The following is a 440,143-nucleotide window of genomic DNA, read 5'->3' as shown; positions in this document are numbered from 1 at the left end:
CAGCCCCACACACTCTTTTCAGGAATCGGGGTCCTCTGGGAATGCTGCTCCAGACCTCCTGCAGATTCTGTTGTGTTTCTCCACTTCTGGACTCCACACAAAGCAGTATACATGTATAGTAGCAAGAACTCCCTTTGTGTTAGCAATTCCAAATTGGGGTGAGGGAGTAACAGGACACAGTTGGGATGGGAAAATGGAGGAATTCCTACAGGACGCTGAGGTGATTTTGAAGCTAAGAAGTGGCTTCTCCTGGTGAGACTTCAACTTTCCCCTCCTTGCTCTCTCCTTATTCTGTGCTATTGCCTGGACCATGTAGGGAACAGCTTTTGTGCACACTGGTTTGAGAAAGGTCATATGAAGGAAAAAAGGAAGGTGTTTCTATTTCCATCTATTGGAGGCTTCAAGTTTTTTTTTTTATTTGTGTGACTGGTTTATTGAATAATATTAATTCCATGGGATAACAGGCATGAAACAGTTTTATCTTTCTGCAATTACTAATCCTGCATATGCCCTGCCGAATCTCTTTGCATTGGTAGCAGACCCCTTTATAATATCTTGGGCAGGTATCATAATTTCCTGGTCCCCCTTTCTTTCTAAAAACTTAAAAAATAAACCAAAAGCAACTCAGCATATTCTAGTTGGAAATTTCCATCTCATTTCCATGTCAAGGCCAAGCTTTCATCTAAGAACTTGGGGTTGGGAGGCAGACTTTAGTTCTTTCATCCCCCTATCTCTGCCCATTTATCACACGGAGGGACTTAGGGGTGTGATCTGTCTGTCACTGCCCTTTCTTAAGTTTTGAGTCATTAAATTTTGTATTCAGTTGTTAGAATAGATGGTGTTCTCCATGTACCATTTGTCAGTCAGGATTCATTCATGGATTCATTAGTAGACATCAATAAATATTTTAATATCAAATAATATTTATTGATATATACTAATGTGCTGCAGACTGCTAGGCCCTGGGAGTAGAGTGGCAAACAAAACAATCAGCCCTTGCCTTCACCACACTCAGACTTCTGAGTTATCTTTTCTGCACTAAAATTTTTGATTATTCTACTTAAGGGAGATACTCTTAATATAAATGAGCCTCTCTCACTTTTCAAATTGCATTTTGGAATTCTTCACTAAATCACCTACAAACTTGGTTTACTTTCTTTGAGATTCTTTATGAGAAAGTTGTATGGCTGTCAACTCACTGTGTTACCTCGGGCTAATCACGTAACCTTTACAAGAATTCGTTTCTTTGTAGAACGAGAATAATGGCACCCACATCACAGAATTATTATGAGTATTAAAAGAGATAATGTGTAATAGACATTTAAGCACAGATGAATAAAGAGCACCTCAGAGAAGTTAAGCCACTTCCTGAAGGTGACATAGCTAGTAACTAATGGAACCAGGCGTGTCATATTGCAATTGCTACAAAACAAAACCACTCCAAAACTCAGTACCTCCAAACAGTAAACTCAGACGACTATAGGTCAAGCATCAGGTGCCTGGCTTGCTCTCTCAACATGTTTGGGAGTTGGCTGGCTGTATGTTGGTCTAGTCTTGCCCCAACTGGGACAACTGGGCTCTACTCCATGTGGTATCCCAGATTTCAGCAGGCTAGTCCAGGCTTCTTTTGGTAGAAGCAAGGTTCAGAGAGAGAGAGAGAGAGAGAGAGAGAGAGAGAGAGAGATTGACAGAGAAAGAGGAAGTAAAAGGGTTTTTGAGAGCTGGGCTCAGAACTAGGGCACTGTCACTTCCTCCATGTTCTATTGGCCAAAGCAAGTCACAAGGCTGACCGAGGTTCAAGGGATGGGAAGAGGTGCAAAGTCATATTGCACTGGGCATGAGTCCAGGGAAGGCATTGGCTGGGGCCATCAGTGCAATCTGTCTACCTCACCAGGATTCAAAGGACTCCTGTTTGACTCTAAAACCCATACTCTTGTTTCCATACTGTACTAACTATAAACACTCACACAGCCAACCTTGGTCACTCTCACACACTTCCCCAGTGCCTATTCGCTGCTCTAGTCAGACTCACCATGAGGTGAACAAAACATAATTGTTTCCAACTCCAAGCCTTTGACCTATTAAAGAATCAATTTTTGTATTGGTTTTGGAATTAAATTTTCTATTGAAAATAACTTTAAAAACTGATAAACCTTGTAAGAAGAAAGATCTAAAGAGATTTTTCCTCCCTAAGTTAGCAACAGAATTCACATCACTTATATACTGCTTCAGTTCATTATAACGAGATCAGTGGTCATGGTCAAAATGTTCATTATCTCAAGGTCAGTGAGAAAATTTGACCTGTGACAAACATAGTTTATAACTTCAAGTAAAGAAGCACAGTTTTATCCGAGAAACATGCTAATGACAGATGCAGTGTTCTATAGCAAACAATTGTAATGTTTGGAAAAGTTTACAGTCCTTGGGTGATAACTATAAACATAAACCCAATTTTGAAGGAAAACTCTTGTCTCCAAAGTAAAGCAAAACAAAACAAAACAAAACAAAAACTAGCTAGAAACTCAATTTCCTGCCACCAAACAAATAACGACCTTACATACAACCTTTATCTTGCCTGGTTAATAATCTTTATTTTTTTGTAATCCTAAGAACTGATTTGTAAGTATCCCTCACTCCTCTCCTTCACCTGTTAAAATATAACTCCTAGGATATAATATTCTTAAAAGCGCTTTACCAGATTTTGCCCTTCTGGTTTTCTCACTAGAATATTGTTGTCCTAGTGACCTACTTCTTTTAAAATTTTACTTAAGGCTGAATACAAGATTTTGAGGCTTGATAATTTTATTTTGTTAGAACAATTTTATTCCTCCTCTTGTAATATGCCATCTCAGCAAGAATGCTTTTTCCTTTACCTGTCTGCCCAACACATAGACCACATCAGGACTCATATTCTGTTCCTGGCATCATTTCAAGCCTCCTTTCTATGAATCCCATTGACTATTATATCTGACAACATTGATTTTGGCATTTATGTACCACCAAGAAATTTTTAATAATTTCCCATGTGTTTTGACACCTGACCAGATCGTAAGCTTTTGGAGGAGAGGGAGTTTTCCCTGCATGTCTTGACACTCAATGTATTCATAGAATCATAAACTCTTAGAGTTGAGAGATATTCTAAATTTCATCCAATGCAAATGCATTCATTGTACTTGCATTTCTCCTTTAAAATTTTCCTGCTAAGTGGTCATTGCCAAGAATGGGGAATTTACTATCCCCCTAAGGAGGAGCACATCCCATTTTCAGACAAATTTAATAGAGAGCAAAAATATTGCCCTCCCATTCTCCGCTCTACCTCCACCACCATTTCTGACCATAATTTTCATTCCATAGATCCAATTCTGTCCAACAGGGTTGTACACAACATTTGAATGAGAGCTTTCAAACATCTCCAAACAACTGAGACCCCTTCTCCAGGATCAATATTCCAAAGACCTTCCCTTTTTTTATGTGGCATGGCTTTCAGTCCCCATGTTGAGTGTTTTTACAAACTAATTCCTTGTTTATTCTTTTCTTCCTTGAAGCAGGTCCCTCAAATTACCCCTCCTCTCCTTCAATAACCTCTACATCATAGTCTAACACATTTTCTCTTGAGGATCTTCTCTCCCCAAACCCAACCCAGAGTAAGGCACCTTTTTTCACTTCCTTCCTTGCTGTCTTCAAAGGAAAGCAAGGAGCACTTTTTTTTTGGCAAAGCTTTTGCTTCCAAGCACTATAGGAAAATAAATGAGATAAAATAATAAAAACTCTACAAGTTACAAAAAATGAAAAGTTCTTATATTTAAGTTTCCAGGTCTACCATATTTTACTCCTTCTGAGGAGATAAAAGGAAGACTTGGTTGTCAGTTTGCTACTTATTTGTAAAGGTGGGGCTCACCAACATTCCCTCTACTTCCGACCCCAGCTTGTAAAAGGCCATATGAACCCATTCCTTCAAGAAAACACCTTACCCACAGAATGCAGTTCAGGAAAAACAAGTGCTTCAATGGTTAAATGGTTAAATGTTATAGATATGGGCTTCTAGGCTGCAAGCTCCACTGGATTATCTTACCTAGGAACAAGCTTAACATTTTATTCTTCCTCTTAGAAAGCTTTTTGTTGTCTTCAGGGCATTTATTAATCTAATTTTCACCAAAACCAAAATGGATATATATCGGGGGAACCCACCCTCAATATTTCAATGTAGGTTCTTTCTATTTTCCCTAAGTGTCGGCCGGCTGAGAAATAAAGAGAAAGAGTACAAAGAGAGGAATTTTATAGTTAGGCCTCTGGGGGTGACATCACTTATTGGTAGGACCATGATGCTCACCTGAGCTGCAAAACCAGCAGGTTTTTATTAAGGACTTCAAAACGGGAGGGGGTGTATGAACAGAGATCACATGCTTCAAAGGGCAAAAAAGGAGAACAAAGATCACAAGGCAAAGGGCGAAATCAAAAACTTCTGATAAGGGTCTATGTTCAGATGTGCATGTATTGTCTTGATAAACATCTTAAAAAACAGAAAACAGAGTTCGAGAGCAGAGAACCAGTCTGACCTCAAATTCACCAGGGTGGGGTTTTTTCCCCACCCTAATAAACCTGAGGGTACTGCAGGAGACCAAGGCGTATTTCAGTCCTTATCTCAACCGCATAAGACAGACACTTCCAGAGTGGCCCTTTATAGACCTCCCCCCAGGAATGCATTCCTTTCCCAGGGTCTTAATTATTAATATTCCTTGCTAGGAAAAGAATTCAGTGATATCCTCCCTACTTGCATGTCCATTTATAGGCTCTCTGCAAGAAGAAAAATATGGCTCTATTCTGCCCAACCCCACAGGCAATCAGATCTTATGGTTGTCTTCCCTTCTTCCCTGAAAATCGCTGTTATTCTGTTCTTTTTCAAGGTGCACTGATTTCATATTGTTCAAACACACATGTTTTACAATCAATTTGTACAGTTCAACACAATAGTGGTCCTGAGGTGATGTACATTCTCAGCTTACGAAGATAGCAGGATTAAGAGATTAAAGTAAAGACAGGCATAAGAAATTATAAGAGTATTATTTGGGAACTGATAAATGTCCATAAAATCTTCAAAATTTATGTTCAGAGATTGCAGTAAAGATAGGTGTAAGAAATTATAAAAGTATTAATTTGGGGAACTGATAAATGTCCATAAAATCTTCACAATTTATGTTGCTGTGCCGTGGCGCCAGCCAGTCCCTCCATTTGGGGTCCCTGACTCCTGCAACAGATATATAAAACAAGATCTCAAAAAATGTCAAGGATAGAAATAAGGATTTGGAAGTCAATGGCATATATATTGATAGTTAAAGCTGTGGGGGTGGATACAATATCTCCCTTGGCTGGGCATGGGGGCTCTCACCTGTAATCCCAACACATGGGGAGGCTGAGGCAGGAGGATTGCTTGAGCCCAGGAGTTCGAGACCAGCCAGGGCAACATCTCTATGTAGAAAAATTAGCCAAGTGTGGTGGTGTGCACCTATAGTCCCAGCTACTTGGGAGCTTGAGGTGGGAGGATCACCTCAGCCAGGGGAGGTCAAGGGTACAGTGGGCCATGATTGCACCACTGCACTCCAGCCTGGGCAACAGAGTGAGACCCTGTGTGTAAAAAAGAATATCTCCCTAGGAGAATCCATAGAAAAGTGAGCTAGCAAACTTAGGGAACATCTATGTTTGTGGAGCAGGAGGAGAAAAAGTCAAGGGCAGAAAAGTAGTTAAAAAAAATTAAGAGTATAAATGATGAAAGAGAAATCAAAGAAGACAACTTGAAGAAGGGAATGGCCAATGTGTCAAATGCAGCAGAGGTCAGGTAAAAGGCATGAAATGGGTCCACTGGCTTACAAAAAAGTCATCAGTACCTTGGTAAGACAAACCACGTTGCAATGAGATGTGAATGTAAACACACTCCAGTTTGTCTGCTGTAGAGTGTGTTACCCCAAACTGAATCTGATGTTCTAAGTGTGGTCTGACTGATGGAGTAAAGTGGGATCCTCTTCACTTTGGTCAATCTACTCTGTGTCTACCAAGGTAACTTCAGACCAAATTAAGGTTGTGGAGTTTGATTTGTTTTGTTTTTTGGCAATCCCACTTACTGCACCACTCCAATAACTCATATGAAATGCAATCTGCTTAAACCTTATGTCATTTCCATATGAAGCAGGGGTAACCATGACTTCCAACTCTGTGCTTGTACAGTTGAGTTTTAAAACTAAATTCGGAATTCCATTCAGCTACAATTTACATTGTTAGCTTCAGTTCTTTGTTCCAGCCTATGGAAAGCTCTATTCTAATTCTGCCAACATTAGTTATTCTCCTGGCTTTGTGTCATCCATAAATTTTATTTACTCATCATCAGTGTTTCCATCTAAGTTATGAATAATGTCAAGTCCCACGCATTCAGGCAAGAGTTGGGTGAAAATTGGAAGATATGGCTGGGTCTGAAGCCAACAACAATTGTCAAAATGCTGACACTAGTAGGTCTGAAGCCAGGGGAATTAGTGAGTTTGGTACTAAGAGTTGTTCAAGGATGGATGGGCAGTAGATAAGGGATGATATAGAATCCAGGAACTCAGCCAAATCACAACCCAGAGGAGCAGATTCAATACAATGGGCAAATCTGGAAGCTAAAGAAATTGAAGCAACACCTGAAGTCATAACACACTCAATGAAGGAAATGCATATATGAATACTAACTTTTATTTCCTCCCTTCCATATGCAAGTGTATCTTTCCTTCAAAATTTCAAAGACTTTAATAAATAAAAATATGATAAAGGTAGGTCTTCTAGCTCTTTTCTTAGGACCTTCTTCTATGTGGAACATTTTTGGATTGGCCAGGTGACCAACTACTAATTCACCTAACAACTATCTTCTACTTCATTCATATTTTCTTCCTGTCTCCAAGGAGATGAGATTTTATGAGTGTTTTCCATTTTCTGTTTCTATAACAGAATATCAAAGACTGAGTAATTTCAAAAGAAAGGAAGTTTATTTAGCTCATGGTTCTGCAGGCTGGGAAGTCCAAGATGGGTAACTGTACCTGGTGAGGGCCTCATGCTGCTTCATAGCCAAGTAGAAAAGTGGAAGGGGAAGCCCACATGTATGAAAAAGGAGACCAAACACAAGAGGCAGCCTTGCTTTGTAACAACTCGTGGGAACTGATCCAGTCCTGCAAGAGTGAGAACTCACTCATTCACGGGAGAGGGTGTTCATCCATTCCTGAGGTATGTGCCTCCCTAACCCAAATACTTACAAACTAGGCCCCACTCCCAACACTGCCTCATTGAGGACCAGGCCTCCAACACATAAACTTTTGGAGGATACACTCAAACCACAGCAGGGAGAACAGGAAAAGAGCATGGCTTTTCACTGGGATTCCCATGTTTTATTCCACAATTTTTTCTGTCTTGGAATTTCATCAAGGATTAGCATTATTATTATTATTATTATTATTATTATTATTATTATTATTTGAGATGAAGTCTTGCTGTCTCCCAAGCTGGAGTGCAGTGGCACAATCTTGGCTCACTGCAACCTCCGCCTCCAAGGTTCAAGTGATTCTCGTGCCTCAGCCTCCCAAGTAGCTGGGATTACAGATGCCCACCATTACACCCAGCTAATTTTTGTATCTTTAGTAGAGACAGGTTTTCGCCAAGTTGACCAGGCTGGTCTTCAACTCCTGACCTCAAGTGATCCATCTGCCTTGGCTCCCAAAGTGCTGGGATTACAGGCGTGAGCCACCACACCCAGCCAGCATCAATATTATTTTTAACATATTAGCATAGCTAAAATGAAAACAAAATTGAATGCTGGTGAAAATGCAACTGGAACTTTCATACATTGCTGGTGGAGATGCGAAATGGTATGGCCACTTTGGAAAACAATTTGGCAGTTTCTGATAAAGTTAAACATACCTTTACCATATGACCTAGTAATATTACTTCTAGGTGTTTACTGAAGAGAAATGAAGACTTTTGTTCACACAAAATCTTCTGCAGATGTCTATAGTTGTTTTTATAATTGTCAAAAACTAGAAACAACGCAAATGTCCTTCTGATGAATGGATAAACAAACTGTGTTACATCCATATGATGGAATACTATTCAACAATAAAAAGAAATGCTCTGCTGATATGTACAGTAACATGGGTGAATCTCAAAATAATTAGGCAGAGTGAAAAAAGCAAGACAAAAAAAGGTGACATACTATATTATTCCTTTTATGACATTCTGAAAAAGGAAAAAACTATAGGGACAAAAAATAGACCATTGGTTGCTAGTAGCTAGGGATGGGGGAGGGATTGACTATGGAGGAGCATGTTAGAGAATTTTGGGGGATGATGGGCCTGTTCTGTATCTCGACTATGATGGTTACTCCATGATTGTATATGTCAGTGCTCATATTATGTCGTTGCAGAAGTAATTGCGGTTTTTGCCATTAAAGGTAATGGCCCTTTGCCTTTAATGGCAAAAACCGCAATTACTTTTGCAACAACCTAATAAAACCATATACTGGAGTGACTGAACCATATAAAGGTGTAAGTTTTACTTATTTGTAAATTATACTTGATAACCTGATTAAAAGAATATTTTTTAAATGGCCCAAATTTTCAATAATAAAGGAATCATTAAATATATTATGAAACATTTATACAGTAAAGCATTACATAGTTGCATTGGACTTTGTTATACTTTCTGTCTGCCTGGCAGCTTAGAAATAGCCTTCCTATATGTGGGAAATTTCTCCCCTTATAAGTCTACCTGTTCCTGAATTAGAAGTCATCAGCTTCCTTTTCCACTCTCCCTGCAGGTATGGTACGGGTAGTCAAACTCACTCTTACAAAATTTCAGTTCAACAGTCTGATAAGAAGAAGGAGGTGTCTATGAAAAATTTATTCTGCTGAGGGTGGTAGGTGATGATAAATAGATATCCAGCTCTCAATGTGGCAGTAACAAAGGTTCTAGCAGAGTAGGACCCTCCAGAGTCAGTGGTACAGATTCTTCAAGCCTGGTTCTTGGGCCCTCCATGAGATGAGCACATTTGCATTAATTTAAATTTTAAAATTAATTACTTAAATTATTAAGAGCGTTGTCTACAACCAAAAACTGGAACTGATAGAATAGTCATTGAATATTATGCTTATGACCAGAATCTTACCAATGTGGGCTACGACTACACCATGAATTCAATGGTTTAGACCATCATTGAAAAACGTGGCTTGTGCCTGTCCATGATTTCTACAACTCTAGTGCATGTAGGAGGTGAATGCCATCATCCCCAGCAAGATACAGCCTGTGTCAGTCACCTAATGAAGTAGATTTTGAGTCTCCGAAACTGCAGGAAGAAAAGAAAGGAAAGATAACTGTTTTCTCCCACTACATGTCTCCAAACTCACAGCTGCAGCTGTGATGAATTTCAAAACACCAACAAGAGCCATTTGAATCTCTCTGCTGTGCAATTTATTTTCAATATATCTGGGTGTAGCAACCTTGAAAATAATTGTTTACAAATTATAATAATGTGGGAAAGTCTTAGCTATGGTTTTGAGTTTTAAAAAATAGTCACAAGAAGATTAAATATATATACATAGGCAAGAAATCCTGGAAGAATATTTGCTGGAATGGTAGGAGTTGCTTGGGATGGTGAGATTGTAAACAGTTATGATTGTCATCTGTTTCTCCTCCCTGCCCTCATGTTACACAATGAAGATGTATTACTATCAAAATCAGAAGAACATGTTCTTGGGCAGGGCGCAGTGGCTCACGCCTGTAATCCCAGCACTTTGGGAGGCCGAGGCAGGCAGATCACGAGGTCGGGAGTTCAAGACCAGCCTGGCCAACATGGTGAAACCCCATCTCTATTAAAAATAACAAAAATTAGCCGGGCATGGTGGTGTATGTCTGTAATCCCAGCTACTTGGGAGGCTGAGGCAGGAGAATTGCTTGAACCCAGGAAGCAGAGGTTGCAGTGAGCCAAGACTGTGCCACTGCACTCCAGCCTAGTGACAGAGCGAGACTCTGTCTCAAAAAAAAAAAAAAAAGAAGAACATGTTCTTAAAAATATTTTTAATTTGCATTTAAATTTGGTAAAAGGGTCCTCTGTGTTCTCAGAATCCCATAGGCTAAGGGATTCTCTGGGTGCACTTACTCTGATCCTTAGGCTCTTCAGCAGTGATATATAACTGGGAGTGACATATAAATGGAAAGGAAGACATCACCAGAAATTTTTGCCAAGTTAAAATTGGCTCCCTAAAATAACCATTTGATGAGTACTGTTCTGAAGGACTCTGCTACTCTCTGAAGTTCTGACCTTGACTCAGATCTTCACCAGATTTCCTATGGTAATGCCCTGGCTGTGGTTTTTTTTTTTTTTTTTTTTTGGCAGAGCGGGGCAGGTGGGGGTGACTTTTTTCCCACCATGGTAACCTGGGCACCTGGGCATGGTGAGATGTGACAGACTGCCCAGTTGGAAGTTAGCAACGCACAGGTTATATATACTTTCAGCTGTGTATTACTGAGGAATCCCCCAAGAGGCCTAACATGAAAGGCTACTTAATTTAAGCCCATTTCTACTTGCCTGATATGCCTTAAGAAATTACAAATACAAAAGAGACCATACTTATTAAAGCCCAACATGACATGCTGTGAAAAACACAACATATGGTTATTTGAAGTCTGAAAAGCCTACTGAGTTTTAAATTTTTCATTAGAATATCCTTTGATGTATAAAGGTGTCCTTTTTGATTTTTTTTCACAATAGTGGTTTCTAGATCAAAACCACATATAGAAACTTTCTCTTGGTAGGGAAAAATTACCTGAGATAAAATTGCTAGACTCTCTTAAAGAGTTGAGATTAAACACATGAGCACAAAGCATTTTAAACACATCATGAACAAGACAACCTCAAGATTACCCTTTAAAGTTTAGTAAACCCATAGAAATTGGAGAGACACTTCTTTAAATATTTTTTCTTCGTAGTTATATATTACAGTTATCATGGAAGTAGCTACTTTGTTCCACTTAATTAAAACTGATGACCCATCCGGGCCTGGTGGCTCATACCTGTAGTTCCAACATCTTGGGAGGCCAACAGGCAGATTGCTTGAGCCCAGGAGTTAGAGACCAGCCTGGGCAGCATGGTGAAACCCCATCTGTACAAAAAATACAAAGATTAGCCAGGCATGGTGGCACACACCTGTAGTCCTCACTACATGAGAGGTTGAGGCAGGAGGATCACCTGGAGATCGAGGCTGCAGTGAGCTGTGATCTCACCACTGCACTCCAGCCTGGGCAACAAAGCGAGATCCTGTCACAAACAAACAAACACACACACACACACACACACACAAACAACCAAAAAACCTGATGACTTTTTATAAGTTATACACAACTACTATCAAGAAATATATATTTTAAAAAGGAGAGGCTGGGTGCGGTGGCTTACGCCTGCAATCCCAGCACTTTGGGAGGCTGAGGCGGGCGGATCACTCGAGGTCAGAAGTTGGAGACCAGCCTGGCTAACATGGTGAAAACTCAACTCTACTAAAAAAAAAAAAAAAAAAAAAAGGCAAAAATTAGCTAGGCTTGGTGGCACATGTCTGTAGTCCCAGCTACTTGGGAGGCTGAGGCAGGATAATCACTTGAACCCAGGAAGAGGAGGTTGTGGTAAGCTGAGATCACGCCACTGCACTCCAGCCTGGGTGACATAGTGAGACTCCATCTCAAAAAATAAAAATTAAAATAAAAAAATTTTTTGAAAAAAATTTGTTTGACTTGGCAATGTTGTAGTTAAATCCTTGAGAATAGGGATTATGCACTAAATTTTATTTCCCGCTATCAAAACCAGTGTTAAGATGTGAATGATGAAGGTCTTGTGAAGTATGTAAAGTTTGCTTTCTCCTTTTCTATTACCTGCTTGGTCCTTTAACTCTCAACCCTAGGACTTCAGCTAGTGTTTCCCAGTTCTTTTCTCTGTTATATTTTAGATGGACCAATAAGACGTTAGCTATCAAGGGCTAATCTTCCTGTCTCAGTTAATGCTATTTTGGATGCAAGTAACCAAACTTTACTTACACTAGCTTAGGCAAAAAAAAAGAAAGTTCATTTTATGGTTATAAAAGTATCTCATGAAGACTGAAGAACCCCAAATCCATCTGGCATAATTCCCACATCTTTCACTGTGTCTGAGGCTGTCTCATCTCCTATTTGTTTCTCTCCACATATCTCTCCATTCTCACCTGACTGCAGTGTAGCTTTCTCTACTTTTCTGTGCATAGCCCCTGAGTTTATTTATCCTTATTTCTAGGAACTAGGAAAGACTAACTATAATTTCTGAATCTCAATTCAAAATTCCTGAGAGAGAGATTCTCTGAAATCTAATTTGGGTCAGTATCTACATCTGGTCCAAATCAGCTGTAGTCAGGGGATTAGGCGACATAGTATATATCTGGCCCAGCATTTCCCAAAGTTATTTGAACACAGAACTTTATCCACCCCCATCCCTGGCTCTGATGGTTGTGGTCAGGGGCGTGTTATAGGGCACACCCATTCATATCCTTCAAAACAGAATTTCTCAAAATGTCATTTTGGGATCTTCTGATCTAATTTACCACTTTAATATTACAAATGACTAAACTTAGACCAAAAGAGGCAGAATAATTTGCTTAAATTACCAAGATAGTGGCAGAGTAGAGATTTTGATTTTGAGCTGAGGAACTTGACATTTTATGCCTTCAGTTGAACCTGGATATCAAGAAGAAGGATAATGGCTACCCGGTCCCCAAAAAAGTCCAAAATCAAGATGTCAGCAGGGCCGTGCACCTTCTGAATGCTTTAGTGGCAAATCCTTCCTTATCTCTTCCAGATTCTGGTGGCTGTAGGCTTTCCTTGTATGTAGCTGCATAAATCCAATCTCTGCCTTAGTCTTCATGTGGCCTAGTCTTCTATGTCTGTCTTCTCCTCTTTCATTTCCTTTAAAAAAAAATTTGTCATTATCTTTCAGCCTCACCTAGATAATCCAGGATTATCTCATCTTGAGAGCTTTAACTTAATTACTCTGCAAAGAGCTTTTATCAAGGTAAGATCACATTTATAGGCTACAGGGATGAGGTCATGGGCATAACTTTTGGGGGCAATTATTCAAACCACTGCAAAAGCCTTATGAGGTATCATAAGGTACTTGAAAGGAATTTGTTTTTTTTTTTTTTTTTGAGATGGAGTCTCACTCTGTCACCCAGGCTGGAGTGCAGTGGCGCGATCTCGGCTCACTGTGGCTCACTGCAAGCTCCGCCTCCCAGGTTCACGCCATTCTCCTGCCTCAGCCCCCCTAGTAGCTGGGACTACAGGTGCCCGCCACCACGCCTGGCGAAATTTTTTTGTATTTTTTTAGTAGAGACGGGGTTTTCACCGTATTAGCCAGGATGGTCTCAATCTCCTGACCTCGGGATCCACCCGCCTTGGCCTCCCAAAGTGCTGGGATTACAGGCATGAGCCACCACGCCCAGCCTTATAAGGATTAAGAGTGGTAAGAGGGAGTGGATGGAAGAATAATGGGTTGGAATTTTTCTTCTTAAAAATAAAGGATGCAGGATTGATAAAATGTAGTAGCATCCAAGAAAATGCAGTATCTTAGTTTCCAAGAAATTTACATTCCTATCTATTCCTTGCTCATCGATTCCAATGATTCCATTGATCACTTGATTCATTCATCTAACATTTTCTAACAAATATGTATTGAATTAACTAAAGAAAAGTAATCAGGGGGCAAAACTTGGAAAGATTAATATTGTCAACAAAAAGAGTCAAACTCTGTAACATATTTGAAGAGATTTATTCTGAGCCAAATATGAGTGACCATGGCCCATGACACAGCCCTCAGGAGGTCTTGAGAACATGTGCCCAAGGTGGCTGGGGTGCAGCTTGGTTTTATACATTTTAGGGAGGCATGAGACATCAATCAAATACATTTAAGAAATACATTGGTTTGGTCCACAAAGGCGGGACAACTCAAAGTAGGGGGTGGGAGGGCTTCCAGAATAGGAAAATTTAAACATTTTCTGGTTGACAATTGGTTGAGTTTGTCTATAAGACCTGAGATCAAACAGAAAGGAATATCTGGGTTAAGATAAGAGGTTGTGGAGACCAAAGTTTTATCATGCAGATGAAGCTTTTAGCTAGCAGGCTTCAGAGAGAATAGGTTTCAAAATGTTTCCTATCAGACTTAAAGTCTGTGTTGAGTTAATGCTGGAGAGGTATAATGAGGCATGTTTGAACCCCACTTTCCATCATGGCCTGAAACAGACTCTCAGGTTAAATTTTAAGAGTCCTGGCTGTCCATTCAGATGGTTGGGATGCCTTAGAATTTTATTTTTTGTTTACAATATCAAGCATAAAACTAAAGTTTGAGAGATAAACGCATAGGTTAATAATGTCCTAGTGGGGTCAAGTCTCCTGCAGAGGTAATAACTTTGTAGGAGGTGAGGGAATTAGCAAGTGAATATCTTAGGTAAGAACATGCTAGGCAGAGGGAAAAGCTAGAATAAAGTCCCGAAGGCAGGACTGACCTTGGCACGTTCAAGGCACAGAAAGGAGGCCACGTGGTTAGAGTGTCTAAGAGGGTGACACAGGACAGAGGTCATAGAGATAACAGAGTAGAAGGAAGTTGATTATGAAAAAATGAAAATGTTGGCTTTCATTTCACTTGTGCACTAATCTTAGAATGAACAAAGAGCTGAATCAAGTTCTCAAAGTTATCTACTGCTACATACCCAACCACCCCAAAATGTAACAGTGCAAAATAACAACTTTTTCATTTCTCACAATTGTGGGTCAACCATGTGACTGCAACCAGCTGGCAGCTTAACAGGTTGGAGGGTCTCAGGTGGCCTCACTCACAGGTCTAGGATGTTGGTGCTATTTTTCAGCGGGACCATTCTTTCCATGTAGTTGCCCACCATCCAGTAGAATAGCTTAGGCTTCCTTGACCATAGCAGGAACATTCGGAGAGCCCAAAAGGGAAAACTGCAAGGGATCTTGAGGCCAGAGCTCTGGACTTATACATTGTCATTTTCATCACATTCTATCAGCCAAAGCGAATCACAAGACCAGGCCAGATTCACAGGGTGACCAAGAGACTCCAGATTTTTTTTGGTTTTTTTTGAGACATAGTATCTCTCTGTTGCCCCGGCTGGAGTGCAGTGGTGAGATCTCAGCTCATTGCAACCTCCACCTCCTGGGTTCAAGAGATTCTCTTGCCTCAGCCTCCTGAGTAGCTGGGATTACAGGCGTGCACCACCATGCTCAGCTAATTTTTGTATTTTTGGTAGAGACGGGTTTTCACTGTGTTGCCCAGGCTGGTCTCAGACTCCTGACTTCGAGTGATCCGCCTGCCTCGGCCTCACAAATTGTTGGGATTACAGGCATGAGCCACCGTGCCTGGCCAAGACTCCAACTTTTGATGAAGTCCATGTTTTTCAGCCTATCACACAAATGTGCTGCTGTTTTGTTTGCCAAAACCTTTCCTGACAAAATTTTTGGAAGTATGATGAGATAATTCACGTCATTTGAATTTTGCTATGCTATCATAAAAATCATTTTTTAAAGGGCTTCATCAATTTTCCCATGGTGCTTCTCAATCCTTTGATATTTAAATCACTCTCTTTGAGAGAATCTGTTATGTCCTAGACACTGGTGTTGAATTGAAAGTAATGTTTGAGGGCAGACTAACTTTTTAGAGGTCAGTTCCTTACTGAATATTTTCATCTTATCATGACTCTTGCCTTCTTCCACAAACTTGTATCTGCAGAATTTTGGAAAATGAATATTCCAATTAAAAAAAAAAACCTAATGACAAATGAGGATGTGTCAAATAAGAGAGAAGAGGCATTATTCTGTTCGCCCTGGGGAGGAGTAGATTTGAGCTGGTGAAGACGGAAGAGGCTGATAGTTGTTGATAGATCCTTACATATTACCTTGTACTTTTTAAATGGATTTAAACAGAAAGACATATGGCAAGGATGAGATATTTTAATTACACTAGAGGAAAAAATCTTAGAAGTTGAAATAACAAAGAGCCAAATTTTTTCCCAGTATGAGAGGAAGGGCTTTCTGATAGTTGGAATTGTCCAGAAATTGAAAGGATCATCATGCAAAGCAGCAGGACATCCATCATTAGAAATTGTTCAGCCCAAGGCTGACGACCCTGGGATACACTACCAGTGATCCTGCATTGACTTGGTGTGTGTGGGAACTTCAGGTAGAAAGGCTGTTGGTTTAAAACTCACATCTGTAATCCCAGGACTTTGGAAGGCAGAAGTGGGAAGATAGCTTTAGACCAGGAGTTCAAGACCAGCCTAGGCAACAAAGCAAGACCTCATCTCTACAAAAAAAAAAAAAAAAAATGAAAAAACAAATTAGCCAGGCATGGTGGCATGCTCCTGTAGTCTCAGCTACTCGGGAGGCTGAAGTGGGAGGATCGCTTGAGTCCATGAGGCTAAGGTTGCAGTGGGCTGTGATCTTGCCACTGCACTACAGCCTGGGTGACAGAGTGCAACCCTGTCTCAAAAACAAAGCAAAACCCACAATAAACAAAAACAACAAACAAAAACAAACAAACAAAAAAACCTCTATAACCTTTGTTCTTAGAATAGGTCAAAAGCTGGGAAAAGAGATCACCTGTTCATTCTATTTAACTTTTTTAAGTCAGCACTGTCCAAGAGAAATGAGTCACAATGTAATATAAAATTTTCCAGTAGCCACATTAAAAAAAGTGAAAAGAAACAGGTAAAATTAGTGTTTATCATATATTTTATTTAACTCAATACATCTAACATAGTATCATTTAAACATGTAATCCACGTTAAAAATCATTATTTTACATTATTTTTTCATAACAAGTCTTTAAAATCCAGTACCTTGAAGAAAATCCAAAAGTCTATTTACACTTTTGTAAATTTACACTCTTGTGAGAGAGAGGGGCATCTGAAAAGGAAAAGCTGTCCTGCTGTAGACTGCAGCAGATTTTATAGGCAGGCTTGAGGAGGCGGTGTCTGATTTATGTAGGGCCCACAGATTGGTTCCACCAGGTGTGACGTTTACACAGGGCCGCAGGGAAGGCTGGTTGCCCCACCCTAATCTTATTATGCAAATGAACTTTTCACTTGGCCAGGCCGTCTCGTTTGCTCCTTATTGTACACGTGGCTGGCACAGAGAAGGGAAGATGGAGCTGCCATTTTGAACATGCCTAGTCCCAGATAGCCTTTTCCTATTGGCACAGCTGCCAGCATTCACCTGTGCAAGCGTCCAGCTTGCTTGTCTATCTATGTCTACAGCTCCATTTTACAGGCTGCTCTTTGTTAGAAAAGAAAATGATTTGGGGGCTGCTTTTCATTAAAAGGAAACCTTACTGAGGACTTCCTTACCCTCACTATCTGCCTAAATAATTTCTTTTTAACTCCTATATCAATACCATTAATAAAATCACTAATAACAGGCTGGGTGCAGTGGCTCATGCCTGTAATCCCAGTACTTTGGGAGGCTGAGGCGGGAGGATCACTTGAGCCCAGGAGTTCAAAACCAGCCTGGCCAACATGGTGAAACTCCGTCTCTACTAAAAATACACAAATTAGCCAGGCTTGGTGGTGCATGCCTCTAATCCTAGCTACTTAGGTGGCTGAGACACAGGAATTGCTTGAACCCGGGAGGTGGAGGTTGCAGTGAGCTGAGATCGTGCCACTGCATTCCAGCCTGGGCAACAGAGCAAGACTCTGTTTCAAAAAAACAAAACAAAACAAAACAAAACAAAAAACAAAAACAAGGAAAAAAAGAAAAAGAAAGAAAAAAACCTTCACAAACGCACAAAAAACAGTTTGTTAAATCCAGGTTCCCTAGCATCCTGGAGGAATGGAAGTGATGGAAAAACACTTCTGTTTAACTGTTATTACATTCTTACTTCCTTGGGCAACATCTCTCATAATTTCCCTGCTTTCTCACCAAAACCCAATATTAAGTAAATTACATAATTTTGCAAACCACTAAATTTTCTTATCAACTTCTAACAGGTTCCACCTCTCCAAAAGTGGAACTGTGAAAAACAGCCCTCTAGTACTTTTATGCTAATCCTGTTACATTTAATTCTTCTTTTATTCCAGGAGCTACTGCAATTACTGATATTATAGCTTTCATTGTTTACTAGCTGTGTCTCTCATCACCACAGGATTTAAGTACTCTCCAGGGAAGCTGCCTTGCACCATTTCCAGTAACATATTATCTCTACACATCTTCTACAGAGGAGAAAGGATAAGGAAAGTCATAAAGATAAACTGGGCTGCCTTTGCAACTGTAAAATTTCCCCAAGGCTCAGTCAAAATAATGAGGTTTTTAAATACCGCTCCAAAGATATCCCACTATTTCTTTACTATTAATACTTTAGTATTAAGAGATTCAATAGACAGACTATATATATAATAAGCAAAATTAAAATGAGACTGATTTTCCACAGTTCACCCTTTGTAGAAATCTATACACATATCAAAATTTCATATTTGCACCATTACTGTAATGATGGCTATAATACACCAAAGCAAGGGTTTGGCACAGACTGCCAAGTGTCTCCCAATATTTGTTATCTGCTTCTCCTTTCTAGTTATAGAATCCCTGAGTTTAAGCTGGGCAAATAGCTACCCACTTAGAGAATAAAACTCTCAACCTTCCTTGCGCTAGATGTGACCAATTGATTCAGTACTTTCCAATAAGATAGGAGCAAAGAGGTGTTCAATTTCCAGGTCACATCCTCCTTAAAGGAACTTGCTTGCCTTCCTCTTTCTCTTTCCACTTTCAGGCAGGCTGGAAGGTTTATGTGATACTGGTGAACCAATGTCTACCATGGAGATGTCTATTGGGGATAGAACAGCAACTTGCGTTCCTAGATTACTGTGAAGGAAAATTGCCTTTCACGTCTGAATCATGCACATGCTTCTGAATACTGTCTGGGAGAAAAATATCTTCTATCTTGTATAAACCATTGTTTGTGGGGGTCTTTTTCTTCCCATACCTTGGCTTGTATCATAACTAAGAGCATCATCATCATTATCATTTGTACTATTATCCTCAAAACCTCTGTTTATTAACTATCTCTCCAGCTATCTATCATCTATCTATCTATCTATCTATCTATCTATCTATCTATCTAATCAGAGACCATCTCGTTAAAAGACTTAGGTGCTTTTTTTTCTCCCTTAAAAGGCTCCTTTGACTACTTGTTTCTTTGGGGGGCATTGTGAGTATTAAATAATATAATAAAGTATTTATAAAATCTTCTTTTTAAACTTAAAAGCATCACAAATAAAAAGGCATTATATTATTCTTGAGCTAACAATCCAAGATCATAGTGGGTTAATAATATTTATGCAAACATTAGCCAGCCAATGTGGCCCACCTCCGAGGTAACATAATCCAGGGGACAAGCGCTTCTTCTAGGATGATTGGTCTTTTAGGCACTGTAATATAGCAGTAGGAGGGATAGTAAAGTATAAGGAAATAGATATATTTTCAATTACTCCATGGAAGTGGCTGCTTATATTACCTGTGAATAAAGTTGGATGTAAGTATTTGAGAGGTTCAGTTCGCCAATTTACACAACTTCATAAAATGACCTAATAAAGTGAAACTGTCTAATTTCATGTGTATTTCATTTATTAATGTAAAGGCAAACCTAATTAAACCTGCCATGAGCATATCATTTTATTGATTTCACCTTTTAACTTCACTCTTCTCAAATGATATAAAGGACATACTTTTTTAGTCCATTAAACATGAACTGAGTGCCTGTTGCATACAGAACCTACCCTGAGGAATGTGCAAGTAAGATAGAGAACTCTGTCCTTATCTTGTTTGACCTCACTGTAGCATAGGACACTATTGGCTACTTTCTCCTTGAAAATATCTCTCCTTTGACTTCTGCGACTCTTTTCCCTGTTTTGCTTCCAAACTTTGTGGTCTTGTTTATCACTCTTCTTCCACTTCTTAAATGTTAGAGATCCCCAGTGTTTCTCCCTGAAACGTGTCTTTTCACACTTATTCTGAGCCTTTTTTCTGGAGACATGAACCTCCTGGAGAATGTGATAAAATTCAGGAATCTTCTGGAGGGAGGGCATGTTCCATCTAATTTTAGGGTTACATGGACATCCTGAAGCAACTGGTAGACCTCCTAAGGGTTCTTACCCCTCAGGTTAAGAATCACTTTTCCATAACTTTAACTACTACCAATGGTGCTTGATGGCTCTCAAATCTTTTATATTTAAAAGCCGACATCTCTCTCATGACCTCCAGACCCACTTATCGAACTGCTTATTTTATTCCTTCACTAGAATGTCAAACAGGCACCTCAAACTCATCATGTTCCAACTAAAGTTATCTATCCCCCCTTCCCAATAGTCCCTTATCCTGTGGTTTCCATTTCGGTGAGTGGCACCACCATTTAACCAATTGCCAAATTATAGCAGCCATCTCCAAGATTTAGACACCTTTTGATTTTGCGGAAGGCATTTTTTTTTCCACGGATGGGGCAGGGGAAGGGTATGATGGTTTCAGAATGAAACTATTCCAACTCAGATCACCAGGCATTAGAATCTCATAAGGAGTGTGCAGCGTAGATCCCTCACATGTGCAGTTTCACAATAGAATTTTTGCTCTTTTGAGAATCTAATTCTGCTGCTGATCTGACAGGAGGTGGAGCTCAGGCGGTAATAGCTAGCTCACCCTCTGCTCACCTCCTGCTGTGCGACCCAGTTCCTAACAGGCCACTGATGGGTACCAGTACCAGCCGGGGGTTAGAGACGCCTGTATAGACAAATAAAGGCAGCAACCCAGACTTCTACTTCTGCACAAATGTTTGTTGAATTACTAAATTAATGGAAGAAGGTAAAGGCAGATCTAATGTGATGAAGACAATAGAGAACATCTGTTGAGAACAATGTAAGGGAGCTTATTTTCAAATGTACACACAGTTGTGTGAGACATCGGGCTGGGCGAGGGTGGCTCATGCCTGTTAATCCCAGCACTTTGGGAAGCCAAGGCAGGCAGATCGCTTGAGGCCAGGAGTTCAAGACCAGCCTGGCCAACATGGTGAAACCCGTCTCTACTAAAAATACAAAAATTAGGCGGGCATGGTGGTGGGGGCCTGTAGTCTCAGCTACTTGGGAGGCTGAGCCAGGAGAATCACTTGAACCCAGAGGTGGAGGTTGCAGTGAGCTGAGGTCACGCCACTGCACTCCAGCCTGGGTGACAGCAAGACTCCGTCTCAAAAAAAAAAAAAAAAAAAGCCTGTTTGTCAGAAAGCAGTAGTAAGAGGATTTCAAGTGGGAGAAATTACTTAAAAAGTTCAATTCATCTTACCTCATGACCAAGAAAGCTAAATTATTAATAGCTTCTCTAGCATCTTGCTCCTTGCTATGGTATCTTCAGAGATTGCATCCTGGTTTATACACAGTAGCGATTACAATGGACACTCAAAAAGGTGCGACACTCTTGAGGGTTTTAGGTCACTAAATTTGGCAGCTTTGCCTCCCTGAACTCCCTTAGCTCTGAATTTACATTTCTCTGCTGACACTTATTTTCTGATTCATTTTATGATGACTTATAGATATCCCGTCTCTCCTATCAGAGAGGTGTTTTTTTGTTTTTTTGTTTTTCCCACAGACTGTACATACTCAATTTTGTGCCTTGTATCCGAGAGGTGAACAGTAAGTTATTCATTATTGAGTTAATGAATATTTGTTTTCTTTTTTTTTTTTTTTGAGATGGAGTCTCACTCTGTTGCCCAGGCTAGAGTGCAGTGGCGCCATGTCAGCTCACTGCAACTTCTGCCTCCTAGGTTCAAACAATTACTCCTGCCTCAGCCCCCCAAGTACCTGTGACTACAGGCACCTGCCACCAGGCCCAGCTAATTTTTGTACATTTAGGAGAGACAGGTTTTGCCACATTGGCCAGGCTGGTTTCGAACTCCTGACCTCTAGTGATCTGCCTGCCTCAGCCTCCCAAAGTGTTGGGATTACAGGCATGAGCCACTGCACTCAGCTGATCTTTCTTAATATTAAAAAAACTCTTTGCATCCACTGAGATACAGAAAAAGAAAAAAATAGAAGAAATAAAATTGAAAAATTAAAAGAAAAAATAATATTAATTAAAAAAATTTTAAACTCATTTGAAGGTAATGTAAATGTCCTGTAAGGTCAAATGTTGTTACAGGGGGTATAAAGTTTGTAATGTTTTCCAATGCAAGTGTGGCACACTGAATATTTAAATACATTACAGATTTTGTTTAGGCAACAAGGTGGTAGGGAGCATGCTAATCCATCTTAGAAAGTTATTTGTGAGGCAGGGCATTGGCTGGTCGAATGCTGTGTCTGTGGCCGGACTGCAGGAGTTTTAAACTTGGCTGTACGACTTAATGACTGAGAGCCTAAGGGCCTCTTGCTGCCTCACCTTCTTCATCTGGGAAATGCAAATCATTCTAGAATTTACCCCAGAGAATTGTTAGAAAATGAAAATAAAGAGTATACACATAAAGCACCCAGAATGCTGTTAGGACTAATTAGACACTAGCTGCCATTTTCTTAACACCTTAATAAGAAGAAGGTGATGGGCAGGTGATACTCATTTATTAGATTAAGAAATAATGGGCTGGGCACGGAGGCTCACGCCTGTAATCCCAGCACTTTGGGAGTCCAAGGCGGGTGGATCACCTGAGGTTAGGAGTTCAAGACCAGCCTGGCCAACATGGCAAAACCCTGTCTCAACTAACAATACAAAAATTAGCCAGGCATGGTGGTGGGGGCCTGTAATACCAGCTACTCGGGAGGCTGAGGCAGGAGAATTGCTTGAACCTGCAGGATGCAGTGAGCTGAGATTGCACCACTGCATTCCAGCCTGGGCAACAGAGTGAAACTACGTCTCAAAAAAAAAAAAAAAAAAAGGAAAGAATGAAACTTTCTTCTTTTGAAAATGCAATAAAGACAACTATCCTATCTTCCCAGCTCAAAACATTCCCATGACCCCCTCCTTGTCCATGACACCACAGATGCCCTGTGGGTATTATCAAAATGTGGGTAAGTGTTAAATATATTTTATTATAAATAGTGGTATGTCTTCTAACATGCTACTAATCTACACGCTGAATTTTTTTTTTTTTTTTTTTTTGAGACAGAGTCTCGCTCTGTTGCCAGGCTGGTGTGCAGTGGCATGATCTCGGCTCACCGCAACCTCTGTCTCCCAGGCTCACTGATCCTCCTGCCTCAGCCTCCCGAGCAGCTGGGATTACAGGCATGTGCCACCAGGCCCAGCTAATTTTTTTTGTATTTTTAGTAGAGATGGGGGTTTCGCCATGTGGGCCAGACTGGTCTTGAACTCCTGACCTTAGGTGATCCGCCTGCCTTGGCCTCCCAAAGTTCTGGGATTACAGGCATGAGCCACCATGCCTGGACCAGAATTAACTTTAATCAGAGAATTCCAGATTGTCTAGTTGGCCGTGCTGACCTCTTCAGATGTTCTTATTCTGCCATTATTGCCAATCACTGTGACAGCCTATCACTGGCAAGACCTCAGGCAATGTTAGAGGTGGCAAAACATTAGTGGCTGCAGCTTAACCTTCTGCAGAAGCTTCAAAGAATAGTAACCGTCAGAGAGGGGCGGCATGGAAAACAATGGAGCAGTAGTCTCTGACTGGCATAAATACAGTATAGATAACCAGTCATGGGCTGATGCAGACAGAAGGCTGCTTTTGCCTACACAATAGCACTTCTTGGTTCTGAAGTTCTGCTCATGGCTGGGTCACAGGGCAGCATGTCTCTGCCATGGTGAACCCTCAGCTGAGAAAAGGCCAGTATTTCCCAACCCATACATAGCCATGGACAGCTGTCTTTATAATTTCAGGAAAAGGTCATGGCAGTGATAAGGGATTTTGGATTTGCCTGGAAAAGGAATGCTCTTTGAGTAAACTTTCAGTGCAAACAAGAGAAGTGCTTTTCAGCTAGTTCCCACAATTGACTAATAAATCTAATTCTATAACACAAGTGTGACTTTTATATTATACCTAAACATGGTAAAATTTGGGTGCAAAACTATTTTCCCCTCTAGTGTTCTAGGGTAAGTATAAATGTAAACAGACACCAAATTTAGTCAATATGAATGTTCTTGGGCAAACATGGTTGGTTGAAAACATAGCTTAATTTCAATATTGCTCTTAATTTTCCTCCTATAATCTTCATTAAGTTTTAGGATAGTCTGTCCAATTTTTTGGTGATTCATCATTATACCTTCCTTTATAATAGAGTAGACTTGTATTTCCTGTAATCAGGACTTGCTTTGCCTAGATTGTGCCACCTAATTATACTGTGTGTTTTTTTTTCTCCCTTATATTCAAAATGGTGTGATGGAGCAAGAAGAGGCCAGGACAGGAACACTACTGTGTCTTGTTCATATGTCTGATAGAGTCTGACATAGTTGGGGGATGAAGGTCCTTGGATTTTGGAGGCAATGTAGTATAATTTGGGTGATCATATTATTTATTGTTTATATTGGGACAGTTTTGAAAATGAAAGGGGGCACTAATCAGGATAATGATATGATTTGGCTGTGTCCCCACCCAAATTTCATCTTGAATTGTAACTCTCGCAACTCCCATGTCGTGGGAGGGACCCAGTGGGAGGTACTTGAATCATGGGGGTGAGTCTTTCTCATACTGTTCTTGCAATAGTGAATAAGTCTCACGAGACCTGATAGTTTTAAAGAGAGGAGTTCTCCTGCACAAGCTCTCTTTCTCTCTTTGCCTGTCACCATCCATGTAAGATGTGACTTGCTCCTCCTTTCCTTCTGCCATTACTGTGAGGCCTCCCCAGCCATGTGGAACTGTAAGTCCATTAAACCTCTTTTTCTTCCCAGTGTTGGGTATGTCTTTATCAGCAGTGTGAAAATGGACTAATACAGATACCATGAAAATGATTTAAATCTGGTCACAAGCAAACCAGAATTTATGGTCATCTTAGTATGGTAGAAATAGTCTGGACTTATATCCAAATTTTACTACCATTTCCCTGCTTTTGACTTGTGACATAACCTCTCTGTGAACTTCATTTACTTACTTTTTTTTTTTTTTTTGAGATAGGGTCTCGCTCTGTCACCCAGGCTGAAGTGCAGTGGTATGATCATAGTTTACTGCAACTTTGAACTCCTGGGCTCAAGCAATCCTCCTGCCTCGACCTCTCAACGTGCTAGATTATAGAAGTAAGCCATTGTGCCTGGCCTGACCTTTATTTTCTACATCTGTAAAACAAGGATATAATTCTCACATGGAGGAGGGGAGAAAGTGCCTCATATGTTCTTTGTAGATATTATTATCAGTATGATGTCTGCCAATATACCCCAAAATTATTCCATATAGACAGTATATCTTGTATGGCTTAGGTTAAATTACAATCAAGGTGCAGTCAGTTGCACTAATCATAAATTCATATTCTAAGATGGCAGGTAGTGGTCTCATCAGGCAGACCCCTATAGAGGTGGGTACTACATCTGTCACTCTTATCTCTTTAATAGCAAAAATCATTCTATAACATATGTCAAAAGTGAATTTTCATTGTCAAAATTAGTGGTTTGTCAGTCATCACAACAGATATGACAAACAGACTCTCATATAATTAGTGATTTCCAAGATACAAGGACTGGCTAAAATATTTTAGAGACACTCTCATTCTTGCATGAACAAGTTACAAAAAGCCAGATGATTAGGGATGGTGTGTGAGTTGAAGGGCTTCCGGTTGCCAGATGCTTATTGTAAGGGTGATGGAATTCTAGCTCTGGAATATTATTCATCTGCTTCCAGTGAATCTTTCATGCAAGGTCATGATTGCAGAACCTAAAAAGACAGAGAACTGGGACCTCATCAAACTCACAGAACAGGTGTATCACCTTGTTTCTGTTTGCTAACACATATTTGTTTAATAAATGTCTGTATGTGTGACAGAAATCAGCCTGATACTTGATTTAATTTTTAACTTGGTTTAATTGTTATGAAATTGTTGGGAAATAATTTTCACCCCAACTCCTATAATTTGACTACTACGTCTGTCTATCTACTAAAAACAAGCCAGTAGTTTTGCATGATTAAACTGTAATAGTTATTTTACTCTTTTAAACCACTAATCTGATTCTACATCTGGAACCTCTGCTCACTTCTCTTGGCCATATGAACTGAGAAAAACAAAACCAAACCTGAATCTTAGAGAAACAGACTTCCATAAAATGGTAACTAGCAGATCTAAATGTAGAACCCAAGTCAGCTGATTCAAAGTTCAATGTTCAGGAATAGGCACAAAGCAAATGTGTGTGTGTTTATGTGTGTGTGTGCACGCACACGCATATGCATGCAGAATGAATTGGAGTAGGAAGGAAGAGGAAGTGATGTGAAGTGATGCAGAGAAAAACCAGGAGAAAACATTAAACATTAGAGTGGGGGCCTTGGGAACCCAGAGATTGCGCTAAAATTGGGTGCAAGTCTCCCAAAAAGGGCTAGGAAGGCTCTGAAGATTATATTTGCTTAAGAGCTACTTCTGTAAATAATAATGTCTATTAATCTCTAGCAATGGATGAAAAATAGTACATTTTGTGCACAATGAAACTATACTTGCCTCATCATCTAGTGCCAAGAAAAATATGGTGATCTTCAAGAAAGCCGTGTATCTAACACCACTCTCTCAAAGTTTTAAGTATAATCATGTATTTGAAGGTTGTATACTGATTTTAAAGTATCACAAAGAGATTGATCTGCAAATAAACCAAGAACTCTTTATTCTACTTCTCATCCATCACAAACCTTTACTACCCCCACTTATTACCTAAAAGCCCTACCTGTAAAAAATCAAGCAAAAAACAATCCCAACCAAAAAAACTCCAAACTTATCAATACATTTGGAGAAGAAACAGAAATAAGCACTGTTTTCATAGAACTTTAAGCTGGAGGCCAGGAAATATTTAATTTCAAATATTTAAGGACTGTCAGCATTTACCTCTGAGGTTAAGAAATGCTGGGGATTGACAAATTTGGACCACTCTGAGGATTACAAGAACAGGAAGAAAGGGTGAAAAGACAGTACTACAAGTATGTGTATACAAATACATACATGTGCAATATATGTATATTGTATATGTGTATATATTTATATATACTCATATACAAAACATATATGTATATGTATGCAAAGGGAGCTCCTAGGAAGAACACAGGGTTTGGATAACAATTCTAGGAAGAATGTCGGATTTGGATAATGAGAAATGATAGGATCATTACAGAAATAACTTATTTTTAATTCTTAAGTGTCCTAATGTTGGGGATTACTCTACCTAATGCTTTTTGACAAGATCAACTGGGCACCTTTCACTTTGATCCTTAATTTCATAATTAGATAACCAGTAAAACTATCTTTCTAAATCCCTTGGAGGTTGGAGGTAAGATGAGCTTTTACAAAAACAAAGTAAAACTGAAGAAAGTCACACAAACAAAAAAGCTGCAAAGATTTTCTGACAACTTTATTCCAGAACGTTTATAACTTCAAATGTCTTACAAATGAAGCCATTATTAATTTTAAGAGGACAGAAAAGTACCTTGTGTTTTTGTGCGTATTTACTCTAATACAGGGATGAGGCGCTATAGCTCATACAAACTGTGCCTGAATTCAACAGTCTCTGGAGTTGCTGGCCTAAAGAGGGCTACATTTTTGGATGGGGAGCCTGCAATGGCAGCACGAAGTAAGCAAGCAAAGGAAGTAGACAAGATTCAGGGCTGGGGCCAGGCATGGTGGCTCATACCTGTAATCCTAGCACTTTGGGAGGCGGAAGTGGGAGGATCGCTTGAGTCCAGGATCTCAAGACCAACCTGGGCAACATGGTGAGACCCTGTCTCTCTTTCTCTCTGTTTTTAAAAAAATAATAATTAAAAAAGAAAAAAAGATTCAGGGCTGAAAATAAAACCAGAGCCATGGGTGCTGTTGGAGCAGCTGCACTCACCCTTGAATCCTACTCTCAACAATGGCGATGTTTTCTCTTTACCTCATAATCATGATATGGATACCTACTATTTATTGAGTTCCTTCAAACTGTACTAAATATTTTACACACACCATCTCATTATCTTCACAACATCCCTAAAAGGAAGGCATAACAATTAAACCATTTAATCTTTCTAAAAATGCTGTGAGGTAGGTATTATTCTTATTCTCATTTTACAAATGAGGAAACAAAAGCACAGAGATTTAGTCATTTGCTTAAGGAAGCCCAGCCAATAATCAGCAGAGCTGTCTCAGAGCCATTGTTCTTGGCCTGAATGGTACCTGTGCAACTGTTGTTGAATGGTGCTCACCTAAATCCTGTGGCCACACTGTACCAATAAGTGGGAACTATGCTGATGGTGAAATGGGGATTTAAGAGAGGGAACAAACACAAAATGTACTCCCTCGAAGAGCCATGTGACTTGGTTTTGCTTCTGATACTTGAAGTAAATGGAAAATGGCCACTAAATAAGTGACCCAACCAAATAATCATGACACATGAGCAAACTTTCTTGCCTGAGAGAGTTGGAGCTAGTGCCAGTGAGAGAAATGGGATAATAATCTGAAGGTGAAGTGATTTTGAAGATCTCAAATCAAGATGGAGAGGTGGAAAAAGCCCTGGGGACATCTTTTGGGGAGGTGAATCATCTGAATCTCTCATTCTCTTTCTTAGAATTTGAAAAAATCAGTCCGACAGCCACGCAGGAAGTCAGTTGACGACATTCACCGAGTATCTTTGTCATGAGGTGCTCTTTCTAAGGCCTCAAAGTCACTAATTGTGAATGCAGAATAATTACTGTCTTTATTTAATGTTTGCAAGATTGGGTTCTCTAGAAGAAAACTGTTGTCAATTCTGCATGCTATCAAAGAATAGGAAAAGCAATTTGAAGAATGACAAAATCACCACTCCCAAATTCCATACTAGTTTCAGGAGTAATTAGAACTGTAGTACTAAAGAATTCAAATCATTTAGGGGCAACTGCTGTTCTATGACCAGTTTTGCACAGCTGGTCCCAGCTTCCTAGGACTATTTCTGAGCCATAATATTAAAATGGAGCCCCTCCCTGTGTTTTTGAATCCATATGGTTCTACCCAGGGCTCCTATCCCTCCCTAACTTCTGACACATCCAAGCAGGAAAGTGAGCATGCATATTTACATAAGCTACAAGGCTGTGCAAACAGATTGTTAACTGGTTAAAGGGCATTTTAGAAATGGCTGTTATTTCTTACCATTTTTAATGGGTTTTATACATAAAAAATCTTTATATCTTTAAAAGTTCTATCCTTATTCTTCTGATGTGCTTTCCACCAGTCTTTTTCCCTCTGTACAACACTAGACTCTCTCAATTAACTCGTACATCCTTTTTATCACTAAGTGTATAGGTTTTAAAATAACGTAAGTGAATTTTTCCTAGTGTTCATAAAGTGCCAATTAGCTGAGAATTTCCATTATTTTCATTACGGGGTTAAATACGTTTTGTTCTGTTTTGTTTTGTTTTTGTTTTTGTTTTTTTTTTGAGACAGGGTTTTGCTCTTGTCACCCAGACTAGAGTGCAATGACATGATCTTGGCTCACTGCAACCTCCGCCTCCTGGGTTCAAGCGATTCTCCTGCCTCAGCCTCCCAAGTAGCTGGGATTACAGAAGCCTGCCACCACACCCGGCTAATTTTTGTATTTTTAGTACAGACAGGGTTTCATGATGTTGGCCAGGCTAGTTTCGAACTCCTGACTTCAGGTGATCCGCCCACCTCGGCCTCCCAAAGTGCTGGGATTACAGGTGTGAGCCACTGCACCCAGCAAAAAAAAAAAGTGTTCTTTTTTGAAATGCATTTTGCGAATATATTTTTCTTTTATTTCCATGGGCTCCACCTTTGATAAGTTTTAGAGCTTTTAGGTCACACTAGATTTTCTACTTAAGGTTGCTGAGATCAGTGAAAAATAGACTCAATCATTGGCTAGAAATTGAGTTTCAACAAGGGAAAAAAAGATACTTATTATTTAGCAGTTCGAAAAAGAATTATGTTCTGGCTTCCCATTATAATCTTTAAATATGCAGCGTTAACTTGAAAACAAACAAATATGCTAGAAAATGTTAAACATTAAAAGCCAGTACTTCTTCTTTAGTATGTTCTTAATGATAGTTCATAGTCAATTTTGACTTCTTATAAAGGGTTGGAACATCAGGAAGGTAAAGAAAACTGTGTTATTGTTAATAATCCACTTCAAATTATTGACTTGACTATATTTCCATATAACTGAATGTCACTGTTTTTCTATTTTATTTGTTCTTAGTTTTCAAATACCATATGATTGGTGTTGACCTTTAGTTTGTAATGTTCTCTATGCAAGAGCCAAGACCAACTCACATGTATTGATTTAGCTAACTTCATTACCAAGGCTGCCAAAGAGGATCCAGGATGAAACCAATGTTGGATTGCAGATCTGTCCAAAGAAAGGATAATATTAAATATTGTACAGAAGTGACCTCATGTGTTTTCATAGCATCTATGTAAGTAGATAAAAGGACTATATTATTCCCACTTTTTAGATAAGGAAACTGAAGGAATACAAAAACAAGTATATTCAACATTTACTGAGCATCTACAGCAGGAGAGGCACAGTGCTAGGTGTTTCAGAATATCCTTATGCTATAATTTGAGTGTGTCCCTCAGAATATCTGTGTTGGAAATGTGGTCCCTGGTATGGTGATCTGGGGAGATGGGGCCTTTAAGAGGTGATTAAGAGGGATTAATGCTGCTCTCTCCGGTCTGGGTTACTTCTTGCTAGAGTGGGTTCTTATTCTCTCAGGACTGGATTAGTCACCGCCAGAATGGGTTGTTATGCAGAGAGGCTGCCCCTCGTGTTTCACCTCTTTCACACGTGCCTGCTTTTCCACCATGTCATGATGCAGCACGAGGCACTCGTCAGAAGCCAACCAGATGCCGGTGCCGGGTTTTTGGATTTCCCAGTCCAGAATCGTAAGAAATAAATTACTTTTCTTTATAAATTACCCACTTTCAGGTATTCCATTATAGCAACAGAGAACGGACTAAGACAACCTACAAATAAGCTAAAGTCAATACTTTTCATGTGGTTAAAATGTAGTGGGTATGCAGACTATGAAAAACACAATAACAAAGACACAGAATACCATGGAGGCACAGAGAGAGGATAACTTCTGCTAACTAGAAGGTTCTGGAAGGGTTTTGTGGAAATGGAATCTGAGCCCAGCCTTAACAGGTGTTGAGTGTTGTACAAAGATGATGGGGTAGCATAGGAGATGGTGTGAGCAAAGGCATGGAAAGGATACAGAATAGGAATTATTTAGTTATCACATAGGATTTGAGGGCAGGGCAGACTAGAAGGAAGAAAGAAGGTATTCAGAGGGTTTGCAGATGTTCTTGAATACCAATTCTGACAGCCATGTATAGAGGAGAGTAGGGCAGCAGGGAGATAATCGGTAACTTCAACATTAATGCTGCCAAAGAGGACTAGGATGGAACCAATGTAGGATTGGAGATCCATGCAAAAAAATAAAGGATATTAAATATTGTACAGAAATGACTTCATGTGTTTTCACAGCATCCACGTTAGTAGATAAAAGCAAGGATCCCCAAGCCTGGGGCAGTGGACTGGTACCAGTCAGTTGCCTCTCAGGAGCAGCAGGCGAGCAAGCATTACCACCTGAGCTCCACCTCCTGTCAGATCAACTGCGTCAGAGTCTCATAGGAGCATGAACCCTATTGTGCACTGCACATGCGAGGGATCTAGGTTGCACGCTCCTTATGAGAATCTAATACCTGAAGATCTGAGATGGAACGGTGTCTCCCCCACCCTGTGGAAAAATTGCCTTCCACAAAAGTGGTCCCTGGTGCCAAAAAAGTTGGGGACTACTGGATAAAAGGACCATATTATTCCCACTTTATAGATAAGAAAACTGCAGGAATAAGGAAGCAAGTATATTTAACATTTATTGAGACACTGCAATAGTTTAGGAGAGAGGTAATGGAAGCTTGAATGGAGCAAAAGTGGGAATAGAAAGAAAGGTAATAATCTGAAAGATAGAAGAGGTAAAATCTATATAATTTGGTAATTAATTGCACGTGGACCCCGAAGGCTAAAGATGAGTTGACAATGATTCCGATGCATTAATTTGAATCAGAAAACATCTTACGTTTGAGCTACCCTTGGGCTAGACATTAGGACATTTCTATTAGGGAGGTGGAAATGTGGGTCTAATGATCAGGACAGATATTGATTTAGAAATCAACCACAGAGATATGTTGGCTGAATCCTTATGAGAAGAAATCACCAAGGAATAATTAGAGTACAGAGAGAAAAAGGACAAAAAGAAAACCTTAAGGGAACACCTGTATTTTAATATAAAGTAGCGAGAGAATGAAGGAAAACGGGTCAGCCAGAGAAGAGGTAAGAGGTTAAGAGGTAAGAGGTAAGGTGATAAAAGTCAAGGAAGAAACGTTTCCAGAAAGACCGCCGAATACTGCTTAAAGGACACGTAAGTAATTTACTGTGGTCACAGAGATCACATCGAAGCTCCTAAACTCCGCACCTATTGAATGACCACACTAGAAAAACAATGTGGTTTTTCAAGAGGAACCGATGTGTCATTTTACCAATAGTTAACCTGGGACTCGGTCATCAAAATTCATTGCAAGTTCCAATCTCCTTCATTAAACCTTCTTTGCAGCCCACACAGCTCTCCTTACATTGAGCTTTTGAGGTAACTATTATTAATCATGTACGAGGACCCACGTGCTCCTTCATCCTTGTAGTACTGCGCGGTGGTTAAATGCAAGGGCTTCCGAATCAGAGGCTGGATGGATTCTAATACAGCAGTGTGACGAGCTCTTGTTAACCAACTTTTCTAAGCCTCTGTTTTCTCGTCTGCAAAAGGGGGATGGTGGTACTTACTCTATCAGAGTTGAGAAGAGTGCATGAGATGATTGCGAGTAAAAACCTTAGCGCAATGCCTTCAAAGGCTCAATTCATTTTGCTGTTACTGTGTTTTGGAATTTCCCTGAGGGTAGACGACTACTCCAACACTATTCCCTAACGCAGCAGCACTGACATGGGGACAGTGCGCCTCATTCAGCCAGCTCTCTGGGAAACAACTTTCTGAGGAAGAGAGATAAACAGCTGACGGGTTTCCCGGGACTCCGCAGCCCACCGAGACAGGGTTGACTGTAGGGCGCCGAGGAAAGGGGGAGGTGGGATCCCAGCAACCACTGGCGACCTCGGAGGACCGCAAGTCCCAGGGTGCAGCGCGCCTACCCCGGGTAGAAGCGAGAGACACGGCTCCGAGTCGGCTCGCGGGAGAGCCGGGGAAGAAGCAGTGCACACTGGGACTGGTAGTCCTCAGGGGGCAACTCCGCGGGTCGGAGGCGGGTCGAAGCGAGAGATCCCTTCCCAGTCCCGCCTTTTGTCCACGTCTCACTTCTCCTGGCCAATGCCCTCTCCAGTCGCCGGAGACAGCCCCTCTCCCATGAGGTCTCCATTGGTCCTGAGGCTCTACGGCTTCGGCCCTACCCGGAAGTAACGTTGGGGAGGCGGTTTCCTAGACTACGACACCGGAAAGCTGGGGGAGGCGCTCCGGGATACTGAGGGCGGAGGGCGGTGGCAGCGCTGGCGCTGGGGACCGGCTTGGTGGCTTCGGGAAACAGTTTGGCGCCGGCGGCCGTCCGTGTTACTCCGCATCCCGCCCCGTCTCGGCACGGCTAGCAGCCCCCTGGCCACCAGCGTCCAGCAATGTGTCTCACCGGCCGGGCGTAGCAGCTGCGCGTGCGCGGAACCGCGGGGCCATGAGCGAAGCCGGCGGCCGGGGCTGTGGGTCCCCGGTTCCCCAGCGAGCGCGATGGAGACTAGTGGCGGCGACGGCCGCGTTCTGCCTGGTGTCGGCCACCTCCGTGTGGACGGCGGGGGCCGAGCCCATGAGTAGGGAGGAGAAACAGAAGCTTGGGTAAGGGTGCTGGCAGCCTGGGGTGGGTTTCTCGGTGAGGCTGACAACAGGAGGGGTGCCTGTCATTGCGACCCGGTCGCGTAGTGGCCTCTCCTGTCGCGATTGGAACGGCTCTTCCCGCGCGAGAACCCTAGAGGGGTGGACAGGGTCCGGGGAGGTGGGAACCGCCGCCCGCGACCTGACCTCGGGGGAGCTGACGGGGTGTCGCCCTGGCCGCCGGTGACATGTGCAGGCTCCTTGAAGCCAGGCGCGGTGTGTCAACGCGGCTGCCATGTCAGTGGCCCAAGAAGGGGGCTACAGCCCGCATCGCTGCGCGCTGGAGTTCTGCGGTTGGCTGCCTGTCGACCGAAGCATGGTTAGCTTTCTCGCGCAAGTGAGCTTCCAACTGGGAAAATGTTGCTGATCTCACAGTAGTTAAGGAAATGATGTTTACACCTGTTACGGAAAAGGGGGCGTTCATTGGAACTTGAACTTTACACATTTTACTATTTCCTTGCAGTGTTTTCTTGCACTGTATTTTCATAATAGAATGTTTGGGGGGAAATTATTCAAAAGTCTCAAGTATACCTATTCAGTAGTTTTTATCCGTCTTGGAAGTGTGTTAAAATTATCAATTCTATTTACACCATTTAATTCAGAGTAATACATACACGAGGTCCTACACATGAATAAGAAAAAAGCGAAGAACCAGTAGGAAATGGGAGAAAGGCATGAACGGTTAAGCCAGAAGAGGAAATGGAAGTGGTAAATAAACATGAAAAGTTACTCAACCTCCATAAACGTAGGAGATGCAGATTAAAACGAGGAGCTAGCTGGTTTTTGCCCATCAGATTAGTAAATATAATACAAAACACAAGGATACGGTTCTGGTTAGTTAAGGAATAGAAAAAAAAGGCTTAGTGAGAGTGTAAATTGCTGTAACTTATTGGTAGTATCTACTAAAATTTAAATTGTGCACACTTTGATTCATCAGTTCTATTTCTGAGAATCTACCCTAAGAAAATAAAAGCACTCTTAATGCAGAGATAGATCCAGCCTGGGCAACAAGAGCGAAACTCTGTCTCGAAAAAAAAAAAAAAAAGTGCATTTTGAAAGAACAGCTCTTCCTTGGAGGAAATGGTTCAATAGGGTACGTTCATATTATGGAATAATATTGAGACATTAAGAAGAAGGAAGTACGTCACTGGAAGCCTATCCAGAATATATTTCCAAAACAAAAAAAAATGCAAGTTGTAGAATAATATGTATAGTATCATCCCATGTTTTTTTTAAAAAAGAAAAAAAAAATCTGAGCTCAGAAAAAAAGTGGAACGAAGATTATCTCATGGGGTTAGGCTGGAGGGGTGGTGGAACCATCAGGTCTTACTTTATGTACTTTAAATCATTGCAAAGAGTCTTGTATTCGTTTCTAAATAGCAATAAAGGTCACTTGATGGAAAAAAGCTGAAGTATCAACCATCAAAATAAAATTACCGGTAAACTCTAATAAATATCTTACATTTTCTCTCATATGAATTTAATGTATCATTGATAAGTTTTACCAAATATCTCACTCTGTGAATACTTTACATATGTTATCTCTGTACTCCTTCCTATTTCCCAATGAATATGATCCACATTTGCAAATGAGGAAGTTGAGACCCAAGGTTGACTTGTTCAGCCACAAAGCTAGTAATTGGTAGAGCCAGCATTCAAACCCAAGCCTGTCTGATCCCAGAGCCAGGCTCTCTCCAGTATGTTGCACGTTCATTAGACTTGGAAGAGAAGTATCAAGTCTGTTAAGAACCACAAGAATCTTATTTGACTATCACTACCCTTTCTTCATTTTTTATTAAAAACTTATTTGTAAAAGAGTCATTGGATAAATCATTTTTGACCAAAATTAGTTTTTAACTGGAAAAGTTCAACCAAATTGGCTTGAAATTTCAGCTCAAATTTTGAGATCATTTATGAAAGTGAAATTACAATTATTTAGGCTTGTTAGATTGCTCTACCCTTGAGTAAGGGTAGGGTAAGAATCTAGAGCTATAAACGACAAATACACAATTATATGACTGCTTTCTCTGGGAATTTTCAGAAAACTGAACTTTGATTCATTAGGTTTACCTGTGCATTTTTTAAAGCCCAAATAATGATTCATGATAAAAAGCAGAAAATGCCCCACCCCTTTCCCTCCCCACCAACAAACCAAATAGTTGATAAAGACTGGAATTGTCATGAATAGTAAGCAATTGCTCAATAACTTACACTTTGTGGAATTACTTAGCTGGTTATATGTAGTCTTATCCTTCATGGAATAAGCTTTTTGGTTTTGTTTTTAAAATTTTGCAACAGGGTATTTTGTTAATGTTATGTTTTCATTAAAAAATGAAGTAGAAAACAATCCAGTTTCTATAGCACGTGGGCAGGAGACGTAACTTTAGAAAAAGCCGACTTGGCCTGGCATGGTGGCTCATGCCTGTAATCCCAGCACTTTGGGAGGCTGAGGCGGGCGAATCACCTGAGGTCGGGAGTTCGAGACCAGCCTGACCAACATGGAGAAACCCCTTCTCTACTAAAAACACAAAATTAGCCAGGTGTGGTGGCGCATGCCCTTAATCCCAGCTACTCGGGAGGCTGAGGCAGGAAGAATCGCTTGAACCTGGAGGCGAAGGTTGCAGCGAGCAGAGATCGTGCCATTGCACTCCAGCCCGGGCAACAAGAGCAAAACTCTGTCTCAAAAAAAGAGAAAAAGCCGACTTACAGAAATTACTGAAGAGTGGTGTAATTTTTGAACTGGGTCTGATTTCCAATACATTTTAATCCAGTTTTTGAATAGATAAAACATTATGGAAATTTTTTTTTCTGTTCAGTATAGTAATTATTATACCATTCTGTATTTAAATGTGACTTTGTTAGGCTTCTATGTGTAAGAGCAATGATATTAAATAGCTCCACTTTGAAATATGTGTTCTAAAATTTGCTCATCATATGCTGCATAAATGTAAGGATTGGAAAATAGTGTATTCTCCTTGTATGCAATCATGATTTACTTACAGTCTTGAAAATTGAATGCTTGTAAAGTTGAGTTAGCAAGTTAAAGCTTATGTCATTTGTAATATACATGTCTAGGCACTACCATTGCCAATTATAGGAATTTCTACTTCTTGGTAATAATCTCGTATTCCATTTCAGGGAAGGAAAAAAAAGAGGACTTCCATCTTCCATTCATTGATATGAGTTCCTGAAAGGGACATTTTAAACTTTTTTTTTTCTGCTTAGGACAGGATAAGAGTCTAGAGCTGTAAACCACAAATATAAAAATTATATATATATAAACATATATATATATGTAAACTTACAAAGAATTAGTGCTTTAGCAAAGTGGTGGTAAGGTCTTTTTTTAAATAATGAAATGTTTTTAAGTGGTTATTATTCATATGTTGTCAGGACTTAATTCGTTCACAAGTTTGAGTGTACTTGATTTTGTTGGTGTTCATAGTCAGGATCTGGAACTGAGGTCTTTTCTGTTTGCTAGCTCTATTATTACCAGTATTTCATAATCTGTGATTATAGTTTTAAAAATGACAATTGCAGTATAACAGGAGGCAAATAAAAATATAGTCAGCAATTTCTTTAACACTTTTTTCAATTCTTGCCATCAGTGATTGGAACTTTGGTAAAAGAAAAGTTAATAGGCCGGGCGTGGTAACTCACACCTGTAATCCCAGCACTTTGGGAGGCTGAGGCGGGTGGATCACATGAGGTCAGGAGTTCGAGACCAGCCTGGCCAACGTGGTAAAACCCTGTCTCTACTGAAAATGCAAAAATTAGCCAGGCATGGTGGCAGACGCCTGTAATCCCAGCTACTCGGGAGGCTGAGGCAGGAGAATCGCTTGAACCTGGGAGGTGAAGGTTGCAGTGAGCTGAGATCGTGCCACTGCACTCTAGCCTAGGTGTGACAGAGTGAGACCCTGTCTCAAAAAAAAAAGAAAAAGTTAATAAAAAATTGTTAAGCTGTGTTTTCCTTTGCTAATTATTTGGCCTTGTCTGGTCATACAATTAACTTGTACTTTTTCCTGTAGTCCTCAAGTCCCTGAACTTGAGAGTGCTTAATTGAAAGGCTGCTTCCTCAGTCGCAACCTTACAGGTTTTGATTTAGTAAAATTCTGGTGTAGTGATCAGACATCTCCATTTTAAACAGTGGTTACGGAGATTTTGTGAAACAGAATTCGCCAAAACACACAACTCTCTTTTTGAGCATTAGTTTTCTCATTTTGGAAGTGAATACTATTTATTTGATTTTTGACAGTTTTTTTAGAGTAGAGCACATCATAAAAAGTATCTTTTGAAAATATGACAAACATTAATAAATATGTACTTAAACTAGGCATTAGTGGTTTATTCAATGTAAGTGCAAAGGCAGAGGCTTCATAAAGCGTTGTTATTTCATGTCACTACACACCTGTGTACCTCTCTCTTAGTAGAACATATAGGGGAAGCAATAAATGGCAATAATAATGGTTTTTTTAAAGGGCTGTCCAGCAAAACCCCCGCTTCAAGACAGATACGTTAAATAATTGTGTTAAGAGGTCATTGTTTTTCTGCATCAGATTTCCTTCTCTGATGATGGCATCTATCATTCATCAGTTTTCTTAGGAAAAATTATAAGATGAATTGTACATAAATTACTAGTAATCATTAAAGTTTGGCTCAGCTCTGTGTGGTGAGTTCATGAAAGCTTGTCTGCTAGCTGTTGTAGTTTCTGATTCTGTTTATGTCCCTTTCTACCTAAATTTTTCTTTTGTTTTTATTGGTATATTTTTTATGAGGAAGAATTAACTTTTTGAAAGATAATAAATAGAATATACTTACCTTTTTTTTTTTTTTTTTCCATTTCTGCTCTTTTAAAATTAGGAATCAAGTACTGGAAATGTTTGATCATGCTTATGGTAACTATATGGTAAGTAGGAAGCTTATCTTTACCTACCATTTATGTGAGTTGATTATTATGTGAGCACAGTCAACTGGGAATTTTGAAACCTACAATACAATTACATTTTTTAAAAGGAAGTTTTTAAAAAACAGGGCAAAAATAGTCTTTCTGGTAGTGGTTTTTAGGGAACCAGTTTATTGAACAGATAAGAATAAATTGAAATTAGATTATGAAACTTCATTATTTAAACAGCTTCCTTGGGTGCCATCAACAATTATCATTGAGTGCTTTATATAGCTAGATATTGTGGATATATACATGAAGATGTTATCTCTGGTCTTAAGGGAGATTATTCTCTTAATTTAAAAAAATGTTTACAATATTTATACACTGAAGAAAACCATTGCTTAAAAGAGAAATTGTTACTTAGCCTCTGTCCTAATTGTATCCTCATGGACTCTGCACTGAATATATTTTGCTTTTTAGTTTGCTGATTCATATTATTTAAAAATGTTTTAGGGCTCACTTAAGATTAAATAGCAGTTTCAGTTTTACAAGATGAAAAGTTCTGGAGATCTGTTGTGCAACAACGTAGATGAAATAGCAAATTCTGGAATTCAAAAAAAATTTTGCACATAAATTGTAATTTGAAAAGAGTTTAAGCATATTATCCTGAAACTTATCCCTTATAACCTTGTTTTTACATTTTAAAATATGTCAGCAGATTTTCTTCTATGATTACAACGTATAAAATGTAGTTGGGAAAGTTTGGCAGAGGACTAGCTTTAGTTCTGCTTAAAATATTTTTCAACTGATTCTGTGAATCCATTTTTTATCATATATTAACCAAATATCTTCATACACTAACATCATTGTTATCTATGAACATCTAAATATATGTAATTTATGCATTTTTAGTTTTAAAACATGTTTTATATTTGACAGTCCTCGTTCTCTTTTATATTGTAAATTTGGAGAGAGCACATTTTGAGTTCTTAATGTTTTTAGGATATGATTTTTTTTGGATACATTTCAACATTAAAAACACAGTTTCAAATTTATTTCTCAAGACCTCAGTCATTCCCTTAATGTTTTTTTTGTTTTTTGTTTTTTGTTTTTTTTTTTGAGACGGAGTTGTGCTCTGTCGCCCAGGCTGTGGAGTATAGCGGCACTATCTCAGCTCACTGCAGCCACCACCTCCCAGGTTCAAGTGATTCTCCTGCCTCAGCCTCCTGAGTAGCTGGGATTACAGGTGTGTGCCACCATGCCTGGCTAATTTTTGTATTTTTGGTAGAGATGGGGTTTCACCATGTTGGCCAGGCTGGTCTCGAACTTCTGACTTCAAGTGATCTGCCCACCTCTGCCTCCCAAAGTGTTGGGATTACAGGTGTGAGCCATTACACCCGTTCTGTTTTTTAATTAATTTTTTTTTGTCACCCACATGTCAACCCTTATTTCTTTCAAAATCATTTATCCCTGGTTAATTCAGTTTGGGCAAAGCATAATTTAACAAATCTAGGCTAATGATTTTGAGATGGCCAAGTGGTTCCATCCTATACCCTCAGACCTTAGCCATCTCATAAATGCGTACTGATGAATGCAGTTCCAAAGTTAAATAAAATAGCATATAGCTGGATAAGTTCAGTTTCTCACAATGAATAGGATCATCTCTTTATAAAGCATGGTATCTTTAATATCTTGTTCTTTTTAGGTAGAACAGTTATATCAATGGCAGAAAGTTATATCAATACATTTTTTCTAACTATAGAATACACTTAGTAGGTTTGTGACAGTGCAGGTACTGAGGGCAGCTTTCAGAGGACTTTCTGGCCTGTGCCTATTGGGACCTAACTGAGTAACTTTCTGCTACAATTAACTACTTAATAAGATTTAAGAGAGAAGGATTTCAGCTTCAAAGACTGGGAACTCTTGAAAGTAACATTGTCTTATATATTTCCAGTGGGACCATACGTGTCCACTGTAATATGTATTTTAAAATGTTCAACTATTTTACAATGTGAGTGACTCTTGCTGTGTACTTCTTCTATATTCAATCTGTGTGAGGTCTGTAACCCAAGATTTAGTCTAGAATTTACACTTCCTCTTTTCAAGTTCTCAACTAACATGACACAGTTCTAAAATATTAACGAGAATACAGTTGCCTTGTATTTGTTATTTGAAGTCAGTTGGAAATTTTTTTCCGGTCCCTACACTCAGAAACACTTTTAGCTTTCTGTAGGGTAAAAGTGTATAGGTTTTGGAGTTAGAAGGGCTTGAGTTCAAATCCTGTCTCAGCTATTTACAGGTTGGACCCTAAACAGGTTATTTAACCCATCTGAGCAGTGTCTTTCTATGTAAAATGAGAATAATTGCAAAGAGTTATTGTAGACTATAGATTTTTTTTTAAAGAACAGGAACCAATTTCTTTAATTTTTAATACATTCACCTTTTTTATATGTCTTGTGCCTGGTACATAAATGCTTAGCAAATTTTTTTGAAAGAACTGAATTGAATTCTTGTGAAGATGAAGTAAAATAATGTTTTTTTTTTTTTGCATTTGATCATTGTGATATATCTTTGTGTTTAAATGCAAAGAAATAATAAACTTAATTAAAAATACAAGTTTAAGGTGAATTTCAGGGCCTGTAAGTCATTTACTTTTTTGTAGTCAGTTGCCTACTATCCTAAAATATAAAATGCCTGGTACATGGCAGGCTTTTAATAAATGTTGAAAGTTTTTCCTCATTTCTCACTAGTTCTTTCTAATACTACTCTCCAGTCTGGTCTACAGTAGAACAATTCCTTTAACCTTCTTGCTTCCCAGGAAAGCAGTGGTGTTTTCCAAAGACAAGCAATATAGTATTATTAAGAGCAAGAACTCTGGACTTGGAGCAGGACACCCTGAGATGGCTCTGCCACCTCTCATCTGGGTTACAATGGGAAAGTTACCTAGTCTTCCTGAGCCTGTTTCTTCATCTCTGCAAAATGAAGACAATGGTTTGCCAGCCTCACAATGTTGTTAGAAGGATTAAGCAAGTTAATATAATGAAAGTGCTTAGAACTAATATCTGGCAAATAGGAAGCATGATGTAAGAATTTACTGCTGCTACTGATAACGACTACTACTATCATTATTATTTATTTCCTGCCTAAATTGAAATTGCCCTCCTAAAATCCACTTAGCCTGTAACTCAGAACTTGTTCTCCAGATAGTACATAGAACTTGCTTAAAGCGCATACATTCTTTCCTGTTCTTGGCATGTGCCCTTTGAACTTACTTTCTATTAATGTAATAGAAGGTTCTATTAATGCTATTTCTTAATAGAAATGTCCTGCCAGCTTTAGGTAGATTACTACAACTCTGCCATCTCTGGACTTAAATCTAGGGATTTTTGGGTTTTTAACACTTATTGGCATGACTATTAATAACGACTATGTTTGACAAATGTCTAGCCCCAGTCAGTCTGCAGTTTACCCACAGTGAATTGCACAGATGGCTTTCTCGTTTACCAAATGACATGAATTTGATGTTTATCTTAGCAGTTCTTGTGTGACCTTATTTAACCCCAGGCCACAGTCACTTTAGGGCTTCTGTTAGCATGTTTTGAGTATTTGTGTTCAGTTTAGTTTGCAGATTAATTTAGATGACAAAATGACATGTATTTGGGCCATCCAAATGTAGAACCTTTTTGGAGCTCCCAGTGTTTTTCCTGTCTGTGTTAGACAACTCAAACTGTTACAAGCAAAAACTATATTCTGGTAAGAGCCCTAAACATTAAAAATAAGCTTGGATAGAGTTGGTAAGCACAATTTCCTTTAGTAGAATCGTACCTAATAACCACTATTAAGCTTGATTTTGTGAAAGCAACAGTAGAATAGTCTTTATTAATCAAACCAAAGGAACTCTTTCAAAATGAACTTCCTGTGCATTTCTAGATTTATGTACATTTTTTTGGAGTGCCTCTCCCCTACCCCCCAATGTTTAAAAAAAATTTTTATTGTTGTAAAATATACATAATATGAAATTTACCATTTTAACCATTTAAGTTTACAGTTTTGTGGCATTAAGTACATTCATATTGTTGTGCATTCATCTCTAGAAATTTTTTCATCTTCCCAATCTGAAACTCTGTACTCGGTGTTTCTCTTTAATGGTTCATTCATCAGAAACAGTAATTCTGTAAACAAAGTATTTTAGGCATGGTACTAATGGGAGTAAGGGAGATATAAATTTATATTTACCTTTTTTTGTGTAGACTGTTGTGGGACTATCATCTATGAGTCATTGTTCCTTGGCCTTTGCTTTCAGAACATCCTAAAACCCTACCAAAATTACACAAGAAATTCTATAGTATCCTCTCAAAACATTTTGTAATCACACTCTGATACTCTACATAGAATTTTAATTCAGTAGAACCAGATCGTTCAGCTAATTCATCTTTTTTAGATATAATTTACAGACAATAAAATTTCAAATTGAGTGCACAATTCTTTTTTGACAATTGTATACAGTTGTTTAACCACCATCACAGTCATGATACAGAACATTTTCATCACCCCAAAAATTTAACTCATAGTTATTTGCAGTAAATTCCTTCTCCCCACCTCTGACGCCTAGCAACCTTGATTTGTGTTTTGTCACTACACCTTTCTCTTTCCTAGGATTTCATATATATGGCATCATACAGTACATAGTCTTTTGATTTACTTTCTTTCATTTAGCATGATGCTTTTGAGATTTATCCATGTTGTTGGAGATATATTGTAATTCCTATTTATTGCTCAGTAGTGTTAGTTGATTTGCTAGAACACAATATTGGAGATATATTGTAATTCTTATTTATTACTCAGTAGTATTAGTTGATTTGATTGAACATAATTTCTTTGTCCATTCACCATTTAATGAGTATTTGACTTATTTTTGGTCTTTGGCTATTATTGTATTAATAAAGCTGCTGTCAACCTGTGAGTGCAAGTTTTTATTTGGGCATACATTTTCATATATTTCCCACCTAGGAATAGGATTACTAGGTCATATGGCAAGTGTAAGTTTAACTTAATAAGAAATGCCAATCTTTTCTAAAATGGCTATAATATTTTGCATTTCCCACCAGCAGTGTATGAGTTTTAATTATTCTGTGTCCTTCCACTTGGTATTTCCAGTCTTACTAATTTCAGCCATTCTGTTGGGTGTATAGTGGTAGTTCATTGTGATTTTAATTTGATTTTTCCTGATGATTAATGACATTGAAAATTTTCCCATATGCTTATTTGCTATTCATATATATATATATATATATATATATATATATATATATATATATTTGTCATTTGTTCTGTTATTACTGAGTTATAAAAGTTAATATGTTCTGGATATTAGTCCCTTATCAAATATATGCTTTGGATATATTTTCTCCCAGTCTGTGCTTTACATTCTAATTTTCTTAACAGGAACTTTTGAAGCACAAATACTTTAAATTATGATCAATCCAGTTTATTATTTTTCTCTTATGATTCATGCCTTTTATAGCCTACCTAAAAAATATTTGCCTAGCCCAATGTCACAAATTTTTTCTTGTTTTTTTTTCCTAGATGTTCTATAATTTTAGCTTGTTCATTAGATCTATAACTGATTTTGAGTTAATTTTTGTATATGATGTGAGGTAAAGGTGGATTTATATATTTTTTTAATGTGGCTGTCTAGTTATTCCAGCACCATTTGTTGAAAATAATATCCTTTCCCTACTGAATTATTTTGAAATATGTGTAAAAAAATTGGTTTATCATGTATACATGGGTGTGTTTCTAGACTCTGTATTTTGTTTTGTTGATCTATCTACCCTTATACAAATATCACATTGTCCTGATTATTGTAGTTTAATAGTGGGTCCTGAACTCAGGCAGTTTAAGTCTTTCAGCTTTGTTGTTCTTTTTTAAAATTGCTGAAGTTACCAGATCTAGGAGCAAAGAGTCAGTTTTTGATGCTGCTTTGACTTGAGTGGTTTAGAGCAGAAGTCTGTTACCTCAAAGCCCTAGTAAATTTAGAGTCTGATATGGAGGGTCTATTATGATTTATTTTATTTTATTTTATTTTATTTTTGCTCTTTCAGCTAGGCACATGTTCTACTTAATTTATATAGGACTCTCATCATCTGAGTTTTATTTCTGAGTGATAATTATTAAATGTTTCTCATGGCTCTGAGTCATATCAATATGAATTACGTATCCCTCAACAATAAACTGTGAAGAGAGAGGAGGTATTACTGTGCCTCAAAAAGCCAGGATGTTTGAAGCTTGATAAGGCTGTTAATTTGCCACGTATGCATTGCTCTGAATTTGTGCAAACTGTCTGTAGTTTGCTTTGTGGTTAACCCAAAGAAAAAGGTGTGGTTGTATTTTTATTCTTAATCTTGAAACAAAGAGACAAAGTATTTTTACACCTGGTTTGAAACTCCCTTATTTGATTATTCTGGGTTGCAATTGCTATTAATATTTTTATTATCTAGATTAATTTCAGGATTTGAATGGCATATTTAATTTAGAGTTTGAATTTATATTAATTTCAGACAGAGGTATGTGTGTGTCTGTGTGTTAGAAAACCCTAAAAAACAGCAGTATGAAGTTTTCTATGCAGTGTTTAAAATAGTAAGGAACTGTTTACAACCTAATTAACATTTGAATGATGTTTTACAAAGATTCTTTCAAAATACATTAGGAATTTTAAAAAATTTTTGTATTTCTTCTAAGTGTTGTTTATATGTGTTAAATATAAAACTATAAAGCAATAAAAATGTACATTCTGGGAAATCAGTTCTGTTGGAATTGACACATAAAAGAGTAGTCAGGAATTTGACACATGAAAAGATACGTGTAAAAGTAATTAGGGGCTGGGCATGGTGGCTCACGCCTGTAATCCCAACACTTTGGGAGGCCGAGGCAGGTGGATCACCTGAGGTCAGGAGTTCAAAACCAGCCTGGCCAACTTGGTGAAACCCCGTCTCTTCAAAAAGACAAAATTAGCCAAGTATGGTGGCGCACACCTGTAATCCCAACTATTCTTGAGGCTGAGGCAGGAGAATTGTTGAACCTGGGAGGCAGAGGTTGCAGTGAGCTGAGATTGCACCACCACACTCCAGCCTGGGTGAAAGAGTGAGACTCCGTTTCAAAAAAAGTAATTAGGAATTTATGCTGAAATATTATATATAATATTAAAATTACATGGTATTGAACTCAGAATTTAGTAGCTGTATGTGGATTCTGATGCTATCAAAACATGTGTTGCCTAGAATCCTCTACCCAGGAATGGATCATTACAGAGCACGCAATTTTCTAAATGTCTGAAAGGTTGCCATCTTCAATGCAAAGTATTCTTTAACCTGCTTTGAAAGTTATTTCCCCCCCTTTCTGTGTGTATTTTTTCCTTCCCTTTCCTATGTGTTTAGTGTTCCTGGCCACTAGTCTGTATTTCTGCTGCTAATTTGCTATGAGTTTGGAATCTAAATAAGTTGACTGAGAGGCAGTAGGAGAGAGTTGGACATGGAATTGGGAGTTTTTTTGCTGAATTTCAAGAACTAAGAATCATATGGACATTCACATAATAAAAACAAGTCATATACAAGATACAAAAGACCACTCTAGTCTTAGAAACTTTGCCATAGCAACACCCAGCAAATGCAAGAAGAGTATAGAACTGTATCTTCAAACTTCTGAAGGAAAAAAAACTGTTCCAGCCATTTTATAACCATTCAAATTTTTCTTCCAATAAGGCAAAAGACAGCCTAACCCAGGAATATCAGAGAACTACAATACCCGTTATACTCTTATTTTAAAACAAATAAGCAATAAAATACCTGAGTATATCAGGCAATCAAGAGATGAACAAAGTAAAAACTAAGAAATTGGAGAAGCCTTAGAAAAATGCTGTGCATCAATTCCACTTGGGTTCTAACACTAGCAACTTGGGGAATTATGGTTCCAGACCAGAATGTAGATGTTATAAACCTTCAAAGTCTTTGTCAAAGCATCAAAACTTTTCTTTCTGATGGTTATAAATATAAGAAAAATGAAAAAAATAGCAAAACTATTATTTACTATATGGTAATTAAAAATATTAGAAACATTGAAATTTAAGGTCATTTCATTTTATTTTTTATTTTTTATTTTTATTTTTTTTTGAGACGGAGTCTCACTCTTGTTGCCCAGGCTGGAGTGCAATGGCGAGATCTCGGCGCAGTGCAGCCTCTGCCTCCCAGGTTCAAGCAATTCTCCTGCCTCAGCCTCCCGAGTAGCTGGGATTACAGATGCCTGCCACCACACCCAGCTAATTTTTTGTATTTTTAGTAGAGATGGGGTTTCACCATGTTGGCCAGGCTAGTCTCGAACTCCTGACTTCAGGTGACTCACCCACCTTGGCCTCCCAAAGTGCTGGGATTACAGGCATGAGCCACCACACCTGGCCTTATTATTATTATTTTTTAAACAAAAGACTCATTAAGAGTAGTTTAAACAGTGCTTTCTTTGCTGCCTTCTCATTGTATAACTTCAGTTACAGAGGAGGCATCTTTTCTATACTTGGTGAATTGGCATACTCCTTTCTAAATTTGGATCAGCTTCAAATATTTTGTCCTTTGCTCTTTCAGTGTCATGAAATATCTGAGGATTTCTTTAATGGGAAGTTTTTTTGTGGGCATAGCTTTTTCTGTGACATCTTCAACCTTTATGTCACAACCACTTTCTTAATGTGTGTCAATAACTTGGCCTTTATTAAGTTTCTGTGGCTGCTTATCTGTAGTCTCTTGAATGGAGAAAGTGTCGACATTCCCATGGTCAGCTAAAATTTGTTGATAACCTCATTTATGTTCAATTCAAATTTCACTTCGTGTTGTCACCTTTTATTTCTTTGCCAGACTCTCATGTTTGTTGGCTAATTCTCCTTTGTTCATTTTTGTAAACTATTACATAGGATTATCACGGGGCGACTAGGAGGCAACATACACTCACCTCTGTGTGAACTGAGTAAACAGAGTGATCATTCACTTGACAGACTTTGAAAGAAGTAATGTGATTGATCACTGATCATGATGAGCATGTTATTTACATAGTGATTTGTGGACTAAAGAGCTAGCATCAAAGTTTGTGTTTTACGTAATTACAGTTAATATATCATGATAACTGAAATTTGAACCATGTTGTTGGGTGTGTAACAAATTTGTAGTAATTGAAACTTGTGTATAGTGAGACCGTACAAAGTGAGACTCCCTCTAATAACATAACTGACAAAAATCCTATATTGAGGGGGAGAATTATGAGTATGTTAATCCTATTATTCTTGGTGCAGGGAGTTAGTATTACCTAAAGTTGAAACATGTACTTAACACGATTCTAACCTCAAAATATTTCTCATAATTATATTTTATTAATTTTAGAGGAATGTTTCAGAAACTGTCTCTTGGTGAAGGAAATATAAAGATCAGCAGGTCTTTATGGTTTTTATTCTTTTCTGTTAAGACCCGTGGCAAGTAGGTAGAAATGTTCTAGTCCAGTTTCACAAAAGCAACCACCCAACTTAAAGAGCCTAGCCCTGGCTCGTGGCCATGTATGCAGGGCCACCAGCATCAACTCCTATGTCCTTTGGGCATTAACATAACTCCCGCTAAAATCTGTCTTTATTCCTAATACCCATGTTGTGGTCAGTGCAGCTTTATCTTCTATACTCCACCGTTTAATTTTGGTACTTGAAAATTTCTTACTCTCAAGCTCAACTATGTGTTAAAAAATAATTTATAACATTTATTTAGCATTTCATTGTGTTTGTAGTGGGTAGGGAAGGAAGATTCCTCCATGTACTTCATTACCATCTACACCAGAAATGATCTGTCATGGTCATTATTAAAATAACAAAAATCCCAGTAATCCAAACTATAAAGTACCTATTAATAAATATTAAGAAATATGTGCAACCTATAGGATGAAACTGAATTCATAAAAGAAGATCTGAATTAATACAGTGACCTACTGTATTCTGAGAAGGGAAGGCTCAGTTGCTAAAGATATCAATTCTCCCCAAATTCAGTTCTTCCAATTAAAATTTCAGTAAAATTTAAGGAAATATCAAAGTTCTCCAGAAGGGTAAACTTAATAAAATAATTTTTATATAATAAAATAATGGTTTATTGATTTTAATGATAAAATAATTAAAATTTAATTTAATTTTTATAATTAATGATTTAAATTATTACTTTTAATCTTAATTATTTTAATGATAAAATAGTTATTTTAATAATTAAAATGAATTTAATTAAAATTAATTTAAATTTAATTATTTTATTAAAATTAAAATAATTTTAATGATAAAATAATTAAAATAATGGTTTTGGAGTAGGAATAGGCAAATAGATCTGTAGAATGAATAAATACTACAGAAATGTGTTCGCAAAAAGTTTAGAACTAATGAACCCAATATTTCAAGCCATTGGGGAAAGGATGGATTGTTTTAAAAGTAGTATTTAGAAAATTATCTATTTTTGGGGAGCAAATGCAGTTACATTCCTATTTCATATTATAAATGAAAATAGATTCCAGATGGAGTAAATATCTAAATATAAAAAAAGTATAACAGTGCTATTTTCAGAGGTTCAGGGTATCCTTTTAAGCATGCTTGAAAGCCAGAAACCATAAGGTGAAAGCAAGATAAAGTTAAAAGCCAAACAAAAGAGAAAAATGTTTACTGTGTGTGACAAACATAATGTATGAGAGTCTCTTGTGGCCAAAAAAAGCAACCAATGGAAAGATGGGCAAAAGATCAACAGACATTTCAAAAAAGAAATAACAATGGATAATACAAAAAGATGTTTATCCTTATTAGTAATGAATCTTTAGATACCATCTTTTACCTAGGAGTTTGGCAAAATGTGAACTATTGATCATTTCCTATGTTAGTGAGAATGTAATTGAGTGTAGATTGGTGTCCTCAATTTGTAGCATTTACCAAAAATTAGTTACACATACCTTTGACCCTAATGGGTCTATTTTTAGGTATCTGATACATAGAAATACTGGCATATGTTCAAAAGATACATGCACATAGGTGTTTATTGCTTCATTGTTTGTATAGAAAAAAATTGAAATCAACCTCCATGTTCATCAGTAAAGGGATACTTTGAGGAATGGGTACTGCTAAGGGGATAGACTCTGGAGTCAGGGTACCTGGCTTTGAATTCTGGATCATTTACTAGATGTGTGATCTAGGCTTACTTAACTTCTCTGGGCCTCAGTTTTTTCATCCATGAATTAGAGATAATTGAATCTACTTCAGAGCATTGTGACAATTAACTAAAATATATAGATAGAATATCACTTAGAATATAAGTACTCATTAAATATTAGCTAATGTTATCAGTTTGTAGTTATTAGAATAGAGTACATCTGTAACATTCTAAAAACGTGGGAAGAAAACTCCATTATTTAAGTGACAAATGTTAGAGCAATATGTGCATATGGCATGAACACCTGTTCATAAATAAAATTTTAGAATAATATATGTGTATGTATTTGAATGTATGTGGGATAAATCTGGAAGGATAAATGCCAGTCTTATCAGTAGTTAGCTCTAGGAAGTGAGATTGGGGAGGGGAGGGGAAGCAGATTATCAGTTTTTTAAAGAAATTTTTTGGTATTGTTTGACTTTTTTCCAAGCATGTATTACATTTGTAATTAAAGATTTTTGAAAAGATTCCACAGGGTGTAAATTTAGTACAACTTTTGACTATTATTTTATTTTTTAACTGTGAAAAAGTTATGTTCTCAAAATGATGTGTGCTTTCGCTTATTTTCCTTAGTAACTTACTAAAGTTTTCCTTGCAGGAACATGCTTACCCTGCTGATGAACTCATGCCTTTAACCTGTAGAGGTCGAGTTAGAGGCCAAGAGCCAAGTCGCGGTGACGTTGATGATGCCTTGGGAAAGTGAGTATTAACACAGGGCATGGCATGGCATCTCAGAGTTCCCAAGTCTTAGACTTTTACAGACAGTTTACATATAATAATATTTCTAGGGATTGGCTAAATTTTAAAGACTGTTTTATGTATTACATTATGCTCCTTTATTCCCTTCTGTTATCATTTATAAAAGATTAATCAGTTTACATCTTGGATCAGAGAAAAGTTAGTTGTTAAGCTGCATATAACTTAAAATATATGTAACTTTTATGTAACTTTTAAAATATTTATAAAGTCATTAGCACATTGGACTGTTGATGTTTTAATATTTTCATTTGTTTTCAGAGCTAGTGAATGTTTCTATGACTCTTGAAGATACGTAGATTCATTGAACATAAATGTAAAGGCTTTTCAGTTTCTTTCAGAGCCTTATAGGTTTCATTGTACTATAGATACATGGAAGTACTAATTTATAGAAACTACCAGTCAATAGAATGTAGATAAGTCTACTTGTACATTCATAAACTATTTAGGATTCTAATGTTTTATATCTTGTTAACGCTTGTTTCTTAGATTTTCTCTGACACTGATTGATTCTTTGGACACTCTTGTGGTAGGTTTGACTCTTCTTGGATTTATTTTATTCATGATATGCACACTTAAGTATTATGAATATGATCATAACACAGTAAGTATGAAATAGAAGCCTTCAGAATTAAAGATGTTCTGATCTTTGCTTCTAAATAAATCTTTTACACTGTTGAGTTGATGATGTCAAATGGAATTATGTAATATAACAGAGATACCCAAATAATTTATGGGGATGTCAGCTTATGTAATGGCACCTTAATTAGGAAGGTCCTTTTTTCCCCCCTTTGGACAAGGAGGTTGAAGCTATTGGAAAAAAGTAACTTTAGAAAATATCATTGATGTTGTTCCATAATGACATGCCAAAATGATATCAAAATTGTTAAATTAGAATCTTTATATTGCTGTGTTCATAAGCAAAAAATTAATTTTTCCCAGCAGTGATTTTTAGCATCAGGTGATCACTTCTTGGTACTCCTTTTCAACCTCATATAGTACAGAAATTTATTTCTGGTTCAGGACTGTTTGTGATGACAGAGGGGAAAGATTGAGTTACAGATGTCATGATTTCTAAATACAGTATCTTTTTAGTTTTTTACTCTTAGATCATTATGGTATAAAAGTAGGCTTTTGTGAGAATTTTCCTTAAGGCATAATTCTCAACTTCCAGTTAATATCCCAAGTGGTGATTAATATTTAAAAAACAAAACAAAAAACCTTTGGGGTATCAGAAATTTTTTGGAACTGGGCTTCTCAATGTTGTTTCTGCATTCTTCTTTCACTGGAGTATTTTTTTTTTAAGAACGAAAATTCTCAACTCTAAAAGCAGCTTAAGAGGTTCACTTGTGATTTAAAAAAAATAGGTCCTCCTAAGTTATTCTGATTCAGTTGTTGTGGAGTGGGACTGGGCATCCCTTCCAAAGCTCTTTGGTTCAAAAAGATGTTATGGTTGAGAAAAATCACGATTGTTAGATCTTTTTAGCTAGTCAGGGTTTGAAAGTCACAGCTTCATTTTTTGGAGATTAATGGAATATGCAAACTATATTACAGTAACTATGAGAAAGAGAAAATACTGTGTGCCTTGTTTTTGGTTTATTGGCCTTAAAGAAAACATATGGAAGAGTCTGATTACAAGCTAGAAGAGTTCAAGAGGCAAAAATTCCCAGGAGATAAACCCAGGGAGAAGAATTAGATTAACAAAGTGATACTAAAATGTATATGTGTATGGAGGGTGGGGATAGTGGAACAGTTATGTCTCATTCCAAAAGTGATAGATGCACTGTATGTGCCTGCATTTATTACTGCCCACTTGATGTGGACTTTGAGATTGAGAAGGGAGAGCTGTCAGTTTAAAATCAGGTTTCATGTTATGTTTTAGTCAGGACTTACCCTAAATTTTACTTTTACTGAATTTAGGGAGATACTCTTATGGAATGTTTTATAAATTAGAATTTTTACGTATCAAATCAAGTGAAAAAGCACAACAAATTATTATCAAACAAGGAGAGATTAAACAGTTAAGTAAAGGAAAACTACTTTTAATGTACTTAGGCTCTAGGTAACATCTCATGGGCGGCCTTAATTTAGACTGAAAAATCATAGCAGCCTGTGTGATGACAGGGACTACTTTTGCTGCTCATTGCAAGAATCTACAAAATTCTTAGTTTAGTCAGGATTCTAGATCTGCATGGTTAATAGTTGTAATTATTTTAAGCACTTAAGTCAGACACTCTACTAAAATCATTTTACATACATTATCTTATTTAAGAAAACAACCCTATAAGAGTAGGTATTTCCTCTTTTTATAGATGAAGGAACAAGCTCAGAAATGGAAGTAAGTTGTCTGAGATCACAAGGGTAGTGAGTGAAACAACCAGAATTCAAATCAGGGCATGACCACAACATTGTATGACCACAACATTGTATAGCCTCCTTAGTGAACAGGGCATCCATGGAGTGAAGCTAGCAGGTGATGTATAGTTTAGGAACAATTGAACATGCCTTGAAGAAAGTGCTTTCTTCTGAGAATAAAAGCAACTTTTAGAATGTATCTGGTGAATAGGATGGGTTTTAATTTTGTTTTGACTTAGAAGCCAAATTCTACTAGAACTCACCTCATGTAGCCTGGGTCATTAAGAATCCAGTTAACAGGTCTGATGATGGTAGCTTCAAAGTCCTCATAATATTTCGGTGTATGCAAAGAAGTGTATAAAGATGCTGTATAATTAGATACTTAATTTTTTTAGTTTTAGACATTATTACATTTTTATAATATACTTAGAAATATTATTTGTGTATGTCACTTTTTAGAGTTTTAAAGTAGACTGACTTTTAATAGCTCATTCTAGGAACGTTTCTCCTTGTCTTGGTAGAAAAGAACTTTATTTCATAATTTTCTTCTCCCAGGTTTTAAATAAAACTAAAGAATTTGAAGATGCAGTGAGAAAAGTTTTAAGAGATGTTAATTTAGATAACGATGTAGTCGTATCAGTCTTTGAAACAAACATCAGAGTTCTTGGGTAAGTATGAAAGACACTAAAGCTATAATTTTATTTTATTTTTATTTATTTATATATATTTTTTGAGACAGAGTCTTGCTCAGTCACCCAGGCTGGAGTGCAGTGACAATCTTGGCTTACTGCAGCCTCCGCCTCCCGGGTTCAAGCGATTCTCCTATCTAAGCCTCCTGAGTAGCTGGGACTACAGGTGCATACCACCAAGCCCAGCTAATTTTTGTATTTTTAATAGAGACGGGGTTTCACCATGATGGCCAGGCTGGTCCCGAATGCCTGACCTTAAGTGATCTGCCTGCCTCGGCCTCCCAGAATGCTGGGATTACAGGCGTGAGCCACCACGCCCAGTCTATAATTTTAATATCAGAAAAGTTTAGGATATACTGTTTATTTCTTGATGGTAATCATGCAAGAAGTTTCCTGTGTTTAAAAGATGTAAGTTGGAACATTATGAAACACAGAGTCTGTGGCATTACCTTGTATTTAATCACTCACAGACGTCTCTAGACTGAAAGGTAATATCTGTATGTTGTTAAAAAGGGAATATAGGTTGAACATTAGTCAGCTTCATCACAGGTTTTTTCACCAGCTTACGTAGTTTGTTAACCATAGCCAAGCACCTCTTCAGGTAAGCCAAAAGAAACTGAATGTATAAGATTACCTCTCAACAAACAGTTTGAAATGCTCTTGGGCCTTTTTTTTTTTTTTTGGAGACAGACTCTCGCTGTGTTGCCAGGCTGGAGTGCAGTGGTGCGATCTTGGCTCACTGCAACCTCTGACTCCCTGGTTCAAGTGATTCTCCTGCCTCAGCCTCCCGAGTAGCTGGGATTACAGGCACCTGCCACCATGCCCAGCTAATTTTTGTATTTTTAGTAGAGACAGGGTTTCACCGTGTTGGCCAGGATGGTCTCGATATCCTGACCTCGTGATCCACCTGCCTCGGCCTCCCAAAGTGCTGGGATTATAGGCGTGAGCCACTGCGCCTGGCCAGGATATTTTGAAAAGATGAAATTACAGGATTTATTAGTTCAAGTTTCAATATTATTTAATTTTTATAGTTTTGATTAAATGTTATTGTAACTCCTCTTTGTCAAAGTGAGTCTACTCTTCAATTAAATGTAAGAAATTGTTATGTAGTTTTACACAGAGTTTATTAATCTAGAGCGAGAGGTTTTTATGTTTTAAATAATATTCTAAGTTAAAGACTTCATGGTGATACAACTAAATTTTTAAATTTAAAGTTTGTTAAAATATTTGTTAGATTTGTTAAATGTAGTATCTCGGATTTTCTTTAAGAAAATTAAAGCTATTTAAGAACGCAGAACACTTCACAACAGGATAGAATATCTAATTTTTTAAAAAATATATTGACTCTGTAATTGTAATGGCTTACCATAAAATGAGCAGTGTTAAGTAAATAATGTTTAAGTAATTTTTGTCTTTCCTTAAATATGTTAAATTGTATAACAAAGTACCCACACCTTTTTAGATGGTAACTTTTAATTGTCTATAAGATATGGATAATGTTTCATCTCTGTGATCCTAGGGGTCTTTTGGGTGGGCACTCCCTGGCAATCATGCTGAAAGAAAAAGGTGAATATATGCAGTGGTACAATGATGAACTTCTCCAAATGGCAAAGCAGTTAGGTTACAAACTTTTACCGGCTTTCAACACTACCAGTGGCCTTCCTTATCCAAGAGTAAGTACTTCTGAAAAATATGAGTCTTTATATACTTTCTTTGCTGTTTTACAAAATGAAGTTTTGTGATCAGAGCCATTGTTCTTCACCAGCTTGAGGCTGAAAAAAAAATGCTTCAAAGCTATATAACAAATTTATATTTTCATTTCAATTAACTGATTATACTTCTAAGTGATGTGATAATTAGATTAGTTTAAGCTTTAAAAAAGTTTTATTTCTGATTTCTGTGGGTACATAGTAGGTATATATTAATGGGGTATGTGAGATATTTTGATACAATCATACAATGCATAATAATCACATCAGGGTAAATGAGGTGGCCATTACCTCGAGCATTTATCATTTCTTTGTGTTACAAACATTCCAATTATACTCTTTTAGTTGTTTTAAAATGTATGATACATTTCTGTTGACTGTAATCGCTCTGTTGTGCTATTAAATACTGTATCTTATTCATTCTGTCTAACCTGTTTCTATACCCGTTAACCATCCCCTCCCTATTCCCCATCCCCACCACCTACCCTTCCCAGCCTCTGATAACCATTGTTCTACTCTCTATCTCCATGAGATCAATTGTTTTAAATTTTAGCTCCCACAAATGAGTAAGAACATTCAAAATTTGTCTTTCTATGCCTGGCTTATTTCTTTTTTTTGGTGGGGGGGAATGGAGTCTCCCACTGTCACCTAGGCTGAAGTGCAGTGGCGCGATCTCGGCTCACTGCAACCTCTGCCTTCCAGGTTCACGCCATTCTCCTGCCTCAGCCTCCCGAGTAGCTGGGACTACAGGCACCCACTACCACGACCGGCTAATTTTTTGTATTTTTAGTAGAGATGGGGTTTCACAGTGTTAGCCAGGATGGTCTTGATCTCCTGACCTTGTGATCCACCTGCCTCGGCCTCCCAAAGTGCTGGGATTACAGGCATGAGCCACCACACCCAGGTGCCTGGCTTATTTCATTTAACATAGTGCCCTCCACTTCCATCCATGTTGTTGTAAATGACAGGATCTCATTTTTTTAATGGCCAAATAGTATTCCATTGTGTATATGTAAAATTTAAGCTTTAATGTGTCATTACATTACAGATTAGATTATGCTGCAGAAGGAAGAACAGATGCTAGACCAGAACTTGGGCACAGAATTATTTGTGTAGAAGATATAATTGAAGCAGTTAGTATGTAGGTGTTAACTGTCCAAAGGAGAGGACAGAGAGAGAACTCACAGGACAGAGGGAGGGCATGAGGAGGAAGGACAGCCAGTGGAAAGTAAAGTACACAGAGATTTAAGAGGAGAACCGTGAAGTAGTGTAGTGTACAGTATTATAAAATCCAAAGAAGGGAACTTCGAAAGGAGGAAATGTTCTAGAAAACTTGAGAATTGGGTGCAAACAGAGCCTTGAAGTTGTAGTGAATAAAGAGGAAAGTATTCAAAGTAGGTGAAAGTAAATAGGAATGAACCACTTATTTTAAGATTTCTTCTGTGTTGATAGTTAAAGGAGAGTTGGCAATAAAGTCAGTTGAAGGAGTTTTATTGGTTTTCCCCTAAGAAAATTTTATATTTAAAGCAGAGGGAAAGAAGCCATTGAAGATGGAAATAGCTCTTCTGATTTATTTCTCATTCTTTATTAACACTATTACTCTCTCCCTCTTATCCAAGACAGATACCTCAGCCATTAGCAAGCTCTGTCAGTTTTTTTCTTTTCTTATGCCTGTCTTATTCTTTCTCTCTTGGTTTATGCTTCAGAGCACTTGAAAAACCAGTATCACTAAAATCTAATTTTTGTCAAATTATCTTCAAAAATTGTATGGCTCTTTTTATTGTATTGAGTGTCCCTTAACTTTCAGCATTTTTTGTAGTTTGGCAGTAGACTTTCTGACATTCTCTCTTATTTCCATATCCCAGTGAAATCATTGTTCCATTTCAGCTAGAACAATCTATAGTGTCCCCAGAGTCTCTAAGTTTTTTTTTTTTTTTCATTCCATGCCTTTAGGCTTACCATCTCTATCACCCGGCATAACTTCTCTACAAATATAAGTCAAATCAAATAAGGCTCATTTCCTCCATCAAGAAGTCATCCTTGACTGGAGATATAGCATGATATAGGGCAATGCTTTACCTATCAATTTAGTGAGTTGTGACTAGCACTTTTTAAAAATTAAACAGACTAGAATGAAATCTCTTCTTGTTTAAATTTCTAGTTGATATTTTAAATAGCTCTCTGGTAAACATTCTTTTTGTTTGTTTGTTTGTTTTGAGATAGTCTCCCTCTATCACCCAGGCTGGAGTTCAGTAGTGTGATCATTGCTCACTGCAGCCTCCAACTCCTGGGCTCAAGTGATCCTCCCACCTCAGCCTCCTGAGTAGCTGAGACTACAGGCACGTGCCACCATGCTCGGCTGATTTTTAAAAAAAATTTTTGTAGAGATGGAGTTCTCACTATGTTGCCCAGGCTAGTCTCAGACTCCTGGGCTTAAGAGATCCTCCCACCTTGGCCTTCTGAAGTACTGGACTCACAGATGTGAGCCATCATGCCCGGCCTCTGTGGACATTCTGATACACATCTTTTTATACATTTTTAGTTTCTTGCTTAGGATAAATTACTCGAAGAGGAAGTAATAAGTCACTGAGTAGGGAATGCTTTTTAAGATATCAGGTACTTGTTGCCCAATTGCTTTTCAGAAAGATTCTTTTTTACTTCTCAGTGTTGTGTAAAAGTACATGTGTCATTTAACCGTTACTGTATATTATTATTTTGCCAACTTAATGAGGAAAAATTGAATTATATTTTAATATGGATTTCTTTGCTTATTAGTACAGTTAAATTTGTTGATCATTTTTTTCTTAGCATATTAAATTAAAAGCAAAGTTTTTTAAACAATATATAAACATTTACTTAATTCAGTTTACTTTTAGTAAATACTTTTAGTTTTTGTTATAAATGGAGGTGTTAGATTTTGAGGAATCTAGCATTTCTTTACTTTTGCCGTAACATGAGAAGCAGGCAAGGAATTAAAACAGAAGATACTATGAGCGTTATGGTAAAACAGAGAAACTTATATTATTTTCTTATACTCTGAAGTGTCAAGAAAATTTTAAAAATGATTTTTTATAATAGGACAATAGAAGAAAAATAACTGCTGTCCCATCCTTTCTTATACATGCTTAGTATGCTTTTGCCCATGAAAATTTGTGTAATCAGTCTCTCTTAGATAAGCATATGTAATTGATAGTATTTGCATTAATGGTTTTAACTCAGAAGAATGTACTGTACAGAAATGGTATTGTAAGAGTTGGTCATTTTTTAAACTCATATATAAACTTTAGAGCTAGTACGTACTTTGTAATGCCATTTCCTCAAAGTTAATTAAAAGCAACTTGCCAGCTTTTCAGATAAGACCTCATTACAAACGTTGAGTAGATGATTATATCCATAAAATATAAGGTTAATAAGAATTCTATTATGATTTATACATATTTTAAGGATTTTCTAGTGTAGCAAAAAGACAGTGTAAACAAGTTTAGTGTAGGTAATTTATGCCTTTACTTTGCAATAAAAAAGTGTCCTTTTTAAAATTGCCTTGTGACTCTCAGGAACACAGAATTAGGAGGAACCAGATTCTAGATTGCCTCATGCTTTATTTTATTCCTACTTTCATCTCTTTTTTTCTTAAACCTCTCAAGAAAGCAGGACAATAAGCTCCTTATTACTAATTTCTGCAGTAATATATACTGCTACCAGTGCCATCTCTAAACCCAGTCATTTGAGTCCTAGTCAGGAGGACAAGAACCTATCTACCAGCCCCTAGATCCACCAGAGGATCCCGTAAGCAAAAAAAGCACTGAACCCTTCTTCCCTGATTTGTGGAAATGGTAGTGCCTCTTGGATGCTGAAATGCATCTTGGTTCTGCATTTAAAAGTTCTTTAATACTGGCTGGGCGCAGTGGCTCACACTTGAAATCCCAGCACTTTGGGAGGCCAAGTCGGGCGGATCACGAGGTCAAGAGATCGAGACCATCTTCACCAACATGGTGAAACCCCATCTCTACTAAACATACAAAAATTAGCTGGATGTAGTGGTGTGTGCCTGTAATTCCAGCTGCTTGGGAGGCTGAGGCAGGATAATTGCTTGAACCCGGGAGGTGGAGGTTGCGGTGAGCCAAGATCGTGCCACTGCACTCCAGCCTAGTGACAGAGTGAGACTCCATCCCCACAAAAAATTAAAAAAAAAAAAAAGTTGTTTAATACCACTTATCTTCAGGAAGGATACAAGATTTAAATGAGCAGATACTATAGATAATTGTGTTAATAAATAGTCCTTTTACAAATTTTATAGCAGTCATCTTGGGGTACAGTTCAATATACAAACATCTTAAGTATTATTGTACTAAAACGCTCATGATTCAAAGTATTTCCATTTTAAGGGAAAAGATACTGAAAGTGGAATACAGAGATGTTTATTCTTTTCTATTTTGCTTTTGCTTTCTTATGACTACTCTTAGACTTTGTCATTCTTAGCTCTCAACTACTCCCAATTCAGTGTTATTTCCTTTTCTGAAATTCACATTTTAGCACTTGTGGCTTCCATTTGTTTGGCACTTAATTTATGACTTTTCATTGTCAGTTATTTTCTCTATTTATATATCTGTCTTATTTGCTCTGTCTGGATTTTAAGCTCCTTGAGGACAAGGATCTATTCCTTTGTATATTATCATAATATCCCCCACATGGTAGGTAAGTAAGCAATAAATATTGATTAGTTGATTGTAGTAATTAATGGAACTGACCAGAAAATATTTTTCACTGTTGATTCTTATTGCAAATATTTGTAAAATTATACTTTACCTTAGTGTAATTCATGTGATTACATCTTTATTTTATTATTAAGGATTGCTTCATTTTAGGTTAATTATTCTTAGTATCAATTTTCAATTTTAGTTCTGTAGATAGGGATACAGGCAGCATAAGGGGGCAGGAGATACTTTTCATTCTTGTTTGTGGTGCAGAACTACCTAAAACTAGCTAATCCTACAAAAGTACAAATGGTAGAGATAATTATAAGTTTGGGAGGGGATGGAGGGGTACTGCTAGACTAATAGCACATGAAAATGTCTCAAGTGGCACTTTACAAAGTAAGATAAATGGCAGTACTGAGAACAACATTAACAGTGATCAAATCCCCATCTCTCACCTACGTTTTACATTTGTTGTTTTTTTGTTGTTGTTGAGGGGGTGTTTGTTTAGAAATGCCTGGAATCTGTTGATTGGACACTGTTAAGGCACTAGGTATACCTAGCAATTGATATCTGCAGATAAGTTGAAATATAAATTTTTTGAGCTTCTCTTTATATAGAGTTTGAATAATAACTGAACCAAGAGTATACCCGTGATGTTTTATGTGTTTTATGTTTGATTTTTTTTGTTTATTTGTTGGCTGAATCCTTGGCATATACCTCCTTTTTTGTTGGTTATTTGGATTGCTGAAAAATATTCTAATTTTAATCAGTGTCTGCTCAGTTTGAGTCTAGTTAATCCAGATTCATATTGTAATAGTAAAGGTCTTGCTCTGTCACACAGGCTGGAGTGCTGTGGCGCTATCTCAGCTCACTGCAACCTCCACCTCCCAAGTTCAAGAGATTCGTGCCTCAGCCTCCCAGGTAGCTGGGATTACAGGCACACGCAACCATGCCTGGCTGATTTTTGTATTTTTAGTAGAGATGGGGTTACGCCATGTTGGTGAGGCTGGTCTCAAACTTCTGGCCTCAAGTGATCCACTCGCCTTGGCCTCACAAAGTGCTGGGATTACAGGCATGAGCTACCGCTCGTGGCCTATTTGGTTGTCTTCCACTTAATAAAGAAATACACCTTTGAAAAAATTTCCCTTGTGTTGTTAGCCTGCCAGCAAGGTGATACACTCTATATTTCCAAACTCTTAAAACCCGTAAATGAAATTTTAATTTCCTTTCAAATGTATACCATAACAATCCGTTTTTTCTCTATGGTGAACTAGTTAATATATAATATAGACTGGTTTTTCACAAATTCTAAACTAACCCTAATTTCTTCTAAGGCTGGTCTACTTCCCTATTCTTGTACTTACTAGTTCAAACTGTCCAGAGAACAAAATTGTTATAAAAGATACCTTCTCTGTGTAATTTCCCTTGGATTATAATCATGTCACTTGTTTACTCCAAGGGAAGTAATTGAGTTTTGATGTCAATGAGGATGGAATGAAATAAAAGCTTACTTACTTCATGAATATTATATGCTTAGAATATATTTCCCTACATGCTAATTGGAAAGTCAGAGATCATCAGATTGAATTTCAGTGTTTAGTTATTTTATGAATTATTTTCATGATTTTATACAAAGACTTGATTGAAAAGTAGTTTCTTATCAGAAGGTCATTGTCTTGATAACTGCTAATGACAATTTTCTAATTGTATTCAGATTAATTTAAAGTTTGGCATCAGAAAACCAGAAGCTCGGACAGGAACTGAGACAGATACCTGTACAGCTTGTGCAGGTACCTTGATCCTTGAATTTGCTGCTTTAAGTCGATTCACAGGAGCAACAATATTTGAGGTTTGCTTTTTACGGTCTTTGATATCCTGGGTATTGGGCATAACTACCTTTATATCTTCTTCATTGGTTAAATATTAGGATTATTAGTTGGAGAATTACTGTTATTTTAGTGAACTTTTTGTCTAAATTCCTTTACATGGTTTTTAATTGTCAAAAACCTAGAACATTGTGAGAGAGCTATGTTAAATCCAACTTTGCATTTTGTTCACCAACTATGAAGTATATGTTTAGGTTTAGTCTTAGAAATTTTTTTAGCCATATTACTTAAATGAATTTGATGTCTCCTTGATATCATAAATGTCTTACGAAATACTATGTCCCTGTGTTTTATTTGTTAGACTTCCATATTGCACTTCTGAAAGTTCTGAAACCTTCACTAATCTTCTAAAACACAGTGAAATTTTTGTTCTTAAGTCTTGATTGAGACTGTAATCTGTAAATTTGTTTACTGCAAGGGAAATGTTATTCATTATCCAAAAGACTTAATATCCCCACATAGTTGTGGGCTAGCTATGTCTCTCATTAAAAAAATCTAATTATTTAAGCATGTCATTGGAGTGCAGTGGTAACACAAAGCACCCTCTTTTTCAAGCATATGACTTAGGTTAATGTTTAAAAATTCAACAAATGGCAAACAGAACAAGCAGAAATAGGGACTGTATAGTAGCATTACAGATACTAGATCTGAATGTAAAGAAAACAAATTGACTTTGTATGTATGTATGCCTTTGAATGTATGTCTGTATGTTCAAATGTCTCAAGGACAGATTTATCATGTTTGGTTGGTTAATCTTTTAAACTTAAGGTTTTGCTCTATATCTTGTTCACTAATATTTTCCCTTCATTAAAAAGTGTGGACACTTTTGCATACTTTAATAACTACACTCTCAGATATTGATGCAGTTACAGGTGAGGAAAATAAGGCTCAAAGAGTATGACAGACCTGCACAGCTGGTAGATGATGCATGGAGTTGGAATTAGAATCCATGTCTTTCTGAATTTGAAACCCATACTCTTTCCAGTGGGCTATTTTGTGTTTATTAATAAATCTGTTGAAAGTCATGATTTAAAAAAAAAAATTCTTGAATACGCAGTAATTTGTTGTCAGAGAAGATGCAGTTGACAAAGCATTGATATAATACAGGGTTGGCAAACTGCAGTCTGTGAGCAAAGTGCAGCCACTGCCTGTTTTTATAAATAAAGCTTTATTGGAACACAGCCATGCTCAATTGTTTGTTTTTATCTGTGCCTACTTTGGTGCTACAGTGACAGAGTTGAGTAATTGTGCCATTTACTGTGTGACCCATAGCGCTTAAAATACCTGGTTCTTGTCCGAAAAGGTTTGCTGACCCTTGGTCTAATATATATAAAGAGATCTGAATTCTCATATTATTTTTTTGTCCTGTAATTCAATTTTAAACTCTAGCTAATCTTGAATTTCACTAGGCCTGTTTTCTTAGCTGTAAAATAAGACTAGGGAAATCTTTTTGAAGTTTCCTGGCTCTGAAATTCTGCCATTTAATTAAAATTATAACCTGCTTTGTGTTTAAGAGAAATCAGCATAGTTTGAGTAAAGAATTATAACTATTTTACACTCTGTAATCTGCCAAGTGACAAATGGGTTTAATGACTTTTTCTTTTATAGAAGTCCTTCTGCAGTGCTAAATAGGTTCATGCTCTGAAATTAATTTAGAAACCTGCCTGTACTTGCCCTTTGCATTTATATTTTGTAACATCTTTTCATCCAAAGCCAAAAATTTGTTCACAACTCATTTTATTTAGTGTCTAGTAGATAAAATAAATGAGAAAAAGACAAACATGTCATAAGGTTACAAGTTTGTTGTTATCAAATATTTGGTAGCCTAATTGATTTAATAGCTTTTTACTAATGAACTTGCTTACCATTTAAAAAGTAGGATCTGAAATGACTTTCAAAGATAGCATACTACCTTTGAAATTCTCTTCCAGTTTTCTAAATAAGAGTATCTAGGGAGATTTTTACTTTGCCTTTAAGTGGTAGAAATTACTTTAACAAGTATATCAATTATGTAAGCAATTAATATAATTTAATAATACATGTGTGTGAATATGAACTTGTGCTACAAGAGTAGATGAAATGAAGAAAAAACAAAAAGAGTAGATGAAAGTGAGCCATCAAAGTGAGCCTTCCTCTGAATAGTGTATTCAGAGTCTTTCCTAACTACACTGATTGGTTGAAAAAGAGCCAAGCTTTGAGTTTTAAGGAAATTTGTTTATAAATAGTTATCTTAGAAATTTAACCTAATTCTTAAAATATCCTATCGGCCTTTGAGTTTTGTTTGTTAGTTTCCTATTTGCCAAAGAGACTTAGTTCTTCAAATATGCACTTCTTTTTTTTTTTTTTTTTTTTAAATTACAGGAATATGCCAGAAAAGCTCTTGATTTTCTCTGGGAAAAAAGACAGCGAAGTAGTAATTTAGTGGGCGTGACTATAAATATTCATACTGGAGATTGGGTACGAAAAGGTATGTAAGTTAGGCTTTTTAAATCAAGCCTTTGCATCCTCAAAATGGTTGGGAAATAAAGAATTTTCATTTGTTAAAATAATCTTTGGGATACTATAAAGCATAGGTTCTCACAAGATTGCTGGAATTTTAATTAATTTAGCCAGATTTTCTTTTTTGATGCCAAATGTGACACACTTCTTCTACATGATTTAGTATTCTATTTCTTAATGGATATAGCATTATAGGTATAGGGTGTAGATGAAACGCTATAATTTATTTGAAAACTAGAGAACCAGATTTCTGCAGCCATCTCACGTCAAGGTGTGGTTTAGTAAGAATATGGGTTTAATAAATTCTTTTTTTCTCCTACCTCCAGAAATATAGTAGCTAAGAGCATAGACTCTGGGGTCATGTTGTTGGATTCAAGCTATGTGATCTTGGGAAACTTATTTAACCTCTGTGTGCCTCTCTATTCCATATCTGTAAAGTGGGCATATTAATAGTAATTAGTTGTTCTGTATGAGGATTAAATGAGTTAACCAAAGTAAAGTGCTTAGAACAGTGCCGGGCATGTACTACACTTACTATGAAGTAAGTGCCCAGTAACGAGATGTTAGTCCTTTTGATTAATAATTTTACTTCTGGGAATCTAGTCTGAGGAATAATACAAAACATAGAAAATTATTTGTTCCCAAGATGTTCCCATGCAATTATTTATAAATAGCAGAAAATTGGGAAACAGTCTAACCATCAGTAAAAAAAGCTAAGAAAATTATTTTACATCAGCGTTGGAATATTGTTATTAAAATAAATCAGGAGCATGGGAAGGAACATGTAACAATGTTATATGAACAAACAGGATATTGAATTGTACAAAGAACTGTGATTTTATCTTTATAAAACACCCTGATAAGCATAGATGAATGGAAATAAATTAGAATATTCTTAATGAAAGCATCTTTTTTATACATTTTCTCTATTTCTAAAAAGCTTATCTTGTTTATATGTAAAATAAATGGTAACTGCCTATATTTAAATAAATAAAAATTATAAAATTATTAATTCAAACATATTAAAATTATTACCTTTATTCAGTATTGTATAAAATTTTTCTGTGTCATCTAAATGACAGAAAAGAACTTTTGACTCTTCACAGTCAGTTATTTCAGTAATTCAGGGTGATACTGAGGAAGCTAAGAAATGACTAGATTTACCAGAACATTTGAAACTCAAGACAATTTCTTCCAAGTTCCTAAAAGCAAAATATTGAATGGCCACTGATGAAAAGTCATCTTGTGTATTCATTCACTGTTTTCTAGTATTTCACTGCTTATAACTGTCTGGTCTCATCTTGGTTATAGTTTAAAAATCAAATATTTTCCTACATCTGTGAATTAAATAGTACAGTGTGGTTACCATATCATACTTCAGCTGTTAAATTAAATCCATTATGTCATAACACTAAAAAGACTCATTTAAAAATGAAGATTTAAAATAACATAATATGTTGATTTAAATGTACCACTAGAAAAATGTTGTGTCTTACAATAGAAATGAAATGTATATAAATATGGGTAAAAAGACGAGTCACTAGTTTGAGATGAGAACTATTATTTTCATGGTAACGTACCAGCATGTATGTGCTTGTATAGCATACACATAAACAGAGAAGGCTTAATGCATTTATAATGCAAATACAAATGCATTAAATAGAAGTTTGATAGTGTATTATAAACCTAAGAGGAAAAATCCAGACTTGTATTTTTGATATTTTGTGCATCAACATATTGCTACAAACATGAAAACTGTGAAATTTTTAAAATCATTTCCTTGCAGTCATAGCATTGTACCATCTTCATTTTTGTCTAGAGTTGGTTCAGTTCTAAGTGGTCTAGACTCCACCTGCCTATCATTTTTTTTTTACTGGTTAAGACAGTAAAATAGGTGTTTTTTTGAATCTATAGGTTTCATTTTTGTGTTAGATAACATTTCTTCTTTTTAAGAGTAGATATTATTATTGTTCTTTAATTTTTCTTGACTTTGGTTCTTTTTTCCTTTTTAGGAAAAAGCAAAACAAGAGACTTCATCTTTAGATTTCCTCAAGATTTAAGTGAATTTACTATTCATTTATACATACCAATTTCTTAAAGAACACAAGATGCTTATTTTCCACCTAGTGAAACTAAGAGCTAATTAAACTATGAACTAGTTAGCAAATTATTTATTTTAAATATAATTATCTGTTCCAGGGCAAATCTAAACTGGTGTAGTCATATATATGCACAATGTTAATTTAATGCTAATCTAAGGAGTGCTATTTTTTTAAAAAAATTTAACGGTTTTAAAAAAATTTAATGAAAAATCACATTTGTGTTTCCATAGATAGTGGAGTTGGAGCAGGGATTGATTCATATTATGAATATCTGTTGAAAGCCTATGTCTTGCTTGGAGATGACAGTTTTCTGGAAAGATTTAACACAGTAAGTTGATACAATTTTATATTTTATAATCAACTTCATTTGAGTCCAGATTTTTATAGAAACTCCATTACCTGAATGACATTGTAAAAATAATTTTTAAAATGTGTAGTGGTTTTGTGTCAGTATTTCCTGATGATGTTGAACAGGGACAGCGTAAAAAGTGATATACATTCCAAAAAATCAGTTGATAAAGTAGTTTTATTTTCACCTTTTATCAGAAACTTTGCAGATCTGCCAATAAGAGATGTAATAGATTTGAGTTTTACCTAATCTTGTTTGTACAAGGATAAGAATTATTGAAATATGTTACTAGTTAGCTTTTTCCTTTGTATTTCAATTCTTTTTGAAATCTTGGAAGTTTGGCTTAGTCTTTGATTACACCAAGGATACAGGGCTTTGAAGACCTGGAGAAACTAGTGAGTATTCATTTCAAAAGCAAGTCTTAAGACTGGTTCAGAACCACAAGCATGTTTTTTTGGGAAAAGTGGGAGGATTATTGAACCCAATTGAATCACCTTTTTAACTGAAGCAAACTGAAATGAATATAGCAAACTCATCAGTTATATCACTATATTCTTTTTAAACTAATCTACCATTTCCTTGCTCACCTATCAGTTCATCCATGTTGTATGTATGAGACAGTATGACATGGTGATTAAAAGTATGGAGGAGAATGGCGTGAACCCGGGAGGCGGAGCTTGCAGTGAGTCGAGATCGCGCCACTGCACTCCAGCCTGGGCGACAGAGCGAAACTCCGTCTCAAAAAAAAAAAAAAAAAAGTATGGGAGATGTACTGGTTTAAATTCTGATTGTACCACCTACGGGTTTTGTGACTTTGGGCAAGTAACTAATATTATTTGCCTCTGTTTCTCATCTACAGAATGGGAGTACTAGTACTATTTATAGGGTTATTGGGAGGATTGAGTTTATGCATTCAAAGTGATTAGAGCAGTGCCTTTAACCTATGGCCAATATTCAATAATAGTGATTAAATAATAGGTAAATTTGCAAAAAAAAAATTAGTAAAAGTTAATAAGTCATTAATTGAATACTTTCTAAAATTATCACATAGATTGTTTATTAGATTATAACAAGAATTTCTTGAGGTAAATGGGGACAAATAACTATTTTTGTTGGCTTGTTATCACAACTCAACCTTTTGTCAAAGCTGAGAAATATCTAGGAGAAGAAGACAAAAGAAGGGAAAAAGAGTTTTCTAAGACCATAATAAGCTGAGATAGCAAACCATAAGAGTGGCAGCAGTGATTAGCTGCATTAGTTTAGATAGTAGTGAGCACCAAAATATTGTTAGCCGAGAAGGGATCAAACTTCCAAGATACAGGAAAAAGCAAATTCTGTAATACAGAAGCTGATAGCTATATTACAAGGGGACCTATGAGCATCAGTGGGCCGCAAAGTCATACCAACCACGGGCTAACGCCACAGGGCATAGAGATGTTCAGTTCCATTTTTCTCAGAAGGTCCTATATTACAGATAGTCTTTAATAGTCTGCATGTGAGTTAGAGGACATAAAGGAGTACATATATATTTTAGAAAGATCTCCATCTAAAATAACTTAAATATTTATATAAATTGGTAGTTATTTAGTGAATTTATATATAAATTCTAGTTTAATTTATTCACAGTGCTATTTAATGTGTTTAGAGTAGTACCTCTTTTTTCATCTAACTTTCATGAACACATGTTGTGATCTTTTAGCACTATGATGCCATAATGAGGTATATTAGCCAGCCACCTCTTCTACTTGATGTGCATATCCACAAACCAATGCTGAATGCTCGGACTTGGATGGATGCTTTGCTTGCCTTCTTCCCAGGCTTGCAGGTATAAAGAATTCTGTCTTCTTAATATGAATGTAAGATGATGATGTTAATTAGGCGCATTTTTGATCTTTAAAACTGAACTACAAAACATAGTTGCAGTTCAGAATTGTATTTGTATACATTTTTCTGTTTATGTAATGATTAGAGATAAAATCAGCTCATATTTTATTAGGTAATTTTATTGTTGTTGATTTCTAGGTGTTAAAGGGGGATATTAGACCTGCTATTGAAACTCATGAAATGTTATATCAGGTGATTAAAAAACACAATTTTCTACCAGAGGTAAGCAAATAATTTTTGGAATAATCTTACACACACACAAACACACACACACACACACGTACACATATACACTATAAGTTGCTAATATAAAGGTAGAAAATGTCATCTTCAAGGCTTGTTGGTTCTTTTTATTTTTTTCCTATTAAATAGTTTATTTTTGGTTTGTACAGTATTATATATGTTTTTGCTTTTCTTTGTGTGTTAAGAGAAGTCTGATTTAGGGTAATGCTGACATTTTTAAAATTTTATGTAAAAAAATTCCCAGCTTAGTTCTTCTCAACTCTTCCTAACTTATGCCATTGTAATATTCTCTCATTCTAACTCTTGTATGTACCTACCAGCTAGGGAGATTTTGTCACTTTTTATTTTCTAAAGCTTGTCTTATGAAAACAGTATATATTAGATATACTTTTGTTGTTCACACATGCCCTCTGGAAATGTATAGAATGCCATCTCTTCCTCATGCTGATTGAGAATTATTCTTCCTGATTTTTATACATCATATTAGTAATAAATATTCTTGCTAGCTTAATATGACAAGATTTTAATAGCATACTTTTTGGCTTCCCAGAAATGTACCGTTAAAAATTTCCAAATGTGTGTATGGCCTTGTTCTATCCCCGCTTATTGACTACCCTCTGTGAGATATCTAAGCATTCTACCAACTTAGAAGGGTTCCTAAAGTGTTTGTTTTGGAAAGTATAGTTTTATTAGCCTTCGGGTGAGTAGGACTGTGCATTGTAGAAAATTCATATCCATACAGAATAAACTGAGGTTTCAATTAATACATCTATCACAAATGAAATTTTTATTTAGCTCCCATAAAAGTTTTTGTTTGCTTTTATTTTTATTTTCTTTTAAAAACCAATTGATTATGTTATTGAATAAATTTCAAATAGACTAATTTTATTTATTTCTAAATAATGCTCTGTCTTATTCCACAAAGGATTTGAGGCTTTTAGAAAATATAAGCTAAAATATGAAATATGTATGCTTACACATTGCTAAGAGAGATTTTAAGTATTCTCACCACAAAAAAAGAGAACTATGTGAGATAATGCATATGTTAATTAGCTTGATTTAGCCATTTCATAGTGTATAAATATATCAAAACATCATGTCATATACCATAAATATATGTCACTTTTATTTGTCGATTTAAAAAATTTAAAAATAAATATGAGAACTAGGAGAGTAATAATCCAGAGGAAAAAGTAGAGGGAAGGATAAAAAGAAAACACAATTATGTTTACCACCAGGACCCATGTAGTGGCATTGCTGAGTTTCATTATGGAGTTTTTCTGAGTTTTCTAATAGCCAGAATGATCACTGAAAAAATAATCAATTTAATTGGTAAAAATAGCAGCCTTTGCAAAATGAATTGTTATTTTAAGCAATGAAAATTGATGTTTTATTGATGAAAATGTCCTGATTGCTATTTTAATTGCTTTTACCTATTTATATATATTCTATATATTCTGGAACTACTTGTGTATTTAATCACATTTTTTATGCCTTTTGTATGTTGTTTTGTTCAGGCATTTACCACAGATTTCAGAGTACACTGGGCTCAACATCCTTTAAGGCCAGAATTTGCAGAAAGTACCTACTTCTTATATAAAGTAAGAAAATATACCCCATTTTACTTAAAGTTTAGCCTCCATTCTCTGTTGGATCTCTCATTCTTTCATAATAGTAATTGGGTTTTCAGAGTCCCCTTTTAATATTATAATGATTGGATATATCATGATTCTTATTCATCTAGTCCATAGAATTATTGAATGATGCAAGAATTGACATGCAAGGTTTTTTTCTTTAAAAAATATTATGTAAACATTTCTTTAAAGAGAAATTTTATGTTCTAGAGCTGCTTTCTAAAGCATGTCTCTTGCCTTTCTTCAGGCAGCCTTTCTGAGCATTAGAAATTTAAAAACTAAGGTTATATAGTTAAATTTTATAATTGTGTATTTAAGAAATTCTGTAAAGCAGATTCATAGCTTTTTTTCAGAACTCAGTTCTATATAATGTCCTTCAGTGCCTGATACAGTGCCTGGCACCTAGTAGGTACTCAATAAATATTTGGTAAATGAATGGATATGTGGTAATATATAAGCTATATATATTATACATATATTCTCCTTTTTAATAGGCTACAGGAGATCCTTACTACCTTGAAGTAGGGAAGACACTTATTGAAAATTTAAATAAATATGCTAGAGTGCCTTGCGGATTTGCTGCCATGAAGGATGTTCGTACTGGAAGTCATGAGGACAGGTAAAACAATTGCTAACATCCTCTTTCCTCAGGGTCTCTCTGAAACAACACAAAATGCAGCTACCATTTAGGATTCAAATAAGTTTAATTCTTTTACAAAGGATAGAAACCTTTGTTCCTTGTGTTTACTTTTTTAAACTCTGTTGAATACACTAATTTTAATTTGTTTGAAAAGTTTGTATTTTTATCATAGTGCCTGGCATATAGTAGGTGCTCAAATGATTTTTAAATAAATGAATCGATGATTGTTAAATATCAGAACCTTGGTGTTAGGACTATCTAAAATGTGGCTTTTTTTCTTCTTTGATAATAGTTTCCTTTTATATTACATAAGACATTAGAAATTACCAAGATGAGGAATGATCTGGAATGTGATTTGTGTTCGGCCAAGAATTCCTCAAAAGCTGTGTGTACTTACACCGTTGCTGACTTGCAGGAGTGGGAAAGACCAGTGGTAGTTTCTGTTTCATTAGACACTGGATAGATGTAGATGGTATGAAGTATTCAAGCTATAAAAAGTGCTCCACATGAAATTCACAAGCATTCTCCTTATTCTAAGATCACTTATCTGGTTATCACATCTCTAAATGAATGCTGAAGCTTATTTGTTCATTTGGTTAGCAAATGTTCATTCCAGAAATATTTACTGAGGCCCCTTATGTGCCAGGGCTCTTACTAGTTTTTGAGGATTAAAGATATGAAGATAAGTCCTTTCTGTCTTTGAATCACTGAAGGCAGGCCAATAAGCAGACTTTTAAAACATTGTATATGTGTTTGAAACATATTAAAGGGGCATGAAGCACAAGTTGGGATGTGATAGTCAGCGAAGGGTTCCTGAAGGCTCCTATGTCCTGAAGGATAACCAAGAATTAGAAGAAGAAAGATGTAAAAGAAGTTCCAGGCAGTGAGACTGAAGACATGAGAAACACAGCACTCATCATCTACCCATAGAGTTGTCCCTTAGTTCTTCACTTAGTGTTCGGATAATGGTTAATTAGGCTTCGAATCTCCATCCCTAACCACAGCTAATGAGAAATGGTTAGGTTCTGGAAGCAGGCATACAAGTAATAGCAAGAAATAAAAGCAGATACCTTGTGTATTTATTTGCCTGTAACATTTATTGACTGTTTCCTATACTCCAGACAGTCTTCTAAGCATTTTATGTGTTTAACTAATTTGATCCTTACAACAGCTTTCTGAAGTGTACTATTACAGTCTTCATTTTAAAGGTGAAGAAACCAAGGGAAAGAGAAGTTAGGGAACTTGCCTAAGGTCACACAGTTAGTAAGATTAAGTCAGAATTCTAATCTAGGCAGATTGGCTCTTGACAATGATGTTATACTGGCAATTCATTAAAGAACAATAATTAAACACCTACTGTATGCCAGCCACTGCACTTAAGTGTGGGGTAGAAAGATAAAATAGAACCAGTCCCTGCACTCCCATGACTTGTAGTTAGTGAATAAGATAGGTGTGTAAAGAAATAATCACAACCATGTGATATGTTCTAAAATACAAAAGAGGTAACAAGTTGAAGAATTGCAGAGGAAGACATGATTTACTGTTCAGAATTCTATTTTTCAAAGTGTAACATCCTTCTTTTTTTCCCCACCAAATACTCCTTTTATGACATTGTTTCTGGACCTCTTACCACTGACATTGCCCCATTCTGATTGCATTCCAGTATATATAATAACTCTTAAAATATCACATCCAGAATTAACCATACTCAAGATGTGTCTGGCACACAGCACCATAACTGTCTGTATTCAGGCAAAGGGTCACTAATGTTCTATGAGGCTGATGAGTTTCCACCCTCTATCCAGTTGAGGACCACTGCTTCATTGACTCACTGTTCCTGAGGGGATTGTTGTGCCTCTCAGATGTCTTTAGCCAAATGAAAGGTTAAGAACTACCATTCTTCATCATATTGTGTTATTAGATGTGCTTTAGATTTTTTAGGAGCTTTATTATGTTCAGCTCACAGTGAGCTTGTGATCAACTAGTTTCACATACTTAACTGTATGGTCTGCTGACAAATGAGTGTTCTCCACCCTGCCTTTGAGCAGCCAAGTTTTCTTTTTTTTAGTGTAAACTTAGAACTTTTATATTTAACTCAGCAAAATTTCTTTTTTTGTTTTGTTTCTAGATTTTGGTCTAGAGGTTGAATCTCATTAGCTAAACTACCAGTTTTCAATGATCTATAGTTTAGATGAGCATACCTTACATTTTTTTCATCCAAACTGTTAGGAAGAAGTTTTGGTTGGACCCCAACCAGTGCCTTGTGGCACTGCACTCAAGAGCTTTCAGTTACAGGCTCTTTGCATGTGGTGGTTTATTACCCTATAGATCTAAGCACTATCACTGTCCTCCAGGTTACCATCATCTACACAGACACAGACATACACACACACTTTTCACAATGGAAATATCTGTATTTTCCTAATCATAATTACTGAAAAGAATGTAAATGGCAAAAATAATAGGAAAATATTTGCTAAGACACTGTCCCCTAACTGCGTAAGATTACCACTGTTAGCAATTTTATAAAGGCTTCCAGACATTTTTAATGCCTGTGTATTTTTATTTATGTATTTTTATGATTTTAAAATATAAAATAGATCATATGATCTGATGTTCAACTTGCTAGCTTTGCCCAATTCATATTGTAGTTATCTTACCATGCCTTGTTCTTTTCTAAATGTTTACAAATTGTCTATTCTAGTATTTGCCAATTATCAGTATCCTGCTCATCTGTCTGCAGTTCTCAAGATAGCATTTGCTCATGTAATAACTGTCAGTCCATCAGAAAAGGTTGAATTATGATAAGTGTATTGCAGATAAACAGGAAAGTGTTTTTATATTGTCTAAAAAGATTAATATCCAAAATGGCTAAACATGTTTTGAAACATTTCAGGTGAGTTTTTGTTCCAAAATAAAAAATCATGTGTATGTAGGAAAAATGATAGCTGTAGTTTCAATCTCATATGTATGCCAAGTGCTATGCTAAATAATTGACATTTAATATCTCAGTCTTCACACCAATGTCATGAGTGTATTGTTATATTCCTTTTACAGAAGAATAAACTGAAGCTCATAGTCCTTATATAATATCCCCATGGTGACAGAACTAATTAGTGGAAGATCTTTCTATTTCCAAAGCCCATGTTCTTTACTTCTTTGTTCTACTCCCTCTCCAGCTCATTCTTTAATCACGCTGTTTAAACTTGCATTTAATTTAGTAAACATTTATTGAGTGCCTACTGTGTGCCAGGAATTGTGCTTGGCCAGAGGTATGAAATTGTGCAACTTGTCCAGTAAACTAGAAGTTGTTTATTACTGCCAAAACCTATGATGCTTTGGGGAGTAGTGAATTAAATTTGATGTTACTATGACTCCATCTACCAGCTATGCTTTTTTCCTGACACTTTTAATTTAAACTTTTCTTAAATTGTTAAAACATTATAACATTAAATCATTTGTAAAAACACATATAGTTTTACTGTCTTTATTTCTCCACATTCCCTTCTTAACAGGTAAATAAATATTTAGCATGTTATAATCATAGCCCGTGTGACTTTGCATTGTACTTTTTTCATGTAACTATTTTTTTCTTTTTTTGAGTCGGAGTCTTGCTCTGTCACCCAGGCTGGAGTGCAGTGACACTGCACTCGGCTCACTGCAATCTCCATCTCCTGGGTTCAAGTGATTCTCCTGCTGCAGCCTCCTGAGTAGCTGGTATTACAGGTGCCTGGCACGACACCCGGCTAATTTTTGTATTTTTAGTAGAGACGGGGTTTCACCATGTTGGCCAGGAAATTACATGCAAGTAATTTCTTTACATTTAAAGCCTTCTTTTTAAATCACTTAAATAGCTACATAATAAATTCCGTCAAATTTGTATGACTTTTTCCAGCTCTCTAATTTAATGGAAGATTCTTATATGATTCTCACTAGTAAAATTTATCAGTTACCTCCCTGCTGTTGATTCTCTATAGAAGAAATGGAGAACTTTCCCTCATTGAAAGGCCTATAGAAAAATCTTGTCTGCATTATTCACAAGATTCAGTGTATCAGTGTGGTAGACAACTCCTCTGGTCTTTTTCATTAACATAGAATATACTTGGAGTCAAGGTTATTCTGCCCCTGGTAGATTGATACATTCTATAGTTCTTTGAACATCTAAGTTGGTATAGACAGGATTATTAACCTTGACTCTATGGCTTTCATATAGTTGGCATTTAAATTATTTTTATCTACTTATATTTATTTGTGACTTTTTATTTTAGAATGGATTCTTTCTTCTTGGCTGAAATGTTTAAATATCTTTACCTGTTATTTGCTGATAAAGAAGACATTATTTTTGACATAGAAGATTACATCTTTACAACAGAAGCTCATCTGTTACCTCTTTGGCTCTCTACTACAAATCAAAGCATCTCTAAAAAGAACACAGTGAGTTTTTAAATGAAATGTCTTATTCTCTTTTTTATTTCTACATGTTTTATTTTTCCAAGTGAAAAGTAATCCATGAGTAGAATTCAATAAATATATGTATGGTAAGAATAAATATATACATTTTCCTATTTTTTTTCTTTTATTGCATCCTGTATACACTTATATATTTCATTAACTGTTTCCTTTTAAAAATTATGTTGAGTAGGCCAGGTGCGGTGGCTCATGCCTGTAGTCCCAGCACTCTGGGAGGCCCAGGTAGGTGGATCACAAGGTCAGGAGATTGAGACCATCCTGGCTAACATGGTGAAACCCCGTCTCTACTAAATATACAAAAAATTAGCTGGGCGTGGTAGTGGGCGCCTGTAGTCCCAGCTACTCGGAAGGCTGAGGCAGGAGAATGGCATGAACCCAGGAGATGGAGCTTACAGTGAGCAGAGATTACGCCACTGCACTGCAGCCTGGGCAACAGAGTGAGACTCCATTTCAAAAAAAAAAAAATTATGTTAAGTAAAATAATTATTTCTGTTTACATAAAATGTTTTTCTCTTGTAGACCTCGGAATATACAGAACTGGATGACAGTAACTTCGATTGGACTTGTCCAAATACTCAGATCCTCTTTCCTAATGACCCATTGTATGCTCAAAGTATTCGTGAGCCCTTGAAAAATGTGGTGGATAAGAGCTGTCCTAGAGGCATCATCAGAGTGTAAGATGTATTATTTTATATTTTCTAATATCAAAGTTGTTTCTTAGTAAATGACAGAGAACTTAGGGAGCATGTATCAACAGCCAAGAAGACATTCACATAGGCCGAAAATGTTGAGGTATGTAGCTATCACTGGTTAAAATAAAAATTAGTAGTAAAGTTAGATAGTAAAGCTTATTTTGCAGTAATATCTTTTTTATTATTTTGGAAACTTTCAATATATCTTTTATTTTATGAACTAAGGTAATAATAGTGGGCAGCATGTAACAGTTTTTAACTTCTATAACTCATTTTTCATGGAATAGTTTCATCGAATATTTTCTGGCCAGGCATGATAGCTCACGCCTGTAATCTGAGGACACTGGGAGGCCAAGGCAGGTGGATCACCTGAGGTCAGGAGTTCGAGACCAGCCTGGCCAATATAGTGAAACTCTGTCTGTACTAAAAATACAAAAAATTAGCCAGGCATGGTGGCAGGCACCTGTAATCCCAGCTACTCGGGAAGCTGAGGCAGTAGAATCGCTTGAACCCAGGAGGTGGAGGTTGCGGTGAGCCAAGATCACGCCATTGCACTCCAGTCTGGGTGACAAGAGCGAAACTCCATCTCAAAAAAAAAAAATTTCCTTTTGTCTATAGTTTCTGTGTAGTGAAAATACAGGTATTTTGTTTGTTTGTTTGGATTTGATTTTTTGAGGGAGTACTTATTCTTGCTTGTTAAAATTGGCTTAATGAGTTCATTTTCTGACGAGTAGTTATATTAGGCCATTGCAAGGACTTTTTAAAAATTATTTTTACATAAGTGTTATTATTCACTGATGCAAGTATTGATTTGCTTTTAAAATATTGGGAGAAAAATCTGTGTTTTTAAAGGATAACATCAATAGTAACAAATCCCCAAGCAAACTTGTTCTGTACCTTTAAATAGTTATAGTTCTCTTGACTAATACTGCCTTATATAGATAATATACAAACTTTTATAACTAGAAAATGTTATATTTGAAAGCTATACCACTTGTTAACCTAAATTATATGTAAGAAAATACTTTCTAGTTATTCCAGTTTCACTAGTTCTAAAACTAGCAATTTTGCAAGTAACATTATTTTTATTTGACATGTGTTTTTTGCCAATTCTAATTTATAGTTTTTTAAGCCTTGCCTGTAATTACTTTTAGCAGAGAGGAGAGTTTCAGGAGTGGAGCTAAACCCCCTCTGAGAGCCAGAGATTTCATGGCCACTAACCCTGAGCATTTAGAAATCCTGAAGAAGATGGGGGTGAGTTTGATTCACCTCAAAGATGGGAGAGTCCAGTTGGTCCAACATGCAATCCAAGTAAGACATTGCTACACTAATTAGATACCGTCTCTGCCCTGCTTTCTTTGGTCGCATTAGCTTTAATAAGATAATGGATTTCAACTTTCTAAACACTTTAAATATACTGTTTAAAGTGAGAGAATGAGAATTTTAGGACTTGGAAGTATCTTGGAAAGTCACCTAATTCAACTCCTTTATAGTATAAATCAATTAAATAAATCAGAGCTAGGTTGGGTAATTTGCTGAAGTTAATATAATCAAATGCAGGACTCAAATCTAAGTTTTCTGTTTCTCAGTCCATTGGCTTTCCCCTGTTACTTTTATTTACAACATAACTTCAAAAACTAGTAATTAGTTTTAATATTCATATCTCCATGTTTTACATCATTTTAGTCTCCAAAGAGCTACTGAATCTTAAGTATTTTGTTCATCATAGGTATTTATTTGTCTGTGCCTAGGAAAAATAACATGTCTTTTTGAGAAATTTTTATTGATTTTTACTTTGAAAGTTTTTATAACACAAAGTTTTTAAATTATTTACCTTATTAGTATATTGATTCTGAGAAAACCACATAGTTTGCTGAATAATTTTTAACCTAGAACCATATTCAGGTATCCTTTAATCTCAAATTCAACCCTCCCACAACTTCATCACACCCTCAAGTTTTCATCTCATCCATATTCTTGCCACATCCTTCCTTCTTTTAAGAGTATTCTTCCTTCTTCCTTGTATTTTATTTGGCCTCAGTGGGAGTGACATCTCTTGTGACATTGCTTTTACTTACTTAGGCTGCCAATGGCATAATTACTGCCAAGTGGCCTCTTGATCCTTATATGATTTAACTTTTCTGTAACTATTGGCTGAACCCTTCATAAAACATTTTCCCTTTTTGGCTTCCCAGGATATTTCAGAAACAAAGTTCTTTTTCTACTTCACTGTTTATTGCTTTGTAGCTCTCCTTGGCACAACCACTCAATGTAAACAGTTTCCAAGAATCTGGATGATATTCTTTTCTCTATATACTCTTCTTCAACAGTGTCACCTATTTCTACAAGCTTAGCTATCATTTTTATACATATGACTTCTTAGCTATGTATGTGAATCCTGATTCCTAAATTTACTATTAAATTCAACTTTCATCTACCTCTCATACATCTTGCATCTCAATCTCAATCTGTCCAAACTTGAATTATCTCTTTCTTGTTTACTCTCTTTCTACCCTCACCTCAACCTATGTTTCCTTCTTTGGCTCTCCATGTCAGTAAAACCTATCATCATTCTTTAAGTCATCAAAGCTGGAAATTTCAGGATAGGTTTGAACTCTTCTTCTCTTCCAGTTCCTCTTATCCTTTTCCATCCTCTAACTTCTATCATGTCTTGTTGGTTTTTCCTGTAAAGTATCAGGAATCATCTTATTTTTTTCTATTATAGTCATTCTTCAACTTTCCCTCTGTTAAGACTCAATTCAAGTGTCATTCTAAATCTTTCCCAGGTACACACAAGCAGAATCAATTGTTCCCTCATCTGTGCTCCTTTTCCACTTTCCCACTTGAGAAATTTTATCATAGCTAACTTTACATGTCTTTCTCCTCCAGACACAAATTTCTTAAAGGACTGTCTCTCCAATGCCTAGGCAAGTGCTGAGATGGAATAAGTGCTTCACAGATATGTTTTGAATCAAATTGAATCTGGTTGTTCACTATTTCAAGGAGGGAAAGTGTGGGTCAGGTATGAGGTTTATTTCTTCAGAGGGAAAGCCAGTGGGGAGAATAAGCAAAGTGAGCATTTGAGCATTCGCTAGAAGTCCAGTTCTCAATCTGAATCAAAAGTGGTTTATAGAATAGCGAAAGTGACATTGATAAAAAATACGGATAAGTTATTTTCAGAAATACTATTTCTGAAAGTATTATTTTTGAGTACAAATAAGGTCATAAATACTTGGTGGTGACCTAAAGTGAAAGAAGAAGTTGTAGAGTAGAATACTACAGTACAGTGTCTTTAGGAAATCAAAAAATTGGTGGAAGTTTCCAGAAAGGAAGGATAAAATGAATTTGTTTTTTTCATAGGCTGCTAGTTCAATCGACGCTGAAGATGGGTTGAGGTTCATGCAGGAGATGATTGAATTGTCAAGTCAGCAACAAAAAGAACAGCAGCTGCCTCCACGAGCTGTACAAATTGTTTCCCACCCATTTTTTGGCAGGGTAGTATTGACTGCTGGACCAGCTCAGTTTGGGCTGGATCTGTCTAAACATAAAGAGGTATGTATACTTAAAATATAGTTGTTGAAACTGAATTTAAAATATTAAGTATTGCCTTATTTCTTAGTCTCTTCTCTAATTTAGTAGTTTTAATTTATTTAAAAAACTGAAATAGTCAATCTCCTGGATTTAAGTAAAGTAAAAGCATGTCTTGAAAACTTTGAGTCATAATTTATGTATATAATATGCTTACAGAATTTTAACTAAAATATTATTCAGGTTCTATTCAATTTCTTGGTCTCTTCTCTAATTTAATACCTGTAATTGATCTAAAAATGGTTTTCAGACTTTCTAAGAGCCACTAGAACCTTTCTTTGAACAAAAGTCTAAACCAGGAGCTTAATGTAGAAAACAGCTAAAAGCACAGAAGCTCTGGCTCAAGTGACTGGAGAAAGCCTGGGACCCTGAGGTTCCACTGGGCAAACTTTGAAGATCATTTAGCTAGTCCATCCTCTATAGTTGTAACATAGTTATAACGTAGAAAACAAAGACTTACATAACTAAGCAATTCACAAAGTTATCTAACTAATTGATTGCAGAGCTGGGACCAGAGCCCAAGTATCGTGACAATCTAAAGCCAATGCTCTTTTCACTCTATTACTGCTAATTTAGACTTTTTTCTCATGTATATTTTAAACTATGTAGAAGCTATATAGATTGATTGATTCATTCAACTGTTGATTGAGTGCCTACTATATTCTGTGCACTGCTTGCTGTATCAGTTTACAAAACCAATGAAGATCCATGCCCTTATGGAATTTACATTTTAGTAGAGTGAAGGATATTAAAACATCTTTATAGTAACGTGTTTAAAAAAATTAGTTCCTTGGTGGATTTAATTTTTTTGGTAAAAAGAACTGCTTGCAGATTCATATAGACTAAGTCCATTTTTTCCCCTTTCAAAAACTTTTCTTGTTACCAATGATCATTTCAAATTAGTTCCCAGCTATTGTAAATGTAGTGAATCTGCCTGCAGGTCCCAACTTTACTGCTTAGTAACATCGTGTTAACATTGTGAGCAAATTACGTAACCTGAGTCTCAATTTCCCCATATGTGAAAGGGAAATGTTATTTGTATTGTTTTGCTCAGGGTCATTATAAATAACAGATTTTGTAGTTTATATAAAAATGTTCTATAAACTGCAAAGCACACTAGAAATATTGGTTGAGTACTGTGATATGCAAAATGTTTAAAACAATATTTTATGGTGACTATATGTTAGATACGTTATCATTAGAAAAGAAATGAGTTCTAGTTCTTTTAAAACTCTAGATATTGAGGTTTAATGACTTGATTGCCATTTGAGAAGATTAAAGTATTTAAGTTGCTTTTATTTCTGACAGACAAGAGGATTTGTTGCAAGCAGTAAACCATCCAATGGTTGTTCAGAGCTTACTAACCCAGAGGCAGTGATGGGAAAAATCGCACTGATACAAAGAGGACAGTGCATGTTTGCAGAAAAGGCACGCAACATCCAGAATGCTGGAGCCATTGGTGGCATTGTTATTGGTAAGTAATCATCCATGTCATTGTGTTGACTGAAGGGGAGATAATTTTTAGGATTTTTTCCCTTTTATTTTCTAAAATTTTATCAAAGAGTTTGTCATAGTTTTTTTTACCTCACCTAGACAACAAGGATAGGTAATCCAATGACTTTTAATTTCTAGATATCTAACATCTTTTTTAAAAGTCTAGATTTGAATTTCTGTATATTAATGTCAGTGAAAATACTTGGGTTTAGGTGTGAGGGTGAGGTAGGGCTGAGTAGTAAAAAAATTCAGTACCATGGATAAGAAAAGGTGCCCATGAGATCCATAACCCCCGAAGGGCAAGAATTACACTGTGCCACGTCCAGTGGGGAGCCATTGAAAATTTCCATTACTCCACAAAGATGCAGGCTTTGGAGGCAGACACATGAGAGTACAGTTCCTGGCTCTACCACAAAATTGCAGTGTAACCTTGGCCTAGCTTCAGTTTTTTAATCTGTAGATTAAATAGTATAATTTTTTTTTATTTGATAGTAGAATATTTTTGAGCTCCAGTGGAAGTGATAATAAATATATTTTAGGTGATTGTAAGGTTTAAAGATATATAAAATTTCTTGGCATAATAGCAGACATAGGATAAGTGCTACTATAACAGGGTTTACAGTATTGCTAGCAGATCTTTATCCCCTTGGATCTTTTTCTACCGAAATGACAAGTTACCACCTTTAAATCATCTTACCTATATGTATCAACTAGTGGGTTTTGCTTTTTTATCTTTCATAGACAATCACTTATATCATGATAAACAGGCCATGACTATTAGGGGAAATATAAATTTTTCTGTTTTAAAGTAAATAGGAGTTTACATTCAGAAAGAACTGTAAGACCTGGGCTCACAATATGCTGATTGTGAGTTCTTTTGTACAGCTTCTCTCACAGGGAAATCCATTTTGGATTCCCCCCTCCCCTGCCGCCCAATAGTTAAGGTAAATAAAAAAAAATAGTTCAGGTAAAACAGAATATTAACACTTATTATGTTGATTTAATGGATGCATAAATTTTATTAATAAACATTAGGAGAAGTCCTGTTTAATGACTTAAATCAGCAGTTGGCAAACTACAAGACTATAGGCCAAATCCAGCTCATTGCCCATTTTTGTAAATAAAAGTTTTATTGGGACACAGTCATGCCAATTTGTTTGTGTATGGTCTATGACTGCTTTGAACTGCAGTGATGGAGTTGAGTACTTACAGGAGAGAACTACAAAGCCTGAAATATTTATTCATCATCTAGCCAGTTACAGAAGAGATTTGCCGACCCCTGACTTAAATCATGCTCTTTATCCTTGGGTATTTCCCACACTTAGATTAGTTTTATTGCAGAATTTATTATATTAACCATCACTATCATTTTGAACAGTTCTTACCAAGACTTCAAAATGAAAATGTAAAGTATAAAGTGTAGAATTTATGCATTAATGTTTAAAAATATTTCTTTGTGTAGTATTTTGGTTTTTTATATTTTTCAGTGAAGTCTAATTCTCATGATCTTCTATAGTATGCAATAATTGTCAATTTTTGTTTTGTTTGTTTTGAGATGGTGTCTTGCTCTGTCACCCAGGTTGGAATGCAGTGGCGTGATCTTGGCTCACTGCAACCTCCATCTCTCAGGTTCAAGCAATTCTCCCTGCCTCAGTCTCCCGAGTAGCTGGGATTACAGGTGCCTGCCACCACGCCTGGCTAATTTTTATATATATTTTTTTCTTTTTAGTAGAGATGGGGTTTCTCCATGTTGGCCAGGCTGGTCTTGAACGCCTGACCTCAGGTGTTCTGCCTGCCTTGGCCTCCCACAGTGCTGGGATTACAGTCATGAGCCACCAAGCCTGGCCCGTCAAATGTTTTTTTTGGTAGCTATTAGTTGGAAAATGGTATACTGGGTTCTGTGGATAAATAAATAAGAGATGATGATCCTTACTCTCAGAAATTTTTTTTTTTTTTTTTTTTTTTTTTTTTTTGAGACAGAGTCTTGCTTTGTCACCCAGGCTAGAGTGCAGTGGCATGATCTTGGCTCACTACAACCTCCACCTCTAGGTTTAAGTAGGTCTTATGCCTCAGCCTCCTGAGTAGCTGGGATTACAGGCACGTGCCACCAAGCCTGGCTAATTTTTGTATTTTTAGTAGAGAAGGGGTTTCGCTGTGTTGGCCAAGTTGGTCTCAAACTCATGGCCTCAAGTGGTCTGCCTTGGCCTCCAAAAGTGCTGGGATTACAGCCATGAGCCACCGCACCCAGCCAAAAATTTAATTTTTAATGAGAAACTTTCTTGTGTTGACTTCTTTCTCCTGAGTTTTTTGTTTCTGACAAAGCATTTTGTTTTTGTTTTAATTGTATATAAATGAATAAATTAGGAATTAGCTGTTTTTTGTTGCAAGGGTTAGAAATACGAATTATCTTAGAAATCATGTGGCTGCAGGAGATAATTACGTTGGTTTAAGAAGGGAGGTTTTTTCACTACACAGAAATGGATTATTTTTAGTGAATTAAACAGTACAAATACAACTAGGATTCACCAGGAGGTAGAAGTGGGAACTAAAAATCACCAGGATCCATGATAGTGAATGTTTTTCACTTTTCTCTCTGTATCTCTACCTCTGGGTCCTTCTGAACTTTTCTTCCCTGCTTCTCTTTGCAATTCTGCTTCATTTTCCAGCTTCTCACCAGCCTTCTCTCTCTTTGTTCCTCAGTTCCAAAATGGCCATTCTAGTTTGCAGCCTCAGCCCCTAAGTCTGTGTCATTCAACTGGACTATTACCCCCTGCTAACTGAAACAGTCTTTCTGTGTGCCAGTTCCAGGTCCCCCAGAGAGACTCAGGGTCAGGTAGCCATCTTTTGTCTAATCAATTATTACCAAGAGGATGGGTCATGCATTCTGCACTTAGCAGGTCCTATGAGAGTGAGCACCCTGAGACAGGACAGATAGTTTCTTCTGGGAGACTGGCATGCGATTTGGAGGTGGTCGTGATTGTCGTCTTCAGTAAAACAGCATGTTGCTGGTACTACTACTATTAATAGTTCTACTACTATTATTTAACCAATGCAAAATAGCAATACTGTTTAGTTTAGCTTATAGAGGAAGAAGCACTATAGTCATAACTATTCTTTGTGTGCATTATATAAAAAAGAAATGTCCATTTTTAGTTTGGTAAAACAATGTAATCATGCCAGTAGTGGAAATTTTCAACAATAAAATTCATTCATAGTTCTATCACTGTAATCCGAGTCATTGATTTTTTCCTTTCTAGGCTTTTCCATAAGCATATGAAATTTTTATAGTCATAATCATAGAATTCTGTATTCTACTTTTTAAATGTATTATTATTCTGTGTGTCCTATCAAGTAGGTCATTATAATTTACTTATAATGGTGTACAGTTGTTTACAATTATAAATAGTCTAGTAAAATTATTTGGGCATAGGGCTTTTCGCTACTTTTGAATTATTTCCTTTGGATACGTTTCTATGAGAATTAATGGGTCCAAAAATTATGTTGGTTTTTATGGTTCTTGATGCATAAAATTAATTCTGTCATTGTAAAAAATCAGTAACAATTAGTAGATAGATCTTTTTAATGGCTGGATATTTTGATGTTTGCTGTATTTATTTTCTGGCTAGATGACAATGAGGGGAGCAGCAGTGATACTGCCCCTCTGTTCCAGATGGCAGGTGATGGAAAGGATACAGATGACATCAAGATCCCCATGCTGTTCTTATTCAGCAAAGAAGGAAGTATCATACTGGATGCCATCCGGGAATATGAGGAGGTAGAAGTGCTCCTCTCTGATAAAGCAAAAGATCGAGGTAAGAGTAAAATACCATTTGTTTTTTTATGCAGCGTAATATTAATTTTGCTAGTTTGATAACAAGAATGAGTCACAAAAAATTGTTTTGGGGGGTTCACTGTGAAAACAAGTAAAACTTTTAGAAGATGATTTCAAAATATATTTTTCTTTTGGAAATAAGAATAATAAAACATTTATTTTGCTTTGTTTTCTGAGTTAGGATGTTTTTAGACATATGTTTTTATGTGTGATTTGTAATTTTTGCCCTGAGTCTGTTCAGGTGATAAAAATACAAGAGACTGCTTCAGGAAAGCCATTTTAACATCCGGAAATGTTCACAATTTGATTTCACTGATACTACATCTTACATGTCTTTTATAAGGAATGAGAAGACATATATAGAATGTTGTATACAATATCATAGTAGTTAGTCTCAACAGGCCACCTATAATCAAATGACTGCTGTCTTGGTGAAGGCAATAGAAATCTAGCAGCTTCTTCCCAATGAGATCTAAGTTTATCACATGGATATAAGAGTTACAAATGGCTGTTTCTGAAAAACAAGATAGCATGTCTTAATTTATGAGAGTAGATAGTCCTCTGTAGGCCAAAATGTTTGTTAGTAATTTGAAATGTCTTTGAAACCCAAATTACAATATAAATGCAAGGCCTTACTAGTATTCTTACATAGTTTCACACCCAGGGATAGAGGAGAAATGAGGGAATGTGAGCCTTCAGATCTTGCTTGTGGTAGCAGTCTTTCCTGTCTGCTGGAGAGACCTGAAGAGAGAGCTAAAGTTCTCCCATACCCTTAAATAGATGAAGTTGCATAATAGTACAGGGTTGTTACATCCCCTGGGGTGTTTGACAGATATGTAGGAAACTGATTCAATTCAATGTGACTTCCAAGTGGGACATTTAAAAAAAAATGTTCGGTGATAATCATGCTAGCATAATCATGCTAGCCTAATTTTGTCTTCTTGTATTGCTTTATTCTTCTTTGAGATTCTTTGAAATGTCAATTATTTATGAGCAATGGAGTGAGCAAGTAGGTTGTTTGTATATAACAATGTATAGATGGAAACAGAACAGAATACAAAGGTTTTCTAGTCTTAAATCCTCTGTATACCTGATTTTTTTTTCCTGGGCCCTTTTCTAAACTCAGATCTTCTTGCCTACATATATGCATTTAGGCACATCTAACATAGGCAAATTATTATTTCTTGTAACTCTTTAATGCATTTGCTTTTTTTCCCCCTATTTTGTGCTACCACTGGAATTTCAGCAGCAATATTAAAAGGTAAAATGATTCCAAGCTACATTATTAATAGTAGTAAGTATCTTGCATTAACAAGCCTTAAATTATATACGTATATATGTATTTGGGTGTGTGTACACACACTCAAGTACATATATAATTTTGTTTCAGTGGATACCATGATAATATCTTGTGTAACGTAATTAGATTATTTTCATGTCTAGTCAGCAGTCACATAATAATTTTAAATTCTAATAATTATACATCCCATACAATAGATGAATTCTATGTCTATGTCCATACAAGAGTCACTCTAACAAAGGCATTGTTGTTTTAGTATTTATTACTTTGATCACATTTTATTTGAACACAATGTAAAATATTTAAAGTATTGACTTGTTTTAAAAGCTCATGTGTGTGTATGGTACATGGGTTAGGACTACAGGATTATGGTACAGCATGTGCTTCCTGTACCAGAGAAAGGTTATGAGACATGATTAATTCTACCAGAAAATAAGAATTCTTGGTGAACAGTATCCCCTTAAGGACCTTGCATTAAAAGGGCATTATTTAAAAGATATTTTTTGAAAACTTTAGTCTATAAATTTATTGAACTGTGATTGTTATAGAGTGATCTTTTGATAAAAGTATTGAAAAGCCCCCTTTTTGTGTAATAGCTCTTTATAGAACTGTACAGCTATATTAATTAGCAACAAGATACAGTCTAATTGTTAATATTTATTAATGTAACAGAAATCAATGGTAATAGTGTTATGAAATCAACAAATGTATTCACTTAGGATATCCTAAGAAGCTACACAGTCTGTAGCGGTTATCATTTGTCCTATACCATTACTACATACATCAGTGTTTCTCCCCTGCATCAGAATCAACAGATACACTTGTTAGAAGTGTTGGCTTCTGAGTCCTGCTCCAAATATTCAATCAGACTTTCTGATTCAGACTTTATGATTGGGAATCAGAATCTGAAACTTCAAACAAACATCCCGGGTGATTGTGTTGTAGCTGCTTCCTCAGCTACACTTTGAGAAATATTGAACAAGATTCAGAAAGCACCCCTTTTTTGTCTCCCAGCTATGTATCAGGCCATATTGTACCATTACAGGTACTAGTTAACAGATTATATAAGTACACTAAGTAACAACATCCTTAAAATCTGAACAATAAAATGTTCTCCAGATTGCCTTTTCTAGAAATGTCATTCCACAAATACGTATTTTTCCATATGAAGTCACACAATGCTGATTAAGAAGTCCTTTTCATATTTAATACAGAAAATAGAAGCCCTTAAAAAGCCTTCACTCCTGTCTTCTTCTTCTGATAAGTCCATGCCATTAGTATAGATGTATCTGAAACTGTTCTGCTAGCAGAAATTTTCTGGTCATCTTAATACACATTTAGAAGCCAAAAAGCATTAGCATTTTATCAAGTGATGTTGCTTCCTTAGGTCAAACCTGTGACACTTCTGAAAGTTAAGCTATCCACAGTCTATTGTTGAACAGAATTTTCAATATCATATCTCTCAGTGTTTCATTTTTCCAAAATTTCAGTTTGTAAAGGTACTTAATTATTCCAACCGTGTGCCCACAAACAAAAGGCAATGTTTTGTTACCTTTAGGTCCAAATTGAAGCAGTTTACAATTAAGAGTAAATTTCCTTTTTTCAATAGTATTTGTCACAGGGAAAAAAACATCAGCATTTTTAAGTTCCAATTCATTGTCATGCTTGCAGCTTAGAGTGTAAGCCTATAGTGCCTTAAGGGCTCTAGACAAATGCTTTCAAGCAACTGTATTTGTCTCTATCTGGTAAAGAGCCAGACAGAGAAAATGGAGGAAAGAAAAAAAAAGGTTCCATCATTTGCAATGCTCTGATTTAAGTCAGGCAGGGTCACTTTTCCTGATTATCCCCCACTGAATTTGATTGGTGTGAATCTGTTCTACAGCTGAACTGCACACCTTAAGTTGCTGTTGGAAAGGATTTGATTCCTAGGAGAAAAATCTAGTACATATGCAGATGAACTCTACCTGGAGAGAAACATCTGAAACATTCTTCTTAGCAGAATTGATACTTAACCTTCCCTTCTCCATCCAAGACATGTTTTCTCATGCATTTTCACATTTGCGCCATCTCTTCCCTTTTTCTGGAAGTTCCCTATCAATCCCTTTTCCTCTCCCATGGCCCTTTTCCTCTTTGAGAACATTTAGATATCCTAAATTTCAAATGCCACCTCCTAGGTAAAATTTAAGGGTGTCCTTTTAATACAGTTCTACTATGATAGTTAAATAGTTCTTTACCTGCTTCTCATCTCTATATTCCTTGCTTTCAGTAAACATTTAATGTACAGATGAATGAATGAATGAATGAATGAATGGTTCTAAAACATCCAATCTCTAAGTCTTTGCCAAGGTTCACTTCCTCTTTTATTATTAAAACATACTGATTTTGTTTCTCTGTATTTTGAGATTTTCTCCATTCTTTCTGTGTTTCTGATGTACCATTCCTGAATTTAATATTGTGGTTGTTATGCTCTTACGACTTTGATCTCACATACTGGTGAAAACAGGCACCTTAGGATCAAGATTTGTAGCAATGTGGCAGACTTTAACTCTTCTATCTTTTTGTAGTTCTCTAACTGCCATTTTTACTTTCCTGATTGTTGCTTTTATTTCTGGTTCTATAGCTCCTTCAGCTTGCGAAAACCAAAATATTTTCTTCCATGGGCATCTTCTTCAAAGTTCTTCTCTCTGTCTCTCTCTCTCTGTCTCTGTCTCTCTCTCTGCTTCTCTACATTTAAATTTAGTTGGCCCCTGGTGACTTTCCTATAGTGCTGCATAGAATAGTTATTGGTATCTTTTTAAAAACTTTATAAAATTAAACTTGTAACAAATTAAACAATCCAGAAGTGTATTAAAAACTTTTAAATAATCTCTCATCTTTCTGAGATAACCAACCAATGTTAGCAGTTTGATGTGTAATCTTTTATATTCTTCTTAGTGCTTTATACATTTCTAAATATATGTATCATTCAGTAACTTGCCTTTTACAGTTAAAGCTATATTAAAGACATTCCTCCAAGTTAGTAGGATAGCATAACTTATTCTTTTGAAAGCTGCATTATGTTTTGCATTATCACTGTACCATAATTTATTTAACCATGTCACTATTAGGCGTCCAAATTATTTCCAGGTTTTTGTTTTGCCACTGTATACAATGGTGTAGGTAACATTCTCGTACATATCTTCTTAGATATGCATACTTTTTCTAGAATATTGAGATTTACTAAAATGAAATGCTGGCAGAAAGTATATGGGTCGTTTTCATTTTAATGGATGTTGCAAGTTGCATTCCAAAAAAGGTTGTAGCAATTCACATCCTTTCCAGCAAGATATGAGAGTACATGTTTCTTCCTATTTTAGTCAGCATATTTCCCTTTATAGGTATATTTTTTGTTTTTTCTCTTTATGGATTGCCTAGTCATATGTTTTGCATTTTGCCTTCTTTAAATAAGATTCTGTGTCTTTTCTAGATATTTTATAGGACCTCTCTGTTTGTGTGTGTGCGCATTTCCTATATTTACATACATACTCATAAAGAAATAGAGGTTCTATAAATTATCTAGAAAAGACACACATATAGGGACAGAGGTTACACACACACACACACAATTTTCCCAACATGTCATCTTTTCACTTTGTTTATGTAACTTTCATAACATTTTTAGGTAATCAGAAATATTAATTCCTTTGAGGCTCCTGGGTCTTCTGTCTCACTTCAGAAGATCACTCCATCCTGTTTTTACATAATATTTTCCTAAATTCTTCTGGCATTTTTACCATTTTTTACATTTTGGTCTCTAAATCATATGGAATTTTAAAATAAAAGTTAGGAGTCTTTCCAATTGAGTTGTCAGTTACTAAATACCATTTATGAAGCAAACCACTCATTTCTCCTTCAGTTAAACTACCATCTTTGCTATATATCAAATATTCTTGCATAGTTGGATCTGCTTCTAGACTTACCCTTCTCTTCTACTAATGTGTTTATTCCTTTGCCAATAATAAAAGTTTGCTGTTTTGAGTATATTTTATTATCTGATAGGGCAACTCTCCCCTCACTGATTCTTAGAATTTCTTGGCTTCTCTTTGACATATGCTGTTCCATAGAAACTTTAAATTAATTGTATCTGGTTCTAAAACGAAAACAAGAAGTACAAATGAGATTCATTTTGAAATTATATAATTGCATACTTTACATATAAATTAGGAAAATGTTAAATATTAAGACTTCATTTAAGAATATACCTATAAATTTAATCAAATCTTGTTTTATGTTCTCATTATGATTTTATTTAAGCAACGTGGGTCTTATACCTTTTATAATAAATTTAATTCTATGTTTTGTAGCTTTTTATTATGAAAAGGTTTAATGATTATATTTTAACTATTTATTGTTACTACAAAGGAGTTATTGGTATTTGCATAGTCTTCTTACCAAATTTTTTTTATCAATTCTAATAGTATTTTTTTATTAAAGTTGCTTTGACAGTGTACGATCACAATCTGAAAATACAAATAATTTGATCTTTTTCTATATTTACATTGATTATTCTACTTTCTTGTCCGATTACATCAGCTAGATTTCCAAAATAATATCGTATATGTAACCCTAGGAGAGTTTTTTATCACAAGCACAATCTTCATTACCAGGTAAAACAACCCTACACCTTTTCCTCTCCTTCTAATCTGGAATAATACAATCTAGAAAGAAACTTGGAGATTTTTCTTTTTGTTCTCTCTTGAATTTAGGGAACCTAGGATAAATAAGCTGTAAGTAGCCAGCTACCTTCTTTCTTTGGTCTGCACCATTGGTTTCCCTAATTGCCTAATTAAATTGTACCTTTTTCACAGCTTAGAAGACAGAGATTGTGTGGAATTCCTCAATCCACCCCCTGCTGATCCTCCCCTCCGGAAAAAAAACCCTAAGAATGTAAACTTTCAGAGTCAAGTAATCCCATCTAATCAGGGTGAACATATATGCATTGTAGGGGCAGAAAGGGGTGATCCTTTCCTCCCCATCATAAAGGGTTACAGCGGACACCCCGGGTTAAAAAAAAACAAAAACAGGTTAACAACAGAAAAGCATAATAATTTTATTATGTGTACGTGTGTGCACAGGAGCCATACAAAATATGAAAGGGGACAGGTGGTTGAAGCTTAAATACCCTCTTCTTAGGGTAGAGGAATACTAGGGAATGAAGAGGTCCAGTGCTTAGACAATGATTGGTAAAGGATTCTCTTTGCATAGTATCTAGATAAAGTCCCCCAGTTAATCTCTCAGCTGTCCTCAGAAGAACAGAAGAAAAGTCTGTTTGGGTGTGGTGAGGACCCCTGTCTCTACTCTTCTCTGATGGCTCATTTTTTTTCTCGTTATTTGATGAGAGTCCTAGGGAGGGATTCTTGAGACAATTGCATTTCATTTGGAAAGAAGCTTCCTTAGATAAGAAAATTCCAGAGAGAATCCCCCCAGTTGCTTCAGGAAAGAGGATCAGAGAGACAGGGAGGCAGGGGAAGGTCAGAGACAGACTGGTTCTGAGGCTTATTTCTGAGACCTTTCAGTTTTCCAAGCATTCATCATGCTGAAGCACCATATTTTGGGGAATTGTTTTCTGTGCCCCAGCAATACCCACCACACCTTCCTGCATGTCTACATTTCCTTTGTTTTTTCTGGTTTTTAAATAAATCCTCTTCCCTCCCTTCTTTGACATTATCTTATACTTTAAACCCCAGCTCAAGTGTCACTTTCTGAAGGAACTTTTTGAAGAAACTTCTCAAATCTCCTTACAGTTCTCCCTCTGTATCTGTGGGTTCTGCACCCATGGATTCAACCAACTGTGGATAGGAAATATTCAAGAAGAAAAAAGCATCTGTATTGAACATACAGAGATTTTTTTTCTTGTCATTATTCTCCAAACAATACAGTATACCAATGATTTGCATAACATTTACGTTGTATTAGGTATTATAAAGTAATCAAGAGATGATTTAAAGTACATGGGAGGATGTGTGTCAGTTATATGCAAATACTGTGTCATTTTACATAAGGGACTTGAGCATCCAAAATCCTTATCTCTCTTTCATAACGTGTCACAGTTGAGTTTTCTATTTATTTTCCGTGATTATTTGTATAATATCTTTTTCTCCCGTTGGACTATAAGACCCATAAGGGCAGGTATAGCATTTGGTATTGCTCCTCATTTTATCCCTAGCACTATGCAAATGATGACTTGGAGGATATTTGCTGGCCAACTGCATCACAGAGGCAGAGACTGAACAGGATGTAGCATGTAGGCGTCGATGCTATTTAAGCACTTTCTTGTAGGAACCCTAAATAAAATGCCTCTACTGGTTTCACTGTATATTCATTATAAGAGGTTTAACTCACTCTTCAGCCTTCCAGTGGATTTTAAAATGACTATATCTTATAATTCATAGGCCTAAAATAATAGAATTTTATGAATAATCTCAGTTCTTGTCTTGTGAAAGTATTTCTGATCAGTCACATTAATACCCTTAGTCATTCAAAAAAATCTATGTTATCTGCTTCTTTATGACTTACTGAGTAGGAATTTCACTTTTCAAAGGAATATTATTTGAAAATATAGCAATGATATATGCTGTTTAAAATTGATTCTGTTTAATATGTTCTTATGCATAAGCTTTAGGTATCTAATACATTTTAGCCATACATTGCAAATCTCTATATATTTTAATATTATTATTGGTTAGCGTACTTCTTGGCTTACTAATGTCCACTGATGTCAGTCTTAGTTATTGTCATTCCTTCCAATTTGGAAGAACGTTTATTTTCTAACACTGACACATTTTGCACAGTGAATCTATAGGAAAATGTGACTGCATAAAGACAGTCTTCATTTCAGTGCTGATGCTCACCTTTCTGCATTAACATGAGTCTCTTTCACGTTTTATTTCATCTTGTTGCAAAAACCAATATGCTTTGGAAAGTGTAATAGTACATTTTTTTAGAGAAGTAGCATGAGGTTTGTTTCTTTCTCATACAGATCCTGAAATGGAAAATGAAGAACAACCATCCTCTGAAAATGATTCTCAGAATCAGAGTGGTGAACAGATTTCATCAAGTTCTCAGGAGGTTGATTTGGTTGATCAAGAGTCTTCTGAGGAAAATTCTCTAAATTCTCACCCAGAATCATTATCTCTAGCAGATATGGACAATGCTGCAAGCATTTCCCCTTCTGAACAGACTTCTAATCCCACAGAAAACCATGAGACTACAAATCTTAATGGTGAATGTACAGATTTAGATAACCAGCTTCAAGAACAATCAGAAACTGAGGAAGATTCCAATCCTAATGTTAGCTGGGGTAAAAAGGTCCAGCCTATAGACTCCATATTAGCAGACTGGAATGAAGATATAGAAGCATTTGAAATGATGGAGAAGGATGAGCTATGACTTGCTAAACAATCTGTTGGTAGGTATTTAAAAAGAAAAGGTAAACTGTGTGTGGTTAATAGACATCCTAATACTAAGCAGGCTTTCTAATGGGAGGCTTTAAGTATGGTGATGAACAACCACGTTCTGACTGGCGTAGTTATCGTAGGAATCTGGAGCATGCTGTGTTAGAATTGACCTTGTTTAAAACTGTCCCATCAAAAATGGAAATCCACAGTTCCCCCTTCAAATGCAGCACTGCACCACCCTGCAACACCTCAGGCCAGGGAAAGATTACTGAGCATTCCTGCGAACCAGATTTCTGTTGTCTCTGGATAGACAAGAAACAAAATTCATTTAGTAGTGGAGTGGGGAATAGGAGTTTGGATAGCCTTCTAATTAAAGGAAGCTCGCCTTTCTTGGTTTTGGGGGTTAGAGGCTCTTTTGGGAAGATGCATCCGAGTATTGTGGCATTCTGATTATGCTGCCTTCACAAAACACTCTAAGTGACCTAAGTGGTTATGAAGCAAATGCATTTATGGTGAAAACAGTCTTTGCTCATTGCTTTCTCTTGTTTCATTTAGTGACAAATGATCAAGATGACTTGATTTTTTTTCCTTCTTAACAATGTCTTTTTTATTTAAACCAAAGGTGAAGCCAGTGTACTTTCTCAGTGAGTTCTCTGCATAAAGACTAATCAGTGGGACCAGGTAAAAAGGTCATATAATACATTGTGGAGATTGCTTACTTAATACTTCTGAAAAATGGAGTAAGGGAGAAACTGTAATGTTGCAATATGAACCTCCCATTGGGCCTTCCATAGGGAAAGCTGTGACTACTCTGAAATGGAACCTAGCATTATATCCTTGTAGGGTAGATTATAAATCATTTCCAGTTCATTTCTCTTAGAGGTGATTACCTCTAGCCATCAGCCTTACTCCATCCCATGTTTGGTATGCAATTTGAGCCACAAGGCTCGTATCGCCAACAGCTATATACATTTTGTTCCATTTTTCTGTCTTACAGAGCCATGATAGAACTGTGGTTAGTGAGTTAAAATTCCTGGAGTAACTACTGTTTTTCTCCTTTGAAACTTAGGTTTCTAAAGTTGCACCTAAGGAATCTGTCACATTTTCTGTTGAATCATGGTTTTTGTTTTTGTTTTTAACAGATATTCCTTCTGATACGGACTTGAAAATTAGTGTATGGTGACCTGTGTTTAAAAAAAAAAGTACAATACAACTACATATAGCTATATAGCTTAATGAGACTTCCACCCCCCCCCTTTTTTTTTTTGGTTTGTTGTTGTTGTAGTAGTCTGGTGCTGGCCACATTTAAGTCTTAAAAATTTTTAAATTTTGTTGTTGATGTTTGTAGACAGCCCTGTTGTTGAAATCATGGCTTTATTCATTTTATTTATTTTTTAAACTTGCCTGAATTTGTTCTAAAGGAATATTTAAGAGACATAATTTTCTTCTCTTTACCATAACATTACACAAAACTTTTTCCTAAAACACGGTTGTGAGGTACTGATGAGGTGTAAGTGGAGCTGTTAAAAACAGCAGTGCTGTATTGCAGTTATGTATATTCGTGTACAGTATGTTTAGATCCCAGGTAAACATATTCTTTTCTGAGAGGATAAATACCTGCATTCAGATATTCCAGGTAAATATAATTGAGTCAGGGAGTAGTAAATCTGATGGAGAATTCACTTTGGGGAGGGGAAAAAGAATAGTATGCAAGACCCTTATTGGCTTTTAATTATACCTGAAACCAAAATGGATATTTTTAGTCTCTCTGCATGTGAGATTTGGTGTAACAAGATAGAACTATAATATATACAGTATATGGAAGGATAGATATAGTGCTTTGTTCATTTTAATTGCAAAGCTGCCAAAATAGTTGAAGCTTAATTACTTGACTTGCCTTGATTTATAGGACTGGGGCTTGGAGAAAATGAGCAGATGTTCCTCTAAGACATCGATTACAGAAGCCTTATATACATGGATTTGATTTTGTATTTGTAGCTGAAAGTCACTGTTGTCTAAAACTAACTTTTCTAAGTTATCAAAACAACCTAATTTCTTTTCCAACAAGGAGAACTTAATGGCATGAAGGATTGTGTGACACATTGGAAAAGCCAGCTTACTGCCACTCTCTTCCTTTGGCCATTAGAGGGAGGTGTTGCCTTTCATTGACGCTTAGAAGCAAATTGTTCACTTGTTAAGAAAAGTAAATCCTTAAAAAAAGAAAAGGAAAAAATTTAACCAATTTTTCTTAATACCCAGAAGGAATTATACTCAATATTTCCCTAGTTAAGAAAAGAGGAGATAATGTTCGTCTAAAAAACTCCAACGTTGTAATTACAACTCTACATTCATTTACTTACTTGACATACTGCCACAAAGTAGTTTTTGAGTTCATTAAAAATTCCAAAGGCATTAGTTGTTTTTTTTTTTTTTAGTGTTTTGTTTTTTAGTTAACTTTTATAGACATTTTAGTAACTTGCTAAAGATTCAGGGGATTCTATGAAACCCCGAATTTAGAAACATCTGGTCTACCTCAGTTAAATGTTGACTGCTTAGAAATATAGCTGAAGTGATCACCACAGCCATAAAATTGTTTAAGAAAGATTTATATAATGTTTACAAATCTGGAATCAAGGATTTTAGCTGAAATCCTTTAAGAGATATTAGAGCAAGTATTTAATTCAGGTATTTTCAAGTTTTAAAACTTAACCTGTTTACCTACTAAAAATAAAATAGCTAGTTTTTTTCTGCATATAAAAGTTCATTGAAATGATATGCCCTTATTTGCAATACTTTTCCCATAAAGTTTTAAGTGTGAAAGAATTGTAATTTACTAGATATGTTTGGTATGGGATATTTTGTTAGGCAAGTTTTCTTTTTTCTTCTTAAATTGCAATAGGCTTCCAAAAAGAGTATAATTGTTTCAGAACAAATTAACTCTTGGCATTATACGTCTCCCTTTTTCTTTACAGTATTAGTAAAAAGAAAAATTGTACACTTTCTGATTTTAACTTCACTAATGTAATTACTCTCTCAAGAAGCTTTTAAAATTTAAATTACCATCACACAACCTTTTTTATAGTAAAGCCAACATTTGTTCTCTCACCAAACCCCATGCCAAATTCATCATGAAGAAAGCTCAGCATAAGTAATTCAAATACTGCTTATAATTTTAGAGGGGGGTAGAATTTAGTAAATATTCCAGCCGGTCGTTTTATGCACAAGGCTTCAGTCAGAACATAGAAAAAAAAAACATTCTGTGAATGAAATATTGTATGTTCAGATTTTATAAAAGACATTTTTAAAAGCCCAATTTACAGCCGTATATTTTCTTATGATGTAATTTATGAAAAAGATGTCTGTACTAACAGGTGCTGTAACACTACTGTTGTTGGATTTTATTGTTTGGTGATAAATGTATACAATATTTCTAAGGGAAACTATGTACTGTGATGTAAAAGTCTGGGCAAAATGTATATAATCCTGTATATAATTATGTATTTGATTATAATTACTGATTGTAAAGATTTAATAAAATATGTAAATATTCCAGTTTAGTTTTAATTTGAATTTTTAGAATCACTGTGCATATCCTCATACTTTTATGTCTTGATGTTTATCACTCTGTTTTCCTTTTTTTTTTAAACTCATTTTATCCTCCGGGGATTGAATTCTGGGGACATTTTAGGCTGTAGAAACCCAAGCTTGTGGGCTAAAGTAAGGATTTTGTTCTAAGAAATCACTGAAAGTTTTTCAACAAGTCAGTAGCATGCACAAAGGTAATGCTAAGTGAATAAAACTCTAGAATTGTGTATAAATTATGATCCAGCGCTTGCTCACTCTCTCCATACACATATATACATACACATTATATATATATACACACACATATATATAATGACATTGACTCATTTATTCAACAAAGATTAAGGGCGTGCATGCCTTCTGTATGCCAGGCACTATTATAGGACCTGGGGTTGTAGTGGACAGATGGACAAAATGTGGTAAAGAAGATAGAAAATAAAGTAGTAAGTAAAAAGGACAATGAGTTTATGAAGAAAAAATTATGGTGAGGGGATAGAGAGTGGTGGAAATCATGGAGTGAGTTAAATAGCCAAAATACTAACAGTGGTTATCTTGGATTGTAGGCAATTGCTATTTCCTTATTTGTATATGTCAGTATTTTCATAAGTTTCCAAAATAAGCATTATGCTTTTAAAAATAAGTAGTTTAGGTCAGCGAAAGAAGAGAACATGAAAAATACACACGAGGTGGGGCATAGTGGTGCACACCTATAATCGCATCTCCTCCTCAAGAAGCTGAGGTTGGGAGGATCGCTTGTGCCCAGAACTTTGAGACCAGCCTGGGCAACAGAGGAGACCCTGTCTCAAAAACAAAACAAAATCACCCCAGAATCCTCCTATCTCATGTTTCTGCACGATTCAACCAATCCCATATGTACTGCACACCTACCATGGACATAAGCAGCATTTGGCTGGGACTCAAAACCTTGAGAGATGAGGTTTACCAAGAAAACTGTGTGGAATAGGGAAGAGAGAAGATCTAAAATAGAGCCCTGAGATTCCTAGAATCTGGGGACAGCAGAGGAGGAAGGACTTTTGTAGAAGGGAATGAAAAAGAGCAGTTGGAGAAGTGGGAGGAAAACAAGGCTGAAGCAGTGTATAAAAACCAAGAAAGCATTTCAAGGAGGGAGTGGCAAATAGCCTGAAACCCCTAAAAAGTAGTTTCTTGGTTTTAGCAACCTTTTCTGAAGTCCCCTACCCCACTAAATAGCCGCAGGAGACAGTGGGTACTTGATGCAGGCATACTGTTGCTATGGAAGAATGTGTGGCTCCATCTTTTTAATATTTGAGAAAAACCAGAAATTCAGGTGAAATCTTATTTTAAAACATTGTTCAAGTTAAACAAAATATATGTGACAGCAGTGGTCTCCAGTTTGCAACCTCCGAGCTGTCAGATCCTTACCTCCACATGTGTATGTACAAGGAAGACCCCATTCGTTTTTAGAGGATCATTCACCAATTTCCACTTCCAAATTTATCATATGCACCATAGACCTCTTTCAACTGTTGAGATTTTCATATGTCTTAATGGCCCTGGTGGTGATTAAGTGGCTTTTTAAATGTAGATTATTCATTTAATCAAGTAGGTCAATGGAAAGTGGACATCCATTCATTCACCTTCCTACAATTACTCTTTTTAAAAAAATTTTTGAGACAGGGTCTCACTATGTTGCCCAGGCTGGAGTGCAGTGGCTGTTCACAGGTGAGAACATAGTGCACTGCAGCATTGAACTCCTGGCCTTAAGCAGTCCTTCCACATCAGCCTCCCAAGTAACTGGGATTACAGGCACCTGCCACCATGCCTGGCTTCACCTTTTTACATTTTCTAATGTCAACCTTTGAGACCATCTTTAACCTGAGGCAATGAAAGTTTGTCTCTTGAATCCAGTTCAGGTCTTTCTTCCATCAACTGGTCTGGCCAGACTGCTGACTCAACTTCACCCCACCTTCCTTCTGTGGTTCCTGGTGGCTCGCTGTCTCCAGGAGCCCCATCCAAGCCACATACTCCCCTAGGGTGTATCTGTAAGCTTCTGCTCAGCTCAACAGTGGTTCCTTCAAGTTCCAGCAACACCTCAAAGAGGACTGGTCCAGGCCAGCTCTCTAATAAGCTATATGAACACTGGTATCATCCTTGCAGTCCTAATAATAAAAAGAACCAACACTTTTTCTTTTTCGAGACAGAGTTTTACTGTGTCATCCAGGCTGGAGTGCAGTGGTGCAGTCTTGGGACACTGCAACTTTTGTCTCCTGGGTTCAAGCAGTTCTCCTGCCTCAGCCATCCTAGTAGTTGGGATTATAGGCGTGCGCCACCATACCCTGCTAATTTTTGTATTTTTAATAGAGATAGGATTTCACTATGTTGACCAGGCTGGTCTCGAACTCCTGACCTCAAGTGATCCGACCGCCTCAGCCTCCCAAAGTGCTGGGATTACAGGTGTGAGCTATCGCACCTAGTCAGAACCACCACTTTTTGAACCCTCACTAGGCATTAACATATACTGAGTGCTCTATATATGTGATTCCTTATCCATATGGCAACCTTGCAAAATATCTATAATTTCATTTAAGTGGCTTGCCCAAAGCCACAGAGCAAGTTAGATGGGCCTGGGATTTGAACCTAGATTAGCCTGATTTCTGCGATACAGACTGACTCTCCTAACTATGCACAATTATCTATTTGAACCAAGTGGGTGTTATATGGCTGCTATGAAGGCTGACTCAGATACCCTTGCAAACAACATTCACCTGCCAACCAGCCAGCTACCAAAGGGATCTGGGAGTTGAAGGTACTTAAAGGACCTGCAGTGGTTGTAGTGGACAAATGGACAAAATGTAGTAAAGAAGATAGAAAATAAAGTAAATGAAAAGGACAATGAGTTTATGAAGAAAAAATTATGGTGAGGGGCTAGAGAGTGACTCCCCAAAGGGGTGAGAATAGGAGAAAGGACTGCTTACAGCTTCAGGCCTTATGGTCTCTTGAGTCAGAGGATACTTATCAGACTTCAAAATGGTAGATACAAGAGACAAGTCTTCTTGTTTCCAAGGCAACTACCAATTTCTCTGATCCTTGGCTCCAACATTTCATCATCTCCTGTCACAATGGCCCCACCTAGGAAACATCTAAAAACCACGCCAGAAACCCATGTATGTGTTTTACCAGCTTATCACTGGCCTGGGAGCCGCTTGAGAAAAAGGAAAAGTTTGGCCTCATCACTATTGTCTCACCTCTGCCAGTGTCTAGCTCTTGAAAGGCACTCACTAAGCTCTTGTGGGGTGAGTTGAATGAAACACCTGGTTTGGAATGAGTGGATGTTTTCTGTCACTTCCCCAAATCACATTTATCCTGAAAGGGCTAGGATTTGCAATCACTGAGAAATGTCAAAGAAACGATGTGCCAATTTTGAAGACAGTTGTATGAAGGTAGCCCTAAAAATCTTTTTTTATTGGAAGTAAACATTGAAGAGACCGCAATTCATGTGAGGGTCTCAGAATTTTAGAGCCAAAAGATTTTTTAAATTGTCACGCCATTGATTCTCCTCATTGGACAGAGAAGACGACAGATGCCAGAGGTGGGAAGTGACTTGACCAAGGTCACACATCTCCAGAACTGAATGTGCTCTTAGGCAGCGTGAAGGTTCTGGCACAGCTGTTTCACAGTCGTCCTCAGGCCTTACAGCCTGAGTTCCTCCACTCTGTTCAAGTTAACATTCAGCCAGAGGGATAATTACTAACTTCAGAACTTCAGAGCTGCCCTTGACATGCCTTGGCAAAACTCCAGGGCTCCACTGAATACAGTGTAAAAACTACTGACTTAGATAATGTATTGTTCCTCATTTAAACTTTTAGCACATTCAAGCAAAAATGTCTTTTAATTCCCTGAAAACTGGCTATTCTGATTAGCACCATTTATTCTCTTCCTTTCCTGATGAGTAAACTCATTAATGAAAGAATACATACTGTACTTTCTTTTGTGTGTTCATCTGAATTAACACAAGTGTGGGCAGAGCTCAAAATGCTGAGACCAAGATACAGATCCTTTGCCGGGTGGGCCCTCTTGTGGGTCTCAAAGCCAAGGGTTCCCAAGCTTTGTGGTGATGGCAAAAATGGTCCTCTTTAGACCAAAATCACTGAATGTGACATTCTAAATTTGAAATTCTGAGTAAGAGCTACAGGAAAGAATGGTAACCTGTTTATCTCGTATTGGTAAGGCAATAATGGAAAATTCTAGGCTAACCAAGTGAGAGGCGTCTCATTTTAAGCCAGTACTTTCTAAACCTCTGTGAGTCTGAGCATGGTGGCTCACACCTGCAATCCCAGCACTTTGGGAGGCCAAGGCGGGTGGATCACCTGAGGCCAGGAGTTCAAGACCAGCTTGGCCAACGTGGTGAAACCCCGTCTCTATAAAAATACAAAAATTAACCGGGCATGGTGGTGGGCACCTGTAATTCCCAGCTACTCAGGAGGCTGAGGCAGGAGAATTGCTTGAACCCAGGAGGCAGAGGTTGCAGTGAGCCGAGATGGCACCACTGCACTCCAGCCTAGGCGACAGGGGTTGTGGGGGGGACAAAAACAAAATCAATCCTCTGCGAAACTCTCTACTATCTTTGTAATAATAATGCTCATTTATTGGCTGTTTACATTTATCAGGTACTTAGAACTTATAGTTTTGTAAGACCTGTGTGAGACAGATACCTTCGTTATTCCCATTTTATTGATAAGAAAACAGGCTTAGCAATGGAGTTTTAACTGAAATCAAAGAAATACATTGGCTAAATTAAACAGGCAAGTGTGTGAGGGTAAATGCAGGAAAAAGAGAAGGCTCCTGGAGGGTTCTAGTGGTGGTACCAAGGATCTGGGGGAGGGCAGTTGACATTTTCTCAACCTTTATTATGCATAACAGAAGTCACATGTATCCTATAAGTATGAAAATATCGTGTATCAACACAAGAAAAAGAGGACAGACCCTGGCGCCAGACTGCTGAGCTTAAAATCCCAGTTCCAGCCCTTACTCTGTATGACCTTGAAATTGGTCTCTCAGTTTCCTCATCTGTGAAGCGGGGATAAAAATAGAACCTGTTTCAAAGGATGGCTGTATTCAAAGCAGGTGGCTCACCGCCAAACTCACTGTGAGAATGCAGCACAATTGCTACCATCGGCTATTGTATAAAGTGCCACATGCAAATATGTTTTCAGTCCGCTCCTCCTACTGTCCCTCCGGATTGCTGTCCTTGAGTTTCACGTGTAAGTTCTGTGTGAATCAGTTCTGGGTGACTGCCTAAGGCAGTTTGGGCTGGGTGATGTATCCTTTGACTTCTGATAGGTCTGGGTAGAGATGCAGGAAGAGTATCTACCTGCTGAAACTGACCTAATTGTCTCAATCTCTCAAAAGATGGCAGAAAAATAGCCCTTGAAGCAATGATGAGCTTTCAGAAGCCAGGCGTTTAGGGGGAGAAAAGATCAAGGAGTGGCCTGAATTGCTTACACAGCTTTTCTGTGACTGGAGTAAGAAATTGACTCTCAGCATGAGACAAAGTGCACATAAGGGAGGGCACATCCTCAGGACATCAGCCTGTTCTCGTGGTCACCGTCCTGAGAATCCCCAGGAGTGGGCCAGCCAAGTGGGGATGCCAGCCAGCTCTCCAGCACAGGGCCTCCAGCTGCCTCCCAATAGCGCTGGCAGAGATGGACAAGGCGACAGCCTGGGCAGCCGGCCAGAGGAGAACCGCCACCATGGAAAGTGTGTGCTTCAGAGTGTGTGGCACACCCAGAACCCGAGGGACGAGGCTGCAAAGTGCCAGTGTCTTTGTACAATCTCCAAAAACCAGAAAAAGCTCAAAATTGTCAGAGGCTTATGGGAACAGAGGTAAAGAGGACTTTGAATAGAAACAAGACAATTATTCCAATAAAGTGCTGGCTTCACAAGAAAAACAAAACTGCTTTCCAGGGAATTCTAACCTCACCATCAAAAACGAACATTGCACAACTCATCCCTCTGGAACAAGTCGGGAGAGCATCTCCCTGGTGTAGGCTTGGACCACACAAAGCCTTGTAGATTCAGAGTAAAGCATCATTTTTCCTTGGTTTTTGAGGCCTGCATCTTGTTGTTGCTTCTTTATTTTCTCCCAAATTTTCTCTCTCATGTATAAGAACCAGAATTCCTGAGGCTCTAGATACCAGAACTTGATTAAAAAGTATTTGATCTTGTAAATGCAGAGTTAGTTACTTGCTGTGTGACTTTAGCAAGTTACCTAACTGCTCTGAGACTCGGTTTTCTCCTCTACAGAATGCTAGTTTTGTCTGCCCAATATGCTTTCCTCTATGTCTTCTGTTACTGAGCCCCACCCCAACGACCACATGAACACCACTGTAGAAATAAAAGCTATCGTATACAGTTACTTCGACAGCATCCCTTGCAGTCCTGGGACAGGCTCATTGCTTAATTCTGCCAGTCATATGCACATACCCTGGACTTTGATTTGGAGCTTCGAATTCGTGGCAGGATCCCACACAATCTGTTCATAAGAGAGTGGTGGTAGCCATTACATTCGGTCTCCAGAGACACAGAAACAACACCTGGGCCCTGGGAGGCTGGGGAAGAGGTGATGCTGAGAGGTCCATGGCCTGTGTGTGTGTGTGTGTGTGTTAGAGAGACAGAGACAGAGACACTTGATTCCTACACCCCGTGTTTCCACAGAGAAGGCCCTCCTTAAGGTAAACCCCTGGCTTGCCTTTCCGTCCATCGGTTACCTGATTGGTGAGTTGGGAGCCAGCCTACCTGTCTGTGGAAAACACCCTTCCTGGTACTTTTGACTTTGTAGTGAAAGCAGTCTCGGCCCTGGAGGGGAAGGAGTGTGTGGATGAGGGGAAGCCCGGGTTTTCTTGCTCTGCCAGTGCGGAGGTGGGGGTGAGGGTGTAAATCTGCCTAATGTCCGAATGAGGTGTTAGCACTCCTGTATTAGTCCGTAAGTCCATCTGCTGTTTTAAACCTTCATTTTATGTCAGAAGGAAACTTTATATGACCATCATTAATAGAAAAATGGTCTTTGTAACTTCAAGCACAGAATAATTTTTAAACACACAATTATTTTTTAAAGAACTTATTTTTCCATGTACCACTTAAAAGGATCTTCAGACCAGTGTATATGAATTTTACTTTGGGAAATACTGTGGTACGCTGTAAGGCCCCTGGTTGTTTTTGTTTTTTAACAGAGATAGCCTATTATTTGTCCTGAGGTAAGAAATGATCGACTACATTAAAATGAACCTTAAAGAGTATTTATACAGTAACATCAAATTAGTAGGTTCTCATGGCGATTATGCAACTTTCACTTTCTCTTGATTACTATACTTTCTAGTAAGTGTTGAAATCAGGTAGTGTGAGTCCTCCAATTTTGTTATTTTCAGGATTGTTATTTCAAGATTTGTTACTTTCCATCTTGATGCCCCTTTTCAGCCTATTATAGTTCCTTTGCATTTCCACATAAATTTTACAATAGACTTGTCAATTACTTCAAAAAAGCATAGCCAGGCATGGTGGCTTGAGCCTTTAGTTCCAGCTACCAGGGAGACTGAGGGGGGAGGATGGTTTGAAGTTGCAGTGTGCTTTTGATCACAACTCCAACCTCAGTGACAGAGCAAAACCCCATCTCTTAAAGAAAAAGAAAATGCCTGATTATATTTTGATTAGAATTGTATTTAATCTAGAACAGACACTTTTTAAAACGTAGCGGCCTCAACTGGGCATGGTGGCTCATACCTGTAATCCCAGCACTTTGAGAGGCCAAGGTGAGTGGATCACTTGAACTCAAGAGTTCGAGACTAGCCTGGGCAATGTGGCAAAACTTTGTCTCTACAAAAAGTACAACAATTAACCAGGTATGGTTGTGTGCCTCTGTAGTCCCAGCTACTCAGGAGGTCGAGGTGAGAGAATCACTTGAGCCTGGGGAGGTCGAGGGTTGGACCTAGGGATGGAAATGCTTGTCATAGTGTAAAATATAGGATTATTTGTATGTCTTCTTTTGGGAAATGCTTATTCAGGTCCTTTGCCCATTCTTTAATAAAATTGTTTGTTTTCTTGCTGTTGAGCTATTTCAGTGAGCTATATCCTGCAGTGAGCCATGATTGTGCCACTGCACTGCAGCCTGAGTGAAAGAGAAAGACCCTGTCTCAACAAACAAACAAATAAAAAAATGAGTCATCCATTCTATGAACATGGTATATCTGTTCATTTAATTAGGACTTTAATGTCTCTCAACAATATTTTGAAGCTTCTAATGTAGAGTTTTTGCATATTTTTTGTCGTATTTGTGATCACATGGAATTGTCTTTAAATTGTATTTTCAAATTATTTGTTAATAATATACAGAGCTATAATTAATTTTTTATATTGACCTATGTCATACAACATGGTAAAATTCACTTATTAGTTCTAGTAACTTTTTTGTAAATTCTTTGGGATTTTCTATGTAAAAAATTGTGCTGTCTGTCAAGAAAAGACTGTTTTACTTTTTCACTTCCAGTCTTTATTGATGACTTTATTTCTCTTTTTGGCTTCTTAAAAGAGATGGCTAGGACATCTAGTACAATGTTGAATAGAGGAGGTGAGAGTGAACATTCTTGCCTTATTCATGAAACTAGGGAGAAAGTATTCAATATTTCATTATTATATATGATGTTAATTGTACACTTTTCAGAGATGGACTTTTTCAGGTTAAGTAACTTCTATTTCTAATTTGCTGAGAATTTGATCATAAATGGCTATTGAATTTTGTCAAATACTTTGAATCATCTATTGCATAAATTGTGTAGTTTTTCTCCTTTTTACTGTCTACCATGGTGAACTACATTCACTAATTTTCAAATATTAAACCAACCTTGTATTCCTGTGTTGAGGGAAGTCAGGGATGCTGAACGGAGGGACCGGCTGGAGGTGAGGCAGAGGAACAAAATTGTGAAGATTTCATCTTAATATGGACATTTATCAGTTCCCAAATAATACTTTTATAATTTCTTACGCCTGTCTTTAATCTCTTAATCCTGTTATTTTCGTAAGCTGAGGACGTACGTCATCTCAGGACCACTGTGATAATTGTGTTAACTGTACAAATTGATTGCAAAACATGTGTGTTTGAACAATATGAAATCAGTGCAACTTGAAAAAGAACAGAATAATAGCGATTTTTAGGGAACAAGGGAAGACAACCATAAGGTCTGACTGCCTGCAGGGTCGGGAAAAAGAGCCATATTTTTCTTTTTGCAGGGAGCCTATAAATGGACATGCAAGTAGGAGAGATATCGTTAAATTCTTTTCCTAGTAAGGAATATTAATATTAATACCCTGGGAAAGGAATGCATTCCTGGGGTGAGGTCTATAAACAGCCACTCTGGGAATGTCTGTCTTGTGCAGTTGAGATAAGGACTGAGATAATCCCTGGTCTCCTGCAGAACCCTCAGGCTTACTGGGGTGGGGGAAAACTCTGCCCTGGTAAATTTGTGGTCAGACTGGTTCTCTGCTCTCAAACCCTGTTTTCTGTTGTTTAAGATGTTTATCAAGACAATAAGTACGTGCACTGCTGAACATAGACCCTTATCAGTAGTTCTGCTTTTGCCCTTTGTACTGTTCCCTCAGAAGCATGTGATCTTTGTTAGACCCTTATTAGTAGTTCTGCTTTTTGCCCTCAGAAACATGTGATCTTTGTACCTACTTCCTGTCCTTACACCCCCTCCCCTCTTGAAACCCTTAATAAAAGCTTGTTGGTCTGAGACTCAGGTGGGCATCACGGTCCTACCGATACATGATGTCACTCCTGGCGGCCCAGCTGTAAAATTCCTCTCTTTGTACTGTCTGTCTTTATTCTCAGCCGGCCAACACTTATGGAAAATAGAAAGAACCTACGTTGAAATATTGAAATATTGGGGGTGGGTTCCCCCAATATTCCTGGGATAAACCTTACTCGGTAATGATGTATTTTGGTTTTTAATATATTGCTGAATTTTAGTCACTAATATTTTTGGTCAGAATTTTTTCTGTTAATATTCATGTGGGATATGTTGGATTTTCTTTTCTTGTAATATCTTTATCAGTCTTTGGTATTAGGGCTAGGCTGGCCTCAAAGCAAGCTGGGAAATGTCTCCTCCTCTATTTTTGGAAAGAATGTAAGATTGGTGTTATTTCTTCCTTAAATGTTTGATAGAATTGACTAGTGAAGCCATTTGGACCTTGAATTATTTTTGTGGGAAAGTTTGATAACAAATTCAATTTTTAAAATAGGTAAATGGTTATTCAGATTTCTCATTTCTTTTGTCAGTTTTGGCAAGTTGTGTTTTTCAAGGAATTTGTGCATTTCATTTAAAGTGTTGAATTTATTTATATAAAGTTGTTTATAATAATCCTTTATTATATTTTTATTGTCATGTAATCTCTAATGATACTCTTCTTTTATTTCCAAAATTGATAGGTTGTGTTTCCTCTCTTTTTCTCATCAGTTTAGCTAGGAATTTAACAATTTTTTCTTTTTTATTTTATTTTATTTTATTATTATTATACTTTAAGTTTTAGGGTACATGTGCACAATATGCAGGTTAGTTACATATGTATACATGTGCCATGCTGGTGTGCTGCACCCATTCACTCGTCATTTAGCACCCCACAACAGTCCCCAGAGGGTGATGTTCCCCTTCCTGTGTCCATGTATTCTCATTGTTCAATTCCCACCTACAAGTGAGAACATGCAGTGTTCGGTTTTTTGTCCTCACGATAGTTTACTGAGAATGATGATTTCCAATTTCATCCATGTCCCTACAAAGGACATGAACTCATCATTTTTTATGGCTGCATAGTATTCCATGGTGAACAATTTTTTCAATAAACAAATTTTGGCCTTTGTTAATATTTCTTCCTACAGTTTGTTTACTATTTCATTGATTTCTGTTCTTATCTCTATTATTTCCCCCTCTACACCTTTAATTTACTTATATTTTTTTCTTGTTTTTTAAGGTAAGAGCTTTGATTATTGACTTTAAATATTTCTCTCCCAGTTTCCGCCTGCTTTTAGTTGATCTCTGTTGCCTTTCAAATAATTGGGTAAAATATTTTGTGGACAGTTTACAGTCATTATCTGCAGATAGTCAATATAAGTTATTCCTCTATTATTGGAACTGGAATTCAGAAGATTTGCCTTTTCTTCTAAGCTTTAAGCTTTAGGCTGGTGTGGTGGCTTATGCCTGCAATCCCAGCACTTTGGGAGGCCGAGGCGATGGATCACCTGAGGTCAGGAGTTCAAGACCAGCCTGGCCAACGTGGTGAAATCTTCTCTCTACTAAAAATACAAAAATTAGCCAGGACTGGTGGCAGGCACCTGTAAGCCCAGCTACTTGGGAGGCTGAGGCAGGTGAATCACTTGAACCCTGGAGGTGGAGGTTGCAGTGAGCCAAGATCAAACCACTGCACTTCAGCCTGGGCGACAGAGTGAGACTCCATCTCAAAAAAAAAAAAAGATAAAAAATAAAAATAAAAAATAAAATACAATAAGTTTTAAGCTTTATAAGCTTGGCTAAGTATTCTAATTTGTGTCAACCTCCTCATCTGTAAAGTAGGGGTTATGTAATAACAAATATCTTAGATGATTTTTTGTCATGGAGAGTAAATGAAATAATGCATATGGAAACACTGTTAAAGGAATAACATGATATATAAATTTTATTTGTTGTCATTAATGCAACAAAAAGAATAGCTCCCATGGCACACACTTGTATTTCCATTAAAAGTTAAGACACAATACTGAGTCATTTAATTTTCATAGCCTGGCAGATGAGGAAGATAGTCCTTTATCATCTTCTAAAATATTTTAAGTAACCTTGTAATTATATGCATTCATATTCAATGGATATCGATTAAATGTCTATTACACATATATTAAGCACTTTTATGTGCAATATATTGAAAAAAACTTTTTCTATTTATTTCTCACATAAAAATGGTGCCCTTCAATTTATCAATATGTAGCAATAACTTAAAATTTTTTCACACCTTTATTCCACTCTTAAAAATGTATCCTAAGTAAATCATCAAAGATGGCACCCATATTTATTGTGCAAACTGCTTATTGCAGGCTTATTCATAATGACAAAAAATTGAAACAACCAGAATAAATGTATACAAACAATTAGTCAAATAAATTATCGTGCATATGTAAAATGTAATACAACTCAGCTATTAGAAACATATTTTCAAAGATTATTTTATCACGTGGAAAAATGTATGCAATGTTAAGTTTAAATAATGACTACTGTTTAAATGTCATGATTATACTTTTGTTCAAAAATATGAATTAGAAAAAATACCAAAATGTTAACACTGATTTTCTCTGGGCAGACACAATTAGAGATGAGTTTTTCTTCACATACTTTGCCAGGGTGCTACATTGTTCACAATTAATGCATAGGTTTTGCTTTTTGTTTTTCCTTTGGACTCCAGACACACTCAGAATTGAATTAATCATAATTGGTAGTTTAATAAGGAGTCTACTCGTTGGTCCATGCATAGCCATTATTTATTAATTTGTTTATTATAATACATACTCATAAACCTGTTGGTTAATACGAAAGCTAAGACTCACACAAAAGTGGTGGAATATATTTGGATTATATTTACATCTAGCTATGAATTCTCCTTCAGCCCATTCACCACTTTTTTCTACCCAAGGTAAACATCATCCCAAATCTTATCATTCCCTTGTTTTCCTTTTAACAAAGTTGTATCTGTTTGATATATAGTCCTAAAACACTTATTTTTTAATGTTGGTGTTTTTAACTTTAGGGAAGGCAGCATGCTATATATTAACTTCTGGAATGCACTTCTTTTCACTTGATATTGTATTGCTAAGATTCATCCCTATTGATGTATGCAACTGTAGTTCATTTATTTTGATGACTATGTAATATTCCACTTTGTGAATATATTATTGTTTATTCTGTATTTAGGCTATTTCTGGCTTTTGCTGTTACAAACAGCACTGCTGTAAACTTCCTTATACATGGGTCCCAGAGTCCCTTTGTAACAATTCCTTTTGTATATAAACCTGGGGATGGAAATGCTTGTCATAGTGTAAAAGATAGGATTATTTTTATGTCTTCTTTTGAGAAATGCTTATTCAGGTCCTTTGCCTATTCTTTAACCAGATTGTTTTCTCGCTATTGAGCTATTTCAGTTCCTTATATATTTTGGATATTAACTTCTTATCAGATGTATGGTTTGCAGATATTTTCTTTTTAAGAAACTGACATATAATAATTATATGTATTCATGGGGTACATAGTGATGTTTTCATATATATTTTGTGATCAGATCAGAGTAATTAGCATATCCATCATCTCAAACATTTATCATTTCTTTGTGTTGGGAACATCCAATATCCTCCTAGCTATTTGAAACCATATAATATATTATTATTATTATTAACTGTAGTCATCCTATAGTGGCAGAGAACACTGGAAGTTATTCCTCCTAGCTGTAATTTTGTATCCTTTAATAAATCTCTCCCTATCCCCTTCTTCCTCCTATCCTTCCCAGCCTCTAGTATCCTCTGTTCTACATTTTATTTCTATGAGATCAACTTTTTTGAGCTTCCACATGTGAAGACAACATGCGGTGTTTAACTTTCTGTTCTTTGCTTATTTCATTTAACATAATGTCCTCCAGTTCCACCCGTGTTGTTGTGAATGACAGGATTTTATTCCTTTTATGGCTGAATTATGTTCCGTTATGTATATATACCACATTTTCTTTACCCATTCATCTGTTGTTGGACACTTAGATTGATTCCATATCTTGGCTATTGTGAATAGTGCTGCAATAAACATGGAGGTAAAGATGTTTCTTCAATATCCTGATTTCCTTTCCTTTGGATACATGCCCAGTCGTGGGACTGCTGGATCATATGGTGATTCTATTTGTAGTTTTTGAGGAACTCCATACTGTTTTCCACAGGAGTTATACTAGTTTACATTCCCACCAACAGTGTATAAGAGTTCCCATTTCCCCACATCCTCCCCAGCATTTGTTATTTTTTATCTTTTTGGTATTAGCCATCCTAACTGGAGTGAGATATCTCATTGTGTTTTTAATTTGCATTTCCCTGATGATTGGTGTTGTTGAGCTTTTTTTTTTTTTTTCCATTTATTTGTTGGCCATTTGTATGTCTTCTTTTGAGAAATGTCTGTTTAGATCATTTGCCCCTTTTAAAATTGGATTATTTGGGGCTGGGCACGGTGGCTCAAGCCTGTAATTCCAGCACTTTGGGAAGTGGAGGCAGGTGGATCACGAGGTCAGGAGATCGAGACCATCCTGGCTAACACGGTGAAACCCCGTCTCTACTAAAAATACAAAAAATTAGCCAGGTGGTGGCGGGCGCCTGTAGTCCCAGCTACTCGGGAGGCTGGGGCAGGAGAATGGCGTGAACCCGGGAGGCGGAGCTTGCAGTGAACCGAGATCGCGCCACTGCACTCCAGCCTGGGCGACAGAGCGAGACTCCGTCTCAAAAAAAAAAAAAAAAAAAAAATTGGATTATTTGGCCGGGTGCGCGGTAGCTCACGCCTGTAATCCCAGCACTTTGGGAGGACGAGGCAGGTGGATCACTTGAGGTCAAGAGTCTGTGACTGGTCTGGCCAACATGGTAAAACCCCGTCTCTACTAAAAATACAAAAATCAGCCAGGCGTGGTCGTGTGCACCTGTAATCCCAGCTACTTAGGAGGCTGAGGTAGGAGAATCGTTTGATCCCAGGAGGTGGAGGTTGGGGTAAGCTGAGATTATGCCACTGCACTCCAGCCTGGGTGACAGAGAGAGACTCCATCTCAAAAAAAAAAAAAAAATTGGATTATTTAACTTGTTTGCAGTTGCTTGTATATTTGGATATTAAGCCCTTGTCAGATGAATAGCTTACAAATATTTTCTCCCATTCTTTAGATTGTCTTTTCCCCTTGCTGATTGTTTCCTTTGCTGTGCAGAGCCTTTTCGTTGATATAATCCTACTTGTTTGTTTTTGCTTTTATTGCCTGTACTTTTGAGGTTTTATTCATAAAGTCTTTTCCAGATCAATGTGCTGAAGCATTTCCCCTATATTTCCTTCTATTAATTTTATAGTTTGGGGTCTTACATTTAGTCTTTGATCCATTTTGAGTTGATTTTTTTATAGGATGAGAGGTGGTTTCAGTCTTCTCTTTATGGATATCCAGTTTTCCCAGCACCTTTTATTGAAGAAATTATCCTTTCACCAGTGAATGCTCTTAGCACTTTTGTCAAAAATCGGTTGGCTGTAGATATGTGAATTAATTTCTGGGTTCTCTTTTCTGTTCCATTGGTCTTTGTGTCTGTTTTTATGCCAGTACCATATTTCTTGGGTTACCACACCTTTGTAGTATATTTTGAAGTCTGATAGTACAATGCTTCTAGGTTTGTTCTTTTTGCTCAGGATTGCTTTGACTATTTGGGGTCTTAAAAAAATTTTAAGTTTTTTTTTTTTTTGGTCTATTTCTGTGAAGAATGTTATTTATTTATTTATTTATTTTTTTTTTTTTGACAGAGTCTCACTCTGTCACCCAGGCTGGAGTGCAGTGGCACAATCTCGGCTCCCTGCAGCCTCCGCCTCCTCGGTTCAAATGATTCTTGTGCATCAGTCTCCTGCATAGCAGGGATTACAGGCATGCACCACACCTGGCTAATTTTTTTTTTTTTTTTTTTTTTTTTTTCAGTAGAGATAGGTTTTCACCATGTTGGCCAGGCTGGTCTTGAACTCCTGGCTTCAAGTGACCCATCCACCTCGGCCTCCCAAAGTGCTAAGATTACAGGTGTGAGCCGCCACGCCCAGCCAGTATTTTGATGGGGATTGCATTGACCCTGGATTGCTTTGGGTAGTAACAAATCTTTTCTTTCAATCCACAGTTTGTCTCTTCACTCTGCTAATTTGTTTTCTTGGCTGTGCAGAATCTCTTTGGTTTGATGCAATCCCCTTAACAGATACATGAAAATATACTCAACATTGCTAACTATTAGAGAAATTACAAATTAAAACCACAATATCAGTTCACACCTGTTATAATAGCTGTTATCAAAAAGGTGAAAGATAAGTGTCGGCAAGGATGTAGAGAAAAGGGAATTTTGTATACTACTGGTAGGAATGTAAGTTAATACAGCCATTATGGAAAACGGTATAGAGGTTCCTTAAGAAACTAAAAATAGAACAGCCATATGATCTAGCAATTCTACTGTTGGGTATATATCCAAAAGATTTGAAATCAGTATGTTGAAAAGATGTCTGCACTCCCACGTTTATGGCAACATTATTCACAATAGCTAAGATACGGATTCAACCACAGTGCCCATCAACAGATGAATGGATTGTAAAATGTGGCAAATCTACACAAGGAAATACCATTCAGCTTTGAAAATGAAGAACATTTTGTCATTTGTGACAACATGGATGGACCTGGAGGACATTATGTTAAGTGAAATAAGCCATGCACAAAAAGGCAAACATTGTATGATCTCACTTATATGTGGAATCTAAAACAATCAAACTCAATGAAACAGAGAGTAGAATGGTTGTTACCAGAAGCTGGGGGCTGGGGAAATGGGGAGATGTTAGTCAAAAGGTACAAAGTTTCAGTTAGGAAGAATATGTTCTTTGAGATCAATTGCACCATATGGTGACTATAGTCAACATATTGTGTACTTGAAAATTGCAAAGAGAGTAGATTTTAAGTGTTTTTGTAACTGCCCAACAGGTTCACCTTGCCCACTGCCTAGACGGAGCCGATTTATCAAGACGGGGAATTGCAACAGCAAAAAAGTAATTCACACAGAGCTGGCCATGCAGGAGACCAGAGTTTTATTATTACTCAAATCAGTATCCCCAAGGGGGATCCGAATTTTTAAGGATAATTTGGTGGGTGGGGGCAGTGATTTGGGAGTGCTGATTGGCTGGGTTGGAGATGAAGTCACAGGCAGTCGAAGCTGTCCTCTTGCGCTGAGTCAGTTCCTGGGTAGGGGGCCACAAGATCAGATGAGCCAGTTTTTCAATCTGGGTGGTGCCAGCTGATTCATCAGGTGCGGGGTCTGCAAAATATCTCAAGCAGTGGTCGTAGGTTTTACGATAGTAATTTTATCCCCAGGAGCAATGTGGGGAGGGCTCAGAATCTTGTAGCCTCCAGCAGCATGACTCCTAAACCATAATTTCTAATCTTTTGACTAATTTGTTAGTCCTACAAAGGCAGTCTAGACCCCATGCAAGAAAGAGGTTTGTTTTGGGAAAGGGCTGTTGTCATTTTTGTTTTAAACTATAAACTAAATTCCTCCCAAAGTTAGTTTGGCCTATGCCGAGGAATGAACAGGGACAGCTTGGAGGTTAGAGGCAAGATGGAGTTGTTTAGGTCAGATATCTTTCCCTGTTTCAGTTATAATTTTGTAATGGCAGTGTCATTTTCACCATTAAAAAAGTGTTTGAAGTGCTGGATATATTAATTTACTTGATTTAATCATCTCACATTGTATACATATATCAGAACATCGTATCATACCCCATAAATACATACGATTATGATTTGTCAATTAATAATAAAAAGAAAGTGTTTTCCCAAAGTTGTTGCATTAATCAATACATAGTCCCATCAGCAATGTGTAAGAGATCCTATGTCTCCATATCCTTACCAGGCATTGTCAGATGTATTACTTTTATATCCAGTAAAAGAAGAATGCTCCTCAAAACAAACAAACAAACAACAACAACAAAACTGCCTTGTCCTCTATTCCCCTAGATTCTGGGAAAGATTTGGGGCACAGGAGGTGATATGTAAAAAAACGACTCCTCCACCAACAGCTTCTCAAAACTCTCCAGTTCTAGACAGCCTCTCCTAGCAATGGAGTGGAAACAGTGTGGGGGCGTGAGAAGGTAGGGAAACTGCAGAATTTTGTGTCACGGGGACTCTTTCCAGCAGATGGTGAAATTATACTGCAGGTCTGAATTAGAAACACCTCTGTCTCTTTCTCTCCCTCCCTCCCTCCCTCCGTCTCCCACCCTCCAGAAATACAAACACTGGACCAGCCGATTTTTATTCTGTGCAATATGTGCTCAAGCTATTCTCTTTGTAACCCTCTTTGCAAGTATCTGAGATCTGACCTGTTTATCTTTCTTTTTTACTTGACTGTGGGGTAAGAACCTGCTGTTTACACTAAGTGAGGTGTGGAGCTCTCTACACAAGCCCTGCTGAGAAAAAGAAATTCAGTCTTAACAATTCCAACCGGAAAGGCTGTTTCAACAATGGCACCTCGCTTGCCTCTCCTTTCAAAACTGAGTCCTAGTTTTTATCACTTTGCAGTAGCCTCGGACACAATACAGAGCACCAGATGGACATGAGGATGTGTGATTTTGCTCATCGATTCTGAAAAAGGTAGGCAGCCCTTTTAAAAATGTACAGAAAAACAATGAGGAACAGGGCTGATAAGTTTGAGGGCCAAATTGACTCTCAGCCCAGCCCCGGATTTATCATTCAGCCCAGAGTGTGGGCCCCCAGAGGCCAAGCTCCAGGTAAGTCAGTTCTCCAGGGGAGAGTGTTTTAAAATAGGCTTGGCGGGTTCTCTCAGAGCTCTGGACAAAGTAGGAAACTCAGGGAGGCAGTTAGCATTCCGTCCTATTTTGGATAGAAATAGAGTAGCTTCAATAAAATTGGTTTCCAAATCAATTTTCTTTTGAAGAAATAATACTGTCTTAAAGGAAATTTGGAAACCAGTAATAGTACTTTGAACCTTAATGGGAGAAAGGGTAAGAGGGTAGATCTGAAATACCTTTGGGACAGCAGAGCTGAGTAGAACGAGGTTAGATGTGGATTCTGTGTTGCCAAGAGCTAGGTCCACATGATTTCCAAAGCAACTAAATGGGAAAATAAGACTTGAATCTTCGGATGAAAAGTAAGAAGCCAAAACCCAATACTCTTGTTCCAATATGATGTAAGAGTAATGAGGGGCAGACCTGTGCAACTTTTGTTCATCATTCTATTCTCGTGCCTAGAAGAGTGCTAAAGAAAGAAAAAGGGGGATGGAGGGAGACATACCACATGGGCAGGGCTAGGAGTTTCTTTACAAGATACTTTTGAGACTTTTCCTAAAAATAACCACACACACACACACAGACACACGTGCGTGCACACACACACACACACAGGAAATTCCCGTTTTTCACCAGAGAGCATAATGAAGAAAAATTCAGAATAATAGTTAGCAAACATTTATCTCATCTGCAGAAAAATTCTAACAACATACTTGCAACATATCACATTTAAATGGCATAGGTTTCTTTGAACCCTTCAGTGAACATTGGTTGTGGAATGAATCTCTGTGAAATAGAATGAGCTCACCTGGTGCCTAGAGTTGTAAACAGACTAATTACATTTTTAGGAACATATGCCAAAAATGATTTTGGCTCAGCAGTAATTCATCCTAAACCATTGTATCTGAAAGTAGAGAGGGAAAATCTTTGCTTTTGCTCTCTGACCATGGAGAGGACTAGCTTTTCTGCCCTCAAAAGCAGGAAGGGTTGGGTTGATGGAAATACAGGCATTCTTTGCAAAGATCAAAAAGGGACTGTAAATCATTAGCATACATTTTAAACAAAAGGCGCAAAACCTGCTCTATTTGGCACTCCTCTGTGACTCCCTCCAAAAAATTGTGTATATTTTAAAAAAAACTAAACTTAACTGACCCCGGATCTGAAGGCAGTATAAAATGCTGGTCCATTTATGAAGCAGGGACAGTTATTGATTGAGCTTTTATTTTGAGCATTAGCAGCTAAATCCAAAATTGGCTTTAATCCACAGAATGAAAGGTTGAGAAAAGCTCAGCACAGGACAACAGGTGATCTTGCTGTTTATTCATGAGAGATGCCTGCACAAATTGATAAAGAGCTATCAAGGGCTGGGCCCGGTGGCTCACGCCTGAAATCCCAGCACTTTGGGAGGATGAGGTGGGTGGATCACTTGAGGTCAGGAGTTCGAGACCAGCCTGGCCAACATGGTGAAACCCCATCTCTACTAAAAATACAAAACTTAGCTGGGTGTGGTGGCATGTGCCTGTAAACCCAGCTACTTTGGAGGCTGAGGCAGGAGAATCACTTGAACCTGGGAGGCAGAGGTTGCAGTGAGTGAAGATTGAGCCACTGGACTCCAGCCTGGGCAACAGAGCGAGATTCTGTCTCAAAAAAAAGAAGCTATCATTGCACCATGGGCCTGGAACATAACTGAGGACCACTGAATTCTCAGGCAGAGTAGCTTTGGAAACCTCAGGCTGGCTCTTATCAAGAAGGAAATGAGCATAGCATTTAGTTACATATCCAGTAAACTGATAAGGCAATAATTTGAAGGAGATGGACTATATTTACTGCAATTCCTGATAAGCTCAAAGTGGTGAGCAAATTGCCTGAGACCCCTACCAGTCAGAGTAGACCACAAACAGATCTTCAGGGAAGAGGTCTTCATTAGGTGATTAATTTTTTTGAGGCATTAAATTACACTCAGTGAGAAGACATGACCAGAATCCAAGCAGACAGGAGCCTGTGATCTACACACATTTGTTCTGTGAAAGTTGTCAGAAACAAAATGGAGTCACTAATATTTTTTTAAAAATCCTGACTAATAGGGCCAGGAAAAGCAATGAAGAGAGAATTCTCATGCTTGTGTGCTTGGTGACAAAAGCTATCACAAAAGACTCTGCAAAGTTCACAACCTTGCACAAAGGCTGTCACAACCCTACACAAAAAATACTTGTGCCAGGGAATCTGCCCAACAATGGCCTGTTCAAATTCAGATTGGTGTCACCCTTGTTATTGATCTTTGTAGCCAAGATCTCAAAACAATTACATTAATCGTCCTTGTTTTTTCCTTTTAAAATGTTTGTCTTGCTTTATCTCTGTCAGTATGCACATAGTTTACTAGGGCATACATATTCCCATTGCAATGCCTTACTCATGAATAAGTATCTTTTTCTTTTGGAGAGCCTTTCTCTGTTTGTTATTTAGGTTGATATAAATGGTGTCAGAAAACGGGACCTGAAGAAAGCTCGCTCTCAGAAGAATCGGCGGTTCTTGACTTCGGCGTGCAGTCCTCACTTGAGCCCTCTGAGATCCCTGCCTCAGCAGCTGGCCTTTTCGGCCCTGGAGTCTTCTCTTAGGCTGAGCTTATCTCTTTTTGTCAGAGCATTTTTGATATTATTTGGGATCTGGTTTGGTTATAAGGCTGCCTTAAATGAAGGATCTTACATCTCTTCTGGGATGATAAACGACTATATGTCTTTTCTGGTAAGTCCTTTCTGGTATAAAAACAAGTGTCTTTCTGTTTGAGTGCTCTGATTTCTACAGAATTTGCAGTCTGTCTCTGAGCCATGTTTTTTTTTTTTTTTTCTGGTGAATTCTCTTTTGGTCTGCATGCCTAATATTTTATTTGATTAATATGCCTGATAACTTAAACGGTGGTGACTACCCTAATGGCTTTCAATTAGTCATCCTGCATCCACTATTGAGTATTTTTTGCTTCTTTGTTTTTTTGTTTTGTTTTGTTTTGCTTGGCTCTCGGAAGATTTTCAGAAACAAGCAAGGGGAAAGAGCCAAATCAGGTGCTTGTCGTCCAAATAAAACTAAGATAAAAGTGTTCACAAACATTTTAACCTAGGCATGTTAATCCTAGAGAAGACTACACGGCCAAAAAGGCGAGCTGCTGAGGGAGGAATCTCAGAGAACTTTACAGAAGTTTGTGTGTGTGTGTGTGTGTGTGTGTGTAAGATTGTGATGGCCTTTGTGCAAGGTTGTAGTTTTTGCAGAGTCTTTTGTGATAGTTTTTGTTATCAGGCACACAAGCATGCAAACCTGCTCTTCAGAGCCTTTTCCAACCCTATTCGTCAAGTTTTTTTTTTTTAATACTGGTGACTCTATTTTGATTCTGACAACTTTCACATTTCCCACCTTTGATCAAGATCTTTCTCTGAAAGCATCACTGATTATCCTGTAGTTGGATGTGACGGCCCTTGGTCCCAGTTGCTTGTCTCATCCCACCTTGTGGGGAGTGAATGTCGGCTAAGAGTCAGTGTCAAAACCCTTTCAGCCACATTTGAACAATAAGGGAGATTTGAAGAAAGTGGTTCTCATGCTAATTCTACCTAGAGTCTATTATTAAGTTCAATTTTGTCTGTTCCATAGTCTTTTGTTATCATCTCAAAGTGCTGGGCTAGTATTATCCTATTAGGGTTGTGTTTCTGCAAAAATTTTAATAAGTAATAGATACAAAGTTTTTGTTTGGTTTTGAGATGGGGTCTCTGTCACCCAGGTTGGAGTACAGTAGTAGTGTGATCCGGGGTCACTGCAACTTCTGCCTCCCAGGCTCAAGCAGTCCTCCCACCTCAGCCCCTGGAGTAGCTGGGACCACAGGGCTTGCAGATACAAAGTTTAAAAAGGGAAAATACAAAGTAAAAATATCAAGGCTTCAGTGAGCCATGACCCATGGTGCCACTGCACTCCAGCCTGGGTGACCGTGTGAGACCCTGTCTCAGACAACAACAACCAACGGCAGCAACAAAGTAAAAATAATAGTAGTATGAAAATCCCAGTTTAAATAATGGTATTGAGCCATACACTGAGGCTTAAAGATAAACAATTGAAGACATCAAATGATGAGAGAGAATTAAGTGAGAGCTGTTATTACCATGTGGCCTGTTTTCCTATTTAACCAATGGATATTAAAGGATCTCTTAGTCAAGTTTCCAGCAGGAGCTACTGATTATGAAATTTCAATTACATTATTATCTTGCCAAGTGAAAAAGTAGGCATTAAAAGGGGTAAGAGTCTCATGATGTGGAGTCTTTCGATGTCTTAAGAAAAGCATGAAAACATCAACTCTCCTGGTTTGCAGTCTGAACATCTCTGGTCATGACATTAGGCAGCATGATGGATTTCTTGTTTGGCCCATACATCAGGTATGAGACTTGTTCCTTTCTATCTTATTTCACTAGTATTAAAGAAAAAAAAACACTTGACAAATAGGGTTGGGGAAGGCTATGAAGAGTGGGTTCGCTTGCTTGTGTACCTGATAACAAAAAATATCACAAAAGACTGTAAAAACCACAACCTTGCATGAAGGCCACACAATCTTATACACACACACACACACACACACACACACACACACACAAATACTTCTGTAAAGACATCTGCCCAGTAATTGCTTGTCCAACCTTGTACTGGCATCACCCTTTCTATTGATCTTTGTAGCAAGGATAATTATCTCCAAACAATTATGTAATCCATCTCATTTTTCCTTTAAAAATTTTTGTCTTTCTTTACCTCTCTTAGTATGCACATAGTTTACTATGGCACACATATTTCCATTGCAATGCCTTACTCCTGAGTACATATCATTTTTATTTTAGAGAGCCCCTCTTCTGTTTGTTATTTAAGTTGACAAGTGCTGAGATTGAAGAGCTGACAAAAGAAAGATGTTAGTCTGAATTTGAACTTTCAAGTTCATATTCAACCAATTCAGGCCTGGTTACGTATGTCCCAAAACCTTACCTCATTCACCATTGTAATGGCCAAACCATGAGTCTCCCATAAATAGTGGAGTCTTTTGGATCCAGTAAGAAGTTTATATAAGATTTGAAGCTGATAAATCCTAAAGTGACCTCTTCCAAAATCTATTAATTCATGGCCTCTGAAGCTTAGCCAAAATCTTTGTTACTATTACTTCCCCTACCAGGAACATGTGGATACAGCCTACATTGACCCAGACATGAAACAGATAGAACTACTCATTCATTCGACACATATTTGTGAGTTATATCCCAGGCACTTTTCGAGGTCCTGGGGAAATAACAATGAACTAAGTAAAGTTCTAGACTCCATATAGCCTCTCTTCCAATTTAAATCAACAATTAATCGATAGAGGCTAGAGAGAAGCCAAATGGGATCAGAAATGGTGCTTTAAAAGACATTCATTCAGCAAAAAATCACCCAGAAGTTTAGATAATCTCTTTTGCATCTCATCTCAACCACTCAATCCCAGGTGTGGCCACAAATAGGCCTAGCACAAGTATAACAAGTGTTAAAGGGAGAGGGACATTATTTATCTGAACCTACAACTTTATCTTAGATAAAGATGGATTAATTATAATATAATGCTGACACCAATTGCAGTGAAAAAATTTCCCCCAGAGAGTCCCCCATTTGCAGGTACTGTTTATTAATAGATTGTCTATGGAGGAGGGATTTTAGCTGTAAAATTTGCAAATAAGACATTTCCCAGGGAGTGTTTCAGATTGGAAGTTTCCAGCAGTTAGTGTCTAACCATGCAAGTGGAATAGAGAGGTCTCTAAACTAAAACTGAGAAAGTATTCTTTGGGCGTTGGCCAGTAGAAGTTCACTGGTGACATAGGAAAGAACAGTTTCAGCCAAGAGCTGGAAGGAATGATACCAACATTGTCTTTGTCTTTGGTGGATTTCTAAGTCCCCAAATGGAAGTTGATGATAATCTACGGTTCTCCTTTGTGAAATGTCTCAGCAACTTGAAAGAAAGAATCTCTACATAAATCTAGCACTCTGTTGTTGCTTAGTCACTGTCAACCTGTTTTATTTTGTTGGTTTGAGTTACCTTAATGTTTCCTCGTTATAAATAGATAAGTTCAACCGACATCAAGATCTCTGACTGCAGTAGGATTCTGTGGGGAATCTGGAAGCACTACCATTTAGCACATTACTAAGACGTAACACATGCCCCATCCCCTGTCAGACCTCTGATTTGTGCATCGAATCCCCAGAATCCCCAGAACAATAATAGACTTTACTTTGTGATTCCTCTGGTGACACATTTCTTTTAGTTCTTCTGGCAGAGCTGGAGACTCGCACGACAAATTCACTCTGACGTTGTTTTCTAATTAGGTGCCTTGACACAGCAGGCATTCCAGTCTCCAACATTTCTTTTGTTTCTCTAATGTGCCAGAAAGCTGTCTGCTTTTTAGCTGCCTGACCTTTCAGAAATGTTACCTGCCCTGTAAAATGAGATAACACATGGAAGGCACCTGGCTCAGTCCGTGGCACCTGAGAGATTCTTGAGAAGTGTTCATTCCATTGCCCTGTTTCCTCTCTCCGCCTTCATACCTTCTGGTGCTTTAGTGAACCTCAAAGATAAAAATATTCCCGTTGTAAGGTTTACATTTTTCTTCATCCCAAAATAGAACTCAGTAACTCTATAAGCAGATACTATATGGATTCCACATTTCATTTCCTCTTATTCTCACAGGGTACCTTACAAGTTAGAAATTTGTATTGTCTCTGCTTTTTGGAGAAAGGAATCTTAACTTTTCTCAAGTAACCGAGGTTGCAGAGTGGGTCAATAAGGAACGTGGGACAAGAACCCGCATGCGCCTCTCTCCAAAAGTCTTCATCCTCAACCCCTGCACCAGACTGTCTTCCACACATGGGCTCTGAGCGGCCAGCACTGGATCTGGAGAAGCCACCACCCTGTCCTGTCCTCCAGGCAGAACGGAAGTGTGCCTGACCCCAGCTGTAAGCACCCGCCCTCTGTGGCCCGGAAAGAATCCAGTCGCAGGGCTTGGCCCTTCCCCATCCCCTCCTCTGGGCAGCCCGCGTTGAGTCCCATCTGGAACGTGGAGGAAGAAGGCCCTGTAGCAAACGCACAGCTAGACCCCCTCCCTCCCTGCCAGGCCTCCCTCGCCAACTCCATGCCCAATTTCAGCCCTGAGGGGCGAGAACAGCAGGTGCTCGGGCCGCCTTCGCCCTTGGTGTTCTGGGAGCCCATTGTCTAATTTTGCTCGGGCCTGGCCTGCTTCCTTTTTAGTCCTGCGCATGTGGGCAGAGTACAAGCTAATTGGCAGGGCTGTTCCAAATCCTAAAGAACGCGCGCGCTGCCTGCTCGCCAGCGGGAGGGCCGTGTGCCCAGCTTGCGCCCTGACATTTTCCGAGGCCTGGGCGAGGCCACCTGCCTGACGAAGGCTTACCAGGGAAAATCAGGTCCTGACAGCCTGACAGGGACAACCGCCCAGAGGATTCATCTGCTCGCGATGCCTGGTCAGCAAGGAGGAGACTCGACCTGGGACGAGGAAGAGGCCTTGAAGGGACAGAGGAGAGCGCATCCTCCATCCCCCGGCCAGGGAGAAGTCACGCGGACCCCCAGGTTGCTGGGCCGCGATGGGGGGAAGAGGAGACCACCCCCAGCTCCGCAGCGAGCGCCCTCACTTCGGGGAGACAGAGGCGTCGATCCCTCCTGCGGACGGCTGGGGGCGCTGCGCTTCAACCGAAGGCAGAGATCCTGGACCGGGGCGAGGCAAGCCCTCCCGGAGGAGAGGAGCTCTGAAGGGGGAAAACAGCTCTGCAGAGTGTAGAGGAGCCGGACTTTGCAGCCAGGTACCTCTGTGCAAGTCTCAGCTGTGCCTCTGAAGTAGCTAGCCGTTGCCCAGCACTGTGCTAAGGTCTTTTCATCACTGTGTAATTGAAGGCTCACAGCCACCCTTTAAGGAAAACGATCTTGTCGTCATTATTTTATAAGAAATGGAATGGAAGCTCAGTGCCACCCCTAGCCCATGGACACATTCCCAGAGAGCGGCAGTGTGTCTGGCCTGGAACTTAATGAATTCTGTCGGACAGAAGTCCATGCTCTTAACCATTAGGCCTCCCATACAAAGATACTTTGTACGGGGACATGAGACACAGCCTAATAGCACAGAAACTCACAGAGGACGAGTTTCTTAGTTTTGTCATCTCTGAAATGGGAATAATAATATTACTCCCACCTTGCAAGGCTTTGGGAAAGATTAGAGAGAATGTAAAAAGGTCCATGTGAGAGGTCCTCGTGGGTTAATGTGTGGGGGGAGTCCCCAGTCCCTCCCCGGGCACTCAGAGCGATGTGGGAAGACTGTGGAGCCCATGCTTATTGATGCTGTTTCATTTCAATTAAACCTCCGTCAGAAACATCGCATGACATCAAAATGGAAGAGATGTTGAGTCTGAACGGTGAGGTCATAGATTTTGTTTTTATTTATGTATTTTCCAAATAAAAATATGTATCATGTTTTCTCATCATAATTGTAATATGTGATGATGTATCAATTATGGAAAATACAGAAACTGTAAAAGAGGAAATGAGGAAAACCTTTGCTTCTCACTGTTACAGATAACTACTGTTCAAAATTATAGATAACAACTCTGGAGGCTGAGGTAGGAGGACTGCTTGAGCCCAAGAGTTCGAGGCTGCAGTGAACTATGATTGCACCATTGCACTCCAGTCTGGGTGACCAGCAAGATCCTGTCTCTAAAAAAAATAAAAATAATAAAAATTTTAAAAATATTTAATTAAAAAATTATAATGAATAATAATTTATTGTATATTTTAAAACAACTACAAGGAAAGAATTATAATGTTCATGACACAAAAAAAGATAAATGTTTGAGGTGACAGACATCCCAATTACCCTGACTTGATCATTACATGTTGTATACATGTATCAAAATATCACATGTACCCCAAAAATATATATAACCATGATATATCAATTAAAACATACTAAAAAAGAGCGATAACTACTCACTTTTCCTTTACTTAGAGTGTTTCATTAATACATTTACTGTTTTACAGAATTGGTATCACATTGTAGGTTACTATACTACACTTTTAAAATGTAATATTTCATAAACATTTTACCATGACATCAAATAATCTTAACACATTTAAGAATTAATGGTTGCCTTCCAATTTTCTTTGCAAAGTGGTTCATTATTTTTGTCATGGAAAAATAAATTTACACTTGAAAGAACTTTATTGTGTTAAAAAAATACTTGTAAGAGGGCTGCACTGCTTTGCCCAACAATGCAGTGTGTTATGTTTTATGTGTAGTGCAGGTCTGATGAAAGGTGATAAGCCTCCAGTAGTAACCATGATATGTGAAATGGAGATAAAGATGGTTGATTTTGTGAGGATTAAATGAGATCAGATAGGCAATGTGTCTCTAAGACAGTGTGGGCCATGGTGAATGCTGTCATGACAAAATTATGTTAGTCAAGGACATTGCTAAGAGAATAAGATGGGTGCTGGTTGGGGGTGACCTGGAGAATTGGAGGATAGCCCTGCCAGTGGCTGCTGAAGCCAGCTCCTACAGGATATCAAAAGCCAATGTTAAATACTCAGGAACTTTACAAGCTGGTTGTAAAAGCCTGTGAAATTTCACTGGTAGCTTGAAATCTGTTATGGTATGAGCATTTACACCACCAAAATTGGAAATCAGCAAATGCTATATTGTTCTCTATGTATGTATGTACTTTTCAGAGAGCTGATTTTACCAGCACACCACTAGCAGGGATAATTCAAAAGCTTTGCTTTTTCTCAAAGTGGTGGAGCCTGCAGGAAATGCTTGTGAGGGCTTGTAAAGCATTAGTAGATTTTGTTGAGATGGTGTGTGATAAACATGAGCTGAAATCTTGGTCTGATTGCTCTTGCTCTAACTGGAGGAAAGAATAGGGAAGCATAAGCGTTGGGGAAGCTAAAAGGGTAAACCTGGGGAGTTATTGTTTATGCTCCAAAAACAGAAATAACTGGATTAGAGGATAAGACTGCAGGAGATGGGAAGCCTTGTCACTTGGAGTGACAAAGACCTATTAGTAAATGGGAAACTCAGGGCTGAAGAGACATTCTTGGCCAAGAGAAACTTGTGGGAAGGAGTTTGATCGATGAACAAACACAGCAGTCTCTTTTGCCATAGAAGGCAGGTGGCAAGGATCAGAGTCAGAGGGTCCGTGCGCTACAAGGGTTCACAGATCACTGGTCTGTCTTCTTCATCTGACCCTGTCAATTACTTCTGAGATTCCCCACCCCCACCTCCAGGAGCTCAGGTGCAGGCTATAGTCTTCTTCTGCCACTTCTCTGTTCTGTCAGCACACCACTGCTTCTGTGCCCTTTGCCCTTGCAGTTTGGGTTTTCCAAAGGCAGAAGCAAGGACAGCGTTCTTCAAGAGGACTTCATGGTGTTTTAGAGATCAACACCTTGGAAAGGAAGAAAAGAAAGAGAATAGGGCCTGGGAAGACAGCTTCAATGCAGACCCAATAAAGCTTCCGGCAACCAGGTGAAGAATCTCCGGAGAGACCATTGCCCTTCAAATGTTCTGTGCCACCTGGGCCAGGATTTTAATAAGCTGCTTTGCTCAGTCTCCATATGAGAGCTGCCCAGGAAGGGAATGTCAGGGGCAAGGAGACTGCCTGCAACTGAGGCAGACCCTGGAGAGATAGAGGCGGGGGACTAACTACACTCCCACAGTGATCTGCTTTTGGGGAGGTGGCGTGGCAGAGAAGACACAGCTTTCTTCTTCCTCCACAGTGAGGGAGCAGCCTCCTTCACTACCCTCAGTATTGGTGCTCTTTAGAGGAATTTTCTGAAGGGCTGGGGACATCAAAAAGGAAGTAGGACACAGTAGAGAATAGGTCATAATTAATGTTAGAGGTGGCCACTGTCAGGGCTCACAGGTCCAGGTGGGCCTATCCTTGGCCTCTGCAGAGGGTTTTGGGGCCAGGCTCCACTGGCTGGGCCTGCCCACCCCTGCATCATGACTTCCTGTCCAGACCCAACTGCCCAAGGTCAGGAGAGAAGAAAATGCTCTCTGCCTCAGCCCAACTCAGGGCCTGGCTTCCCAGGCTCCATTTCTTGTGTTAGGATCTACCCTTTCTCAGCATTTTTTCAAAGGGGGAATGACTGCCTCTTTCTTGGGGAATGCCATTTTACACACACAGGTGGGGAGTGGGTGGGACAGCCACCTCAAGCTGGTTTCTCTTCAGCAGATTCTGGGTGGCTTAATCTTACAAAATGGTTTAGGCAGAGCTGCCCTAGGCCAGTCCATTTCTTTCTTACTGTGTCATACATGGGATTTGGTCCTGTAGCACTTCTTTCCAGCTCTCTACATCTTGCAAATTATGCTTTAAAAATCCTCATGCGTTTGATATAGGGTGCATTCTAAATCATTCAGAAAAGGAAAACATTTCTCCTATTTTTCTCTTTCCCTCCCTCCTCACCATAAAACAAACATGAAATCTCCAGTCAGAAGAAAACATAACCCAGTCTACAGAAATCTGAGCTCTGGCACAAGCAGACACATGTTAGCATCACCCTGCAGAACACTCAGCTTCTGAGGCAAAAATATTTCTTTTGGGAGAGGGATGATTTTACTAGGTTTTTTCTGAATAAACTTTATGAAACCACACGGTTTCTTCATATGGTTTTCCCAGAATAAAAGGACAGTCTACCAAAAGTGAATTTGAGTTTCAGTCTTTTCAGGAAACAGTGGCTTGCATTTTAAAATCATTGTTTTCTTCAGCTTTTAAATTAGTTAAAAATTAGTTAAAAAACAAATTAGGAAGAAAATTCTAGCTACAGGATTCCATAAGAGATACACATAACTGTGAAAATAAGAAAAAAATTCCCTATGAATAAATTGAGAATAACTTGAGTGGGAAAGCTTTAAAAGGTTTAAAACAGAAGAAAACTATCATGCAAGCATACTAATACATATTATTGCAAAAATGTTTAAGAAAGAATGAGCAAAGAGAACAATGTATCATAATAGTAATAATATTTGACCAAGGAGGGCTTATTATAAAAATACAAGAATATAAGAATGGTTCAATATTAATAAATATATTAATGAAATTCATTATATCAGTATATTAAAGCACATTATTAGTCAAAAAACTAAGTAAAGTTATAAATAGAAAAGTATGAAAATATGATAATGATGAACAAATATCAATAGCAAACATCATCATAAATAATGAAATGAGAATACCATTTTCATTAAAATCAAGAACAGAAAAGACATGCTCATTATCCCCAAAATTCAACATTAGTTAATTCTAGTAAATGCAAGAAGGCAAAAATTGAAATATTTTGCATAAATATGGAAAAAGAAGAGATGAAAGATCATACTTTAGTAATGTAATTTTATACCTAGAAAATTCAAGAAATATCATAATATTAGAATTAATATGAAAATTTTACAGGATATAAATATAGACCTGAAAGGCACAGGAGCCATATGAAGTTAGCTATAATATTTTATCAAATGATCTAAAGCAAGATCAGAAAAGTAATCAAAATATATAGTATGGAAAGGAAAACTTCACACCATAAAAATGTCATTTTCCTCAATAGTAACATGTATAATTAATGGAATTTTAATTTAAGTGGAATTTAAGTAAGGTTTTTATTTAATTAGATACAGAATTTTTTAAGATTCATGTGGAAGACTATGTATGTCCAAGAATACACATAAAATAATGAGGAGAGAGTAGCAAAGGAGGACTTTACTACCAGTTCAACTACTGGAAGTCTGTTCTATAGAAATAAAGCCACCAGTATAAGGATATTCACTGCAGCATTGCTTGTGGTGGCAAACATCAAGAAACAAACTGAGAATTCATTGAAAGGGGAATGGGTAAAATCATGGCATATTCTTAACCATGTAATGTTGGGCACTATTTAAATAGAGCTTTACCAATTGATTTGGAGAGATTTTCACAAAACGTTTTTAAGTGATAGAACAAACTTCAGAGAATGTATAGGGAAAAAACATTTTTGTAAAACAAATATTGACAACCCTTAAATACATGTATACATGTTTTTATATTGTTACATGAACATGAGAATGTTAGAAAAACTACACAAGGGGTTATTAACTGAGCATCTGACCTTATTGCATGTTCTAATTATATATATATATATACGTTCAAACACAAAAAAGTATAGAGAAAGAGACAGATAATCTGAAATCCCACTACCTGGAGATAACTACCATGAGTATTTTAGAGTTCATCTTTCATACATCCCTTTGTGCATATTCACGATTTTATGTGGACAGAGTGAATGCTGTTTTTTAAATCATGAATTCCTTTACATATAAAGAAAATAAAATAAATCTAGTTTCATTTGGGGGAGTAAATTCCAATAAACTCTCACATTGAGTGAGATTCTACTATGTGAGTAGAATTCTGGAGTAAAAGGAGATGCTGAGAAGTGACGGCTCTTGTCAGTTAATTACGTACATTTGAGCAAGTCATTTCAATTCTCTGGGCTCCCATTCCTCCCATAAAATGAAGGTGAAGTGGATGAGCTCTTAGCTTCCTTTCTGTTCCATCCAATACAGGAATATCTGATGCTCCTATATTGTTAGCTGTGAGAAAATCAGAATGATGGACAGGAGGGAAAACACAGGCTCTAGAATCAGCACTGAGGTGAAATACCAAGTTTGTTATGACTGCACATCCTTGGGCTAGAGAAGCAAATTCTCTAATGAGGCTCTTTGCTTGAAAAATGGAGAACTAACAATTGCATTACAGAATTGTAAGGACTGACTGGAAAATATACATAAAGGATTAAGCATACATTATATATCTGGAATTATATATAATATAATACATATATTATATATATTATATATAAGCATATATATATATCATGCTTAGTGCTTTATGTATATGTTCCATGCTTAGTGCTTTATTTATATATCCACATATATACATGTGTGTATATATGTAAATATACATAGCATATAAACATTTATATATAAATATTATATATTATCTGAGTTATATAATATATAATGTACAATGCTTATATATTACATGCATAGCAAGAAATATACATAACATATATGTACATATGTCTATACATATGTAAATAAACATAGCAGCACTCTTTTGGATCTAACACTAATTAAGAGACAAAATAATTTTTAATAAACAAATTAAAATAATAGACTTTATATATAATTTCCAAAGGGCTGCTTTGTCACTTAAAGTGAAACATAGTTTAAAAATAAGACATGAAACTCCATGGGGGGAAAATAAGCAAGGATGAAACGGCAGAATAACTTTGCAGCTCTTTCAGCAGGCTCATTTCTGAGCACGGTCTATTTCCTAAACAGTTTACTAATGGAACGTTTCTATTTTGGAGAAGCTTGTTGAAGTCCACCCAAACAGGTGCTACTGAATAAAGCCTTCCTGGGTTTAAGCAAAATGAAAAGAGGCTGTATTTTCTTCCCTGTGCGAATGCTTCACATTTTCCATAAATCAAAAGGGAAAAAAAAGTTGTGAGTGAAATGTCATTAACCAGGACATTTTAGAAATGCAGAACCTGGACTTTTGATTGCACACCATAGATAAAAATGCAGGAAACCATAGTTTCCAACTCATGGCACCATCATTTTGTATCTTTGGGGCTATAACTTGCCCTGGGAAGAACTATTTCATTTCTCAACAATTCTAACTCTTCTTCTGAGGAATCCCAGTTACTACTGAGAATGAGTCCAATAACTTCCTTCAATGTTAAGTCAGTGATCCAGCCAGAATCAGAAATATTCTTACAGAGTAAAACAATCATTAGAAAGTTTCAGGCCGGGCATGGTGGCTCACGCCTGTAATCCCAGCACTTTGGGAGGCCAAGGCGGGTGGATCACCTGAGGTCAAGAGTTTGAGACCAGCCTGGCCAACATAGTGAAACCCTGTCTCTATTAAAAGTACAAAATTTAGCCAGGCCTGGTGGTGCAGGCCTGTAATCCCAGCTACTTGGGAGGCTGAGACACGAGAATTGCTTGAACCTGGGAGGCGGAGGTTGCAGTGAGCCGAGATGGTGCCACTGCACTCCAGCCTGGGCGACAGAGCGAGACTGTCTCAAAAAAAAAAAAAAAAAAAAAAAGTTTCATCATGCAGACTCCATATTGGACCTTTAGCTTCACTGTATCATGAAAGATACGATTCTTTCAAAATTAGAAACACTAATTCTTTCAAAATTAGAAATCTTTCAAATTAGAAACCTTTCAAATGAAAGGTTTCTTTGAACTGGCTGAGTGGGAGAGTCATGGCTTGGGTAAAGTCCAAAGAGGAAAATAAGCAAATGGGGTGGAAGAATTTGGGGAGTGATCTTTTCTCATGACATAAACTTATATTATTTATTATGCGCAGAAGACAGGAAGGTGTTGTCTGGGCCAGAATCACTTTATCTCACCAGCTACCAGACTCAGAAGTAAAAAAGAAGCATTCTATCCAGAAAGAGAGCTGTTCTGGAGGGATTGGTATGTTTTCTAGTCCCTAAAGAGTTGTGTCTTAGGACTGTCTGTATGGGATTTGCTGTACTGGAATTCGGCTTTCTCCAATGAATTTCTCCTCTCTTAGTAGTCTCCTTTTGTCTTGTGCTGTTTTTAATTTGACCACCAGCTTTTGGCACTGAATGAAAACCTTCAAACTCATTCAACCAGAGGTTTGCTGTGTAGAAGAACAAACCATTTGTTTGGTTTTAATTTATTTCTCTTCCCGACCCAAATACTAAATTGAAGTGACATTGAAAGTATCAATCTGAAGGATGGGAAAGAGAATTCAAGGGATTTGCTCCATTTGGAAAATGCGTGTCATTACTACAAAGTCTAAGGGCAAGCAGAGCTATGGTGAGCCCCGAACAGATAACCAGGTGATCAAAACCTTTTCAGGTTCAACTTCTGGTTTTGTTGTGTTTTTAATTTACAATAGTAATAGCTGACTCATATGCCAAGTTATAATTTATACATTGTTTCAGAGTGCATATATTACCTAATTTGATTCTCAAAACAGCATAATGATAGAGACACCATCATTATCTCCATTTTACAGATAAGAAGACCAAGGCTCTGAGAGAGTAAATGATGTTTTTTTAACTCAGGTTTTCCAGCTAACCAGGGGCAGAGATTGAAATTGAGCTTAGGCGTTCTGCCTTTTCATTCCTTGTTCTTACTGTTGCTTTTTTTTTTTTTTAAAGAAGAACTAAAACTATGGACTCCTTGAACTGAGAGAACTTAGAGATCTTTTAGGTCAGCATTTGCTAGTGCTGCAGGATGTGAACACATGCTTCAACAATACAAAGTTTGGGCAATGCCAGATGAAAGGATGTTAAATAGATTTCTTGACTACAGAATGTCCCAGGGCCTTTATTATGCTAATAGATCTTGGTGGCCTTTCTGATCTTATTTGGCTATGGACTTCTTTTTGGGGAGTGTCCATCTAAGAACCACATCCTTGGCTCCCAGGCCACTGAGATGCCTTTGTAGTCTTTTGTGTGAGCCCCAGAGCTAGCAGAACTAGGGCAACACTATAGTTTTAGACAGAACAATGAGAGGTAATGGGAGTTTCCTCTGGCTCTTGAGACCCTTCTTGTTTCTGATGCTTGTCATCCTGGGGCTCCTCAATTAACACAGGCCACCGCCCAGCAGGCCCTGCTGGAGAGCCTCATCCCTGCCTTCCAGGTGTCCTCACCCACCTCCACTTGCATCTCAGTCCCCAGTATTCCAGGCTCACAGTGAGAACTTTCAGAGGACAGACTCTAGATTGCCCAGATTTAGATCCGGACTCTTCTCGCAATCTGTGTGATCCAGAGTCTCTGTGTGTCACTTTCCCCCTCTGAAAGTGGGGTTAATTATTGTATTAATCTCACAGGATATTGTCAAGATTGAATTAGACCATGCATGGAGAGCATCAAGTTTATTGCCTGATCCCTCGTAAGTGTTCAAAAAATGCATACTATTGTTCTTACTATCTTAATTTGGATACTAGGTAAGTATTACCAAAAGACATGTAGGCTGTCTTCCATGCACTCTTCTAGATATGCCAAGCAGACATGACCCCTGCAGAATTGCCATTATCAAGTGGTAGCTTTGAGATCATGTCTTCTGCATGCTCATAGGATGCCATAGGCTTTAAAAATATAGTGATTATAGCTCCCCTAGGGATAGTTTTACATCTTTCTGTGTGTTTTATGGTGACTTTCTCATGAGACATTCCCTTTAGAATCAAGCTCTAGAAAAAGTACTTAGTATCTCCTTGTGACCCTGATCATGGTCCTCTGTTCATTTTGGCTTAGAGCCCAAAATTTTGTCTCAAATTATTTTTATTTTCCTCCTCACTTTAGTCTTTTTTCTCCTCTGATTTGTGCTTTGCATATTCCTGGGTTTCTGTTTGTTTTTCATAGCATACTTTAAAAATTTTTTTTCTTTCTTTCCTTTCCTTTCCTTTCCTTTTTTTAAGATAACATCTTGTTCTGTCACCCAGGCTGGAGTGCAGTGGCACAATCATAGCTCATGGTAAGCTTGAATTCCTGGGTCCAAGTGATCCTCCCACTTCAGCCTTCCACTAGGACTACAGATGTACTCCACCACGCTTGACTATTTGTTTAATTCTGTGGAGATGGGGTCTTACTATGTTGTCCAAGCTGGTCTCAAATTCCTGGGCTCAAGTGGTCCTCCCACCTTGGCCTCTTAAAGTGCTGGTATTACAGGCGTGAGCCACTGCACATGGCCATAACATTTTGTTTCCAATGACTTTATTCTGCAATTCGTTAAAAAATAGATATGGAGTCTTGCAATATTGCCCAGGCTGGGCTTGAGTTCCTGGGTTCAAGGGATCCACTTGCTTCAGCCTCCTGAGTAGCTGAGACTACAGGCACACACTACAACACCCAGCTGAGATTGGTGTTTTTTTTTTTTTTTTGGACACAGGGTCTTGCTCTGTTGTCCAGGGTGGAGTGCAGTGATGCAATCATAGCTCACTATAGCCTCAATCTGGGCTCAGGTGATCCTTCTACTTCAGCCTTCCATGTAGCTGGAGCTACAGGTACTTGCACCATGCCCAGCTGATTTTTGTATTTTTTGTGGAGATGAGCGCTCCCTACATTGTCCAGGTTGGTCTCAAATTCCTGGACGCAAGCAATCCTCCCGCCTCAGCCTCTCAAAGTGCTGGGATTATAGGTGTGAGCCACCATGACTGGCTGCAATTGGTATTTTTGTAAGCCGTTTAAATGTTATTGGAGAACTAGGGGCACAGTGTACACACACACACACACACACACACACGCACACATAAATATCCCAGATGGATAAGCTGAGTATCAAACCAAAATTACTATATTAGATAAACATCTACTGCCATTTATGTGGCATATCTTAGGTAATACTCTTTAGTGGTTTATCCATTTTCCTACATTGTACAGTATACCCATTTATAATTCTTCAAGAATTAAGGATTCACAGAGGTGTCATGGCGCAATTTAATAAGACCTACCATTTTTTGAGTATTTATTGTGTGCCCAGAGAGATTGACACGGACTTTCTCTATTTCTCGTAGTATTTCAGCAAAATGAGTAACATTATCTCCATCTTAAACAAGGGAAAACTGAAGCCCAGAGAAGGTAAACATCTTTGAATTCATGCAGCTGTTAAGTGATGGGTTTGAGATGTGAGTCCTGGAATGTCTAATTCTTCATCCAGGATCTTCTCAGTGCATCATGCTTCCTCTTACACAGAACCTCTCTGCCTGGTAATGGCTATTGCACATATTTCTCCTGCTGAGACCACTTTCTTCACATTAGCTGGTGTGCTGCTTTTAAAATATGTCTACAAATTCTTTAATTCTCCTTCCTTTAAGAGGTGAAGCTAAATTTTTCTTCACTTGAATATGGCTTGAAATTAGCAACTCACTTTCAACAAATAGAACATAGTGGAAGAGACTGTTTGACTTCTGAGATGAGGCCATAAAGGCATTGAGGCTTCCCTTTTGCTCACTCTCTCAGATCACTTGTTCTGGGGGAAGCCAGCTGTCATGACATAAAGACCCTCAAGTGGCCTTCTGGAGAGGCCCTGGTGGTGAGGAGAACAAAGTGAGAAACTGTCAGCAGGCACATGAGTGAGCCACCTTGACTCTCCAGCCCCAGTCAAGCCTTTGGATGACAGCAGCCCTGGCCAATATCTTGACATCAACCTCGTGAGAGACCCTGAGCCAGAACCACCCAGCTAAGCTGCTCTCAAATTCCTGACCCACGGAGACTATGGGATGACACATGTTGGTCATTTTAAGCTGCTAATCTTTGGGGATAATTTGTTATGCAGCAACAGATAACTAATACAGATTATATATCATACAGATATAGAATTTCAAGGCATTACAGATTATAGAACTTAAAGCATTATTCCAGGAACTTGTGTGAGCTCCAGACAGTGTTCAGAGTTCTCTTACAGGAGGCACTGGCTCTGCCTGTAGTTACTCCAGCTGTCCTTGTTCCTGCTGAAGTTAGTTCTCTTTTTCGGAGGATGAGGCTGTAAATCCAGCTCTTAAGCATCTGCAGGTGTTGCCTTGTTGTCCGGTAGCTAAACCAGAAGGTTCACATTTTAAGCAGTCTTGAAGAGCTGTACTTGGAGTAGTTGCTGGGAAGTCCAATTAAGAGCAGACCCTGAGTGAAAGAAGACTTGCCAAATCTCACTTAGGCTCCTGATGTTTGAGACAGATGACAGACCCAGGAACTTGTTAATGCAACCCATTTATAGATCCTCCACATTCTATCCCTGTATGAAATTGTATTATAAGAAATCAAAGTACCTGGAACATTTTATATCATACTCATCAGACAGTCTTCATAATTACAGGAGTCTTCTTTTAAAACAGTGTTTCTGTCACTTCCAAAAATCCTGCTTGAAAATGTCCTCGAGTCACAATTCAGCTAATATATATTTAACGCTTGTTAGATAGCAAGTGCTAATCTAGGACCTGGGAATACAGCAATGAACCAAACAGACAAAATCCCTGCCCTCATGAGGCTTATAGTCTAGTGAAGGAGACAGAAAACAAGCAGACAAACACATAAGTAAAGGACTTGGATGAGTGAGTGTAAATGCAACGGAGAGAAATAAAGGAAGGCAAAGTGTGGTTCGAGTGTGGTGCTAGGAGTGGGTGCTGGGGGGCAGGATGGCTGCTCTGAGGGGATACTTGAGCAGGGAGGCGAATGTCAAGAAGCTCTGCCGAACATTCCAGGAGATGGACGAGTCCTGTGGCAGAAGTCAGTGTGGCTTATTTGAGGAACAGCTAAATGACACTTTAGGACAGGGGTGTCCAATCTTTTGACTTCCCTGGGCTACACTGGAAGAAGAAGAATTGTCTCGGGCCACACATAAAATACACTAACAATAGCCGAAATTGCAAAAGAACTCCTAATGTTTTAAGAAAGTTTACAAATTTGTGTTGGGCCACATTCAAAGCCATCCTGGGCTGCATGCGACCCGTGAGCTGTGGGTTGGACAAGCTTGCTTTAGGATTTCTGTCTTTTTTCTTTTTTTTTTTGAGACAGAGTCTTGCTGTATCGCCCAGGCTGGATGGAGTGCAGTGGTGCCATCTTGGCTCATTGCAACCTCCACCTCCCAGGTTCAAGTGATTCTTCTGCCTCAGCCTCCTGAGTATCTGGGACTACAGGCGCCCACCACCATATCCGGCTAATTGCTTTAGGATTTCAGTGTAAGGATTCACATACCAAATCACTCTTGAGTTAGAGAGTTTTGGAAAAACTTTGTCTCTGCAGACTGACTTGTGATCTTTTGGCTGAGTAAATGAAAACCATGTTGCCTACAATGTCTTCCTTTTGGCCTGGGCTTCCAGGAAGCTCAGAGCCAAAATCTGTGCCTGCTGATGGTGGGTAATCAATTTATCTCGGGGTCTGGGAGCAGCTGCCCACTCTGCTTCTTTTACAGAAAGAGATGATGGAATAAATGTTTATTTATAAACATTATACTTTCTCCATGTAAACTGTTTTCACCCACATGCTACCTTGAGTTGACTTGGAAGGGGCAGAAGGATTGTCATTAAACAGGTTTGCCATTTCAAATAAGGAAGTTGTAACAAGTGGCAGATGTCATTGTCTTGCTGTTGGTTCATTGCACAAACATTTATTAAGTGCCCAGCACATTCCAGCTGGGCGGGGACCTGTATGGAAAGATGGAGAGGATGGTTCCTGCCCTCTAGAATGTGTTCCCTCACATTCTAGAATACAGTGCAATAAAAAATCAAATAATTACAAACGTGATGTAAACTGGCACAGGAGGGGAGCCCAAAGAGAGTGACAGCTAGTCCTGGGAGGTTTTGATGGAGGAGGAGGGGACTGGTGCATGGAACCCCCTTCTTTCTGCGTGGTAGGAGAAAGGCCACATCAGCCCCTACACACAGCACCCATCTGAGGACGGTGGTGACCAGCTTCCCAGCCTGCCCTCCCCACCTTCCAGAATCCATCCCAGCCCCAAGGCACCCGGGTCTGAGCTATGCAGCAAGAGTTTTCCAGACAGAAAGAAAAAATAGGTTAAAAATATCTGAGCCCCACATGTCCTATTTTTAATTGATTTACACACAGACTCTTCAATCACAGTATTAATATTTAATTGTCCTGTCAGGTCAGATCCTTCCCAGTCAGACAGTTAAAAATGGCTTGGGACAGAGGAGGAAATGAGGGGCTGGGGTGGCATGAAATGAGGAAAGTGAGGCACCTGCCCTGAGGGGATTAGGCTCTGAGGGACAAGGAGGAGCAGACCCTGGCTCTAGGGTCCTGGGAGAAATAACATCTCACTTGTTTTCTCTCTGTCCCTGTCCCCTCAGTACACACATGTGGAAGCACAACAGCATTCCCCCAAAAAGCCATTAAAGAAACCATGTAAGAGTTGAGACAACACCAAGGTCTGTGGAGACAATGAGGTGCTTCTTCAAGGAGACGCCAGGAGGCTGGTCTCTGGGGGAGAGTCCGGAGGATGAAGCATTCATGCCCTCAGTATTTTAAGTTTGTGAGGGGCCGATTGGTATTTTGACTCTGGGCCCCGGCCCAGCCCGCCCAGGTGAAACCTGATTTACATGCATGTTTCTTCTTTGAGAAACGGCGCCTGTGTTGGCTGTCCCAGCATCACAGCAGCATAGAAACATGGCTTGGGAACTATTTTGGGTAAAAGCACTCTCAGAGACAGCCAATAAATGTCTCAATGTGACTCATTCAAAGAGGCTATTAATAGACAGGAGATGTGAGGGACAGGAGAACTGAATTTCATTCAGTTTCAGCCTCTTGCTTTATTTGTTCTTCCTTTTTAAAAACAGAAATCAAGAAGTGAAGTTTGTCTTGTTGGGTTTGAGTGGGGTGGGGAGGAAGAGCTTGTCTGCCGAGCAGTCATCTACCTCCTCCTCTTCTCCCAGGGTCCAGAGAGGGAAAAGCCAACGGGACACTCACCTTGGAGTCTACTAGAGTCTTTTCTGTTCATTCCTGACTCCTTTGCTGAAGAAAAAGCCTAACAAGTCTGGATAGTCACAGGAAATCATGTTGAGGTGATGTCTCATTATCTTTGAGGTCTGAGGAAAATCTTGGAGTCCTACCCAATATCCCCATTCACCTCTCTGTGTGTCTTCTTGGTTTGGTGCAGTGATTCTCATTGGGAAAGCATCTGTGGGGGTGAATTTTGTTGTCTTAATGGTTGAGTTGGGATGGTCTCGCCATTTAACGGGAAAAGGCAGAAATGCTAGACAGCCTGCAATGCTCTGGGTGACGCTCCCAATGAAGAACTGCTCCTGTCCTGCATAATGGCTGGGTGCCAACTGTGCATTCTTTTTTTTTTTAGACAGAGTCTTGCTCTGTCGCCCAGGCTGGAGTGTGGAGGCATGATCTCGGCTCACTGCAACCTCCACCTCCCTGGTTCAAGCAATTCCCCCGCCTCAGCCTCCCAAGTAGCTGTAGCTGGGATTATAGCTGCACACCATGTCTGGCTAATTTTTTTTTTGTACTTTTAGTAGAGATGGGGTTTCACCATGTTGGCCAGATGGGTCTCTAACTCCGAACTCTTGACCTCAGGCAATCTGCCCACCTCAGCCTCCCAAAGTGCTGAGATTACAGGCATGAGCCACCGCACCCAGCCCACTGTGCATTCTTGAGTGGAGAACATGTTCAGAATAATCTGAGCCTAAAATCAAACTCCATTTGACTCATGACCATGGAGTATTAGTTGCATATTTTTAAATGCGTGAAGTTTTTCCAGGAATGCAACTGTTGTGAGAATCAGGGATAAACTAGATTTTGTGTTGTTCACCTTTTGAAAAAATCACATCCCTAATGCCAATGCCACTTGTGGTATTTGAGTTACCCAAACCACATACACCTGTACCAATCTGCATTTGCAGCTGTCAGATTTGCGGTGGTGCTTTTTCTGCAAGCAAGTATCTGACTGTTTCCTGCTGGCTGCTAAGGTAGTTGCACCAAACTTTAACATATTGAAACACATATGATGTCATCATAAATGACTTTTATTTCTCTTTTATATTTCAATTAGGGCATTATACTGATTTTTAAAATTGTGTGTGTAGGTGGGTAATATTAATTTAATTTCAGGGATGTAAAGGGGACACACAGAATATTTGTTAGGCACTGGGTCTGATTTAGGTCTTAAACCAGGATTGAAATAACTGATGTGGATGTTTTCTATTGTTTTGTTGTTTTGTTTTTTCTTTTGAGGCAGTCTTGCTCTATCGCCCAGGCTGGAGTGCAGTGGTGTGATCTCGGCTCACTGTAACCTCTGCCTCCCAGGTTCAAGCAGTTCTCCTGCCTCAGCCTCCAGAGTAGCTGGGATTACAGGCACGTGCCACCACACCCGGCTAATTTTTGTATTTTTGGTAGAGACAGGGTTTCGCCATGTTGGCCAGGCTGGTCTCAAACTCCTGGCCTCTAGTGATCTGCCGGCTTGGCCTCCCAAAGTGCTGGGATTATAGGCATAAGCCACTGTGCCGAGCCTAGGTATGGGTTTTTAAGTGGCACAAAGTCCTGAGAGAAGAGGCAGGCAAGAGGTTCACCAGCAGTTGGATTCCCTGAGTCATGTTCTACTCAGAGGCTCAAATGCTTCAAATAAGCTGCAGGGCTGTTTTTAAATTACAGTTGTCTGCAAGAATCAGTCAGTTTATAGAGAAGGGTGAAGGGTCAGAAAAGCAACAGTTCAAGGGCTGTGGCAGGGACACCAGACCTCAGATCACCAGGCATGGCTGGGTCTGTGGCAAACTGACTCGGTGCCTGCTGACTGCTGCCCTGCAGGACTGTGGACGTAGTGTTGCTAGATCTTCCACTTTTTTGGTGGATGCTGGAAATCTGAAATCTGACACGTTGGCAACTGTATTCATCGAGATAAGCCTGTGCTGCCCTGCCAACAATACAGTGGCTTAAGGGACCAGGACGGTGGTGTCTTTTGCATGTCTTGGTCATAATATGAAAGGTCATGATCAAGGCTGGGTCACCACCTGCCCAGGTGTCAGCTGGGGGAATAGAGGAAAGGGCGATGAGGGTGGGGGGGCACGTGCAGCATTGTGAAAGCCCAGCCTTGGAAGTGGCCCACCTCAGCTTCATGCGTGTCCTATAACTGGTGAGGAAATGTCATTCTTAGTGGGGCAGCCATGGCCTGGCTACAGCCCTGACGGTCTCTGCCAGAGCACCTAATTCAAACCTTTAAAATACATCATGTGGGCCCATCCTGTGTTGACCGTGGGGCTGGACTTGGCTGAAGGACTGCTGGTCCTGCCCTGCTGGAGTTTCAGTCCCACACATGGAGAAAGGATTCAGAACTGAGGACTGGGAGGAAGGCAAGTGGGCAGGGTGTTTAAGTTGGCTAAGGAGTGCCTTACTCAGAGCCAACACTGAGTGGGGACAGCCTGGAGGAAAAGGGGCCTAGAGCTTGAGTGCAGACAAGGGAGTTTCTGCCCAGATTAGCTGTCTCACCCCAGGAAACCTTTCCCCGCCCAGGTGAGGTGCTCGTGGTCTACACCTCCCTGACACCCCTATGTACTTCCTAGGACAGCACTCATCACATCACTGTTTTGCTCGCCTGTGTGGCTCTTCCCATCTACACTGCAATTCGATTCTGCTCACGGCTGTATCCTCAGGGTCTTGCAGAGTAATTGGTATATGGTAGGTCCTCAACAAGCACTTGATGAATGACTGAAAGAATCCTATGAACAGTGGAAAATTAATGGCTGTTTTTGAGTCAGTGCAGGGCACAATCACAGTGCTTTGTTAGGAAGATGAATCTGGTTCCCACGTGCAGAAGACCAGAGTAAGCAGCAAAAAGACAGGCAGGGTTGCTTATGAAATCCTCTGCAAGTGAGGGAGGAGAGATCCTGCAAGAAAGAATGGGCTCAGAAAGTGTGATGGATTGCAGGGTTCTGGGTGGGGAGAGGAGAATCAAAGACCCTGGCTCTGAGACATTTCAGACCACATCTAGTCAAGTGCTAACAGAGTTAGCTGCAGTACCAGTGGCTGAGAGAAGTCTGGCCATTAGGTGACAACTGTGAGCAGTAAGCCCTCATGGTTCTCTGTGCCACTAATTTAATTAAAATAGAAATTGTAGGAGGGGCTTCCTGAATGAGGGAGCGTTTATCATGGGCTTTGAGGCATGGGGAAAGTGAGTGTTCTAGAAAAGCATGTCAGCTTCTTTAATGTTCCAAAAATATAGTGAAATCCAGTAAATTTTTTGTTTGTTTGTTTTGTTTTGTTTTTGTTTTTGTTTTTTTGAGATGGAGTCTGGCTCTGTCGCCCAGGCTGGAGTGCAGTGGCGCAATCTCGGCTCACTGCAACCTCTGCCTCCAGAGTTCAAGTGATTCTTCTGCCTCGGCCTCCTGAGTAGCTGGGACTACAGGCGTGCACCACCATGCTCGCCTAATTTTTGTATTTTTAGTAAAGACAGGGTTTCATAATGTTGGCCAGGATGGTCTTGATCTCCTGACTTCATGATCCACCCACCTCAGCCTCCCAAAGTGCTGGGATTACAGGCATGAGCCACTGCTCCCGACCTCCTATATATATATATATGTGTGTGTGTGTATATATATTTGTGTGTGTGTATATATATGTGTGTGTGTATATATATATGTGTATATATACGTGTGTGTATATATATGTGTGTGTATATATATGTGTGTGTATATATATGTGTATATACATATACACATATATATATATATATTTTTTTTTGAGACAGAGTCTCGCTCTGTTGCCCAGGCTAGAGTGCAGTGGCGTGATCTTGGCTCACTGCAAGCTCCGCCTCCCAGGTTCACGCCATTCTCCTGCCTCAGCCTCCCGAGTAGCTGGGACTACAGGCGCCTACCACCACACCCAGCTAATTTTTTGTATTTTTAGCAGAGACGCAGTTTTGCTGTGTTAGCCAGGATGGTCTCGATCTCTTGACCTCATGATCCACCCGCACTGGCGTCCCAAAATGCTGGGATTACAGGCATGAGCCACCGCACCTGGCCTCCAATAAATATTTTTATGAGTGAAAGAATACAAGAAGAAGTGGCTTGCTGGATATGGTTTGTACTAGACTATTTGGGAAAATGATCAGGAAGACAGTTGAGGTTCTTCTCAAGTTAGGTTTTGTTCACCATGTCAGACCTTAGCCACTCAAGCCCATCAAAGAAACCCATGATCTCTGAGGAACAGGGTTCCTCTGGAGGGGTGGCAGGGGGTTTGGGGAGAAGTTGAATCACTTGCTACCTGAGCCAGTGATCTAAGATATACCACGCAGGTGCTGCCTCCGCAACCCAGGATCCTACCAGCTGCAGAAGTCGCGAGTAATGCCAGCCGGGCTCCGAAGACTCCCTCAGCCCCCGGGGCCAGTGGACAGTGCCCACATCCTCTGTGGCCCTCTCGCAGCTGTAGAAGACAGGCACAGGTCTTCCGTTGTGTGCAGGTGAGTGGGGCTGTGGGCGTGGGCCTCAGACAGCTGACGGGTATGAGGGGAGGCAGGCTCCACCATCAAACAAAGGCTTGGTTGTGTTAGACGGTCCTTCAGGGAGTCAAACATTTAGATTATTGGGCTTGGATTAAGGAAAGGGCATTCTCTGCAAATAGCATAGGTGCCTGGAAGTCACAGTGCCAACTCAAGATGCTTGTGGGAGGCAAGATTGAAAGGTTCAGTGAGGCCAGTGGCCAGGGTCATGACATTATCAACAAGCCTTGGGAGCTGGGTGAGGGAGGGTTGGGGCTTGGTTCTGGGTCTGGGAGAAGGAGGCTTTGAATGTGGTTGGAGGAGAAGGGGAGATGGGATGATTATATCGAAGGGGAGCTAAACTGGAATTCAGACACTTGGATTTCATATTCTAGCATGCCCAACTAGCTGTTAACTATGAGTACATCATAGTCCTTCTTTGTGCCCTGTTTTCTGGATCTGTCCTGCTTCTGGCCAGGGTTTTTAGGGGTGCAGGAGCAGATGGATGTGCTCGGAAAAGGCACACAGTCCCACAGCACTGTGAATGGCTAATGGATCTGTGTTTCTGATTTCTCTGCACCTTACAAGGACATCATGGTGCTCAGTAAATATAAAATAACAACAGTAGTTTCAGGCTTACAGACACTAACCTGAAATATTCTCTACTAAAGTCAAGTGGGTTTCAGATAACCTTAAGGAGGAATGATTTCCCTTTCCATAGCTCCCAGGATCAATTCAAAATAATAAAATTTGGGGCCGAAGAACTAAAAATTGGGATGGATCTAAAGTACTTCATCTCAAATATCTCATTCTTCCAAAGAGGATGATCCAAATTACCCAATTCTGAATGAGACAAAAAAATTTACTTTGGGAAAGAGATTGGATTCCTTTGCTGAACTTACATCCAGTGTTTTTGAAATGACTAAGAACAAGAAAGATAAAATATCCAAGCTTACCTCATGAATTAATCAATCAAGGAAACAGACGTTTCCATTATCCAAGATAAGTTAGCAAGCCTTGAAATGTAAACTTCTGAGAAATACCAGACTGTCCTATTTGGAAGGGACTTTTAAAGATGAATTTAGCCCAGCATACTCACTTTACAGATGAAGAAACTGAGCCCCAGAGAAGAGGCTAGTGTAAGACAAAAAGTACATATACAAAGCTTACCTCCTCCTCTGCTGAATAAGGACAGCTGGACATGACTACAATGTGTCCCAACATGGCACCTGGCTGCTTGGGATGTGTGCATGGCTGATGTGGTGGGATCTGTGGTTTTATTTTTCCCCAGCATCTCTTGCATCTCTTCCTTCGGGGGAACACTCCTCTCTTTCTCTTGAGTCTGTCAGTCACAGTACTGTCCATCATGGGAAGGCACATGACCCAGGCTGGCCAATATTTGCAGAGATTGATCTGGAGTGGGCATATGATCAACCAGAACCAATCAAAATCCTCTCCTGGGCTTTTTTTTTTTTTTTTTTTTTTTTTGACAGAGTCTCACTCCGTCACCCAGGCTGGAGTGCACTGGTGTGATCTCGGCTCACTGCAACCTCTGCCTCCCAGGTTCAAGCGATTCTCATGCCTCATACTCCCAAGCAGCTGGGATTACAGGTGCACACCACCACACCTGGCTAATTTTTGTATTTTTAGTAGAGATGGGATTCCACCATATTGGCCAGGCTGGTCTAGAACTCCTGACCTCAACTGATCTGGTTGCCTCAGCCTCCCAAGATGTTGGGATTACAGGCTGAGCCACTACATCCTGCCCTCTCCTAGTATTTTTATTTGGATGTTATATGAGTGCTTCCAACACTGTGGGGGCCATGCAAACCTGTTCCCCTGGTTGCAAAGAGGAAGCTGTTTAGGTGGGAGAGAATGAGGTTACTTCAGAAGGAAGTAAACTCAAGATTAGAGAGAGATAGATATAAATACAGACATACACACATGTATACATAGAAACATAGATAAATAGCAAGAACCATCTCCGACACCTGCTTACTTTTTAGCTTGAGGAGTTTGAAGTTTCTGTTGCTTGCAAACAAAGATTGAGGTTAATATTGTGGAAATATGAAGTCCCTGTGACTTTGTTAATGATCTAAAGGAGATAAGCTGATGGTAGAAGGGAAAGAAGTGAGAAAAGCTAGGTTGTCCTCTGCCACTTTCCTGTAAATCTTCGATTAAACTCATTTTTCAGATAGAATGTTGGGCCACTTCCAACAAGCCACTGTTCCCTGGAAGCTCCACACTTCCTTCTGCCTTTGCAAATGCTATCCTCTGTGCTCTTGGGATTGCTTGCCCCTTTCCTTTTTTGTTTCATTTCTGGTTAACTCCTCTTCATCTTTCAAAGCATTGTGCAAGTCATTCATTCATTCATTCATTATTCATTCATTTTTTAGCAAGAATTTGTTGATTCAAAGGCTGTTCTAGGAGCTGGGGATATGACAAGGAAGATGACATTTATTTATTCGTTCAACAGATATATTGAATGCCTGGTATGTACAAGAGGAGGGAATCCACTGGTGAGTGAGCAAGACGAGGTCCCTATCCAGTGGGGGTTATTCTGTTGGGAGATAAAAGAATGATTCAGGAGTGGGATGTGTATTCTGCAACTTATCTCAATCTTCGTCAATAGCTATTTCTTGCATTTTTAAAGAAACCATGAGAAACGTGAGGAGAGAGACTGTGTCCTTCATCTCCTGTCTCCACAAGTGGCACAGGTCCAAGGAAAGGTGGCCTGGTTTGAGGTCAGCAGGGCTTCATTATTCATAGAGGTTGCTGCCCAGTTTTGGCAGGGAGGAGGGGCTGCTTATGGGAGGAGGGACTGGGCTTCCCAGAGGCCTGGTGGACTCCTCTCTAGCAGTGGGTGGGAAGAGGAATTTAATGAGCTTTTAAAGAAGACAATAAAGAAGATCCAAAGACCTGGCCATCTGGACTTCTGCTCTTAATGAGAAAGTAATCATGGCTCCAGAAAATAGCTGGTTAAACTTAGAAGAGAAGCCAAGTATGTTTAATTTCCATTGAAAACTGTTTGGTAGTCTCCATGGGCAAGGCTGTGACAGTCAGTGCCACTTAATGAGGCTGCCATGGGCTTCTCCAGCTCAGGGAGAAGGAAGTCAGGGGACCAGGGAGGTAGGTTCAGGGCAGGGAAAATGCTAGAGGCTCTGGGAGGTGATTCCCTGGGTGCAGAGACGCAGCCAAGACCCCTATGGTCAGGAGACCTATGGTGCCCTTAGAATCAGAGCTGAAGGAACTGTGGAGTTCATCTGGCCCAACCCCTTTATTAGATGAGAAACCCGAGGCCCATAGAGGTTAGACAGCCTGATCAAGGTCAGACAGCTAGGTGGTGACAAAGCCAGGAGTTAGCCCTGAGTTCTCCTGACTCAGCAGGAAGCCAAGCCCCCCTCAAGTAGGATATGGGAAACTTGGCTGCTACCCCACCATATACAGACATGTTTCAAGATTAGTATCTCGTCCTCCATCCTTTCTCTCTCCCTCCCAAGAAGAACTGAATGCCTGTATGCTCCAGGGACTGGGATAGGTGCTGAGGAGAGAGACGTCCAGGTATGGTTGCAGCTCTGAGGGGTTGGCTACAGGGGAGGAAGACATAATAACCGCTAGGCAATTGCAGTTTGGTGTGGTCACACAGGACACTTAATGACCTTTAAGTGCACAGGGCCCTCCTGGCTGAGCCTGGGAACTTCAGGGACCACCTTCTGGAGGACAGGATGCCTGTGCTGAGTCTTGAAGAATGAGAGGGATTCCAGCATGGGACAGGCTTTGAGAAGGCAAAGGAGATCCTGAGAATTTCATTTCAGGCAAGTGACTGGTGATGGTGTGAAGGGTGAATCTAAGAGGAGCAGAGGCTGGCAGGGGAGACCTGTGAGAAGGCAGTCATCTAAGGAAGAGATTATGAGGACATATGGTTGCAAGTAGTAGGCAGGAAGGAAAAGATTTAAGAATACATAAAAGGTAGAATTAGCAAACCTGCCAATTGGTGAAGAGGGGGAGTGAGGCAGAAGGAGGAGCCAGGCTGAGTCCTCAGGCTCTCCTTCCCCAGCCAGAGTCCTGATGGCTCCCTTCCACAGCTCCAGGCTGCTGGCTGAACATCTCCATGCACACAGCCTTCTGGCCTCTCAAACCCTCCACTGGATTCTGCACAAAATCATCTCCACCTCTTCATTTTCTAGTTTCAGTCAATGGTCCCCTACTCTCCTTTCCGTCAAGTCCCATTTCCAGTTTTGCTCCCCTTGTCGCCAGGGCCACCCTGTCCTTACCTTGGCTGAGCAGAGGACACCTCTCAGAGCAGCCCAGTGCTCCGGGCTGTCCCAGAGGCTGAGTTTTAAACGTGCATTTAATCACTTCCCCAAGTGGCTGCCTTTTACTCTGAGCAGTTGATTTATCTAAAATTTAGTTCTAAGTCCAAAACACATTTACCAAAAATTCACTATTTGCTGAGCCCTCAGAATCTAAAGATGAGCACGAGGTCAGTTTCTGCCCTCCAGGAAATGCTCAGAATATAAAGAGATCCTTCTCCACTTCTGAACTGCAAGACCTTCAACTCCAGGTTGCTTTCTTCACCTGGCTTTGGTAGAATGGCAAAAAAAAAAAAAAAAAAAAAAAAAAAAAAAATTAAATCTGATGTAAAAAACAAAATAAATGAACAACACAAATCCCCCCCCACCTTTTTTTTTTTTTTTTTTTTTTGAGACGGAGTCTTGCTCCATTGTCCGGGCTAGAGTGCAGTGGCGCGATCTTGGCTCACTGCAAGCTCCGCCTCCCGGGTTCACGCCATTCTCCTGCCTCAGCCTCCCAAGTAGCTGGGACTACAGGCGTCCGCCACCACACCCGGCTAATTTTTTGTATTTTTTAGTAGAGACGGGGTTTCACCGTGTTAGCCAGGATGATCTCGATCTCCTGATCTTGTGATCCACCTGCCTCGGCTTCCCAAAGTGCTGGGATTACGGGCATGAGCCACTGCGCCCGGCCAAGCCCCTTTGTTTTAATGGGCCAGAGGTTAGAACAATTTAGTATCTAGTGATAAAACTGTCTGAGAGAAAAAAAATTTGGCTTTTGGCTTTATTATAGGTGCTTGATAAATATTTGCAGAATGAATGAACATCGGGGCTAACACAGCATTCATTGCACAGGTCCTGTAAGATCTGCCTGAGAGCAGGGCCGGGAGCCATCCCTTGGCATACTCTACGCCTGTCACTGGGCCCAGCAATCACAGAACTCAGGGCATGGTGGGTGGGTAAGCTCTCAGTTCTTATGTTCACATTCATAGTTTGTAAAAATCAGTGATATTTATTTGCCTTGGAAAATAGCTGGATATTTAAAGTAGGTCCCTGCATCCTGAAATCTTTAATTATTCAAATCAATTCAACATTTACTAAGTAAGCACAGTGCAGGTTGTTCAGAGACATGAGAGAACCAGTTGAGCCCCTGAGAATTGCAATCTAGGTGGTGGGGGGCTGGGGGTACAGCATGTGGCAGAAGTGTGAGCTCTGGGTGTCAGACAGGCCCGTGTCTCACCCCAGGTTGCCACCCCAGCCACTGCAGTTTGGGCAGGCTACCGACACTCTCAGAGCTTTGGGCTTTTTTCCCCTGCCTATCTCACCTTAGTGTGTTGGGAGGACTGTAAGAGACTGTATCAGGGCTGGATTAGGGCTGCCATAACAAAATACCGCAGACCGAGGAACGTAAACAACAGATACTTATTTCCTCACACTTTTGGAGGGCAGAAGTCCAAGATCAAGGTGTTGGCAGGGTTGATTTCCTCTGAGGCCTCTTTCCTGGGGTTGCAGATGACCATCTTCTCACTGTGTCTTCACATAGTCCTTCCCCCGTGCACCTTTTAAGGACACCAGTCAGACTGGATTAGACCCACCCTAACAATCTCATTTTATCTTAATCAGCTCTTTAAAGGCCCCGATCTCCAAATACTGTTCTATTCTAAGGTACTGTGGGTTAGGACTTCAACATATACATTTTGGGGAACACAATTTTGCCCATAACAAAGACCAGATAAAATCAGTATACCCTACCACACCATACTGTACCATACCATACTGTACGGTACCATATCCTACTATACTAGATTGTGCTATAGTACAAAATGCCTGGTATGATGCCGGCCTGGTACATAGTAATTTGAATCTTTCTCCTCCTTCCCCTAGTGGGATAATAAAAGTTCACAGTAGGCCACGCACGGTGGCTCATGCCTGTAATCCCAGCACTTTGGGAGGCCAAGGTGGGCAGATCACCTGAGGTCAGGAGTTCGAGACCAGCCTGGTCAACATAGTGAAACCCTGTCTCTACTAAAAATACAAAATCAGCCAGGCGTGGTGGTGGGTTCCTGTGATCCAAGCTACTCAGGAGGCTGAGGCACAAGAATCACTTGAACCTGGGAGATGGAGGTTGCAGTGAGCCAAAATCACGCCACTGCACACCACCATCCTGGGCAACAGAGTGAGACTCTGTCTCCAAAAAGAAAAAAAAAGAAAAACTTAACAATAACGATTTTTAGATAGAGGAAATGTAAAATTTGGCCCCTGTGGGTATAAATTGTCACTGAAATATGAATAAAGGGGATCCAAATTAGTGAGTTTCCATTATCCAAGCTAGTTTGGAGATTCATTTTTTTTGAAAGTTAGATTTATTGAGGTATAATTACATACCATATAATTCGCCCCTTTAAAGTGTTCAATTTGTTCAAGGAGTTTTAACAAATATGGATAGTCATGTAATTACAACACAATCAAGAGGGGCCTTCATGTTCTTTTGCAATTTCCTTCCCATTTTGCAACATTGGTCTGTTTTCTGTCCCTACAGTTTTGACTTTTCCACTATGTCATATAAGTGGAATTATATGGGACACAGTCATTTGTAATTAACTTCTTTCACTGAGCAAAATACTTTTGAGATTCATCCATGTTGCTGCATCTGTGAGTTGGATATCACTTGTATCGCTTTTTGTTATCAAGTAGTATTCCATTATATGGATATACCACAATTTGTTAAATAATTTGCTGGTTGATGAACATTTGAGTGGTTTCTACTTTTTGATTATTATGAACAGAGCTGTTATGAATATTAAAATACAAGTCTTTTGTGGACATATGTTTTCCTTTGTCTTGGATAAATATCTAAGAATTGTGTTGCTGGTTGACTAAGGAAATGCTGAACTTTTTCACAAACTGCCAACTGTATACCATTTTTGCACCTGTCATTGGCAAAACATGAACGTTCCAATAGTTCCACACCCTTGCACTTAGTACTTTTAGTCTTTTTTAGTGTTAGCCATTCTAGTGAGTGTGGAGTGGTATTTCACTGTGGTTTGGCTTATATTTCCCTAAGGGCTAATGATGTTGGGCATACTTATCAAATATGTGCAAACATATATACACCTATGTCAGATATATGCTTTGCACATGTCTTATCACAGTCTGTAAAATTTTTCTCAACAGTGTCTTTGAAGAGCAGAAGTTTTAAGTTTTGGCGAAGTCTAATTTGTTAATTTTTACTTCTATGATTCATGATTTTTGTCTGCTATCTAAACATCTCTACTTAATCCAGGGTCACAAAGGCTTTGTCTTCTGTGTTTTCTTCCAGAAATTTTAGATTTTAGTCTTTACATTTAGTACTATGATCCATTTCAGGTTAATTTTTGTGTGTGGTTTGAGGTAAGGGTCAAGGTTCACTTTATATATATGAATGTCCAATTATACCAGCAGAATTTTTTAAAAAGGCAATCCTTTCCCTCGCTGAATTACTTTGACACTTTTGTCTAAAATCAGTTGACCATATATGTGTGGGCCTATTTCTGGATGCTTATTCTGTTCCATTAATTTGTCTATACCGATTGTAACATCATATTATCTTGATTGTTGTAGCCTTGTAGTAAGTCTTCAAATCAGGTAGTGCCAGTCTTCCAAATTTGTTCTTCTTTTTCAAAATTGTTCTTGCCATTCTAGTTCCTTTTCATTTCTCCATAAATTCTAGAATCAGTTTGCCAATTCCTACACAAAACCAATCAGGATTTTTATTGGGATTACTTGTTATCTATGAGGAAATTCAGTTTTTGTAAATTAGATGAATGCCATTCCAAATTGTAGATAATCTTTGAAAACAAGCTTTTGGTATTTCAGTAAACTGGTTATTTTTAATTAGGTTGAATATTTACAAACCTATGATTGACACCTTCCCTTTTAATCCTAGGATGCAATGAAATAAATAAAACCTCTGTCATTCTCTGGTGCTGACAACATCCTGGAATGTATCTACAGCTCCAGGGACGCCATTTTGTCCTGAGAGGAAGCCAGCTTCCTCCCTCAGGTGAACTCTGTGTATGTTTGTGATGGTGAGGGAAAACCTAACAACTCAGGCCCAGGAGAATCTGTCTGAGGCCCTCCCAAATACTCACCCTTCTCTCATTTGTCCAGAGCAAAGTTCATACGGTTTATGAAAAGTGGTCTCCCTCACAGCGCAAGAACACCGCAGGCCCCTGGAGGAAAGCCTTCTGGGAAGAGGTTAAGGAGAGGCTGAGAAAAAGCCAGGACAGAGGCATGATATTCTGGAATCATTGCCACCACTAGTGCAGGGTCTTCCAGAGTAGGGGCCAGAATTGCCACACAGCCAGCTCCCCTGGGGCTACTCTCAGAAAGCCGGCATTTCGGCAGCAGAATTGTTGGCTGTTTTTCATACTGTGAATTGTTAGCAGGTTCTAAATAGACCATTCATGTTTTCCTTTTAGCACAGAAGGGGCTTACAACTCCAAATACCGCCATGGGTCTGACTGTTTCAAGTCAAAACATGCCCCAAACCACAGCCCTTGGGTGAGAGGAAGGGCTGGCTGAGGGCTTTGGAGGAAAAATAACCACCCACCAGCCTGGAAATTAGGGGGTTCACAGGAGGCTGAGTTGCCTTGCTCACAGATGCTGTGAGACTGAGGATTTTTACCCATCAGAGTTAATCTGACAGTCACCTTCCCAACCAGTGCCTGCTTCCACCTCCCCTTTGCTCCAGGAAGGAAACCCAGGCCAAGAGGACGGAATGGTTACTCATGTCATGCGTGCTCAGTGGCTGCCCATCTCAGCATCAGCGGTATGAACAGAGCACTCTGGAGGGGCAGGGAGAGGTGGCTTTGTGGGTAGTGGGATGCCACCTTCACTGTCCTTCAGTCCAATAGGACATGTAGCAAATGTAAATAAATCCAGTGACAACACATGAACAAGTCTTTGGCAAACGAAGTTCCTTTGACACAAAGCAGAAGGCTGCTGAGAGCTGTGGGAAGCCCTGGGCTGATGGGCCAGGATGCCACAGTGACTCACGGGAACAGGTCTCTCTGGAGTGGCTTGGAGAGAAAAGGGCAGAACTCATGACCAATAGGGACTATCTCCAGGTCATCTGGGTGACGACTAGAAAAGCTCCAGAAAATAGCAGAAAGCTTGAGAAGGCAGTGTGGGAGAAAGAAGAAGGAGGAAGGATCTCCACATGGTAGCTGCTGGGAGGACGGTCTGCCTGGGTCCAGGCTGGCGGGGGGCAGGGACTGGCTGCTTCAGCTCACACTCTCGGCAGTGCTTTTCCACTAGTGAGAGGTTGTTGGTCAGATTTGGTCCAGGAGGGACAAATTTAGGAAAGATGTTTTGGTTGAACAAAGGAAGGCTAGGACATACTGGATGGGAGGTGGAGAAGGTGGCAGTGGTAACGCTGGCAAAGGGTGTAACCAAAGTGTGATGATGATGGCATGGTGACCCATGTGTGAGTGGCACTGAATGGTTATGTGCCTGGGGACCTGAGTTGGTATCATGGCTCCATCACTTCCTGCTGTGTGACCTTGGGGTACGATACTCAACCTCTCTGAGGCTATTTCCCCAGCCATAAATGAGTGATCAGCACCCATTTATAAGGGATTGTCATGATTACATCAGAGAACATTTAGTCACTGCTCAATAAGTAGCAGAGACTGTTATGAGAATGGATCGACTGGGGACCCAGCAATGGCCTTGATGCCACATTTCACCTGAAGGATGAGGACTTTGCCACAGTTTGGTAGACTTGGCTTCTGCTAAGAAGACCATCTCACCGGTAACTTGAGGGCAGGAACTCAGGGCTGACCATGTTTCAATGTGGGAAGAGGCCTCACTGTGCCCTGGGGTCTTCTTACTTACCCTGAGGACTCTACTTATTTCTACTTTGGAGGCTACTCAAGCTTTTCTTTTCCAATTACCTCTAAAGGGGGAAAGGGGAGACAGGTGTTTGAAGCCACTTCTGTGGCTTGTAGCAGGAACCAGAGAGGGCCCAGGGCACGCAAATCCCACTGTATTGGCAGAAACACAAATACACAAATACCAGATGGATAATCTCAAGGATTAAAGAGGATTTAGGGTGACCTGATTTAAAGCTTCCTTTTTTCCTTTTTTGGGCAAAGCCTGGGAATAGGGGGTGGGAACTCAAGACAGAGCCTTGTTAGAGTCTTGAATTTTCACTTGTAGAGTGATGGAGCTTTGGGAAGGGGTTTCTCCTTCATGTTTGATGGCATCACATGCCATCAAACCTGATCTTTACATCTAAAACCCCATTTGTATTCCAGTCTGATAATGGGAGACTTGCTTGCCTGTGGGCCCCAGGTTGAGTTTGTGATTGACAAGAAATGTCCAGAGGAGTCTTCAGTGGACACAAAAAGCCTCTGGGAAATCAGCCAGCACTCCACCCAGCATCCCCACCCCCTAGATGGGCCACTAGGGAGCAGGATGGTGGCAGATCAGTCTCTACAATGGCTTTTTATTGGATTTTCTCTGTTGGTTGTATTCCAAGCTGTCAGTCCCTGATAGGACAGCAAGCCATGAGAACCTAGCGTCAAGTTGATGGCCAAGTGCCGAGCATACCAATGACCAGAACTCTGCAAACAATTGGAGCAAGTGCTTGAAATTCCAGCCATGAGCCTGGCCGCTCCACATGAGAGGATGCATATGTCTTGGGTAACATACCGGTTGGCAATTACCAAACTCACTGGGATGATCTTTTACCAGGAATCCAACCACTGCAGCCCCCATTATAGTAACAACCCCTAATGCCCCTTCCAAAGGCATCAGGTGTGTAAGTCCTGCTTTTCTGTTTATTCAGTGGAGGGGACCCTGCAGAGAGGATAAGCAGCTACTGTCCTCAGCCCCTTTAAGCCAGGGATCCCTCCTTCATACAAAAGTGTTCCTGGGGATTTGCTTTCCTTGTGGTTTGTTGGTCATGTCTTATAGGGAAGGGGCTCATTGCCTGGATGCCTATTCTAGCCTGAATGTGCCTCCCACGGCCGGCGTGTTCTGAGGGATGGGGGTCAGCTGGTTCAGGAAAGGGTAGGACAGGTCTGGGCTGTTGCCTGAGGTTAGCTCAGGGGGATAAAACTCCTGTACAGTAAGGGAGTTCTCAGCAGAGGTTAGCAGGTCCCCTGTCAAGACAGCTTCAAGAATTCTTTCTTCAGGATGGCTTGAGCAAAAGCATATCTGGGACCCAGCTGAATTGAGGCTTTTCCCTAGCCTGAACTCTTGGTCTTGTAGGGGTTGGTTCACTCTCTTGTCCTATTTCAACAAGAGGGACGCTCCTTCATGCATCACTGGGGAGTCCCTGCACAGAACCTACTCATTCGTGGCTGCCTATTCTCACCACCTTCTCCTGAAGGATTCTTTTGAGTTCCTTTCCCGGGCTCTTGCAGCCCGTTGGAGTACGTGTTTGCAAACCTGCACCCTATCATCTCCAAGTTCTTCAGAGGCAGGCTTTAGTCTGTTCAGCTTTGTTTGCTGGTGCCCAACTCAGTGGCATGCAGGGTGGACAAGTTGTTCTCAAACACTCCCTGTGGCTCGGTTGCCTGAGGTGAGATGATATTTACAATGCCAATGCTGGGCCCCATGCCCAGAGATTCTGACTCAACTGACCTGAGGTCTGGACATGGGCCGTCTAAGCTCCCCAGGTGATTCTAGTGTGCAGCCATGACAGAGGCCCAAAGGAGACCATCAATGAATCAACAAGGTGGCTCTGACCAAGTGACACCTCCTTTTTTCTCTTTCTGGTGGTGAGGAAGCAGATTCTCAACCTCTATTCATCTTTAGCATCTATCCATGGTTAATACCATTTGTTTGAGCCATACAACTCTTGGAGAACCAACTTCTGGAGGGAGACCTATTGGCAGGCATGTCTGAAACTGCACTGAAGAACTCACTGAGTCTTATGAAATCCCTGTCTGCAACAGACTGCGTGCTCTCATTCTCCTCCAGCTCTACTCTGTACCTGCCACTGTTTACTACACTGTAGATCCCGGCTCCCAAACTTGGTACTTGTCAGAATCCCCCACTCCAGTAGTTACAAATGAGACCTTTTGAGGGGTCAGATGTCAGAGGCCATGTGTGTGTGTGTGGGTGTGTGTGCACGTGTATGTGTGTATTTCAAGCCTCCTCAGTGATTCTTCTTATGCATTTGCAGAGTGGGACCTGCTGTCCCAGGTCATCTCAGCCAGTCAGTCAATGTTGCTCAAAACTCTGGGGGGTGCTCTCCCCTGAGGGACTCTGAGTCCTTGTGGAAAGAGCTGTGGCAAGTCCAAAAGGGCTGTGTGTGAGGGTCTGGTGGGTGGGGGGGGGGCAGGCAGCCCTGGGGGGAACATATATGTGGACAAGATGTTTTGTGCCAAATTGTAACACACCCAAGAAGACTGAATAGAGCCTCATCCAGGGCAAAGATGATGAGTGAGATCTGATCCGAAAGCAATTGTTGAGGTCCAATCCCACATGCAGCATACTAAAGCTGTGGGACTTCAGAGGAAGAGACAGTCTGGGACTTTGGATTAGTAACATGATGTGATCGGAGGAAGTTAAAACTTTGTCTCCTTCCCATGTCATCTACATATGAAAACTAGAGACAAGGACACAGAAATAGGAGATGAAGCAGATTTGAAAAGCCACCAGAGCTCTGAGAGGAGTGGTGCCCATTCCCTGTCACACCGTCACCGTTCTCACCTGTGGCTGACTGCAGCACCCAAAGCTCAACCAGCTGCAGTCTATCACCAACATGAAGTTGCTCCTAGAGCACTCTTTGTTCCTTTAAAAATGATAAAATAGTACAAGCACGCAGGAGTATAGAGAATATTGTCCCTATGTCTCCATATTTTCTTCAGCTGATGTTTTAAAAGACTAGAACATTGTTAACCCTCACCTGTGCCATTTCCTGCCTTCTTCCTGCTCTTCTGAAATTGGTATTTATGTTTTCCATGTATGTTTTTATACTTTTACTATACATGTAAGTATCCACACATAATAGATATGGTTTTGCAAGCTTTCAAACTTTATATAAATGGTGTCATACTGTATCCTTTGTGTGTTTTTCATTCACTGTTGTATTTCTGAGGTTTATCCCTATTGATACAAGATCAACTTCATTATTATTTATTTATTCATTCTTTTTCTGAAGGGTGCTAAGATTGTGTCCCATTTTTTACTGTTAGAAATAATGCTATAACATTATTTACAATGTATGTTCTGTAGCCATGTCCTTAAACACAGGTGTTCCACTCTCTGTGATCATCGCGTCTCTCAGACCTGCTCCTCACCTGGCCTAGGCTCTGCTCTGGGGTCACCCTTCCTCAGCATGGCAACTTGGCTCTTGAAGACCAAGTTGCACTTGAAGACCAGGTCTTACTCACCAGAATTCTCCCTGGATCATCCTTGTCAGGGATTCCTACCCCACCTTGCCACCCACACCCGGCCCCTCCTAAAGGGAATGTTCTTTGGCAGGAACGAAGGGCATATGTTAGGTCATACGGTGAGGAGACTTCATGTGAGTGCTCAATATTAACTGGAACTCAGAGGAGGCTTGGTTCCCAGTGGGAAGGAGAAATGGGAGAGTTTTCTTGGCGAAGGGACAGCAAGAGCCAGCATAGGCAAAGGAACGTGGTAGTGTCAGGAGAGGACCACGTAAAGAGCTGGCCAGCAGATGGAAGCTGAGTGCTGCTGGAGAGTAGGAGGCTGGATTAGTAACGTGATGTGAACTGAGGAAGTTAAAGGTTTGTGTCCTCCATCAGATTACTGCATTTCAGCTTTGTAGAAGGAAGTGGCAGGTTGGGCAGTGCCAGTGGCAGGGATGATGGTGGCCTGGAGACCCTTGAGGGGCAGAAACAGTGGCTTACTCCTGTGCTTCTGTGGTCTGTTTCCTCACTTTGCCCCATCCATCAAGTGTTGAGGCTCGGTGGAGTTGAGCTTCCTTTTCCCTCCATCACTCACATCCCACTTCCCATCACCTGCTTCCAAGCAAGAGAACTCCAGGTTACTGGCCTCCGGCAGCAGTCCAGCTGTTACCAGTAAACTGGAAGCTGACGTCACTAACAAGCATTCAGGGAGCACCAAGAAGCAGACCAGAGGTCTCCTAAGCTTGACTCCTCTTCGGCATGAGACTAAGGAAGCTCCCCAAGTTCCAGTCAGAGGTACGGGAGACCAGCTTTGTGTGTGTGTGTGTGTGTGTGTGTGTGTGTGTGTGTGTGTGTGTGTGTGTGTGTGTGAGAGAGAGAGACAGGGGAAGGTAGGTGGAGTTAGGGAGCTCTTTCAGCTTGGCTGGCCTTTGTGATTTCAAGTAAGCCTCTGCTGGAAGAAACAGGTTTGTTGTTACTGAAAGAACAAGTTTGGGTCCCAAGTTTCCTTTTGCCTTATTTGACAGCTCATAAAACTCAGCAGCAAATCTGAACTTCCAGCTCCATGGCTTGGAGGAAGAAGCCTAGGAATAGTTATCAACTCCTTCCCCTGTCCTTGGCTTGACCTCCCTCCCTCCCTCCTTCTCACCACACCAGTTGGAAATCATGAAGACAATCTGTTCCCAAGAGCAAGGCTGGAGGGCGGAAGGCTGGCTGGGCTGATGGGACCAACGCTTGTCAGAAATGAACAGGCTCATGCGACAGTGAAGACAGAGCAGAGGGAAACAGCTTTTGGCTTCATGCTTTGACAAAGTGCCCTGAGACCGTTTGTCCATGTGTGTGCGTATTTCTGTTCGGTAAATCCTGGAAGGCCAGTGCAGTGGGAGAATCCATATGTTTTCAGCCTCTAAAACATGCCAGGTAGTTATAGTTGACAGTGGGGTATGTGAGAAACTATATGGTACTGGCCTCATTCTTCATGCTGCCACTCTGGCCTTTGACCTTGGAGTGGGGAATTCCTTAAATTCACACATCCCTGAGCCCCTTTGTGGGTGACCCAGGCCCTGGCATACACTGTACAATTAACAAATGTCAGCTGAATGAGTAGAATGAATAAACAAAAAAGAGTCATTGTGTAACAGAAGGTTGTTCATTAAGCACTTCCTGTGGGATCTCCTCAAGTCAAACTCATGAGAAAATGATTGTTTTTAGTAGGCTCCGGAAGGTTAAATGACTTGTCCAAGGTCTCATAGACAGGACTGTGTGTGTGCACATGGTGTGTGTGTGCGCGTCTGTGTGTGGTGGGGATTGAGCAGGAGAGAAGGCTCATGGCGTTATTTTATGCATTGCCCATTCTTGCACCTTCATCAGGTCTGAATTTGTGAATTTGCTGAGGCTGATAGGACAGTGTGGGCTGTCCCTGAAAGTTGGAGGAGGTGACAACAAGGTTGGGGGCCTTCCATATGGGTGCCTGCTGTACCACATATCCAGTAAAAACAGAACATTTACGAATGGTAAGAGAAGCCCTTATGTACACGAAATAGGGAAGGCAAAAAGAGAGGAGGGACAAGGACACTAACAGGGTCTTTTGCAGATATTTACAATGGCCTCCTCCATGAGAAAGGAAAGAAGAAAGACATAAAAGAGAACAAAGCCAGGCCAACTCTTAAAAATTATTTAATAGAAAGTCCAATGTCAAAATGTAACAATAAACAAAAATACACATGTATAAATATGTATATATAATTAGACCTGTACACTTTCTCAGACCCTTTTCAAAATGGAATAGAATCATCATTACATCTTGGTGGTCAAATCAAAAATAATATTCAAGCGACATGGGCCCACTGCTACGTGGGGGGTAGTACTGCTGGAGCACTTCGAGGGTTCAAAGAATTCCAATCAGGAGAGAGCTGGGGATATTGCCAGTGTCCTTTTCTGGAGACCCAGAGAGGGAAGATGAACAATCAATCGCATGGCTCTGTCCAGTGTACCTGACTTTTGCTTAGCACCTGTAGCCACTACTGTCTAGGGACAGCTCTCCTTTAGGGTTTTGAATTATTTACATTTATGTTGTTTGTGAGTGAGTTTTCTTTCCTCATCTCCCAGATTTGAAGTTCCTGGGGATTCTGCCTTAGGACTTTCTTATTCTGCAGGCCAAATGTCGCACAGTGGTTTGGGATGCTATTTAGGCGTGCTGATTTGCACTAAAGCAAGGGTGTTCAAAGTGGGGTGTGCACATACCAGGAGGTGCCCAAGGTCCCCCTCAGGAGTTCAGAGAGAAAATGCCAGAACCTCTGTTTATAATATTTTGTGTCTTATTCATTTAAAGTTTCTATGCTGTATACTTTTTATAATGTGCCTAATATAGTAGTACAAAAGTAAAGGGATATATGCTTTAAATAAATTAATAAACACACAGAGAGAGTGCATCTCACGAAGTTTTTGCTGACAGGCATGTGTAATTGAAACAGATGGGGGCCCACTGCTTTGGAGAATTCATGTGCAGGCAGAGTGGTTAGGGAGGCCACCCTTCCGGGCTCCCACACTCACCTGAGGAAGCCTCTGCAGGTGTTCAGAAGAGCAATGCCCCAAGATACCTCCCAGACCTGATTGAGAGGTGATGCCTCGTAATCTTGATGCTAGATTTTCCTTGAATATAAGGCCATGTTCCTAAATAAAATGCAAATACCCTTGGGAAGGGCAAATATGTAGCCATTAACAACTGGCATGGAGGCATTTTGATCCCTTCCTGGCAATGAGGTGGAGGTGAGTGGGAAGTGGGCCAGGGCAGAAAATGGGGAGAGGTAAACTTGGCTTATATTCCATGAACAAGCCTAAGGCAAACTTGGCTTATATTCCATGAACACATGGCCCTAAGGGGACCTGCCAGGGGCTCTAGTTTTTAAATGGGTGAATATGAGGCCAAATGTTTGTTGGTTTCCAGCATCAGGATTACCGCTGGACAAATTCTAATCTAAACACCTGGGCCTGCGGAATATCCGAGTGGGCATCGCTAGCCTCAGAATTACAAATTCCTCAGTGAAGAGCAAGAGGAAGATCTGGAAAAAGTGGGTGTTTGAGCTAACATCTTTCCAAGGGTCCAGAAAGCTGGCGTTGCTGTTGAGTATGCCAGGAGGGCAGGGGTGGGTGTTTTGCAAAAAAGGTCAGCCCCAAGGTGCAGCAAGGCCCAGTGCCCCTTAGCTAGGAAAATTGCCTTCAGCACCAACGCCTCCAGCCTCTCAGGGGAACTGTCTTCTGTTTGAGCTTTTTCTTGAGTTTCTGGAAACAGTGTTGGCTTATAGCTGGTATTCTGATGCATCTAATTCTTTTCCTTTCTCCTAAACATTTTTCTAATTATTTTTCTGGGGGTGGGGAGGGGAGAAAAAAACCCAATGCTCTGAACTCCGAGGTTATTTGGAAAACCTAAAAGGCACTGCAAGTTGTCTCCATAGAGAGATTCTGCTTGTCTCTGAGCCTTCCCTGACTCATACCTGCAGAGCTCCCAGCTCTGGCAGCCTCCAGGTACCCACGAGGTCTTCCCTCCACAGCTGTCTAGGCCTATGGGTATTTTCCACTTGCATACAATTTGTCTGTGCTTTTTAAAAATCTCCTTTCTTTGGCAGGACTCGGGTGTGTATTTGGGACCCAGCAGAGGCTTGGCCACCAGGTGTATGTGACCTAATCCAGGGGAAGGCTGTCCAAGAGAGCTGCCTTTAGTTAGGATCACACACTAGACAGGGAAGCCCTCTGCTGCTTCCCGTATATTTATTTTAGGGTGCATTCTCATCCCTGGGTCTAGGCCAGCCTGGTCCCAAACGGTATTTTTCGCCTTAGTGGCTCTAAAGAAGGTCATGCTGACCCAGAGCTGTCCCCTTTGTCTCCAAACCAGATCCGGCCCAGGTTAAAGTCCTTGAATTCAAATAGCTTTTGGCAGAGGAAGAGGAGTTGGGGCTGGGTAAGGGACAGAGGACACCCTGGGATGAATCATCTCAGCAAGCACCCCTGCACTGCCGCAGTGAGCAGGGAAACCCCGGCCCTGATTGTGACCACACCTTACCTGTCTGGAGGACCTCAGCAGTGGGCTGCAGAGGACACAGCACCACCTAAAGCTCTTATTTATGCTCCCTGAATCCCCAGCAAAGCCCCGGGAACCCTCTGTGGCTAGCCTGGCTCACTGCCCCGTCCACGTCCCTTGCTCTTCTCTCTCCCTCTACAAGTCCAAGCTCCAGCCTCTGTACTGCAGGCTGGCCCTGGACAGTCCACACTGGCCCTCCTTTGGGCTGAGTCCTGTGCTATCCTCTCAGCCTGAAAGTCCTTTAGTAACACTCTCCCTCAGTCCTCTGACACATCCGGGCTTTGATGTCACCTCTTTCAGGAAGCCCCTGATTGCCAAAACTGGGCTGGCTGCCACGGTGAGATGCTCCCACAGCACTCAGGACTTTCCCCTGTAGGGTACTTCCATGCTGCCTCCCTCGTTATGGCTAGGTTCCTTGAAGGTGGATTTAGTTCAGTTGTGCTTTGCTGGCAATTAGCGCAGTGCCTGGAGTGTACCAGGGGCTCCAGAAATAAATGAGTTCAATGAATGAATCATCAAGACTGGAAAGGCAATGCTAAAAATGCTATACCTGGGTCAACCTAGATGAAGGGACCCCAACTCCACACACTGGGGTTAGAGCATCCCAGTGGAGCTGCTGAAATGCCAGTCAAGTCCACATGGATGAGGGGGACAGTGTGTGACACATGTGGTGGCTGTATGTGGCTGGACCAGGCACACGCCGTTAGGGATGTGTCTATTATGTGTGTAAGGCCAGGAAAGGATGTCAGCCACAACACCCCGGCTAGCAGCCCAGACGAGTCAAGCAGATGTAGTAGGGCATCCAGGCACAGATGGGGCACAAAGCAAGACGAGTAGCAGACCTCGATTCTCCCATGTGAGTCGAACTCAAACTTTCTCAAGAGTGATGGCTGGTTTTTCCTGTTTCGGTATCCCTATAGTTATACTATTACTTTCCTAGACACTATCTTGGAGATTACAGAAAGGCAAAATACAGCTCTTTCTTGAAGTATTGCAATGATAGAGTAAATTTCCTTTCTCCACGTATCTCTCTGTATATGTATGTATGCGCGTGTATGTGTATGTGTGTTAAGAAAATAGATCCGAATCTAAAGTTCTAATAAGGCAGCTGCCTGGATCTATTCCAGGAAAAGAGTAATTTTATGAATTTGCATCTTGGTTTGAATGGAAAAACTGGCTTGAAATCTATTGCAAAACTTTCTTTGCTTGCTTGCCTGTCAAGAGAGAACAGTCCTTGAAGGTCTAGACTGAAATGCCAGGACACAGGGGCTATTCTCTCCCTTTAGAGTCAATGCCAAGAGGTCCCCCTAAGGCTGTAGAATTATTTTCAACTCTAGAGACCCTAAGGGACCTCTGCCTAAGTTTATGGTGTTCTTTATACTGCCTCTAAGTCTTACTCAATCAAATTCAAAGCCTTGGGCTAAAAATGGAAGCAAAGAAGGGCGAAATCAGGGTAGAGAGGGCAGACACTATCAGAATGAAGCCTTCAGTTTAGAGGTGAATCTTCCCGAAATACAGCAATTTCTGTGGTTCCCAAGTTGTAAGGGCCATTTCCCACATCATCTTGAAGGGACATGACAGCTGCCAGGTTAGAAAGAAGCAGGATCTTGGGGGCCAGATTTCAAAGGAAAACTGGATATGACAGCCCCTTTACACAAGGACATTGTTTTGGTTCCTTCGAGCAAAGTAAGTAAAGGTGGGAGCGGGTCCCGTCTAGGCAGCACCTTTAACAGTTGCTATGGAGACATGAGTCATCTTTAGAGGATGTGATTCAAGAAGCAAGAAGAGGAACTCTGAGGAGTTCTTGGGCTCTTCCGACCTTGGAACAAGTTATTTAAATGTCTATCCAAGTCATTACATGACTATCTAAAACATGTAAGGTCTCGAAAGAGATTTGCATCTAGTTTCAGTGCTTAAATGGACCTGGAAGATGCAGATCCCCAGTCCAAAGATGAAAAAGAGACATCAAACCCTAGCCCACAAGAAAGGATTTCAATGCAAGTCAGTGGTCCAGGCATTGCCTTTCCTCCATGCTTGGAGATCGGATTGTCCCAGACCCCCATGAAGGTCAAGACTTTTAACCTTAAAAAGATACAGTTTGTGATGAAACAACAAGACTTGGGAACCCAGGAAAGAAATCACAGCACTCGAAAGCCTGTTCTGGTTGCATCTGGTATCTAACTGCAGAAATACCAGGTTCCTTTTCCAGATGCTAGAAGGATTCCAAGGAGAGAAACGTGTGCCTAAATTCCCAAAGCCTTTTCCTCAGGGCACTGAAGTCCTACTGTTAGCCAGTGGCCTCCCCTGGTGTGTGTGCAGCTCAGATAGGGGAGGCCAAATAAAACACTCCCCATGAGGAAACCAAGCTGGTGAGAAGCCAGAGAGAGATTCTGGAAGGCAGATGCCCCCAGGGGTTGTTTTCACAGTGTTGCGAAGGGCATAGTCATAATAAAAAGAATTTGAAAAATACTTGAATGACATCTTTCCTTCTTTCAACATGGGCATTTATGTTGGATAGATGCATTCCACACTTAAGATCTATTATTTAGAACACGGGGGTAATAGATCTACTTCACAGGATTATCATGAGGATGACACAAAACAATTATAAAATGCCTAGCACAGTATCTGGCACAGAGTGAGTATAAATGACAAATATTAGCTCCTTTTTCCTCTTCTCCCAAGATTAGATTCCAGATAAGGTACAAGAGTCTCCTGAAAAACATGGCATAGCTTGTGAGTCCTAAGGTTTGTCCCAGAGGTATTCACTCATAAGCCTCATCTTTACCATAGTTTTTTGACCCCTTTCTAGAGACATACAAAAAGGTGACTGCCAAAGTCAAGGATACTATTCCCCCCTTGGAAAAATACATCCATTCATTGGCAAAAGGCAATTCATAGACCTCGTTCATGAAATTCCAAAAGGTTTATTGCAGGCACATGTGAGTGTGACAGCCGACTGCCTAACCCAGCCCCTCACAGGCACACTGGAGTCCAGGCATCCACCCATGACACCATGAGGCCAAAGTTCCTGCTTCGAGCCACCTTTTTATTATGCCCCTAAATACACATTCCCTCCCCACCAATCATGCCTTATTATTTTTTTTGGTTGGGGTTTTAAACAAGAAAAAGTCCAATCTCTGAGAGGTACGAAGACATAAAGCTCTGAGAATGCCTTCCAGCAGGGAAGTGTGGAAGGCAGATCTTATGTAAAATTATAGTGTGCAATCTAATATCCTTTTTCTTTAGGGGAGGCAGGAAGGAGAGAACTTTAGATACCAATTATTTTGCCTTTCATAAAGAACGTGTCAGAGTCCCGAAGTCTAAGATTCCAACTCAGTATTTTCTTGGATTAAGAATTTGAAAATATTTCTTCCTTTAAAACTCAACATGTTTAACAATGTTTCTTTTCTATGACTAGTAGAGATAGAACAATCTTAAATTCTTGCCCAGTGTCAAAGCAGGACTTGTAATCCACATGCCAACCTGCTTCACAGGCTATGAGGTAAAGTTTGTAAGAGGTATCATCTCTGTTTTTTAGCAGGCTTATGGAAGAGTCTTGCCCTAACAGAAAAACAGGGATGAGGCTGGGAAGAGGATAAAGTTATAGCAGGATAAAGTTATAAGAAGATAACAAAGCAGGATGACATCACATGGGACCAAGAAGGGGGCTGCATCATCCCTGGACCTGCTCCTGGGGGCTGTCGGATTGTGGGCGTGGCCGCTTTGGATGCCCAGGTGAGCCCTGACACAGAGGTGCTTCCTCACATTACAGTGAGGAGAGGATGGGGCCAGTACAAAGACTGAAGAACCAGCACTCCTCCTGGGTCCGTCTTTGCTAAGTTGAGTCATCCCAGCCCAGGCTCAGATGATGGGCACTGTGGACGGAGAGAGACCTGTCTTCCAGCAGGCTTCTGTGTGCGTGGCTGCTGCAGTTTCTGAGGGCTGACCCAGTTTTCTCATCTCTGGACTTTATACCTTCTTTGTCCCTAAATAGACCACAACACCACTCTGTGTTCTCTGCAAGCCTGGGGCTAGGAAGCATCGCTGAGGTAAAGGCCTTTTTTAAGGTTCTCTGCCAATAACAAACACGTCTTCAATTATGAGAGCAGTACTCCATGATCCTGAATCTCTGCCAACCAAAAGAAAGCTGTGCACACACTGCTGAACTTTTACAACTCTACAACTCAGAGGACATAAGGCATGTGTAAGCCAGCTGTAAATCTCGTTGACAGTCTTGCCCCACCCACTGGCCACTAGGCAGCTGGATTTCCAATTTCACCCCGGACACGGCCAGCCTATCAACCCTCTCTGCTTAATGCTCTCAGTTCATTTCTCATCATTTTTCTACCTCCACTCACCAGGCCACTTACCCTCCCTTCCTCCTTCCAGCTTCCTGAGCCCTACAGAGATAACAACTAGCAGAGTGCACCAGCACGTACATTGGATTATCCTTTTCATTGTGTCTGAGCCAATCTGCTTAATGTTCAGATACACGTGGGGAAAAAAAGGCAAAATATTTTTGTTTTAGATCCTTTCAGAAGGCACAAAAAAATAAAGTACAAACACGAATCACTTGACAATTTTATGATTAAAACCAACAAATGGAAAACAGACAGTGTTGGGTGTTGCTGACATAATCAAGCATTTCGTGCGGACCCACTCAACCACCCCATTTCTTGGATCTATTTCTGGATGTACCAAATGTGTCTGAAGATGAACTCACTTTCGCACATCAAAGATGTATCCAGTGTTAAACACCGGAGCCAGAACCCAGGTGAAAATCTGCTGGTTCAGGGCAACACCACTTCCGGCTTTATTAAACACTCAAAAGTCAGGTTCCCAAGAAACGCTTGGATCTATGCGCAAGTATAACATGTCAAAACTGTTAAATGTGACCATGAGAAAAATGACATGAGCATGTTTCATCTTTGGGTAGAGGGTGGTGGTTTTCTGGGAAGACACTGTCTGAGACACCGAGTAGAGAAGTCAAATGGAAGACGTTTAGCATGTGCTTAATTCTTGCTTGATAAGAACAAGAAATCCCGGAAAAGGTCACCCACAGAACGGTAAGCAAAGTCCCCAGTGAACAAGTTTGAGGTGGGGCTTAGCAGTTTGTTTACAGTTGTGGAAAACTGTTTTAGTCACTTGGCCAAAAACCATATGAGGGGAGGCAACCTGAAACCCTAGACTACTTGACTCTCCCTGCATTTTTCTGCTAGAAGCAGGATAAAAGGCCTAAAATTTTGGCTGCATCTCTATTTATGTAACAGCCACAGCTGCTCCCCAAAATAGCTGCTGTTGGCCAAAAGAATTACGGGATTTTGTTGCTAATATGTGAATCTATAGTCAATAGCACTCTGCTAAGTTTCCTTCCCTTCCCTTTTGCCGTCCCAGGTCTAAAAGGAGATAGGGAATCTCATTATTTGCACATCAATGGTGCCATCAGTTGGATGTGGATAGATTTTAAAATCGAGGCTCATCTTTTCGGCAAGAGCAAATTGACATAGAACATCTTAACTCTCCACCTTCTGCAGGCGGCAGTGTGGCTAATATTGAGGCCCTTCAAAGTCACAACTCCAAAAGAGAGGAACATACAGTGCTCCTGTGATTTTGTGGGACAAACCCAGACCCGGACTGCTGGCGTGGCATTTAATAGGATGCCCTCCCCTGAAAGTAACAAAGAGAACCCTCGTCAAAGCTATCAAACACATTAAAAAAATACAAAAGTTATTTTCTCCTTTTGATTGCTATTTACTTGTGACAATATTTGTTAAAAATATCACTTCTGTCTTTGAGAAGAGATCATTCTCTTCATATAGTATGGAAAAATAAACTCTGCTGAACACTCAGTCAACATTCCCCACCACTGCCAGGGGCTTTTGGCTTTCACATCTCCAAATACCATCATCAGCATAAAAGTATTATGTTTTTGAGTAGGCAAACACTTTTGCTATGTCTAGTGTGCTGGAAGTAAGAGAAAAAGGAAGTGGCAAGGCTCATGTAGCATTTTGAAGGGGGAGAGTTACAAAATAGGATGGTTTATTTGCTAACAAAATGAAAGGTAACAAGGTGGTTTCAGGCCTTCCTAAAAAGTCATAGGATGTCCCCTCACCTCTTAGACCACTTTCAGCCTTGCTAATGCTTGGTAGATTCTTAATGGAAGGGTAGGGAGCCCTATAGGCTAATTATCAGTGTCAATGCAAAGGAGGGCTCAACTTCTGCACCCAGGATCATCTTAAAACACTGAGCTGGATGAATGGGAGAAGACAAGGATCCATAAAAACAGTAAAATGTTTATTTTCTTAGAAAAAAAAGTGAGGAAGAGGGATTCAAAATGATTGTGATCACACTTCCATCTGCATCTGAGCAAAGCCAATGTTGCAAGCTTAATTCTTGATTAAGATACCTATTAAATCAAACAACCTGCCACTCACTCCTACGTCACTTCCAGGAGTCACATCACAGCATGCTTTTAATTGATAATAGCTTCTCTACTTCTTCTGAGCAGAGAAACAAGGCTTGGCATAGCAACCATCCCATCTCCAAAGCTCAACACTGCCAGTGAGAAGCAAGGCTCAGTCCATCTCTAGACTGCGTGCGAGAGATGGGGAGGAAGGAGAGAGGGCAGGAGATGCTTGTCTTAGAAGCAGAACCAGTTTAGAAGAGAAGTTTGTTATCTGAGTTCACCACTACCTCATCTTATAGAAAATAGGTTGGAGAGCATCTGTAAAACCAACAGTATCTTTAAGGTGAAATTGCAGAATTTTGCTGCATACCTGGACACAAGAGAAGTGAAAAGTTGCAACAAGTTTTAACTAGCAGCAACAAAGAAAGTTCGATAACAGTTTTTTTTGTTTGTTTTTAGCAATATTCCTTTGCAAGTTCATTAAGAAACACTGTAATTTAATGGGGCGTACAATATGGAACGATCTTCTTTTGCTATAGTGCTGTTCGCTGAATAGAACCGACCTTTGCAAAGATTTCAACTGGGGTGTAACCTATTTACACAGTAGTAGCTCCTGGTTTGAGTGGTAAAATTGGTGCTATGTGATATCCTCTTCTTCCGAACAGTAATCCCGACCCTTGGAGGGAAAAAGAAAAAAGAGCATGTGAATGAGAAATTCAAAGCAGAGCCTGAAATAGTTACTTGTAATCAATTTTCTCTCAATATATGTCTCCTTGCAACAGAATCCAGGCTTTGTCAGTGATAGCTGGCACAGGGGTAGCTACGTCATAAATACATGTTAGCCAATTTATAAGCTATATATACTTCAAGGCATGACAGTTTTACCAAGCCCCAAATAAGCCCTTACTTTATGTTGGTAAGAATTTATATTATAACAGCCATATTCAAGAGTCAGCCTTTCACTAAGAAATTACCAAATGGCCAATCCATTCAGGAGATCAATTTCTTATCAGGAAGAATGAACAAGCCACATTCTACAGCTACATCCCCGTGCCTGAAAATCAACATTCTACAGACAGCATACAATCCAGGGATGTCTGAGTTTAATTCACTCTAAAACGGATTACAAAAAACAACAAACAAGAATCCTTAAACACGCATAACAGGTCTGTGCTTGGTATGTGTGGGATGCACAAGAAAGGCAAAGATGCTTCTGATTCATTTGCTAACTAAAACAGGTTATCTGAAGCTCTAAGGACTATGTACAATGGTTATTTGTGAACATATTTTATCCTCTCTCCTCTAGGTCATAAACTCAATGAAGACATGATTGGGGCTGGGCTTTAAGGATCCACATTTAACCGAGCTGGCTTGTCTTGGTCAAAACACATGACTCTCTTGGTCTGTAACCCATCACAGGGCACCTGCCCTGCCTGTGTCCGATGTCATAGATAAGGGTTTTGTAAAAAGTCAGGTGTTATTATTATTTGTTTCCTTCAACTTTTTCTTTTTCTTTTAAAATACACACTACATGTTTCATTTTTCTTGGGGGGGGGGAATGTTCTTTTAAAAGCAGAACTTATTTCTAAAAGTACCAATACTTAACGATACTAATAATAATTTTGCATATAACTATTTCTCAGATGTATTACATGTTTTTTGGTCACATTATCTATATAACAGAAATATTTTACATTTTCCTAATATTTAAGCATTATCAAAATGGATTATTTTGTGCCACGTGGCTGGGTGCTAATCTTGACTCTGTGACTTCCTAGCTCTGGGATCCTGGTAAAATTACCTCTCTGTGTCTCAGTTTCTTCATCTGTAAAATGAAGAGAACAATAGTACCTATTTCACAGAATAGTTGAAGATTAAATGAGTTAATAGTAATAAAGTGATTAAATCATTTCTGGCACATACTTTTACACATGATGTATATGTGCCCATGCCCGTGTGTGTTTGGCAAATTACAAAATACTGCTGGCTGGACACGGTGGCTCACGCCTGTAATCCCGCACTTTGGGAGGCCGAGGCAGGTGGATCACCTGAGGTCAGGAATTTGAGGCCAGCCTGACCAACATGGTGAAACCCCATCTCTACTAAAAACACAAAAACTAGCTGGGCGTGGTGGCGGGCACCTGTAGTCCCAGCTATTTGGGAGGCTAAGGCAGGAGAATCGCTTGAACCTGGGAGGCAGAGATTGCAGTGAGCCAAGATCGCACCATTGCACTGCAGCCTGGGTGACAGAGTGAGACTCTATCTCAAAAAAAAAAAAAAAAAAAAAAACAACAACAACAAACTGCCACACAATGAAGTCTTCAGGCCTGTGGAAGCAGGTGGGGCTGCTCACTCCCATGCCAACTGGCCCCAGATTGCTTGCTCCCTTAGAATGGGATTCACCCCTTAGCATGTTTTGGTTTCCTCCATCATCAGATTGCTAACTCCCACCCCTACCGCTTGCAGAGTGTCTGAGTCCAGTGTCATCTCTAGGCTTGTTTTACTTGCTGCACAAAACCTCTCCTGAGCAGAGAAGCTGGGTAACCAGTCTTCCTGACATAAGGAGTGTGTACTTGCCAGTCATCCCATGGGCAGCCTCCCTGGTGACACTGCCCAAGCAGATGCCATCCCTAGCCTTGGCCCAGAACACTCAGGAGACATGCTCTGAGTCACACACTGGAGAGCTAGAAAGAACTTAAAGGTGCCTGGCCACTGGGGATTTATTTTTTAATCTGGGGAACAAGACACATACAAATGTATCCACACAATGCCATAAATATCAGATGATGCTCTCCACAGATCCCCAACTCACGAGGCTCTGAGAGGTAACTTACAAATGGACCCAAGTATTCAGGTGGAGAGGAAAGGTAGGGCTCATGGAGTTTTCCTGAAGGTTTTATTAGGAAAGGAAAGTGGACATCTCCAGTGTATATATGTACATATACACTGTTGTTTGACAGCGCACAAATTGCTGGGCTTTGGTTTCCTGGGGATAATCACGGTCTCCATCCCATAGGGTTATGGTCAGGATTAAATGGAAAAAAATATAGTGTCTGGCAAGTAGTCAATAAATGTTAGCTAATGCTACTATTACTACTACTGCTACTATTATTGTAATTGTTGTTATTATAAACTCTGTGTTTGTTCAGTCCCCCTGGCAGGGGAATAGGGACCTCCTCCCTTAGTGGCTGTCAGGTGAGTAAGGACTATGACCATAAGCTGTCATCTGATAGGTGTCAGGGAACTCTTCCTCCCACCTCAGCCTTGCACTCCAGACAGGCCAGAAACCGATGTACATGAATAAAACTTCTACGGCAGAAACCGAAGTCCCTCTACTACCTGTGACTAAATGAGGCCTCAAATCAAAGCAAAGTCTCAGCCAGCCAATGTGGAGTTTAGAGGGTGCTTCATCCATGAGGAAGAACGTGGAAGGAATGGCAGACAGATACACACACACACACACACACGTGCACACAACACACATACACACGTGTGCACACACAAGCACACACACGTGCACACATGCACACACATGCATACATGAAAGGTGGTGTTCTCATTGTCTTCAATTTGGTAAATGAGTTTCTGGGTTATGTAGTAGAAGGACCATTTCAAACCACAGTAAAGGCTCCCCAACCCCACCTTTTGAGGGACAAATACAATATAAACCTTCTTTGTAAACACAGGACTCTGCAACTTTCATTTCCCAAGCATTGGCTACTCTGAAATTATTATCATTACTAAACAAAGGAGCAAGAAAACAGCATTAGCTGCTTTGCAGATATTATTTTACGTACTATTTATATCAGTCCTGCAAGGCAAAGAGTGAAGCCCTAATGCTTGCGGGGGAAGCTCAGAGAAGCGCAAGCCCACAGGGCTGCTCCTTGCCTTTGTTACAACTGCAGTGATTTGGTAACTAAATTCAAATTCAATTCAGCTTCATTTTTATTATCACCTGTTTCAGCAGCACTGAGAAGCAACTTCTTTGGTAACAAACTTTGAAATCAAAACACATTGAAAGTAAGATATGGCCATAAACCATATGGCCATCCAGTGCCGTTCTAAGAAAGGAGACCTGAGAATGGTGATTACCAGAGGCGATTACCTTGTGCAAAGGATAGTAGGCTTGGGGCAAGGATGAAGAGGGGATGGTTAAGAAGGAATACATTCTAGTGTTCAACAGCACAGTAGGGTGACTAGAGTTAGTAGTAATATATTGTATATTTCAAAGTAGTGAGAAGATTTGAAATGTTTCCAACACAAAGAAATGATAACTCTTGGGTATGATACATATACTAAGTACCCTGATTTGACCATTACACACTGTATGCATGTATCAAAATACCACATGTACCCTATAAATACGTACAATTACTATATGCCATTTTAAAAATAAATAAGTAAATAAAAATAAAGGGGATTTGAGAGAATTGTCATTGGAGGGGCCCCATCTCAGCATCACAGGGGACCCCATCTGCACACTGGCCCTACTGGGCAGGACAGGGAGCCTGCTTCTGTAGCATGACTTCATGTCTCATTTAATTTTTAAAGAACTGTGCCAAAAAGAGAACCTGAAGACCTTCAGCTGTCAGAAAGCAGGAAGTGGGAGCCGGGTTTGGGAGATACACAGCAATTCTTCGCAGAAGTATGCCCTTCCCCCTTAAAGGAACCCCAAATGGAAGTCTTTGTCAGGATGCGTTACTCAATTAGAACTGGAGGATCTTAGTCACAATCCCACCCTTGTGCAAAGGACACACTGAAAGCTGCAGAGAGCAAGATCCCTAGGAGGCCCTCGAAAGCTGGGAGAACAGAAACTCCTAGTGATGGTGACAAAGAAGGCTTGTTTGAAAGAACCATGAGTGCCTTCGGGTGCAGACTCAAAAAACCCCAAGGAACCTTTGCCTACCAAAATTTTTCCGACCACACCCTACTCTGTGTAGAGGCTTCCACGTCTTCTTCAGTTATCTGTATTATTATCCTCCTGGAAGTGTAAGTTGATGTCAGTGCAGAACACACATTTCTAAGGTTCTAGTGTAAGGGGTTTTTGTTTGTTGAAGTGTGTCTATAAGAATTAGAAGTACTAAGGAAAGGACATCATCCTAATTTTAAATCCTGCTAGTTTAAAGAGCAACAGCTCAAAGAGTGACTTTAAGAAACTGTTCCTCCAATGTGCCTAACGTACTTTTCCTCCACAGGTTTAAAATAGACAAATAGTCTAGGCCAGGGGTCCCTAGTCCCCAAGCCATGGACCGCTACTGGTCCATGGCCTGTTAGGAATTAGGCCACACAGCATGAAGTGAGCGACAGGCGAGTGAGTGAAGCTGAGCTCTGCCTCCTGTCAGATCAGCGGCAGCATCAGATTCTCATAGGAGCACGAACACTACTGTGAACCGTGCATGTGAGGGATCTAGGTTGTGTGCTCCTTATGAGAATCCAATGCCTGATGATCTGTCAGTGTCTCCCACCATCCCCAGATGGGACCATCTTGTTGCAGGAAAACAAGCTCAAGGCTCCCACTGATTCTACATTATGGTGAATATGTAATAACAGAAATTAAGTGCACAATAAATGTAATGTGCTTGAATCATCCTGAAACCACCCCCACCCCGCCCCACCCAACTCCCCATCCATGGAAAAATTGTCTTCCACAAAACCAGTCCCTGGTGCCAGAAAGGTTGGGGACTGCTGGTCTAGGCCTTGCCATTCAGTGTCAGGTATGATTCATCATATATGTTTTTAGTATGTTTCTATAGACATGTATGCATTCAGCCCAATACACACATCCCTCAGACATGTAACAATCAGTGTGAACTGAGTATTCTCCCACTGGAGTAGACTAGATGAAAGTGACTGAGAGGAAGTGTTGAATCTGTTTCTCCATCTGTAAAATGGGGACAATAAAACCTAACTTGCAGAGTTGTGGGAATTAAGCATATACATGAAAGTGTTTAGCAAAGCTAGGCACATGGTAGGTGCTTAATAAATTATAGCTCTTACAATGATACTGAAAAATGAGACCAACTGGTCCAACAGAAAATAAAACTGTCTAGGTGAGAAATGGGGCCCACATCTCAATCAGTCAGTTCACATTCAGATCCTCAAAGAAGCCAAGTACCAAAGGGCCTCGGTGCTTCTCACTCTGTCCTGGCTGGCTTCTCCTGCTCCCATCTCTTTATTTTTATTTCTTCAGAGAGAGTCTTGCTCTGCCACCCAGGCTGGAGTGCAGTGGCATGATCTCAGCTCACTGCAACCTCCACCTCCCAGGTTCAAGCAATTTTCCTTCCTCAGCCTCCCAAGTAGCTGGGATTTCCCTGTAGTTGCCCTAGGGAGAAACAGTCTCTTCCCTTCTCAGTGGTCCTTCCATCGCACCATCATGTTGTATAGAATTTTAGGCAAAATGTTTGCCTCCCTTACTGAGGGGGAAAACATGTTTCTTGTCCATCTTTGTATTTTGGGTACCTAATGGAGTCCTCGTGTGGCCCATATCCAAGGGTTGTGAACACTCTGGCTTTGGAGGGAAGCAGTGCTGGGGTGTGGGGGTAGCAGGGTGGAGGCTGTTAAATGGTATTACACAGAAAGTGTCCTGGTACTTTAGTAAGGGAAGAAAACCATCAACGTTTTGCACATCATAATGGAAGATGCAGCCTTTTTAAACAACACAACTGATAATAAGTTTTGAGCAAAACTATGCACACAGAATAGGGCATAGGCCCTGTTACATGAATAGCTTGGAACTTAGGAGAGGGGCAACAGGACTGCAAAGAGAGGCAACCAAAGTTGATACTAGAATCCCACTGTCCATTATTCATTATTTGTATTTATTTAAGTACAGTTGTCTCTGCTTATCCATGGGGGATTTGTTCCAAAATCACCAGTGGATGCCTGAAACCTCAGAGAGTACTGAACTCTACATATACTATATTTTTCCTACACATACGTACCTAACTATATAAATTAGGCTCACACCTGTAAGCCCAGCACTTTGGGAGGCCGAGGTGGGTGGATCACTTGAGGTCAAGAGTTCGAGACCAGCCTGACCAACATGGTGAAACCCCATCTCTACTAAAAATACAAAAATTAGCTGGGCGTGGTGGCGTGCGCCTGTAATCCCAGCTACTCGGGAGGCTGAGACTGCAGATCACTTGAACTCAGGAGGTGGAGGTTGCAGTGAGTCAAGATCGTGCCACTGCACACCAGACTGGGTGACAGAGTGAAACTCTGTCTCAAAAGAAAAAAAAAGGAAGGAAAAGGAAAAAGAATTAGGCACAGCAAGAGAGTAACAACAGTAACAACTAATAATAGAACAATTCTAATAATATACTATAATAAAAGTTATGTGAATGTGTTCTCTCTCTCTCAAAATATCTTAGTGTACTATACTCACCCTTCTTCTTGTTGACTCTGGGTAACTGAAACAGTGGATAAAGGGGACTACTAATACCCACATAAATCACATGTGGAATCAGGTCCAGTTCTCTTTCCATAATGTTCAGTGGGCTTTTTTTTGTTTTTTGAGATGGAGCCTGGCTCTGTTGCCCAGGCTGGAGTGCAGTGGCACAATCTTGGCTCACTGCAACCTTCGCCTCCCGAGTAGCATGCACCACCACGCCTGGCTAATTTTTGTATTTTTAGCAGAGACAAGGTTTCATCATGTTGGCCAGGCTAGTCTCAAACTCCTGACCTCAGCTGATCCACCTGCTTTGGCCTCCCAAAGTGCTGGGATTACAGGTGTGAGTCACCACACCCGGCCTCAGCCAGGCATCTTAAACTCTGTCTTTTGCTTTCATCATAAAGTTCTGAGTTAAAGAACCTCATGGGTAGGGCAATGGAGTCAGCAAACAAGTCCGGTCAAGACTCTTGGGTTTGTACAAAGCAAACATGAAGTTTTGTAATAAAGGCTCATGACAGAAGTTCATTTTAATGAGGCTTCTTTCTGTCTGGAAGTGTAAGCTGTTATGCTTGTGATAAAGCAGGCTCTTGTTGGCTTGGTGACTAGCTGAAGGATCACCTGAAGAATTTTTCCTCCGCTCCTTTACCTGTCTGGATGACACTGGGAATCTCTGTTAGTTGCTGGACTGTGCATTATCACTAAACTATATTTCTAATAACACAGTCACTGAGATAATGCCTTTTGTTGAATAATTTCCTCATTCAGTAAGGCTTTTAAAAAATTATAAATTTTTTTATTTCAGTAGCTTTTGGGGTACAAGTGGTTTTTGGTTACATGATAAATGACACAGTGGTGAATTCTGAGATTTTAGTGCACCCATCACCCAAGCAGTGTATATTGTACCAATATGCAGTTTTTTACTCCACATCCTCCTCCCATCCTCTCTGTTCTGAGTCTCCCAAGTCTATTATATCCTGAGTCTCAGTTTCTTGACTTATTGTTATCCTTCCTTGACAGCCTTTATCCTGTACTGTGGGACTTAACTGCTTTCTGAGTGGCAAACAGCATCCTGATTAATGAAGCACAATTGCCCCACCTGCATTCTGGTGCATAAATTTAATAGGCATCTCCCTCCTCTGTCCACCTAACACCCTTTATCCCCTAACCCCTTCCTCCATGTTTTACCATCCAGAGGCAACCTCAGATCCAAGTTTCCATAAGAATCTGTATGTTTCAGCTCTGTCCTTGAACCAGGACTGCAGGAGCAGATAACCACGTTCTGCAGCTTGAGCATCTGTGCACGACTAGCTAGAATCCAGAATACACAGGAAGAGGAGGCTGGAAAAGTGAAAGGAAGGCTATCCCCAGGGGCTGCTGGGCTTAAACCACCGCCTGCAGGGCTGCAGGGCCCTCCTCCTGTAGGAAGCAGGTGCCTTCCATCCCTTTCTCAGGGCTGGATGTGTCAGAGCCTCTTTAATCACAGAGCACTTTTCAGCAGCATTTTCGTTTATAGTCAAACAACAAGTCATAAGAACAGTTTTAAATGCCAAAGACATACTGAAGAAAAGCAAAAAATAATTAGCTGTGCTGTTAAAGTCTCCTCCCCTGGATTACTTCATTAGAAAAATCAATCGAGGCATTAATGGCTTTCTCCGTCTCTAATGAGCTTTATTCTAATTAGACTCACGTGTTATTGTTTCAGCTGGAAAAAGGTCTCGTTTGTAATGAGCAGTGGAGTGTGACAGCCTCTGACTGTTTCTTTGACCATATATAGGAATGATCACCGTGATAATAACAGCAGTGACAACAATCCCCGGATATTGGGCTTTTCATTTCCAAGAGAGAGTAAGTATTAACTAAACAGCTTCGAAACCCCCATGAAGTGTTTATTATACCCGAATCCCCATTTCACCAACAGTAAGGAGGATATTTTAGAAGCCTTTTTTTTTTTTTTTTTGAGTCAGAGTCTCGCTCTGTTGCTCAGGCTGGAGTGCAGTGGGCGATCTCGGCTCACTACAAGCTCCGCCTCCCAGGTTCACGCCATTCTCCTGCCTCAGCCTCCCGAGTACCTGGGACTACAGGCGCCTGCCACCATGCCCATCTAAATTTTTTTGTATTTTTAGTAGAGACAGGATTTCATCGTGTTAGCCAGGATGGTCTCGATCTCTTGACCTCGTGATCCGCCTGCCTCGGCCTCCCAAAGTGCTGGGATTACAGGCGTGAGCCACCGCGCCTGGCCTAGAAGCTTTAAGCCACGTACTTTTCAAGCTTTATCTGAGGCTGGCACTTGGATGACTTCAATGATGTTCTTTCCCCACAAGGAGGTGAGCAGGAGTGAGGATAAAGACATGGAGAGATAATGCAGACGACCACGTTCTCTTGGCCATACTGAACTGATGTCCGAGAGCAGGCCTTGGCAAACTTCCTCTGGGAAGGGCCACAGTAAATATTTTAGGCCTTCCATTCCATATGGTCTCACTGCGCTTCAACTCTGCCATTGTAAGCTTGAAAGCGGCCATAGATAAAAGTAAATGAATGAGTATGGCTGAGTTCCAATAAAACTTTATTTATGGACACTGAAATTTGAATTTCATGCTGTTTTTCACATGTCACAAAATAGTCTTCTTTCATTTTCTCCCAACCATTTAAATGTGTAAAAACCATTTTTGTCTCGCAGGCTGGATGTGGCCTATGGGCCATAGTTTGCCTGCCCTGCCCCAGAGAACAGAATTAACCACCAGTAGCATCAGAGGCTAACACTGTTCAAGGGTTTTGCCCTCTTTAGAGCTCAAACAGCAGGGATAATTTCCACCTTGAGAGACATCTCTCCAGAGCTCTTCTGCAAAAACTGTTCTTATTTTACAAACATGAAAACATTGAAAATCAAAATTAAATGGAAAAATTCATCTCCAACAGCATCTCTTCCCAATCAGTCTTCAAATTTCATTTCAATCTTTGTCCATATGCATGACATTTTTATACCATTTTAATCCTATTATAGACACAGTGTTTTAGTTTGCTTTTTTTCACTTAACGTTATCTTGTAAAATTCTTCCCTGTTGTGACTGATTTCTTCTAATCAGACATATCATAATTTTTTGTGGAATTTTTTTGTGGAAGATTTCCATGCTATTTGTTGGACTTAATTAAAAGGGATGTCTTAGTGTCTTCTCAAGTGTAACAGTTAAGATGCAAATGCTACCACCTTGCCCTCAAGCCAGGAAACCTGGGAAAACCCACTTGGTAGACTGGAGCCTCACACACCTCCCCCAGGATTCACTTCCTTTTGGACAATGGCTTTAGCAAATCTGGCATTTTAATTCATTTGCCTCTTGATGTGCCTTCCAGACAAACTCTTTAGAGCTCTTTGCTCTGAAAGAGCTCTCTGTTCCACATACACCCTAGAATTTATGTTGAACTTGGATGGAGGTTTGGGGAGACTAATCACACATCTCCTTTCATTACAGTTTTTAACCAGGAAATACAGAAAGAGTTAGATGAGGATCAGTTTTCTTGCTGGATTAGAGAACTTGGTAGGTCCCCATTAGTCCCTTGCCTCACACCTGCTGAGACCCTCTGGATGGTGACTGACTCATCCAGTCACATGTGGAGAAAGAAGAGGTTGGGTTTGCCCCTTCACTGTTCCATGGGCTGGGCCTCTGGAGAGGGAGAGGTGAGGGACATACTTTAAGTTGGTTCCTTTCTTTCCTCTCCACAAAGGGGGGTGACACTGTTTGAGGGACCACAGGGCTCACCTTCCCTTCCTTTCTCTTTGCTTTCAGAATAGGAAGCACATGCATTTGGCCAGGAAGAAGACTTCAGCTATTGATGGGAGGGCCCTCTTTCTAGAAGGCAGAGAACAATGGACTAGCCAGACAGGAAGGAGAGAGGCCCAGAGCGCAGTAAGGAGTGGGCATCTGGGACCCAGGGTTGGGAAGAACACTTCTGTTTGGCTTCCTTCCTCTTCTAGGGCATGGCTAAGGTGGCCAACCTGCATGCACCCCAGAAGAGGAAGATAAGTAGGCCCATGGGACTTTATTATGGAGCCTGAGGCTTTCACTGGCCTGATTAATCCATTTTCTGGGAATGAGCACTTTGGGAGGATAACAATCAAAGGATCCCCAGAGGACACGTGACAGGCTGGGGCCATCAGAACTACTGATCCGTGGGTACTATCCGGCTTACTGAATTATGAAACACAGGTTAAATTAAGGGTTGTCACACATTTGGCTAATTGGCCAATAAGAACAGCAATTAATAGAGGTCAGGCAATTCAACTGCATCTGTGGCCATGACTATCAGAGCCCTTGGAAACAGCAGTGATTTCAAGTGAAATCTAAATCAGCAGTGTTTCAGGTGACCTAGAGCAGGGCCCACGGCCCATAGCCCATATGTTAGCACTTCCTGAAGGTTTTCTTCCACCCAAATCCACATGTTGGGACCCAGGGGAAGGTGTAGCAAAGCCAGTGACCACTGTGTAATCTTTGTTTTTTCTATTTGACACTTTGTCAAAAAACACATTCCTGTTTTCATAGACTTCTTTTGATTTTGAGAAATTTAAAAGATACAGAAAAGTATGAAGAATGTAAAGACACTATATTCCCACCACTAGACATAAGAACTAGTAATATTTTGTACCATCTCCTGCTAGCCTCTGCCCTCCTTCTAAGAAATGAAACTACCACCCATTTCTCATTCCCCATCCCCGGGCACAGCAATGTTCATGGGTTTGGTCGGTTTGTATGTTTGGTATCATTTTAGATACTTTGATATTCATCTTATATCGATATAACAAATATACTACACTTTTATGTGTATATGAATATTTAAATATATAACAGATAAAAACACATGCCATTTGTAAATATGCCATGTAAAAACTGATGGTGCTTAATAAATATTTGTTGAATGTCCATCTATAAACAATGTATTTGTGTGTTTTTAATGTACATGGTATCATACAATTTTTATCATTCTGCATAATCCTCTCTTCACTTAATAATTGTATTTGAAATCTATAATTGTGACTCTTTCTCTCTATATATGTATATATATACACACACATATATATGTATATATATACACACACATATATGTGTATATATATACACACACATATATGTATATATATACACACATATATATGTATATATACACACACATATATATGTATGTGTATATACACATGTGTATATATATATCTATATGCTTGGTTTATGTCTCTTAACTGCTGCATAATATTGCACTGTATGAATATGGAGGATTTTAATTATTCATTTCTCCATGGGTGGATACTTAGTTTTCTTCCAGTTTTTTGGCTGTTGAATAAAGAATGCTGCAGTGAACTTTATTGTAGTTTAATTGATGGTTTTTACCGGTTTGCACTAATATTACTTCTTTATATATTATGCCTACAAATCATTTGATGTTTTAAGTGTTATAAATATATTCCAAACTCACTCTAGATCCACACCTGGGAATCATCCGGCCCATTAATAAGGTAGATACTGACCATGATACTCATCCGGCTCCCTGTGCCTGTTTTCAATTTGTAAGAAGCCCAGAAGAGAGGCAGGGTATGATTATGCATCTCTAAGCAAGCCTCCAACAATCAATTTTGTAAATATGAGCTTACAATTTTTTGGTACTCCTTTTTGAATCAACTTAGAAAAATGGAATTGAAGTGAGGGGAGTCTAGAAGTGTCTGCTCCAAGAATGCTTTCTCTAGGAACAGAGCAGAATGTGCCTGCACTTGATAGAATTGTGAAAGAGAGGAATAAAGTGCACCAGAAATAACATAATACTTCAGAATAAATTTTTCAAGCAATGTTCAGAACATAATGTGCCTCATAATTCCTTCCCAGCTGATATAAACGGGAATGTCTCATTCTTTGCTATGGAGGGTGCTGTTTAGTGGGAGATGAAAAGTTGAGGGTAAATTGGATAAGACATTCTCTAAAGTTCCTTCCAATGCAAAATGCTATTCTTCCAGATTTGAGGCTCCCTAAAGACAAGAATCCTATTTTATCATTCCTCATTATGTGCCTCTCATGGCCCTGGCTCATTTCTAGGTCCAGAGAACATGTTCATGTCAAGCTTATTAAATGGATCAAAGAAGTCAGTCTTACAATTTCTATGATTTTGTTTGGAGCCCCTTTCCTAAATTTTTTTTGTTGTTGTTACAAGCATATTTAGGCTGATAGTAATACTTTTTTGTTTTTTAAGAGACAAAGTCTTGCTCTGTCACCCAGGCTGGAGTGCAGTGGCACAATCACAGCTCACTGCCACCTCAAACTCCTGGGCTCAAGTGATCCTCCTGCCTCAGCCTCTCAAGTAACTGGGACTACAGGTGAATGCCACCATACCTGGCTAATTTTTATTTTTATTTTTTGTAGAGACAGGGTCTTGCAATGTTGCCCAGGCTGGTCTCAAACTCCTGGCCTCAAGTGATCTTCCCACCTCAGCCTCTCAAAGTGTTGGGATTACAGGCATGGGCCACTACACCTGGCCAATGAATATCTTTTAAAAGGCTTATAAAAGCCTTTCAAATGAGACACAACAATTAAGAGTAAAACTTCCAAACAGAAAAAAATATATAGGGATTCAGCTGTAGCTGTATCCATGCCACTGACTCACTGACTCATTCTGTAATCACAGCTCGAAAGTTAGCACAGGTTATTTAATGGCTCTGTAAGTGTTCACAAGAATCTAACTCCTGAACATGTTTATTACACCACATAGGAGGGAGGTGGATGAATACACTGGAAACTGTGCGATTCTACTACTCTTTCTACAAGGAGATATTTGTACCGTAGGAAGGCACTTGCTCACGCAGGATCCAAGTTTCTAAGTTCTGCATTTTCAGGTTCGGTTTAGCACCACCCCCAACAAGCCCATCCCAAATCCTTCCTGTATAAATGGCCTTGATGGTACAAACACAGGCGACTTCAACCAAAATGAAGGCTACCAATTACAGAGCACATACAACACAGCAAACACTACTGGAGACTCTGTGTATTTTCTTCAATATCCCAGACCAGTTAGTATTATTTCTCAAATTTTATTGGTGAGAAAACTGAGAATCAGAGAGTTTAACTTAACCTGGGGTCACACAGCTGCTGCCAGAGCCAATCCTTGGCTTTGGCCCAGGTTTGAAGCATGGGCTCTTTCTCTTGCACCATGCTGCCTCCTTCCCTTGGCCTCTATCAATCCAATTATCTGGCACTGTGCTTGCTCTATACCTGCTACGCTGCTCCAAGTAGAGATGTCTACTCTAGGAGTCTTCCAGGTAACATTTCCTGCCTTTGTATGCTTCTGTCTCCATTTGAAGCCCAGTGTTCTTATCTGCACCATTCACTCATTCAACAAGTTTCTTAAGCATCTGTTTTGTCCCAAGCCCTGTGCTAGGTTCTGAGGAAACAAAGACAAATGAGACCCAATTCTTATCCTTAGGGAGCTGTCAGTCTAAAGTGAGTCCTTTTAGATGTTCGTAAATAACAATGCAGTAGTTACCAAGAGTGGGACCCTTCTCTCCCTGCGTGTTCTCTGCAGGGCTGAAGCAACATCCATGACTGCCAAACCTAATGAATGGAAAGGTAATGGGAAGGAAGAGAAAAGGATAGCTGAAGAGAGGGCAAGGAGAAGCTGAATGAGAACTAGTCAAGGGAATGAGACACACCAACATTCCTGTTACTCTCAGTTGTACCTTGGGTTTCTTTCCTTGTCCAAATACTTGCATCCATGGCAAAATGATACCATTCACTGATTGTGCCTCACACTGCTATTGAGTTCAGAGTGTTGTTGGCCACACCTGATGCACAGAAATGGCGTGGTTTTTATTTGGACTCATGACTATGTTGCATTAGAAACTGAACTCTCCTTTTCTTCTTGCTCCCTAAAGAGCCAGGCTGATAGATCCTCAAGAATTTTCTGAAAATCAAGCCCTCCAGAAAAAAGAAAGTGTGTTGCATTTCTTTTCAGCTTGTTGCCTGACTCATTTTCCTTGACAGACTCATCTACTACTGTTAGCTGGATGGGCATGCAGGATCCTAAAGCCCAGAGTATGCACACACTTCACCAGTGGTTCCTACACCAGTGTCATCATCATGACAATTAAGAAGTCATTTGCATAAAACTATGCAGTAGAGATAAAACCAAAACAGACTGAGTCACATCCTTGCCTGTTGTAATTATAGCTCTAATTTGGCTGAAGAATGAGGAAAGGTACACTCAGAGGAGAGAGATGGCAAGGCAAGGTGATGAAGGGAGAGGAGACAAAAACAGACTTGGTTATGAGCAAAGCAACTTGGTTAAAATATGTTTACCATGGAGCAAGAAATTGTTTCATGGAATGACGATGGCAGCCCTGCCCACTGCTAAACTACATATGCCAGCAAGAGTATCTCTCTGCCAGTGCTGAAGGCTTTGGTTGCTACTGAAAGTGACAACCTGCTGGGTGGGAGGAACACACCATGACTTTCTCTGCACACGTGGGGCAGGTCATGTTACATTGTTTAGGTTTTGACGTGACAGTCCCAGGTTTTCTTATCATTGGTGGGCACTAAGCAGGTCTTTACACACACAGTTAAAAAAATAAAACCCATCATCATATCCACCACATCTGCCAAACAATTATATTTGGTTCTGTAACAACTCTGAGGTTTAATAGACTACAGAAATCGTTTACACGTAGAACCCAACATCATAGTTCACAACTATGTGCAAGTCACTCTCTTCACTGGATGAAAAGCAAACGTCTTCTGATCTCTGACACACCGACTCATAACATGGATCAGACTAATCTGATGTACTGTCAGTAGACAATTCTTGAAAAAAATTTACGAATGCAGATTTACCATGACCTTTTTCACCAACCACGTTAGTTCTGAGGCCATGGAAATAATGCCACTTCAAGAACTCCAACATTTTGTAAGTGTAAATGACTGTTCAATAGATGTAGAGGTCTACAGACAAACAAATATCTTTTATTTATTTTTATTTACTTTTTTGACACGGAGTCTTGCTCTGTCGCCCAGGCTGGAGGGCAGTGGCGTGGTCTCTGCTCAACTGTAACCTCCACTTCCCAGGTCCAAGCGATTCTCATGCCTCAGCCTCCCGAGTAGCTGGGATTATAGGCGTGCACTATCAGGCCTGGCTAATTTTTGTATTTTTAGTATAGACAGGGTTTCACCATGTTGGCTAGGCTGGCCTTGAACTCCTGACCTCAGGTGATCCACCAGCCTCGGCCTCCCAAAGTGTTGGGATTATAGGCGTGAGCCACTGCACCCAGCCAAACAAACATCTTTTAAAATCAGCTGATTTAAGTCCACATACTGCTCTTTCTCAGAGTTTTTCTGAAATGTCACATTGAATAATGTCAATCAACAGAGCCAGAATCTCAAGATCACACAGGAATATGTGAGATGCACTAGGCATGCTCATGGCTCTCCCTCAGGAGACTGTGAACTATTTTTACAGACAGGAAGGAGGGGATATAAGAAAGGAAGAAGAATGAGTTTGCATGGTGTCATCTGCACTCAATTCCCTAATCCTCTTTAAAGTCACAACTATCTATGGATAGGGTCGCCAGCTAGGCTCATGCATGCTCATGACTGCAGCTGGGCCCTGGATCTGACGGAAGCACACCAGCAAAATACATAAGAAAGAAATCCAAAGTTTCTTTGCCTGGGGCCCATGGCCAGGCTCCATGGAGTCTTAAAACCCAGAAATTATACTTAAAAGTTTTGTGTATATGATTTGTGCATTTTCATAGGGAGAGTCTTTGTAACTTTTGTAAGACTCCAAAAAGATGTACAAGGCCCAACAAAGTTTAAGAAGCCTTTCATCAGAAACAGTAATCAGGTGCAAGTGACATTGTACTAAGATACTCTTTATTTAATATTCAGGATCCTCTTTGAGGAAGCCAAGGACTCCCTGGTCATCAGCTAGGGTCTTACATCTTCATAAAGCAAAATGTAAATCCCTGTTTTGCCTGTAGAAGATACTATTATTGCAGATACCTAAAAAATTTATTTATTTTTTCTGCTTTTTACAAACAAACTGGAATGTATAGTGGAAAGCATATCTTAACATCTGATGTCATCTGTATTTGGTGCTATATTCAGAAACTCCTCCACAGGCTACTTTAATCTAGATACTGTCTTCCCTCTCTAGGTACAGTGAAAAAATGAAGTTTAAAATCACTATTTTGCTCCACAGAAAACTGTCATTTTCTTAAAGCTGCAAAGTTAGGCAAATGCTAACACTTCAAAAAAGATTCTAGGAGCCTGTGAATCATGAGTTACAATAGTAACTATAGATTCCAGTGGAATAACGATGGTTAGATAGCAGAGTAAAAAATAATGAGGTGAACAGAAATTAGGTGGCTCCCACTGGTTCACAGTGTTTTTACTCTCCAAAAGGAAAAGCAAAAGTAAATCAGATTACAAGCTTCTTTGAACTTTCACTGCTCTCCTGACAATCTGTCTCTCTTGGTCATCTCCGGTCGCAGCAGAGTGTTGTGGCCTCCCACCACCAGCATGTGAAATGGTACCAAGTCCCAAATCCCTGGTTAAAGGACCTGAAGTTCCAACCCCTGAACCAGCTTAGAAGGCAAATAGTTGTGTTCCACGGAGGAGAACCTCACTCTCAGTGACAATAGCAGGGTGAGGGTGAGGATGGTGGTGGTGGTGATGGGTGAAGTACTCCTTGATCAGAAAAATAATTAGATTTTTTTAAAATTCACTTTTAAAATTGAACTTGTCAAAGCAATGGACTGTTTACTATTTATTTATATTGTACTCTATAATTCCTATCTAATTTTGTATCCTCAGTAACTAGCATAATGCTTAGTGTAGTATTCAGTAGGTGCTGAATCTTATTTTATTTTATTATTTTTTTTTTTGAGATGGAGTCTTGCTGTGTCACCCAGGCTGGAGTGCAGTGGCAGGATCTCGGCTCACTGCAACTTCCACCTCCCGAGTTCAAGTGATTTTCCTGCCTCAGCCTCCTGAGTAGCTGAGACTACAGGCGTGTGCCACCACGCCCGGCTAATTTTTGTACCTTTAGTAGAGATGAGGTTTCACCACGTTGGCCAGGCTGGTCTTGAACTCCTGACCTCATGATCCGCCCACCTTGGCCTCCCAAAGTGCTGGGATTACAGGTGTGAGCCACCGCGCCTGGCTGAATCATTTTTTTAAATTGCATTTCTGCTACCTGCTTTTTATTGATCACCATAACTTCTTAGAAAACCACTTGTTCAGCTGTGGTGCAAAGGTAAACAGCAGCTCTGCACTGTGACAATCTCTGAATTAGAGTAGTCCAAAATGTGCAAATTAAGTTTTACTATAGATATGAAACCACCTTTCAGTCCTGGTTTCTGTATACTAATGGTGCTTTTACATCTATTTTGAGGGAGATAGAGCAGAAATTTGTTTTTTGGTATCCAATAACAAATTAGGTTAGAAGGTAAATTCAAGCCATGCCCTAAAGACATCCAATAAATGCAAAGGCTGCATCAAGGAAGGGCACATTTACATCTCCATAGGTTTAGTCAGTTTTGCTTCTTATTAATTTAAGGGAGAAAAAAAGAATTACTAGTCACTTCTGGGAGAGATGAAATCTTAAAACTCAAGGTCTCTCAGCATGACTCAAATCTCTCAACATGAAGCTCTAGGTGAGTTTAATCTTCTTTTTGTTTTTAACCAACTCTGTAAAATCTAAATAGATTTGACTTGCATTTATGGTTGTCCTCATGCTAGCCTGGACCAAATAAATATTTAGCAATGGTAAATGACCAGGAAAACAATTTGGAAGAAATTTGGAAGAATCCAGCTTTCAATTTTGGTTATATAAACGATGGCAGACTACATTAAGCAAACACATATATTAAGGAGGAGCATTTTAATTTTTGGAGGCTTAATGTTTAAACGACACATAAGATAGCATATTCAAAATATTTGGAAGGATGAGCTTTAAGAGAGGAGAGGCAGGAAAGCATGGCTCAGAGAGGAGAGAAAATTGCCTGTAAGAATCTACAGCTGGGTACCTGTCATGGCTGATATAGGAGCTCTTCTTCCAATGTAAATGTATTCAATAGTGGAAACAGTGTTTATGTTGAATCTACCAATGCTCTTTTGTCCAGGGAAGCTTCCATCCAACGAATGATCAAGTTATAAACTTTATTTTTGTTTTACTCTACATTCTGGATTACTCTTTATTTTGTTGTACTCTACATTCTGGATGCAAAAGCAAAAGGGGATCTCAGATTTCAGGTGGGAGCAATGAACTTCAATTCTGAGTAAAAAGAGTTAGAATTTCAATTACCAAAACACACTGGGCCAGGCACGGTGGCTCAACGCCCATAATCCCAGCACTTTGGGAGGCTGAGGTGCGTCGATCACCTGATGTCAGGAGTTCGAGACCAGCCTGGCTGACACAGTGAAACCCTGTTTCTACTAAAAATACAAAAATTAGCTGGGCGTGGTGACACACACCTGTGATCCCAGCTACTCAGGAGGCTGAGGCAGGAGAATCACTTGAACCTGGGAGGCAGAGGCCAGAGTGAGCTGAGATTGCACCACTGCACTCCAGCCTGGGTGACAAGTGAGACCTCGTCTCAAAAAAAAGAAAAAAAAAACCCACATTGGATATAGATTATATCATTTTAAGTGTTTGTAAGTGTTGTTTAAAAAGATAACTTAAAATTCAGGTTTCAAGTTTTACCATCTACCCCTAACTACTACGCAAATCTTTTTCTTGCCAAAAAGCTAGTGGGGGGAAGTCCAAATAAAGAAAGGAAGAAAAGATCTTCATCGTTTCAGTGGGAAGAAAATACAGGTTGAGTATTCCTTATCTGAAATGCCTGCGGCCAGAAGTGTTTTGAAGTTCAAACGTTTCCGAATTTTGGAATATCTGTGTTATATATACTTACTGGTTGAACAACCCTAGTCCAGAAATTGAAAATGCTCGAGCATCATGTCTGCACTCAAAAAGTTACAGATTTTGGAGCATTTTGGATTTCGATTTAGGGATACTTAACCTGTATTTCTTTTTATGCTTCTCTTTACTAAAAAAGGTTACTGACAAATTGAACAGCTTTTGAACCAATATGTGAAACTTGGCAACTGTTCCTGGATGAAGTTTCCAACTTAAAAAGTCATTCATAAGCCACAATTCCACTGAAAATAAAAAAAAATTATTATACTTTAACAAGTATTTATTTATTTACATCCAGGGAACATTATAGATTTAACTCTCATTTTAATTCATTATCCATCTCTATTTTTCGCATTGGTGACCTTTGCTGGTCTTTTAATGGTGGCTTAGAAGATGATACAATTATTCTCTCAGAGGGTCCATGTCAAAGTGGGATCTGCTGCTAAATAATACTAATGAATTTAAGACCTTCTTCATTATCTTCTGTTGAGTGATATACATCATAGCTTAGAAATTCATAAATAAATACTAAAATAAAAGGACAACACAAAGTAAAAAACAAATACAAATTAAAACAGAAAGATTTCAAAGGTAAAAATCAGCCTGTCACACCTTAACCATAGTGTGATATGTTCTGAACTTAGAAGTTCACTCTTCTTTAGAATAAAAAAATTATAATACTCGGATTTGTATCTTTACCATTTAAGATTCACCCCTTTGAAGAGATGAATTTAAATTCTGTAAGTATGTAAACTCTTAATTATGACAGATCGACTTTGTATCTTACTGTCAGTATAAATCCCCACACACTACCAGAGAAGCAACTTGGAGACACTGCTTTGGAGTCAGACAGACCTGGGCTGGAATTCCAACTTGTCCACTATTAGCCTTGCAAATCTGGGTAAATTACTCAAGCATTCTGAGCCTGTTTCCTTCTGTAAAATGTAGATAATATCTGTCTCAATGCCATTTTCCTAAGTATAAATTGAATTAGGTATAACATGCTTGCAAAGAACTCAGATCAGTGCCATGCATAGGCCCTCGATAGGTTTCAGCAGGTACTATGGGCCCCCTTGCAGTCGGAGGTTAGTGCAGGGTACTGGGTGCAAAATGACATGCAGTGGTCAGAATGCTCGGTCTAGAAAAAAAGACTGCTTATTGCTTTCCAACTGACTTCACATACTTTAATAGGCAAGGACAGTCCTGGGTCCTGGGAGTGTCTATTATACCTTAAACATTCTCACATGCACTTTATTTTGGAAGGGCGGTGACTTTTATTTAACTCTCCACCCAAACCTTCACAAAAATAGCTTTATGACATAGAAACAAGAATGTTATTGCCCTCACATATGAAGCCATTACTATACTTCCCTTGAAACATGTAGGTTATTTATTTCACTTCTTACCTTTTCAATTTTTTCATCCAGCATTCTGAAGAATTCTTGTTGGCTTTCAGAGATGTGCATGCTGAAAAACAAAGGGTAGTTAAGTGCATATTTTAGTGCTTTGCTAAACCTGGTCCCCTCAAAGGAAAAATGCAGAGTCCCCAAACTTTGGGGAAGACATTTATTTATTGCAGACTTTTCCACTGAAATACTCTGAAGTTACATTAAGGATAAACAGTACAGTAATCCTGCAAATGTGTTTCATAATTGTCTATCAGTGCCTATGACTTAAAGGAAGACAATTTCCTTTCAATGTACAGATGCTATTTATAGTAATGTTACTAGGAGCTGAATGCCAAATTGTTTCTTCAGATACACATTTGTGATTTAAAAAAAAAGCATGAGCAAGCAGCATAAGGCATATTTCAACAGTGTATTGAAAAAAATAAAAAAGAAAATGTATCCTAGTTATTGTATTGAAATATATATTTTACAAAGGTTATCAGTATCAGCATGATCTCCAGCTGACTATGGGTGTGGGCCGGTGGCAAACAAGCTGAGGACATACAGATGACCTGATATTACTACTGAGCACTTTCTGCACTGGTGGCAGCAGATACACCTCTGAAAACACAATTCCACTGGAACGTGGGAGGACGCATGTCTGAGCAGCACTTGCTCTGTGTTTCCTGTCCTGTGACTTTTAACAGCCTTCTTAGTGAGACGGCTGACAAGGCTGGTGGGGACAAAATAAGATGGTAAGGACAGCAGGGATGAATTACATATGGGAAGAGCATGGGGCAGTATAGGACTTAGTCTTAATGGGCCATGGTCTTAATGACGGTTGCTTCTACCTAGCAGATAGCTGTGGGTGTTTCAAGGAGGTGAAGGATGCTGGATAAGACACGTTATCACACAGAGTTTCCTTTAGTTACTATCAGTGCCTACTGGTTGTCCTGTCTGAAGGAGGGGGCTGGGGGTGGGCTCTGGAATGGCTTCTTCCCTTCATATCCAAGTGTGGTGAAATGTACCCTTTACCATCATGCCTTATCCTTTAGGGGCCACAAGGAGGGGCACAAGTGACCTGAAACCCTCCAGGCCTCCTGTGACAGACAGTGGGGCCTGAGGCTCAGAGGGGGTCCCCTCTGTATAAAAGCAACATTAAAATCTGTGAGCAATGACATTAACTCGGTTATCAAAGGAAAACAATGTACATATCTGATTCCATTAATCAATTGTCATGGTTTACAAAGCACTTTCACATATATCACGTAATTTTACTGCCCTTTATCTGATCATTCAAATAAGGTAAACGTTTTGTTTGGGAAACACGCCCTCTCTTATTGCAGGTTTGAAAGGCAGAACAGAATCTGGGATGATGAGAGTACATTAAACTGTCTCCTCTCTGTAGGATCCTGGGCAGAAAAGCCAGTTTGCATAGCTGAGTTTTCCCAGGTTCCTTATGTTTTCACCGTCTCAAGCACCAAAACATTTTTTATTTGAGCCACGTTGGATGCAAATCTTTCTAAATTTCATATTCTTATAATAGAGGATCTCTCTCATAAACACTTCTTTCTTTTCTTTTCTTTCTTTCTTTTTTTTTTTTTTTGAGACAGAGTCGTCTCGCACTTTCGCCCAGGCTGGAGTACAGTGGTGCGATCCCAGCTCACTGCAACTTCTGCCTCCTGGGTTCAAGCAATTCTCCTGCCTCAGCCTCCCGAGTAGTTGGGACTGCAGGCGTGAGCCACCACGTACAGCTAATTTTTTGTATTTTTAGTATAGATGAGGTTTCACCATGTTGGCCAGGCTAGTCTTGAACACCTGACCTCAGGTGATCCACTCACCTCGGCCTCCTAAAGTGCTTGGATTATAGGCGTAAGCCACTGCGCCTGGCCAGATCTCTTTCTCTTAATATAGGTAACTGGATAGATAACCGTATGTATATGTTGCCCCAGAAATGTTGCCCTAGAAAATATTCCAGGGACCTCATAAAAAACGGCATTTTTAGGATTTGACGTTCATTGTGGAAACTCTCTGGTTGGAGGTTTTAGCATTATATTGCCTTGAATATAGCAGGAGGGCCAAAAATATTTCTTAATTAATTGACAGAGTCCCCCTATTTAAGTTCATGTGATTCATGACCCCTTGCTGAAGCAGCAGAGTTTGTCAGCAGGGGTGATGTGCAGGGCCTGAGTCCTCATCTATAAAACCAGGGCTGGTCACTGATGTCCCTTCTACTGTCTATGATTGTCACTAACTTCCATTAGCTCCTTTATTTAAATACCACAACATGAAAACTGCAACGTTTGGTCAGTACTCATACACATGCACATGAGAGGGACAAGAGGGGGCATTTTTAAACAAAAGTAACTCTGCAAATGTATCTGCAACCTCTGCGATCAAGAATGCACTTATCACAGGGTCGGGATCCCTATCAGGAGCTTGAGACCAAAAGTGGTGGCTAAGGACCTCGGGATGCTTATGTAGGAAAGCAACCACAAAACTCTCAGCGATTTCAGTTTTGTGTTGTCCCATAATATAGAAATGCTGCCTGCTTTTTCTTTGTCTAAGAACATTAGAACATGCCTGCCTGCCTTTGCCACATTTCATAACCCACGAAGAAGAGTCACACACCAGACTGAGTCACTCTCTTGACATCTTGAAGTACGGTGCATGGGTTGTGTTAGGAAAGACTGAATGGAAGGAAGCTTGATGCACCAGACAGGCTCCTCCAGATAACCTGCATTGTCACTGGAAGTGTGTCAGACATTGCCGGGGGAGCAAATGCCCACACGGGTCACCTGTGCATCGTCTCAGATATGGTGTCATCCGAAAGCATGAGGCCTACTCTGCTGTTCTCCATTGGATTGTTTCAGGGAGAAGAAGAGAAATCTCTTCAATGGGGCAGGGACAGAATTTTTATTCTGATGAAATAAAAATTTCCCCATATCAACTGATTCCTGTCTAGATAAACATGGGTCCCCTCTTCCCATGTGAAAGAAACTTATCCACACAGCACCATGAATATGTGTTTACCTTCAAGAGTACAAACTGCACTGTAGAAAACAGTTCCTGCATAAAGACTTGATTCTAAAATCCTTTCTGATGCACAATTTGATGATTGTGAGTGGGGGAGATGAGGAGGAAAAGCTCACTGGCTTTTCTTTTTTCAAGATATTAGAAAAGGATCACTGAATTGTTTATGACTTAAGTTCATAAAGGATGAATAATTGATTCTAAGATTCACTTACAAAAGATTCACTAGCATTCACTTACAAAAGCCTGCACATTGGTACCTGACTTAACCAATAAGGCTCAATAATTTTAGTAATTCCTATTTCTCTCTCGTAACTAAAACAACCTTGGAAAACTCAATGCAGCACTGGAGCACTCCCTGTGCCCTTGGTCAGCGCTGGCAAAGCTCTTGTGAATTAACTCTGCACCCTCAAACACTCTTCTTCCTGAGACTTCTCAGCTTCATGGGACTAGGGATGACAATACAATGGCATCTTAATGCAAAGTAAACAAATTAATGAATGGTGGGCAAAATGGGCTTTAGAGCTAAAAGATATGGGGCTTTCGCTTTTGGTGTCTTAAAAAAATAAAATCTGCAAATGATAAAAAGCTAAGCCCCAAAGTATGAGAAGGCAAAGTCCTAATTCCCTAATACCTCACCTGTGAAGCCTGGCAGAATAAGCCATCCTAAAATATGCTTACTTTAGCATAAGGACTATTTTGAGCTAAAGACAACTGGAAACAGCAGGTGCAGGAGGGGACTTCTGACCTCCTCTTTTCTTCCTGAAAGAAGGAGATGAAACTCCCATGTGAACAATGCCCTCCCCACACCAGGAGGAAAGAAACATTCTTATCACCAGAGACAGGGAGTCAAGGCCAAGAGAATTCTGTACCAAGAGACTTTGTTAAAATAATTCCTTTCTTCCTTTAGTCTCCCCACATATTTCAGCTGCTTTTCCATAACTGTTTCTGTTTGTTCAACCTAGTATACAAATATGTGGGTTTTGTCACTTCTTGGGTCTTCATTTTCTCATAGGGGCTCCCATGTACATGTAGAAATTGATATCTTTTCTCCTGTTAAATCTGTCTCATGTCAACTTAACTCTCAGGCCCAGCCAGAAATCCTGAGAGGGTTGGGGTAAAGTTCTTCCTCCCCTGCAAAAATGAAATTAAATTACTAGGTGGGTTCCTGGTAAATCTTGGCCTGAACACAGTTTTTCCTTCATGATCATCATTTTTCAACTGGACCTCAGGGAAGTAGATTCATCCTAACCCTCATTCTGTGACAGACTCCTACTAGTAGTTCATGCATAGCTCACTTTTATTTATTTTGTTAATTATTTTTTTAAAGTAGTATAATAAACACCTGTGAAACCAAAATAAAAAACAAAAGTGAGGACCTTGACAACCACCCATAGCTGACTCCATGTGAGTTCCCATCTGCGTGTGTGTTCCCACAACCCAATGTAACTATCACTCCCTCACTTCGCTTTTATATAGTTTTAATGCATCTCTTTGTGTGCCTTTAAAAGACAGATTATTTCAGTTGTTTTTAACTTTATAGAGTGCGTCATGTTCTATGTAATCTTTCAGGACTTACTCTTTTCTTGTAATATTAGACTGCTAGGGCCCATTCAATATTGCGCATTGCTGCTGTGCATTTGTTTGAACTGCTGACTAATATCCCATTGTGTGACTATAGTGTGGTGCATTCACGCAACCTCCTGTTAAAGGCATCTGGGTTATTTCTAATATTTAAGGCATTTTTACCAAGTGCCAGACAATGCCATAAGCAGTGGGTATACCCTATTTCATTTGTTCTCCAGCTCAAGACAGGATCTTTCACTTCAATCTCTCTCTGAGAAAACTGAAGCTCAAAGACATAGGTCACTTGCCTGATATCAAACTAAAGCATTAAATGAAGGTATGAGGATGACATGCCTTCATGGTGGTATGAGGATGATCTGCCTTTATGGTATGGGATTGTCCTTCCACTCATGGGGAAGAAGAAGCCTCATCTTATTTTATGCATCAGTACAGTAAATTGATCCTATATGTCAGCAAGTAGGAAAAGTAAAACTCTTCTCTTGGCCCTCCAGAAAGATTTCTTAATTGAATTCCAGGAATCCAATGTTCTGTTCACAGTTTGAAATACATACACACATGTGTGTGTACACACACACACACACACACACAAGCATGCTGCTGTGGGGAAAACAGAATTTTCTCCTCTGAAAGCTTCAGCACATGCCAGTCTGTGAAGTGTGCTGCTTCAGGGTGTCAATGTTAAGTAAGTATTCTTTCAAACAGAAAAGAGAAATTCTCCTCCATTCAATCTCTCTTTATAACTCTGAGATAAGGGAAGCATTTTAAAATAGCATTTTTCAGACATCCTGGATGATAAGGTGGTTTGGCTGTGTTATCAGATATCTGCTGTCCCCAAAGGCAGATAAAGTGGATGAACGTGATGAGCAGTAAGGTGGGCTAGGGAGGTTGCGGCCATAGCACAACATTCACCTGAGGGTGAAAACATCAGCCGCATCATTACACTGACATTGTAAATGGTAAGTGGATTTTAACATGTCCAGTTTTCTTTGAAAGTAAAAATTGAATGACAGAGCCCATTACCTACCCCCTGAGGTCTCCTAACTGCGACACCACAGTGGCCATAGCTGCAGCGACTCCACAGACACTGAGCCAGGGTAAAGTGATTATGAGTTAGGTAATTTTTGTCACAATTTTCTGGAAGAACCAGAGATAACATACCTTCTTCTGCTTATGATTTTGATTTATGGGGCTATCAATACACATATGTAATAGTCAAATTTATTTTGGGTTGGGGTGCCTGTGTCAAATGTACCAGTGTCATCGGTACTCTCAGGAAATTTGTCTCCATTTAGGTGAAACACTAATAGAGATTTGTAGCCGCTGGGATAACACAGCCTCTTTGAAGGAGAGGACGGCTTCAAAGTCATACAAAATATATTTTATCATTAAGGTTAGAGTCAGTTCTAGAACAATCTAGAAAACTACTCATTATTGTTTTTTAACTTTTGAACATGCAATGACCTTTTAAATGAAACATTTCGGGATAGTCATCTGTTGGTAATCAACAATCATATTTTCAAGTTTCTACTGTAAGTGGGAAAATGTATTAGGCACTCAATAGATCCTCACGTGATATAATCTTTTTCTTCAAGTTAATTTTTTTCTTTTCTTTTTAACTTTCCAATTGTGATGTACCTAACACACAGAAGACATATAATGTTATTTGTACATTTTTTTTGCAAAATAACAATTGAACATTCATGTAATTACCACCCAGATTAAGAAATAGAGCCTCTGGTTCCACTGTCCTCCATTTGGTCAGAAATAACTAATATTCTGAATTTAATGCCTTTTCATTTCCTTATATCTCTTTATTGTTTTACCATATACTAACAGACAACATATGCCTTAGTTCTGTCTGTTTTTTGACTTCATATGAATGAAACCACATGTAGGCATGTATCGCTGCTTACTCTACTGCCTCATCCTTATGAGATTCCTCCATCATGATATGTGTACCTATAGGCACTAATTTTCACTGATGTATAGTATTCCCACAGTTTAGATGCCACAGTTTAGTTACCCATTATATTTTCTTTTTTTTTTTTTTCCTTGAGATGGAGTCTCGCTCTGTCGCCCAGGCTGGAGTGCAGTGGCGCCATCTCTGCTCACTGCAAGCTCCACCTCCAGGGTTCACGCCACTCTCCTGCCTCAGCCTCCCGAGTAGCTGGGACTACAGGAGCCCGCCACCATGCCCGGCTAAGTTTTTGTATTTTTAGTAGAGATGGGGTTTCATCGTGTTAGCCAGGATGGTCTCGATCTCCTGACCTCGTGATCCTCCCGCCTTGGCCTCCCAAAGTGCTGGGATTACAGGCGTGAGCCACCATGCCCGACCTATATTTTCAATGGACATTTGGGTTTTACCTTTAAGAGCTTTAAGAGCTTCTTAATTTTAGTGCAGTCATATTAATTAATGATTATCCTTAAGAACTACATCCTTTGTGTCTTATATGCAAAATTCTTCCCTACCTCATGGTCATAGTGATAGTCTCCTCTGTTTTCTTCTAACTGGCCTACAAAGTCAGCTTTGTCATGTATTGTAGGTCTGTTTTCATTATTCTGTTCTGTTACACCAAACCACATTTTCTCAATTACTAAAGCTTTATATTAGATCTTGATTATCTGGTAGGCAAAATGGAACTCACTCTGAAAACATTTTTAGCTTTAAAAACAATGCAGTTGTTCCTTGGTATCTGTGGGGGATTGGTTCCATGACCTCCCTGCAGATAGATAACAAAATCTGCAGATTCTCAAATCCCTGATATAAAATGGTATAGAATTTGCATAACCCCCACACATCCTCTCATATACTCTAAATCATCTCTAGATTACTTATAATACCTAATGAAGTGCCTACACATCACTTCATTCACATGAATTCAACATAGTACTTGGTGTGCGGCAAGTTCAAATTTTGTTTTTTGGAACTTTGTAGAATTATTATTTTTTGAATATTTTTGATCCATGGGTAGTTGAATCCACAGATGCAGAATCCATGGATATGGAAGGCCGACTATATAAGGAAAACAGAAACTAGAACTTACTTTGCTCTGGGTTGATGAACTAATCCCGGAACCTCTTTATTAGTTTTAAGTCTTACATTTGAGCTGGCACTTTTTTCCTGAAACACATAAACACAGACATGTGAAAGACAGGATTAGAATCCACAATTAAACAAGTGTATGAGTTTTCATCACACAAACGTTCAATCTGTTTGGGGCCCTATACTACGGCTGGTTACCTCACAAGGGCAAAAGTCCTTGCAAAGATGACACACAGAACAGGTAGAACCTGCCAAACAGGGAGCACTGCTATGAAAAGTGAAATTAGCTTTATAACAACTATGACTCTGTTTAGAAAACAATGTACAGTTAATATTTAATTCTTTAACACTAATAGTAATGAATCAAAGAACAGAAGATCTAGTATCAAGAGAAACAGCAGCAATACAATCACAGCCTTTGTTCACTTGCTCAGGTTAACTGACTTCCGTGCAATTTATTTGTAAAAGACAACTGCACTTACTGAGATGTAAAGTTTGCTGAAGGCCCTAGCCGTGACAGGAACAGGAACATGACTAAAACCCACGACAAATGCTGAGATTGAATTCAATTGAATTACTACAATTCAATCCTAGCCTGTATTCAAGAAACACTTCTTTGGCTTTTAGCCTGACCTAATTTCTTATTCCCAATAACTAGCCACATGGGAAGGAAATACTCTCAAATCTTAAAATGCTAGTATATCAGTAAGGACATGATCTCAATAATACTACTGCTCTGCATTTTTCAACGTTATCTTAAAAAGATATTCAAGGTGCTTTATAATTTGCTCACAAAACATACCCCTGAAATGAAAGGAAAGACCACTCTGAACCTATGTAACAGGTGACTATATACACTCGAGGAACTTGAGGTAAGGCCACAATTAAAGACCAAATCTAGAGTGAGGAATAAAAACTGCCATGGGCCGATGCAACATTCTCATCACATGCAGAGTGATGTGGGATGACACATAAAACAGATGGTCCCCAAATGAGCTCTTTTTGAGGTCCTATTTCTCCTGGGACAGCAGAAGCCACTTAAGTCAGTGAAACTCCAATGACTTACATATTCTAGTTGTTTGTTATTAACTATCAAACATGAGCTTATGTGCCTATCATCAGTACTCCAAAAAATATGTGATTTTGTTTGTTTTCTTTTAGGAAAAGAAACAATCATAAGTTTCTTGCAGTCTATCTTACCTTCTTTACCTTATACTAACTTCAGAATGTTTTCATGAACATTTAAGAAGGATAAAACATATTGTTCTGTCTGTTGACGTATGTCAGGGAACAGTAGATGAACACTCCTAATCTTTTACAAAGCAGGTGGGAGAAATTAGAAAACCCGAATGCACTCACAACAGAAGGGCAGGGCCCATGTCCTTTCTTTACCACATGGGGTAAGGGGCCTGGCACTTCATGAGCGGCACTCAGCAAATACTGGTGAATGAATGAACGATGTCAAAAAGTCATTCACGTGTTTTTAAAAGTTAGAGGTAAGAATAGCTCAAATGTAGTCTCTTTGTAGGACTGAAGGCGTAAGTTCCTTCCAAGTTGGTCCTTTTCTCCTTTAAATCTTATGTTGTCTTAGATTAAACACTGAAAATGAACAAGACCTTATCCTCTTTCTCTTTCACATAATTTCCGCAACTCTTTGAGCTTAAAAGAAATGCACTGTAATTTTAAACATTGCTGAGGCAGGAAAGTGACTTCTAATTCTAAAAATGCAAAGGATATACAGTGGTATGTTGTTTATATTCCATTTATTTAACTGTACCCTTGAAAATTATGTTGCCTCAGCAAGTCTTTCTTAAAAACCCATTCTGTGGTTGCTAAGTAAGGAAGGATCTCCCCAAACAACAGAGGCTCAATGGACAAGCAGGACTGAGAAGAAGCCGGCCCTCAGTAACGCATCACTCCCAGGAGTGCGCTTCCAGGGCCAAAAGTGAGACAGAGGCAACAGGAAGAAAAGCAGTTTAGGATTTCCCATATAATTCCAAAAAAACTTTCTTCTACTATGTATTTACAATGTGTTTGCTCAGTTTTACAAATTTTCTCTCACCAAGACCAATAATAACCACTCACTGAGCACTTACTGTAAGTCAGGCATTATTCTAAGCACTTCCAAATATTAATTCATTTTAACATTCACTAATATTTATATATATTAACTCATTTTTATGCCTACAATACCTCTCACGGTTGGGTACCATTATTATCCCCATTTTACAGATGAGGAAGCTGAGGCATACAGCGGTGAAGCACTTACCTGAGACCATACAAGTAATAAGCAGTAGCGCAGGGATTTGAACCCAAGCAGTTTGGCCCCAAACTCCATGCTGTTCACTACTAGCTCAGCATTTCTCAAACTTTTTAGGGTCAAGACCCTTTTACCTATAATCTCCAAATTTTGACACATTTCATTGTACAACATAAAAAAATCCCATTTGTTAAAATCACCATCAATCTCATCAGAAAACCATTGACTGAAGCTGTCAAGCTCATGGTAGTGAATATAAGTTTTCCAAACTTATAGATTTTGTTTAAAGTTTGAATTTTATCACTGGCAAGAGATACTGTCAGTTATTTTTCTTGAAGTGTCAGGCTCCCTTACTCTTTTTTAAGAAAATGATTTACCAAATACCAGGTCTGAATATCCATAATTTATCTGCCAGAGATATATATTTTTAAAATAGAGAAGATGTCCTATAAAAAACAATGCCTAGTTCAGCTTTCAACTCAATCAGCTATAGAGGTGCTTTTCTCCATGATAACCGTCTAACCTGGACATGCAGAAGAAATGCTTTATGCATACTTCCCATTTCATCACACAGGCTATTAAAAAGATATGCATCCAAAGTCTCAGGACACAAAATCAAGGTACAAAATCAATGTATACCGTGGCTGGGCACAGTGGCTCATGCTTGCAATCCTAGCACTTTAGGAGGCTGAGGCAGGCAGATTATGTGAGGTCAGGAGCTCCAGAGCAGCCTGGCCAACATGATGAAACTCCATCTCTACGAAAATATAAAAATTAGCCAGGCATGGTGGTGTGTGCCTCTAATCCCAGCTACTTGGGGGGCTAAGGCAGGAGAATCGATCATGACCTGCACTCCAGCCTGGGCAACAGAGCAAGACTCCATCTCAAAAAAAAAAAAAAACCATACAAAAACAAAAATCACTAGCACTCCTATACACCAACAACAGTCATGCCAAGAGCTAAATTAGGAATGCAGTCCCATTCACTACACACACACACACACACACACACACACACACACACACACACACAATTCCTAGGAACACAGCTAAGCAGGGAGCTAAAAGATTTCTACGAGAACTACAAAACACTGCTCAAAGAAATGAGAGATGACGCAAGTGGAAAAAACATTCCACGTTTATGGATAGAAAGAATCAATATTGTTAAAAAGGCCATACTACCCAAAGCAATTTATAGATTCAATGCTATTTCTATTAAACTACCAATGTCTTCACAGAACTAGAATAAAACTATTTTAAAATTCACATGGAACCGAAAAAAAAAAAAAAAAAAAGCCCAAATAGCCAAGGCTGTCCTAAGGAAAAAGAACAAAGCTGGAGGCATCACACTACCTGACTTTATGCTACAGGACTACAGCAACCAAAACAGCATGGTACTGGTACAAAAACAGACACATAGACCAATGGAACAAAACAGAGAACCCAGAAATAAGCCTGTACACCTACAACTATCTGATCTTTGACAAACCTGACAATAACAAGCAATGAGGAAACGATTCCCTATTCAATAAATGGTGCTGGGATAACTGGCTAGCCATATGCAGAAGCTTGAAACTGGACCCCTTCCTTACACGATATACAAAAATTAACTCAAGATGGATTAAAGGCTTAAATGTAAAACCCAAAACTATAAAAACTCTGGAAGACAACCTAGGCAACAGCATTTTGGACATAGGAATGGACAAAGATTTCATGACAAAGACATCAAAAACAACTGCAACAAGAGCAAAAATTGACAAATGGGATTTAATTAAACTAAAGAGCTTCTGCTCAGCAAAACAAAATGAAACAAAAAACAAAAAACTATCATCAGAGTGAACAGACAACCTACAGAATGGGAGAAAAATTTTGCAAACTATGCATTTGACAAGGTCTAATATCCAGCATCAATAAGGAACTTAAACAAATTTACAAGAAAAAAACCCCCAAACAACCCCCATTAAAAAGTGGACAAGGCCGGGCGCGGTGGCTCACGCCTGTAATCCCAGCACTTTGGGAGGCCGAGGCGGGCGGATCACGAGGTCAGGAGATCCAGACCATCCTGGCTAACACGGTGAAACCCCGTCTCTACTAAAAATACAAAAAATTAGCCGGGCGAGGTGGCGGGCGCCTGTAGTCCCAGCTACTCGGGAGGCTGAGGCAGGAGAATGGCGTGAACCCCAGGGGGCGGAGCCTGCAGTGAGCCGAGATTGCACCACTGCACTCCAGCCTGGGCGACAGCGAGACTCCGTCTCAAAAAAAAAAAAAAAAAGTGGACAAAAGACATGAACAAACACTTCTCAAAAGAAGACAGACATGCAGCCAACAATCATATGAAAAAAAGTTTAACATCACTGATCATCAGGAAATGCAAATCAAAACCACAATGAGATACTATCTCATATCAATCAGAATGGCTATTAAAAAGTCGAAAAATAACAGATGCTATTGAAGTTGTGGACTTATACACTGTTGGTAGGAGTGTAAATTAATTCAACCATTTTGAAAGACAGTGTGGTGATTCCTCAAAGATCTAAAAATAGAACTACCATTTGACCCAGTAATCCCATTACCGATTATATACCCAAAGGAATATAAATCGTTCTATCATAAAGACACACACAGGCACATGTGCATTGCAGAACTACTCACAATAGCAAAGACATGGAATCAACCCAAATGCCCACCAGTGGTAGACTGAATAAAGAAAATGTGGTACATATACATCTGGAATACCATGCAGCCATAAAAAAGAATGAGGTCATGTCCTTTGCAGGAACATGGATGGAACTGAAGGCCATTATCCTTAGCAAAATAACAGAGAAACAAAAACCAAATATCGCATGTTCCCAATTATAAGTGGGAGCTAAATAATGAGAAGACATGGACACATAGAGGGGAACATCACACACTGGGTCCTATTAGAGGGTGGAAGGTGGGAGGTGGGAGAGGATCAGGAAAAATAACTGATGGGTATTAGCCTTAATACCTGGGTGATGAAATAATCTGTACAACAAACCCCTATGACACGCATTTACCTATGTAACAAACCTCCATGTGTACCCCTGACCTGAAAATAAAAGTTAAATAAAGGTATGCACACAAGCCACAACATTTTATAAAATTAAATAATTTTTACTGCTTCATTGAGAGCATTCTTAAGTGAAAACAGCAGTGGAGAATACAATGTCTACTAAGAAGGTTTGATGCCAATGCCTTGGTTTAGGCTAAGGCACCAGCAGTTTACCTTACTGTTGCTGTTGCAGCATCAGTGCATATGTCAACACCATGAGAAAAGCAAATAGCCTCTTAGTATCATTAGGAAAATGGCTTCAAGAACTCCCTGAGAAAGTCTCAGGGACCCCCAGACCACACTTTGACCATAGTGCCTCTCTATTTCTTTTGCAGAGAAAAGAACTATTAATTATTTAATTATGCTATATGGCTTATTTTTAAAAACAAATATTTAACAGCCTTATGGGGGTAAAATTTACATTCTATAAAATTCCCCCACTACAACTATATGATTAAATGATTTTAGTAAATTTATAGAGCTATGCAGTCATCACGACAATCCAGTTTCAACATAGTGCCATCATCCCAGAAAGTTTCTTTATCACCACTTACAGGTCATCTCTGCTCTCATTCATAGTGCTGGGCAACCACAGATCTGCTTTCAGTCTCTAGAAATTTGCCTTTTCTAGATTCATGTCATGAAATCACACAATATTTAGCCTTTTGTGCCCAGCATTTTTCACTTGGCATAATGTTTTTGAGATTCATCCAAATTGTAGCATATAACAGTATTCTATTTGTTTTCATTGCTAAATAATATTCCAATGTATGGATACACCACATTTTGTTCATCTCCCCATCCCTTGATGGACATTGATATTGTGTTCAGTTTGTGGTTATTATGAATAGCGATGTTATGAACATTCAGATAGAAGTCTTTTTGTAGACACGTTTTCATTTCCCTTAGGTAGATTCCTAGGAGTAGAACTGCTAGATTACATAGTAAGTTTATGTTTCATTATTTAAGACCTTCCAAACTGTTTTCCAAGGTGGCTGCACCATTTTACATTCCCATCAACAATGCAGAAGGGCTGTAGTTTCTCCACATCTGCACCACCAACACTTGGCATTGTCTTTTCAACTACTGTCATTCTAGGTAGTGTGTAGTGGGATCTCACTGTGGGTTTTATTTACTTGAAAACATGATTTTTTAAGGCTTGTTATATTGGTGTATTCTCCAGAAAATCCACCTTAGGAGCATGTGTATACTTAACTTGTTGGCGCATTTGCATAAAGAAGTCAGTTTTATATTTGTTTATAAACATTTAACTTCTACTTTGGGATTTGTGTGTTGGGAAAGGGTAGGTTTAAAGAGATCTGCTTTCTTAAAAAAAAAAAAAAAAAAAAAAGAAGAAGAACAAGCAAACAAACCAACAGGGCTGGAAGGAGGGGGAAGGAGAAAGTGGTGGGAGCAGTGAGACACGTGGTTCACTACCAGCAGCAGCTCGGATAAAGCAGACCCAGCAGAGGGGGCTGAGAGCTATGCAATATCTGAGGTGCTCCAGAAATAAGAAAAGAGAATAAATTGCGAGATGACAGACGAAGCAACTAAGATACTGTTTCTTTTAGCAAGAAAAAACTATTTTGATGGTATTTGACACTTGTGAACTAAGTATTCTCCCTAAAACAAACCGAGACCAACTGCGACTAAGATAAAGGCTTTTGACAGGGTCTCCACAGGCAGTTCGTTTTTCATCAGCCATCCACACTTGAATCAGAATCATCTGGGATGTGTGTTAAAATAGAGTTTCCCAGGCCCCACTCAAGACATCTCAAGTAGGAGTCTGTGGAAGTGAAGCCCAGGAATCTGCATTTTAAACAAGAGTCTTAGGTTATTCTTCACTCAAAAAAGTTTGAGCACGTCTATTTCAGCAGAAAGATCCTTTACACTTAGTATTTCCCCATTTGGCTCTCTACAGAGCCAGCTTTCAACCTAAGCCTTGGGGCTCTGTGGAGCTATCTCAGGGTCGACAGGGAGACCCACCAGACCAGCAAACTCTTTAACTTTTTTTATTATTAATATTTAGGGGCTCCATCAGTTGGGAAAAACATCCATTTCTCAAGAATGTTTGCACTACTACTGTCAGGTAGTGACAGATTTATTTAAACAACAAATCAAACAATTTTTTCCTTTGCTTGAAGTAATTTTATTTCTTTATGAATCGAATATACTTGTCAGTGTCTAGAGTAAACCGATCATTCTCTTCTTAGTTTCTCTGATGCTGAAGACAGTCAAACTCACTATACTTATGCTGTTGTCGCGAGCTTCCCAATCCCTTATTCCCTTTGATATCTCCCAAAGGGACAGTGAAAATACCAAGAGGATCTTCTTTAAAACATTCCTGGCCAGGCACAGTGGCTCACGCCTGTAATCCCAGCACTCTGGGAGGCCGAGGCGGGCGGATCACCTGAGGTCAGGAGTTTGAGACCAGCCTGGCCAACATGGTGAAATCCCTCCTCTACTAAAAATACAAAATTTAGCCAGGCATGGTGACGTGTGCCTGTAATCCCAGCTACTCGGGAGGCTGAGACAGGAGAATCTCTTGAAACCGGGAGATGGAGGTTTCAGTGAGCTGAGATCAAGCCCTTGCACTCCAGTCTGGGTGACAGAGCAAGATTCCGCCTCAAAAAACAAAACAAACAAACAAACAAACAAAAAAACATTCCCTCAAACCTCACCTTCTTAATACTAAAGGGAACAACACCCATGTTCAGGATGCCGACTAAAAGCATTGTCTGCAAGGAATGGAACTGCTTTTCTCCTATCACTTCTTTACCTTTTTTATCCCACTTAGTCTAAGAAAGCTGTTGCCCTGTAAGGTTCCCTTTGCAAATTGGTTCTGAATTGATAGTCTGGAGAGGAATCTCATTTTCTTTTTCTGGGTTCAGCAATAGGAAGTCTGTCTTACAGAGAAATCTCAGGGGCCAGATAGATGCTGGAGGCCTAGAGAAAAGTAGTGGGGATTAGAGTATCGGCTCTTGGGACTGCTAATGAGTGCCCTACACAGAGAGGAGACATAAAAGCACTAAATTGGGACTCTCAAAGGGTGTGCCCTGCACACAGACTGTGAGCATGTGTGTGTGTACATTTGCACAACTGCATTTCAGAAGCACATGAAAACTAGAAAAAATAATTTGACAACTAGAAGCAAGAGATTTGTGGTGAAGTACACACACATTTTAAAAATTTGGCTATAAAATAAACAATAATGCTAGCTTTGGGGGAGTAACCCACAGGATGTAATCTCTAAGAAAACAATCCCATTTGATGTCTTACACTTGATTTCTCAAGCGGTATTAACATGAGATAGGACACTGTCTCCTTCAAATACAAAGGAATTTTATCTTGTCTTCTGAATGATGGTGATCAGAGAAGCCACCTTGACTCTCAGAATTTCAGGATGTTTACAAATGAAGCCCAAGCTGCCAGATTCAACAATTAACTCAAGCCACCAGTATCAATACAATTACCTGAAGTCAATACTTCCATTACAATTACCTGTCCACAGAGATTATTAGAGTTATTAGTATTTTGTTACAATTATTTAGTAGTAATAAAGTTGGCATGTAAAGTCTCAGCTTTTTGGAAGTTATTTTTCTATAAATTAAAATACAGCCATGTATCTCATTTTATATCAAACAAACATGAAGTGGGGCAAATCAGTTTTAAAGCACCTAACATTTTTCACAAAGTTGCTTTTCAAGGTAGACTGCAAACATTTACAATCTTAAGAAAGTAAACAGAGTTGTAAAAAATTGCTCAGAACAGATTTAATTGCATACCAACAAATTTATTAAAAGTCATTAAGTCACCATGTCAATAATTAAAATAAGCTATGATATAAATTCCACTGGGAATTATAAGTTAAGGCTGTTTTAAAAAGATAATATATCTCCAAGTTTTTCAAATAAGTATTATATACACACACAGAAAATCAACGAACTTGGAAGAACCACATTCAATTTTTACCCAGAGTGTTTTTAATCAGTCAGAATAGGGTAGGTTATGCTATAGTAAAAAATGACCCCCAGTATTAATTTTTTTTTTTTTTTGAGACAGGGTCTCCCTCTGTCACTCAGGCTGGAGTGCAGTGGCACAATCTCGGCTCACTGCAACCTTCGCCTCCCAGGTTCAAGCAATTCTCCCGCCTCAGCCTCCTCCTGAGTGGCTGGGATTACAGATGCATGCCACCATGCCTGGCTAATTTTTGTATTTTTAGTAGAGATGGGGTTTCACCATATTGGTCAGGCTGGTCTGGAACTCCCAACCTCAGGTGATCCACCTGCCTTGGCCTCAAAAAGTGCTGGGATTACAGGCGTGAGCCACCTCGCCCAGCCAATATTAATAGTTTATCTCCTGCACACACTACACGACCAGCACAGGCTGCAGGATGGCTCTGCTTAATCTAATCACCCAGCGACTTGGGTTAATGGAGGCCCCATGTCAACAGGTGGTTTTATAATAACCATGGCTGGAGTTCAGCAAGGGTTAGATGTTCCTACTTACTTGGCCAAAGCATGTCACAGGACCACATCTAAATTCAAGAGAGGAAAAAAATACATAGGGAGTTTTCAAAAAAGTTCATGGAAAACGTGTATTATGAAAAAAATATGCATGGATTTCAAAATTTTTTCCACCAAAATAAATTTGTACTGACTAGTTATAACATGATTGAACAGAATCTAGTTCAAGGCACTAAGGATAAGATATCAGTTTGAAAACAGCCCCTATCAGAGCAATATGAATTTTACTAAAACTGAAGCAAGAACAAACACAAATTTATGGTGAAGCTTAAGTGGAAGAATGGTGAAATCATTGATGCTTGTTGAAAAGTTTATGGGGACAACGTCCCAAAGAAATCAGCAGGTTACAAGTGGATAATTCATATTAAGAAGGGATGAGATGATGTTGAAGATGAAGCCCACAGGGGCAGACCATCCACATCAATTTGTAAGGGAAAAATCAATCTTGTTCATGCCCTATTTGAGGAGGACCAATGATTAACAGCAGAAACAATAGTCAACATCATAGACATCTCAATTGGTTCAGCTTATGTAAGTCTGACTAAAAAATTCAAGTTCAGTAGACTTTCCATTCAATGGGTGCCAAAGCTGTTGCACCCAGATTAGCTGCAGACAAGAGCAGAGCTTTCAATGAAAACTTTAAATAAGTGAGATCGAGAACCTGATCTGCATTCCCTCAAAGGATTGTAACAGGAGATGAAACGTGGCTTTACCAGTACAATCCTGAAGACAAAGCACAATCAAAGTGATGGCTACCAAGAGGAGGAAGTGGTCTACATAAAGCAAAAGTGAACCAGTCAAGAGTCAAGGTCATGGCAAAAATTTTTAGGGATGTTCAAGACATTTTGCTTGTTGACTTTCTGGAGGGCCAAAGAATGATAACACCTGATTATTAGGAGAGTGTTTTGAGAAAGTTAGCCAATACTTTTGGAGAAAAATGCCCCAGAAAGCTTCACCAGAGAGTCCTTCTCCACCATGACAAGGCTCCTGCTCATTCCTCTCATTAAGCAAGGGCAATTTTGCAAGAGTTTTTATGGGAAATCATTAGGCATCCACCCTACAGTCCTGATTTGGCTCCTTCTGACTTTTTGTTTTCTAATTTTAAAAAATCTTTCACACAAGGAGTCATCTCTACTTTAAGAAAATCTTGGGCTGGGCGCAGTGGCTCATGCCTGTAATCCCAGCACTTTGACAGGCCGAGGAGGGTGGATCACGAGGTCAGGAGTTCGAGACCAGCCTAACCAACATGGTGAAACCCCGTCTCTGCTAAAAATACAAAAATTAGCCAGGTGTGGTGGTGGGTGCCTGTAATCCCAGCTACTCGGGAGGCTGAGGCAGGAGAATCACTTGAACCCAGGAGGTGGAGGTTGCAGTGAGCTGAGATCGTGCCACTGCACTCCAGCCTGGGCGACAAGAGTGAAACTCCATCTTAAACAAAAAAAAAAGGAAAAAAAAAAAAAAAAAGAAAATCTTGATGGGATGCTGAGGTGGGAGATTGCTTGAGGCCAGGAGTTCAAGACCAGACTGGGCAACATGGTGAGACCTCGTCTCAAAAAAAAAAAAAAAAAAAAAAAAAAAACCCAGCTTATATTAAAAAAATACCTTTAGGTCAGGTGTAGTAGTTCATGCCTATAATCCCAGCACTTCGGGAGGCTGAGGTGGGCAGATCACTTGAGTCCAGGAGTTTGAGACCAGCCTGGCTAACATGGTGGAACCCTATCTCTACTAAAAATACCAAAAAAAAAAAAAAAAAATTAGCCAGGCATGGTGGTGCACTCCTGTAGTCCCAGCTACTCAGGAGGCTGAAGCACAAGAATTGTTTGAACCCAGGAGGTGGAGGTTGCAATGAGCCGAGATGGAGCCACTGCACTCCTGTCTGGGCAATGGAGTGACTCTGTCTCAAAAAAAAAAAGAACTTTAAAGGGCACCCAAGACGCTCAGTTCTTTTTTTTTTTTTTTTTTTTTAACCTTCACAAGAGGATGGATGCCAGGTCCTCAGTTCTTCAGTGATGGACTAAATGACGGATATCATTGCTTACAAAGCTGTCTCAAACGTGACAGAGCTTATGTTGAGAAAGTTTATATTTTTATTTTTTAATTCCCTTTATACAATCCTACTCTTGTGCTTGGGAGGAGAATTGGAATATTTATGGATAGCCTTAATAACTACCATAATGCTAATTAATAAAATATGTATGTATTCTTGATCACAGAACTATCTAACTATCTAAGATTAATCACAGAGGTCTCCTCTTCTTAGTAGTCTGATATGTAACTCTGTCAAGTATCTTATTTGTTATGAACATATAGGTATTTCACAGAAATATAGAAAAAACTGTATTGATGATTTAAACTGGGCCAAAATGCCATTTGGAGCTTAAACTTCAAAACAAACTAAAAGTACTTGATTAGCTTACTGTAGTGGAACAGGACTAGTCAATTATGCTAAATGCCACTTGGACACAATAAAATAGAAGAGAGACAAAATCCGTGGTTTATACCCCAGAAAGCTGCATACATACAACCCTACCTTGTTTTCTCCATTTCTAATTTCTCCTCTCTGATTATCAAATGAGACAAAACACATGTGAATGGGAATCACATTTACTGTGATCCAAAATAAGACCAAAGATCTTAGGAATTCAGCTATTAACTATGCCTGTTGCCTGGTCCCCAGGAGACTGCATTTAAGACCTGACTACTGGCCAGGCATGGTGGCTCACACCTGTAATCCTAACACTTTGGGAGGCTGAGGTGGGTGGATCACGAGGTCAGGAGTTCGAGACCAGCCTGAACAACGCAGTGAAACCCTACCTCTACTAAAAATAAAAAAAATTAGCCAGGCATGGTGGCAGGCGCCTGTAATCTCAGCTATTCGGGAGGCTGAGGCAGGAGAATTGCTTGAACCCCGGAGGTGGAGGTTGCAGTGAGCTGAGATGGCGGCGCCACTGCACTCCAGCCTGGGCGACAGTGTGAGACTCTGTCTCAAAAAAAAAAAAAAAAAACAAAAACAAAACAAAAAACAAACGGACAAAGAACCTGACTACTACAGAATAAACATGCTTTAAAACTAGATTTTTCTGGTGGGTAAAAATATTGCCAGAAAAATAAAATTACATTGGTAAAAGTTAACAAAATATTATAACAAAGAAATGTATCATCCATCATGTCTTTGATATTTTAACAAATAAAAACCCACCATTTGTGCAGAATTGCTAAACTTTTTCTGTGACTAACCAAAACCTTGCCAGTTTTTTTTCCCACTAAACTGAGAAACTGCGCATGTCAAAGCTAAAAACAAAAAGTTAAATGATCTAGTTTTTCTTACAGGCAGATCATTTTTCTCACACTCATTGTGCCATAGAAGCCAGCCAAAAATTAAAATCAGACTCCAGCCTTCCTGAACAAGCTGGACACACCCACAACTCTCTTTAATTCCAAAACTGTCAGTGCCCAGAAAATCTGCTATATTATTTTCCTACTGCTGCTTTAACAAATTAACACACATTCAGTGGCTTAAAATGACACAGATTTATGACGTGACACTTCTGGAGGGCCGCCTTCCTTCTGAAGGCAACAGGAGAGAACCTGTTTCATTGCCTTTCTAGCTTCTACACATCACCGACCCGCCTCGGTCCATAGCTCCTTTCTCCATCTTCAACGCCAGCAGTGTAATATATCTTCTATCTCCAATCTCTGCTTCTGTTATTACATCTTCTTTCTCTAACTCTGATTCTCTTGCTTCCCTCTTGTACGAATCCTTGTGATTATACTGTGTCCACTGAAAGCATTCGAGATAAAGCCAAGATCCCTAATTTCATCACTTCCGTAAAGTCTCTTTTACCATGTAACATAATATATTTATAGGTTCCGTGGATTTGGATGTGGACATCATTCTTCAGCTTACCACAGTGTGCCCTCTGGGCTGTAAAGAGTCACACCCACCCCACATGCAAAATGCATTCATCCATCCCAAGGTCCCCAAAAGTCTCAACCCATTTACAGCACTGGCTTGGCTCCTGGCTGGAGTGCAGAGTGCAGGCCGGCAGGGGATGAAGCTGAGCCGTGCACCTCTGCCAGATCCCCAGGGCCTTGCAAGACAAATTAAGGATTTGGGGTTTTATTCCAAAAGTCATGGGGAGAGCCTCTGAAGGGTTTTAAGCAGGAAAGTCACAAGAGTGGATCTGAATTCTCGAAAGACCACTCGGGCAGCAGTACCCATGAGAACTGGAGGTAGGGAGGCTGCTTAGAAGCCTGCTGCAGTAATCCTGGGGAGGAAAACAGGGCAGTCTGTTTAGTTGAGCATTGCCATAGACTGTGACTACACAAGGGTGGGCCTGAAGCTGGGTGGTAGTGGAGGCCTGAGAGGACCCTGGACAATAGAGGGAGGAGAAATTTCAGTTGGCTAGGGCAATGCACACGGCAGTGCCAATGAGGACAGAGCAGAGGAACTGGCAAGACAGTGAGAGGATAGAAGGTTCTGAGAACTGTCTGTTCTGTAGCAGTTAGGACTCCTTCCCTCAAAAGCCACAGAAGCCGGGTGCGGTGGCTCACGCCTGTAATCCCAGCACTTTGGAAGGCCCAGGTGGGCAGATCACCTGAGGTCAGGAGTTCGAGACCAGCCTGGCCAACATGGTGAAACCCCATCTCTACTAAAAATACAAAAATTAGCTGGATGTGGTGGCGCATGCCTATAATTCCAGCTACTCAGGAGGCTGAGGCAGGAGAATTGCTTGAACCCAGGAGGTGGAGGTTGCAGTGAGCCGAGATTGTACTACTGCACTCCAGCCTGGGTGACAGAGTGAGACTCTATGCCAAAAAAAAAAAGAAAAAAAAAGTGACAGAAACTCAACTTGATTTACCTCTGCAGAAAAGTGATATGTTGGTTTACCTAACAGGAATGAAGCTGATCAGGCTTGGGCCTGACTGGATTCAGGGAGTCAAGCAATGCCCTCTGTCCCCGTCTCCCATTTTTGCTTGTCACCTTGGTTTCATTTTTTTTTCATGACCTCCTGGCAACCCCAGATTCAATCCTTCCACCTCTGTGGCCCAACAGGCAAGAGGGTCTTCCTATTTGTATCAATTACAAGCATCCCAGGGAAACACTGGTTAGCCTAGCTTTAGTCAGGCGCCTACACTGTATTAAGGGGTTGGGGGGTCTCTTAGCAGGGGTCAGGGGGTTTGCTAGGAGAAGAGAAGCCATAGCTAAAACCTCTCTAATTCATCTGGTATGAACTCTTTGTATTAAAATTTTTTTTCTATTAGTATACATAGATATAAAATGTATGGATTCTGTTGCATGTATTATGATTTTTTTAAAGTTCTTCTTTTTTTTTTTTTTTTTTTTACCTTTTTGTGTTTTCACATACAGGGGGTTTTAAGTTTTTCACTAATGGAAAAAATGGATTGTTTTCATTTATTACTTCTTCTAGCACTTCTATGATTAGTCCTGGTTAATTGTAAATTTAGGTCCTTACTCATACACCCTCTTCCATACCCCTCTGCAACCTCTTCCCATCAGAAGTCAGAGTAAATGAAGGGAAGTCAATATTTTAACAGTGTACCCCTTCATCTTCTTGGCTTTTTAACTAATACAAGAGTCATCTCTGTTGTGCTATAATTATTTTACAATGTGGAGCCAGTCACTAGATTTCTATACACAATCTGAACAGTCAATAATCAAATCTGGCATTGTTCTATTTCTGAGGTACTTTTAGTCCAAGGCTGCTAGGAAGAGACTGGTTGTAGCTAGAATTTGGGTTAAAAATGTTCTTCAAAATTGAAATACGGTATTTAGCAATAGAGACTAAGTGCCATTCTTTTTTTCTCCCTTCTTTCCTTTTTGAGAAATGTACTGCTAGAAATATCTTCATTCTAAACTCTGCAAACAGGATCCTGTAGTCCTTTAAAGTGGTGTGTTGAGCCCCGAGTTTCTTCATTTGCGTATCTTTTCAGCCTTTTAGAAGCTTTCTTAAAAACTCCCATACTTTCTTTCTTCACACTTGCCCTCGAATTTGGTGTGCATTCCCCTAAGACACCCGAGCTGAGCTCGTCCTGTGGATGCGGGATAGTGACAGGACTGGGCCCTCCGCAGCCCGACAGGGACAGCTGCTGGTCAGGGAGAAAGAGTGAGAACAAATGAGCCACATCCCCTGCTGCTCTCACGGCTCTTCCCTCTGAGACTCTTTCACTAGGAGGCTTTCAAATTAAGGGTTCATTAAAGATATAATAAGCACATTCTCTCCATTCTTTTTCACGCCCTAGGTCCTGCTAGTCAAGTCAGCCTTAAGAGCCAGTTTCCTTTTGCCCTTATTCCTTGCCTCTCCACTTAAGTGAAAATCTTTTCCTACTTGAGTAAAAGGCAAAGAAAAAAAAAGTTAAAGAACATGATTAGGAGCTTTAATGAATCATATAGGTCTAAATGTAAAGTGGTTCCTGTCTTTCCAATGAGATCCTCAGAAATGTGTCTTGGCAAACATAAATACGTAATCCTTTAGGGATGTGGTTGAAACCTTCAGCTGACTACTTATATGGTTTGTTAATTCAGTGACATATATATTTAAGTTCACATATTATGTGAAAATCATATTTAAAAGTATTACTTTTTCCATATGCACATTTCATGAAACAATTTAAACTTTCCAGATGCATCTGACATCAGAGTTTTCACAATCACTTAGAATCACAAAATGTTTGAGTCTTCCGATGTTTCCAAGGTATATATTATCTTCACTTCTTTTTTTTGTTTCGTTTTGAGACAGAGTCTTTCTCCGTTACCCATGCTGGAGTGCAGTGGCGTGATCTCAGCTCACGGCAATCTCCACCTCCTGAGTTCAAGCGATTCTCCTGTATCAGCCTCCCGAGTAGCTGGGATTACAGGCGTGTACCACCACGCCCAGCTAATTTTTGTATTTTTTTTTTCTTTTAGTAGAGATGGGGTTTCGCCATGTTGGCTAGGCTGGTCTCAAACTCCTGACCTCAGGTGATCTGCCTACCTCGGCCTCCCAAAGTGCTGGGATTACAGGCATGAGCCATGGTGCTCGGCCTATCTTCATTTCTACTTTGAAGTAAAAGGCAGTTTGAATTTTTTATTTATTTTATTTTTAATTTTTTAAAGATTTCAACTTTTAATTTATATTCAGGGGGTACATGTGAAGGTTTGTACCAAGGATATATTGCTTGATGCTGAGGTTTGGGGTATGAATGAACCTGTCATCCAGGTTGAATTTTTAATTCCAGGCCACCAATACTCCACATTATTCACCACTTATCATATTATTTTTTCAAAGTAACTGTTAACGCTTTTCCTGTGTAGAAAAAAAAAGTGAAGCTCGCTGCCAGCACTTATTTAATTTTACGTAAACATGCTCTTTGAGGCTGAAGCAAATCTGACTTTCAATGTGAAAATAAAATATACAAACCGTTTTTGGAGTTATTTCTAAACAGAACTAACATCAGAATTGTCTGAATCATCAGAAACGTCTATTTCGGAAAAATCGGATTCATCAAATGAATCTTCGGCCAAGAACTCTTCGAGAATGATGTTAACATCACGCGTAGGAATGTTACGTTTTCTAGGACTTGACATTTTAAGTGATTGAGAATTACTGTATTTTGTAAATGGAAATACCACTACTAAAAACAGAATGGTATGAATAGAATGATGTCTTTTGTTTCCAAAGTCGATATACTAGAGCGATGTGAAAATAATATTAAAAGAGATTTTGCATGATGAAAGTTATCTCGGGGTAAACGCTGCAGCTGCAAGTGCCATCAGTGAGTATTCTCAGGGTAAATGGAAAAGGGTTAATAGGCTGTTTACAATGACATACAGCAATAATGACTATATTAAAATAGTTTTTTTTCCTCCATTAGAAACAAAGTTGATTCTGACAGAAGATCTCTGCAAGCATCCAGAGTGATCATGGGCTGAGAGAGTGCCTACACCATGAGACTTACATACAAGGTGGCATCCACTTGACTGAAGTGTATTTTTTTTTTTTTTTTTGAGAAGGAGTCTCGCTCTGTCTCCCAGGCTAGAGTACAGTGGCGTGATCTTGGCTCACTGCAACCTCCGCCTCCTGGTTCAAGCGAGTCTCCTGCCTCAGCCTCCTGAGTAGCTGAGATTACAGGTGCATGCCACCATGCGTGGCTGATTTTTGTATTTTCAGTAGAGATGGGGTTTCACCATGTTGGTCAGGCTGGTCTCAAACTCCTCACCTCATGATCCACCTGCCTCAGCCTTCCAAAGTGCTGGGATTACAGGCGTGAGCCACCGCACCTGGCCTGAAGCATAATTTTTTTAAAAAAAATCTTGCATGGATCCTGGCTTATACCATAATGCAGTAGAAACTTTTACCAATGATCATCTTCAACAATGACTTTACCAAACTCCAGGGTTTTCTGATTGATAGAACTTACTAGAAATGTTAGAGACTTTATCCCATTTCTCTAAATTTCACTTCAGTAAACTGCTGAAATGAAAACTCACAAATGTGAGTGCTACATCTGCTGTCTAACAGTCATTTTCCAGAAAACATGCTTACAAAACAGAACAGAATAGCATGTATACTGGTCCATTTACCTATATGCATGTTCTCGCTCCCTCGCTCCCTCTTCCTACGCCTCCTCTCTCAAATAATTGTATGTTGTAGATGATAAACTGCTAGAATACAGACACAATCATGCTTAATTTGTTCCTTACATGAGGTCTTATGTATATTCTTCACTGATGTTCCCTTGATAATCTGATAATGGAGAAACACAGCTTTTGATTCCTTGTCTCTTATGGTCTCTTGTAATCATAAACACAATAACAACAAAAATAATAGCTCTCATTGACAGCACCCCTCCCAAGAGCCAGACACCTGACTAAGGCCTGTGGACATTAACTGAGTTAGTGCAGATGAAATGCCAGGCACAAGTCCTGCCATGTGGTAAGAGCCCAATAGATGCCAGCCATTACTATTATTGCTGTTATCTGTATTAATTGTTATCATTCAATCCTCATAACAACTATATGAGGTAAGCATTCCCACAGTTGAGAACATTAAGAAGAACATCAAGGAAACAAGGCCATAGAGTTACTGGTCAAGAGGGGATAGAAACTCTGCATGTCCATCTTTTTCAATAAATACTTTACATTCTTAAAAAGGCCAAATCTATATAAATTAAAGAGGATGAGGAAAAGAGCAGTCCACATATTTTTAAACTCCCCCCTTATGTTCCAATATCTAATGATGAGAGAGGTCTGGAAGGGACACACAATTTTAATGACAGGGCAAGAATCCTGGAAATCCCCCAATGGCCATAGATGATAAACAGCAGCTGCCCCTTTCCAGCCCAAAGCAAGTCAAAGCCAGGCAAGTCATGGAAAGGGATGAAGTGTCTCCAGCAAACAACAGGGGGTAGAGGGACCAGGTATAACTGGTAAGATAAAGCCTACTCGAAAGGCAATCAAAATTCTTCTAAACGGTCATTCAAGTTGACCAAGTAATACATATAGCCGGCATTGATACTAGGTAAAGCCAGTTGTTAAACACAGTCACATGCTGCATAACAGCATTTTGGTCACCGATGAACTGCATATATGACAGGGGTCCCGTAATATTATAATACTGTATTTTTACCGTACCTTTTCTTTTTTTTTTTTTTTTTTTTTTGAGACGGAGTCTCGCTCTGTCGCCCAGGCTGGAGTGCAGTGGCGGGATCTCGGCTCACTGCAAGCTCCGCCTCCCGGGTTCACGCCATTCTCCTGCCTCAGCCTCCCAAGTAGCTGGGACTACAGGCGCCCGCCACTACGCCCGGCTAATTTTTTTTTGTATTTTTTAGTAGAGACGGGGTTTCACCGTTTTAGCCGGGATGGTCTCGATCTCCTGACCTCGTGATCCGCCCGCCTCGGCCTCCCAAAGTGCTGGGATTACAGGCGTGAGCCACCGCGCCCGGCCTTACCGTACCTTTTCTATGCTTAGAGATGTTTAGATGGACAAATACTTATCATTGTGTATAAACGCTTGCAAGATTCAGCTCAGTGACATGCTGTACAAGTTTGTAGCCTAGGAGCAACAGGCTATACCATAGAGCCTAGGTGTGTAGAACCTGTGTAAGTTCACTCTATGAGGTTCACATGACGACAAAAATCACCTAAGGATGCATTTCTTTGAACGTTTCCTGGTCGTTAAGCAACCCATGACTGTGAATACGCCACTTTCATTACATCTGGCAAGATGTTCTGCCTTAGCACTCAGTTGCATTATTTTCCTTTTCTTTCCTGTTCACTATGCTTTAATTCTGAGGACTATAGGAGGGTAGAATATTACTTTTTAAAAACTTTAAAAATGTGTCTAAGCACACCCTTTTCTTAAATTGATGACTTGATGTTAAAATATTATTTTTCATGTCATTTATAATCTTATCAGAATCCATTTAATGAAGTTTGGTTAGACTTCAGTGAAAATTATCTTCCAGAGTTGTTTGCCCTGCCTGAGATATAGGGGTAACTTTACTACAATTAGTATGTATAGTGCAGAATTTCATGCAAGGGGACTGTGGCAGCAGTGTGATAATTTAAACAACATTACAATTTAAACATATTTAACAATTAAACATAAACATATTTAACACATTTCAGCATATTTAACATAATTTAAACTTATTAAACATTATTTAAACATTCAAACAAACAAAACAAAAAGGATATACGCGCAAACTTGCTGCTACTTAGATCACTGCAGCTTCTAGGATCCCATGTCTTTTACTGATTTAAAAACACAGCGAAAATAAAAAAATAAAAAAGTTGTGCCTGAAAAATATATATTTAAATCTTATTTAATATAGTATAAAATTTGTTTGCCACCTCTACCTAATTCCTTGTTCTAGGGTGAACAAGGCAGAATGATATTACATAACTAAGTGGCAGCTTTTCCCTCAAATAAATATCCTTTACCTATTATCAAGAGGAAACTGCAGTTTCGAGGATGATTTGGATAGACCAGACTGCAGTGTCCATGCTACTTTTTGAAGACTCAGTTAAAGGGCCCTAAATTCTTGGCTTCTGTAGGCTTTGGCTTAGGACATATGGCTATGCCATAGTCCTCTCCACAGCACAGTGACCTCTTCCTGAACTGACAACAGTAAGTCCTTTACCAACCCTAGCTCACTGTTCTGACATCCCTGGCCCCAATCTTCAAAATAGTACCACCCTGTCACAGCCAGTTTCTATCATCATTCTGTCTTGTACAAAGTTTTATTATCTATTTTATTTTTTAGGGATGGAAGTCTTGCTATATTGCCCAGGCTGTCCTCGAACTCCTGGCCTCAGGTGATTCTCCATCCTTGGCCTCCCAAGTAGCTTGGACCAGAGGCACCTGCCATTGCACCCAGTCTGGAGTTTAATTTTATTTTTTCCTCCAAATTAAGTAGTTGTCTATTTAGGTAATTTTATTTGAAAGGAGAATACCATAATCCAGAAATGAATGAGCATTTCCTCATTTAACCTTCCAACGTTCAGCCTCTGACAAAGTGTAAGGCAAGTAACAGAATTTAGCTTATCTGTATACAAAAGGACTTTCAACCACGCTCTGGAAAATGTGCACACTTTCATTTAATGACCACTGATGATGGAAATGAGAAGCAAGTGGCAATGGGAACTGCTGCTTCCTTGTCCAAATTAGCGAACCACCACCTGCTCTACTGCTCTGTATCACTGGAACAACTCCAGTTCCTCCAGAGACTATGAAAAGGAACTGCAGAAGCTAGTCAAGGTAGCATGGTACACTCCATCAGGCTTGTGAAGAAAAGCAAAAGAAAACACCATGCTGACGCCCTCTCATCCTGGGTAGAACCACTGTCTCCCTCCCTATTCTTGGCAGAGACTTATCCCAATGCCTTGGCTTATCTGTTTACATATCTGTCTCTTCTTACTACAGGCTCCTTTAAATGCTTCAACTTAATAAAATGCAAGCCCCTAAAGACGGTGTTCACGTCTTATCCATCTTTGTATATAGTAGGTAATGTGGTAGGTACTCAATAAAGGTTGAAAGAAAGAACGAATGAACATTTGTCCTCCTTTACTTGTGTGCTACACGGTTCAGTAACATTAATCCCACTCAGAATGAAGCTGGGCACAGAAAGGGCAGAATGACCTTTGGAGCTGAGGCACAAGAATGGAGGACCATCAAAGAGAAGGAGTGGTGCTTTCATTGTAACCTTGACTAAAATTGTGACTGTGGCTCCATGGGAGAAAAAGAGAGCAAGAAACAGCAGTCACCCCAGTGCATGGGCACCATCACTTTTAAGCTGAGTTATAAGAACCTCAGGGTGTTTTTTAAAAAATAGGTTTTAAGTTACTTCAAGGAGGAAAAAGAGCTTAACATGCATCATTTTACTCTAAATATCTTTGAAATATTTTCACCATAAGACTTTTAGGTTGTAATGCCAATAAATATCAAATATTATTCCCTTATAATACTCACAGTATCACATAAGAACTTCTCTAAAATGCACAGCAGCCTGGAGTAGTCAAATTCATGGAGACAGAAAGTAGAATGGTGGTTGCCAGTGACTGGGAACAGCGAGGAAGGAGGAGTTAGTGTTTAATGGGTACAAAGTTTAAGTTTTGCAAGATGAAAAAAGTCCTGGAGATGGATGGTGGTGATGGTTGCACAATAATGTGAATGTACTTAATGCCACTGAACTGTATTCTCAAAAATGATTAAGATGATAAATTTTATATTATGTATATTTTACCACAATTTTTTGTGTGTGTATGTGGTAAAAGGAAAGTCGCTCTCAAATGCTAGCAGATAGGAGAATGCCTGGGCTCTAGCCTCAAGGGTATCACTTCAAACTTTAGGCTAGAGAGAGGGTTTTAAAATGGTGAACATGGAATGGGAGGTGTGCAGGAGTGTGCTGGGTACAAGGTCTGGGTGTCTTGTTCTGGTGGCTGTCTTCAGCCATGGTGCACCTGGAGTGCAGCTGGGTGTCATCTCAACAATGGCTGGGTTGTGGATTATCTGCCTTGAGGTCATCTCTGGAATTTCACAGCTCAGTCTTCATGCCTGATTGTCTCAAGATTAGCCCCTGGAACTTTCAGTGTGGTTCATTCCTTGTGGTTTCATCACGGGGCTTGCAGGAAACAAAAGCTAGTATGCGGAGGGCCTTGAAGTTTCAAATGGCTTGAACTTCCTTGTAATGCAGTTCAGCATGGGCTGGGTTCACATAGCAACAATTAACTGTCCATATTCCTTTGACTTTAGCAGCCCTGGAAAAATCTCTGCTTGACCAGTATGAAACTCAAAGCTGGTGATGCCATTGTAGGCTGCAGTCTGCCTAGCATCCTCCACTGCCTGCCCCACCAACGAAATCCCAAGGACCTGCGATGTAGCTGATCCAGAGGGAGGCTGATCACACCGGTTCCACAGCAGATGTCAAGGAGGATGGTGTTAGAGTTCACTGCACTCAGCTTCCCTACAATCCAATACAGCATCTCTGCACCAGCAGTGTTAATCTGGAAAAAGGCATCTGGAGAGATGCAGACCTTCAAGCCCAGGAGATCTTTAAAGATATGAGGTTCCCCAAACAAGAGCTGGTAGGTGGACTGATGATGGCTGAAACAGGTCCTGCTTTCCTGGAAGTCAGGTGAAGTCAAGTCACAGACTGCTCCAGGACCTTTAATGAAAAATTCCTTTACAGTCTCCTTCTGAACATGGAGCTCCTCTGGACTTAATTCCTGGGGATGGAATGTGATGACAGCCATTGTGTGCCTTAGGCTATTGGTGTGGACTGTGAGCTCACACCAGTAACCACCTTCATGAAGAAGGCAGGGCTCTGTTGGAGACTGTGGAAGGAATACTTCATAGTACTGTGCCACCTGACTGTCTTTCTCAAGGATGTTTTTCAGATGGTTAGACTGTACACAGACAATGTTCCCGTCTCTTCAAGTTCCCAGGTTATATTCCACAGTCTTTGGATTGCCATCTGGACCCTGATTCACAGAGAAGGTGGACTTATTTCTGTAGCTGCTGATGACAGGAGATGGTATTATAGGATGGAGAAGACAATACAGCCCCTCAGATTTGGGTGCAGCTGTTGTCACATTGACTCCATCGAGCATTTGGATGTGAGACTCTAGTCTTTGTAAAATTTCACCTTGAGCTGTTCATAGCTCAGCCTCCAGAGCAGCATCACAACACCAGCCAGCCTTTCCTGCCAGGAATCATCTGGTAGTCCCAGATGGCTTGGTTTCTTCTGACTTTTTTGTCCTTTTTGACACTTCTTGGCTACCACATGGGTGAAATTTCCCTTACATACTATGCCCCAAAAGAGCTGTGACCAACCTGGTGGTTTTATGGCACACCAGGGAAGCAGTCTTGGTTTGGAGAAGAAACCCACCATAGAGAGGAAGCACCTGAGGCTGTGTGTTAGGACTCTTCTCTTAATGCTTGCCATCCAAAGACACACTGAAATCCACCTCTCAGGGTTGAGGTGAGAACAACAAGTTCATATATATGGCGCGCTCTGGACTGTGCTGAACACGGCAGCTGTCCGACATGTGTCACTACTCTTCTTTAGGCTCTGAATTGAAGCGTGTCACTTGGTTTCTTCATGCCTTAATGTCTCCAACCTGCAAAATCGAGGCAGCAAACCAAAAGGGCAGCAGATGGCCCAGTTTACTGTGGCGGGGAAAGAGTCATTTCCTGTTGAGCAGGGCACTTCTACTACTCCCTGGCACATGCAGCCAACCTGGGGGCAGGTACGGCAGAACGTGGGGCTCCTCCCAGTGCCAGTATAGCAGCTGGCCTGGGCACCTCGACTCCTATCGGGAAGTACCCTTCCCTACTTTGCTGGGGGATCTTCTTTTGAGACCTTCCTCAAAAGCATTCATAACCCTAATCCACAATTTTAAACAACGTACAACAAAAGTTGGAAGTTCTCACCCCCATCCTCCCCTAAGCTTCCCCTCCCCTTTTAATATATTATCTCTTTCATTCCATCCATTAAATGTCCTCTCCTTATTTTTATACTCAAAAATCAACATTAAACAGAAAATTTACATACACAGATTGGTTAAAATATTTACTTGTAGATTTATAAATAGTCTGCAGTCCCAAGGACAATTGGCCATGTAATCTATTGAACAACAGTGATCTGTATAAGTTTGGTCACAATGGAAAACTACAGATCCTGTAAAGGTTTAATATGCAGGACTTTAATAATGTGTAATTTCACACATGCAGGGCCTTTTACATGCCTGTGGACTTTGAGAATTCAGAGGAAACTGACTTCGTGAGAGAAATATGGTACTTGGCTTGTTTATAATTCCAATGCCAATCCACTTTACAGGGGGACACCCCAAATAATTTTCCAGTTGAAGGTAATAAAGTCATACTACAAACTGAAAGCAATCATAGGAACTGGAATGAATGTGATGACCTTTCTGGAGAAGCACCAGTGTTCAGAAAAGAGGTGCATGGTGAGGTCTAGAGAACCAGGGCTCTGAAGGTGGCCAGATCTTTAAAAGCTAGACTCTGCCACTTAATGTTTCTAAAGTCTGTAAGTAACTTAAACTCTTAGAGCCTTAGTTTCTTAATCTGTAGACTGAAGATAACAGAATTTCTCTCATAAAACACTATTATTATATCAAATGAGATTAAGTAAGATAGTGCAAGTACCTGGAACATGGTGGATATTCAATAATTCTTAGATACTATTAATTATCCTCATGAATAATATCAGAATACAATATTGTTCTGTTCTAAATTTATTATGTGTGTGCATATGTGTGTGCACACACTTCTGAAAAGTAACCAGGTCAACCTCAGAGTCTTGTCCTGAAATACTTTTTTGTTCTAACATCATGAGGTTTGACAGCAAGGATGGCACTTTTAAGGGTAGTCTAGTCTAGCCCTTCATTTTACATCAGTGGTAACTAACGTCTAGAGAGAGTAAAGGACTTGATGAAGTTCATACTGTTAGTGGCATAATTAAAGCCTATCCTTTGATCCAGGTCTCCTTCCTTTCTACTGTGGAACTTCTGTAGGTAGCAGAACGAAAACAGGTGAATTTTCAAACCTCACCTTCTAATTCTGGACTGTGTGCCGTGTAAGCAGCAGGTGAAACATGGCAGAGGTGACTCGCTGTGTCCTGTGATAGCTGAATTAGAAAAGACCCCAGCTAAGGTTTCCAGAGATCCCTAGTGCTAGCAATTCCTGAGCCTCTGGTTCATTCTACATATAACTGGCTTTCTTGGGTTTGCTAAGAAATGCAACTCTTCACTCTCTCAGCTTTCCAATTTACAGAATGTTATAGTATTATTGTCTCCTGTTCTCTTAGCCTTAGAGAATTATTATTATTAGGCCAGGTGTGGTGGCTCACACCTGTAATCCCAGCACTTTGGGAGGCTGAGGCTGGATCACTTGAGGTCAGGAGTTCAAGACCAGCCTGGCCAACATGGTGAAACCTGGTCTCTACTAAAAATACAAAAATCAGCCGGGCATGGTGGTGCATTCCTGTAGTCCCAACTACTTGGGAGGCTGAGGCAGGAGATCACTTGAACCTGGGAGGCGCAGGTTGCAGTGAGCTGAGATCACGCCATTGCTCTCCAGCCTGGGCATCAGAGCAAGACTTTGTCTCAAAATAAATAAATAAGTAAATAAGGAGAATTATTATTATTATTCTGTAAGACCAACAGCTGTGTTCTATCTCTTCTACCTAGTCCAGTCTAGGTATTTTGCATATATATTCTAACTCTAGAGTAGTAAGCAGTAGTTGTTATTATTACTTCTAGTTAGAAATGAGGAAACCAAGTTTCAGCAATTTGCCTAAGGTCTCTCAGAGGGTTTGAATTCAGGTATCTCCAATGTCAGAGCGCAGGCTGTAGATCCTGACCTCATTCAAGCATCCACGGTGAAATAATGCTAACAATGACTGTTGATCACCTCTGAGAATTCACTTTGTGCATAGTAACCACAACAGCCTTACGATATAAGTACTATTAGCATTTCTTGATTTTATAGAGGAGGAAACTAGGTCACAGAGTGGTTAAACTGCTCAAGAGCCCAAACCCCTGAGACTGTGTTCCTAAAATTCACCAGACAGTTAAATATTCTCTGTCCACCTTGTGGATTTCCACAATCTTCTTTAAGAACTTCCCCCAACCTTGTATTTTCTTTCCTAGATGGCTTGTTCCAAAAGAAAACAGAAATCTCCTCGAACCAGCCAACCAAAGCAGCGACAATGGATAGAGGATAGCCAGAGTTCAAGTAAAATCATTTTGAAAATATTTTCACAAGAAATCATTTTGCTAGATTACACTATTCTCTGCTTATAATTACCTTCAGACATTCAATTCAGGAATAATGTCAAGAAGGTGCCCATGTAACTAGACATGTAAAAAATGATAACTAGAATTTGCTTTCTAGTCTGACGGCCTGAAATTATGTATGCTAGGGGGAGCTGTTGAACAATTTTAAGGTTTTTATCCATTTGGTATTTTTAGAGTTGCATGTGGTAGTGCTTTGGGGTAGGATGAGCTTGTAATTTTTAATTAAAACCCATTTAACCTCAGCTTGGTAACTTTTAACCAACACAATGTTTTGCTGCAGAAGACATTTTAAAATAAGTTGTATTCATTACATGTGCAGTTAATTTTTATTCATGCAGAAGCATTTATCACCCATTGTTTTTTCTCCTATCACATTTAAGAACTTGATTAAAAGATAACACAACATAGGTGTTAAACCTAAAGAAAGAGGCAGTGTCTCTAGAGCATTATTGATGATGGTAAGATGTGCATCTCATAGTAGTTAACAGAATCTCTAATATAGAGGAAGCAAAGAACCAAAACCTTGGCAATCAGGAAATCTTAGCTCTAACTCTCTTGCTCCACAATTCAGCTAAATGACCTAAGTACTTGTTAATAAATCATGATGCAGAAAATACACAGGACTAGGAAGGTTAGAAAGCAGAGCACCACTTATGCTGAACTGACACAACTTTGGTCATGTAGGCTCAGTCAAAAATAGAAAATGTGATGTAAACATAAAAGGTCACACAATAGGCAGAACTACCCCAAAGTCTATATAATTAGGAATTAAGCACACGTGCAAATATATATCCTTCTCTGAACTTTCATTAGTGGTCTACAAAATTACTTGTTGTAGAACAGTGCCTACATCTACACAAAATAATTTTAGTAGTAAATGCTTAAATTTTTTGAATGAATAAAGATGATCAAGTCCAGCAGTTACAAGTTTGCAGCACTTTTAATACTTGCTTCTTAAAAGAAAATGAAGAAGAATCATTCGTGTGTGCTGAAAGGCGCTGTGTAGACAAATGACAATTTACCAAGATATCACTATGTTGCCTTAATTATTCCCTCGATGCTTCATACATTGCTTCTCCCGTATGGGGTGAATGACTTGAAGTAGGAGGCAATGTCTTTACACGCTGCTCAGATATTTCATGCAGCTGCTAGGGCTGTGCCAGGCAAAAGGAACTCAGTGAACACTTGTTGACTGATAAACTGTGCAGATGAAAATGTGAGCTACTTCCTATGTAGTTTATCCAAGTTTATGGGAACATTCCTGTGGTACGGGGAGAGATATTGCTATATAACTGCTGTTTAAAAGGTGGAGTGAACAACCTAACACCATTTGTTATAATTTACTCTTTGAAAATTACTAAGTCAAATATAATTTTTTTCTTTCCATTCTCAAGTCCAGGAAAATTGTTGCTTATGATTAGAAGATCTGACAGCTGCTGGAACACTGGGGCAAAGGGGTTTTCCTGCTTTCCATGAAAATATGTGAGTTACTCCATGTACTAGTTTTCTAGAACCATTTAGTTTGTTCTTAGAAATAGCTTACAGCAGCATCCACAACACATAGGTCCTTTTGCAGTTGGCAACAATGAAACTACTATTCTGGTACACGGGCTAAAAAAAGAAAACCTAAAAAAGGCCTTTTGGTGGGTGAAAAATGATCTTAGATAATTTTAAAAAAGAAAGAAAGAAAACTGGGGGTGGGGGGAAGTGCCCAAAGGAACATGTTTTTAAAAACCCCACTTTGGGAGGCCAAGGTGGGCGGATCATGATGTCAGGAGTTCGAGACCAGCCTGGCCAAGAGACTAGCCTGGCCAATATGGTGAAACCCCGTCTCTACTAAAAATACAAAAATTAGCCAGGCATGGTGGTGGGCGCCTGTAATCCCGCCTACTTGGGAGGCTGAGGCAGGAGAATTACTTGATCCCGGAAGGTGTAGTTTGCAGTGAGCCGAAGATCACACCATCGCATTCCAGCCTGGGCAACAGAGCCAGACTCTGACTCAAAACAAACAAACAAACAAACAACCCTAGAAACATACCTGTTCAACAAAGTCAGACTTTTGGAATCAAAAGTTGCTTTTCAGGGAGCAACTTAAAAAGATTTAGGAGAGAAAACACTTTGAGAGGTACTGGGGCTAAGGCACATGATCTGAGTATGTCCTTTGATTCAAATCTACTGATCCTAAAATGCCAGGTCTTGGCTTTATCTCATCACTGACAGCACACTGTCATCCAGATAAAGTCTATCTGTTGGATTATACCAGCCCAGGATTATACCTATATCCCTGCTCAAGGTGGTTTGGCAAAGTTCAGCAGGTATCCTTCCCTGGCTCCACCCTGAAGCCTTAAAATTAGGAGGAGGAGGGAGCTGTACACCAGAGTGTCTTTGAGGAGGGCAGTGGGTTGGGTGAGAGAACCAGCTCTGCAACACATTAAAATGCCTTCTTGCTGTGGCACTGGCAGGCTTAGGTTGGGCTAGGCAAATCCACTGCCCTGCAATTTATTCTAAATATGGTAAATGCCCTTGTCAAGATGATCTTGCTAAAACTGGATTATTCCACAAAGGCTGGAAATATACCTCTACTTAGCAAAGGATTTCTCATAGAGAACACAACAGCATTGTAAACAAGAGTCTTAACAGAATTCAGAAAATAAATCTTTCAAGAAGGCTTAAGCACATCAGAGAGCATCATTTACATACAGATAACTGGCGTACTAATTAAAAATAATTCCTATTGATTCATTAAAACAGGCAATTTCAGAGCTGCCATTAGTCACCATCTCATTAATCCATGATCAAAGAATCATTCAATGTAAAGTGAAGAATTAATTTCATAGGGGCATCTTTGCCAGGGACAGATACCTTTTAGAGGTGGTAAGCTGGGGATCATGCCTGTCACATTGGAGGATTCTGGAGAGCCTGCTCTTGGGGCCTCCAGACTTGCTGGTCTGGAGTGTTTGTGGTCAATGGCTGGGAGGAAGCTGATCGTCTCCCCCACACTCCACTTGAGGTGTTTCTCTACCTGCAGAAAAGGTACCTAACAATGATTCTTTCAGCTAATTAGGTTTTACAAGAAAGGGGTGGGGGGAGGATATTGTAATATTTGAAATGAAAAGTTTGAATTTTCTTAAAAATATTCTGATTTGCCTTTTCTTCTGGCTCATATGAACCAGTGCGGTTTTGCTGTCATTGAAATTACTAGAAATTTGGAGTTGACACACATCATCTTATTCATTCTAGTGGTTTATTGTAAAAGGTTTTCAATCTCTAGGTTTGCAAAGATCTTACGGTGCCTTTTCTTTGGTTTCTAGAAGTTCCAAACCTGAATTACTCTCCAAAGTCATCTAATATCTGTTATGTACTAATGTGACAGGCACATTACTATTATGTCTTAGGCAAACATATCCTTTTTTTTAATCTCTTCAACTAAGCATGTGACTAATCATAATTGTTTAATGTGCGTCTACTCTGTACCAGGCATCTTATATGAATTCTTGCTAACCCCTTAAATAATCTGGCATGTTACTGATTGCTTGCTACATGTATTAGGCCATTCTTGCATTGCTATAGAGGAGAAACCCGAGGGCTGGGCACGGTGGCTCACATCTGTAATCCCAGCACTTTGGGAGGTCAAGGCGGGATGACTGCTTGAGCTCAGGAGTCCGAGACCAGCCTGAGGAACATAGTGAGACCCTGTGTCTACAAAAAATACAAAAGTCAGCCAGCAACGGTGGCTCACGCCTGTAATCCTAGCACTTTGGGAGGCTGAGGTGGTGGATAACTTGAGCTCAGGAGTTAGAGACCAGCCTGGGCAACATGGTGAAGCCTCATCTTTATAAGAATTACAAAAATTTGCTGGGCATGGTGGCATGCACCTGTAGTCCCAGCTGCTCAGGAGGCTGAGACAGGAGGATCACTTGAGCTCAGGTTGTAGTGAGCCATGACTGGATTGTGCCACTGCACTTTAGTCTGGGTGACAGAACATGTGAAAGAAAGGAAAGAAAGTAAGGGAGGGAGGGAGGGAGGAAGGAAGGAAGGAAGGAAGGGAGGAAGAGAGGGAGGGAGGGGAAGAAAGAGAGAGGAAGGAAGGAAGGAAGGAAGGAAGGAAGGAAGGAAGGAAGGAAGGAAGGGGGGAAGGAAGGAAGGAAGGAAGGAAGGAGGGAAAGGAGAGAAAGAAAGATGCCTGACACCAGGTAATTTATTTAAAAAGTGGTTTAATGGGCTCATGGTTTTGCAGGCTTTACAGGAAGCACAGCTGCATCTGCTTCTGGGGAGGCCTCAGGGAGCTTTTACTCATGGCAGAAAGTGAGGCAGGAATAGGCACTTCAGGTGGTGAAAGCAGGAGCAGGAGAGAGAGTGGGGGTGGGAGGAGGTGCCACACACTTTTAAGTGACCAGATCTTGCAATAACTCACTATTGCGAAAATAGCACCAAGCCATGAGGGATCCTCCCCCATGATCCAAACACCTCCTACCAGGCCTGACCTCCAGCACTGGAGATTACAATTCAACACTAGATTTGGGTGGGGACAAATATCCAAATTATATCACTACAGCAAGTACATACTGGGGATGGACTCCCTATCCACATTTTACAGTCAAGGAAACTCAAGCTCAGAAAATATCAAGCAACTTAACTTCCATGTTCACAGGACTAGGTATTGGCAAATTCTGGACTCATACCTTGTCAGTCTGACTCAGGTCTATCTGCTTTCTTCTACTCTACAATTCTGCCTACAGGGCCAGTATTAACAACTAGCAGGGACTGAGTATGTGGCTCTTGCCAGGCATTGTCCAGATGGTTTTGCATGTATCAACTGATTTATCACTCACAACAATTCTATGAGGAAACACTATTAGTATTACTAGTGCTATTATTGCTATTGCTACTGTTACTATTATTATCACTATTTCAGAGAAAGAAACAGAGAGCTTAAGAAGCTAGCCCAAGTTTACTCGAAGGATCCCAGATGGCCAACAATCAAGGTGGGCAGCCTGGTGACCCGAGAGTTCCCTCTCTCATCAGGAGTGGCCATCTGCAGCCAAAGGACTCTGTCTGGGATGCTGGAAAAGGGAGTCTATATTGGATAGATGGCTGCATTTGACCTCCAAACTTCTTTCTAAAGATTCCTAGATGCTTACAATCTAATGGTTTATGTACATTTTGACTTTGGAATTCCTGGCATATAAGATAGGTGTGCTTTAAAAAATCCTAGCAACTACTCTAGAAAATTTTTTTAAAACAGCACGATTTTTCACCTTGTCAAGATCAAATGTTCTGAAAGCATTAGCAGTCATTACACAAATCAGGGCCATAGAAATCATGAATAATTTACTGATGAACATTAAGATTTTATATTCTGTGACATACATGGTAGAAGCTTATTGGTGAGTTTTGAAGGAGATGTGAAGAGGCTGCTGGTAGGAAAGGGAAACAGAAAGCTAAGGTGACTTCTACTGTACTGGCTGCTAATGAATTAATAAGAAGTGGTGAGTAAGAGGAGACAGAAAATCAGCTGGAGAAACTGAGCCTGTAGAGAGCCACCCTTTGCTCTTACCATGTTGAAAACCAAAACGGTAAAGCAGGATATAAATGAGACTTTGCATACAGACATGTGCCTGAATTCATACAAAAGACAGGGGTTTATCACAATGAAACCTGTTAAGGGCAACTGCATATGCCAGTCAAGTTCCACAGGAATTCCCCACTTCACATCTGCAGAGCTGTGCCCAAATCACAGTGATTTTATCTAGAATGAATGGCTCCATCAGCTACATTATCTGGTTGTACTGCCAACGAGTTGTTGGTGGTATTTTATGTTAAAACAAAATAACTGAAAATAACTAATATATAACCAAAGGTCATCAAAGTCAATCTAAGTACTTCCTAAATGGAAACTGAAACTTGAAGGGAATGAGGTTTTAAATTGAGCTTCTCACACAATTAGCAATTGCAAAAATATGGAACCAGCCCAAATGCCCATCAATCAACAAGTGGATAAAGAAAATGTGGTATGTATATACCATGGAATACTATTCAGCCATAAAAAGGAATGAAATAATGGCATTCACATCAACCTGGATGGAACTGGAGACCATTATTCTAAGTGAAGTAACTCAAGAATACAAAACCAAACATTGTACGTTCTCACTCATAAGTGGGAGCTAAGCTATGAGGATGCAAAGGCATGGGAATGATACAATGGACTTTGGGGATTCAGAGGAAAGGGTGGGAGTGGGGCGAGGAATAAAAGACTACACAATGGGTACAGTGTACACTGCTCGGGTGATGGGTGCACCAAAATCTCAGAAATCACCACTAAAGAACTTATCCATGTAAGTTAACACCACCTGTTCCCACAAAACCTATTGAATTAAAAAAAAGAAAAAAACACACATACACACAAATTGAGCTTCTCAGGCTAACTAAACACTACAAGAACAATAATGGCACAGTTCATGACCCCCACATTGACATTAATGAGCGTCAGGAGGCTAAGACATATACGTGGAAAATTCCATCTGATAGTGCAAAGGTGGGAGCAGAGAGCAGCTCACACACATGCAAACGAATCAGCAATAATTCACGAGTTGACAGAATGTTTGTCAATGAGGAGAAACTACATATTGTTTGGAGCAAGATAAAAATGAATATAAAAAAATACCAGCCATTTTGGGAACAGAGTGGGAGGGGAAATGACATAAAGGTTAGTTAAGTCTTGTGATGCTCAGGCCGCTTTTATCAGAGTGATTCAGTTGGACAAAAAATAGAAAAGGGTTTTCTAAGCCAAGACAGTCTTCCATTCATCTTTTCCCTTCTAAAATTATAGTCACCCTCCTTAACAATAAGGATCAGATTTTCAAAAAGTGAGTGTGGCTCATGTGTTTTTCCCTAGGCTTGGTCATATGATACAGATATCACCTTTCCACTCTTTAGAAGTCTGATTCTGTTTCCCCTTCCTTCATTCTTCCTCAACATGTGGAATAGTTCCAAAATAAAACATAATAGCTTTAAGATTTTCTATTTAAAATCATTATTTGACCACATAAATCTGAAAAAATAATGGGCAGTGGTCACAATGGTGGCCAAGACGGTGGAGGGTTCCTTCCTTCCTGTTTTGTGTTTAAATAATCAGGGGACTGTCCTCTGATTCCCATTCTTTGGCTTGGCCTGGCCTCTGGCAGAGGCTCCTGTTCTTCTCCTCTGCCTGGGTCCATGACAGACACAGCCTTCTGGAACAGAACTTCCTTCACCAGCAGAGGCTCTCTGATTCTTTTTGCTCTGGAAGCAAGAATGGGTTTTTGGATATGCTTTGATAATATGCAAGGAGTATACCTGGTATGAAAGCCTGTCAGCAGGCACTGCAGGTTCCTTTTCTAAAACTGGGAGCCTGACTCACATCCTCTGCTACTGACCCACCCCACAGTGTTATCCAACAAGTACCTGCATCAGCTTATTTGGCCAAGAAGCCAAATAAAACCCCATGAGAATCCATACTGTGGTGAACACTGTGGATGCCTCTCAGTGTGTGTATGTGTGTGTGTTGTGTGTGTGTTTGGGGTTGGGGGGGTGGTGAGGGAGAGGAGAGAGCAATTACCTATTAGGACATTTCTTACAGATCGTTCTAGAGTACAGTTCAGGACAAAGAAGAAGGGAAATGGTAAAGCTTTATCTCCCTCTAGCAGGAGTCCCAGCCTGTGGCTACAGTGAGATCTCCTCAGGGATCCCTTTTGTCCAGATGGCCTGGAGGGCCAGTGGGCGGATCCTCGCAGAGGTAATTGGCATAAGGCACCATATTGTGCCAGGGAAATTATTTTTCCTGCCAGAAGCTTGTTTAGCTAAGTCAGAAGAATGCCTCTGTGTTGGAGGGGAGCCTTCCTCACTCGGAACTTCTGATTTAGTTACGCCTCCCACCCCACCTCCAGTCCTCCTCCCCCAACTCCTTGCCCCGCTCCTGAGAGTAAAGCCAGAAAGTGAGTTTCACCAAAAGAAAAAAAATGGGGGCACAAGGCTGCTCTGGCCCAAGGGTCTGGGTAAAGAAGGTAACAGGTGTTTGTGCATATGTGTGTGACAGTGTGTGTGTGTGTATGTATGTGTGAGGGTGTGTGGGGGTGTGTGTGCTATTCCCACATCACAGCACAGTTTTACAGAAGAGTGGACTTTGGAGAAGATCCTTCCATGACAGAAGCAGCAGCATCTGGCTGTGAACATACATCAGTGACCTTAGCTTGGGATCTGAGGGGCTGCCTCAGTGTAGACATTGGCAGCAGCTCACAGGGGCCTCTGCCTACCACCAATGGTTTCTTGGGTGTCAGAGGTCTGGCAGAAGATGCCAGTCCCTGAGATTTCCCAGGAATAACTTAGGGACCTCAAAATGGAGGGGAGATGTCTGGTTCCACGCAGCTGATAAGAGGCAGAAAACTGATTTATTTGTTTATTCATTCATTCCATACAAATGAAAATGAGGGCTAGTTATAGGCTAGATATTGTTCTAGGTGCTGAGCAGGAAAAATGGCAAAAACTTATGCCCTGACAGAGCTGCCACTCCAGTGAAGGCAAAGGGAAATGGGAAATGAGCAAAAACTAACTAGTATCAAGTCAGGTGGTGAGAAGTATGAGGAGGAAATTACAACAGAATAATAGAGACTGGGGGCTGATAGAGGCTACTCTAGCCAGCTGGATAAAGGGCTGTCTCTGGAATCAGAGAAATGTGTATATTCTTGTTACACACATGTGCATGCACTTTTGAACTATAAACAATAGAAAGCTTAAATTTTTACTTCTATTTTCAAGAATCTTCCAACCATCAAATTAAAAGAACCCTATCATATACCAATAAGTTGTAAGAAATTTTTAAGAGACTGTCCCTAATTTTTATTTACTTAGATTTTATTCTGTAAATTAGAAAACAAAGGATAGGTCATAAAGTTTACAAACATTTGTTATACAGATTTCCTTGAATTGGTGTTTGTTTTATTCACTGAATGAATGAATGAGGCACTATAAGCCAGTTAAGAGATGGGGTTAAAACCATCACTTATTTTTTTAAAGGCACTAAACTACGTCAATTTTATTGTTTGGCTATACAAACATTTATTTGCTACTGAAAACTGAAATAACACAGCAAAATTTCCTTTTATTGTAATTCAAATTTTTGGAAACCAAAATATCCAATTAATTACTATGCTCTAGCCAAACCACCCAATAGTTTCTTTACCTTCTTTCTCCATACCTTACTCTGCTTCAAATTCTTGACATTGGGTTTCATCTCACTGATTTGAGGATTCTAAAACACAGGGGAATGCCTGAGACCTACTGGTGCTTCCTTGGGTTATATCAAAAAGTAGAACTGAAGTATTATTGAAGTCACTCAAATACATTCAAACTATATAGATCCCTTACAAATTACTGGTATCAAGGTAGGAAGGAAAAGATACAAGAAGAAAAAGACATCACAGAACTCATTACAGGTTATCAAAATTATTGGTATACAGTCTGTCTCAGAATAAAGTAGCCTTCTCAACCTGCTGCATAAAATTACAAGCAAGAAAGGAAGTATAGGAATAAGGTTTATGACTGAACTGGCTCTGTGCCATAATTCTCCATTGTGGCATTGTCAGAAGGATCCCATTAATGCAGAAACTGCTGGAATGGTTCACGTTTTGATTTATTCTTAACTCCCTTAAGCCTAGTGTCTGTTACTTCTCTTTCAAGCCGAGAAAATCAGTTGAGCAAGATGTAACTGAGTTTTACCATCTTTTCTTTCTGAACAAATAACAACAATGACCTTGTTCCTCTCCTCCTGTGTGGCATGCCATCTCTGATGTCCTGGAAGATCTTTTCTCTTCTACTCTGCCATTGGGGTAGACCTTCTGGTAGAGGGGAAAGGGACCAGGGTTGAGAGTCAAGTTATGCTTTGTGATGAGTCCATTGGTAATCTAGCTACAGCTCTAAGCTGCTCCTGGATCTTTGGGTCTCAGCAGAACATGATGCTGACTCACAAATTGCTACAAGGTAGCCTGGAAAAAAGTCTATAGCCCAGAAGGAGCCTGAAAACCTGAACTCCAACAAACGGTGCCCAAAGAGCCAACCATTCACTCATTAACTTGACTTCTAAGCCTATTTCTGTAAAACGGGAATAAGAACCTTAACCATCAGATTGTAAAGACAAGGTAAGATAGTCCATTCAGTGTTTACGGCACAGAACCAGGAAAAACAGTAAGCAGGCACTCACTTTTGTAGGTTAAAAAGAAAAATAGAATGAAACTTATGTGTGAGTTCTAAATTAGTTTAAAAATCATTTAAAGACAACCTATGAAATAACTTCTTTGCCTAGGATTATTAATGGAAATCCAGCAGATATTCTCAAGAAAAAAATGGAATTAGTTTCTCCCCCCCTTGGACTTACGAATAAACAGTGTTAGAACTAAATGGTTTTTTTCCTATTCTAAAATCAAAAAAAATACACCATCCCTCATCCTCGTGTCTGTGACAAGTCGTACCCAGATTGTATTAAGAATTGAAAAACCATCCTCATTAGACTTGAGGGCCCTGTAGACATGCACAGCAGACATTTATTGAGCACCTATTATGACCACCAGGAGTAGACCAAGAGCTTTAGATGGATTCTCTGAGTCCTTCTTAACCAATATGCCAGAATTCATGGAAATAACTTCATTGTTGAGCAGACATGTCTCTTCTCTAGGCCAAATGACAAAAATGTACATTTTGCTTGGTATAAATACCAAATATGTTGTTGCTGTTGTTTTTCTTATAACCAAAGCAATATTTCATTGTAGAAAATAAATCATCTGTTATCCTACCAATTGAGTGCCATTAAAATTTGGAATGTTTCCTATGTCATTTTTTTCTCTCTCTGCTGTTTATCTACAAAATTGGAATTATGTAATCATTCTTTGAGCAAATGCTTTTTTGGTGGTTTATACTATCTCATTATATGGATAAGCCATTAATTACTCATCCGGGTAATACTGGGAAATTTGGTTATTCCCTTTTTTTCACCATGACAAATAAAGCTGTAGTAACCATCTTTGTACATCTCTTTGATTTCCCTCTTCCTAGGAAAATAATTATTAATTTGAACATGACCATCTTTTGGGCTTGCAATATCTTCATCCAGAAAGGTTGTGGCTATTTACACTCTCAGCAGCAGTATATGAATATGAGTGCCTGACTCCTCTACTTTTGTCAGAAATGACAGTGTGATTTTAAAAACACACAAAAAAGTTTACAAAAAAGTTGCCAATTTCTTAGGAAAAAAAGTATCTGATTGTTTTCTTAAATCTGCATTTTTAAACTATATACTATAAGGTTATTCTTCTACCTTCCTTCCATACAGGCTATTTTCTTTGTTCTGCAAATTATCTATTCCTATCCTTTGCCCATTTAAAAATCTGTGTTAGGGATATCCTTCTTGTCTGACAAAAACACTTTCTATGTTAAAAGTATTAATTTTTTTTCCTGTAATATTTGTTGCAGTTACTATGGTATTGCAACAGTATTCCTGGGCAGTATTTATCTTTTAAATGTTTACTGTACTATTTCATGTAAAAAGTTTCAAATTTGTGTATGCAAATGAATCATCCATAGCCTGCCCAAAGCCCTCTTGTTTTCTTTTTGTTTTAAAAAAACGTTAATTCTATCACCTCAAGGTTCCTTTTTTTTTTTTTTTAAGACAGGGTCTCTTTCTGTCACCCAGGCTCAATTACAGTGGTGTAGCCATAGCCAGGTCTACAGGCACATGCCACCACACCCGGCTAATTTTATTTTTTGTAGAGATGTGGTCTTACCACATTGTCCAGGCTGGTCTCAAACTCCTAGCCTCGAGTGATGCTCCCACCTCAGCCTCCAAAAGTGCTGGGATTATAGGCATGAGCCACTGCACCCTGGACCCCCAAAGCCCCTTTCTGTCCAATTCATTTCTGCCCAGATGAGGCGATGGATCCACCCTCTTGCCAAACACGGTAGATTGGCACGGGGAGGGGCAGCTAACCAGAAAGATGCAGACACAGCTGATGTAACAAAACTATATTAATGATGAGCCCAGTGAGGGAAGATCCTCAGATTCAGTGCCCAGATCCTGGTCCTTCCAGAATCTAGCCTTGCTTCTCTATCTCAGCCTTGAGAAGGTCCAGCCCAATGACAGTCCCTGCCCTGAGGTTAATCCAAGATCACTTTACAGTAAACTCTCCATTTACTTGTGGTAATTTGAGTTGGTTTTGTTCCTCACACTCAAATTTATCTTCACTAAAACATGACAAAGAATTCTTTCCCTTGTGGTTTCTTCCACTGCTTTTATATTTAAAAATACTTCCCCATCCCATTATTAGTTAGGTAGTCATTTTTTTCTCCTGGATTTTTTAAAAACATGATTTAAAAAAAATACACACATAGTTCTCTAAATAATTCGCCTGGAGTTTATTTTGGTGTAGTTTGCTGAATAATCTACCTCTTCTCCATGGGATTGCTGTATTCCAGGGATCATATATGTCTGTATGCTGTCTGTCTGTGCATTTCAAGGGCTATTTATTCTGTTCTATGTGATTCCTATGCTGGCACTAAACTGTTTTTAGCTTTACTATATATTTTACATTTGAAATAGCAAGTTTCTCTTCGTTGCTCTTTTAAAATGTTTCCTAGCTATCCTCTCTAAAACCATTTTGTTATCAAAAAATTCTTTTTTATTTCATCATGTCACTGACTGAACTATCTCAACCTCTAGACAGCCAGTTATGGCTTAACCAAGTCCAGGAAATCCATCTTTACAAAACCAGAAGACAGCCTGGTGCGGCAACTCATGCCTGTAATCCCAGCATTTTGGGAGGCTGAGGCTGAAGGATCACTTGAGCCCAGGAGTTTGAGACCAGCCTGGGAAACACAGTGAAGCCCCATCTCCACAAAAAATATGGAAAAATTAGCCAGGCTAGGTGGCATGCACCTGAAGTCCCAGCTACTCAGGAGGCTGAGGTTGGAGGATCGTTTGAGCCCAGGAGGTCAAGGCTGCAGTGAGCCAGGATTGCACCACTGCACTCCAGCCTGGGTGACAGAATGAGATCCTGTCTCAAAAAACAAACAAACAAACAAACAAAGAAACAAACAAAACATAAAATCTCCACAACTTGAAGAGATGAAATCACTTCACGACAGCCAGGTCTACTGCTGTAACTCCTGTCTTGCAGCCCTGCCAGATAAAATTAAGAAGGCAGCAAAGAGAAATTTAGCAAATGTGTTCTAAATAGTATTATAATTTGCCTCTTTTTTTCTTGTATTGGGTGAAGAAAACTGAGCAGTCCATGAAATTAAAACAAATTAATTTACTTTCCTAAAAGGTTTTCAAAAATAGACAATAACAACCTTTACAATCTCATCTAGCACTACATGCGTTCCTTGATATTAAATCTTTTTTATTCTTAAACACTTATACTATTTGTTTTTACAAAACAAGATTCAATAGTCACTGGGACTTTAAGGAAAAATATCTATAACAACCCCAACCAACTACTACATTTTGTCACATCATGACTTAAACCAGCTTACCTTAAACATGCTGAGAACACTGACAACAGCCTACAGTTGGGCCAAATCAGGTAACGCAAAGCCTATTTTAAAATTAAGTGCTGATATCTCAGGTAATTTATTGAATATTGTGCTGAATGTGAAAAACAGAATGATTCCACACCACTGTAAAGTTGAAAAATCATAAATCAAACCATTGTATGCCAGACAGTCTGTGTATGATTGGATATTTTCAGTGAAATATAAAAACATTTATACATTATCTAAATCTAGTATTTATGTATATTATTTGTATACATAAAAATAAATAGGAAGATTACTCATATTGGGACTGTAGTGATGAATTTTTCATTAAAAGGAAAAGTGATAGACTAGAGAAAAAACACCTGGAATGTTCCAGAACTGCCTGGTTGGCAGTCCCTTCCTTCCCTGCTGCTCCACTCCTGAATTTTTACACATCACAAAAACAATCAAACAAAAAGAAAAAAAAAACTCAAAAGATGTTATATCATAGGGAAAAGTATGAGTAAGGAATACAATGTTATCTCCTTACCAGAAAACTAGAGACTACAAAATATTTTAAAATGCAACAACTAAAAAGGTAAAAATGTTAGTGTATGTAACTTTATATATTTAATACATATATTTAAATATAAATTTAGTATATTTTACAACACTGCTGTTGACTGAGAAGACAAATGCAAATAAACAGATTTGAAGATTTCGGGTGATTTCTTAATGATTCTACTTCATTAATTTAAAAGCAAAGTACTTTAAAGAAGGCGTCACACTTTTTAATGTAACCAGAGGAAGAAGAAGTCATCCCTTGACTGAGATTCTCACCCACTTCACCAAAATCATCACTCATCTTAAACCATTTTGCAGATGACAAAACTGAGTCTCAGATGTTGCTATTCTAAAGTTCCACGGCTAGGAGACTGAGCAGGACTTGAGCCCACCACCCCAGGAGTTCTTTAGCTTTTTTGTGCCATGTACTCCTCTGACAGTCTGGTAAAACCTATATACCTCTTCTCAGAATAGTATTTTTAAATTCCTAAAACAAATACATAGCACTAGAAAGGACAAAAATTATAAAGAAATAATAATTATCAAAATATTTTTAGGAAAAAATTGTGATAGAGTAATATATGTTCTTTATTAATGTATTAAATAAGAAGATATACTAGTGGGTCTGATAACTATGGTAATTTTAAAGGAGTCATGAGCATTAATATTTCAACAACTTTAACGTGGTATGAAAACAACCGTGACTTTTACTGTTGAAAAGTCACAGGTACTGCTATTACTACTGGCTTGTTGCCTACATTCACAATTAGGGTGTCATTTGCTGAATACTTTAGTTCCTTCTCCAAAGGAAAGTACCCTGCAAATTTGTCCAAATCAAAAGTCTAAAATTTCCATTAAAGGTTAGTGAAAATAAAGATGTAATTTTTTTTTCTCATGGAAGTTCACAGACTCCCTGAATTCTGTCTACAGACCTCTTGGGAACTGCCCATTCTGGCTAAGTGCTTAGTGTAGAGTCCAGGTAGACTTCTCTAAGGAGTCTGCAATGGGGAGAATGGCGTGAACCCGGGAGGCGGAGCTTGTAGTGAGTGGAGATCGCGCCGCTGCACTCCAGCCTGGGCGACAGAGGGAGACTCCGTCTCAACAAAAAAAAAAAAAAAAAAAAGAGTCTGCAATGGGTATAAAATGAATGAATAAATGCAAGTTCCCACTGAAACACTGAGGTGGGTCAGGCACCACTGCCAGATGGTTCACTTCCTCTTTCAGGGCCAATTTAACCAGCCCATGCTCCCTAACTACAGTGTGAGTGAGTGTGTGAGTGTGTGTGTGTGTGTGTGTGTGTGTGTGTGTGTGTGTGTGTTGGGGATTTGAGATATGGATTACTATACTTCCTAGAGGCACCTTCATTTACCTGCCTAACCAGTATCTTGTATCACCTGATTATCATTTTCTAAGATCACACAGCCTAGGGTACCAGAAGGTATAACAAGGTCTTTGGGAAACAGACCAGGTTGTGAGGCCCAGCACAGAGTAAAAGCCTCAGCTAGTCTGCAGCAGCCTCTGCTATGGTCAGGAGGAGCAGGAGATGGTCAAGTGGGTACTGATGGGACAGCAGCCAGTGCCACCGTGGCCATAGCAGGTATCCATTTCCAATGGTATAACTTGTCTGCCTTGGAGCAGCACATTTCTGATGCCCTGGGTCAACATTTCAGATTGTAATGAATGTCAAACAACTGTTACTGAGATTCTTGTCTGATATTCCCTACACCTTTTTTCTAGAGAGGAGCATACTCCAGTATTTTGATTATTCTCTTCATAAAGGATGGGATATGCTCATTTCATCTATTCAAATTTTTAGATTAACTTAAGATAGCTAAAAATTTAAATATCTAAAATGCTGCCAAAATAAAAGAGAAAACACATTTGGCTTTACTCTCTCAACTTTGTATGTGAGAGAGAACATTCCTGTGTTCATGTGCATGTGCGTGCACACGTGTACACTGCTTCGTGGGGAAGGAAACAGAGCTTCCCTGTGATTTCCTAGATTTCCTCCCTGTGGTTTTCAGAAACCATGTTCCCAGCAGCAAATCCAAAGACTTGCCTTGAGCATGCATGCCATTTTTGCAAAGAGACCAAAAAAAAAAAAAAAAAAAAGTCTGGATGTATCTTTAAATGGCAAGGAAGTAGGATCATAAACACAAATTTAAATAAGCAAAGAATGATTAAACTTCAAAGCAAAAAAGGAAACAGAATAATTCAGACCCTGATATAAATAAAAGAACAATACTCTAGTTCAAATTCCCTAGCTAGGCATTCAAGACCATGCTCAATCCAGCCCTACTAACTTGTCCTCAGAGGTCCTGCCCTGCATGGTCTGGCCTCTTCTGGCTGCTCCGGCTTTGTATCAACCTACTCTTGCCCTCATTCTCCTTCTCTAGACTCAGTTCCTGGAATATCCCAGGCTCTCTCCTACTTTGGTGACTTTTAACTGCAGTTTTATCTGCCTGAAAGGCTCTTGATGGTCTTGCCCATCACCCTTCTCCCATTTTTTAGTTACTGCTGTTCATTCTTCAGGTTTCATCTCAGGCCTTCCCTGATCCTCCAGATCAGCCAGATTTCCAAGGCCTGTGCATTAGATTGGGTCAACTGTGCTCTAAATCAGGGTGTAGAGTCAAGTATGGGGATGGCGAGGCTGCCCTACTGGCCAAGCCATGCACCTTAGTGCTGGGCTTTGTCCAGCTGGACACTTTTTCCAGTCCTTTATGTGAACTGGAAAAGACTCCACTGGCTTGCCAAACCATGTGCCTACAGGTTTTCATATACCTGGAGGTTGCCTTTTGTTTTGTCCTCTGAGAGCGGATGGCTTTTTCTTATGTGCACAAAGGCATGCATATCATATCATTGACCCTATAAATCTCCCTGCTTTACACATGCAATTGGCTTTTTCATTCATAGACTTAACAGAGTCTGTGGTCTGTAGTCATTGATATCTATGTATAATTAAGTGGTATCAGAGTTTCCCATTAGATGGTAAGATCCATTAGGGCAGTAACCATGGCTTTTTGCTCACAATTATCCCCAGTCCCTAACACAGGGTCTGGCACAGAATAGATGCTAAATGCATTTTTTTGTTTGGTTTTGAGATGGAGTCTTGCTCCTTCACCCAGGCTGGAGTGCAGCAGTGCAATCTCGGCTCACTGCAGCCTCTGCCTCCTGGGTTCAAGCAATCCTCCCATCTCAGCCTCCCAAGTAGCTGGGACTACAGGTGTGCACCACCATGCCCAGTTAATTTTTATATTTTTAGTAGAGACAGGGTTTCACCATGTTGGCCAGGCTCATCTTGAACTCCTGGCCTCAAGTGATATGCCCACCTTGGCCTCTCAAAGTGCTAGGATTACAGGTGTGAGCCACTGTGCCCAGCCTGCTAAATCCATGTTTATGAAGTGAATTAATTAAGAAGAAAGCCATAGATATGCTGTAATGAAAGAAATAACCAGACTTAGGGCAAGATGGAGGTGTCTAGCAGATTTACTTATACTTACTGAATAAATCAGGATTTGACAGATAGTAAGAAGGAAAAGTTGGCAGACCGAAGGACAGACTTTGCAACTTCATAATCGAAGGAGAATTTCCACTGAAGCATTTCACCCTAGGGCTAGGAAGAAACATGCTGCTTCTAGAAGAAATCAGAGTCAGGCTGGTAGTGCCTCAAGAGCCTGCTTGGGAATAAAGGGCGTTTTAAATAGGATAGCAAGCTGGGAGGGAACCTAAGTGAGACAAAAATCTAATGATTCATGAGATTCCAGGCAGACCAAGAACCCTGGAACTTGCAAAACTTGTTGCAACAAGAATTCTTGCTCAGTTGGCTGAAGACACTGAGGCAGAAAGCCTCTGTGTGTCACTTAGTGCACTGCACAACAGGAAAACCAGCTTCAAGTGAAGATCTGAGGCGAGCATAGGAGTAGTTATGGCCCGAACAGCCCTGAGACTTGGAAAATAAAGATCTGTATAGTTCCCTGAAGACAGGCAGGGAACACGAGCATCGGTACAGACTTAGGTGCCTCAATTCTAAATTTCTAAAAATTTCTCCCTATGGAAAGGGAGGGAGGGAAAAATGCAAAACACTTTTTCATTCTAGAAAAAAAAATATATGCTACACCAGATTACATGTATATATTTTAAATTTATCTAAAATATATCAAGCCATATAGCACTATTACAGATTCTTTCTTTACTTAATAGTATAACTTAAAGATCTTTTCATATCTGCACATACAGATTTTTTATTCTTTTTAACAGGTGCGACACATTCCACAGTATGATGGATCATTCTTTAGCATAAAGAGGGTCATTTAGCTTGGTGACACAGCTCAGGCTTTTGTGTTTTTAGAGTAGCCTCATGGGGTAGGAAGACTCCAAGATGGCCTGCAAGGACCCCAGCTTCTAAGATTCACACCCTTGTGTAATCCCTTCCCACACTGTACCTGTACCAGGGTTGGTCTATGTGATCAATAATCTACAGCAGAAATAATGGTAGGCCACTTCCAAGATTTGGTTATAAATGATTGCAGCTTCCCCCTTGGGTGCTCTCTGACTGGCTCCCTCTGTCTCTCTTGGTTTATATGCTTTGAAAGAAGCCAGCATGTATATCATAAAGGCACTCAGGCCACCCACGGAAGGTCCAGGTGGTGAGGAACTGAGGCCTCCCAACAGCAAACATGAGTGTGCTTGGGAAGTGAATTCCCCTGCCCCACTTGAGCTTTGAGATGAATGCAGCTGCTGCCCACAGTTTGGCAGCAACTTCATGAGAGACCCTGAACCACAAATGCCCAGCTAAAGTGCTCCCAATTCCTGAACTCAGAAACTGTATGAGATAATAAATATTTGTTGTTTTAAGCTGTTAAATTTTGTGGTAATGTGTAATGTAGTACTGGGTAACTAATACATCACGTATGGTGAAGTCGTAGCAGTAGACTACGTAGATCAATGGTATATGCATTAAACATTTTGAAAGATATTGATAAATTATCTACCAATGAGGAGCCACTAACACAGCAAGGGCTCTGATTTCCCCAAATCCTCACCAGCATCAGAAATTATTAAACTCAACAATGTTTGCTAAACTAAATGGGTGAAAAATGGCATCTGATTGCTTTGACCTGTGTTTTTTTAATTTCAAAAGTTCTTTGGGGCACATACCAGGCTTCATCAGCAATGCACAGGAAAAGGTGCATGGTAGGGTTCAAGTGATTCATTACACAATAAGAGACTCTGAGCCACCCTGCCTCAACTTCTAAACCACTGCCTTTCATTTAAAATTCCCATTAAGCAATTAATTTTATAAAAGAAATAACCACTGAAGTTGAGTCTAGGAGTGAGAGTGTCTGATTTTGATTACTTTCTCGGAAATGTATAGAACATTAAATGATTTTAATAAGAGGCGTGCCCTTGAACCTCAAGCCATGAGCTTCAAATCAGAAGAGATGTAAATTCAAGTGTTAATTCCCTTTAATGTTGCTGAACCAGAAGTTCGATAACAAACTAGAGTAAGTAACCAGAATCAAATGGCAACCAAATGTCTGTGTTTTCCAAAGCTACTTAAATGAAACATCACTATAGTCTCAAATCAAATATGAACTCAACTATGTCTTTATCTGGATTTAGTTCCTGGTGAGAATAAATGGTTCTGAAAAAAAATGATCTTTTATGAAAAGCTATAAAGAAGACTGGAACTCAGTGATATTTGAGAGAAGCAAAAATAATACTCCTTGCTAGAGAAAAGCATCTGAAATCATTGTAAGTCTCCTACCACCAGCAACCCCAAGTTCCATAATAATGAAGACAAATGTATATTTAGTATTTTTTAAAATAAACACTATTCTTGATGACATCTCATTAAATTATCAAATATACCTGTTTCTACTGCCAGAAGTGATAACATTTTTATAAAAATAAACCTACCTCTTATAAAGATACAGTGGACATATCACATCAGAGAAATTCTAGAAAGAAGTTCCCAGATACCAAGGGCCAAAAACCAAGACAAATAGTTTTAGATGATTTCAAATGGTCTTTAATCACATAAATAAACAATTCAGAAGGCTTTGTATGGTTATTAAACTAACTAGCTGATTTCTCACTGGTACATGACGAATAAGTGACAATATAATTTAATTATTACTGTTACTTTCCCAGGCTACAATGGTCAGAGAAAGATTTTTTTTTTCTTCTTGTAAGAGATTGAGTCTTGCTCTGTTGCCCAGGCTGGGTGATCATGGCTCACTGCAGCCTTGACCTCCTGGGCTCAAGTGATCCTCCCACCTCAGCCTCCAGAGTAGGTGGGACCACAGGCACACACCACCACCTAGCCCAGCTAATTTTTTAATTTTTTTGTGAAGAAGGTGTCTTGCTATATTGCCAAGGCTGGAATTCCTGGGTTCAACTGATCCTCCTGCCACAGCATCCCAAAGTGCCAGGATTACAGGCGTTGAGCCAGAGGAAAGGAAATTAAAGTGTTGGTTCCCACAGCAAGGTGGATGCCATGCTCAGGGTTCTCTAAGGTTCAGGCCAGAGGACATTTTATTTGCACTAAGCAGTATCATCCCCCAAAGCACTGTTTCCCAATAACAGTCAAAGAAGGCTTTGGATAAGGCCATGGAATGTTAACTCTTTCTTTCCTCCCTTAGGATAATGTGGCTATGGAAGGCAGGCAGTCTCCAAAAAGCCAGGAGAGTGAGGGACTCTGGGCTCATTGAAGTGAACTCTCCTTCTTCTCCCTAGAGGTCTGCTGGATTCTCAGAGACACAAAGACAATCATCCTTGTCTTGTTACTGGCACATGCTCCACACATAGCGTGTGCTCCATAAAGATTTTCTAATAACTCATCTACGTATAAGCACTATCTCTTATTGTACTCACTAACTCACCACCTCTCCATGTAGGAAGGAGAAAGGATTCTCTGACATGGAAGTTTCTCATCCAGTGGCAGCTCAGAATTCTGACATGCTTGCCAGGTACTTCATCTACAACCTTCAGACAACACAAAACAAACATATGTTTTGTTGAGATATGCATTCTGTCCTATGAATCATTATGGATCCTACTGAATCCCTTGAGTGAATACTACTGTGAACTACGATTGGGTCATTCTGGCTACTGCAGCCAGCCTGCTTGGGTTTGAATCTAGCTCCATTCTTTACTGGTTGTGTGACCCCAGGCAAGTTACCTAAGTGTTTAAGTTTTCCTCATCTCTAAAATAAGGATACGAAAAACCTTTTCCTAAGACATGTAAAGTGCTTAGAACTGTGCCTGGCACATAGTGTATGCTGTTGGTATTATTATATGAATTGCCCTGTCTTTTACCTTGATATCCCCACATCTGGTAGGATGTTCACGTGAGACCCTGCAGAAGGGCTGGGGTTTCTGCTCAAATATTTAGGCAACTCTATGTGGCTAAGCTGATGATCTTCCCAACAAGTTGTGACAATAACTGACAAGCTAAAGATGACTGCACCCGGTATAGAAGAGGAATTTGCCTGAAAGCAAAAACAAGAGCACAGTTCAATCACCTTCGCCCTTCCTTTCCCAGAATATTCAACTTCAGCATATTCAAGAGTTCTATACTTGTAAAACTGTCATAGGATAGCTGGCTAAGCTCACAAACCACACCGGCCCGAAGCCACACTGAATCCTGTCACCTTCCCACTCAAGTTCAGACGCTTCTAGCTGAGCAACTCTGCACGCCAGTCCGTGATCCCCCTGGTTTCCAGATTATTAAATGAAAACACATTCGTTGGCACACCTTTCCCAAAAAGCCAATCAAGCAAATGAGCTTTCCCTCTGGAGTGCCAGGTCCACTCTGAAAGAAGAAACCCAGGCCACTGCTTTTAAAGTTTTAATGGGAGAGCACTGTAAACAATTAAGATTCTTTGGGTTCTTAACATCCTCAGAGGACCATGATGAGATCTCTTCGTAAATATTTAAGAATCACATATTTTCTCCCTGTCATTTCTGCCAGGGTCTGAGCACAAGATATATATCCATATCTGTCACCTGAAGACATCCAGACAGGCCACTTATAAACAGCCTTAGCTGGAGACCTAAAGAAGAGGTGAGGTCATAATTCTGTGTGCTGGGGTGGAGGCATGTGGTAGATGGCGAGGTCAAGGCTGGTTCTTCTAATGATGACAAGAAAGTATGATCATTGAGGATGGTGCTCAAAGTCATTATTTTAAAGATATTTGCTTAAATAAACAAGCAAAAAATAAAACCTAGGGGTCCTGAGGGGGAAAATAACACACTGGCTGTGTGTGAAAAAAGTATAATTTATATTTCATCTGTACTGCTACCTTCACACTTGGACAAAATCAACAACAGACATAAGTGGTTCTGGGATCCCACCCTTCTCCAAGAGGCCAGATGTCACAGACAACATGTCTTTAAATCCCAATTCCTTCATACCCACCCCCAACTATGTGGGGTTTAGTACATTTATTGGTTTCTCTATATCTCAGTTTCCTCAGGTAAATGATGATTGTTATGAAGATTTTTAAGATAATTCATATGGACCACTTAGATCCACATGGCAAACAGGAAGCATACAACAATTGTTAGCTATTATCATTTGTTTTTGGAACTGGCTTTCAAATAAATGAAATAATTCTTTTAAATGGTTAAAAAATAATAAACATTTGGAGAAAAAACTGGTATGATGGCATTTACGCTATTTGTGGCAATACCATTTACAGGTACAGATCAAAAAGTCACCAAATTGCATGGCATCAGAACTACAAAAATAACTTTTTAGCTTCATAAACTTTTTCTAAAACTAGATTAGAAATTCCTGGCTGGGCACGGTGGCTCACGCCTGTAATCCCAGCACTTTGGGAGACCAAGGTGGGCAGATCACCTGAGGTCAGGAGTTCAAGACCAGCCTGACCAACATGGCGAAACCCTGTCCCTACTAAAAATACAAAACCTTAGCCGGGCATGGTGTCATGCACCTGTAGTCCCAGGTACTCGGAAAGCTGAGGTGGGAGAATTGCTTGAACCCAGGAGGTGGAGGTTGCAGTTGAGATCGTGCCACTGCACTCCAGCCTGGAGGAAGGAGCGAGACCCAGTCTCAAAAAAAAAAACAAAACAAACAAACAAAAAAAACTCCTATAGCCACCAATGCTGCCAGAATCAAAGATGTATCATAAGTCTGTCAATCTCTTTTAAAATCTTGGTACATCTTATAACTTAAAAATTATGTTAAGATGCAATTTGTGAATATACATTTACTTAAAATATTACTACTAACTACCATGAAAGAACAATAACAACTAAATTGAACTAATAATTTGAGCACTAGTTTTTAGTATTTGGGTAAAAGATACATGCATTATGCACTGGATTTCTCTGGCATTTATTAACAATTATTAACAATAATGGATCTTTATTTAATGACTTCACTTTCAAAAACTAAGTAGTACCTGACATGTTACCACTCATTATCCATAGGTGAGGTATTTTAGTTTGGTTATGTTGTAGTAACAAACATCCCCAAAACAGAATGGCTTAAAACAACAAGGGTTTATTTCTCACTCGTGGGTACATGTTCATCACAGGTCAGCAGGGTCACTGCTCCGTGTCATGTCCTTATTCAGGAATGCAGATTGAAAGAGATCAGAAATCTGGAACTTTGCAGGTCACCATGGTAGGCAGAATGGAGATTGTAGAATTCTGCATTGGGTCTTAAGACTTCCCCTTAAAGGTGACACATATCCCCTCCACTCACATTTCATCTGGAAAAACAAGTCACGTGGTCACAATGGGCAAAGAAGTGCCCATGGACCCAGAGGGAGGAGATTTGGAATACTAGTGACCATGTCAAGTGACTACCATACCATATAAAGAAACTTTGCAGGATTTTTTCACTTTAATTTAAAGGTTAAAACATGCAGCTGTGAAAAGTCCTGGGCCTGATTGCTTCACTGGTGAGTTCTACCAAACATTTAAAGAACAAATACCAATCCTTCTCAAACTTTTCTAAATAACTGAAGAAGAGGAAACATTTACTAACTTATTTATACAAGATCAGCATTATCCTGATACGGAAGCCAGACAAAGACACTACAGAAAAGAAAATTATAGATCAATATTTCTTATGAACATTGATGCAAAAATCCTCAACAAAATACAAGCAAACTGAATTCAGCATAGTAAAAAGATTATACACCATGACCAAGTGGGATTTATTCCTAGAATGCCAAGATGGTTCAACATATAAAAATCAATCAATGTAATATACCACATTTACAGAATAAAGGGAAAAAAACATAACCATCTTAATTGATGGTGAAAGAGCATTTGACAAAACTCAACACCCTTTCATGATAAACACTCAACAAACTAGTAGTAGAAGGAAATCACCTCAACACAATAAAAGCCACATGTGAAAAACCCCAGTGAACATCATACTCAATGGTGAAAGATTAAAATCTTCCCCTCTAATATCAAGAACAAGGGAAGGATGCCCATTTTCATCACTTCAATTCAACATGGAACTGGAAGTTCTAGCCAGAGCAATTAGGCAAGAAAAAGAAATCAAAGGTATTCAAACTGTAAAGAAAAAAGTAAACATTTCTTTTTGCAAGTAATATAATCTTATGTTTGGAAAACGCTAAGGATTCCACACACAATAAAAAAGTCTGTTAGAATAAATGACTTAATTACAAAATTACAATAATCAAAACAGTGTGGTACTGACATAAAGGTAGACATATAAAATGAAATAGAATGGAGAACTCAGAAATACACTTTTGTATATATGGTCAAATGATTTTTGACAAGGTTGCCAAGACCATTCAATGGAGAAAAGAGAGTCTTTCCAACAAATGGTGCTGGAAAAACTGGACACCAATATGCAAAAGAATGACATTACTCTTACTTAATACTATGTACAAAATGACCTCAAAATGGATCAAAGATCGAAACATAGGACTAAAACTATAAAGCTGTTATTAGAAAGCATAAGGCAAAAGCTTCATGACATTGCATTTGACAGTGATTTATTGGCAATGACACCAAAGTCACAGGCAACAAAAGAAAAAAAATTGGATTTCATGAAAATGAAAAGTTTTGTTCATCAAAAGATATGAGTGATAGAATAAAAAGGCAACCTACGGAATGAGAAAGAATATTTGAAATCGCATATCTATTAAGGGATTAATATCAAAATATATATAGAATTCCTAAAACTTAACAAGAAAAGAAGCAAACAACTAAATTGAAAGATTGGAAAAGGACTTGAATAGACATTTCTCCAAAGAAGATATACAAATGGCTAATAAGCACATGAAAAGATGTTCAACCTCACTAAATCATCAGGGAGATATAATTTGAAACTACAATGAATTACCACCTCACACTCAGTAGGATGACTACTCTCATGAAAACCCAGAAAATATCGTGTTGGTGAGGATGCAGAGTAACTAGAATTCTTGTACACTGTTGGTGGGAATGCGAAAAGTTACAGCGACTGTGGAAAACAGTTCTGGCAGCTCCTCAAAACATTAAAAATCAAACTTCCATATGGTCCAGCAATTCCACTTCTGGGTATGTGCCCAAGAGAATTGAAATTAGGGTCTAGGTGCGGTAGCTCACTCCTGCAATCCCAGCATTTTGGGAGGCCGAGGTGGGCGGATCACCTGAGGTCAGGAGTTCGAGACCAGCCTGACCAACATGAAGAAACCCCGTCTCTACTAATAATACAAAATTAGCCGGCATGGTAGCGCATGCCTGTAATCCTAGCTACTCGGGAGGCTGAGGCAGGAGAGTAGCTTGAACCCGGGAGGCGGAGGTTGCGGTGAGCCAAGATCACACCATTGCACTCCAGCCTGGGCAAGGAGAGTGAGACTCTGTCTCAAAAAAAAGAAAAAATAAAAAGAATTGAAATTAGGGTCTTGAAGAGATACTTGTACACCCATGTTCAAAGCAGCATTATTCACAATAGCTAAAACATGGAGACAACTCTAGCTTCTACTGACAGATGAACATGTAAGTAAAATGTGTATATACATACAACGGAATATTATTCATCCTTAAAAAGGAGAAGCTAAAGAGGAAATTTTGATACAGGATACGACACGGATGGACCTTCAGAACATTATGCTAAGTGAAACAAGCCATTCTCAAAATGACAAACATTATATGATTCCACTTATATGAGGCACTTAGAGTAGTTAAAACTATAGAGACAGAAAATAGAATGGTGGTTGCCAGGGACAGTGGGGAAGGAGGAATGGGAAGTTACTGTGTAATGGGTACAGAATTTCAGTTTTGCTAGATGAAGAGTTCTGGAGATGGATGATGGTGATAGATACACAGAATTATGAATGCATTCAATGTCACTGAACTGTACACAACTATTAAGATGGTTAATATTGTTATGTGAATTTTACCACAATTAAAAAAACCCAAACATGCAGCTGTATCTAATTCAAACATCAGACATAACAAATGTGCCTTTTCAATTCCCCCTTGCATAGCCCGTATATAACCTGGGCTATGCAAGGGAGGGAATTAGTACTTTGTATTCAACAGAAGCCAACTTGATTTTTGGATGCAAAACGAAACTTGGATGAGAAAGTTGCAAAAAGAAATTAAGGTCCCAGTTAATTTGTTTCTTTTTGAATTTCTTATCTGTTTTTCCATTTTTAGGGAAAGTAATCTTTTTTTTTTTTTCCACAAAAGAATACACTCCATCAGACTATGCTGTCGAAATTTACAAGGTCACCCCTGCTGGGCTTTCTTCCATCTACCTCCTCTGCCACCTTCAAACACAGGCATCTGCACAAGAGGGATAGTGTCTGAATTTTTTTCATAGGTTAATAGGCAATTAGACATGGAACTTGCACACATTATTTATTTTTAAAACTGAAAAGGACCTCACATGCTATGGCAGGCACCTACTAGTTGTCCTCGGATATCTACCCCTCCCTAACACACACATCGCAGTTGTACATGACAACTACTGGACATGACGTGACAGCCATTTCTCACCTCTCTCCCAGTGAGGTGTGACCATGTGACTACATTCTGGTCAAAGGGGTATGAGTGAAGGCCACGTGTCACTTTTAGATCATGCCTCTAAAGGAGGGGGTGTGTCTTCCCCTTGGTCCTTTCCCTTCTCTCACTGGCTGGTGTGTGGACATGAGTGTGGGCACTGGAGCAGCAGACTCAACCACAGGGTGAGCACAGTGGAGCAACAAGATAGCAAGAACCTGGGTCCCTGAAACTATGAAGTTCCCACCCAGCTCTTAGAGTGTGTACGCCAACATTGTACGTGGAAGAAATAAATGTTTGTAATGAAGTTTGACCCAGGTCAGATGGGTCAAATCTCACTTTAAAATGAAGAAACTGAGGCCAAAGAGATTAAAAGGCATGCCCAGGGTCATACAGCCATCCCCTCTGTAAACTGTATATTACAATGATGGAAAATTACTCTTTCTTCCTGTTAATGGCCATGAGATTAAAATCTTCTTTCTGCAATTCCTTCTTGAATGATTTAATGTCATACTCAGCAGGGGTAACAATAGAATGTAATGATAAGAACCACATCATTTCAGGTTTCTTAGGATGATAAACATGTCCTATTAATAGAAATTATTTAATTCAGTGTAGATTGCCAGAGTATAAAGCAAATGGAAAATTTTGAAGGTTTTAATGGAGGAAACAGCTCCACTATGAGATAGTCTAGAAGTACATTTCCTAAAGTCCACAGGAAGACAATCAGTGAGTTGTACTGTATTTATACTTCCTTCTGAGTAGGAACAGTAAGCCTTCAAACGTGATGGGAACTTGGCTCTGAGTGGTGAAAGTACCCAGCTTTAATAAGCACACATCCAAGAAACCACAGCCTTACCCTACTAAGATAAAGTCCATCTATGATGCTGCATTTGCTTTTAGTTAACTTTTTCATAGAAATGAAGAAAAAGTGTTCTCAATTCACTATGTCCTTGGTATTCTCATTTGCCATTTAAAAATGACATTCACCAGGAATGATGCTGTTTGACGTACTTCATGTAGCTGATGCTCTAAAGGATTGCAAAATAGCTTGGAATTGTTTCAGAGAGCACAAAAACATCTGACCTTATTGGTTTAAGCTTTGGGTACAGTTTGTGGAAAACAAGAAATTCTTTCTCTCCTTTGGAACATACTTTGGAAGCACTTCTTTTAGGCTCTACTTAGCGACTTCCTGTTGAGAGAGCTGATACTAAGTCACAACATCACAGGACAACTAAAACCATCAGAATGCAAAGCCATTTGGTTCAATTTTACGCACCCCTCTTTCCAAGCTCCTACACAGCTGTCCCGAATCATTCTTACTACTAGCAGAAATGACAGCTGGTGTGAAGGGGGCTCACTTCCCTACAACAGATCGTAGTTCCCTGTCTCACTGTACTTGTAGCTCTCAAAATCTTCAATGCCAGTTAATGTTTCAAATCTGATGTCACACACCTGTTTTAAATAATTTCAAGAGCTCCTTGTTGCCTCGAGAATACCTTACCTTTAGCACCCAAAGACCTCAAGTCCCCCCACCATGCCTCTCCAGATCCAGCCCCTCACTGCTCCTCTTTGCTGCCACTACCTTGGACTATACTCCAGTTCAGGGACTTTCTCACCCCACCCTTCTGAACTCTCTGCCTGGGCTGTCACCCGCCCCAATCTCTTCCATATTTACGACCTCTGCCTGCCCTCTCTCCTACTCCCACGTAAAAGTGACCATTTCCTAGACTTTCCTACCTCTACAGAGTTACCTGTTCAACTGCATTTTATTTATTCATGTACCCGTGCCCCATTCTATGTCGTGAGCACCTCAAAGGGAGGGATCGTGTCTTAATTTTCTTTCTAACATCTGGGACGGTTCTTGGCACACAGATGTTCAATATATGCTTGCTGAATGACTAAGAGAATAAAAGAAAAAAGAATCAGAAAGTACACAGCTTAAATCACTAAAATAAAAAAAAACACAACCAAATGTGTAAAAGAAATCACAATTTGTAATAGTGTCTTTGTTAAATCTATTATGCTGAGATAGAAAGAAGCAAATCATCTATGGTGCAGAAAAGCCCTGTGAGAGGCAATTGATGTCTTTACACCTGGAATGAGAAGACCCAGATTTGAGTTTTAGCTCTACCACCTTCTGCCTCTAACTCTGGGCAATTTACATGTACAAAATGAAAATCTAAATTCCACCTCATTCCAAAGTAAATCTCGGCAATAGCTGGCAAGAAACACCCCTCTGAGCTTTTCTTTTTCCCTTTCTAAATTCGCTTAAACAGAATTTAGAAATTTAAACAGAGATGAAAATACCCACAGTACCGACCTCACAGTGTGTGAGGCTCCAATGAGCTAGTGACTGTAAAAGCACTCTATAAACTATGCAATGACACATAAATGAAAGGCATTATTATCAGAGACGGGAAAGAAAGAAACTATTCAGAGTGGTTACTGTGGGCCAGGTGTTAGGGATTCAAAGACAACTCAGAAATTCAGGACTGCCCTGGTGAATGCTCTCTCAGACAGATCCCACCCCACTCTTGGGTCGAATCAGAACCATTCACATGACTTTACTCTGCCAACCAACTTCTGTCCCCATAGGTCTGAGTATCATGGACCAAGTACAAGTCTGGATATGGCAAAGAAACAAAGGCAGCCCAAGGTAGAGACGTACACACCAAATGTTGAAGAAAATGCTCCGTCACATACCCCATTCACTGCCCACTCCCCAGCCCCGGCCAGGGCCTCCTGTGGAACTGGCTGGCATCCATTCACCCTTTCCTGAAGGACATTTTATGGGGGATTGTGTGGAGCAAGTTCCCAGAGTTGGGGATATTTGTAATTGGGAAAGGTATACAGAACTAGTCACTTCTTACTTGAAATGAGGATTGCAATATAATTTAATTTTACTTTATTCTTTGTCAAAGAACCAATAGCTGAAAAAAAATCATGTCGGAACATTTATTTTTGAAGTTGTTATGAAGCCTTATTTCTTAGCATCCAACCTGCCTAAGTCTTGGATCTACCGGAAGTATTAAAAATAAAAGACCATGCCTTCTTTAACATTATGTTCAAGATCACAGTCATTCATTCATTCATCCTGCAAATATTTATCCAGCACTTATGACCTGCTAGGGCAGTAGGCTAGGTACTGGGGAAACAGCTATTAACCACCTAGAAGTAGGGGCCTAGAGCAAACAGGACTTTAATTACGATTATGATATGAGTTACAAAGGGGAAGTATAGGGTTCCATGCTCTAATGAAACCTGTGTGGGGAAGAGGATGTGGTGGGAGGGGTCAGGGAGCAGTCAAGAGAGGAAGCTGCAGGAGTGCAGGCTCTAGTGGGGAAGGAGCTTGGCCAGAGCTTGAGCCAGAGGGAAGGGAGAGAGAGGACCCCAGAGAGGAGTGAGAGGTCATCCCTGCTCAGGTTATTACCCGGGAGCAGCAGGAAGCCACTGTAGGAAGGGCTTTATACTGGGGAATGACATGATTAGCTATATATTAAAAAACAAAAACAAAAGATGACTTTAATACTCATGATGGTGGTAAGAAGCTTGCAGACCTACAAAAAGGTGACAGGAAGAAGTCATCACTGTTGCACCACCTCTTCAATATATGGATGAAGACGCCAAACCTCAAAATGAAGTGACCTGGCCAAGATCACACAGACAGATTCTGGCAGAGCCTCATTTTTCTGACTTGGTCCAGTGGTTTCAAAATTTTTCTACAATAAAAACTGTAACTGTGAAGTTGGAGTCAGAGTTCTCCAAATCTTTTTTTTAAGAAACAAGTTCTTGATTTGTTGCTTAGGCTGAAGTGCAGTGGCACAGTCATAGCTCACTGTAAACTTGAACTCCCAGGCTCAAGAGATCCTCCTGCTTCAGCCTCCTGAGTAGCTGGGACTATAACTGTATGCCATCAGGCTTGGCTAATTTTTTTTAATTTTTAGTAGAGACAGCGTCTTTTTATGTTGCCCAGGCTGATCACAAACTCCTGGCCTCAAGTGATCCTCCAGCCTCAGTCTCCCAAAGTGCTGGTATTACAGACATGAGCCATAATGCCTGGCCTCTCCCAATCTTTGACTCATACCCATATAATCATAGAACTGACAGTGCTTTCTCACCACTTTGAACTTAATAACACTACTAATAATAGCAGCAGTCACTTACTAGAAACCTTCCAAGTGACAGGAAACTTGCTAGGTGCTTTCCATATCTCATCTTTACAACAATCTTGTAAGACGGGTATTATTTTTATTGTTTTACAGTTGAAAGAACTGAGGGTCAGAAATATTTGTTTAATTGCTCAAGGTCACACAAGTGAGCTGAGTGTGATCAGAATCTGCAGCCATTTCCCTCTCACTCCAAACTCTGCCACCATGCCATGCCAGATCTAGATTTTATTATTATCCAATGCTAAATTCTGGCTTTCTAGGGAAAATCAGAATAGAAAGGGAGAGCTTCCTCTCCCTAAATTAAAAAAAAAAACCTACATGAAATTGTCTGAAAAGTTCAATCAATTAATCAAATGTATACCAACACAAATAATAAGAATTGAAAAAATTTTTATTTTTAAGCTACATTAGAGGCACAAAATTCTAAGAATTCTCCTCTAACCTGTTTAAGAGATAAACATTGGGAGTAACCATGTGGTCGGGCCAAGATAAAAATGTCTCATTAAAATTGTCTGATATACAATCTCAGCTGTAGGAAGTGCACTGTTAATTCCTGAAAAGGTGAGCTGTGGGGAAAAAAGAGATCATCTCTGACTGACCTGCTCTTGACCCTCCAAAACTGAAGGAAATGAAATTTAAAGTCGGCTTCCATATGATAAACACTCCAAAAATTGGAGAGGAAGTATAAGAAAATGGAAAAAAAAATCTGGCCCTAATGAGAAAGTTATGTAGCCCAAAAGAAAAATGGAAAACTAAGATTTTATAAGCAATTATAGCCCGCCTTAAATAAACCTTGGACATCACATGAAAAAGTTATTCAGGAAACAGCTGTTATTCATTCTTAAGGAGAGAGAAATATTCCCATTAAGACACAGGAACAGACCAGGATACACTCATTCTATGAGAGACAAAATAAGATCATCACTGCATATAGTAAACATTAAAATCAACACTGCAGGAAACTGGGCTAGTGAATCAGAAATAGATACAAGAAATACATATGGAGGGTTGAAAGAAGGAGAGAGAAGATGGCAGACATAGAAAATAGAGTGTAGAGATGTAACCTGCAAGCAATGGGAGTCTCTAAGAAGAAAGGAACAAATGAAAGACAGTCGATTTTCCAGAAGTTAACACCAAAGCCAGATACAAAATATCTGTGGTGTAAAGATGGGAAATGCTCTGTGTTCTCTTATATTTGTAAGCAGAAAAACACATGAAGCCCTATCTGTTTTAGGCAAAGAAAAAAGCTTTTTTAAGTCTAAAACCAGATCACTTTGAAACAGGTGGAAATTTGTATAGCTTTAGTTTTTCCCGCTGTAAAAACCAATTCTAATGAGAAAACAGGAGAGTGGGAGTATAGGGACTGGGGACTTGGGAAGAGGGTAAAACCTACATAATATTTAAATGGCCGTAGGTATCCCAAAATGTTTCTGCCTGCATCAATATTACCACAATGCCATTTCTACAAATATCAAGACTGTTGCCCCAAATACCAGAAGAAAAGGGGCAATCTCTTAAAGGGAGGATACTGACGTTCAGTAGGGTATGGGTGATCATGAAGTCAGTTTTCCACTTGGAAATAAGTAAGCAAGATCATAAATTCAAGGTAGGATAGTTGCTGAATAAAAATAGCTATAAGGAAAAAAAAGTCATAAGTGTTGGGCTTGATGAATCTAATAGCTGATGAAAATATTGAAACAAAATAGACAAAAGAGAAATAGAAGTGAACCCCAGCTCAAAAAAAAAAAAAAAAAAGAAAAAAGAAAAAAGAGACTTTTAAGACTCTCGGGAGAAATTAATGAAGTATGACCAAGGGAAAGCATAAAAAGAACTCAAAAGGCACAGAATTACTTATATTATTAAAATAGAGTAAAGTTATTTGGTCCAAAGATGTAGCTGTCATCATCATCATCATCATTGCCTTCATCATCACTGTCATCATCATCATTGTCATCATCAAAGCTATCACTGATGCAGCACTTATTATGCAGCAGGCACCATTCTTAATGCTAAAAATAAATCTATGTGGTGGGTGCCATTATTGTCTCCATCTAACAGATGAGGAAACTGAGGCCCAGAGAGATAACTTGTCCAAGGCCCAGAGCTAAATAACTGAGATTTAGTCCGGCTCTTAACTACTTCATTCTTCTACCTCTCTAAGACTAGTTACGACTAGAAGAATAGAGCATGTATGGGATATGTTTTAAAATAATAACTACTATATTTAGATTACTAATAACTAAAGCATCTACTATTTGCAAAGGACCTATTATGTACCAGGCATTGCATTAAGCATTTTAGAGACATCAGTTCATTTAATTCTAGCACCCTTGTAAGATATTTTAAAGGTGAAGCGTGTAAAAGTAAGATATGGTAAAGAGTGCAAAGGTGTTAAGATTCTTGGCCAAGGTCATGCAGCTAATAAGTTGCAAAGCCATGATCTGAACCAGGGTCTATTTGACCCTAAAGCCCAGGCTTCTTCTCTACTAAGTTAATACCCACATAGGGACAAGATATTCACATTCCAAATGGCATTCAAAGGTAAAAAGATATCAGACCCAATGACTTCTAAGTAGCCCAATCTGGTCCGCTCCTCACTTCTTTAAATTCCTTCCTTCCACTGCTGTCTTCTGATTTTCCTCCCACCTGACTGCCTTTTTCTTTCATTCTCCTTTATTGGACTGCTCTTTGTCCATCTTCTTATCTGTCGTTGCTCCTATCTTTGGGCATGGGTCCTTTTGTCATCCCATGATAATAATGATCCAATATGATACATCTCCAGATTTTTGTCTGATACACATGGGTGCATGTGCAAACACATATCTGTATGCAACTTCCTGTTAAGTATACTCATAAATACATATGTACAGATAGAATCTATATATGTTTCAAAATATCTTGACAGCCAAGAAGTTTGATTGTTCTTCTCCTCCATGTCTCTATGTTCTTATTATATGTGGACACCTATCAAAGTCCTTATCACATAAAGCTGAAGTCTATTTGCTCAAATATCTCCCCTACCAGACATAAAATCCTGTATCTTTCACTTCACATTTGTATTCAAAACATGAAGCACAGGATCTGGTGCAAAGTAAACACTCAAGAAATGTTACTAATTGAATAATAAAAACTAGAGGAGAAAGAAAGCAGAAAAGAGAGTAGGAAATAAATTAGCCAGCAATCTATTTTAAAGAATAATCAAAATATGCAAAAAATAAAATGGCCTTGAGGTATCATTTTTACTCTTAAGTAAATCGGCAAGAATTAAAAAAAATAAAATTCTCATTGCTAGTAAGGGTATCAATTCTGCCTCTTATCTCAGTGTTGAAATTGGCAATCTCCATATACTGCTGGTGGAAGGCACCAGGCAATATATGTCCAAAACAATAAAACGATTCATATTCATCAATCCAATGATCCCATTCCTGGAAACTTATCTAAGGAAATAAATCAACAGAAGAGAATGGCTGTATTTGGGAATATGCTTACAGAAGTATTATGTAATATATAATAACAAAAAACAGGAAATAGACTAATACCCAACAGCAAGATAAAAGCTAAGGAAAATCAATTTGATGTGCTTTTACACATCCATTAAAATTTAACACAATGACTATAAAGGAAAATAGAAAATGATATAATGCTCAATTTGGGAGGCTGAGGCGGGTGGATCACCTGAGGTCAGGAGTTCGAGACCAGCCTGGCCAACATGCTGAAACCTTGTCTCTACTAAAAATACAAAAATTAGCCGGGCGTGGTAGCAGGCGCCTGTAATCTCAGCACCTCGGGAGGCTGAGACAGGAGAATTGCTGGAACCTGGGAGGCAGAGGTTGCAGTGAGCTGAGATTGCACCATTGCACTCCAGCCTGGGCTGACAACAGTGAGACTCTGTTTCAAGAAAAAGAAAAGAAAAGAAAAGAAGGAAAATGATATAATGCTAAGAAAAAAGTGGAATGCAAAATTTATGCAGGCTATGCCTACAATTCTGGAAAAACTATTACTTGCACCTGGGCAAAGATGGAAAGCATCTCACAAAAATGAAAAATGTGTTGTGATGATAGGACTAGGTATGTCTTTTAAAATCATATTTTAAGGTGCAGCTGCTATAATATGAAATGAGACAGAGATTGAATACTGGTTCCATACTTTACTAGTTATATTACTTTAGAAAAGAAGTTTAACTTATCTGAATTCTGCTTACTCATCTGTAAAGTGGAAAAATTTTATTTCTATTGCTTAGCAGATTTCATTAACTTAAAATATGGAATAAACACTTACACAGCACTTACTATATACCTGGCACCGTTCTAGGCACTTTACAAATATTAACTTGTTTAATCATCAAAACAATATTTTAACAGGATGCACAAAGAGGTTCTGGAATATGGGGTGACAACAGCAAGATAATAACTTTCTATGGCTTTCCAATGTCCATGGGATAAAACTGTAAATAAAATTAACTGCTAACATTTATTAAGTGTTTGCTATGTGACAAGCATTGTGTTAGTGCTTTCCTGACCTTATCTCAGATAGCCCTTACAACAATCCTGTTAGGTAGTTACTATAAACTACACTTTCCTGAGGACTCAGAAAAGTTGGGCTCAGAGAGGTTAGGTAACATGCTAGTAAGTGACAGGGCCTATATCTAAATCTGGGTTTCTCTGAGTTCACAGCCAGGTTCTTCACCACAGTAGGACAGCGTGTCCCATTTTGTTAGGAGAGTATACAAAGTCTTTCACAACCCGAACCTTACTCCCGGTCCCATCACTCCAAATCTGGGACAGTTCTGGGTGGACACCCTCATCTTTTAAGTCCCTGGCCTCTGCTCCCGCTGTTCCTCACCTGATCTTCTTTAAATACCTATTCAGCCCTTAAGGCTCCACTTTCCCATACCTTCTGAGACATAATCAATTGTTCCCTCATCTGCTGTCATTTAGACACTAATTTGTGCTTATAAGTCAGTGTGTAATATATTATTTTTATGCTCCTTTACCAGCCTGTTTCTTCCAGACTATGAATTTCACAAAAGCAAAGACCATGTTTTATGCTATTTTGTATACTGCTGTATTCCTTGTTCTAAGCATAGCTGCCACACTTGATAAGGACCCAACAATTACTTGGTGAATGCACAAACACTTCTGGCATAGAGGATATTCCCAAGACTCACCAGTCAACACTGGAGCATCATTTGCTAAGTACAAAGGATTAAGCATCAGGACATGGTATTTCTCGATACTGTTTTTCACAGAGCTTTGATGCTGAAGGTAGTTTAGCTAAATGAGAGCATAAAGGGGGCCCCTCCATTAAGAAGGCTTCCCTGATGTTCTAAGTTTGGGTTATGTGTGTATAATATGATGCATTTCCCTGTTAGGCCCATTAGCATACTTCATGGAAACTGCCTGCTTACTGGCTTGCCTCCTCCTTCTTAGACAGTGAGCCCCTTAAGGACGGGACTGCGGGTTTTACTTATAATACCCAGAACCAAGGACAGTAGCTGGCAGGTAGCTGGTGATTAATAAATACTTGTTGAGGGAGTGAATGAATGAATGAATGAATGAAGGGGGTTGAGACCTTTTCTTTCCCTCGGTTCTCCCTTCCTTACCTCTATAAACATTCTATTCAGATTTTGGGCTATTTCTCAATGAATAGGCTACCGGTAAGTGTTATGTTCCAAAGCTGATGCTTTTATTTTTAATCCAGAAAACAGAGTAGGTTTTTGCAAAATTATTAGATATACTTGGAGTTAGTTGGCCATAAAGTTGTCAAACAATTCTCATTTTTTAAAACAATAGCCAAAACATGACTTAGTCCCTGACCAGCTTTAGAAAGATGACAACCTGCTTTATATTTGTATTACCTGCCAAGTTCTACCCAAGCTAAGAGAGAATTCAGCACTAATGATCCCAAGTAAAAGAATAAAATGCTGGGGATGGGAGGATGCTTCAAAAATACCTGTAGGTTTAGTATAAAAGAAATTATTGTAAAAATATTTTCTAGGGGATGTCAGAAGGCTAGCAAAGAATTAGTCAAACATCCTCAGCTTCTGATTCTATTGTTCAGTTTTTTGGTGTTTTTAACAGTGACCTTAAGGCAAAGCAAGATATTGAATCATGAAGAAAAATTCACTAATGTTTAAAATCCTGTATTTACTAACAAGGAGAAAGCAAATATATTTCAGAAAACCTTCAACAATAAGGCAAGAATGATCAGCACACTCCATTCCTTGGACAATATGGTTAACTCAACATTTTCTGTCATTAACTCTAACAATACAATTTTAAAATGACTGCCACTTTCCTAAATAATGGGAATAGCTTCACAACAGTACTTCCACTGTATCTTTTAAAGAACTAAAAAGCCAAAGTAATTTGTCCACATGGTGAATGTATTTACCTTATAAAGTCCTGAAATTATATATTGCTACAATCATTAATTTACCATCTACAGCAGAATGAAGTTTCCACTGATGCTCCACAGAGATGGAAATTAGGTGACTGGACATTCTCCTTCCTCTCACAGAATGTCCATTATAAGAAGAAAAGCAACAGGCTTTTGATCTGGCAGAAAGCCTGCTGTTCTGCCCAGCTGTAAATCCTTGTGTTTTAAATGCTTTTTGTATAATTTTATTTTCCTGAGTTGTAAAGTAATACCTTTCACTAAGGGGCAAACCTTTTTAAATGTAGAAAAGAATTTTAAAAATAATCTCCCATAACCCTACCACCCAGAGATAATCCCTCATATCCTTCTGGTCAGTTAACACCAGCAAACTTCTCTCATAGGTTATTCTACAGGTGTGTTTCATGATCAGATCACTAAGTTCCTGTGCATATCACAACCTTGATATGGCTTTTGATTATACAGTCGGAACCCCAAGCCAATATTTCTCAGTGATGATACGGATGATTTCTTGGCTTAAAAACAAACAAATAGAAAAGCTAAATGATGGAAAGGAAAGAGGTCACCAAAGAAAGGAATAAAATTAAAACTAGTAAAGTTGGAAAATCATAATTCAATCACACTGAAATATAGTAGGAAGAGCACACTATATACATTTTATGATAATTCGATGACAAATTAAGATGTTATCACTGAAAGTCAACTTTCCATGGAAACCAATGGTATGAGAATAATCATCCAAGAATAATTACAAGAATAACCAAAATTTATATAAAAATAAAATAGAGGTTTTAATGGTTAACCCTATGTTTAAAACAAGAGTTTTTTTTTTCTGTTTATCCCTGCAGGTATGTTTATTTTTGCCTAAACAATGCAAAATATCACCATACTGCAAAAACATGATGTGTAAGAGACTTTCACTCTTTAGGGAGAAAAAAATTTGCCATTCTTCCAACTCAGAAAATACTGTTATTTTAAGAGGTAATCTCAATGTACTCCTCAGACTAATGGATATTTTAAGAAGTAAGCTATGAAAATATTTTCTATAATAAAACCAATAATGCCCACTTAAAGATTTTAGTCCCTGCTCAATTCTCTCATCATTTACTAGACTACAAGCTGCCTTTAGGTTGAAGCAGAAACCGTATACATTTTGATGTTCCTAGTCCACATCATTGAGGAAGGGTGCTCCTCTTTAGGGGTTTGAAATTTGTTGAATGACGTAAATCATCTAGCAGCCAGTGAAGCTATACTGTCCAGCTGTATTTATTTGTCTAATTCAATACTGTTGGAATAACTAATGAATACTTCAAAGTCATTAAAAAAAACCCTAGTTCTATATAAAAAAACCCAGTTCTATATTCTAACTGAATGGAAGAATGTACAGATAGATGAGTAGATGAGTGATTTTAGAAGAATATTTTAATCTGGGACAATTCCAGCCAATGTCATGATTTTTTTCCATCTTATGCAATGTTCTTGTGGGGTACAATCTTGGCTCAAATTCAAATGCAACATAATAAAGGATGAGTCAACTTATCTAAGTAAGGTTTAAGGAGGTCATTACTTAGGAATTCTCCATGAAGGTACCCAGTCTTATAGTTTTATATTCATACGTAAGAATAGAATTAACAAAGTCTTTAGTTCTAATTTTTTTCTAGATTCCAATGAAAGGAAAACTTAAGATTCCAGTCAAAGGGAAATGTATGAAATACAGTATATTCATTTGTTCAGCAAATATTTATTAGTACCTGCTCTTTGTCAGGTCCTGAATAAAACAGACAAGGATCTCACCCTTGTGGACCTTACACTCCAGCTTATAAACACATTTTAGAACGTGCAAACTCATTACTATAGTAATCAAAAAGTACAAATCAAAACAAAAAGATACTAGTTGTTTATAAATAACAACTGAAACTTGTAAAATTACCTGTAGTGGTAAAAAGTCAAAAGAAATCAGCATGCTCATATTTTGGTGGTGGGAAGACAAGTTGACGTAAGATTTCTTTTTTGGAGGGAGGCTCATTTGGAGTACATATCAAAAAAACCTTTTTGTCTCAATAACCCTACATAAAGTGGTTTATCCTCATGGAATGCTTGGAGATACAAAGTATTATAGAACACTGTTCATTAAAGTATTAGTTAAATTATGGCATATTCAAATGGCATTTCACAGTGTGTATGGTATAGGTCCTTTTTCATATTTAAACAAATTTTATACCTTAAATTACGGTTTTAGACTTACACAAAAGTGAGGATAGTACAGAGAATTTACATATACCCCATACCTAGCTTTCTCTTCTAGTAACATCTGACATTAGATAATACACTTGTCACAATTAATCAAGTAACATTGATAAGACACTCCCTTACGGTTTTTATTTAGTGTCCTTTTTCTGTTCTAGGATCCCATTTAAGACACCATGGCACATTTAATTGCTGTGTCACCTTAGATTCCTTTTGGCTGTGACAGTTTCTCAGATTTTCCTTGTTTCTGATGACCTTGATAGTTTTCAGGAGTACCAGTCAGATATTTTGTAGAATGCCCCTCAATTGAAGCACATTTTTCTCATGATTATACTGAAGCTCAAGGTTTGGGGTGGAAGACCACAGAGATAAAATGCCATTCTCATCACAGCACATCAAGGATACATGCTATTAACATGACTTATCACTACTGACATTAATTTTGATCACCTGGCTGAGGTATTGTCAGGTTTCTCCACTGTAAAGTTCTCATTTTTTCCTAATTTCCATACTGTACTCTTGCAACGAAGTCATTATGCGCAATCTACATTTACTAATTGAGAAGTAATGTTCCACCTCCTCAAGGGTAGACTATCTACATAAATGATATGAAATTACTCTGCACAGATTTATCAATTCGCCTGCATGTATTTATTCAATCATTTACATCAGTATGGACTCATGGATATTTATTTTATACTCTGTATAAAGTGTACCCTTTGTAAGTCTGGGCGTACTGGCTCATGCCCGTCATCCCAGCACTTTGGGAGGCCGAGGCAGGTGGATTGCTTGAGCTCAAGAGTTCAAGACCAGCCTGGACAACTGGCAAAACCCTGTCTCTACAAAACATACAAAAAATTAGCTGGGCATAGTGGTATATGCCTGTGGTCCCAGCTACTCAGGAGGCTGAAGTGGGGGAATTGCCCAAGCCTGGGAGTTCAAGGCTGCAGTGAGCCAAAATTGCGCCACTGCACTCCAGCCTGGGCAAATCGGAGTGAGACTCTGTCTCAAAAATAAATACAATACAAAATAAAGTATATAGTTTGTATTCTCCACTAGATTAATAGTGTAATCTAACACTACATTACATATTTTGTTGCTCAAATTATTTCAGCTTTGGTCACTGGAGCTTTTCAGTGGGCTCCCGTATCCCTTTGACATATCCCATCATATTGTGTGTATGTGCATACACACACTTCCTAACTTTCTGACACTACAAGACGCACCAGGAGCCTCTTACATATTCTCCAGCCCTAGACTCAGACATTTCAAGAAGCCCTAGTTCCTTTTATTGGAGAATGGTATTAGAAACAAGATCTGGATGTGGGTATGCTTATTGCTACTGGGGTGTCATTGCTTCTAGGCCCTCTCAACTGACAGAGCAATAAAATAAGTGTATACATACATGTACCTACACTTTTGCAACCATATACACATGTATAAATACATGTATCTATACATATATACATGCCTATATACATTATATGTATTTACACATGTATGTACAAATATCTATTAATATTTTTCCATGTTTCCATCTGTATCTATATTAAGCTAAGCATCAATTCATACTGACATCTCTAACTCTAATCTATTGCCACAGGATCATTCTAGCCATCCCCTGTTAAATATCTGTAACCTCCCACTCCAACAGTGAGAAACCTGGCTTCACCATCCAGTAGCCAATATTTAATTGTTCAGTTCAGTATACATTTATAGTGTTTTCAGAATTGTTAATTATTACCTCCATAGTAAAAATTAGTACAGTGCTTATGTATGGTTGCTTTTAGTTTTGGTCTCACAGTCTTCGTTGATTTCCAAAGTTACTTAGGTTAGCATCTTTCCCTCAATCTCCTTCAGTAAGTTTATTTCACATATTTGTAATACTGTTAGACTCTTTTGTCACAGTCTGCATTCTATACCGAGATCCCCAGGCTTTCATTTTTGTTTGTGTTTTTAATTTATGTACGTTAAATTTCACTCTCTTTGCTATAAAGCTCTATGAATTTTGACAAATGTATAGTAACATGTACCTACCATTACAGTACCATACAGAATAGTTTCACCATCCTAAAAGAAAAATCCTCTGTGCTTCACCTATACACCCTTCTTTTTTGTACAAATCTCTGGAAATCTACAGTTTTGCCTATTTCAGAATATCATGCAAGTAGAATCATACAGTGTGTATCTTTCAGACTGGCTTTTCTCACTTAGCAATATGCACTTATCCATGTTTTTTTCATGGCTTGGTAGCTCATTCCTTCTTATTACTAAGTAATATTCCATTGTCTGGATGTACTACAGCTTGTCCACTCATCTATTGAAGGACACCTTGGTTGCTTCCAGTTTTTGGTGATTATGAATAAAGCTGTTACCAACATTCACATAAAGGTTTTTGTATGGTTACAGTTTTTCCAATCAGTTGGGAAAATACCCTGGGAGCACGATTTCTAGACATATGGTAAGATTATGTTTAGCATTGTAAGAAATTCAGATCTATTTTGTTTAGAAAAAAAATTATATTGGCCGGGTGCAGTGAGTGGCTCACACCTGTAATCCCAGCACTTTGGGAGGCCGAGGCGAGTGGAGGTCAGGAGTTCGAGACCAGCCTGAGCAATATGGAGAAACACTGTCTCTACTAAAAATACAAAATTAGCCACACATAGTGGCGTATGCCTGTAATCCCAGCTACTCGGGAGGCTGAGGCAGGAGAATCATTTGAACCCGGGAGGCGGAGGTTGCAGTGAGCCAAGATCGTGCCATTGCCCTCCAGCCTGGGCAACAAGAGCGAGATTCCATCTCAAAAAAAAAGTTATATTTCTGTATTTCTATTTATATTAGGCATAAAAACATAAATGATTGTTATGGGGTTTATGCCTGATTTTATTTTTTATTCACTTCTGTATTTCCCAAAGTATGTTTTAAAGTAATTCAAGCAAGTAGTATGTTTACAAACAGAGAAAGGTTAATTTTAAAAGTACAATTAAATAAAGTACAATTATTTAAAGTACAATAAATAAGAAAATAACAGGAGTAAACCAATCCATTAGCTATGGGTGGTTTACTTTGTCTCACTAGATGGCCATCTCCTGGCCAGCAGAGATTGTTTGATTTGAGCTGAAACATTATGAGCAGTAAGGCATCGCTGTGAATCATTAGAATGAGATTCTCTGTTCTCTTTGTCTGCAGTTGGCGTTCCCTGCTGTTCCTTTAGGTTTCATTGTGCCTCATACTCAGGAGAAGCAAAGGAAACCTGGCCTGATAATGTCAGACCCATGTGCTAATAATGAATCTTCAGCTTCATTTCTGAGACCAAGCCCTACCTCATATTCCAGTTCCACTCACCAGATTCCTGTCTCATTTTATGCACTCAACTGTAAAAATTCTAAAAGAAGTATTTGCCTAAAATTAAGCAAGCTCTCAAGTTATCCAGTTATAAGCAGAAGTTTGCCAGTAAATGAGACTCTGTAATGTACCATTACACTCGAACAGGAACCAAAAAACGGAGTCATCTCATTACATTTTGGGAAATATTGTTGTCATTATCAATTGTTTTACTTTTCAAAGAAGGAAGAAATTTGGCATCTGTTATCATACAGAGCACTGAGTAAATACATTAATCCTATTATGAACATGAAGCAGGCACTTATAATGGTACCTTCATATACTTATTATAATGTTGACAAGCTAAACAATATTCCTCCTCCCTCCAAGGAAGATGTATGAAATTTTTATGCCTCATTATTTATTTCTATGTTTTCTGGATGACAAGAATAAACTCCATTTTCAGAACTACCAAAAACCTGGTAAAAATAAAAATCATAAGGCTGGTGAATCCTGTATCTCCGTTAATACTGGGTATTATTTGCTCACAAATGAAGTCGACAGGAAGAGATGCTTACCGGAGCCGAGACTCCTGGAAACATAATGGTTGCTTTTGATACTCTCACCTCCAAGGCATAAATTATTAATGTTGGGTGAAGCTACCTCACTGAGTTTGCCAATAGATGAGTGAAATTTATATGCTGTGGTTTTATTTTTAGCAACACATAGGGAATAAGAGAGAAATCTGAACAACCTGCAGAAAGTAACACCACTGTGTTATTGTTCTGGGTACTCTAGTAACAGTGGCCCAGCCTTAAAGGTGGCCCTCTCAATTGTCACTCATTTCCCCCGACTCAGGTGTCTCAATGGGGCCACTTGCATATAAAAAATGCTCATGTTTTAGTGAGATAAATAAATCCACTATCTAAAATGACCATGTAGATCAAACAGGATCAAGCTTTGAAGAGAGCTTCTTTCTACTTTCTACTTAAATATCAGGGTCCTGCTCTTAGAGAAGAGGCCAGAAATCTAAAGTATTGTTTATGTTGCTGTATTTCCAAAAGTTAAACAGGAAAGTTTCAGGGGATAAACTAGATGCTATCCTTTACTGGACAGGAGGAGGTCAAGAGTAAATCTGTTCAACCACTTTTAGATAGCACCCTGCATCTAAGGAAAGCATGTTTAAAAGCAATCACATTTTATAACAATGCTGGGAAAAGGGAAGTCATTATCAACACCCCAATCTTTAAATTAGACCAGCAGAGGTCTGTTCTATTTATTCTGTCGTTACAAATACTGCAAACTGGCCAAACAATGTGACTATTGGTAAACCAAAAATTAATGTGCTGACAGGAAAAAAACACCCAGCTAGCCAAATAAACACTTCCTAAATTATTCCATCAGCCTCCCAAACCACTTCGTTATTCATGCCACGTCTCCATGCCGGGGTGACACTATTCCTTCTGCTTGAAATCTGTTTCCCAATTTCATATGCCAATGAAAACCTGGTCTCATTTGAGGCCCTGTTCTCATTCAAGAACCTCCATCAGAGACTCACAGTATGTTTATCTATCTCCTCCTGAGTTTCCTGAGAGTTGCAACTGTGCATTGTCAATCCTTACACACTTTCAGTGCCTATATTATGCCTAAATGGCAGTGAGAGTACACTGAAATAGAAATGGATTCAAGAGATATGTTGTACTGGGACACTAACACTGTGTTCACCTGAATATGGTCAGTTCAGTGTTGAGCATGTAGAAGAGAAAAAAACATTTAAAACAGGATTGCAGTCATGTAGTTGCTTCAAAAGCCACCGGAGTCATTAATTTCTGTGTATGTTAAGTTGAGATATACTTTAATATCATCCTTTCTTCACAGGAGATTGAAGTGTGATATGAAGATATAACTCTTTCTTCAAGGGAAGTAGGTATTAACTCTTACCTACACCCACAAGCATGCTGTGCCATAACTTTGTTTCCACTACAAAATAGCAATGAACAGAAATGAAGCCAGGTGTCCTTTTAACTAGCAATAACAATAATCATTATAATTTGTTGGGCTTTTTGTTTACAAAGCAATTTTGTGTGCATTATTTTATTCTCCCAGTATTCTGTTCCCGAATCAGAAACTTTGCTTCTGTTCAACACTTAAAACTTGGAAGACTGATTTAATAAATCTCTCATCCTTAGAGAATTAAACTCTACTCCAGCTCTACTCTAAATCAAATTACCACAATGCCAGAATAATCTCTAAGACCTTGAATGTGCTTGGCTCATGTAACACAAAAATGCTAGCTGGATATAGGAAGTCTTCCAAGATCAATGAAGGGGTATCATTCTTCTCTCTTATACCTTCTATGCCACAACAAACAGAATAGAATGACTCCTGCGAGTAAGGTTATTCCCTTAAGAAACTAAATGTTCAGGTAGATGGTGTCTGGGATCCTGATACTATTCCTTTAATTATCTGGAAGAAGTTCAGGCTGATGTCACCATCACATAAGGCATGAGAGAATAAGGAGAGAGACTACTGAGTTAGAACCATGAGATCTTTGGGGATGAATCTGATGCTTTAAAATGGTATTTATTAAACTGTCTAGGAAAGGGTATATCTTATCTGAATCAGATACCTAGAATCACTATCTATCTTCACTTTAGTTTGGGGAACACCTCAGTCCTCTAGAGGTCCCCAAACTATGAAGTACCTCCCTCAAGTCCAGAACTCTCTCTTATAATTCATCCCAGCCCCACCCAGCCTGTGCTCAAATCCAATCTGTCCCTAGAAGGAGAGAGTGAGAAGAGAAGTAGTACTTCACATAGCTTGACATTTTGCCTATTTCACTCTTGTTGGTTTCTTTCACTTTATTCTCAAAAGTGCTAAGGATGTACAAGTGGCTTGGGAAATTGGGGCTATTCAAAGTCATGGTCTTTTGCATTAGTTGGTCTCTAAAAATAATTACTTGACCTTGCATTTGAGAGTGAGAACTCAAAGGTAAATAGTCATTTCTAAGATAATCAGGAACAACCTTTACACAGAAAAGTCAGTTTGCTGTTATATTAGCTGCTCTACAGAGTCATAGGAAAAGTAAACATAGTACTTATTAAAGAGTTCAAATGGACTTGTAGAGGGTTCCTAAATATGAGAATATCTACAGGGGAATGTATATTACTATAACAAACATTTTATTAGTGATTGAAAGTTTTAACATTCATTTACAAGCCTTTTATTCCTCACAAGTTATATTCTAACAAATAGAGTAATATGACGACCGTGATCTTGAGCTCTTGGCTTTCCTACTGACCTACAGTGAATGAATGGAATTGCAGAATATCCTCTGGTTTATGTTTCAGGCTGCCAATCAATCAAATGCTTCGGAAAACACAAGCCCCCTTACAGGGTACTGCTTCAACCACAGCTTATTCTGCGGATCAGGGCCACTTCCCAGTTTTCACCAACTGGATGCCACTGCTCCAAAGAGCTCATATGAGCTTCTGAAGCATTTCATCTGATCAGGGATGCCTCCTAATTTCCAAGTCTTCATTTCTGCAGCTGGATGTTAATATGGTTTGGCTCTGTGTCCCCACCCAAATCTCACTTTGAATTGTACTCTCATAACTCCCATGTGTTGTGGGAGGGACCTAGTGGGAGATAATTGAATCATGGGGGCAGTTTCCCCCATACTGTTCTCATGGTAGTGAATAAGTCTCACAAGATCTGATGGTTTTACCAAGGGCTTCTGCTTTTGCGTCTTCCTCATTCTCTCTTTGCCGGCTGCCATCCATGTAAGATGGGACTTGCTCCTCCTTGCCTTCTGCCATGATTGTGAAGCTTCCCCATCCACGTGGAACTTAAGTCCAATTAAACCTCTGTCTTATGTAAATTGCCCAGTATTGGGTATGTCTTTGTCAGCAGCATGAAAATGGACTAATCCAGTAAAGATGTCCTGACATGTAATGGAAATTTAATGCATTGGAGATAGGTAAGGAAACTCTCATAAGCTCCATAGGTGCGGGGGATGTAGTCATGCCTAAAACTTGATTTCAATCTCCTTTACTGCTAATGCATATTAAAACACCCTGTTTTGTTTGTTTTAATTTTGTCATATAATTGTTTTCAGGAATTGATGACTGTGAAAGGGTGTTTCAAATTAGTCCTCAACTCTATAGATAAGACTAAAATCAAAAGCTCAACCAATCATGTTGTATGTCATCAAAGAGAAAACAATCTTTTCATTTATACATAGATACCTGGAAACAGTAAATCAAAAACCAATGTAGGCTGGGCATGGTGGCTCATGTCTGTAATCCTAGCACTTTGGGAAACCAAGGCAGGTGGATCACTTGAGGCCAGGAGTTCAAGACCAGCCTGGCCATCATAGTGAAACCCCATCTCTACTAAAAATACAAAAATTAGCCGGACGTGGTGGCAGGTGCCTGTAATCCTAGTTACTCAGGAGGCTGAGGCAGGAGAATTGCTTAAACCTGGAGGCGGAGGTTGCAGTGAGCCGAGATCACGCCATTGCACTCCGGCCTGGGGGACAAGAGCAAGACTCAAAACAAACAAACAAATGAAAACTAATGTAATATGTGTAAAGCTAGGAAATACAAGCAAACAAACAAACAAATAAAAAAATCCATCATCAAATGGCTTAATATTCTTAAGGGAATATGGGCTGATAATGACAAATGTTAATTAAAGCAATAATTTTCCTTAATGTCCTTAATATTTTCCTTAAATGATGTTTTGTTTTATAGTAAGAAGGAACACTTAAAAACTAAAATGGGAATGTCCTTTATCTGCCAAAATACTTACTTTAGAGAGGCCAAGGAATCTGAATACTGCCAAGTCTGGGGTAATATACTTTTAAATCATTTATATGCAAAACTGGTAACCTACGTAACGACGCCCGGTGATTCTTGAGTTTCCTTCTAACTGTGTTCTAACAGTCCTAATCTGTTAATCAGACTTCAGAGATGACTAAAAACTGAGGACATGTCAGATAAAGAGAAAATGTCATAATTCTACTTGCAGATTCCCAAGTAGTCAATATTGGACTTTTATTATTGTTATCTCCCTTTTTAAAAATCAATTTTAAAGCACACAGATAATATACTCATATTTTCTTGAAAAAATTAAAAGCATTAAGTTTAAAGATAAAAATCCCCTTTAACCACCACATGCAATTCTTCTAATCCATTCCCACCTGACCCAACTCCACTAATAAAAGTAACAGGAAAATAGCCAAGAATGGCATCTTCTATGCCAGGAGGTGTTCAAAGAGGTTATAGGTATACCTTATTTAATTTTCATAACTTCCCACTAAAGTGGCTCCAATTATTCTCCCCATTTTGCAGAGCAGGAAACTGAGTCTTTACATTCTTAGGTTCCCCATCAACTCAGGTATCCACTGTTAGTAATTTGGGATACATCCACCCAGTTTTTAATCTATGAATAACTATACATATATGGATACCCACAGAAAATACAGTGTTGCTGTTTTATTTTGTTTAATAAAACCTTAAATGGCATCATGCTATACATATCCATTCCACAATCTACATGATTTTTCCATGGCAGCTCATAGAATTCTAACTCATTCTTCTTAATTGCTGCCTTGTATAATATAGCTGTATTATTCTCGTATCGACAAGCAGGGAGGTTATTTTCTAATTTTCACTAACATAAACAATGCTGTAGTGAACTAGTCTTGTGCAAGCTTCCTCATGCACATGGGCAGCTGCTAGGGTGGACAGCAAGATGTGGAAGTGCTGGGTTATGGGTGTGCATGTTTAAACTTTAACAGATGTTGTTAAACTATCCTTCAAAATGTTTACCACTAGTATTTGAATACCTATTTTCCTGTAATCAGGCCAAAATCTGATATTATCAAACTTCAACATTTTGCCAATCTAATGGGTGAAAAATGGGATCATGTCATAATCTGCATTTCTCTGATTACAATAAAAGTCCTATTAGGCAACACCATCCAAACTGGTAATTAAACAATCTAGTGAGTTAAAGGTATATATACATTAAATATATGATTTTCTTTTAAATTATATGAATGTGTATTTCCTCTTTTTAGAGACAGGGTCTTGCTCTGTCACTCAGGCTAGAGAGCACTGGCATGATCAGACCTCACTGCAGCCTTGAATTCCTGGGCTCAAGCGATCCTCCTGCCTCAGCCTGCTGAGTCACTGGGACTATTGGCATGCACCACAAGGCACAGCTAATTCTATTTTTACTTTTATTTTTGTAGAGACAGAGTCTCGCTATGTTGCCCAGGCTGGCCTCAAAGTCCTGGCCTCAAGTGATCCTCCCACTTTGGCCTCCTAAAGTGCTGGAATTATAGGCATGAGCCACCGCACGTAGCCCACTCCCATTTTTTGATGTAGGAACAAGGCTTCTCCTTTAAGCAAGGAACCACTGACTAGGGCTGCACATTCACCTTCTGCACTGATCACATCATCTCATCTAAGATTCTCTGTTTTGGTTTCTTATGTGAAGAGGGAACGTAAAGACCTTGTGAAATAATCTGAGCACAGAATTTAACACCAAGCTTTTAGTAATTTGCCTTCATCAAGACTTTCCAAAGCATTTGGCTTAATTTTCACTGAAACAGCTCTTTCCATACTTGTGTTTCATTGGCTTACATATTATCTAACTAAATTACATAATTACAATGGCATTCAACCAGTATGAACCAGTTTGGGAACCAGCAAACCAGCTCTTGGAAAACACACAATTAACTGTGGGAGCAAATGCATAGAGGTGTTCTAGTGAATAGCCTACCAGCCATCCAGGCAAGCATGCTTTGGCTGCAGCCAGTATCTTTCAGAGAGAGATTTGCAGAGCTGGTTAAGAGGGTATCCACTGTTCTAGTGATACGGAACGTATTTTCATACGCTTATCAACCAGTGTCCTCTACTGTAAACCATCTGTTCATTTATCTATTTTTCTAACAGATTATCTTTTTCTCAATTATTCACATGTTCCTTCTGAATCCCAGTCATTAATCATTTGTCTTTTATTTATCATAAAAGTTTCCTCCCAGGATTTTGCCCATCCATAAACTACTTTTTATAGTTATTCTGCTTTACCAAAATATTTAATTTCAATGTAATGAAAGAAAGCTTTTTCTTCATAGCTTTTGCTTTCCCTCCCTTTGCTTAGGTTGTAAACATATTCTCACATAATTTCTTCTAATACTTTAATACAGTGGTCCCCAACCTTTTTGACACCAGGAACTGGTTTCATGGAAGATAATTTTTTTCACAGACCAGGGTGAAGTGGCAAAGGGGTGGAGCTTTGGAATGAAACTGTTTCACCCAGATCATCAGACATTAGTTAAGAATCTCATAAGGAGCATGCAACCTAGATCCCTCACTTGCACAGTTCACGATAGGGCTTGTTCTCCTATGAGAATCTCATGCCACTGCTGATCTGACAGAAGGCGGAGCTCAGGTGGTAATGTGAGCGATGAGGAGCAGATGCAAATACAGATGAAGCTTCGGTCTCTCACCCGCCTGCCGCTCACCTCCTGCCGTGTGGCCTGGTTTCTAACAGGCCACCGACTGGTACTGGTCCAGGGTCTGAGGCTTGGGGACCCCTGTGTCAATAATTAATAATTCTGTGATTCTCCAGGTTCCAGATGAGGAACTTGAAGTCTGAAAGTTTTTGATATTTGGCCAAAATTATAAAGCTAGAAATGGTGAAGCTAGGCCCCATACTGATACTTACCTATGTATACTCTCCAAAGCAAATGCTACTACTTTACACCACCATCCTTAAGATGGAATTAAAGTCTGAGAGAAGCAAAGTGGAATATATGACATTAAGCAGTGATGAAAACTGGGATAATGAACATCTTCATATTGTGAGTACATAAATGACTGACATATAAATCATTCATCATCAGCCTCAGAAAACCAGCACGATCTTCTCCATTGCACAGCCCTGATGTCAAGAGGCTCAAGAGACTGGAGGTCTGTGGCAATTATTGAGCAACCACTAGGTGCTATGAACTCTTAGGTGCTAGACACTTAACTATAGGCCAAAAAGATAGTTTTTAGCCTCATGAGCTTACAGTCCAAAAGAGGAACACATATTAAGCAGATCATGCACAGTTATCCCAAAACAGTTGTGTTAAGTACTATAAAGAACTTGGATATAATCCGAATGAATAATGGAGAATCTTTAAAAATGAACCACTGATGATGAGGCCTGCTGTGAGCAAGGAGGGCAGTGGCAAGACAGAAACCAAAGCCTCCTGTGGGCACAGACCACCTAGGGAGGGCCTTGAAGTAGACCTTGGAGTCTTAAGAGGCTTTCTTTGACCATTGTCTCTTCTTTTCCTTTTGGCTGCCCCATTTACACTCAAGTGATACAGTCTGGCTCTGTGTGCCTACCCAAGTCTCATTTTAAATTACAATCTTCACTTGTAAGGGGAAGGACCTCATGGTAGGTGATTAGATCATGGGGGCAGTTCCCCCATGCTGTTCTCATGACAGTGAGTGAGTTCTCATGAGATCTGATGGTTTTATAAGGGGCTCTTCTCCCCTTCACTATGCACTTCTCTCTCCTGCCACCATGTGAACAAGAACGGGTTTGTTTTCCCTTCTACCATGATTGTAAGTTTCCTGAGGCCTCCCCAGCCATGCGGAACTGTGACTCAGTTAAACCTCTTGCTTTATGTATTACCTAGTCTCAGATATGTCTTTATAGGAGCATGAAAACGGACTAATATATCAAGCATTCAGCCATCAACTTGATCTAAATGTATACCTATAGGCCCAACTATGCCTATTCATTCATTCTTCTGTTCATTCAAACCAACAAAAATATTCTGAACACCTGACATGTCTCAAGCAATGCTGCTGAGCTGCACACCTTCATTTCCATCTCTTCACCAGAGTTTTTCCACATGAATGTTCTACAAGTTCCTAAAGCTCTGCTTGCTCAAAACCAACCTCTATTTTCACATAGTACCCTGAATTGTGGTAATTTAGGTCACATGCCTGCTATCTGCTACCAGAAAGCGGGTTCCCAAGGGGGGTTTATGTATGATGTGCTTTTGTCTCCCAGATAATCTGACTGTCTAAGAATCTAGTAGTAACAGGTGAAGTTCTGTTACTGCACTTATTACATTGTTGTATGATCCATGGTTTAACTTTTTCTTTTGTGTACTATACTTTGAGCTTTTTAAAGATTAACAGGAATAAATAAAGAATGAATGGATGGATACCTTATATTTTCCTCAAACACAATCTTCCTACTGATTTCAACATATCATTATGCTCACTACTTACTCTCACCACCACCAACTCATCATCGTTCCAGCGGGTCTAAATCTTGGCATTACCATCTCCTGATTCATTGGTCTTCTTTAATATCTAATGAGCTGTCAAATCTTGTGCTTCTACTTCTGCAACCTTACCCAAATCTTTTCTACTCTCCCTGCCAACACCTTGGTTCAGACTTACTACCTCTTGAAAAAATTATTGTGACTGGTCTCCCATTTTGGTTCCCCAACCAAATCCATATTACACCAGCTGTTGCCACATAAACATTCCTGAATTGTAATCCCATTCTACCAATCCCCAGTTTATGACCACTCAAAGCCTCCATTTAATCCACTGCATTAATTTTAGGCCTCTTGGCTGGACATTAAGGCTCTATACATTAGCCCATCTGGGTTTTGATTCTAATCTCCCACTGCTTCCCTACTGACACCTACTCCTCTTCTCTGCCATTTCCCAACCAAAAGGACTATGTGCTTTTTATTAAATATATCTTATGTTTTCCACCTGTTACTTCTGCTTGGGCACTTGTCCCCAATTCCATACTTTGAGGCCCATCGTAAATGTCAGCTTTTTCATGAAGTAGGTCCTGATGCCCCAATAGACGAGTTCTCTGCCTCCTTTGAATAGCTGCAGCTCTTTGTATTTCTTTCTCAAAGTTCAATCTCACCTTGTTTTACTCATAGTCATTTCATACTTACCTTGTCCACTGCAATACAAGCACCCTGAGGATCAGTGGTTTCCTTATTTATCTGTTTCTCTGCAGTCTAGTGCAAAGGCACTCTCTTTGCAAGAGGCAATCAAATATTTGTTGAACTGAGCGAAAATATACCGTAAGCTCCTTGAGGACTGTGACTTCAAGTACTCTGTGTCTCTCAGAACTTAGTGAGTGTTTTGTACATAATAGGTATAAATAAATACATAATAAGTATTCATTTAGAAAGCTCTCACCAAGTAACATAAAGCAAAAAAGAAAGAAACCTGATTTTAACACTCTTTATTCTTTCCTTTTGTTTTGTATGATGATGCCTAACTCTTACAGGTGGTGCTTATCATGTGCTAAGCACTGAACTCAGTCTTACGACTATCATCTCACGCAGTACTCACAACAGGACTATGAGGCACTGTTTTTTCCTCACGTGATGGGTGGGAGGTTTAGAGAAATAAAGAACTTGATTCCACAGTGAGCAAGTGGCAGAGCTGAGACTGAAACCCTAAGTCCTCACCATCATGCCATACTTCCTTGGTTGTGTTTGCTGAGCCCCTTCAATGCAACAGTTTGAGTTTAAATAAACTTTTAAAAAACACTGTAACCTACATCTTAGTATCATTCGTAAAATAAGTATCAAGAACTTCTCGATACTTATTTTAAAGAGTGTTTTTTATTTAAAAAAAGAATTGTTAAATCTATTTTATCCACCTTCCAATGTTAAGCTTCAAGTTTAGGAGGCTATTGGTATTTTTTCAAATGATGTGTATGGTCAATACTTGATTATGTTCCCCAAAGGATGGAGTAGGTAACAAAGACAACAAATTACCAAATAACTGAACAGTCACTTAATTTTGGAAAACAGTCTAGAAATTTCAGATCAAAGATAGCTATTTACTCCCCATTCACCATGCAAACCTTTACACACTTGAAGTGTACTGGGATCCTGGACTCTGGCTGGCTGGCAGAGCAAAGGGGCGAGGCTTGTCACAGATAATCCACAAATAAATCAGAATGACCAAATATTTTTCTCTTTTCAAATTCCTATTCAGTCTGATTCTGACCACAATGCTGAAAAAGAATACACCAAGTACCAAGTAGTTGACAGATTGCAAAACTGCGAGAGAAGGAAAAAAGTTATACTGGTCCTAAATATGATGATGAAAGCACACTGAGAAAAAACTCACAAACTATACAAGGTGTTGCTTCTTTGGTTCTAGAGACATAAGCATGTGAAGCAGAGACACACATTAGTAGATTTAAGGAGAAACCACTGCCAGACTACTCACAAGTAGCTCTCTAGCCTCTACAGTAAATATTATTATTAAGGATGAGATTGATAACTCAAGCTGAAACTATATCAAGCAAGTACAAACTCTGTTGTTTAGTAAAATAAAGTAGAAAAATGACTACTGATATTTCAATACTCAGGTCTTCGATTTATCCATTCAAAACAAAATAAACACCATGTAGGCAGTATGGTAATATTAACTTTTAGTATTTAGTCATAGCTACTTTCCTGGATTTAAGTGTTAATGTTAAAATACATTATCACTCTAGATATGATGAATCTCTGTGTCTTAAGTGATACTTTAAAATCCAAATCCCATTTATGAAGCAAAACTTCATTATCTAGAGTATATTTTCATTCCTTGAAAATGATCTAAAATATTCACTTGTTGATACTTCAGTATTTCAAGTTATAGATCATATATTCAGAAAAGAATTAGGGGAAAGAATCAGCCTCCAATATTCACAAATGTGTAATGGAAAATAACAGCCCTAAATACTCCTGTGCACTGCTTAATATTCTGCCAAATTCCTCTGCTGTAGCAGAAGTCATTAAAACAAAAACAAAGCACATTATAAAAAAACGAGTTTAAGTCAAGTGAAAGTATTATATGACATTGAGAGCTTCTTAAAAATACCTTTTTAACTCAGTTATGAAAAAAGCAAATATAGGTAATCAAAAAATAAAATATAAACAACAAAAACAATTTTGCTCCAATACAACTAAATACATATTCTTAACAATTTGTAACTGCTTTTAAGAAATCATCTATATTATAATTAGCTAAATGTTTTTATAGATATGGGATGTTAAGATGGAATGTGTATACTGATTCCTACTCAAAAAAGGGATTCCTAACTTCCTGTTTCAGATCTTCACAATTCTCACATAAACTCAAAACCCACAATACCCTTAATATTGTGAATGTGAAGTACTGACTCTCTGGAGAAAGACTTATCTTGAAGTAAGTTGCTTTTCCTTTGAAAATGACCTTTGATTCCTTTGAAAAGCAACTTTGTCAACATTACATGTCTAGAATAATGAAACAACCATTCATCCTGATTTGGATATGAGTTAGAAGAGGTAGAAAAAAACAAAACTAAAACAATCCTCCCCTCACAAACCTCAATCCTACTTCATTATTTTTCCCTTAAATTTAGCTATTTTAAAACACGAATAATTTTGCTATATTTTATGGAGCATTCCCCATCAAGATTAAAGAAGGGCTTATTCAGAGACAAACAGGATACAGGAGTAATGGTGCAGCTTCCAGGCAAGCTATAAATAGCTGCAGCATTTTCAAGAAATCTTGTGCCAGTGTGTAAGTTGCAGTTAAAACATGCAGTGCAGATTTTATTACAATAGTGTCACCAAAATTCATTGTTAAGTGAGAAAATCAATTCTTACCAAGTTTTCTTGGTTCCTGGCTGCTATTTTCTGCTCTTCTTCTGCCCCATTTTTCATGTATTTGACCTCTTCCACTGGTTTGATCCTATACTCATCTGAGTGCCAAAAAAAGAAAACACATTTTATAATTTTTTTCCCAATAGTAGAAAAGTGTCAGTCAGAAAATCCCAATAGTGTAATTTGCTAGACCCTTTCACCTGTGGCCTTCATATGTGGTTCATTTGGAACAATCTGGAAGAAGCTTAACTAGGCATCTTAGATCTTTTTATGAGCCCCTCTCCTCTGTCTACTAGAAAAAGCTCAGCATCACGAATGCTTCTAATCAAAGTGTCACTGCCTGGTCCTTCCACAGAGAGCAAATGCTGCAGAGGAAACAGGATACTCCATCTCTAAAGACTTTTTGAAATGTATGTTACACTAGGACATATCACAGAACTGTCTGATAAGATTCAAGAGAATATTCTTATTTTTCTCCAAGAGAGTATTAGTCCAAAATGCCTGTGCCAACAATTTTCAGTGACATATTCATTCTTTAATTTCCCTTTTGAAAAAACAGAGTAAGACTAAAGAGTTATATTGATAAATAGAAACAACTGAAGAATTGAGACTTTTCTTTCTGTGATCCCTATATTAAATTTTAGCAGTCTGCAATTATTTCACATTAATATATATATTTATTTCATATATATATTTATTTCATATATATGTATATATACACTTTAATTCAATCTCTCTGTAAAGTCATATGCATGAAGAGCTATTATACCTAACAGATGAAATGGTAGGTACATCAGTCAAGGCTGGAGAGTATAGTGGGATGTGGATGGGACCTAGCCTCCGCAACAGCCAGACAGAGAACACAGATCCCAGTATCAATATACACCATAGAACAAACTCAGGAAAACTTGCAGCTTCAGTTCTCCAGAAGACTGATCACTATGATGACATTTCCATCAGATTCCTGTCAACAGGAAATGATTTGAGCGCACTAAAGTCAAAAATAGGTGTGACTCTGAATCATTCTTAACCCAATCTGTGGGAAACATCACAGAAATTGTGAAATTAGAAAATATCATCAACCAACAAACTAACGATTGTCTGGCATATAGCATGAAGTAATGTCTAACTATAGGAACCACCTGAAAGACAGCTGTCTATCACTAAGAGAGTTTATATTTCAGTTCAGAAAGTTGCAATATATTTTCTTATTAACTATGATTAAATGGGTAAAAAGACTATACTCTTATTTAATTTCTTATCTTAGTATCTATAACACCACTTTCTAATATAGTTTCAGGTTTCCTCATCATATCACCCCTTAACACACAACTCCCAAAGATGTTCGTTACAGTAATATTTCTGCAAGTAATTATGCTGTTCAAATGTTTCTCAAAATTATCATTCTTAAGAATGTAATACATTTGCATGTATCTGAATAAAGACTTCATGTTCACTAAGCCAACTGTTTTTTCCACCTGACAATTTAGAGTTATTATTGATTCTATTTTTTTGTAAAGATATTAGAAAGACTAGTGTGAGGTTCAGTAATGAGCCCTTTAGGAATACCAGGTCCTAAATATATTAACAAGTTAATCAGCAGATTCTGATCCACAATTACAATACAAAAGAATTCTACATACCAACTTGGTATTTCGAAGAGACAAAAATGAATGTAAATTAATAATACTGACAAATTTGATGAAGGATTATTTACTGAGAATTTGGAAAAACAATTGCTAATTAAAAAAGAGAAGACACTGACAAATTTGCCCCCAACACAATTACACAGAGATAAAAATAAAAGGTAAAAAAAAAAGGTAAAAATGGGCCTCCCTAACTTCAGTTTGGGACATTAATATTTATAAATCCTGGCAGACTGAGATAATTACTCTTAATAATTTTTTTGTTTGTTTGTTTTTTCAGACAGAGTTTCATTCTACTGCCCAGGCTGGAGTGTGATGGTGTGATCTCGGCTCACTGCAACCTCCGCCTCCCGGGTTCAAGCAATTCTCCTGCCTCAGCCTCCTAACTAGCTGGGATTACAGGCGCCTGCTACCATGCCTGGCTAATTTTTTGTATTTTTAGTAGAGACGGGTTTTACCATGTTGGCCAGGGTGGTCTCGAACTCCTGACCTCAGGTGATCCATCTGCCTCGGCCTCCCAAAGTACTGAGATTACAGGCGTGAGCCATCATGCCTGGCCTACTATTAATAAACTTTAACTGAACTAAATTGTGAACTTAATTGCTAATGGTGAGTTTCTAATTATTTAAATACACAGAACACTGATATAAATATATATAGGTGAATATATACATGTCTATATATATATGGCATGTGTGTATATATATATATATATATATATATATATATATATTTCTTTATGTATCACAAGTGGATTCTATGATTTTGTCTGTAGGATGGGGAAGAGGGTAACATTTTTGGACCTAAGCAGAACCTTCTGAAAGACCCAGATGGCCCCTTGCCCACTGTGTAGTGAAGGTTTCTCCTAGGGAGGAGATGCCCTTGCACTTGCCCACTGTCCTCTCCCGTCTGCCAAGCCACAGACTAGTGCAGACATACTCTGAACAGCCCAGTGACATTCAGTCTTCATTTTCTTATCCCTCCAGGGAACACAACTAAATTGAAGGTAGTGGACAAACTATTACTACTTTTCCAATATGTTTTTCCAATGAAATGGAAAAGCTACTGGCTACATGACTTTCAAAGCAGCATTATTCTAAACACAGGCCATTTTTTAAATCAAGACAGAATCCCCACCAATTTAGACAGAAGATAGGCTTTAACATGTCATTAACAACCCTGGCTGGCTAGCCAACGTGGTGTTAAGAGGAACACAATAAGATTGGATACAAAGGAAGAGAAAACAAACAGCCACGACTACAAAGCCAGACCTATCATTATTACTTACACAACACACCGCACAAAATCCATCACGGTATAAAACAAAAAAAGCTGGGCAAGATCCTTCAATAGGCCACAATTTGTACAAAGCAAATATTTAAAAATGGTCTGTCACATTCTCAAAGGCTGGTGCCGGGAAGGAAGATATCCATCTGGAAACAGACATCTCATCAGCAAATGCACCACACATTCCCAAGGCAAGGCAGCCATCAGGAACGTCCTACCTCACCAACCAGCCTCTGAGCGAATGAATGAAGCATTTTGGGTTACGACAGTAAAACAATCACTACCAAAATCCAGTTTTCCTTTTGTTGAAGACATGGGGGATTAATTTGAGACTTTAGGTTCCCTTTATCAGAGCCCACACTGGAAGAAATGGAGACAGCCACCGTTACAGCCAGAGGGTCCTGGCGCAGAAAAACGTGCCAACTCGAGGAAGAGAAGGGAGACACAGGACCTGTCTTCCTTCGGCTCCCCCCAGCTTCCTTGCACCTGTTCCCAATTTTTCTTTTCTTCCTGTTGATCTTGTCAGGTGGCTTATTAAAATGCACGTCGGGAACAGTAGGCTGACTCCTGTTCTCTGCATGTAAACAGTTGCAGGCTGTGCTAGTCAAAATAGATCTGGGGTAAAAGCAACGCCTGGGTGATATTTTTAGCATTTTATTCCTCAGATTACATCCAAGTGGGGCTGGGATTGTTCAGTGGCATTGATCAAAAGAAGACTACGTGAGAAGGTGTCAGAGTAGATTCAAATTTTCATCATTTTAGAAAACTGTAAGATCCCTTCTGATCTCAAACAGTAGTGGGTACAGTCTGTTTCTGCCGTTTTTCCTGCTTCTCCCTTGAACATGTACATCTATGAAAATTTTTAACTTTTTAATAATCCTGACATGCCAAACTCATTCCAGCAACCATTTCTCTAGTTGATTCATTTAAAAGTCAGTTCTATTAAATACAAAGGTAACCTCGTGGCAGATCTTCTATCTGCAAAGCTTGGAAGGAATGGGGTCTGACCCACGAGTTCTAGTTTTGTAGCTAGCAATAGGTCAGAACCTAACATCTTTATTGGGTTGAACACAAGTTTGTTGGAGAGGAATTAAAGAGCAGAGAAGAGTGAAGGCGTCAATCACTTCAGCATAGCTAACTATGGTTTACTTCTACACTGTCCTCATCTGGAAGGTGTACACTCAGTACAGTCTGAGTACCTATGTGCTGGGCTCTGTACTAAGCGATGCAGGGATGTAGAGGAGAGGGGACGGAGGACAGCAGAGAGCGCCCAAGGAAAACCAGCTGTCTTGAGGGGAAGACTAATGCTCTGAGAACCCATCTTCTACTTGACTGACCACAGATAACTAGGGCTGACTCTAAATTTGGAGTAAACTTACACACAAAGACTCAGCTAAAGAACCTCATATACCACTATCAATTCCCTGAGTCAGGAAGTCCCTGAACGATAACTACTGTCCTCACTAGTAGAAAGTGATTTAGTCAGTTCCAATGTAATAGTCATTATTAAGCAACTTTTAGGGTAGTTATAAACTTCCTAACAAGAAGCTTTGGTACACTTAGTATAAAATATTCTCAGTTCCTTCCAGAGTTTGCTTCAAATTAACCTAATAGAGGCAAACATTTCAAAATAAGATTGCTTGATACATCTTTTTTTTTTTTTTTTTTTTTTTTTGAGACAGTTTCTTACCCTGTCACCCAGGCTGGAGTGCAATGGCATGATCACGGCTCACTGCAACCTCCATCTCCCAGGCTCAAGTGATCCTCCCACCTCAGCATCCTGAGTAGCTGGGACCACAGGTGCACACCATCATGCCTGCCTAATTTTTGTATTTTTTGTAGAGGCAGGGTTTCACCATGTTGGCCAGGCTGGTCTTAAACTCCTGGACCCAAGCAATCCTCCCACCTCAGACTCCCAAAGTGTTGGAATTACAGGTGTAAGCCATCATGCATGGCCACGTTAAGTTCTAATAATCTAAAAATATGATTTGTTAAAAGTAACAAGCAGGAAAATTATGTCTTTAAGTTTGCAGAGACTAGACATGAAAGGTGTCTGACCACTGTATCTCTACGAGGGGAAGTATAAAGACTGTACATATTTGTAAATATCCCTTATGATACCTCATAATCCAAAAATGTTAATGTCACTAAGACAGCAATTCTCATATGCCTTTTGTATCCTTATTCACTACTGAAACCTAATGCTTATTTACATTTAAATCATAGATAAACAAGCAAACGAAAAAAAAAAGAAATGAAAAGCCCTGTGGTGGTGCTTATTATTGCTTGGTGGTTGCTATGGTTTGAATGTTGACGTTCCCTCCAAAATTCATGTTGAATTTAATTCCCATGACGGTGGTATTGAGAGGTGGGGCCTTTGGAAGGTGATGAAGTCATGAGGGCTCCACCCTCATGAATGGGATTACAGCCCCTTGTAAAAGGCCTTGCAGGCGTGAATTTAGCCTGCTTGCTTTCCACTTTCTGCCATGTGAAGGCACAAGCGGACTCTCATCAGATACAAAATGCAGGCACCTTGGTCTTGGACATCCCAGCCTCTAGAACCGTGAAAAATAAATTTCCATTGTTTGCAAAAATACCCAGTCTGTGGCATTTTGTTACAGCAGCACAAATGAACTAACACAGTGGTGTAAGACTCATCTCAGTGCAGCCTCACTAATAAAGGGTATTATCATTTTGTAAAATATGTAATAAATTGAAGGATGAAAATGGTATCTAATTTTTATTTTTGTTTAATGTTTTAAAATTTACTAGTGACACTGGATACTTTTCCTATGTGTTGATCATTTATTTGTATTTCTTTATTTGTGAAGTGTCTCTTCATATCCTTTGCCCTTTTTTTCTTATTAGAGGTGTGGTGTTTTTCTTATTGACTTCTATGAACTCCCACAAATCACACCATTTTATGGGGACACTTCTGGCCCAAAAAGGTCTGAGCAAAAATACCTCTTGATTTTAGTCCAGACATAAAGATGGAAGAAACTATCTGCTTTCTGTCCTTGAGTCAAGTGCTGGGCACTATCCCCTGCTATCCTTTCTGTGTTTCTTCTTTACTTCAACAATATTTATAAAGCACCTACTGTGTGCCAGAGACAACACTCAGCCCTGGGAATATGTCTAGGAAAGGAAGCAGTCAGTCCCTGTTCTAAAGGAGTTAATGGCGAGTAGGAGAGGATGTAAGAAAATAAGAAAGTAGTGTGTACAGTTTTTATGGCCATGAAAAGCACATGTGGGGGTGGTGGTTATAAGAATAGAAAGAAGAGACCCCTAATCAAGGTTAAGCGGAGTCTTGGAGGACGTGATATATCTCAGTGGAGTCCTAAGGAACACAGCTCCTATGTGTGGGAAGGAGCTTTCGGGCAAGGGGTCAGTGAATTCCAAAGCCAAAGGGAGCACAGCAAATGGGGGGAACAGCAAGTCATGCAACATGGCAGACATGAAGAATTCCAGGAGGTAAGACAGGTGTAACAAGAAAAGGCTGATAGGGCTACAGGAACCGAAGACCTTATACAAGTCTTACTAAGGAGTCAGGCTCCATTCTGAAGGTGATATGGCCTCCCTGGCCAGTGTCCAGGCACTGAAGCTGCCATTAATAGGCTAAGCCTCTTTCCTCTGGCCTGTCCTCAAGCATCTCCTCTGGGGAGACTCCTAACCAGCTTAATCCAGGGCTTTCTGCCTCTCTCTGAAAAAAGGCAAAGGTGGAATTGATTAATACATCCTGAGATGGACCAGTCTGTTGAGGCAGGTGAGGAAGAACACATGGGGAAGACTAGGAAGGAGCCAGAGAAGTCACAGCAAGTCTCAAGAGGGAAGAAGGGTCAGCTGCCGGGGGGCTGGGGGTATGAGGCTTAAGATGCAACATATCCCAGGGCCTTGTTTCCTGCCTCCTCCAACAGACATGCCTTCACCTGAAGACCAGGAGGCATCACTGTCCTCAGAATGAGGAGCAGTCATGACTTATCCTAGGGGAAAAAGAGAATGCCACTGAATCATGATCCCAGCTCCTTCTCCTTTAACTGTCACTGAAACAGCACACCAGTGAATTACAACGAACACAGCACTGGCTTCAAAAGACCTTTCTCTTCTGCACCTGGCTTTGTGACTTCCCAGCTGTGTGCTGTGGAGATTGAGTATAGACCTCTCTGGGTGAACTGAATGAGCTGAGATGCATATGCACAGGATGATATAGTCTCTTAGCAATCCTAGGGTCTTGCCCATGTTTTTGAGAGCACAAGATGAAAGGCGCCCTCAGCTGCAAGGAGGAAAGGGTGACCTTAGGGTTCAGAGGTTCTATAAGAAGGATCAAAATGATAAAGCTTCTGTCACGACAGCACCTTTAATAATTAAGAGGTCCAGGACCTGCAGGCCCCATTCCTGAATCATTTCATCATTCCCGAGGCCAGACAACACATTTCCTTCATTCATCTGGGGTTCATTATTCAGTGACCAAGGAACTATTATCCAGTCATTAAGGGCCCTGGAACATTCATCTTCTGACAAGCTCCGACAAAAGACACAACCAGATCCAAATCCAGCCTGGACTCTTTTAGGAAGGTGCACTGCAAACCAAGGCTCTCTATAGCAGGAGGGGGCTTAACACCTGTGCTGTACAGTAATCATTCCCAATCAAGGAACAGAATGAGTGGCCAAGGATTCAGAGCCACTTCCAGAAAGGGAAGACACGCATGGTTGTTCTGAGAGACATTTATCTAATTTCCCAAGAGTCCTTCTCTGACTCTCCTACTGCTCATTTTCCACCCACTGAAGAACTGCTGGGACTCTTGAAGTCGCAGGTCAGCTAAATCCTCTCAATTACTCCTAGCAGGATTCCTGTTATCCTTGGTAACCACTCAGGATAAAAGGCTGTCCTAGTCAGCTATCCTCTCCCCTGCTTTGACTTAATCCTCATGTCTACCCTATGAGGCCAGTATCATGACTCTCTTTTACAGTTGCAGAGAGATTTGTCCTTGGTTGGTTAGTCACAGGGTAGTGCTGGGCTCAAATCCTGGTTGGTCTGAGTCTAGAGACAGGCTCTTAACTACCAAGTCAGTTTTTTTTTTTTTCCTACCACAAAGCACAAGAAGTAATTTTTTCAGGAGATGATGTAGGAATAAAGTATATCAGAAAGAATGTGGACACATTTCCAAATCATAATCCTTTGTAAATCACAGAGAGATGAGCAAAAGTTAGAAGTACATCTAGCCTTCATGGATAACATCAGAAAAACTACCATATCCTCTCTTGTCACCTCTCTGGGGCCTTTATCAGTGGGAGAATACCAGCCCTGTGCTACTTAAGTTAGGAATTCATGTGATATCCAAAGGAAATGCTGTGAAATCTTGCGTTAAAATGATGATTTGACCACCACTGCATCTAAAAGGAGAAAACTGAAGTTTTTCTCCAATATATGGTAATTAATGCAATGTCTTTACAACTTGTCTTAAAGTAACTTCATTTTAAGGCCTGCTGATATTCTGCTAGAACTTAGACATATATTCTTAGCATTAAGGCCAAGCAATAAAATCAAGGATATTTTCCTTCACTAAAGTGAACAGGAGCAGAAAGGGGAAGAGGAGGAGGAGGAAGGGGAGGAGGAAGAAGAGGGGTAGGAGGAAGAAGGAGAGGAGGCAGAAGAGGAGGAGGAGGAGGATAAATGAGAGCTACCATTTACAGAGCCCTTTCAATGTTCTGGATCTAGTTCTGAAAGTTTCACATATAACCCATTTAATGCTGACAACAGCTTTATGAAGTGGAACCATTAATGTCTCCATCATAAAGAAAAGGAACTAAGGCACAGTTATCTAGCTGTACATCTACAGAGTGGTGGGACTGGGCCAGGCCTTGAACCCAGTGGTCTGATTCAGAGCCCATGCTCTTATTAGTGTTTCCCACAAATGGGTAGTGAAGTAAATTTCTGATAAAATGAAAAGTTCTCTTTGTATACTGATATCCATTACAAAACCTGCAGGACTACAGCACTTCACAAAATGCATCATTTCCACAAACAGTGATGTTCTTTTTCAGGGTAAACTATATTGCAATAACAGCAAATATGAAAAGATACTAATATAGTATCTCACATGCCCTCCTTTGTATATGAAATCAATGAAACTCCACCATCATCAGGAGGACCTAAAACATGAGTTGTTTTTCCAGGGCTAGGAATAAATGTCTGCTGACTCATCTGTAGTTACTTCTTCACTGCCATCGAGACTGACGGTTATGGATTTACAGGATGGCTGTTAGGATTAGGAAATTATATGATCATTCCAAAAACTCTTCTTCATTTGTGTGACTGCCTTCTGAACATTTAACAATTTGGCCAAAGGTGAGAGAGAGAGAGAGAACGCATAGACATACACGCATGGATGCATGTCTTAAGGAAGAAATATATCTTAATGATCTTTATGCGCATCTGACTTAATTCATTTAATTGGATTTGGTCTTAAGTGAATTTCGGTGAATGAAAAATTCTCAGATAACAACCATCACAGAATAAAGCATTAGCCTTTGAGCATCTCAGGCCCCCACCCCCAAGCCACCTGGTGGAGGAGAGCTGCCTTTGGCCAGATGGGCTAGTGCACTTTTGTGATGCAGATTGGGGAAGGGGTGAGGAGGTTAGTGGGAGAATTGTGGCGGTCTGGATTGACATCGGAAAGAGCAAAGCTAATGAGCGGCATAGAATAGATACAGCGAGGCACTGAAAGCCCAGAGTAGGCTGAGCAGGAGGGAAAGTTTTGCAGAAGATGAGAGAGATGAGAGATTTTTGAGGTAGAAGAGAGACAGATGAAAAGTCATCAGAGTGGCAGAGAGCTATAGATTCTTGGAGGGGCAGGCTTCAGAATGTTGTGCTGTGGTTTATGAATGAGATTATTCAGTATAAATTTAAATTGGTTTTCAGTGATATTTGGTGCTTCTTTTCGTATGTCTCTGGGCTGAAGCTGGCTTCCAGGAGGCCTGACTTTATCTGGGTTATACAACTTTTAGAAAGAATTCAGTGGCTGCAAAATCATTAACGAAATAGGAAGAAACTGGACAGAGTCATTTTCAGCTCAAGTAATTCTCTTGTATGAGCACTGCCAATGAATTTTTAAAATGGAAAAATACATCTGAAATATCTTCTGTGATAAAATTACATCATTTCTCTCTTTATAAAAAATATTCATGACTTGACTTTCCACTGCAGATCTCCCAAAATCAGTGCTCACATTCGTGAAGAAAGCCCCCTGAAAGCTGGTGGGAGCACCCACTCTCGTGTGTGCACGCGGGGAGGCAGCAGGCAATCCCTCTCCTTCTTTCCTTCTGACCGTCTGTACCTTTTCTCACAAGAGCTTCATTCACATAAAACAAAAGATCATTTCCAGTTGATACGAATCACCAACTTATTTTCCCCTCAGAGACTAAAGTGTGTTCTGACAACAACAAAGAATAGCTCTTTAGGAATAATGTCTGGGTGAGTGGGGAAAACGCATGCTCCATGATAGCTTAATGGTGGGCAGCACAGTAAATATGAACACACTAACTTCCACAACCTGGGAAGCTTGAACAAGCCTATTTTGGCAACACATTCTGCTCAGTTTGTTTGTAAAAGATGGTAGCTGTTCTGAATATTTATCTTTTGAGGAGAGGGTATGAGGATTCATTCATGAAGGTTTCAGAGCGGTTCGATTAAATTAAAATCAACCAAAGAAAGGTAGGCTCTGTACTGAGAGCCTGAGGACATAGAGCTGATGCAGAGGTGGTCCTCATGGACCCTCACCCTCCATCTATTTGTAACCTATTTAAACGTAGAGTAAGACACCTTGAATGTTCTTAAAGGTAATGTTATATGCTGCTTTCTCAAAAAAGATGTGCAATAGAAAAAAAGAACTGCAGTAATTTCTAGAACTTTTAATGATTTTTAAGTTAGACATTTTTAACCTATAGCAAAGTATGAAAGGCCTACATAATTCTGTATAAACAAGCCAAACGTAAACTGGGGTGGATAGCTCATACAGGGTGCAAAACAGCCACAGCACCTTAGCACATCTTCTCTACTGTCTTCTTTCAAGCGGAGAGCTGCTCTTCTGAGATGCTGCTTGTGTTTGAAGGCCTGAGTTAGGTAAAATTCCAGAATTCAATAATTTTCAAGTATAATGCATGACCTGGACATGGTCCAATATTCCTCTTATTTGGTTTGCAACTGAAGCAGCACATACAAGGTGCAAAGAGATCTTTTCACCTGATCAAGCCAGTGGGTGAATGTGACTCTCCACCGCTCCCACTGGATCTGAGAGAGGTGTGCCCGAAATCCGGGGGTCTTGGCAGCACATAAACAATGAAATATTTGCCAAAGCAGTAGGGCAAGAATTGCAGGTTTACTGTCTTTTATACTCTCACTATGTCAGTTTCCAGAAACAGCTGATATCACCACTTGAGGCAACTGTTCCCTACAGAGCAAGCCACATTACCCACTGTAAGGTCTGGGTTTTAGGCCTTGAACTCCTTCCTGCACTAAGACTTCAGTCTCCTTTTAACTGAGGAGAGCCCAGAAATTATCTGTTTGTGTCTCCTTCAGGATGCTCTATGGGTAGACCTGGCCTTGGCTTACCAAACCCCATGCAAATAACCTGTTACCTGCCCCCTTTTCTACCCCTTCCAGTGGGCCACTCCTTTAACATCTCATCTTCCAGGATTCACCTTCTGCCAACTTCTCTTCACCACACAATCTGCAGAAGCAAAGAAACCCTCCAAAAACCAACTTTCTACAAAAAAGTGAGTGTACCTAACAGAAAGCTTACATACTCACCATATCTTTTTTTTTTTTTTTTTTTTTTTGAGACAGAGTCTCACTCTGTCACCCAGGCTGGAGTGCAGTGGCACGATCTTGGCTCACTGCAACCTCTGCCTCCCGGGTTCAAGCAATTCTCTGCCTCAGTCTCCCGAGTAGCTGAGATTACGTCACCTGCCACCATGCCAGGCTAATTTTTGTATTTTTAGTAGAGATGGGGTTTCACCATCTTGGCCAGGCTGGTCTTGAACTCCTGACCTCACGATCCACCCGCCTTGGCCTCCCAAAGTGCTGGAATTACACGCATGAGCCACCACACCTGGCCCACCATATCTTGTAATAAACAAAAACAGTGTCTTTTACAGAGAATATTGATGCTATTTGATGGTGATGCTGGTAGTGGGGGGAGGGAGGGAAGATGAGTAAGTATATTGACGTTAATTTTTTCTTTAAAAGGTAACAATGCAAAGCAGAAAGGAGATTCAGAATGGGAAATTATCTGGGGGCTTGGTTTGACCTCCACAGAGATCTATGCTTCATTTGCGTATTTGTTCTGTCTTCTCATAGAGCACTGCTCCTATTCTGGGAAGACATAAAAAGAAAGATAAACTGAACTGGGATGGTGGGTACAAGTGAAGAGGATGGGAACAGGGATCAAAGCTCAGAGCAGCTCTTGGAGATCAGAAACTGGAGCTCAGAGTTCCATGAGGAACAAAAGAGTGTAGGGATGAGAGTCTATGTTGCGGGGGGAAGGCAAGAGCCAGGTGAAAGGGAGGTGGCTGTTACAGGAAGGGAGGCGAGAGTAGAAACTTGCCTCTTCGGGCACCCTGGCCCTTAAGAAACTTGCTAAAAATGAACAAGCAAGCCATGTCTGAAACCCCTTCACTCTCAGGTTGAATGAAATGAGATGTCACTGTGTGACGATGACATGCTGTGCAGATGAACTGCAGTCCCAGGAGGTTCTAGGGCTGCAGCACTTCTCCTCACTTGGGCCATGCCCTGTGCCTGGGTACAGCTGAGCCCTGGAAACTGAAGTAGGAATTTAACTGTTAATGATGTTCTTTTTATCCCAGCTAGCATCAAACAAATTTGCCTCAAGAAGGTAAAAAAAAAAAAAAAGCAAAAGCAAAAAACATTAATGTAGAATTTTGACCCTATTAATCCTTACAGCCCCATCTTAAAAATCTTTGCTTTCACAATTTTCAAATTTCATTTTTCATTCCATGTTGCTAAGCCTCAGACCATGGTCATTGCTCTAAAACATAAAAACTCTGCCTCCTGCAAGCCACCACTAAAGAGGAGCTTGTATTGGTACAAAATTCTACCTCCCACTGCTGCCCTTAACAGAGAAAACCACAGATACAATATGCTCTAATGAAGCTCATATTTAATCATTCCCCAATATCCCAAGCCCGCCCATATCTCATTATCTCCATTCATACCTCCCTAATCCAGACCACCAACATCTCTTGCTAGGACTACTGAGCAAGACTCTAACTGGTCAACTGCTTCACTCTCTTCCTATAGTCTATTCCCTACGTAGCAGTCAGACCTCATCACTCCCCTGCACTCAAAACCCTCTCCTGACTTCTATTACCTTTAGAACAGAAGCCAGTGTACAGAGCAGTACAGTCCGGCCCTGGACTGCCTCTGTGAGTTTGTCACCCATCACCCTACTGGCACAAGGGCATCAGGCTTCTTCCTGGAATCCACTAGCCAGCTCCCTCTCAGAAATTTGGCTTTGTTGTTTCTCTGCCTGAAACATTCTGTTCCCAGGTATTCTCATGGTTTGCTCAAAGGTCAGTTCCTCAGATAGACCTTCTCTGACAGATGACTCTGAAACAGCCATCCTGTCAACTCTCCATCCCCTTTTGTATTCTCATGACACTTTTCCCTGACAGTACATGTTTGTCTCTCTTTTTATTACCTTTATTACCTGCTAGAATGTGAGCCAAATGAGGGCAATCATTATCATATTACATGTTATATCTCTTAGTAAAATCCAGTTTATAGTATTTGCTCAACCAATAGTTCTTAAATGAATAACTTTAATTTTCAGAGTTCCATCAGAGTTAAAAGCACATTGTCTTTCATTTTAACATGCTGGCCATTTAACAATTGCATCATGGGAAACAAGGCAAGAAACAAAGGAGGAAAGCTGCACTCCAAACTCAAGATCTTATAAACACTTTCAGATAAAAAGACATCTCTTGAGTGACAGAAGGCAATGAAGACTAAAAGGTTAATGAAAAAATATTGTGTTAAACAGCTAACACAATAAATGCAAAAATACTTGGTGCCACATTAAAAATAAAATCCTATTTCATACATAATTTGACAATTTCTTCTTTGGTTATAGATCAAAATCAACAGTGACATTTATACAGTGAGGCATGCATATCTATAGCTGGAAGGGAATTTAAATGTAATTTAGCTTGTCTTGAATGTGGTTTTCAAATGAAAATCAAACGTAGTCTAAATAAAGATTTGTACTCGTGTGACTGTTTTGCAATTTGAAGGAATTAATTAGCTTCAAAGATGTGCTATTTAACATCATGATTTTTCACTTCACCCTTACTCTTTTACCTTCAATGCTTATAGCCATGTACATAAACTTTTAAAATTATTTTTAGATAAAATGTAAATGTACATTTATATTATAGCTTCCAGCACAGATTATTACTATGAAGAAAGCTGACTATAAACATTGTATTCCTCACGGCCTGTGTCCTCTCCAGCAGGCATCTTCCCCAGCTATGGCTGTTCCAACCAAGAAACTTTAATTATGTAACCTTTAAAAAACTGTCAAAGACCATTTTTATTCATAGTTTAAACATGTGTTGTGAGTTACATTTTAGAGAATTTTATATATACTTAATATTATAGCCACAGAAATATAATCCTTTAGAATCTGACTTTCTGTAAATTTTTACTTCTTCTTGCCCTATTATAGTCTGGCTGGACCAACAGAGTACAGCTATATAAGTTAATAAACAAAACCACACTCTCAGAGTGATCAGATCATAGTACAGTAGCTCTTGAGAAAATCAGCAACCTGGGAAATTAAATGTTCTCCTTTTGGCCTAGATTTTGTTTATAACTGTCTTCTATTAGATATTTCATTATCCTTTTCAAACAACAGGACCAATCTACCCTACCCTGACTTCTACCACAAACCTTTAAACAGAAAGCCAACAAATGGAATCCTTCACTGACTAGCAGCAGCTGCACAGCACCAATTTAAGCATCAGTGGATGAAAGATAAATTTACAAACCAGCCAGCCAAGGTGGAAGCAGAGATACAACTCCACACACTTCAAGCTTTCTCACCTTCAGGCTCATGGTAATGTTCTGAAGCTACAGAAGATATTGGTGATACTTCTTTCTAATTTTTCATTGAAAAAGTAAATATCACAATGCAATTAACAATTTGGTCAACTCTGGACCATAAAGCTTTTAATAGCTGAACACTACCACCACCACCATTTTTTTCTGAGAGCAATCAACAAAGCAATAATCATATATAATCTTGCCAATGGCTCCACTGCAGGAAAGAAACTGACACCACACAGTTGAGTGAATTGTCCATAGTGTGGGGAGCAGGTAAATAGAACCTTTGAACATTAGCACTCAACACTCCCATAGCAATCACACAGTTCCACCCACTCACTCCCAAGACGCAGAAACCAGAGCCCACAGAGGTCACCCTGTAGCATGGTTACTCTGTGGCAGAATCCAAATGTAACCAGGTTCTGCAGGCAAGTCAATGGCTTCTCTATAAACTGGGCTCACTGGGCTTTACAGCCACTTGTTTTTGTTTATGTGCTTGTTCTAATAAAACCTTACACAGCACATAGCTCACTGTGATCTCTAAGAGGAGTTATTTCTGTGAAGGTTTGCTTACAGTAGAAAATTTGAGAAAAACTGAGAAATTGAGATTAAAGTTACAAAGAATGAAGATGGCTCCGTTTCAAATTAGTCATTGTCAAACTCTGCATCATGCTTCTGATTCCTTCTCTTCCTAAGAGACTTTACGCCTCAGAATGAAGAGCAAGACAAGGCCCGTTAGCTAAAAATAAACTTGAGATATGGAATTATATCATAGTTATTTCCTATCTTTACTTTTGTTCTCATAGCTTAAGCAACCTCTTGGGTGCAGGGCTGAAAACAGGCAAAATGAAACCAAACCACTTAACCAGTGTCATGTGAGCTAGCAAAGCCCCGAAGGTCACTGTCATTGATGATTCATAGCCTGTGGCCCAGAACTTTGCTATAAGTAACCATAACGGTTACTGCTAAAAACAAAGGAAAAGGGCCGGGCACAGTGGCTCATGCCTGTAATCCCAGCACTTTGGGAGGCCAAGGTGGGCAGATTGCTTGAGCTCAGGAGTTCGAGAACAGCCTGGGCAATATGGTGAAAATCTGTTTCTACTAAAAATACAAAAAATTAGCTGGGCATGGGGGGCTTGCACCTGTAGTCCCAGCTATTTAGGAGGCTAAGGTGGGAGAATCACCTGAGCTTGGGAGGTTGAGGCTGCAATGAGCTGGGATCGTGCCATTGCACTCCAGCCTGGGCAACCAGAGTGAGACAGAACCTGTTTCAAAAAAAAAAAAAAGAAAGAAGGAAAGTACTACACACACTAATGATATCTGCAGGTAAATGAACTTTAAGGAAAAAGTTTTGCTTTTTCTGAATGAAGTTTTTATTCTTCTTATTAAAAAAAGCACTATGCTAAACTTTACTGTCATAAAGATGAAAATGTGCTGTTTATGAGAGAATAATCCAGAGAACTTTCTAAATAAAGTTCACTGATTATTTATACAGCACTTTTTGTGTGCCAGGCATTATTTTAAGTGTTTTATTACTTATTAATTCATTTAATCCTCATAGCATCTTATGAGGTAGGTTCCAATTTTACAAATGAGGAACCTATCAGTTTGGTTCCCAAATTAATATGATTAGCCACTATACCTTGCTCCACAAGTTCTTTCTCAATGTCACCACCTACATAGTTATAAAATGCTTTTTTTTTTTCACAAAACTTCTTTAGAAAAAGGGATGTAGAATATTTGGAAAATATAAAAGAAGTACAAAAACTAACTAGTAATCAGCACCACCCAGAGATAATCATTACTAACCCTTCCTGGTAAACGGTCTCATCTACATAAGGCCATGTTCTGGCATTATTACTCAGGGTTCATAATCATCTAACCTGAGGTGAGGCTGAACACTTAGACAGCTTAAGGAATTAGCATCAAATTTTCTGTTTTCTAAATCTTCACCTAACTGCCAATCCCTAACATGATTCTTACATTGTCTATGTGAGCTTTTAAGTGTCTTGAAAAAAAATCCAGAGTAAAATTTTCAAATATTTAAGACTCCTGCCGTTAATGTGAGATTCTCTAAAGTTATGTCTCCACCAGTTGGTTAAAGTTTCCCAGTCTCCCCTGCTATATTGTATGTGTGGTGTACCTCTAAGCCTTTGTTCTCACTGACTCTCAGCCTAAACCTCCTGCTCTGTCTCACTTAGTTCCTTTGGCTGGTATTCATATTTTAAGACTCAGCTGAGGCTTTAATCATCCTCTTTACAAGTCTTCCCCCACTCCTTGGAAAAAGAGACCTTTTGCCTTATCACCCTATGGTACTGACATTTTCTGTCAAGATGTCCATCTATTGCATCTTTACCAGTTCCTTAAAGGCAGGGACCAGGTTTAACCCGTCTTTACAGCCTCCGTGCCTAGCACAGCACCTAATTCATGCAAGGTAGTCAACGAGTGCTTCTTAGGATGAAGTGAAATGCTAGGTTTTAAATGAAACCAACAAGTGCCAGTCATCAGACTCCATCTGTATGCCTGGGCTAACATTTCTATCAGTCAGATCCCTGTTGCCCTGGGGCTATTTCCAGTGATAGTGCTTTCTCCTCTGGGATAGATTTCACCATTGCCCTGAAAACACAACTAAAGGCCTTCTGGAGATGGAAACATTTGAATTATATTTATCAAAATAAACAGTTGTAGTGAATGATAAATGTTAAACATAAAAGATTCAAGACACACAGAAAAATACAAAGAAGAAATTAAGAATCACCTGAAACTTCACAATAAAGAGACTGCCATCGTAAAAGTTTTGGTGAATGGCCTTTCAAACACTTCTTTTATGCACTCACACAGAATTTTACATATATTTTAAACAAGTAAAATTTACAAACAAGATATGCTGCATAAAATCCCTTTACTAATTTCACTTAATAATCTGTCACAAACCTTTTGCCATATCAATAAATATAGAATACCTTGATCTCTAATGGCTCTATTCCATGCATGTTTCATCAGTGAGAAAGACCCTTGAACACACAGGTTTGCACACTTGTCCAATTACGTTCCTAAGATAAATTCCTAGCACTGGGTCTCCTGGGGCAAAGGGCATGCTCATTTACATTTTTGATATATGTTACTATTTTGTGCCCCAGAAAAATTGTTCTGCGTTGACATTCTCCATTATAGCATGAGACAGATGCCACCTGTTCCTGCCCAATCTGAAGGGTAAAAAATGTTTTGTTTTGCTTTGGGTTTTTTTGCTGGTTTGTTTTTTTGGTTTATTTTATTACTGAGAAGTAGAATATCTTTCTGTACTCTTTTGTCCCTTTATATTTTTTCTCTTTTGAATTGCCTGGCCATGAACTTTGTCCATTTTTCAATTGGTATGTTAGTTCTTTCCTTACAGATTTTGAAGGGTCTTTTTCTATTAGTCATATTAACTTCAGTTGTATTGCAAATATTATTCTCAGTTTGACATTTGTCTTTTGACTTAGTTTATGGTAGTTTACTTTTTGCCAATCAAAATTTTAGATTTTATATAATCACAGTTTATCACAAACTTTTTCTTTTGGTATTGGGTTTTGTAGCATTAAGAGAAAGACATTTTGCAACCTAAGATTATAAATATACTCACTTGCGTTTTTTGTAGTACTTTTACAGTTTCTTTTCTTTTCTTTTTCTTGAGACAGAGTCTCGCTCTGTCGCCCAGGCTGGAGTGCAGTGGCATGATCTTGGCTCACTGCAACCTCCGCCTCCTGGGTTCAAGCAATTCTCCCGCCTCAGCCTCCCAAGTAGCTGGGACTACAGGCGCACGCTGCCACATCTGGCTAATTTTTTGTATTTTAGTAGAGACAGGATTTCACCGTGTTGCCCAGGCTGGTTGCGAACTCCTGAGCTCAGGCAACCTGCTCGCCTCGGCCTCCCAAAGTGCTGGGATTATAGGCGTGAGCCACTGTGCCCAGCCTACAGTTTCTTATTTGACAGTTAAATTTTTAGATTAATCTGAAAAATTCTAATATGAAGAGATAAATTGGGGGATTTCATTTTTAATATTATAATCACAAATAACAGAATATCTTCAAAGAATAAAATGTGAATTGAAATGGTACCCAATTAATTGGTATATCTTTTTATTTCAGCTGCTTATGGATGCATTTATCCCATTACAATCACTGGGGCATCATCTGTGTCTGCTGCCTCTAGCCCTCTCATGGTGCTTTACTCCTTACTTCTACCAACATCTCACTCTGCATGATAAACAAGACACACACACTCATGTATAGATTTATGGTTGATAAGCAAAAAATGTATTTGTTAACCTCTATGGTGGGATTTCTTTTAAACTACACTTTGAAAGAAATGAGGCATAATATTATATTCATCATTCCTGAATCATGCATGTCCTTTGGTCTTTTCATTTAAAAGACAAATATTCACGTATACATCTTACACAGTACAGAAACTGGTCTAGGTCAAACCAGAGAAAGAACAAACCATAGGAACACACATATCTTAAAATCTAAAAGAGATAAGTATTACATGGACAATTGATCATCTTTTAAGTTTAGAGAATTATACATCTACAAATAAACTGATGACGCATTCTCCTCCAGCGTAATCAGAGGAAACCAAGCAACCATTTTCAGAAATGCAAACTGCATAGGTCAGAGGTCTGCGCAACTGCAGGCTGCTAATATGATGATGAGCATACTAACTCAGTGCTTATCATGTGCCAAGTACTATGCTAAGATTTACAAATATTAATACATTTTAGTCTCACAACAGCCCTATGAAGGCAGGCAAGTACTAGTTTTATTCCCCACACTACACAGATGGGAAAACCCAGGCAAAAAGAGCCTCAAAAATTTGCCAAGACTACATGTTAGTGAGTAGCCGAGCCAGGATCTGAAAACAATCTGCCAGATTTTCAGTCTGTGTGCTTACCATAACATTGTATTTCAGTTCCACGGAAAATAGCCCTAATGACCATATTAGAATCTCCAGACATCCTCATTTAAAAACTGAGTCTGACCTCAAGTGGCCAGTTAACAATGACTTCTCAAAGACTTCTGAGCAAATGTTGGTTTGGACTTAATATCAATGTGTTATTCCCAAGGAGGAATCTCCCTTAGTCGAGTCAGCATCTGCCATTGTAGCCACCGTCCCACTTCTTAAGTGAACTGGGGTAGTTTTTAACTTCAGTTTCCCCTTCTATCAAGTAGGGATAATCATGATAATAATTACGTTTGAAAAAGCCTCATACACCGTAAAGCACAAATCCAAGTTGTAACGGTTCAGGGGCAAAATAACCAGTCACATGTAAAGTTCCAAGTGCAGAAGGCAGGAGCTGTACTAGTCTCTACGGAGGACAGCCAGGGCCTAATGAGGCCCAGGGGCCAGGTAGGGGCTGCCTGGAGAGGTGCTCATAGCAAGGCAGGTCCCTTCAGTCACACCAGCCAGGAGTCCAGGAAGAAGCCATTGTTTTGAATGTCTGAATCTGTAGTGTCACTCAGGAGAAAATAACTCCAAGGGGAAGTGCAATAGGTAAAGAAACCTTTGACTTCCTCTCTTGTCACTGAGGCACGTTTTGAGAACTTCCCTCATCCCCAAGCAGGCCTTGCCTGCAGCTCCAGTCCTTTCACCTTTCACTGAATGGTGCCAGAGGGCCAGGAAGCACCCAGCAGGTCTCCACTGCTACAGACAATACAAGCACTTGAAGGGGCAAGGGAGTAATTGAAGAAAACCAAAGGGACTTGGAGGGCCCTGCCAGCGTGTCCCTGCCAATGGTCTCTGAAAACTCAGGTGCTCCCTCATCTTGCAACCCAGCTGCCTGGCAGCAGGGAGTGACAAATGGTCTTATTTTCTACTTATCTCTCTAACTTCAAAAGAACAGGCTCATGATACCAGCTGGCAAGGGAAGGAAAAGTAGCACTTGGATTTTTTTTTTAATATAGAAAGTATAGAGCATTTCTTAACTTTCTGTCATAGAAAACGTTTCCAAGTAGAAATTTTTGCTGGCTTTACCTCAGCTAGACCAAACTTGGCATCAAGGCGGCATCTAGCATGGTATCTATTTTGTGCTGGCCGAGGGGAGGAGAGTGAAGAGGTGGGGCCAGTCTACTCAGGCCCATCTACTATTTATAACAAGTGCTTCCATGCTAATTGTGCACTGGCCTTGTTCTGGACGCTCTCCTTATTAACTATGTGTTCCTCCTCAGAACTCCAAGTGGTGGATACCATTATTACCTCCATATTATAGATTTGGAAACAAATGCAGCTAAGTTATAAATCCAAAACAGCACAGGCAGTGGTGACACTGGAATCAAACCCCAGCTGGTAAGACAGAATTCACAACTACTCCATTCCATGCTCACATACACGCATGTTTCATTTTCCCTATTGAAATGAGCATCAGCATGGCCCAGGAACCACCTAAAAGGAAATAAAACTAACATATTTTGAGCACCTTCTCTGAGTCAGACACTGGGCTGAGCACTTTTACTTCAGAAGAATGCAGTTAAAAGCTCTGAGCCAAGGTCGACTGGCTTCTGTGATTCCATGAGCCCCATGTGCACTTCGAGCCATTAAGACCTTTCTGAGGCTCAGCTCAAGACATCAGGGAGTCTTCAAAGCCTAAACCCAAGACCATGTTCCTCACTTATCTTGACTTAAATTTCTCAGCTTTTATGACTATAATCTGGCCTATCACAAATCCGTCAAACACTTCTCCTGCCCTTAGGGCTCTTTACTGTCTCCTATGATTCACTAAAAACAGAAAAAGGGAAACATGATTTTCTCTCTCACCTTCGGGAAATAACAGCTTCAGAAGCCAACAGAAGCTTCCTTATGCCAGCAAAACAGCTACAGTAGAGGCAGCTAAAGTCTATCACTAAGCAGCACAGAGAGGAGCAAGGTGGCATTGCTCCTGTTCATTGGCCAAGCTGCCTCCCAATTCTGCCTCTCTGGTGGTCCCCCATGTACCCCTCTTTGCCCAAATCACCCCCTGACACACAAAAGGCTGAGTGTACACACCTAGTGCTCACTTAATGCATAGAGATTCCAAGCAGAAAATGAGGGCCACTGCCTCCATCAAACTCCTTTTCTCTTAGATCCAATAAAAACTAAAACTTGAAAGAGAAGGAAATTCTCACACTACCACTGCTACCTCTCAGTCACATAAATCAGCACTGTGCAATAGAAATATGTGAGTTATGTGTGTACTTTTAATGCTTCTAGTAGCCACATTAGATAAAAAGCAGCAGGTGAAATTCATCTTCATATATTTTATTTAACCTGATAGATCTAAAATATATCATTTAACATGTAATCAATAATTATTAATAAGCTATTTTATATTCTTTTTTCATATTAAATATTCATTTAATATGAAACTTAAAAGCTCATTTTACACTTACAGCACATCTCAATTAGGACTAGTCACGTTTCTCATGCTCAATAGCCACATGTGGCTCATGGGTACTGTGCTGGACTGCACTGACAAACATTATTCTCTCTGTTACTGTCCACAAACACAGGTATCTTTAATCCATCTTCGCTGAATGCAATCAAAAATTATGAGACATAAACAGTGAATTATGACTTTGCCTCCAAGTGCTTTTAATTTCTGAATAAATCTGATGTATTTTCTCATTTAATTTTCACCATAACCTTGTGAAATAGGTCTCACAGCATTTTAGATGAGTAATAGATTGGCATAACACCATCACACACACACACACACACACACACACACACACACACAGCCACAAGCATCTGTTATATGCTCTCATTTAGGTACACCCAAGGATCAGAACTTAACTGAAGCCACATAGCAATACAAAGTCCAAGTGAAAGAAAGCAGCCAAATTCTTGCTCGCTTTACTGCTGCTCAGTCTCACACCATCATTCCAGAAGAATTTACTGCAATAATCTAAGCCCCTCCATTTAAAGGGATGTTTATAAACATCAGGCTTAAGCCAAACTTGGCAGCAGTGCAGGCCACCTTAGTTATATGGGAGGGCTGGTTCAGTCAGTGCCCAACCTGATTCCTGAACAATCTCTCTGCCTCCAGCTCCTTGGCCATCTGGGAGCCCTCTGTCCTCTCAAGCCCATGCAGTTCCTGCCTTCGGGGAGCTAACCAGCTCACAAGAGAGATTAGACATATAAACAAATAAATCAAATAAACAAAAAGTATTCTGGGATGGCAGGAAAGAGATACCTTCTGAAGGTATTAGAGGAAGCTCTGTATAAAAGTTTATATTTGGAAAACAAGCAGGATTTAAAGACATGAAGTCGAGAAAACGGGCCCGTGCCAAGCAGAGGTCACCATGTACTGGAGGGCCTAGAGCAGCGAAGATGCAGGATAAGTTCACAAGGCTGCCTTGCTCAGTTGACTGAAGAAGGCGATCATGAAGGAACAGAGTACAAAACAAGGCTGCGCCTGTAATCTTAGCACTTTGGGAGGCCAAGGCGGGTGGATCACCTGAGGTTAAGAGTTCAAGACCAGCCTGGCCAAAATGGTGAAACCCTGTCTCTACTAAAAAAAAAATACAAAAATTAGCCGGGCGCGGTGGTGGGTGCCTGTAATCCCAGCTACTTGGGAGGCTGAGGCAAGAGAATTGCTTGAAGCCAGGAGACGGAGGTTGCAGTGAGCTGAGATCACGCCACTGCACTCCAGCCTGGGCGATGGAGTGAGATTCCATCTCAAAACACACATACACCCCCCACCCCCGCCCCACACACACACACAAAGGCAGCAAAGGTGGATATGAGCCACCTTCAGGTGCCTTGGATGTTCACTAAGGATTTGGGATTTATTGGCACAAACAGAAAGTTCTAGAGAAGATTTAATACCAACAGAGGAGTACTTTAAAAAGCTGATCTGATAGTGGTGCCAAAAAATGAAGAAGTAAAAACAGACCAAAAACAAGCAAAGGAACAAACAAGCAATAAAGGAGGTTAACAGGAGATTCCTCCTGAGGACACTGCAGTTCTTGGGGTGATGGGCTGTCACAGCCTAAACTACAGTGGTGGTAAGAAAAGCAATGCTAGGAGAGAGTGAGATTTATAGGATCTGGAAACTAACTGCAAAAGCCAAAAGTGACTCAAGTTTAAAGCCTACATTATTGAAACACTGGAAACAGAAAAAGCGCAGAAAAGGAAGTCAATATAACTGTAAGAGTTTCTCCCCACTTGGGGGCGGGCTGCAGGAGAGATCATGATCTCAAGCCTGACGTATTAATTTCCCTAATAAGGCCTAAATGTGTTCTATGCACCCACTTTAGTTGTCTAAGAGAATGACTGTTGAAAGAAATCCAATAAGCACTTGGCCTTCTAGAACTTGCTTAACCAGTTCATGATAACTTGAACCTGTTGGTCACTTACTTTTTGCAAGCTGGTCTTGGCAATCTGCTCAGCTGTCCTCTGAATGACCTCAGCAGATCTGCTGACCACTATTCACATCTGCCCTGACAACTGAGAGAAGGAAAATTCCAATCTGAAGATGAAACCTTCTGAAGTGGATCTGACCTCTGAAAGGGCCACAGTGTGTCAGGCAGAACTTTAGATCTGAAACTTTTTATGCTTCAACACTTAAAGTGAAAGAAAATATGTAAGTAAATATCACTGGTGAAGTTCCTTGTCAATGATTTCCTAAATTTTCTGAAATCTAGGAGTCAAGATGCCCATTTAGCATTTAATTCTGCATGGTGGAACATGCTACAGAAATTCTGTCACACACATTTGTTGTGGTGGAGCTCCTAAATAACCAAGACATCATGGCGCCCAAACTGCTTCAAAAAAATGGAAATTACCATTTGTATAAACACATTGGGCATCAAAGCTCCTGAGGATGTCTTCAGAAGCTTTGAAATTAAATTAACACCTTTAGGAAAAGGATCAAATGTGTGTGTACACACACTCAGAGACACATACTTCAGAGCCATCCCCAAATATGCCACCCTTCACAGACTTTGTCACATCTTCAACAACATGTGGTAATAACATTTAAAACATTTTAAATGTTTAGCTTTTAAAGCATAAATAAGGTCACTTTATTCGGTGAAAAACAGAGGGGTATTTTAGAAAGCAGAATATAATTGTCCAGGTTGAAATATATCCCAGTCATGGAGTCATAATTTCCTCTTGCAATGGGCGTTGGTCTCCAAAGACGGCTCCCAACAATTCCTCCTCTTTCTACGGGCACATTCTCAAGAGGTGGAGAGACTCTATTCCCTCAACTCTAGGCTGGTCTTATGACTTGCTTTCATCAACAGAAGGCAGCAAATGTAGCATTCTTGAACTTTCAAGCTCAGGTCCTAAGAGGCCTGGCAGCTTCCACTTTTTCTCTTGGAAGCCGGGCTGAAAAGTTTGGCTACCCAGCTGGAAAGAGTGGCCTTGTGGACAGAAGCCCAAATCCATCTGGGATAGCTGAGTTCAGCTGAGATCCCAGCTGTATGCAGCTGCATGACTGAGCCCGGGAGAGAACAACAGATGAACTCCAGCCATCCCCCAGAATCGTGAGGAATAATAAGCTGGTTATGTTTCAAGGTACTATGTTTGGGGTATTTGTTACACAATAAGAGACCACAGAAATAATGGGTTACAAATGGTTAAAAAGTGGGCCTATCACTATCACTCATCTGCCACCATCTGTGATCATTGTGGGATTTTGAAAACTTCTTCTCCTTGCGAATTAATTTAAGTGAAGAAACACAGACAAGACCTTAACTCGTCATATTTAAAATGTGATATTCAGTAATATCTAGGGTACTGGAACTGTCTTGACATTGGATTCTGGTAATTCTTCCCCCAGAGCCCTGCAGGGCTAGAAAAAGTATCTCCCTTGATTGGTGAAGTTCTCTCCCCATTGTATTCCTGCTGTATTTAACACAATCCCACAAACTTCCTAATATTTATGTTAGAGAGATTAACAAAATGATAGAATGCTGGAGTAAATAAAATTTCAATGTGGGTGTTGGGAGGATGAAGAAAATTTAGCAGAGGCCTTAAACGACGCTTTATGGCATGAACTACACAGAGGCACAGAGAGAGCAATGACCAGGTGGGCTTGGGGTAAACTGATTTTTAGCCCCAATCTTGACCCTCCCTGCACCTATACCCTTGCTGTAAATGCACTGTGGTCAGAGTGTGCTTTTTTGCCTAACTTTGGGCTCACTCATGTGACCTGCTTTGGCTAGTGGCATGTGGGTATGAGTGACAGTGTGCCAGCTCTAAGTCCAAGCTTCAGAGGCACCATATGTATCACTTGCACACTTGCCCTTCTGTGAAAGGAGATCATGCCCCCACTAGCTTGCTGGTCCCTGGAGAAAGATGAGAGATACATAGAGAAGTGTCACCACAGCTGACCCACCAATTCATAATCAAGAAAGAAACAGTTACTGTGGAATGCGACTGAGAGCTTCAAGTTGTCTTGTAACCAAGTATCCCCATTTTTCTAAGAGAGAGAGTTTTTTTTTAAGTTATTTCTTCTTTTCTCTTTCCTTCTTTTCCTCTGTTCCCATTTCCTACCTAGCTCTTCAGAAATGCAATCATAACCTTTACCTTCCCTTCACCAGACACTCACTACACTGGAAGCTTATCTAACTACGTGCTTACTTTGAAGCTCCAGGGCAGAAACTCTCTCCCACAAGGAGATTGCCTCAAGAGACAACAGTCAATTTGCAACCTAAAGTATGTCCCTGATGGAAGGCTCTCCCACCTGGAGAGTGTCTTGAGACAAAGGCCACTATACAACCTAGCTCTGCTTGTGATGCAGCCAGCTCGACCACCAGTAGATTAAGCACGAAAGCGAGTCACGCAGACCCCCAACTGCTCACTCCCTCCTCTGAATGCCATTCATGCCAAGTCCCCCTTTAAAAGTCCATGCTTTCTGCCCCAAAAGCAAAACAGTGCTCTTAAAGGCAGGAGCCTGTACCTCTTCCCCCAGGCTAAGCTATGGAATAAAGTCACTTTCTTTATGCCAGACCTCGCTCTTGTGAATTAGACTCTGCAAGTGGCAAGTGACTGAACCTGAGTTTGTTACAGTCTACGCAGCAATAGTTGACTAACACAAAGCTCCTTTATCAGATGCTAACATCTGCAAAATACACATGGTGCTTTAGAACAATAGAGTCTTCCTGGCTATACAAGTTGTGAAGGGATGGTTAAGTGGTCTCATTGCCAAGCAGAATGTAAGCACAACGTATTGAATATCACCAAATCTTGCTCTGACAATCTAAGGTTATCTTTTTAAAGACTGTCATTTGGTATTCGAAGTTCTCCATAATTTAACCCTAACTTAGTTTTCTAGCCAATTCTGTCCCATTTATAGTTTATGTTCCATTCATTAGTTCCATAAATTAGAATATTTATTATTCTTGAATAAGTCTTACATTACCTAGCTGTTCCTTTTCCAGTTTAGATTGAGACAGGTTTTGTTCTTTCAGTCCTTTAAGGCCAGGTTTGGATGTCATCTCTGTAAGAAATCTGCTCTGATTCTGCGGTTTAAGGCAGAGCATCTATCCCCTGACTGTTATCATGAGGTATGTCTTTTCCTCTTCGGGCATTTGGCTTATTCTACCTCGTAACACTTCCTTATCTTCTTACAAAGTCCTAGATGGCAAGGTTTATGGATTATTTACCTCTGTAATCTCCATGGCATTTAGCAAAAGGCCTTATACATAGGATACAGACCAATCAATACTTTTGTGCATTAAAGAATGAGGGCCGGGTGTGGTGGTTCATGCCTGTAATCCCCGCCCTTTGGGAGGCCACGGTGGGCAGATTGCTTGAGTCCAGGAGTTTTAGATCAGCCTGGGAAACATGGCAAAACCCTATCTCTATTAAAAATATAAAAAATTAGCCAGGTGTGAGCGCACGTGCCTGTAGTCCCAAAGCTACTCAGGGAGCTGAGGTGAGAGGATCACTTGAGCCCAGGAAGTCAAGGCAGCAGTGAACCCTGATCGCACCACTGCACTCCAGCCTAGGCCACAGAGCAAGACTGTCTCAAAAAAAAAAAAAAAAAAAAAAAAAAGACCTATGGGAGGCTGCACGGCATCAGGAAACAACATGGAGAAAGAAAGGTGGACTTTGGAGTCTGAGCAATCTGGATTCTAGCACTTCGTAGCTGGGTAACCTCGGACAAGTCCGTCTCTCTGTGTTCAGTTTCCAAGTATGTAAAATTTGCGTAGCACATATTTCACAAGATTGTTGTGAAAATTCAACATAAAAATGAATGTAAATGCCTTGCGATGTTTGACACATGGTGACGGCTCCATAAATGGTAGCTCTATTATAAAAATGATAATGACACAGGACATCAGGTAGAAGTTAAACAAATCCCTGATGTTAGATTATTTTCTCTTAAAAGTCAAGCGTTTCAGGATGACAGTAATGACTCTAGTTCCAATCAACTCTTTCCCTAAAAACTGTGGTTTCAGAGATCTGGACTGTAGTTTTATTAAGATGTTCATATATGTTACTCTTCTCCACAGTTCTCAATGCTATAGGTAGTTACCAGTAGAAACAAATTTGTTCCAGGCAATTAGTGCATCTCCTTGGAACAAAATGCAACAGTTTTCTTCCCAAACACACGAGTCCACTTTTAACTGTGGCTTAGCTCTTTCGTACCATTCCCAATTCTTCACCAGGAGACTAAAACAATCATTACAATGAACCAAAAGCTAGAGATTCTAAAAGTAGTAGAATTATTTGACAGTGACTGAATGATGCAGCTACAGTTATTTACACGTAAACATTATCTCAGTGAGGTTCTACAACATATCTCTATGATGTCCCTTACTAAGAGTTGAAGAAGTGTTTTTATAAATGAAAGCATCGTGCAAATGTCAAGTAGTAGGTATTATTGTTAAAATAATTCCACAAAAATTGCTTCATCTGCCTGGTACTAATTGAAATTTTGTTTATATATCCATACTTCAAAATAATCATCTAAGGGCCAATCTCAAGATCAGGCAAGCATAATAGCCTGTAAGTGGCCAGGTAATGTCAATGAGCAAACTGAACTCGGTGTGCATGCACCGGGGAAGCGTTAGCAGTTCACTGGAGGCCACAGCCTGGCTGCAGGGGCAATTGCTACCCCACCTCCTGACGGTTGTCTCAAGGAATGAAGACCTATTGCTGCCAGCTCTTTTGAAGAAATTTGAGGTTTTATGTGAAATATCCTGATTTTTAAAGGCTGTCTTGCTTTTTATTTTAAAATTCTTTGGGGAGGGGGCAAAAAAAATGTATTTGCAGACCAGGTGTGGCCATGGGTTGCCAATCTGTGGCCTTTGCACTAGATATCCTAAAGTCATTTTGATTCAACAGAGAGAGGTTAAAAGATGATTATTAGATTCATTGTATTTTTATTTTAAATCTGAAAATGTATAATTCACTCTCTATTACACTTTAAAAAAAAACACCTCACTCCCTCATTTATAAATCCTCACTCACTCCCCTTTTGGACTTCTGTTTTTAGTCCTACAGTTCTCCTCTACTAGGACACCCCATGGCCACTGTCCCATGCACCAATTTAAATTCTGCTGGTTCTTTGAAGCTTGATTTAAATGCTAGCTCCTGCAAAAAAAACCTCCATGTTCCTCCTCAAATACCACTTTGTATAAATTATGATGTAGATGATCCAAAGTAAAGATCCACATTGATTTCCATTAGGTCTCATCACCCTTTCACCTCAGACGGTATAACCCAATAATCACTGTAATTATTCACTGTCACAAAAATGAAAGGCTTAGAGGGAATAAGATCTAATGTTCCATAACAGAGTAGGGTGACTATAGTTAAAAATAATGTACTGTATGTTTCCAAATAGCTCAAAGATACGTTTTGAAATGTTCCCAACACACAGAAACAATAAATGCTCGAGGTGATAGATATCCTAAATACCGACTTGATCGTTACACATTCTAGGCATGTAACAAAATATCACAAGCACCCCATAAATATGTACAAATATTATGTATCAATAAAAAAAAGTGAAAGGCCTAGAATCAATGGGTCAAGAGTCAAGTTTGATAGGACTCACCGCCAAACACATCTCCGTTCTGGTAGTTTTTCCCTTTCTGGGCTTCCTCTTCATTTTGAACAGTGGCAACATGCTTGGCGGAGGCACAGCCCATAGTCTCATTCGGTCAGCTTCAGCCGGGCTGAACTGCAAATCATCTCTACAGACACAGGGACATTTTTTTTCTTTAAACACAAAGAAAATCCACCTTGCTGCTGAGTTGGTCAAGATGTGTGCACCTGCAAGAAAAGAAAGCTAGATTAGAATGGGCAGTGACTGCAGCAAAACACAAGCCTCACTATGTTGGTGTGCTGTGCCCTGCAGTATACTAGAAGTCATGCACAGACCCACCCATCGCACTGGTGTTGTGGTGGGCACAGAAGAACCATGTGCAGCGTGGCCCATTCTCACTTGATTTCCCACTCAGAAAGCAAGATGGAAAGGCATGTCCCTATGCAACACATGGCCAAGGAGTGAACTTTTTGAGGAGATACCAAAAATACGTATTTATTCAAATACGTATTTGGGCACTACTGCTTGCCATACATACTCTTAAAGTACCTGTAAGTTTACTAATGTTCTGAAATCTCAAAAACTGTCGAGGAAGGAGAGCCCACTCTTGAGATCCACCTAGTTCAGGAGGCTGGGAAAAGCTCTTCATCTTCCTCATTCTACCCTGAAGCCAGCCCTCCCAGCTCCTCAAATTTTGCCAGGAAACGGTAGCCATCCTCCTCAGACTGGTACATGGGCTACTTTATACATTTCTGGTTAAGGCTGTAAATAATTCAGTATTTTATTTTACCTGAGGTGACACTGTTTTGGAGACAAAGGAAGGAGATGGGGCAAGGTCTAAAACTTACTTCTGTCCATTTTCTGCTTAGCTAGCCAAATGTTTTAAGGATTGGGCAGAAGACGTCAAAATATGAAGAAAAGCAACAAAGCAGTTGTCAAGCTTTTGGCGTAAACTTCATGCTTCTACCGATTTCTCATAAAGGCTTAAAGAGTATTTACAGATACACTGCAAAAGAGATAATCTTCAAATTGACTTAAGTGACTTTACCTTTCCCTGCCCCATCCAAGGTGGCTCCTCAAATTCTGAGTGTTTGCTCTGCTCAACTTGCTCATTTTTGTTTTATGCTTTCATCATCCTCACCCAACCATTCCAGGCCTATAGATGACTTACTCCAGTCTTGTAAATGTTTCTTTTGAAACATCTCTCCTACACATTCCTTTGTTTCCATCCCTCCCACTGTAATACAGGCCCTTACCTCCTCAGAGTCCTGGCAGAACAAAGAAGGCATCAAGCCTCTTTGAATCTTCATCAGCACCCACGTCCCACTGCCCCCCGCCCATGAACAGTGGAAGTTTCTCAAGTTTCACAGATAGTGCTACTACACAGTAGCTATAAGCTTTCTCTACCAAGAAGACTAGAGCTCCTAAACCCTCCTTGCTAGGGCACTAAGGACATCTCTGGATGTAGAAATTTAATCATTTAAGCCATAAAATCTCAGCAAAGAGAATTTTTCAAATTAACATAATCGATCTAATAAATGAACTTAGATAAAAAGGCAGTGATCTTAAATTAAGCCAAGCAAATACAAATTGCCATAAATATTGACAATGACTATAACATTGGTCATTTCTCATATAATTCTTCAAACTATTCTCTATCAGTGGTTATGTTAAATTATTAATAGGAAGTGTAGAGTTGGTTGGTAAAGTTCTACAAACCAGGAAGATTTTCTCCTAGATGGCTAATGTTTATATCTTCCCCATACTTGATGTAACTTAATGTTAACAAGTCTTCATCTCAAACTATATGAAATCCAGGCCTGTGGATGGACACACACACACACACACACACACACACACACACACACACACACACACCCTATTCCATTATTTAGCAGTAATGTCTTCAAGGCTACAGTATTTCTATTTGATGGTCTATTCATACTGGTGTATAGAGCTCAGGGGCCTTATGGAGAAGAGATGCTGACATTTAAAAAATTGCACGCAATACAGTGTAATACAAGCTCTGATTGTGGTTTCACAGGAATCTATGGCAATGCAGAATTCAAAAAAGCAGATTAGATTATGACTGGGCAGAGGAAAGAAGTAGTATTTTTGTAGGGTATCAAAGGTTTGGTAGAAATTTACCAGGCTGAAAGGATGGTAGCATTATTCAGCTGCAAGGAACAGACTGAGCTAAGACACTAGAATGTGGAAGAGCATGGCCTATTTGTGTGTGTTCATTTCAGAGGGGTCAGGTGGGGATGGGGGGGCAGGGCTGAGGACTGGACTGCTGATACTTCGTGAAGGGCCTGCAGAAGGCCTTGCTACCTTCATTCAACTGAATAAAGGACATCGTAAGACCATAGGTACTCTTTCTGATCCAAGTTAGAGCACACTGTGAGAAAATATTAAATGAGTTGTGGAGAGGTCCATTCTGTCAACCTGTCATAGTTTTTGAAGAAACATCAATGAAATATTAGACAAGAGGGAGAGGACAAGGGGTTCAGCTGTAAAGGTGGGAGAAGGGAAGAATCCCCTCTCTAACCCGGAGGCTGCTGCGAGTTGCTGTTTTTGTTGCTGCAGCCAATGCTGTTGCTACTTCTGCTTTTGCTGTTGTTGTTGTTGTTATTGCTGCTGCTATTGCTGCTGTTTTGGATTCCCAGCCAGCACCTTCTCAGGGGCAGCATCCATCCCCCTGCTTCCTCATCCCCAGCATTATCACGTAAGGTAACAGGCGTGGGCTCCCAGACATGATTCCTTACTGTTCAAAAAGGAAGTATGGGAAAACGACTTCACACTTACACATATGCAGGAGAGATTGAAGTGAGAGGGCGAACCTAGGTGGCTTCCCTGCCACCTCTTCAGAATAAACTAAGTAAAAACAGGAGAGAGGGGGCAATCCTAACAAAATCAGGGTACACTGAGAATTAAGAGACAACTTAACAATCATCCTCTTTGAGAGTCCTCTTGCTTTTCCAATTTCATATCTACAGCCTCTTATGCTATCAAAGAAGCAAAGGGAAGAATTGAAGCCATGACTTATCCTTTGCTACTCCCGAAAAGCAGTTAGTGGTATTTCTTCTGTGTTTTAAAAGTTGTGTTTGCACAAAAAAATTTTATTTGAATTTTAAAGGTGGAAATTATTTGAAATCAAATACATTGCAGAAGGCTAACAGAAATAAGACACAGAAGAATGGCTCTTTTTTTTAAAGGATGTCTCTATTATTCAAGCATTGGGGTGAGGGGCAGGTTAACAAGCAGATTAGACATGATTTACACCCAATTCAAATGATGACTCAAGAAATTTCAATTTAATTACACATATTTTAAAGCACTATAGCTCAATATGAGTTCTCACCAAATTATAAATAGGTATAGATTTTGTTTCTGAAACATATGTGCTACATTATTTTATAGCAGTAATTCAAATTTAAGAGTGATGCTTTCAAGTTTCAGGACCTCATCAGGAATATATTTTAGTAATTTACTCATTTGAAGGTGATAATTATGAAGTCATTTGAGGGGCAAAAGATCTCTAATTCACAAAGTTAATCATAGATCACTGAAGAAAGTTTTTTACTATGTCATTTGGATTCTGCACATAAACACTTGTCCAATTATTCATTCATTTAATCAACAGATTTTGATTTTAAAATACTAAGTGACAGATATGTGTTTGGTAGGTATTGTGCATATAGTGGCAAACAAGGCAAGATATATGTTTTTCTTCTCTATCCCTATAGAACAAGAATGATCAGAGAAGGAGATAATTAGAAAGACCAGTTTTGCAGCAATGACGTACAGCTATTGCAGCTTAAATACAGGATGACAAGAGAGTTCACCTCACAGGCATTTGGCTCAGCTTTGGAATGGAGCATATCAAGAAATGTCAGGTTAGAGACCTGAGCAGAGCTAAAGAAACAGGATTAAAATATCCCTGATTTGTATCTCTTTTATAGCCTGATATAATGTCAAGGTTTCATTTCTACCGAAAATTCTTTCACTTAATCTCAATCCAACTGAGACCTCACACTGAGCAGACCTTCAAAAACATATCCCCAAAGACCGCTAGAATCATCTGCTCAAAAGACGTTCCCTTCAGTTTATGCTATCCTTCACGTAAACTCCAGCATTTTTTTTTTTAGCTTCCATTTTTTCATTCGCTTTGCTCAGCTTTTCTCTCCCAACCTCACATGCTCTATTGTTTACCTTCCTGAAACCACAGCGCTTAGAGAGAGGTAAGTCTGATGGTGCAAACAAGCATGCAGAGACCACGACCTGGAGCAGCTCTGAGACTTTTGTTGTCACATGTTGTTATTACCAGCATGTTATTTCTGAAGTCACAGATCACAGTGTGAGAATTAAATCGAAGCATCCCTTTGACATTTGATGGAATCTTCTAAAACTAAGTCCCACTGAGGATGACTTTTCTTTAATCTAAATGATCTTTGTCATAGGATCATCAAGCACCTCTAAAAACATGAGGTCCAATTAACTGCCCCATGGCTTTGTGTAAACCCCTCCCCAAATGGTTGTATGTCTACATTATCTTGCCTTATATAATTAGAAGTGCAATCCACGATACCATGAGCTAGCCTAATTGAATGCCATCTTTACAGGACATTTTTCCCACTTTTGATAAAATAATCAGCAAATTTGTAAGCCCAGTTGAAATATTTTTAAAAATGTATAACCGTGCATGTTTATTCTTCCTCTCCTTACACCGTACCTCAAGGTGCTTCAGATATCAGAAGGGAAACTACTGTTCCAGAATACTTCATGTGACAACATGAGAAAGTTCTCCCCAGGCAAGTAGGTCCATTACTTTTGTATGAATACATATCACATATTACACACATGAAATACCTTGTCCTTTTATAAGGAAAGATTATAATAATTCTTTTCATTACCTTAGTTTTTTTTAACTAGAAACAAGGTTTCATTAAAAAAAATCCTACTTTTATAAAATTGGGAAGGAATAAAAAAAGCAAAATCTGTTTTTAAGAAAAAGCAGAGATATTTGAACTTTTTTTAAAAAAAGGCTACAGGAAAATATTTCTATTTACATAACATTATGTGTAATTTCACTTTCCACTAATTAGTCATGGACTTTTTCATTTTGGATACAAAAGGCAAAAATATTGTAGATAAATTCCCTGTCAAGAAAGGCACTTCTAAAATACGAATTAAAAGTGATACATTCCATAAAGAAATTCTAGGCCAAAAAGAACATGAGGCTTGGAGGACTGGAAAGAAATCAAATTCTGATTGCAACGGGCACACAGAGAGCTATGAAGTCAGCAGTTAAGCAAAGGATACAGCCACATTATTAATAGATCAGGAGCAAAGTGCCCCCTTTCTTCTTCTGATTAAAAAGGCAAATCAAGACAAGACACATCTAAAAACTCCTCTCTTTTATTGAAGAAACAGCTAACATCTAAGCTCCATAAAGGAAAAAATATATATCTATATATATATAAATAACTAATCAGTCTGTTTGCCCATCTGCTGGGCTTCACTGTAATGAGTGTTAATACAGCAGCCCACCGAGGGGGAAGAAGAAAGGCAACTTAAAAGTGATTTCTAATCTTGAAGCTTTGGTATCCTTGGGCTACTGTTAACACCATTTCACATTTCATTGTGAACGTTAAAAATAATACATAAAGAGATGTCACATTTGACATGAGAATAATCTAGAAAAGTCAAGCCTTTCATTACCCAACAATCGCTGGCATCACAGAACACATTCATTCCTCACCTCACACTCGTCTGATGGCATGACAATCGACAATATGCTATTAACTCCAAAGATACAAGGATTTTGGCTTCTGCCTTCTTTATGGGAAAACTCTCATGTCCACATATAGTAATTCTACAGAGTTGTCTCTCAGAAATGTAACCACAATAAGTGTTTATGCAATAGGACACATTTCTGCTAGATTCAGGCAGTAAGGTGTGGGGCCAAGGAGAAGAGGTGGCAAGTGGAAAGAGTGTTGGAGAGGGCATGAGAAGCCCGAGCTCTGGTCCCAGCTGTCACATGCCTGCCTCAGGACCACGGCTGGGTTTCATGTCTCTCGGCCTCTTTCTTAGACTCTATGATCTACCTCAACATATGTCCAAGTAGTGATATAAAGGATGAAATGACCACTTAAAAAAAAGCCATGTCTTACCTACATTCAATTTATTTACACTCTTTGTTTTCAGTACTAACTCAACTAGGACATACTTGCAAGTCTGAAACCTCAAAATTTTCAGGAGGCCCTATAAGGTCTAAAGATGATTACCAATGATGTTTTGGCCTAATAGCGTTGATTTCAATTGCGTATTTGCTGGAAAAATAAACACAGCTTAGATCCCCTATTTCTTCTTCTCTATCTTGCCTTTAATGAATGAAATTAATTTTAACAGTATTTCTTATAGGGAGCTGGTTAGAAAAAGTTGGTGCAATAATTGTTCTTCAGCTAAGGATTTAAGAGTGTTGCACATTTCTCCTGCACCAGAAAACTCCTCTGTGTTACCTGTGTATGTTGACATGAGCTCATGCATGGCTGACACTATTTCTGAGAAGGCAAGAGAGGAAAACACCAGCCCCTGATTAAAGTCACACATTCACAGCTGTGTGGACCCATGCAGAAGACTTATGCTGCTTCTAGATTTGCTCCTCAGTGGTCAAAGGCAATGGCAGATATTCCTGGACTTTGAGTTCTCTTTCTTGTTCTTTTTTTTTTTTTGAGAAAGAGTCTTACTCTGTTGCCCAAGCTGGAGTGCAGTGGTGTGATCTCAGCTCACTGCAACCGCCACCTCCTGGGTTCAAGTGATTCTCCTGCCTCAGCCTCCCTAGTAGCTGGGATTACAAATGCATGCCACCATGCCCGGATCATTTTTGTATTTTTAGCAGAGATGGGATTTCGCCACGTTGGCCAGGCTGGTCTCGAACTCCTAACCTCAAGTGATCTTCCCATCTTGGCCTCCCAAAGTACTGGGATTTCAGGCGTGAGCCGCCACACCTGGCCTTCTTCTTCCACTTCTAAGACCCAGAATACCAAAGGTATTTGCAAGAGGTCTTCAGCTTGTGTCATGGGGGACCTCTGCACCACTGCTTTTACAGAAAGACACCTGTGACTAGAATTTCTTGACAGATGTGCTGCTGGTTCCCCATGTCACTTAGGACAAAGCCATGTGATTTCCTTGTTAGTATCTTAAAATTAATAATAGCAGCACCTGTTTTCCCCCTTTTTTTTCTGGACTGTTTTGAAAATCTAAGTAGATAAGAAAATGCTTTGAAAAAGCACTTATATATGCAAGGTGATATTCTGCGTGTACTCTGCTATGCCAGGTGGACAACACTTCTAATCAGACGTGGGGCTTTTCATGAGCACTGGGTGAAATCAGCTTGCCCAGAGGGCCCTCATAGCAGGCAACTTTGCTGACCTAACCCAAGCACACTCAGACTACCAATGACCAGGAACAGACAGAGATAACGAGAGAAAACAGATGGAAAGGGAGAGACTTTTAAAAATAAAAAAACACACACACAAAACTGAATGCAGAATAAGTATGAATTACTAAAAGGCACAATTTGATTTTAATCAAAGAGAATAAGTAGTGATCCTTCCAGAATAGCCATGGAAAAACATCCTAGGCACTCCACATGTTGAAACATAGTGTAAGAAACAGATAGGATTCCTGCCCTTGGAGGACCAGCATCCAGCCAGGGCTAACAGATCATAAACATAATAAAGTAAAATAAAATCCCAATGATTAATGTACATTGCAAGGAAACAAAGGATCAGAGATGCTTATGAGAGTCAGAAGATATTTCAAGCTAATTAAATTAGTGCTTGCCCTAGCTTTATTTTATGCACCAAGGGATGCAGGATCATACAGCAAAATGTGCAACTCTTAGCATACCCTCCGTAAGCATTTGCTGATGGAGAGTATAGTGAAACAGATGTCCTATCAGTCTGAGCTGCTGATCCTCCCTAACACCATAAACTACAACAGAGAACTGTAGCTGGATTAATCTCTCAGAAACCTGCAGTTTACTTTCATGGTGCCAGATGACAAAAAAGAGTTAATGCCACTGATCCCTTGGCCCATGCACACATCTGAAAAGCACATGTGTTTTCATCATTGAATTGCAAAGCCTCAACTTCTACACAAATCCAATATATTCCACATTTTCAATCCAGTTCAATCCCTTAGTTTACTGCTAGCATGACTTGTAATCTCAGCCTTAAGCTGGTTACTGAGGTAGATGTAAGGAAATACAATAAACACACGAAAGATCATGAATTTTCTAAGCTAATCATTAGAAGCAAACATGAGAATAGTTTTTTTTGTTCGTTTGTTTTGTTTTTATTACAGAGTCTCACTCTGTCACCCAGACTGGAGTGCAGTGGCGCGACCTCGGCTCACTGAAACCTCTGCCTCCTGGGTTCAAGCAATTCTCGTGCCTCAGCCTCCTGAGTAGCTGGGACTACAGGCACGTGCCACCATGCCTGGCTGACTTTTTTTTTCTCTTTTTTTGTATTTTTAGTAGAGACAGGGTTTCACCATGTTGGCCACACTGGTTTTGAACTCTTGACCTCAAGTGATCCACCCATCTCAGCCTCCCAAAGTGCTGGGACTACAGGCATGAGCCACCAAGCCCGGCCTTTTTGTTTGTTTTGTTTTCTTTTGTTTTGTTTTTGGGATGGAGTCTTGCTGTATTGCCCAGGCTGGAGTGCAATGGCACAATCTCGGCTCACTGCATCTCTGCCTCCTGAGTTCAAGCAATTCTTCTGCCTCAGCCTCCTGAGTAGCTGGGATTACAGGTGTGTGCCACCACACCCAGCTAATTTTTGTATTTTCAGTAGAGACGGTGTTTCACCATGTTGGCCAGGCTAGTCTTGAACTCCTGACCTCAGGTGATCTGCCTGCCTCAGCCTCCCAAAGTGCTGGGATTACAGGCATGAGCCACTCTGCCCAGCCAAGAATCGTTTTTTTAAAAACAAAAAAGCCTATTCATATTTTGAGTACCTGATTTGATATTTGAGTAAAAATATATTTAATATTCTTAGGATTGTCAATAATTTTAATAATGTAATGTAGTATTATAATACTTTGAAAAGATCTGAATCCTACAAATTGAAAAACTGTTTCCCTTAAAATTTACATACATATCCCTCTTCCCTTCCAAAATAACCACCTTCCTCCTTTTTTCCCCCTCCTTAATAAAATAAATAAAATTATCCATGAGAGACTGATGTAAACTGTGACCTAAGATCCTTCTCTCCTTGTGCTCTGCCTCGGGCCACATTATTTCAGGTCTGAAGAGAGTCTGAGATGATCCAATGATTCAGAAAACCTGCTTCCATCCTGCTAGGCAGAGAGCTGCTCAAGGAAATAAGCATCTCTAGAGGAAAGCCCTGACTATCCGAAAGTCTTCCTTCTGGAACTGTCAAGGTCTATCTAGAACAGCTCAAGATTAGGAAGTTTCCTGAAAACAAAAAAAGTAAACATAAAACCCTCTTTTTGGGGGGAAGGACTTTGTCTCATTCTCTTTTTCTCTCTCTCTCAATCTCTCTTTGTCTGTCTGTTTCTCTCTCTCTCTCTCACACACACACACACACACACACACCATAAAAGCTCTAAAGATGAAAACTACAACAGAGAATACCCAGTATTTTGTGATTTTTGTGACTGATGGAAAGAAAGATGTTTTGTGTCTCTGGGCAAATTACTTACTTCACAGTGCCTTGGGTCCTCATTTATAAAATGATATATGACCTCATGAATTTTGAGAGGAAAGTGTTTAGGACAGCACCTGGCACATAGTAGTAGGCAATCAATAAGAGATAGCTATTGTCATTACCATCACTGTCATCATTATTATGTAATGGAATAGTGATGAACTCTAAGATGAGAGGGGCAGGGACAAGAGACACTAGAAAGAAGAGATGGTCAAGACAGATGAGAGGTTAATTTTGGCAGCTTGGTGGTTTTTAGGAATTGTACCAAACATAAACAGGCAGACTGGATGCAGACAGAAAGCAGGAGACAGCAGTTCTGCAGCAGAAGTACATGCTCCCTGTACAGCACCTGCAAAGGCAGCCCTGAGCAGTGCCAGGGGTTTCTGCTGTGCTGGGGCAGGGAGGTCAGCCTCTGTGTGCCATATCCAAGGGCTCTAAAGGGAAAGACTATGTAAAGACAAGTCAAGGTCAGTGAGCTCTCTCCTGCTTCATCATAGCCTCAATGAGCATGTAGCTCACATCTTCCAACTATTACACTTTTATATGTCTGTCTCCTTCACCAGGCAGGTTTCCAAGGCCATGACCATCTCCTCATCATTCCCTTCTGTATTCCCTCCGGCACAATGTCAGGCTCATAGTAGGTCTGCAATAAATGAATGAATGAATTTTCTTAGAAACTCCTTTTCATGAAGAGATGAGACGGCTTTTAAGGAAGGGAGTACCCCTCTCAGCCCCATGTCCTGGGTCACCTGCATGGACAATGACTTCTTCAGTTCATCACCAATAACTAAATTTAAAAATGTTTATCTGGGCCATCATAGAGAATCTTAAATTATGTTTAGTATATACTCCCTAAAAAGACAGAAAAGGAGTAATATGTAGTTTCATACCAGTATAATGGAATTCTGAAAGCTGTTAGCACTTGTATGACTGGCCCTAATCTGCCCCCCAAAATTGTGCTATTTATTTATTTCAACAATCATTTTTGGGAAACCTGCTTAGTCCTCAACATTCCACTAGGGACCAGAGATTCCAAAATAAGTAAGACAACTAGACTGTAATGTCCATTTCCTCACTTTCCAATAGAATCCAGGGATATTTACTAGTACCTCTAATCTTGCCCATCTGAAAAAAAAAATCAAGGTTTTTGTTTGCATGTATAAGTTTTTGCTTAAACTTAAATCTTCGATTAGTTTACCATAACAAAGAACTATTTAAGGGTGATGTCCTTAGAAGGCAAAACAAATTGAAATTATAAATATTATTTTCAGGTAGCACAAATCAATGCCCCTTTAACCTACCACATTTAAGAAAAAGGCACCTCAGTTCTCATATTGCTCTCAAGAAATGCACAAGACTTTTGGGAACTTCATTGATTTTGTAGCACTTGGCCAAAAACACATTCTGTGCAATCATCCACTAAAGGAAAACAAAAAGCAGGCAACTGAGAGAAGAGACCCAGGAGGGCAATGCAAAGTCAGTTGAGTGATGGCCTCTCCCTTCTCATGTACCAGTATTCTACTGCCCTTGACGAGTTTGCTCATTACTCCGGACTGAAGAGTCTTTAGACCGTACCTACCACCATTTCTGGGATGTTTCATGGGGTTTGAGATAACAAAACATAAAAGTGAGGGCAAGATGCTCTTCCTTAACCTTGATGCCCTTCTTCAGCTGAAACACTATTAAAGAACACATACGGTTACACGATATGAGCTATTAGGACCTCACAAATGACCTTTACCAGAAATTGTAGCCTATTCCAAAATAATTATTTTAAATCAGCCAATGTTCTCCATTTGAAGTAGCGCTATTAGTGAACATGGTGTTCTTTCCTACAGCAAAAAGTACTTAGAGAAAGAGACCATAGTGACAAGCTCAGAACTAGACAACACAGGCAGGAAGAACATGCCTGAGGCTGACCACCAGGAGACGGCAGTGCAGCGTCAAGATGCATCAGCCAGCGCCTCGTGGTGTTAACACTCTTCAGCACATCACATCTACTTCCAGTCTGAGACATTAAAATTTGAAGTTTTTATCTGAATAGAGCACTAAAGGTGTGACTTGATGACACACTCTTTTATCAGAAAACAGTATAACAGTATTAGGGTAAATTGAGGATCTGATCACATTCTATTCTAAGGAGCCCTTTGCCCCAGCTGTCTGTCTCTGTGAGCCCTCCATTGGGTGGCCCAGCTGTGGTGGTTACATTCCTGCATACGACAAAGGTACAGCTGGCAAACTGCTTATTTTTCTTGAATCTGGGATGATATCCCATCACCTCTATTACATCACTGCCATTACCACCCCAGGAACAGGCCGATAAAAACAAAAGACATGCATTTTCCAATTCCAAGATCTCTCTGAAAATTTAAAAGAATTTTTAGAATCTAAATTAAAATCTAAATTTGTAGATCATTTTCTGGACCAAGCCCCAAAATCTCTTACTTATTATTAATCGGCTTTTTCTATGCCCAGATTTTTATTTGTTTTTTGCTTTTTTGAAAGAGAAAAAAACTCACATAGTCATGTCCAATGGAAATCAGGATGACCCTACTGGCTTTTCAGTGTGTCAGAATATGATTAAACATTTCAGTAAAAAATTTTACTTCTAATAAATTATCACATTAATTTTCTAAGAGAAAGACAAATTAGCATTCCTAAAGCACAAATTCTGTTGGGTCCTTCCTCTGGTCCCAAATCCTCCATGATTAACTAATGCCTTTAGGGTAAAGTCTAAGATATACCTGGATTTTCAAGCTAGACATGACTAAGGTCAAGGTTCCTAATTTTACAAATTAGAAAACTGGCTGGGCATGGTGGCTCACTCCTGTAATCCCAACACTTTGGGAGGCTGAAGCAGGAGGGTCACTTGAGGCCAGGAGTTCCTGATCAGCCTGGGCAACACGGCAAGATCCCTTCTCTCTTTAAAAGAGAGAGAGAGAGGCGGAGAGAGAAAGAGAGAGAACTGAGGCAGAGTTTAGATAACTTACTAGGGGTCCCCCAGGACCCAGCCCTGTTGACCCGCTGTTGCCTCTTCCTACTGCTCCAAGGTAGCTAAGCAACCTCTTCATCACATCAGGTGGGTCTCGAAAACCACCCCTCTTCCTCAATATTCTGCTCATAGTCCTACTTCTCCATTTCTGCTTAAGCTATATTTTTCCAGGAGGAAGTCTATACACCATTCCATGTCTTCCTTCAATTTGCTCTCTTTCCTAAACTCTTACTATGAGAGTCAACTATTTCATATTTCTTAAACATTTCTTTCAAAGTAGATACTAAGCGCTTTGAGGGCAGAAACCATCTCCTGTATTTGTCTCTCTTGCTATGCCAGGTGCCCTGTCAGGCAGAGAGCAGAAACTCAACAAATCCTCTTGAAAATGGTGAGCAGGGGACTGTCTTTTTCTTCTGCACCTGCCACAGGTGGCATGTGCCACCACCCTGCCTAGAAGGCTCTCCTTCACCTTTGCCTTAATAACTTAAGGTCTAGGTAAGCTGTTCTTCCCAAAAAGTCCCAGCACACCCCATAATTATCCCTTCATAGCCCTCATCATAGTGCAGGATATTATTACTTCCTAATTACCTGTCTACTGGGTACATAAGTAAGGAATGCAAACTCCTTGAGAGGCACAGATATATGTTTCTTGTCCCCTGTGGTATATCACCAGCTACTAACAGGGCTTAGCTCAGAACATGTGCTCAATAAATAAAAAATAAATGAATGCCTCCAAAAGAAAGTTTTAACTCCTTCTCATGGAATTCAAGGCTTTCCATCCATATTTCCAATCCCATCTAGCTTTTTATAGGCATCTTGCTCCAGCCAGTCTAGTCTGTAGCTACTAATCCCACTATGTACTTTCCTGTTCTCTGCTTAGTCTTCCTCTTAAATAGAAAGCCCTCCCCATTAATCTCCATCTGTTATTCAAATTCTACCCAACCTTCAAGGTCCAGAACAAGTCTTATCACCTCTAAGAAATCTTGCTCCAGGCACTCAGATCTTCCCCTTCTCTAACGTCATCTATATGTGTCTATGTGAGCCATTCCTCACCTATCCATGTTGCTACATGTCATAATTGTCTGCAGTTATTTTTCCATCTCAGTCCAACCTGGCCCACAGGGAGTCCTCTTCCTTTTGAAGTTAGCATTTACCTCTATTTTAGGAAATAATTCTATACACAGCCTTGGGACATCTTCACTGTTGTTCTATATTGTTAACTTGTATGCATTGTCATTTATAAATTTTTAAGGCAAGTCATGGTTTTGATGTCTTTGATTCTATCCAATTCTTTGCACAAAGTAGAAGATTAATAAACATTTCTCACCTGACATGTTGGTTAGAAAGCAAAAGTGTGTAAGATGAGAAACCTACGGAAATTAGTAAAAAAATAAAAGCTTTAACCAAAAGTGCAGCTGAAAATTTATAATTATTACAGGCTATATAAAAAGGTCAAATGTTGAGAGTATAATTACACAAAGTAGTAATTATTCTCTGAATAAAGGTTTTCAAATAGAAACTTTTGTCCATATGATAAAAATTATGAATAGAAGAGAAAATTTAGTAGAAAAGGAGTAAAAAGGCAAAGAAAGAAAAAGATATACCCTAGACTGACATCCCAAGCCCTACCCTGAGATCACGAGGATTGGCCTGCAGCATGCACAACTGCATCAGTTGACTTTTATTACAAGTCTAGGTCATAGCTGAGCTGATGCCACAGCTCTACAAAGGCTTGACCAACAACTGCCTGCACATGAACACTATAATTCTTCTTCTTCTTCTTTTTTTTTTTTTTTTTTTTGAGATGGAGTCTTGCTCGTGTCGCCCAGGCCAGAGTGCAATGGCATGATCTCGGCTCACTGCAACCTCCGCCTCCTAGGTTCAAGTGATTCTCCTGCCTCAGCCTCCCAAGTAAATGGGATTACAGGCACCTGCCACCACGCTGAGCTACTTTTTGTATTTTTAGTAGAGTCAGGGTTTCACTGTGTTGGCCAGGCTGGTCTTGAACTCCTGACCTCAGGTGATCCGCCCACCTCAGCCTCCCAAAGTGCTGGGATCACAGGCATGAGCCACCACACCCGGCCGAACACTATAATTCTTCTGATGTTGGATGGAGAGGAAGGGGGAATCAATCTCTTTTACCTGGTTTGTAATAACATTTTCTTACAATTACTTTTTGATGCACTGTATCTAACTACTTAGTTTTATTTATTTTATATTTCCCTGTATTCCCCCCCAAAAAAATATGAATAGCAGCTGCTTTCGATCATAAATACCAATTTGAGAACACAAATACTGTGTTCAAGGTTCAGTAATTCAGGGTTCAGTAACCTAGCAACAGAATGTCAAGAGACCTCCTAATCTATGCCCTCAACAGCCAAATACCTATATACCTCCAAGATATGGGCCTGTAGATCTGCTACTCAAGTCAGGTTTGGCTCATTACAAATTGATATTGGCCAATGAGAAAAAAAATCACAAAACGCTGGAGGCTTTTTGCCAAGTTTCAAGAACCTGAGTGTCATGGGATATAAATAGGAAGTAGACTTGAAACCAGAGGCCACAAAGTTGCCAGTTAGGCTTTTGTCTTGGAAAAACCCAAATTAGCCAGCATCTTTAACCCTCTAACAACTAATACCGAACATATGCTTTGTATGCCCTAGGCTGAATACCCATTTTTAATGGCAAGGAACAAATGTATTCATTACTAGGTGTGGTCCATCGAATGAGGAAGACAGGAAGAAAGAAGGTGACACTTTAGTGTTTTAACAAATTAACAAAAGGTGAATCCTCATCTCTAAGGTATATTATAAGAAATAAAAGAAAGACCCATGTCCTCCTCCCTGTTGTTTAATTTGGTTTGGTTTATCAGCTCATCCATCTCACTGTAATGGACTCTGGTTTCTAATGGGCATTTCTAGTTAAGGGTCCTTCATTTTTTAAAAGAATAGAGATGTTTTACTGGTTTTCCTTCTCTACCCAGTGGTGAAGGTCAGGACATAGGAAAGCAGCATAACAATGTGTTTTGTTTTGTTTTTTTTTAATCAACCATTCCAGCAGCGGCAAAAATAAATGAAACGTGCGAGGCTGTTTATTTGTACGTCAAAGGGAAAGCGAAATTCTCTATAGGGTGACATGATCATTTGTTTTCCCCAATGAAGCAAACAAATCAAATCGGAATAAAACAGGAGCCTACCCTCCATCATTCACGGTGTAATGAGTTCTTGCTAGATTAACCATTTTCCTTTCTTGTTATACTCATCCCAAAAAAACAGATATACAATGACATCAACAAAACAGCTAAAGGTCATCAATCTACAAGACAGGAAATGCAGCAGCCAGACTTTCATCCTTTCTAAACATTAGCTGACTCCTGGCCAGTGGCTCTGGTTCTGTAGTGCAGGAAATGGGCTCACTGATAAGACACATCTTTGGGAGGCAGCAATGATCAGGAGCAGATTTATCAGTTGCAGTATCCTAGGTCATGGAGATCCCTAACCCGCCAGGGCTCTCAACATCGCGTGGCTGCTTATTTGGTATGCTTAAAACCAAAAATCTTGGACTTACTGAATTTTGTGGTTCTTCTCCCTCCAACTCAACCACCCCTTATTAGAAGCTGAAAGCTGAACACCAACAACATTCTGTCAAGAAGACCAAAGACAGAGTGTGTGGAGGCATCAGGGAGCCCTGTCCAACTGGCATGAGAACAGACCATTCAATGGAGTAGGTCAACACACTGCCTAGAAGGAAGTTCAAAGCCTGATTGGCTGAGGCTCTGGGGTCCTAAGCAAGACTCAGGGGGTGTTCCTGGGTCCCAGGAGTGAGGTGAGGTGCTGATACTGACAATACTGCCTCCAGTAGTGGTGCTTAGAGTTGAAGATAATGGCAGGTATACAAGCCACATTTTCTCCATAGCTAGAGTCAAGGAAGGACACCTGTCCTCAACGTCAAACAGTGATGGAAAGCCACAGAATTCAGAGCATTTGCTGTACCACAGGTACAAAAACAACTGTCACTTTACCACTTGCCTTTCACACACATTGGCTCTGTCTTATCTAGATTACTTAGAAGATACTAGGGAGGCCAAGTCAGGAAGACTGATTGAACCCAGGAGTTTGAGACCAGCCTGGGCAACATAATGAGACCCCATTTCTTAAAAAAAAAAAAAAAGGAAGAAGAGAAAAAAAGAAAGAAGAAAGAAGAAGAAGAAGAAGAAGAAGAAGAAGAAGAAGAAGAAGAAGAAGAAGAAGAAGAAGAAGAAGACGACGACGACAATACTAACAGCCCAACTCCAGATGCTTATCAAGTCAATCCAGATGTACCGTGCCCTAGTGAGGTGAAGAGAAGCACTACCTTAGAAAGAGAGGTAGTCACCCCATTTTTATTCCCTCTGCTTGAGAGTAGAAATGTTTTAGTAAACAGAAAAATCTATTAGTATTGATGGATGTTCAATGCTATTTATAACATCTCCAGCCTTAGTACTTCTTGTTAATACATACACAACTCAACTTCTATTGAATGTCTACTGAAGCTTCATTTTATTTGTGATGTAAACATTCATACAGGAATGACCTTCTCCTGACAATGGGAGCAGTTGCTCAAATGAGCAGGGCAAACATTGGGATTTGGGGGATTTACTGAATGGCTTTCCTCCTACCTCTTGCTGTTCCCTGCCCCCACTAAACTATTTCAGTCACCACCTACTAACAGGATTTTGAATCAAATCTGCGGCTAAATGTCTACAGAAAAGCAGTGATGATTTCCAATTTGCCACCAAGGAAGTGTGTGTTTCTCCCAGGGTGCTTGTTGGCTCTGCTAACCTTGGTGTGGAAGGAGCCCGTGTGTGGAGTCCCTGTGGGGAAGGCCCTGAAGAACAAGAGCTGGAGAGAAACGGAGTGAAGGGAAACGGTGTGCTGAGCAGCTGTGGGAGGCTGAGGAGACTGGAAGCGGCCAGAGGAAAAGTGAGAGAAATAAAAATGGAAGCAAAGTGCATGGATGGATGCAAAAGTTTTTTGGGATGCCCTCCCTGCTAGGTCTGCTCAACCTCTTGCCTCAGCTCAAAGCACCTGGTTTCTAGGAAGCCTCTGTGGTCCATGTCCCTCCTAGGGCTCGCAGCTCTTTCCTGCACTTCCTACATCCTATCCTTACTGTGCTTTTATGTGTCTTCTTTCCAACTAGACCATGAGTGACAAAAGCAGGGGCTCTCTCTTATTCACTTTTTAGATAATCTACCCCCAACTCCTAGCACAGAAGGTGTTCAATGCCAAAGTACAGATGAATCATAAAACTGTAAGAGATGGTCACAGACAGATACTGGCCATAACAATTCTCAGCCAGCTTTGGGATCCTAAATCCACATACAGTACAGCAAACAGTAATAAATTTCTGTTATAAGAAAGTAAAGCCATTTAGTCAGTGGGAAATAAAGAATGAGAGCTGCATGTAGTTTCTCTCAATATTCTGCAAGGCCAAATTGGGCACTTTTATAACTGGCATCAATTCCTCCTGGGTACAAATTTAACAACTTGTACTCTTTGTTCTAAAAGTGTTAAGGCAAATCTTAAAAGAGTCCGACTTACCCTTCACCCTCTCCAGGAATAACTTACACACTGGAAAAATACAGCTTATTCTGTTTGAGTGATGAATTCCTTTGAATGTCAGGATATTTACTAAATAAATTATTCTATAGACCACTTTCCTTTTATTCTTCTAGTAAAGATGGTAGAGGCTGACAAGAAAAGTTTAGAACCCTGGAAAAGTCCCTATAATGTCAGTGTTCCCCAGACAGGGATCAAGATATGGAAAAAAAGTACTTCATAACAAACAGCATAATGCAATCTACATAGAAGGGTTAAATAACGTTTAAGTAGATATGATTACTATTGATATACTGCTTTATGAAAAGACACACACAACTTCACTCAAAGAGTGGAAAAACATTTACTTCTACAACACGGAAATTTAATAATAAAGGTATAAACACTACCCTAATTTCTAGTCATTTAAATGTGCCACAAAATCATTTATTCAAGAGTTAATTTATCACCCTTTTTAGAGTTTTACCTTCACCATTTTGTTACTAAACACAAAGTTTAATGCCCTTTAACCTCTGAATTAGTCTAAGTTTGCTTTTTTAAAGATTTTTTATGGCACATATTTAGGAATGAATTAAAATTAACTTTGCTATGTGAAAATTTTGAAATATTTAATGATAAGTGGCAACAAGCCAGATAATTGTAAAAGCCAGAGTTGGTATAAGTGAATGAAGAATGTTAAGTTGAAATACTTTTGGAGCTGTTTCAAATTATAGTAGAGTTGAAACCATATCCATTTACTATTCAGTACACATGTGCCAGGTATAATATATAGTTCTTATGGCTTCAAATAGTCTAGATCTAGAAGTAAAGACATTAACTCCCTTAGATAAAAGTCCTTTTATCTAATTCCCCAAAGGGACCCAGCACAGATGAAAGAATAACTATGAGATTGTGACAAACCTTCTACCCCTACCTAGTATCTCTTGGTTGGACTCAAAAGAAGCAAATACTGCAGAAGATAAACAAAGGAGCAAACACCATTGGACTATCTGTATCTTACATAATAAAATAGTAAGAACTTCCCCCACCGGAATCAGTTATCCAGCCCCTTAAATACCTGGTCCAAAGCTTGTAAGGGGAGGAAGGGAGTCCCCTTAGTCACGTATCCCCCACACTTAGCACAGGACACTTAGTATCACCTACAGAGCCAGAACGGGTCAGGCGAAGGAACGTAGGCTTTGGAGTCAGATTGGGGTAGAATCAGGCTCTACTATGTACCAACTATGAGACCCAGAGAAAGTTAATTACTCTAAATCTCAGTTTCCTCTTTTATAAAATGGGTATAATACTATCTACCTTACAGGATCATTCTGAGAATTTGAAACAATATCTACAAAGCAACTGCTATGATGCCAAGCACGTAGTAGGAACTTAATTGAAGATATCTATCCTTATAAATAAGCGAATACTTATCAGGAAGTACACATGCCTTTAAATGATAAAATGGCTATTATTTCCTAAATGCTCTTTATACTTAGCTGTCACTCCCATAAAAATGCTTCAGGATACTCAAAGCTGATGCAATCTCACTTTCTCTTTATTTATGTTACAGCCCATAGCAAACCAGACTGAGGAAAGAGAATAGAGAAGCAAGCACATGGATAGCTGGCAAGATACCCATCGGAGAGGCACCAAAGAGCCAGGAGCAGATGCAAAAGCCCAGAATAGTCTGGAAAATGCAGTACAGAGACAGCAGCTTTCAATGACTGAGCCCCAAAACCAGTGTTCATGTGAATGATCACAAAGAGGTCAGATTGCCTGCGGTAGACTTATTCTGCTTAAGAAGCCGAAAGAAATAGAATCTATGTAAAAATATATATATATATTTATATTCAACTAGTTAGCCTGGAGTCCTTCCAGCTGGAATCCATGTCTTTTCCCTTTAGGTTCTCATAGCATTTTGTTTGCTTCTCCACGACAGAGCTAAGCACAGTCTGTTTGATGACGTTAGTCTACGCATCAGGAGAACACAAACCCCTTGAAAGCAGGTAACCAGTTTTACTCATCTTTGCTCAGTAAGTATTTGTTGAATATACCAATTTACTTTTCAAGATAACGGATGCAATTCTAGTCACTTCTATGTCCTCAACAAGTTCCTTCCTTTAAGAATTAAGTTATAATATTCTGTAAGTATCTTCATGGCTTATTGATTACACAGCAACAGCATTTATGGATCATTTATTTACAACTTTAAAATACTGGGGGCACTATTATCATAATTATAGGGCAAGAGATAGTATCAAACCAAGTGATCACCATCACCTTCTCCAGAAAGCTGCCCCAGATACATTCTTCTGCCTAGTTTGGTTTTATAACTCTCTAAATGCTCAAACCATTTATTCATTTTTTTCGGTCAACATATACTGCTGCTGTGGGTCCAACATTATACTGAGCACCCCTGGAGACATCTAAGAATACATATATGAAAGGTTTTGTCTTCAATGAAGTGATTGTCACAGAGTAAAAGATGAGCAAGTAAGAAACTGCAATATAATAAGGTAATTGATATAACTAGCATGAAGCCAAGCATAGGAGATAAAGTTACAAAGTGTGCCTATCGGATGGAGTCAAGAAAAACTGTGCAGAGAAGGGAGGATTTTAGTTGAGTATTGGTGAAAGTTAACATGAAAAATATCAAATCTGGCACCTGTGCTATCATAACTGTTTCTAAAGAAAAAATATCAAATCTGGCACCTGTGCTATCATAACTGTTTCTAAAGAGGAACAGTGGAACTGTCTTTACCGTAAAAGAATATAAACATATCATAACCTTTCTGAAGGTCATCGAATTTCTATTTCATATTGCCTTTTTGCTGTTAGCTATGACAGTGAAATTACTTAACTTGGTTAATTAAAGAGGAAGTTAAATTTAAGGAAGAAGCACTCACTGAAAAGAGATCAGATGTCAACCTGACAACCCACAGCAAGGAAGAATCGGGTTTCAGTATATATACTCTTGTCAAACTTAAAATGAGATTCAGAAAATATAACTAAGCATAGAGTTGATTCAAGCACAAAGCTTGAGGACAGGCACACAGAAAACACAGACTCCAAAGGGATGGGGTCAGTGGTTCAAAATAGAGAAGCTAAGGTTTCACTTATATAGGCAGAAACAGTTTTGGGAGGATGGCAACATTTTCCCTACAAGGCCAATATGTACATTGCAGTGATTTGATTAATATAGCTTGCTACATCCCAAGGAAGGCTGCTTTAACATTCTGTGAGGAGGAGTAATGTTCTGAGAGGGTCTTACCTCTGGCACCACTCAGTCATTCCTACTCATTTACAGGAAAAACCAGAAGTTACAACTGTATACTCACATGACTCAAGCTACATAGACACATTCCTCTCAGGGCTCAAAATAATTTAACGTTCCAAAGGCTTTAACACTCTACACCTATACATAGAGAATTATACAGTTTCTTGATGTGTTTCTAGGGTTGCTATCAAAAATTTAACAGTGAAAACCAAACATGAATAGTATTCATAATATCCCAAAGTCTGAATGTTATATATTCACCCATTCATGATCCCATTCAGCAGATATTTATTCAGGCCCTGGTAGTGCCAGGAGCCATTCTAGATGCTGGAGCTATGATGGGAACAAGGAATGAAGTTTTCAGTGGTTATCTGAAAGGTTATTTGAAATATCTTAATATTAGCAATCCTAGAAAGGTAATCATTGATGGCAGTATTTTCACGCTGTCCCCAAAGGGAAAAAACACCTGTAAGGGAGAATTAGAAAAGGAGAGTCCCTGATTTGGGGATGGGAGGAGATTGGATGTCTCTCAGCTACTTTCTAAGACTTTGTTTCTCAAAGTGTAACCTAGGGACCAACAGGACTGGGATACACCTAGGATCTTTTTAGGAATGCAGAATCTCAGCCCTAGCCCAGACCACAGAATCTGCAATTCTAAGAAGATCCCAAGTGATCCCTAGTTATTTGTATGCACACTGAAGTTTCAGAAATGTTGCTCTGATAGGTTTTATTTACAAGTTTAAACACAGGTCACCTTACATTTGTGGCAGAATCAGACCTGTAAGGCTCCTTCTGACTTTTAAGAGACTCAGGCTTTGAGAACTTGTTTTTGATAGTTGGAACAGCAAAACAGCACTGCAACGTGAGTCCACACATGGGCCTGAGTATGCTTATACCATTTCTGAATGGCCCAAAGTGTTTATTCACTTTGGACAGAACTGATCAGAAATGCAGATTCACTGAGCCTGAGACAAATACATAATTGATTGTCCCCCCTGCCCCCTTCTTTTCACATGCAACATGTGGATTCAATGAACTCTAGTCAAAGACTCACAAGAATGTGACCTTGCCCTCTTTCTTTCTCTTTTCTCTTACAGCCTGCTTTTCCTCCTTTAAATACTTGTATTAATCCATTCTCTATTATATATATATCTATATAGCACTGCTATAAAGAAACACCTGAGACTGGGTAATTTATAAAGAAAAGAGGTTGAATTGGCTCACAGTTCCACAGGCTGCACAGGAAGCATGATGCTAGCACATGCCCACCTTCTAGGGAGGCCTCAGGAAGCTTACAACTATGGTAGATGGCAAAGGGGGAGTCAGCATGTCCTAGAAGGCAGGAACAGGAGCAAGAGAGAGGGGAGGTGCCATATAGATTTAAACAACCAGATCTCGTGAGAACTCTACCACGAGAACGGCACCAGGGGATGGTGCTAAAACATTCATGGAAATCCACCCCCATGATCCAATCACCTCCTGCCAGGCCCCACCTCCAACATCAGGGACCACAGTTTGACATGAGATTTGGTGGGGACACAGAACCAAACCATATCAATATTGAAGACCTCAAAATCCTCTTTGGAAAAAGTACAGGCCACAGGTCCTACTGTGGCTTATGTCCCTTTAGCCCAGGCATCTCCTCAACTTTGGCAAAATAAACCTCTAAATTCATTAAGACTCACCTCAGTCATTTTCTTTGGTTTCAAGGTATCTTTAATTATAATTACTGATTCTATTTACATATACCTTGATAAGCGATTATCCATACAAAATAACAAGTTCCTATTCTACTCAACCATATCATACTGAAAAATATAAAATATAGCAAAACTTGAAATATTGCTATCCTTTCCTTTGATTCTCAGTTTCAGTAACTGGATAAGGATTAAGTTTTAAACATACAAAGTTGCTTCTCCAAAAGTAAACAAAAGAAATCCATTGACTCTAAGTATTTGTTAGTGTTTTCCTCATGGATCTGATGCCAGTGATGTCTTCAGCACAAAGCACTCAGGGTCCCTACACAATTCCCATTAACCTTCTGCCCATATAATGCTTTGTTTCTTGCTTTCAATTTTAGAAATAAATTTCAATCAATCTCTCCAACAGCTGGAAAGAAAGAGTAAATATAATCTCTCTTCTCTTTCAGAGTTCGTTTTTGAAACTATAATTCAAAAGCACATTCTGGGCAAAGTAGGGACAGTAGCTTCATTCAATCTTATATGCTAACTCAAGTAGACAAAGGCTGTGAAATATCTGTCCCTCACTGTCCCTTCACCTCTGAGGTTTCACACATAAAAGCTAACAGCTATTTCTTGAAGAACAAGTCAAACACAGCAGCTATAAACAAATAACCTAATAAAAAAAAAGTTTTGGTCTAGATATCTTCAGAGATTACAAACTAAAATAGGTGGCAGTATCAAGCAAAGTCAAGGCTTCAGAACAGAAGAGAGGATATTAACATCAGTATATTCAGCAAACTAATAAAAAGACAAAACATTAAAACGCAGATCAATGTTTACATTGAGTAGCTTCCTTTAGGAAAATGAAACATTCGTTTCCTGAGAAAGGCAGCACTAGCAAAAATGTGTCACTAAATTGTATATTCGTCAGTACTTCAAACTAAAATTTTATGAAAAGCACAGAAAGAGTTGTAAAGCAAAAGCAGAACCGTCAGAACCGTCAGAAGCACTGCTTTCTGTTCAACCTGTACCTGGGGCAATGCTGCATTTACCTGGGACCGCAAGGATGCAAATATCTGAAGGCAAAGTCAGCTAGTTAATATTGCATTCTCCCTTCCACTCAGAGAATCTCTGCAGAAGGAAATGGGGTTCAGTTCTTTAAAATAAGCTTGGCTAGAGCACAACTCTGGCTTCCTCTCCCCAAAGTGATGTGGGCTGTAGTATGCATCACTTAGAGGCATTTCATGGTGCGCTTCCCAGCTCGAAGGTCTTCCTAGAAAGATCTGGTCAGTTTACTGTTTAGGAGGGAAATGTCCCTAGCTGAATTCAGACCAATTGCCTCTGGAACACATCAATCCTTTCAATGAAAGGCTTTATGCTTCTTTCTGACTCAAAGTTTTCTCCTCATGATACCAGGGACAACTTTTAAGGCATAAACAATAGAGATGAAACAAAGCTACTAAAATTTTTAAAAACCTTAAAAATCTCTCATCAAACAGAGCCGGTCATATTAAAACAAGAAAGACAGAGAGAGCTCAAGAGGGGACAGGCAAAGAGAATTAACAAGGAAGATACTGATTTTGCTCCTACCCTGTATAACCTGAACAATTACAACAATTTTGTGTAATACCACGAATATAAAGAGATTCATGGAACTTCTTTGTATTATTTATCTATAAAAAGATCAATCAAAGTTTGTTCTGAGCCATTGACCACACAGATGTACTGTGAACAAGTACAAATTGTGGCCCTCCTACATGCAAACAATCAACGTGGTGGTTACGCCCTCTTCTTGCCACTTTGCCTCATGTTACATGGGACAAATATGACCTTATTTCATAAGCAGAAAAACAAAGAGCTCACTTCTGGTGCAATCTTTAATTCTGCTGTTTCTGACAAATACAACAGCATCCAGTTACCCACCTCCAACTTGTGACCCTACCTATAAGATATGACGTGATTCTCCCTTTGGACTGACAAAGAATTGTTCTCACACTCACACCTGCAATGAAGAGAAATTGTGCTTTGCACTCAGCCTGTGGGGACTCTAGAAACCAAACTCTTTATAAAAGAAATAAGCCCTTCATAGGAGACATGGTGGCCATACCATCATCTTTCATTGCTCTCCTGCCAATCAAACCTTCTATCTTATAAACAATAAATAAGCTCTCCACCAAAAGCTTCTTGTGACATTCTCATTAGGAATACTTCTACATTGCACATGGACATGTCTAGGAGTTTGGAAAGCATTCCACACTACTAAGAAGGAAATTTCATTTAAGGAGGCGGCTTTGGCTTGGACTTGTGATTTCAATGTCACAAAATTTTTTGCCTTCCAGGGAAAGCAAAGGATTAATTGGGGACTGAGGAGTGCTTTTATTCATTTCCAACAACAAACTAACACTAACATTTATTTTTAAAAACAAAATTATTTATAAAGGATATAATCACTCAATGGAGCATTTGCTCATTAAGTTTATAAACACGGAAAACTTGAGCTTTCAGATGCTTGTAATTTGCTAATGCCCTTTTCGTGAACTTGGAGCACAAGAGGCCTACAATGTGCAATATGCTCATTTGGGAGAAAATTTTGCTGTTAGCTTTTAACTCATTTGTTTTTGAGCATTCCAGGCAACCATGCCTAAGTCTTTAGAGAAACGTGTCTGTGTGTAGAATTCTTCAGGACTACAAAACACACTATTACAACTTGAAGGACAGACTGAGATTAGAAAAATGTTCCAGATTGGGCCTGGTAGCTCATGCTTGTAATCCCAACATTCTGAGAGTCCGAGATGGGAGGATCACTTGAGGCCAGGAGTTCGAGACAAGCCTGGGCAACACAGTGAGACCCTGTCTCTCCAAAAAAAAAAAAAAAAAAAAAAATTAAATTAGCCAGGCATGATGGTGTATGCCTACAGTCCCAGCTACCTGAGAACCTGAGGTAGGAGGGTTACTTGAGCCCAGGAGGTCGGGGCTTCAGTGAGCTATGATCGTGCCGTTGCACTCCAGTCTGGGAGATGGAGTGAGACCTTGTCCCGAAAAAATAAAACAAAAACAAAAAAATGTTCCAAAGTTGGGTAAAAATATAAAATGGTTAAAAGAACAGACATGGCAATTATTTTTATATGGTCCATTTAAAAAAATCATAGGCTTAAAAAGCAATTTTTAGCCCAGGCATGGCAGTTCACACCTGTAATCCCAGCAGTTTGGGAGGCCGAGGCAGACGGATCACCTGAGGTCAGGAGTTCAAGACCAGCCTGGCCAACATGGCGAAATGCCGTCTCTACTAAAAATACAAAAATTAGCTGGGCGTGATGGCATGTGCCTGTAATCTCAGCTACGCAGGAGGCTAAGGTTGGAGAATCGCTTGAACCCAGGAGGCAGAAGTTGCAGTGAGCTGAGATTGCGCCACTGCACTCCAGCCTGGGCGATAGAGGAAGATTCTGTCAGGAAAACAAACAAACAAACAAACAAAAACACACAATTTTTATACTGTTGGTGAATTCAGAGGTCACATGAAACTTTTTTCTCCATCATCATTTCTGATTTTAAAGAATAAAATAAGTCATTAATAAGAACAAAAATAGGTTAGGTTCTCTCTTGTCCTTTATAAAGCCTTTCAGCCACATAAATTTAATTAAGTATAATATTGATATGGACATGGCAGAAGACAGGAAAGTTAAAGCAAAAGAGGCAATTTGGCTATATGTTTATTTTGATAAACTTTATCTGGCTATGCATGTATATATGTGCGTCTGTGTGTGTGTTGTGTACGCTTTTGTGAATGCCAAAACCTACAAGGTTGGTATCTCACTAGGAGTATTACCTCTGCTACCTGTCATCATAAAGCTCACAGATTTCTCATTCTTCCTATTAAAAGCATTGTTGACATTCATTAAAATGCATACAGTATTGAGCAGATAGCTTATTCTATCATGAGTGGCCCTCCCTGATTTAGTGCTACAGCTGGTCAGGCACCCATCAAGGGTGCCTCTGATTGGGGCGAGGGGAGTCCAGAAAAAGACAGTGACTGGAGCACTGTCTGGAGGGGCACCAGGTTCACAGGGCTCCTGAGAAGCCTGCATTCAGTGTGGTGGCGTGCTCTCCACCTCCCTGACATGGAGAATCCCATAAGAGGTGCTTCTCTGATTGAAGCTTGAGTAACAAGCCCTTCATGCAAGCACTCTACAAGGTGACCCCACACCTTCCCTCCATGACTGTATCAGGCATCCACCTACAACCTCACTGTCCTGCCTTCTAAGCAACTGACTCATAACACCTGGAATTGAAGACACCACACGCCCCAATCTTACCATAAAAATACCTCCCTCCGTCTTGTGTTCTGTCTGTTACCCATAACCTGCACATCAGGAAGGAGACTTTTCTGTGATTTACAACATCCAATGCGAGCCTTCCTTTCCTAATTTCAGAACTAATAAAGCCAAGCACATCCTGCCTTCTCCCTGAACCTGGCGTGGTGTTACCAAACACTGAAGGAAAGTGATATGGAGATACATGATCACACAACTGGACACAAACTCACAGTTGCTAATCCATAGCTTATAAATATATTACACATAGGGATCTTAATTTTGACTGGTACTGTATGTATCATGTTGAGATACATACAAGACTTTTCCAACTAAAACCGTTCTTGGAAGACTTAAATTATATTTCCTGGAAAATGGGTCCACTATCAATAATTTAGCTCAGTGGTTCCTGAGTATTAAGAAATCTAGTTAAGAACTAGAAATACCATTTGACCCAGCCATCCCATTACTGGGTATATACCCAAAGGATTATAAATCATGCTGCTATAAAGACACATGCACATATATGTTTATTGCGGCACTATTCACAATAGCAAAGACTTGGAACCAACCCAAATGTTCAACAATGATAGGCTGGATTAAGAAAATGTGGCACATATACACCATGGAATACTATGCAGCCATAAAAAATGATGAGTTCATGTCCTTTGTAGGGACATGGATGAAGCTGGAAACCATCATTCTCAGCAAACTATCGCAAGGACAAAAAGCCAAACATCCCATGTTGTCACTCATAGGTGGGAACTGAACAATGAGAACACATGGACACAGGAAGGGGGACATCACACACCGGGGCCTGTTGTAGGGTGGGGGGAAGGGGGAGGGATAGCATTAGGAGATACACCTAATGTAAATGACGAGTTAATGGGTGCAGCACACCAACATGGCACATGTATACATATGTAACAAACCTGCACATTGTGCACATGTACACTAGAACTTAAAGTATAATAATAATAATAAAAGAAATCTAGTTAAATTTGATTTTCATTGTTAAAATACTAAAAAATAAATTAAAAATTAAGTTTCGTCACCTTAATTCATTTAAAAATACATATATTTAGGCAGGAAGATTTGGAAGAAAGTGTATTATTTCAAATCTTTTACTCATATACTTTGAAGTGGTCACTAAGAAATGGGAGGAAGTAGAGGAACTTAGAACTTAGAAAGGCAGGGACTTAATAAGTTACCAAAGAAGAACTTCAGCTTGAAAACTCTCTCACTGCCCCTGCCTGCAACCACTCTCTTCACACCTTTCCTTTCTTCAGGAAATGAGATCCAAGAGAAAAAGAAGCCCCGTGGTCTCCCTGCTACTATTTCTTTGAAAGAGCTTGAGGTAGTGCCTACACACCTAGAGAAGGAAAAGAGTCTCTGGAGACCCAGGTCAGCATGCAGTCCACCACCACATGGTAAAAGCTCATGCCTGCAGTACTAGGTAAAAGCTAGATATTGTCAAAGATGCTCTAATAGTCCTAACTGGTTAGTTCACAGCTCTGCAAACAATTACAGGGCAATTAAAAGCAACAACAACAATCCTGAATGTCAGTGCTTACATATGTAGCACCCAAGGATTCCAGCAAATCCTCCAGCAAGCCTCAGAGAGAAGGGTCTTCCTTAAGACTTGAAAGATAAGCCAGATGCGGTGGCCCACGCCTGTAATCCCAGCACTTTGGGAGGCTAAGGTGGGACAATCACTTGAGGTCATGAGTTCGAGACCAGCCTGGCCAACATGGAAAAACCCTATCTCTACTAAAAATACAAAAATTAGCTGGGCATAGTGATGTGTGCCTGTAATCCCAGCTACTTGGGAGGCTGAGGTAGGAGAACTGCTTGAACCTAGGAGGCAGAGGCTACAGTGAGCCAAGATCCTGCCACTGCATTCCAGCCTGGGTGATAGATCAAGACTCTGTCTCAAAAGAAAAAGGAAAAGACTTGAAAGATAAAGTGGTATTTCCCATGTTGTCAAGACAGAAGCGGGTAGGGTGGTGGTAAGGGATGGTGAGCTCTAGGTAGAATGAATATATAAGCAAAGTCTAGGAGACTTGACAAATACGTCATGCTGTAAATAGGTCTGAGGACGGAGGTCAGGAAATGAGACCACTTAAGTGGACCAGGGTTGGATAATGAAGGGCCGTACTAAGATATTATCAGCCACTGATGTCAGCAGAAATGTGAAATGACCAGATTTTTTTGTTAGTGACATCATTCCTTCAAACAGAAGAGATGGGGATAGAGGCAAGGAAATTGGTAAGAAGCTTTACAGTGGGAGTCCAGTGACCAGGGGAGAGATGTCGAGGGTCTAAACTGAGACATTGTACCAAATAACGAGAAGACAGAAAAGGTATCATTTAAGAGGTAAAATTCCAAGAGTTTGATGAATATTTAGATGTAGATGTTTAGGTAAGGAAGAAAGTGAAATCCAGGCCAATTCAGAGACATTTGACATGAAGAGCAATTAGGTAAATAGTAAAACTGACACCCAAACATACTATCTTTGAGTTGTTAGGTGGAGATAAAGAGTAGACGAATGAATAGGGCTGAAGCACAGGACAGAGTTGTGGACCAGACATGTGATATCACGCATGCAGAGAGAAGAAAAAGCCATGAAACGTGATTATTCAGGACAGTGTGCACTAAGGCTGTCTGTAACATTCTTGAATCATGGACACTTGGAAGGCTGGTAAAAAGCATTAACCTAACAACTAAAAAATGCACATTTGCATATGCAGACAAAGCGCTATATATTTCAGAGGAATGACAGATCCTTCGAAGCTCATCTCTGAACCCACAGGCCAAGAATGCCTAGTATAAAGCAAGACTAGGAGAGGACTGAGGAAGGAGACAGCTAAGAAGCAGAGCACACAGAAGAAGAAACTGTAAGAACAGCCCAGAAAAATTAGAGCCTCTACAGTGATTAGAAGCCACTCTATCTAGAAATGTTTGTGAAGTAATGGGCAGTACAGATAGACAGGACTGAGTCTCAAAACAGATAATTAATTTGTTGTTGTTGCTTTTTAATATTTTCTTATGGAAAATTTCAACATACTCAAAGTAGAGAAAACAGTATAATGCAGTCTCTTATACCCACGATGAAACTTCAATTATCAAGTCATCGTTTCATCCCGAAATATCAGTACCTGTCTCCAAAAAAAAAAAAAAAAAACCACGAAAAAATCATAACCATACTACCACTATCACACCTTAAAAAATTAACAATAAGTCCTTAAAATCATCAAATATCTGATTAGTGTTCAACTTCCCCCAGTGGCCTCATATTTTTTCATATTGTTTTGTTTTTTTTTTCACTCAGGACCCAAGTAAGCTCCATACACTGAAACTGGCTGACAAGTGTCTTTAGTCTCTTCTGATCTATAGGTATCCATTACACGTCTGTCTGTCTTTCTTTTCCCCTTGGTTATTTGTCCTGTAAAGTTCTGTTTGTTTTGGAACTTTGCTGATTGTATCATTGAAGTATCATTTAACATGTTCATTTAATTCTTCTATATCCTGCAGATTGGCACTTGGATATAGTGATTTGATCAAATTCAGGTTCAATATTTTGGCAAGAATAATTTATAGGGAGTGTTGAGCTCGATCAGACGACACAAAAGTAGGATTTCTTAAAAGATAGAGCTGACAAATCATACTTGCCGCTTGGGAAAGAAGCCAGTAAAAAAGGTGAGGCTGAAGAATAGGAAAAGGAATAGAAATAAAATATAGTAGACAGTGAGGAGAGAGACAGAAAAATATAAAAAGTGACTGTATACTCTACTCTGAAGCACCAAGCTCTGGAACCAATTCAAGCAGCCCTGAGCATCTCTCGATGGCATTTGAGATAATAACTGACATCCATCGCAATAATCCTAAAGGCATGAAGAAGAAAAGACTAAATTGCTTTGCATTTACTTTGATCCAAAGTGTGAAGCATTTCCTGAATTCTAAAGTCTATCATTAAAATTGTCAAAATTAAAATTTTCTGTGTTTAAAGAGTTAATCTCCCGAGAAAATTCATAGAAGTCTCTACCATATCACCCATATGGGTAACTATTTTGTCCTCTAAACACAGGGTCCATACAATCACATCCTTCTACTTGGCAAGGGAAATATTTAGCCAATAATATTATGTTAATGTAATTGTTATGATAAAATGGTAATAAAGAGAGGTTATGATTATGCCCTTTTAATTAATCTTCACCATTATCCCTATGTAACATTTTTTTCATAGGAACTAAAACTTTCATTTTACAAAATGCACCTATGAGAAACATGGCTCTGCTAACTAATGCCCTCCTAAGGGCCACATGCATTGCATTAACCAGCTCTCTCCAGAAAACCTGTCTCATTGTCTTTGGCTTTTCTCCTGTCCCTGCCTCAAAAGAACAAATTTTTTTTTCAATATCTACAGCAAGTATGTTCCAATGAGTTGAGTGTTCCTGTGAACTATAATTACCCTTTCGTTAGCAACAAACTCCAGCTCTAAAAACAAAGCACGTTTTAATTTAAAGTGTAGTCGAATCAGGTAAAAAAAAAAAGGTCCAGATAAATTAATAGGTTTTTCCTTTTTTTATGGGGTTGGGTGGGGGGGTAAAGAGTGGAAAGTTTAATAGACAGAAGAAAGGAGAAGGAGAGCAGCTCCTTGCGAGAGAGAGAGAGAGAGAGAGAGAGAGAGAGGTCTGAAAAAAGGGCGTGGTTTTACATTATAACATTTTATATTCTAAAAACTTTCTCTGAAAACATGCCTGATTTTAATGCATTTATAAACACATCTGTGAGGTGACTTTATTAGAATGAATGGACAAGTCATAAGTCAGTGACAGCTTCCCACATGCCAGTATGGAAACTAACGTCAGTCCTCTGCAAAGTGTAAAAAATAAGGGCAACATATTAAGTTTTTCATGAAGCTTTACTCATCCACAAGGCCCAACTCAACCGTTGTCTCTACTGAGAGGTCTGTCTACACTCTATGAAAGCAGTAATCCACCATCTTGCTATTTTCCCATATTGCATCACATATAATATTACAGCACAAGTCACGCTACACATGACCATTGAACAAATATTATATTCATCCCAGGTGTTAATACGCTGAGGATACAACAGGAGAGGAAGGAATCTTCTTTGCTTGGAAGAGTCCTCTTTTGATCTCCCTAGATAGAAGACCATGTACCTCTGTACTTAGCACCTCCTAAGTACTTAAGTACCTCTGTACTTAGCACAAACTCCTACTTGGTGCTTATCACGGATTCATTGAATGCTTGAAAATAGCACTTTTTTCATTTTACTCACAACAATCTTGTGAGATGGACAGAAGGATATATATTATATATTCATTTTTATATAAAGGAAGTAGGTCCAAATTAACATAACTTCCCAAAGTCTCACAGATAGTAAGTAGGCACCCTGAAACCCAGTTGTATTAGTCCATTTTCATTCTGCTGATAAAGACAAACCCGAAACTGGGAAGAAAAAGAGGTTTAATTGGACTTAACAGTTCCACATGGCTGGGGAGGCCTCAGAATCATAGTGGGAGGTGAAACGCACTTCTTACATGGTGGCAGCAAGAGAAAATGAGGAAGATGCAAAAGTGGAAACCCCTGATAAAACCATCAGACCTCATGAGACGTATTCACTACCACAAGAACAGTACGGTGGAAACTGACCCCATGATTCAAATTATCTCCCACCGGGTCCCTTCCACAACACATGGGAATTATGGGAGTACAATTCAAAATGAGATTTGGGTGGGGACACAGCTAAACCATATCACCAGTTCATTTTGAGAATCACTGGGTGAGAAGATCCATGAACCAAGGTAGTTACTGTACAAAGCTGGGGATAAGAGGCAAAGGAAGAAAACATTTAAAATCTTCCTTTGCAGAGGCTGACAATTAGGCCCTGGGATCTCTTTCCAGAATGTCTTCATTGGGAGGCAGAATCTTCCATGGAGACACAGGTTACACAAATTGAAATGAAAGGCATTTTAGGAGGCTGTATTCCCCCTAGGCAAGAGTCTTATAATTGAAATAATTTTCAATGACCAGCTCATTCTCAAAGGCCATGATCTGCTTCTGGTCGCTATGGAAAACACTGCCCTCATATACCCCCTGTCATGGGATTGGGCCTTCTTACCTCCTCCCCAGCAGGGACAGGAGGCTCTAAACAGTGCAATCCAGTGCACTTCAGGATATGCTTGGTATCCAGTGCCTCATGACCCCATTTCAGGGACTCCACACCAATGGGATCTTGGCCTGCTATCATTTCTGTAGCTCTATCCTTCCCTTCCCTGTGGTTAGGGGGAAGTTCAGTACTGTCCCTGCAGGCTTGAGGGAGGATAGATGTGAATCCTAGAGAAATAAATCACCAACAGTGTAATGACTGGAGGAAATAACCTGGAATGAAGAACTTTCCCAGTGCCCCTTAAATAACACCAAGTAGACAAACCTATTTTAACTTTTACAGGTACTATGTTTAAAAGGAAATTTTCTTTTCAGGGTTTCAGGAGCCCACAACAGGGCATATGTTCTTGATGAATGCTAGAGGAGATGAAGTCTCCTTCTGAGAGAGAAGGGAGGAAAGTTAACATGGTATTTTTAGACTTGTTAGCCGGTGGAATATAAAATCTGGCATCTAGTGGAGAACAAAACTTGGATTTAAAACCAGATAACTATCCACCTCAGAATAGCGATTGTATGCCCAGTTCCAAACAGCAAAAAGCAGGTTGGGTGAGATCTTACATTACATGTTAATAATCTCACCCAGAGCTCTTTACGCAAGGCACAGAGGAACAGTCCACAGAAATAAAATAAATTTGCACGCAAGGAGTAGAAATGCTAAGTATATGGTTAAAGGATTTTGCACCTAAACCACAGGGAAGAGCCTGCAAGCAGAGGAACTCCTTTCAGGAAAATGCACAGTACAATTCTTTATTTAGCTGCTTTGGTCACCTTTTCTTCACGTTCAAAACTCAGCACATTACTATTGTTATTACTGACTTCACAACTATAATGCTTCATATAAAGTTGGACAGGAAGAATGCAGCAGTGATCAAATAAATTAAATTGTCACACAATGTTAAATTATTTTAAATGCTGATGATCTCAGTATTAAATTCTGAATCACTGGCAACAATCACAGAGAACACTGAACCATCCAATTCACACATTAATGTATATTAATCATTGCCTGACATATTCCTTTGATTTAGAATTTTTTATATATATAAATAGTTTTATTCAGCACAGAATGTATCCAGGAAGATGGAGATAAAGATTATAGAAGAACAAGAGCTTTAGTCCTAGCAATCAAGTAAGTAAGTTGGGATCCTCAGAGTATTTCTAGATCTAATCAAAATCATGACCCAGAGAGCAAAAATAACTTTCTCAATCACTCAGATCATAAGATTGGAGCCAAACTGATACATGCCATGGGGAAACTAATGTTCAATATTAAATAAAGCTCTCTAATAATTCTAGGCCCTATATCTGCCTATTCTAAAAGACAGGCAACATGCCAACCAAAGGGAGGGGTTTGCTATCATTTGTGAAGGTCAATTAGAGCTGGACATTTTACAGACGTCACTTTTCACGTAATCTTTATCATAATCCTGTGTTAAATATTATCCGCATTGTGCAGATAAAGAGATGCAAACTCAGAGGGGCAAAGTGACTTAACAAAGGCCATTTTACTAGTAGAATCAGAACTTGCACTAAGTCTGCCTGATCTTTAAGTCTGTCTGATCCTTCCCAACCTGGATTCTATGATCATGATGATTGTTATGAACAACTACAATTTTATTGGATGTTATTATATTATGTACAAGGTCTAAGCAATTTACATACATTGTCCCATTTAATTTAACCATTACCATATGAGATATTATTATTTCCATTTTACAGATGAATATACTGATATTAGAAGGGATGAGTGGCCTGCAAGCTCATCCAAGCATAGAGGAAAAGTCAGGATTTGAATCGAGTTTCTTTTGACTTGAAAATCCATGATACACTTTATTACCAGTCTGTTCCATTCACTGACTACAACATAACTAAATGGAATCCAAGAGTTTGCTGTGACATTCACTAATATTGCTCATAATTTTACCAGTGAATATCAATCAAGCCCTACGAACATCAATACCAGCTGAACAGGAAACACTTGCAAAATGGGCCTACACATTTCTTTAATTATTGTCAAATTTTCTGACATGCTTCTAAACCAGATTAAAAAATTTAAGATTATCTTAGGTTTATAACAGCTTTAAATACACAAATAAATTTTCAATCAATTTAGAATTGTAAATTTACTATACAGTACTAGCTGGCAGTGTAAACACAGTGGTTAGGATTACTAGTTCTGCCTACTCATCTATAAAATGGAGATGACACAACTTATCTCAAGGCACTGTGGTACGAGACTTAAATGAAGTCATGTATGTGCTTAGCTGCACGTAATAATCACACATTATAATAATCACTCAACATTCCTACTGCCCTCCTATTTTGGAATTGGATTTAAAAGCAAAAATGTTCCTTTAGGTTGAGTAAGAATACAAGGACTAACAAACTAGTGAATAAATTTGAATTGTGTCATGACTGTGAATCAAGATTTGGGGGCAGATCTGATACCCGATTTCTGGACAAACCAGGTCTTCGCCCTGCCACCCCTTTTTGTAAAGAGGAAGATCAAAATATTTAAAGTATCTTTCAGCGTAGGAAAAGTTTAAGAAAAGGGCTGTGGGAATTAGTTAATGGAGAAAGAGAAGTAAAAGATATAGCATAGTTAAATAAGAAACGGGAGAAACAAGGTAACTTGCTGAAAGTTAACTCAATCACAAAAACCAAGAGGAAGCTGTATAGAGGTAAAAATGCCTAGGTGTGCTGGGAGTGGAAATTTCCACTAACCAAAAGATGATGTTTTCTGCTAACAGAAGACTTAGAATTTTAAGAGGGTACTTCTCCCGTGATGCCTCTCCAAAAGGAGTAGGTAGAATTTCAGTTTACTTCTAGGACATTAGGTCAAACAAAAAACATCAAATAGGATCCTTCAGTTCAAAATACTGAATAAGGAGAACTTCTCTATCTTTCAGCTATCTCTGGTGTCAACATTCAAAAGGAAATGCGACCTTTCTAGGATTTGATTTTCTTGGAAAATGTAGAATCTGGCCAGCCTCTCAGCCAGGTCCCTCTAATTAGAAAAGGTAAGCCAGGTTTTCCTAATCATTTTTTAACATAAGTGTTGAATACGTAACACATATTTTTAAGTGACATATATTTCACAGACTTTATAAACCCTTCCCTCTCTCCTCTGTCCTGTAAGTATCAAAGATATTCAAACTTACTATCTTACTTATTAGAATATTTTTGTTCAACTTCTTAGTAAATTTCTTTCAAAGGAGCTTTTAGAATCATTGGATTTCCTCAAGGCAAATACTTAGGTAGCTTCCTCTAATATTAAAAAAAAAAAAGGCCAGGTGCAGTGGCTCACGCCTGTAATCCCAGCACTTTGGGAGGCTGAGGCAGGTGGATCACCTGAGGTCAGGGGTTTGAGACCAGCCTAACCAATATGGTGAAACCCTGTCTCTACTAAAAATACAAACAACAACAACAAAATGGCCGGTGTAGGGCGTGCGCCTGTAGTCCCAGCTACTTGGGAGGCTAAGACAGGTGAATTGCTTGGACCCGGGAGGCAGAGGTTGCAGTGAACCGAGATTGTGCCACTGCACTCCAGCCTGGGTGACAGAGCAAGACTCCGTCTCAAAAAATAAATAAACAAATACATAAAAATAATAGTAATAAAAAAGGAAATCAATATGTTTTCTGATGCTGTTCATCTTAAAGCAAGTCTCAATCATGCTAATTTCTACCAAAGCAATCAATATCTACTGTGGAGAAATCGGAAATCACTTCCTACCACCCTTTCCCAACCATCATTTAAAAATCCATCTTATTGGCTCCTCACTTTCAAAGGACAACACCCCAATCAGAACTCAGAAAGTAGAAACATGTCTAATATATATCTCAGGGTTCAGTGTCTTTGGAAAAATTTATTGGCTACCATACTGAATTCTTATTTCATTTTAATTTTTTCTAAATTAACAACCACAAAAACCTAAATAAATCATTAGTTTTAATTTTTATGCCACTTTTCATACCATCTTTCTTTTGACCATCTTTGTAACTCCAAAACATAAGACAATAGCCCATAATGGTTTTGGTTTTTTGTTTTTTAATAGAGATTGAGTCTCCCTGTATTGCCCAGGGTGGTCTTGAACTCCTGAACTTAAGTGATCCTCTTGCCTCAGCCTCCCAAATTGCTGGGATTACAGGCGTGAGCCACTGTGCCCAGCCATAATGTAGGTTGAGTGATTGATCTCAAGTACTTTACAAATTGTTGGATTAATCCCAAGTATTTAATAAATCTAGGCATTGTTAGCCAGTATTTATTTTAACTAAATTGCAAAGTCTCTCAAAAAATGTTCTCTCTGACTTCTCTGGTGTCTTGTATGTGTGGCTGTGTAGATTTAAAAAGGCTCCTATAGAGTGAGTTTGATGGAGTGATGTAGAGCAAGGGCCTTGCAGATAGATAGCCCTTGGGTAGTATCACATACTAGATGATTTCATTATCCTCACTGAACAGATGAGGAAACCAGGGTCTCAAGAGAGTAAGTAACCTGTTCAAGGTGAAACAGCCAATGAGTGGCAGAGCCAGGACCCAAACCTGAGCAGTGTGATTTCAGATCAGAGTGAACACACAAAAATAGGGACAGAAAAAGAACAGTTTTGTTTTGGTTTTGGTTTTTTTCTTTGAGACAGAGTCTTGCTCTGTCACCTAGGCTGGAGTGCAGTGGTGTGATCTTGGCTCACTGCAACCTTCGCCTCCTGGGTTCAAGCGATTCTCCTGCCTCAGCCTCCCGAGTTGCTGGGATTACAGGCATGCACCACCACGCCTGGCCAGTTTTTATATTTTTAGTAGAAATGGGTTTTCACCGCGTTGGCCAGGCTGGTCTCGAACTCCTGACCTCAGGTGATTCACCTGCCTTGGCCTCCTAAAGTGCTGGGATTGCAGGCGTGAGCCACTGCGCCCAGCCAAGAATAGTTTTTAATGACACATCTTTAATGCAACCCAACGACATATCTTTGGTTATCAATGACACTTAAGAAAGTAATCTCTGTGGTCACCTCCCACTGAAGAGATCTTTGTTGCATTTAAGGCAACCATATTTTCATGGGCTCTCTACCAGCTGTCGAACTTCTCAAGGGCCTGAGGTTTTTAATTTAAGAAAGACCAAAACACAGCTCCTACCCTCAAGGGGCATGGAACCTAGTGAGGAAGGCGATCTATCAGCAGAGCTACCTGCCGATGGATTTTCAGTGTGCCAACATATTATCCCCTCTGTCCTGTAACAACACACTGGCCCAGCCCCAGACCTCAGTCCATGTCTGGCCTTGAGCAACCTTGTCTATTTACTCCAATGTGTCTTGCCAAGATGATCATTTTCTACATGGAGTGTGAGGTGAAAAGTGTCTGGAAACATTGCACTATGGAACTTGAGGGGGCTGAACAGTGAGAGGAGCCAGTCTGTCCTTCTGGTACCAAGTCATCCAGACAAAACATTGCCATAGAAGAACACACCAAAGGACTTCCCTGGGTGATGCAGACAAGCTGCAAGATCCCTTCTAACTCTCAAATTCCTAAAAGGGAATATAACTGGAGAATGAAAATTTTTCTCAAAATAGCACCTCCTCAAGACTTTCAGGGCAACACAGAGTTTGGAGTTGAGCTAAGTTCTATATTACCTTCATCAGGAAGGAGAAGTCTGTTTTTGAGAGTTCCTAGGAAGGTGAACTCTTTAGCCTCCTCTTTTTTTTTCTTTCACTAGGAAAAGTCCATTAAATCAGGGGACCCTGGTATCAGTCCATGGTCTGTTAGGAACCAAGCCCCACAGCAGGTGAGTGGTGGGTGAGAAAAGCAAAGCTTCATCTGTATTTACAGCAGCTCCCCATTGATCCCATTCCTGCCTGAGTTCTGCCTCCTGTCAGATGAGTGATGGCATCAGATTCTCACAGAAGTGCAAACCCTATTGTGAACTGCACATGAGAGGGATCTAGGTTGTGCGCTCCTTAGGAAAATCTAATACCTGATGATCTGTCACTGTCTCTTATCACCCTCAGATGGGACCATCTAGTTGCAGGAAAATGAGCTCAGGGCTCCCACTGATTCTAAATTATGGTGAGTTATATAATTATTTCATTATATATTACAATGTAATAATAATAGAAATAAAGTGCACAATAAATGTAATACATTTGACTCATCCCAAGACCCCATTCATGGAAAAATTGTCTTCCATGAAACTGGTCTCTGGTGCCAAAAAGGCCGAAGATCGCTGCATTAAATGGTGTTACAGCTGGAGATTACACATAAATTCCTTCTGGACCCCACCCAGCAAGCACACAAACAACCTGACACCTCCACGCCTCCTGCCCACCTTGACCTTACTGCTGCGTACTACCTTTGCACTCAGGGTGTGACGCCAGGCAAAGAAAACAGGTTCTCATGTAAGATAGGAGCCAAACACAGAGAGCAAGATGGGAGGAAAAACAAAGCGCCAAGGGAAGGTCTGGGTGGAACTTCTTATGAGACAAGGATTTCCTGATCGATGGCTGTTGGTTTTGCTGAAATAACAGGCTTGATTTTGTGTTTCAGGTCAATTTTCTCAGTTCATTTTGGAGTACGCCTGATCTGAATGCCAACCTCTTTTTGTGCTTGCAGGATGATTTTGTTTCCAGAAATGAACAGTTGTTGAAATGTAGGGGGGTACGAGAGGGAGACAGAGAGAGGGAGCTAGATAACTGAGAATCCTTCCATGGTGAGATTCAAACATCTCAATCTTCTGAACAAAAAGTGTCAAGAGGATTTCTTCACCCCATCCCACAGGCTCTCTTTCATCTAGTCTCCTTTTCTCTACCATGGACAGAAAAGGCCCTGGGTTGTCAACAATTCCTTTTTTCCTACCCTTCAGAGCTCAGCAAAAAGGTCAGATTCTCAGAGGGACCTTCAAAAGTACCCCCCAACCCGCCGCTCAATCTCACTGCCCATTTGTTGACTTTACTGATATGGTTGGTTATCAGTATCTGAAATGATCATATGCCATCATTTCTTTCCCTCATTATGGCTGTCACCTCTCTTAGAACAGATGTTCCATGAGACCAGGGACCTCCTGCCTTGTCTGCAGCCATATTCCCAGCACAAAGCCCAATCAATACCTGCCACGGGTAGGTGTTCAACAGACGTTTATCGAAAAAGGGAAAGCTAAAGGGACAAGAGAAAGGGGGAAGTCCTAGGAAGGGGAGAGGGGAGTGAAAGTTTATTACCTTTATGTGTTCCAACTTCTCAGTCTATTCAGTGAGGAATAAGTGGCATAGTACAGGTCACATTTTTTTTTCTCCTTTAGGGAAGCATGTTGCTATGTCAAGGGCTCCTGGGGGCTGGGCAGAACTGGGTTCCAATGCCACTCTGCCTCAGAAGTAGAGGAGTGGCAACTTTGCATCATGCCGAATGTGTCTCGTGGGCTGCCGACTTTGCACCACATCCTTCTACACACCCTTTGCAGGTACACCGTCCACTCTCCAAGCCGACCACTGCCAAATCTCCAAATCTCAAACACTTCCCCTGTTCTTCTTGACTAGTACCATAATGCACTTCATAAAGAAAAGAGATGCCGTAAAATAAGAACTACTCCATCGCCCCAATAATAATGTCGCCAATGTGGCTGCATCTATCCCATATATCCTACCTTCCTCCAACAAGTTGTAACACAAACTCGCCTTCTGCTGAGGCCAAGCTCCCCACTCCTTCTCATCTACCAAGGACTTCTCTTCTGCAATTTTCCCTTCTCCTGCATCCATCACCAGCATCTCCCTTTCTATTGGATCATTTTCTCCCACACGTCCCATTCTCTTCTCTGGGCACTCCTGTTGGGCTTTGGTCTCCACGTGCTACTGTCCTCACTAGTTTGACTTTCTGACCCCACAGCAATGGCAACGGCTGCTTCTTTGTCACATGGTACTCCACCTCCACCTCCATGCAACATTAGTTGCAACTGATCATTCCTCTTTCTGCTTAATTTTAGAAAAACATTTGTTCAGATTTCAGATTTTGTCCTTCCCAATGCTGAAAATTACACTCCAGCCTTTCAATCACTTTCTTAGCTTAGCTACTGTGATACCACACCCTGATAGTTTTCCTTTTGCCTCAGTTGGTTGTTCTTCCAGGCTCCTTTCCTATGTCCTTCTCTTCTACTGGACTCCTCAAACTTGCAGGGCCTTGGAGCTCAGTCCCAGGCCAGTCTCTTGCTTCAAATACCATCTATACGCCAGGCACAGTGGCTCATGCCTGGAATCCCAGCACTTTGGGAGGTCAAGGTGGGCAGATCACCTGAAGTCAGGAGTTCAAGATCAGCCTCACCAACATGGGGAAACCCCAACTCTACTAAACATAAAAAATTAGCTGGGCATGGTGGTGCATGTCTGTAATCCCAGCTACTCGGGAGGCTGAGGCAGGAGAATTGCTTGCACTTGGGAGGCGGAGGTTGCAGTGAGCTGAGACTATGCCACTGCACTCCAGGCTGGGCGACAGAGTGAGAATCCATCTCAAAAGCAACAACAACGACAAAAAACAAATACTATTTATAAGTGAATGATTCTCAAATGTATCCTTTCATCCTGAACCATATCCCTGAGCTCAGTGCTGGAATGTCTAAATTCCAACAGAACTTAATACAGCCAAACCAGAGCTATGGATTGCCCTGCCTCAAAATCACTAAGCTTTCTTCATCTCAGTCAAGGCATCCAATGACAGAAGTCCAAACCCAGAGAATTGTTCTTGACTTTCCTCATACATCTCACCAGTAATGCTCTATACCCTACTTCCAAATATATTTTAATCCAACCAGCTCCCACCTTCTCTATTGCTCCAAACCTGATCCAAGCCATTATCTATCTCTCATGGCTCTATAGCAATACCCACTACCGTAATAACGTAAGCAGGGAGAGTGATCTTTCTAAAGCTTAAATCAAATTATCCCACTCCCTGGCTCAAAACCCACCAAAAGTTTCCCAGTATCCACAGAATAAAATCCAAGAACTTTCAACAAACTCCTGCAAGACCTTGCCTCCCTCTCTGACCTGAATTCCCTCCATTCTCCTTGCTCACGACTGCCCAGGAATGAAAGTCTTAGCTCTGTTTCTTAGACGTGGCCAGTTCGTTTCTAGGAATATCTTATGTGGATTGCTCATCTCAACTCTTCTTTGGAACCCTGTCATGGGTGCCTTCCATCACCCTTCTCATCATTCAATTCTCAACCCAGTGCTGCCACTCACAGGGGCCCTTGGAGGCCCAAGAGCCACACACACTCTACCCCAGCACTGTACCATCCTGTCTTCTTCTGGCATTGCTCAGTTAGCTGAAATAATCTCATCCACTTACATGCATAAGCTTCCCCCAACCAAATCTAAGTTCCTAAAGGATAGAGTCTCTGCCTCTTTCGTCGAATGCTATTATCCCCTGTGTCTGAAACAGTGCCTAGCATGCACTTGGTGGCCAATACACAATTACTGACTGACTGACTGAATGAATGACTTTGAGTCTCATTCCCTGCATCTTTACATGGAGATAATAGCCCCTACCTGACAGAGTAAAGTCAGGATCAGGTAATATACATCAAGTGCCTGACACCACAGAGACCCTCGGGGAGTGCTCAGCAGTCACCTGGTATTAGCCTTAGCCACACTCATACTTTTACCCCAGTGTTTATTCAAGAGTCATTGAATTCTGTATTCTGACACCATGCTAAGTGCTTGTTAAACAAAAATAAATAGGAAACCATCCCTGTCATGAAAGTGCTCATGGTCTAGTGAAGGACGGGTCCAGAGTCTGGAAAATAATTACAGTACACAGGGAGGAAGCCTGCTGGAGAATCAGGGGTTTTAAGAGCCCTGGGAATGGAGCACTTTGTCTGCCCTTGGTGAGAAGTGGACAGGGATGGGCTCTTAGAGAAAGACTCTCAGAAGAAGTGATACTTAAAAATGTAAAGAAAGGACTGGAATTTCTCAGGCATGGGAAAGAAATAGCTCATGTAAATGTTCCCAAGTAGGAAATAGGCAAGCATTGTTCCTAGGATTGAAAGAGAGGTGAGGATTGGGGTCCAAGGGAAACTAAAGGTCAAGAGACCAAAACTATTTGGTCCAGTGTGGTAGCTGCTAGCTACATGTAGCTTCTAAGCACATGAAATATGACGAGTGTCACATGCTGAAATAATATTTTTGATATACTGGATACAATAAAATATGTTGTTAAAACTAACCTTATCTGTTTATTTTTCTATTTTATAATGTGACAACTAAAAAATTTTTAATTACATATGTGGCTTGCTTTACATTCCTGATGGACAGCAATGGTCTAGGAAGATAGGAAGAGACTGGTCATGGAAGGCTTTGCATATTGTACTAAGAAATTGGAGTTTATTCCATAATCATTCCTTCTGTAGGCAATGGGAACAATTGGAAGCATCTATGTGTGCAAGTAACATGTTCAGATCTGCACTTTACAAAGACAGGCATACAGATGACACTATGAATGCATGACATGTTTTAAACCAGTCCTCTATAAAGAGAAGATTCGGGAAGAAAGACTTCCACATATCCACTCCTCTCTGCCAGCCCAGCAGAGAGCCCCAGTGCCACTGTTGGCACTCTGAGGAGAAGAAGAAAGGATTTTCCATGGCTAGGGTTTTAGAGCAGAGCAGGAAGGACTCTACCACTCTGCACACACACCCCACCACATCCCTACAATCATGGGAAAAGCTGCCAGACCTGCTACACCACTGAGGCCAACAGGGGATGGCCACAGCAGGTGAAAAAGTCTATCCACCTATGTCTGGGGACAGCTCAGCAAAGAGAGCTATTTGTGGTTCCTCACCCTACAAACCTAAGGGGACTGTAGCATGTACCTCTTGGGTCTGACTTGGATACCACTGATCTTGAATTTTGGTGTCAAAAATTATGTGACTGAGGTTTTTTAAAAATGAAGATTCTGGAACTTGTCTCTTGTTATCAAATACAATAAAGAAAACGGCAAAATTATATTCTATATTCCCTTTTCCTTCAATAAAGACAGCAAAAACAAAGCAGAGGAATCTTAAGGATTTTGCAAGCCTCTCATGTTCTCCATTTAGGACTTCAGCAAATATCTAAACTCACAAAAAGCCTATAAATTTTGCAAGGACATGGGGCTGTATTTTTCCTTCTTCCTCACAGAGGCACCAGATTTTTTTTTCTTTTCTTTTTTTTTAATACTTTAAGTGCTGAGATACATGTGGAGAACGTGCAGGTTTGTTACATAGGTATACATGTGCCACGGTGGTTTGCTGCACCCATCAACCCATCATCTACATTAGGTATTTCTCCTAATGCTATCCCTCCCCTAGCCCCTACCCTGCAACAGGCCCCAGCGTGTGATATTCCCCTCTCTGTGTCCTTGTGTTCTCATTGTTCAGCTCCTACTTACGAGTGAGAACATGCAGTGTTTGGTTTTCTGTTCCCGTGTTAGTTTGCTGAGAATGATAGTTTCCAGCTTCATCCATGTCCCTGCAAAGGACATGAACTCATCCTTTTTTATGGTTGCATAGTATTCCATGTATATGTGCCACATTTTCTTTATCCAGTCTATCACTGATGGGCACTTAGATTGGTTCCAAGTCTTTGCTATTGTGAATAGTGCTGCAATAAACATACATGTGCATGTGTCATTAGAGTAGAATGATTTATAATCCTTTGGGTATACACCCAGTAATGGGATTGCTGGGTCAAATGGTATTTCTGGTTCTAGATCCTTGAGGAATTGCCACACTGTCTTCCACAATAGTTGAACTAATGTACACTCCCACAACAGTGTAAAAATGTTCCTATTTCTCCACATCCTCTCCAGCATCTGTTGTTTCCTGACTTTTTAATGATCGCCATTCTAACTGGCGTGAGATGGTATCTCATCGTGGTTTTGATTTGCATTTCTCTAATGACCAGTGATGATGAGCATTTTTTCATGTTTGTTTGCTGCATAAATGTCTTCTTTTGAGAAGTGTCTGTTCATATCCTTTGCCCACTTTTTGATGAGGTTGTTTGTTTTTTTCTAGTAAATTTGTTTGAGTTCCTGGCCACTTTTTGATGAGGTTGTTTGTTTTTTTCTTGTAAATTTGTTTCAGTTCCCTGTACATTCTGGATATTAGCCCTTTGTAAGATGGATAGATTGCAAAAATTTTCTCCCATTCTGTAGGTTGCCTGTTCACTCTGATGGTAGTTTCTTTTTCTGTGCAGAAGCTCTTTAGTTTAATTAGATCCCGTTTGTCAATTTTGGCTTTTGTTGCTATTGCTTTTGGTGTTTTAATCATGAAGTCTTTGCCCATGCCTATGTCCTCAATGGTATTGCCTAGGTTTTCTTCTAGGGTTTTTATGGTTTTAGGTCTTATGTTTAAGTCTTTAATCCATCTTGAGTTAATTTTTGTATAAGGCATAAGGAAGGGGTCCAGTTTCAGTTTTCTGCATATGGCTAGCCAGATTTCCCAATACCATTTATTAAATAGGGAATCCTGCCCTCATTGCCTGTTTTTATCAGGTTTGTCAAAGATCAGGTGGTTGTAGATGTGTGGCGTTATTTCTGAGGCCTCTGTTCTGTTCCATTGGCCTATATATCTGTTTTTGTACCAGTACCATGCTGTTTTGGTTACTGTAGCCTTGTAGTATAGTTTGAAATTAGGTAGCGTGATGCCTTCAGCTTTGTTCTTTTTGCTTAGGATTGTCTTGGCTATATGGGCTCTTTTTTGGTTCCATATGAAATCAGTGTGCAAAAATCACAAGCATTCCTATATATCAATAATAGACAGCCAAATCATGAGTGAACGCTGACTCACAATTGCTACAAAGAGAATAAAATACCTATGGATACTACTTACAAGGGATGTGAAGCACCTCTTCAAGGAGAACTACAAACCACTGCTCAAGGAAATAAAAGAGGACACAAACAAATGGAAAAACATTCCGTGCTCATGGATAGGAAGAATCAATATCGTGAAAATGGCCATTCTACCCAAAGTAATTTATAGATTCAATGCTATCCCCATCAAGCTGCCATTGACTTTCTTCACAGAATTAGAAGAAACTACTTTAAATTTAATATGGAACCAGAGGCACCAGATCTTAAAAGAAGGAATGATGAATGGATATAGTTATAAATATTCCAAGGCTAATTAGAACCAAAGATGAAAAATCTGTAGAAGAATCTGGTATTTGGGGGCCAGATGCTGGTGTGTGCTTGAATTAACAGGTCTCGACCTCGTATAAATTACAGAGCTAACTTATCAGATAAGAAAAATTAAGCCCCAAAAGCACTCATAAATTCTATAAATTCAAATTTCACCAATATTTTAAAAGTCTGTTTTTCAAAATGTAAGTAGCTACTAATGAAGATACAAATTATACATATGGACATTTTAAGGATTTTAATAGAATGGTTGTTTGTCATTTTATTAATAGTTGGCAGAAAAGAAACATTAATCAAAGCCTTACAAATCGTAAACTGTGCTGTTTGAAATCACAATCCTCATATCTGAGGAGGGGCTCAGAGTGGAGGACAGTCACTGGCACATCAAACATCTAATTGGCTGAAAAGTTTCTGATCATCTGATAGACACTTTTGTGCAGTATTATTACCTCTACTGATATATTCTCAGTATCACAGATCATAGACAGAGGCTACCTAGAGTTGCCAGGTTTAGCTTAAAAAAAAATAGGCTCCCCAGTTAAATGTGAATTTCAGATAAACAATGGATTTTTTTTTTTTTTTTTTTTGTGAGACGGAGTCTCGCTCTGTCGCCCAGGCTGGAGTGCAGTGGGGTGATCTCGGCTCACTGCAAGCTCCACCTCCCGGGTTCACGCCATTCTCCTGCCTCAGCCTCCCGAGTAGCTGGGACTACAGGCACCCACCACTTCACCCGGCTAATTTTGTTTTTGTATTTTTAGTAGAGACAGGGTTTCACCATATTAGCTAGGATGGTCTCGATCTTCTGACCTCATGATCCGCCTACCTCAGCCTCCCAAAGTGCTGGGATTACAAGTGTAAGCCAGCATGCCCAGCCAAACAATGAATTATTTTTAGTATAAGTATGTCCCAAAGTATATCACATGGGATATACTTATCCTAAAAATTATTTGTTAAAAATATTATAAGTAAAATACTCTTTGTATTTTTAGTATACTGTATATTACCTGGCAAACCCAACACTGTCTTGTGGTTATGCTACTAAGCTGCTGGAACATTTCAACTGAATCTTAGAACAACAGATCCGTCTAAGTACCTTGAGTTGCCCTCACACCAAAATCCAGTAATTCTTTTATGCCAGATGGTGCCAAATGTGACTAAGCAGACACCTCAACATAACATCCACAGTGTCCATGGAAACACGTACAAAAACTGTCTGCCTGCTTTCCTAAATTAATTTAGAATCATACAATCACAGAATTTTAGAATTGGAGACTTGCATAGATTCTTTTTCTTAAGAAAAAAATTATGTCATTTGCAAACGACATAATTTACAAATGATGCAAAGACCTTTCCTACAACCAGTTACCCATGTGGGGGTAAGGAGGGTGTCATGAACTCCATGCTGAACTATAAGGTACCCAAGAAGATGCCAGGGCCTCTCCAGCCCCAGAATCTATTTATTCTTTCAATGCTAGCAACGTGCTGAGGTCCATTTCTACAAGTGGTGCTATAAATAAAAAAGAAATGGACTATGCCCTCCTCTAGGACCAAATCGCTGTTGAATTCATCTGAGTAATCAAAGTGTTTAGCACTCATTGGGCACTTAATGGATGCTTGGTGAATGAATGAGTGACTGTGTTGTCTGGAGTCAATGAGACAAAAAGTGTGTTGGACTGGGTTGGGGGATGGAGCCAGGGGTAGGATCAGATGGGGAAAACTGTGCAAGGAATGTAAGCTGGGGGGCAGGGTGACCACAGCCCCTGCCCTGAGTCCATTTTCCTGACCAGATCCTTTTATTTGGCAAGTCCTTAATAGCAATGCAGAGATGTCATCACTCCCTGCATTTGGGTCCTCAGAAAAGCAACAAAATCTCATCCCAGGTTCAGCTCAGACCCAGCTTCTTTCCCTGTCTGGGCCCATTTTATCCACCAGGGGCACAAGCACAGGCCAGTGTGCCACAGACTTTCCACAGACCTATGGAAACATCCTAGACCCAAGGAAAACATAATTAGCTCTAAGATACAAAAGTAAATCAGAACTATGAAAATTTACAAATGTTTGCTTAAATGTCTACAAAGTATTACTTTAAGGTCAATAATCAACTGCAACTTGATGTTCGTATCATTAAGTATAAGTCATATTTAATGTAGGATGTAGGTATATTTTGTTAATTCTGATACAACATGAAGTGTGACCAGCCCTCTTCATGTTCTTTCTCTCTCCCATCTGAAGCTGCTCTAATCACAATGCAAATTACCTGGTAGACCACTTCTTGCAACATTTAGAAAAAGAATTATTTCTTCTGGTCCCTCCCTGCCTCCTATCCTCTTCCTCTTCTCAGCTGTTCATTGAAGTAATGCCCTGATTTTAAATGTTTTTTCCATGCAGCACATTTGTTTACCTGTAAAGTTTCATACTGTCCCCTATACAATGATATACCATGTGGGACAGCTTAAGAATTCAGTGTAGATCTTCTGGAAAATGTTCCAATAGTTGACAAATGGAAAAAGGCACAAATATTTAAAATGGCTAACTTTCAAAGATTATGCACCATACCTAAATTACTGTGGTCAGGAAGGTACTGATACCTCACAACACCCACTGAAGTGGGGTCTATTATCATCCTCATTTTATAGACAAGGAAACCAAAACTCAGAGGGCTTAAGTATCTTGCCCAAGGTTGTACAGCTGAACTAGTATTTAAAATTGAGCAACCTGATCTTGTTTTAGATAAGTCATTGAGTGTTCCAGCCCTGGAGTCCAGTGGACATAAGGCCCTTACCTAAGTCATAAGGCCCTTACTTAAGAGTCGTTCAAACCTGTAAGAATGTCAGGATGGCTGTGCCCAAAATGAGCTAAGAGTACAGGAAAGTATGTGGAGGGTGGGAGGAGAAGAAAGATAACCAAACAGATTTTTCCAAGCAAGGCCGATGGCAAAGATGGAAAAGGTAAGATGTAAATGCCTGAAATTGAAGGCAGAGTTACTTCAACCTATATTTTGGAGCTGGAGGGTCACTAGATCAGGAAGTGGAGTTTCCTATTGCTCAGAGCTGAAGGGAGACATCAATTTCATTCATTTCAACCACATCATTTGACAGATGGGTGATCAAAGCCAAGAAAGGTTCAATAACCTGCCCAAGATCACCCAGCTGAAGAGAATTCCAGGGACCCAGACTCCACTCTAGTGCTCACTTCTTTCCTACCCCTAACTGTCTCACTGGTCCTGAAAGTGAGAAGGGAAAGGCAAAAATCATTGGGGGAAAAAAAAAGCAATCCAGGACAGATCCTGACCTCCAAGCCTCTCTGAGAAATCTTTAGGGCTCCACAGAGTAAGAGAAGCTCATACAAACAGAGACATGTCAGATTTTATTTTATTTTTTAATATGGGAGTAGATTCAGGAAACTAAACCAGTAGAGAGATTTCTGTCAAAGCTAAAAAGTAGCTTTAGCAGATTTTTGTAAGCACTAGGCACTAACAAGGATTCACTAAGAATATCATCTCAAGTTAACTTTTACACCCTGGTTTTGACGGAGTTCTTGGTGAGCAGGAAGTCTGGTCCACTTAGGGTGTCAAGATTTTGGCAGTGTTTGTGCCAGTCTGATATCTGGTGAATAAAATGGTAAAATAAGAGCTGGATTCAGCTCAAACATAACATTCTTACCTTCACCAGCCCTGGGCAGACCTAGAAACTTGATCCTCTCCATTGGCTGTGCTAGCAAAGGTGACATCTTCCTGTGGTTCCTTTACCTGTATGAATCTCCTAAGTACCCAGCCCCTGCACACAGGAGGGTCTCAATAAACGTAGGTTGAAGAAATGAATTCAGACTTTATGTTTATCCAGCCATCATCAGATGAGCATCTACAGTGTGTCAGGCATTGTGTTATCGCACCCAGTATGCCTTGGTTAGACAGACAAGGTCCCTGCCTGCTCCCAGGGAATTTAGAATCTACTGGGAGGGAAAGGCATTAGGAATAATTATACAAATAATTATCAGCATTCAGAAGGGAAAGTACCTGATGCTAAGAGAGGCACATTAGGGAAGATTTCTCTGAGGAAAGGACATTTAAGCCAAGAATCAAGATAGGAGTTTGCAAATTAAAAGATAGGAGGAAGACCGTTTCAAGAAGAAAGAGCCTAAGTGAAATCCCACAGGCAGGGAGATGCAGGCATTCAGAGAACTGAAAGACAACCTGTGGGGATGAAATAGGGTGGAGCGTACCCCAGAGAGAGGTGGGTGGGTCTCGCTCAGGGTTCCTCCTCTGACACCAATGGGGTGTGTTACTGAAGGGTTTGAAGCAGGGGAGCGATGTAATCAGACGGGCTCTTTAAAAGATCGCTCTGAGGGTGCTTGCAGAATAAATTAGAGGGAGAAGGTAGAAGACCACCAGTTAGGAGACTCCTCAGTAATCCTGGCAGACGAACTGATCATGAAAGTAGAAGACCACCAGTTAGGAGACTTCTCAGTAATCCTGGACAGACGAATTGATCATGCACTGTTCTGAGGACTCACCATTACATAAAACAACGCCAGAGATAATTTATGATTGGGTAATAATTTGGAGGAAGAGCTTAACACAGGGCCACATTTCTCCAGGGCTCCGCCCTTGGCCCTGCCCTTTCCAACATCTTTATCTTGATCGGGATGATGCCAGAAGGGAAACTGGCAGAGCTGCTGAGTACATAAATCTGGGTGGGATGGCCAATATCAAAGACCCAATTGAATCACTATTTGACTCTCTTTATAGCCTCCCTGAAGGGGAAGAGTCATAAAGACAAAAACTATATGGTCTCCATTCTCAAGGAACTCTCTTCTAGTGGCGGAAGTGTGGACATAACAAATACTAATTCAAGGCGGACTGAGATAAGGTCTATATCAGTGCTGTAAACAAAGCTGTGTGAATGTCTACTGGTAAGAAAAATTAATTCTGCCAGGCAAGTAAGGAAAGGTTTTTCAAAATTGGCCTCTGACCTTGCCCTTTCAAGCTAAGTAACATTTTGAGGGGTGACAGAGGGGAGGAAAGGGCAGCATTCCTGGCAGCAGGAAAAACCTGAATAAGGCAACAACAGAGGGAGGCAAGACTGCTGGAGACCATGGGTAAGGCAGGCTACACTCCATATTTTAAGACACCAGGATCAGTGCCAGGCATGGTAGCTCATGCCTGTAATCCCAACACTTTGGGAGGCCAGGATGGGAAAATTGCTTGAGCCCAGGAGTTTGGAATCAGCCTGGGTACCACAGAGAGACCTCGTCTCTACAAAAAACTTAAAAATTAGGCATGGTGGCACATGCCTGTAGTCTCAGCTACTCTGGAGGCTGAGGCAGGAGGATTGCTTGAACCCAGGAGGTGGAGGCTGCAGGGCCAAGATCACACCACTGCACTCCATCCTGGGTGCCAGAACGAGACCTTGTCTCAAGGAAAAAAAAAAAAAAGATATCAGGATTATCATCAATTTGCTGGTTTGCAAAGTCCTTCCACATACACCATCTCAGTTAATCTAATACCCACACTGAGGTCAGGACGGCTAATCTTGATTGACATCTAAGAACATTACATCACCCAATCACATGGGATAGAGCCAGAAGTCACACCCAAACATTCAGGCCCCATTCATGAGCCTTATTCCACTATTAATTAGATGGGGCAAAGCCAATGGTGTGACATTTAACAGAAATTAAGTTAAAGACCTCCACCTAAGTTTTTTAAGATGTTCATAAATGCAGGATGGAGAACATCTGACTCTGCCCCATTCAAGGTATACAGGGCTAGGTGTTCTGATAACCAGAAACTCAACATGTGCTCGCAAATACTATGCTTCTGCTAATGTATCTTCACTACAGTTGGAGATTATGGTAAATAATGGCCCTTATGTGGGAGGAAGTCAGTGCACTGACTTTGAAGTTGACAGCCCTGCATTTGATTTCCAGTACTTCCACTTACTGGCTGTGTGCCCGTGAACTGGAAATTACTTCACTCCTCTGAGGCTCAGTTTCCCTATCTTAGTATTAGCATACTAAACCCATCCAATGAGGGCTGTTGCAAGGCTGAATGAGAAAATGCAGATAATGAGGCTTATGGAGCCGGGCACATTCTCTTAGTGTTGGCCTTTATTAACTCTCATCACAGCTCTCTACCAAGGTTAGAACACATCTGAGACACCATACTTCATTTCTGGTTCCACAATTTTGAGAGATATTGAAAATTTACAGAACGTTTGGGAAGGGTTATCAGGACAGACAGTTTGAAAAAGCACTAGTCTTGCAAGTCTGGACAATGGAAAGCCTAAATTCTTGTCCTAGTTTTGCCACTAACTAGCTCTGCGATCTTAGGCAAGTCACAACTTATTTGTGACTCAGCTCCTATCTGTAAAGTGATGAGGGCTGAGATATGAATTGTAAATGACTTCTAAAGTCTCACTCAGCTCCAAAAGTCCTTAAGTTTTATGAATTCAGCCTTAGGAGGCCCTTTTAAGGGAACTGGATTTTCCACAGAGAAGACAAGGAAGCTCCATGATACGGTTTGTAAAAATGATAAAAGCAATCACAAAAAAAGAGAATGTCAGTGTATTACAAGAAAAAATTAGAAAAGTAGGACCAGTAGGAGACAGGCCTAAAATAAAGGAGATTTCACTCAATCCAAGGAAAAAAGAACTTTCCAACAATAATAATTATTCAATAATGGACACCAAGTATGAGACTAGACTGTGAGATCCTCAAGGGCAGGACTATTGTATTAAACTTTACGTTGCCAGCACCTACCCCAGTAACAGGCATTAAGGAAACCCTTAAATGATAGATTGATGGATGGATGGATGGATGGATGGATGGATGGATGGATGGACGATGGGTGGATGGATGAGTGGAGGGATGGATGGGTAGATGGATGGATGGAAGAAGAGATGGAAGGAGGGATGAATGGATGGTTGGCTGGAGAGGAGGGAAAAACTGAAATAGGGAGAAAGGAAGAAAGGAAAGAAGGAGCTGCTTAAGGAAGAAGTGAACTTCCCCTTCCTGGTGTGTTCAGGCATCATCAGCTGGATAACCATCTGTAAGGGGTGCTGCAGAATGGATTTCTATTCTGTGTAGGAGGTTTCACTAAAGGTCTATGTGATATTTATTTCCTCATTTCTCTCTCCACTAACTCATCCTACATATTTTTGTCAGATTAATCTTCCTAAAGGACAGTTCTGTTGATGTCACCCTCCTACTCAAAAAATCTCAGTGGCTCCCCATTGCCTATTCAGTTAAGGCCGCAATCCCAGTATTTGAAGGCTTCATTCCTGCTCTGCCTTAAGGACTTTTATTCATTTTTCAAAACCCATCTTGGATATATCCTCCATCATGAAGACTTCTCTTCACCTTTCATCCTCACAAAGTTATCTGTTTTGTACATTATTGCATAGATTATAATTTACTTGGTGACCATTCTTCTCTTCTATGAGACTGGTGAAGTTCCTGAATGAGGAAGGAATCTTTATTTCTGCACCTCCAACAAGTAGCAGAGTACCTGACTTTCAGCAGTTATTCAGCAATAATAAAAGTAATTGTTTATTGCTTATCATAAACCAGGCATTCTGTTAAATCCCGATACACATTGTCTCCTTGGCTCTTTATAACAACTCATTGTCCCCATTAAGTAAACAAGGAAGTGGAGGCTTAAGGGAGGATAAATAGTTTACACAAGACATAATGCCAATGGATGGTAGGGGCTGGATTAAAACCTAGTAGTACATGCCTTAACGTCTTGCGTATGAACCACTCCACAGGACTGCTTTCCCTGCAGCAAGTCAATCTGTGCCAGACAAAACATTTTATTCGTTCAGTCCATCAACACTTACCAAGCCATTGGGGGACAAGTTCTGTACGTAGAGTGACCTCAAGAAGCTTTCTGTCTAACATGTGAAATAGACAATTCAACAGTTATGGCAAAGTGCAACAATGCTCTCAGAGAGATATGTACGGGAAGAAAATCCTATCAATCAAACTGAGGAGACAGGAAATATTAACAATAGAAAAGACTTCCAATTATCTACCGCATGCTGAATAGTGTGCTGAAAATTTTTTCACAAGGCTTTACAAATAAACTGCCGCCTAGCAAGGTTCTAGTGGAGTGGTTAAGAGCATAGTTTCTGAACTCAAAGAACCAGTGTTCTACTCTTTGTACTTCTACTTTCTAGCTGTGTGTCCTGAAGCGAGTTACTTACCCTTTCTACACCTCAGTTCTCCACCTGTAAAATGAGAATAATAATAGCTCCTACCTCATTAGGGATGTTGTTATGATTAAATGACCAGACCTATGCAAGGTGCTAAGAATGCTGCCTGGCTTACAGTGTTACACAAATTTTGCTTATTATTAAGCTACTTGACCAAGAGGAAGGCAAGTGTTTGATTCCAAAATCTGCAAGCATTTCAAACAAAGCCTTCCTCAGGAACACACCTAGGACAAGGTGATATTCGAGCTGAGTTTCGAAAGGGAAATGAGCGGGAGAGGATAGGATCAGCAACGGGAACATCCACACGGCCCTGATGCTGCACTATTGCTTATTCCTTTTTCTGCCTGATACTCTTTCTCTAGCCATCTTGACCCACTGAAATCTTATCCATCAGCCAAAGCCATCCCATCGGACTTCTTCCAAGAATGCTCCCCACGTATTCAGTTGATATCTTTCATCAAGGTTAGCCTTGGATATACAGTTGGCATTTATATGCTTTCATCCATGCACATATGCACACACATGCATACAAATGAACAGATATCCACATGGCTTCCAGAGGACCTTGCACTCATGGGGAAGCGGACTTTATAAAGCACCATAGACAATGGTCATGAGCTTAAGTTCTGAGATATTTGTTATACTAATTACCACTTCAATGCTGAAATTAGAAACCATCCCCAAACTACAGACAGCTCCACTGTAAATAGTATTTCCCACTCATCCTAACTCATCATCTTGAATTTCTCACCCATGGAGGAGGTAAACTATGATTTATTTTTTAAGACTGTAACTCCATCTGAGTAGTTAAAAAAACAGAAAAGGAGACCTTGAGACACAGAAACTTCTACCGCCCCAAGTACATATTTATCAGAAACTGTCACGTTTACTTTCTTGGTTTCCTGTAAAGCTGAGGTGGAAAAACGTGGGAAGAAATTTTATATTAAAAATTATCTGAAACACAATAAAAATTTCCTAATGCTGGCATATGTTGAATATTGTTGTTGTTTTGTTTTAAAGCCTAAAGGAATTTTATTTTTCTCATGGCCAACTTTTGGTTTGATGAAACACCTCAAGAATACACATTCAAAGCTGAGAATGGCGGCTCATGTCCAGCACTTTGGAAGGCCCAAGTAAGAGGACTGCTTGAGCCCAGGAGTTCAAGGCCAGGCTGGGCAACACAGTGAGACCCCCATTTCTACAAAAAATTTAAAAATTAGCTGGGTATGGTGGCATGCCTTGGGAGGCTGAGGCAGGCCCTTGAGCTCAGGAGTTGGAGGTTACAGTGAGTTATGATCACACCAGTACACTCCAGCCTGGGTGACAGAGTAAGACCCTGTCTCTAAAACAAAACAAAAGAATGTATTAAAGCAGAAGTGTAATCTTGGGTCGGGGAGAAATGAAGAGAGAAATGCACCAAAACAATGGTGAAACTATGAAGTTAATAGATGAAAATAGACAAATATGAATCCCATCTCTTTTCCCTCTTTCAGCCCAGTCACATAGAAAGGGTAGGTGCATTTGTGGTCACAAGATAGGCAAAGTAACAGAAAGGAAGCAAGAAGATCAAGATGATCCAAAAATCAGACAATCATCCCTCCCTCAAATAATTAACTTGGTATGTGAGTACTGATTAATTGTTATATATTACAGGTTTTCTTATTTAAAAAAAAAAACTCATGGGCTTAAAAATATTTAGAAAATTACAACTGAAGGAGGATTAATGTTGTGTGGGGGGGTTATTTTAGACATCAACTTATTTTTTAACAACTTCAGGTTAAGCAAAAGGCCAGATAAAAGTACATTTTGATGCCAAATAAAACATTTTTTGGATTTCCCCAAAGCAGAGGTAAAGTAGAGAGACTGGGAGTTAAAAATGAAAAGGCCTCATAGTAAGGCAAGCCTACCAAACTATTTATTTTTTCCTCCTAATAATCTAAAATTAGACACCTTAGCAATGATGTCTTTCTTTAGGTAACAATGATTTATTACCACAGGCCTAACTTTTAGCACCACTGAAGTATTTTGTATTTTGGTCCCATAACTTCTTGACAGTGAACTTTATAGCTAACCAGAACTAGAAAATTTAAGTCTAATAAAATGTCAGAGCCAACGTAATGAAATCCCATGTCTTACGTGAATAATCCATCTAAAAACACACAGCCATGTGGAAAAACCAGCCCACCCCCCCACAAAAGTAATTTTAGGCTACAAAAATGCCTCAGTTTTCATACCCCAAAGACACACTGTTAGTTAAAAAAAAATGAGACCAGCATTTTTTTTTCTTCTTGCACAACCTAAATCCTGGCTCTTAGAGAGTAATCAGATATTTCAAGATTTCCCTGAAAACTTCCTTCCATTTTGGATGTCTGACACTCACAGTGGTATGGCAGCAGACCCAGGATTTGACCTCTGACTCCACATTCTATCCTAACTCATGAAGGAATTAATGGTGTCCTCTGCCATCTACGTCTCCATCTGCTTACTCTGAGTCACAGCCAGTGATCCTATAAAAACTAAGGCAGAATATGTCATTTCCCTGTTAGAAACCCTTCACCTTCCCTCTGAGTAAAAACCAAAGCCCTCAGTGGCCTCCAGGGCCTCACACAATCTGGCGCTGTGCCCTTGCCTCCTCTTTTTCTCCCCTTTGCTCATCCCTCCAGCCACACTGGCCTCGATGCCCAGTGACTCTCTCTGCACTGGCTGTTCCCTGGCCTGGAAGGTTCCTCCCTCAAATAGCTGCATGGCTAACTCAAGCACCTTCAAAGCTTTGAATAAATGTTACCCTCCCAGTTAGATTCATTTAAAATTTTATGTCCTTTAAGCTCTGTTTTTTTTTTCTGTTTTTCCCCTAGTACTAAACACTTTCAAACATATGGCGTAACTGACATGACTGTGTGTATTGTTTATTGTCTGTTTCCTCCAGTTCTAAAGTATATGCTCCTCGAGGGCTGAGATTTGCATTGCTCAGTGAAACCTCAAGTGCCTGGTATGTAGCAGGTGTTCAATAAATATTTGTAGAGTGAATGAATAAGACCTTTTATTGCTCTAACTTCTTAGGACTCCATAAGGAATTCAATACTCCCTGCATGGTAAACTGGTAATGGGTTATCTTCCCCACAAAAACCAACCCAAGAAACTGAGTTACTATAGTATGAAAACATTTGACTGCCACCGTTTAGTGAAAATTTACTATGCACAGGATATCGTTTTACATGTCTTCTCATTTTATCTTCACCAAAAGCCAGTAAGCAAGACATTATTATCCAAATGTTACAGAGGAGGAAACAGAGGCTTGGAAAGAGGAAATAAGTAAGCCAAGATCACACCACCGTGACTGCCTGTGCTGGGCTTTCTGTAGATCCGGGGCTGTTTGACATCCCATTCTACCTCCCTCATTATAAAACTAATTCACCTCTTCAACAGCACCAAACAACAGAAAGACCCCTTGGACATATTATGGAAAGCCTCTAGAGTGCAGTTTACTCATGTAAAGAAAACATGGCCCAAGAACACACAGACACATATACACACACAAAAAAGAAGCTGTACTTTTATAACAAAACATATGGTCATTCTTACAAAATCATTCTGACATTGTGATAGCCAAACCAACAGTAGTAGAATGTGAAACAGGAACTGGCATGAGCTACTAAATTCAACATCAGTCTCCCTGAAGACCTGCTACATGACCAGGAGAGCCTCAGACCTCTTCACTAAGCCTCAACAAACTGGTGCTGCCACCAAGCCTTCTGTAGTGCCTGAGGATATTGACATTAAATGAGAAAAATCTGTGTCAAAATTAATGAATCCACAAAAGAAAGGCATTCTGTAAATTCAAGTATTTCTTGATCACAAACAAGTTCTGAGGAGTAGTGTGAGAGCCATTTCACAAGCCCAACAGAGCAAAACCTAAGTCAAGTCAGACAGCTAAGTCCAGCAGTTCCCAGAGCGCAGAAGAAAAGTTATAACTTCGCCGGGCACAGTGGTTCAAGCCTGTAATCACAGCACTTTGAGAGGCCAAGGCAGGTAGATTGCTTCAGCCCAGGAGTTCAAGACCAGACTGGGCAACATGGTGAAACCCTATCTCTACAAAAAACATACAAAAAAATTAGCCAGGCATGGTGGCACATGCCAGCTATTTGGGAGGCTGAGGTGGGAAGATCACCTGAGCCCAGGAGGCAAGGCTGCAGTGAGCCATGATGGCGCCACTGCATTCCAGCCCTGGGAGACAGAGTAAGACCCTATCTCCAAAAAATAAAGAGAAGTTATGATAACTCTATTGGAGGTTCTTTCCTCTGATTCAGCACAGTGGTGGACCAAAGTTTTAGTTGATGACAGGCCACAAAGGAGACAGGATCTATGAGCAAAAGTTTCCAGAAGGGTCAGCTTCTCTTCAGGAAAGGGGAAATACTCCAAACCAGTCACTCACTTATTTGGCTAAGAATAGGGACTGTGTGGTTAGGCAAGGGTGGGAATGCCCACTCAGAGGCTACCATCACCACCTTAACCAACTCCTGAACCAAAGACATTGAAAGGAGAGGGAGGTCAGCAAAGAGTTCTGCTGCCCCCACACATTCATGCAGCGATACCCCATCCCCTGTCAGACCTGGCCTTATCCCAACACATTGATTATGTCTTCTATACAAACTCCCACAGTGGTTTCTCCACCAGATACAGCATAAGAAAACATTTGCTTTCACCATTCCAAGATGGGAGGTGGCAAGCTCAGTGACTAGAGAAAGCGGGAGAAGAAGAATCTGGCATTCTGATGTTTGAAACTGCCTGATTCAGATGAAATATCTTCTACTGCAAGGTATCATGTGAATAACTGAAGTTTTTCTTTTACTTGTTCGTTCTATATTTTGAGTTTAAAGATGCAAAGTTAGATTACACACAAACACCAAGAATTCCTTTTGTGATAAGTGCTAAAAACCTCAAATTTTAAATCCCTGCTTAAACTGTGTTAAATAAGATACCAAACCTAAAGTCTAAATTTTTGAGGTCTATAATTTGCAGATATTTTTACTTTATTGTAGTGTAAAATAAACAAGCTGGGTTAAATTAAAAGCCTTCACAAGCATTCCGTAGCTACTCTGAGAGCTATCTTGACACATGGATGTCTTTGGGGGAGGGGTGTATTTCAGATCTAACTGTACTTAAAAAATAGCATTGTCGCTATGGAAGCAGCTCTAAATTTTGACCGTTTTTCCTTATGCTAGCAAAGGCCATTTTCTTTTTATGCAGCTTTTCTTTTCACTGAAAAGGGCTCTGACAGTAATCCTCTGAGTCTGCAGCATGTCCTGCCTTGCCTACAGTCACCCTTCCCTCTTAGTGTCAAGCACTGCTCTTTCGACTGAGCCAAAAACAGGAGAGTATAAATCACCTGGAATTTACACACACACACCCCACAAGAGATTTTCATTCATTCAATCATTCCTTCCTTGAAGGAATCATAGGCAATACCCATTCAGGTCCTTGTCACTAAACTGGCCTAATTCCAATCTCCTGTTTCTCAGACCCTTCATTGGCAACTTTTCCATCAAAATCGTCAAGTAAGTGTGACCAATTTTTGTTTTAAAACAAATGTGTCAGGAATTTTATGTCTAAGAGTGGTCATCTTTAGAAACTAGCATTTCTTCCAGTAACACGATGAAAAACATTGCTCCATTATGTTTGAAACACTTCCTTCTGAGCTGCCTCCGAAGTCTGTGTCCCATTCCAATAGGTCAGGGATGATTATCATTCTTTGAAGATATATTTCATTCTGGGAAGCAACAACAGGCATTCAGAGACAACCCTGCCAAATAAGGTAGGTGATCATGCTGAGTAATACTGCTTTTCATAAAAATGAGGTGTAGCCCTTAAGCAATGAAACCAGTTTTCTCATGAGGATCATTACCTGACTTTGAAGGGAAATTCAAGAGTTCCAAAAGTGATTTGTGCTGGACATTTTTGCTTTTTTTTAATTTTAAGCAATGACAAATTATTTGGGATTAGTATAAAAAATCACCAAAGCTACTTGGAAGACAGCATTTCCCACTTAGACACACATAGGCACATATATAATAAATTAAATTAAATTAAATTAATGATTTCTGTCAACTGCCTTCTAACATTTTGATTAATTTTCATAAAATTTTATTTTTTCCCATTGTAATTCTTATAGGTTAAAATCATCCACTGCAATGGAAACAAAATCTTAAAATACATGATTCCTTCAAGGAACAAATTACTGAATGAGTAAAAGTCTTATTTAAAATCTTAGAATAAAATAGCTTTAGAAAGCACTCATCCAAAAAAAACATTTATGGAGCAAATACTAGTGAAGAAAGAGATATTCAGTTTGCCAGGGGTGACCATCTAGATAGCCTTTCAATAAATCATCTCTTTAGGAAGATGATTTTGTTCCTATGAAGATGTGGTTTGGTTCATCTCTGGCAATCCTTTTTGCCTAGGACTGTTCTTACATGTTATCCAAATTGTTTTCACTAAGTGGAAGGGAATAAGGTTCCCGATTATATTCCTGAGAAGATGTAGAAAGGATCTTCCTACTCTATGTTCTAATTCTAAGAAAAAGTTTCTTTTGCAATGATGGGATCAACACTTCTATCCTGTGGCAGTTCAGGGGACATTGTCAATATTAAAACCTGTAAAACAGGTAATCAGTGCTGCAGGAGAAGGATGAATCCAAAATCTTCGATTTGCACATTCAAGTCAATTTGCCATAAGTAGGCCTAATAGACTTTTGAAGGTACAGACTTGGAAATAAGGTGTTGCTGTAACTAATACCTAAAAATATAGGAGGTGGCTTTCTAACTTCATTGAGCTTCACTCCATGATGCTTCCAATAATTTCCTTTCTCTTCTGTTTCATTTTTTTAATGCTTTTCAAAATCTACTAAATTGATTTAATGACTCATTAATAGGTCACCTCCCACAGTTTGGAAAGCACTGACCTACGCCATGTGTTTTTGGCAATGTGGCTCACAGACCACCTCCATCAGAACAGAACACGCAAAATAAGCAAATTTCAGGGCTCCATCCCAGACCTACTGAACAGATTATCTGTTAGTAAAACCCAGGAACTGTTGCTTCAATTATCTTCCTAGATGATTCTGATGTGCACTTAAGTTTGAAAACTAGTCTAGACACTTACCGAGTAAGGAGTCAAAAGAAGAAGGTCCAAAGAGGCTAAGTGATTTTTTACTGTCACATTCCTAATTAGTAGTAAAGCCAACAGGAGAGGTCCTTGCCTCCTGGCTTCCTGGTTAGTGTTCTTTAAACACATAAACTTGGGCTACCTATGCCCATCTCCAATGCAACACCCCACAACTTTACTCAACGGCCACGCTCCAGTGCCTGGAACAATGTCATGTTGAGTGAGGGTCAGGAGGAACCAAAGGAAGGTATGTCTCATCATTTTTAAAATGAAAGTTCCAAGAAGATAGCAGCCCAAAACTACACATGTGGCCAATCCAACAACCAATGCACTGTTTATTAAGTATTGACCTTCATCACACGTACCTCTAACAATCTCAAACGTTGAAAAACAAAATCATGAAAGCAAAGGTGGCTTGCTTTCCCCCCACACAAAAGTAAGAAGAAAACATTACATAATTGACCTAAAGGTGGCCAAAAGAACCAATAAACTGGTCATGAGACCCATCAGTTTTAGCTCCTAAGTCATAAAACTCAACAAATGGTTTTCCAAGATTTTAACAAAGGAACAGTATCAACAAAAAACAAGTCAATCTAGGATTTTAAATAAAGCTATGTAAGAAAATAAAAATAGACCATGGAATTTGAACATTTATTGACAAAAACATAGTTTGGTTAGGCTGTCTGATTTTGTCTTTCTAATACAGTGTCATTTTTTTTTTTTCCTACCAGAAGGGCTCTTACACTTAGTTCAGGTTTACATAGTCAAGCTTTGGTGTACACAAACACAGTAATTCTCACAGTAAGACCAATGCTCAATGAGGATTCTGCTGAATAATATCTGCCCTCTCTTTGAGAAACAGTCCAAAGATGGGTTCCCCAGGGTCTAAAATCAAATCCGGCCGAGCATAGTGACTTACACCTATCATCTCACACTTTGAAACGCCGAGGCAGGAGAAATGCTTGAGCCCAGGAGTTCAAGACCAGCCCGGGCAACATAGCAAGACTTTGTCTCAACAAAAAATTAAAAAATTAGCCAGGCATGTTGGCATGCCTGTGGTCCCAGCTACTTGGGAGGCTGAAGAGGGAGGATCGCTTGAGCCTGGGAGTCGAGGCCACGGTGAGCCATGGTTGTACCCCACCACTCCAGCCTGAGCAATAGAGATCCTCTAGAAAAAGAAAAAGTGAAATTAATTCAACATGCATTTATTGAGCAACTCTTAACTCTGGTCCGGTGTTAGGTTCAGGGAAGACGCACTCTGCAGTTCTCAAGGCACACCTTCTATTGCAAAAGCTCTCTGTGTATACATAAATATTATGTTATTGTAAATCACACAAGAAGGCACAATGGTCAATAGGTTTACCTGAGATGAAGGAGGAAGCAACTGCAATATGTATACAAAGAAAAATTATTTTCAGGAAAACTGGCAAATTTAAGGCAGAGTGACCTTTCCTTGCTCCTCCTCTCTGATTTTGAGAATCTCCTTCCTCCTTTTCCTTTTGACTTCCCAGCAAACTATAAATGGGAAAAGAGGCCTGAAGATAACCCCACCACACAGGGACCGTATTTTCATGGTAGAGACACTTCTTCACAAGGCTCCAGGAGTAACGGCAAAGCTGACAGTCTTGTCACTTCATTTCCTATATCCCGCTCCAAGAGTCCCCACAGTGAGACAGCCAGCCGCTGTATCTACAGACTCAATGCCTCGGGTTCCTGGGCGTTTTTCAGAAACATAGTTTTCTGGTGCAGTCAGGTCTGACCAGAGCTACTTCAGAGACTTACTGCCAACCTCTATAGCTGGTCAAAACAAGAAAGAAATATTTTACAGATTTCAAACACATTAATGAACCTAAAAAAATTCAACTCTACCATCAATATGTTAATACATGACATCTACGCTTCACTCCCTTATTTTGGTCATCCTTAATACTATGAGATTTTGTTCAAATAAATTCTAGAACTGACTGCAAATATTCTGTATAATTTTTACGGGGATGTGAGGATGAGCTTCACCTCTAGGTTTGATGACAAATATTAGCATTTTAAGAATTTCTCCCACATATATTTTGTCACACATGTATATACATATAACATCTCAGCATCCATGAAGTCCCAGTCACTCCTTCCCTTGAAGAAATGAAGAAACTTCATGGTGGACACTGCAGGATTACCACAGCAACAGGTGTCCACCAAAGAGATATCAGGAAGAATAACAGAGATTAGGTTTCCTTTACTTGCTCTTAGGAATCTTGGGATGAGTATATCCTGAGAGTTAATTCCTCCAGATGTGTAAAACGTGGTGTCTCACAATGCTCCATGCTTGCAGTCATCAAAACAGAATTATTTCTAGAAAGGCTAAGGAAGATATCTCGGTTTTCCCAAGCAAAGATAAATTGTCAACTCTCAATGTCCCTTCACAAGGAGAAATTTCTCTCTCAGTTGTAGGAACTGCTGCACTTGTCCAAAGCAATGATATATATTTTTCTTTTCTTATAACTGAATTTTTTGTTTTTGTTTTTGAGGCAGGGTCTCGCTCTGTGGCCCAGGCTGGAGTGTGGTGGCACAATCATAGCTCACTGCAACCTTGAACTCCTGGGCTCAAGCAAACCTCTGGCCTCAGTCTCCCCAACAGCTAGGATGACAGGTGTGTGCCACCATGCCCAACTATTTTTTTTCTTTTTTGCAGAGATGGGGTCTCACTATGTTGCCCAGGCTATAACAGAATCTTGTGACTGATAGTGTTTCTTGTTTTCATATGGTTACAGAAAACTCAGGGCCAGATTTGCAAATTACTTTTAATATAATTAGGCAGAGCCTTAGAGAATACATTTCTGGATATTAACACTCTTCTGGTTTCATCTGTTTGATCCATACACCATTTTTGTCTTTATTATTGTGTTTCTTTAAGAAACAAGCAAATAAGAACCTAGGCTTTGCTTATCCTACCTGAGGCTTCCCCTAAGGGATGTCCATCACCTGGGAGGACATTCCCAAGCATGGAAACAGGTTCACATTACCCTGAGTCTGTAATCTATCCCTTCAAATGCATTCCTTACAAAAGAAAACCCATCCTTGCCCTACTGACAATACCTGCACCTTAACAGTGGGGTGGTAATGCAGTCTTCTCACTAAGTAGAAATTAAACCTGGCTTCATCATTTCCTAAGAAAATCCTTGTTTTAGCTGACAGGAATATTTAAAAATGGGGGTAAGGGAACTAAAATAACTAATCTAAAATTATAGAAATATAAAACCCCCCAATGATGTAATCCTTGCCACAGAATCCATCACATTGAAAAGCTGTCCGGACTTCTGCAATAAAGGGAGACAGAGGTAGATTGTAAAGCCTTTTCATCCCAGTTTCTCTTCAAGATTTTATTAGGCAATAAACAGCCATATCAAATAATGTCTAAATATACAATCATCTCTGCATAATTTTAGGTAGTCCAACCATATTAGCACCAGGAGAGCATCAAATAAGTTTTGTATCTCACATCTGGGTCCAGATTCCTCTGAGACAAACTTGGTGGACTGAAGACAAATTCAAGTTTATGACAGAACATATAGAAGCTCTTATATATGGCTTCTTAAGAAATACCCATAACCGGCTGGGCGCGGTGGCTCACGCCTGCAATCCCAGCACTTTGGGAGGCCAAGGCGGGCGGATCACGAGGTCAGGAGATCCAGACCATCCTGGCTAACACAGTGAAACCCTGTCTCTATTAAAAATACAAAAAAAATAGCCAGGCGTGATGGCGGGCGCCTGTAGTCCCAGCTACTCGGGAGGCTGAGGCAGGAGAATGGCGTGAACCCGGGAGGCGGAGCTTGCAGTGAGCCGAGATTGCACCACTGCACTCCAGCCTGGGCGACAGAGTGAGACTCCGTCTCAAAAAAAAAAAAAAAAAAAAAAAGGAAATACCCATAACCAATAATTTTTCATTACGTTGGCTTAAGGAAAAGATAACATTGAACTCTCCATGCTCTGACTTGATAGTATGGAAAGCTGCCCAGCAAGCAACATTCTACTACAAAGAACAAATAAATATTCTTAATTATTTTGCAATCATTAATAAGGGAATAATGTCCCCCAATGGGCTTGCAGAAGAGCCCTCTAGAACCTAGAGAAGCCAGTAGGTTTTTCAAGCCTGCTGAAAAGCCAAAACCTGAAAACTAGATGGGACCTCACAGACTCTTACATCTGATCACAAACTTTCCCGTAAACCACATATGTTCCTGTTTAAACAAAAAAATTAGCAGTAAGGCATTTTCTCCAAATCGGAACTATTTCATTTACATTATCTCTGCAGGATTTTAGAATTTCCTGAGAGAAGCAACTCTAGTTGATGCAGAGATTTAGGGGGAGAAAATATTTTCGAGGCCAGGCGCGGTGGCTCACCCCTGTAACCCCAACAGTTTGGCAGGCCAAGGCGGGTGTATCATCTGACGTCAGGAGAGCGAGACCAGCCTGGACAACGTGGCAAAACCCCGACTCTACTAAAAATACAAAAATTAGCCTGGCATGGAGGCGCCTGTAAGGAGGGAGGCTGAGGCAGGAGAATCACTTGAACCTGGGAGGCAGAGGTTGCAGTGAGCCAAGATCACACCATTGCACTCCAGCCTGGGCAACAGGAGCGAAACTCCATCTCAAAAAAAAAAAAAAAAAATATATATATATATATATATATATATATATATATATATATATATATAATATATATGGCAAATTAATCTTTCACTATGTTGAATAAAATTAATCCAAAGAATATATGTATTAGAAGAAAATCTGAAAAGTGACTATAACCTCTTATTTAATACCATCATATGCCATTAGCAACCTTCATCCACATAAAAATTCACTGTAATTTGTTTCAATTTACAGAAATATGTCCACCTGGAAACAAATTGACTCTCGTTTTGCACACTAAATCGAGACTGAATCTAAAATGTTCATTGCGCTATTGTGAATTTGGTGAAAATCATTCAACGTCTTCAAAAGTTAGGACAAAAGTATAAAATCAAAGATATCCACCTGAAAAATCATCCTTTATCTCAGCATAATCCTGTCAAGATAAATTCAAACTTCTTGAAACATCTTCACCTACCCAGACACAGATATAATTATCAGGACATTGCTTCCAAAGCTATTATTCCTAGATGCACAAGCTATTCACAGATCTTTTATCTAATATAGTTCTTTTTTTCTTTGGCCAGAACAATAAGTTCTTAAATAAGAAGAACCTTACAGTATATTTACTAGCTATATTTTAAAATTTAAGATCAGACACTTTATTTCAATTCATAATAAAAAAATACATTTCCTACTGGACTTTCTTCTCCACAGAGCATGTCTAATATATCACTTTTATTTCTCATAAGTCTGCCAATTTTTCATACATGAATCCCTATTCTGCTGTCTTTGCCTGCCATTATACGAATTTACATAAATGTTTTGATTCTCTTCTGTTGGGAGCTACTCTGCAGTGCTGCTAGAGAAGGGCATAAATAAGAGCAAAGCCAACTGAAGGCATAGTCTAGAACAGTAAAATACTACTCAGTAATTCACAGAGAAGGGAATTAAACAGTCAATACCCAGAGCCCCTGGAGTCATGATAACATTTAATTCTATTTGGTGCGTATTTGTCCAGGCCCACCCTGAATCAGGTGGTGTGCTGGGTAGCAGATGAGCTACAAATGAGGCAGGACATGTAGACCAAAGACCTCACTCTGTAAGTTCGTTGGTGTTCTATAAGGAGCTAGTTGTCATAACCAAGATGGTTATATTATTTTGGTCAAGATCACCTTCTTTCTTATTCTTTCTGTTTTAATTTTCCAAGATCCATTACGAATCCCTTCATTCCAGTAGGACTAGAAAGAGGACCTGTACTAAAAATCCACCTGTGGGTCATTTTCTGCAATCTTCCCATCCCCCTACCCGCAGCCCACATTCCTCACCCCACAAACCTTCCATTAGTACCTCATTTCACTTCCTCCCCAATATTGTAAGGTTATTTCTTTCTACAAAAAGCAAATATTAAAGTCAATGCCAACATAAGAAGGACCTGCTCACTGACAAATACAAACAGCAGATTTTCTGGGCCTCTCAGCTGTGACTCATCTAGACCAGAAGAAACTACAGTAAGATCCCACCCTAGTCTAGGCAACTGCTGGCCCAGGTCATCCCAGCACTAGAAAACATGCCAAAGGAAGCTTTCTTTGAAAACTGAGAAAGAAAGAACAAAAAAGTGCTGAATAGGAAACGGAAGTGTTGGAAACTACCCGTATTTCACCTTCTCAGCTGAAATAACTCAGTAGTTTCTTCTAGGACCAATGCTGACATCCAAACCCATTAGGTCACTGTGAGAATGGCCATGTGATTAAGGCACAGACTTTGTTCTAAAATGTTCTGGGGGAAGCATTGTGAGAATTAAATAAAAGGACCCTAATGTGCCATTTTTATTATGCATGAGACTTCATCAGATTGGGATGCTGGAGAAAAGGCGGTGAAACCTGATCGGCCTCACAACTGCCTCTTCAAAGGTCAGACTATCCCCAAGGGGTGTAAAGCCTTCAGGGGAATTGCCTTCACTTTCTATCTAGTTAGCAGCTTATCAGAGATTCCTCTCTCCTCACAAAGACTCAACACAGATAAAAATCCCTCCTTGATGGTAAACAGTTTAACTTATAGCTCAATTTAGCAAACAAAGCTCCAGGCCCTAACAAATGACCCAAATAATAACCTTTGTTGATCTGGATTCAAAATAATGGGAAAAAAAAGCAAGGCAATGAAAAGCCCAGTAGAACAGTGATTTCTCACTGATGGGATGGAATATGAAAGTCTCTTTGGGGGCAGAATTTTCCTACAAGCACAAACCCTCCAAGCCCTGGGCTGCTGCAGCAGAATAAATTCACTCACCTTCTCTGTTCATTCGGCTGGCCGTCTATTTAATGAAAAGTAATGTTTCCTTTCAGGCTTTATGTTTGATTTGCAAATAAACCACCCTCAACAAAAATAAACCATTCCCCACTGTGATGTAACAATATTAACACAACATTCCAGTCTTAATAGAGCAATTTTAATGTTTTACCAAGTGTATTGAGTCATCTACCTACTCAGCGAGGAAATACTGAATTGCTGCAATTTCTATTTAGGACACTTTTCTCATTCTTAGCTGCCTAATCTCAGTATTATTGAGTTATTAATTCTCCAGCTGCTCTGTCTTATGTCGATCATCTTAGGTAACAAAAATAGAGGCCAGGTTAATAAAAAGTGAAAATGAGAACTCAGACTGTCTGTGGCCCACCTGATGGTTTCTAAAACCCTGATGTGGAAGGTTAGGGCTTCCTTTCTCACCTGGCATCCATTAGCCCATCTGCAATGAAGTTTATATGGCCATGCTGTGCAGAAACCAGACCATGGGACCTTTTCAAACTGTTTCCTATTTATCATGACTATCAGCGCAACCAAGATATATAACTTTTTATTTTAGGGTTCTTTACACTTCATTTTGTAAAAGGATAAATAGTATTCAAATATATTGTTCATCTGGCATCCAAACAGCCATGAATAATTTGCTAGAGACCTAGTATATTTCCTCAAATGCTTCTATTTCCTCTTCCCCCACCACTCCCCCACAAAAGTCATGATGCTTCAAAGGCAAGCAGGTAAGAGATTTATTATAGCTACCAAAATAATCCAAGGTGATGTATTTTCTTTGCTTTGGGGGGAAATGGTGTTTGTGGATTTCTGGACTCATGAGCACTCATTTGTTTAACAGATGCACACGCTGCACTAAGCGGATGCGGCACAACTCAGGATGTGACCCGTGGGGAAAGTCTCATTTAGCTTAAAAAGAAAATCTTACCTGAGAGATTTTCTGAGTTTTTCACATTACATGTTACCAGACAAATGTAGCTGCATATTCATTCAATTATGGTAAATACCATTTAGGTACCTATTTCATTTTTTTCCCATTTTAGACATGTAAAATGTTTTAGCCACAGTTAGTTCCACATTAAAGACTCAATTCCACAGAAAAATTGGGGTTGGGGGAGGTATGGGGTGTGGTGGCTCATGCCTGTAGTCCCAGCAACTTGGAATGCTAAAGTGAGAAGATTGCTTGAGACCAGGAGTTCAAGACCAGCCTAGGCAACATAGTGAGACCCTGTCTCTAAATTTTTTTTTAAATTAGCCAAGCCTAGTGATATGCACCCATAGTCCCAGCTACTGGAGAGGCTAAAGCAAGGTGGGAAGATCACTTGAGCCCAGGAGCCTGAGGCTGCAGTAAGCTACTATGATTGAGCCACTGTATTCCAGTTTGGATGACAGAGCAAGACTCGGTCTCTAGAAAAACAAAGAGAAAAAAAATCAGGGCCTAGCATGGTGGCTCACACCTGTAATCCCATCATTTTGGTAGGCCGAGGCAAGAGGATCACTTGAGCCCAGAAGTTGAGGCTGCTGTGAGCTGTGATCATGCCACTATACTCCAGCCTGGGTGACAGGGCAAGACCCTGTCTCAAAAAATAAAAAGAAAAATCAGAGTAGGAGGCAGTGTGGAAAGGAGGAAAAAACACACTTACTGTGACAAACCCATTCAAATTTGGACCATGGCCTCCATAAATTTCCCTTACCCTTAGATACACATGCAGCTGGCCCATTAAAGCACAATGTAACAGACATAGTAAGGCTCCAGTCCTTCCTGAATAGCCCTTTAAAGGAGCAATCAGGAAAAGATGTTCTGAATGCACTTCTGTAAATTACAAGGTTGTCTTCAGGCTGCATAGAGAAGACCAGCAGTGTTAACCCAGCTTAATTCCTCCCCCTCCCAGTTATGATCCTCTATGCCACTTAATAAATAGCCTACCACAAACTCTAATACAAATTTCATTTTCCAAAAAACAACACTTATCATTAATATCAATGTTTTTTTTCCTTCTCTTAAAAGAGTATTACTCCCTCACCCTCAGTCTAATCCCACCTTTGTGATTGACAATATTTAAGATCCAAAGAAGAGCCCCAGCATTGTTGTTATATAATTTAACATAGGAGTAGAAAACCAAGATGAATTTTACATGCATTTCATTTCTAGATATACTCATTTTACTCCCTTGCTAATCACAGGAGTTTATTTTATTCTATTGAGTTCATTTTTAACTTGGTTAATTTGAGATGTAATTATCCCCAAAAAAGTGAAAAATCAAAACACATGTAAGAGATTTTATCTTCACACAGAGGATCATAAAATTCTCATTTGAGATAATACTAAGAGAAAGTATTTTTCTTGACATTTCAACCGAAAGGAAACTTGGTAGACACTCAAATATAATGAAAATAGAAGGAAGATATAAAGAGGGTTTTAGTATCACTATAAAAACTCTCCTGCTGGGGCTTGGAGAGGCACACATATCCCTACAGATCAGAAGATAAGATAGGGATTCACCAACTTCACTCTTACACTGACCTCATTTTGATTAGAATAAATTTTTTGTCACTTCAGTCCCTGGAAAAAGCAAGTCTAACAGCTCCCAGGGAAAGAGACTGAATAACTTTAGGAACTTCAGTCATCTCCAAAGCTAGAGGAGCACCAATCTAAAGAGGAATAGACAGAGATTCCAAACAGCTCTGCTGTAATTTCTAAACAACTTTGGGAAGTCACAATTACTGAGTAAACTAGGTTCCCTAGCAACCAAATGCTCATTTGAATGCTCCCTCCCACCCTGTCCCCTTCATCAGCTGCATTCTCTGCGAAAATATCAGTGGAAAGTAGGGGTAGCAAGAATGGGGGAACTGCAAAGATAAACATGATGTAACTTTAAAGCATAATAGGAATTTTTAGGGCCAGGTGTGGTGGCTCACACCTGTAACCCCAGCACTTTGGAGGCCGAGGCAGGTAGATGGCTTGGGACTGGGAGTTCAAGACCAGCCTGGGCAACATAGTGAAACCCTGTCTCTCCAAAAAATACAAAAATTTGCCAGGCATGGTGGCACACTCCTGAAGTCCAAGCTACTCAGGAGGCTACAGTGGGAGGATTGATAGAGCCAGGGAGATTGAGGCTGCAATAAGCTGTGATCGTGCCACTGCACTCCAGCATGGGCAACAGAGCAAGACCCTGACTCAAAAAGAAAAAAAAAAGAATTATTAGCACTGGGTCTAATAAAAACATGCCAAATAATGATTCAGATAAAAGACCAGGGAACGTTTCATTTGCTGATATCACAATTTGCATAACATAAGGTAATCTCTGAAGAATTAAGAAAAAGGTTTTAAAATTTTGACAGGCTGGAGAAACAGACACATAAAATTTTAATGCAAGGAGAAATGGGATGCAAGGGTTTTGCACAGGCTTAGCCAAGAAAGGTTTTAATGTCCAGGGTAATCTTGAGGATGGAAATCTGTGGAAGGCTTCAGATCAGAAAACAAACAAATAGAAATCCAAGCAGGTCTCTCTCTGCCCAGTCAATCAAATTCTTTAGGGCCAGCAAATCTATGAAAGGACGCATCACGAGGGGGTAGAGAGTGACTGTTTAATGGCACTAAAGAAAAGCAAGCTTAAAATTGATGTTAACATTCACTTAGCTATTGTGAAGAACTGCCACAATCTATTCAAGGATTTCCTTCTCTGGACTTCAGAAATACCTTCTGGGATGGGCCTTGCTATGGTTTGAATGTTTGTTCCTTCTAAAACTTATGTTGAAATTGAATTGCTATGGTAACTGTATTAAGAGGCAAGAGTTTAAAGAGGTGATTACACCATTAAGGCTCTACTCTCATGGGTAGAATTGGTGCCAGAAAAGAAGGGCAACTCCAGCCCTCTTTCTCACTTTCTCTCGGCTCTTCTGCTTTCCCGTTCCTCCCCTCTGGAGGATGCAGCATTCAAGGAGCCATCTTGGAAGCCAAGACTGGGCCCTCATGAGACACCAAACCTGCCAGCACCTTGACCTTGGACTTCCCAGACCCCAGAACCTTGAGAAATAAATTTTTGTTCTTTATAAATTACCCAGTCTCAGTTGTTCTGTTATAGCAGCACAAAATGGACTAAGGACTCCACTGAGAAAAGGTACAGATTAGCACCTGAAGTTCTTAACAAGATACTCTGGAACAGAAAGCTGAAAACACAGGCTTTGGGGACAGATAAACCTGCATTAAAATCCCATCATGTACTTCCTGTGTGACTTTGGACAAGCTACTTAACCTCTCTGAGTATCAGTTTATTCATCTGTAAAATGTAGACCATATCTAATTCTTCATGGGCTATTATCCGATTAAATGAGTTAATGTAGGTGCTATATCTGGCATATAACATATCCTTAATAAACATTTCCTATTTATTATGTTCCTTCAAAAATCTCCTGCTGAATAAAGTTAAAATTGACTATGATGATATTTTGCATAAATGGTACCAAAAAACTGCTTAGTGTTAAAGTACCCATGACTCTACCTTTAATTGTTACCTGGTGATGTAATTGTCATTCATGTGTGTATAATACACAATAACAGATTTCTTACTGCTTGACCCAGACACTAAAAGGAAATTTCTATCTGCAATCTTTAACACAATCAATCAAAAAGTTATTGCCACTAAATAAAAAATTAAAAGCCAAGTGTTCCACTTGAGAAAGAAGTTTTTCTCAAGCATAAATTTAATTATCTGAGTTTCGGTTAGCCTATTCCTGTGTCTAGATTTTTGTTTTTGTTGTTTTGTTTCTCTTTTGTTATGAAATAATCACATAATACATGTATAATTTAATGTATAAAAGCAAATGAACAATTATGTACATACCTACAGAACATCACAAGCACCTCTGAAGTCTCATGTATAACCCTGCCCAAGCACAACATACCCTTCACCCCAGAAGTAATTAATTATCCTTCTGCATTTTGTTAATCTTCCCCTGCTTTTCTTAGCAGTCTTCCCATTTATGAGTCTATCTTTAAACAATATATTACTTTAGCCGTTTTTGAACTTTACATAAATAGAATCATATTGTATTAGTCTTCTATTTTGCTTTTCCACTCATCTTTATGCTTTTGAATTCATCCCTGTTGGCACGCACAGTTGTAGGTTACTCTTACTATTGTTTCATATGAATGTACCACAATTTCTTTATTCACTACACTGTTGATAGACATATACACTGTTTGCAGGGTTTCAGTATTATCAACAGTGTTACTTTGTGCATTCTTGTACATGTTAAGAGTTCTTTTAAGGCAGTGTTTCCCAACCTTTTTCACAATCCAACTGGTAAAGAAAACAGTAATATTGGTAGGGCAAACTGAAGTTATTAGACAAAACTGCTCCCACTCCAGCCTTGCTACCTGCCCTACTCCTTTATTCTGCTACCCTGAAAGATAAGGGAAGCAGGGGAACACTTTACAAGGTATAGTCTGTTCAAAATTATTCTAACAACTTATACTCTCACCAGCATGGTATGCATGTTTCTTTCCTTTGCCCTGTGCCTTTTCCAAACACTTAATATTGACAGGTGCTTGTCAATCTGGTAGACGCGAAATGGCGTCTTGCCATGGTTTTAATATGAAGACATACTGTACAACCTCTGTGATTAAAACAGTAGGGTATTGGAACATGAAGGGACAGACCAATAGAGGAAAACAGAAAATGCAGAAATACAGCCAACTATGTATAGAAATGAATTATATAAGGGGGGCACATCTCAAATCAGTGGGAAAAAGATGGACTTTTTTTTTTTTTTTTGAGACAGGGTCTTGCTCTGTCACCCAGGCTGGAGTGCAGTGGCACAATCACTGTAACCTTGAATTCCTGGGTTCAAGCCATCCTCCCACCTCAGCCTCCCGAGTAGCTGGGACTTCAGGCATGCAACACTATGCCCAGCTAAGTTTATAAAATTTTTCTGAAGAGATGAGGTCTCATTATATTGCCCTGGCTGGTCTCAAATTCCTGGCCTCAAGTGCTCCTTCTGCCTAGCCAAAGATGGACTTTTAATAAGCGGTTTGTGATGCCAGATAGCCATGTTGCAAAAATTAGATCCATTCTCCATACCATACAACAAAATAAATTCATACATGTAAATGTTCATGATAAAATCACACAAGTACTAAAAGAAAATACAGATGACTGTCTCTACAACTGCACTGTCCAAAATGGTAGCCATTAACCATATGTGGCTACTGAGACCTTGAAACATAGATAGTGTGACCGAGGAACTAAATTTTCAGTTTTATTTAATTTTAATTAACTGAAATTTTAAAATGGATATTCAATTAGGTATTGGAAAACTTTTTAAGTACAACTAGAACAACCTGGTTATGTGAATTTACTTTTTTCAACTGTAAATTTTATGAAACCTAAATACAGATCAAGCATTTATGATGAAAATTTAGTGACCAAATTGAAATATGTTAAATATATAAAACACGCATTAGTTCTTAAAAACTTAGCATGAAAAAAGAATGAAAAATATCTCACTAATATTTTTAAATACTGATTACTTATTGAAATTGATAATATTTTTGATACTTTAGGTTAAATAAAAATATTATTAAAATTAATTTCACCTGGGTTTTTTTTTTTTGCTGTAAATGTATCTACTAAATATTTACACATGTATTGTATTTACATATGTCTTGCTCTATAACCTGGATGTAAGGAAATTTTTTCCAACAATGACTTAAAACTAAGAGACAATCAAGAAACACTGATAATACTGACTGCACCAAAGAAAATAATTTGCTTAACATCATAATCAAAGAAAAATGACAAATAATAAACTGGGAAAAATATTTGCCAAATATTAGGGATGTTATCCCTAATATAAAATAAAGGGGGCTGGGCGCCGTGGCTCACACCTGTAATCCCAGTACTTTGGGAGACTGAGGCAGGCGGATCACCTGATCTGCCAAGTCAGGAGTTCCAGACCAGGCTGGCTGCGTGGCGAAACCCCGTCTTTACGAAAAATACAAAAATTAGCAGGGCATGGTGGTGCATGCCTGTAATCCCAGCTACTGGGGAGGCTGAGACAGGAAAATCACTTGAACCCAGGAGGTGGAGGTTGCAGTGAGCCGAGATGGTGCCACTGCACTCCAGCCTGGGCAACGACAGTGAAACTCCATCTCAAAAAATAAAAATAAGTAAAATAAAATAAAATGGAAAAAGACCCACAATTCTATAAAAATGGGCAAAAAAATATGAAGAAACTGTTCATAGAAAAAGAAATGCAAACCCCTAGACACATGAAAAAGAGCTGAAACTAGCTCAGAATCAGAGAGATAAAAATTAAAATTACACTAGACTATCATTTCTCACCAGTTAGATGGCTAAGACCTAAAGGCTGTACAATGTTTTTCTATTGGTGAGGCTCTAGGGTAAGAGGCAGTCTCATATTTTGTTAGTGGGAATGCAAAATAATGTAGCACATAACACCCACAGAAGGGAATTTGGTAATGTCTAGCAAAACTGCAAATGTATTTATCCTTTGACCCAGTGATCCCACTTCTAGGAATCTATTTTAAAGATAAATCAGCAAGAATATGAATGTAAATATTCACAAAGCTGTTTATTGCACCACTGTTCATTCCACTGTCCATCTAGTTAATTAAATGAAGTTTCAATTCTGGCTTTGTTTGACTTACAAATAAACCCCCATCAACAACAACAACAACAACAACAACAAAAAATTCCCCACTAAAATGTAAGAGCAAAAGATTAGAAACAACCATACAGCCAAATGAATAATTATGGTATATCTGTACGGTAGAATTTCTGCAGTTGTAAAATGCAATGAGAAATTTCTACCCATGGTACAGAGTGATCTCGGAAATATACTGTTAAGTACAAAATGCAAGGTGCAGAACTACAGTAGGCAACCTTTTTGCTAAGAGGGAAGAAATAGGGAAACAATATGTAAACATGCATATATACATATATATCATACCTACACATACATACAAACACACACACATATATATCTGAGTGGACACATATGTACACATACATATTTTTCTGAACTCTGTCCACTGAAAAGGCCTAAAAACAATGACCAGCTCAAAGGCAATGAGAACCCCTAACAACTGTACTGTGGTCTCGAAATACTGTTTACCACTAAAAAGATCTGGGGTAGAAAAAGTACAAAACAAATCTGAAATATCTTATTAAACAAGAAAGTAAAAATGTTATCAAAAACTACTGTCGTCTCATCAAAAAGATTCAGAAGCCAATTTAAAGAGTCTCACACTGGACACAAAAATAATTTGAGCTTCAAAATAAACTGCAAGGGATTAAAACACATAAATTGTGTTAAAATCCACAAGTTCATAATGATACTAAAAAAAAAAAATCTTGTTGGTTTCCTCTAGAGGCTACTAGAAAATCAGCTCATTATTTCTGATATTGGTTTAAATAGAAGAAAGAAAACCAAGCATCAATTTTCCTACATAAACTATATCTCAGGGTAACAAATAGTTGATGTTGTCAAGGTTTCTTGAGAGAAAAATTCCAGCTAGGAAATGCAGAAGGGATGACAGAATATCACCATTTTATAACCCTTACTAAATAATAATCACAATAGCATCAATGTTTTTTACAGGGCCTGTGATCAGACTAACAACACCTAAATCCACTGTTAGACTTAACTTCACAAAAGAAGAAACGAGAAGGCATGTGTGCCTCCTGATGTGATGTAATAGGAAGTACCTAACATGGCCAGGAGTGGTGGCTCATGCCTATAATCCGAGCACTTTGGGAGCCAAAGGTGGGCAGATTGCTTGAGCTCATGAATTCGAGACCAGCCTGGGCAACATGGCAAAAACCCCTCTCTACAAAATATTAGCTGGGTGTGGTGGCATACACCTATAGTCCCAGCTACTCGACAGGCTGAGGTGGGAGGATGGCTTGAGCCCAGGAGGCAGAGGCTGCAGTGAGCCGAGATCACAGCATTACACTCCAGCCTGGCCAATAGAGTCAGACCTTGTCTCAAAAAAAAAAAAAAAAAAAAAAAATAGAAGTACATAACACTTCCTGTGATGTGCTCTTGCCAAAAATTTCTAATAAGCTTCCAGTCTAGCTCAAACTACTAGTTTACAGGAAATACATGAGGAAACAGAGAAATATAATAAAAAACAGCAACAAAGAAGATGCAGTCAGGATACAGGGAATCCTATAGACAAATCCCTGTTTCCTCAACAAATAAACTTCCAGAGAAGGAAAAGAGATAAAAATAGGGAAAGAAAGCCTGTAAATAAGACAAATGCATCTCTCAGGTGTGGAAATTGTTTGGATCCCAAAAACGCAAAAAAGTAATAATTTTTAAAAATGATGACAATCAAGGAAATTTGCTTTCTGACTAAATATTTGATATTAGGAAATTACTGTTAGAAATTAGACATGATAATAATATTATGATTATTTTAAAAGGAAAACGACTCTGTATCTTTTAGAAATACATACAGCCATGTGCCACATAACCATGTTTTGGTCAGCAATGGTCAATGGATATGAAACTGTGGTTTCATAAGATTATATAATGGAGCTGTCCTACACAGGTATATCATTTTTTATATTTTATACCATATTTTACCTTTTCTATATTTAGATGTTTGGATACACAAATACCATTTTGTTACAACTGCCCATAGTATTCAGTACAGAGATGTATTGTACAGGTCTATAGCCTAGGAGCAATAGGCTATATCCTATAGCCTAGGTGTGCAGCAAGCTATACCATCTAGGTTTGTGTAAGTACACTCTATGATGTATGCACAATGATGAAATCATCTAAAGACACATTTCTTAGAATATACCTGTGTGGTTAAATGACAATCTATTATGTACAGAGCAGATAATACAATGTCTGATTTGCTTCATAAAGAACCAGTAAATGAGAAGAAAGGAGTGTACGAGGAAGGGGGCAGAGAAAACAGAACTGGCTGGGAGTTGACAATTAAAAGTCTGACTTTAAAGTAGGAGCGCTCGGATTCCAGTCTTAGCACCACCACTATTAGCTACAAGACCTAATCAAGATCCTAAACACACTGAGGCTTAGTCATTCTCTGTCTGTGAAGAAGAGGTAACAGTAGTGGGTTCCTCATAGAGTTGCTGCAAGCATTAAAGGAACAGTGCATGTCGTGTACTCAGCACAGTACCTAGGCACAGAGTCATCACTCAGTACATGTTAGCTTTCATTATTACTATTGTCAATTATTGCCGTTGTCATTCAAGATCACTAATCTGGAGTTAGGAGGTGGCGAAACTAGGATAGAATCCGCTGAATCCATAGCCCACATTCTTCCCGCTACATTATGATGCCTCACCTACCTCTCCTTGACCCTCTCAGTGGAGTCCGAGAATGAGTAACAAACATACTCTGCAATAAGCTTCCCTATTTATACTACAAACCTTTAATGACACTGCTTCTCAGCCTCCACTTCTGGAATCAAATAGCAATCATTTGCTGTAACTTAAAGTGTTCTTACAATTGATGGCTATTCATCTGGTAGGATGTAAATACCCATGTATTTTTAATCCCCTTACAAATTAACGCACACACTTATAAATTCACAATGATTAAACACTGGCACTTTCAACATCATCCCAAACCATGGCTCCAAATTTTTACTACATTGGGTGCTCGCATAAGTTATACAAGGCTAAACTCAGATTCCAAACATACAAAACTAACAAAGTGATAAAACATTAAACTTTGCATGCAGCATAAGCTAATACATAATATTACAATGCTAAGTAGCCATACAGTTGTTTTTTTTTCTTTTTCAGACCAAGTCTCACTCTGTCACCCAGGCTGGAGTGCAGTAGCGCGATCTTGGCTCACTGCAAGCTCTGCCTCCTGGGTTCACGACATTCTCCTGCCTCAGCCTCCCAAGTAGCTGGGACTACAGGCGCCCGCCACCACACCTGGCTAATTTTTTGTGTTTTTAGTAGAGACGGGGTTTCACCGTGTTAGCCAGGATGGTCTTGATCTCCTGACCTTGTGACCTGCCCTCCTTGGCCTCCTAAAGTGCTGGGATTACAGGCGTGAGCCACTGTGCCTAGCCAGCCATACAGTTTTTTAACGGTGAGAAAACATGTTGATATATTCCCATCAAATAAACGTTCCCACATCTATTTAATAACAGACATTATGAAAATGTCTTTAGATTTGTTTTACTTCTTCATACAACAATTCTGACCACATGCCACTGCCTGATCCTCCCTTTTCTTTGACAGACACCACACTTGCCTGGTTTGAGTCTCCTTCACCATCCTTTTCTATCACACCTCTGAAACACGGGGGTTCCCTAGAACTCACTGTTTAGTTTTCTTCTACATACTTTCCCTGTGCAAACTGATGCTGAACCACAACAGCTTCAACTATCACATTTATAAAAACTCTTTCAATCACTGATTTATTCATCCATTCAACAAATATGTGCTGGGCCCCTAGTGTGCGGCAGGTGTTCTTTGGATACAAAAGGATCAAAAACAAATACAGTCTTGCCTTCATGAACCCTACAGTTGCAGGCGGTGGGGGGATGTTATTAGCATTAATCAAATAAACTCAAAAATGAATGAGCAATTACAATATTGGAAAGTGCATACAGACAAGGAGAGGAGGTACGTGGTGTGGTAAGAGGGTAGAATAGAGGGATTTGACCTCATCATGGAAATGTAGTGAATGATTCCGAGAAAATGATGACTGAGCTGACAGCAAACTCATAATTCTATCCCAACCCTCTCTTCTGAATTATAGACCAGAATTTCAGTTATGTGTTAGATATCTCCTTCTAAGAGAGCATACACACCAGAAACTCAACCTCTTGCAAACTGAGTTAATTATCTTTCCCTCTAATGGCTATTAGCTTCCACAGCTCAGAGTATAATCCAACCAGAAATTTTACAATTATCCTTTACTCTATCCCCTTTATCACTCTCCTGCCCAATTTTTCACTGAGTCCTATCAGTTCTGCTTCCTAAATCCTTCTTCTGTCTGTCCCCTTTCTCCATTTTCAGTTCTCAGTATCTCCCTCCTAGTTAGTACTACAGTTCACTTGTTCTGACTCATCTCTGTCCCCTCCAGTCTCTTACCCATACTCAATAGAGAACCAAACATCATACAAAATAGGCTTTTCTCTCTTTATAATCTTTCAGTGACCCTCACTGCTTATATTGTGGGCAAAAAGTCCAAACTCTTAGCATGACCTAAAAGGATTTGCATAGTTCATCAGCCTCATCTCCCATTGCTCTCTATCATATGTGGAAAGTCCAGCGACATCAATCCATAACCACATGGCTCCACGTCATTACATTTCTTCTGTTTGAAGTGGCCTACTTCATCTTCCATCTGCCCCCAAACCCCTTTATCCCCAAATGCCAGTAAGAGAATTGGTCTATGAGTGTACAGTAAAATAAAAAAAATTCAAAGTTAGCAAACCAGTGTTAGTCCCCAGTATTTTTGGCAATGTAAGCAGTGTCCTGGAGGACTCCTGGTAGCTTTCAAGTGTCAGTCCAAATATATCCCTCTCTGTGATACCTTTTATGACTCCTCGATGTTGGGGAGTCATCATTTATTGTCCAAACTGAGATCCTTTTGAGAGTAAAGGGAACACTATTATTAACTACGTTGGACAGTGGGAATAAGCCAGGACTGCCCCAGGGAAACTGGGATGCACAGTCTGCTTCCCACTAAACAGAGCTTGGTGCTTTCTTATCTCAACTCCCAAAGCACCTTTGTCTATTCACCACATATCATGTGTTCGCATGTCAATTCTCCTGCTTGTCTGAGAACTCCACAAAGGCAGGGCCAGGCCTTTTTATCTATCTCCAGCATCTCTCCAGTCCCAGGCACCAGAAATGACACAAAACTTCATTAACAAAAGTCAATGTTTGTTCAATAAATTATCTGAGTGAATAACAAAGATTAGGTCCCTTAACCCTGGCCAACAAAGGAATTTAAAAATTTATATTATCTTTTCTCATTCCAGACTATACTTCCTCATTATATTAAAGAAGGCTTCAAACGGGAGCAAGGTCTTCATAGACAGAAACTGTGAGCCTCAGGATCAATGACAAGCTGTCAATCAATCAATAACTACTTATTTAGACCAATCTACTTTTAAGGCCCAGTGGGCACAATAGAAGGGTTTACATTTGGCTGGGGACAAAAATATATATAATAAAAATCAAAACTAATAATAAAATAAATTAAGCCTAAAATAAGTATTACAGCAGTTCATGGAAGGTAAGGGAGAAACCACTCTTATAGCAGAAAAAGGGCTCCTTGGAGGAGGTGGGATTTGAAGTGAGATTTGAGAAATATCTTGGATCTCAAGAGACACAGTAGAGGGGAAGAAGGATATCCCAGGGTGAGGCAGGGGTGGGTGTTGGGGAGGCCATGGAAGGGAGGCATAAAATTTGTTTTGGGAGTCGCATCTAGACTGTCATGGATTCCTGGCACAAACCAGAATATCTGAATTTTCAGCAACTACTAAGCAACTCAAGAGATGTTCCTGGATTCTCACTTCCTTCATCAAAATATTATCCACCTGAAACATATAATGAGATATATGTTGCTTATTCCTTATAACCTATTAATTGCAAGAACTGTTAACAAAATTATCTTAGAAAAACTGCTTTTGGCAGAACTTTGAGATAGAACCACTGAAGTCACCCTGACTATCTGTGTCTTTGAGAAGTTTCCTGCAAATCACAGCCTGGCAGCCCGCAGCATCTCCTTACTTTACACCTGGCCTTTCAATTGTCTCATGTAAAAGGACATAGTGCTAATACAGGGGCTCTACTAGACCTCCTTGTCAACTGTGGAATTCAGGAAGAAGCTTTTAGGAATGGCTATGATATGCATGCATGTCATGGTTTGTTGAGAGTACATCCCTTAGCACTTGTATCTATGATGATGGGTATGAAAAAGGTTCCCACACTTCAGTGAAAACAATCAACTTCTCAATCGCCTTTCCTCACCCAGTTCAGGTGGGAAAAACCATAAGTCACCAGGCAAAGTAAAATATATTCTAACATGTGGTTTAACAATGAACTGAAACTGCTGCAGTATCCATGACACTCAAATAAAATACAGATCCATCCAAGAAAAGGAATTATTACTTAAAAACCATCATCTCCCTGTTCTGCTTTAAAGTACCTTTTTCCAAAAGCCCTAAAGCACTCAGGATATTGCATAACAAATGTTGGATCTACTTTTGAAGTAGTTTTCTAAAAAGACCAATCCAAATTCATATGTAGTGAGTCAATGGGATATATTTTTCCAGTAGTAGTGCTCAGTTTACTTTTTTCCCCACTGACCCTACTGATAGGGCTGATATAGGCTACAAACTTATAGAGGAAACCAACAACATTAGGTGTTAGCTAAAGAATCTTCACTTGGCATAAATGTGTCCCATGAATTTATAAAATTTTCATGGAGAGCAGTAAAATTACAACAAATTGGAAAAAATTAGTTCAAGTTGCAGGAATACTTATTTAACCAACATTTACTTAACCAAAGGAGAAAAAAAAAGGTAATGAAGATGAAATTAAATAAACCATTCTACTTTTGTGATTAGCAAGCCGAATTTGGTGTGTAATAAAGTCTTCCTTTGGTGCTATTATGAAAATCTCTGGAATGCTTTTCCAGATTTGTTGTCCAAATCTTTTAAAATAACAATAATCATCAAGATATTTCCTTTAGCTTATCCAATGGAGAATGTAATAGCTAAGAGAAGTGAAGAAGCAAAGTACTCACCTACTAATAAATGGCTTAAGAGCCTTACAAAGTCAACAATATAACATACTAGAATCAAAAATGAAAACAAAGGCAAAAAGATCCCTAAACTTGGGGGTGCTCTAATTCCACTTTTCTACAAGGTATAAAGTATGTGGATGTCAACTCATGAATACTATAAACACATGTGTTGAGATGGCGGGAGCCTGAGAAACAGGCAGAGGCAGGTATGTGCTGGAAGATCTAAAAGCTTGATGGAGAGAAGTGGGTGGGAGGAAGAAGGGAGGAGGTGTGGGGCAAAGTAGGACAGGGGCCCTGAGGGAAGAAGGGAGTCACTGGGCTGGAAGCAAGAAGTCTACTGTCAGGCAGATAGGTGGGAGGAGCCAGATAGACAGTGGATCTGGAGATACGGTTAAAATACTGTACTGGAAAAGCTCATTCAGACACATTCAGACAATAAAGTCTTGCAGGCAAAAGTAAGGTGTGGGATAGGAAGCAGAAGGGAGCCTGACACAGTGGCTGATGCTGCGGTGGTCTTGGGGAGGCTGAGGCAGGGGGATCGCTTGAGCTCAGGAGTTCCAGACCAGCCTGGGCGACATGGCAAGACCTCATCTCTAGAAAAAAACACAAAAACTCTCCAGGTGTATGGTGTGCACCTGTGGCTCCAGCTACTCAAGAGTCTGATGTGGGAGGATGACTTGAGCCAGGGAGGCAGAGGTTGCAGTGAGCCAAAATTGTGCCACTGCACTCTAGCCTGGGTGACAGAATGAAACCCTGTCTCAAGAAAAAAAAAAAAAAAAAAAAAAAAGGAGGAATGTCTATGGATAAAAATCTATGGGCCAGAAAAACATGAAAAATCTTCAGAAAGGAAGTGATAGATGAAAGGGATACTTGTCAAAGGTGGACTAAGAGGCCAAAGCCAGCCCAAGAGACAGAACAGGTATAGGGGGAAAGCCACTGGATGCTGGGAGCCTGAGTGGGCTCAGTGCACTAACAGGTCTCAACTTTCCTTTACTTCAGTTATTATTTTTTTTAAATTTAGATTTAGATGATAGGAGTGCAGTTCTGTGACATGGATATATTGTGTAGTGGTGAAGTCTGGGCTTTTAGTGTACCCATCACCCAAATAGTGTACATTGTGCCCAATACGTAATTTCTCAACCCTCGCCGCCCTCCCATCCTCCCATCTTTTGGAGCCTCCAGTGTCTATTATTCCACTCTAAACGTCCATGTGTACACACTGTTTAGCTCCTGCTTTATTCAGGTTATCTTAGAGGGAGCAGCAGTGAATCTAATAAATCAAGAGGTGGAGGGCTTCCTGAGCTTTCCCTGGACCTCTCCAGCACTCCTTGATCCAGGCACATTCTGGGAAAGATCCCAGCATGGAAAATCCTGACTGCTACGGCTGCAGCCAAACGTCAAATGAGACAGGTTACATGAAAGGACTTTGAAAACCATAAGGCACACTATAAATATTAGGCACTGTTATTCACCAAATCCCTGAGGCAAATAAGATGAAGACCACAGCTACAATCATAAGGGAAGGAACGCCTGTCAAATACAGAAATTATATCTATTCCAAATCAAGATGCTCCTAACTAGAAATTCTTGTAATTTGGGGGCCGGGCACGGTGGCTCACGCCTGTAATCCCAGCACTTTGGGAGGCCATGGTGGGCAGATCACTTGAGGTCAAGAGATCGAGACCATCCTGGCCAACATGGCAAAACCCTGTCTCTACTAAAAATACAAAAATTAGCCAGCCATGGTGGCACCTGCCTGTAATCCCAGCTACTCAGGAGGCTGAGGCATGAGAATTGCTTGGACCCAGGAGGTGGAGATTGCAGTGAGATTGCACCACTGCACTCCAGCTTGGGTGACGGAGCAAGACTCTGTCTCGAAAAAAAAAAAAGAAAGAAAGAAATTTCAATAATTTGAGAGGACATCATGCTTGGTATGTTTCCTGTCAAATGTGTCTCAACATTTAAAAATCCTACCTGAGGCATAATATGGGGCTCTTAATAAACTACCATACACATTTATTAAAACTTAAGTCCACATCTAATGTATTTCTCCAAGGAAATTTTGACACATTGCAGATCTTAACTAATTAGGTAAATTCCATTCCATTCAATCACTCATTGAGTGACTTCCAAGTGCAAAGTAGTGTGCTAGCTGCTATGGGGGTTGCTGAGATGAGCAAAAGGGCCTAGCCTTCCAGTAGCTTGGCCAATTAGTCTTCTCAGCTTCCATTTTAGACTGGGGAAGCTGCATCTCCTTTCACAAATGTAAGAGAAAGCAATCATTAGTTTAGGTGATTAGCCTACAACCTGGGAAATACATTTTCTAGTAATATAGTTAACAAAAAAGCAAAGAAACTTCTTAATACCTGGTGACTGGAGACACTGTTGTGTGCTCATTTCTATGTTTATCCTAGCCCAGTTTACCTCCAACCACTCTTGTCATAATTGCATAACCACAGCATGTCATGTTGTTTCTTGTTGCAACTATAACTTGTAAAATTAAACTTCAGAACCGAGACAGTCAAGCTAAATAATTGCCTACTTTAAAAAATATGTATGTATGTAATTTACATGCCACTTCAGATAAGCTCTTGAATTATGATCTCTGGAAGTCAAAACTGTCACCATTATTTAAAATATAGTTTCACTGTCGCAATCTTTCTTGTACACAAGCCCTATCCCTGTTTTTTCAGTTTTCTAAGCAGTACTTTATACTGGTCTATTGCAATCTGCTTTTTGTGTTTTATGAAGAACCCAATTAAGCATAATTTTTATTTACTGCATGCTACGGGACTTTTAAAATTGAGGCTCAAAGAAGGACCATAAAGTGGCCAAAGATGTATTTGTTTGCTAAAAGCCTATTCATAAAAGTATCTTTACACAGTAAAGCTGGAAAAAAAAAGGTCATCTGAGTACCCACCACGTACATTGTGTAGGGTCCTCCAACCTGTATTATATATCATGTAACCCTTCCCTCACCTTGGGAGGGAGGCTTCACTATATCCATTTCCAAAATAGTATTTTTAGGAGATGTATATTTTCATGAAGACTGATCGACCCAATATCTCTGAGTGAATTCTGATTGACTAGATGTATAAGTAGATTTACGTAGTCAATATGTTCCTAAAAAACTGGAGGCAAATCAACTTTCACATACAAATTATTTTCATGTAAACTTGCATTGTAAGATCAGACCTGCCATACCCTCACTCCTGATTGATAATCAGCACTGTGCTGCTCAGAGCACTTGCTGGAGTCTGAAGCTTACCCATGTGTACATACCCTTTCCTAACTCTTTGATGCGTCTGGATTCCATTCCACCCATGAGGAGGTGCAGAATGAAACAGTTTAAATCACCTGAAATGAGCAGTGACCACACTCTAAGATACCAGCTAAACATCAGGAGAGAAAATACAAACAAAGCAATGCTCTCTCCTCTCTTTATATTTGGTTCTAAGAAGCTGGAGGAAAACAAAGTATCATAAGACAGTGAGGTTTCACCAATTTCTCTGTTAACTGGCAGTATCCTACAATCTCCCTCCGGAATTACTGTACGATTACCCTTTAGTTAGGGCCACCCTCAAAGTAGAGCTGGAAGGAAACTTCAAAGGATACAGAACCCCAAGACCTCTGTACTTAAACATGTGAGCTACACAAGATGCCTCATTATATGGCTGTAAGTTGTATTGATAAATTCAAATGAAGACAGTCATATTTATCACCTTAGGACTCTTCTGTAAATATGTCACCTGCCTTCTCCTGCCCTATTGGAAGGTGACATGACATTCCCTCTCCCAGCCTTTGGTGTCTCCTTTAGACAAAAACAAACAAACAAAAAACAAAAACAAAAAAACGTCTTATAGAAGGGGGCTGCTTAGAGCCTGGAGCAAGCCACTCAGAATGTAAAACTCAAAGCTTGCCTGGTCACAAAGGCAACACAGTACTGAGGCATGATTCACTTGGAAATTATAATAGAGCAAACCACCTTCCTCCTTAGTAGGATTTTTGAATAAGTCATAGCAAATAGTACCAAAGCTCTTGAATGATGCCCTGTGATTCTTCAAGAATCAAACCCCTTCAGACAGTGGCCTATTAATTCCCAGAAACCCATGTTGAATGATAAAGTGAGATGGGGCGGAGGAGGGATAAATGTCTAGCCAAGAAAACAAAATTATCAGTTTTCTAAACTCGGAGTTAAATTAAGTCAACCCTGAGAAGGAAAGCTGGAACTTTAAGGTCCTTCTAGGATGAACTTTTAACACTGGAGGATGTGAGACCTCTCTACCACCCAAGGCCATTTTTCTTTGGAAACATGCCCAGTTGTGACAAAGCTAGACAACAGAAGCACCCCGCCCCTCCTCAGGCACCCACCCACCCAAGAGCTGAGCGCACTGGTCTTTGTTGCCCTTTTTAGAAGCCTCCAGGACTGTTCTCTGAAGCAGGTTTGCACAGCAGTAAACATTGAGTGACATCCTCTTTCAACGCTGCATTTGTGATCTGTGAAGTACCAGTCCCAGCATTGGTTTAACGCCTATAAATACACTCCGTTGTCCTATCACTGGTACTTCCTACTTTGTAAGTAGCAAAACAAAAATAGGTGATCCAATCCAAATTAATTTCCATGTCTGACAATTACATTTCCAAACAGCCAACATGGAACATGTTCTATTGATCCTACAATCCAGCTCTAGACAATATGAAAAAGGGGGGAAAACTCCAAATTCAGCATCTTGAACTTAAAAGACCCTTCAGAAACATCACCTTCTCCCCACAACAGTGCTGAAGTAGCTCAGGCCCACTCCACCTATGTTTGTTTCTATCCTGGTACATTCCAATTCTATCAAATCAAAAGGTTATTCCTATTAGGCAGAAGCTGAACCCATCCCCTTGAATAGGGAGGTGTTCATTACATCTGTCTGTGTAATGAACTTGTCATTTCCCCAAACGGTCTGGACAGTCTCCTACAAAAAAAAAAAAGAAAAGAAAGAAAAAAATACTCCATGGAATCTATGGTGTGTCAGTCCCCTTCCTAACATCTGAGTCAGACTACGTGTGTCTTTACTGAGGTTCTGGGTGCCCAGGGTGTATCACTTTCAGAATTGCTTCAGTAACTGAACTATGGCTGTCTTCCAGCCACGGACAACACAAGCACTATCTATTTTAAAACAATTTTCCTAACCCACCGGCAATGGAAGAGATCCCATAGGTCACCGACTTCCTATTGAAAACAAATTATTTCTCTCTCAAACTGCTTGCCGTCTCTCAGAATTAATGCGTGTTTATGTGTGCATATTTTTATCTTTGGCCATGCAACTCTTGGAGCAAAGAGGACCACCCCAAATTTTACCGACATGCCTGAGCCATTCAGAGCTTTAGAAGAGAAATGAACGAGTGCTGAGAGCCCTTAAGCCCAGGACTTCTCTCACACAAACAGTAAGTGGAAAGGAAAAAACAAAAACAAAAACAAAAACTAACCCTCCGTAGAGGGAGGGAGCAGGGTGGATGATAGGGAAAGGACATTAACCAGCAGACCAAAGGCAGCCGCGGCGGCGGCACTTCGCGAACTGCCTGCAGAGGAGAGTGAAATCTGTTTCGTGTACAATAACCAAGCACCCTCTGGCTGCCTCGCATGGGCACGAATAATAAATACACCGAGGTGGGCAAACAGATGCAACGAAACGAGCCACCCCAAAAAGGTCAAAACTTCAGAAATCCCGGGGGTCAAACCACCCACACAAACACATCAATCAGTCGGAGCGAGAGAAGGGACTTGGATACTTAGCAAAGGATCCTAAATTGTGTTTTTCCTTTCAAGCTCTGGCTTGCAAAGTACGGTGGCTACATGCAAAGCTAGAGGAGAGCAGGAAGGCTGAGGGCGGCAGGGTGCGGGTGGGAAGGGAGGGGTGTCTAACACCAGCCACCCAGGCCTCGATGTGACGAAAGTCGTCAGCAGCCCCGACCACATCCCAGCCCCTCCGCCCAGGCCGGCAGACGCCCCTCGCGGCTCCCCCACCCCAGCTTCCGTCCCTGGCAGCAACCCCGCCAGCCCCGCACCAGCAGCAGCCCCGGCCCGGGCCCCGCGCAGGCAGCGCCACGACCGCGGCTCCCATCCCTTCCGTGCGGCAGACACCCCGCAGGCCTCCCTCCCTGCCCACCCGGGGATGCCCGGGTAGCCGAGCCGGGGCGGGCTGCACCGCCAGCTCCCCCCGCCCCAGAGCAGGCAATGGCTCACACTTACCTTGGGCGTTCGCGGGGGGGCTGAAGGTGGCAAGCCTCCCGCCCCCCGCCCCTGTCCTCCTCGTCTTTTTTCTTCCTCCCTCCTCCTCTTCTTCCTCCTCCTCCCCACAGTGTGTCCGGGGCTCCCCCTCCTCCCCGCCGCTTGGAGTAAGAACCCAAAACCCCGAAGCCGGGCCCGCGTGCAAGCGTGCGGGAGGCGGCGGCGCGCGGCCAGCTCTCCAGTAACTGAGCGCGGCGCGCAGCTCCCAACTAAAGTGTGAAAGAAGCAGCGGCCGCGGCGGCCGCGGCACGGAACGTCCCCCCGGGAGTGGGCAGGGAGCGAGCGGGAGCTTGCGAGGAGCGAGCGAGGGAGGGGAGCTCCTCGCTCAGTCACTCACTCGAGGGGCGGGGGCAGCAGACACTCCCCCACCGCCGGCCCCTCCCCGAGCCTAGCTCCCGCGCGCGCCTGGCTCTCCTCCCCGGGGCGGGGCCTGCGGAGGCCGCCGGGGCGCAGCGCGCTGGGGAGCGGGTTGGGGGCTGCTAGGGCTGCGGGGCGGGAAGGAGGCGGCAGTGTGTGTGTGTGTGTGTGTGTGTGTGTGTGGGCAGGTGTGTGTGTGTGTGTACGTGTGTGCGCGCGCGCCCTGCAGCGGCCGGCCAGCCGGAGGGAAGACCCCGGCGGGAAGACTGCGTCCCGTCCGGCCTTCCCGGGCCTGTCACTTGGGCGGTGGCGTGGGAGCGGCGAGGCTGCTCGGGGGGCAGCCGGGTGGGCCCAGCTCTAGGGGAGATTCGGGTCAGCCCCTGAGCCCAGCCTCCCGGCTGTGCCTGCTGGAAGCAGACGGAGGGAAGGCCGGGCGTCTTTGGCCCACCGCGCGGCCGCTCCCCTCCCGGGCCAGGCTGAACGGGCGGGCGCAGCCCAGAGGCCCGGGCTCTGCCACCGATCCGCCTCCATACTGACCCGAGCTGCGGCGCCTGCAAGATTAATGAAGCATCCGCGATTCGGTAGAGGCGGCACGGGGAGGAAAGACACAAGATCGTGCTGCCCCCCTCTCCCCACCCTTCTCAGCCTCCTAGGACCTAAAGGCGTAGGCTGCGTCTGCTGGGCGCGTCCGGAGTGGTCCAGAGAGATCGCCATCCACCACTGCATCCGTCCAGTTCTTTGTGGACCCTCACAGAAGCTCAATCAATTTCCCACCCTCTGGAAAAGGGTATTTTTCTCTTCCCTGGCATATTGGGTGTTTCTTGTGTGCACCTAATTGATCTTTTTCCATTGATAGCCTTTGGATGTCTTTTGTGCGGCTTCCCCGCGCTTCACTGCTCCCTCATTGCCTTAGACACGCGAGGAATGTCAGGCCCCCAGAGTGAGAACACCCAAGAAAACAATAGGGGCAAAAGATCCTCCCTGGGCCTCGCGGATTATGCACAAACCAGATCATTTCCCACATTCGGCCAGGGTGAAGATGGAAAATGGAAAAGAACGCCATCAGAGTGGTGACACTGACGAGAAAAGCCAATTCATAATTTAGTTTAATGAAATGAGTTAGTAATCAACCACTAATGTCTAGGAAATTGGCCTTTTTTGAAAACTGGTTTTCCCTTTCTCCACCCCTTTTTTTTTCAAATTAAAAGACTAGTATCCCACTGTTGTTGTTTTAATTTTTATTGTTTTCAGGGATGGGGTCTGCTGCCAAGGCTGGATTCGAACTCCTGAACCCAAGAGATCCTCCTCAAGGGATCTTCCCCATCTCAGCCTCCCAAGTAGCTGGGACTACAGGCCAATTCCACCGCACCCTGCCTAACATCACATTGTTCAGGAACCTCAACTTACATTCCATTTTTACAAAATATCCATATTCTGGTTCATACTTCTTGGAGCCCAAATTTTTTGTAGTCTAGCCTCTTGGAAAGGAGCGGTTAAGAAGGGAGGGTAGATAAATTGAGATTTCAATCAGGGGCAGCCAGCCCCATCCCTTTCACCACTGGTGACTTGTTTCATTTCTTCTTTCTTTCCTCATCTGTAAAGGCATTGATAATGATCGTTCCTACCTCATAAGCTTGTGAAAGTAAAAAGAAAATAAAACGAGGTGGCAATGCATGTAAAACACTTTGCATAGTGCCTGACACATGGGTGAGAACTCAATAAATAGAAGCTATTGTTTCAGACTTGATTATTTTAAACTCAAATTTGGTAGAATTTTATTCTCTTTCCATTCCTTCTGAAAAGTTAGGGAGGAGAATGGACACAGCTGATGGATTTATTCAAATGTAGTCCACTCTTCCCTTGGGTTTTTACGCCCTGCCTGAAACTTTTGCCTGTGGTAAAATGAAATAAATACATAACTGAGGGGTGTGTGTGTGTGTGTGTGTGTGTGTGTGTGTGTGTGTGTACATCCATATAAAAGGATCTTTGAGCACAATAAGTTTTGTTCTTCCCCCTCCTTTTTCCTTCTCTCATCTACATAGACCACCCTGAATAGACAGAGCTCTGTGATGTTGACCTGTGTACCCCTTCAGGGCTCAGACAGTGCTTGGTACTGTAGATTTCTTGAGGGCAAGGCTATGGGGTTTGCTTGGCTTGATATCCTTAGAACTAACCGAAGGCCACAGAAGAAGCACTTCATACATGTGTAGATGAAAGAACATCTATACTACGAACTTTTAAAGCTAGGTTTAGATTACTCAAGATAATACAGGTCCATTGTGGAAATTTTCAACATTTGAAAAAAGCTAAGTACAAAGAAAATGAAAATCATAATTCCACCATCTAGAGAAAAGCATTCAATAAGTGCCTCAAGTTTGTCTGTTTTCCCTTCATTTATTTCATCATCATTCAATCAACAAACATTTATTAAGTACCTAGTTAGAGATCAGACAATTTACCAATACAAGAAAAGATTGTATATGTGTTGTAAGTGTTGTTTGTTTCTCATAGAAACTGCTCCACAGAAGCAACATTTTATACAGTAGTAAGGTTCTCAGGATAGCCTACAAAAGCCCATGGAAGGAATCCCACAATTAAATGACCATGCTGACCAGAGACAATCCAGATTTTGTGGGACTTGAAGCACTTAAAATTTGGGGAGCCACCTTCAAGATTAAAAAAGACAAAAGTACTAAAACCCCTTAGGAGAGGCTAATGTAAATGAAGGTCGTGAAACAATTTGGGGAGCTACCTTCAATGTAAGAAAGACAAAAGTACAAAAACCCCTTGATTGGGCTCATGTAAATGAAGGTCTAAGCCCCATTTGCTTTTGAGTAAACCTACTCTCTCTGGTGCTGGAATTTCTATAGAAATTAACTGCTTTGATAAACATTGCTTCAATGTGAAATGTTCCTCATTTTACCTGGGATCCCCGGGACACCTCTGCTCCCCTCCCCCACAAATTTAGAAGAGGTGAGAGGGAGACTCCCATCACCACCAACACACACTTCCCTGCACCTGGCCACAGCAGGGGCAGTGGGACTGGGGACTTCTATAGGGGCTGCAGAAGGAAAGGAGGGAGAGAAGAACAAAATGGGAGGGGAGGGGACAGACAGGTTGGCCACTAAGGTGCTGGAGAGGCACATCGGGCATTGGTATGCACACCAACTCACTAACTGTGCAACAGGAGTGGCCACAAATTGCAAATCTGCTTGGTGTGCACAAGCTAAATCTACTAGACATTTTATCACAGAATAATCTCTGTAGCTATTTATAATTAGTAAGATGACTATAAGCATATTTACATAAAAAGAATGAAGAACATGATTTTTTTCCCCCTGGTTGCATCACCCTTCCACACCACCAGAATCTCTGGATTCCATATCTTCAAACACTCTAAATATGATTTTCCAAAAATTTAATATTCTTTTTGCCCAGAAAAGTTACATTTTAATCTTCAAAGGCACCACTCTCATTATCAATTTTCTCTTAGTCCTAAAGCTTTAGCTGATAAAGACTTGCATCTGTAGGACTGTACATAACATAATGGTTTGAATTATTTCTTTCTTCTTTTTCTTTTAAATATGATATGCCCTTCCATGGGCTTTTGTAGGCCAAACTGAATGTTTGAAGCCCTAACCCTCAATGTGTTGGTATTAGAATGTGAGGTCTTTAGGAGGCAATTGGAGTTTGACAATTTGAGAGTGGGGTCCTCATGATAGGATTAGTGCATTGATAAGAAAAGCCAGACAGCTTGTTCCCTCCCACCCGCATATGAGAACACAGCAAGAAGACAGCCATCTAAGCCAGGAAGAGGGGTTCTACCAAGAACCTGAGCAGGCTGGCATCACGATCTTGGACTTTAAGCCTCCAGACCTGTGAGAAATGAATATCTTTTGTTTAAACCGTGCAGTCTATGGTGTTTCGTTACAGCAGCCTGAACCCACCAAGACAATAGGTTCCCTTTATCATTGATTGTCAAGGAAAATATATGATTGTTTAAAAGATAGTAAAAGCAACACACCACTCTCCTATAACTTCTCATCTAAATCTAAATGAATTCATTTTATGTGGTTTATTTTTTAAAGGTTTTCCCATAAAGTTAATTTTTCTGAATAATCAAGTTCAAAAGTAGCTTTGGCAGAGACATTCAAAAATAAGTGACCCTAAGCTGAAGACTACTCTGAAATGTGCTTTCTTTCCATTTGCTCCATGCAATCACAGCTAACACTGGTTGTCTGCTGTATGTCAAGCATGGCATCATGTAATTCATAATACAAACTAACTCATCTTCCTGACAACACACTCAGATAGATGCTAATATTATCATCATTCCCATGCAGATGTGGAAACAGAGGCACGGAGGGGTGAAGTCATGAGTGCAAGGTAAAGTAGTTGATTTTCATTAGTCAGATGCCAGAGCCCATGTGTTTAACTGTATTTATTTATTTATTTATTTATTTATTTATTTATTTATTTTTGAGACAGAGTCTCACTCTGTTGCCCAGGGTGGAGTGCAGTGGCGCGATCTCGGCTCACTGCAGCCTCCGCCTCCTGGGTTCACACCACTCTCCTGCCTCAGCCTCCCGAGTAGCTGGGACTACAGACGCCCGCCACTATGCCAGGCTAATTTTTTTGTATTTTTTAAGTAGAGACGGGGTTTCACCATGTTAGCCAGGATGGTCTTGATATCCTGACCTCATGATCTGCCCATCTCAGCCTCCCAAAGTGCTAGGATTACAGGCGTGAGCCACTGCACCCAGCCTTAACTGTTAAGAAGTATGTTTTCTCTTCAATCTCCTCTGTTTTTCTGCCTCAGTTTTACTCGTCTTTCAAGACCAGGCTCAAACCCTAACTCCTAAGTGAGTGATCTCAGCTTCTGAGTTTCTGAACTTTTGAAGTATCCAGGATCTTCTACAGCCTTACACTGTTAGGGATCTTCCACATCTTTTACATTAGCTCCACCAGGCTTGATTTTGTGTGTGTGTGTGTGTGTGTGTGTGTGTGTGTGTGTGTGTGTGTGTGGTGGGGGGTGTTTAAAATCTTCCTTTGGGGATACCACAGCACACACACAAGTAAAGGACCCAATAAGCAGCTGTGAATGGAGGGCTGTCTATGCATTTTTATTTTATAATGGTGCCACTTATGGTGACGCAGCTCCTTCTGGATGGTTCCAGGCTAAATCAGAGCAGAGTTTAAAGTCAGTGCTAACAACTTGCTAATGGTTCTAATTGGTCTTTCAATGATGTGTGAATTACTCTGAGTAACCAGCTTTTCCAGACCTTAGATAGCTCTTACTTTCTTGTTTATATCTGTTATCTGTTTATTTTCTTCTTGGCTTTCTCCTTAGGGGTTTTTTTGGTTTGTTTTTTGTTTTGTTTTGTTTTGTTTTGTTTTGTTTTGAGATGGAGTCTCTGTCACCAGGCTGGAGTGCAGTGGCGCGATCTTGGCTCACCGCAACCTGTGCCTCTTGGGTTCAAGCAATTCTCCTGCCTCAGCCTCCTGAGTAGCTGGGACTACAGGCATGCGCCACCATACCCAGCTCCTTTTTCTATTTTTAGTAGAGATGGGGCTTCGCCATGTTGGCCAGGAGGTCTTGATCTCTTGACCTTGTGATCCTCTTGCCTCAGCCTCCGACAGTGCTGGGATTACAGGCGTGAGCCACTGCGCCTGGCCTGTATTCTCTTTTATGTCGTTTTCAAGAGTTGGGTAGATAGAAGATGAGAACATGGAACATTTTCCCTTGAAGTAAGGAGTGTAAGAGCCCATCACCAGAGTAAGACTCAAAATGAGGCAGAGGGAAGGTAAATCCAGATACTATTAAGCGGTCAGCAGAGCCTCTCAAGGTTGCCGGCTTCCCCCCATTTTTGCTTTCTGGCCTTTGTTTCACCCAGATATTGAAGTTAGCATTCCAGTGTAGAGCTCTTTTCTCCCAGGCTACTTGACAGCCCCACCACTGTGGGTATAACTGATGAATCCCCAGACGCTCAAGTCATCCGGCCCTTACTGATACCTGCTTAGAGTATTATTCCGCTGCCAGCTTATACATGCTAATAGTATTGTTATTTCACACACTGGCCCTGTCTCTCCAATCAACTATAAGCTCTATGAAAACAGGAGACCTTGTTGTTCTCACAGGGCTCAGGCTCAATATACCTTTGGAAGTTGATGGATCAATCAATTAAGTTACTATGTGCATTCCTCTTAGTGGAGATAGAAAGCAAATATTGACATCCAGAAATTTCAGCAACCATGACACAGCAAGAAGGATGTGGCTAAAAGGAAATAGAGAGTGAGAAGAAACAAAAAAACAAAACCACATTATTTTTCATCTCTTTCTCAGCTTTACCTCTTTGAAAATGTCCTCTCCTTCCCCCATCCTTTTCAGAAAGTGAAACAGTATTGAAAAGATAAACACAGGCTGGGTGTGGTGGCTCACGCCTGTAATCTCAGCACTTTGGGAGGCTGAGGTGGATGGATTGCTTGAGCTCAGGAGTTTAAGATCAGCCTGAGCAATATAGGGAGACTTCATCTCTATAAAAAATTTAAAAATTAGCCAGGTGTGGTGGCATGCACCTACCTGTAGTCCTAGCTACTTGGGAGGCTGAGTTGGAGGATTGTTTGAGCCTTGGAGGTCAAGACTACAGTGAGCCATGTTCGAGCCACTGCATTAGAGCCCGGGCAACAGAGTGAGACTCCATCTCAAATAATAAATAAATAGATAAATAGATAGATAGATAAACACAGGGAGTAAAGTTGCAGTTTTCTTCATCATAATGAAGCAAGAACCCTTAAAGCAGCTAGTAAGTCTTTAGCATGGATTACACTAGTTTTCAAAAGCTATACTGGTTCTGATACTATGGTCTGATTTCAGATGCAATTGTTGAGAATCAAGTTATCTTAAGAGTGAATGGAAAATATTGCTACCATAGAGATATAAGCAAACTATTATTTCAAGATTGTATTATAAAAAGGAGAAAGGAAGGGATTGGAAAGCCCCAAAAGAAGAATTTCAAATAGTTTTTGGACATTAGTGTATTAAGCAGTTTTCTAATCTTTACTGCCTGTTTAAACTGATTTAAGCCTCCCAACAGTGCTATGAAGATGTTATTATTATTATCTCTATTTTCCAGATATGAAATCCAAGGAACAGCAAGGTTAAGTAAGTAGAGCAAAGCCAAGGGTGCCCAGCTATAAGTGGCAGAGCTGGGATTTGCTCTTAAGCCTGGTACTAAACCACTACCCCAAACTGATGGTGGCCTCTAAACCTTTGTGACTCTGGGTATAGAAGTGAACAATTTATCTCCTGGAATCTGCTGAATGATAGATATCTGCAGTATACTTTTCACCTTCTCCTGCGTGGGTGTAGTCTTTATGACATGTGAGGGGCCAGGACAAGGAAAAGGGGATTAACGTTCTCAGACCATGCCACCTACTGGCTAACAGAAGCTCCCCCTCGCTTCTCCTAGCCAGAAGACTATTAACCTCATGAGGTAGGAGCCTATAACAGAGCAAAGAGGGCTAGAAGGTTTAGGACAGGATAGTATTTCCATGCATCAGCACTCAGTTTAATTAAATCAGTCCTTGGTCCAAAATAACGCTGTTGATGAAGAACGTCATTTCACCTTATTCGCAGTGCCAAATGTTAATGGAAAGGAATGTAAACACTTAAAATGCTTGCACCAATTTGAAATGATGGTTTTATCAGCTTCCTCCTTTCCTCCTTGTTTAGCTCTGCAACCCTAGCCCAGACCTCAGTCTCTCTATCCTGGATTCTTAACCAGTTGTCTTGACATTAGGCTCTGTGGTTGTGCATCATCCTTGCTGCTAAAGCCCTGTCTCTAAAGCATAGATCTGTTCCAGCTTAAAAGTCCCAGCTCCTGGAAGAGTTTAAAATGAAGCCTAAACTTTTCCATCATGCATGCAAAACCTTCCATAAATTGGCTCCTGCCTACTTTTTCAGACAGATCCCTGGTTCCAAACACTAACTGGACAAATAGCCCAATCACCTGGCTGCCTTGCTGGTTCCCATCCATATTCTGCTGTTTTCTACCCCTTCACCCTTGCACTTATCCTTCCCTCTGCGTAGACTACTCAAACCCCTACACAATTCAGGAGCTGCCTCTCAGCCAATCTCACTCTTTCCCTGACACTCATTAGCTCTCTGGCCATGGGCAAGCCACCTTGACCTCTCTGATGGTCTTCATCTGCAACAAAGAGAACATATTATGTAGACGGAGAATTTGAAATAAAGACCTGGTACTCTGCACACTTACAGAACAGATACAGGTGTTTTGTAAATGGCTATCATGTTAACCCTTGTTCCTTGAGATCTGGCTTAAATGCTGTTTGTTCTGAGAAGCTTTCCAAAATTTCCCTTGTTAGAATGGAGCTCTTCCCCTCTTCATCTCTTGTTAAAGTTTCGAGGTTTTTTGAAAACCTCAGAAATTTGGTTTATTCATTATAATTCTGACTAATACACAGCAGATATGTATTTTGTAAATTACACAATTCAGTGGTGTTTAATATACTTACATGACTGTGCAACCATCACCACCATCTAATTTTGGGACATTCCTATCACTCCAAAGCATAGAATAGCTCCCATTTCTCTGCATCCTCACAATTTTATTGCCTGACTTTTTTTTTTTTTTTTTTTGAGACCGAGTTTCACTCTGTCACCCAGGCTGGAGTGCAGTGGCATGATCTTCGCTCACTACAACTTCTGCCTCCCAGGTTCAGGCAATTCTCAGCCTCCCGAGTAGCTGGGACTATAGGGCATGCCACCCTGCCAGGCTAATTTTTGTATTTTTAGTAGAGATGGAGTTTCACCATGTTGGCCAGGCTGGTCCCGAACCACCGACCTCAGGTGATCTGCCCGCCTCGGCCTCCCAAAGTGCTGGGATTACAGGCGTGAGCCTCTGTGCCTGGCCTGACTTTTTTATTCCAGCTATCCTAGTGGATGTGAAATGGTAGCTCTTTATAGTTTTCAAATACATTTCCCTAATAACGAATCATGTTGAGCATTTTTTTAATGTGCTGTCCTGTGGAAGTTTACAATTTTACGATGGCAGTTGCTACAGCCAGTACTCAGTTACCCTTTGCATGTCCTACAATTCTTTGCTCAAAGTTTTACAAATTGTGGGGCTCCAAATGTGTTTATTGAATGAGTTATTTACTCCTAATATCACCCATTAGGTATCCTGACATGAAATGACTACAAGGGAGAAGAGAGAGAATAAAGAAGGTACAAAGAAAAAAATTGAGCAAAATTCAAAGAATATGTTGCATACCATTCTGAGATTATCCGTTGTATGTTTTTATTGTTTGTTTGTTTGTTTGGTTGGTTTTTTTTTTTTGAGTCGGGGTCTCACTCTGTTGCCCAGGCTGGGGTGCAGTGGTGCAATCATGGCTCATTGCAGCCTCAAACTCCTGGGCTTAAGCAATCCTTCCACTTCAGCCTCCTGAGTAGCTAGAACTACAGGCGCATGCCACCACAGCCAACTAAGTTTTTTAAAAATATTTTTGTAGAGATGGGGGTCTTGTTATGTTGCTCAGGCTGTAATTATATTTAATATGTTTCATTTCAGCTATTAAAAATGTCCTAGTATTTCTACCAACTGATGCCTATTCATTGTACTTTTCTTCCCTTAATTACTTGGGCAGATTCAATAAAGAGGTATTATTTTAAACTGAAAACTTTTTAGTTTAAAATGAGAAAAAAGGAATTAGACCAGGAAAAGTAATCTTCAACTCATGATGGTAATTGGAACACAAAGGCTTAACTCGCCCATGTTCCCTCAAAATCCACTCTTAAAGGAATTAAAACAATAGGGGGACATTTGTGACCATCCTAGAAACTCAATTGAGGTGCTACCACATTCCAAAGCAATCCACAAAATATGTATTAGATACTCTCTTTCAATGAAGTGCAATGCATTTGAAAGAAAAGAAGGAAAACTCTCAATTCACCAAATGCAAAAGAAAGACCCAAAGAGCCAGAGAAGGAGGTTTGCAGCAGAATCTTCCTGTAACTGTGGCTAGAGGGGCTGGAGCTACTATAACCAGGGAGGGGGGAATAGGTACTTACTAAATCCGTTTGGAAGTGTACCAGACAGCAAAGCTCAGAATTCAGATCCCAAGGCAGTGCCAGGCCCTGTCACCATGGGAGAACTCCTGGGGGAGAAGGCCTGGTCCAGCTATGCAACATCTCCTTGGAGCTGCTACTCAGTAGAGGTCTCCCGGTCGGCTAGGGCTGCTTGCCTCCTTAGAGACCCATGTTTGAGCTTATCTGATATGAACTGGACCCTCTTTCAGCCCTAAAGAATGTACATGGTGTTTCAATTAGGCTTTTTTTTTTTAATTGTGAGGAATAGAGGCTTAATCATACTGGCTTGAGTCAGAGGGACCAGAAAGAATTACCGTAATTACTCTCTGCAGCATCACGGGAAGCAGGGTCCTTCTTGAAATTCAAAAACAGAAACCACAATGGCCAGGCCTCATGGACACCAACGCATAGGAACCTTGGCAGCCACCACCCAGCACTTCTGTTACTCCATGCTGTGATTCCATACAGCTCCCACCAGTCTGTCCCACTAGAAAGAACTGTAATGCTGGTGAGTAAGGATTATATTATTATTGGGGAGACATCAAAAATACCCTAATTTGGCTGGGTGCAGTGGCTCACACCTGTAATCCCAGCACTTTGGGAGGTCGAGGCAAGTGGGTCACCTAAGGTTAGGAGTTTGAGACCAGCCTGCCTAACGTGGTGAAACCCAGTCTCTACCAAAAATACAAAAATTAGCCAGGCCTCATGGTGCATGCCTGTAATCCCAGTTACTTGGGAGGCTGAGGCAGGAGAATCGCTTAACCCCAGAGGTGTAGGTTGAGTGAACCGAGATTGTGCCATCGCACTCCAGTCTGGACAACAAGAGTGAAACTCTGTCTCAGACAAAAAAAAAAAAAAAAAAAGCCAAAATCCTAATTTATAAAAATGTACACCATTCACAAGTTTAAATATTTTAAAATAGTCAAACTTTACTTTGCAACATACCACATAACATAACAGTTCACCGTGACTGAGACCCACTATACTTAGCAAAAGAGCAATGTCCATATATTTTCCAAAGTAGACAAATATCTAGGCCATGTTCTCTGATTACATTGCAATAAAACTGGAAATGAATAACAAAAGGATTTTTAAAACCCACAGCAATTTTTAAAACATTATCCTTGTGCAAGATGAAAATTCAAATAAATAGGAAAGGATAGATTATGCCATAGTGTTGGGAACAACTGGCAATATTTTGTAAAATAAGAAAATTAGCTGCCTACCTTCACTAATATATAAAAATAAATTCCAGATGGATAACATATTGAATATGAAAAGTAAATCCACTTTTGTTTTCCTTTCAGTAGAAGAAAAAACATAAGGAAATTTGTATATAATCTTGAAATAGGCAAGGCTTACCTAAGCAGAAACCATAAATGAAAAGATTGCTAGTTTTGCATACATAAAACAATTATATGTCAGAAAAACATAATAAACAAAAATGGAAAATAAATGACCCACTGGACTGACATTCGTAATATATTTGATAGATAAATGATTAGTTCACTTAATATGTAAAGAGTCCTAGGCCGGGCGTAGTGGCTCACGCCTGTAATCCCAGCACTTTGGGAGGCTGAGGTGAGAGGATATCTTGAGGCCAGGAGTTCGAGAGCAGCCTGGGCAACATGGTGAAACCCTGTCTCTACTAAAAATAGAAAAAGTAGCTGGGCATGGTGGTGCACACCTGTAGTCCCAGCTACTGTGGTAGCTGAGGCACAAGAATCACTTGAGCCCTAGAGGCAGAAGTTGCGATGGGCTGAGATCACGCCACTGCACTCCAGCCTGGGTGACAGAGTGAGACTCTGTCTCAAAACAAACAAACAGAAAGAGTCCTATAAGTCCAGAAAAAAACAGCAATTCAATAGAAAACTGGTCAATCAAGGATATGAAGAAATAATTTACAAAAGAGGAAATATAAATTATTAATAAAATAAATGAAAAGTTCAATGTTACTAGTAATAAAAGGAAATACACTGAAAATATGAGGCCATTTTCTGTCTATTCAATTGACAAAGATTTTTTTAAAGTAGTTCTCTAGAGTTGTGGAAGGTTTAGAAAAAGAGGCACTCTTACCCCACTGATAAAGTAATTTATCACTATGTTCAAAATTAGAAGTTGTACATCCTTTGTCCTAGCAATTATTAGCCTTCTAAGAATTTACCATGAGAAAATAATCAGAGATGTATAATAATATATGTTAAGAAGGTTGTTTTTTTTTTTTGACAGTGTCTTGCTCTGTTACCCAGGCTGGAGTGCGGTGGTGAGATGACAGCTTACTGCAGCCTAGAATCCAAGAGACTCTCCTGCCTCAGCAATTTTTTTTTTTTTTTTTGAGACGTAGTTTCACTCTTGTCTCCCATGCTGGAGTGCAATGGCACAATCTCAGCTCACTGCAACCTCCACCTCCTGAGTTCAAGCAATTCTCCCACCTCAGCCTCCTGAGTAGCTATGATTACAGGCGCCCGCCACCCCGCCCGGCTAATTTTTGTATTTTTAGTAGAGACGGGGTTTCACCATGTTGGCCAGGCTGGTCTTGAACTCCTGACCTCAGTTGATCCACCCACCTTGGCCTCCCAAAGTGCTGGGATTATAGGCGTGAGCCACCGCACCCGGCCTGCCTCAGCTTCTTGAGTAGCTGGGACTACAGGTGTGTGCCACTATGCCCAGCTAATTTTTGTATTTTTAGTAGAGATGAGGTCTCGCTATGTTGGTCAGTCTGGTCTCAAACTCCTGGCCTCAAGTGATCTGCCTGCTGCAGCCTCCCAAAGTGCTGGGATTATAGGCATGAGCCACTATGCCCAGCCTGTTAAGGAATTTTTAATGATATGGGGAAATGTTTATGATACATTATACTACAAAAGAATATGTAAAATTGTATCTATACTATGATCAAGTTAAAATAGATACAAGTGTGCTTTGGAAAAATAAAATGTTAATGATAAGTTTTATGTGGTAGGATTTGGGGTGATTTCTCTTTAAAATACATTTTCTCTAAATTTCAAAGTTTCTATAAAGAGTACATTTTACTTTAGTATAGACAGAAAAAAAACCAGTTATTGAAAAAGGAGTTGATGCCTTTGAGAATATTTCCCTGAAAATAGTTAAAGAAGTATAGCTGTTGGAATTGGAAGTGACTTTTAAGATTTTTAGTTCAAACCCCTATTCTGCTCGCTGTAAACTCATTTAGCACTTCAACGTATACTATAATTAATATATTTTGGAGTTACTCTTTTTTCTTTAGGTACATATATATTTCTTTATAGTTTTCAGAGGGGAGCCATGCAAATAAATGAAGGATGAACCATAAGACCTAGGTGGGCAGGTAAAGATACTGGTATCCTAAGGATGAGAGAAAGTGGTGGCCACTTTCAGTCTTTGCTCTTTTGCAGGGAATATTCTCATGCGTTTTCTAGTTTGACCACTGGATACCATAGATGGCTCCTGCAGCTGCTGAGAATGCATTGGCTGACCTCCAACTAGGGAGAACACACAGGACCCAGGGCCCCAGGTTACTGTGCCCTGAAACCCGTTGCTGTGCGTCTGCAGAGGCCACACTTCCCATAGGCTACTCCCAGCCAATGACTGAGTGCAGTAGGGATACTAAGGCACCCCATTCCTGGGAGACACAGGATTCCTCCGACTTTGTCCCTGGGTCTCTCCCATGCTTTGCTGAACCTGCCTTAGGCTGCACAGCAGCCTGGGATGCTTCCACTCAACTTTCTCTCCCTCTCTCCTTCTGAGGGCTTAGACTTACTCTCCCTGCCTTCTCTGGGTCTCTCCCTATTTTCTTTCCCACAAGCATTTTCCCTAATAAAAACCCATGTGCATTTAAGCCCAAGTTGGCATTTGCTTCTTACAGGACCCAAGCAAACACAACTTCCCAGCAGTCTTGAAATCCTAAACCTTGCTACCTCCTCCTTCCCATTCTCCATCTCACCATCATCTTTACCAGGAAGTGTCAGTTAAAGCAGAAGGAAAAGGTCGAGAATCAGATTAGAGGACAGACATCTTGTTGCAGTTCCAGGTTCTATGCGGTACTAGACACAGATCTAGTCACATTTCACCTATTTTGATTCATATTCCATTTCCATTAGGATGTATATATCACCCCAACTACTGGGAGTTTGGGTATATTTTTGCTGAACACACATTCACTAACAAGACCAATGGTATTCAATAGAAATATAATGCAAACCACACGTTATTTTAAATTTTCTAGTATCTACATTGGAAACTAAAAAAAAAATCATAAAATTATTTTTAATAACAGATTGCATTTAACCCAATATATCAAAATATTATCATTTCAAAATATCTTTAAAATCTAGTGTCACTAAAATGTCATTAAATATCATTAAAATCCAGCATGTATTTTACACGTACAGCACAGCTTGATTCAGACTAACTACATTTCCAGTGCTCCGGAGCCCCACGTGGTTAGGGAATATTGTATTGGGTGGCACAGAACTAGGCTGTAAGTGCCTTGAGCATAGTGGTGAGTTTTCTTCTAACTTTTGAATTTTCCCAATTTCTTGAAATTTTCCTACTCAGAGAGCAACCAGGACCGTAATGGACATTTAGTAGGTGCTTCGTAATTACTTGTTAGCTGGTTATTTGTACATGACATGGTGCAGAAAGTGGATAAGTGTCCCTTACTCACATGCCTATAAAGGCTCAGAAGTAACTTGGGCGATAGGGCAGGCTGTAGGGACTGGGGTGCATCACAGCATGCCCCACTCCACCATCTGCAGGGGCCAGCCACCTCCCAGTTTCAGGTGGTCATTGACATCTGTGGGGGTGAATCTCATATGGTTTCTCAAGAGAGGCCAGAAATAGATTTTTACATGCAATTTTTGAGTTGTTGATATCAGCAATTAATTCAAATGTAAAAAGTCAGTGCTAGCTTGTGGAACACACATGCTTGTGATTAGTACTGTCCACTGTATGTAACTCCTTTGAGGACAGACAAAATACAGTGACAAGCTAATTCATATTAGTAAGAGAAGTAAACAAAAAAAAATCATAAAACTGCCATATTGCCTTTTTGTGAGGAAGGGGGCAGTTTTAATATGTTTTTGAAAGCTTGGGTTAACCTATTTCAGAAATATAAATATCTGGTTTCTTAACCTCTCTCTGTCTTTCTCTCTATGTACATATAGCTAGACCTTTATGTTTCCCTATAGAAGCCTAGCTAGATGAGGCACAACAGCTTTAAATGCTTGGCATCACCATTGCTAACAACCCATGGGGCAGAAAGTGCTTACTGTATTTAAATGTGACAATGTCAAAATCCTTTCCATTCTCAGCTACAAAAGAGCTGTGACCTCTTGTTGGTAGAGAGAAACTTAGGAAGTAACCTCGTGAAGCACTGCTGTGGCAGGACAGCTGTAACCCACGCTCCTCTGGTTTTGCCTGGGGTTCAGAGTGGCCAAGAAGCTCTTATTCGGCACCATGAACATTCTGGATGCAATCCTGAGCATCCTCCATGCTGATACCACATTGTTGTGGGTGTAGATTCAACGCTGATTCTGTAGATCTGGGCTCGAAGCGAGTGGAGCTGCCACTTCCACTGATGGTAATGCATCTGAAGACAGGCACAATAAAAACTACAGTGCCAAATGTTTCCTTCACCACTCGGGCTGACTTACTGTCACTCCCTCCCAGGTCTTTAAACCGAGGATTTTCTGATTCCAGGGCCATGATTCTTTCATCGTGCTCTCTAGGCAGAGGGTGCTGGCCTGCACATATCACCTTCACTGCTGAGCCACTCTGTCTCCCCACAGCCATTGGATATGGAGGTGAAATAGCACCTCCTACAACAGCGTCTATGTCCTGAGGCTCTCTGCATGCCAGGCACAGCACTGTTTGACTTGCATCATTTCCATTTGATCCTCACAGCATCTCTGTGAGGAAGGTGCTATTATACCCAATTAACAGATGAAGATATGGAAGCTCATGGAATTTAGGTCACTTATACAAAGTCCTCCCAAAGCTAGTAAATAGCATTCAGATTTGAACCTGGGATTTTTTTTTTTTACATTTATTTATTATCCAATTCACCTCCTAAAAGGATTGGAGGCTAGCATTGTCAGCAGTGATAAAACCCAGAAGTTACTTTTATAAAACTGATTTTAGTGGAAAGTGAGGTGAGGAGGGGGGATTCAGGGCAGGCTCAAGTGAATTTTTTTTTACTACAGGAATCTATACTTCTAGACAGGTCTGTGTCAATGAATACTTTTATTTAGGTTGTCAACTATGAATTAAGGTAATATTTTCCTGGGTTGCCCAAACTTGGAATCATCAATCACTCCTCCCATTCCCACACTTGTCCAATCAGCACTTACTCTCCCCAAATTTGGCCCTCTTCTCTGCTCCTATCGCTGCTCCCACAGTGCAGGTCCACATCATCTCTTGCTGAGTATCGAAGTAGTTTCCAAACACGTCCTCCCTCTGTTCCTTTTTCCTCTACACTGTCACCAGAATCTTGTTGATTTTACCTCCTAAATAGGCTTCCTTTCCATTCCTTCTCTGTTTCAGCTCAGACTTTACCATTTCTTGCCTGGTAATCTAACCTGTCTCTCTACCTCTTGGCCTTGCCCCATTCAAACCCAACTTCCAACACACCAATTAAAAATATCAATTATTGGCTTAAATTATTTACTGACCTTTTGTACATCAAAGGACACTGTCAACAACGTGAAAAGGCAACCCACAAAATGGGAGAAAATATTTGCAAATCATGCATCTTATAAGCAATTAAGATCCAGAATATATAAAGAAATCCTATGACTTAACAACAAAAAAGCAAACAGCCCAACTTTAAAATGGACAAAGGACTTAAATAGACATTTCTCCTAAGAAGATATACAAATGCCCAATAAACACATGAAAAAAATGCTCAACACCAACTACTCATTAGAGAAATGCAAATTCAAGCCACAATGAGATCCACTACACATCATTAGGATGGCTACTAATTCTTTATTTTTATTTTTTGAGATGAAGTCTCGCTCTGTTGCCCAGGCTGGAGTGGGAGTGTAGCGGCACAATCTCCACTCACTACAACTTCCCCCTCCTGGGTTCAAGCAATTCTCCTGTCTCAGCCTCCCAAGTAGCTGGTACTACAGATACATGCCACCACGTCCAGCTAATTTTTGTATTTTTAGTAGAGAAGGGGTTTCACCACATTGGTCAGGCTTGTCTCTAACTCCTGACTTCAGGTGATCCACCCACCTCAGCCTCCCAAAGTGCTGGGATTACAGGTGTGAGCAACCATGCCTGGCTCAGGATGGCTACTATTAACCACCCCCAATCCCAGAAAATAACAAGTATTGGCAAGGATATGGAGAAATTGGAACTCTTGTGCAATGCTTGTAGGAATGTAAAATGTCGCAGCTGCTGTGTAGAACAGATTGACTGTTCTTCAAAAAGTTAAATTAGAAGTACCATATAATCTATCAATCTACTTCTAGGTATATACCACAAAAACTTGAAAGATCTTATTGGCCAATCTTAGCAGCCTGGATTTTATCCTGCTGATAGTCAATAATATATTTTTTTATTGTGGTAAAATATACATAACATACAATTCACCATTTTAACTATTTTTAAGTATGCAGTTCATTGGCATTAAGTACATTCACAATGTTGTGCAACCATCACCACTATCCATTTTCATAACTTTTTCATCATTCCAAACAGAAACTCATTATTAAACATGACATCCCCACTCTTCTCTCTCCTCAGCCTCTGGTAACCACTATTTTACTTTCTGTCTCTATAAATTTGCCTACTCTAGGAACTTCTAGCTGGAATAATATAATATTTGTCTTTTGGTGTCTGGCTTAGATCACTTATTGAATGTTTTTGAGGTTTGTTCATTTGTAGCATGTGTAACAATTTCATTCTTTTTAAGGCTGAATAATATTCCATTATATACACACCAAATTTTGTTAATGCAGTAATCTGTTGGTATACATTTGGGTTGCTTCCACTCTTTGGCTAATGTGAATAGTGCTGCTACGAACATTGTTTGATTTCATTTTTGTGGGCTGGTTATCTTTTAGCTTTAAGGATATATCATGAGCACCATAATCAGTTGTCATTACTTCTACTAATAGCTTTCAGAAGAAGAAAAATACTAGAAAAAAAAAACAGAAGTAAACTTTTAATAACTTCCAGAAAATGTATGTCTTTAGATAGAAATATTTCACTCAAACCATGGAGCATACCGCTACCTAATGCTATTTCTTCACATTTATATTGCCTTGTATTACCCAATCTCTACCTTCCCAAAATAAATCGTTATATCATTACTCACTCCTGTTTTCAGTTGTTCCTACCATCACCAAATGTTAACCTTCAGCCAAAGTCATTCTTAAACACAAACTCCCAGGAAAGTCTAATACAGAAAGAGGGAATAATAAGTACAAATTTTGAATACTTGTTATTCCAGGCTCTGCCCCTCAGTGTACTACTTATGCTCCCTGCATTTGTTTGCTATGATGGCTATAACAAAGCACCAGGAACACAGTGGCTTAAACTACAGAAATTTGTGGTCTTAGAGTTCTGGAGGCTAGAAGGCCAAGATCAAGTTGTTGGTCTGGTTGGTATGGGTCCTTCTGAGGGCTGGAAAGAAGAATGTGTACCATGCCTCTCCCTTAGCTTCTGGTGGTTGGCTGATCATCTCTGGTGTTCCTTGGCTTGTAGAAACATCACTCTGACGTCTGCCTTAATCTTCACATGGTGTTCTTCTTGCATGCTTTTCTGACTCCAAATTTTCCCTTCTTATAAGGTCACCAGTTGTACTAGAGTAGGGTGAACACGCTTTTCCAGTTTGGCCTTATCTTAATGAGCTACATTGGCAATGGCCATATTTCCAAATAAGGTCACATTCTGAGGTACTGGGAGCTAGGATTCCAACATATAAATTTTGCAGGGGGCCACTATTCCACCTGTATCATCACCTCATTTCACTTTTCCAACAATCCATTGAGAAATTTGTTGTTATCCCCATTTCACAGAGGATGAAACTGAGGCTCAGTGAGGCTAAGTAAGTAACTCAAACTAGAACAATCAGTGAGTGACAAAGCTGGAATTCAAAACATGGTCTATCTGATTCCAAACCCCAGACTCTTCTCATTATATGAGCAGAACACTTTTATTTACAGTCTCTGTCTTATTTCTTCTCAGCTTAGTAAATATCTGCCAACTGATAGAGTCTGGGCCCTTTCACTGTTACAGAATGGTTTAGTTCCATTTCAAAATATTTACTGAGTGTCTGCTACTGTAAGTATTTCAGGCACTGGGGTTCAAAGATGACTTGAAACATGGACCAGGCTTCAAGGTACTTAAAATTTAATGGAAGAAACAGACATATAAGTAAGTCACTGTTTCATAAGGAAACATTAAGTAAGTGTTAGGTAGAGATTCAAGCCACTCTGCTGTGGAGGGATTAATATAAATCATTGGGATTCAGCCAATAACTTTTATATTCTCGCATGGATGACCAGGGACACCAGGGACCGCAGGGAGCACATTAAATACACGTTTCCCTTGCTATCACATGCTCTCCTCCTTCATGGGACGATTGCAGAAGTGCTGTCCACTGAGAATTAATTTCCGAAGCAGAATTAGCTTCAGAGAAGCCCGGTCTCAGCGTGACGCTTCTTTTTCTCCGTTGAGGTCATTCAATCTCTCTCAATGTGTAGGATCTGATTCTTGCAACATTTAATCTTAGCGTGAATCATCCTCCCTTCTCTGAGACAGATAATGAAGTTTCCACAAGAAAGCAGGAGGACATTTCCTTCTGTGGCCACGCTCACCCTGACTGTCACAAATCTGCCCTTCTCTGGGCAGGGAGATAGTGGGGGGAAGGCACACAGGAAAGCGAACAAAGCCAATTCTTTTCTTTACCCTAGCTACCAAAGTCAGTCTGCTGGATAAAATATTTCCGAAGACGGTACTTCTTCAAGCAATGCTATATACAGTCTTATGCCTTTGAAGTTCCAATAAACTAGCTACTATAGAGCTAACATAACTACACGACCCTCTCAAAATGCACACACCAGTGCACCAGAGTCTTGTAACCAACAGTGATGGAATTCCTTGGGCTTCAAAGAAAAATCTTCTTGCAGGCATGAAACTATCTGTTTAAAAAATATTCACAGGGGCCAGGCGCGGTGGCTCACACCTGTAATCCCAGCACTTTGGGAGGCCCAGGCGGGTGGATCACAAGGTCAGGAGATTGAGACCATCCTGGCTAACATAGTGAAACCCCGTCTCTACTAAAAATACAAACAAATTAGCTGGGATCGGTGGCGGGCACCTATAGTCCCAGCTACTTGGGAGGCTGAGGCAGGAGAATGGCGTGAATCCGGGAGGCGGAGCTTGCAATGAGCCTAGATTGCACCACTGCACTCCAGCCCGGGCGACAGAGCAAGACTCAGTCTCAAAAAATAAAATAAAATAAAATAAAAAATAAAAAAATTCACAGGATCAGATCATTTAGATTCCAAAACTTCCAGAGAGAGCAAGCATGAGAATCAGAGGAAGAGCAAGGAAGGAGGACACTTCATTCTTAAAAAGGGTGGTATGATACTTTTTACTCTTTGGTTTTAACTAGATGTGGCAGAAAAAGGCTAGTTAGTATTTCAGTTTCTATCTCAAAAATGGAACCACACAGATCTTCAAGTTCTCCAAATCCTCCTTGACATTCTAATTGTAACTAGAGTTCACTCATGCATTCATATAACAAACATTTGTTAAATGCCTATTATATGTGAAGCACTGGGCATATTATAGAGAAGCTTTTGGGGAGCTCAGACTGCTGGCGATGGAGATGACAATGTCAATGTCAACAACAACAAACAGATAATTAAAATGCCAGCACCTGAATGATAAAGACTTCTCTTCATTGTTTCGGTGTCTGATGTGGCTAGGACTACCATTCTGTTTTAGGCTGATGCAATAATGTCAGAACTAAAAGCTCAGTCAGGTCTTCATGAATGAGTGGTAGCTACAAAGTACTCAGTGAGACTAAGCCTTGTGGTGGAGACAAGCTGCTATGTCAGTATGGGAGAAAACTAGGAAAGGAATGAGCAAAAAAAAAAAAATCTTTCTCCCAACAGAAAAATCCCAGTACTAATGTGTATTTTCTTGGAGTAATCAGATACTATAATATGAGATATAAGGTTCTTCTAGAGTTGGTTATGGGGCTAACAGACGTATTAGTTAAGATGCTTTTGTTTCACTCTGTTGCCCAGGTGGGAGTGCAGGGGTGCGATCACAGCTCAATGTACCCTTCACCTCCCAGACTCAAGTAATCCTCCCACCTCAGCCTCCCAAGTGGATAAGACTATGGGCGCAAACCACCATGCCTTGCTAATTTTTATATTTTTTGCAGAGAGGGGGTTTCACCATGTTGCCCAGGCTGGTCTTGAACTCCTGAGCTCAAGTGATCCACCCACCTCAGCCTCCCCAAATGCTGGGACTACAGGTGTGAGCCACCTTGCCTGGCTAGTTAGGATGCTTTTGACTGTAAGAACAGAAAATCCACCAGAAGTGGCTTAGACAATAAGGGCATTTATTACCTCACATAACAATAAAGTCTTGAAGTCAGGTGATTTTGGGGTTTTAAATTCAGCTCAGAGTTCACTGGGGATCCAGATTCTTCCCATCTGTGATGGCTAATTTTTTGTGTCAACTTGACTGGGTAAGGAATACCCAGGTAGGTGACTAAACATTATTTTTGGGTGTGTTTGTGAGAGTGTTTCTGGAAGAGATGAGCATTTGAATCAGTGCACTAAGTAAAGAAGATCTGCCCTCACCATTGTGGGCAAGTATCATCCAATCCACTGAATGCCCACTGAATAGCAGAGTGAATTCTCTCCCTGTCTGTTTCTTTTTGAGATGGAGCCTCACTCTGTCACCCAGGCTGGAGTGCAGTGGCACAATCTTGGCTTACTACAGCCTCCACCTCCCGGGTTCAAGTGATTCTCCTGCCCTAGCCTCCCAAGTAGCTGGGATTATAGGCATGCACCACCACCTCTGGCTAATTTTTTTTTTTTTTTTTTTTTTTTGGTACAGACGGGATTTCACCATGTTGGCCAGGCTGGTCTTGAACTCTTGACATCAAGTGATCCGCCTACCTTGGCCTCCCAAAGTGCTGGGATTACAGGCATGAGCCACCATGCCCAGCCTCTCCCTGTCTCCTTGATCTGAGACATCCATTTTCTCCCACCCTTGGACATCACAGCTCTTGGTTCTGGGGCCTTCTGACTCTGGGACTTACACTAGCTCCACCTCCCACTGTCCCTCCCTTGACCTTGAGAACACTCCGGGTTCTCAGGCTTTTGGCCTCGGAGTGGGAGTTACATCACCAGGAGTCAATTTCCTGGTTCTCCAGCTTGCCGTTGGCAGATCTTGGAACTTGTAGGCCTCTATAATTGTGTGAGCCAAGTTTCATTATATGTCTCCTCTTACATCTCTCTATATTTCTCTCTATATATGTTTCTCTGGAGAACCTAATAAACCATCTTTCTATTACACCATCCTCATTGTGTTAGCTTTTGGCTCCAGGCATATTCACTCATGGTTTCAAGGTGGCTACAGCAGCCCTGAGCATCATATCCACACAAAAGTATCCAATGGCCTAAGAAGAAACATCTTTATATTTCTTTTGAACAGCAAACAGAACTTTCCAGAAGCTCCTCCCGCAGAGTCCTCTATGCAAACACTAATGAAGCCACCACCTTGCTGAGAAGACTTGCCCTCGATCCCTCCTGCTCACACGATCAATCGTGCCTTACTCACGAAGCCTCAGGGCTGCATGGTGCCAAGCTCGGGCACTCATCTGCCTGCCTGTCCCAGGCCTGTGGGCTGTGTGTCACCTGTGCTAAGGCCCTGGGCTCAGAGAGCTTCCATCCGAGCTGGAAGCAACACTGCAGAGAAGCTAAATAGCCCACCCCAGCCTCTGCCGGGGACCCAGGAGGAAGCAGTAACGGCGAGGTGTGCAGCCACGGGGGCTGGTGAGGTAAGAGCACCCCCATATCCAGGTGAGGACAAAGTCATCCATGGGACATGTAGCTCTAGAATAAGGCTATTTGCACCAGGAGTTTTCAAGCCATTTTGCTTCAGAGCTCGTTTTGCAGCAGCAAACTCCAGGCCAGAGCCCAGACCTCAGCTGTACTGTGTTCTGTGTGCAGGGAAGCCCATGAACTTTGACAGCTATGGAGACATACATGTCCCTGCTGTGATCCTGAAGACCTTCCTGTGAGAGCTGTCCCAACTGCTGCCCATCTTTGAGGCCTGCAGACTTCCCCTTGCAGAAGTCCCCCTGCAGACTTCCTGTCAAAACAAGAAGTATCATTGGCCAGAATTGTGGGTCGCATGCTTATTCCTAAACCAATGACTGGAAAGGAAATGGAATTATCATGATTTGTCCAACCACTGAGATTCAACCCCTGGGGCTGGGGAGAAGGCCAGCCTCCCCTGAAGAATTTGGCTGTTTGATTCCTGAACAAATGGGAATACCTATAACAAGAAAACGGGGCAGTAGTTGATGGTAGAGGGAATGGATGTAAGGTGGGCAACTAGAGGGTCTGCCACAGCAGAGGTACAAGGCAGAAGCACTTCCATGCAAAGAGCAACTCCAGCTACGGGATCCTTCTCTGATGACCACTGGGCTTGACCTTGCTTCACAGATGAGCTTCTCTTACAGGAATGAGTTTTGCTGATCTTTAAGATAGCTTCTGAGGACACTCTGTGCTGTATATTCTGCTTGTTCATATTACACCACCTTGACCTGAAGCCAAATTATGCATAAGAGTTATAAAATGGTTTATGGCTAGGCAGGCAAGCTGATGTCATTTGTCAAATGTGGCACTCTAGAATTATCCTACCAGTATAAAACCATACAAAGGCTTTTCCACAGAATATTTATAGGAAAAATGTGCTTTTGCAACAAGAATGAATCACCCTACAACTTACTCCATTTGGAATAATGAAATAAGGAACCAGCCTGTTGGGCAATGGTGAGGGGAGTAAGAAAATGGTAACCAGTGAAGATGTCTTTCAGGTTTAACCTCAGTGAACAAATTTGGGTGGTGCTTCTTGAGTTGGTCCTTCCTTGTAAAACGGAAATTATAAGCTTCTTCGAAACGGAGAAGTTTGATTTCCCATATGCAAACTACTCAGAAGTAGATGGGACCATATAAATACGCTTCAAGAAAATATTTCCAGGATACCTAACTTGGTGCTTTATATGTAGTACTGTATAGTCATCCTTTGATTAATTGATTGTCGTGGAATTCCTTCAAGAAATTATCAAAACAAGAAGATTCTCAAGTATTGCATACCTTGGCAATATTATTAGCACTAAATCTTTCTTTGCAGATACAAAAACTATCTCTCAGATTTATACCAGTGGTTTTCAGCTATGGCTGCCCATTGAATCACCTGCAGGACTTTAAACAAAGGATGCCTAGTCCCGCCCCCAGAGTTTCTGATTTGATATAGGGTAAAGCCTGGGTATTGAAATGTTTTAAAGGTGATTTTAATATGCAACCGCTGTTGAATGCCTGCATCAGAATCACCCAGAAGGCTTATTACTATACGGATTACTGGGCCCAACTTGAGAATTTCTGATTCAGTAGGTTTGGGATGGGGCCCGAGAATTTGCATCTTTGAACAAATTCCCAAAAGACGTTGATGCTGCTGGTTAGGGGACTACACTTTGAGAACCACTGATCTACAGCGGGGTTCAGCAAACTGCAGGTTGTGGGTCCAGTCTGGCTAGAGGCTTTTGTATAGCCCATGAGCTCAGAATGATTTTACATTTTAAAACGTAAAGAAGGCAAAAAAAGGTAAAGGTGTAAAGAAACAAAACCAAAACAACAACAATAGCAAAAACAAAGAAGAATATACAACAGATACCCTGCAGCCCACAAAGCCTAAAGTATTGACTATCTGGGCTTTTACAAAAAATGTTTGCTTGAGCCCTGCTCTAAAGGATCATGAGTTCTCATGGAAGAAAAGTAAGATTCTTAAGGAGAAGGGAAAAGCTTTGGTGGGAAAATTTGTTTTGGTAGGCATGGGGGAAACTCTAAACCCAGCTGTGAGATTTTTAACCCCCTACTATGTGCCAGGGGAGTGGCATAATTTCATTTAATCTTGACAACAATACAGTTAGTATCACTCCCTCTTTTATGGATCAGAAAATGGAGGCTCAAGAGATATTAACTTGCTAGTATATAAAGTTACTAAAGTCATAGAACTATTGAGGTAGGAGATGAGACACGACTCTGGAGGTTGGGCTCAGACACCAGACCAAATTGAGGACTAGCTAAAACAGGGAAAGGGTAGAAACAGCTTTCCATAGGACATGCCCTCCAGTGTGCCATGTCAGTTTACCATTGCCATGCAACACATCAGAGTTACCTCCCCTTTCCATGGCAACAACCTCACCACCTGAAAGTTACCACCCTTTTCCTAAAACTTTCTGCATAATCTGCCCCTTAATTTGCATGTAATTAAAAGTGGGTATAAATATAACTACAAAACAGCCTCTGAGCTGCTCCTCTCCACACACTGCCTATAGGATAGCCTGCTCTGCAGGAGGAGTCCCGGAGCTGTAATACTGTCACCTCCATAAAGCTGATTTGTTCTACCACTGGCTCACTCTGAAAAGAGGGGAACAACACCACTGAGGCCTTTCTGAGAGTGGAAGGTGGAAGGAGGGAGAGGATCAGGAAAAATAACTAATGAGTAGTAGGCTTAATACCTGGGTGACAAAATAATCTGTACAACAAACCCCATGACACAAGTTTATCCATGTAACAAACCTGCACTTGTACCCCTGAACTTAAAAGTTAGAAAGCAGTTCTTTTCTGAGCAAAGCCAAGAACCCTTTGGGGCTAAGCTCCAATTTGGGGCTCACCTGCCCTACACTACTATGAAAAAGCTTTCTACTAATCACACTATGTCCTAGAAGAAGCTTATATTTCTGTATAGAAGTGGTTGTAACTCCCAGAGTGAGTCTAAAAATATAGTAAGCATCTAAAAACATCCTTTTCCCCAGTGGTTCAATTCAATTTATTATTGACTGTATTTCAGGCATGTGCTAGGCACTCATGCCACAAAAATATATGAAATATTGTTCTGACCTTCAAGGAACTTACAGGATAGTGAAAGAAACAGACATGGGAAGAAGCTTATCAAAGTCGGTTGGGGCTCAAAGGAGGGCATCAAGGTGGGCAAGGTTTCACAGACCAGAGGGCCCTTGTAGGATGCTGATTCTCTAGTTGGACAAGGCTTGGTCCTACAGAGCAAACAACACTGATGCTCCAATATAGGCAAGTCCCGGATGGAAGGATTTTACCAGTTCAAAGAGTCTCTCAGGATTCCTGTAGGATGTAGAGTTCAACCTCATCTTGGCCTCTGGCTGAACAAATAAGAGACTGGGAGATAGCAGAGAGGAGGCCCCTGCCCCACCAGCAGTTAGTGCGTGAAGTCAATGTTGGTCCAATTTCAGTGAAACAAGAAACTTTCAGTTCGATTTCATGGTTTTACATGATCATTTCCAAGCAAAGTTATTAAAAGAAAGCTTTATTTAAGTTAATGCTTAGTCTGCTGATGGACAGGGAGAGTTGTAATAGAGCATGTGATAATGATGCAAGGGTTGGGTTTCATACCACCACTTTTGGGCAGAACAATCTGAAACCACCAATTTTATAGATGTGTGATTCGCCACGCCAAGTTGAGGAAGCAGGCAGGATTCTGCATCATTCACCGATGTTAGTTCAAGAGACTAATATTTTCACATCTCATTTGAATTCATTTTTAAGGGTCAAGTTTCAGGTGAAATCACTAGACAAGAAATATCATTCAGACTGCCTAGGGCTGTGTTCTGAAGCTACAGAGGTGAGTAAAACAGAGGTTTGTGTGTAAGGAATTCACAGTTCTGTTGGAGCCTGTGGGTAGGGGGAAGGAGGAGTGGGAGGCGGGTGAACAGATTAATTCAGTACAATGCAGAAAATGCTGAGGTCAAGTCAGGACAGCACGAGAACCCAAGAGAGGCACCCTTCACCTTCCAAGGGACTTAAGGAAGGCTTCCAGGGGAGACTGCAGAGCAAAAAGTTTGCTTCTGAAATCCAGTGGTGACACGTTTAGCTATTTCTTTGGGACAGGCTATTTTTTTTTTCTTACTGTAAACCACATATCCAATCCATCAGGTCTGGCCTGACTTTTAATAATTTAGGTATAGTCCTAAGGAATTCTATCATCTATCACTGAAGTACACCTGCCCCTGGGTGAGTAAGTTGAGAACAGTTTAAGGGTACAACATAACACCAGACCACAGAATCCAGAGGATGTTCTGGGAAACAACTCAACCAGAAAAAGCTAAATGTTTACATGGAAACATTCTAGAATCTGCCATTTAGGTCAGGCATTGCATTTTAAAATTTCATATGCTGCTTTTTAAAACATGGGAGAATCATGTATGATAATTGTAGATTTGGAAAATAAGGAAAAAGTACAAAGAAGAAAAAATTATTTATATTAGTACAACCCAAAGTTAATATTTTACTATTTTGGTATATTCTAAATTTTTTCCATGTCTATATAGATACATAGGTCTTTTTAAAAAAACTTAAAAATTTTTAACAGAGACTAGTGTTTCACTAGGTTGCCCAGGCTGGTCTTGAACTCCTGGGCTCAAGTAATCCTCCTGCCTTAGCCTCCCAAAGTGCTAGGATTACAGGCATGAGCCACCACGCCTGGTGATACATAGGTTTTAAGTAAATGAAATTGTAGTGCATATATAGCTATGTATAGTTTTTTATTTAGGATTATTTCATACAAATTTTTTCATGATTTCACAGTTTCATCAACATTTCTTCCACTGAGGCCAAGGGCAGTGGCGTGTCACGCCTGTAATCCCAGCACTTTGGGAGGCCGAGGTGGGTGGATCACTTGAGGCCAGGAGTTCAAGACCAGCCTGGGCAACATGGCAAAACCCTATCTCTACAAAAAATACAAAAAATTACTCAAGTGTGGTGGTGCATGCCCGTAATTCCAGCTACTCTGGAGGCTGAGGTAGGAGGATCGCTTGAGCCTAGGAGGCGGAGGTTGCAGTGAGCAGAGATTGCCCCACTACACTGTAGCCTGGGTGATAAAGCCTGACCTTGTCTCGGAAAAAAAAAAAAAAAAATCTTCCACTACACATTTTAATTATTTGAACCTTTTACTTTCTCTTTAGAGATCTATTTTTCTTCCCAGTTTTTGGACATGGTAAATAATACATCTATTTTTCTCCCCAGTTTTTGGCCATTATAAATTATAATATAAATATGGTCTTTCCCTGTTTGACTGGGAACTTTAAAGATTTTTGGAACATATTGCCAAAATGCTTTCCAGAAAATCTATTCCCTTGCCAGTGTTAAGTATTATTATTTTTGAAATATGTAGTAAAGTGATAGATCAAACTGAGTATCTTACTCTAATTTCCATTTCCACACTACTAGTAATACTGACCGCTTAAACAAGGTTTTAAATGGCTATTGTTATTTTTTCTTCTTAAAATTGTCAGTGCCCTTTGCCAATCTTTCTATTGAGAAAATAATTTTCTTTTTGATTATATTAGTGCTTTATAAGTGAAGGTTATTAAGAAGAATATATTCTTACTTTTTCTTTGCCTTTAGTTTTTTTTACATGAAGAGGAATTTAACTTTTATGTGCCGAAAACTTTAATTTTTTTCTTAATATTTTAATGGCTCTATTTCTCAAATGTGAGAAAGATAAATATTCATCTAAATTTTATTTTAGTTTTAAAAATTATTGTTGTATTTTCTACAATTACTTCTTAAATCATTCTGGAATTTATTTTGGTTTATGGTGTAAGGTAGGATCACACACATATCATCGAGAGAAGCTCCCAAACTAAGGCAACATTCCATGACTAGAAAGTGTGTTTCATTCTCTGTAAGAATGAACAGGACCAAACATAATCTCAAGAAGCTTTTCATTTACTTGAGATGACTGAGATCAGGCTAAAATGTCATGTTTCTTTGCATTTTACTATAATTATATTGAGTCCAGGAGCTAAAACTAGTTATACTGATCTGTAAAAGCAAATCCATTATTATTCAAATGCAAATTGTCTACTAGACAAACTTGCAAAATCTGAAACACGTGGGAGAAAATAATACAAGTGTCCTTGATACTTATTCATTTGATGAATATATATTTTTTATTTTTATTTTTTGAGACAGAGTTTCACTCTTGTTGCCCAGGCTGGAGTGCAATGGTACAATCTCGGCTCACTGCAACCTCCGCCTCCCAGGTTCAAGCAATTCTCCTGCCTCAGCCTCCTGAGTAGCTGGGATTATAGGCATGCACCACCACTCCCAGCTAATTTTTTGTATTTTCAGTAGAGACGGGGTTTCTCCATGTTGGTCAGGCTGGTCTCAAACTCCCAACCTTAGGTGATTCGCCCACCTCGGCCTCCCAAAATACTGGGATTACAGGCATGAGCCACCACGCCTGGCCTGATGCATATTTATTGAGCACCTATGTCTACAAAGAACTGTACTAGATTGTGAAATTACTGGAATCACAATTTCTGTGTTTGAGGACACAGCACCACGTCTTACACTGTATGGACAAATGTTGTCAATTTAATATGTTTCATATGTTTGCAAGAAGCAATTATTTTAAAAGATAGTTGATTCAGAAATGCCTTAACATGGGACATAGCAATGTTATGAGGGAATGCAATGGCAGAAGTTTCTGGTGAACCCTCAGGACTACTTAAAAGGGAGAGAAGAATGATGTTTTGTCTTGGCTTACCCAAGAATGACACTAGTTTTTGGTATTACAGTCATTAGAAAGTTATACTATATAGTGCGTTGGCAATAATATCCCAGGCTTCAAAAATTCTACAAAATGATCACATTCCCTTTGGTATTACCCACCTATGCGTCTCAGTAGTCTAGGTTCTTTTTCTGAGATTAAATTAGAACACATTATCTGGACCCACTCTGGAACTGTCTTTATTGAATTATGCCCGAGGCTTATGCCCTTGGCATTTACTAAGGGATATTACATAGTCTTATGAATTATGAAGTTCATTGCTTCATTTGTCATAGAAATAAGGACATTGTCTAACATATCACTTGCTGTCCCTCCTGTGACAGTCTATCCAAAAACTTTTCCTTCTTTCTTTCTTCCTCCCTTCCATCCTCCCTTTCTCACTGCTTTTCTTCTTTCCTTCCTTCCTTCCTCCCTCCCTTCCTTGCTTTTTTCCTTCCTGTCTACCTTCTTTTTCTTTCTTTTTTAAGCTTCTGATGCCAGTAAACCTATATTAAGTTCTAATGACATTAGCTACACAGAACCATGCCCCTTCCCCCATCTTGATGTTCTAATTTATTTTATAATTCCTTAGTTCTAATTTATTTTCACTTGTGTTATTTTTTTTCCTAATTTTTTTGTAATTGGTCATTTGCTTTGATTCCATTTTTGCCAAACAATATTCTAATAAATTATTACTTCCTAGGTACCTTGATGTCAGGAAGAATAGCAATGGCAGAAAATGTTTCATCTTGCATGCCAGCACAGACCAATGGCAATGGATGTCTGAATCACTGGGTTAACAAGGAAAAGAATGCTGTGCTTAAGTAGCAATGTCTGCTCTGAGCATGGCAGGAGAAATTATTGGCACCTCTGTCAGATATTTGATATCTATTTCTTAAATAGAATACATACATATTCTAAGAACAAGAAAAGCATAAACAAATTAATAAATTACTTTCTGACTTCTAAACCAGTAACTTGTGAGTTTCATTAACCCACATCCATTCCCCAAAGCATGAATATACCTATGTGAAATGAAAAACCTGAGTTTTTACACCTCACATCGAAATGAGATCTTTTTCCTAAATCTTACTAGCCCTGGCCTCAGGAGTAGGTAAAATAGGCTCTAGAAGGGGAGATTTAAGGAGCCTGGTTGTGAAATCTCCCACTGTCTATTGAAGATCAGAAAGTTTGCAATTAGAGATCCATTTCTTTAGATTTTAAAAGTTAGCTCTTCATGAATCCTTTACTAAAAGAAACATAGTCCTAGATGGGTAATAATTTAGCTCTTACTGGCTAATTGGTTGACTACTAGTTAAAAGAAGATGGGAGAGTGGGGATGGGGGATAGGATGAGGATATGAACAGTCCTAAGGAGGGATGGCAGAGCCAGATTTTGCTTATTTCACAGTCTTGTCTGGGCTTCAAGCAACAAGTAAACTTACAAATGCATCATTGTTGGCCATAAATAATGAGGCATGTGGCAGTTCTCTGACAAGGCGTAGAAAGGAACATGCAGACAACCATTAATGACACAAATAAAACACCTCCTCATATGCAGATGGAGAATTCTTAATTTTTTGGTAAATAATTTGTTACTCAACTCCTCTCAAATCCAATAGACATGTTTCTGAGAAGAGCTTATTTTTTAAATAGGCAGATTAGGAAAAAAGGTACTCCCCCCTCATTCTTCATTCATTGCATTCTGTGAATCAATAAGTATTTCTCTTCTGTGCTTACAGGGTTCTAGCATGGTAGAGTGCTACACAGGAGGTGAAAGTAATGGAAGACGCAGTTCCTGCCTCTGCAGAGGTTATATCTGGGCTGGGAGATGAGTGATATGTACTTGAAACAACAGGTGAAAAATACCTGCCTGGATAAAATCAAGCATGAGGGTATTTGGTTCAGACTGCAAACACTATTGAATTCAGAGACAAGAAAGATCATAGAAGGAGAGAAATCAAAGAACATTCACTTTGAAAGGGATTACAAGAAGCCGTTTTTCCTGTCTCAGGTGTCTGTGGTAAACTGTGGCTGTTATCACCCTGGGAAATCCCTGAAATCAAGACTGTGTGATATTCCACACCTGCCCTGGACAAAATTCCACTCCAAGAATATCCTATTAACCACCTAGAGAAGGAATTCAACCATGGCCTCTTTAAAGTTTTATTTTAGATCACTCACAGGCCAGGCACAGTGGCTCAGGCCTGTAATCCAAGCACTTTGGGAGGCCGAGGTGGGCAAATCACCTGAGGTCAGGAGTTTGAGACCAGCCTGGCCAACATGGTGAAACCCCGTCTCTACTAAAAATACAAAAAATTAGCTGAGTGTGGTGGTGCATCCCTGTAATCCCAGCTACCTCGGAGGCTGAGGAAGGAGATTGCTTGAACCCAGGCGGCAGAGGTTGCAGTGAACCGAAATTGCGCCACTGCATTCCATCCTAGGTGACAGAGTGAGACTTTGACTCAAAAAAAAAAAAAGGAAGAAAGGAAGGCAGGAAGGAAGGAAGGAAAGAAAAAGAAAGAAAGAAAGAAAGAGAGAGAGAGAGAGAGAAAGAAAGAAAGAAAGAAAGAAAGAAAGAAAGAAAGAAAGAAAGAAAGAAAGAAAGAAAAAACAATTCCTATTCTTGGTGTGTAAGTTCTCTAAGGTGCTGAACCTTCACTATTCTGGTCTTCACCATTCTGAAAAAGTGTTAAGCATAAGGATATGGGTATGGGCATAGCAGGTACGGATCTCAATTCACAAAGCCATGTTCATTTTTGTTCAAATTTAGAAAACTATTGATATAATGCCATAATCTAAGATGCAGGTGACCATTAATGACAAAAATATAACACCTCATCATACGCAGATGGAGAATTCTTAATTTTTTGGCAAACAATTTGTTTACAGAATATACATATTTGTTTACCAAATATAAATATGTATATATATTTGAATGTATAGGCCAGCTGTTTGAAAGAATGTCTCTCCATTTGAATTTTACCAATTGTTTCTTCAAAATTAGTCATTTTATGTTTTATGACTCAATTTCTATTTATTTATTTATTTATTTTAGAGACAAGGTCTTGCTGTGTTGCCATGACCTGCTCCATTTCTGACCTGGTCCAGTTCACTCATCCTTAAGCAACCTAGTGGTCCTCTTCTCCTGGAGGTCACCATATTGATGCTGAACTTAGTGCAGACACCCAGTCAGCATAGCACACTGCAGCCCAGAACTCCTGGCCTCAAGCGATCCTCCTGCCTCAGCCTCCCAAGTAGCTGGGACTACAGGTGCTCACCACCATTCCTGGCTATGACTCAATTTCTATTTGATGCCCCCCATCAGGGAAATTGCTTTGGTAGGGCATCTGAGGTGACCATTTTGGGTTCACGCTTGAAGGGTAACCCTATCGTGAGGCACCGTACTTCACTTGTGTTTCCTAAGAATTACTGAAATAACATTTCAAAATTTTTGTCTTTCACATTATTCTAAAGAGCCTATGAAAGGTGCTAACAACATAGCCTCCTTTCAAATGCACCATCTTGGTTTCTCCACTTTCCCTCAGTTCATGGTTGAGTTCTGGAAGCTTCCCATTGCTACATTGTCAGGGCGTTTGGTGTGAGGAGGATAATCTTTTCTATGAATTTATCTCTTCATTCAGGTATCAATGAACATGTCATCATCATGATTGGGCATTGGTTCATGCAGGCCACTTTGAAGATTGTTCACTTGGCCTATTCTGGACAGCATATCCCTACTTTCCAACCATTCCCACACCTGGAGAGTAGGAAAGTCAATTAGTGATTCTAAAACCCTGACTGCCTAAAGCAGCAGTCTTACTGCTTTGCTGTCTCCCTAGAGCCCGAAGGAAGCAGAGCTTTTTTCTATATAAATTACTAACATGTCTATGTAGTTATTACTTATCCTCCTCCCCTGCTTTCCAACCCCTTAGACCAGAAAATCCTTTTCTAGTCTTGAGCCAGGAAAGTTTTCTACTTGCCTAAATCTTTTATGTAGACTGGTGGTTCTCCAAGTGTGGTTCTGGGGCCAGCAGGATCAGCACCACCTAGGAATTTGTTAGGAATGCAAATTCTCCCCACCCCAGCCCCACTGAATCAAACATTCACAGAGTAGGATCTAGTGATATTTGTTTCAATAAGCTCTCCAGGGGATTCTGAGGCAACACAAAATTTGAGACCCACTGATCTATGCCTTGAGTTATTTTCTTCCCCCACTACACTGGTTCTTAAATTTTAACATACATCAGAATCACCGGGAGGGCTTGTTAAACTCGGTTGTGGGGCCCCCACCCTCAAAATGTTTGGTCCAGCAGGTCTAAGGAGAGGCCCGAGAATTTGCAATTCTAACAAGTCCCCCGGTGATGACTATATTTTAGAAAACCATTTTCCCAGAGATTTCAGGTCCATAACAGTCCATTTTCTTCCTTCCATGGCTCCTGATAGGATTCATCTGATTCTTATTGCTAAATCAATAGAACATATTTTCTAAGAATATGTTTATATATAGTTACTTGCAATCCAGAGCCATCTGTCACCAATTTGACTTGGGCATATACTAATGTTTCCAAAAACCAAAGTTTGATGTTAGGCCAGCAGTTCTTGAGCTTTTTCATCCCAAGTCCCTTCCCCAATTAAATGGCTCCATAGCTAGTGCATCTGTAGGACATCCCAGAAGATTCAGAAAGAGGAGAAGAGCCCACTGTTCACTTTGCAAGCTCAGTTTTATAAATAGCAGGTCAGAGTCCCATTGGTCTCTACCTAGAACCCAGAGGGGAGAAGACACTGAGGAAAATATGGCCCTTGAGGACATACAGAGGAGTCAGGGAAAAGGGGATGGGCAGGGAGGTCAGCAGCAAATGAGTGAGCACATGCTTTGAGAATCAAATACTGCTTCCTTGGGGTGAAGACTTTTTGTCATGGTTTGGGGCAGAAGGCAAAAGCACTTTAACTCCATAAATTATTGAAGTTTAATTTTTGGTGTCAATATCCCTAGATTTAAGGAAAATAAAAAGTGGCCACTACTTCTCCTTTCTGCTTAGTTATATTTAAATTTATTTCCTTGCCTACTGCATCATCGGGGGCCCTAAAGCCCTTGGTTTTATCTATTTTTTGTTTTCTGCCTGGCCTCCTGAAGAGATGCAATGTCTCCTCCTTTCCTTTCCTTTCCTTTCCTTTCCTTTCCTTTCCTTTCCTTTCCTTTCTTCCCTTTCCTTTCCTTTCCTTTCTTCCCTTTCCTTTCCTTTCCTTTCTTCTTTCTCTTTCCTTCCTTCCTTCTTTCTTTTCTTTTCTTTTCTTTCCCTCCCTCCCTCCTTCCTTCCTTCCTTCCTTCCTGCCTTCCTTCCTTCCTTCCTTCCTTCCTTTCGCTAAATTGCCACAGTACAATTACTTTAAGTCTGCGGGGCACAGCTACCCTCTCAACTAGGCAACAAGCTACTCCAGATAATGGCTTATTCTATACTTGGTCTTTTTTTTAAAAAAAAAAATGAAATTCTATTTTGTTAAGTGACCCACATGGGTCTGCATGAAAGTACCTACCAAAGAACATGCTGAATATTAGTTACCATAATTATTTGGATAGTTCAGCATCCTTTATTAGTACTTACAAGCATTGCTATTATTAGGGTGGTCCTGAGGGCTCCCAGAACATAAATAGGACTATTTCACTTAAGACAAAGTTGCAAAGACTTTTCTGCTGAAACAACAGAGCACTCCTATTGCCACTATAGAGATAGGTGAAGATTTCTTTCCTTCTGTTTGTGTTCCAGTACAATGGGATTCCTTGTGTTCTTTAAATATTTGCCATAAGTTTTTTTACTCTCATCTTTTCCCTCTCCTCAGCACTAATCACGGAATCTTATTTTTCATGGGCACTCAATAAATATTTTTTGAGTTGAATTAAATTAAAACAGAAACTTCCAATTAAAGATAGGAAAGAAGGCTTTTTTGTTCTACTCTTCTCTGTCAAACCAGTAATAACAAAACAATAATGAACCACAGAGAAGAAAATGAAATAAGGAAGGCACGATGCCAGGGAATGATAGTTTATGAAGAATGCTATCAAATGTAGTAATATGTAGACCAAACACAGGGAGCAGAGCAAGAGTGGACACATATCTTAACATATACCTTAACAGTTCCTGGAGGGGCAGACAGATTTCCTTAGAGTGTTTGCCTATACTGAGGGCCAACCATTACTTGCTGACTTGTATCGGTAGGTCTGCAGGGCGTGGAGATTGGTGTGAGAATATCCCAAGCCTGGTTTATCACCCTAGAGCAGCAGGAGAGGAGGAGCTGGATGATCATCTGATTAGACCTGCCATTTCTGGAAGAATGGGTGTCAGTTTGATGGAGTAGATGAGAGGAGGCAAGTGACAATTAGCTTAGTGCTGATGATAATTGAGAAAGAAAAATAATCAGCAGTAGTCATCATTTAATCACCATTAAAGAAAGCCATGGCATACAGGAGACAAGTGGACTTTCTGCTTATCCCGAAGGGGGCTCCAGAATACAGAATTTGAGACATGCATTTGGTAAGATTTGAGAAAGTCCTAAGCCCAGGCTACTTTCTGTCTCTACTCACTTCATGGAGCCTTCCCACACAACCTTTTATAAACAACTGCTGCAGAAAAGCCCTGGCCGCATTCAGAGTTGAGTAGTAATCAAAAGCAACCATAAAGAAAAAAGGTACATAATGAGCAAAAATCAGATAAAAAATATTCACAAAACAGAAACATGCTACAGTAGATGTGTTTCCCTTCTGATATCAAATAAGTTAAGGAGGACAGGGTCCCTAGAAATAAGAAGTTAAAGAGGAAATAATGGTGTTCAAATATAAGGTGAAAAACTATTAAAGGAGATGACAAATGAGCAGACATAGCTTTGGAAAGAATGGGTGAGAAAAATGAAACCACTGTAGATACAGAAGCCACAAGAGAAGCAGCAAAAGGAATCTGTAATAAGGGAAAGGAAGACAGGATATAGACAAATAGAAAAAAATGTGCAAGAATATAGTTAAGGAGGATTTGAGACAAAAAGGAACCTACAGAAGACAACGGAGGGCTACTTGCTACACCAGAAGGAAGGAAGAGACTTAATAGAAAGGAGAAATGTGCTAAAGGTGTCATAGAAACAGCTTTGGAGAATGATGAAGACCTGAATATCTTCACTTCACCTCCTTCAGGTTTTTACTCAAGTTTTATCCTATCAGTAATTCTTTCCTTAATGGCCTGATTTAAAATGTCCATCTCACTCACCTGGGTTCTATTTTCCTTCCCTACTTTATTTTTCTCAATGCAATATCTGAAAGAAAGTTATACTGACTGGGATGAATAGCAGCTTAGACACCACAGAAAAAATATCAGTGATCTTTGAAGACATAACATTAGAAACTAAGTAAAATAAAACACAAAAGGAGGAAAACCTGGGGAAATAAGGAGCAGGATATCAGTGTTGTGAGATGATATCTAGAAGTCTAACGTGTGTTATGTGAGCCCTGGCAGGTGGAGGGAGAGAGAAAAGAAATTCAAGAAATAATGGCTGGAAAATGTCTAAGTGATGAATACTCTAAACTTGCAAAACAACAAGCCTAATGAACCACAAACAAAGGGAAAAAGAATACCACACCAAGGCACATGATAATCAAATTGCTGGAAACCAGTGATAAGCAGAAAATCTTAAAAGCAAGTGCAGAGTATGGGGCCACAACACACAGAGAAGAACAACAGTAACAACAAAAAAGGCAGGCAGCAGACTTCCTGTCGAAGCTAGAAGGTAATGAAGTGAAGTCTTTAAAATACTGAAAGAAAAAAGCATCATCCTGGAAGTCTACAACCTACAAAAGTATCTTTCAAAATGTAGGCTAAAGAGAGACTTTTTAAAAAGGGAAACAAAACAGAGAGAATTTATTGCCAGCAGACCTATGCTACAAAAAAAAAAAAAAAAAATGTTAAAAGAAGTTCCTCAGGCAGAAGGAATGTGATACTAAAAGAAATTTGGATCTACACTAAAGAATAGAGATTGTTGAAAATAGTAAATATGTAGGTAAGCAGATACATTTTCCTCACTTTTAAAGTCTCTTCAAAAGATAATTGTTTAAGGAAAAGTATAATAAGCATGTGTTGTTAGGTTTATAACATGTAGAATTAAAACAGGTGACAACAATAGCACAAAGGATGGGAGGGCAGAAATGGGAGTACACCATTGTAAGGTTCTTAAAATATATGGGAAGTGCTATAAAACTATTCGAAGGTAGACTGTGATAAAATGGATACACAGTTGGCCCTCTGTATCAGTGGGTTCTGCATCCATGGATTCAACCAACTGTGAATTGAAAGTATTTGAAAAACAAATGGATGGTTGCATCTGTACTGAGCATGTACAGATCTTTTTTTGGTCATAATTCCCTCAACAATACAGTGTAACATCTGCTTATATAGCATTTACCTTGTAGTAGGTATTACACGTAATCTAGACATAATTTAAAGTATATGGGAGGATGTGTGCCAATATTATATGCCAATAATATATTATTTTATATAAGGAACTTGAGCATCCATGAATTTTGGTGTCTG

General features: G+C 39.8%; 2 protein-coding genes, 5 long non-coding RNA genes and 1 pseudogene across 13 annotated transcripts, besides 12 other annotated features; 4 read left to right on the top strand and 4 right to left on the bottom strand.

Moving 5' to 3' along the window:
* Positions 1–12,901: 12,901 nt before the first annotated feature.
* LOC105371649 (uncharacterized) lies at positions 12,902–33,408 on the bottom strand. The gene is made up of 3 exons (XR_922357.4): positions 33,049–33,408; positions 30,483–30,558; positions 12,902–12,990 (listed from the first exon to the last, which is right to left on the bottom strand). It is a non-coding gene; the product is annotated as an uncharacterized LOC105371649 (long non-coding RNA).
* Positions 33,471–33,570: an enhancer, noted in NCBI's record as "active region_2238". NCBI's record gives its function as "activates an Ori minimal core promoter by ATAC-STARR-seq in GM12878 lymphoblastoid cells {active_cell/tissue: GM12878}" and the evidence as "EXISTENCE:reporter gene assay evidence [ECO:0000049][PMID:35858748]".
* Positions 33,724–98,345, top strand: EDEM3 (ER degradation enhancing alpha-mannosidase like protein 3). Of its 5 annotated transcripts, none has more exons than NR_135118.2 (21): positions 33,724–34,093; positions 38,990–39,035; positions 50,871–50,971; positions 51,518–51,557; positions 53,939–54,051; positions 55,592–55,745; positions 62,193–62,327; positions 64,726–64,831; positions 67,196–67,293; positions 69,014–69,139; positions 69,337–69,420; positions 70,959–71,042; positions 71,570–71,694; positions 75,984–76,149; positions 76,705–76,859; positions 78,035–78,188; positions 80,238–80,429; positions 81,755–81,939; positions 85,586–85,771; positions 87,038–87,085; positions 94,110–98,345. NR_135118.2 is itself a non-coding variant. In NM_001319960.2 (21 exons), the coding sequence occupies exons 1-21, from the start codon at positions 33,936–33,938 to the stop codon at positions 94,517–94,519; spliced, it is 2,847 nt and encodes a 948-aa protein (NP_001306889.1). In that variant the 5' UTR covers positions 33,724–33,935; the 3' UTR covers positions 94,520–98,345. The 5 variants fall into 5 exon arrangements, 4 of the variants coding, with proteins under 4 accessions (NP_001306889.1, NP_079467.3, XP_005245556.1 ...); NM_001319960.2 differs by having other exon boundaries at positions 81,774–81,939; NM_025191.4 differs by lacking the exon at positions 87,038–87,085 and having other exon boundaries at positions 81,774–81,939.
* Positions 34,041–34,140: an enhancer, noted in NCBI's record as "active region_2237". NCBI's record gives its function as "activates an Ori minimal core promoter by ATAC-STARR-seq in GM12878 lymphoblastoid cells {active_cell/tissue: GM12878}" and the evidence as "EXISTENCE:reporter gene assay evidence [ECO:0000049][PMID:35858748]".
* Positions 103,450–103,499: an enhancer, noted in NCBI's record as "active region_2236". NCBI's record gives its function as "activates an Ori minimal core promoter by ATAC-STARR-seq in GM12878 lymphoblastoid cells {active_cell/tissue: GM12878}" and the evidence as "EXISTENCE:reporter gene assay evidence [ECO:0000049][PMID:35858748]".
* On the bottom strand, positions 114,979–124,240 carry LOC105371648 (uncharacterized). Of its 2 annotated transcripts, XR_007066768.1 has the most exons (3): positions 124,154–124,240; positions 122,981–123,313; positions 114,979–117,032 (listed from the first exon to the last, which is right to left on the bottom strand). It is a non-coding gene; the product is annotated as an uncharacterized LOC105371648 (long non-coding RNA). The 2 variants fall into 2 exon arrangements; XR_001738335.2 differs by lacking the exon at positions 114,979–117,032 and having other exon boundaries at positions 122,742–123,313.
* Positions 138,806–139,135: an enhancer, noted in NCBI's record as "active region_2235". NCBI's record gives its function as "activates an Ori minimal core promoter by ATAC-STARR-seq in GM12878 lymphoblastoid cells {active_cell/tissue: GM12878}" and the evidence as "EXISTENCE:reporter gene assay evidence [ECO:0000049][PMID:35858748]".
* On the top strand, positions 151,962–152,969 carry LOC124904468 (uncharacterized). The gene is made up of 2 exons (XR_007066767.1): positions 151,962–152,074; positions 152,765–152,969. It is a non-coding gene; the product is annotated as an uncharacterized LOC124904468 (long non-coding RNA).
* A 5,136-nt stretch (positions 152,970–158,105) lies between these two features.
* LOC107985236 (uncharacterized) lies at positions 158,106–181,123 on the top strand. 2 transcript variants are annotated; one of them, XR_001738328.3, is made up of 4 exons: positions 158,106–158,198; positions 159,273–159,415; positions 177,481–177,623; positions 179,561–181,123. It is a non-coding gene; the product is annotated as an uncharacterized LOC107985236 (long non-coding RNA). The 2 variants fall into 2 exon arrangements; XR_001738327.3 differs by having other exon boundaries at positions 177,481–181,123.
* Positions 159,563–401,553, bottom strand: C1orf21 (chromosome 1 open reading frame 21). The gene is made up of 6 exons (NM_030806.4): positions 401,214–401,553; positions 310,979–311,196; positions 280,900–280,994; positions 197,767–197,843; positions 190,121–190,181; positions 159,563–169,064 (listed from the first exon to the last, which is right to left on the bottom strand). Exons 2-6 carry the CDS (start codon positions 311,070–311,072, stop codon positions 169,026–169,028), a joined length of 366 nt encoding a protein of 121 aa, NP_110433.1. The 5' UTR covers positions 311,073–311,196; positions 401,214–401,553; the 3' UTR covers positions 159,563–169,025.
* LOC100129573 (tRNA methyltransferase 2B pseudogene) lies at positions 220,724–222,095 on the bottom strand (annotated as a pseudogene).
* Positions 267,773–268,334: an enhancer, noted in NCBI's record as "OCT4-NANOG hESC enhancer chr1:184489382-184489943 (GRCh37/hg19 assembly coordinates)". NCBI's record gives its function as "activates a minimal SCP1, AML or CMV promoter by ChIP-STARR-seq in naive H9 embryonic stem cells {active_cell/tissue: H9 hESC(naive)}" and the evidence as "EXISTENCE:reporter gene assay evidence [ECO:0000049][PMID:30033119]".
* Positions 293,164–293,233: an enhancer, noted in NCBI's record as "active region_2234". NCBI's record gives its function as "activates an Ori minimal core promoter by ATAC-STARR-seq in GM12878 lymphoblastoid cells {active_cell/tissue: GM12878}" and the evidence as "EXISTENCE:reporter gene assay evidence [ECO:0000049][PMID:35858748]".
* Positions 401,518–401,777: a silencer, noted in NCBI's record as "silent region_1639". NCBI's record gives its function as "represses an Ori minimal core promoter by ATAC-STARR-seq in GM12878 lymphoblastoid cells {active_cell/tissue: GM12878}" and the evidence as "EXISTENCE:reporter gene assay evidence [ECO:0000049][PMID:35858748]".
* Positions 401,808–401,917: a silencer, noted in NCBI's record as "silent region_1638". NCBI's record gives its function as "represses an Ori minimal core promoter by ATAC-STARR-seq in GM12878 lymphoblastoid cells {active_cell/tissue: GM12878}" and the evidence as "EXISTENCE:reporter gene assay evidence [ECO:0000049][PMID:35858748]".
* On the top strand, positions 401,878–402,829 carry C1orf21-DT (C1orf21 divergent transcript). The gene has a single exon (NR_172919.1). It is a non-coding gene; the product is annotated as a C1orf21 divergent transcript (long non-coding RNA).
* Positions 402,008–402,067: a silencer, noted in NCBI's record as "silent region_1637". NCBI's record gives its function as "represses an Ori minimal core promoter by ATAC-STARR-seq in GM12878 lymphoblastoid cells {active_cell/tissue: GM12878}" and the evidence as "EXISTENCE:reporter gene assay evidence [ECO:0000049][PMID:35858748]".
* Positions 406,496–407,212: an enhancer, noted in NCBI's record as "NANOG hESC enhancer chr1:184350504-184351220 (GRCh37/hg19 assembly coordinates)". NCBI's record gives its function as "activates a minimal SCP1, AML or CMV promoter by ChIP-STARR-seq in naive H9 embryonic stem cells {active_cell/tissue: H9 hESC(naive)}" and the evidence as "EXISTENCE:reporter gene assay evidence [ECO:0000049][PMID:30033119]".
* Positions 424,117–424,617: an enhancer, noted in NCBI's record as "H3K4me1 hESC enhancer chr1:184333099-184333599 (GRCh37/hg19 assembly coordinates)". NCBI's record gives its function as "activates a minimal SCP1, AML or CMV promoter by ChIP-STARR-seq in primed H9 embryonic stem cells {active_cell/tissue: H9 hESC(primed)}" and the evidence as "EXISTENCE:reporter gene assay evidence [ECO:0000049][PMID:30033119]".
* Positions 424,618–425,118: an enhancer, noted in NCBI's record as "H3K4me1 hESC enhancer chr1:184332598-184333098 (GRCh37/hg19 assembly coordinates)". NCBI's record gives its function as "activates a minimal SCP1, AML or CMV promoter by ChIP-STARR-seq in primed H9 embryonic stem cells {active_cell/tissue: H9 hESC(primed)}" and the evidence as "EXISTENCE:reporter gene assay evidence [ECO:0000049][PMID:30033119]".

This window comes from Homo sapiens, chromosome 1 (genome assembly GCF_000001405.40).
Source record: "Homo sapiens chromosome 1, GRCh38.p14 Primary Assembly".
In the NCBI taxonomy this organism is placed as follows: Eukaryota; Metazoa; Chordata; class Mammalia; order Primates; family Hominidae; genus Homo; species Homo sapiens.
Note: the sequence above shows the minus strand (reverse complement) of the source record. Positions and strands in the feature narration are given on the sequence as shown.

Bases quoted from the DNA above. Each gene is read 5' to 3' on its own strand.
- EDEM3 (NM_001319960.2), top strand. From the start codon at position 33,936: ATGAGCGAAGCCGGCGGCCGGGGCTGTGGGTCCCCGGTTCCCCAGCGA. The intron at 34,094-38,989 runs GTAAGGGTGCTG...TTTTAAAATTAG, and splicing joins GAGGAGAAACAGAAGCTTGG to GAATCAAGTACTGGAAATGT. The intron at 67,294-69,013 runs GTAAGTTGATAC...GTGATCTTTTAG, and splicing joins TTCTGGAAAGATTTAACACA to CACTATGATGCCATAATGAG.
- C1orf21 (NM_030806.4), bottom strand. From the start codon at position 311,072: ATGGGCTGTGCCTCCGCCAAGCATGTTGCCACTGTTCAAAATGAAGAG. The intron at 280,995-310,978 runs GTGAGTCCTATC...TTTGGCACTCAG, and splicing joins GAACGGAGATGTGTTTGGCG to ATGAGTATAGGATCAAACCA. The intron at 197,844-280,899 runs GTAAGAATTGAT...TATGTGTTTCAG, and splicing joins CCAGGAACCAAGAAAACTTG to GAAAAAAGTGCCAGCTCAAA.